Source organism: Lontra canadensis, unplaced genomic scaffold, assembly GCF_010015895.1.
Source record: "Lontra canadensis isolate GAN:19392208 unplaced genomic scaffold, GSC_riverotter_1.0 scaffold41, whole genome shotgun sequence".
Taxonomy (NCBI): domain Eukaryota; kingdom Metazoa; phylum Chordata; class Mammalia; order Carnivora; family Mustelidae; genus Lontra; species Lontra canadensis.
The window spans coordinates 13,203,329-13,780,044 of NW_022631035.1; the positions used below are offsets into that span (position 1 = coordinate 13,203,329).

Sequence of the window (576,716 nt, forward strand, 5' to 3'; positions counted from 1 at the left end):
TTTACTAGGGAATGCAGTTTCCGAGGGCAGGAGGGGGGGGGGGGGGGGGGGGGGGGTGGGGGGGGGAGGGGGTGGGGGGTGGGGGATGAGGAGGAAGTACCACGAGGAAGATGCATTATTAAAGTTGCTGCTGCTGAATGTGGCTGAGTGTGTCCTCCTCCTGGGGGACTTGTCCTCTGAGAAGTTATATAACCTGCACTTAGGATAGTCCAGAGGGGAGAAATGGGAAAGAAGCAACCCCCCAACTCCCTTCTCCCCTTGATCAAAGATCTACCCCACGGGATGTTAACCCCTGCTTTTTTTTCAGTGGCGAGAGTTGGGGTTCCGTCAACAGGGAAGCCCTAGAGCCGAAGGAGAGAAGGAGAGTAGGGCAGACCCAAGGCAAGACATGGTGTGGCTGGACCAGCTTGAAATCATTTTTGTCGACGAAGGAGCGATCGCTGCGTTGGTGGCTGGAAACGTGACAGCAGAGGCTGAGATCGGAAGTGATGCGTGAGAGAAGTCTGAAGTGTCACCTGAATAATGATCCAAACTGTCACTTTAAAGAATATAATAATCAGAAATGTCAGTAAGACTGTATGTCTTGAGGAGAATTGAACCAAGATGGGTCTTCAAGGGTGTTTACAGCAGCACTGTTTGTAATGGTTGGGGGGGAGGTGGTTACTCAAAATCCCAAAGGAAAACAGAGAGGGGAGGGGCGCCTGGGTGGCTCAGTGGGTTAAAGCCTCTGCCTTCAGCTCAGGTCATGATCCCAGTGTCCTGGGATCGAGCCCCGCATTGGGCTCTCTGCTTGACAGGGAGCCTGCTTTCTCCTCTCTCTCAGCCTGCCTCTCTGCCTACTTGTGATCTCTGTCTGTCAAATAAATAAATAAAATCCTTAAAAAAAAGAAGAAGAAGAAGAATCAAATGCTTAACCAACTGAACCACCCAGGCGCTCCACAATTTTGTTCCCTTTTTTTTTTTTTTAAGATTTTATTTATTTATTAGAGAGAGAGAGAACAGAGAGAGAGCACACATGATCTGATGGTGATTTAACTTACCATCAAGTTTATGGTCACGTACCAAGTGTTATTTGGCAACTTACCAAGAACTGTTTTCGAAAAGGTAAAATCGAATATAAAATGGTTCATCAGGTGGAAAATAGTTGAGTGGATCCTCAAAAACTTAAACACAGAATTAACATATGATCCAGCAATTCCACTGCAAGTTCTCTCCACCCAAGAGAACTGAAAACAGTATTTAAATCCTTGCAAGGGCATGTTCATAGCAGTATTATTTGCAATAGTCAGAAGGTAGAAGGCAGGCAGAGGGAGAGGGAGAGGCAGCTCCCTGGTGAGTAGGGAGTCCGATGTGGGGCTTGATCCCAGGATCCCACCTTGGGATCATGATCTGAGCCGAAGGCAGATGCTTAATTGACTGAGCACACATCATCATCATAAGTTTGCTTATTGGGGCGCCTGGGTGGCTCAGTGGGTTAAAGTCTCTGCCTTTGGCTCAGGTCATGATCCCAGGGTCCTGGGGCTGAGCGCCACATCGGGCTCTCTGCTCGGAGGGGAGCTTGCTCCTGCCCCCTGCCACTGCCTGCCTCTCTGCCTACTTATGATTTCTGTCTGTCAAATAAACAAATAAAATCTTAAAAAAAAAAAAAAAAAGAAGTTTGCTTATTGGGGCGCCTGGGTGGCTCAGTCGTTAAGTGTCTGCCTTCAGCTCAGGTCATGATCCCGGGGTCCTGGAATTGAGCCCCACATCAGGTCTGTTTCTCCCTCTCCCATTCCCTGCTTGTGCTCCCTCTCTCGCTGTGTCTCTGTCTGTCAAATAAATAAATAAAATCTTTTCTTAAAAAGATTTATTTTCTTTTATTAAAAAGATTTTATTTAGTTGATAGAGAGAGATCACAAGTAGGCGGCAGGTGGGAAGCAGGCTCCCTGCTGAGCAGAGATCCTGATGTGGGGCTCGATCCCAGGACCCCGAGATCACGACCTGAGCCGAAGGCAGAGGCTTAACCCACTGAGCCACACAGGCACCCCTAAATAAGTAAAATCCTCATTAAAAAAAGTTTGCTTGAGAATGGGGTCAGATCAAGGTGAGGCTCTTCTATAATTTATCATTATCATTATTATTATTATTATTAGAGAGAGGGAGAGAGAATGAGTCGGGGAGGGGCAGAGGGAGAGGGAAAATCAAGCAGACTCCCTGCTGAGCATGGAGGGATGCAGGGCTTGATCTGTTAACCCTGAGATCATAGCCGGAGCCCAGATCAAGAGTTGGATGCTTAACCGACTGAGCCACCTGGGTGCCCCGCTCCTTATAGGATTTTAGGCCATTTTTGCATGCTGCCTCAATTTCCTGAGAGAAAGGTTCCCAGCAAGGGGATCACAGGGGTTCAGATGCATTTCCTGGGTCCCTTTGCATGGCTAGGATGGCCTTGACCGTAAGCCCAGAGAACACTTGGATTCCGCTTGCTAAGGATCCCTCTCCCCCTCCCACCACCTGGTGTGTGCTTCTGGGCTCCCATTCTCCTACCTTTCACGGCTAACTCTTTGATCAACACATTCTTTCTTCAGTTATGTATCTCAGAGCTAGTCAAGTTAGTTATCCGGTCATTTTTCAAAGTCCATACATTTTCTAACTATATGCAGGGCACAAATTCCAGATGTTGGGAAATTTAGTTGTCAGCTAACAAGCTGCCTGCCAGACACCTACCTTCTGGCAGTCAGATCTGGCGAGTCAGGGAGCTGTTAAGTGTCTGCTTATCCGCTGTGGCCCAGAATATGCTATTATAATCTAAATCTTAGAGGAAGAACTTATTTCCAAACTCTTACTGTAAGCCCTAAGTACTGACAGCAGGAGAAAATCACATAATCCTTCTCTTTCAAGATTTGCATTCTAAAAGGTAAAGGAAACCTGGTTTCATAGAATGTTTCCATTAAGTGGGGACATTTTGAATAAAATATCTGCCTTGCATCCCAGACACAATGGAAATCAGTGTGGAAGAATCAGGAAACCAGCTGGTTAGTATTCTGCAGTGAGGCATTTTGCTGTGCGTTCAGCAGCAAAGACATGATATGCATCTTAAGAAACGTCTTATTTCTTTCCAGCATTATCTTTGCTCTTTCTTGAAGGTTTGCTCTTTCAAAGTTATCTAATTCTTCAAATCCTGAAAACTTTTAAATGAATAGAATGCTAAAATCTTGATGAAGTCAAATTAGATTACATCATATCGCTTTTTACTTTCATAACCTTTTTATTTTCTGCACTTGCAAGAGAAACTTAGGCATTAAAAAAAAAAAAAAAAGTGTTACGAAACCAGAAAGTATTCTTTCGCAGTTCAGGGAAAATTTCCAAAGTCCAAATTAAGATTTGAAATTGAACAGGGTACTAAATTTAGAAATATTAAACTCTTGAAGACGATTTCTATGGCAGAGCTGATGCTCATTACATATTAAATAAGAAGGCTGAGTGTACGGCAATACAGAAAAAATAAGAAAAAAGAATGTGTCATCCCTACCTTCTTCCTTTAGAAAAAGCTACTTCTGTTGAGAAAACTATTTCCACAGCCAAAGTCGTTTCTGAACAACTGTCCCAAATATTTTTTGTGGATATATTATAAATAAGTACTTATTTGGCTATTTTTTAAAAAAGGTAGGCACCCTGTCCAACATGGGGCTTGAACTCATGACACTGAGATCAAGAGTCACATGCTCTGACCTAGGCAGGTGCCTCTGTTGAGCTACTTTTGATTCATGCCCCATAATTCTCTTTTTGTCCCAGTGATACCAAATGTTTAGACTTCCTGGTACTGAAACCTAAAAAGTCCTTAAGGGTTTCGGATAAAGGAGCACTTATTATGGACACAAGAGCGCCTTATTTCATGCTAATTGCTCTCCTGAGATATGCACGAGATACAGGCTCCAAATGCCTGAAATTTGGTCGGACAACTCGGTCAATTGCAAGCATGACTCAGGTCTCTCCTGACAGTCGGTACAAGAGAGTAAGAACCCTCGCAGAATTTCTTTCCGGTGAGTGGGATAAGATTTAACATAGTAACAGCTTTGCCAGGAATTGGGCCCTCTCTGTCCTTCCACATCATTCCTTTGTACATGAATATATTTTTGGTTTTAAAAGCTAATGAGGAGGGCGCCTGGGTGGCTCAGTGGGTTAAAGCCTCTGCCTTCGGCTCAGGTCATGATCCCAGGGTCCTGGGATCGAGCCCCACATCAGGCTCTCTGCTCAGCTGGGAGCCTGCTTCCCCCCTCTCTCTGCCTGCCTCTCTGCCTACTTGTGATCTCTCTGTCAAATAAATAAATAAATAAATCTAAAAAAAAAAAAAAAGCTAATGTGCGGGACACCTGGCTGGCTCAGTCGGTGGAGCACGCGACTCTTGATCTCAAGGTCGTTGAGTTCAAGCCCCACATTGGGTGTGGAGAGTACTTAGAAGTTAAATATCTTTGGTTGGGGGGGCACCTGAGTTGCTCTGTCGGTGACTCTCAATTTCAGTTCAGGTCGTGATCTCAGGGTCCTGGGATCCAGTCCCATGTTGGGTTCTGTGCTAAGTGGGGAATTTGCTTGAGGATTCTCTCTCCCTCTCTCTCTTCCCCCACTCACACACTCTCTCTAAAATAAATAATTTAAAAAGTATATATAATAAAATTTTAAAAAATGAACATCTTTGGGGCGCCGAGCTGGCTCACTCAGAAGAGCATGCGACTCTTGATCTGAGGGTTTGTGAGTTTGAGCCCCACGTTATGTGCAGAAATTATTGAAAACAAAAACTTCTCAAAAATAAAGGAACATGAGCAATCCGAGTGAAAAGTACTCTGCACAATTGTTAGTTTCCTCTAAATCTTTTTTTAAGATTTATTTGGCAGAAAGAGAGCGAGCACAAGCAGGGGGAGCAGCAGGGAGAGGGAGAGGGAGAAGCAGGCTCCCCGATGAGCAGAGAGCCCGATGCAGGGCTCGATCCTAGGACCCTGGGACCATGACCCAAGCTGAGGGCACCCCAGATCTTTTTATTTTGTAAAAGCCAACATACAGACACACCTAGAACAACTGAAAACAGGACTTCAGACACTCATGCACCCATATGTATAGCAGCACTAGTCACAAGAAGCAAACGGTGGAAACCCAAGTGACCACGGAGAGATGAACAAACGAAGTGCGGTATATCCCTGCGCTGGAACGCTGTTCAGCCGTAGAAGTTCTGATATAGGTTACGCGGATGAAGCTCGGAAACATTACGCTAAATGAAACAAGCCAGACACAGGACAAAAATACTGTGTAACTCCACTTACATGAAGTATCTTGTGTAGGCAAATTCATAGAAACACAAAGTAGACTAGGAGCTACCAAGGGACTAGGGAAGAGGGAGGGGGACGGTGAATTACTGCCTAATGGTTAACCGAGCTTCTGGTTGGGATAAAAGTTTGGAAATAGGGGTGCCAGGTTGGCAGAGTCAGTAAAGGATGTGATTTATTTATTTTTTTTTTTAAACTATTTGAGAGAGAGAGAACACATGAGCAGGGAAAGGATCAGAGAGGGAGAAGCAGGTTCCCCACTGAGCAGAAGCTCGATGCAGGGCTCCATCCCAGGACCCTGGGATCATGACCTGAGCTGAAGACAGGTGCTTAACCGACTAAGCTACTCAGGAGCCCCAAGCATGTGACTCGATCTTGGGGTTGTGAGTTTGAGCCCCATATTGCATGCAGAACTTACTAAACATATTTTTTTAATGATCGAAAAAAGTTTTGGAAATAGCTATTAGTAATGGTTGTACATTGTGAATATAATTAATGCCACTGACTTGTACCGTTACAGGTAATATAAAGTTGGACCTGAGGATCAAAACAAAATCCCAGAAAGGTATAGGAAGGATTTTAAAAAAATTAATTGGTTAAGAAACAATTTAACTCAAGAAGCATTTACATTTCTACTATGTAACAGAAATGATGGATACCAAGATAAACATAGTTTCCAACCTCATAAAGAAACAGACAGCAAGATGATTACTTTCCCAATCTTCAATTCTTTCAACATGGTAAATATTGAGAGACATTGCTTTACATCCACTCAGAAAGCAAGAACACTTCTCTACATGTCAGCAAGCAAGATAAAACCAGCCCTCGGATCACGAGACTGGAAACAAACCACACAGAGTAAGTATCTCGCTTACTCCTCACTGTACCGACGTTCACGTCCACGCAGTATTTTCAGTGACATCTGCAACCCCTGCGGACTTGCTAGAAATGAAAATTCATGGGTCCTACTCCAGACCTCCTGGATCAGAAACTCTGGGGGTGGGACCCAAGCATCTGTTGGAGCGTGCCCTGCTGGTGATTCTGCTGGTGATTCTGGGCTACATTGGAGAACCATGGCTCACGAGGTGAGCATAGGAAGGCATAGCCTGCCACTGAATTCAGATCAGAATGAACCCAGGGGGAAAAATACCAACCAGCTGGCTTTGGAAACAAACATGCACAATGTTTTCCCACCGCTGAGAAAAGATTTATGGAGAGAACCTGACTTTGAAAGAATGAAAAACCTATGGCTTTCTGTTTTAAACATCAAGAGAACTGAAAAAAGAAGTGATCTTTCCAAGTATGAGTTTATTCTACAGGTTTTTACACACCCACAAATTAGTGCTTTTATTGCAGCTCTATTCAGGAGCCAAAAACAATGTGAATTATGTACTTATATCGCACATGTAACATGTAGAAGAGAGAGAAGGAAACAGTATGGATTTTAAAGATTAGTTTTCCAATGATTACTGAGCATATGGAAATTGAGGGTAATTACAAGAAGTAGCTATTGAACTCTAAAATAAAAACATAAATTATATAAAAAATAAAAGAGTAAAAAACATTTAAAAAACGAAAACAAAAAAAAAACAACAGTGGCTTGTCACCTGTTAGTAAACTAATGAAACCGAAAAGGAGTCAAGTACTATCTTTTCCATATTTAAAACAAAGTGGTTCTATTCTTTTCATAAACAGCTAGCTTTAGGTCTGAAATGGAAGATGGGATTTTGGGTTCTGAACATCTCAAATATTTTACTGCCCTGTGTTAATGGATTCTTCTTTGTAACACTAAGAAATTTAAGTTTGCTTGGAGGCGAAAAAAACAAGAGCTGGATGAGCAGTTAAATCAAATGGGATTCAGTTAAAGGGACAGTTACAAATGGCACCAAATCAGAACACACAAAGAGCTTGGTTTGAGGGCAAGCATGTTAAATAAAGACCAAAGAAGGCCATTTGAGATCTTTACAACAACCAAGTATTTGGCCAAATAGCCTAGGTCTGGCAAGTACAAGGGTAATGAGTTAGGGAGTTAATGAGAAGCTAGATTCAAATTAGCTCCAACCTGATTTACAAATTAACAATAGAAAATGATTTTATTTTCTATCCTTTTCATTCAGAAGAAAATTTAAACCATATTCCTACTGCTAGTGTGAACTTCTGATGTTCCTTGTCATATTTTTGGTTAGATTTTTAAAGATAAGTGGTAGCAGATGTTTATGTTATTAATGTGACCGATACATTAAATTTCCAAAGAACAGAATTAGATTTAATACTAGGTTATTACTCACAATGACTCTGCATAAATAGCAGAGATCCCACAATTGTCCCCAGCCCTGGGATCACGGAGTAGGACAATTTAATGATCATTAAATGAAAATGAATTATGAAAAATGCTATTTCCAGAATGTCTTTTTCTCCCACTCCCTTCGTTTGGATTTTTTAAAAGTAGACCTCATACTTTCTTTGTTTAAACATCATTTTAAATAAGCTTCTAACATTGTTTCATTCTTCAGTTTTCCCTGAAATAAATCAAAATTTTAAAAACTTCCAAAATTTGCTATTAATTGATTTCAGATGTTTCTTTTGACAGTAAAACTACTTCTGTTAACCTCTGCCAAAAAAAAAAAAAAAAAAAAAAAAAAAAAAAAGTCAATACTATGCCATTTGCTAAGAGGGTGGCTGAGTCTTTGTTGTTGTTGTCATCTTTTAAAGCATTTTAGGTTACAATCCAGTGTTCATATACTGGAACTAAAGCTCCTATAAGAAGATAATGAATTTGGAACATTAATGATGTAATTAGACCCTTAAGTGAAAGCCACAAAGAAATCTTATAAAAATGACTTTGTGTGTTAAACTGTGTCAACACAATGTCACTTGATTTTGTTCAACAACTGGTCAAGTCAGGGAAGGGGAATGAAAATAATCAAGCTACTGTGACGGAAATCAGTATGACTCAAGGGGGAAAAAAGTTATGTCTATGTTAAGTCCTCAGCCTACCAGATCACTCTACATACACTCAGACTAGAGGCTTTCTGCCACAATCTAAAATACAAATTCTTCACAAATCACAACTCTATCCCAAATGTTCTTGTATGTCTTATGTTGTTTTTTTTTTAAATTCTACCAAATAATTTATAGCTTTACAACAGAATTTCTTTTATTTAAAAAATACTTAAATCACTATCCCACAAAATGTTCAGAAACACAGGTTAACTATAGAAAGTCAATGTGCATACACTGCTTTTGTTATTATAATTATGGTTGTTAGTTGAATGAGAACAAATAATAGCTAAAAAGTTTTCAAATGATAGAAAAACACACTTGGGTAAGTTATGACACAATTTTTTGAGTACATAGACAATAGAAATGTCTTTTTTTTTTTTTTTGCACCAATTGCAAATGCAAAGTTAATGATAAAATCAGGGAACTGAAAGGTCAAAAGGGGTCTTAAACATATTCACTATCTTTTACATTTTAAACAAAGGAGCTGAGAATAGAAAAACAAAACAAAAAACAAAAACCCCAACATATACACCATAACAGTCCTTTTTTTTTTTTTAAATGACTTCCACTTTTAACTTTTCTAAAAGCACTAGGGGCGCTGAGACCCTTATTGTAGATTATGTATCATCTCCTCTTTGGCTATGAGGTGTGTAGTTTTGTTAACCAGAGACATCAGTGAGTTCAGTTTCTGAGACCAGTCATTTAATAAATTATTTGGATCCTTGGGTCTCTGGAAGTTGATAATTCCTGCCAACCTGTCTACTTTGGCAAAGATGGTCTTGTTAACTACTAGATTCGAAAGAAAAGCTTCTGACTCCTGCAAGAGAGAGAGACAACTTGGATTAAGACAGGGTGAATACAGACAATAAATAAAATATAAGGAAAATGTAACTCTTGACCTAAGAATATGCAGAGCTAAAATTCACTCTTCATAGCTAGCAACTGTTGATTTCCTGTAATAATACACTTATTTTATGTGAGCCGAGGAATGAAAAGACTCTGAGTCTACTCGGGATCAGGGTAGAATTTGAACCCGCCTTCCTGCAAATGCAACACAGCTGGTACAGAACCAGCCAGCCCGCTGCCAACAGCAACTCCGTCCACTCTTGGTCTACATGTTTCCCCCTAACCATTGTAAAGATAACTTGTTTCCAGAAATGCTGGGTTACAACATATGCTCTGCCACTGGCAACTATGTAACCAAGGACAAGACACTTTATTTCTAAAGTGTCCGGAAATGTGAGGAGCTAATGAGCCAACCAAGGATCAAACCTTCGACCTCTAACATCCATGATTCTTCTTTTTTAGCTAAACTGAAAAACTCTGGTGACAGAAGTGGCTTCTGGATCACCTCATTTGACCCCCACCTCCGTGGTGGTGGACATGGCACTAACAGAAACCCATACCCGAACCCAGTGCTCCTCTAATGTGACCTGGGACCTCTCTCTGCAAGGGAAGTGAAGTCAAGTCTCCCTGACATTTTCTGTGGTTCATTTCTGGAAACCTAGATGTATTTATTATAGAAATGTATACCCTGGACTGCAGATGAATCGATGTAAAACTCCCATACTTAAGTGAAGATTTTAACTGGGACATATAATATTAATGTAACTATGAACTTGATATTTAGGCTATTTTTTTGGTATTCAAGATAGCCTGGAGAAACTGTGCCACCTAAACTTAAAATTAAATAATAAAACAAAATTGATTTTCTCAATTTTTATATGTCAGTTGATACTCAAAATGACTGGCTACGGACAACTCAAACTACTTACATCAACAGACAGATCAAGAAGCTGAGCCATCCTCTTCATTGTTATCCTCGTGTAATACTTGGCCATTATTCTAATATTCTGGGGAGAGGACAGAGGGCAAGAAGGACACACAACAGTCATCAGTAAAGCTAAAAACCCACTTGTTTTCATACTCAAATTGGTCTCTTTTATTTTTCTTATATCCAAATAGGTTTAGTTAAAATGTCCAATTCAGAGCTTTTCTCTATAGCCCACACAGGAATGAAGCTGGTTCTAAACTTCAGTAACAAAGCAAAATTTAGATATTTTGGTTTCTGCAGTTACTTGTAAGTTATTCTGAATACTCTCCACAACTCTTTTTAGATATATATATAGTCAGGAGTGCCTGAGTGGCCCAGTCAGTTTAGCATTTGCCTTGGGCTCAGGTCATGATCCCAGGGGCCTGGGATCGAGCCCGACATCAATCAGAGGCTTCTCCCTCTATCCCTCCCCCTTGAGATAGTCGTTTTTTTTTTTGTTGTTGTTGTTTTTTTTAAGATTTTATTTATTTATTTGACAGAGATCACAAGCAGGCAGAGAGGCAGGCAGAGAGAGAGGAAGGGAAGCAGGCTCTCTGCTTAGTGGGAAGCCTGCTTCTCCCTCTCCCACTCCCCAAGCTTGTGTTCCCTCTTTGTCTCTCTCTCTGTCAAATAATAAAATCTTAAAAAAAAAACCACAAAACATACTGAAAAGTTTTTGCTAAATGCAAAAATGCTAAATGCTAGAATACTAAATGCAAGAATCTAAAGTTAAACTTTAATAATTATGACACAAATGTTTAAAAGGTTCAGATTCAAAATATGATTGAGAGCATCTTAAAACACCATATTACCATCATTGTAACTAAAGGTAACCTGAAATTAAATTTCCTAATTTTCACTGGAAATGGTTCCTGTTATTATTCTTTAAAAAAAAAATAATTTATTAATTTATTTTAGAGAGAAAGAGTGTGTGGGAGCTAGGGGTCAAGGGAAAGGGAGAGAGAATTTCAACCAGACTCCTTGTTGAGCTTGGAGCCTAAAGGGGGCTCGAGTGTACGACCCTGTGACCATGACCTGAGCCAAAATCAAGAGTAGGATGTTTAACCAACTGAGCCACTGCTCCCTCCCTTTATTATTATCTATGTTATTAACAAAACAATAGCATTCACCGGAAAAATGGGGAACAGTGGGGAGAGAAAACTAACTGATCTTTGAAGAAACTGTCCCTCTTCCTGTCTCTATTAGGGTCCATGGCAACACCAAATTCTTAGGAAGGACAATCATTCTAGACCCCCTTTCCTTCATCCCCAAAATGTAATCAATGATGACCAAATTCTACTGATTTTCTTTCTTAAAAAAAATTCCATCCGATCCATTCTTCAATCCCTCAGCTACGACACCTTGATGAAGCCCATACGGGGCCTTCACTTAGTCTTCTCAGCTCTATTCCTGTCTCCCCCAAATCTATTCTCCACACTTATTGTCAGAATGGTCTGTGTAAGATCATTGTCCCCTCAACTCCAAGTTTCCATTACTGCGGTGTATAAACTTTGTTAAGTTCCAGACCCTTTCCAGATCTCCCACTTCCTTCCTCACTGAGCCCCGATCCCGAGGCATTTGTGTTCTCTGCTCAGACTATTGCGTCTGCCTGCTTACGGGGTACTCTTCTTACAAATCTTATCTCTTGTGTCAATTACTGCAGATCTAGCCTGATCTTTCTTTTTCTTTTTAAAGATTTTAAGTAACTTCCACACCCAACACAGGGCTCGGACTCACAACCCCGAGATCAAGAGTCCCATGCTCTACCAACTGGGCCAGCCCCCTTTCAGGTAGAATCAATCAACTCTCCACTTACGTTCCACTCCACGTGACAACCATTGTGCCCTGATATCTAGAATACTTTTATTTATAAATGCATCTTTTCCTATAACTTATTTTTTTTCCCTAGACAAGGGACCGTGTCTTACTTTCCCACATGTCCCAACAACTTTGTACCGTGTCTGGCACAGAGAAGGCTCACAATAATGTTTGTTATGTGAATGAATACTGAGATAATTCAATTTACAGTGAGGCCAAGAATATCAAAGATTAGGTTTAAGACTTGCTACCTGTTCCCAAAACTACCAAGCAAGTATCAAAAAAGAACTCCTTTCACCCACAACCATCCCCTGCATTCGTAAGAAATTCTTTCTCATTTATAGGCTATAAAAATTTTGGATTTTTTTTTTAAGATTTTATTTATAAGTAATCTCTATAACCCAATGTGAGGCTCAAACTTAGAACCCCAAGATCAAGAGTCACATGCTTCACTGACTGAGCAAGCTAGGTGTCCCTAAAATTTTGGATACTTGAGGGTCCCTTCAAAATAAGCATGCTAAAACACAGGTGGTTTTTTGTTGTTGTTTTCTCCTGAAAAGCCAAAAATGGGGGAATACGGCAGGGCAAAATAAGAGAGAGGAGATAAATTTGGATATGGTTTTGGAAATACACAATAAACATTCCAACAACAAATTTACATCACTACCACATTGGGCATAGCAAAAATACCCAAAAAACAAAAATCCTAGGGCAAAGAATTAAAGACATAACCTCCAAAAAGCCACATCTGACTATCAAAAACTTGAAAAATAAAAGTTTGTGCTCAAATGTGACAAAGTTTACTTTCAGAATGGCATCTCTATCATGCCAGGTTCTTACATGTTCAACAACTCTGTTCTTCAAGTCTTTCCACCTTCTTTCACCTTCCTCTGTAGAACCAAAAACATCAGTTGCCGGACTCTCAAGAGATCCTTTTCTTAATTCCATTCCGTAGTCTTCAACAAGTGTGGACCAACGCATCAGCTCCATTGTGGTAAAAAGTTTTAAAAGATCCCTGTAAATTGTATAAAACTTAATATTCCAAATCTGTAACAATGATATTTCATGTACTATAACAGCAAATGTTTAAATACAAATTTTTACTTGTAGAACAAAACGTTAAGTTGATTATTATTTATTTTACCTACTTTCCTACCATTTCTTCTGCAGTAATTCTGAAGGGAGCATTCTCCTATTTAATATCCTGCTCCCTCCTGCAATATATTTGCCAGTCTCTGGAATAAGTAAGGTAAACTTACCAACGAGACAGTAAAGGAAAGACAGCTTTTAATAAATAAAAGCCCACTGTGCACAGGAAGCGCAGGTCTGCTCTATATGGTACACACTACTGAAAGTCACAGAACCCCATACTAGGAAGCCTGAATTCTATCAAATGGTTAATTAACCAAAAGCTGCTAAAGGGAGCTTGATATCTGATGAATGGCTTATTTCTTTCTTTCTTTATTTTTAAAGCAGGCTCCACACCCGGCCTGGAGCCCAGCTTGAGGCCCAAACTCACAACCCCAAGATGAAGACTTGAGCTGAGACCAAGAGTCGGATGCTTAACTGACTGAGCCTCCCAGGCGTCCTTGGTAAGTGGTTTAGAATGAAGCATGTTATCAGCTCATTAATTCTTAATGCAGCGTGGAAAAAACACTTCACTACTTTATGAACTCTATTTTTATTCACCAATACACTCTCTATCAGCAACCAAATTCAGCAGGTATACACATAGGTTAACCTATTTTCTTTCAAAATAGTATTTCTGCTGAGACGTACTGCACTAGCTAAAAAAGTACTTACTTGTATTTAGGAATTTCTTCTAACTTCTTGTCACCACTTATTCGGTGAACCAAATCTGACTGTTCGTTGTCAAAAGGAGCCAAGATCACATAGAGGACAACACTTTTCAGAGCCTAAAAATGTTGTATAACATAATGGATTATAAACAAGCTTAGAAACAAAGCGGAACCTCTGGCAGGAACTAAAAAATCATGGGAGAATTGTCATATATATATATATTCATGTTTGGTATTCTACTCGAAAGTCTTAGGGAATAAACATCCTGCCAAGCTGCCCTTTATTGTGGCTTCTTGTCATATGTTTCTCTGAAACAATTACAGTGAATCTATGCTAACTTGAATTACGACTTGGTGCCAGATGTATATGGAAAAAATTCTTGTAACAAATGAGCAGCACAAACATGGAATATACATTTAAACTATTTGAAACAGTTTTGTGAAATAATTTTCCAAAGTAATGCTAGGTCTTCTACCTATAACCTTCGTTAGCAAGTGACCTGCTATACATACGTTATTTTATTTCGTTTTTGTTTTTTTTTTAAGTCATCTCTACATCCAGCCAACTCATGAGCCCAAGGATCAAGCGTCACGTGCTCTGACTGAGCCAGCCAGGTGCGCCTACTATAAATTTTTTATTTTTTAAGAAGATTTTATTTATTTATTTGACAGAGAGAGACACAGCGAGGGAGGGAACACAAGCAGGGGGTGTGGGAGAGGGAGGAGAAGGCTTCCCGATGAGCAGAGAGCCCGATGCGAGGCTCGATCCCAGGACCCCAGGATCATGACCTGAGCCGAAGGCAGGTCATGGCTTAACGACTAGCGTCCAGGCACCCCTAAATTTTATCAAAAATATTTTATTTATTTACTTGAGGATGAGAGGGGGGAGGATCAGAGGGAGAAGCAGACTCCCCGCTGAGCAGGGAGTCCGATCTGGGACTCGATCCTGGGACCGGATCATGACCCGAGCCAAAGGCAGTTGCTTAACCAACTGAGCCAACTCAGGCACCCTGCCTTTTTTTTTTTTTTTTTTTTTTTTTTAAGATTTTTTTGTGGGGGGTGACTGGGTGGCTCAGTCAAACATCTGCCTTCAGCTTGGGTCACGATACCAGGGTCCCAGGACTGAGTCCTGCATCGATCGGGCTCCCTACTCAGCAGAGAGTCTGCTTCTCCCTCTGCCCCCACCCTCTGCTCATGTCCTCGCTCTCAAAATAAATAAATAAAATCTTTAAAAATATATTAAAAAAAAAGATTTTTTAAAAATTTGACAGAGAGAGAAAGTATGAGCAGGGGAAGAGGAGAAGGAGAGGGAGAAGCAGGTTCCTCACTAAGCAAGGAGCCCAAGGCGGGGCTCGATCCCAGGCCCACCAAATCATGGCTTGAGCTGAAGGCAGATGCTCAACTGACTGAGCCGCCCAGGTATCCCTATGTTTTAAGAGATTTTATTTATCTATTTATTTATTTAAAACATGCTTGCGCATGGGTGAGCAGGAGAGTGGGGAGAGGGGAAGAGGGAAAGAAAGATCTGATGTGGGGCTTGATCTCACAACCCTGAAATCGTGACCTGAGCCAAAATCAAGAGCAGGATGCTTACCCGACTGAGCTACCTAGGTGTCCCCCTTTTAAACAGTAAGGCCACATTCTTCAAAAGTGGTAATGTAGAATACTGCCACAATTTGTTTGGATCAGTAAAGATAAACTGAATTATCAACACACAGAATAGAAAGTAGCACCACACGACCGCATATAATTACTGAAGTTAAAACCATTTCAAAATAAAAAATGCAATTCCTCCTAGTAAGTATCAACCAAGTATAAGAATCCGTTCTCACCTGTTGCCACTTTTCACTTTCTGCCTGTATACAAGGAGTATCATATATTGCTCTGTAGTGCTTACAAATAGACAAATAGGACCCCTCATGCTGATCCAGCTGAATCATTAAATTATAATATTTCAACTTTAATTTCTGAAAAAAAAAAAAAAAAAAAAAAAAGGTTGATAAAATAAATTGGGGCGTATAGGTTTTTTCCAAACACTTCTAAAGTAAACTTGCAGTAAGAGACATGCTTACCTCTGTATTTTCTTCCTGGAAAAATTTGGTGTTAATTTTCTTGCTGATGATTTGGGTGCGAATGTAATCCTTCACAGCTAGGCAGAGCCTCATTTGCTCCAAAATAAACTCCACTCTCTCCTTCTTTTCCATTGACCCGTAGGTTTCCACCTAACAAAGTAAGACCCCAAATAAGTTTATACTTGGCAATTTCTAAAAATTGCATAATTAAATGTATGGAAATATTCACACCTGTCAAACAATAAGAAGCTTCTCACACACTGAGAGAGTGCTGATGATATAAAAAAGCTAGTTTCCTCCAAGAATTTACAATTAAAAAAAATTATATAGGAAAATGTATTTTTTTTTCCTTCTGGTGTAAAAAGTTCTGTGAGTTTTAACAAACATATAGACTTGTGTAATCACAATCAAGATACAGAATAGTTCTATCACCCCAAAACTCCCTCATCTGCCCCTTTATAGGCACATACTTCCCCCACTCAGAATGATCTGTTCTCCATCAGTACAGCTATGTCTTTCCAAGAATATCAAAAACAGGGGTGCCTGGGTGGCTCAGTGTTAGGTTAAAGCCTCTGCCTTCGGCTCAGGTCATGATAACAGGGTCCTGGCATCAAGCCCCGCATTGGGCTCTCTGCTCGGCAGGGAGCCTGCTTCCCCTCCTCTCTCTGCCTGCATCTCTGCCTACTTGTGATCTCTGTCTGTCAAATAAATAAATAAAACTTGAAAAAAAAAAAAAAAGAATATCAAAAACAGAATGCAAGCTCTTAGGATTATGTTTTTGTTCATTCAGCACAATGCTTTGAATACTAAGATTCATTTAAGTTGTTGTGTATCATCAATAGTTCATTAATTTTTAAAAAAGATTTTATTTATTTATTTGAGAGAGAGAGAGAGAGAGAAATAGAGTGAGCACAAGCCAGGGAGAGGGAGAAGAAGCAGACTCCTCACTGAGCAAGGAGTCTGACATGGGGTGCGACTCCAGGACCCTGGCATCATGACATGGACCGGAGGCAGACGCTTAACCAACTGAGCCACCCAGGAGCCCAAGAAATGATGATTCTAAACACAAAAAAAGATGCCACTGATGCCAGGCTACTGATGAACAAAAAAAATTACAGAAAAAAGAGGTCCTAGACTTTTAAAAATTCAGGTAACAACAAGGTTGATATGACTCCCAATGGATAAAGAATGTAGTTACAGTAAATATACAATTACAATACAGAAAATATGTTGAATACTATGAAAAACATTTTTTAATATTTGGCATAGACATTGCAAGTCAATTTATAAAATGCAGAACAGCAAAGTGGACTGAAGTAAGGCTATTTCATTATTATTATTATTAGATCTGAGAAAGGTTTTTATTTCATGGTTTTCTTTGTAATTTTTTTGTTAGGGAAAATAAAAAACAATGAGCCATCAATGTTTCACTTATATGTCTTCACCCACTCTCCATGTGTCAATTACTTTGAAGCAAATTTCAGACAACATATCATAGATTTCAGTATGTGTCTCTAAAAGATAAACTTCGAAAAAAGTCATCTAAAAATTCCTTATATCACCAAATATCTAATCAGTCCCCAATTATCTATCTCATTTATTTTAATTAAATCAGAATCCAAATAAGGCTCGTACTTTGCAGTTGGTAGATACATTTCTTATGGCTCTTTTTTCCTTGACATTTATTTGTTGACAAAATCAAGCCATCATCTTATAGTTTCCAAGAGTCTAAATTATGCTGATTGCATCCCTGTGGTATCATTTAAGAGGCTCCTTTGCCCCTAGCATATCCTGTAAACTGGTAGTTAAACCTAGAAGCTTTTTGTAATTGAGGTGACTTTTTTTGGGCAAGAATATCTCAGAGGATATTGAATCATGAGGCACACAGTCCTCCTCGTTCAAAACAGAGTCTGAAGGCAAAGCTATGCAGACAGCAGAAAAGATCAGTGGTTACCAGGGGTTGGGATGGGGAGGAGGGAGGAACAGGTAGACCACAAAGAATTTTTAGGGCAGTAAAATTACTTTATATGATACTACACTGATGAACACAGGTCATTAGACGTTTGTCAAAATCTGCAGAACATACAACACCAAGAGTGAACCTTAATGCAAACTACAGGCTTTGGGTGACCACGTGTCGATGTAGGTTTATCAACTGTAACTAATGTTCCACTCTGGTGGGAGATGTTGGTAGAAGGGGAAGTTGGGCATGTGTGTGCGTGCTGTGGGGGGGGGGGTGGGGCATGGGGTGGGCACATAGGAACTTTCTGTACTTGCTACTCGACTTTGTTATGAACCTAAAATTGCTCTAAAAAACAAAGTCTTTTAATTTAGAAGAAGAAAAGAAGCCTGAACCCAAACAGAACTAGTATGAATCTGAACTTTACCACTTCTTGGCAATGACTTTAGACACATTACTTTTTTTTTTTAAAGATTTTATTTATTTATTTGTCAGAGAGAGTGAGCACAGGCAGACAGAGAGGCAGGCAAAGGCAGAGGGAGAAGCAGGCCCTGCTGAGCAAGGAACCTGATGTGGGACTTGATCCCTCCCGGGATCATGACCTGAGCCGCTTAACCAACTGAGCCACCCAGGCGTCCCTAGACACATTACTTAATCCATTTTCAGTTTCAGTTTCCTTGGCAGAAAAATGGGGATAAAAATAGTATTGTGGGGGCGCCTGGGTGGCTCAGTGGGTTAAAGCCTCTGCCTTCAGCTCAGGTCATGATCCCAGGGTCCTGGGATCGAGCCCTGCATCAGACGCTCTGCTCAGCAGGGAGTCTGCTTTCCCGTCTCTCTCTCTGCCTGCCTCTCTGCCTACTTGTGATCTCTCTCTCTGTCAAATAAATAAATAAAATTAAAAAAAAAATAGTATTGTGTATGAACACTGAAGATAAAATGTATAGAGAACACAGGACATGTTTTTAAAAAACAATAAAAACAATGCACAGCACAGAGATTACCCTCAGTGTTATTTTTTCCCTTCCTTTGGCTAAAATGGCACATGACTGAAAAATCAGAAAAAGCAATTTAACGTAATGAGGAAACCTTGATGGGTCAAAATCGCAAGGAAAATCTTGAGTCAGTCTATGGCTTTTCTCAGATTTCTTAGTTCGTTGCTATCTCATTTTAAGATCTCTCTTAAAAATTTGTCCTGAAACACGGCAAATTATGAGGCAATTTTTCTTTGTTAAAATAATTTAGCCTAGAAATTGACCATCCATCAAATATTCATTCAGAATAAAGTTAATGATTATTAGCAAATCCCCAAGGCACACAGTACATGAATTACTAATTTTATTTAAGTTCTAAGAGAATGAAAATTTTCAAATAGCACAAAATCAAGACTAATGCATTGATTCTAACTTTTCTTCAAAACTTTTTTAGCAGTTGGGGCACCTGGGTGGCTCAGTGGTTTAAAGCTTCTGCCTTCGGCTCAGGTCATGATCCCAGGGTCCTGGGATCGAGCCCCACATCGGGCTCTCTGCTCCACGGGGAGCCTGCTTCGTCCTCTCTCTGCCTGCCTCTCCGCCTACTTGTAATCTCTGTCTCTCAAATAAATAAATAAAATCTTAAAAAAAAAAAACAAAAAAAAAACAACACCTTTTTTAGCAGTTAAACTTAATCAAGACCCTAATTACATTAATTTTCAGATACCCGAATAAACCTCATGCTCCACAGCTCGCTCTTAGTCTTGATAGTTTTGTTTTTTTTTTTTTTTTTTAAGAGCCAAAGGCAGAGGCTTTAACCCACTGAGCCACCCAGGCGCCCCTAGTCTTGGTAGTTTTGAAAAAGTGTAAGGTGTCAAAATAAGCTATTTCCACAAGAAATACTGCTGACTAAATATAAAGACTTTCACATTCTAAATATAACTCCTTACCTGTAACTCCTGTAAAATGGAGGCTGCCTCCTTCACATCACCGTTTTGTTCTTTTATAGTTGCTAATGTTTTTGTCAGCCGAGCACGCTCAATTTCAACATAAATCTACAAATATGAGAAATCTGTATTATCAAAATTGCCATGGAAATGTGTTAACATTTTAAAGAGAGTTATTCAAACTAAGCCCAACAGTATTTATCCTGCGGTTACTGTGCACTTTATCCTCCATGTACAAATACAGCTGTTATTATGTTAATATCATGTTATTAAAAAGGGATCATAAGAAATACAAATGGATTCTGGCAAGACGGTGAAATTTTGAAAATTAAACTAACACTGTGAATATGCTGTTACTTTTTTTTTTAAGTAAGCTCTACACCCAACATGGGGCTCGAACTCAAACTCCAAGATCAAGAGTCAACTTGCTCTATGAACTGAGCCAGCCAGGTTCCCCAATACTCTGTATTTTTTTAAATAGTATTATTTTAAATAGTAGAGTGAAACCTTAACCATCTCAAGATCAGGATAGGGTGAAGAATTAGCTTTATCTTTGATTCATTATTACCACATGTAAACTTGGGGTAAGATCACTAATTCCTAGAAAAACCTGGATATATCAAGACTACCACTATTTAAATATTCTCATTTGGGGGTGCCTGGACGGCTCGTTTGGAAGAACATGCGACTCTTGATCTCCAGGTCATTTGCTCGAGCCCCATGATGGGTAAAGAGATTACTTAAAAATAAAATCTTTGAAATATATATATAAAAATAAATAAATACGTTCATTTGTATATGGGAAGATACCAGAAGGAAATGTACAAAGATAATGGTTCAATCAAGGTGATGATCTATTTTGTGATCTTAAAAAATATATACAATTGAGGAGGGTATGTGCTATGGTGAGTGCTGCGAAATGCGTAAGCCTGATGATTGACAGACCTGTACCCCTAGGGCAAATAATACATTATATGTCAATAAAAATAATTTTAAAAATACACACCTATTGATATAATGTCTATATAACAATCTCTGAAAATAGAAAAGACAGGACTTTCCACTGAGTTAAACCAATGGAGAACTTACCTTTCCTTCTGTAACCATTCGTAGAGTATCAATTAATCGAAGTTTGATTGGAAGGTCTGTGATTTCCTCAACATAAGTACAACACTGTTGAACCATTTTTGCAACAGCCTAAAATAATAAAAACCATTCATAAGTAAGAGTCATTCCTTATATAGTTAAAAAGAAAGTATTTCATTGATGGAAGAGCTATGTTCAAATCTAGTCTTCCCAAGCAATCCTAGAAATGGAAATGCCTATCAAAAAAACATAAGGAGTGCCTGGCTGGCTTAGTTTGTAGAGCATGCAACTCTTGATCTCAGAGTTATAGGTTCAAGCCCCATGTTGGGTGTAGAGCTTGTGTTTAAAAAATTCATGGGGTACCTGGGTGGCTAAATTCGTTAAGTGACTGCCTTCAGCTCAGGTCGTGATTCCAGGGTCCTGGGATCAGGCCCCAAGTTGGGCTCCCTGCTGCAGGGAGTCTTGCTTCTCCCTCTCCCTCTCTCACTGCTTGTGCTGTCAAATAAATAAAATCTTTAAAAAAAATTTAAAATGCCTCTGATAGGAGGCGCCTGGGTGGCTCAGTCAGTTAGTTGAGCAGCTGCCTTCAGCTCAGGTCATGCTCCCAGGGTCCAAGGACAGAGCCCCGCATTGGGCTTCCTGCTGCTCACTGGGGAGACTGCTTTTGCCCCTCCCCCCCGCTAGTGCATGCACTCTCTCTCTCTTAAATAAGATCTTGAAAAAAATGTCTCTGATAGCTAAGAAGTACTGAACACCTAGTAATAAACTCAAAAAGGTTAGGAAAACCTCAGTGAAAGACTTTACCCCTCTCCACTACAAACAGTGAACTGATGACACAAAGGGGTATCTGAAGATGTCTATTAGAAGGCTTCCTAGGGGCGCCTGTGTGGCTCAGTGGGTTAAAGCCTCTGCCTTCAGCTCAGGTCATGAGCCTGCCTGCCTCTCCACCTACTTGTGATTCTGTAAAATAAATAAATAAAATCTGAAAAAAAAAAAAAAAAAAAAAAGAAGAAGACTTCCTAGATGGGGTGCCTGGGCGGTTCAGCTGGTTAGACATTTGCCTTCAGCTCAATTATGATCTCAGGGTCTTGAGATCGAGCCCTACACTGGGCTCCTCCTTCACCTCTCCGCTTATGTTCTCTCTCTCAAATAAATAAGTAAAATCTAAAAAAGGCTTCCTAAATAGCTTTTTTTTTTTTGAGACCAAGCAAAAAAGCACAGAAGGAGCTGTAAAATATGAAAGGGGAGAGAAAGAGAAGAGAAAAGCAGAGTTCAACAGTGGCTGTGAACACAATGGAGTCACAGCCAGCAGATACTATGACTGAAGAAAAGAATCCGGGGCAGAGCAGAAGGTTAAACAGGGGTACCTGGGTAGGGAGAAGCAGCCATGGTCACCCATAGGCCCCTCAATAAAATATGACATTGACGGTCACGTACCCCCGCCCCAGGTTCCTCACAGATAATATGAATGGGTTGGACTACATTACCTCTAGCTCTAACATTCTATCATCTAGGTCAGAGGTCAGCAAAATATTTTGGTAAATTTCAGTAAGTATCTACATAGTAAATATTTTAAACTCTGTGGGCCATAGGGTCTCTGTGGCAAATACTCACCTCTGCCTTTGTAACTACAAAGCTGCCCATGAGTAACAAATGGTTGGCTCTTTACAAAACCTTTATTACAGAGCCAGCAGATGGGATCTGGTCCGTGGCCTATAGTTTGCAACCTCTAATACAGATTCTAAACAGCATTGTCAATCATCATAATAATTGAGAATAATAACTAGGACTCTCTGTCATCAAGGAAATGCATATTTCGTTTAAGACAGCAGAAAAGTAAACAATACCTTCTGTCAACTATACCTCAATCATGCTGGAAAAAAAAAAAAAATCCCATGGTCTATCCTGTGAAGATTTCCTTGAAAAACAATATTCATATAGCTCGGGTCGAACTTCTAATTACCTGAAAAACTGGCTGTTCAGAGACACAGGAGTTCCAGAAAGTGAAGGTTTTATTATAAAATAGAACTCTTTCAATAAGTTCAAGGCTCTGGGACACCTTGTATCTCAAAAAATGATCCCTGTAACACTAATTATAACCAGGATTTAGGGCATACAACTTAGTAATTCTAAAAGCTGTGCAAAAACTACATTAACAGAAATCAGATGGGGTACAAGAAAAACAAAACCAACAATTACATCAATATTCTAATGGTAAGTGAACACCCTGCTGTTCCTTGAAAAAAATACAAGTCATTAGGTAAGTCATGGTTGGAGTGAGGCTTACCCCCTGGGCTCAAGTGACAGACAGTGAATTAGAAACCATTAATTTTAAGCAATCTAGAAAAGGTTATTTTAAGAAAATCATTACTTTCTAAGTCTGGTCAAGGAAAAAGAAAAGTTTTAGGTAAAGAGTAATTATGGGAAAAGGAGAGGCACATTCTGAGTCCTTAAGCACTTTCCAGAGCTAAGACGACACGTGTCACAGCGAAAAGAAGAGCCCCACTGCAGCTGTGGTCACTCCATTAGCCAGTTGCAAGACTGGCTCAGCCTCTTTTTCCTCTAGGAAGCGTCCCTGACAAACATAATCAAAACCCTCTCCCCCTCCTTTCATGTTTCCTAGTGCCACTCACTGTTCCATGTCACTCACTCTATATTGCTGTGTGAGTGTGTGACTTATTTTTTTTGCGATCTTATTTATTTGATAGACAGTGTGCAAGAGAGCAAGCTGGGGGAGGAGCAGAGGGAAAGGGACAAGCAGAGTCAGAGCTGAGTGCAGAGCCTGATGCAGGGCTCCATCCCACGACTCTCTGAGAGCATGACCTGAGCTGAAATCGAGAGTGAGCTACTCAACCCACTGCGCCCCTATGTGTCTAACTTTTACAAAACAAGTCATCCTGCTAAAGATGTAGCAATGTCACTTGCGATTTACATCGTGCACTGAACTAGAGGTTACCTGGCCTACATATAAACGTCTTTTACATAAAAATGTCAGTTTCTCAATCAGAAAAGCAACAGAGTTTAACAGTCCTTTCTACTAGCTCTGAAATGTTATGACTCTATTAATAATCCATGTTTTTGGATATGTGCTTTGAATGGCGCTAGTACTATAATAAACGCCTATTTTTGTTTACTTTAACCCAGGGTGCCTCCAGACAAATAAATAAGCAGCCCTTTCCAAACTGTAATATAGAAAGCAAACCTGTTAGCACTAGGGAGGGTATGTGTTATGGTGAGTGCTGTGAATTGTGTAAGACTGATGAATCACAGAACTGTACCCCTGAAACAAATAATACATTATATGTTAATAAAAAAAATAATAAAGTACTTATCTCCTGCAATAGGAAAAAAAAAAAGCAAATATCTTAGCAAATCAGAGGAAGGGGTGGTGCCTGGGTGGCTCAGTTGGTTGAGTGACTGCCGTCAGCTCAGGTCATGATCCTGGAGTCCCGGGATGGAGTCCAACATCGGGCTCCCAGCTCTGCAGGGAGTCTGCTTCTCCCTCTGACCCTCTCCCCTCTCATGCTCTCTCTCAAGTAAATAAATAAAATCTCAAAAAAAAAAAAAGAAAGAAAATCAGAGGAAGACAATGATTCATCTATGCCAGTTTCTCAGCTGACTCTATGATAGCCTCTCACACCACAGACTTGAGCAGTAAAAGACACATTTAAATGAATTTCATTCATATATACTAGACTGCCTCAAATCTGTATTAATTTAGATCTTATTTTTAAGTAATCTCTACACCCAACGTGGGGCTCAAATTCACAACCCAGAGATTAAGAGTCATGCACTTTACCAACTGAGCCAGCCAGACACCCCTCCATGTTAATTCTTTTTTTAAAAGATTTTATTTATTTATTTTAAAGATTTTATTTATTTATTTATTATTTTTTTAAAAAGATTTTATTTATTATTTATTTGACAGACAGAGACCACAAGTAGGCGGAGAGGCAGGCAGAGAGAGGAGGAAGCAGGCTCTCCATGGAGCAGACAGCCGGATGTGGGGCTCAATCCCAGGATCCTGGGATCATGACCTGAGCCGAAGGCAGAGGCTTTAAACCACTGAGCCACCCAGGCGCCCCCCTGCCCCATGTTAATTCTTGACAACGAATTATATGTGTGCAAACTTACCTAAAGAGACACACACACACACACACACACACACACAATTTATTTTTTGCAAAAAATAATTTATTCCACTCTAACACTACGTTCACTCTAGCAGTAAACTAATAAAACAAGAGACATCAATAAGAATACTGTATTTCTGTTTTTCCTTCCACTACTACCCTGTTTTACAATGTTAATACCTTTATTTGAAAGCAAAAAACAGGGGCGCCTTGGGTGGCTCAGTCAGTTGAGTTTCCGGCTCCTGATTTTGGCTCAGGTCACGATCTCAGGGTTGTGAGACCCGCCAGGCTCTGTGCTCAGCGGGGAGTCTGCTTGAGATTCTTTCTCTTCCTCTCCCCCTCCCCACACCACATGCTCGGGCATGTGTGGACAATCTCTCTCAAATAAATAAATCTTTTTTAAAAATAAATAAAATAATAAACACAAAGACATGGAGCCACATGGAAATAGAACAAAGCTGCACCAACACTCTGTACAATTTGTAAAAATATGCAAATATATAAAAACTAGATGAAAAAACATAAAAACAGCTGACATAAAAATATGGACAGAATTTTTATAAACTGTCTAGAATGTAATGCTGACTTAACAGTAAATTTAAAAGCAGATTCATAGAACGGTTTTCTAAAGTCCTTATTTAAATGCAAATGTAGTCATGAACTCACTTGTTTTAACTGACTCCTTCTTTTTGACAAAAGCATAATATTTTCATTAAGTAAATCCCATTCTTTAGCCTCATAGCACATCTTCACTACTGCAACTAAGATTCGGGATGTAGAAACCATATCAGAAGCCTGTAAGAATGAAAATATATTGAAGTTAATGGAGCACTATTAAATGAAATTAATGATAACTGAGGTTTTTTACTCTCATCTACTCACAGTGCGGGTCTGTTTCTCCAAAGAGAGAAGGGTTTCAATGACTTCTTGAAGTCTTCCTTCCTAAAACAAAAGATAAAAATGAACAATGAAAACACTACCTCCAATACCAAAACAAATAAACCAGTCTAAAATGAGATGTTTCTGACACAGAAAAGAAACAAAAATTCCATTTTAGTATATGTGCTGCTGAAGCGAGCACCAAAAATTCCATTTTAGAGGAAACGGCCACCCCCACTACTACTATTGGTTGGTTTTTCTCCTCTTGGTAGTGCTTGCTTTTCCTGTGGACTACCTAGCTAAGTCAGTGGTTCTCAAAGTAGGACCTACAAGCTGTTTTTAGCATTTCAAAATGCCTAAGAGAAACTGAATATAAGAACAATGATTTAACACCTGAAAAAAAGTCAAGTCTTTGTTTTGGATTCTAATTGATCAACTCAGTGTGGTAACCAGATTATCTGGTTCTGAACTGAGAATCTAAGTGGCATTCACACATACCTTTAAAGAATAAAAATGGAAAAAATGAATGATTTATGAAGTCACCATAACAAACACTTTATTTTTTTTTTTAAAGATATTATTTATTTATTTGACAGAGAGATCACAAGTAGTCAGAGAGGCAGGCAGAGGCAGAGGGGGAAGCAGGCTCCCTGCTAGCAGAGAGCCTGATGCAGGACTCGATACCAGGACCCTGAGACCATGACTTAAGCCAAAGGCAGAGGCTTTAACCCAATGAGCCACCCAGGCGCCCCCATAACAAACACTTCAAAAACATGAAGTCTTGGGGCGTCTGGGTGGCTCAGTCATTAAGTGACTGTCTTGAGCTCAGGTCATGATCCCAGGGCCCTGGGATAGAGCCCTGCATTGGGCTTCCTGCTCGGCTGGAAGCCTGCTTCCCTCTCCCACTCTCCCTGCTTATGTTCCTGCTCTGGCTATCTCTTTCTGTCAAATAAATAAATAAAATCTTAAAAAAAAAAACAAAACCATGAAGTTTTGAGGAAAAACAAAAAAGGATATTTAGTGATGAATTTTTCAATGACTTTTTTTTTTTTTTTTAAAGTAAGCTCTATGCCCAGAGTGGGGCTTGAACTCATGACCCTGAGATCAAGAGTTGCATGTTCTGCCAACTGAGTCAGCCAGGAGCCCCTAATTCTTCAATGACTTTAAAGTGAGTTATAATTGTGCTTAAAAGAAATGAAGACAGGGCACCTGAGTGACTCTCTGGGTTAAGCCTCTGCCTTTGGCTTAAGTCATGGTCTCAGGGTCCTGGTATCGAGTCCTGCATCAGGCTCTCTGCTAGCAGGGAGCCTGCTTCCCCCCTCTGCCTCTGCCTGCCTCTTTATCTACTTGTGATCTCTCATTCTGTCAAACAGATAAATAAAATATTTTAAAAAGAAAAGGAGAAACGAAGACCACCTGAGACTATCCACATACAGTAAGCCAAAGGTCATGCTTTTAACCATGAATACCCCTTTCTGTCGACTGACAATAACTTCTATCTCTCATATGCAAAAAGATTTTTTCTGGGGCGCATGTCAGGAAATGGGAACAACAAAATTTAAATGACATAAACCTAAATGATAATATATCAGGACTAAAATAAGCTATCCTATTAAGAACCACATATTCTGAGTGGCTCAGCTGAGTGTCTGCCTTTGGCTTGGGTCACAGTCTAAGGGTTCTGGGATTGTTCTCTTGCTCTTGGTCTCTCTCAAACAAATAAATAAAATCTAAGAAAGAAAGAAAAAAAAAAACTAAAACACAACACATTGTGATAAAAACAAAACCAGCTCCCAGCAAAAAAAATAGCAAGTACTTAAGTTACTAATATTCATAATAGTGAATGAATTAGAAGTGATGAGTGTTTTATTTTGAAATTGTTTTCTAACTATAAATGAAATTTATTACTATTTTTATTTACTTTTTTAAAAAGATTTTTTTTTTTCCCATGGGGCGCCTGGGTGGTTCAGTGGGTTAAAGTCTCTGCCTTCGGCTCAGGTCATGATCTCAGGGTCCTGGGATCAAGCCTTCATCGGGCTCTCTGCTCAGCAGGGAGCCTGTTTCTTCCTCTCTCTCCGTGCCTGCCTCTCTGCCTACTTGTGACCTCTGTTAAAAAAAAAAAAAAGATTTTTAAAAAAGATTTTATTTATTTATTTGAGAGAGAGAGAGGGCATGAGAGGGGAGAAGGTCAGACAGAGAAGCAGACTCCCCGTGGAGCTGGGAGCCCGATGTGGGACTCCATCCAGGGACTCCACGACCATGACCTGAGCCGAAGGCAGTCACTTAACCAACTGAGCCACTCAGGCACCCCTAGAAGATTTCATTAAGTAATCTCTATACCCAATGTGGTGCTCAAACTCACAACCCCAAGATCAAGAGCCACATGTACCACCGAGCCAGCCAGATGCTCTGAAAGTTATTTTAACGACATGCATAGATAGTACATGAGCATTACTCTTTTATTGATGAGAGAAACAAACAGTTTTTGAATTAAGGACACAAATAGTGTTTGGACTTTTCAAAATACTCTTTCCATATTTTCCAATTCCAAAATTCCATGAATTTTCTATGGAGCACAGAAAATGTACTGTGCAGCCATTATTTGAACTTTAACTCCGAAATCTGTATGACTACTTTAATGAAATCTGAAACATGTGTGATTACTAGCACTGCAACAATTTTCCTATGCAAAGGGGAGCATCAGTTCTGCTACTCTCTAGATTGATGTGTATGATAAACGCTGACTAAATGTCCATCAGAGGAAAAAAACAAAGAACAAATCCACAAATTCTTCAAAGTTAAAGACTAATAAATCATAAAAGATCAAAGAATCGGGGTGTCTGGGTGGCTGAGTCATTAAGCGTCTGCCTTTGGCTTGGGTCATGATCCCAGGGTCCTGGGATGGAGCCCCACATTGGGCTCCCTGCTCAGCAGGAAACCTGCTTCTCCCTTTCCCACCCCCCTTGCTTGTGTTCCCTCTTTTGCTGTGTCTGTGTCAAATAAATAAAATCTTTAGAAAAAAAAAAAAATCAAAGAATTTTAGAACTGTAAAGACAGCTACAGATTGGGGCGCCTGAATGGCTCAGTGGGTTAAGCCTCTGCCTTCGGCTCAGGTTATGATCTCAGGGTCCTGGGATCGAGCCCCGCATCGGGTTCTCTGCTCAGCAGGGAGTCTGCTTCCTCCTCTCTCTCTGACTGCCTCTCTGCCTACTTGTGATCTCTCTCTCTCTGTCAAATAAATAAATAAATAAAATCTTAAAAAAAAAAAAGATTAAACAAACAAACAAAAAAAGACTGCTGCAGATTATTTAATCCGATCATCTCATTTTAGAGTATAAAGACTAAGGACTAAACAGCTCAGCCACAAAACTTATCAGCAGAACCAAAACCCAGGGCTCTTGCCTCCTGGTCCAATGTTCCCTCCACAACACCAAACTGTAACTAGTTTAAATCACACCTTTGCTTCCATCAAAGTAATTTCCATTCAGGAAATGGTTACTATCTGACAACAAATACTGTTAATGGTTACCAGTCACTTTTGCGATTACTGTTAGTCATGTGACTATAATCAACAAAGTATAGTTTATGGTATTTTAATTTCATAAGTATTTTTTTTTGAAGATTTTATTTGAGAGAGAAAGTGAGAGAGATCAGAGCGGGAGAGAGAAACAGACTTACTGCTGAGTGGAGGGCCCAATGCGGAGCTCAATCCCAGAATCATGACCTGAGCCAAAGGCAGACACTTAACTGACTGAGCCACTCAGGCACACCCAGAGTTTGGGTTTTAAAGAAGGGCCCTCTGCATGTGAAAGAATCACATACCAGTCTAGAGCCCTGGGCTATTAGGTACCAACAAAACATCAGCCATCACCTTCTCAGGAAAGCATTCTTAAATAACTCCCCATAGTCAGTATTTAACACTTCCTTCTTTTACTCACAAGTCCACTGACTTTCTGCTTTGTAATGACTCCAAACTCTGTTCTATTTTAACACTGTCTTCCTTATCTCATTGGGATGCAAATTTTGTTAAGAGCAGGGACTGCATCTATACTGTTCCCCACTGCAACTCGGTCTCTGTCTCAGTGCTCGGTCCCTGCCGAAGCATATCACTTTGCTTCTGTAGATCTTACGGGACGTCCCTGTATCCCCGGCACCGGTTATTAATATGCACATCGTGCCTCCTAAGTGGCCTGTAATTTCCTCCGGGTCGGGACCATGTTTGATCATTTCCCATGCACCAACTTGTACAAAGTATGCTCTGACGATGACCAGAACTATAGATGACCTTAATGGCTTAGAATTCCTGATTCTTACTGTCACACTAAGCAGGATGTGACAAGTTACATGGCTGGCAACTCAGTGCTATTTGAGGGACACTACCATCAACTTCATTAAATACAACTCCCTATCTTCTCATCATGCCACTTTTTTCTCCCATTCTTCCATGTTCAATGCTATGGCTAACCATCTTCCTTTCTTTCATACTTCTTTAAATTCCACCTCCTTGATCTTGCTTTTCAACTCAGAGGAGTGAGATGGTCAGAGCTATCAAAACCAACTCGTTAGGGGCGCCTGGGTGGCTCAGTGGGTTAAAGCCTCTGCCTTTGGCTCGGGTCATGATCCAGGGTCCTGGGATCGAGCCCCGCATCGGGCTCTCTCCTTGGTGGGGAGCCTGCTTCCTCCTCTCTCTCTCTGCCTGCCTCTCTGCCTACTTGTGATCTCTGTCAAATAAATAAATAAAATCTTTAAAAATATATATATATATATATATGTACACTGGGGCGCCTGGGTGGCTCAGTGGGTTAAAGGCTCTGCCTTCAGCTCAGGTCATGATCTCGGGGTCCTGGGATCGAGCCCCACATCGGGCTGTCTGCTCAGCAGGGAGCCTGCTTCCTCCTCTCTCTCTGCCTGCCTCTCTGCCTACTTGTGATCTATGTCCGTCAGATAAATAAATAAAATATTTTAAAAAATAAAAATAAAAATATATGTACACAGCAATAAATATTAGTGATTGGTGTCATTTGTTGACTGTTAGGTGACTGCTGGGATGCAGAACTGTACTAGGTCACGTAGGAGATTCAAATGGCCTAGATTTGGCAATTTTACGAACCATGTCTAGACTTCAGTTTGCCTTCCGAGGGTTTCCACTGTCTGTGCTTTTCTCATTGGGTACATTCTTATTAACTTTCTAAATACATAATTTTTATCTTCAAATGTCCTTCACATTAAAAATAAAAAATGTCTTAAGGAAATTAAGTACAAAGCTAAGTCTCTTCAAGAGGCTGGAGGATGTAGCAAAAAGAACACTACCTACTGCCGGGAGCCCTGAGCCTGATCTGCCTTTGCTGCAGACCTTGGGTAAACCGCTTAAGCTGCAAGAAACTTAGTTTTCTCACAAGTAAAGTAAAAGCGGCAAAATCTTCTTTAGTTTTATTGATAGGCTCAAAGTACAAAACTGAAGAACGTATGCTAAAGTGTTCTCCATGGGCCCCTGGTGGCTCAGTTGGTTAGGCATCTGCCTTCAGCTCAGGTCAAGATCCCAGGGTCCTGGGATTGAGTCCCACATCAGGCTCTCTGCTCAGGGGGAGCCTGCTTCTCCCACTCCCTCTGCTGCCGCTCTCCCTACTTGTGCACCTGCATTCACAAAACACGCTTTCACTCTCTCTGTCAAATAAATAAAACCTTTTAAAAAAATAAAAGACAAAACAAAGAAACAAATCTTTTTAAAAAAATGAACTAGATGGTGAGATAACCATCTAATCCAAAACCTGAAGACTGTGGGTTTGCATTAAAAAATAAAAACACTTACACCCTGCCATCCCCCAAGCCCTCCACCTGCCTCCTTCACAAAAATAATCCACAATTGTGCCTTGTTTTGACTTTAAATGGCTTTAAAAAAATCCAATGGCTTTAATTTTACCTAGTTTAAGAGGCCCCAACACTCCCTGTTCTAAACATTTCTGTTACCAATCTGACACCTAAAAAGGCATCTGAGTTTGTAAGTCTTTTCAACCATCCTGAACTAACCACAATGTCTTACATAAATGCCATACATATGATTACTACAACTGTAACAGTGATTTTTTTTTTCCCTTACAGGTCTATAAGCTATCTGAGGGCAAGAGCTTTGTCTAATAATAATCTTTATAGTCCCCACCATGTCTAGCACTGACTACAGACAGTAGGCTATCAGAAGAAATCAGTAAAGGGAAGATTTTTTTCTCCCAGGTCTCAGTTTTAGGAATAGTTGTCCTTCTTTATTTTCTTATTTATTTATTTACTTATTTTTAAATTATTTATTTGACTGACAGAGATCACAAGTGGGCAGAGAGGCAGGCAGAGAGAGAGGAAGGGAAACAGGCTCCCCGCTGAGCAGAGAGCCCTATGTGGGGCTCAATCCCAGGACCCTGGGATCATGAACCTAGCAGAAGGCAGAAGCTTTAACCCACTGAGCCACCCAGGCACCCCTAGTTGTCCTTCTTTAAAGCAAATGGTTTCTTCCTTTGGACACTAGGAATCTATGACTTCCAAAGTGGTGGTTCAGGGGGTGACTTTGGCCTGTACGTATGTTTTGTTTAATCTATGTGGTATTGGCTCAAATGTGTTTTAGAACAGATTTGTGTCCAGTTTCTAACTATTGAGGCAATTCATATAAAAAACTCCATATTCCTCATTTCTCCCTCAAATTAGAAGAGTTGACAGGCTTGGCCTTCATCCCCAATAGGCAAAGATTAACTGGAGGTGAAGAGTTACTGCCCCCTTTCCCTGGACAGGTGCTCAGAAATTCAGGTTTTCATTACACTTGGCTCACCACGCAGGACAGCATGGTGGGAGCACAAGCTCCAAAATCAGTCTGCTTGGTTTGCATCCTGGCTCCACCACTTTACTAGCTATAAGACCTTGGAGCACGTGACTCAACTTCTCTTAAACTGTTTCCACGTCGGTAAAATAAGCACAGTACCTATCACGTGGGGCTAAGGTGAGGACAGAACGAACTAATGCATGTAAGCACTCAGAAGAGTGGCACTGTAGAAAGAACTCACTAAATGCCAGCGATTGTTATCTGCCTGGCACTACAGGTGTTTCCCAACCCTTATACACATGATGTTTCTTCACACTAGCTGCCAGTGAGTACAGAGATGAATTTATGGCTCCCCTCCAACAATTGTGCTGAAGTTAAGAAATTCACGTGTATCATTTTCCCCTATCCCTGTCTTTTGTAAAGCTCTATTAAATACTTTATCAGAGGGGCTCAGTGGGCTAAAGCCTCTGCCTTTGGCTCGGGTCATGATCCCACAGTGCTGGGATAGAGCCCCACATCTGGCTCTCCGCTCAGCGGGGAGCCTGCTTCCTCCTCTCTCTGTCTCTGCCTCTCTGCCTACTTGTGATCTCTGTCAAATAAATAAATAAAAATCTTAAAAAAAAATCCTTTATCAGAAAAAAGGGAAGTATTGAAAAGGTTTCTAAGAAACATTGCTGTGAAATACTTGATGCTCCTCTTGTCCCTGAATTTAGTATACTTAAGTACATTTATGCAGTAAGTATCTTAAGGGACAAAAACAACTCTATTAGTACATGCATCCCAGGTGAATAGCAATAAATATTTGTGGCTGGATTGATCAAGAAATTGAATGAGGTCTGAGCGTAAGGATTCTTGGCAACAGCCCATGATGGGAGTTGATTTAACAACCATCCAAACCCTAGTCAGACAAACCTAGTTTTGAATCCCCCGTGATATTACTGACCATAACATTCCACAAGAAACTCCCCACCTTGGTTTCCTTATATGTAAAATGACACATAAAGTTCCCTGGCACATGGTGGGGGGAATAAATATTAGGATCAAGTTAAATTTCTGTTCCAGGGGAGATAAGCAGTTGGGCTAAACCACTGTTCATGACCTCCCCTAATGAGGTTATCCTGCACTTCTGTGACTATCTGTCTTTACTCCTGCAGTTCCCGTTCCTGGGACGATTCCTCCCCATCCCAATCTTCTTTAAGGCCCAATACAAACGTCAACTTCTCTGTAAAACCTTCCCTTATCCCACCAGTAAGAACGAACAGCTTCCTTCTCTGTGTTTTAATGGCACGTTTATACTTGTGTGACACTCATCACCCTGCCTGACTCGTCTAATTCGTGATGTATACGAACTTCTTAATGGCAGGACTTCTGAACTAATCACCATCGTCCTATCATTTTACTACCCCTTCTCCTGGCCAAAAGCCAGGAACATCCCATGATCCATAAACAACTTAACACAAATTTGATTCAGCAAGAGCATTAGAACTCAACTCTCTGATCTAGCCTGAACGCTAAAGCGGCCTTAAAGCCTGGGAAACTACTAAAATAAACGTTACACAGTACCAAGAAAAAGCAAAAAGTACTATGGGGCCCCAACTCCTCCGGGAAGTGGCCATCTCTCCTGGGGAGGGTTTGGGAAGCTGTATGCACTAGCATACTCCCGCTGCGGAGCGGACCTGGGATCTGCTATGCAAGCAGGCCCAATTCGGGCTCGGCAGGCAGTGGGGGACGCGCCCTCCAGCCAGCAGGCCCCCTGAGGCCTAAGCAAGCTCCGCGCCGTGACTCAGCCCTTGGCGCCCGCCAACAGCCAGCCGGCCTCCCCTCACCTTGGCCAGCTTCTCGCACTCCGGCAGTCGCTGATCCACCGTGGCGCTGTAGTCCACCTCCATCTTGACGATGCGCCCATCAGCCCGCTCCGAGCCGCCGTCCGCCATGGTCCCTGCCTGAACGTCCCTAGAAGTCCCCCTGCTTCGGCCACCACTCGTCATCCACACCGGAAGCCGCCTGCGCACCCGCTCAGGCAGCGCGTCGGGAGCCCGCGCGAAGGACCCCACGAGGCCCCCTGCGCTGGCCGCCAGTCGGGCACTGCCGCGGACAGCCCTGGGGGGCGGGGTTAGGGGCGGGGTTGGGGCGGGGCTCACCCTCGCCCCTGCTGCTCATGTCCGGTGTATGTCACGGTGACTTTTTGTCCCAGATTTGCGGTGAGGAAAGCTAGTGTGTGTCACAGAATAGACCGCCCCATATAGTCTTACATTCCTGCTTTGAAATATTATTTCTCAGAACTGTAGTCAAGTTGCTTAACTTCTGTTGGATCTCACTGTTCTCATCTCTGCATGAGCAGGCTGAAATAAACCCTAAAGAGAGAAGTTCTAAAGTTTCATCTGGTTGAAAGTCTTGGTGGTTTAATCTGTGGCACCTCTCAGACCTCAGAGAGAAGGTATGACAGCGGTTCGGTGATAAAACAAGTTATTTTTTGTTTATTTTCATTTTTACTATAATCCGCTATGTGGATAAGAAGAATCTTTAGAAAGACATTTTATTGGCTTTCTCTGTAGGACTCTGGTGAGCATCAAGCGAGATCATGTATATGCGAGGTTATTTCAATTTTTAAGGACCGTACAAGTTTTCATTATCGTTCGCACCATCTGGGTCCCTATTAAAAAGTTAGGATGAAGGGGTGCCTGGGTGGCTCTGTGGGTTAAGCCTCTGCCTTCGGCTCAGGTCATGATCCCAGGGTCCTGGGAGCGAGCCCTACATCGGGCTCTCTGCTCAGCAGGGACCTGCTTCCTCCTCTCTCTCTGCCTGCCTCTCTGCCTACTTGTGATCTCTCTGTCAAATAAATAAATAAAATCTTAAAAAAAAAAAAAGTTGAGGATGTTTGAAAGTGAGGTCAAACTGTCAGCAGTAGCCTCCCAAGCAAATGGGAAATCTTGGAACAGTCTACCTGTTAGTGAATTTAATCAGTACCAGCATCCCTTTCCAAATGCTGAATAGACCTTGTTTTGTGGTGGTGGTGGTGGTGGTGGTGGTGGTGGTGGTGGTGGTGGTGGTTTGTTTTTACTGTCCTGTAATCAAAGTCATGGATGCTATAACCCATCTGCACACATAATTAAAAACAAGAACAAAACATCCTAGCTGTGATGTGAAGGAGAAGCACTGCAAAATAGCAGAAGAATATGCATGTGAAGATGCAAAGGTAAGGAGTACCTGGCTGGCGCAGTCCAAGGAGCATGCAACTCTTGATCTCGGGGTAGTGAGTTACAGCCCTACCTTGAGTGTAGAGATTACTTAAGTAAATAAATAAATAAAACTTCAAAATATAAAGGCTACATTTGTCTACCGTAGGAAATAACAAAAAGTAGTCATTTGCTTATACACGTATATAACAACAAAGCAAAATCTGCAATAGATATGTTTTCATTGGTTCTCCGTGCATCATAAGGGCTTACTGTGGGTGGCATGATTTTTCCAAAATGGTGTACAACTTCTTAGTAAAATTCTGTCTGTATGAAAGTACAATCTTCCATTGTTTCTCACATAGGAGAATTCTTAGAAATTTTTTGTGCCAGGGTGCCTTGGGGGCGCAGTTGTTTGAGCGTCCCACTTTTGATTTCTGTTCCGGTCATGATCTTGGGGTCGTGAGATCCAGCCCCAGGTTGGGCTCCATGCTAAGTGAGAAGTCTACTTGAGATTCTCTCCCTCGGCCCCTCCTACCCGCCTCTCACACACATGTGCTCTCTCTCTCAGATAAATGAATCTTTTTAAAAATTTTAGTGTATATTGAAACATCAGAAAATAGCTTAACATATGTGAAATGGAGTTAGAGTCTAGGCCTCAGACACATAAATAAGTGTCTGGCAGGATGTGAAAAGTCAGGTGGAATGTGGGACAATATTTTACTGTGCAGGTTTGTTGCATTATAGTTGTCCGGCATCCCAATTACAGACTGATAACTCCCTTTCCCCCGCCAATGATTGTGACAATCTGAAATGCCCACAGAAAGTTCTAGAACACACGCTAGGAGCCAGAATTGCTGAGACACACGCTAGGCTAAGATGTTTCCGGGCTCTATATTCAGTGTGCATTTGCTTTGATAGAGACCAGGTTTTTGGAGGTCTACATTTTGTGTGAAGAGTGTGAAAAGTCAAAAAGGAACAAAGGTGTAATGGAGTAAATGGATTAATAGTTTTCAGGACTCAAAAAATAAGAGAGGGTCTAAGAAAGAGGCTAATAGGTAGAAGAAAACTCTGGTTGGCTGTCAACACCAAACTGAAGCCCTTCCTCACTGGGCTTAGAGGTAACAAAATGAAAGCACATTGAAATCTAAGGAAAAGCTTGCAAAGGAAAGAAACAAACAAAAAAAGTGAAGTAAAGAAGAAACTCAGTAAAAGTCTGGGCAACGGTTAGAGAAAATAGGTAAGGTGCTGTTATGTAGATAGATTCTTTATAAAATCCTTTATTTAGGGGATTCTGACATTGTAAGTAAGAATTTAGTTTCAGAAGAGAAAATTAGCAAAGGATAAGGAATCTGGGGGCGCCTGGGTGGCTCGGTGGATTAAGGTTTTGCCTTCAGCTCAGGTCATGATCCCAGAGTCCTGGAATGGAGCCCCGCATCAAGCTCTCTGCTCAGCAGGGAGCCTGCTTCCTCCTCACTCTCTCTGCCTGCCTCTCTGTCTACTTGTGATCTCTGTCTGACAAATAAATAAATAAAATCTTCAAAAAAAAAAAAAAAAAGAAGAAGGAATCTGAAAGGTAGAAATGAAACCTTTATAGAAACGTAAAGATAGATGGAAGTTAAGATGGACACACTAGTTGGGGCATCTGGCTGACTTAGTCTTCAGTCCGCAGTCCTCAGTGACGGTCCTGAGTTCAAGCCCCATGTTGGGCTGAGAGATTTAAAAAATAAAAAATATTGGGGTCACGAGTTCAAGCCTCACTTGGACAGTAGAGATGACTTAAAAATAAATAACAATGAAATAAAAAAAAAAAGAAAAGATGGACACGCTTTTTAAAATGAACGAATTTTTCTTCTTCCTCATTCTTGAAGCCTCCTCCTCTCCTTCCCCTTCATTTGTCTTTCTGTAGAATCCTTTGTTCCAGGAATTCCTTACCAGTATTGACATCCCGCTGACCTCAATGTATACTTAGTAACAGACTCATGGCCAGTGCCAGCGCTGGTCATGAGACCGCCTTGAAGACGTGACCTATCCGGCTGGCAGCATGGACCGGATTCCTATCAAAACCGCCCCGATCCTGTATTTTCCTATAAAACCCCTCAGCCTTTATACCCCAGGCAGGCTTGCAGTCTTTGGAGCCATTAGCCGGCTGCAGCCTCCATTGCCAGGGAAAGTAATAAACTATCTTCCTTCTGTAAACCCAAACTCTGTCTTCGAGTTACTGCTCCAGAGCACAGAGGTCTGTTCTCCACAACAGAGAGAAATACTGATTGAAAAAACATGGTAATGTATATCATGATGCTAATTATTTGAACTCGTGGGTCTCTATAGTAACGACTATGTTTGTTTTCGTATTTGGCATGTCCGGCACGTTCACCTTATTGACCATGCACACACCGGACCCAGAGTTCCCACCTTTGTGAATATTCAAATGGGGGTTCGGGAGGCGGCAGAAAATAAACTTGTAAATAGGGAGCAGGGGTGATGGTGAGTGGGAGGTGATCAGGGAAGGCCGACTAGTGAGCCAAGACCTGCAGTAAATAAGAGGATTTTTTTTTCCTATGTAATCTCTACCCCCAGCCTGGGGCTCGAACTCCCAACCCTGAGACCAAGCATGACATGCTTCACAGTCTGAGCAAGACTCCAGGAACGGAGTCTTGCAGATAGGGGAAGAAGATTGCCGGCGGAGGCAAGAGCACGAACCCTAAGGTGAGAGCAATCAGATCACCCCAGCTTGTCTGAAGACCAGAATGAGTGAGGGCAAGAGTTGCAGGAGATGAAGTTTTGACCATTAAAAAGGCTTGGTTTTTAATTTGAATAAAATAGGAAGCCAGCAGGGGTTTTAGGCAAAGGAGTGGCATGAGCTGACTTACACAGTGAATCATTCTGGCTGCTGTGTGGTGACTAGGTTGAACAGAAGCTGGGAGACTAGCTGGGAAGTTATTGCAATAATTTAGGAGGAAAATGATGGGGGCTTGGACGAAGGTATGAGAGAGGGCTAGATCCTGGATATAACCGTGGGGTAGAGAGGTCAAATATGTCCACAAGATTTTTGGCCGAGTGTCTGGAAAGATGGGGTTGCCATTTACCAAGAAGGAGCAGTTTAGGGACAAGCAAGTCAGACAGAACGGGACAGAAGCCCAGTTTTGGCTATGTTAAGTTTGAGGGCCCTACTGGGTATCCAGTGACAATGCTGAAAAGGCAAATGCATATATAAGCGTCAAATTAAGAGGAGTCCTTTGGGCTAGATGTTTGAATTTAGGAGTCCTTAACATATTGATTGCATCTAAAGACAAGAGGCTTACATTACAGAAATGTTCCTGAAATGTGTGTGAAACACTTGTTTTTATAAATGGCTTCTTTTAAAGGCAGTGAGAGGGGCGCCTGGCGGGCTCAGTGGGAGGAGCATTCCGCTTGATCTCAGAGTCATGAGTTTGAGCCCCTCGTTCAGTGTGCAGATTACTTAAATAAATAAAAACTTAAAAAGAAAATAAAGGCAGTGGGAGAACTTGGTATTTTCAAGTCTGTTGTAAATCATTTTCAAAGAAAATTATACTGTATTTTATCTTTTGAGTAAATCATGGACTTGTGTTAGAATTATTTCGGATCAGGTACCATTATATCAAGTGAATAAAAAGAATCATGGCGTTCATCTTCTCTTGCTGCTGTCAAAAATAATCATGTACTGGGCACCTGGGTGGCTCAATGGGTTAAAGCCTCTGCCTTCGGCTCAGGTCATGATCCCAGAGTCTTGGGATCGAGCCCCGCATCGGGCTCTCTGCTCAGCGGGGAGCCTGCTTCCCTCTCTCTCTCTCTCTGCCTACTTGTGATCTCTGTCTGTCAAATAAATAAATAAAATCTTAAAAAAAAAATAATCATGTACTTAGTGGCTCAAAACTGCACAGGTTGATTCTCTCCCAATCCGGAGCCCAGAAGTCTGACATCAGTATCACTGGGCGGAAATCAAGATATGGCAGGGAGTCTCTAGGGGACAATCCCTACCTTGTCTCTTCCAGCTTCCAGTGATTGTGAGCGTTTCCTTGGCTCATAGCTTCATCAGGCCAATCTCTGCCTTCACGGTCGCATTGCTTTCTCCACTTCTGTGTGTATCAGTCTTCCTTTGCCTTACTTTTATGTACACTAATGATTGTATTTCAGGCCCATCCAGATAATCCAGATTAATTTTCTCTTCTCAAAGTCTTTAATTTTTTAAAAAAGATTTTATTTATTCATTTGAGAGAGAGAGAGAGAGGCAGAGAGAGCACAGGCAGGGGAAGAGTCCGAGGGAGAGGCAGAGTCAGAGGGAGAAGCAGACTCCCCGCTGAGCTGGGAGCCGGACATGGGCCTCAGTCCCAGGACCTGGAGACCATGACCGAAGCTGAAGGCAAACGCTTAACCATCTGAGCCACCCAGGTGCCCCTCAAAGTCTTTAACTTAATCACATCTCCAAACACCCTCTTTGTTTGTTTGTTTCTTTTTCTTTCTTTCTTTCTTTTTATTCTTAAGTAATCTCTACAGTCAACATGAGGTTCGAACTCACAACCCAAACAAGATCAAGAGTCACATGCCCTACTGGCTGAGCCAGTTAGGCAACCCCCCCAAAGATCCATTTTCTAATAAGGTAACATTTTCAGTTTCTGGGGTTTAGGACTTGATATCTCTGGGGGCCATTATTTAGCCTAATTACAATTACCTAAGCAATTGTTAAACAGGGGTTTTGATATAAATAACTACATACTCTTTTTGTGTGTGTGTGTGTGGACCTTAATGATTTTATAGAAAATTAAAGACACACAAATCAGTTCTTCGCTTATTAGTACATACTCTTTTTTTTTTTTTTTAAGATTTTATTTATTTATTCGAGAAAGAGAGAAAGAGCAGTGGGGAGGAGCAGTAGGAGAGGGAAAGAGGGAGAAGCAGATTCCCTGCTGAGCAGGGAGCCCAACCTGGGACTCAATCCCAAGACCCAGAGATTGCAACCTGAGCTGAAGGCAGCCACATAATCAACCAAGCCCCACTACATAACCTTACTAGCAAACATAACTCCTTTTTTTCTCTCTGGTAATACTTAAAATAGTCCACAAAAAGTCAAATATCATGCTATCTCTACGGTACAGCATAACTAAGAAATACTATTTCCCGGGGAACCCAGTGGGTTCCGTCAGGAGAGTATGAGACTCTTGATCTTGGGGTTGTTGGCTTGAGTCCCACATTGGGGGTAGAGATAACTTAAAAATAAAATGTTTAAAAAAAAAAAAAAAGAAACACTATTTCCAGATCTGTGTTGAGATCATTTGTTGATAATAGGTCAAATATGCTTTGGCATTAAGTAGCTATAATCAGTTATCATCGCACAGTTGCCTCCTTTTATTTGTTTATTTATTTATTTGTAAATATTTGTGTATTTATTTGTCAGAGAGAGAGAGCATACACAAAGGGGGCAGCAGCCGGTGGAAGGAGCAGCAGACTCCCTGCTGAGCAGAGAACCCTATGCAGGACTCCATCCTGGGACCCTGGGATCATAACCCTGGCTGAAGGCAGATGATTAACTAACTGAGCCACCCAGGTGTCCCCCCCCCCCCAGCTTTTTTTTTTAGGTGCCTCCTTTTAAAGAACACTCAGGATCAAGGACAGTGTCTTCTTTCATCACTAAAACTTGTTTCCGGTAAGTATAGGTTACATATGGCCTCATAATTTATCTCAAAATATACTAGTGTTTTGCCAATTTCTATAAAAACAGAAAATGCAATAAAACTTTGATAAATTTATTACTAGCTTATTTATTTAAAAAAAAAAAGACAAAGCTAGACCTTTGGTCATAGAACTTCCAAGTTTTTTTTTCTGTGTGAAGCAATTTATACCACATCATTATCAATTAATTTTTATTTTATGAGCTCACAGCTCCAAGCAATTATATATCAAAGGCATTCTTTGTATTTAATAGAGTCCTGATAAATGGGTCTACACATAAGAATTGCCTTGGGACTTTCTGTTTGTTGTTGCATTAAGAATGAATATGTCATTTGCTTAGTACCTGAAAAGGTCAGACACAGGTGTTAAACACACACACACACACACACACACACACAGATAAAGACTTTGCTGGAATTAAATAATATTTAATAAAAGTTAATTGCAAAGGATAACATTTGATTTTCAAAAAATAACCCTTAAAAAGGGGGCATTGACATGGTCACCGGAAGAAACCTGCAAAACCTTCCAGTGTCCAAAGCTGGAACAATTTGAGCAACAAAACTAACATAGTATTGACTTGTTATTCAAAGTGTAATAAATATGCATGAGTCCAACAGATATAAATAAATAACTGAATGAATAAATAAATGAGGGAGAAGAGGACAATCTCACAGAATTCCATATTACATATGTAGATACTCTCTCCTCAGGAGGCAGGCTTAATTCCCCTCCCTCGATTGTGGGCTGGACTTAATGACCCACTTCCGAAGAAAAGAGAATGGAAAAGGAAAAAAAAACTTCATTTGTGAAAAAGTTGGCAGACATGACCTTCACCAAGAGATCAAGGTTAAAGTCAAGCCTTCAACAGGGCTACTTTGGTAATGGAAGGCAGATCATGGGAATGAGAAGGCACATCTTTATATCACTGTGATGTAATAGTTTTATCCTTCTCTCCTTAGACCTAATTTGGACGAGTTGGAAGTCAGTGTCTCCAAAAGTTTCTTCTTGGAGTAACTAAACATTTAGATAAGATTAATGAATGTTACAGTAATACAGTGGTTCTCCACTGTAGGAATTCATTCCTCCCTATGCACCCCCAGATTCGGCAGTGTATGTGTCTGTATGTGGGGGTGCTGATATGTAGTGGGTAGAGACCAGGAATGCTGTTAAACATGGTACAGTGACCACCACAACAAGGAATTATCTGGCACCAAGTGTTAGTAGCTCTGAGACTGAGAACCTGAAACTAATTAAATACATACACCTAACAGATGTTTATTAGGTACCTACACTACCCCATACCAGGATACATTTTCCAGATGATACAGAGAGGACACAGTCTGTCTTCTCTGGAAGCTTAAAATCATGTCTACAATCAGAAAACGGGGGGACTATTTTAGCACCATATACCACCTTTTCTATATAAAGGTCACACTTGCATGCAAACAGGAACCAGAGTGAGTAGTCCAGATAAGTGTTCCAGGTTGTCTAGAAAGGTAAAGGGTTGTCTAGAACAGCTCTGTGTAAGAGTTGGGACTTTCAGTGGCCTTTGACAAACCCACACACCTTATACACAGTGAGCAGGAAAGAGGAAGATGGAAAGAACTATATTTTAGAGATAACAGGGATATTCTAGGAATGAAACAGGATCTGAATAGTCACAAAGACTGTTGGTACACGCTTCTTTCAGATGCTACTCACAGAGTGGGTCATAGTTTTTTCACACAAACGGAGAAGAGGTTTCAGTGTGGGGGGATGGGTGCATCATCAGAATCCAGGTGAAGCCAATGGATAGAAAAAGCTCCTTAGATGATTGATTTTGAAGGGGACCTCCCCCATCTCGCCTTCTGAGAATCCTTGCCTTCACAGATTGTCACTTATCTGGCGGTATCGGCTGTCACAGACGTGTGTAGGCTAATATTCTTTTCCTTCTGCTCAGATCATTCCTCACTGATAACTTTTTCCAAACTTTTTGCCCTTTGTGCCCCACCCCCATTTTTAAAATATGTGATGATCAGTAGCTGGATTATATCATTGTTAATGGATCATTACTACTCTTCTTTTTTTTTTTTTTTTAAGATTTTATTTATTTATTTGTTAGAGAGAGAGAGTGAGCGAGCGAGCACAGGCAGACAGAGTAGTAGGCAGAGGCAGAGGGAGAAGCAGGCTCCCTGCCAAGCAAGGAGCCCGATGTGGGACTCGATCCCAAGACGCTGGGATCATGACCTGAGCCGAAGGCAGCTGCTTAACCAACTGAGCCACCCAGGCGTCCCCATTACTACTCTTCTTAATGATGAATAACAGCACCTTCAAAGCTCTTTGGAAGTAGATATTGGAGATTCCACTGGTTGAAAAAAAACAGAATTCTTGCCAGACTCTTGCTGATGGGGGGGGGGGGGGACTTCAAACACTTTAAGCCACGCATCCGACCAGTAGATGGCGCTCTCTTCCCTTTGTGTGAATGAGTTATGAATGAATAAGCTCTCGCTTTGCCCTCCCCTCCCCCAAGCGCTGTTGTAGTGAAAACCAATCTGTCCTCAAGTCCTCACCGAATCTTGAAAAAAAATTCATCGTCTTTTCTTTCGGGACAGTTTAATGCAGACCCTCCCCATCTGTCTTCTATAGTATTCTAACACTCCTGCTTCTGGTATCCTTCTGTCCTCTCCCCTCCAACACTGCCATCAGAAATCACTTTTCCAAAAACAGATGGCTGAAAAAATGGTGTCCTGGGGGAATGGAGCGGGGGAGGCAACGGCGGGAGAAGGGTCAAGGGTAAAGTGGAAACCTTCTCCCGCCAACAGATTTGTCTCACCTGGTTGCAGTGAGGGTGGGGGAGGAAAGGTAACTGACTAGCAGGGGAAAGGTACATTCAGAGTCGTGATCTCCCTGCCAAGGAATTTTGACTGGCTCAGTAGGCCACAGAGAACGAGTGAGAGGTTCTAAAGGTGGCAGGATTAGAGCTGTGCTTGAACAAGATTAATGTGACCAGGCATGCGGATGGGCTGAATGAAAAGGAAGTTTAGGCAGCCTAGCAGAGTCAAGAGAGAAGCACATAGAGCCTGATTTGCCGCCTGGGAAAGGAGGAGAGGTAGTTCCTCAACCACAATAAGAATTTCAGTAAACAGAATTACAGAATCAACGTCGGGAAACGTCTAGGAAGCTAGGAATATATCCACAGGGCTCTGCTGTCCTGTGCGTGTGTATGTGTGGCTTAGCCAGTGCATTGCCTAGCTGCCTTTGTGAAGAGGATCGGGCGCCAGAAAGCGAAACCACTACACTTGTTTTCAAGTAAGAAGTAGGGAAAAAAGGAAAAACAGCTTGAGCTTCTTTCCGTATCACAGGCTTTCAATGTGTTATTATTCACCACTACAGTGTCAGATTTAGATTTTCCACCTCGAGGAATTCGGTTTAGCTTTAATTAGTTGCTGTGAATATTTCTGAGCCAACTCTGGGAAGCATTTATCTAGAGAATAGTTTTCCCTAAAATATAAGCTGGATATAGGGAGTTGTTTTTCTGTGAGGCTTTGTATCATGTTCACAGTTATAGATTCTCTCCAGCCATCTGCGTGATTTTCGCCACAGCACACCAGAGTTCCACCGGTTATTTCTTTATTAATCATAATTTTAAATACTAGAATATCGAGACCATCTGGAGCACCAGCCAAGCTCCATGAGTAGCTGCAGGGCTGTACCGCACACATATTTTTCTGAGAAAAGATGATGCTTGCAGGTTATCCTGCATAGAGGCAAACGAGGCATTTTTCATCCAGCAACTTTTCAGAAAAACAAGCTTAAAAATACCAGACAAATGAAAAACAGACTTCAGCAGTTACTTGCAGCTTCCTGAGTAACTGAAGAATGTGCCTCTTGTGGTTAAAATGAGGGATCTGTTTAATATGGATGAAGTACCCGCACTCCAGGCACTTTCATTGACATTTCACTGTGACTTTTTGAACTTAGGAGTGCTGACAAGAAAACGTCCTTTTGCTGCCCCGAGAAGCCCGCGGTCGGACAGCAGAGCAGGCCAGGAGAGCTGGAAAGGCGACCTCCGCCTCACGTTCCCTCTGGTCGGGGGCTTCCTTTTCTTCCACGCTGTGGCACTTTCCAGTTATCCAGGATTCGCTCTCCGAAACCGGTCAGGAAACCAGGCAAGAGTTGGGTCTCAGGCACCCAAAGCCCATCGCCTCTCCAGCGCTGGGTGTGCTCCCCGGACCAAAGTGAAAACGCTCTGTAAAGACCTTCTCCAAAGGTCAAGAAACAAGGATGCACCTGGAAACCAGAAGCTACGGGCGTGGGGGGGGGGGGGGGTGCAGAGCACCCTTGGCACCCAGGGAACGTCTAGAGAACAGATTCAGAGGGTAAAGGAGCCAGGGAAGCCCCCTTTCCCGATCCTCGCCAGCGCCGGCCGGGCTCGGCTCCGGGGCAGCCCTGCCGTCTGGCAGGAGCCGGGGAGAGACATGCTGTTTTGTTTAAATCCTCCACATTCTTTGCCATTTCCCCATTGGCCGGATGGGGCTACCCTCCCCACCGCGGCCGCTGCTGATGTCAGCCTCGCTGGCGCTCGCTCCTCCCGCACCCACCTCCCCGGCCCGAGGCACACTGCAGCTCCGCGCGGACTCTCCGGCCCCGGCGCGGTGGCTGCAAACTCGCGGGCACGCACAGCGCGCGGGGAGCCGAGGGACTCGGGGGAGGGGACGTGCGCGGAAGGCGCCAGCTTCCTCTCGCCCGCCCCTCGCCGCCGCGAGCCCAGGTTGGAGGAACCCCGGGCCCCAGCCCGACTGAGCCGGGCGGCGGCAGCGGCGGCGGCTTCCTTTTTCTCCCGCTGCGAGCCCTGGAGCGCCTCGGGAACCGGCCCTAAAAAGAGCAGGAAATCTTGTTTACCGCCCGGGGAGAGGAGTCGATCAAGCCTTTGTCTGGAAAGTCAGCATCTCCAGCTCCGGCTGCAATGTGTTCCTGGTGACATTAGCATTGGCAGACCCGCCGGAGAAGGGGGGTCGCCAGGTTCATGTCTGCTTTCGGAGGCGGATCGAGCGGGTGACTTTTGTGCATTCGTTTTAATTTTCGGAAATCTCTCTTTTTTCCTCCCCGGCCCGCCACCGGGCATGTCCTGATCGGGCGGCCGCTCCTACCGCCCGGGGCTACGGATCTGAGCGGTTCCCAGCGGGTCTCCCTCCTCCCTCCCTGGTCCCTCCCTGACTTTGCAACACCGCGTTCCGGGAGGACCGAGCTCGGCGAGGAAGAAGGCGGGGGAGCCCTGAACACCCGGACCCGAACCTTGACATGCTCTCCGGCGGAGAGGAGGAAAACAGGAGCTGAGCGCACCGCCGGGGCTGCTTCGCCGGCCGGCTCTGAGCGCAGGGCTCCGGGCGCCCTGCCCTGCGCCTGGGCGGCAGCTTTGTTGCTTTGGGGGGGCGCCCCCCGCTTCCCGCCCCGGGGGCGCGCGGCCGGCAGGACCATGCTGCTGAAGGAATACCGGATCTGCATGCCGCTCACCGTGGACGAGGTAAGCGCCGCGCCGGGCCGGGCCTCGCCCGCTCCCGGCCCCCAGCCCCAGGGCGCCGCGTACCCCGCTGCCGCCTCCCGGTTGGCGGGTCCTCTGCGGGCGGCAGGGAAACCCTGCTGGAGCATTACCTCCCAAGCCAGAAGGCTGGAGGGGAGGAGGGAGGGGAGTTGCTGTTTCCACTTGTCACCCCAGCGGGGGAGGGCGGCGTTGGGTGGGGCGGTGGACTCTAGGTGGAGTCTTGGGGGTCGCCCAGAGCCCTGATTCCTGGGGATCCGGATGCACCAAAAGGAATTGGCGCGCCCCTCCCTCCAATTAATAAAATGAATAAGGCAAACCCAGGCGCCCCAAGGGTGTACTGGTAGCTTGGGGGTGGGGGCAGAGGCACCCGGTCCTGGCTTGGGCCCTGGCTCCGCTCCCGCGTTTTGCTGTAAGGTCTGGGTACGGGAGAAGCCTTTGCCCTCAGGATCTCCAGGCCCCGAGCCCCGCTGGGGGGCACCTCGGAGCCTTAAGGGAGTCCTCCTGAGCCGGGACTTCTCGCGGTCGTCGCCAGCCAGGGTGCCGCTGCCGCCACGCGCGCGCATCGAGGCGCCCAGACCTGGCCTCGACCTTTCGCAAACCGCCTGGCTCGGAAACTTTGTGCGTCTCTTGTTTCTTTAGCGGCGGGGAGCGTGGTCTGCGGGCGAGCCGGGAGCAGCGGGGACTGCGGCGCGGCCACAGGAGGGCGCTCCAGCACGTGGGTGCGGGCTCGGCCCGGGCTCAGGGTGCTCCGGCTGCGGGGCGGGCGGGGGCTCGTCCTCCACCCGCTGCTCCGGTTCCCCTCTCCAGATCCCCCGAAGCAGCAAGCTCCATCACTCAGGAAATGATGACTCAGTGTGGACTATCCAGGCCCCGGCTTCCCCTTCTTTCCCCTCTCCTCCCTACCTTTTCGGTGCTTTCACAATGGCTTAGCGCCTGTCCAGGGACAGCAAGGAAGCGTGAAGCCAATCAGGGAAATTTGAAACTTACTAGTGTGGTTTAGTGTGCCAAAGAAGCCGGCGAGCCAAACAGTGTTTATGCTTAAATACAGAGCATTCAGTCTATCGGGTATGTTATTGAGTCATTACCTTATGGAAGGGGATAGGTGCTTTCGCGGGGGGGCGGGGGGGAGGTATTTAACCGATAAAGTGGCTGCGCTCCCGGGGGGGGCTGTCTTACCTGGATCAGGTGTTAAGGCAAGACCCCAGTACAATCCAAGGCAAGATCAGAGTAGTTCCGAGTTGACAAAACATACATCCCAGGAACACTGACTACGGAAGAGAAAGGTCAACCCCCGCCAGAATGATCATCTTAGGGTTCCTGCCTGTTCAGCGTTTGAGGAGGTGACGCTGGAGTAGAGTCTTGAAGGATGGACTCCATGTGGATGGCGTTAAGGCTTGGGGGGTGCATCCCGACCATGTGAATCAAGTGGAGGAGAGGCACGCAGTTGTGTAGGGTGGTGGGGGAGGCACATGAGTGACCCCGGTTAACCAGAGTACTTGGAGGAAAGGTTGAGCTCTTCCCATCCTCCCGGGCAGCGGAGCCCGAGCTGTTCAGCCTGGAGGTGTGTGCGCTTCGTCTCTCCCCAGTGACTTTATTTGTTGAGAGGAGTTTGGGATCCAGGAATAATGTTGGTATTGCAGGAAATGCCCCCAAACGGAGGGGAGAGTCAAGAAAATAACCAGTTCTAGAATCTTCTTACTACGTTCGAAATATTTTGCTTCTCTTTCTCCTAGTTGGTTTTCTTCGCAGGCTTTCCTGAACATTCAGGCACAGGTCTTAAGCAACGTATTTATTTATTTATTTATTTATTTATTTATTTATCTATGCTGCCAAAATACCCACCACTTCAGGGTGAAGTAATCACTTTCGAATGTGCAGGTGGAGGATCTCCCCCCCACCCCCCCGTCCTTTCTTAATTGGCAAATGAAATCAGGCTCTGCATGTAATAGAATGTATAATTATGATTTAATTAATGTATAATTCATTTGGACTAAAAGCATGATTCAGGTTTTTTTTTTAAGATTTTATTTGTATTAGTTGACAGACAAAGATCACAAGTAGGCAGAGAGGAAGGGGGGGAGGGAGTAGGCTCCCCGCTGAGTAGAGAGCCTGATTCGGGGATCGATCCCAGGACCCCGAGATCATGACCCCAGCCAAAGGCAGAGGCTTAACCCACTGAGCCACCCAGGCGCTCCCATAATTCAGTTTCTTAAAAAGTTATGCTTTGAAGTTAGTTTTCCACATGGTTAGGGAAGCAGGGCTCAGTTTTGATTGATAGAGGTTCCAAACTGATGGATTTCAGATTTTCCAATCCAGGTGATAGGTGAGAAAACTAGGCCCCATGCACCAGAGGTTGGATTCCTGGAGTCTGACTGGTAGTAAATCCCCTGTGTCCGCACCCCCTCCCCCTTGAGCTGTGTCCTACTGCCCTTAACATTATTTTTTTAAACAGATTTTATTTATTTTAGAGACAAAGTGATAGAGCAAGCGTACACACGCACACAGAGGGAGAGGGAGAAGCAGGCTCCCTACTGAGCAGGGAGCCTGAAGTGGGTCTTTATCCCAGGAACTGTGGGATCATGACCTGAGCCAAAGGCAGACAGACACTTAACCAACTGAGCCACCCAGGCGCCCCTGTCCTTAACATTAAAAACTGGGAAGGAACTTAACAGTGTCTTCCAAGAAGACGGTTACCATCAATTTAGGTAGACTCTTCTTTGAAACCTAGCTTTTGCTTCAAGGCGTTATTTGCTTCAGCCCTGATTCTGTCTACACAGTACTAAAGGAATTTTTTTCTGTCAAACCCCCATGGTTAGTCAGGAGTGCCCATATTTTTGAAAATGAAGAGGGTTAGTGAGAGAACCAACACTGTGTCCATTCTTCTTCCCTGGCCTTATCCTGTTTAACTCCTGGTGGAGGGGAGCATAAGGAGAACTCATGCGCTATTATCCACATTTTGCAGATGTGTAAACTGAGTCAGAAGGGTTAAGTCATGTGCGCCAGGTCACAGAACTAATTAGTAGCCAAGCCACAACCAGAGCCATGGTAAAAACACATTGGTTTTCTTTCTGCTGGTCCTTGCCTGTCACTGGTATTATTTAATGCAGAAAAAGGAAAAAACAGTTCTTGAAAATAGAGTCGACACTATCAACTTAATGAAAAATCAAAGACCTTTTCAATTGTTGTAGAGGGTACTGGATTCTACTATTTCTCTAGGCCTTATTTTAACTCATAAAATGTTCCCTAGTTCCAGGAAAGAGGAGCAGTGTTGGGGCATAAAGAAAATAAAGCTCAACCACGGTCTAGATCAGCCAAGATCAGAGTGTTGGTGTTTTGTTCTGTTTTTTTAGACAATTTCCAAATGAAGAATTTTAAGAGGTAACATCTCATGGATTAATTTTAATAAAAAACTTAATTGGAACTATTTCTTCATTTTCTTTCTTTCTTTTTTTTTTTTTTTGACACACACAGAGAGAAATCACAAGTAGGCAGAGAGGCAGGCAGAGAGAGAGGAGGAAGCAGGCTCCCTGCTGAGCAGAGAGCCCGATGCGGGGCTCGATCCCAGGACCCTGAGATCATGACCTGAACCAAAGTCAGAGGCTTTAACCCACTGAGCCACCCAGGTGCCCCAAGAACTGTTTCTTCATTTATATTCAGTGTCCTCTCTGAACTGAATATAGGCCCATTCATTGGGAAGTTCTAAACAGTAAAGGTTCCTGGGGGCTGATAGTTGGCTCTAAAGAGACGGTTGTCGCCATCTGCCTTTGGAACATTTGGACATGTAGGTTCTTTCACTTTAGACTTGGAAGAGCTGGTGGAGGTCTTCTGTAGTTGAGCCATTTCGCTTTGTGAAGGAGACTGTGGTCATGGAAGATCCATTTCGTTGTCCATCTCAGAGCCCAGGACAAGGTCTAGGCCAGAACCTGGGTCTTCTGATTTCTGGTGCAGAGCTGTTTTATATTGTAGGCCAGGCTTTCTCCCACTTCTCCTCCTCTGGGAGTTTCCTTGCTGGAAGGAAATACTTATCCCTAAGCCCTCTATGCAAAGCGGGGACACTAAGCATCCCAAGTAGTCTCTAGCTGAAGGTGGCTTGGGGACAGACTCTGACCTTCCATCTACTTAGGGGACATCTGGTCAGCTGACCAGAGGGAAGGCTGGGGGCTCTATCTGAAGCTGCTCCTGTATAACAAGTCTACTGGTTTTCCTTGGATTGTGTATTTATTTGGGGCGGCTTCTTTTGGATGCGTGGCTCCAAGATTATGGTGATATTCAAGGCCGATTTGCCCCAAACCTCTCCTGGGTGCTGCCTCTAGGTGCTGCCAGCATCCCAAACCTCACCCACGTTCAGGACTCCGAGGAGCAGTCTGAAGATGACCCCACCCCATCCGGTCCTTATCAGTAAGATCAGCAGTTTCAAGAGCTAAGCACATCCTAATATTTAGGCAGAAATCCTTTTGTTTTCATTACTTGCTTTGGTGTCTTAACAGTTCCTGTTCTGACTGCATTAACGTTAATGGGCATACTTTTAGGGATTTATTTGCGGTCCTCAGGGATTCGTGGCACAATGAAAAATAGAAACAATTCCCTCTCCTCCAAGAAAAGAAGAAACAGAAAGAAAGGAAAGGAAAGAAAAACAACTTTTTAATACAGAATATTATTTTGTTCTTTGCCCTGGCCGGGAGCCAGTACACTTTATCCTGGCTCCCCTGGGTCCCGGGAGAGTTTTCTTGCGCACATTTCTGAGAACAGATTTGGGATTGGGATGGTGCCAACTCTGGAATGACCTAAATGGAGATTCCAGAATGCCCAATAATGCTCCTTATTCCCTGTTTCAAACAATTTTCATGAAATGCGCCTGCAAATGTTGGGGTAGACATTCTTTCGGTAAGAGAGTTTAAGTTTGATATTGGCATTGCCACTGATTTTTGTACAAAGTGATACTCTCAGATATAAAGAATAAAGGTTCCCTGGGTTAATCTCACATACATCCCTCAGGGTTCCTCAGGAACATATTTTGAAAATGTTTTTTAAGAACAAGTACTCTTGGGGCACCTGGGTGGCTCAGTGGGTTAAGCCTCTGCCTTCAGCTCAGGTCATGATCTCAGGGTCCTGGGATGGAGCCCGCATTGGGCTCTCTGCTCAGCGGGGAGCTTGCTTCCTCCTCTCTCTCTGCCTGCCTCTCTGCCTACTTGTGATCTCTCTCTCTCTGTCAAATAAATAAATAAACTCTTAAAAAAAAATAAAAGAACAAGTACTCTTGGGGAGTCTGGGTGGCTCAGTAGGTTAAGGCCTCTGCCTTCAGCTCAGGTCATGATCCCAGGGTGCTGAGATCGAGTCCCGTATTGGGCTCTCTGCTCAGCCGGGAACTTGCTTCCTCCTCTCTCTCTGCCTGCCTTTCTGCCTACTTGTGATCTCTGTCAAATAAATAAATAAAATCTTTAAAAAAAAAGAAAAGAAAAAAAAGAACAAGTACTCTTTTTTGAGTTGGTTTTTTTTTTTTTTTTTTTTTTCCCCTGACTCCTAGCCTAGCTGGGAGGGACCGAGGCCAGGGTCATGAGTTTGATTTCTGGATGATCCTGGTAGCTTTTCTTGCCTGTCCTGCAGTCAGAACCACGTTCCTCAAGCCCAGTTATCTTGCACAATTCCCTTGCTGGTCAGGAGGGGCACGTGGGCAGGTTAATGGGTAAGTGCAAAGCTTTCTCCCCTTAATGGAACAGACAACAAGGAGCAGATGCTACCCTCGCAGGCCAGTCAGTGAAATTGACCTTGCGTGTGAAGGGCACAGCATGCTTCCCCCTCCCCGAAAACCCTAATCCCGCGATTTGGGTGAGAATGTCTGCCAGCGGGGGGGCGGGGGGGGGACAGGACAGATTCTGGGCCTTGAAAAAAATGGACGTTATTGTTAACGAAATCTTAGTTAAAAGTGGGTGGTAATTAACTTTTGCTTCTTAGTGAGTCCCTGAGGCACTTAAAAACCAACTTAAAAACCTTGTGTCTGCTTAAGTGAGTAATACTTCTTTTCAGAAAAGCTCTCATTTCAGGTGAACAGAGAATACTGGTTTTTTGTAAGCAGGTTTTAAAAAATTAATACAGTTTCATCAGTCCCTTTACAATCTGCCGTGCCCCCACCCCTTGCCCCAGAGTGTCAGTTAGGAAAGTGTGTGTATAGGGGGAAGTGTTCACAAAGTTCTTCTTTTTTTAATATAAAAGTGTGCACAGTGACAGGCAGTAAACGTGTTTTTCAGGGGCAATGATTACTGGAAAAGTACGTCGAGGTTCATTGCTTTAGCCGCCTGAGTGAGGGCACAGGTGCCACTGGTTGGCCCGTGTGGGCTTTGGCCTGCTTTCTGTTGCCTGGAGGTTTATATGGTCAAATAACTCGGGGAAACTTTTTTGGAAACTAGCTAACACTTCTGCCCCTGTTTGGAAAAAAAGACAGATATAGACATCAGCTGACTTGTACCAAGAAGTCAGGAAGGTTTTTTGTTTGTTTTTTGTTTTTTTTTTTTTAAGATTTTATTTATTTATTTGACAGAGAGAGAGAGATCACAAGTAGGCAGGGAGGTAGGCAGGGGGGGGGGGAAGCAGGCTCCCCACTGAGCAGAGAGCCACATGTGGGGCTCGATCCCAGGACCCTGAGACCAGGACCTGAGCCGAAGACAGAGGCTTAACCCACTGAGCCACCCAGGCGCCCCATCAGGAAGGTTTTTATATATCTTTTGTAAATTCATCCTGCTGCAGGAGCAAAAGGAGAATTTCAGAGTGTAGATTGCCAACTGCCTGCTCTCCCTGTCTCTTGCTGGCAATTGGGAATTTTATGGTATTCCCAAGTGGAGACTCTTTTTTTCCCCTGGGTAGGCTCCATGGGAGATGAAGTGCAACTGTGTTACTGATATTAAAACTGGAGAACAAATTGTATCTGGAAAATGTAAAGTCATTTGAAAAAAAAAATTATCTTGGATGCTTGACTTTTCACACTGTACACCTCCAACTTAAAAACAGTTCATCCACACAGACAGGGTCTCAGGGCTGCACACCTCTAGTGGGCGCTGTTTACCTGGAACCTAAGTGGGAGTAGTACAATGTGAGGGGGTCCTGCAGCCGGCCAAGGGCCTGGGTCAGCCCTCTGAAGGTTCCAGCCTCTGCTGCTGTCATGTGTTAAAACTTGAATGTTTATAGCAAACTTGTGGGTTTATAAGTGGAAATGGCATCTCCTTGTGACGTCATTCCTGACCACTCCATCTAAAGTAGTTTTCTTCTATTCTTTATCTCTGCACTTAACTTATTTGCTTCGGAGCATTTCTCATAATCTGTACTTACTTGTTTGTTTGCTTGTATATCGTTCATTCCGGTCGTTATCTTTTCAGACTGTAACCCACATAGGAAAATACTGACAACATAGTTTAACTTATTTTTCTTTCATACTAAGTCTTTGAGATCCAGTGTGTTTTATTTTCCAGTTGTAGCACATTTCAGTGCCCCCTAGCAACTTTGCAGTGCTCAAGGGCCACAGGTGGCTGGTGGCTGCCATACTGGACAGGGCAGCTCAGAGGCTTTAACCAGGTCTGGCACATAGTAGATGCTTAATGAATGGATGGGCAGAAGCTGGAAGAAACAGGACCATTTCTGGAAAGCTGAGCCCAGTTTCTCCCTTCATATTGTTTAGGTTTTTTTCACTTAGGTTTTACCTGATATTTTGCAAGCTAGAGATTCTTTTATATTACAAACATCTTCATTTTTTTTTAAGATTTTATTTATTTATTTGACAGAGATCACAAGTAGGCAGAGAGGCAGGCAGAGACAGAGGGGGAAACAGGCTTCCTGTTGAGCAGAGAGCCCGATGCGGGGCTCGATCCCAGAACCCTGAGATCATGACCTGAGCCGAAGGCAGAGGCTTTAACCCGCTGAGCCACTCAGGCTACCCCAAACATCTTCATTTTAAAGTTGGTCAGCCATACCCTCTGAGGAGCTCGAGGCCAGTCTTTTGTGGGAGTTAATGTAATCATTCTGCTTTCATCCTAACTTCTGTAGGAATGTATTTGGTTTCAATTACTCTGTAACAAACTATCACAAACTTAGTGGCTTAAAACAATACCCCTTTATTATTTCACAGTCTCTGTAGGCCAGAAGTCTTGGGATGGCTTGGCTGGATGGTGTGGCTGTTCAGGGCCTCTCAAAGTTGAAATCAAGGTGTTAGCTGGACTGCACTTCCTTCTGGAGCTTGGAGTCTCTTCAAAGCTTGTGTGGCTATTGACTTCAGTTTGTACCCCCTTTCTTGCCAGCCATCAGCTAGGGGCCAGCTCCTAGAGGCTACCTGCCGTTTCCTGCAATGTGACCCTGCCCACGACAGGGCAGTTTGCCCCTACAGGTCCAGTAGGAAAACAGCACCTGCCACTTTGAATTCTCTGACGTGTTATCTCTGACCTTCAGACTCTTTTTCAAAAAGATTGGCCTGATTAGGTCAGGCCCACCCACATTCAAGGGGAAAGAATTACAGATAAACACGGTGTGCCTGCCAGAGAGCTGGAATCTTGGGAGCCTTTTTGCCTTGACAGTTTATCTTGAAGTAATTATTTCTTGTATCTAGGTTGGCATTCAGGGGAGCACAGATGTGTTCAGATCACAAATGCTTGTTGGACTCAAACTGTGTGCTAGGTGTTAGGCCAAGCACTAGGGATGGAGCAGCAAACAAGACAGACATAATTCCTGCTCTCCTAGCGCTTATAGTCCAGAGGCCACTGGAGAAGTTTCACTGCCATTTTATTTTATTTTTTAATTTTTAAATTTTATTTCATTTTCTAAAGATTTTATTTATTCCTTTGAGAGCAAGAGAGCATGAGCCAGGGGAAGGGGCAGAGGCAGAGGGAGAAGCACACCCCCTACTGAGCAGGGAGCCCAATGCAGACTCCATCTCAGGACCCTGAGATCATGACCTGAGCTGAAGGCAGATGCTTAGCTGACTGAGCTACCCAGGTGTCCCTCCCTGCCATTTTAAAATAGATTATGACAGGGGTACCTGGGTGGCTCAATCGGTTAAGCATCCAATTCATGATTTTGGCTCAGGTCGTGACCTCATGGTCATTATATTGAAACCTGCCTCGGGCTTCACACTCAGCACGGAGTCTGCTTTTGAGTTTTTCTCTCTGTCCCCCACCCCTGCCCCCTGTTCACACTTGCTCCCTCTCTCTCAAGTAAATAAATCTTTTAAAAATTTGAGTTGGTACGTAAAATACATCTTAGTAAAACTGTTTAAAATATAGAGGTGGCTGTGGATAAACATGGACATCTATGTTTAGAGACAGAGCCATTGACAGAAAGTGCTGAATTTGAATTACGAGTCCACTGCAAAGTTGTGATCCCCGTCCTCAAGGAGACGGCTCTAGTTGTCCTGATTTTTAGACAGCTTTCCGAAGGAGGTGGTTCTCTTCTGCAGCAGTGTGGGAAGAAAATCTGCCAGATTTGGATCAGAATGGCCACAATTTAGGTCAGAGCTTGGTACTTAGGGGAAAGAAGCAATCACAGCTTGAACAGCTGCTCTGAGGCCCACTGTAGGGTTTCAGGGTACTGGGAGGCCATCACCCCTCCTTCCCACCCCAAGGGGACAGAGGCTGGTGGCCACTGTGAGTGGAAGGAACAGTACCTGGTGACCTTCCTGGCTGTGGCTTCAAGTACATGTCTCTGCTTTCTATGTGCATTGAATGAGAAATTGTGTTAGCCAGATGAGTCCTAGAAAACACATTCTGGAGGAGATGGTTCTACATGGGAGTTGAACCTTCTGCCTGATTCATCTCAGACAGATGTCCTGAAGACGTGCCATCATTGGCTTTATTGCAAGGGAGACTGATGGGCTATTTAAACTCTATCCCAGCAGTCTCTGTGTAGGATGGCAAGATTGTACTACACTAGGCTGGGCAGATCTCCCTGGATGACAGACCCCGAGAAGGGAGCCTCACTGCATAGGACACACTGTCTTGGCCACCGGTTTTACCCATGTCACAGGAAGGAAGCTAGGGTCCCCCCGCCGCTTTCTGGCAGACTGCCTAAACAGCGTTACCCACTGCTGTTTGTTGATTTAGAAACACGAAAGCTGGCCCTCACCAAGATTTTGACATCAAGTATTAAAGTGACTCATTCTTTCATTTCCCAGCCCTCAGACAAAAGGGGCCTGCTCTTGAAATTCCTTTTTGGACTTAGTGGAAGTCGACTCATAATCTAAACAACGTAGGTTCTTGATCAACCTCTAACGTAGGTTCTTGATCAAGTTTATTTAACGACTCTTCACTTTTTTTTATGTCTCTTTTTTTTTTTTTCCTCCTTTTAAGTTTGGGTAAAGCATGACCTTCTAGATTCCTCTTGTTCCTGAGCAAAGAAAAAAAAAGTCACCCTTAAATCCTTTGGATGATATCTGACAATCTTTAGGGTGTTGTTTCTTTCCCAGAATGAATCACCTAAAGAAGTAGGATTGGCCCAACAAATGTAATTTGATGATAGCCTATAATAATGTTGTTTAACTACCTAATCTAAGAAACTAATCTCCAAAGACTGGTCCCCGCCCCTCGTCTACACGGGCACACACGCACATGTGCATCACTGAAGTCTTTATATTTGCTGCCTTAAGGCCAGATCCAGGTGTTTCTGAGCACTAATTTGTGTATTTTTGCAACCCAATGTTTGCAATGTGACCCTGCAACCTCTCCTGATCACAGCATCCCAGAGCTAGGCAGTTACCCTGTGTCACAAGGTCTTGGTTGACTGCGGCCTTGCAATAACTTTGTTTTTACGTACATAATACAAGAGCCAGCACTGTCTGCCTCAGCAGGCCATCCTATGAAATGTGCTGTTTGGAAAGTAAGTGTTTTAAAATGTGGTTTCTGGTTTGGTTTTTTAAAATTCTTTTAAAAGATTTTATTTACATGTTTATTTGCAAGAGAGTGCACGCATATATGGCGGGTGGAGGGACAGAGTGAGAGAGAGAATTTTTAAGCAGACTTATGCTGAGTGCAAAGTCCATTATGGGGCTTGATCTCTTCACCCTGAGATAATAATGACCTGAGCTGAAATTAGGAGTCAGATGCTCAACAGACTGAGCCACCCGGGCACCCTGATTTCTGTTTTTATAGCTTGGACTGGTAGCAGGTAAATTTCACATGCAAAAGAGGGAGAGAAATTACATCTGTGGAGTACCTTTTGGTTTAGTCCTTAGAACAGTCCTATGAGTTGGATATTATCCCACTTTCTCAGTGTGGATCATCGGTGCTTGCATTGCTGGTTAATGGTAGACCTCCATCCATACCTCCATCCATACCTCTATCCATACCTAGGCTGGTCACACTGCAGAGACCACACTCTTTGCTCTGCCCTGCTCTGCCTTCTGTTGAATCTGAAAGCTGGAAGGAATGACAGAAGGTGATCCAGATCTATCACCTGGCCACACAGATAAAAATCTCCAAGATCAGAGAACTTGTTCAGGGTTATCAAAGGAAATAATTGGGGGAAAGTAGTTCCTCCGTTCCAGTTACGCTAAGAGAGCGGACCATGAGTTTTATCTTCCATTGAACCATCCATTTCACCCAAGTATTAAACCAAGTGACATTCCTCTGTTTAACTTTGATAAGTGAATCATGTTCCTTTGAAAATAACTTCTGCAGTTCATGCTCTAAAAAGAGAACCACCCCTACACGTTTGGAAATTATTCCTTTTAATGGCAGTAAGAACCTTTGGCTTTCATACACATCAGCAGCAGAGGTGTTCGCTGATGAACACCTGGTGACTTTCTCAAAATTAGTATCAGGAATAACAATGAGAACAGACAAGTGACGCCATGTTTTTGGCACATTTAGTTGAAAACTTAAAAGACTCTTCATATGCACGTAAGCAAATTGGAGCATATGAAAATCATCAAAATGTACTATTCAAAGTTGTATGTTTACCCTTCCTGCTGAGTTAGCTGCTCCTTGGAAACTTCTGGCTCCCCTGGACTAGCATTGCCTCCAAAGCAGCTTACCACCCACACTCTCACAATTTACAGCCCACACTCACAACCCGCACTCACAAATACTGTTCTTTTAGAGTCACACCTCACACGGACTAAATAAACATTTATTTTTATTTTTTATTTTGTTTTATTAAAGATTTTATTTATTTTGACAGAGATCACAGTAGGCAGAGAGGCAGGCAGAGAGAGAGAGAGGGAGAAGCAGGCTCCCTGCTGAGCAGAGAGCCTGATGTGGGGCTTGATCCCAGGACCCTGAGATCATGACCTGAGCTGAAGGCAGAGGCTTTAACCCACTGAGCCACCCAGGCGCCCCTAAATAAACATTTTAAACTTGATAATTATTTAAAAAGTGGAGAAATGGAGCCATCGGGTATTTTTTTTAAATGATCCTCAAGACACATTTGCCATGATCAAAAATGGTAAAGATAATGAAGAAACCCACCACACCTGCCCTCCTAAGTTTGATGGTGGAGAGGCAGAGATGTTTTACTATGTCAGCACTATTGAACTACCCAGGTACATACTCTCCTAAATCTTCCTAAAATGAACTGTTTGAAGGAGACCACACATGGCTGGATGTGTAGGTCCTGGTCAGGTTTTTAAAGAATTTTTTTAAACTGTGGTAACACACATATAACATACATGTAACATGCATACACACATAACATACATGTAACACAACATTTGCCATCTTAGCCATTTAGAAAAAAAGATTTTATTTATTTATTTGACACAGAACAACAGGGGGGAGGAGCAGGCAGAGGGAGAGGGAGAAACAGGCTCCTGCTTCCCCCTCAATGTGGGGCTCGATCCCTGGACCCTAGGATCAGGACCTGGGCCAAAAACAGCCATATAAGTGACTGAGCCACCCAGGTACCCCCATCTTAACCATTTTTAAGTGTCTGTTCAGTGGCATTGAGTACATTCATGTTGGGCAACCATCACCGCCATGAAACCACAGAACTCTCTTTGTCTTGCAAAACTGAAACTCTATGCCCATTAAAGAAGAAATCCCCACTCCACCTGCCCACATCCCTTGGCAACCACTGGTCCACTTTATGTCCCTTCGCATTTACTACTCCAGGTTTCTGGTCAGTTGTGTTTTGTTTTTAAAGTGTTGCTTTCATTACTTTCTCTTTAAGCTCCTACACCATTTCCCAAAACAAACCTAATACAACTTACATTCATGGGATCTAACGAAATAGAATTTTTCCTGAATTTTTCCTTCTTTCAAGAAAGGAAAATGACAAAATGGGTTCATATCTGTACTTGGGGGGGGGGAACATTAATGACTCAGTAACGTATACCTTTGTAGCAACAGATGAAGTACTTGGCAACTTAAACTCAGGAGTACTTCTGTTGTCATTTGACAGAAAAAGTGCATTTTTAAAAAAAGATTTTATTTATTTATTTTGATGGAGCGAGATCACAAGCAGGCAGAGAGTGAGGGAGAAGCAGGCTCCCTGCTGAGCAGGGAGCCCCGATGCTAGCCCGATGCTATGGGCCTCCAGTCCAGGACCCTGAGATCATGACCTGAGCCAAAGGCAGAGGCTTAACCCAATAAGCCACCCAGGAACCCGAAAAAGTTCATTTTGTTTAGAGTCCTCCCTAAGGCAGGAAAAAAGGACCAGCGCATTTTAGAAGCATTTCAAACAAATGTTCTTCTGTGAAAGCAAAAGATAAAATATTTGATTAATGAGAATGCTTTATTCCTATACTAGGTAGAAATAGACATTAATTGGACCCTTTCTCTGAAGAAGTGGAGTTATAATGTTGGCTTTTTAAAAATTTTTATAAAATGTTTGATCATGTTTGATGCAGGAGAAAAAATAATTTGTCAGTATGATGGCTTATTGATGAATAAACTTTGTAACATTTTCATTCTTGTCAGTTCTCATAGTGATGTCTTCAGATAGTTTTCAACTGACCAGCCAACAACTTGGATTTCATTAGATTTTATAGGACGATGGTTTTGTCACTCTCAAGGAGGAGTCAGTTCTATGCTATCCAGGAAAGCAGTGGGATCTAATAAAATGTTGGTCCTCAATTTCTATCCGGTCTGAGAAGCATGTGCCCCAGCACCTTACAGGCATATTTAGCCTCTAATGCACCTGAACTATGAAGCCTCAGAAGACAACACTTGTTAAACCAGTAATTGGCAATTAAAATAGAGAAACAAGACTAGATAGATGTTTGAGAGAGCTAAATTTGTAATCGCCTACTTGTCTGGACAGGTAGTTGTGAAGACAGAGGCTATCACAAATGACCTGAGCCCCATGGGCAGGTCCTCTGAAATGTTGAATTTCCTGTGGTTAGCACCCTGATGACACAGTCCTCCATCCAGAACATTCTGCAAGTCTGTCCTGATCTAAAATAACAATGCTGATGCTGATGAAAAAAAAAAAAAGGCCAAAAACCCCAAAACGAATATGACCCTTGATATCCCCGCACATGGGTCATCATTGTTCAAGCCTCCATAAAAACAATGCTGTGGGTAGAAGTGGTTTTCTTCATACTTAGAAAGTGCTATGAAAGTAGACTGTTCCTTTGCTCAATGAGACACAGGCTTAAAGATATGAAATGGAGTTATTTAATCCTCTCTCCTCAAAGTGCAGAGAGTTCGAGAACTAGAATTGCATTTAATCATTGGGGTACAGATTGTATAGTGCCTGCTGGAGACCCAAAACCTGTTCTAGGGAAGGCCATGATGCATGCTGTTTCTTTCTTTCTTTTTTTTTTTTTTTTGTATGATGTTTTTGCGGCTCATAAAGAGGCATAGTGTCCAAAGTGGGAAAAAAAAAAAAACAAACAACAACCTTTAGAGTCAAGATTTAATAGCTCACCTCTTTTGGATTGTGGTTGATGGAAACTTGGACACAGCTGAGTGTAATTATGTTTTTCAACGGCGTGACTTACGGTGCCGCAGATGGGGGTGCACTTTGAGATTCCTTGCCAAGATCTGGCTGAAAAGGAGCTTGGTGGTGGTTAAAAAAAAAAAAAAAATAGTAATTAGGCTATTAGTTGTCCAAATGGAATAATCCCCTTAAGCCTTTTCAAGAAAAACATTTCCAAAAGTGTCAGGTGTATTTGAGATTAGCCATTATTTACATGGGTGCACAGCCTTTAACCCGGGCTTCTATAGGTGTTGGTTCTTTTTTAAAAAGATGTTGGTTATGTGTGTCAGAAATCATCTTATTTATTTATTTTTTTTAAGGGGCTCAGTACTTGTTCTCAGATCAAAAGCAGCCAAGTCCCTGGTGTCCCAGAAGCCTCATTGTAGATTCATGTATATTTCATCTGCCCTCACGGGGGCTCTCCAGGTTGTTCTGGCCCTCAGACTGGCTCTTCTGTGGACCTGCAGAAGGATCTGCCCGAGGGCCCTCCTGGCCTCTGTTTCGGAGGAGAGCTAAGAACAAAGTAAAAAGAGGCTGGGGGAGCTGGTGGCCGAGGATAATGGACTGTGGTTCAGCGCTGGAGTCCAGGCCTCGGTTGTAGACCCGGGCGCTCAGGATCCACCCCAGGCCAGAAGCTGCACCCCCGGATGCCTACTCACCACCCAGATCCTCCCTGTGGCACACCTTTTGGGTGTGTCTCCTCTTTAAGCTGGATGATCAGCTTTCTTTCTGCCTTTGTTGGAGCTTTTTGAATTGCAAATCAGTCACGCCTCACAATGTTCACGTTTTAAGTCCTGGTAATTGCTCCTCCTCTCCTAGGGATACCATCCCGGAAAAAGGCGTAATTACTTTCAAACGTGACTTTCCTTTCATTTTTCTCTATCCTTTCATTTAATGAGACACCTTGGCATTTTATCTCCTTGAACCAAAATGCCTAGGTTGCCCTATGTCGGGGTTTCTGGTATAGGGTAGTGCTGTATAGGGAGGAGTATGAACGTGACCTTAGAAGGAGCTGAGTCTTTGCTGTGTGATAGCTATGAACTGATGAGGAAGACTCATTTTCCGGTGCCTCAGTTTCCCCAACTGTTCGGTGACTCTCTTTAAACGCTTCCGTTAGGGGCTGATCACAGGTGATGGGGAGCTCACTTGGCAAATGTGAGGGGTGATAATTGTCCACCCATCGGTGCTGCGTGAACTCTTGGTAATTGTACATTCCCCGAGCTATGCAGAAAATGATATTGTCTTACATTTTATTTTATTTTTAAAAAATGATTTTATTTATTTATTTCACAGACAGAAATCAAGTAAGCAGAGAGGCAGGCAGAGAGGGGAGGGAAGCAGGCTCCCTGCTGAGCAGAGAGTCCAATGGGGGGCTCGATCCCAGGACCCTGGGACCATGACCTGAGCGGAAAACAGAGGCTTTAACCCACTGAGCCACCCAGGCGCCCCCTGTCTTACATTTTAAATACCTTTAGATTAGGAGGACCAGCTTGTACAACACACATTTTGGAGTCTCCTTTCCAAATGGCCCGTGGGAAGGGAATCCTGAGGTATCCACGGGATCTGAGTTTGGCCAGTGGAAATGTTACGTCATAGTTATAGATGCTATAGGATTAGTTTTATTTCCAAGTGTGCATGGGGCTATAAATTGCTTCTTAAAATTTTATTCTCCAATACCATGGTGTTTATGTTGCTATGGTGGTATGTCTCTTGCTTGGGTGTCAAGATTGCCATTGAAAATAGACAGGCCAAAATAACAGCTTAACAGGTGGCTGTACTTTGTGATGTTGTTTGTAAAGCTATTTTGCAAAGAGGTCCAGTGCAAGTAAATCATACAACTGTGTCCTTTACTATATTTTATATCTTAGCCATGCTATTTTTTAACATATTGCTCCCCTTTCTATTTTATATATAGATTTTCCCTCTTTCCAGCAGTGCTATACCAATTTCCTATAGTAACACAAGGAAAAATTTCAGCTCATTTTATTTAGTGGTGGATGTCCTTTCCTTATTTGTGTAATTGGAGCCCTCCTCCTAAAAATAACCCTTCTTTTCTTAATGTGATTCTTTTTATAGCTGGTGTACTCTTTATTTAAATGGGAGACCTCTTTTGAATGTGTCCTTTACATACACACATGTATGTACACACATAATACACATACACACATAATACACACATGTATGTATTATGTATTATATCCATGCAAACCAATTATAGATCTGTTTCCTTGTAGGGTATAATCCGTAGTGAATTTAGAAATTGTTTCTACTGACCTGTCCTTAAGCTTTCACCTGCTATTAAATGATCATTTTCTTTCTTTTGAGATAAAATCGTAAAAAGAACCCTACTGTTAAAACAGTTCAGCTTCCTGTCCACTGTAAGAATCTTTCCTAGAATAATCTTACATGGTGATCATCTTGCCTTTTAGCTTAAATACCAGTATGGCAGGATCCTCAGTCTTTTGGGGGGGTGACCTGTGATTGTCCACCTCGATGTTTTAGAAGGTCCTGTCTTATGTTTCATTGCTGTCTGCCTCCCTGAACTTTTCACGGCTGTTACTCATTTCCCCCTCTATAGTGACACAAATACCAGCCACTTCCACATGCTGGCTCTCTAAATATTTAAAGAAACCTGTAATGTTGTCCTTTGGTTTTCTCTTCTACTGGCCTAACATCCATAATTCTTCCAATGACTCACCTTAGGAAATGGTTTCTGGATTCCTTATCATTCCCATGGTTCTCCTTGGTTACTGACATTTAAAAAATACTGAACATCATGCTCTAACTTTCAGCAACGGGTCCATCTTGCAGGCCATCCCGTCCCTATCCCAACCACTCACCTCTGGCCTGTAAGACAAAAGGCAGGCAAAGACCGTTCTGTGAATGAATGGGCCTGGCTCTCTTCTGATAACATTTTATTTATGGGTACTGACATGTGAATTTCATACAATTTTCACATGTGACACGACATTATTCTAATTTTGATTTATTTCAAGCGCTGAAACATGCAAAACCCATCTGTAGCTTGAAGAACATACAGTAACAGGCATGGGCCGGGTTTGGCCCAAGATGTGGGAGGACAGACAGCACCTGAGGCGCTGCTGATCCTCTAGCATGAGCACATGAGCCATTTTCAGAAGCTGCGTCAAGCTGCAGGCTGCTTCTGACAAGGTGATCAGCTCCCTTAAGTCTCCCGCAATCTCCGTCTCTGTCCCGGGTGTGTGTGTGAGATCTATAAAAACAAGCAGCCTTATAGCAACAACAGTGATTACCACAGGACTTTGAAATGTAAATGTGATGAATGACATCTGCTGATTTCAAGTTGGACAAAATGTTTCTGATTCTTGCTTCTGTTATTTACCGTGTTCGTGAATTCTCCCAGCTTGGTGGCAGATGTCATAAGCATGCCTTTCCGTCTTTATCCAAGCCCCCAACTTTTTGGTGACATCCGAATCACAAAATAGAGGTCATAGCCCCTTAGCCCGGTGGCAGAAACCATGAGGCATTTGGGCATAGACATGAAGCCCCCAATTCTATTTTCCTAAGCTTAAGAATGGATCATTCTCTACTTCCTCATTAGTTTTCATTTTTAAAAACAGGTTCTCATTAGATGTTTTGTGAAACCGTTTAACTGAGATCATAATTTAGATGCAGAGGAGAAAATTTAGTAAATGGGGAAGCCAATTTTTTTCTTTTTTTAGTGTATAAACATTTAATTAAAATTATATATTTGTTTATGTGGGTATTTACTTAGCAAGGCTTTGCTTTCACAGGGGAAGGGAAAACACAGTGGGCCAACGTTTCTCGAACATTCTAGTGTGCCAGAACCATTATGTTAATTATCTCATTTCATCCTCACAGTCATCATCTAAGGTGGATCCTATTATCTTCATTTTACAGATGTGGAAATTGAGGCTCACAGAATTTGTGAAGTCACCCAGAGAGTCAGTGGCAGAGCTGGATTCAAATTCAAGACTCTTTACCACAAATTCCATCTGTTTTCTCCAACAGCACCATTGCTTTTTATAGCTGGAGAAGTTGACATTTGCTCATTAGCAAGTTAGTTGTATCAGTATATAGACCATTAATCCTAAAATGGAAACGTATTTCTGAATTATTTACTGGAATGATACATTTTGCAGTGTATATCCCAGAAACTGTGATACAACATGAGAATATTGACCTCCTTCTTGGGAAGAGAGTTAAAGATCAAGTTAAAATCTATTGGCTTTTGCCATTCTTTGGTAAAACTGGAAACATAGATACAATTTTAGATTACCTTAAAGCTATTATAAATCTTAAGGGAAATCTTGATTGTTTTTAGAAAGCTTCTATATTTATCTAGACTGTATCTTGCAACAAGGCACTTCAAGATGTCATGGTATGAATATTCAAACACTAATAGAGCCTAGATAAGAATGCCTGATAATCTAAAGATACCGTTTAAAACAGGGCTTTAAAAATACATTACTTCAAGTGAAAAAGGAAGTCTTGTAAACAAGTTTTTTATAATTCACTATGCATTCTAATTCCACTTATCTCCTGAGTCTTTAAAAGCAGATTTATAAAAGGGAGATGAAACAAATTTTCAGAAAAAACTCTGAGGCCCAGGAAGTAAGATGTACCTAAGTATTTTAATTGTGTGAAATGGATTCCTTCATCATAGCCAGTGCTGGGAGTGACAAAACCTTGGCTGAGATTATTCTATGATGGAGAAATGAGGCTGTGGCTTTCGGAAGCTGGTGGCCACTCAGGCTTAGATTACGAGCACCTCCGAGGGTCAGGATTATCCCTTTTTAACTCCCTCCTGGTCACTTTTCTTTCTTTTCTTTTTTAAAATATTTACTTATTGTTTGAGAGAGAGTGTGTGAGCAAGCATAGTGGGGAGGGGCAGCGGGAAAGGGAGGGAAAGATCCATGCAGACTCCACACTGGGCGGGGAGCCCCATGCAGTGTTTGATCTCATGACCTTGAGATTATAACCAAATTATAACCAAATTATAACCAAATTTATTATGAGCCAAAACCAAGAGTCAGATGCTTAACTGACTGCGCCACCCAGGTGCCCCCCAGCTCCTAATTTATGGTGCTTTACACACCATGCTTGCTTAGTGGAGGTTGGCTACCAGCTTATGGTCATTTAAATTCAGATCCAATTTTTTGTGTTGTGATTTGGAAAACAGGAATAAATTTCTCTTTTAAAGTTTTTGTTTTATATTGAATATTGAATAGGTATGAAGCAATACAGACGTGAACCCATTGCCCAGATTACTAAGTACAATGATGCAAGTCCGTTGAACAACCGACCTGTTCCTACTTGATCCCATGCTCTCTATGCACATGGCATCATGGAGGAAGTCATTTTCAATGGCTTGCCATTATTTTCTATTAAGTTTTTATTTTGAGCTTTAATTCTTATATCATAAAATTCAATTTTTAATATATATTTATTAATTTATTTGCTAAAGAGCATGAGCCAGAGGGGCGGAGGGAGAGGGAGAGAGAATCCCAAGGAGACTCCATACCAGGTGTGGAGCCTGATGTCAGGTTTGACCTCAAAACCCTGAGATCATGACCTGAGCCAGATGTAGAGTCAGATGCTCAATGAACTAAGGCACCAGGTACTTCAAAAATCACTTTTTTTAAATTAAAGATTTTATTTATTTATTTGACACAGAGAGAGATCAAAAATAGGCATAGGCAGGCAGAGAGGGGGGGGAAGCAGGCTCCCTGCTGAGCAGAGATCCTGATGCGAGGCTCAATCCCAGGACGCTGAGATCATGACCTGAGCCGAAGGCAAGGCTTAACCCACTGAGCCCTCTAGGCGCCCCTCAAAATTCACTTTTTTAAAAAGAGTTTATTTATCTGTTTTAGAGAGAGAGCGTGCATAAGTTGAGGGAAGGGAGGAAGGGGGAGGGAGAGGGAGAGAATCTCAAGAGACTCCAAGCTGAGCATGGAGCCCATCACAGGACTCAGTCCCACAACCCTGAGATCATACCCAAGCCAGAGCAAAGAGTCGGATGCTTAAATGACCGAGCCACCCAAGAGCCCCCAAGTTCATTTTTTTTTTTAAAGATTTTATTTATTTATTTATTTGACAGACAGAGATCACAAGTAGGCAGAGAGAAAGGGGGAAGCAGGCTCCCTGCTGAGCAGAGATCCTGATGCAGGCTCGATCCCAGGACCCTGAGACCATGACCTGAGCTGAAGGCAGCGGCTTAACCCACTGAGCCACCCTGGGATCATGACCAGAGGCAAAGGCAGACACTTAACTGACTGATCCACCCAGGTGCCCCTACTTTCTTTATCTTTTTGTTTCTTTTTTCTTTTTAAAGATTTTATGTATTTACTTATTTGAGAGGGAGAGAGCCATCAAAATGGGGGGGAGGGGCAGAGTGAGAAGGATGGGTTGAGTGTGGAGCCCAATGCAGGGCTTGATCTTGTGACCCTGAGATCATGACCTGAGCCAAAACCAAGAATCAGATTGGCTCAACCTACTGAGCCACCCAGGTACCCCAACATCTACTTTCTATCTTTATGAATTTGTATTTCCTGGGTATTTCATATAAATGGCATCATATAATGTGCAGCCTTCTGTGCCTGGCATCTTTCCCTTAGCATAATGTTCTCAAGGTTTATCCATGTTATAGCATGAATCAGTACTTCATTCCTTTTTATGGCTCAGTAATATTTCCTTGTATGGATATCCCACATGTTGTTTATCCAGTCCTAGATTGAGAGCATTGTGGATAATGCTGCTATAAACATTCATGCGCAGGCTTTTGTTTGAAAACCGATTTTCAGATCTTGCAGATACATACCTCGAGTTGGAATTGTTGGTCATATGGAAATTCTGTTTAACTTATCGAGGAGCCGCCAAACTGTTTCCCACAGTTGATGCACTTTTTACGTTTTCACGAGCAGTGTATGAGGACTCCCGTTTCTCCACCTCCTCACTAACACTTTTTATCTTCTGTCTTTTTAATTCTAGCCATCCTAGAGGGTGTGAAGTAGTATCTCATTGTGGTTTCAATTTGTATTTCCTTAATGACTAAGGCTGCTGCACATCTTTTTCACATACTTGCTGGTTATTTGCAAATCTTGGGGAGAAATTTCTATTCAAGTTATGTGTCTTTCTATCTTTGGGTGGAAGAGTTTTTTTTTTTTTTAAGATTTTTATTTATTTATTTGACAGAGAGAGATCACAAGTAGGCAGAGAGGCAGGCAGAGAGAGAGGGGGGAAGCAGGCTCCCCGCTGAGCAGAGAGCCTGATGCAGGCTCGATCCCAGGACCCTGAGACCATGACCTGAGCTGAAGGCAGTGGCTTAACCCACTGAGCCACCCAGGAGCCCCATATTCTGCGTGTTTTAGACCCTTATCAGATATATGATTTGCAAATATCTCCTCCCATTCTGTGGGTTTTCTTTTCACTTTCTTGATGTCCTTTGAAGTGCAGACATTTTAAATTTTGATGAAGACCAGTGTATCTATTTTTGCTTTGGTTGCCTGTGCTTTTTTTTGGTGTCATGTCTAAGAAACCATTCCTTAATCCAAGGTCACGGAGATTTACACTTAAGTTTTCTTCTAAGAGTTTTATAGTTGAAGTTCTTACATTTAGGTCTTTGGTCCATTTTGAGTTGATTTTGTCTATGGTATAAGGTAGTGATCAAAATCCATTCGGTTGCCTGTGACTTTCCATTTGTCCCAGCACGATTTGTTGAAAGACTGTTTTTCCCTATAGTATTGCTGAGCTGCTCTTTTCTCCTTCAACATTTGACCCTGAAATTGATGCATATAACCATAATTCAATCATTTTAATGGGTGTATATTATCCTTTTTTTTTTTTTTAAGTTTTTAAAATTTATTTGACAGAGCGAGAGATCATAAGTAGGCAGAGGCAGGCAGGGAGAGCGGGGAGCCTGATGCGGGGCTCCATCCCAGGACCCTGAGATCACGACCTGGGCCAAAGGCAGACTCTCAACCATCTGAGACACCCAGGCACCCCTATAGTATTCTTTTTTAATTTAAGTATTTATTTATGTATTTAAGCAATCTCTACACCCAGTGGAAGGCTCAAACTCGTGACCCTAAGATCAAGACCCTTAGCCGGCCAGGTACCCATTACGGGCTGTGTAGTAACTTTTACATGAATCTGCCAATATGTAGTTATCCTTTCTTTGATCCATGCACACTGGGTTGTTCCTAGAATTTTGCTTTTATGAACACCAGTGCTGAGAACATACTAAGAATTTTTCTTAGCTACCCATGTGGGAGAGTGTCTAGGGAACGTGCCTAGGAGTGTAGAGTTATGGATATGTTTTCCAAGGTGACGGTACTAGTTTATGCTCCTATCAGCATATGGGTAAGAGTTACATTTGGGAAAACTCCATTTTTAAACATTCTGTTTGTTTAGTGTCTCTTTGAAAACAGTCATTACCTGAAGGAACATTGTAGTATTTGCAGGTGAAATCTGCCTTTTAGACGTCTGATATTTGATTAGTAAGAATTATTTTAAACGAGTGAAAGGTCAATAGCCAGAGAACCCAGTCTGTGATTAGTATCTCTTTAATTTGTAAATATTAGTGTGAGGGGGCGCCTAGGTTAAAGCCTCTGCCTTCGGCTCAGGTCATGATCCCGGGGTGCTGGGATCAAGCCCCACGTCAGTCTCTCTGCTCAGCAGGGAGCCTGCTTCCCTTCTTCTCTATCTGCCTGCCTCTCTGCCTACTTGTGGTCTCTGTCTGTCAAATGAATAAATAAAATCTTAAAAAAAAAATCAGTGTGAGGCTTAAACAGATCTTTGGATATCTAAGGTGGTGAAAGTTTTTGCTAATAGCAAATGAGCACATGTGCCACGTCATGGACGGCCTCCTATTGCTCCCCGGCAACGAATCTGGAGCCAGTTTGATACAGCAGCTGGCAGAATCAGGGTATGGAGGGGTGGGAGGATGCTTCCCTTTCTTGGTATCCACGTATTAGTACACAGTAGTTAGGCTGAGATAAAATTGCATCCATGGTGATGAGAGACATGCCCTCTCTTACCCTGTAGTATCATGTGAAAGAGTTGACTGTTGGCAAAGTTGAACCCATGGTGCTTGGAACCTTGAAGGAGAAGGAAATGCCTTCTCGGGTAGGACAAATGCGTGGGAGTCGCCCCTGGGAAGTGTAACATGCTTGTGCCAGACCACCAGTGTGGCCCAGGCAGGTGGGTGTCAATAGGGATGGCCGTCAGGAGGTGATCAGAAGCCTCTGGAAGGCAGGTGGACAGAGCATGCAGGCCTCCTGCATGGCATCATCGGAGGAGCATGTGGGCCAGTGCTCTAGCTCGGGGTGGGGCATAGTGACAGGATGCCAGTTACGAAGCAGGAGGGAGGGTGGGGGCAACGGTGGTTGGCACAATACTTCCCAGCCCTCAGGGCTCTTGAGTAGGTCATTAGCCCTGTATTAAAGAAACTGGAACTAGAATTGTCCCTAAGGAGGCAACTTGGTTTCAGGAATTAGTTGTTATGCCCATTGCTATAGACTGAACGTTTATGCCCCCACCCCCCCCGCCCCGCCCAATTCATATGTTGAAACCCAATCCCCAATGTGATGGTGCCATTTTTGAGGTAGGGCCTTTGAGATCCCTCATGAATGGGATTAGTTTTTATAAAAGAGACCCCAGAGAACCCCCACCACCCTTCTTCCGTGTGAGGACATAGAACATAGCCGTTTATGAACCAGGAAGCAGACCCTCACCAGGTGCTGAATCTGCTGGTGCCTTGTTCTTGGACTTTTTAGCCTCCAGAACTGTGAGAAATGAATTTATTACCACCCCCCCACTTTTTTTTTTTTTTTTTTAAGTAGTCTCCACACCCAGTGTGGGGCTTGAACTCATGACCCTGAGATCAAGAGTTGCATGCTATACCGACTGAGCCAGCCAGGCATCCCTTCCCTTCCCTTTTCTTTTCTTTTCTTTCTTTCTTTCTTTTTTTTTTTTTTTTTTTAGATTTTATTATTTATTTGACAGAGATTACAAGTAGGGAGAGAGGCAGACAGAGAGAGAGGAAGGGAAGTAGGCTCCCTGCTGAGCAGAGAGCCTGATGCAGGGCTCCATCCCAGGACCCTGAGATCATGACCTGGGCCAGAGGCAGAGGCTTTAACCCACTGAGCCACCCAGGCGCCCTTCCCTTCCCTTTTCTTATATTGTTTCTCATTTGCAGATTTCTTTCTAGTTCTGCCCTATGGTTTCTCCATTACTGTATTTCTCTATAATTAGTTGGTTACTGGATATAATTTCAGTGTATTTGAGAATATGAGAATGACGGAAGAGAAGTAGAAAGCGTAGAAACAGAAGAGATGATAGTGGAGAATTAAATGTACTGTTCCTCTTTCCCAGGATGAAATCAAAACCGGGGGTTAGATCATTCCGAATGAGAGCATTCAGTGTTTTCCAAACTGCTTGTAAGACTGACTTGGTAGTATGACCTGATTTAGTACTCCTGAGGTGAGAATAAAGAATTCAAATTTTTAGCAAACACTTGCCATGACTATAATAACCAAATATGGAAATCAAACATAAACCATCTTTATATAAAGCCTCCAAGTAGCCCCCAGATAAAGAATTACTGATATTTTTAGTGTACACACACACACACACACACACACACTTTATAGTACTTAACTTTTTTTTTTTTTTTTAAGTTATTTAAGCACTATCTACCCCCAATATGGGGCTCGAACTCACAAACCCTAGATCAGGAGTTGCGTACTCTACCAACTGAGCCAACCAGGTGCCCTTTAAATTTTTTTATTCTTGTAGAAAGCATGAAAAGAAGTGTGTGATGATCCCCATGTACCCTGACCCAGCCTCCCTAGTTATCAATCCATGGTCAGATATGGCAGTATTTTTGAAAGAGAACAGAAAAGTTACTAGATAGTAAAGGCAAGAATTAAAATCAACTGTGTCTGCTTTACCTATAGCACTTAAAACTGGAAACAACCAGACATCCATCCACTGGCAAATGTGTCAACAAACTGTGGTATGTCCATTCAGTAGAATACCACTCAGCTATAAAAAGACCAAACTATACATACACCATGGGAGAATTGCAGAATAATTATGCTGCATGAAAAAGTCAGACAAAGAGGAGTATATATTTAAAATTTGCCATCCCCTGGTTTAGACGTAGACACAGATAATAACTAATAGGGAATAAGGGACACCTTATTCAGTCGTTAAGTGTTTTCCTTTGGCTCAGGTCGTGATCCCAGGGTTAGGGTTATCGAGCCCCGCATCAGGCTCCCTGCTTGGCGGGAAACCTGCTTCTCTCCCATTCCCACTGCTTGTGTTCCCTTTCTCAATATGTCTCTCTCTCTCAAATTAAAAAAAAAAAAAAATCTTAAAAAAAAAAAAAGGACATAAGTACAAATAGGGATCATGACAAATCATGATTAGTGCTGGGTCACCTGGGTGGTACAGTTGGTTAAGCAGCCACTCTTGGTTTCAGCTCAGGTCATGATCTCAGGGTCGTGAGATTGAGCCCTGCGATGGGCTCCCTGCTGAGCATGGAGTCTATTTAAGACTCTCAGGGTGCCTAGGTGGGTCAGTCATTTAAGCATCTGCCTTACGCTCAGGTCATGATCCTGGGACCCTGGAATCGAGCCCCACATTGGGCTCCCTGCTTGGCGGGGAGCCTCCTTCTCCCTCTGCCTCTGCTGACCAGTCCCTCTGCTTGTGCCCTCTCCCTGTCAAATAAATAAATAAAATCTTAAACAACAACAACAACAACCCTCAAACATCTTCCTTTGTCCCTCCTCCCCCTACTCTCTTTCTCTGTAAAATAAACAAATAAATCTTAAAAAAAAAAAATCATGATTAGCACTATGGCAGTAGAGAATAACAGGGGCAAAGGGACCCTCTTTCTGTAGGGTGCTTCCTATGCGTCCTAATCTGCAGTTGAATTGAATTCCATTTCCCAAGTATATTCTATGGTTTTTCTGCTTCCCTGTCTTTGCGCGCTGTCTCCATCTGTTAGGCTCTTTTGTTGCCTTGCATTACTGTCAAATTCTACCTACTCCTTAGCTCCCACTTAAATGCTGCATGCTCAGGGAAGGTTCTGCCATCTCTCCAGTCGTAATTCAGTTCTCGCCTGCCTTTTTTGGGAAGTAAGCTCTGCCCCCAATAAGGGGCTCAAACTCATGACCCCAAGATCAAGATTCACATGCTCTACGCCGGGTGTCCCTCTCTTTAGCTTTCTTTAGCTCACGAAACCCCCTGGGTTCCATTAGATGGTAAGACCCAAGTCCCATTCTTCTAATCCCGTGGGTCAGTGCAGCCTCTTTTATGAGTCTATGTCCATTTAAAGTCCTCTTGGGCAGACTTTTCCCGACCTTAGCCTCTGCCCCTCCCTTGCATCCTGGGCTAATAAAATGTTGGCTGTTACAGTTACAAGGACACGGTTATATAATGTCCTTAATAAATGAAATCTAAAATGGTACATCTTTTTGAACCCAGAAGTTCACCCTGGGTTCAAGCTTTATTCCGTCTGAAGTCTTATAACATTTCCTGAAGTTCACGTTACATTCCTCTTTCTTCTGGATGATTTGCAAGGGGCTTTGGTCGAAAGCGGTCAAGTCCTGCCTGAGACATGGTCGCTCGGCTGTAGTCACATCTTTCGGAATGAAAATGTTGACTTTAAAAATCACGCTTGCCTGAAAAACACACCTGAATGCTTTCTATATTTATTATATGTGTAAAAAGGTACTGTCCTTTGTTTGTTTGTTTGTTTTGTTTTCATTTGCTTGTAGGAAGGCACAGCAATATCAGTGTTATGTATGGAATAATATGGAAAAAAAGCATTTTTTTTTCCCCTCACAGTCCTGGCTCTGACTGGAGTTTTAGGAACACATGTACCAACTCTGAAAATTCACTTAACTTTCCAAATAAGGCTTTGTCCTTTTTTGTACATAAATGTACGCCTCCTTTTCTTCTTCTTTTTTTAAAAGACTTTATTTTTAAGTCATCTCTACACTCCATTTGGGCATGAACTCACAACCTCTCAGGAGTCTCATACTGTCCTGACGGGAGCCAGCCGGGCGCCCCTGCACCCCCTTTCCGTCATTCCTATGTGATGCTGTTTGATTTACACTGGAGTTTTGCATAATTTCACCCACTATAAGATTAGCTTACAGTGTGTAAAAATATACAGATGCCTAAACCTAGGAAAACAAGGTGGACCTGGGGAACAGTGGCAGATGGAGTACATTTCTGTCTGGATTCCTTGCCCCCTTCGCCCCCCACCCCACCCCCGTCAGGGTTCCTAGGTGCAGGGATGCCGAGGTATCTGGGTGGGGTCCTTGCCATATTTGAGAAATTCGATGTTTCCTGCATCACATTCCTTTCTCACTTAACGTGGCATCTCCATTGCCATTCAGAGAGAATGTCTATCAGTGATCTGAGCTGCCCTTAACAAGGACATTGTCCCAACCAGGACCCTCCCAGTTCTTGAGCCCAGTGTGGTGTCAGCAACAAAGGCAGAGACACAGTTAACTTGACATCTCATCTCTTGGTTGCCAGCCTTTCCAGGTCTCCTGAGGCCCACTGTTCCACAAACCTAGAGCTTTTAAAGCCCCAAATCTCTTCCTTTTTTTCTATAAAATTCTGGTTGTCCTTTGCTGTGGGTCATATTTATACTTGCATACTTTTAAAATAACTTATCATCAGCTGTCCTGCTGGTAGCCCACCTTTGGGGTCATTACCATTGCAAATATTTCCCTGATATCCCGCAGACGTGGAGTTTTCACTGCTTAGTCGCTGAAGGGAGGCGACATGTTGGAGTATCCTTTCCTTGGGAAGTGTGTGTCATAAATCTTCTCACCTACAGATGATTTGGGTCTTTAGTCTTCTGGGCACATGACTTCATCATCAGGAGATGATTAGGCAGTAGGGGAAGGTCTACTTATTGCCTTGAAGACTATACAAAGCCTTCAGAATACCTATTTTTTTTTTTAAGATTTATTTATTTATTTATTTATTTGACAAAGAGAGAGAGATCACGAGTAGGCAGAGAGAGGGGGAAGCAGGCCCCCCGCTGAGCAGAGAGCCCAATGTGGGGCTCCATCCCAGGACCCTGAGGCCATTACCTGAGCCGAAGGCAGAGGCTTAACCCGCTGAGCCACACAGGCGCCCCAGAATACCTATTTTTATTAGAGACTAAATTTCTAACTTTCCTACTTGGTTTGTTTATGGCAGTGCTGTTCTGCTGGTCCTGGGAGAAGACAACTTTACATTTAAATGGGATATTCTAACTTTGCTTAGTAAGTAGTGACCTAAAAATTATAGAGCATGGAGAGAGAATTTCAGTGTTTCATGCAAGAAGTCCTATCACAAGAGAATCCCATTTTTCATTCTTTGGCTAGGTAGACAGATTTCTCTACGTGGTGCATGAAACACTTTTGCTGGAGGGGGAGGAAACAAGAAATTAGCAACCAAGTATAGGGTCATTTTAGGAATCCTGCTTATTATTAGCATCATCATGATGAAAACAAATGCCCTTGACCACAGGGCTTGGACTCAGGTGATCGCTTGGGTTGTTGTGGAGGATTAGATCGGAGTGACAAAGTAACTAGTTCTTTCTATGCCGGCTGAGCTGGTAAGGGGCAGAGCATCTTCTCGCCCAGATTTAACACTGGATTGCGATTCGGTGAAATAAGCAGGGACGGTGGCTCGGGACCGCAGAAGAGCTTGCTTAGGGAGAGAACACTTGTGAAAGCAGAAAGAAAGATGGCCATGTGAGGTCGGAAAAGACAGGCAGGTGTAGTAGCCGAGGGGGAGGAATAGGTACATATGGTGGAGAAATGGAAGCCTCAGTAACATCTCATTGGCACTGATTGTAGAAGTTTCCAATTCCCCGGGGCAGAGCATAGATATGGTGCATTTCCTAGGAAGGCGGATTCCTGTCCAGCATGCAGCATCTCAGATTGCCGTGCCAGACCCATGGATCCTTTTCTGTGTCCTTGCCTCAAGTTTGTGGGTTCCGTACTCACTTCAGATCTTAAGAGCTGGCCAGACTTTCCTACTTGCTGGAACACTTTCTAGTTTTGATCTTAAATATGAGACCAGGAAAATTCTGAGGGAAGGAAGACCCTCTTTTTTCTGAATTACACAGTCATTTGACTCATGGAACAACAGGAACAAAAAAACCCGTTTTGTTCCAGAATGATCCACGTGTGACTGCACTTAAGGCACAGAGTTATGAGAGACAAGTCATGCTTTCGTTTTGCTTTGTGCTCATGGGCCTGACATCAGTCTGTCTTTGATCCTTGAGGGGGTGGCAGGAAAACAATGCTTTTCAGATTGGAGCTAAAAAAAGGCACTCTGTGGAAGGGAGTATATTTTATTGATCAATGATTAGTGAGTCTTTTTATGACATGCTTGGTATTAAATATGATTTGAAAACCTTCAGAGGAAGGTTCTTGGGAATTACTAAGTCAGGGCCTGTCGTCATGCCCCTGAACACAGACAGACACCTTGGAGCAAAAATCTCTGCATGCAGCCAAGATTCTAAATCCCTGGGGGGCGTACAGAGATGAAGCAGTTCAGTTTCCTACTGTGTTTTTATTTATGTGGCATTTCCTGACATTTCATATATTTTCTCATCCTAGAAGCACTTCAGTGTCTCAGTACTGAGGCTTATTTTCCAGTATTTCTTTAGCAGACCATTCATCGTTTACTCGCGTCTGTATGTAGTGGAAAGAAAATCAGGAATGCCTCATGGGGGTCCTAATTCGTAATGAAGCTAGTTAGAGTCTCATCAGCCATGAGAAATATATGATCCACAATGTCACCTAGGACATACTCGGCTCCAGTCTCTTTGGTGGGCTCTGTGGGGTCATTGTGGGGGTGGGGAGGAGGGTGGTGCTTCATTCGGGAGACTTCTGCCCATCCCTCTCTGACTTCCTCCCACATGGGCTGGGAGAAGGCTTTCTTCATTGTGGCAGATGGGACGAGAATTGTTAGTTTTCTACCCTGAGTTGAACTCATCCACACAAACAGCCCATATCTAGAATGTATGTCTTTTATCTGGGTGCCAAGGACTTGAAACAGAGGATGGTAACTTCTGGAACCCATTTATGTTGTTTCAAAACCTTTGTGCATAGTGTGGCGTTGAGAGAGAGAGAGGCAGGTTGCTCTGCCACATGGCCCTCACCCTTATGACTGTCCTTAAATCCCTGTGCCTCAGGCTGTTGTCTTGCAGGCCTGAATGAAGTTCCTTTATTTATTTTTTTCTTTTGTATTTAAATTCTAGGTAGTTTCGTTTGTTGTTGTTGTTGTTTTTTAAGATTTTATTTATTTACTTGACGCAGAGAGAGAGAGAACAAGCAGGGAGAGAGGGAGGCAGATGGAGAGGGAGAAGCAGGCTCCTGCTGAGCAGGGAGCCCAATGTGGGGCTCAATCCCTGGACCCTGAGATGATGACCTGGGCCAAAGACAGCTGTGTAACCAACTGAGCCACCCAGGTGCCCCTAAATTCTAAGTAGTTAACATATAGTATAATATTGGTTTCAGGAGTAGAATTCAGTGATTCATCACTCACATACAACACCCAGTGCTCATCACAAGGGCCGTCCCCTAAACCCATAACAGCCCATCCCCCACCCACCTCCCTTCTTTAGCCCTCCATTTGTTCTCTGTTATTAAGTGTCTCTTATGGTCTGCTTCCCTCTCTCTCTTTTTTTCCTCCCCTTCCCATAGGTTCACTTGCTTGGTTTCTTAAATTCCAAATGTGAGTGAAATCATGTGGTATTTGTCTTTCTCTGATTGACGTATTTCCCTTAGCATAATACACTCTAGTTCCATCCACGGGGTTGCAAATGGTGAGATTTCATCCCTTTTGATGGCTGCGTAATATTCCATTGTAGATATATGCCATATCCTCCTTATCTGTGCGTCAGTCAGTGGACATTTGGGCTTTTTCCATAGTTTGGCTCTCGTTGATAATGCTGCTGTAAGCATCAGGGTGCTTGTGCCCTTACGAATCTGTGTTTTTTGTATCCTTATAAATACCTAGTAGTGTGATTGCTGTGTTGTAGGGTAGCTCTATTTTTAACTTTTTGAGGATCCTCCATACAGTTTTCCAGAGTGGCTGCACCAGTTTGCATTCCCACTGATAGAGTTAAGAGGGGCGAAGTTACTTTAATCTTAAAATGTGGCAAAGATGTAGTGTAGTGACTAGATGATTACTACCATCTAGTAAATATCGAGTTCTGGGAATACAGTGGTGAATGAGCCAGCAAATCCTTCCTTGACGGTGCTCACAGTCTCATAGGGTCAAGGCAATTATAGAGACCTTCCAGAAATAGTATTGAGAGGCAAATTCCACATGTAGGTGATACATGAGGGTGACAGGAAATGACCTCAGATTGAAGCTAAGATTCACAGTATGAGAGGTAAGCCAAGACTCTGTGAACCCTGAGAACCCAGCAAGTGAGCCGGTAGAATTTGCAGGAAGTATGACTCAATTGTGACTGTAATGAAGAAGGCTTAAGCCAAGTCATCTGAAGAAAAGACATGCTAGCATATGCTTCGAAAGAATAAAAGGAGAGACAGAGAAGAACAAAACAGCATGTTCTCAGGCCTCTCCCAGGAAGAGAGGGGGTCAGAGACCTTTGACATTGTCTAACTACTGTTGTGTAGAGCCGGTCGGGGGGTGGGGGAGCGGTGGGAGGTAGGTACAAAACAGGGCTTTGGAGCCAGACTATGTCTGAATCCCAATTCTGCCACTTCTTATTAGGTGTTTGACCTTGAACAAATAAGTCACTTCAACTCCCTCAGCTTCAATTTGCTCCTTCTTAAAAGTGGGCTGAAAAGTGGTGGTTATGTGTATGTGCCTAAATGTAATATACATTTAGTAGGTGTTAGCTCTGCCATCAGGGTTGGAGCTCAGATTTGACCCCAGCTATGTCTTGGTGCTGTGACTCCCAAGACTTCATCATACTTGCCTTTTTAAAAATTATTATTATGGAAAAGACTATAAGGAAGAGCTGCATTTTAATCGTATTACTGTTCGGTTGCCCACTGTTTTGATAGGTTGAACAAAGTCCATTGATTCTTCATGGAGGAGTGCTTGCTAGAGAGTGTGAGTCAGGCATCTGCATTATTAACTTGTCCAGAAGCTTTTTGTGGCAGATTGATTTAAAAAGCCCCCAACAAAACAGAGGATTTTATTTAATAGAAATACTGTCAAGATGGCACTGAGACTTGGGTTTGGCTTTCAAATCATGTGTTACAAGTCAGTTAAAGGTCTTTTCCCCTGACACACATGAGACACATGATATATTGAAAATTCTGTTGTCTCCAGAGTCCTTGCATGGGGAGTGGTAGTCACCTTGCAGCATCCTTGTGACCCTGTTCGGCAGGTGTGGCTTTCTTTCTAAGGGTGAGGACAGGTGCTTGGATTAGAGAGTTGGTGTAATCCGGTGGCTAGGATTTTCAGCCTACAAGGTGTGTCGTCTACCTGTGTTTGAGGATGGGTGTGCGCCCAAGGGTGTGTCTGTGGGTTTCCGTCCAAAGGCAAAGGACAAATAGAAGAAAGTTGCTAGAAGAAAGCGGAGAGCTTCAAAAGCAGACTCTAGAGGCACCTGGGTGGCTCAGTGGGTTAAGCCTCTGCCTTCGGTTCAGGTCATGATCTCAGGGTCCTAGGATCGAGCCCCTCATCGGGCTCCCTGCTCAGTGGAGAGCCTCCTTCCCCCCCCACCCCCCGCACCTGCCTCTCTGCCTACTTGTGGTCTCAATCTCTCTCTCTGTCAAATAAATAAGTAAATAAAATCTACACACACACGCACACACACACACTACACACACACACATATAAAAGCAAACTCTGGATTTGTATCCAGCCTGGAAGGAATATGCAGCCCCAGTTCTACCTGCAGAGAGTTGCAATACTTTTTTTTTCCTTTTCTGAAAGATTTTATTTATTTTTTTGAGAGAGCGCTCAAGCGAGAGAGAATATGAACAGAGTGATGGGCAGAGGCAGAGGGTGAAGAAGACTCCCCAGTGAGCCAGGAGCCTGATGCAGGGTTTGATCTAGGAACTCCAGGATCATGACCCAAGCCGAAGGCAGACGCCCAACCAACTGAGCCAACCAGGCGCTCCTGCGGTGTTGCTTTTTGGGTATCGTTATCCTTGCTTAGATTCCATACTGAAACATCCAGATTGATGTGTTACAGGAGGGGTTTTGAGTAGATTGCTTGCAACCCTGAAACTCACACTTCTCTGAAATTGGTTTAACACCAGTCCAAACTCCACTGGTGTTCCTGTTACATTTTACAGCTATTCACATGTGTCCCTTAATAAACGACCTCTGTAGAGGAAAAAGAATCACCTGTTCTTCGTACAGAAGGAGGAAGCCCTCAGAAATAGCCAGAGTTTATCCAAGATATGCTCCCGTTACGGAAATCCTTACTGTAGGCAGACTTTCTCTTAAAGGGTCAGCGAGTAACTATTTTTGGCTCCGTAGGCCATAACATGTCTGGTCACAGTCATTCATCTCTACTGTTGTACCTCAGAAACAGCCATAGACAGTGGTTTACTGGAATGAATGACTGGGTTTCAATAAAACTTTATTTAACCAAATGTGCTGCTAAGCCTGTAATCCCTGGTGTGCTGACACCTGCGTGGATTATCATAAACTTCCTGGACCCCTGTGAGAATGAAAAACATAACCTGGGAGTAAGAAGCTCCTTTGAATATAATTGAGAAAGAGTTTCCATATTTACGTAGTACAATGTTTTTTTTTAATTTAAAGATTTTATTTATTTATTTATTTGAGAGCGAGTGAGCGAGAAAGAGAGAGAGAGAGCAAGCAGCCGGAGGAGCAAAGGGAACAGAGCAAGTAGACTCCTCACTGAGTGTAGAGCCCGACCTGGGGCTCTATTCCACAACCCTGAGATCGTGACCTGAGCCGAAATGCAGAGTCTGCTGCTTAACTGACTGAGCCACCCACGCCCCCCATCAGAGTGTGTGTTTTCCAACAAGTAATTTATTATTATTTCTAAATGATTTATTTATTTATTTATTTAGTTGACAGAGATCACAAGTAGGCAGAGAGGCAGGCAGAGAGAGAAAGAGGGGGAAGCAGACTTCCTGCTGAGCAGAGAGACCAATGTGGGGCTGGATCCCAGGACCCTGGGATCATGACCTGAGCTGAAGGCAGAGGCTTTAACCCACTGAGCCACCCAGGTGCCCCATCCAACAAGTAATTTAATTTTTATATAAGTGGTCCGCATTTATTTCCCAGAAATTGGATCCTTCATGAAAGCTTGGTAAGTGTGCCCATGTTTGATAAGAGGCAAATTAATTGATGGCTGAATTCTTCTTATTCACTTTGAATTTTCAAGGTTCTCAGTAGCATGTTTCATGCATTTCTCCTGTATAGTAGATGGCAAGCGTGAGATCTCCTGAACTCCTTAAGGCCATCCCAGGTAACTCTCCTAATCCTGAGCGAGTCTCCCACAATTTCCATGGGAGAAGTTCTCCAGGTTGTCTGGGATGAGACCACACAAGTATGTAGGGCTTTGTGAGGTTGTGAGACCCTGGCTACTCTCTCCCACAATTTATGCTTTCTCACTACTGAAACCTCCGCTGACCCCACCGCTCTCACAAGAAGAGCACAGGCTGGATTTGCCATATTTTCAAAGTCATCCTTCATTGCACATGAACATTGGCTGCACCCCGAGCTTGGCTGTGAACTGATTATTCTCACCAGGACCTGTTAACACAAGTTCCATCACTCCCAAGGCTAAAAATAAACCATATTTTTAACACTTGGAAACAAAATTCCAGGAGAATATATAATCAGATTTGATTGAATCTTCGTTGAAAATGTTAATGGTAGAATCAGATGCTTACCTTTAAGATAGAAGGTTGCATTTTTTCTGCGAGTGGGTGGATAGAAATCGGTTCCACCTGTCTGTTGTAATCAGAGATCGATGGATGCCCCAGTGTCTGAAATGACACTAGTTTGTTTGTTTGAGGGCATTTCCCCCCTCCCCTGCCATGCCATGGAGGGACAGTCTTTTATTTATTTATTTTAAAAAGATTTTATTTATTTATTTGACACAGAGAGAGAGATCATAAGTAGACAGAGAGGCAGAGAGAGGGGGAAGCAGTCTCCTTGTTGAGCAGAGAGCCCGATGCGGGGCTCAATCCCAGGACCCTGAGATCATGACTTGAGCCGAAGGCAGAGGCTTAACCCACTGAGCCACCCAGGCGCCCAAGAACATTCTTCTATTTAAATCCTATTGCTACGCTATAGATTTAGGGATATTTAGCGTTTGCATGTCCAGCTAGTCCCTGCTATGACAGAGAACCAGATTGTGCCTGGGAGATTCATTTATTAATGATAGTCATTTGTGAGTAATGGGATTATAGATGACTTCTCTTATTTTCCTGTGCTTTACAAATGTTCACTAATGGATGTATATCACTCAAGAAAAACCGTGATGAGGCTTTCGAAATTTGTTTGACCGTGACCCACAGGAAGAAGCACATTTTACAGCCTGACCCAGGACAAACCTGCATGTATGTGTTTATAAAATTAAAACAAGAGTTTCATAAAATATTGTTAACCTTTTTGCTACCTGTCCTTACCTCTGATGGTTTTTTTCTCCTTGTCTATGAGAAAGAAAGGAGAGGGTGTGGGTATCGACCAACTAAGATGATTTCATGAGCTACTGATGGGTAAATTGAAAAATACTGATTATGGTGCAGTGGTGCCAGTCTTTTATTTCATGGGTCAATAAAATTTCAGAAGAAATTTCGTTGATTGATGTAAGATCATCCACTTACGATGTTGCAGAAAAAGGATATTCTAAAACTTATATCATGATTCTTCCATTAATTTTTCATGTTCGTTTTCATGATTTGGGGGAAATTTTCATGTCAAAAATGTCCTTTCTTTTATGAAAGAATATTTCAACATGAAACATGGAAAAGGGTACAGTTTAGGGATTTCAGTAGTGACTAAGTTCAGCTTTGTGACAACAGACTGCCCTCGCTTTGTGTTTTTTTTTCCCCCTCCGGCAATGAACCTGTACAAACTTGGCGACACAATAGCATTTAGGAATCATCGAGGAGTCATCGGTGTTGCCAAAAGAGCATTGCTTTGGAACAGTGTAATTTCAGGAACCAGTTCTGAATCCCAGCGACTTGGGGCACATCCCTCAACTTTTCCGAGCCTTATTCTGCCCGTCTGCAAAGGGGGTACCTTTCCGAGGTATAGAGATAAGATTTATAAAGAGTTTAATAAGACAGTTTCGGATACAGGAGAGTTTATGAACGTTAGCCCCTCAGGATCATTCCCTCCCTCCGCTGCTTTTGGGATACGAAAACTTGGAACGGTGAAAGAAGTCGGTTAACGTGTTTCTTCTGTGTGGTGATGTTCTATCCCATTAAGGATCCTTAACGTGAAAAACACTTTTGTGTTTGTTTCCTGTCCTGTCTTACCCTCAAGTTTCCCCCGCCAGCTTTCACCTCCTGTCAGCCTCTTTCTACAGCAGCATTCATGACAGCACCACAGCTCACTGACACTTTGGTGTTAGGGAACGATTAGAAAAATTTCTTGGCAGTACAGTGAGGTTGCAGTTTTTATTTTATTTTTTAAATTTATTTTTATTTTTAATTTATTTTATTTTTTTAAAGATTATTTCTTTATTTGAGAGAGACAGCGTGAGAGGGAACACAAACAGGGGCAGTGGGAGAGGGAGAAGCAGGCTTCTTGCTGAGCAGAGAGCCCCATGCGGGGCTCGATCCCAGAACCCTGGGATCACGACCCTAGCCAGAGGCAGACGCTTAACAACCGAGCCACCCAGGCACCCAGGTTGCAGTGTTTAAACTCCAGTTTTTCAGCTGCGGTTTTGGCTGGTGAGGACTTGGAAGTTGAGCGGAAAACTAAGACTAGAGAAAGGATGTGCTTAAAATAGATGTCATGCACCCTCTGTTTAATTACATGGTAACTTGTCAAGCAGACTGGTTTCTGTGGCCTTGACGGCTGATAGAGGTCTGTCCCCCACCACAACTCCTGTTCAGAGCAGGAGCATGCAGAGTTCACACATCTCTACACTTTGTGTGCAAGATCTCAGTGCTGATCATTTATTCTAAAGTCATGCCTTTCTTGACAGTGGACTGTGTGTTTATTTCAGCAGCAACACCTTTATTTTTTCTTTTTTAAGATTTTTTATTTATTCATTTGACAGAGAGAGAGAGATCACAAGTAGGCAGAGCAGCAGGCAGGGTGAGGAGGAAGCAGGCTCCCTGCCAAGCAGAGAGCCCGATGTGGGGCTCGATCCCAGGACCCTGAGATCATGACCTGAGCCAAAGGCAGAGGCTTAACCCGCTGAGCCACTCAGGTATCCCAACACCTTTATCTAAAGTCTCCCCTTGGTGCCTGGGTGGCTTAGTAAGTTAGATGACTGACTCTTGGGTTTGGCTTGGTCATGATCTCAGGGCGGTGGGAACGAATCCCACCTTGCGATCTGTGTTCAGTGGGGAGTCTGCTTGGGATTCTCTCTCTCCCTCTCATCCTCCCTTTCTAAAAATAATAAAGAGAGTCTCCTCTCTTTGGCAGATAGCTTTATCAGGTATTTTCAGTTTTGTCCAGAAACCGACCACACCCACACTGCCGCCTCTTTCTTTCCCCAGTGGATACACTCTGCAGGAAGCTCCAACCATCTGAAACTCTCAGGAAATGAGCTGAAGGTTTACCCGGACCGTGTAAATGTTTCTAGAATGTTTCCTGAAGTCAGAGCTACTGTTTCTCTGGGCTTGCTGTATTCCAGAAACTTTGTTACCGCATTTAGGAACATTATCCTGTTTAATCCTAAGAAAAATATAAATAACTTCCCTGCTTTGACTTCTTGAGAGATCTTTGTAAATGTCAGCTGTCATAGTGGTTCTGCCTACCAGTATCAGGTGCGTGGGGACTGTCCTTCTCTCGCAGCTTACCGCTGTTTATTAAATGATTATTACGTGCCAGGCACTACTCTGAGCACTAAGGATGTGAAGCAACCACTAAAACAAACTTCCCTGTCCTCCAGTGGGGGGAGGGGGAGAGAGATCCAGGCAATAACATATAAACATACAAAGCATACAATTACAATGTCAGGGAGGGATTAAAAAAAAAGCAGAGTAAAGGGACAGAGAGTAGGCATAGGCAGAGGGGAGATGGGAGAAGGTCTTTGATGAGGTGACTTTTTCTTTTTAAGATTTTATTTATTTGACAGAGAACATAAGCAGGGGGAGGGGCAGAGGGAGAGGGAGAAGCAGGCTCCCTGCTGAGCATGGAGCCCCATGGGGGACTGGATCCCAGGATCCCCGGATCATGACCTGAACGGAAGGCAGTCACTTAACCAACTGAGCCATCCAGATGCCCGATGAGATGACATTTGAAGAGAGACCCCAGTGAATCACAGAATAGGACTTGCAGGTGTTTGGCAAAAGGGCCATTTGCTCCTTCTTCTGCTTTAAAAAAAAAAAAAAAAGATTTTATTTATTTATTTGAAAGAGAGAGAGCAGGAGCAGAGGAAGGAGCAGAGGGAGAGGGAGAACCAGACTCCCTGATGAGCAGGGAGCTCCAGATGAGGCTCTGGGCTTGGTTCCAGGGCCCTGAGATTATGACCTGAGCTGAAGACAGAGGCTTGACCGGCTGAGGCACTCAGGAATCCCCTCCTTCTGCTTCTGATCCTTTTCTTGTCTTCTCCTTGGCATTACAGTCAGATGTGGGCTTAGTGGAGCCAGACTGAGGGAAGCCAGCTCTAGAAAGGAGAGAGAGCTACAAGGCATCAGCTGGCAAATGGCATTGCTTAGAACAGAACCCAGCTCTCTGGGAGATGGAGCCGAGCAAGGCAGGGGCCCAGAAGCAGAAGTTCTGTCTGGTTTAAGATCCTTGATTACAGTTTTTTTTTTTTGTTTTTTTTTTAAGTTATTTATTTGACAGATCACAAGTCAGCAGAGAGGCGGGCAAAGAGAGAGGGGGAAGCAGGCTCCCTGATGAGCAGAGACACCCCCCCCGCTGCGTGCCGGGCTCGATCCCAGGACCCTGAGATCATGACCTGAGCAGAAGGCAGAGGCTTAACTCACTGAGCCACCCTGGCACCCCTTGATTACAGTTTTTAAGCAGGCAAGAGCTCAGGACTTAGGACCAGGCAGGAGCTCTGTGCTCAGGACGAGGCTCAGGCTCATTGGAAATGAGTTTTGCAGCTGCGGGACTTCGTGCTGATACCACAGACTTGGAGTCAGAGTCCAGCATCCCCTTCCCATGTTTATAGAGGATGAGAGAAACTCCTTTGCATCTCCATTGGATGCAGTCTGCTTTCTGCCACACTCACACTCTGACCATTTGCACCGTGTTGATTGCCTCCTCTGCCTGAGAGCTCAGCAGCAGAAGGAAGTCCCACCCACACTCAGGAGGAGTGTCCTTATCTGGCCCCCGCAGTCCTATTATATTATGGGTAGATGGCCCTTGGCAAAGTGCTGTAATCTTTGTTAGGGAGGCAGGCCGAGGTGTGGAGGCCAATAGCACAGGGTCAAGAGTCAGATCTCCTGGTGTGAATCCAGCCTTCCCTTGGCAAGTTACCCGATCTCGGTTACTTCATCTGTAAAACAGGAATAATAACAGTACCTACCTGGTAGGATTGTTGCAAGATAAAATCCACAGAACAGTTCTGGCCTCAGAAGTGTTAGTACTTTTTACGTTTCTGTATCCCCTCCCTAAACTGTGAAGCCCTCAGGGGGCTAATACTCTATTGCAGGACATGGACTGTAAATTAGCAAATGTGGAAATAAATAAGATGTTTTTAAATGGTATTGTATGCTGTAAAGAAAAATTAAATTAGGGTAATGCAGTCAAGAGTGACCTAAGGTGTGTGCATATTGGGGGTGGGGATGGGGAGCATGTGTTATTTCGTTGTATTTTTATTTTTATTTATTTATTTTTAATTAAAAAAAAAGATTTTATGTATTTATTTGACAGAGAGAGAAAGAGCACAAGTAGGGGGAGAGGCAGGCAGAGGGAGAAGAAGAAGCTGGCTCCCCGCTGAGAGGGAGCCCAGTTGGGGAGGAGGGCTGATCCCAGGACCCCTGAGATTATGACCTGGACTGGACTGAAGGCAGACACTTAACCAACTGAGCCACCCAGGGGCCCCACATGTGTTATTTTAAACAGGATGAGTGGAGAAGGCTTTTCTGAGCATTTGACATTTGAACAATAGTCTGATCCGTGGGACGGTCGGGAGGACAGCTGTCCAGACTGAGGGAACAGCGAGTACTGGAATGACCTTGGTGTGTTTGGGCAAGAAAGTGAATAAAGGGAAAGCTGGGAGCACGAGGAGGAGAGCAGAAAGTGGTATAGTGGTGGTGGGGGGGTGAAGGAATGTTGGGAGGTACACTTAGGCCAGACTGTGTAGGGCTTTGGAGGGTGCCAGGAGTTTGGGAAATGTCCTCTTGGAGTGGGAGCCACTGAGATTTGTAAGCAGGGGAGTGATACAATTTGTTTGTATTCAATATATAATATATATATATTTAGCCATGTATAATTATATATATATCTGTTTTCTGGGTGGAAAGTTGAGGTAAGAGTGGGAGCAGGGGTAAAAGTCAGGGGTGCTAGGGATTCTTGGACTTTCATGGATGCTGAGGTAAAGGGGATTTTCCTGACAGCTTCTTTTGGGAAGATGGACAATCAGTAGTGGGTTGAATGGTGTCCCCTCAAACTTCACCTCCACCTAAAACTGGAGACCAAGACCTTATTTGGAAATAGGGTCTGTGTAGATATAATTAGTTAAGGACCTTGAGATGAAATCATCCTGGGTTGAAATCCAATGACTGGTGTCCCTCTCAGAGGAGAGGACACAGAGAGGCACAGAAGATGCCACATGTGAAGACCCAGTGAGAGAGATGGGAGGGATGTGGCCACACGCTCAGGGACGCCCGAGGCCACCAGAAGCTGGAGGAGGAGAGGAAGCATTCTTCCCTAGAGCCTTCAGGGAGAACGTGGCCCTGCTGACACCTGGACTGTGGGCTTCTAGCCTCCAGAACTGTGGGAGAGTAAATTTCTGTGGCTTCAAGCCCTGCAGTCAATAGTATTCTGTTAAACTGATATATTTCCTAAGGGTCTTTGGTCTCAGGAGATCTGTACTGGGGTGGGGATGGGAGGTATGGTCTTATCAGGAGCACGGGCAGACCTCCCTTAAAGTCAGGGAAGGTGGCATTACTAGGAACTTGAAGGAGCACTGGGAGCCCGAGGAGGCTTCTGGTGGAATGACTGACTGACTGAATGAATGAATGGGTAAGTAGGCCCGAGACTGAGACTGGGCCCTTAGATGTGATATCATAAGTGGCCATCCATAGGGCGTGGGCTCTGCAATTCAACACGGGCACCACCCCTTCTGCTGTGTGTCCTCTAAACTCCTGTAGGTTGAGAAGCCGGATGAAGGTCTTTGTGAGAGAATTCAGGTGCAGAGGACAGAGTGAGGGCCTAAGTGACTTTCTAATGCATGGTTCCTGTGGGTTTTAGAATCTGGACTTTTAACATCGATTTTCTGAGCCCAGTGGTAATTTCTCCTTCCTCCCTTTTAAATGTTCATTAGCTAGGTCAGCTTAGGGGAGCCTGGAGGAGCAATCCGGAAGCGCCCTGCTCCGCCCCAGCAGCCAAGAACCATCCGGTCAGGGGCGTGTTGCTCCTGTTCTTTTTTGGGTTACGCTGGAAGTGCTGAAAAGGAAGCTCCAGGCCACAAAAATGTCATTTTATTGTCATCCTGCCCGAGGTCCACCCCCTCTGCTCCTATACATTCTCTTGGCCTGTCTTATAGAAAAATGTATATGGGCCAAGATCAAGCCCATTTTTTTTTTTTTTTAAATTAAACTAATGGATTGCATTCTTGTGTGCAACACAGTTCCAAACGGTGATGCTCTGGAAACCTGGCCCTTAGTCTTGGCGATTCGAATTCCTGGCAGTGTCTGGACACACAGTGGGTGCTGAATGAATGCTTCTTTTATTGAAATCAGGGCTGAAATGGCAACCCTGGTTAGGGACGTGTACCTGGATAGAGTCCGTTTCTGTGTCAGTTTCTCTCCTGTGTCTCATTGATGAGCATCCTAATGTTGATTAAAAAAAAAAAAAAAGTCCAACACTGTATTTAGTGAATTAAAAAAAAAAAAAAACAAGAACCCACAGAATACGAATCAAAACAGCTGTGTTTGCTGTTGGCGTGGCCGTTCCCCTCCTCATCCTGGAGTATGTCATATAACAGTACCACGTTTGTAGAAACAAAAGTTTAGAAATGAGAAGGATGGCTTTTCTCCCTGCAGCTACCAGTGACAACCCACAGCGTCAGCTCAGAGCATTTATTTATTTTTGTGTCTAGAAATGGGGCTAGAAGATAATTTTATGAAGCAGATGTGTGAAGATCTGATCATTACGGGAGCTCATTTCTTATAAAAAATAAATGTATTCTCCAGCCTTGGGCAGGGGACACGACATTCCTCTTAGGCGCTTGGAGATATTCATGGGTTGCCAGAAAGTTTTTGCAGCCATTTTCCCATTTATCACCTTTTAGCCCATGGCTTGCTCGTAAGTATCCCAGCCAGGGATGAATAAAGAAGGAGGATAAAGGAAAAGACAAAATGGAACAACAATGACAACAACAAACAAAGGAAGCAAAGAAGCAAATTAAAAACTGAAAACAAACACCTCTTCCCCAGTAAGCAGTACAGAAAACTCTCGGACTAGGAGGAAAGTGAAAAGTCAAACAGCAAAAGGAGAACAGAAGCTTCTTTCAGGTGATCACCGGTCCCTCGCGGCCAGGAGCAGAGCCAAACCCAGGGCGAGGCCACTGAGACATGCCTCTTGAGCACCAAACACTCATAAAGAGTATTTATTAATATAAGATGCTTTTAAAAATTCATAATTAGCACAAATACCTCACGATGAACAAAATGTTAAAAAATGTCCAAGGCAGGATCTCACTCTGGGCTGGCAAACTCGACCTCATTCACCTCCCTCTAAGCAAAAGTGAGGTCATCAAGAGCTTGAAAGGAAAAGTTGCTCATTCCTCTAAGCCTGGCTTTGCTCCGGGTTTGAACTCTAGCTCGGGCCAGACCAGCTCTGTGACCTCAGGCAAATGACTTAACCTCTCTGAGCGTTTTCTTGTAAAATGAAGAGAACACTTTCCGTTCACAGGGCTTTTGGGTGATTTAAGAATTCTGCTGGTGCAGCTCTGGGTGCAGAGTAGACTCTCAAGAAACGGCACCTTTAAGCCACATTCATTATTATTCACAGAGAATTAAGCTCTCCAGGAGACCCAAGCAGGTACCATCTAAGCCACAAGCCTTTTACACAGCTGTCAGGGTTAACACAGCTTTGTTTTCTAGCTCGTATCAGAGGAGAGCCCCGTGCCTGTGCTTTGAACACTCATACATCCGTTCAACTGCTAAGTAACCCATTTCCTGTTTAGTCATAGCTTCTTGCCTGGGCCTCACCATGGGCCCCAAGTTGTCATCTGGGTACCTCCCTTTCAGAGCCACTGAGCTTTCTGAAGCCATCTAGAAGTTAGGTTTCGTAATGGCTTTTGTTTATGAAGGTCTCCCTGGTCATCGTCTGTCTCTCCTGAGCCAATTTCTACACCTGGTGATTCATCTGGGTGACGCCCCCCCCCCCTCCTTATTGTCCCTTGAACTGTCCACAGTCCTGAGCTGGCCTTCGATGCCCTCCACGGAGATGGAGCAAATGTTCTTATCGCGTAAGGCTGAAGCTAACGGGAGCAGAGTGGAAATCAGGGAAGGAGGGTGCCGTGGGAACGCGGTTAATATTTGATACGGAAAGCTGTCAGGCAGCTCACTTATCTCTCCCAGTTGTACCGGGGGGCTACAGACAACAATTTTGTCAGCCTTTCTTCTAATCTGATTGGAGTTGCGGGGACTAGAAGCCGAGCCCTTACTTTAATTACTCTCCTCCTTGGTCCCAAGGATTCAAAAGGAGATGGGAGGACGGCAGGGGAGTGTCGCTCACAGACCTTACTAGACTTCGGGGGGGTCTTAGTCATCACTCGTGGTTAGCGTGTGTTCAGTATTCATGAGTGTGCCCTGTGCCTTGTTGAGGGAGGCAGCGTGAAGTAGGAACCACGCATTTCTGGTTTCAGTCATGTGTGCTTTGGATTTAAGCTCCTCTTGTCCACTGAATGAGGAATTTTACTGAGTTGGGTGCAGAATGATACAAGGCGAGGTGAATGGGATTTTTGCCCCTGAAGCATTTAGGTTGTAGTTGGCTAGAATAAATTCTGCTCCAGCCGAGAGCCCTGGGCTCACAGTCCTTCCCTGCGATTCCACCTCTCTCCTCTCTGCCCTAGAAATGTTGCTTGAATCTGGCCTCTCCTCTTTTCACCCTCTGGGCGTTTGCTCTTGCTTGTTAGGGCGGCCCTTCCCCATTTACTGCCCGCTCTGTAGAGAGCCCCTGCTGAGCCACATCTGAGCTGGAGGTCAAGAAAGCCGTGTGTCCCTCCGTGCACTTATCAAAATACCTCCCACATTGTGAACCGAGTGGGAAAAGTTAATAAAAGCTCTACAATATTAAAAAAAAAAAACAAACAAACATCCAATATATATAAAGTGGCATGTTGTTCAGTTGGCTCCCTGTCACTGTCAACCCTCTTAGGCTCACTCAGTGGAGTGGGGGTGGCGGATGGGGAGGTGGGGGGAGGTTTTCACGGCCAGTTGCATAATAAGCCAGCGTTGTAAAACAAACAGCAACCGCCTGTCTTTATTTACAATTTAGATTTTTTTTTTAAAGATTTTATTTATTTATTAGAGAGAGCACTGAGCAAGAGCCCAAGAACAGGGGGAGGGAGGAGCAGAGTCCCCTCGGAGCAGGGAGCCCAGTGAGGGGCTTGATCCCTGGACCTTGGGATCAGGACCTGAGCATGACCCGAGCTGAAGGCAGATGCTTAACCGACGGAGCCACCCGGGTGCCCCTGGATTTTTTTTTTTTTTTTTAATTGTGGGTTTTCTTGCATTGATTTCAATCTTAAGAAAATACTGCATTACAGTAATATTTATCTGGATTGCTGAGCTTTCTGGCACCCCCTTGATTTTGTACCTCCCTCTGTTCATCCTAATCCTGGCTCTGGTCTGCTGTGAGAGCCCACTCCCAGCTGCCCTGTACACAGCTGCCAGCTACCTTCCTAATAGACCGATGGTGATGATGTCACTCGCATGTAGGCTCCTGATTGCCTCAGAGGTGAAATCCAACCCCCTTGGCCTGGCTTCAAGACCTGTCAACAGCCCGGCCCCCACTCACCTCCCCAGGGCATCTGCCCCACCTGGTCGGGCTCCTTCCTCACCTAGCCTCAGCGAGACTGCCCCTTTGCCCTTGCCTCAGTGGGGACTCTGCTCCCAAAGACCTTGACCTAAAATATCCCTACCTGGCTCTTGAGCACCCCCCTCCTCCCCCTGGGGTACCACCTCCTGGCTGGGCTGCATTTTGGGGCTCCTCACACCTGCTTCATTGCTGTTTCCCCTACAGAAAACTGCTTCCACTCGGATTCCTATCTCGTCTGTTGCATTCACTTTTCCACCGTGATTTATCTGTTTACCTGTGTCCCCAGTTACACTGCCTGCTCCTTGAGGAGAGCAGCCGTGCTTTCATGTCAAATGAATAATGAATACAATTTTGGATACAGTGAAAAAAGCAGGAACAGCAACTATGAAATAATCCATTAAAAACAAGAGCAGGCAGGGAGGGCACCGGTCTTCAAATACGGAGTCGAATCTTGGCTCTGTCGCTGGTGGGCTTTGTGACGCTAGATATTTTCTGAGTTTTATGGCGGAAACTTGCAAACAGAAGCAAAAGGTAGGGAACCTTGTGATGGAGCCACACGTTCCCACCCCCAACTCCAACAGTCCACTGACGACCAGTCCAGTTTCTTGTACCACCAGGCCCTCCTCCCTCAGCCCTGGATGGCCTTGAAGCTGATCCCAGACAACCTATTTTTCTGCATATAATCATTTCAGTAAGGACATTAAGCTTTTAATTGATTGCAAAAACTCAATATGAACCATGTGCAAAGAAGAGCTCCCGATGGGTTGGAATCACCCGGGAGGCTTCAGGAAGCAAGTCCTGAAGGATGGATACGGGTTTTGGCAAAGGAGGTTGGTAAGAGGGAAGCTGTGAAGTCATGTGCGCCGCACGTGGTCCGAAGACTGGATTAGCCTACGTGGGGCAGGGTGGGGAGTGGTGAGTGGGAAGGAAACCCAGCTGTGGAGCAGAGGGGCTGCCAGGGCGCCCCCACCCCCCATTATCTAGAGGCAGCCTTTTGGAGGGGTGGGGATATGCTGGGAAACTTCGCGTGGGTTGTTCTTTTTTTTTTTTAATTTTATATTTATTCGTTCATTTTTTTTTTCAAGATTTTATTTATTTATTTATTTGACAGACAGAGATCACAAGTAGGCAGAGAGGCAGGCAGAGAGAAAGGATGAAGCAGGCTCCCTGCTGAGCAGAGAGCCCGCTGTGGGGCTCAATCCCAGGACCCTGGGATCATGACCTGAGCCGAAGGCAGAGGCTTTAACCCCCTGAGCCACCCAGGCGCCCCTCATTCTTTTTTTTTTTTTTTAAATAAGCTCTAGGCCCAACTTGGGGCCTGAACCCAGGACCCCAACATCAAGAGTCCCTCATTCTACCGGCTGAGCCAGCCAGGTGGCCCTGTTTCCGGTTTATGTTACTTCGATTTATGTTTTCAGTTATGTTACCTTGAAGGGCTGCCCTCCCCGTTGTGACATGGGGCTGAGGACCATGGTAGTATTTACTTAGCCCCCTTCAGCTCTGTCTCTGGAAGCATTTTCCTTGTTAACTCATTTCTCCTCTAACAGCGAAAGGGATTACTAGAAAGGGATTACTAAGAGGCGAGAGGCGCTCAAGGAGCTGGTGCCTGTACCAACCCATCAGGCTTTCGTGGGGGAGAAATGAGGGCCCTACACTAAGGTGACCTGGCAGCTGCGGGATTTTGTCCCACTGGGTTTAATCCTTACTATGAATAACAGAGCAAAGCTTTGTTATTCATGGGGGTGGATTTCTGCCGGGGAGAGAATTAGCTGCAGTCTTATTCGGAACGTGCCTTCTGATGCCTTGAGGTCTTTTGAACTGTGCATAAATAGAGGCCATTGTTTAGGTATTTGGAACTGTAAGGTTTAAATGGCTCTGGAAGTTCCACTACGGTATCTTTGTTTGGTCCCTCCCCACCCCCCACCCCTCCAAAGTAATAGTTTTCTCCATATTGCTTTAGGACCTGCCTCTTCAACACTTTCTAAAACTAGGGCACAGCCAACCCTTTTCCTGGAGCCTTTTTCTACCAAGAGAGGGAAGAAACTCCTCTGGGTCCGAGGGGGAGAAAAGTAATAATGGAAAGTAAAAGTAGGTGCAAGCTGAGTCAGGATATCACACAGAATTTAGGAATGTGGCAAAGAGGATTATGATAAAGAAATAATTTTATTCCTGCTTAAGATCTTTTGAAAACCTAAGGAGAAACCAAAGGACAGGGCGGAGTGAGCTTGTTAATTTATTGCTCCCTGGCATCTCTTAGGACAAGACATGTAAGACTCTCTAAAGGAAGGGCTGATTATTTATACAAGGCTCAAAGCTTGCACACCCCAACTCCCCAGCACACTGTGCCTTTCTGGGTCTTGCGAACTGCTATCTGAAGCTGGCTTTGTCTTTGAAACCACAGAGAGAAGCCCCTTTCTTTGAAGGTGTTGATCTTCTGAAATTTTTACCTGGAATCTTAGCTAACACATCACCGTTTTGTTGTGGTGGTGGTGGTTGTTGTTTCTTATTTTTTTCTCTTTTCTCTAATGAGAATTTTTAAGATCTACTCTCTTAGCGACTTTCAAATACTCAGTATTGTTAACTGGGGTCACCGTATTATACCCTACATCCCTAGGACTTACTTATTACATTGCCTTGCTTGAAAGGCTTATATTTTTTTAAGATTTTATTTATTTATTTGAGAGTGAGAGAGAGTGAGAGCAAGCGTTAGAGGGGAGAAGGTCTGAGGGAGAAGCAGACTCCCCGCGAAGCTGGGAGCCCAAAGGGGGACTCAATCCCGGGTCTGCAGGATCATGACCGGAGCTGAAGGCAGTCGCCCAACCCACTGAGCCACCTGGGCGCCCTTGAAAGGTTTATTGAAAATGATCTGTGGGGGCGTCCGGGTGGCTCAGTGGGTTGGGCCTCTGTCTTCGGCTCAGGTCATGGTCTCAGGGTCCTGGGATCCAGCCCCGCATCGGGCTCTCTGCTCAGTAGGGAGCCTGCTTCCTACCTCCCAACCCCCGTCTGCTTATAATTTCTGTCTGTCAAATAAATAAATAAAATCTTAAAAAAAAGAAAAGAAAAGAAAATGATCTATGGTCTTAATCTGGGTGTCCCCTTGCCTTTGGTCCCCGCAGTCGGCTTGCGTCTCTCAGTGTACGGCTTGTCTGTGCATCTTCTACCTAGAGTATAAGTGATTTTCTCATCTGGGACCAGGTGTACTCAGAACCAGGTTAGTTTTCCCTGACTTAGAGGACAGGGCGCAAGGCTTCTTCAGGTCCCAGAAAGCTGCCCTTAGTAGCTGCTTCCCGGGTATTTTATTTGGGTTTCTGCTTTCATCATCTTACCTCCCTTTCTCCCTTCGCTGTCTAGAACCGCCACCAAGCCATTCTCCCCTCTCTTTCCTGGCCCTGTGATTCTAGTCCTTCTCAAAGGTCTTTCTCATCATCTGTGGTCAAAATCACCATGAGGCCACCTTGACTGAACCACCGGGGTGAGTTCATCCCTGGGACTCTTTATTCTCTGCTCCTTCAAGTGCTCACATTTTTATCTCTTTGCTCTTCCCTTGTCACTTCTGCATTGAGATCCAGGCAATTAAAACCATTTGGTTGTACTCATTTAATTGGCGTTGACCTGCCGAGGGGTGTCTGCGTTGACATAGCAGCGTCCCTTCCCTTGCCTTTTCTCCTCTTCCATGTTTGAGTTTGGAAAGGGTTGGTGTTTGGAAGAAGTTCAAAGTGACCCCAAGAGTTTGCTGTGGATGGTGTGGATACACACTCCTTTTGAAGCCTGACGGTGGGTACTGTTCATTTAATTTGGAGCCTATCAGCTTATGCATTCTACTTACCCATTGGAAACCTTGCTGAGGACCCAAGATTATTTGTTAAACCGCCATTGGAATAAGCGTAACACTGTTCGTTAAAGGGAGAAGGACTTTTATAAAAAAGTCATAAGCATACTTCTGTATTTTCTTTTTTTTTTTTTTAAGATTTTATTTATTCATTTGACAGAGAGAGAGAGAGATCACAAGTAGGCAGAGAGGCAGGAAGAGAGAGAGGGAGAAGCCGGCTCCCCGCTGAGCAGAGCCCGACGTGGGGCTCGATCCCAGGACCCTGGAATCATGACCTGAGCCGAAGGCAGAGGTTTAACCCACTGAGGCACTCAGGAGCCCCAGCATACTTCTATATTTTCTTGACAGATATCAAAGCAAAAGGTCATTTTGTCTTTGCCTTGATGAGACATCTAATGTTGGGTTTTGGTTGCATGAGATGTCTGCATCATAATCTGGAAATCTTGGAAAACTGAAACCGAACAACTTTCTCTGTTTGGGGGTGGGGAAAGGGACAATGAATAAGTTATACACAGCTAGTTGCCCAAATAGGCAAATATGAAAGCTAATTCATCTCATTTCCAAAGGTTAATCCTTTGATGTATGAATCACAATTGATGCTAAGAGGAAAGTGCTAGAAATAAAAACTTTTTGCTAGGTTAGGTTTTGAATATTTTTTTTTTTAAAGATTTTATTTATTTATTTGACAGAGAGAGATCACAAGCAGGCAGAGAGGCAGGCAGAGAGAGAGGAGGAAGCAGGCTCCCTGCTGAGCAGAGAGCCCGATGTGGGGCTCAATCCCAGGACCCTGAGATCATGACCCGAGCCGAAGGCAGTGGCTTAACCCACTGAGCCACCCAGGTGCCCCAGGTTTTGAATATTTTAAGTACTTAACTGTTTATCTTTCTGGCAGAGAGGGTAACACATTAGCCAGTGATTACCAACAATTAAAATAACATGACATCTACAACAACACTTAACACCCAACTGAAATCACACTTCATTTTTGCTTTCATGATGCAGAAGTAAATTTAGAATCAGTTTCATGATTGTTACAGTATTTTCTAAATTAAGGACTGAGACATTTGGACACTGAGCTGTGTGAATGCTGAATGAATGTGTTTTTACTCTTGTTATTAATTAGATACTTAAGAACTTAACTAATAAAGAAATAGCTACCTAAAAGTGGGTCACAGGCCACAGTTTCGTATCCCGTCTCCTCAGATGGAATACTACACAGGGGACTTTTTTAAAATTTGTGGTCAGCGGCACCTGGGTGGCTCAGTCGGTTAAGCATCTGCCTTCAGCGCAGGTCATGATTCTTGAGTCCTGGAATTGAGCCCGGCCTCGGGCTCTCTGCTCTGCGGGGAGTCTGCTTCTCCCTCTGCCTGCTGCTCCCCCTGCTTGTGCTCTCTCTCCCTCTCAAATAAATAAAATATTTTCCTTTCTTTTTTAAAGATCTTTTTAAAAAATTTCTTTGACAGAGAGAGAATGAGATGGCACAAGCAGGCAAAGCATACACACACACACATAGACACACACACACAAGAAAGATAAAATTTACCACTGTAACTTTTTTTTAAGTGTACAGTTCGGTGGCATTAAATACATTCAAAATGTTATGTAACCACTTGCCATTATGCATTTTGAGAACTTTTTCATTGTCCCAACAAAAACCCTGTCCCTGTTAAACACAAACACCCCCATTCGCCCTTCCTGCATCCCCTGTCAGCCACCCTTCTACTTTCTGTCTCTCTGAATTTGACAGTTTTATTTTAGGTACCGCATATGGGTGGAAGCATACAGTGTTTTCCTTTTGTGTCTGGATTATTGCACTGAGCGTCATGCTTCCTGGGTTCCATGTTACGGCGTGTGTCAGCATTTCCTTCCTTTTTAAGGCTGAAGAATCACTCTGTTGTATGTAGGTACCTTATTTGATGAATGGACAAGAGACCATTATTTATCTATCTAATTTTTTTAAAAAGGTTTATTTATTGATTTGAGCAATCTCTACACCCAATATAGGGCTCAAACTTACCACCCCAAGATCGAGAATTGTGTGCTCTGCCTCCCAAGCCAGCCCGCTGCCCCGACAAGAGACTTTTTAAAACACAAGTTTTGCAGGGCGGCCGCGTGGCTCAGTTGGTTAAGCAGCTTCCTTCAGCTCAGGTCACGATCCCCATGTCCTGGGATTGAGCCCCGCATGGGGCTCCCTGCTCAGCGGGGAGTCTGCTCAAAAAAACCACGAGTTTTGCTCATCTGATGTACACACACAGATGCAGAAGTTAACTGTGTGAGGTGATATGTTAATCAGCTTTACTGTAGTGATCATTTCAGCATATATATATTGCACACCTGTCGTATGTGCAGTTTTCCTTTATTTTCTTTGTTTTTCAATTTTATTTATTTATTTGTCAGAGAAAGAGAGAGAGGGTGAGTGAGAGAGAGCCTGAGCAGCAGGAATGGCAGAGGGGGAGGGAGACAGAGAAGCAGACTCCCCGCTGAGCTGCGAGCCCGATGCGGGGCTCCATCGCAGGACCCCGAGATCATGACCTGAGTCAAAGGCACATGCTTAACCGACTGAGCCACCCAGGCATCTCATATATGATTAAAAAAATAAATAAATAAATAAAATTGGGGTGGCTGAGTAGCTTAGTCTGTTAAGTGTCTGACTCTTGACTTGGGCTTGGGTCGTGATCTCGGGGTCGTGGGATTAGCATCCTCCCTCCCCCATCGGGCTCTGCACTCAGTGCGGAGTCTGCTGGAGGTTCTCTCCCTCTCCCTCCCCCTGCTCGCTCTCTTTCTCTCTCTCTCAAATAAATAAAATCTTTAAAGAAAATTTTAAAAATAATGTAAACATTTTATTTTTAATATGTCCCACTTGGAAGTCTTTGCTTCTTTTAATTCCATTTCTCTTTGGGGGTCATTTCTTGAGCCCCTGCGCAATGCTAGGTGTTGAGAACACAGTGATGAACAGCCTGTAGCCTGCGTTCAGAGAACTTTTTGTCTGCCAAGCTGCACAGACAGGTGAACACCCAAGCAGCAGGCAGAGGGGAGGTGAGAGACTAGCTGTTGGAGAAGGACGCATTCACTGTGAATGGGTGGGTGGTTGGGTGGAGGAGAAACCTGAAGAATGAAGGACTCTAGGTCACATTCAAAGTTCTCTTAACCATAAGGCTAGAAATAGTCATGAACAGAATTAAAGGTCACCTACGTAAGGAGAATCTGTAATACTGCAATTGCTCCGCTCCTCGGCATGATTTCTTGTGAATTATTTTCAGGTTTTATCATCAAAAACTCTTCTGTCTTAAAACAGGAGAGCACAACTTGAACTCAGGGGGCCCCTCAATAGGCAGGAGGTTGTGGGTATGATATGACCAACTTTTAAGCAATATTATCGTATGTCGTACAACACTTAAAATGTCAAAATCTGTTCTGTGCATTATATTCTCATTTGTACCTGCAAAGAATATAATTAACTTGTCTGTGATAGAAGAAGAGAGTGTTGAATTTGGATCTCCTGGCATTGAGTCCACTGGGTTTTTTTTTTGTCTACGATTCTTAATATCCTGTATATTTGAAATGTTTTGGCCGCACCGTGTCCGCTATTGTTGGGCATTGGGAAGGTTCAGGAAGGTAAGTCTCCAGGGTACTGATCTGCATAGGATATTGCTGAAAGGATTGTAGAACTGTTGTGCATTTGGGTGGTTGTGGGTGAGCTGAGGGCATCATGTGGAATCTCACTCGTGTAGTTCTGATCCTGAAAGAGCAGACTAATGCCCACATTAGCAATATGAGAGTTTCAAAGTCCACTAAAGCATGCACCTCGCGTTCTACACACAATATATTTTTTTAAAGATTTTATTTATTTGAGAGAGAGCAAGAGCAAGCATGAATGGGAAGGAAGGGCAGAGGGAGGGAGAGAAGCAGTTTCCCTGTAAACAGGGAGCCCAGGGTGGGGCTCAGTCCCCCATGATCCCATGGTCCCCCATGATTCCATGGTCCCCCATGATTCCACCCCCAGATCATGACCTGAGTTGAAGACAGACACCTACGTGATTGAGCCACCCAGGTACCTCAGCACCTGGCCTTCTAGATACCAGATCTGTACCTTTGTTATGTTCTACCTGTTATGCTCTCCAGAGTTGGGTAGGGCAGAGAGAGAAGGAGAAGCAGACTCCCCGCTGAGCAGGGAGCCTGATGCTGGGCTCCATCCCAGGACCATGGGATCATGACCTGAGCCAAAGGCAGATGCTTAACCAATGGAACCACCCAGGTGCCCTCCCCCACAAATAAATAAATTCTTAAAAAAAAAAAAAAAAACAGCTTTCTTGTGGTATAATCTATATCCCGTTAATGCACCCATAGTCAGTGTTCCAAAGAGTTCTAGTAAGTGTATACATTTGTGTAACCATCACTGCAATCTAGCTCTATTACTTTCCATCATCCCCCAAATTTCCCTTGTGCTTGTTTGTGGTCAGTCCTTGTACTCACCCCAATCCCAGGCAACCACCGATAGCTTTCTGACTCTCTCATTTTGTCTTTTCTAGAAATTTCACATAAAAATCATACAATGTATGGTGTTTTGAGAGTGGCTCCTTTCACTCAGCATCCTGTTTTTTGAGGTCGTCCATATTGTTGAGCGGATCAACAGTTGGTTCCTTTCTGATCGCTGAGTTGCGTTCTGTTGTATGGCTACACCACATTTTGTTTACCCAGCTACCGGCTGATGGGTATGTGGGTTGTTTCCAGAAGGGGCTATTATGAAAATACTGCTACCATCATTAGTATACAAGTCTCGGTGTGGATACATGTTTCCATTCCTCTGTGTAGATACACAGTAGAATTCTGGGTCAGATATTAAATATATGTTTAACTTTTGAAGAAGCTGCCAGACTGTCTTCCAGAATGGCTGTTGGGTTTTATAGGGTGACCAGCATTGTAGAGTGTTTTGGTTTCTCCGACTCTTTGCCAATACTTGATATTATCTGTCCTTTTGCTTATAGCTGTTGTAATGGCTGTGTGGCGGTGTCTCACCATAGTTCTGATTTGCATTTCCTGTGGGCTTTTACAACTGCTTTCTACTGTAGAGTGTATCCTGTTGTATTGATGTTTCTTTCCTAATCTGTGAGCTGATCCATCCACCTAGCCGAGGGCCATTGGGGCCAGGGACCTGGTAAATACTTAGAGTTTGCTGAAGAAGTGAGTGGACAAGCTTGTACCTAGTGTGAGTGGCCAGTTCTTCGTTATTTTAGGTAATAGAAAACACTGTTAACTCCTGAGACGATATAAAAGTCAAGTCTCTTCCGCTGAACAAATTTTTTGCCAGAGTTTCCAAGAAGCAACACCTGGAGTGAACTCAGTTTTTCTTTTTCTTTTTTTTCCTTTTCTTTTCTCTTTTCTTTTGCTTCCCTTTTCCTTTCCCTTCCCTTCCCTTCTCTCCTTTTCTCTCTTCTCTTCTTTTTATTTTCTCATCCCTTGGTGGGAATTAAAACATACAGACATAGCAAGAGAAGGAGGAAAGAAAGGCAATCTCTAAATGACTAAGAGTTTGTGGAAGAGCTTGGGAAAGAGAACCATTTGGGTCATTGGTTACTCCGAGTTCCAGGAGGGGAGGATTTCCCTCAGTACTGGGGCTGCCTGCCAATTCTCCAGTTTTCTCTTAATTTGAGTGGAGGTCTGTTGACATTTTCTGTAAAGGGTCAGATAGTAAATATTTTAGGCTTTGTGGGCCAAGAAACAATATCAGGGATATTGCGTAGGTGCTCATATAATGAGAGACAAAACAAATTTATGTGAATTTTTAATTGATGAAATTCAAAACATAATAATTGGGAACAATTATTTGTAATGCAGATTTACCAATGAGAAGAATAGAATTTTGGCAGTGGAGAATAACATTTTGCTTCATTGGAGTTCAAAGTTAGAGTTTCCTATCATCATGGTAGAAACGGGACCTCATTATCCAACAAAGCTTCCCTGAAAAGACCATGGTCTTCCAGCCTGAGAATTCATGTGCTGGCTGTCTTAGCTCTGATAGGTCGGAAAACTTTTCACAGGGGAAGCAGATAAAGAGCATAGGCTCTGCAGTAAGTCTTCTTGGGTTTGAGTGGCAGAACGAAGGCTTAATAACTATCAGATCTTTGACTATTTACATACCTATCTAGAAGCTCCTGTTCCCTCATCTATAAAATGAGTCTCAATCGTACCTCCTTTGCAGGGATATTGTAAAGATTAAATACAGAGATTTAGAAAGATATATTGTATATATTATTCCTCTTTTGATTTTCAGCTATTGAAAAATGTAAAACCATTATTAACTCACAGGCAGGACAAAAAATGTTAGCAGGCTGGATTTGACCTGCAGGACAGTTTATGCACCCCTGCAGTAATGTGTAAACTGGAATTATTGCCACTCATTTTAGAAATAATGATTACTTTTTTCTAATTGCAAAGCACCATATGCTCACTGCAGAAAACTAGGAAAAAACCAAAAGCACAATAAAACAAAAGTCATCCAAAGATGTTATATTGGTAGCATGTCACTGTATATCCTTCCAGTCCATAGTGGACGTATGTGTACACACACACACACCCACAGCTTTTTTTTAAGAGGTGGGGAGGAGCAGAGGAAGAGGGAGACAGCATCTTAAGCAGGCTCCGCACCGAACATGGACACAGATGTGCATTTCAGTCTCACAGCCCTGTGATCATGACCTGAGCCAGAATTACAAGTCACACGCTTGACCAAATGAGCCACCCAGGCACCCCTGTACACATGTTTTTTTTTTTTTTAAATAAAAATAAGCTCATACCATGTTTAATGCTTTGTGTATCTTTTTCACTTATTAGTATATAATGCTTGCCATTAATATTCTTCTGTAACCTGAATCTTAATGACTACATACTGTTCTATTACACAGATGCACCAAAATTTACTAAAGTACTTCCTAACTACATTGAAGCTGTTCTGAATTTTTCAGTTAGACATATAACAGCTACAAACTAGTGTATGTTTGTACACAGCTCTGATTAATTCCTTGAGATAAATTACAAGGTTTTAATCACTGGATTAAGGGATATCTACTTTTTTTTTTTTAAGAAGAGAGAGAGAGAGCATAAGTGGGGGGAGGGAGAGGGAGAAGCAGACTCCCCACCTAGCAGGGAGCCCAATGCAGGGCTTGATCCCAAGTTGAAGGCAGATGCTTAACCAGCTGAGCCACTCAGGTGCCCCAGGATATCCACACTTTAAAAATTTTTATTTATTTATTTTTAAAGGTCTTTTTTTTTTTTTTTTTAAGATTTTATTTGTTTATTTGACAGACAGAGATCACAAGTAGGCAGAGAGGCAGGAAGAGAGAGCGGGGGAAGCAAGCTCCCTGCTGAGCAGAGAGTCCTACGTGGGCTCCATCCCAGGACTCTGGGATCATGACCTAAGCCGAAGGCAGAGGCTTACTCCAGTGAGCCACCCAGGTGCCCCAATGTCCACATTTTTAAAGCTTTGGTGTGTCTTGCAAAGTTGTCCTCTAAGAAAGCTGTATAGTTTCCATTCTGCCAAGTGGTATGTGGGAACATTGTCATTTACTGTGGTCTTATATTTTTACTTATATTGGGTTTCTGGACTTAAAACATTTTTATTTTTAAAATGATTCAAATAGATAAAAATGAGCAGAAAATAGTGAAACTCCTACCTGTGCAACCACCAAAACGATTAAACAGACATTAATATTTTCCTGTATCTGCTCACATTAGGAAAAACATGTTACAGATTTAAAAATAGTCTATTTTTGTCATCCCATTCTACAGATGAAGATGGGATCTCATCTCATGGATATCAGTCAATTTCCAAAAGGTTAAGTAATTGTCTAACTGGTAAGAACCAGTTTTTAAACCAGTTTTTATTTTCTCATCCCTTGGTGGGAATTAAAACATATAGACATATGTTTCTTTCTTCCCCCAGTTTTTAAAAATTTTTAATATTTTATTTGTCAGAGATGGAGAGAGAGAGAGAGAGAGAGAGAGCACAAGCAGGGGTTGGGGGACATGCAGAGGGAGAAGCAGGAGCAGGGAGCCTGATGTGGGGCTCAATTCCAGGACTCTGGGATCATGACCAGAATCCAAGGCAGATGCTTAACCAGCTGAGCCACCCAGGCATCCCTAAGTGTGCAGTCGTATTGATCATTTTGCTTTAGCCTGTTTTGATGATATTCATATAGTTATTTCAGTCTTTTCCTGCCTTTATGGCTACCATTTGGCATATGTTTTCTAATACCATTACTTTTCATATTCCTTTGTTATATTTTAGATGTACTTCTTATAAACACCATGTAACTACATTTTTAAGAACAATCCAGTCTTGGGATACCTGGGTGGCTCAGTGGGTTAAAGCCTCTGTCTTCGGCTCAGGTCATGATCCCAGGGTCCTGGAATCGAGCACTGCATCGGGCTCTCTGCTTAGCAGGGAGCCTGCTTCCTCCTCCCTCTCTGTCTACTTGTGATCTCTACCAGTCAAGTAGGTAGGTAAGATCTTTAAAAAAAAAAAAAAAATCCAGTGTTGAGTTTTTTAACCATCGACTTTTGTTTGTTTACATTTATAGTAATTATTGCTATATTTTAGGTTATTTCTCTTGTTCCATGCTTTTGCTTTTCTAAAACTTTTCCTATCCTTTTTTTTCTCCTTTCCTATCTCTAACTGAATTGAATTTTATCAATTCCTCCCTTTTCTTTTTCTATTAGTTTTGTTGTCCTTAAATGTTTAGTGTGAACTCTCAGCCTGAAATCAGTTCCAATTATGCCTCTGCCTGGTTTCTTTTCTTTTTATTTGGTATACAGTTTCTCCCTGGTTTTGGTATTTTATTGACTTTGGATCAAGGATTCCTCAGCAGTGAGGCCAAAACTTTCTTAAAGCTGTGCTTCATTCTGAATCTCATCCTCTCAAGCACGCCTTCTTCCTTTCTCTCCTTTAGAAGTTAAGCCTGCTTCATCATCTGAATGTCCTCCTCACCTACTCCTGTTGTCTCTAACATCCTTCCTTGGCATCTGCTTTTTGGAGGACCCAAATGAATACAATCTCTATTTTTGTCATCTGGATCTTGCATTCAGTGCATATGGACTCTCTGTCTCTGTGTCTCTGTCTCTATCTTTGGCATATGGACCTTCTCATTGTTTATGTTACCATTGTCCCTATTCTTTCATGTCCCTTTCATGTCTCTGATGCCTGTTGGTAATTTCCTCATACCAGCCTTCGCTTTTACTTAATTCTCTCTTCATTTGTGTCTAATCTGCTATTTAAATTTTCTGCTGACTTTTTAATATCAGCAATTATAATATTCATTTGAAGTTCTATTTGGCTTATTTTAAAATCTGACTGTTGCCTCTTTCATATTTTCCCCCCCTCAGGGGTTTATTTCCTCCTTTATGTCTTTAATAGTTTTAAAAACACTTTTTTAGTATTTTAAACATACTTATTTAGTATTCTCTGTTTCAAATGGTAATTTTATCATCCCTAGTTCCTGGATTTATTTGTTGTGTTTGCTGTTTTCTTTCATGGTATATTGTAATTTTAAATTTTCTTATAAGAAGATCTTTAGTAGGGACTAATTTTTTCTGTGAGGATCTCATGTGGCCTGATCGTGGGGCTCTTCCAGAACAATTTGTATTATTCTAGAGATCCCAGGGGTATCCCCGGCTTAGGATCAACATTTCCGCTAATTTCTTACTTTGGAATTTTTTGGATCACTAAGCTCAAGGCTCAGATACGGGATATCCATTTTTCAGGGGAGAGTTATGTTTTGTTTTTTTGTTGTTGTTGTTTTGTTTTGTTTTGTTTTTGTTTTTTTCCCATTTAGAGTCCAGGGATGTATGAAATTGTCCTCTTGGACCCCTTTCCTAGGGGAAGTTGTTCTCCTTAATCTTACCTAAGGAAGCAACCCTTTGAGGATCCTCCCTCAAGGGTGTTAGCTCAGCTCCCACTCTGCCTAATGGCCACTCAAGTTTTCACCTCCTTTGTCCACTTGGGTTTTAGAATCCAAGTCTATAAGTTACCAAAGCAGCCTTAGGATCAGCTCACATGCTTTTAGTCAGTTTTTCCTTTTCCTTTTCAGGTCAGATTTACCTGCATTCCCATGTGTTTGTAGTGGGAGATGTCCTCTCCTCCCCCCACCCCCGATATCTTAGCCTGTCACCATATGTCAGACCAGAAGTTCTCTTTGCCACATTCATTTCTATGCTTCACGCCTTCTCCAGGCACTGGTTTCTAAGCAGTGTCATTTGTGAAACCCATAAACTCACCCATGATCAGAAAGCCCAAGTGTTTAATCCTGTCGAGTCTGTAGATATACCTTACATCCAGAGGGGTTTGGAAAGAAAACTGCCTTTGTCTTCCAATCCGCGGTAACCTCATCAGTAAATCCATCAAGCGCCTTAAGATTTTATAGATGGAACTGACACCATTAGAAAAGAATGACGTTGTTTTATTATTGTTATTATTTCTCTTACTGCACTGGCCCAGTAATGGAGCTCTCTGTTTTCCTCCCTTCTCTCTCCCAGCTTTGCTACCATCCTTCTCAATTTGTCCTTTGTCAACAGGACAGAAGAGAGAGGTGGAAGTGATGTATGGGTATAATCCACTGTGCACTGCTAAAAAGATAAACTTAAATGAAGTGATTTATTACCTGTGGCAGGTATTCTGCACCCGGAATTGTCTGTTAGAGTTAGTACGCATTGATTTTCCATACTTTCGCTGTCAGCCTTCGGCTTGCCATTGTTCATTAGAGGTGAACAAACAGTTTAAGATGGCAAGGTTTTCTCTCAGTTTGGGCACTTGGCTGCAGGGGTTAGCCTGTATCTGTATTCTAGGGCTCAGAGCTTTTGCCTTCTCCTGACTTAAGCCATGTGTATGAAAAGAATAAATTCCAGTGGTGTCAGGGATTACACAAATTAGAAGTAAAACATATTCTATACTCCTCTTTTGGAAAGGCTTCTAGAATGTTCCTACTTGAGTCAAATAAATAATAGGCTCAGTGGAACAGCACAGGATAAACGTACAGTTGTAGGAGCAGTTCCCAAGTAGGGCTGGTTTGTGTTAGTTGATGACATTGAACTTTTTGTGGGAACTCACGAAATAGGGAGTCTCCTTTCATTTAAGGGAACCACATGCATATCACATAGGACATGCTTTCCTGTTTTTCCCCAAACCCATCCTATTGTGTTGGAGAGTGACAAAGCAAAATCTTTCCAGCAACCACTGTTCAGCTTCAGGAGTTGGGTTCAGTGTCACTGATTCTCAGCAATGGCTAGATATTGAAGTGATTGTCCTGAAAATCGTAGAATTTTGAACTGACATGGATCTTCTATCTTTCAATTTACCGTTCTAACTTTATAAACAAGGAATCGGAAACCTGAAAGTATTCGATAGCTTGTCCATTGTCCCAGAACTAGTCAGTTACACCACCAGGATAACTACCCGTCCCTGGGATTTCTGCCAGCACCCTTCCTGGGAGAGCTCCTCTCCCACTTCTCTCCTGGGTAAAGTTCTGTTTGCTTTCACAACATACTTCTTGAATGTAAAAACTGTGATGTTGTAGCTCTCATCTCTGAAATTCATTTGCTTTCATCAGGAGGAGAGTTCTGGATTTCTTTGGGTTAGGAGGAGGGGGTTTAGCAACAATTTTTCTTTTCTTTCTTCTGTCATGTTCCTGATACATAGTACTCTGTAGGTTAAGCTGTAATGACCTACTGCCACATAATAGACACTTTCAAAATACATACTTTGCTGGAAAAAAGACTGCTTTTATACAAATGAGGTGGAACGAGGGAAATAATTTGTATCATGTAATGACATTTCTTAATTGGCAGATTTCTGGGAAGGAAAAATCCTAGTTCAATCACTGGATAATTACATTTGACCCTCTGAGAATTGTAGGAGTTAGGGGCACTGATGGACCACCCCCCATCCTGTGCAATTGAAAATCTACATATAACTTCTGACTCCCCAAAAACTTAACTTCTAATAGCCCACTGTTGAAAGGAAGCCTTACTGTAAAATACAATCGATTAACACATCTTTTGTATGTTATATGCATTACATTCTGTATTCTTACAGTAGAGTAAGCGAGAGGAAAGAAAATATTATTAAAATCATAAGGAAAATACTTTTACAGTACTATACTATATCAAAAAAACTGCATGTAAGTGCAGTTGCACCGTTCAAATGTCTGTTTTTCGAGGCTCAGTTATATAGACAAATACATAGATTGTGTTTATATATACACACATGTATATATAGTAATACACTAATGATATTTAGCATTTGCAATTTTAAGAATGATAAGCATCCTGTAGTAATTCAGACTTATAAATACTGTTGCAAAGCTAGTAACAGTTTAGAATAGCAGGAGGGAGGTAATATTGGTGGGCAGTAGTTTTCTCTTTGTACCTCTGAATGACAGGTAGGGGGAGTTGAAAGTGTGATTTGTGTTAGTTTTCTTTTTTCTTTTTCTTTTGTTAAGATTTTTAAATAAAATTTTATTTTTTAAAAGATTTTATTTATTTATTTGACAGAGAGAGAGAGAGAGAGGGATCACAAGCAGGTAGAGCTGCAAGGAAAGGGAGAGGGAGAAGCAAGCTCCCTGTTGAGCAGAGAGCCCTAAGCAGGGCTGGATCCCAGGACCCTGGGATCATGACCTGAGCCAAAGGCAGACACTTAATGGATTGAACCACCCTGGTGCCCTAAGATTTGATTTGATTTGATTTGATTTTTTAAAAAGATTTTATTTATTTATTTGACAGATCACAAGTAGGCAGAGAGGCAGTCAGAGAGAGGGGGGAAGCAGGCTCCCCGCTGAGCAGAGAGCCCGATGCTCCATCCCAGGACCCTGGGATCATGATCTGAGCCAAAGGCAGAGGCTTTAACCCACTGAGCCACCCAGGTACCCCTAAAATTTTATTTTTAAGTAATCTGTACACCCGGTGTGGGGCTCAAACCTACAACCCTGAGATCAAGAGTTGTGTGCTCTACTGACTGAGCTAGCCAGGCGCCCCAAGTTTTCTTTTCTAAATACGTATTTGCAATACTGCTAATCACTTTCCTAACTAAATTTGTGACATCTATTTCCATAATATGCATTTGTTTCAACATTGATTCAGTTTTTCCGGAGCCCAAACTATCAGTTCTTACAAATTAATCAGAATGTTGTGTTCGTGCTGTGATTACTTTTTACCTCGCATAGTTCATTGGAGGTCTGAGGAAGCAAAATCAGTTTCCAGAAGTCCCTAACTTAGGGTCAAGAAGCCCCACAGATATTAGGAGAAGCTACCTGGATAGGTATATGGTGGCGAAAATGAAAAAAATAACTTATGTGTTCATATAAGCAGAGAAAAAAACTTGTGTAGACCTGTCTTAGGTGCATTTTCTCCTCCTCCCCCACTCCCCCATGTTCCTTAGTGGTCTCTGATTATTCATGTGGCTAAGATGTAAAATCTTTTGAGTTCTAACATAATAGTTATTCATAAAGGCATTTAGGCTGATGGCTTTCTCAGAACGTCCTGCTGTTCAGGATGGATTTCATTTATATTTCAACGAATTTCTAAATGGGGGAAACAGAACATTTTTCCTTTGATTAATTCATTGGGTTTTTAGTCCTCAAGGACTCATATACTGGTGACTCCAAAAGGAAGTCGGTAAAGAGAGAATGGTAAATTGGAATTGGAACTGTGGAACTTGCTCCATAAAAATCTTTGAACGCTGTTCTAAATTCACCATCTGAAATATAACGGACTAAAGATTTATGAAAGCTAATTTAAAAAGCTAATTTAAAATTGTACCAAAGAAGCACAGTCTTAGGAGGTGTATGACGTTGTTAGGATGTCTTAGACCGCTTTTTTACAATTATCGGGGTTTTAAGCTTCTTGGCCCAAGAATCAAGTACTCTAACAAGGGTTACTGTCAGTTAGGTCACAGGGGCATGCTTTGCATTCTTGGGCTAGACACTGTGAGTGCACCCTCTGGGGCTAGGATTTTAAGGTTTTATGTTATCGAATGTACATCTGCCTTAGAGTGGTCTCCAGAGGCCAACTTAAGATGAAGACTTGGGGAAGTCATCCTAAGGTGCCCCAGGAGAGGTGAGAAAAGAGCAAGGGAAGGTCACAGAGTATGTGTAAAGGATGAGATTTCTGACTGGTCCAGTATATAGGAAATAGTCTTCAAAGTCACTAAGTAAAGAGTCCTAGCACTATTGTGAAATCCTGTAAGAACCTTGTCGAAGAAGATTTGATGGCTGGCATAACCCATCTTGCCTTCTAAGTGATCAGTGAGATTGGACTCACCCATGTTGAGTTTTTCCCAACTTGGATACCGGGTGGCCAAGAACTAGCAAAATCAGCCTTTCGTTACAGAATCTGTTTAGGAGATAGGTCTGTCACCCAGGGATGGCAGATCCCTTCCTTCTGATGTTCTTTCTCCAATCCGAATAAGAAAGAACCTGGAAGTTCTGGTGTTTGGGGCATCACCTGGGCTAAGGTCTAAGTCCTTTCTGGTTCTCAAGGGAGTGCTGGAGTCCTTGGACTGGAATTTCTCATCTAGGATCTACCCTATACTCCCAAGACTTCATGGAAGCTTAACTCCTAGAGTCTTACTTGGGTCAGGTGTCTTAGAAGTCATGCTGTTCGTGGAGCTGATGTATGACGTGGGGGTGAGGTAGGGAGAGTGGCGGAACAGATGTGGGAAAGCTGAGGTTCAGCCGGGCTCTTGGGATGCCCAAGAGCATGACTTGCCCTCTAGAGCTAGTCTCTCCACACCTAAGGGTCAGCCATTGATCAGTTGAGGGCCCCCTTCAGGGCAGGTGTAACCTCCCAGCAGGAGTGGCTTCCATAGGCAAAAGGAAGCAGGTTGCAGATAGAGCCCCCTCAGCAGCCAGCACTCACAGCAACCTTCCTTGGTAAGCGGGTCCAGGCAGGGACCCTCCAGTATCACCCATCCAAGGGACCAGGGCCAGGCTTTAACCTTTTTCTTTCTCATCCTCTTTAACATAGTTTACCTGTCCTCTGACTGTCCCTCTTCAAAGTGCTCCCTTGCCCTCCAAATTGAGTGTCCTTGGCCCCCTCTCTTGAAAAACTGTACTTGTGGACCCAGTGGAAAGAAAAATCAGTTGCCCATGTCTTCTGCACCTGCAGCTTGAGCTGGGTCCCACTGGGGGTTCGCTGGCTTGAGGAGGAGTGGTGGGCCTTGGCTGTGGGTAGGAGAAGATGGATGCTTTACTCCTGATCTGTCTTTCCACCGCTCTCTTCCGGAGTCAACTAAACAGGCATCAGAAGGATGCCTACTTTTATAAAAAAATAAGTATTTTCCTCCTAGGAACAGGGTTTTACTTTTATAAGAAAATAAGTATTTTCCTCCTAGGAACAGGGTTTTGACCCTACTTTTTGCAAGAGAATACCCTGGCATTCTTGTCCCCAGGACCATTTGAGTTCTTCCCGAAGGAATCAGGAAGCTGTTGTTCCCACTCTAGCTGAAAAGGGCTTGGAGGCATCCAGGAGAATCCCCCCGCCCCCCAATCCAGTTCTTTTCCTGATTGGAGACTGGAAGAGGAAGGTGTGGAATAGAGAAAGAGGTTTCAGTGGTGCATTTTTCATCTTCACTCTGACACAGAGTGGGGTGGGAACTTAATGGATGATGTCATTGAGGCCCTTGAGGTGACCGAACGGCCATTTCAAAATTCTGAATTCTGGAAGCCGGTATTGTTCTCTTGTCATACCTGCAAGTCCCTTTAGGCGTCTAATAAGTGTGCTTTGCCTGCACCCAAAACAGATTTGCTCGACAAGTTATTGTCATGAAGGATAAACACCAAGCTCTGCATCTTGATGGAAACCTCAAAATCCGGGGCGCCTGGGTGGCTCAGTGGGTTAAGTCTCTGCCTTCGGCTCGGGTCATAATCCCAAAGCTCCGCATTGGGCTCTCTGCTCAGTGGGGAGCCTGCCTCACCCCCCTCTCTCTGCCTGCCTCTCTGCCTACTTGTGATCTCTGTCTGTCAAATACATAAATAAAATCTTAAAAAAAAAACAAAAACGAGAAACCTCAAAATCTTAAAAAAAGCAAAGCCATCTATCAGCTACACCTGGGTGCATGTTGCTTTTGGGTCTTGTGTCCAAATATCTCCATGACCTTCGAAAATAACCCCCTGAAGATGTCAGCCTGACATTCTAGAAAGCTGTCCTTGGGATGAACTCTAGCTGTTGGAGGCCATTGGAAGCAGCCCACAATCACCATTAAGCTCTACCTCCGCTAGGGAGGGGGATCAAAGAAAGGTTGTCCGGGTGTGCTGAAACCGCCACAGTTTCGAATAAATACTTTCTGAGAGATGCTTTGACGCGCTGCAAGTATCCTGTGTCTCCTTTAAAAACTTGAACATTCATCGGGGGCTCTTTCCTGCAGCTACAATTACCGTAACATTGTACTAGTGATTTTTTTTTTCTCTCTCTCTCCTTCCTTCCGTGTTCGTTACTTGGAATTCTTCAGTAAGGAAGGTTTGTCCCTTCTCTTCCATTTATTTGTTTAATTATTCATCCAGTCATTTGTTTATATCAGTAAGGACTCACGGATATCGATCGCATTCTTTGAGTGAGAGATCTTTCTTTTTTAAAAAAGATTTTATTTTTAAGCAATCTCCGCATCCAACGTGGGGCTCGAACTCATGGCCCTGAGATAAGTCACATGCTCTACCAACTTGAGTCAGTCACGTGCCCAGAAAGATGTTTTTGACATAGGAAAACAGTCTCTCTGAATCAGGTGGAGGGAGGTGGTGAGAGCGCGGACGCTGAGGAAGGCTGGATAGGGGCGAAGTTCTGGAGAAGGTCAGCCACAATGAGATTCAGAGGGGAGGCCTTGATGACAACGAGGGGACACTCTGTTCTCAAAAACAGGGGCCAGGAAAGACGGGGACGGCCAATTTTGACGTCAGGAGGGAGTTCCCATTAATTAGCTTTTGTCTTCTCAGTCAAGTGGGAAATTGACTTTTGGAATTCAAATTTTCTTGGCCCCCATTCTTGGCTCCCGAGCAGGGTTTCTCCACTGCACCACTGCTGACAGTTGGACTGGATAGTTCTCGGTTTGGGGGGCTGTGCTGTGCACTGTAGCACTGTAGCGTGTTCAGCAGCCTCTCTGTCCTCTACCTGCCAGGTGCCAGCAGCATCCTTCCTTCTTCCCCCAGTGTGACCATCAAAATGTCTTCAGTGCCACCAGATGTCCCCTGGATAGCACAGTTGCCCCGGGCTGAGAACCACAGATGTAAAAGAATTTCTATGTAATTCTGGCAATCCACAGGATTCCTGAGCAGTACCTTTGAAAGACTAAGACAAAGCACTCACCTAAACTCCAGCAGAAAGAACTAAGCTGGCTCAGTTTGAACACCGGCATTGTTGCAACTGGTGAAGGAGGACCCTGTTTTCTTGGGAAGAACTGACATGCTGAGGCCACGAGCCCAGTATATCACGGGGACGTGGAGTTCTGCTTCTCAGAGGGTCTTTGGTTCTGAAAAGAGTTGCTGTGGTTACAGCTTTGCTTGATGGTGGAAGCTTGTTTGCTTTCTCTGTGGTTTCTCTGTGGGCCGGGAGGAGCAACTTTGTTGTTATGTCACTTGGGGACGCAGAAGTGGTTTCACAGGTGAATTTCTGAAAGCCCATTTGTTCTAACACCAACATGACACTTACCTAGCTGGGTGTGTGTTGGTTGCTGGTAAAGTTGTTTCCTGAGGGAGCTGGGGAGGTCGGGGCCTCTTACTCCTTTATGGAATTTTTTGTTATCCAGAGATGCTTGCATTTTGACCTAATTTTTTTCACCTTCAGTAAGTTTTTAGCAAGACACTGCATTTCCAGCAGCAAACATGACTGAGATGAAGGAACAAAGCCAAGGCTGGGGCTCCAACGACCTTGTGCGACCGCTGATGCCATCTGTTGGCGGCTCGCAGAACTGATGGCCTTTGGAGTTCTGTTTATTGCACAGAAAGTGCAAAGTTGGCTGCAGAGCACTTTCCGTGCACCCTGGAGCTCTGGATTAGAGGGATAGAACCGGAGCGGAAAGGAAGGGAACATGGGTTTGCTTTGTAGGTCCTGCATCGGTCATTCATTGGTGCCAGGAATCCATATTTGAAAGATTTTTTTTTTTAAACACTTTTTTTTTTAAGATTTTATTTATTTATTTGACAGAGAGAGATCACAAGCAGACAGAGAGAGTGGAGGAAGCAGGCTCCCTGCAGAGCAAAGAGCCCGACGCGGGGCTCGATCCCAGGACCCTGAGATCACGACCCGAGCCGAAGGCAGCGGCTTAACCCACTGAGCCACCCAGGCGCCCCTATTTGAAAGATTTTTTTAAAAAAGATTTTATTTATTTATTTGACAGAGAGAGAGAGAGAGAAAGGGAGAGAGCACAAGCAGGAGGAGAGCAGAGGGAGAGGGAGAAGCAGGCTCCCCACTGAGCAAGGAGCCCGTGCAGGGCTCGATCCCAGGACTCTGGGATCAAGACTTGAGCTGAAGGCAGACGCTGAACTGACGGAGCCACCCAGGTGCCCGTATTTGAAAGAGTTTTAGAAGGACTTTAAAAAAAAAAAGCATTTTATTTATTTATTCATTTACGTACTTACTTATTTGAGAGAGAGAGAGAGAAAGAGCATGAGCAGAGGGGAGGGGCAGAGAGAAGGGGAAAGAATCTCAAGCAGACTCCCCACTGAGTACAGAGCCGGACATGGGGCTTGATCCCATGACCCATAAGATCATGACCTGAGCTGAAACCAAGAATCCGACAATTTACTGGCTGAGCCTCCCAGGTGCCCCTTTAGGAGGACTTGAGAGGTGCTAGCTGGGATCCTGTTGGGACCTAAAATCCACTTAGGAGTCATTTGTCATTTAAGAAAGTTAGAACCCCAAGGCATTGGGCTTGGTGATGGGTGGTTAACAGAACAGCAGGGAGGTCCCTAACTAACTGTTTCTTCTAGAGAGCTAGTGGGCAGCCTGATCGTTGTGGAATTGGATTAGTCCGGGACCCTAATGACTCCTCACTTTAATGAAAGAAGAAGCTAACACATGATCATGTAAAATACTGTCCTTTTTTATCTTTCTGCAGTGTGCTTTCTGTGTATTTGTTTCTATGTCAGTCCATTTGGCCAGCAACCTTTTTCTGATCTAAAACTGAGATTCTCAGACACTAAGTTTCCTGGGGCCACCTCTCTAGTTTATAATGAGAGCCAGAAGGAGTCCAGCCAGTGGGTTCCCAGCCCTGACCAGACAGAAGAATCACCTGGGAAACTTAAAAAAATCCCTGAGGTTGGCCCTGCTGCCATGGGCACTGATTTCATTTCCCTGGAGAAGGTCTGGGTGATGGGTTTTCCCTTTGGGAACTCCAGGGGTTCTGCATGCCTTCACTGAACGGCTTCTCCCCAACGTGTGGTCAGCATTCGGAAGCTTGTGAGAAATGCAGACTCTCAAGCCCCACCCAGGACCTTCGGAGTCAAATCTGCACCAGAATAAGATTCCCAGGTGACCCCTGGGCACGGTGGAGGTTGGCAACGCTAAGTGTTGCCTCCGAGAGGGGATTGACTGAGCCTCCCGTGGGTGTCTCCCCCAAGGATAGCTGTTGTTATTTCATTTTTCCCATCCAGAAAGCATTCAAGGTTTGGGTGGCCTCTGTTGAGGGCCCCCACTTCTGCCTGCTCTGCGGGTTCCATGCACCTCCCAGACTGCAGCCACAAGAAAATCCGGGGGCTCTCCTGCTACCCCTGCCCAAAGTCTTGCTCACCTCGAGTTTTCATAGCAGCCAATGGTTGGGTGTGTCATGGTGTTGTCACCAAGTGTCCCAGGGTGGGTTGCCTCCAGCTCCTCCTTGGACAGTGATGGCCTGTCTGCCTGGTGAACCCATGCTAAGTTCACCCTGTGCCGCTCCTGGTCTCTCCTTCTCCCTCTAGCTTGGAAGCTGCTTGTGAGGGGAAAGGAGGGAGGCAGTGCCTCTTTTTACTTTGCTGTTTTTCTGCATGTAAATGTTTGTGTTTGAATACTTGAAAGCACTGAAGACCGTGGGGCGGGGGGCGGGGGGCGTCTGGGAGCACCTGACATGATGGACAGGCTTCATCCTGGCCCGACTTGGGTTTTGGGTGAGGGGCCTCTGGGCCACGCAGCCCTCTGAGTCAACAAATCCATCCGTTGTCTTTCTTTCCTTTTTTTTTTTTTTTTTTTAAGATTTTATTTATTTATTTGACAGACAAACATCACAAGTAGGCAGAGAGGCAGGCAGAGAGAGAGGAAGAAGCAGGCTCCCTGCTGAGCAGAGAGCCCAATGTGGGGCTCGATCCCAGGACCCTGAGATCATGACCTGAGCTGAAGGCAGAGGCTTTAACCCACTGAGCCACCCAGGCGCCCCCATCCATTGTCTTTCTAAAAGAGATCTTTTTAAGGTTCTTAAACTCCAAGGCTATAGGAGAGATCTTTATCTAAATCTGTAGTTTCATTTTGGGGAGTGCCTGAAAGAGACACTGGAGTCCCTGTTCAGCCTTTTCGGGAAACTGAGAGCCTTGGTTTCTTTCCGCCCCTCCTCTATCTTCTTTAACAACAAGCTGTCTTTGATGAAGGGCCATTCGAAGGCGGACAGGGCTGTTTCCTCTCCTTCTCCCAGCTTCCCCCCAGCTCCTGTACCTCCTCCAACCTTCTTCGCCAAAGGAACAAAACCACCATGACAAACCAAACTTGGAGAAACAAGGGAGGCTTGTCCTTGTCTGTGAAGTCCCTTGAAAGGGTGTCCCTGAATGAGGGTCCAGAGACCTGCGGAGGGTGTCTGTGGCCCTCTTTTTCTGGAACCTTTGGTGGGGTCCCCGTGGACCGATCTGGAGAGACTGAAGTGCTAATTTATGCACAGAAGCCATTCATTGCTCGCCACTAGCCAGAAGACCTTGCCAGTTGCTTGCCATCCCTCTGAATTCAGAACATTTGAAAGGACCCCACACTGGGCTTGGGGCTTTTCTTCCGTCTTCCTCCTCCCATCCAGTCCCTCTCCCCTCCCTAGTGTTTCTCTTCTGTTGCCCACAGCAACCCCAGCAGTTGGTACTGGAGTGGAGGGAGCAGGCCCGGTTACCTCGGAGGCAAGCCAAGGTTGCTGAGCAATTCACTGGAGCCACACAAAGGAATAGGTTTCTGTGAAAATCTCCTGGTTCGAGCCTCCCCCCCCCCCCACCCCTGCCAGCAGCTCCCCGCACCTCGCCTCCCCTGAGAGGCCTTTTTCTTCTGGTACCTGAGAAGCCGGTGACAGAGCCGCCCCTGCCTCCCCCCGCCACGCCCCAGCCAACCAGACATCTGTTTACCAACAGTGCTTTGTAAACTCTTTTAACACATCTGCTTTGTGCTCACACGCTTATTCCCCCCACACACGTTCCCTAGTGTCTTCTGCGGCAGAGACAGTACTGAGTCTCAGGTCGCTCTGATTGAGTCGACAGACAGACCCGGGAAGGATTAGCCAAGAGCCACCCATGTGGCGGTGGGGCTGTGAGCTTTTTTCTCTTTTGCTCTTTACCGCAAGAAAGTGCCTTGTCAAAAGGAAGTGCCAAAGTCGTCATGGAAATAAGTGATCAGGCCGTGGCAGCCAGATTCATCGAGCTGTCCTGAGCTGGCAGGCGGTGGGGAGCTCTCCCATTAATATATTTAAATCCCAGTTTACAAAATAGCACAGGAGGACTTGATAGTTGATACTTACTTACTCTTGTGATTCTTTTGAACCTCAGATGAGTCAACTTTCTTCCCTTCTGAATACCGTCAGACTCCCCCAAACCAAGCAGGTAGAATGCAGAGAGACCAGACCAAAGATGGTGATTTTTCTGAAGGAGAGGGGGGAAAGTATAAATTTGGAAACAGAAATAGTGCTCACCATTTAGGTCTTGTCTTCTGATTTCTCAGGGTGCCGGTTCCTTTAAATCCCAAGGCCCGGTAGGTTCTCTGAGATATTTGTCAATGACAAGTGAGTATGCTTTGAGTAAAGGCATTTTCTTCTGCAGTGTTCATTTCTATTTCAGTGGTTTGCTCCAGTACTTTTCTTTAATTAATACTGTTTATGCTCGCTGATGAATAATTCAGAGTCATACAAGCAACAGATGTCAGACGATTCAAAAATGACTTTCCCTGAATTATTTATTATTTCTAAAAAAGTAACAGGTTTGTTGAACAAGTAATTGGCAACACAGATGTAGATCAAGGTTTGTCAGCGGGAAACCGGGTCGACTACTGCTTTCCCTTTTGTGCTTGTTACTAACCAGGACCACCTCGAGTTAGGGGAGTTTGGCTGATATCACTGCGTAGGCGTCATGGATTCATCCTGGGTGCCGACTGGGGAGCTGGAACCGTGTTTGGTTTCCCAGTTGTCTGTGGATGACAAAACATGAATGGGAATTCATCCAAAATATTCATCCAAAATTATAATTAATGAATATAGCCTTGCAAATACCTCTCAGACATAACTTAATATAGGTACCCAGAAAGAGGAAACAGCTTTGTTTACAAAGATGTGTCAAGAATAGAGACCTGGGGGTGGGGGTGGGGGAGAACCTGACAGATAGGTTAAAGTTTATGTATAATAATGTTCTCTGCAATGTTGTTTATACCAGAATTTTCAATTAATTAATTAATTAAAGATTTTATTTATTTATCTATCAGAGAGAGAGAGCACAAGCAGGGGGAGTGGAGGCAGAGGGAGAAGTAGGCTCCCCACTGAGCCAGGAGCCCGAAGTGGGACCCTGGACCCTGGGATCATGACCTGAGCTGAAGGCAGACACTTAACTGACTGAGCCACCCAGGCCTCCCTATACCAGAAATTTTTTTTTTAAGATTTTATTTATTTATTTGACACAGAGAGGTCACAAGTAGGCAGAGAGGCAGGCAGAGAGAGGGGGAAGCAGGCTTCCCACTGAGCAGGGATCCTGATGTGGGACTCAACCCAGGACCCTGAGATCATGAGCTGAGCTGAAGGCAGAGGCTTAACCTATTGAGCCACCCAGGTGCCCCCCATACCAGAATTTTAAAAAGGGGGGAAAAAAAAAAAAAGCAAATGTCCAGCAATGAAAAATTTGTTAGGGGGCGCCTGGCTGGCTCAGTCGGTGAAGCATACAACTCTTGATCTTAAGTTGTGAGTTTGAGCCCCATGTTGGGTGTGAGAATTGTTTAAAAATAAAATATTTTTAGGGGTGCCTGGGTGGCTTAGTGGGTTAAAGCCTCTGCTTTCGGCTCAGGTCATGATCCCAGGGTCCTGGGATCGAGCCCGGCATCGGCATCCATCGGGCTCTCTGCTCAGCAGGGAGCCTGCTTTCCTTCCTCTCTCTCTGCCTGCCTCTCTGCCTACTTGTGATCTCTGTCTGTCAAATAAATTAAAAATAAATAAAATAAAATATTTTTAAAAATTAAATAACCCTAATAAATCCAATGAATAGAATATTATATAGTCATTAAAATATTAGGCATTTTTTATTTAGAAAAATACCAAGATATATTTTTTAAAGATTTTTTAAAAAGATTTTATTTGTTCATTTGAGAGAGAGAGAGAAGGAGAGAGTGGCTGAGAGAGGCAGAGGGAGAGAGAATCTTAAGCAGATTCCATGCTGAGCAGGGAGTCTGATGTGGGGCTTGATCTCACCTTCCTGAGCCAAAACCAAGAGTTGGGCACTTAACCGACTGAGCCACCCAGGCGCCCCTAGAAAAATATCAGTATATTAAGTAGAAGATGATATTCAGTGAGAAAGGCTATAAATGTATATGGTTTCATTTTTGTAAGAAAACATGTGTATGTGGGTTTTTTGTTTTTGTTTCTTTGTTTTTTGGTTTTTGTTTTTGTTTTTTTTTTAAAGATTTTATTTATTTATTTATTTGACAGACAGAGAGCACAAGCAGACAGAGAGGCAGGCAGAGAGAGGGGGAAGCAGGCTCACCGCCGAGCAGAGAACCCGATGCGGGGCTCGATCCCAGGACCCTGAGATCATGACCCAAGCCGAAGGCAGAGGCTCAACCCACTGAGCCACCCAGGTGCCCCTTTTGTTTTTGTTTTGGTAAATAAAGCAAAGTCTGGAAGGAACCCTAATTGTTAGTAGTTCTTTAGGTGTGGTAGGATCCAGGGTGACTTTTTTTCTGATTCTCATCTTTTTTCATTCTTTCCAGTATAATTTGCATGTATTAGTTACAGTGAAAAGCCAAGCTGCTGAGAGATCCCCAATATTGAGATTTAGGGAAATGAATTTCTCTCTCATTTAACAGCACGAGGGTAGATCTATGTTCTTGGTGGCTCTGTTCCATTCAGATATTCGGAGACCCAGGTTCCTTTCATCCTGCTTCTCTTGTGTGCCTCAGGGCCTTTTCATGTCTCCTACCTGGTCAAGGGTAGGTACTACCACAAAGAGGAAGAGGGGGGCAGGGAGAGTAGCCAGATCCTTTCAGCTCAGCTCCTTAGCAGGGACATAGTCACATGGCTAACCCCAGCCAGCACCTGCGATGGGAATGCGGGGATGGCAGGGAACCAAATGTGACCAGCTACAACACTATATGATGGGGAAGGGAGAAAATTAATTTTGCTGGATAGCTTTCCATCTCTGCTATATATATTACCTGTGAAAAATAAAATAAGAAATTTTAAAGGGAGTAGAATTTTGGATGAGTTATCTTTGGAGAGGCATTTCCTTTAGGAATTAACCATACAGAGGAGGTATACAATTTGGGTACTGCCTTTAAGGGATTTACAGATTGATAGAGGAACTGGACCAATATCAACTCAAGGTCATATATACAAAGGGCCAAAAGAGTGGCCAGATCAACACAGAGGGATAAATTGGCTAGGATCATGGAACAAAGCTTAGGGGAATTGAAAAGCTGGCCAGTTCTACTTCACTGGGTTACCAGGATTACTTGTATCTTTGGAAGAAGTAAAAATATTTGTGTTTTGTGAATTTTAGGATAGCCTTACCTTCTTCACAGTAGGATCAAATTTTGCGTATCTTTTGCCTCGCATCAGATATTTCAAGTCTGTAGAGTTTCAGCTAATAAACCCGACAGACGTTCTGGTTTTATATGTAAAACCTCCAAAAGTCAAATGGTAGATTGGAGTCCATTCTTTAACCCACCCCAAATATGGTCCCTAAACCCCACTGAAATCCAAATCCTTGTGATTCGGTATTTCTCTGACAGTCCCTGAGATACAAGAAAGTAGTTGAAGGAAGATAGTAAGAACCATTTAGTGCTTTGGTTGGGAATGAGATGAAGTGGGAGTTGAGGGTGCCATCTTTATTATTTTTTTTCTTTTAAAAATTTTATTTATTTATTTGAGAGAGAGTTAGTGAGACCATGAGCAGGGGCTAGGGACAGAGAGAGAGGGAGAAGCAGACTCCTTGCTGAGCAGGGAACGGGACACAGGGCTTGATCCCAGGACCCTGAGATCATGACCTGAGCCAAAGGTAGACCCTTAACCGACTGAGTCACTCAGGCGCCCTAGGGCGCCATCTTTGATCCCAGCTTCTCCTACCTCTTCTTGGATGCCTTGCTAGCCCACCATCTACCCACTACGTTTTGTTATTGTTGTTGTTTTTACGTAAGCTCTACACTCAGCATGGGGCTTGAACTCACAACCCCAAGAGTTGCATGATCTACCGACTAAGCTCACGAGATGCCCCTAGAGATAAACTTTTTGATTCATATTAATTATAAGCTCATTTGGGGCAGACTTGGGACTTGTGGCCATATTGTAAGGAAGTCTTTTACAGCCAAAACATCTCTAAAGTATTTCAGGCTTTCTCCTTTTTACACCCTTACTCAGAGCTCTGAGAGTTGGAAATCTCACAGTGACAAGAAAAACAAAATATTTCCTTCTGATTTCAAAGTGATCAAAGAACAGAAAATACCATCTTTTAAAAGAATTCTCTTAGCCTTTTTTGATCGACATTAAGACGAATTGTCTCTTTGGGGACATGATTCTGGTTTAATCGTAACCAATGTTTGGGAGGATGTTTTATGACCTCGAGTTTTATTGATTTCAAAGACTATGAATCCACCTGTCCATCTATCCATCACCCACCCGCCCATCCGAGAGCGGAATGGGAGAATGAGAAGTTTTCAGAGAAGTACCAAGAGCTTGGATCAGTAGGTAGCCTGACGGGACTTCGTACTTACATTGTGTTTTTTTCTACTTGAAAAGCACATTGATCTTAATTTCCAAAACACAGCTTCGTTTATACCCGAAGAGGAGGAAATTTTATGATGTAGCCAATGCTGTTGGTTGTCATGGAATAGCCATTCTGTCTTCATCCCTATTAACCTGTTTCATCATCCTGTTCCCTTGCCTGCTGTGGGCCTGACGCCGACCTCGGAAAGTTGCCGTCAGAGTGCTTGTGTGTGATGGGTACTTGTGCTAGTTCCTATTCTCTCCCTTCGCCTAATTAGATTTCTCTTAGTCCTGAGATAATTTATAGCCAGCTTTTTCCAGATTAAAAACAGAAGCCTCTGTTGAACTGTTTTGTTATTCTAAATTGGGGCCATCCTGACTTTATACCAAAAAATTCATCATTAGTTCAGTTACCACATGAACTGGTGTAATTCTCCAGGGGCTGCTGTCATTAGTAATTTACATCTGACCTGGTTCTGGAAAAAAGTATTTAAGGCAGCAGAACCCTAATTTAGGACTTGCTGTTTCTTGCTTTGTCAGTTAGTCTGGACCCGTTTTTAAAAAAATGTTATTTATGTAAATAATCTCTATCGACACTTAGCGTGGGGCTTGAACTCACAACTCTTAGATCAAGAGTCGTACACTCAACCGACTGAGCTGGCCAGGCTTCCCCGGACCCGTGAAAATATTGGAACAATTCTGTAAGAAATGAGACGAAAGATTTTATTAAAACTTCAGATGTCATCCTAAGTATTGGGATTTCTTTTGACTGTTGGTCATTGTGTCAGTGAAGGTGATTAAAACTAGTCATTCCGTCTTACAAATAGGGAAGTAGAGACTCAGAGAGACCCAGTGACTTACCTAAGGTTGGTAGTGTCATCACAGGATTCTCATTCTCAAACCCCTTGGCTAGACTGTGTGTGTGTGTGTGTGTGTATGTGTGTGTGCGCATGTGCGTGTGTGTGTGTGTGTGTGTGTGTGTGAGTGTGAGTTTCCTGGTGGGTCATGCTACTGGGAGCATCCGTTGTGGGCACAGCGGGAAAGGTGTGGCGCACATTGGAAAGTGTCTGGATTTTCATCTGGATTTGTGGATTTTGTAATAGGGTGTCCGCTCGATTGTGTGCTCGGGTGTCTGCAATACCCCAGCTGAGGGGCATTTTTCTAGGAGAAGAACGGACATGCCAAGTCCGTCTGGAACATCAGGAGTTGAAAGACATTGGAACGACGAAAAAAAACATTATTAAAGATGACTCTTAAGATGTCAAGAGGGAAAAAAATGACTTCTTAGGTCAGAAAAAAGAAAGCTATCATGCTGTGCAAGCCACGAGCTGAGGGATGGCTTCTCAAGGGCGGCTTAAATGCATTAGATTAGTCTGCCGTGTGGATTAAGGGACTGTGGGATTTAATAACTTGTGTATTAAAGAACGGCCCTGCAAATGTTCTACTGTCATAAAAATGTAACCCTCCTAATTGAATTTAGAAGAAATATTAAAATTATTCTTTTGGTGATGCTTCCTAATGTATTAAATAAAATATCAAAAGTTGCAATTGATGAAACTGAAACTTTGACATGTGAAAGTTGTTACGTACAGAATTTTGTTGCTGGAGGTTATTAGGAATTTCTCCCTTTACATAATTTATGGTCACTCTGCTGTTTCAGCGTGCCAGGAAATGTTCTTGGGGTCTTGGCAGTGTTTTGGAATAGAGTATATTATCTTAGTGTTGGGCTGTGTATCATGAACACTCACTGGGTATTACATTGATGGTAGGGTTTCATGGGCTGAATTTTCTCTTATGGGCAAAGGAAGGGATAGGCTGTTAACTTACATGTGGTGCTTGGCATACCTTTAAGGAAATAACGGTGGAAGACACCCCTTTCCTCCCTCCTCCTGTGGCAGTATATTGTTTTGCTAACCTTATGTCTGTGTCCAAAGATCTAATGAGAAGTTGACTTTGATGTGAGATGGTATCAGTGTGCCCCTGAGATAGTGTTGTCCACGAACTTGGTGGGCCAGTTCATGGTTCTAGAGTTCCACGGACTCCACAGAACCTTGTGGTTGGAAACTATGAGGCCTGAATGGCAGTTGTGAGCGAGGAGTTCTTCTCCTTTCCATCCAAGGACAATCAGATGGGGTGAACGCAAATGTAGGGAGGTGTGCATGGGGGCTACCGGGGGGGGGCGTGTAACATTATGAGGACCATAGTTGACTGAATGGTGTCTATGCTTTTGGAGCAACAGGTGGTAATAAGGAGCCAGGAAACCCCTCACTCTTCAGGGTGTCTTCTAGAGTTCCCCAAAGTGGTGAATTCTATATTAAAGAGTATTATGGGGGCACCTGGGTGGCTCAGTGGGTTAAGCTGCTGCCTTCAGCTCAGGTAATGATCTCAGGGTCCTGGAATCGAGTCCCGCATCAGGCTCTCTAGAGTATTATGGCGTGTTTTCCTAAATACCTATTTGGGGAAAAAAAATACATGCACATCAGTTTGAACGTAGCACACACGAGTCATACCATTTAAGGTAGATTTCCTTTCCCCTCCATGAACAGGAACTTCTCCCCTCTTCTGTTATGGCTCAAAGTTAGAGAAATTTATTTTATTTTGCAAAACTTTATGCCAAAGAAACAAATGAGTGTTTTTGCTAAGTCTATCTGAGCTCGGTAGAAGGGTGTCCAAGGACTTAATCCAACTCCTATTGAATGATTGGCTTCTGGCAAAACTGTTAATTTGCAAACTCTTAAGAAAGGGGAAAGTTTACATTTTTCCAGCTGCCAAACTTTGGGCTTAATGGTGAATCATCAGCACAGACTTTCTCGGCCAAGTGTGAGAGCTGCTCTGGGGCCACTGGTTTATTTCGATGCCTGGCCAGAGCTCAGTCACATGTGCTTGGTGACCGGCCTCTAGGGCTCCCATGATTTCCCCTAGAAAACATCTTCATGCGTCATCCCCTGGGTAGGATCGTTGCAGACTGCTGATGGAGAGAGTGATTTAGGAGCCCTGGCAGTGAGGACCTGCCCTATTTTTCCTTCTGGGTCTGTTGCAGGGCTCCCGTAAAGGAAACCCCTCACTCGCTTGAAAGCTTTGGGTTATTGACCAGTTCTGAGCAGTTGCTGGAGGACTTTTCTCCTTGCTGGAGTTTTTCTTTGCCCCTAGAATCCTGAGTAGAAAGGAAGGAAAAGATGGATGATAAGCCCCTCTTTCAAAATATGTTTGAGTCAGCCCATCAAAGAGAAAACTTGAGATGTTTCAGCTCATACATACGTGGCATTAGTGCATTTGGGAATTAAGAAAAGACTCTGTATGAAGTTATTTGGGCATTAATCATGGCTCAGCCCAGACATGGAGCCCATCGGAATTCACCTCCCGTTGTTTGGAAGCTGGCAGCCTGCTTGTTACATAACATGAAATGCAGGACCTGCCAGGCGGGCCTCCGGTGCCCCAGGGGAGTTGTGAGGCTCTGTAACTCTTACTTGAGTCAGCCAGGCCTGCCAGATAGACTCCAGGGCCTGGAGTTTGTTGGGCACAGACCACAAGCTTCATGGTTTTAACAGATGACACGTCTGCCTTTGGGATTTTGTCCTCAGTAATTGCCATGAACATCAGAGAGAAGTACGTGAGGGACATGCAGTGTGCTCCTTTTAAAAATTGTGTTAAAATATACATAACACAATATGTTACCTTGATTATCTTTAAATGTACAGTTCAGTTGTATTAAGTACATTCATATTATTGTGCTACTGTTGATACCCTCCATCCTCAGGAATCTCTTCATCTTGCCAAACTATAATTCTGTCTTTCTTTTTTTTTTTTTTAAGAGAGAGGGAGAAAGGAAGGGGCAGAAGGAGAGGGAGAGAGAATTTTTTTTTTTTGAGCAATAAAATTCAGATATTATTACTACTATTATTATTTTTTAAAGATTTTTAAAGATTTTATTTTATTTATTTATTTGACAGACAGAGATCACAAGTAGGCAGAGAGGCAGGCAGAGAGAGAGGGGAGGAAGCAGGCTCCCCGCTGAGCAGAGAGCCCGATGCGGGGCTCGATCCCAGGACCCTGAGATCATGACCTGAGCTGAAGGCAGAGGCTTTAACCCACTGAGCCACCCGGGCACCTAAAATTCAGGTATTATTAATATTTGTCTAATCCAAGTTTTTTTAGATTATTAACATATAGTACATTATTTGCTTCAGGGACACAGGTCTGTGATTCATCAGTCTTACACAATTCACAGCACTCACCATAGCACATACCCTCCCCAATGTCCATCACCCAGCCACCCTGTCCCTCCCTCCTCCCTCTTCTCCAGTAACCCTCGGTTTGTTTCCTGAGATTAAGAGCCTCTTATGGTTTATCTCCCTTTCAGGTTTCATTTTTTCCCTCTCTTCCCCTATGATCCTCTGACTTTTTTCTCAAATTCCACGTATCAGTGAGCTTATATGATAATTGTCTTTCTCTGATTGTCTCATTTCACGCAGCATAATACCCTCTCATTCTATCCACGTCATTGCATATGGCAAGATTTCATTTTTGATGGCTGCATAATATTCCATGGTGTGGGGTGTGTGTGCGCGCGCGCAAACACACCCACACCCACACCCACACCACATCTTCTTTATCCATTCATCTGCTGATGGATCTGGGCTCTTTCCATAGTTTAGCTATTGAGGACATTGCTGCTATAAATATTGGGGTGCGCGTGCCCCTTCATATCACTACATTTGTATCTTTGGGGTAAATACCCAGTAGTGTTATTTCTGGGTTGTAGGGAAGCTTTATTTTCAACTCTATGAGGAACCTCCATGCTGTTTTCCGGAGTGGCTGTACCAGCTTGCATTCCCACCAACAGTGTAGGAGGGGAGAGAGAGAATCTTAAGCAGGCTCCATGCCCAGCAAGGAGCCCAATGTGGGGCTCAGTCTCACAACCTTGAGATCATGACCTGAGCTGAAATTAAGAGTCAGGAGCTTAACTGATTGAGCCACCCAGGCGCCCTTCCAAACTATAATTCTGTACCCATTAAACATTAACTTCTCACTCTCCCTCTTCCCAGACTCCAGCAACCACCACACTACTTTCTGTTTCCAAGCATTTGACATTCTAACTATCTTATATAAGTGGGATCCTACAGTAATGGTCCTTTGTGACTGGCTTATTTCATTTAGCATCATGTCTTCAAGATTTATCCATGCTGTAGCCTGTGACACCTTTCCTTTTCCAGGCCGAATAATATTCCATTATATGGATAAACAGCATTTTGTTGATCCATTCACCAGTTGATGGGTGGATGGATTGCTTCTGCCTTTTGATTATTGTGAATAGTGTTGCTGTAAATGTGGGCTTGTACAGATATCTGAGTCCCCTGCTTTCCACTCTTGGATATGCACCCAGAAGTGAAATTGCTGAATCATATGTAATGGACTCCTTGAAAGAAAGAAAGAAAGAAAGAAAGAAAGAAAGAAAGAAAGAAAGAAAGAAAGAAAGAAAGAAAGAGAAGGAAGGGAGGGAGAGAGGGAGGGAGGGAGGGAGGAAGGAAGGAAGGAAGGAAGGGAAGGACATAGAGAGGGAGGGAGGAAGGAAAGATAGTGACACTGTGTAACTACCCGAAGAGGACAGGACTTGAATGCTTGCTCTGTTTCCTGCTTTCCTCACCTGGAGCCCACGTACCTAGGTGGTCAGAGGCTTGATTGGGAAAGCTGGCCTTGTCCTAGGCTGAGATCGCCAGTGTCAACCTTCCCAGTTTGATCCTGTATCTGATTACTGTGCTAAAGCACCGTGACATTAACAAAGTAAATTGATTGACAAAGTGAATTGCAAATAATTCCTCCCGCCTCCTTTTATTTGTCTTTTCTTCCGAAAACTATAGTTTTGGTGTCTGCACTTCTATTTTGGCCTGAATGCCAGTAAGTCCATGGCGCTGCACGTTGGCTACCCTTTGGAGTCACCTAGCTGTTACTGACAGCTACACCCCCACCTTCCAGAGATTCTGATTCCATTGGTTTGAGGCCTGGCCTGGCCATGGGGATTTTGGAAAACCTGCAGGCGAGGCTCCTGTGTACTCAGGGAAATGACTGAACAGAAATGAATGTACCCCCCCCCCCCCACCCTTTGATATCTTCTTTTTTGATTATTCCTTTAGGACATACTCAGATTTGTAAATCTTGGCCCAAACTTTAAAGACTTGTAATGGACTTTTTTGCTTTTTTTAAATTAATGAGGCTGCATGATGTCATTTTGAAACCAAGAATGAAGAGACCTGGATCCTGCTCTTGTGTATGTCATTATCTGACCAGGGATGAAGAATGATTTCGCTTTGTCGGGATCACAGCCTGTGTGTGTGTGTGTGTGTGTGTGTGTGTGTGTGTTTTAATCCTGTCTTCAAAATTAGAGTATGGATCAGCATATCTGTTAAAGGATGAAATTAATGATTTAAAAGAAAAAAGTCCCCTCCAGCTCTAACATACTCTGCATGAGCAGGTGGGGTTGATGCTCGTGGTTCCATGAATGAGGACTGTGTCATGTTCCAGTAATAATGAGTAGGAGGAGGATAAAGAACTTTCGTACAGGGCACCGCTGGGAGATCTGGTGCCCTAGAAGCAGCCTTCGGGGCAATTCTGATCCATAGATAAAAGGACACAGAATAAAGATCTTGCAGGAAATGCAGCTAAGAAGAAAACAGGAATGTGGGATGCTGGCCCCATGGAAGAGAGTGCCAGAGACCCCCGTCTCTACAAACATTGTCACCTCCTTGCCACCATCCTCCTGTTGGCCACGAGCTGTCGAAATCCTGTTTTTTTCTTGGGAATTCTTTCGAAGTTTCTACTCTACAAAGTCAAATCTGTTTCTCTCCCCCTGCTCTGAGCCCGTTCAGGGGAGATGAATGGCTCAGGTTTTTGCATTCGTTTTCCTCTCCTCTCCAGATGAACATGGCTAATGCGGTTGAGTTACGGTGTCAGGAACTATTAGGATAAAAAAGCAGAGAATACAGTTCTCCCCTGGACACCTCTGGGCATGGAATTTTACCTTCACGGTGACTTCTCAGGCCCATGGGAAAGTAAGAGGAGGAGGCTTCTTGGCAGGGGGGGCGGCTCCATCTCTGGAACTGCACCCTATGGCCATCAGGATGACGCAAGGAGGCGTGTGAATGCAGCCGGCGGCTCCAGCTGGTGCACTTGACTCTGGGCAGTATGTTCCCAGGAACCCGCAGGACACTGAGGACCGTGAGTGATATAACCCAGATCTGCCAGATGTGGGAGCCAGCGTGAGTCATGCTGGACAATTCATTAAGAAACGTTTTCTGGGTCATCTGGGTGAGGAGCACTGGCTCCTTTCCCTGCCATCTGGGGTTGGAGGCACAAATCCACACACCAGGAATCCCCAAGTTCGCTAACATCTGTCTAAAATTACAGCCTGGTTCTCTGAGCTGACACGGGGCAGAGCCCAGACTCTTGTATGGTCCCTGCCTTGTAATTTGTTAAAGGATGTCATCACTTTGGGCAGTAGAGGGTGGGGACACTCACTTAATAGGAAAGACATGCATGTGAGTTGCCGTGAAGTTTCTGTACATTTTTTAACATCAGAAGTGGGATGGGATGTTGTGAAAACATCAAACTCTTTGGGCATTGTGACCAGTGAAATAAATGCCAGGAAGCATCTTTTTTTTTTTGTTAGATGTGTGCAAGACGGCTCATGGTAAACAACAGATGTATATCTAAAAGGTAATAAGCTAACTTTAAAAAAAAAATCCCCTATAGTTAGAAACATACAGCTAAGGCAGTGTCTGTGGGCATCGCTGGCTACAGTTTCACACCTGGGTAACGATAGTGGGTTGAATAGTGGCCCCCCAAAAGCGTTGTTCCTGGAAACCTATAAATATGACCTTATTTGGAAGGAGGTCTTGGAGATATCATTAGGGACCTCGAGCTGAGATCATCCTGGATTCAGGTGGGCCCTCAATCAAATGGCTAGTGTCGTTATAAGAGACAGATGAGAAGACACAGACATGGAGAAGGCCACATGCAGACCAAGGCAGAGAAGGGGGGGCATCAGCCACAAGGGATGGCTGGAGCCCCCAGTAGCTGAAAAAGGCAAGAAGTAGATTGTCCCCTAGAACTTTCAGGGGGAAGCTGGCCCTGCCGACACCTTGATTTCTGACTTCAGGCTTCCAGAATGGGGAGAGGATACATTTCTATTGTGTGAAGCAATCAAGTTTGTAGTAATTTGATATGTAAACTAAAGTAATAACCAAAAACCCAGATCAAGAAACAGAACGTTGGGGCACCTAGGTGGCTCAGTGGGTTAAAGCCTCTGCCTTCGGCTCAGGTCATGATCCCAGGGTCCTGGGATCGAGCCCCGCATCGGGTTCTCTGCTCATCGGAGAGCCTGCTTCCCTTCCTCTCTCTCTGCCTGCCTCTCTGCCTACTTGTGATCTCTGTCTGTCAAATAAATAAATAAAATCTTAAAAAAAAAAAAAAAGAAACAGAACGTTACCAACACCCCAGAAACTGACCTCATGCCTTATTCCTGCCTTTACGCCACCCCCAGGATAACCACTCTCCTGACTTCTGACATCACAGTTTTTATGTTCTTGGAACTTAATTAAATAGAATCAAATAATATGTAGCCTTCCGTATCAGGCTTCTTCCATTCAGCACTGTATTTGTGTCTATATTGTTGTTGTTGTTGTTGTTTTGCTGTCCAGTGTTCCATGATATGAATATGCCACAATTTATTTATTCTTCTCCTTTTGGGGCCATTGGACTCACTTCCTGTTCGGCGCTGTTCCAAACAGTGCTGTTAGGGATCCTGTTCCACGTGTTTTTTGATGAACATGTGCGCATTTTTGTTGGTTGTATTCTCAAGAGTTGAATTGTTGGGTCATAGACTATTTGTGTGTTTGGCTTTGGTAGACACTGCCAGGCAGTTTTTGAATTAGTTTTTAAAATAGTCAATCACATTTGGAATTCTTTTGTTCAATGGAGACTCCCACACTGAAGTCAATAATCATTCTTTAATGTGGATATTGTATAAGAACCAAGTGTTAGGTATGGGTTTTCTTTAATTTAAAGAGGAGCAAGGCCCCCCTCTTTAGATAGGAACCCTGTATTCACAATGAGGAGTACTCCGTGTCCCAAGAACCCAGTAGAAGACTGGGCAAGTGTTGGAGCACCCCACTTTCTGGGAGTCAGAGAGGCTAGGCTACTGACTGTGAATTTTATTTTATTTTATTTTATTTTATTTTATTTTTGGATTTTATTTATTTATTTGAGAGAGAGACAGAAAGTGAGAGAGCATGAGTGGGCAGGAGAGGGAGAAGCAGGCTCCGCACTGAGCAGGGAGCCTGATGTGGGGCTTGATCCCAGAACCCTGGTATCCTTGACCTAAGCTGAAGACGTTTAACCAACTGGGCAACCCAGGCGCCCCTCCCCACCCCACCATGAATTTTAAATATACTTAACCCATCACTGGAAAGAAGAATGGCACAGCTGCTGTATCCTCCATCTCGAATCTCAGAAATAAGTTTGCCATCTAATAAGAGCCCCAGTTTTAACTCCCCTTTCTAGCCTTCAAGTCTGTGTGTTATAACCCAGGAAGCCACCAAATGATATGAAATGGCGGATAAACAAGTAAATCTATAAATGAAATACAGAGTAAGTAGTTTCCGGTAGTGATAAAAGTTAAAGTTGAGAAGACAGTAAAGTGGGGTGATGTGATTGAGTGGGGTGGGACTGTTCCCAATCTTTTTTGGCCTGGGAACCCTTTTTCACTTCGGGAAATGTTTTTTTCTTTTTGGTAAGATTTTATTTATTTTGGGGGGGGGAGGGGCAGAGGGAGAGAACCTCAAGCAGACTCAACACTGAACACAGAGCCCAGGGTGGGACCCATCCTATGACCCTGAGATCATTACCCAAGCTGAAACCAAGAGATGGTTGATCAACTGACTGAGCCCCCCAGATGCCCTGGTAAATGTTGCTTTTGATGGAGAACTGTCATTTTGTGAATCCTGATCTTTCCTTTTTGGTTTGCTGTTAGTTTTACTAGTCCTAGGTATATTAAAAATAACCGTATCGTGGTTCTCTGCTGTTTTACTACTACAATGCTGATTCTTCTAGTCTCCAATAACAAGGCATTTGGCTGAAGTCGGACTCAGAGCGGGTGGCCATTATCAGATGAGTTAAGATAGCAAATGTTGGAGCCCTGGCTATATTCCCCCGTCCTCACCGCTGTGACACACATTGTCCTGACCGCTGACCTCCAGCTCCCGCCTTTCCTTGCTTGAGGATTTTCCTGGCCTGTAGGTCACCTTGCTGTCCATGAACCGGTGCTTCCTGGGAACACCCCAACCAATGACTTGACAAGAGCTGGTGTATAACCCCAGCTTCCTCAACTGCCAGGATGGGTAAATCTGAAGGGTGTGTGTCTACAGGATTTTGCAGGTTTCGCCAGGGAGATTAAGTTCAGTTGGCCAAAGTGGTAATCAGCACAAAATATGCCATTTATTGCCTGTTTCTCCTTCCCTATAGTACTTCCCCATTCCCTTCACCTCCCAAATAAATTGCTTGTATTTGAGTTCTTTTCTCAGAGTCTGCACAAGCTAATGTCAGAATCAAATCTGTGATCTTGCATTTCACTCCCAGTGATCTACTCAGATAGATACCTGCTCATGTCACTGAGCTGCTCAGGACAAATGAAAAAAGAGAAAACAATCTGATGACCTATATCTACAGAACTCTTGCAGCATGAGGGAAAAAAATCCACTCAGCTCTAGAATGAGGGCTGTCCTGACCAGTGAATTGGGCAATAGTACATCGCATACTTAATCAAGAATTTAATGCAAGTTAGCAGTTTGTAACTCTATATTAGACAACATAAACTCTGCTTTAAGAAAACCAGAATGCTGGGGCACCTGGGCGGCCCAGTCAGTTGGGTTCCAACTCTTGGTTTTGGCTTGGGTCATGATCTCGGGGTCATGGGATCTAGCCCCACATCTGGTCTGTGGTCAGTGTGGACTCTGCTCGAGATTCCCTCCCTCTCCCACTCCCTCCCCCAGCTTGTGCATTCATGCCTTGAGACATTTCTCTTGCTTGGCATCTGATTATGCCAAAATAATGAGGTAACATAGAAAAACGTGAAGGTTGATGCTCACTAATGCATTGGGCCCTAATAATTGGTCATATTAGTCTGTGAAAAATTAAAATATCGAAAGTTTGTTTTTTCCTTCCTAGGCCTCAGGAAATGCTCACAGAAGGTAGAATGGTTTATGGATTTGGGCTGCAGTCTTAAACTTGTAAGGACAATCCTGGTGGGGTTAAAAGGTTTCTTTTTTCTTTTCTTTTCTTTTCTTTTTTTTTGAGACTTTATTTATTTATTTGACAGAGAGAGATCACAAGTCGGCAGAGAGAAGGCGGGGGGGGGGGGGAAGCAGACTCCCCGCTGAGCAGAGAGCCCGATGCGGGGCTCAATCCCAGGACCCTGAGATCATGACTTGAGCTGAAGGCAGAGGCTTAACCCACTGAGCCACCCAGGTGCCCCTAAAGGGTTTCTTAACCTGGAGGTTGCTAATCTGAGTATTGTCAGCCAGAGGGAATTCCAGAATAGTATATCCATTTTGGCAGTAAAATCACATTTTAAAAACCCAGTTCATTTCATTTATTTATTTCTATTTAAGTTTAATTAGCCAACTTCTAGTACATCATTAGTTTCAGATGTAGTGTCTAATGACTTACCAGTTTCGTGTAACACCCAGCGTTCATCACATCATGTGTCTTCCTTAATGCCCATCGCCCAGTTACCGCATCTCCCCATTCCCCTCCCCTCCAGCAACCCTAAGTTTGTTTCCTGTGGTTTAAGCATCTCTCATGGTTTTTCTCCCTTTCAGAAGACTTCCCGTTCTGTCCCAGTCCCTTCTGTAGTCTCCTGTCCAGTGGTTTTGAAAAGCTCTTTGTTCCTGCTTGTTGCCAATTTTCAGATATTTGTAGTTCTCCCATACTGGGCACAGGAGAGAACGGTGCTCCTGGTCCCCTGTGACTGGTTGAGGCCATGCGTGTGACTAGTTCTGGCCCCTGAGTTGTATGGAGAGCAGCAGACGGCCACACTCAGCATTCGCTCACTGGTTGGGGCCTCTCCAGAGTTCCCTCTTCTCTTTTTGTGTGGTGAGACCACAAAGTCCTAGATGGCGACTTCTCCGACAGGCCAGGTCTAGAAGGATTGGAGCACCCCTGTTAACGTGAATGAGCAAGAAGTAAACTTTGACAGTTTGGAGCCTTGGAGATCTTGGGGTTTACTGTTGCCTCAATATACCTGGCTAGTCCCAGGTCATACAGCCACTGACATCACATACACAGCAACTCACAGGGAGGAAACTTGAGCTGACTCTTGTGTTGTCACAGTGGCATTAATAGAGAGGTTTGTGTTTGAAAGTAAAGACATAGAACAGTGTTTACAAGGTACCGTCGCAATACATGTCTTTGGCTGTGGGACAGTTTATAGTAGACCATCTTTTATTTGATTTTTTTTTCTTTCCATCCCTTATGCTTAGGATTTTGGAAATTCTGAAATACAAATGAATTTTTGGTGTTGCTGGGAGTTGAATTTCAAGAAAAAAATGTTGTGGGAATGATAGCCAGCACATTTGGAGTAATGCCTAGCATAATAGGTGTCCTTACAGGACATAATGCCAGAAAGCACAACTTGAATTGCAAGGTGGGGGGGGGGAACCATAATTTCATAATTTCAAAATAACCCCCCACTCCTCTAACACTTCCGCAAGGGAGACATTTCTCCTTCCCTGTTATTTTCCTTCTCCATTTCTTCCTCTTAACTGCAGACACTGCAGGCAGTAATTCCCCCATGTAAATTACGTGAAAAATATTTTCAGTTTTCCAGCAACATAAGCAAATGTGAAGCTTTTTAAGTTGCTCCAAAGGCATCCGAGGCTCTCTTCGAGTCCTTTGCTGTAAAGGTTATTGCTTTTCTCTGTAACAACCAAGTTGGGTTGAGTCCGTCTGAGCGGGGAATTGAGTCCCAGTCTCCTGTATTTACTGTGAGGTTATTGGGTCTGAATTTGAATTACCTTCTGCACAGGAAGCACTAAACCGTTCCCCTCTGGTTGAGCCCTCCAGAGAGGATGAGATGCCATTTGTTCTAGAAGGCATGGTTTCAATGCTGGCAGTCCTCTGGAATGGTTTTAGCCCAGACTTATTCATGGTTTTTGAAAGAGTTAATGTTGCCATAGAAGGTTAGGAGAATTATTCCTGTTTTGAATAGAGAAGATGAAGGGCAATCATTTTCAACAATCTTAATCCTGCCTTTCTCCGCAGAGCTCGCTACAGTTTCAGATCTTATTCTGTACATTTGCAAATATAAGATTAAAACATACCTGGGTGATTTTGTTTTGTTTTTTAAACATAAATGCCCACACAAGACACATTATTATAAGCTTGCTTTTTTAAAACTTAATTTATAATGGGAGTCTCTCTGTGCAGGTAACACTTATATCTATCATACTCTTTTGAACATCAGCTCATTAAATAGATGAACAAAAATGTAACTGTTGCCTTAATGATAAACATTTAGGAAGTTTCCATTCTTGCTGTTACAAATAAGATAAACCTGTCTCCATAAACTCATTTGTTTGCTTGTTTATGTTGTCGTGCATGTGTCTGTATTTTCCCAGGATGGATTCCTAAAGTGGGATTGCTAGTCCAGAATGCCCGCATCTTCATTTCTGATAGACCATCTTGCCTTTCCAAAGCCATCCCACTTTATGGTCCTACCAACGTTGAACAGGGACCTGATTCTCCACACTTTTCTCCAGTGCCGCCATTTTGTATTTCATTTTAATTTTGCTAATCCGTTGGTTAAAAATGTCAGGGGTGATTTAATTTGCATTTCCCTGATGCCTAATGAGGTTGAGCTTCTTATGTTAATGATCCATGTGTATATCCTCTTCAATAACTTGCCTTCTCCTATCTTTTGCTCACTGTTTTTTTAATCAGTTGTATCTTTTTGATTGATTTTAGGAACTCTTTACATATTAGGACTGTTAATCTTCAGTATTTGGTTATAAATATTTTCTCCCAGATTATAGTTACTGCTTATGTGACTGTGTCTTTTGTTTTTATTTATTTATGTTTTTAGAAACACAGAGAGTACAAATGATCATGGGAGGGTAAAGGTGGGGAGGAGCAGAGGGAGAGGGAGAGAATCTTTTTTTTTTTTTTAAGTTTTTTAAATTTATTTGAGAGAGAGAGAAAGAGTGAGAGAGCATGAGAGGGGAGGTCAGAGGCAGGAGCAGAGTCCCCATGGAGCTGGGAGTCTGATGTGGTGGGACTTGATCCCAGGACTCTGGGATCATGACCCAAGCTGAAGGCAGTCGCCTAACCACCTGAGCCACCCAGGCACCCGGAGAAAGAGAATCTTAAGCAGGTTCCACATCCAGCTTGAAGCCTGTTGTCACAGGGCTAGACCTTTCAACCCTAAGATCATGACCTGAACCGAAATCAAGAGTCCGGCGCTTAACTGACTGAGCCACCCAGGCACCCTATATGTCTTTTACTGGAGAGGAATTTTAAAATGGTTTCATAGTCATTCTATCAGTCTTCTTCTCTCTTTGGCTCCTGGATTTCATGTCTTGCTTTGAAATGCCTTCTATATCCTAAGCCTATAAAAATATTCTCCTCTCTTTTTTTGTTAGTAAATTTAGAATCTGACCATGTATAAGAATATAATTCCCAAGTTTTTCCACCTATTCCAGCTCTTTGTTTTTAATATTTTTCAGTAAAATTTTATTTCTCTATTCATATAGGTCTTGGAGATGTTTTGTTGTTGTTGTTAAATATAGTCCAAGGATTTTATGGTTTGGATTGATACTGTGAATGGGATCGTTTCCAGAAAAGTCTGAGTTTTTGATTATTTGCCCAGCTTCATTTGGCAAACAAGTGAAGACTATACATTTTTTGCTGGTGTCTTTCCGATGCAGCTACTTAAATGGAATGGTGACAATCTCACCTCACCTTCTCTGGGCTTTGGTTGGGACAAATGGTAGATGGTTGGATTGGTGATGGTGGTAATGGTGGATAGTGGGGAATGCCCCTAGCAGAACCTTGGCTTTGCATGCCTGATGACATGACTTGTCCACGGCTCCCCTTCACTCTGTTTAACAGCACATGCTTCCAGCAGGAGACAAGGTTGCTCAGTAACGATAACTCTGTGAGCTTAATAAGGAATGTCCGGTCGGTTTATCTCCATTTTTGAGTGCTCTATTGTTTGTTTGTTTTTTTTTTTCTCAGTTACTTCTCTTTCCTTCTCTTCCACCATATTTATTGGGTATCTTTAGAGTTGTCAGATGAAATACAGAATACCCAGCTAAGTTTGAGTTTCAGATGAGCAACAAGGAATAATTTTTTTAGTATAAATATGTCCCATGAACTATTCGGGACATACTTATACTTAAAAAAAAAAATCATTCATTGTTTAACTGAAATTCAGAGTTAACTGGGTGTCCTATATTTTTATTGATTCTGACAACTCTGGCTTATCTAATACCAGAGACAAGGCCTATCCCCTCAAGGAACTTACCTTCCCGTGATGGAGAAAGATTTGGGAAACTGGCTGTGTTTTCCTTACTACTGTCAAGGGGATTTTTCCAACAAGATCACAGGCTCTCTTTAAAGGTGAGCCTTCTCATTCACGGTCTACCCCTCTGTTGGTGCTGGCTTATTTCTGCACTAACAGTCGTGACCCCTTCAGCCCAGCACATCCTTTACTCCCAGCTCTCATCTCTTGTTTTTAAACTGTGGTTAAAAAAAACAAAAACAAAACAAAGCCACATAGCATCAGTTTACCCTCTTAACAGTGTTTCCCTGTTTTCTTATCAATTACATCTTTTCTGTTTTTGTTTTCCTGGAGTTACTACTTATCTCTCTCTCTCTCTCCCTTTTTTAAAGATTTTATTTATTTGTTTTTGAGAGAGATACAGAGAGTGCGGGCACACGTGAGAGCATGAGGGGAGTGGGCGAAGGGAGAAGCAGACTCCCCACTCACTGAGCAGAGAGTCCGATGCGGGACTCGATCTCAGGACCCTGGGATCATGACCTGAGCGGAAGGCAGACGCTTTACCAACTGAGCCACCCAGATGCCCCACCTTTCTCTTTTCATAGGAACAACAACAAAAAATGTTCTTTCATCATCTAGTGCAATTACCGTCTCTTGGTCCCATGACGTTCCCTTACTTCACAGTGCTACTGTCCTCTTGTCCCACCCCAGCAGGCACCAACCCTGCCCTTTCTCTAAGTGGCTCAGCATGTTCTTGATGAGCTTATATTTTTCTCTTTTGTTTTATTCCCTTCATTAGAAGGCTTTCCAATGGGTCTCCTTCTTGGAACTCACGCATAAGAAAAAGTATGGGAGAGCTAAACTTTGTGAATCATAGCATGCCTGAACATATCTCCATTTTTGTCTGCTGTGTGCCCGTGCCTCAGCTGCCTTGTCTGTACAATGGGGAGGGGATCATAATCGCGCCCGCTTCTTAGAGTTATTAGTGAAGATTAAATGTGTTAATGTGTGAAAAGCTGTTAGACGATCTTTGGTACATAATAAATTTGTTCAGTAAACAATAGCCATTAACGTTGTAATTGAAACACATTAGATACACGAGAGCATTTAGCACTCTTGAGAAAACATTGTGAACTAACAGCAAAGCAGTCAGGTGGAAGTTTGTGTGATGAAGGGAACAATCCTATTTCCATAGTGGCACCATAGGCTTATGAATTATTTCTTAGTGTTTTTCTTCTCTCCTTTCATAAAGTTGCAATCAATGTTTTAGGATTTACTTGTACTTTTTTTTTTTTTTTTTTCTTTAAGGTCACTATGCAGCTCTCTGGGTTTTTAGTAAAGCACAGTTATTTCCAGGAAATGGATTTCAATTGTAATGCAAAGTTGGTTTAGATGTATGAAAGCAGTTTTGGAGAGTATCAATGCAAGCTACTTAAGGAGGATGGAAAATTGAGGGTATTAAAGATTTAAGGAATAGGTTGGCTCAAGTATGAAAGCAGAAAAGCCTAAAATCGTCAGTCAGGTTGATCTATATATAGGGGCTGCATGGAAGGCTGTGGTGAAGAGGATTCCTAGGTGGCATTTAGACTGTTGAGGGTTGGGCGCCTGGGTGGTTCAGTGGGTTAAAGCCTCTGCCTTCAGCTCAGGTCATGATCTCAGGGTCCTGGGATCAAGCCCCGCATGGGGCTCTCCTGCACAGCAGGGAGCCTGCTTCCAGCTCTCTCTCTCTCTGCCTGCGTCTCTGCCTACTTGTGATCTCTGTCAAATAAATTTTTAAAAATCTTAAAAAAAAATAGACTGTTGAGGGTCAGCGATGGCTGCCATGGGTAGTGGCGTCTGTCACGTGGCACAAAGGCTCCTTGGAGGACGGGAGTTCCGTGTATCTGAGGTACAAAACTTTGAAGGAGGGGAGGGCATAGGCTTGAGCTGGAGGAGGAGATGCCCATTCGGGGTATCCATTGAGGGTCCTGTTGGAGCCTGGGGCTTTATTCCAAGAGCAGTTGAAGGGATTATCTTGGGATGTGGCAAAAAGATTTGCAGTAAGAAGGAAACCAAGGGGCAGGAAAGATTCAGACAGACTTGTTTGGGAGCGCCTACAGGGTCCAGAGGAATGTGGGATGGAGCAGAGTCCGCGTGGGTGAGAGTTAGTGAGAAATCAGTCCATGGAATGTGCTAGAGGCCCACGGTGCGGGCGCGGGAAGGAGACAGGGAAATATCAAGAATGCCAGCTCTGGGACTTCCCACGTGGAGACCTGGGTGAAGGGTGGTAGGAATTGGGAGAAATCGTACCACTTACCGAACCCCTTCCTCTCACCTATGAGGGGTCTAATGTCCAGCAAAAGGTCAGGGACTCTGGTTCACAGAATTGGCAGTGGAATCTTGGTGGCTGGCTCTGTCTTGAAGGGAAAAGGGGGTCGCGTTGCCCAGTCACCTGCTCACATTCTGGGTGACTTGTTTGCAGCCTTGGTATTTTCTGCAACTTTCCTAAAGTCTGAGGAGCATTCTTCCCTAAAGGAGTACAGCACTTGACCACTCTGTTGAATAGAAGTTGTTTTCATTTTCTTTTGTATCTGCTTTGAAGTCTGAAGCAAATGAAAACACGACCACACTGTATAAACACAACACAAGAACGCTACGCGGGTCTTCCTGTTTTCTTAGGTGGGCACAAAACAGGGCTCCTATGAAGCCACGGAAAAGGCACAGAAGCAGTAATTGCCTTGCTATTCCAGGAACAGGCGGCCAAATGTGCAAAACTGTTGAAGAGCAACTTTTTAACCTTCTGCTGAAAAGCTACGGGGGGATGGCTAAGACCTTTCTAGAACCCATTCCTCCCTGTGGGCAAAGAGAAGACCCGGAAAATGTATTTTAACAAAGCATGCCAATAATACATATTTTTTAAGCTATTTAAATATTTTATTTATTTATTTGACAGACAGAGATCACAAGTAGGCAGAAAGGCAGGTGGTGGGTGGAGGGGAAGCGGGCTCCCTGCCCAGCAGAGAGCCCGATGCGGGGCTCAATCCCAGGACCCTGGGATCATGATCTGAGCTGAAGGCAGAGGCTTAACCCACTGAGCCACCCAGGCTCCCCTCCAGTGATACTTGTAATTGGGATCATCTCTCTTTTTGTCCTTGGTCATTGTAACTAGAGGTTGTCAATTTCGTTGATCTTTCCAAAGCACCGATTTTTGGTTTCATTGGTTGTTTCTGTTGTTTTTCTATTCTCTATTTTGATTTGAGATCTCCCTTCCTTTTCACTGAATTCATTTACAGCTACTCATCTCTCTTTATAACTGCTTTAGCTGCATCCCTTAAGTTTTGTACGTATGGTGTGTCTTTCTGTTCTTTTTGTTCATCGAAAAGTACTCACTGGGCATCTGGGTGGCTCAGTCGGTTAAATGGTTAAGCATCTGACTCTTGATCTCAGCTCAGGTCTTGATCTCAGGATTGTGAGTTCAAGCCCCTCACTGGGCTCTACACTGGGCATGGAGCCTACTTCGAAGAAAAAAAATAAAAGAAAGAAAAGTATTTACTAATTTATCTTGTGATTTCGTCTTTGATCCATTGGTTGCTTAAGAGTGAGTTAACTTCTAATTTGTGAATTTCTCAAATTTCTAACTTTATTCCATGTTGTCATAGAATGTGCTTTGTATGAATTCAGTCCTTTTAAATTTATTGAAGTTTGTTTTATGGTCTGGGATGTGGTCCATCCTGGAGACTGTCCCATGTGCACTGAATAGACCATATTCTGCTGTGTTTTATGGAGTGTTCTATGGGTGTGTCAGGTCTGGTTGCTTTATAGTGTTGTTCAAGCCTTTTGTTTTCATGTTGATCTTTTGTACAACTATTCCAACTTTCTTATGGTTATCATTTGTATATTTCTTTGCGTTACTTTCAGTCTGTTTGTAACTTTGAATCCAAACTGTTTTATAAGCAGCATATAGTTGGATCTTGCTTTTCAATTACGCTTGATCATTTCTGCTTTTTCATTGGGTTGGTTTATCAACTCACATGTAATATTATTGATATAGTCGGATGTACATCTGCTGTGTTACTTCTTGCTTTCTAAATGTATCTTGTGTCTTCTTTGTTCCTCTGATCTCCATTTATTGCCTTCTTTTGCATTATGTGGAATATTTTCTAGTGCAGCATTTATGCCATTTTAAAGATTTTTAGAACTTTTTAAAAGTTATTTTCTTAGAAGTTGCTCTTAGTCTTACTATATACACTATAACTTATCAGAATGTATATCAGATTGATAGTAACTTAATTCTGGTGAGATATAGAAATTTGAGTCCTATATAGGTCTATTCCCCCCTTCCCTTTTTGGGCCTATTGTTAAACTTATCACATCTGTGTTTGTTACACACCAAACAATATATTGTTGTAATTGTTACTTTACATAATTTGAAACCTTTTGAAGTAGCTGAGAGAAGAAAGGGGAGTACATATTTACAGAGTTGGTTATATTAACCTTATTTACTGTTCCCGGCTCTCTCCATTTGTGTCTGTGGATAGGAGTTACCATCTGGTACCATTTCTTTACCCTAATACAGCTTTGCTCACATTGATCTCCTTGGGGGCAAATTGTCAAATATTTCATTTGACAAATATGTTATTGTCAAATACGTTACATTTCTATGTGTTATGGGGCCAATAACACGGTGATATACATATTGTCTTATACTATGCTAAAAATCAGTTGAGACAAAAAAGGAGAAGAATATATATATATATATTTTATATTCTCTCCCACCTATTCGTTTTTAAAACACAAAACAAAATAAAACAACACACAGCCACAACCACAAAGGGAATTCACCTCAGCCTTTCTGTGTTTGCCCCACCGATTCTAGAATGTGAATGCCACTGTGTGAAGCCATTCACTTTATTTTTTTTTTTTAAGATTTTATTTATTTATTTATTTGACGAGAGAGAGAGAGAGAGAGAGATCACAAGCAGGCAGAGAGGCAAAGCAGAGAGAGAGGGAGAAACAGGCTCCCTGCTGAGCAGAGAGCCCGATGCGGGACTCGATCCCAGGACCCTGAGACCATGACCTGAGCTGAAGGCAGAGGCTTAACCCACTGAGCCACCCAGGCGCCCCGTGTTCACTTTAAAACAGAGCCATCACCATGCCACCCTTGGTTGCTCACTTGTCTGGATGCTTGATTTTCCCCCAAAAGAGACGACATTGGTTAAAAGTTGTCAGCCAGTGCATGGTCCCTGACTTCCAGGCAGAAGACCAGAGGACAGAACTGTGCTGAAACATGGTAAAAACTGGCTTGTAATAACCGTCGCCAGGCTAGAGCTTAAAAGTCAAAGCAAAGGAGAGAATTTTAATTGCCTTGATCATCTTGGCAAGATGGTGTTTTGTTTTGTTTTGTTCCTATCCTTATGACTGTAAATTATGTTTTGTTGTGCTTTTGTTTAATCTTGTTCTAATTATAAAAGTGCTACAGGCTCATTGAGATATTTAGGAAATTCAGAAGAAAATAGAAATTCTGTAACCCAGAGATTACTATTAATATTTTGGAGTCGTGTGTGTGTGTGTGTGTGTGTGTGTGTGTGTGTGTGTGTGTAGGTTTATATGTACTTATAATATTTAAATGGCATCTGAATTTGGATTTAGCTTGCTTTAAGCCTACGAGTTATATAATAGGCATGTTCCCATCTGCTTATCTTATCTCTAAGTACAGCTTTGCCTTTGTCACCTAAGATTTAATATGTAGTGCTCCCATCATTATTTCCTAATTTTTAATTTCATTTAACTGTAGTTTCCATTTCCACCACGACCGAAAGCTTATTGAACAGTTCTTTTAAACTTCCAAGTGTTGGGATTTGATTTAGACTTCTGATATTTTTGGTGGAGTATTTTGGAGGCAAAGGAGGGTGTGACAGTGAATCCTGTGTTGTTTGTTCTTGGAATTTATTTAGGTTTTTATGTTGGTTTATGACATGATTAATTTTTATAAGTGTTGCATGAACACATAAAAAGAAAATATGGCTTCTATTATCATGAATTAAAGGCACTTCTTTTCTTTTGTTGTCCGCTCAATCTTTGATCATGCTTTTATTGTGACGACTTCTGTCTCATTCTGTTTTAGTTCTGCCGCTTGTAAGCAAAAAGTCACTGGGTTTTATTTTACAAGCCCATATGAAACTTATTTCCTTTTAATAGGGAAGTGTGACTTCTTTTTACTATGACAACTAATGGTACAATCTTATTTCATCTCATTTTATCTTTATTTTTATATTTTTTAATGTCTGCTGTTTTCTATTTGCACTTTATCTTCTCTAGCAATATGCAAATCCATGTCCTGTTATTAATTCGGGTTGTTACCTTTAGGTTTTGCAAGAGCATTCCTCAACCTTTCCCTTTTTGGATTATCAAGGTCAAGGTAATCAGTACTTGGAGGAGTACTTTTTAATTTCTCTACCCCATCCTGTTTCATGAACTTGCATGCCACCTCCACCCATAATAATACGTGGAACTCAGAATGCTATTAATGTTTCTTTTGCATTGTATATTATGTTTAAGTTTTTATTTTTATTTATTTATTTTTTTAAAAAAGATTTTATTTATTCATTTGACAGACAGAGATCACAAGTAGGCAGAGAGGCAGGCAGAGAGAGAGAGAGAAGCAGGCTCCCTGCTGAGCAGAGAGCCCAATGCGGGGCTCGATCCCAGGACCCTGGGATCATGACCTGAGCTGAAGGCAGAGGCTTTAACCCACTGAGTCACCCAGGCGCCCCTATGTTTAAGTTTTTAAATTGCCAGTCAGTATTATATCATATTTGCTGTGATTATTTGTTTAAAAAGATTTTATTCATTTATTTGAGAGAGAGAGCACACACAAGCATGTATGAGTGGGAAGGAGCAGAGGGGAGGGGGAGAAGGACAAGCACACCCTGAAGTGAGTGCAGAGCCCTGGGCTGGATCCAGGCTGGACCCTGAGATGACGACCTGAGCTGAAACCAAGAGCCAGGTTCTAAACTGACTGGGCCACCCACCCGGGCGCCCTCAAGTGATTATTTAGATGTAACTGTTCTGCTGTTTTCAGTGTACACTGCTAGATCTTTAATACCTTAATGTACCCTATCTTGAGCTCTTACTTTAAAAAAAAAAAAAAGAGAGATTTTATTTATATATTTATTTTAGAAAGAGAGAGTGAGTGGGGCAGGGGGAAGGGGAGGGACGGGAGAGAGGGAGAGAACCTCAAGCAGATTCTCCGCTGTTGTGTGCAGAGCCGGGCAGGAGATGAGCTGAGGACCCTGAGATCGTGACCTGAGCCAAAATCAAGTTGGGCACCTAATGGACTGAGCCACCCAGGCATCCCTTGGGCTCCTAATTTTTCTACTTCTTAGACATCTAGGAGAGATCTTCAAGCAGTTGTTTTGGGAACACCTACAGAGGTTGTGGGTGAGCCCTTTTACGCGAATGGCAGCTGGGTCCTGTGTAAAATTTTGGAGTCACTGTCTTTTCCTCCCAAAATCCATTCATTGATATTTATTTATTTATTTATTTACTCATTCATTCATTCATTTTTTTGCCTTCTGACCTGCCACACTTGCTTCTACCTCTTTACGTAAATCGCACTGGAGCTTGCCACCGTGGCTTTCAACTGCATGCTTTGCCCGGTGGTTGGTCCTCTGTTATAAGTCCAGCTTTGGAGCCCCTTTCCTGCCCTCACGGGTACTGAGATCATGACCTCTGATCTCAGTCCCCTTCCATTCTTTTCCACTGTCTCCCCTTCCTCCCTCAAACCATCCTGCTTGGCAATAAAACTGTGTGGCAGGTGGAAATTAATTAGTGATACTGAAAGTTCACCTTATTGTGGGCAAGTCCATAAATCATCTTTAAAGAAATTGTACCAACTGGGAAGATGTCAGTACATTTTAACGTGAAGAGAAAATACTGAAGAAAAGAGAAACAAAGGTGGTGTAGGCTTTTACACCAACGTTCAGATTAGATGATACTAAAGATCTGTAGAAGTTTCCTGAATATACCATCTCCTTATAGACATTCTTTGTTTTTTCCTTTTTTTTTTTTTGGTTTTGGTTTCAAATTTTATTTAAATTCTAGTTAGTTAACATATAGTATAGTATTGATTTCAGTAGAATTCAGTGATTCATCTCTTCCATACAACACCCAGTGCTCATCACAGGTGCCCTCTTTAATACCCATCCCCTACTGAGACCATCCCCCCCATCCACTTCCCATCAATCCTCAGTTTGTTCTCTTTAGCTTAGAGTCTTCATTCTTGGGGCACCTGGGTGGCTCAGTGGGTTAGGCCTCTGCCTTTGGCTCAGGTCATGATCCCAGCGTCCTGGGATCGAGCCCCACATCCTGCTCTCTGCTCAGTGGGGAGCCTGCTTCCTCCTCTCTCTCTGCCTGCCTCTCTGCCTACTTGTGATCTCTATCTGTCAAGTGGATAAATAAAATCATTAAAAAAAAAAAGGAGTCTCCATTCTTTGTTTTTTTCTAAACCACTGCTTTCACCATGGATTTCAGTCTTTGAAGAAGACGGAGTGATCCTCATAGTCTGGGGAAAGCAGTCGTTTCATCAGATTTAATTGGGTGTTAGGACAGAAGCTTACAAATTCTGCAAATATGTGTTATCACATAAGATGAATTTTTTTCCATTTAAATTTTTTTCCATTTAAATCACTTGAATGATAAAGTCAATTCAGGACAGGACATGGCTATTGATATTGTCTTACACCGATAATAATTCAGTTTAACAAACATCTTCTGAATACTTAGTAGGTGGAATGTACTGGAGTAAATGAAAAATTTTTAAATTCTTATTCAGTAATTGGACATTGATTAAATTATGTCCATATGAGAGGATGTCTTATGCAACCGTTAGTAAGTTTTGAAGAGCGGCGCCTGGGTGGCACAGTCGGTCAAGCGTCCAACTCTTTGCTTTGGTTCAGGTCATGGTCTCTGGGTTGTGAGATCAAGCCCGGTGTCAGGCTCCATGGTCAGTGCAGTGTTTGGAGTTTCTCCCTCTCCCTCTGCCTCTCCCCCTTCAAATAAATTAATGAATCTTAAAAAAGAAGTAAGTTTTGAAGAATATTTAAGAATATAGAAAATGCCGATAATAGAATCAGTTAAAGCACTTTACAGAATGATACATTCAGTATAATTTCCAATTTATCTAAAAATTTTTTTTGAAAGACTGAAGAGAATATGTGCCTAAATGTTAATATTATGATACTATTTCTGGATGAGTATGAAAAAATACACAAAACCTTTTCCATATTCTGATTTTGCTATCCTGCAAAAAATGGATTTTATAGCCAGATGATAGTATGATTTTGTTGTTCTATTGTTTTTTAAGGACATCTGCCTGCTCTGTAGGATTATAGGGAACAGGCATGTTTATCCACACTTCAGGGATCTATTTTGACCTCTCAGAAAAGGTGGGATCAGCGCTGGTCCTTGAAGGGAGGTCAACCCTTAATAAGCGCATAGTCAGAAAGAACAACACATACACCGAGCAGAAGAGCCTCATTAAGAAAATGTGCAGAATCACAGCAGATGAATCACGGCGGGTGGGGTGAGTAGGAGGAGCAGCAGGGCTGAGTTGGGGAGAGCTCTGGCAACGTCGGTAAGGAGTTAGATTTTGCTCTGAACACTGGAGAAAACCACTCAAAGTTTTAGATGTGGGGTGAGAGAATCAGGTCAGGAGTACGTCTGTGTTCTAGGCAGGCGGCTCTGGAAGGAGTGATTGCAAGCCTGAGAACCAGAGGCAGGGAAACCCTTCCAAGGTGTGCTCCTGGGTTCTTTTCTGTTCCTTGAGCTGCTCCTTTTCCAGATTGATCATGCTTCCCCCTCCCTTAATTGTTGGGTCTTCCTGAGCTCTGCGCACCATCCCCTCCATTCCACCACTGCACTACCCTTGGGAATGCTGTCCCTTTCCACATGGAGCGCCAGCCTGGATCTCTTTCCTTGGCTCGGAACCAGTATGTGTTTAATTATGTCCAGTTCCCCTTTCCCTGCTCTCTGACTCTCCAGCTTTCCAGAAACACCTGTCTTTCTTCCAGAGTCTGCTTCTGCTTCTCTGTCTAGACCCTGAGGACAGTCTCCATTGCCCTGTCCTACTGGTTTCTCAAGCCCGGAACTTGAATGTCCTCACAAAAGATACAGAAGGACAAATACTATCCTTCTTATATGTTATATATATATGTAATATATGTATTATATTATATGTATATATAATATATGTATTATATATATATTCTACTTATACAAATTCTCTAGAACAGTCAAATTCATAGACACAGAAAATAGAATGGTAGTTGCCATAGGCTGGGGGAAGGAGCATGGGGAGTTGGGGTTTCACGCGGACAGAGTTTCTGTTTGGGGATGATAAAAAACATTTGCACAACATTGTGACAGTAATTAATGCCACTGAGTGCTATACTGAAAAATAGTTAAAATGGCAAATTTTATGTTGTGTATATGTTAACCATCATTAAAGAACTAAAAAAAATAATAACGCCTGTTCAGTTTGGTTTGAACTAGTTTCTCCCAGACTTGTTTGACTATGGAACTCTCTGTCAGAAGAAAAGAGTGTTTTAAAGTATAACATATATTCACATCATTTCGATGTTAAAGGAAACCCTTCGGGGAGCGTTCCCATATTTTGAGGGGGCCAAGGAGAAGAATTAAGTTGCTCATTGCCTCCCATGCCCTGTTGGAACTCAGTGCTTTTATATTAGAAATGGTGGTTGGGCTTTTATTTAGGGGAATTATGGGTCGGCTAGTTTCTGGGCTGACTTAATGACGTTATTTCTATGGGAGAGGGTATTTGGAGATTTAAAACGCTTTAGCCTGAAAAGGAAATTCTAGAACATAATTCACTCAAATCGGAGACAGATTTACTTCCACAAGTTTAAGCACACAATCTGCTCCCTTTTTGCAGAAGTTTGCAAATTATTTTGAAGGCTAGGAGGTTCCGCCTGTTTTGGGTAACTTCCAGGCTGTGGTCACTATAGCCAGTCTCAATGTGTCGAAACTCAAGGCTGACCTCAGGACAGGGAATTCTGTGAGAAGAGGTAGTGAAAATGCGCTGCTTCCAGCATTGCATTTCTTCCTCTTTCCGCCAGTCCCAGGACCCAGACCAATCTGGGTCTGAGGCAGCAAGTGCTTTAGAGGCTCAGTCCACTTGGAGGCTTCATGTCTTAAACCCATCTGCACGGGCACCCAGCTGGCTCAGTGCAACTCTTTTATCTCAGGGTTGTGAGTTCGAGTCCCACGTTAGGTGTAGAGATTACTTACAAATAAAATCTTAAAAAAATAGATCTCTAGATCTGAGAATCAGAGCCACACTCAGGGTCCTCTGCCCAGGATTGCCCACTATCAGGATCACCCTGACCTTGCCTTATCACTCACCCCTGTACCCTGAAATGTTCAAAATTGACATGCTCACTCTCTTCTTATCTCTGAGCCCTTTTCTGGTAATAGCCCTCCTGTCTTGCTTAGATGTTCAGGCTTTTGTTTTGGTTGCCTTTCTGGATGTCTGTTTCAGGAGTCCATCTCATGCCCCCAGCCTGCACAGCTCAAGAGGGTGTCCTTTTGCAGGGCACAATCTCTGTGGCTACCCATGTCCATAAAGACTCCCAGGTCCCTTCCTTGTTCCGTCCACCCTCCTGCCCAGGATCTGGAATCCTGCCCTGAAATGTCAGCATGCCAGTTTATTTCTTTACTTGGAAAGTACATTCTCCTTGTAAAAACTTCCCACCTTATCGAAGTACATTTCCCGCAATCCTCTCTTAGGTAATTGCAATTAAAAACTGGCGTGTGTGTGTGTGTGTGTGTGTGTGTGTGTGTGTGTATGCATATATATATATATTCTTAGTCTCCCCCTCCCCCCAGTTCATATATTAGCACACTTGTGCGCTTTCCCCCCACATGAGTGCACTTTACTGAAACTCCTAATATCCTACTGTTTTCCAACTTACTTTTTTCACTTAACTATGCATCTGGGGCATCCTTCCATTTTGGCAAGTAGAGATCTCGTTCATGATTTAATGGCTGTATTGTATTTCATGATTAGGATGTACCTGGATTTATCGAACTTGTCCCGCTGATAGACAATTGGAGTTTTTCTAGCTTTTTCCTACTGTGTATAATGCAGCCCTGAATAATCTTACGCATATAAATCTTTGCACTGTTGCAAAAGATTTTCTCTAGAAGGAATTCCTAGGTAGAGTAGCCAGGTTCAGCGTAGAAACATCTTGAACTGTAATGGCCAAATCAGCTTAACAGGTCTAACCACTTCGCTCTCCCCCCCCCCAGTGTGGGCAAGGGTTTGTTCTCTTTGCCTCACCAACCCTGGTTAGCCTTTTAAATCTTGACTAATCTGATAGGTGAAAGATGTTTTGGTTTGCATTAGATTTTTTTTCCCCACTTGTTCTCTCATTGCAAAGCTGAGGGGATACTGATTACCTGAGGTTGAAGGTTTTTTGTTTTTCATTTGTTTATAGGCGGTCTTATTTCAGTAGGTTCCTGCCCAGGATTCTACTGATTGTGCACTTTCATTCCTCATTTCTTTCTTTCTTTCTTTTTTTTTTTTTTTTAAGATTTTATTTATTTATTTGACAGACAGATCACAAGTAGGCAGAGAGGCAGGCAGAGAGAGAGGAAGGGAAGCAGGCTCCCCGATGAGCAGTGAGCCTGATGCGGGGCTCGATCCCAGGACCCTGGGATCATGACCTGAGCCGAAGGCAGAGGCGTTAACCCACTGAGCCACCCCGCGCCCCTCTTTCCTCATTTCATTCCATTCCCTCCTTCAGACCCCTGTGCCGACTGCCACTTCCTGCCTCTAAGCTGCAGGGCGATGTCCAGCCCAAGACTTTTGGGGGGAAAGAAAAGGGTTGACTCCCTGCTGCCCCACACATGGTGTAACTTCTCTTGCCCGTCCCGCCCTATGCCCCATTTCCTCATTTGAAAACTGAGATGGTAATTTGGCTTTCAGGATTAAATGGGATAATTTTTATGTAAAGCACTTAGCCCTTGCCTCTTACAGTGTAAATGTTCAGGAAATACTAATTACTGTTATTATTGCTATAATAAGTTATGCCCTTTGTTTTCTAAGGTATGCTTTTTTTTTTTAAGATTTTATTTTTATTTATTTATTTGACAGAGAGAGAGATCACAAGTAGGCAGAGAGGCAGGCAGAGAGGCAGGAGGAAGCAGGCTCCCCGCTGAGCAGAGAGCCTGATGCCAGACTAGATCCCACAACCCTGGGATCATGACCTGAGCGGAAGGCAGAGGCGTTAACCCACTGAGCCACCCAGGCGCCGCCTCTAACATATGCTTTCTGACCAGTACCAACGTTGAGATTGCGAAGGATATGGAGAGACTCTTTGAAAACGGGGCTGTACTCAGGCATGGACGGACTTTTTATTTTTTTTATTAATTTTAAAAATTTTTTAATAAACATATAATGTATTTTTATCCCCAGGGGTACAGGTCTGTGAATCGCCAGGTTTACACACTTCACAGCACTCATCGCAGCACATACCCTCCCCAATGTCCATAACCCCACCCCCCTCTCCCGACCCCCCCCCCCCCCGCAACCCTCCGTTTTTTTTTGTGAGAGTCACTTATGGTTTGTCTCCCTCCCGATCCCATCTTGTTTCATTTATTCTTTTCCTACCCCCCAAACCCCCCACGTTGCATCTCCACTTCCTCATATCAGGGAGATCATATGATAGTTGTCTTTCTCTGATTGACTTTTTTCACTAAGCATAATGCCCTCTAGTGCCATCCACGTCAATGGACGGACTTTTTAGATCTTCTCTATTCCCTGCGAGTGTCCTGAGGCTCAAGGATGAACGATGTGGCTTGGCTCTGAATCTCACACTTTGCTGCATGATTCTGATGCTGCCTCTCTGTTTTCTCTCTTTATTGTAACTGAGTCGCATGGCATTGGAGGTTAGAACTGTATGACTAAATGTAGCTCACCAGTTTTTCTTTCTTTCTTTCCTTTTTTTTTAAAAGATTTTATTTATTTATTTGACAGAGAGAGAGATTACAAGTAGGCATAGAGGCAGGCAGAGAGGGCAGAGGAAGCAGGCTCCCTGCTGAGCAGAGAGCCCGATGTGGGGCTCGATCCCAGGACCCTGAGATCATGACCTGAGCCAAAGGCAGAGGCTTTAACCCACTGAGCCACCCAGGCACCCTGCCCACCAGTTTCTTATGTTTATTCAGAGTGTTGTGAGCTTTTTCTTCAATTAAAGTCAATATTTAGAAGTTAGGACAGTAACATAAATATCCAGATTTCTAGGCTTTCTCGAGAAATAGGGAATGTTGACAGGCCTCCACAAGAGCTGGGTCACTGCTGCCCCCTGTAGATAGATTTCCAGGCAACCCCGCCATCTGTTCTCTCCATCATGCAGCTGGGTGTCCACTGTAACCGGTTACCACGGTGCCCTCTTGCTTTTCGAACGGTAGAGGAATATTTCTTGGTACACGTGTATCAAGGCAAAAATGCTAAAGCGAGCATATTTCTATGTATAAGTGAAGGATATTCCCTTGTGTTTAATTTGCCAAAGAATTACATCATTTTAGCCATTGGCTTCACTCACTGACTGGACCTGCCAAGGCCAGGGAGATACAGGGGACTCAGGTATGAATCAGTGCTAACGGTCTGCCCCTAGGGGGCGCTGCGGGGATCTCTCTCTACCCGCCCCCACCTTTACTGCGGTGGTTCTCAATCTTAGACTGGGAGTTTTAAAAAATACTCAGACCTGGGTGTTGGGGTGTTCTACCCGCTGCCTCATTGCTTTCCCAAAGAGCAGGAGAACCCTTTTGGATGGATTGATCAAGAGAAGAAGGTTTATTGGACTTGTATCTATCTAGGAGTGTCATCTGTCTTCCATGGCATTCTGTCTCTTCCCAGCTCCAGGATTCCCCACAAAACTGAGGGTTGTAAGGTTTGGGATTCTCAGCCTTCCAGGCTGCGCTGCCTGGAAGGCCAGGTAGGCAGATGAGCCCAGCCGTGCCCTGGTTCTCAGGGAGGAGAGAAGCACGTCCATTCTTTATTTCTTGTGTTCTTTTCTCTGGACCCATCCTTTGGTCTCAAAGCAACAACACAAGAGCCAGGTTCTGGCTATGGACTTGGGGACAGAGCAGACATACCACTTGGCTCTAGATCGTGGGACAGCTGTCCTTGAGGGAAAGGGGCCTACCAGCTGCCTGCAGTGGCGTCCCACTCACCCGGACTTGGGATCCACATTGGGGTTGAAGCCAGAGCCTTACCTGCTGGTATGAACAGTGTCTCAACTAGAGCTTCCTCTTGGCCAGTTTCCCACCAAAACGTGGCTTAGCGTGGTCAGTCGAGGACCTGGGTGGTGAGGCCCTGGCAGTGGGTCCTACCATCAAATCAGCATCACAGTACTGACTGCTCCTGGTTTCCTGCCAGCTCAGACAGAGTGAAATACTCCACCTGTGCGCCCAGGCAGCCTGCCCTTCCTTTTAAAGTAATTTGTATTTTACGGTCATTTTTTATTTGCCTGTTTCCCTTCCTAGAATCTAAGCTCCTCGATGGTACGTTACCACGTTAATATTGTTGGTGCCCAGGACATAACTAGTGTTTGAGACATAATTTCTCATGGATTTAATTCTTTAAAAAATTTTATTGACTCTGTTTCCATATGAAAAGCTGTTTTCTAGGTGCCCTGGGAAGACAAAAAGTTTAAAGTGTAGTTTATATTCTGAAGGAGCTCGTTATCCAGTGCTCAGTCGTTCGATTTTCATTCAGTTATTCAACATTCCTGCATTTCTAAGGTCTGGTCAGCTTGGCCCTGGGGATGCAGAGATACCAAGGGTGTACCCCACTGTCAAGGGCTTCCTTTCTACAAGGGGAGACAGCTGTAAAATGGTATAAAGCAAGCACAACGTAATGTGACACGAGCAATGACAAAATTTCTAATAAGTGTTAAAAATATAGAGTAAAATATAAACAGCTCAGAACTAACCACAAAGCCGTGCCTGGCTTGGTGGTTGTCAAGAGAAGGTAAAGCTCAGCTTTCCTAGCAGAAGCTCAGGGAACACCGAGCAGTGTCTCCACGGTGCCCTTCGCGATTCATGGCACATGTCAGTACAGCAAAGGCCCAGAGAAGGCCTGCATTAAAAAACAAACAGACAACAAAAAAAAACCCACCTAACTGTTTGATTTAGTGTTTTCCCCACTTATTTGGCTGTGGAGCTCTTTTTCCCTCACCATTTCACATCCTGTGGAAATGTCCTTCCTTAAAATCATTTGAGGGAAATGCTGGTGTAGACGCCATCTGTGTCTATGCAGATAAGCTAAGCTGGTGGCTCTCAACGTTTTGGGGGACATGGACCTTTTGAGAAATTAATGGTGGTGGGGGGCAGATTGTACACAATTCGTGCATTCCTTGAAGCCCGTCCATGACCCCTGTCCATGGTCAGGGAAAGAAAAAGAAAGGGGAGCAGTAGGAGGGATGTATGTGGGCCAGGACAAAAGAGGCAGGAAAAGATGGGGCTTGGTCAGCGCCAGGCACTTGGGCTGGGGGTGGGGAGACATAGTGCAGGCAGAGGGGACATCGGTGGCGTCGGGGAGGCCAACTGTAGAAGGACTGAAATGCCAGACACAGAACCAGCAGTCGTTAATGACCAACTGACTGTGAAGGTCGAGGGAGCTAGGAGACCAAAGATGACTTGACTAGCAGGGACTCGAGTCCTAGTAGGATTATTTACAGAAACACCAAAAGTCGTGCAGCTAAAACTCCCTTCAACCTGTCAAAACCTATGTTATTATCATGGTGAAATGCCCCAACTTGCCTTTATTAACTAGTGCTGAATCTCTCACGTGGAAATTTGCTTTAAGAATTGAATTTGCCATGTAACTGGGCATCCTACCTTGAACAGTTAAAAATCAGATTGGTCCGCCTTCTAATTTTAGAAGGAATCAGGCTGACCTTCATTGCGCTGTTGCTAACTGGGGCCGGTTACCTGGGTGACTAGATTTACAATATGTCAGTATGCAAATACCATCTGCCCAAGAGGAGGAAGGAAGAAAGGCCTTCCTCCTCTGGGGCTTGTCAGCAGTCCTGGAAATGTCTTCCTCTGGGAATGGGGTGGAGGGCAGAGAACAAGAGAAGAGGACAAAAAACCAGGGAAGATGTGATTTTTCAGGGACGTTGTGCTCTGCCTTCTGGACGGTCCTGTAAGCCACATAATTAGGGGGGATATACAGGTGGAGTGGAGATAATGGTACATTGCTTGTAGTTCTTCATTGTATCACAAAACACATTAAGCCACATTGCAGTGGCTTAATGAAGCCTTTGAATACAGGATTTTTTTTTTTAAGATTTTATTTATTTATTTGACAGAGAGAGAGATCACAAGTAGGCAGAGAGGCAGGCAGAGAGGGGGATTGGGAAGCAGGCTCCCTGCTGAGCAGAGAGCCCGATGCAGGGCTCAATCCCAGGATCCCAGGGATCATGACCTGAACAGAAGGCAGAGGCTTAACCCACTGAGCTACCCAGTGCCCTTGAATACAGGATTCTTGCTTCCACACTGCCATTAGGAATCTAATTTCCAGTTGGCAAGAGTCTTCACTAGAAGGGCGAACTAGAAGCAGATATTCCGTCTCATTTCCCTCCACGATAGGTTGACTGGGGAAGCTGATGGGATTTTCTCCCACAGAATATCTTTATTCAGCTCTTGTCCTGTGTATTGTTTCGGGCTAGGATTTAGAATCGCATTTGGAAACATTCACATCCGAAGGCAGGGAGCTTCTACTCCTTTTCGTGACATAACTGTCACATCAGCCGTCAGCTGCAGGAATTTCTTCCACCCACGGATTTTGTGAGTCCAAATTAGATGGACTCATTAATTTTAATTTTTACTTTAAAAATCTGGGGACTTCTGTGAGTGGGTATGCTTCCTTTAATTGCCGCATGTCACGATTTGTGTAGGAGGAAGACTTTCCAAGAGCAGGGCCGAGAACCTTGGGCTCCTGGCTTCTAATTTTGTCCCCACTGGTAACTTCCCCTGTGACCTCTTCTCTCCTTTGGCACCACTGTCTCCCACCTCTTTAAAAAACTCCTCCTAATAGCAATGTGAAACTGTCAGCAGCATGGGAGAGTGAGGAAGGTCACTTAACTTATCAAGGGACTTTCCCCAGCCTTATAAATAAGTAGCCTTTTATCTGGATGCCAGGCAAGTGGCCAAGGAGATTATGCCAGAGACAGGGGAGAGTGAATCCCAGAGCCAGATTGCTGGGGTTCAAATCCCAGCTCTACCACTTCCTAGCCTGGTGACTTTGGGCAAGGTGTGCAACCTATCTGGGCACCGGTTTCCTTATTTGTAAAATAGGGACAAAAATACTTATCTACCTTGGCATGCCTGGCTGGTCTAGTCGGAAGAGCATGTGACTCTTGATCTCAGGGTCGTGAGTTCGAGCCCCGTGTGGGGTGTAGAGATTACTTAAAATCTTAAAAACAACAACAAAAAAAACCACTTCCCTACCTCAGAGGGTCATTGTGAGGGTTAAAGAAGTGTAAACACTTTAGAACCATGCTGTCCTAAGGGCACCTGGGTGGCACAGTCAGTTAAGCGACCCATTCTGGATTTTGGCTTAGGTCATCATCTCAGAGTCGTGAGATCGAGCCCTGCATTGTGCTCCGTGCCCAATGTGGAGCCCACTTAAGATTCTCACTCTCTCCCTTCTGTCCACTCACACATGCCTGCTCTCTCTCTCTCTCAAAAAATAATCCCCCAAAACAAACAAAAAAAGAACCGTGCTGGCCTAGGGAAGTTAGAACGGGGTAGCAGCTCTTATTAATATTTCTGTTGTGCAGCGTCAGGGGTCCTGGGAAATAGTGACATTTTGCTGTGAGCAAGAAGAACGTCTAGGATTTGTTTGTAGCCGTGACATCTCCCTTCCTTCTTGGTAAGCGAGTGCCGTCTATATGCAGATCAAGCCCTATTTTCTGTGTGACGCCCTCCTGGACAAGGAGAGGCCCCGCGACGTCATTCCCCCTCACTCCTTGCGCACGTTTAGTCTGTGCCGTTAAACAGTTAAACAATTAGTACGTTTGGATGTCGCTACTCTAGCTTCGATCCTCTGTTGTGTCAAGTGTAGTTCTTTGTTGTCCCTCGAGGGTAATGAAGAGATGCCCTGTGACTGGAGAGTTGCCCATGATAGTTGTCCATTGGCTGTGCCCAAGTGTAAAATATGGTGCCAGAAGCCAAACAAGGCCACACTTATCCCAGAACTTACGCTCGGCTTTGGAAGTCCCTTGGTTGACTTTCTCCTTCTATAAGTAACCGAAAACTATCAAAAGTAAGTGGCACCTTGTTGGGCAGGATGTAAAATGGCGCGGCTGCTGTGGAGAGGTGGATGGTTCCCCAAAAGGTTAAACGCAGGGTTACCTGTAGCCTAGCAGTTCCTCCCCTAGGTATCTACCCAAGAGAACTGAAAACATATGTCTACACAAAGACTTGTACACATATTTTATAGAAGCATTATTTATACTGGCCAAAAAGTAGAAACAACCCAAATGTCCAACTGATGGGTGAATGAATAAAATGTGGTATATCCATATAATGGAACATTCTTTGGTTAAAAAAAAAAAAAAGGATGGCACTATTGATACATGCTTCAACATGGAGGAATGTTAAAAACATGATTCTAGGGGTGTCTAGGTGGCTCAGTGGGTTAAATCCTCTGCCTTCAGCTCAGGTCATGGTCTCAGGGTCCTGGGATCAAGTCCCACATCGGGCTCTCTGCTCAGCAGGAAGCCTGCTTCCCCCTCTCTCTCTGCCTGCCTTTCTGCTTACTTGTGATCTCTGTCTGTCAAATAAATAAATAAAATCTTAAAAAAACAAACAAACCATGATTCTAAATGAAAGAAGTCAGTCACAAAAGGCCACATACTGAATGATTCCATCTGCATAAAATGTCAGAATAGACACAACCATAGACAGAACATTCATTAGTGGGTTTATAGGGGCTGGGAGGAGGGAGATGGCCAGTGACTGCTCATGGGGCTGGAGTTTCTTTTGGGGATGATGAGAATGTTTTGGAGCTAGGTGGTGGTGATGTTGTACAACCTTGTGAATACACTAAAAACCACCAAAGTAATTACTCAAAAAAAAGAAAGAAAAAAAAAAAAGAAAATCCATATAGTCTACAGCAGAGTTTAAAAATCATTTCCAGCATTACTTTTTCAAGAGTCGTTATCAGCTAAGATAGAATAAAAAGTGACTTAATTTGCAAGGAAAAAAAAAAAAAGAAAAATGCAAATTACCAGGAATGGCTTTTTCACCCCAATCCTTTGCATGTAAATCCTACATGTGTGGTTCTAAGTCAGTTCTCAGGACTGCTGGCTGCCTTCTTCGTTGTGATTCTGTAACTTACTACATTCCTGGTGGGACCATCAAAAGAATACTGAATATAGCTCCTGTCACAGAAATAGAAGTGCCTCTTCAGGTCGTGCCCACCATCAGGCTCCCTGAGTAATAACTGCCTCTCTGTGGCTCGTTTATAAAGAGTCACAAGTGTTCGTGAATGTGTCGGGGACTTTTTGACTTAAAGGAGTTTATTGCATTGAGTTTTTCTTACGTTTGCAACTGGAGCATTTCCAAAGGACACTTTCCACCACCCTAAATCATCCCCACCATCTCAGTCCATCCGTGTTTCACCAGAAGTGTCTACCGATGAACATTTCTGGTTTAAATAAATCATATGGTTGACATCTCTCCCAGGGTTGTCTCGGTACTTATTTGGAAGAAGATTCTGAAAGGCCCACACACCACCTAAAATGAGCTGTCCAAGAGTGAGAGATTCAGGAAAGAACTTGGAGTTGACCGAGTAATTCCACTTCTAGGTATTAACTCAAAAGACTTGGAAGCGGGGACTCAACAATTCTTGTACTCCAGTGTTCGTCACCGTTACTCAGAGTTACAGCCGAAGGGTGGAACCCACCCAGATATCCCTGCACAGATGAATGCGTCAACAAAACGTGGTGTGTCTATGCTGTGGAATATTACTCGCCCTTCAGAAGGAAGGGCATTCTGACACATGCACGACAGGGATGAGCCTTGAGGACATCATGCCAAGTGAAGTAAGCCAGACACAGAAGGATGCACACGTATTATGTGAGTCCACTTACCTAAGTACCTATAGTAGCCTAATCCAGAAATTTGGAGATAAGAGGTCATTGACTGGGGTGGGGGGTATTGGGAGGGATTAGAAGTTGTCTAATGGCGGGGAGCGCCTTGGTGGCTCAGTGGGTTAAAGCCTCTGCCTTCAGCTCGGGTCATGATCCCAGGGTCCTGGTATCGAGCTCCGGATTGGGCTCTCTGCTCAGCGGGGAGCCTGCATCCCTCTTTCTCTCTGCCTGCCTTTCTGCCTGCTTGTGATCTCTTTCTCTCTCTGTCAAATAAACAAATAAAAGTTAAAAAAAAAAAAAGTCGTCTAATGGGGGTTGTGGTCATGATCAAACAACATTGGGAATGTACTTAACATCTCCGAATTGTACATTTAAAAAGAGTTAAAATGGTTGATTTTCGTATGCATATTTTACCACAGTAAAAAAAAAAAAAAAAAATTAATCCTCAGAAAAGCAACACTTCATGTTCCTCCTTTTGTCTGCTAAATTCTCTTTTCTCCCAACCCTTTGAAAACACCATACTATTGTGGCATTGCCTCGGGGACTTGTCCCCGTCTTCCCTGAGGAGGATACACAGAGTCAGCTGGGCTGCCAGCCGTAGACGCGGGGAAGAGAGGGCCACCAGTTGGCTTTCAAAGTAGCAGTTGATAAAATCTCTCTCCAGGTCATTAGAATAAGTCCAGAATGTAAGAGGAGCTCAGCAGATAGATTGGTTAATGTAGTAAGTCCTGCCGTTGTACCCAGTTTACTCTGTTTTGCCTGTTTTCATGAACAGTCTCAGGAGAGCAGGAGTTGACAACGATTTACTTTTCTCAGTCCACTGTCTGCTGCATTTTACCCAGGACCGAACAGCCTTAGGCTGCCATTGCTGTAAGAGAATGGTCCCCTCCTTCCTTGCAGTCAGCCGCAGGCACCGTAGATACTGACTACCTATGGATTTACAGATATCATGTGCGTAAAACCTGGGGCCTCCGCTCCAAAGTGGGGTGAAGAAAGGTACTGGAACGTTCCCAACTTAGATCCCCAGATAGAACCTGGTCACGACTCAGCATTGCTGGATAGCTCGCTGAGCCGGCTAGCACTTAAGCAAGCAAAGGAGTTCCGTGACCTTCGAATGTTATTCTAGGCATGAAGTGCCTTGAATAACTCTTTCAAAACAGTGAAAAATCCCATTGTTCAAGTGTATATGAAGCAGCAAGTGCTTCTCTCTGCGTTCCGTTGCCCTTCTGTTCTCAAAAGGTTTGGAAGATACTAAAATTAATTGCTATCATTCCTGCAAGTGTATTTCTACTTTCGGCCAATACTACAGCTTTCCCGGATGCTGACGGTCATTTTCCTAAAAGATTGATAGGCACAGGGATAGGCTTCACAAACAGGAAGGACCCTTAATCTGGAAAGCCCCTGCTGCCTGCGGTGCAGGGTGCAGAAGGACCTCTCCCTTGAAGACATCTTGGTTAGTATGAGGTCAAGGTTAAGGAGAGGAACACCGACAGGGGGCAGCAAGGAGATGATGCAGGATACTTTTCCCAGGAAAGCTTGGCCTCCGTTTTTTGGTCTTGTGATTGGTTGTGGGTTTATGTTCTGTAGTCAACACAAGTGCCTTGATTGCTTTCTAAAGGTCAGACCTGTCACCAAACCTCTCCATTTACTTGAGTTGCAGTCGGTTTCACCTTTCTTGGCAAATGGTTTGATAGCTCAGACAGAGGCCCAGGTTCCTTGTAGCTTGTAGCCTTATGTCTTTAGGGCGGAACGTCTAGGAAAGCCCTCCCCTTCCCCGGAGACCAGGTCTGTCTTGCCCATAGTTCTGCTTCCAGTGTCTTCTGGGGCTGGTACACCCCAAATGCTTGTTCAGCTCCCAGACCAGAACAGACGAGGCTCTCCAGAGCCAAGACTGTCCTCACAATCACTGTCTGGAGAAATCTCGCATTCTTCCATGAAGGCCAACTGCCCCCTGTAGCCTTGAGTTGAGTTCTAGCCTTTCCTGTCTTTGCTCTCTCGGTGCCTCTTCCTGGCACACCATAAAGGCTAATTCGTTCAGCTTCTTATTTATAAGCACCCAGGGATGACACCTGCTCTAGCTGATGCTTATAACGTAGCTGATCTCTGCCGCATCTTATCAGTTGGGCTGTTCAGTATTGGCATCAAATGCATTCTTGGGGCTAGAATACCTCCTCCCCCCAGCCCTCCGCCCTGCGGGGAGCCAGTGTTGGAAGGAGCAGATCAAATGTGCACTCTGACTTCTCCTTCACTGTGTCGGCTCACCTTCCTGTACTGGGGCAGGTAAATGACACTGGGTGTCCTGGAAACGATTTGCAGAGTTGTGACAGCCAGGGGACAGCTAAGCTTGCACCAGCACGAAGCCTATCCTGAGTGCTACACTGCTCTATTTTTTCTGTTCAGTTCAGTCCAAAACTTAGGATGGGGGAAGCATCGTTGGATGATGCTGTTTTATATGAGTTTTTCACAAAAGGGGGATTTTTTTTTTTTTTTTGAATAAAATGTCCATAACCCAGCTCCTTCCTAAATCTTTTTTTATCAGCTCTTTCATTCCTGTACCCGGGCAAAATGACACGGGTATTACGTAAACAAGACACCTCAGAGGGCTGCTTATAAAAATCCGGGAGAAAAGATAAATATGTGATGATACAGTGATATCTTGAAAATATGAGCTGCAGGTTTGTATCTTCTTTGTGGGATCGGATATTGGTTTTCGTGGTTTATTGACCTGGCAGGGAGAGATCTGATGAAACACCCGAGAACTTTACACCTTCTTTTTTTTTTTTTAAAACCTTCTTGTCTACATGAAGAAATCTGGACATCGAATCAGAGAGCCAGAAAGGCTAAGGGGTTAGCAGTCGTATCCTTGCAGAACCCAAATCCGATCCAGCCCTTGGAAGTAAAAACACACATTGCCTTCCCCAAAGAAATTGCAATTGGTTCTTCCCACAGCGCTGCAGAACGCCGGGCTGACGAGCGAATGGAGGGGTGAGGTTGTGAAATGTGATGGTCACGTTCAGTAAGGAGCTGGTGTTTTTGTTGTCTTGTGTTGAGGATGGTGGAATCAGCGGTCAGCGTGCATTTGTATTCAGTTAATCATTCCTTCCCTTCTGCTAGGGTCTTTGCAAGGGGACATAGTCAAAACCATGTTACTGGGCACCTGGGTGGTTGGTTAAGCAACTGCCTTCGTCTCAGGTCATAAGCTTGGGTTCATGGGATCGTGGAATCGAGGGCTTGAGGGCTTGAGTCCTGCATCAGGCTCCTTTCTCAGTGGGGAGTCTGCTTCTCCCTCTCTGTCTGTGCCCCGCCCCCCTTGTGCACCCTCTCAAGTAAATAAATAAAATCTTCAAAAAAAAAAAAAAAAGTTACTTGGGAGCAGCAGCACTGTGAATGTTCCAGAACGCTGATACTAATTAAAGACATTTCACTTTAGGGCACCACGAGCCAGACAACTAACTGGCTGGTGGCAGGAATCACGGCACTCTTGCGACATTGTCTTTGAGGGAAGTCCCCGTGTTGTTCTCCTGTAGGCTTAGCTCTACACCATCAAGTTAACTTCTAAACCAAAGATCCATTAAATGTAACCGTCCCTGTTCTTTTTTTTTTTTTAAGATTTATTTATTTATTTATTTGAGAGAGAGAGAGAGAGAGAGAGAAAGAGGATGTGAGAGGAAGAGAGAGAGCACCAGACATGGGAGTGTCAGAGGGAGAAGCAGGCTCCCCACTGAGCAGGGAGCCCGATGCAGGACTTGATCCTGGAACCCCGGGATCATGAGCTGAGCTGAAGGCAGTTGCTTAACCAACTGAGCCACCCAGGCGCCCAAACGTCCCTGTTCTTTAAAAAATTTTTTCATAACGGAAAAAAAAAATTTTTTTTCACATGATAAAATGAGAACCACTGATAGATGGCTAGCTTGAGGTACAACGCAGGTGAGCCACCCTCCTGGGAGGATGACCAGTTCGCAGGCTTTTTTAAGAATTGTGATGAGGGTGGGGCACCTGGGTGGCTCAGTGGGTTAAAGCCTCTGCCTTCGGCTCAGGTCATGATCCCAGGGTCCTGGGATGGAGCCTCACATCGGGCTCTCTGCTCAGCGGGGACCCTGCTTCCTCCTCTCTCTCTGCCTGCCTCTCTGCCTACTAGTGATGTCTGTCTGTCCAATAAATAAATAAAATCTTAAAAAAAAAAAAGAATTGTGATGAGGGTGAGGGACTGGGTAAATTGGTGATGGGGACAAAGGCGTGCACCTGTCGTGGTGAGCACACCGGGTGTCGTTAGGAAGTTTTGAGTCACTATACTGTACACCTGAAACAGTACACTGGATGTTAACTCTACTGGAGTTTAAATAGAAGCATAAAGAAAAATAATGGAAAATAAAAAATAATAATGGAGCTGAAACAGACGTCACATAAAATTGATCATCTTAACCATTTTTAAGGGTACAGTTCGGTGGCTTTGAGTGCATTCACGGTGTTGGGCAACCGTCACCACCATCTGTCTCCAGAACGTTTTCATCATCCTGTTACACACTAACCGCCCGTCCCCCCTGGCAACCACCATTCTTCTTTCTGTACCCTTGAACTTGACTACTCTAAGTACCTCATGAAAGTGGGGTTCCCAGGCCTTTTTACATTTGGGAAGTGTTCAGTCTGACGACCATCTATTCAGATTCTCACAGAAGGAAAAGTTCTTGGGTGCATGGTCCAATGTTCTTTGGTGTTTGTGTCGCACAGTGTGTGGCAATGCCTTGTTCTGGCGTCCCTTGCGGAACTGTGGCATTACAGGGAGATGAGCGAAACAGAGCTCAAGACCCAAGCCGCTCGTCGACCCACAGAAGGAGCAATGGCCATGACGGCTTGTGTACAATTTTACATTTTACAAAGCATTTTAATTTGTAAGTTGTTTCCCACTTGATTCTCACCTGTCCTGTGAGGTATTTTGTTAGTCCCTTTTTAATGATCAGAAACTGTGGCTTGGATAAATAAATTGTCTAAGGTTACAGAACTAATCAAAGGCCACATCAGGACTTTGGCTCCAGATTTCGATTTTTAAAACCCCGGTGCTTTCCACCACAGCACGCTGGGAGCAATTATCACCTCTCCAGAGCCCTGGTAATCGCCAGTCCTCAGAAGAGGAAAAGCTTCTCCAAATGCATTCCTAATTGCAGTGCCCCACCTCGTTAGCCTGGACACACGTGGAAACCCTTGCCTAACCAGCCGGCCTCCGAAGTCTTGCTGTGGCCTCATGGCCTCTCAGTCCCCCTTGGCCCAGATGAGGGTCTGGACCAGCACCGTCCAGCAGAAATATGGGAGACACAAATGCAAGCCACATAGGTAATTCAGAATTTTCTAGTAGCCCCATTAAAGTAAGAAGAAACAGGTGTGGTTAATTTTTAAAAAGATTTTATTTGTTGATTTATTTGAATGAGAAAGAGAGAGAGCATGAGTGGGGGGGAGGGTCAGAGGGAGAAGCAGACTCCCTGCCAAGCAGGGAGCCTGATGTGGGACTCAATCCTGGCACTCCAAGATCATGACCTGAGCCAAAGGCAGACGCTTAACCAACTGAGACACTCAAGCTCCCTGAAGTTAATTTTTAAAAAAAGATATTATTTATTTATTTGACAAAGACAGAGATCACAAGTAGGCAGAGAGGCAGGCAGAGATAGGGGAGGAAGCAGAGAGCCCGATGCAGGGCTCAATCCCAGGACCCCGAGATCATGACCTGAGCCGGAGGCAGAGGCTTTAACCCACTGAGCCACCCAGGCGCCCCTGAAGTTAATTTTTTAAAAGATTTTATTTATTCATTTGAGAGTGAGAGAGCAGAAGCAGGGGAAGGGGCAGAGGGAGAGGCAGGCTCCCTGCCAAGCAGAACCACCTCTGAGTGGGGAGCTGGAGGCAGATGTTTAACTGAGGTACCAGGGCACCCCACAGGTGAGGTTCGTTTTAAGAATAGATTTCAGTTACCCGTTATGTCTAAAATACTTTGCTTTCAATATGTAATCAACATATGGATTATGTGTAAAAACATGTTTTGTTGTGGTTGTTACTAAGCCTTCAAAATCCAGTGTGCATTTTACACGTAGGGCAATCCCAAGTCAGGTCCTAAATTTTCATCGGAGGCATCTGATCTGAGTTTACACTTGATGAGAATTTCTAGCTGAATAGGTAGATTCACATACCTAAGATGTTTCAACTCTGTGTAAAAGTTTTCTAAGCAGCCTCATCAAGGGTCAGTTTTAAAATTTAAATTAATTAAAATGAAAGAAAATTTAAAATTTCAGCCCCTCCACAGCACAGGCCATGTTTCAAATGCCCACTAGCCATGTGGCTACCATGCCAGACAGCACAGGTCTCTGTGAACGGCTAAGGCTGGCCCAGACTGGAGTAAGCACTAGGTAACTAGAACAGAAGGCAGCAGACTTTCCCTGTGAAGAAGGGTCGGCTAGTAAATGTTTTTAACTTTTCAGGCCATATAGTCTCCACTATTTAAAAAACAAGCATCAACCCATGTAGCTGGCCAGCCACTGGACCAGAACATTTGTCCTGGTGCCTTGGCTGGGCTGTGGGTTACAGAAAACAGCTCACGCTAGCCCCTAGCATTCTGAGAGGAGGTTGTTAAAGTCTAGACTCGTTGTATCTCCTTCCCTGTGTGTAGTTACAATTTTGGCCCCACTTAGAATGAAGACGGCAATGCACCTAAAGGTAAAACGTTTCGGGCTCTCTTTGCAGTGTGCATTTTGCACATCATGAAGCAATTGTTTAAGTGTGCTTTGAGGCCCATCCGCGTACTGAGAGTGGAGAAAGCTAGAAGAGCTTCGACAAAAGTATGACTAGTGGCGTGAATAATGTGGCAAACTTCAAAGAACGCCAAATTGTGTCACCTCCTGCTTGTTCCTCCATCCACAGCGCTGGAGAGAGACAGGCAGGAATCACGCCCATTTCACAGATGGAAAAATACATGGTGTTGTGTTAAGTCAGAGGGCCAGATGTCGCTCCGTGATTACCAGGTCGTGTGGCATCCATCCATTTTGATGGCAAAAGCAAAAGTAGACGTACATTTTAATTCCTGGGACAGGGCTTTGGATGTCCTGAGTCCTGTCTTTGGGGAATAACTCCATCCAGAGTTGGTAACATTTATTACAGCCATTGCTCCACTTTTGACATCCTGATGTTTAGAAATGGTATCGGGACCAAAGGAGACAGAAAGGGGACAGGAAGGGAGGACACAGGGATTGATTGGAGGGAAGATGACAGCCCCCTCCCCCACCACCTTGGTTCTTTAGGATGGGGAAATATGAGAGTCGGACCTCACAGAGATCTCTGAGGCTCAACACTTGGGAAGGGGCAGTGAACTGGAAACCAGTCATAGCTTGGGGTTCTATTGAGCCTAAAACTTTGGGTCCAATATTTGTGGCAAGTTTTTGGTGACACTCGATCAATCATCTATATACTCAGGAGTTCTGGCTTAGAGCCACCTTTTCTAAACTCAAGGTTGGAGGGCGCCTGGGTGGCTCAGTGGGTTAAAGCCCTTGCCCTTGGCTTAGGTCGTGGTCTCAGGGTCCTGGAATCGAGCCCCGCATGGGGCTCTCTGCTCGGTGGGGAGCCTGCTCCACCACCCTCCCCCACCCTGCCTGCCTCTCTGACTACTTGTGATCTCTGTCAAGTAAATAAAATCTTTAAAAAAATAATAAAATCAAGGTTTGAGGTTGAACTGTATTTTTTTTTAAAGATTATTGATTGATTTGAGAGAGAGAGAGAGAGTGGGGGTGGGTGGAGGGCCAGAGGGAGAGAGAGAATCTCAAACGGACTGCCCGCTGAGCGTGGAGCCCAGTGCAGGGCTTGGACCTCATGACTCCGAGATCACCACCTGAGCTGGAATCAAGAGTCGGATGCTTAACCATCGGAGCCCCCCAGGTGCCCATCGGGTTGAACTGTACTGAGTAATTTGATTGCGTCCAGTCATAGAGTTTGCAGTCGTTATCGACTGATGAAAACGCTCGGCTTCCCCGGGCACATTTATGCGACTGTGCCTTCCTTCCAGCTTTGCGGCTCTATGAAACACGCAGCACTGTGTGCAAGTGGGAAGGACCTGAACCCCCATGATGTTTTTTGACTGCGGAGATCATTATTCGGGGTAGCTGTTCTGATGACGGCCCATGCGGGGCTCAGCCCTGCAGCGTGGAGCTGTCGCTAATCGTGATTGCCTGTAATGATGATTACCCAAACTCTGGAATTATAACAATTGATTTTACAAAGTTAGAGCATAATTGCTCCGTTCTTCCACATGTGGGCACAGTTTAAACAACTTTGATCTTTCACACGATCTTAGGCTCAGGTCATTCAGCTTCTGAAATAGCCAAGTTCAGAGGCAGTGGCTCCCAGCTCTCCCCTTTTTCAAAATCATGGTGAGGCCTAGACTTGTGAAAGCCAGACCCCGATCCCAGCAGAGCAGGCCTGATGTACTGGGGAGGGAAAGAAGTGACAGTTGCCGAGCCCTTGACCGTCACCATGTCTGGCCTTGAGTGTCCTGCCACCCCCACTCCACTCGTGTCACCTGCGTTACCGCATCCAGTGTCTGTTGGTCGCCCCCAGACTGACGTGATCTCAGTGAGCTAAGGCTGGCGTCTGCCCGGCACTGGCTCATTCGGGAGCCGCTGGAATGATCAATGAGGCTGAGTGGCCAGGCCCTTCCCTGGCCGCTGGTGAATCAGCTGCCGGCCGCCTCTGCCCGATCCCTTCTCCACAGAGCAGGAAGCACCTGAGCCAGCGCTGACTCGCGTCTGGCTAATGGCCCTTCTGGGTCGTGTGTTGTCCTTGATGCCATATATCTTTCATACGTGAGTGGGCTACGGCTCCGAAAGATGGTGCGGCGGTGGTAGGCCTCTCCCCTCTGCCAGCCCCTGCCCCCCCCCGCCCCCAGAGCCCTTGATGGGTTTTGGTTTTAGGCGGACCTGCGTCAGAAATAGAGTCAACACTTAAAAAAAAAATTTTGTTTTGAGCCGAAAAATCACATCCCATAAAATTCATCATGTTGAGGTCAGGTCGGTGGCACCTGGTACATTCCCAGTGTTGTACAACTACCACTCTGTCCAGAACCAGAACACTTTGATCCCTTCCAGAGGAAACCCTGTGCCCGTTGTATTGGTTTGCCAATAAGACCACCATAACACACACCACAGGCTGAGTGCTTGAAGCACCCAAATTTGATAGCTTCATGGTTGTGGATGCTGGAAGGCTGGGATCAGGATGCCGGAAGGCAGGGTTGGTTCCTTCTGAAGGCCATAAGGGACGGAGCTAGTCCATCAGTCCTTGGCTTAGAGATGATGTCTTCTTCCTGCGTCACATCGTGCTGTCTTCCTTCCCTCTGTCTCTGTGTCCAACTTGCCCTATGGGTAAGGACACAAGTCCTGGGACACCTGGGTGGCTCAGTGGGTTTAGCCTCTGCCTTCAGCTCAGGTCCTGATCTCAGGGTCCTGGGATCGAGACCCACATCGTGCTCTCTGCTCAGCAGGGAGCCTGCTTCCCCCGCCCCCCGCCCTGCCCTGCCTCTCTGCCTACTTGTGATCTCTGTTTGTCGAATAAATAAGTAAAATCTTAAAAAAAAAAAAAAAAGGACACCAGTCCTGTTGATTAGTGCCCTCCCTAATGACTTCCTTTTAACTTGATGACCTTTGTAAAGACTCTGTCTCCAAACAAGGTCATCCTTTGAGGTACTGGGACTTCGACATAGGATTTTGGGGAAACAGAGTTCAAGCCATTATACCCATTAAGCTGTATCAGTATGGGTAGTTCATTCCTTTTGATGGCTAAATAACATTCCATGGTAGGCAAACCCTTGTTTTTTGAACACCAAGTACAAAGCAGCTGTCAGTGTGGTCGCCAGCCCCTGGGCAGCCGGGGCACCCTTCCTGTGAGAGGCTCGTGTGCCCGTCTGTGTAAGGGGGAGTGTGACGTCACAGGTGTATCTCAAGAATCCCCAATCTGTAAACTTTTTCTTACTGTCTTCCTTCTTTATTATTATTATTACTATATTTGAGAGAGAGTGTGAGTGACGGAGGGGCAGAGGGCGAGGGAGAATCTCAAGCAGGCTCCATGCTTGGTGCAGATCCCAACGTGGGTCTCAATTTCAGGACCCCGGGATCATCACCTGAGCCAAAACCAAGAGTCAGTTACTTAACCGACCGAGCCACCCACGTGGCCTGCCGTCTTTCTTCCTGAAAGGAGTCCTAGTTAGTCTTTATAGGCAGAAGTAGGAGCGAGACTTACTCAAGGGGAAGCAGGTCAAGCTTCTGATTGAAAATAAATTCAAAGACAGATTTTTATCTTTGATTTCTCTCCCTTTCTTGCTCTTATCCTCCACACTCCCTCTTCCCCAGAGTGTGCGCAGCAAGTACATACATGTGCATGCACGTACACACTCACGTTAGAAGCATTTTAAAGTGCAGATCATTCTGGGAACTGGTATGGGACAGGCAGCACTGCCCAGGGAGAAGACCCAGCCTGCTGCTCTTGGTTATGTTGATTATGTCATGGTTACTGGGCCTGGGCCCTAGGGCTGCCCTCAGACCAGAGGCCCTCAGATTTTCTTTACAGTCCCCTCCTTGCACCCGCCTCCCAATGAAACAGGGCCCTTTGGAGGTGTGTGTCCTCTCAGTCTTAGGGCACTCTGCGCTGTCGATTTGTCCATTTCACTACCCCCTTACCTTAAAATCTCTTTCTCACCTTCTTTCTCTCTCTCAAAAATAAAATAAAATAACATAAAATCGATTTCTGTCTCTGATGCACAGACAGGAGACCTACATCCCAGCTGGCTTGGGCTCTCTGGGGAGCAATCCAGAACAGCCCACCATTATTTTGTTGCAGATTCAGGCCCCTTATCCCCTTCCCAGAGGCCTTGACAACGTGATGCAGTGTGTGCGTGTTCCTTCACACCAAACCTGCGGGAAGGACCACAGTTGGGCATCATCGTGCCTCCTGACTCTGAGCAGACATCCCTCTTGCAAAAGTCATTTTACTCCCTCTGTCCCCTCTCTCTGCCTCTCTTCTCCAACCAATTAGTTTTGCTGCCTTGAGAGTTCACTGGGGGAAGGCATGGCAGGCCAGTGAGCCCTGGGGTTTTCAGAGAGGCAGGAGGGAGAGTAGAACAGCTCAAAAACGCAGACAAGGCAGAGAATGTTCACAGTCTCTGTTGCTCCCTGTTACCATTTTCCTGTAAGTACATGTGGCTTCTGGGACCTCGAGCTGGAAGGCTCTACACTGTGGGTGGAATTGGACAGAAAGGAGTTAAAGATGCCTTAGACTTCCGTCATTGTGGATCAGTCTGTGAATACAGGTTCCATTCATGGTGGGTCCTGGTCAGCTGGAGTCTGTTAAAGCTTCCAGGTGATTCTCAAGTCCAGCCACTCTTGAGAGTGGCTGTTCTAGGGGACAGAGAACTTGAGGACACTTACAGAGTCGGAGATGGGTGCCGGAAGAGTTAGGTGACTTCTAGTCCCCATTGTGCCAACCCATGTAGTTAATGAGACAGAAAAGGGGTAGAAATAACATATCCTGGCCTGTTTGTTGCCACACAAAATAGGATGTTTGCATCATTTAACCCCATAGGGCCAGAATGGAATGGGGGGCTCCAGGGTTGCGTTCTTCCTGCTGCTGCCCATGGGTTGGGGGGCTGCCAGCCCTGAGTCTGCCAGCCACCCCGGCAGGCATCACCCAGGAGGTGGAAACTGTTCACGGGAACACGCCGTATCTCCACTCGACTCACAACTGATTCTCCTCGCTCCGGAGGAAAAAATAACACCAGGCCCATGTGTCTGCCTTCTTTCTCTGTAGAAAGTGCCGACTGTTGTTGCTTGCCAAACCGTTGACCGGGGGGGGGGGGGGGGGGGGGTTTCCGAAGGCAGGCCGTGGGGCTGACTGACCTCTCTGTCACTGTGTGTTTTGTAGTACAAAATCGGACAGCTGTACATGATCAGCAAGCACAGCCATGAACAGAGCGACCGCGGAGAAGGGGTGGAGGTCGTCCAGAATGAACCCTTTGAGGATCCTCACCATGGCAACGGGCAGTTCACCGAGAAGCGGGTGTATCTCAACAGGTGAGTCGTGGCAGCTGGCCATCAGCCTTTGGGCTGTGCGACCTCACGAGAGCCTTCTGGCCCACCCCTGTGGCTGCGGTGGAGGCCGTGTCTGGGATAAAAAGGTGACTTGGAAGTCAGTACAGCTGCCCCTCTCCATCCACCAGTCTAGCTGCTTCTAAAACCAGAACTCCCACCTTCTGCAATAGCGTCTTCAATTGCATTTGCAGTAGGCGGACCTTTCCTCTTACCTTTCCTACCCCTTGGATGACATGTGAAGATGAAATCTGGTCTTAAGGAATACAGCTCTTTGTCTTCTCCCTCTGGTTCAGTGCTCACAGTGAGAAAGGGATGGCTTCGCCTGTTTGTTGTAAAAAAGCGACAACGATGAGGTGTGCCACCGGGGTCTTAACTTGGTAGCCATTCCACTGACCGCCGAACGTGCACTCAGGTATTCACAATGGGACCCAACACAATGCGGGGCCACCCGTGACCAAAGTCATACACAGTGCTCAAGGGGACCCAGCCTTCCCAAGGTAGAGGTTGTCATTGCTCCTTTGGAAGGGTAAGGAACCAAGGGACATAAACCCAGCACTCATCAGGACTGCCATTGGCTTTGCAAAGTATATCCTTTACTCTCTTGCTATTTTCTTATCATTAATGGCAGAGTTGGTTACTGGAGCTTGTCTGATCTTCTCCCCACCCTCTACCCCCTCCCAGCCCATCTTTTTCGGTTCCTCTCTCCTAGGTCAGGACATTTGTATAGTCACATGAAATACATTTTATTGAAATGAACTGTCTGCCCCAGTGAGCTAGTGTGTGACTGGTTCCATCTCTGCCGTCATCTCTGTGAAGACTCTTTACCCTCACCTATGGCTTCTCCTCTTGGCCCATATGTGATCTTTTTAGAACACATTTCCGACAAAATAACTGGGCAGTGCGTCCGTTTACTCACTGATACTCGTGGCTGTTTACCCATTCTCTGTGCCTCGACCATGAGACATTTCTGAGAGGAGCTGTACTGGGATTCTGCTGTGGGCATAAGGCCTTCACTAGCCAGCAGGCTGAACTGGACTATTCCTTCCTCTTCTTTTTTTTTTTTAAGATTTTATTTATTTTTTTTATTTGACACAGAGAGAGCGCGCGATCACAAGTAGGCAGAGCAGCACACAGAGAGAGGGAGGGAAGGGAAGCAGGCCCCCTGCTGAGCAGAGAGCCCAATGCAGGGCTCGATCCCAGGACCCTGAGATCATGACCTGAGCCGAAGGCAGAGGCTCAACCCACTGAGCCACCCAGGCACCCCTGGACTATTCCTTCTTGATGGGAACATTTGGGTCTTGTCACTGGGTGTATGGAAATCTCTCAGGCAGATACCCTGACGGTGAAGGCCTTGGGCTGATTAAACCGACTTGTTTTAATCTACCCAGGGATGCAATATCAGGGAATTCCTGAGTCACGATGAAATGCAAATGAGGTTGATCTTGTTCATCTATTAGGAGCTGGGAAATTCCCAGGATTTGGAACCAGTTCAGCCTCCAGCCAGCTGCTGATTTGCAAGAGTAGCTGAGCCCTGGAACTGGCCTGAGGATGACTTCCTTGCAGAGACACCCGTTTCTCAAGATGCTGCTTTGGCATCCTGAGTGTGGAGGGTGAAAATCAAATACTGAGCCGGAATCACCTCCGTAGAGCAAACAGGAGTGAGGGTGATGTGAGAAAATAGAGACCTACGGGAAATTCCATTTTTTTGGCGGATGATTGCCTTTTCCCAAATTGTTGCTGAGGGAATGTTCCGTATGTACCAGATTCAAAAAAAAAATTTTTTTTTTTTAGAAAATTTTGTATCTTTTATTTTTATCCTGAAACAGAGCAAGAAGTGTCCAGCTGTCTCTGTCATGTCTGTTTTCTCTATCAAAATATATGATGTTTATTTTAAAGGAGAATAATAAACATTGGTAAGAGGGAAATTTGTTATAAATAGAATATCTGGACTTCCAGTAATAGAAACTAAAAAGATTAATGTGGACTCTCCCCCCCCCACCTCCTATGACAAACACAGGATGAAATATAACAATATAAAGTTGAGCTCCAAACAAAGAAAGGGAAATCCTTAGGTACGAGAAGTAAAGAGGAAACACAAACCAGAATGGAAAGCAGATGAGCTCAGGCTCAGGAAGCTGGGATATGTCAGAGTTGACATGTAGGGGGATGTCATGGCCTCAGAGGGACAGGAAGTGTGGCTTTGGGCCCCCACGAAAGTGGGGAGCGGGGAGCTGAGAAGCGTGCACCAAGATCCTTCTTGACAATGGAGTACCGAGAGAGGATACCACTCAGAGGCACGTGTTGACAGAACTCCTAAAGGTTGTACTTGAAGTAAAAGGAAACTGAACCCAAGAAGGAGGGAAGGCACAAGAGGTAACGAGAAACAAGGAAGTGGGAGGGGCATGGGGGTGGCTCTGTGCATTAAGCATCTTGAACTTGGTTGGGATAGAGCTTTGTCAGCGGGGAGCCTGCTTCTCCCTCTCCTGCTGCCCCACCCCTCCCCTCCACTCCTGCTCTCTTTCTTTCTCAAATAAATAAATAAAATCTTTTTTTTTTTAAAACTGACAAACATATGGGCAACTATGAATGAGCATAGGATGTTTTGAAAATACTAATAATGGGTAAGTGGGGGTATATTCGTAGAATTTTGTTAATTTGTTTATTTAAAGATTTTATTTATTTGAGAGAGAGAGTGAAAGAGCACAAGCTGGGGGAGGGCCAGAGGGAGAAGCAGGCTCTCTGCTGAGCAAGACGCCAGACACGGGGCTCCATCCTGGGACCCTGCAATCATGACTTGAGCTGAAGGCAGATGCTTAACTAACTGAGCCACCCAGGTGCCCCTATTTGTAGAATTTAAATAATGGACAATAATTCACCTGTACATGTGTTCATGCGTTCTCTCTTTTAAAAACAAAATAAAAGGGCGCTTGGGTGGCTCAGTGGGTTTAAGCCTCTGCCTTCAGCTTAGGTCATGATCTCAGGGTCCTGGGATCGAGCCCCGCATCGGGCTCTGTGCTCGGCAGGGAGCCTGCTTCCTGCCCCCCCGAACCCGCCTGCCTCTCGCCTACTTGTGATCTCTCTGTCAAATAAATAAATAAAATCTTAAAAGAAAAAAATAAGAGGGCGCCTGGGTGGCTCAGTGGGTTAAGCCTCTGCCTTTGGCTCAGGTCATGATCTCAGGGTCCTGGGATTGAGCCCCGCATCGGGCTCTCTGCTCAACAGGGAGCCTGCTTCCTCCTCTCTCTCTGCCTGCCTCTCTGCCTACTTGTGATCTCTCTCTGTCAAATAAATAAATAAAATCTTTAAAAAAAAAAAAAGAACAAAAAATTTAAAAAGACAGAATTTGAGGATATAATCCTAAAATTCCCAGTTATTATAGCTTTATAAAAAGCCTTGCTAATCTGGAAGGGCAAGTGCCTTCTACTTACTCAATTTTTCCAAATTTTTTTTTTAATTTAACTTTACTTATTTATTTGACAGAGAGAAACAGTGAGAGAGGGAACATAAGCAGGGGGAATGGGAGAGGGAGAAGCATGCTCCCCACAGAGCAGGGAGCCTGATTTCAGGGCTCGATCCCAGGACCCTGGGATCATGACCTGAGCCGAAGGCAGACGCTTAACAGCTGAGCCACCCAGGCACCCCTCCAAAATTGTTAATACAAATTTTAAGATTTGAAAGCCACCAAGTGATATGAAGAATGGCTGAAGAAACCAAAGACATTTAACCTAGGAAAGCTGGACCCAGGGCGTGTAATGGTGTGGGCAAGTGGGAAAAGAATTAGATCTGCATATTCTGAGACCCTAAAAGGAACATTTGGACCAAGACCCAGGGGTGAGAATGCCGGGAAAAAGAGCTAGGCTCAGCTGAAGAAAGAAATGTATGTGAGCCATGTGTGAACACACTGGGGTGCCTTACAGTCAGTGACATGAGTGGAGGCACCCACTTACCGTCTGTCCTTGAGCAGATCCTAACAGCAAATAGGTGGTTAAACTGGGCATCCTTTCAGTTCCTTTTCAACCCTAATTGTCTATGCTCAAAGGAAGTTGAGGACATTATACCTCCAGCATACAGAAATGAATGCCCAGTGAGGCCCAGGAGAAAAGTACCTTCTGTTCCCTTTGCAAAAGTCTGTACCATCATTTTATAATTTAAAAGGCTCTTGGAATATTTGGAAGAGTATGGCACGTATCTTAGAACCAGGGAGATTATGGCTTCGTACGAGAAAAGGAAAAAAAATGTTTATGTGACATACTATAAAATAATAAGGCAGATTTCCATAATCATAAAAGAAAATCAAATCCATTCCTTTGATAACTCATAAACTGGAGCCACTTTGCATCAATCATGTCCTGCGTGCACAGGGCTTGGGACTCCCATGTTGGCAAGGCTGCTTCATAATTGAAATGCATGAAATGGGTATTTATTGAACTTTACGGTGTATAACAAATTGTTCTGGTATTAGGGAGACTCCCTTAATAAATAAGACATGGTCCTTGTCTTCTGATCAGAGTAGGGTCCAGGATGACTGGTTCTAGCATTTGTGAATCCATCTGTCCATCTCATGTGTGGTGTCAGGGAAGAAAAGCCTTCCCTCAGCCCACTTAGGTTCTGTCAGTGGGGCCTGCAAATTAAACTGAAGCCGACAGATGAACAGGAGAAGAGACCAAGTTTGATTCATCGATGTACATGGGAGCACCCAGAAATACGAGACTCAAATAGGCAAATAGAATTTAGGGCTTATATACCATTCTAATAGGGGCAGGGGAGAAAAGGCACTTCTGGAAAAACAAATGGCTTTTATGAAAAATAAACAAGAGCTTTAGGTGCATGGAGAGGAGATAGTTTTGTGACAGTGTCTGTTTAGGCAATTTCTTGGTGCTTCCTTCTCATCTCCAGTGAGAGGAGTCAGTCTTCTTTGGTTGTGAAACTCCTGGGGAGGGCATTTATGACAGTTGAATTCTTTCAGGAAGCTCTGCTTTTATGCAGATAAGCGGAGTTCAGTAAAATCATCTTCCTGCAACTGTTGATTCTCAAATGTCTTCAGCTCCAGGGAATCCTTCTGCCCCTGTGCCTGACATCTTGTCCACCCCTTTACTGGCCACCGGGATGTAGGTTCTGAGAGTTAAACTGTCATTAGCTAAGATCTCCTAGTGCCCATGTAGTAATTTACGCCAATAAATATCATTGTCCTGTGAACCTGAATTCATGAGCTGGCGAAAAGTGAGTGGAATTTCTTCCTCACATCAATCTATTTGGGAAGCCAAATCACATTTAGAGATTGGTTTATCACTCTACTACTCAAAGCATCTGTTAGAGATTGGAGTTACTCAAAGCCTGTGTAGGCAGAACCTTCTCTCTGAGTCTGACTTGAGCAGAAAGGACATTTCTTGGAAGGGTGTGAGTGGCCCACAGAATTATGTGCAGGCTGGAGAAGGGGCAGCCATCAGGGCAGCTCCGATGGTCCAAGGGCAGCAAACAGACCGCTTCATCCCTCCACCGTCACCACAACTGCCGTGGATCGGTCCAGATTGTCCCTTTTTTTCTTTCTACCACTTATTCCCAAGTCCCAACCATAAAGCATTCCACTGATGCCTCCGGTCCAGGCTCCGGCTTCCCATGAGCGGGGAGAGGGACTTCCAGACTGTTTTCCAAAGCGGCTGCATTTTGCATTCCCTCCAGCAGTGTGTGAAGATTCCAGTCTCTCCACATGCTCCCTGACCGTTGCTATTGTCTGTCTTTTTGATTCTAGCCATCCTCATGGGTGTGAAGTGGCATCTCGTTTTCAGTTGGCATTTCCCTCTTGACTAATGAGCGTGGAGCACTCTTGTGCGCATTGGCCATTCCTGTGTCTTCTTTGGAGACATGTCTACTGGGATCTTTGCCCATTTTTGAAGTGGGCATCATGCCTTTCTAAACCACCACTCATCCTTTTGTTGCCTGCCCCTCACATCCCAGGGACCGTGGGGATGCTCCGTGCTCGGGGACTCCCTTCGGCATCTGAGATGCTGCTGGGTGCGCAGGACATCTTGGCGGCTGCCTGATACGCTTGGAACGTCCCATCAGTTCTAAGACGTTCGTGCATTTGGTTGTTGTCCTTGGGCCCTCGATCCAGCTCAGTTAACCAGATAACTGGTATTTCTTGGTTTGTCTTCAAAAATCCCAGTTCCAACTGGCATCCAGGGAAAGGAGGCAAGGTACTGATCCATCTCTGGGATGGCGATTCTCAATAAAACCCATTGCCCAGAATCGCGGGAGGATGGGGCTCTTCTATCCCCTGGCATTTTCTCTTCATCCTCAGCATCTCTCCCGATGCCTTCCCAGGAAGCCCGTGAAGGAGGGGAGGGAAGCAGGGGTGAGGGTGGAGGGGCATTGGAGAAAAGATGGAGCCTATTTTTAGGCTTGTTTTTCAGTCATGAAGTGTCATGTTCTTCCCCACCACGGCTGCTGGATTAATTAGGCTCTGCTGGCAGCTGCCACTCAGGGAGGGTTGCCAACTTCTAACGGTGATTCCGCCTAATGCCGGAATCGATTTCCGTGAAAAAGACATTTCTCCTGTCACGTGGCTCCTGCCTTCCAGGACCACCTCTCCTGGCCTCTGGGTCCCTGGGCAGGAGGGGGTCCAGGTTCCCTAAGCTCCGAACGGGGTTTGGCTGGACGAGCCAGGCCACCGGCTGTTTGCTCTACCTCCCAGCTCATCGGTCCAGCTCTGTGCCCGAGTTTGGGTCCTTCTGTCACGTTTCCGCTTTCTCTTCTCCCAGATCTGCCAAGCAAGTTAATCTCATTTCTTAGATCTTGCCCAGAGTAAAGAGCTCAGTGCCCAGAGCTTGTGTGGCATCAGGAGAGCCCACTGCCCAGGCCACAGGTCGCAGAGAAATTGTCAAAGATTCTGACCTCGAGAGCTTATTCCCTGGGTCTTTTGAAAGGATCTTACGGTCATTACTGAATATCCAGAGCCGGCTGTTGTTCGTTCGGGAAATACCAATTGTTTCCTGTTGTGCACCAGGCACTGTTGTAGGCGCCGGGCATGCAGCAGTGAGCAGGAAAGAGATCCCCGTCCTGGGGGAGCTTATCTTCTAGTGGGGAGGGACCGTGCACAATTCGTAATGTATACGAATATCAAATAGGTTAGAATATCAAGTCTTCCAGGGGCACCTGGGTGGCTCAGCCGGTTAAGTGTCCAACTCTTGATTTCCACTCAGGTCATGATCTCAAGGTTGTGAGATGGAGTCCCATGTCTGGCTCCTTGCTGGGCGGGGAGTTTGCGACCTCCTTAGGATCCTCTTTCTCCCTTTTTCCTCTACCCCTCCCTCCCTTTCTCCCCTGTCCCCCCTCATGTGTGCTCTCTCTCTTTTAAAAAAAAAAAAAAAAAGGAATATTTAGTCTTACATATTCCATGTGCATATGTATTTAATATGTAAATATTGAATATAATATTAAATACATGAAATGGATTAATTTACAGTATTTTATGTATTGGAGGAGTAGAGCCCGTAAGGGACTCCTTCCCAGCGTACCTTTCAGTCCATGCTATTCTATTCTGTTCCCGTCTCAATCCTTAAGAACATGCCAGAAGTTCTCCTGCTGCCAGGATCCCTCCTTTCTGCTCCCTCATTCACCTTCTCCCATGGGAACTCCCAGGAACAGAATGTACGCCTCTTGGCTGGATCTTACAGAGCCCAGAGCATCCAGTCAGGCACGTGCCACCTTGGTCCCGCCTTACTCCTGACCAACACTGTTGACACATGTGGCCTGCCCCCTCCCTGGGTGCTTCCCAGCATGTGAGCCATGTTACCATCATGCTGTCCAAGCAGAGCCTTCCAAGAACCGGCCCGGAGGAGGCCCTCTTTTCCTGGAAGCCAAACGCAGATCACTCTTCTAAGTAGGGGGAGTAGGGTGGGGTCCAAGTTCAAGGAACTCCTGGCGGGCGAAGACCCAGGGGTCCTGCTTCTCATAGGTGATGCCTCTAGTCTGAAAATTCTACCATGTAAGGAATGACATCAAGAGTTGAACAAGAGGGGCGCCTGGGTGGCTCAGTGGGTTAAGCTTCTGCCTTCAGCTCAGGTCATGATCCCAGGGTCCTGGGATCGAGCCCCGCAGCATCGGGCTCTCTGCTCAGCGGGGAGCCTGCTTCCTCCTCTCTCTGCCTGCCTCTCTGCCTGCTTGTGATCTCTCTGTCAAATAAATAAATAAAATCTTTAAAAAAAAAAAAAAAGAGTTGAACTAGAAGAGCAGCCAGAAAAGCCATTAAGAATAGTAAGCAAATAAATCACAGCTACTGGAGAAGAAAAGTAAAAACCTCGCAGGTCACTGGGTAGATACAATTGATTATTATCAAATAATCGTCAAATGCCAGGTGTGAAACCAAAGGTCAGAATATCCCCCGTGGACCCGTGGAAAATGAGGTCTACTAAGAGGTAGTAGCTTAGTCCTTTTTTAAAAGTCACGTTAAGTGGACTGACGGTATTTGAGCAAAATCACAGCACAGACGGCGGCAGCTTTCAGGGACCCTGCGGAGGAGAAAATCCCGAGTGACGGGGGCTCGGAGGGGCTGTCTTTCTGCTGGGAATGTTTTAAGTCCAAAAGATAATTGATTATAGTGCTGCATATCCTGCATGAGTTGGCAGATACAACAGCTAAGATCAAGATGCTCGTGGAGACCATCATAATTCTGATCCCTGTTGAGAAAATGAAATTAGACTCCATTTAGACCACATTTGGCCTAATGATGTTCAGTACTTCCCAGGGCCAAAAAAATATTCCCAAATGAGCATAAATTGCGGAGAGAGATTAGATATCAGGACGAATCTGGTGATAATCTGGATAGTAAAGTGCCAGAAGCTTCTAATGGAGGGACAGTTTAGGTTTCCATTCTGGACGCTCTGTAGGGAGTCAGTAAACACTCTTAACCTGACACCTGTTCAGATTCTGCCTTGATGGGGCCTCCTTACCCAGGCCGGTTGTAATTGAGGGAGGCCTAGGGGACACGTAAGGAGGTTGCCGTGACTATATCCACTTACGTCCGGGGCCGGGTTTCCCAATCTTGGCACTGTTAGTATTTGGAACCAGATAATTCTTTGCTGTGGGGGGGCTTTCCTGAGCATTGTAGGATCTTGAACAGCCTCTACCCGATGGATGCCAGCAGTGTCCCTGCCCCCCTTCCACGACCTCATAGTGTGACAAACAAAAATATTTCCAGACTTGGTTGGCCCCATGTCCTCTCCTGGAAGCAGGGGGCGGCAGAACTCGGCCTCTGCCCCATTGAGAACCACTGCTCTAGGTTGACCAGCATCGGGGTTTGCCCAGGACTGAGGAATTTCTTTAACATGGAGGGACTTTCAGTGCTGCAAGTAGGACAGTCTCACAGAGACGGGGACGAGGTGGCCACCCGGCTGGGTCATTGATGTGTTCTCTATCATACTGATGTTTCAAAGGGAAAAAACTGATGTTTTGAAACATCTGTCTCTGGGGGTATTGACAAAAGCTTTTGGGAAACAGTATCATTCCACAACAGCATGTTTCCCAATTCTGTAGCCTTCGGAGTTCTGTCCGCCTTTTTCCTCGGTGTCTGTAAAGCCTGAGCGGCGGTGACGAAGGCCATCGGGAGGTCTGGTCCTGGGCAGTGGACCAAGAGGACGTGATTCAAACTGTGCCACCATTCTGGAAGAGAGACTCTTGTCTGACACCTGGTAGTGAGTTTGAGTGACAGACTTCTCCTCAGAACTGTAGGCTGTGTGACAATATACATCATGAAAGTGACAGCAACAGCGGGGACTCATTTAATTCCATTTTCCTTTGCAGCCCTGATAAATCATTGCCACAGGGAAAAATAAATTTTACTTCCTCAGACAAAAACGATTTGAATAATGGTGTGCTCTGGGCAGAGTGGGGCCTGAGAGAAAGTCTGTTCTTGGGCTTAAATCGTGTCCTGGAACTTGTTGCCGACGCCTCCTGCTCCTGGCCTGGTGGATGGCTTATCCTGGGAGGGTCCCCTTCCGGGACACCCCCAGAAGAGTCACATAAAATGGTTATCAGCCATCTTGACTGAATGGTGTGGGTTTTTTAGGGCGTCTCTTTGGAAAAGGTAATTGATTGTGGGGCTGCATATCCTGCAAGGACTTGGGTGATGAGCCACGCAGAAGATTCTGGAGATGGGGGTCCTGACTGCGGACAAGCAGGAATAAAGTCTCAACATGAATGGAAAATTCCCACTGTTTCTCATCCTCCTTCCAGAAAATGCTTGTTGCCTAGGAATGTGGTTCTGCTGGGAGGATTTTTAAGTGATAGAGGGAGTGATTTCTTGAGGGAGGGCCCCCAGAGCTCTATGCAGGAGGAGCCTACTACATCTGCGGAGGGATGCAGTGGAGGTGGAACCTGTCCCCCAGTGTGGACCGTGGGGGATGGGTCCTGATGACTGTAGGGAGACATCACACTTAGTCTAAGCTAAGGGATGCCGAGCTTTCTTTGGGGGGAAATGCTGCAATTCTGGTTCAGTCCACTAACAGCACAAGGGGCCCACTTGCCTGTGAGCAGAAGCCACGTCTTCCTACAGTTCCCATTGCCCAACATCGCCCTGGGCTGGGGGGCAGAAAGGAGGGAGCCCAGGAGAAGATGCTCTCATGCCCGTTTCCCGCAAGAAAGCCCAACGCGAACTTCCCACTCCAGATGTCAACCCTGGTTGCTGTCCAGCTCCAGCGACCAGAAGAATAAATCAAAGGTAAAAGCGATAAAAACCCCTTTCAGGAAGCAGCCCCTTCCTTTCGAGCCATGGGAGCACCAGGTAAATGAGCAGTTCCTGCCCCCAGTGATTTTCTAGGGGTGAGACGTTCTGCCTTAGGGCCACGAGGATTGTTCTGTAGGTCATAAACCTGCTCCCTGCTCCAGCTGCCCAGCCCGCCCAAGAGCCGTGGCCTCGTCTGACACTCACCCTGCTTCCTGGGAGCTTCGAGTCCCCATTTGATTTAACCCTGTTAAACGGCCCAGAGCTTTGGGTTAGGTCCGGCCAGCCGTTGGAAGCACAGATTTGTCTTTTTAAAAGCAGGTCCTGGACACTGTCAGAAGTAATAGAAATAATCCGAGAAGACGTACAAGATACACAGTATTTTTCTGGCTCTGGTTCTCATTGAAGTTCCCTGTGCGAGAGGGGTTGGGGAATTTGGGGTTCTAGTAGCACGATGTCCCCGGTTTCTAGTGCTTTCGGCTGGGAACTCAGAAGTGCTCTGTGATGCTCATTGTGGACCGGCTGCCTCCAGGAGCCGAGCCTGCGTCGTCATCCGAGGGCCTGGAGCGCTGCTAGGCCTCGGAGGCCCAGAGTCCGCTGTAGGCACTAGAAGAGGAAAGAAGTACCTTAGTAGCCTCCAGAAAGACACAACCCGCCCCAGGCATAGCGCTGGGGGGACGTAAAATCATACAGGCATATTTAAAGAATCTATGATCCTATGTATTTAAACGTGTTAGGGAATTCTCTGGGCCTGTACTACGCTGTAGGGTTTGTCTCTGAAGGAAAACAACAAAAGAGAACAAGATTTCATTAGTCTTTGGTTTACAAAAGGCTCGAGACCTGCACCCCTGGGGGTTTTCTTTGTTTTAAGAATTGGTTTTCTCCCACTGGCTGCCCAGGTTCCTGCTTAGCTGCCCCAGCAAATGCTCCCAAGGCGGGATGGGGGGTGGGGTGGGATTGGAGAGTGTGGAGGAGTGGCTTAAGACCACACAGGTGTGTCCTCTCTCAGCCCTGGACACCAGAAATCTGAAATCAAGGTGTTGGTGGTGTTGGCTCCTTACAGGGACTCAGAGGGAGAAGCTGGCCATGCCTGCCCTCCCTCCCTCTGGGCTTGGGGAGTCTGCGGCATCCTTGGTGTTCTTAGCAGTGTCTGCCTCTGTCTTCACGTGGCTTCCCCCACCACCTCTGTGTGTCCCTGTCTCCAGATCTCCCTCTTTTCTCTCCTGGGAGGACACCAGTCCCTGGAGTGAGGGCCTACACCCTAAACCCAAGGGGATTCCCCCTTTAGGTCCCTAATGACACCCTCACGAGTCCTGCTGCTCAAATAAGGGTAAATTCGCAGGTGCGGTAGGGGGCGGGGTAGGACTTGGATAGATCTTTGAGGGGGGACACAAGTCAATGGGCTGCAGTCATCAAGGGGCTAAATTTTGTTATTCTTCACATCTCTACAATTCTGTCTGTTGCTTTACTTCATTTTTTTAATTTTTTTTTAATAAACATACATTTTTATCCCCAGGGGTACAGGTCTGTGAATCGCCAGGTTTACACACTTCACAGCACTCACCATAGCACATACCCTCCCCAATGTCCATAACCCCACCCCCCTCTTCCAACCCCCCTCCCCCCAGCAACCCTCAGTTTGTTTTGTGAGATTAAGAGTCACTTATGGTTTGTCTCCCTCCCAATCCCATCTTGTTTCATTTACTCTTCTCCTACCCCCTTAACCCCCCATGTTGCATCTCCTCTCCCTCATATCAGGGAGATCATATGATAGTTGTCTTTCTCCGATTGACTTATTTCACTAAGCATGATACCCTCTAGTTCCGCTTTAGTTCATTTTTAACACCTCAGTCTTGTAGATGGTTAAGCAGATGCCTGGTTCTACCATTTGCCTCTGTCCCCCTCCGTATTGGGGCTTAAATATCCCGTCCCACCACTTCTGCCATATGACTCCTAGGAGACCAAGGCCAGGATGGCCAAACCCTCCCAGCAGGGCACCTGCCACGCGCTGAAATCTCATGTCCTTGTAAATCAAATCAAAGAGGAAAAGCTAACAGTCCCATGGAAACCCCCTCTCCCAACCGCCAGGCTATTGTCACCTGCCCTCCCACATTTTACGAGCATATGAACAATACACAGAGAATGGTGAACCCTGGCAAAGACCAGGGGCTTTGGGAAGGGGTGACTTGTGGAGAGAGAGGCACCTAGGAGCACCTCTGCTTTCTCTTAACAGTTGATCCGTGAGGCTCTGGGCAAATTTTTTCTAATGGTCTTTTTTTTTTTTTTTTTTCCCCCTCTCTCTCTTTCTTTCTTTCCTCTTAGCAAACTGCCTAGCTGGGCTAGAGCTGTTGTTCCCAAAATCTTTTATGTTACAGAAAAGGCTTGGAACTATTATCCCTACACAATTACAGGTAAGTCCTTTTTATAACTTGTGTGTCACATGTAGCGATAGGACCTAGTGGTAGCCAAATTTCACTGATTTAGGATTTATTATCCAAATAGGGACTTGGGAGAGCCCTGTTGTATCTGCCCATCACCCTTTTCCTTCATCCTTTTATGTCAATGCTCTTCCTAGCAGGTAGGAATTAAACCATTCCACCTTCCTTTTTAAAGTGATTGTGGTAAATAGCTTACAAAGAAGGAAGGTGAAACTCCTCTTAGTGATAATAAGAAACAAGTTGTTTATTTTGATTTTACAGCCCCTCCTCCACAAGAGCCCCACCCCTACACCTCCAAACCTTGACTTATAATTTATGTAAAATGTTTTATTGGGCCTCTCTGCTCCAAACTCCTTCCTTTGCAGTGGGATAATCTGATAATTTTTAGTTCACCTTCCCTCTCACATGTAATGGGATGGTGATAAACTCCTCATTGATACTGATCTAGAAACTTGGGCCCCCAAATCTAGAAGGTTTTGTTCTTGCCCTCAAACATGAAAATTCAAGATTGCACTTGAATGTCATCATAACAAGCTCTTCTTACTGCTTATAAAAGCTGCTTTCCCACTTAAAAGATTTCCTTTGTGGTTAATGAAATGCTCCAATGGAATTATTAGTCTTTAATTTTGCCTTTATAATACCAACTCTTTGGTTTTTAATTACCCACAAACCTATAGGCTAATTGAATCTTGTCTACAGTCCTTGTCTGCCCAACCACAGAAGTATCTGCTGAAAAGATTTCAAGAGCAGATATTTATGAAAGTTCAGTTATTGGAATATTTCCTTCGCATATTTATAACATAATTCACCAGTATTTATTAGTTCCACGGTTTTATATTGCATATAAGCATGATCTAAATCATCATTTTGTTTCTTTTTTCTTTTCTCTCCTGTCCAAATGAACATCTGGGACCAGAATACACAGTAAGTCTCATTTAATCATTTTTAAATATTCCACGAAAGATGAGTGGAGTAATTGGAACTTCCCGGATACTTCTCATTTTATCCATGTAATAAAAAAAAAATAGAGGAATAACTCAGAATCAGAAATATTTAAATGTAGGCCGTAACATAGTTATATATAATGCACTCACTGGCATGTTCTCATTTGTTCAAGACTATGAATGTTAATTTAAAATGCCTTGATAGTCACTTTACATAATTAACTTTTGCTTGTATTTTTAAATAGCTTGACTGCTCTACTTGTGGTGGTTCACTGTAATAGAACAGTTTCTAGAAACATGGTTTTATTAAAGTGATAATAGTAGCTACTGATGGAAGGCAGAGCTTAGGCCTATAGGCTGTGACCTGATCATTTATCAGAGGACCTTGTGACTAGAAAGATGTTCATTCAGATCTTTTGAAAAAAAAATTTTTTATTTAAATAATCTCTATACCCAGTGTGGGGCTCGAACTCACAAACCCAGGATCAAGCGTTGCATGCTGTGTTGACTGAGCCAGTCAGAGGCCCTTCATTGAGATTATTTTCCTCTGAGCTCTGGATTGGGAAGTCTTGGTGACGTTATAAAAATCATTTAATTTCTTCCTATCCTAAGGGCCTCTAGAGTCAATACTTAACACTAGAAAAAGGGATCCTAGAGTATCATTGTGTTGTAGTGTTTCCATGTGGATCGTTTTCCTCAACGGCGACCAGGTCAAGTTGTCCTAACAAGACAATGGTTAACTGAGCTGTAATGGGAGTGAGTTTTTGGTCTTAATCAGACCAGCCAAAGGAAAGAGAGGTGGTGAGAGAGAAAGGGAGGAAAGTGATGCATTGTGTCCTTGGCATGAATCTGGCACCCTGCACCTAGTAGGTGCTCAATAAAGATTTCTTGAATGGCAGAAGAAATGCCTGAGGCAAAGACAGATCATCTCAACAGAAGGGTCACTGGCTTTGGAGTCAGATAGGACTGAGTGTCCTCTGGCTCTGGCTCTTGCTGCCCAAAGTTCTTAAGCAAGAACTTTGGGCAGTACCACCTCCCCCCACACCCGTTGCCAGTTCTTGAACTCATGCTAGTGCGTGACCACATTCTCACCTGTCCTTTGCAAAATGAGGAAAATAGGAATAGTATTCCAAGTTGTACATGAAACTAAATTTATTTCACTTAAAGTTTCCTTTAAGGAGAGTAAATTACCTCCGTCATTTGTGGGTATTAAAATGTCTTTTCTTTTATAAAATGAGAGGAATATATATAGCATTTCCTTCCCAATGTCCATCCATAACTTTGAAAAAAAAAAAAAAAAGGCAATTTTATGGTAAAATAACCCCTGATGTACACAACTGCTAGCGTGTTGCCCATCCATGGCAGGCAACACCATCCCCAGTTCTGTGGCTTCTAGTAATTGCACAGTGTCTACTATGAACACGTTGGTATCTTTTGAATCTCGCTTCTATTAACAGTTGCACAAATTACCTCCCGCTAAACCTCTACTTCGTCATCTGTAAGTGGGGAATTGTAGTAACTATCTCATAAGGGTGATGTGAAGATTATATTAAGTAATCTACGTGAAATGTTAGCCTCGTCCTTGGTGCATGGTAAATGCTCAGTAAACGTTCATTGTGATTATTTATTGCGCAATGCTGGAAGCTTCCGTCATTACATTGGGAGTTCTGTGGGCAAATAAATGGGAATATATCTTGGTGTCCTTCAACGCAGACTGGCCTCCAGTTATTAGAGTGGATGGCACTAATTATCTAGGATATGATTTGATTTGATTGATATCTGATGTTATCCCCAGTTCCTGCTTCTCTGAAAGCTTATATATGGAGTTTTCATTTGAAATGTAATCAGTAGTTACAGGGACAAGAGAATTCACGTCCCTACAACTATGCAAAGGTAGTTGTTTGCCCGATGAGGCTCAGAATTAGGTCACCTTGACTTGATCCAAAACGGGTGGCACTTATTCCCCATAAGCCAGTGACGGTACCATGGAACGTGGGGGTGATTAACAGAGAAATGAAGTCTGAACAATGTTTGACATTGTGCTCATTTTTTAAAGAATATGTTACAGTACTGACATTCTGAAAACAGAAGGAAAGCCCTAGCTCCCGACAAAGCCATCCCCACCGGGACGCCCCTCCCAAGGCAGCCCTCCTGTGGGAGGCTTTCTGGCCTGCCTCTGTTACCTTGAGCTTGGTCTCCTGTGCCCACCTCTGTGCAGGCGATGGGGGATTTCTCAGGGATCATGGCCTCTCCTCCTGTCTAGCCTCTGTCCCACAGGACTCCTGGAGTTCTAATCACACCACTTGGGACTTCCAAAGGGACGTTTTGTTTTATTTCTGTTTGAGAAAACGTTGGTACAGAATGTAAAGAAGTTAGCTATGGTAGTATTGTCTCGTGCTCACCCCTTCCGTTGGACTCCCAAGGATTCCTCCATCTCTTCTAGGTCCTTATTCTTCCTGTTTTTGTGTTTTGTCAGTTCCTCCCTAATGCAGTCCCGGGGTTGCGTTTTAGGGCTGAGGAAACAAAGTTCCGCCAGATGACAGGAGCCCATTGTCTCACAGTTCTGGAAGCTTGGAAGTCTGAGTCTGTCATTTGCGGGGGGCCGTGCTCCCTCTGGAGCCTGTAGGGGCGGAAAGCTTTGCCACCTCCAGGCTTCTGGTGGCCTCAGGTGTTCGTTGGCTAGTCACTGCGTCACTGTAATCTCTGTCTGCCCTCACATGGCGTCCTTCTTGCCGTGTCTCCTTTCTTATAGGGACATCAGTCCTATTGGATTAAGGACACTCCCGACTCCAGTATGACCTCATCTTAATGTAAATAATTCCACCTGCAGCAACCTTAGTTCCAAATCACATCATATTCTGAGGAACTGGGGTTAGGACTTCAATGTATATCTGGACATTGGGGGACGTGGGGGAGGGGCACACACCTAATCCAACCCGTAACATCGTCCTTCAGTTTTAGGTTAACAGCCATTTCTTTAAGCACAGACCGTGTAACGCATCCTGGGAGTAGGTTGCCTTGAGTAACAACCCCTGCCCTTTGGGGAGTCCCAGTCTTGTGGGACACAGGTAGACACTCCAGTGGCAGCTACCAGTAAGGCATAAGGTTTTCTGGAAGCAAGACGAGACAGGCCATCATCATTCAGCCCAGAGGGCGGGCTGGCTCCAGACCTGCCCACAGAGCTGGATGAGCTCGGAGTGGGGTTGACAGCAGATATCCATAGCAGTGGGCAGAGTGCATGACCCTGGACACTCCAGCCAGACAAGCAATTGCAATGTGACAAGAAGGGCCCTGGTGTCTGGACCGCGGCCCTGAGCTTCTAGGTCTCAGGAAGGTGTCCACGTAAGAATGGGACACAGGCGTCTTTCACAGGTAACTTGGTGATGAGATTCGGGAGTAATAAAGTTGCCAGCTTTAGCTAGTAAAAATACCGAACATCCTGTTAAATTTGAATTTGCAGACTGATAGCAGATAGTTTTTCGGATTTCCCAAATATTGCACAGAATGTACTTCTATTGAAAGATTATACATTTTCTGGGTTTTTTCCTGGCAGCTCTCGGGGAGGAGGAGTAGTGAAGTGGGGGCAGAACTGGTCTCAGAGAGTCAAGTGCAACGATCAGATGTTTATTTATTTATTTATTTGACAGATCACAAGTAGGCAGAGAGGTAGGCAGAGAGAGAGGGGGGAAGCAGGCTCCCCGCTAAGCAGAGAGCCTGATGCGGGGCTCGATCCCAGGAACCTGGGATCATGACCTGAGCCGAAGGCAGAGGCTTTAACCCACTGAGCCACCCATGCGCCCCAACAAGCAGGGTTTAAGAACCAGGGCACATTGCTGGGCCAAAGGGAAGGGAAGAGAGGGAGTTGTATAACCGGGAACTTGTCCTGACGTGAACGTGCTGTGTTCACACTGAGGCAAATCAAATGACCTGTCAGGACAGCACGAGTACTTCCTGCCTCAGATGGGTTTGGCTTAGGGAGTGAAGTGGACTGAAGAGGGCGTTGCTGGGGAAGATTCCCTGAGAGCAGATGAATTCCTAACTGTCAGTATTTCCGGGAAGATCTGTGCTAAGTGCTGTGGCGGAAGCCCAGGGTGTTGTAGAGAAGAGATTGAAATTCTCCCTGGAAGAACTAGGGAGGATTTCCTGGAGAAGGTGGGATTTGAGCAGGACCTGAGGCTTAGAACTGCGGACACCTGCTGTGTCTTAATTCAGGCTGTAACATAAAAGACCATGCACGGGGTTGGCTTAAACAACAGACATTGACTTCTCACAGCTCTGGAGGTGGGGAAGTCCAAGTTCAAGGATATCCTCTGATTCGGTTCCTGGAGAAAGCCTTCCTCCTTCTGTGTCCTTATAGAACTAGGAGAAACAGAAACTCTCTGATGTGTTCTCCTGAAGGCACTCATCCCATTCTGAGGGCTCCACCCTCATGCCGGCATCTAAACCCACTCAACCCCCCCTCCCAGGCCCACCTCCCAAGACCATCCCATTGCGGGTTGGGGCTTCAAGGGCTCTATATGGGGCGAGGACACAGGTTCGTCCATAGCGTGCTCTCTCCAGGCCCAGCGGGCCAGTGCTGTAGCTGGATCCTGGACACTGCAAGGTCAGGTCCTGGTGGCTTTGAATGTCAAGCAAGGAAGGTGTGTGTTTCATTCTCCATAGAGAAGCAACATTGTTCCTGGCGAGTTCACTTTGATTTTCCATCCTAAACATAGCACAGTTTTTCTTTCTGCCTTCCCAGTGCCTGGGAGTCTGGGTTGGTCCCTCAGGCTACAGGTGCGCTCCATCAGGCCTGCAGGGGTCACTCTGAAGCCGCCCCCCTGCCCCTTGCATTGGACTCGGACAGGTTCTCACGCTCTCTGCCCACGACAGCTTGGGTGGAAGAGCCCACTCTTCTCTCTGACTACAGGGTCGGCTCCCTGGATTTATGACAGATGCTTTCAATGGTCTTCATCTTGTTTCCCCCCTGTTTGAAATGCTTTTCCATTGCCCTCTGTCTCCCCCCAATCCTTTAATACTAAATACCTCTTCTTGATGTCATTTCAAGCCTGTATTTCCTGTCTGTGCCCAAAGTTTTGCCCAAAGCAAAACTTCTCCAGTGCCTAACTCTCCACTGGGGTCACCACACCCTGGCCTCCCTACCCTTCAGGGAGGCAGGGGGCTTCTCAAGACTCTAGACAGCTGTCTCTTGTCACAGGATTAGCCCAGAGCAATGTTTGTCTATTCCTAGGATCCCCTTGGTCTTGAATGTGACTGTCCAGCCTATTACTAGAACTCATGCTGCCCTCATTTGTGACAAAACCCAGACAAGAGAACTTTCTATTTACGGTCATCGAGGGCTTTAACATGATCACAGTTACCAGAACGTAAAAGCTTTTTCATCAGTGTGTATGACTGTTTGGTTAGAATTATGTGGAGATGCCATTTGCCCAGGAAGTGGAAAAAATATCTTTGGCTTGGCTGTGGGGAAAAAAAAAAATCTTAATTACACAGTCAACAAAGAATCACACAATGACAGTTTTCCAGAGGACAGACTACCTCGCCAGTTCTTCAAAACCTGCCGGTTCTTCTGTTTGTAAAGTCACAAAGGAAGGTGCCCGAAGAGGCTGGCTGCCTTCCAGAGTCACTAATTTTGTTTTTCTGGAGCTAAAAAAAGGCAACACCAGATTAGGGACACAGCTGAAGAGCATCAGCTCAGCCTTGGGAGTGATAAAGGGGAAAAAAAGTTTTTTTCTTACTTGTAAGAGTTTGGAAACAAGTTATCAGAAGTTCTTGGCAGTGACCTAGATATACGGTTCCTCTGTTATATTTGGGGCCGTGACCATCCCACTCCACCAAAATATCTTTTTTTTACTTTTTTTTTTTTAAGTCATCTCTACACCCAGTGTGCGGCTCGAACTCACAGCGCCAAGATCCAGAGTCACATGCGCTACTGACTGAGCCAGCCAGCTGCCCCTCCACCAAAATATCTTTTAATAAGAATCCGCAGAAGGAACAGTGACAAAGGGGAAGCACCTTTGTGTTCGTGAGAAGGGCTGCGGTTACCCAGGGAGCAGAGGTAGTCATGGGCTGTCCCGTGTTCCCCAACAGTATAATTATTTTGTTGAAAGAGGCAGAGAAGACGATGGTAACAGAGCAGGGAGAGGGAGAGGACTCCTACCTGAGTACCTCGAATGGGGCTGAGCCACAGTGAGAGATGGGGTTGTTCAGGGTCGGTTCGGCCTGGCCAGGGAAAAGAATCAAGCCTGCTCATCATTGAGAATGTCTCATCAGCCACCCAGGGTGAACTCAGGTCATCTTCCCAGGAGTGGCAACAGGGACATCGAGGTATATTTCTGAAAGCAACTGATGGTTCTGGATAGGAATATCACTTGAAATTGGGGCCTCATCAGGTCCCCGATAATTGAAAGAGCTGGGTGCTGTGTGGGCAGACATTGACCTCCGTGCCTGTCCAGCTTTCTTGGGATCCCCTTCCCCACCTTCCACTGAGTCCTAGCCAAGGTTAGTAGAAAACACTGAATTACATAACAAGGAAAAGGTGCAAGTACAGAGAAAATACACTCATACCCAAACTCTAGGATCAGTCTTGTTTCGATGGAAATGAGAGAGAGGGCAATGGAGGCATCTCAACTACTTACGCAAGCTAAGAGAAGGCTGGTCCTTAAGTATTCCTTCTTTGGAGTCCTGGAGACAGGGGTAGGGATCTGAGTTAGGTAGGAAATGACTTCTGTCTCTGCATCACAATCAGCCCTGAATATCTAGGGCAGAACATAATTGTGGGTGGTAGGTGGTGGGCAGGGCAGTGCCCTTTAGAAATGAGGCCATGTGAACTGGGACCTGGTAGGGACCAGGTCAAAGAAACAGTCTTCTTGTTGGGGGTGTGCTGAGGAGCAAGGCAGCAATTAGCCACAGGCCACAGGCCCTCCCAGAGGAAGATAGTTGAAGTCAGAGGAGACAGAGGTCATGGCATTAGGCTGGCATCATAAATAGAGTCAGGATGGCCAAGTTTAGAAAATCTTCAGGGGTCAAGCGACTTTAGATGGAGACAGTCTAAAATCATTTATACCTACCATTAAATGGTACATAGCCAGTTAAACAGGAAGCACTGGGTTATGCAGAACTACACAGATTTTTGTTATTGCAGGACTTCTCAGAGCCTTTACGATTTTGCCGTACACCATGAACATTCAAAAAGGGAGCTGCAGCACTTCCTACACTTACTTGTCCTTGGGACCCTGGCTTTTGCAAGGACAGCCTTCTAAAACTTAGGGGAATGCCAGAAGCTTCTCTCCGGGTTAGAGCCATTATGCACCCACAAAATAGGTCAGTGGGTCAGTTCTATTTCAGGAAATGTCATTTGCTGTAAAATTTCAGTGGGTTAATACATTGCATAATGATTACTCTTACTTAAATTCCAGTGGTTTGAAGGGCTCCCATCAGTAATAACCTGTAAATGTCTTTTCAAAGTCAGTGCTGTGAGCCCACACGGCAAAGGCAGCCGTCTACCAAGATGACAGTAAAATCATGCATCAGATTTGTTTCCATTTAGGAAATGAACTGGTCGCCTCGGGGGACCAGTTGCAAAGCAGCTTATTCACAAACGTGCCATAGTTCTTGTGCAGGACTAGAACTTGTCTTCCCATCCCAGCAACCCAGTCTGTAGGTGCCTGTGAAGCCAGAGGCCTGGAAGGAGCAGGGCTCTCCATCTGCTGTGTCGCTTTTACATTTCCTCTAGCTGGTCTTTGTATTTCAAAGAGAATTAATTCAACCATCTTGGGGGGAGAGGGCAGGAGATGGAATGGGTTTCACTACCATAACATTAGCATTTGGAAATTGTCTGCATTTTTTTAAAACACCACCCTGAATGACTTTACAGAGGGCAGCCGTCAGAGGGGGAAAAAAAAAATACTTGTTTAATGGAACCTTCCTCTCTTTGTTTTCTGTTTAGCATTTACGGCACTGAACATTGGTTTTCTCTCCTCCAGTTCATTAATACCTTTGAAATTGTGTTCACTTTATGTTGGGGAGATAAGAATAATACAACCAGACAGATTTTGTGGGGCAGATTCCACTCCGTAAAAATACCAGAAATTGCCTATAACTATGGGTGTAATGAAATAGTAAATTTCAGTGATTAAGTAAAATGGATGCAAAATTGCCCCAATGTTTTGATCTTGTCATCTCTGAGATGGTCTGAACTATGTGTTAACTACCAGGATGTAACGGTCTTTCCAGCTCAGAATTTTAACATTGCTCTTATCTTTAAGGGTGGGTTTTTTTTTTTTTTTTTTTAATATATTTTTAGGGGAACCTGGGTGGCTCAGTTGTTTAGTGTCTACCTTGGGCTCAGGTCATGATCCCAGGGTCCTGGGATCAAGCCCCACATCAGGGTCCCTGCTCAGCGGGAAGCCTGCTTCTCCCTGTCCCACTCCCTTGCTTGTGTTCCCTCTCTTGCTGTCTCTCTCTCTTTCTCTCTGTCAAAGACATAAATACAATCTTTTTTAAAAAAATAGAAAGTAAATGTATTTTTAGATAAGGAATTTGCCCAGTTTGGTTCAGAGGGGTGCTGCTGGCAGTTTTTAACTGAGAAGGCTTGTAATCTGACAGTTTCCTACCCGGTTTTTGCCGGCCTGTATATTTGGGGCGTCCTTCTGATGCATTCCCCTCTCTGTTATTTACATGTGATTCTTTTTCATTTGATGCGCTCTGCCTGTCTCTTTAAATCCCTGCCCTGCCTTCATTGTGCGTGGCTATCAGTATTCACAGGCACCCTCTGCTTGTTTATCCTTGAAAGGTCCAGCTTTAGATTGCAGGAGCCCGAATGTAGTTTCCCTGCTCAGTGTTCAGAGAGGCACCAGCCGCAAACCATGCCCCATTGAGAAAACATATTTTCATTCATGTCTTTGTTGCCTCTCCTTCCTGGCCTTGCTTCTCCTGTGAGATGCTGTTACTCAGCTTGTCAGAGGACGGAAGAGGCTCCAGCGATGAATGAACTAATGCCTCAGTGTAGGGTGCAGGCTGCCGGGGAGCCTGGGAGAGGCTGACATTCATTTCCTTGGTGTGGGCTGGGATGCAGGCACACGTTTTCCTGCTATGTCTCCAGGCTCCGCCGCCACACACTCCCTTCCTTTCCTCCCCCCGCACTTCTCTCTTTCAGGTCGCACTGCTCTTTTTGGCCACCTTTTTCTTCCTATGCAGCATATATCAGGGAAGTCATTCTGATTCATCCTCATTCCTATTATTTACGTGAAATCCCTTTCTCATTCTCTTTGGTTTAAAATAATAATAATAATAATAGTAATTATTATTATTATTATTCCTCCTCTTCTCCTCCTCCTCTTGCTTGTCCCCCCCTTCTCCTCCTTCTCCACCCCCCGCCACCTTGGAACCCAAGAAGCCAATGGAACCTAAAATCTCCCCTTATTTCCTATGTAGCTTTCCCTGCATGATGACTAAGATTCTGAGTAGGTAGGAAGGACAGCTAGACATACACCTTCTTCAAATTGGTGTGTGTGTGTGTTGGGGTGGGGGCGCTTGGGTAGCCCAATTCGTTAAGCATCTCCCTTTGGCTCAGGTCATGATCCCTGAGTCCCAGGATCAAGCACGTGTTGAGCTCCTCACTCGATGGGGAGTCTGCTTCTCCCTCGCCAACCCCCCCAATAAATGTCTGTCAGATCGGGAGGATGAAACGTCCTGATGCAGCATAAAGGAAGTTGGAAGGTACTTTAAGATCTAGGTGTCTCCTAACTGCCTTTACATAAAGCTTGACCCCCACCCCCATAGTCTACTCCTTTACAAATAGCACAGTTTGTAGCCCCAGAGTCCAAAAAGATAGTAAATCCCCAATCCTAGACTTGATCGCACTAGCCCTGTGGAACATTCTGGATGTAAGTCTCCTGCTGGTGAAAGTTGGAAACATTTGCAAGTTCATTTTTTTTTTTTAAAGATTTTATTTATTCATTTGACAGACAGAGATGACAAGTAGGCAGAGAGAGGCAGGCAGAGAGAGAGAGGAGGAAGCAGGCTCCCCACGGAGCAGAGAGCCCGATGTGGGGCTCGATCCCAGGACACTGGGATCATGACTTGAGCCGAAGGCAGAGGCTTTAACCCACTGAGCCACCCAGGCGCTCCTGCAAGTTCATTTTTGTTAATGATCCCAGCTCAAGCTGAAATACCCTGTATGGCCTTGGAGTACTTTAATATGATAATGTAGACTATGGTACCAGAGAATCAATGTCTTCAGGGGAATTCCATTAGAGAGAAGGTCAAGTCTATATCGGGTTTAATGTTCATTGATAGCAGAGGACACGTGTACATGGAGACAGAACAAGATGGCCAGAGGGGAATGCACTGAGTTCCAGATAAAAGCTAAAAGAAAATGATCTTTGGAAAGTCTATAAACACTTCATGTACCCCAAGCCAGCTTCTCAACTGTTCCATTTAACATTCTTGTTTCCAAGCCTCCTTGGAAAGTTTGTCCTCAGACATGGAAGGATTCTGCCTGATGACCAGGAATAAAATGTTAAGTTATTGAGGTCAATCATTGGTTTTTTCAAACATTGCTTGTCTCAATCCGGGAGGTTCTATGGATATGCCGCACCAGCCATCATGTCCCTATATAACACTTTATTTATAGAAGGACCTCCAGTGCCATTTAAAAAGCAGTTTGAACTACAGAACCACATCCCCTCTCAGATCCTTCCTCATCCTGGAACTCTGTGAACAAGTGTGATGGATGAGACAGGAACCACTTGAAAAAGCTATTTCCCAAACTTCCCATACTTGCACCTCCTCCATTTTCTCAACCATGCTCTTTATAATATGCTCCCCTTTCAGTTAAAGTGGACTCAAGAGAATTTTTTAGAATGCCCATGACTTCTATTACATCCCATACAGTTACTTGGGGAACTCATGGATGTGTTAATTTACTTTTTTATTGGATTTGAATTTTTTCCCTGCTTACTGAAAAAGTAAATGTTTATTATAAAAACATGTATCATGGGAAATGAAAGGACCTCATGATTTCTACTGCTCTCCTCCATGAGAATATTTTGGTGTCTTTCTCCATGTTTTCTGCGCATATACTAATGTGCTTTTTTTTTTTTTTATCATGCTTTTCTTTCCTTTTTATAAAACTGGATCCTCCTCTTTTACTCTTTGCTTTTTTTAAAAAAAAGATTTTTATTTTATTATTATTTTTTAAGCTTTAATTTATTTATTTGGAGAGAGAGAGACCCCAACCTGGGGTGGGGGCCACAGGGAGAGAGAATCTTAAGCAGACTCCCCACTGCACGAGGGACCTGATGTGGGACTTGATCTCATGACCCTGAGATGATGACCTGAGCCAAAACCAAGAGTCCCGACGCTCAACCAACTGAGCCACCCTGGTGCCCCTTTAAGATTTTATTTTTAGTAATCTCTATACCCAGTGTGGGCCTCAAACTCACAATCGGGAAATCAAGAGTCACGTGCTCCACTGACTGAGCCAACCAGGTGCCCCATACGTTGGTTTTTAATGGCTTTGGAGTTCTCCACAATGTCCTTAACCAGCCCTCTACTGGCAGACTTGGGTTGCTTCTGTGTCTTTCATAGGACCAACAGTACAGTGATGAATATTTTTTCATTCGTAATATTTTTTACACCTGAGAATTTATGCCCTTCCTTGAATCCTGAGCAGGATTTTGAATGCACTTCACAGCAGGAATTAACTTAAGCCATCATATTTAAAATCAATTTTTGAAAATGATTGTATTTGAAGGGTACTAGGATATTTTGGCATTTAAAGGAATACCACTGTGAATTTCTTAAATGAATAATTATTTCCCCAGTGTGTCTTTTGAGTAAATGGTTCTTTTTCTTCCTCAGGCTCGTTTGAAGCAGGGCACATCTGTCATTTGGCAGGTGCACACAGCCATATTTGCTTTGCTCTCAGTGGCCACAGGATACACTGAGAAGCAAACCCTATGCCTTTGTCACCATCACCCCTGACTGAGCCCTCAGCTCCACTAGAAACACTCATGTGATTTCCTAACGCTCAAGAGGCAGCAAGTCGTAGGGTCATGAGCTTGAACTTCCAAGCCAGACAGCTTGGGCTGTATCTCAGCTCCATCACGTAAATGGGATATGATTTGGGCTGATGACGTCTTACCTATGAGACAAGGGTGATAATCGTACATCCCTCCTAGAGCTGTGTGAGGATTAAGAGTTGAGAAAGAATTACTGTTTATCCAATACTTGGAATGGTGCCATACTGTTGTCATCGTTATCTCAGTGTTACGTCATGTCTGTCTCAGACTGGACATGAGGAATGTTGACTGTGGTTACCTTGCAACATCATTTTGACCCAAAGATAATACCAAAACTTCCCTGGGTTAAGAAACATCATCATTTTGACCCAAAGACATACCAAGACTTCGCTGTGGTTACCTTGCATCATCATTTTTGACCCAAAGGTAATACCAAAACTTCCCTGGGTTAAGAAACACCTGGGTGGATCTGTCAATTAAGCATCCAGCTCTTGAACTCTGCCCAGGTCTTGACTTAGGGTCCTGGGTTCAAGCCCCGCCTTAGGCTCCGTGATGGGTGTTGACAAACCTGTGCAAAACCTAGAACCTGCCTACCCCGCTGGTGAGAATGTGAAATGCTGTTGTCAGTTTGGAAAACCACCTCGCTCTTCCTCAAAAGGTTAAACATAAAGTTACCATATGGCCTAGCAGTCTTACTCTGGGTATATATCCCACAGAAATGGAAATGTGTGTCTCTACAAAAACTTGGCAAGAACGTCCATGGCACATTCTTAGTAACAGCCGGAAAGTAGAAACAAATGTCCATCAGCTGGTGAGTGGATAAAGTTTAAGATGGTATGTCCATGCAATGGAGTACTGCTCTGCCATGAAAAGGATGCTAAATCAGAGAATCCAGACCCAAAATACCACACATGATGTGATATTGTTTGTATGAAATGTTCAGAGGAGACAGATCATAGGGCTAGAAAGTTAGATTAGCGGTTGCTTAGGGCCTGGGGGATGGGGAGGTGAGAATGGGGAGTGACTGCTCAGAGTACAAGGCTTTTTCTTGGGGGTAAAGAAAATATTCTAAAATCAGATTGTGTTAACGGTTACACAGCTCCGTGAATATTAAGAACCACTGCCTGTAGACTTGAAATGGTCAATAATATGCGATTTGAATAAAGCTATTTAAAAAAGAAAAAAACAGGGGGGCCTGGGTGGCTCAGTCAGTTAAGCATCTGCCTCTGGCTCAGGTCATGATCCCAGGGTCCTGGGATGGAGCCCGGCGTCAGGCTGCCTGCTCAGCGGGGAGCCTGCTTCCCCCTCTCCCTCTGCCTCTCCCGCTGCTCATGCTCTTTCTTGCTCTCTCTCAAATAAAAAGTAAAATCTTAAAAAAAAAAAAAAAAAAAAAAAAAAAGGAAAAATCAAGTCCTGGCTTCAGGGGTGGGCTGTGGGGGCTCCACTGACTTTCCGAGAGCACATCATCAGTCCAGGGGCCTGGAGTCCATTTTTAACAGGCCCACCATGAGGCATCATTCAGAAAGTTTTAGAAGTCTACTGTGAGAAGCAAAGGGGATTTTTACTTTACTTTGTAAACTGATGTAGGGCAGAATCAATACGCTTTTAGCTCATGGTTTTCATCTAGCTCCTGGAGCTGAGGGAGGATGGCATGACCATAGTGGTGTTCCTTGTCGTGAACGGTGCTCATTTCTTCCAGAAGTCTGGCTGCTGCCACGCCTCGGAGGTGCAGGCCACCCCCTGGAGAGCCTCAGACTAGACTCCCCAGGTCTGGTCTCTACGGCCGGGCCACCATCCCCTCTACCCCCATGTACATGCGGGGCCTGCAGAACGGGCTTCCAGCACCCCCTGCCAGAAACTATGAAATTCCCACGGGCTTGCCCCTTTCTCTTTAAGACTTGCTTACATCTAGTTTTCTTCTCGTAAGTGTTTCTTATTGCCATAGCAACCCTAATCAATCACCAGACTAAAAATAGCTCTTTCATGTTTCCAAAGCATGTCTGTAGTGAATTGAAAATCCAGCCCCGCCGTGCATATTGCCCCGGCTGCTCCCCTTTCCCGACACCGGCCCCGGGAGTGCTGGGTCTGGAAGTTACTGTTGCAGCGGGCCAGGTACTCCACTGGTTTTTTCTGGCGTTCTCTTTCCCGGCCGCAGAGTCTCTCATCAGTTCCCAGAGACACAAGCCTGCGCGCTCCCATGTTCCGCAGGCAGCCCTCGCTTTCCTGCGCACTTGGCTTTGGCCGCTGGGAGTTTCCCAGGTGCGTGGTAATGGCCGTGGCCGCCATTGCCGGTGGAGGCCGATGGAAGCTGTGTGCATGGCTGCTGGGTCCAGAAGAAGCTGCTTGTAGCAGGAGCAGATGCTACCGGCCCTCGTGAGACTTTTCTGGCTCTGGAGGATCTAAGCTAGAAAATCAAAGAGGAGATGACAGGAGAGCTTTGCCTCCTGTCTCTCATGTCCCCGTGACACTGCTACTATTTTTAGGCAGTTAGGGGGCAAAACAAACCCTGCATGGAATAAAGTGACTATCAGGGACGATTCTCCTGGGCGAGGGAAAAAAAAAAGATTTTTCATGAGAAAGAAGATTCCAGATCTTGAATGGGCCCAGGGGAGGAAGGCAAGCAGGGAGGGGCTGACGTGACTCATGAGGTCCCCTGGGCTCCAGGGGATTCGGGCACGTTATTGCCTCTCTCCCTGCTTCATCTTCCTGCTCTAGAGTCACTGCCCTGGTCTTCCGCCTGAAGCAGGGTCATCTCAGGGGACCCCTGGGGCTCCCAGATGCTGGTGGGGTTTTTTGGTTTTTTGGTGGTTTTTTTTTTTTTTTTTTTTTTTGGATGCTATTTCTCAGCTTGTCTGAGCCTCGGTTTTTGTAATAAGGCTGAGTGAACGAGAAGGCATAAAGCCTTTTACGTCTAGGAAAGAAGGGAGTCCACAGGGATTCTGGTCGTGTTCTTGTTGCCCTGCCTGCAGTTGGCAGGGGGTCGAAGAAAGCAGAGAAGAGGTCGGGGGAGCAAGCCCTCCCCACAGAAGCAGGAGCTGCTTCAGGCCGTTAGGAAGGACAAAGACAGGGAGAGGACGATCCCACACGCCCTCAACAGCACAGCGGGGCAGGAGGCAGAGTGAGGCCAGGACAGCGTAAATCTGCTCTGCAGTGTGGCCACCACATCTTGGGAAGGACCCGCCATCAGGTGTCCTCTTGTTGCCACCACCCCTACAAGTCCACAGTCTCCCCGCGTGACTGTGCATGTGTGCAGGGAGGATCTCCCCACCCCAGCCTTTTCCTTCCCACAGAGCCCGTGGGATTCCACGGGCAGGAGTGCAGTGGGCTGGGTACCCATCCCACCAGCCACTGCCTGGCCCTTTGCTAGATCATTCCATCTTCACCCCACAGTGATGCAGTTGGTACCGTATCCATTTTGTGGAGGAGAAGACTGAGGCTCGGAGGGATCAAGGAATTTCCTCGGAGTCACAGAGTTTGTGAGAAAAGCAGCTGGGCTTTTCACTCCAAAGCCTGTGCTCTTTCTGCCGGATTCTTGCTTCCTGTGGGCGAGGCGGGTCCTGCCCCGTCGGGACACCTGCCCATGGCAAGTTCAGTGCCATCGGTTACTGGCAGACATCACCCTGGGCCGTAAGCAGTGTCATCGACAAACCTGCTGACTTCCGCAGCCGGAGCTACTAAGTTAGACGAGCACAAATCCCCCGTTTTCCTGAGATCTTTGCAGACTGCCATGGAGTGATTTTTTTACGCAGATGAAAGCCAAACGGGTGATTCTTGAGGTTAGGTGTTCTTATTGGTTTTCCTGTCCCTGCACAACAAATTTCCCACAAACTTAGCCACTTCAGACACAAATGTATCATCTCAGTGTGTCTGTCGGGCCCAGGTTAGCTAGGTCTTGGCTCAGAGTCTCACTAGGCTGGGCCCCAGTCTCATCTGAGGCCCAGGGTCCTTTTCTAGGCTCCCTGGTTGGCAGGTTTCAGTTTGTTGCTGTCATAGGACTGAAGTCCGGTTTTCTAGTTGTCTGACCTCCAGGGGTCTTTCGCAGCTTCTGGAAACTTCCGTGGTGCTAGCCCCATGGCCACCTCCCCACATGGCCACTTACTTCTTCCAGAGCAGCCAGAGTCTCAGCTTCTTCAAAAAGAATTCATATAATATAGTATCATCTGATTGCCTTGGTAATCTAATCAAAGGGCACTATCCCATTATTCTCAAAGGTCTTACCCATACTTTGGGGGGGGTTGGGCAAGGTGTATATCCCAAGGGCTGAGAGTCTTGGGAGGCCACCTGAGAATTCTGCCTGCCATGAGTATTTTAGTCTTTCCATGAGCCAAACAGGACTTCAAGCGTTCAGTGCTCCCAAGGGACTGTGCTGTAGAGAGCATGGAATCTTCTGAATCCCTTTACGCCTTCCAGTTGTACCAGTGGGTGACACTCCTGGTGTCTCCCTTCAGGAGAGACACATTCCAGTTGTTTGTGTCAGGGTTCCCAATTCTGTTTTCTGCTCCCACACTCCTGACGGTTCCTTCAGTGGCATGGAATCCCCCTCATCGGTGTAAATGTTTCCGAATCTTCAGGGGATAGGACATGTTTGTTTGGAGGAAGTCCAGGGTTGGAAGGTGGGCTTCCTTTGAGATAGCTGAGGGTGCCCAGGTGAGATGGTATATTCCTGGCTAGAACAAAGCCCTTAGTCACAGAAAGCAGAACTGAAACAGAAGCTTTCAGACTGGAATGTCTGGGGGACTTGTGGCAGCGACGGCAGGGAGTGGGGAAGAATCCCCCTGAGGGAAAGGTTGCAGCTTATCTTCTGACGGGTGAGCCAGACACAGAGCCAACTGTGGAGATAGAAAAGGAGATAAGTGTGTGACAAAGGTACAAACAGAATGCTCCCTGTGCACAGGGGATCATCATTCTGACGTGGGATGTGAGATGGCCTGTGGGTGAGATTTAGGAAGGAGGCTTCAGGCTGAGAATGCTGTGGGCAGAAAAAAAAAAACATGGCGGTCAGACGTTCTCCAGGGACTGGCGAGTGGTCTTCAGGGACTGACTGGGAGGAATATAGGGCAGAGCCATAAAGAAAGTTAGGGTATCAACAGAGGATTCTAGGTCTTACTTTTAAGGAGGGAAGCTGACCCAGCAGGATTTGGGCTTTCATTGGATGTGATGGGTGAGTGTAGTGGGTTCAATGGTGTCCCCTCAAAATTCATGCCCACTGGAACTTTTGAGTGTGAACTTTTTGTAAATAGGGTCTTTGCAGATGTAATTAGCTTCAGACCTTGAGATTCAAGATGAAATCACACTAGGAATAGGATGGGCCTAAATCCAGTAACTGGTAGCTTATAAAAAGAGGACACCCAGGGAAAAGAAGGTGATATGAAGATGCAGGAAGAGGTTGGAGGGACTCAGCCACAAACCAAGGGACACCTGGGGCCACCAGAAGCTGGAAGAGACAGGGAAAGGTTCTCCCTGGACCCTTCAAAGGGAGCAGTACGTTGTCAACACCTTGATTTTAGACTTCTGGCTTCCAGAACTAAGGATGATAAGCCACACCGCTCATAGCCATTTGTTATGGCAGCCCTCGGATGATCGTATGGGGCAGGAGAACATTTGAACTCAGTATGGACCTTCCAGTTTGGATGCTGCAGGACCCTTGTTGGGGATGGCCGGTGGGTAGCTGGACACGTGAGAAGAGCAGGTGGGATTAGAGAGATCAGCCTGAATGTGGTCACAGGAAAAGTGAGGGGCAGGTGAGATCGCCAAGGGAGGGGGTTCAGAGTAAGAAAATAGGGCAGAGGGCAGACCCTAGGAGACCCCTCCATTGAAAGTGGCATTCTTGGCTCATGTTAAACAGTGTAGAGAGTTCCTCAGGGTGTGGACGGGGAAGCAATGCTGGTTTGAAAATTCTTTGACATTTGGTCATGTCCATACCCTGCTGCTCTGGTTGAGAAGAGTGGGAGGAGAAAAAGAGCAGACAGGAAGCATGGGCTACTCTTGTTTTGTTTTGTTTTTTAAAGATTGCATTTATTTACTTGACAGAGATAGCGAGAGAAATCATGCACAAGCAAGGGGAGTAGCAGGCAGAGGGAGAGGCAGACTCCCCGCTGAGCAAGGAGCCCAATGCAGGACTATATCCCAGGACCCTGGGATCATGACCTGAGCCTAAGGCAGATGCTTAACCTGCTGAGCCACCCAGGCGCCCCATGTGCTACTCTTTTAATAGAGTTAGACTGTGAACACAAGGAGACATGCCATTAATTGTAGATGAAGGAAGGAACATCAGTGAAGGAACTTGATACAAGGTTTTTAGGAATATGACACTTTTCATGATATTTTTTAGGCTGCAGGAAGGAAGCCAGGAGAAATGGCAAATAATCGATGAAACATGTTTCCAGAGAAGAGACTTACAAATATTTTTTTGTTGTGCATCTGTTATGTGCCAGGCACTGTGCTGGGGTTTGCCAGAATGATCTTACTGATCTTCTCAGTACTCCTACGGAGTAGAGAAGGGTGGTCCCCGTTCTGTTGCGGGGAAACTGAGGCTGGGAACGCCACAATAATTTGCTCAAGTCCAGATTTGAGCCCTGGTCTGTTGCTCTCTGTCTCAGTTCTCGTTACATGATTTTCCACTGGAATGCGGAAAGCAGCGGCTTTCTCTGATTCACAAAGAAGCAGCAGCAGCATAAAGAAATGAGCAGATCTGCAGTGGAAGAGAGGGAAGTTCTGGGTGTTTCTGTCACATGGTCTTACCAAACTATGAGTTAAAATTATCCGCTGTGAGAGAGGAAGAGGGAAGCCCAGGGGGTCTAGAGAAGGGAAGGGATTCAGGATAACCTCAGAAGCCAGCCAGGAGGAATGAAAAACCTTGGTTAATCGCTAAGACTCTACTAGGATTAGTGGCCTGGGTTTTTAGGGCAGCTAAGGTGTGTTGGGTGAGCAGAACCGGATTTCAAGATGGACTTCTAGCCAGAAAGAGTTTAGTGACAGCTCTGAAAATGCTCCAGGCCAGATGTCATCCTGATTTTAACACCACACCTCCACGGCTTGGAGAACCAGCCACTGGATATCCCAAGGCGATTATCAGTCCCAAACCCCTGCTCCACGAAAAGACCCTGACCAGCCCAGAGTGGACCTGTCCCATCCATGTATCCCCTTACAGCCCCCCAGCCCCGCCCCCGAGCTGCCTGGCCAAACCAGGTGCACTCCCAGCCTCTGGCAGGGTTACCATTTCTGATATGAAAATAACCTAAGTCCTTGACTCAAAAAATAACAGCATCTGCTAATTTGCATATGAGTTTTGCATTTCATATTTGGGCTTAATATCCAAATGCGAAAATTCATTTTGTTCGACCTTAGTTAAGTGGTTTAGGGTTCAACCGATAAAAACTCCTCGTGGAATGCTCCATTCTGATGTAGTCGGACTCAGCTCCCCGCCCAGGACGACTGTCTTCCTGCCATCTGGCGCTGTGCCCGCCCTACACTGATCCTCCTATGAATTACGGGTTAAAAAGGACCAATCAGTTTGCCAGAAGGCTTGATATATTTTTTTTAAAGATTTTATTTATTTATTTGACACTCAGAGATCACAAGTAGGCAGAGAGGCAGGCAGAGAGAGAGGAGGAAGCAGGCTCCCTGCTGAACAGAGAGCGCGATGCGGGGCTCGATCCTAGGACCCTGGGATCATGACCTGAGCCGAAGGCGGAGGCTTTAACCCACTGAGCCACTCAGGTGCCCCAGGCTTGATATTTTTAAAAGGGTCTCAGCAGGTGCACCTGCCCAAGTTCCCCTGTCAAGAGCTTCTGCCGTGGGCCTCTGAGCCCCTCCGATTCCCCCAATGTCTTGATTCGTGATGAGCAGCCCCGCCTTGGACGTCCCTGGGACCACGTGTGTGAGGGCAGCAGCTGTGAAGTGAGAGTTCTGAGAGGACACAGCAGAGAAGGTGTTAATAATCACAGAGCTTCGTTCTCCTTAAAGACAATTACTGGGATTGATTGTTTCTGTGTTTCCTTAGTCACGGTTCAGCTTGCTTGTTTGACTTGGATTAAGACAGATGAACGCCAAGTGCACACAGTCACGTGATGTCAGAATTATCAATGGAACGTCCAAGGCCTCTGCTTCCTCCTACACATGCTGCTAGGGTTCTCAGCTGCGCTGAAAGGGGATCCTGGACTAGGGGGCGATGAAGCACATGGGGCAAAGTATCGTAGACTTCTGAATTTTAGCTAATGCACTCTGTTTTCTTCCCATGTGCGGGGTAATGTGGTTTTCCAGTGAAAGCTGGCACCTACATCCCCCTGGAAGGCTTGCTAAACACAGATCCCTGGGGTGGGGTGGGGGGCGCCTGATGGCTCAGTTGGTTAAGCGTCAACCTCTTGACTTCGGCTTATGTCATGATTGGCTAAGGTCATGATCTTAGGGTCATGAGATCGAGCCCCATGTCAGGCTCTGTGCTCAGCAGGGAGTCTGCTCGAGGATTCTCTTTCTGCCTCTCCCCCACCTTTCTAATAAATAAATAAATCTTTAAACACACACACACACAGATGCCTGACCCCCTTCCCTAGAGCTTCTGACCCAGTGAATACAGGCTTGGGCCCAAGAATTTGCATTTCTCGCTGGTTCTAGAACACCGCTGCTGCAGGGGTTTTGGACACCCCACTTTGAGAACCAGCGGGATAGTGATGAACAGAATGGACACTGGGACCAGGCCACCAGCCTTAAAATCTGGACATGACTGTTTTCAAGCTGTGTGACCATGGGCCATTTACTCATCCTCTCTGTGTCCCCGTTCCCTCATCTTGAAAGCAGGGATCATCACAGTATACCATGAATGAGAACTTGAATGCGCTTAGACCAGCACCTGGTATATGGAGTACGTGTTCCATGTGTGTTGGATAAATCAGTAAAGGAGCCAGGCTCAGGATTGTGAGCGTATCAGCCAGAGTCTCATTTCTCTGACACCTGCAGCTCCCAGTGGAGTTGCTGGGTCATTTTCCCCATTAGTCTTCAATCCCATCTCTTGTGGCCAGGAAAGTGAATGCCCAGCAGGAGGGAGGTTACATCAACAGCCATCAAAATCCTCTTCTCAGGCTACCTTAACCCTTAACATCTACTTAATACACAGACGGTGACTCATGGAGCCTGGACGGTAGGGCAGTGTGCTTTTGGGGTTTCTCTCCCCTGTGCCGCCAAAAAGAGGGGCTGCCCTTTATGTCAAGTTCAGCTACAGCCTCATTCTGATGGCTCTCATTTGTTGAACACTTCCCCCGTGCCTAGCACTTACGTGTTTTACACATATGATTTTATTTAACCCTCAAAACATTACTATACACAATAATTATTACCCCCATTTCCATGCTGCCGGGGTTCAGAAAAGTTAAATGATGTGACCCAGGTCACAGAGCTACCAAGTGATAAACTCAAAACCAAAATCCGGGTGTGTCCAACGTCAATAATGTGTTATCTTAAAAGTTCTCCTACCATATACCACGGCCCTAGCTGTCTATGCACGTTGATATGAAGGTTAAGGCTGGGTCCCTAGGTATCCAGCAGTGGTCAGTAAGCACCCCAGAATTGGTACTGCCTGTTTCAGGGGTTTTGCTTTTCGAAAGCCTGTCATAGGACTCAGAGAATGTACTCCTTTTGGAAATGGACAACTCTGGCCTGACTTCTGGGTACAAGTATGTTCATGTTGCCAAAGGCGGCTTTCTTTCTGAATTTGGATATTGACCTAGTATCTTTACATTACTGATCGGGAGTAGTGCGCCCAGCATGATGGTCAGGAGAAGGTCCAGAGACTGTATGGTGAATGTGAAGAGAAGAAAAATGGTATGCTAATGGAACTTTACTTTTTTCCCCCGTAGTGTTCCTTTCTGCCGAAATTCTCCATTCATATAGAAACCAAGTACGAGGACAACAAAGGAAGCAACGACCGCGTGAGTAGTGCGCCCCCCCCCCCACCCCCACCCTGGTTCTGTACCGTGCCCTCACCCTCTGGGCTCTGAGAGTTATGACAGTTTCCCGGTCCCATGGGTGCTGAGGGCCAGCGGCAGGATCTGTGCCTGGGACCTTGGAGAAGCTCTGGCATTTGCTTTCTGGGGCAATTTCCCTATTATTTCTCCCTGGAATTTCTTTGTGGCCCAGCTTTCTTTCCAGCTTTATGTCCTTTCTGCAGGCCTCTGTGCAGAAATCTTGGTGACCCAAAATGGTTGTCGTTGGTGTTTGAGGGGGAGGTGGGGACCTCGAACTCCAGGATTTGCTTTCTGAACACTGGATTGAGCGTACATCTTCTCAGTGACTATTAACATTTACTTGGAAAACTGATTATGGGGCACCTGGGTGGCTCAGTCAGTTGAGTGTCTGCCTTTGCCTCAAGTCGTGATCCCAGGGTCCTGGGATCGAGCTCCATGTTGGGCTCCCTGCTCAGCGGGGAGTCTCCTTCTCCCTCTGCCCCTCCCCCTGCTCATGCTCTCTCAAATAAATGAAACCTTAAAAAAAAGAAAAGAAAAATGAACACTATCAAATATCTGTGTACATCCTGTATGGATTTTCTGGACTATGCTTATGTTCCTATAAGTACACTAATACATATCCCACATTAAAATCAGTGTACCTGTCCTGCAAAGTACTTACCTTATGGGACAAGCCAATTCTTTCTAGATTTCAGCCCCATACTTTGTTAGTATTGGTGAGAATCCATCTTCTGACCCGGCCTTTACCCCAGCCTCTTTCAGTTGGGGCCATGTCATTGGGAGTTGCCTTCTCTTAGGGAGTGGATGTTTTGATGATTCAAGAGCCTCACCCCAAGATTGGGCTCTGGGTTCCATCAGGACCCACTGAGGGAAAAGCCTGGCTCTAGAGGCTACAGAGCTTTACCCATTAACCTCTCCTCCATTTACGTGTTCTGCGTTTGTGGAAAATGATGAAGATGGAGACTCTGTCATAATGGTCAAGAGAGACTTTCCTGACAAGGTGACCTCTTTGGAGCCTTCCCAGAGCCCAGGGAATACAGACCAGGATGCAAGAGGATGTGGAGGTACCTAAGTGCCATGAGGCAGGAGCTATAAGGACTCACAAACGTCATCAACTTGAACTCGTTTTTCCAGGTGAAAACAGTCCCTGAAAAGAACTAAGAAACCCTTTAGAAAGAACCGTTTTTGGCCAAGCCTACATTATGGTTCTTTGTGTCAACGTCTTCTAGAAATCTCTTCTAGAAAGTTCCTGCCTGGGATGCCTGGGTAGCTCAGTCGGTTGATCATCTGCCTTCGGCTCAGGTCGTGATTCCAGGGTCCTGAGATCCAGTCTAGCATCAGGCTCCTTGCTTGGTGGGGAGCCTGGTTCTCCCTCTCCCTCTGCTTCTCCCCCTGCTCCTACTCTCTCTCTCTCTCTCTCTCTCTCTGATAAATAAATAAAGAAATAAAGTGTTAAAGAAGAAAAGAAATCCTTCTGGAAGGTACAGGCATATTTGAGGGGGAACATAGGTTGTCCTTTTCAAAGTGGAGTCTACCTGGACGGAGCTGGAGTGGCTCCCGGGGGGCGTCACTCAAGAACTCGGTTTCACAGCAGCTTAGTGTGGGAGGACACTCATTCCTTCATGCCCTTCTCAGCAAGGGCGCGTCGAGGACCTTCTCTGTTGAGTATTGAGTGTGTATCACGTCACATACTTGGTATTAAAAATGTAGACTCATTCCTCAAACTTCAGGTACTCGTAGCTTAGCTGGAGGAAAAACCAACATAATAAATAAAGACATAGGGCGCCTGGGTGGCTCAGTCATTAAGCGTCTGCCTTCGGCTCAGGTCCTGATCCCAGGGTCCTGGGATCGAGTTCTGCGTCGGGCTCCCTGCTCGGCGGGAAGCCTGCTTCTCTCTCTCCCACATTGCCTGCTTGTTCGCTGTGTCTCTCTATGTCAAATGAATAAATAAAATCTTTTAAAAAGAAAGAAAGAAAGAAAGAAAGAAAGAAAGAAAGAAAGAAAGAAAGAAAGACGGACATAAGCATGATAGTGGGCTTTCCTCCCTCAGCATAGAGTCGCTTGCCACTGCTAATAATCCCTTAGAGATGGAAAAAGCTTAAAAAGCAGGGTTCAGTTATGTAGTCCTCCCTTCCCTGTGGGGGACACATTCCAAGACCCCCAGTGGATGCCTGAAACCACAGATAATACCAAACCACACATACACCTGTTTCTGCTTACATATCCATACCTGTTATAAAGTTTAATTTATAATGCGGATAAGGGGGTTTTGACTGTATTTGCAGGGACTGACTTGGCTGGTACCTGGTCACTTCATCTTCTTGAACTAAGTTAAGAAACCTGGAGGTTTTCCGGGGTCCGCAAACTACTTTTTTTGTAAATCAAGTTTTGATGGAACACAGCCACACTCATTTGTGTGTGATTGAAGGTGTTTTCCTGCTGCAACAGCAGAGATGCATTCCTGCAACCGAGCTCATATGGCCCCTTAACCCTAAACTGTTTACGGCCTGAAAAAAGTTTGCTGACCCCGGGTTGGAGAGACTCAAATCAGAACAGCACCCAGCAGGTCTCAGAATTTGACCCAATCAATAGATGTCACCCGCTGTCCCAGCCAAATGCCTTCTCCAGAATTCCCGAACTTTCCAGGGGAGAGAAGAATGCAACTGGCTGGGGTACTGGCCTCGGTCATTTCAGAATCCCCAACCGTTAGCGTCCCTTATTGGTTGATAACCTCAAGGGAAAATTTTAGGACCACCTCCTCGTCAGCAGCCTGAAATAAGAGGTGCTTTGGTGGCCAACCACATCAAAACTTCAATGTCTGAAGGAATGTTACATCACCCTTAAACTTGAGCCCTTGTAAAATAATGACTTTCCTGATTGGAAGATTAACACACGGTTATTAAAACTTGGGAAATGCAAAAGAGCACCACCCCCCCCAAAAGAAAAGAAAATCCAATAGTTTTTCTGTAATTCAGAGATTACTGCTGATGGCGCTTCATGGTACAGATCACTATAAGTTTTTTAGACAATTGCCCCAAAACCGAATCACACAGAATGCCATATCCTGAAGTATCCTTCCCTGTATGATTTTATTTTATTATTTTTTTAAGATTTTACTTATCTATTTATTTGACAGAGAGATCACAAGTAGGTAGAGAGGCAGGCAGAGAGAGAGGGGGGAAGCAGGCTCCCCACTGAGCAGAAAGCTGGATTCGGGGCTTGATCCCAGGACCCTGAGATCATGACCCGAGCCCAAGGCAGAGGCTTTAACCCACTGAGCCACCCAGGCGCCCCTCCCTGTATGATTTTAAATGGCTGCACTGTATTCCATACTTAAGTGTACTCGCCAGACACTGGATAGTGAAATGGGCTTGACCCTTTTGATGTTTCGATGTGGCTGAGGACCATCGAGGAAAGGCTGATACAGAGCAGACGTCCCTGAACTATGTTAACCGGCGCAGTCTGAAAACACAGCATGGGGAACGTTTTCGAATGTCCTTTAGTCTTTATAAACACATTCCCTTGCTTTTTTTCCCTGAGGTTCTGACCTCACGAGTAGGTAAAACCTGCCCCATTTGCAGAGGTGTGAGGACATGTGCAGGCTCACCGAGATCCTTATAGATGGATAGGACAAGCGTGATCTTCTGGTGTAGTCTCTGCTCAGTTCAGCTGGTCCAGAAAAATGGACATGGTTGTCATTTCATTATCCCGTATCCCTTTGTGGTGGGTGCTAAGTTCTTTTCGCTACTCTGGTAGGACCTTAAAATCCCAGGTTAGCCACCTGAAAGCCAGGATCCGTGGTTGGTGTTAACATCCTCCATCCACATCCTCTGTCCGTGCTCTCAGAGATTTAGTTTGGCCCGTAAGAGAAGCGCAGAGCCCCTGGGTGCTTGGAGGCGGTCCTTGTCAAGACAGTTTGCTTTCCTCTGGGAGAAATTCCAGCCCCTGTCCCCTGTGTTGCCTCCTTCTCCCCAGTTTACTGACTCTGAGACCACTCATGGGCCCCACGCTATGTGGCGCCCAATTTGTCCAAATTCCCATCCCAGCCTCTGCCTCGCTCCACTCCATAGAACCCCAGGTCTTGCTTCAGAGGCCACAGGGTCAGACAGACCAGCCCTGTCTTGATCAGACTTCTTGGCCAATTCTTCTTCCTCCAATTACCATATCCAAGAGCAGTTGTTGGGTCACCCACCTGCTTCGAGGTTGGTCCCAGGAAGGCGGAAAAGGAAGACTTCACTGGTTTTCGTTCACGCTTGTTACTGTTTCAAAATCAGAACACGGCAAATATATATTTATGTAATAATGCTTTCATTGTTAAAAGCCAGCTTTGTCCAGGGGTTCAAAGCTAGAGCCTCAAGCAGATGGTGTGTGCTGGCATACTCTTTTTCTATCCAGGGAGGAGTCTGGAGTTGTTGGTGAGAAGCAGAATTGCTAGAGAATGTTGTGCAGTAGTGGGTATTTCTCTGGTCTCATGGCTTTGCCAAATTATTTAATAAACTCAGTTTATTTCTTTGCATTTTCTGGGAGTATAGTCTTATCATTCGGCTAGCATCCTTCATACTGTTATCTGCATCCTGTTTCCTCCCCTACCTGCCAAAAACTTAATGAAACTGATGACGGATGATAAGAAGCAACAATTAAATTGAAAGACGCTAGTGATAATCATATTGATTAGTGATTGAAGAGAGTACATGTTGTTATCCCATTATCAATCACTGTACAAGTAATTTTTTTTACATGACCCCATATCTAGTTTAAAAAAAAAAATAGTAGTGGGATGACTAGCTATAAATATCTTCTCCTCGTTAAAATAAAACTCATATTTATGATTGTGAAAACCTGTAAGTTGTGATTACATTAACCAGGACACAGTGGGAAAGTTGTCTTAAATTGAAGCCCATTTATTTTGTGCACGTAATAATGAGAATTATTTAGGTTTTAATTAGCACTGGGGAGGACGGCACCATGCCAAGGTGGGGTTCTGTTGTTTGTCCGAGGCCATAAATCTAGATCTGGGAGAGAAGGTGCTTTGCACACATGTGACAGCTGCTGCTGGGTTACTGTGGCTCTGTGGGGTTAATGGGGAGCAGACTCGCCTTTATTTCCTCTTCCAAACAACGTCAGCACCGTTTAAAGCAGTGACTCTCAACCTTGGCTGCACATTGGAGTTACCTGAGAAATTTTAACAACAGCTCCTGGCTGAGTTCCATTCCACTGGGATTCTGATTTAATTGGTCCTGGTTGCACTGGTCTCAACCAGCCAGCACACAGGAAGGATAGAACATCATGCCTCTAGGAATGCCGAATTCTCCAGTTGGAAGTGTCTGGAGCTTTACAGAGCCCATCCTCCAGTTAAAGGAGCGGAGATGGAAGCCACCACCCCGATTACTCCCATTCAGGGATCTAGACTGATGATTCTCGATGGCGGCCACATAGTAAAGTCACCCGGAAAGCTTTGGCACTCACTGATGCCACTGTCCCGATCCCTGGGGTCCTGATTTCATCGGACGGGGGTGGGGGTCCAGGCAGTGGGATTTGTAAGGCTCCCCCAGGTGAATCTTAGAGATGTCAAGGCAGACAAGTATAGATTTAAAAGGAAATTAAGTGCTACTTAAACCAACTGTGAAGACTTAGGAAATCAGGGTCTCCCAATTTCTTCACTTCTTCATACCCCTGGAAACAGACTAGTTTACAGAAAGCATGTTTATATAACCACCAGCACCACACACACACACACAGACACACACACACACACCCAGTAGAAGGGCCTTAGGGCACCGTATTTATTCTTGTTTGGACATTATTCCTCAGCAACAAAATTCCTCAGAGCAGATGGAAAGAATGTCCGGCTTAGTTCCTGGAAGTGTGAGTCTGTGTCCTTCACAAAGCTCTCCTTGGAGGCTCCCTGAAAGTGATATGTGGATCTGTTCAGTTTCTAATTGTAATCAAAGAACACAAAGTAGTTCTCTGTGAGACGGAAAGATCAGTATTGAGGTCCCAGCTGCGTGACCTTAGGCAATGGTTTCTTTATCAAGAAAAGAGAGTAAATAATGCTTGCATCATGGTTTGGAGGATTCAGACAGGTTCATTTACCTGGAAACCCTTCATGAACTGTAAAGTACCATGAAAATATTAGGTGCTACTGCTTTTACGGTCAGACCTGGGAATTTACTGTACTGGTGATTTCCGGATGAGACTCTCCTTTTGTCTGAATTGCCAGTAAGCCATTTCTTGTTCTACACATGTTGGGTGCTGATGGGCCAGACATTACGAGAAGCAGTGAGGATACGGCAATAAGACAGAGAAGGCCTCCACTACCCCTGGAGTGGGGGAAAGCGGATAATAAGCAAGTCAACAATTCCAGCTGTAAATGCAAAGCAGGCAAGAAATAGGGTGAAGGGGCACTTGGCTTGGAGCCAAGTGGTCAGGAAATGCCTCTCAGAGGAGGTGACAGGTCCAGGTGAGACGTGAGCTTGAAAGAAGCCAACCATCTTCAGGGTTGTCCAGGAAAGGAGAGTGTTAGGGACTGAGTTGTGTCCTTTCAGAATCCCTACGTGGAAGTACCTCAGAATGTTACTGTGTTTGGAGATCAGGCTTTGAGGAGGTGATTAAGTTAAATGAGGCCACTGGAGTGGGCCCTAATCCAACCTGTTGGCCTTAAAGAAGAGGAAACTTGGACACACAAAACTCAGGGCTCATGAGCCCAGAGTGAGAGGACTGTGTGAGAAGCACAGCACAACTTCCTACAGTCTGAAGGAAGATGTCTCTGAAGAAACTAAACCAACACTTTGATTGTGGACTTTTAGCCTCCAGAACTGTGAGAAAATAGGATTAGGTTGTTTGAGCCACTCAATCTCTGGTATTTTGTTATGGTGGCCCTAGCAAGCTAATATAGGCACAATAAAGGCCAAGGCCTCAGCCTCTGACATGGCCTGGCACATTCCAAAAAACCAGTGGCCAGGCCATTAGCTGGTAGGAAATGAGTTTTGTGGGTTTTTCTTTCTCTTCTTTTTTTTTTTTTTCTTTTAAGTATCAGGGGCGCCTGGCTGGCTCAGTAGGAAGACCTTGTGACTCTTGATCTCAGGGTCGTGAGTTCGAGCCCTACGCTGGGATTACTTAAGTAAACAAACTTAAAAAAAAAAAAAAAGTATTGGGAGCCAGATGATGTAAGACCTATGAGCCCATGGCAAGGAGTTTAGATTTTAGTGCAGTGGGAAGTTATGCAAGGATTTTAAACAAAGGCAAACCACGATATTTATGGGGTTTTGGAATAAACTTTTTGGTTTAGAATAATCTTAAATATACACTAAAGTTGCAAAGGTGGTACACAGAGTTCGCATATGCCCTTTACCCAGCTTCTCCTAGCATTGACATCATATGTGACCCTGTTACATTTCTCAAAACCGTGGACCTGGTTCACATTTCACCAGATTTTCCCACTGTTCTAGAATCCAGTTCAAGAGTCCACGTTACTTTACATCATTTATGTGTTTAAATGTTTGCTCCGGCCGTTCTATGGGGAATGGAGGTTAAGAGAGCAAGACAGGAAGCAGGGAGTCTAGTTGGCAAGTGATTGCAATCATTCAGACCAAAGATAATGTGGCTTGGGCTGTAGAGCTGACAGTGGACAAAGAGAGCTAGGATAGGTGTATTTTGGGAACAGACTGACTTTCTGTTGGACTTGATGCCCTAGAGAGGGGGCAAAATAGGTATGACCTCAGGATATCCAGCTTTGTCTACTGACCCTGATTGGCATAGTGGGGAACACTGTAGCAAATCAAGAGTTCCACTTGAGACACAATCAATTTGAGGTACCATTGAGACTTACAAGTAAAAACAGCAGGTAAGGAGTTGGATGTATGAATCTAGGGTTCAGAGAGAGGTGTAGGCCATGATTCAGAGAATGAAATTGAGACAGGTTATCTAGGGAGAGAAGTGACAGCAAAAAAGAAAGCTCTGGTGCTCCAGGGTGGAGAGCACCCTAGCCCTGAGAAAGGACCCTTCCCTTCCCATGGCCTTGAAGTCCAGCTTCTGGTTATTATCTTTTCAAAGACTCATTTTCCGGGCAGTTGGCTGGCTTGGTCGGTGGAGCAAGCAACTCTTGGTCTCGGGTTGTGAGTTCGATCCCCATGTTGCGTGCAGAGATTACTTTTAAAAATCTTAAAAAAAAAAAAAAAAGACTTATTTTCAGTCACTAAATTGGGTTCAGTTCTAGGGAGTTAGATTATCTCATTGAGTCAACTGAGAAATCTAGTTTCTTCTCTTAGGTGGGTGCCTTCTTTGGATGAATTGAGTAAGCATTCCAATACTTTGACTTCTCCTGACTTGCACTGCCTTGGGGAATTGGCCAAAAAAGTTCTCCTCTTGACCACAAATAGCTTCCACCGGTAGTTACCAACTGACAAAGAGAGAATTTTATTATAAAAACTCTGGTTATTGAGGCTGTAGTTATAGCAGTCATCATGAAGTTTATTTCATTATCAGTATTTTGTATTTTTAACATCAAGAGGGAAACGTGGATGGATGTAAGGTAAAATAATTTATTTACAGATTTCAGAGTTTGCTCAGGTTAATTTGTACAGTAGGATGGTGGTGAGAACTCTAGATTCTGTTTTTACAGGTCTCTGAAGCTGATTAGCTTTTCCTCAAATGGCTTCTCGTTGAGGCTTACAGAAAGAAAAAAAGCATTCGCTTTATTTTTAGATGTGATCTCTGATGTCTTCAACTTTTATGGTTCTGTTTTTAACCTTATATTATTATAACCAGCCACCTACAAAGTCTGCAATTTTCTCTAATAAATCAGTACGTGCTAAAAAGAAGGTTGCACAAAACACCCCCATTTGCAGTTTCGAAGGATTATTATCCACTTTGGTCCATGAAGTGGAAAGTCCATGTCCTTGCTCACTTGGTGTCTAATAGTCTCATTTTGAGGACAATGGGAAACAGATCATGTTTGATGTCTTAAGACGGTGCCTTTGCTATTTGTGGCACAATTTGTGATCGGAGAGGCTGGAGGTAAAAGACATGTGAGCAAAGGCAGGATCTATGCAACCAGCTTTCTGATTCTCAAAGTTAAAGTCAGAATAGTCAAGCTATATTAATAGATATAGCTTAAGGCATTATTTGCTTTCTGTCTACACTTGGTTCACTGACGCTCTGGTAAACGCAAAAAGGCTTGGCTGTTAGCGCTAAGGGTTAGGAAAACAGTTTACCAAACAGGGCAGAAGCAGCGTAATCGAAGGAACAAGGCTGAATCATGGCTCGGGAAACCAGAAACCAGGGCTAGGAAAGCAAGGCCAACTATCAAGGTCTAGGTGACCATTTTATAGCTATTACAGTAATAATTGGCTCAAGCAGGAGGCACTAATGGATGCTAAAACCATTGAATGAAACAGTATTGAGGAGCAGGAATTCACACTGTCTCAAAGTATCACCCCAGAGATTATGTATTAATTACAAACAGTGGAGGAGTCTAGTGGATACCATCAGTTTTGCATCACCAGTAATGGGCCACACTGACATAACGTGCCCCCCATTGTGACACACTGAGAGCACAGCATCCCGGTGGAATATCCTTGCCAAAAATGTTTAACCTGAATGAATCAATCAGGAGGAAACAATCAGACAAGTCAAATTGAAAGACATCCTGCAAAACAACTGGCCAAAACTTTTTAAAAGAACATGTCATGAACCTAGGAAACTGCCCTAGATTAAAGACTAAAGTAATTCAACTACTAAATTTAAGGCCCAAAGCCATGATTAGATTGTGAATTATGTGGGGATGGGCCAGTGCACAGGATAAGAGAAGATATTCTTGGGACCTTTGGGGAAACTGAAGTCTAGACATATATTAGGTCACCTGGTACAGTATTGAGGCAATATTAAATTTCTTGCCTGTGGTCTTAACATTGTGTGTATGTAGAATGTCTTTGACCCTGGTAGATATGTGCTGACATATTCAAGAATGAAGACTTGTGCAATGTATCTTACTCTCACATGGCATAGCTCATAGCTAAAACCAAATTTTTATTTATATATGCTTTTTCTTCTTGAAAAAAATCTTATTAAAATTGAGGAACTGTGTATAGGTTGCAATGAGATGTCAAATAACCTACTCAAGGTTACACAGAGTCTTTTTTCTTTTTTTGGAGCCAGGAAGCAGAAGTTTTTAATCCTCTTTCTTTCCAGTGATACCTTTTTTTTTTTTTAAAGATTTTTTAAGTTTTTATTTTATCATTTGAGAGAGAGTGCAAGTGTGAGCAGGGGGAGGGGCAGAGAGCCTGACACAGGGACCCTGGGATCATGACCTAGGCTAAAGGCAAATGCTTAACCGACTGAGTCACCCAGTCACCCCATTTTCCAGTGACATCCTGATTTCGTTAATGAAACAGGGAAAAAATTAGCCTACTCATAACTATTATAAACATTAACATTGATTCTGTTCACCCAAAATGTGTTTATGAATTGGAGATCCTTTTGAACTGTAGGAACCCTAGGTTTTTTTCTGAGCAATTTCACTCAAGGGGATGTCTCCTGAACTTTTGAAGAGGAAGATGGAGATGTCTGAGACCAGCCTTGTAAGTGTGCCCTTCTGCTAAGGGTTAGAGCCCAGGCTGTGTGCCTTTCTAGATGTTTGTATACTACCATACCCGTGCCTCCTTCCCTACAGCCCTTGTCAGGCTATATAGTAATTACTCGTTTGATCATCTGTCTCGCCAAATGCATTTAAAGCTCATATGAGGTCAGATAGCATGATTAATCCCAAGACACCTTTAAGGTACCTAGGAACAATTTAACTTTTATAGACTAAGAGGAGCATAATAAAGACCTGAATATGTAATAAATACTCCATGTTCCTGGATGGGAAAACTACAATGAGGAATTAGCCATTTTCTAAATTAATTTCCAAATTAGATGTAATTTCATTCAAAATCCCAACTAGATTGTCATAAATTGACTGTAAAATTAAAATGAAGAATAAAAGTCTAAAAATGGCCAGAACGGATTTCGAACAAAGAACAAGGAGAGGAGGAGGGGTGCCTGGGTGGTTCAGTCAGTAAAGCATCCTGAGTCTTGATTTTGGCTCAGGTTGTGACTTCCGGGTTCTGAGATAGAGCCCCGTGTCCGGCTCCACACTGGGCATGGAGCCTGCTTAAGATTCTCTCTCTCCCTCTCTGCACCATCTCCCCCAACCCCACTGCCCACAACACACTAGAGCACACTCTCTCTCTCTCTCTCTCTTAAAAAAAATAAAAGCAAGGACAGGAAATTCTTCTCACCAGATAATAAAACCATATAAAAAGAGTGTGGTATTGACATAAAGACAGAGTAGATCTAAGCTGATAATGGGAGTTTGATACAAAGTAGATAAAGCATCTCAAATTAATAGGGAGAAAGGATATTGGGTGATTTTCTCAGAAAATACCGTTTAAGTCAATTGACATTTCAAATGGAAAAATAAAATGTTAGATCCCTACCTCACTTCATATTAAAAAATAAGTTCCAGAAGGAGTTTAGAAACCTAATGTGGGTAACCATTAAAATCATTTAAATGTGGGGCGCCTGGGTGGTTCAGTGGGTTAAGCAAGCCTCTGCCTTCAGCTCAGGTCGTGATCCCAGGGTCCTGGGATTGAGCCCCGAATCCGGCTCTCAGCAGGGAGCCTGCTTCCTCCCCTCTCCACCTGCCTCTCTGCCTACTTGTGATCTCTGTCTGCCAAATAAATAAATAAAATCTTTAAAAATTAATTAATTAATTAATAAAAATAAAAAATAAAATATTTTTTTAAAAAATCATTTAAATGTATTTTGTTTATGGATACCTTTACATATTGTGTGAGATATGAAGTTTATCAGGATATGGACCAGGTTCGGGGTACCTGAGTGGCTCAGTGGGTTAAAGAAAGCCTTGGCCTTCGGCTCAGGTCATGATCCCAGGGTCCTGGGATCGAGCCCCTCGTCCGGCTCTTTGCTCAGCGGAAGGCCTGCTTCCCCCTCTCTCTCTGCCTGCCTCTCTGCCTCCTTGTGATCTCTGTCTGTCAAATAAATAAATAAATAACCTTAAAAAAAAATACGGACCAGGTTCACAACAAATTTGTAATAGCTGCCAGCCAGGAGTAGAAGGGGAAGGGATTTCAACTTTAAATGGGAAGATTTCTTTAATGGATGGGCAGAATCAGCATCAAATGTGACAAAATGTTTACACATGTTCATTTTGAGTGGCGGGTAGTAGCCGTTTGTCCTATGCTCCTCAGTATCCATCTGGATGTTGGTATCGTGAGTTTTGAAAAAAAATATTCATCCGACTCTTGTGTTCCATGAAACTCTTCTCCTTTTTCTCTCCTATTTCCTGTGATCTAAGTTCCTGTCACTTTACAGTTGTCTCCCAAATATTCGCTGAGGTACCTCGGTGAATGGGTTGCTTACAACTGATGGTGGCCAGCACCCTTTGGGTCTTGGAACATCTTAGATGAGGACACTTTAGAAATCTACCCAAAGCTAGCCCTGGCCCGGCGCGTTTAGCAGGATGACGTACTAGATTCAGAGAACTCCGCAGCCTTGAACCAAGCAGGGTCCAAAGCAGGGCTCAGGCCACTCAATGGTGATGGGGCTCCGTTGTTCTTCCCCAGCTGTGAAAAGGGGGACACGACACCCACTTGAGGAGGTTATTGGGAGGATTTGGTGAGAGAATGCGTGTCAGATGCTCCATAAACAGAGGTTCTTTTCTCCTCTTTCACTTCAGCTATGCTTAACCAAGACCACGTCGGAGTGAGACTCTCGGAGATCTGCCGGCAGAGAAGCTAGTTGAGTTTTTTCAGAGGAAAGGTGCTTGTTTTCATATTTTCTTTTTTTTTTTTTTTAAGATTTTATTTACTTGTTTGACAGACAGACATCACAAGTAGGCAGAGAGAGAGGGGGAGGCAGGCTCCCCGCTAGCAGAGAGCCCAATGTGGGGCTCGATCCCAGAACCCTGGGATCATGACCTGAGCCAAGGCAGAGGCTTTAACCCACTGAGCCACCCAGGCGCTCCACCCTGGAAGATTTGAAGTTCACTTTTCCAAGATGGTGGGCCAGGCTGGTGCTCTGGACCCTCCGTCTGGTGGCCGCCTGGCTGGAGTTTGGGAATTCTGGTCTCAGAACCAGTCCTAACCTTGGCTGTCACTCACCTGTAGGGGATTCTTTTTTTTTTTTTTTTTTTTAAGATTTTATTTATTTATTTGACAGAGAGACAGAGAGAGGGAACGCAAGTAGGGGGAGTGGGAGAGGGAGAAGCAGGCTTCCCACCAAGCAGGGAGCCCGATGCAGGGCTCCATCCCAGGACCCTGGGATCATGACCTGAGCCACCCAGGCGCCCCTAGGGGATCTTGACTGGCACATCTTGGCGGCCCCAAGAGGTGACAGATACCTGTCCTGTTGTTGCAAAATAGTCATCAGCAGGACAGCGGCAAAATGGTGGAGAATTGCAGGCTTCACACACTGGAGTCAGACCAGTTGGGTTTGATTCCTGGGTCAGCCTTTTTGCTGGTTAAATCATGCTACTTCACCTCTTTGTGACCCACAAATGGGTTTAACAATAGTTCCTCCTAATTGGGTTACTTGTGAAGATTCAGTGTGTTAATCACGAAAAGGGCTAAGAGGAGTGCTTGGCCCACATAGTAGGTTCTCAACATGTTCGCTGTAACTGGCATTTCCGTATCTCATCAAGTCTAAGGTGGCCATTGATTTTTACTTTTTATCAACCCTAAAAATGAAGTGTGTGTTGGAGTTGATGGTAGCGTGCAATTCTAAGTGGTAGCTTTTGGGCACGGGGTAGTGTGTGTGTGTGTGTGTGTGTGTGTGTGTGTGTGTGTGTGTGACTGGTAATGTCTTAGACTCACTGTGGATTCAGCACGTGTTCGCCTGTACAGGATGTCGAGGTGTCGGAATAGTGAATTTAAGCTCCGAATAGTGTCTGCATGTCCAGCGTGAACACTGAACTGGCTTTTGCCAAAGAGCCATCATTGATTCACAAGCTCTTCGGTGGTTCAGCCTGGAAGGTGGTGCGTTAACGGTTCCCAGGGCACTGCCCGGCTCCCGCACCCAGCGAATGACTTGCTAGAGCTCTGCAAAGGGAACACATGAATCTTCTCCACTCACGGGTTCAGAACCATCATCCTTGTGAAATGGATGTCTCTCTAACATCCCTGGATGTCCTCTCGCTGGTAGATACCGGCAAGGACAAAGTCTCTGCTAGTATTTTTGTCTTTAAAAAAAAAAAAAAAATGGGGCAAGGGGATGACAGGGGCTGACCTTACGGAAAAGAAATTAAAGATTTCCAGTGCACGCGGTTTAAAAGCTGTTTGTTCCCTTTGATGCATTGGGAGTGCCGTCTCCACGGGTTCCTCTCCTTGCACACAGATTGTGGGTTTTTTTGTTTTTGTTTTTGTTTTAAGATTTTATTTATTTATTTGACAGACAGAGATCACAAGTAGGCAGAGAGAGAGGGGGAAGCAGGCTCCCCACTGAGCAGAGAGCCCGATGCAGGGCTCCATCCCAGGACCCTGGGATCATGACCTGAGCCAAAGGCAAAGGCTTTAACCCACTGAGCCACCCAGGCTCCCCCACAGATTGTGTTTTAGCCCAGTAGCAGGTCAGCTGTTGCACACCGAACTCTGTACTTGATCTTCTGAGACTAATAGCGATTCTGACTAATACTAAGCTGTTAAATCATATTTAAATCATATTTCTGCACTAATACTTACTGAAGGCCTGTTTATAGCCCATCAGACTTTACAGCCATTTGGCACATGAACTTATTAAATATAAACTTCATGGAGCTGCATCGGAAACTCTTCCGTCTTGTTTCCAGCCCTTTAAAGAGACAGTCGCAAATCCTTGCGGAATATGCCGGCCATGATGAAGAGTAATTTCAATTCTCTTTAGCTCTGCCAATTAGATGATTAGTAAATAGATGTTGAAAAGCGTGAACGAAATGCCGTCACGGAGCAGAGACTCAGGGGTGAAACCAGATAATTGACCATTTGGTGCTGAAATGTTTTATAATCACTCATACTTAGGTTCGGAGGAAATCAGAAATCTGTCATGAGTTTGAGTTTGTTATTAAACTCAAATTCACCTTGGCTGGCACGTCAAAGCTGCGGTGAAATATTGAAATGAAATATGAAACATACCAAGGAAGGTCCTCAGGAATGAAGGACGCTGGAAAGATTGATTTTTCTCGTAACTTAATTTTGATTTATGTATGAAGCCTTGTTTTCAACACCCAGCTAAATTTGCTTAGAACCATCTGGGTCTCTGGAAATAGCTGATGTTAAACCAGATCCACTAGTTGCACACATGATATGCCTTTGTTGAGGGGTTTTGTGACTGTTAGAAATAGAAAACAATTTTGCTTTAAAAAAAAAAAAAAAAGTAGGGGTGCCTGGGTGGCTCAGTGGGTTAAAGCCTCTGTCTTCGGCTCTGGTCATGGTCCCAGGGTCCTGGGATTGAGCCCCGCATCAGGCTCTCTGCTCAGCGGGGAGCCTGCTTCCTCCTCTCTCTCTCTGCCTGCCTTTCTGCCTACTTATGATCTCTGTCTATCAAATAAATAAATACAATCTTAAAAAAAAAAAGTAGTCATGGGATACCTAGCAGTGGCCTGATATTCTGTTTTGGTTAAGAGTTCATGTAACTGCATATTGCTTCTTCTTCCTAAGATTTGCTCTTACTATTTGAAGAATCTTACTATTGTGGGAAAATATTCTCTCGTGCAGTTCAGGATAAAAATTATTTAGTGACTTCCTCTGGGTGCGGATTTTTGGAAGTTGTGTTTTTTTGTGAGTTTGGTTCTCCCGCTGCCCTGAAGGTTGAGTCTTCTGGTGCCCGTTTGTAAGTCTGTATGTACCTTGGGGTGTTGGGGAACAGAATGTACAGTGGGTCAAAATGATCATTATGTACTTGTACAGATAGGGATGTCCAGTATAGAGGACTTTTTAAACTCTACATTTTTTCTCTTGTACCAAGCCAGGGCCCCTCAGATAAGAGGTGTTTGGTTACATTGGACAAAGTCAAGAAGTGGTTCTGTCAGGCAGAACCGTCAGGGACTTGAACAAGTTTCTCCTGTTGCAACGTTGGGGTCATGTACTTGAAGAGTCCTACCTTGTCTCAAGGGCAGTCAGCACCAGCCTCGGAAGCTGGAGGAGCCAGAGCTGTTTCAGCAGACCTTGATTTGCTTTAATAAGTAAAGTTGGGTCGTTCCCAACCGTTATTACCCTAAATAAACTGACAAGAATGTAAAGTCTTCTGGTTGAAGGACTATTTATTCTGTCTTCCCTACGAGTGTAGTAAATTCATGTATTATGAAGATTCTTCCCCCTGGATTTTCCTTACTGCCTTGGATTGTTTTGTTTGTTTGTTTGTTTTGTTTTGTTTTGTTTTTAATTTATTTGACAGATCACAAATAGGCAGAGAGGCAGGCAGGGGGGCCGGGTGGGGGGAGCAGACTCTCTGCTGAGCAGAGAGCCTGATGCGGGGCTCAATCCCAGGACCCTGAGATCATGACCTGAGCAGAAGGCAGAGGTTTAACCCACTGAGCCACCCAAGCACCCCTTGGATTGGTTTTTTAAATGATAGTGAATGTTCTGAACCAAATAACTGACAAAGCCACGTAGATCACATTTCCTACAGTTGATGGATGTTTAGTAAATACCAACGGTCTTCCTCAATCCCTTTGTCTGAACTTCTCAATGGGAATCTGGGGAGTTTTTTATTTTGAACTGAAAGGAGATTAGTTCACTGCATGAGAAACTTGTCTTGAGCATCTATTTGGTACCAGGAATTGTCAGTGTGGGGAGGCAAGTGCTATCATGTCAGCATAATGTGGTAGGGGCTGTAAAGCATACAGGAGGGAGGATGGGACTGGAAAGGAAGGCGGGATTGTAATGCCGGGAGAAGCTAGTTGACAAAACAGGAGATTTGCAGTAGATCAGATGTGAAGGAACGCAGGCCAAATCTTAAGGAAAGCAGTGACAGCAGAAATAGGAAACTGGGGAATTAGGAAGAGGAAGAGGGAGAGATGGGTGCCCCGAATTAAATTTGAGAATGGGATGGGAAGACTGGCTCAGGGGTCTGAGATAATTCAGGTTTTTACCTTGGATAGGTGGAAAGTAAGTCCAGACCTAGTCCCATTGTAATGAAACTCCAGGGTATCAAAGGTTTTGTTTTGCTTTGTTTTTAAGCTATTAAAAGCTGCCTCAGAGGGAAGACAGATCAACACAGGAAGGGACAACAATAGCCCTGACTGGGGACTTCTAATTAGCAAGTGCTGATGAAGAAGTTCATGAAAGGGGGGGGGTGTGTTTAAAAAGTGGGCTCAGGGAAAGGCGTGGGATACCAAACACAAATGTGGGCCCATCAGCTAATAAAATATTGTAAATTCACCCTGGCCTGTGTAGGTCTGCTACTATGGCCTACTACTGTATAAGTAGAAGGAGTCAGCCGGTGGGTGAGATTTTTTAAGTAGGAGAAAAGAGCATGCTCCCAGAAGTCAGAGGGAATGGTTGTCTTGAACCTATGAGAGAGGGGAAAGGGCAGAGGGCAAGGTTCCATCTACTGGGGGAGGAAAGAGGGCCAGAGAGTCAGTGGCCTCATGCCTGCTGGCCTCTTTCTTTCCAGGAATGTGAGAAGAAAGGTCATCTACTGAAAAGGAAGGACATAGAAAAAAGGGCTTAAGGATGAAAGTTCACGATAACCTATATGGGAAATAATGAGGGAACCAACTCCAGAAGAGTAAGAGGATGTCTGGAAAGGTTTGGCAGTCTGGTGATTTGAGAAATTTTGAATGACTTAGTGCCACTAGCCCAAGTAATTCAGTTATTTTCCCAGCTGTGCTTTGCAGCCTGCATCCAGGAGCAGAGGAAATAGTTGAATTGATTCAGGATTTGCTTTCAGGGTGGGGTTCAGCAGGGTATGGAAAAATCGAGTGAAGGCCCTAATGAGCCTTGATTCCACTGGAAGCTCTTGGGGATTGGAGGACTAGACAAGGTCAAGGGGAAGGTGTCTGGGAGTGAGAGTGGGGGAATGGAGGTTGAGTTGGAAGACAAAGCAACTAGAGTTCTCAGATTTCAGAAGCGGAATAATTTCCAGGAGATGCAAGACCAGGGTGGGGTCTTGGAAGCAAGTGGGTAGGAAGGAGACTGGAAGTGAAGGTCACCAGAGGAGGGGCAGAAAGGGAATTAGGCTCTGGAATCAGGTGGGTTGCCCACCTGGATACTGAAATCCCAAGTTGTGGGCATGAGTTCGAGTAAAGCAGAACCTTGAGCGTGGGTCCTTGGACTTTGTTCAGTGAATTGAGGGGCCAGGGTTTTTCAGGTTGGTGGTCTGTAAGTAACACCCGTTGGCAGTGAGGCATTGTGGTGAGACAGCATGAGCCGGGCAGGAGGAACGCCAGTCACTCTATCAGTGATCACTAACCTCTAGGAATTGACTCCCGAGTCTTTATAATCCTTCTCTGGAAATGGATTGATTAATGATGCCATACATGCTTCCTGTCCACCGCTGAGCTCTCTGTTCCAAGGGAGCCCACCTCCGCTCCTTCACACCAGCCATCCCGCTTCTCCCACTCAGTGCCAGACTCCGGGCAGGGGTGAGGGCAAGGGGAGGGGTGCTGTGGGCTTTGCTGCATGGCAGACCTTGAGCCACCTCTTAACCGGAGCCAATGGGATCTTTTGTTCAATCTGAGCAGGAATCACAGAATTCAATAGTTCTCTCACACCTTTTCCCCAGGTTCCAAAGTCCAGAATCTGAGCCCCTTGCTGACTTGGGCCATGAAGGCAGGGCCCCATCTAATGGCCCTTTTGCAAAGTACAGGAGGAGCCATCAGGCTCTCCTGTGCCCCTCTTGTCCCGGAAAGGGAGGCGCAAGGGTAGAGAGGGTAAACCAGCTGGCCCCCGCTGGGAAGTAACTTCTTTGAGCGTGGGGAAGTAATAGTGGAGACAGTCACATGGATATTGACAGCAACTGTTACTGAGCTCGAGCCCAGCATCCTGCCGGCCTATCTATAGCCATGATCTTACTAAATGCTCACAACTATTATTATCCCCATTCTACAGCTAAGAACTGAGTCTGAATGAGACCGAGCAGTTGGCACATGATCCCAGCTAGCGTCAGTCCTGAGACTTGATTCTGGGTCACTCTGGCCTTGGAGCATAAGCCCTCAGATAACTAATACGCTATATTTGGCTCTAAAAATTGAATTCTAAGTCCGTATGTGGAATCTGCTACCTGAGGTTTTTAAAGCCGGATTGAGGGTTTAAATTTGCATAGTAAGGCAAGGGAAGTAGTCCCTCCCATGTTTCAGAAGCCATGTCTCCCCAAAACCCCCCCACACACACACACACACAAAAAAAAAACCGGCACTTTTTCCTCCTCCCAAGTTGTAGAGGGCAGCAAACATTCCTGAAAGGAATTGTGGTCATAATGATATCCTTTATGATCTTGTTTTTTCAAAAACTTTTTATTAGTAGGCATTTTCTCAGAGGTTTAGTGCCTTATAAAGCATGTTGATCAGCTGGCAGAGTTGGGAAAATAGCATTCCAAACGTGTCTGCGGTTTTTATACAGATTCACGTCCAGGTGAAGGACGGCTGGGTCATCTTGAGTCCGCCGCAAATCAGATACCCGGAGATAGAGGGAGTTAGGTAAGCTGGTGGCACATGCCAAGGGGGGGTGAAAATGATCGGATTCTGAGAAAACAAGGATCTAGGTGGAAACACCATGATAGAAAAGAGAGACTGGCCCCAGAGACCCAAAAGCAAAGGAAATAAGTTAAAAATAAAACAGGGCTAATGGTAAACCTAAGGGCTCCTTGACAGGAGCAAAGTTGAAATGACTCTATTCCTAGAGCCCAGTGTCTGAGCCACTTGTTTTTCCTACCTTTGAGTCCCCATGCGCCTCCCTCAGCTGAGATCCGGTGCCAAAGGACATCTCAAAATACCCACAGCCAAAACCACTCAGCACATCTCACCATGTGGAGGAAAGGACAGCTCTGCAAAAGTCTTTGTCCTGAACTGTTTGTGGATTTTCCATAGTCTGTGCAAGACTGTGGACATATGCTGCCTGCCAACTGGCAGCTGCCACCCAGCCTGGGGTTGACCTTGCCCCTGATGCAGGAAGAGTCCTCCCCGGATTTAGCATGACTTTCCCCAGAATTTTATATTCACCCCGAAAGCCTCGTGACCTTTTCTCAACGAAGATTTTAGCTGGGAGAAATTGCATTAATGGCTCGTGTATTTCTGTCATCCTTCTAAGGGAGGTGAGCGCTGTGGATGGGGCACCTGGCTGGTTCAGTTGGTATACGCACACAGCTCTTGCTAGCGGGGTCGTGAGTTCGAGTTCCACGTTGGGTGCAGAGGTGACCCAAATGATGTCAGTGGTATGTAAAGGCCACCCAGTAAGTCCTTGTATTTGTGGTGGGCTGTGCCTGGGAGCCAGAATGGAGAGTAAAATAATAAGGAATGGGCAGGAAGACAGCTCTGGAAATCAATGTGGGAAAACTCCAACAGTGCCAGACAGAGAAAGGCCACCTGCAGTTATCCCAAAATCAGATGAATTCAGGAGGCACTCATGGAGCACCAAAGGGGGTATTGCCAAACACTGAAAGTTAGGAGAGCATCGTGTTACATATTATCTCAGTTAACATTCACGGCATTTCCAGGTGGGTACTGTTTGTGCTCAGTTGGTAGACGAAGGCACTCCTCTTGAAAGATATTTAAATAAATTGCCCAAGTCTGCATGATTAATAATGGACAAAACTGAGGGCCCAGGTCTTGTGATTCCGTGTCCTTTGATCTTTCCACATTCCACCTCAGCTGCCAAGAAACAGATCTCGTGGTCAGAGTGCACCTCAGTGGGAAGCGTCAAGAGGGGGAAGATTTTCTGCTCTAAACCGGCTATCTGTGAATTCTTGGAACAATGGGCCAGGGGTGATAAATGGAAGAATTATTCAGTAGTTTGGTTGAAAAAGTCTTCAGTATGTAAACAAGTCTTACTTAAGTCGTTAGAAATGAGGTTGAGAGAAATGAGACAGGAGAGTAAAGAGACAAAAATATTTTCTGTATCAAGCCTTGAGGGAAAACACTCTTTTCAAATACCCAATGTGGCATTTCTCCTTTAAAAAAAGGGGGGGGGGCGCCTGGGTGGCTCAGTGGGTTAAGCCTCTGCCTTCGGCTTGGGTCATGATCTCGGGGTCATGGGATCGAGTCCCGCATTGGGCACTCTGCTCAACGGGGAGCCTGCTTCCTCCTCTTTCTCTGCCTGCCTCTCTGCCTACTTGTCATTTCTCTCTGTGTGTCAAATACATAAAAAAATCTTAAAAAAAAAAAGACCAGAGACCCATTTTTTTTTTTTTTACCCCAAACCCAAATTCAGATGTCTTCCAAGAGCTGTTTCAAGAAGGAAGCTTCTCACGGAAAATCAGCTTTTCCAAAAAAGCCCTCCAGGAGCTCCCATCCAGCAGAGAGTCTATAAATGCAGGCTGGGGCCCTGAGGACCACACGTGGATGACCAGGCATGGAACGAGGGCCCTCTGCCTGGAAGACTGTGTGTCCCTCTCAGAAACAGATTTAAAGCTGAGCCTCATAATGGAAACGCTGACACAACCTGCTATCAGCAGCCACGTTATTAAACAGGCACAGAGCCAACAGCGATGGCTGGGAGCCAGGGAGGAGAGATTAACATCACAAGTAAGAGATTTTAGGCTCAAGGCCAGGAGAGTGGGCTTTTTTTTTTTTTTCCCTCTTTCTTTTCATTAAAAAATAATAATAAAAAGGAAGAGAGAAAGAAGGGGAGGGGAGAAGGAAAGGTGCAAGAGAATTCTTGTTTATCTCCCCCCCCCCCCCCCCCCCCCCCCCGCCGCCTTTGGACTATTCTCATCGGGTATCCAGATAAGCAGAGAAACAAACCTCTGGCAAATGGAAATGGTCTTCCAAGGAGCCTTTCCAGCTGGCCCTACTCTGCTGTCCTTGGTTGGCCCAGGTGCAGAGGAACAAGAAGGGTCAGCAAGGCCCGTTTTTCCACGTGGAGTTGGAGGAAATATGTTTGAGCAAATTCAGGTTGCTGCCTCCTTGCAGAGCTCTGGGGAAGAAGGGCGCGGTGGTCGGAAGCCTGGGGTACCCCCGCCTGGAACGGGGGCTCATCGTTACAAGGTCAATGAGACCGCTTGCAAGGCGGCCCTTTTCTAACAAGCTCCCTTTAGGGTGCAGCCTTCTGAGATTTTGAAAGAGGTAGTCAGCCCCGGGGTGCAGCGGTGGCCTCGACAGCATGTCCCAGAGAACCTGAGGGCCACCCGCCCACTATCTCAGGACACGTGACCCTGACTGCCCAGAGCCTGACCGGCCCGGATGGGCAGGAGGTCCCCTGTTGCCAATAACTCTCAAGACTCGACAATGTGCCCGGTTTTCCTGATCAGCAAACCATTTCTTGTGACCTTCTTTTCAACTTTCTATTTAAAACTTTTCCAAACCTACAGAGCAGTGGCGGGAATACAATGATACTAGATTCACCAATTGTTAACATTTTTCCACATGTGCTTTGTCTCTCTCTCTCTCTCTCTTTCTCCATAAATATCAACACTTTATGTTTTTTCCAGAACCCTTTGAAAGTAAGTTGCAGATCTCATGACACTCACCCTTAAATAGGAAAGGGTGTGTGTCTCAAGAACAGGGACTTTCCCTGGGGAGCCTGACTGGCTCAGTCAATGGAGCACGTGACTCTTGATCTCAGGGTTGTGAGTTCAAGCCCCACCTTAGGTGTAGAAATTACTTAGAAATAAAATCTTAAAAAGAAAAAAAAGACAAGGACTTTTCCCATACGTAACCATAATGCTATGATTGAATTCTGGAAACTTAACACTGATGCAATGTTCTTTTCTGATATAGAGTCCTATTTCCATTTTGCCAGTTGTCCCAATAATAACTTATATAGTGAATAACAATAAAAAAAAAAACCTTCGTGGTTCATGGTTCAACACAGGCACACATGTTACCTAGATTTGCTACTTTCTTTGGTCTCCTGGAGTCCAGAGGACTTTTCTCAGCTTTCTTTGTCTTTTGTTACACTGACGTTTTGAAAAGAAGCGTGGACCGTGTTTTTCGGATGTTCCTCGTTCTCGGGTTTTCCTGACTATGCCCTCCTGATGGGATTCAGACCATGCGTCTCTGGCAGGAATTCTGTGGTAGCTGTGCTGGGTCTTTGTGGACTATCAGAATCTCCTTTCCCCAATGTGTATGGCTTCCCTGTGTTTTGTTTTCTGGCCTTTGAGAAGACTTTCGCCTCCTTCCATTTTCCAAGCTGGGTTCGTCACAGAGCTGGTGCTGTGTGTGTGAGTGGTGGGTGTCGACCGAGGCACAGGCCGCTGTGTTCTTCTGGCGCTGGAGAAGACCTGAGGGCCGCCCGCTTTGGAAAGTCACCCTGAGAGAGAGCAGGAAGGACCTGAAGGCAGGGGCAACAGTGGACTCCTGACCTGGCCTCTGGCTGGTGCACACTAGTGATGAATCCCTAACAGGCCCATTCAGAGCAGAAGCAGGCCGGACTGAATTAGGGTAAAGAGGGCAAAGTGAGTTACCGAGCTTGGAAACTCCATTTGGATGGTTTTACCTTCTAACTGTTACATGCATCTTGATTTTCTCCATTCCAATGACTGTCACTCTAGTAGAAGTCCGTATCTCTTTAATAGAACAATCTCTCCCTAAGCCCACCTCCCGTAGAGCTGCCTAAGGGGATCCCTGCAGACCCCACATCAGAACATTTCACAGTGGCTTCCATTGCCAGAATGGGATTCCTTCCGACCACAACTTTCCTCAGTTTTCTTTATTCCGTACTCCCTGCCTCGAGGTAAATCCCCTAGATCTTAGATGTCTACAGGAACTTCAGCATCATCATCCCCTGGGAGCTTATTAGCATGTCAAGTCCTACCCCAGGCCCACTGAACCAGAACCCCCATTTTAGTAGATACTCCAGATTTTGTGCCAATGAAAGAGTAGGAAGGGCTATCTAGAAAATGCTGAAAGGGGCCCCGCTCTGTGTGAGATCTTACGTTGCCCCTCAGGCTCTTGCTGTCCTTGGTACTAAGACATCAGTACCATCAGCATTGAGGTAGGCAGCCCCGCAAGTTAAATGGTGCAGTTATTTTTTTTTTTTCCTAATTTTCCAAAAGAAGGACATTTCACAGATGGGCTTTATCTCAGTTTTTCCTGTTTTTCTCTCACCATTTTTCTCCAAACCTTTGACATCCACTACTACTTGTTGGCTAACAAAATGTCCTCTGCTGGCAGACAACAAACCCAGTGAACCAGCAGCTAACAAATGCTAGTGTTAAAACTCAGAGTTGATGGTCGTTATAGTCCAACAGTTCAGCACAACATTTGGTTGGATTATGGGTGGGACATGAAAAGACAGAGGGATGCAGAGGTGAAGGAGAAACATCCATTGTGTGGCATTGGCCTCCCAACCCTGGAGCCCCATGTGCTCCTGGCACGGGCGCACGCTGTGGGAACTAGGCAGTGACCATCTTTTTACTGGAGCCATTGAGATGCTGCAAGTCCCGATTTGCAGAGTTCAGTGAATTGAAAAACTTTTGCTGTCACCTGTCAAGTTGATTTCATCTTCCATGGCCAGACAGCTCTCCAGACTAACACAACCGGGACATTTGCTCTGGGTCCTCCAGTTTGATAGATAAGGAGCTTTTAAAACAAAAATCACAGTGTGCCTGTTGCCACTTCTTAGATTCGACTTCAGTTGAAGAGACTTCAAAGGCCTGGAGATGAAAGATGGTTGTTCAACGCTTCCTTGAGTGTTAATGATTTATGAGTTCTAATTTAACAAAAGAGCAACAGCTGAGACACACTACCGCAGTCCAGGTCGTGTTCCCCTGGGAATTCCATCAAGGACCTATGTGTTGGATTCTCTGGGAGCCCAAGAACTGAACCATAACCAAGTGTGTCCCCTCCACTATCCCCCCACCAAAATGAATTCATTGCTCACTCTATATATCATCGCTTTAGTACAGAAAGGCTGGGCAGAGACCATGACCTCGAAAGATGAGTTGGTGTGAGCCAGGTAGGAAGGACGGGGAAGAGCCTTCATGACACAATGAGGAGGAAGAACCAGGGCGTGGAAGGTTGAAACAGTGAATTAGAAAAGCCTGATGTTCTTTGTGGGGAGTAAGGCATTGAGGAGCCATGATGAGAGGAAGGACAGTCCACGGGGTGGGAGTTGATAGGTGGACACAGGTGTACTAATTCCATACATTTTGTGCAACATTTTGGAGCTTGAGAAACACCTTCATATCCATTCTCTCACCTGGCTCTGATGGCTCAGTCAGGGGACAGGACACCCGGGTGCTCATCTCCAGATGACGGAATGGAGGCCTTGAGGAGTTTCTCAGATCAGTTCCTAAGCCATGGAGCCAGCATTAGAACCACATGTTTTGACCCCTGAACCGTGATGAAGAAACCATTCTAGCCTATTGGGAAGAAAACACGGTGAATGTGTGGTTGGATGGATAGATATGTAGGGGCAGAAAATATTTCCCTTCTTGTGAGTTCTCAGTTCTTTGACTGACCTGATAATTAATTGACAGAACACAGATTAATAGAAAAGAAATTAATTTTCTATGTGTAGGAACACTAAAAATATGGGACGCAAAGAAGTGACCAGCACAGGAAGCTTGTATACCTTTTAGACAAAGAGACAGTAAATTTGTGAAGAAGTGACCAGATAAAGTGGTTTGGGCTTGGAGCAGTTAATTAGTGAAGAAGTAACAAGGTTTGTTTATACAGCCTCTCGGCTCTAAATTCCCTATTTCCGGTGGTAAGGATGCCATCTACCCTCCTCACAAGGAAGGTACCCTTCACATGATAGATTTATCTCCTGCTTTTAGGGGTTAAAGAAGGGTCACAATGTCCTTGAACCAGCTGTCTCTCAAGTAACTTTAATTCAAAATAATTAGTAGGAATATTCTGCTCCCCTTCACATAGATAGGATGATGGATGGATGGATGGAGGATGGATAGATGGATGGATGGACAAATGGTTGAATGGATTGTGGAAACCAGAATCTCAAAGGGAATTTGGGGGCTCTTGGCTGGCTCAGTTGGTAGAGCATGTGACTTGATCTCAGAGTTGTGAATTTGAGCCCCACATTGAGCATAGAGCTTATTTAAAAAAAAAAAGAAAAGGAGGGGCGCCTGGGTGGCTCAGTGGGTTGAACCTTTGCCTTCGGCTCAGGGTCTTGGGATCGAGCCCCACATCAGGCTCTCTGCTCAGCAGGGAGCCTTCTTCCCCACCCCCCACTTGCCCCTCTGCCCACTTATGATCTCTGTCAAATAAATAATTTTTTTTTTTTTTTTAAAGAAAGGAAAAGACAGGAAGTAAGTTAGAGGTCCTGCCTTCATCCAACTGAATAGAAAATAGAAGATCTGTCAAGGAGATGGATTCGTGAAATACAGAAGCAGTGGAATTAATAAAACTTAGTGCCTGATCAGATGCAAGAATGAGAAAGAAATAAGAACTTAGAACGACACCCGGGTTTCTACTCTGGATGATTGAAAGACATCAAGAGGAGGAGCAGGCTCAAACCCTAGAACCAAGAAGTAGGGTAGGGGATGACGAATGTAGTTTTTCATATGTTAATTTTGAGTAAAGCCAGAGACCAGTGTCCAATAATCAGTTGGTCTCCAAAGGTCTGGAATTCAGGAGGAGTGTCTGAGAGATAGAGAAGATTTGTTAGGTCATTAGCAATCAAAGATTAACATTTGGGGGCGCCTGGCTGGCTCAGTCTGTAGAGCACGTAACTCTTGATTTCAGGGTTGTGGGTTTGAGCCTCTGGTTGGGTGTAGAGATTACTAAAAAGTAAAATCTTAAAATTGTTGGGAAAAAAAAAATAGCACTTCATTACAGGTGTTCACTATAGTATTATAAACAGTGTGGAAAGGGGGACAAAAAGGAGGGGGGAGCAGAATGATTTTAGACAGTTGACTGTGGGAAGATGGGTGCATTTATGTTATGAGTGAGACAGTCCCAAGTTGACCCCCAAGATGGCCTGTCAAAAGCAGGAAAGCCACAGCAGGGGGAACACAGAAGCGACAGGCCCCTGTGGGGGTTCAAGCCTCATCACACAGCACCTCAGGAAGAGCTTGGAAGCGAACCCACTCCCATCTGCTGGGCCACCTCTGTCTTATCCATGCCTGGAGCCATCCTTCTGGAGCCTTTCTGTCGGCTGCCTGGGGCGGGTCAGCAGAGTTCCTCCAGGAGGCCTCGCCACGTTCCCCAACTTTGCCTTGAGAGGTGTTAAGAACCAATCCCACAGAAGGGAAAACCAAACAAAACACAAACTACCAGGCAAATGTAGCCATTTGCTCCTTGATTTTGTTTTTTTCTGACGGTAGATGCAATCTATCGTCATTTTGAAGTGGTTTTGGGCTGGTGCCCGTGACATTGTTTTGCCCAGAGAGGCACGCCAGGAACGAGCTGGAAGGAGACACAAGGGCCCGACGTACCTCAGGACGCTTGTGTGGCGAACAAGAGGCGGAGAGTCTCCGCCTCTGGAGGGAAGCTGCCAGCAGCCCTCTCGCAGCTCCCCCGCGGCCTCCTGCCTCCCCGGGGTGGCCGCCCCAGCGCGCGGGCCTCAGCGAGCCATCTGTCCCCGCCGCTCACTGCCTTCCCTCAAGGCCCCGCCAGTAGCTTCTCAGGGAGAAGCAGGTACTAGTCATTTTTCTCTGCCAGGAGCTCTGCCGGTTTGTGCAGAGGATTCATGGCTGAGGCTCAGAAAAGGTTTAGCGAAGGATGGGGGCTGCGGGAGATCAGAGTCACCTTGATGTGCCAAGTCCCAGAGGGCCAGGCTCCGAAGCGAGCCCCTGACGGCTTCCAGGCCGGATGGCCGCTCGTCAGCTTCAGAGCAAACCATGGGCTCTCGCTCCCGGAGACCACCCTGTGAACTGAAATAGGAAGGAACTGGGAGAAATTGCAACTATTTTAAGCTCCGCTTCTGAGACTTATTTTAGGAAGCATTATTGATCATCCGCGGGGACACCATCCAGCGCCTCGGGGGCCCGTGTCCCCACGTGCCCGTGCGCACGGCGTGGGCCTGAGCTCATGGCAGCCTGGGTGTCCGAAGGGGGCCGTGGCCCAGAGGAAGAATTCAGATGAGGCCGCTCTGTGCCGAAATTAGCCCAAGTTTATGAAAAGAGCCTTGTTCCAGCTGCCCTGGGAACCGCAACTTAGAAGCGTTTTTTTTTTGTGCTACTGAAGCCTTTTTAGCAAATGAATTGTGTCGGAGCATTTGTGACCTTTTTTTCTGCATTGCTTGAATGTTCTTCCCTGTCCTTTTCTTAATTAGTTGCCATGACCTGGAGTACCTTATCAGAACATTGTTTTTCCAGTCAGAATCTTTTTGCTCATCGGTCCCTGTGTCACTTTGACGACTGTCTCTTGAACCTTCTTCCCTACCTTGTCGTCTCACCCAGATGAGCTGGGGTTCAGCACGGCTCCCTGCCTTGGCCTTCGGGTCACGGCTCGAAGTGGTTCCCAACCCTCCACCAGAGGTTGTGCCAGAGCTCTTTCTAGACACACTCTGGACTAGAAAGAAGTGTCCTTCCCCTCAGAGGGGTCACACTATGGAGTCATTTCCACTGTGTTAGGCTCTTTCCCCCTTAGATCTCCACCCTGCCCCGCGCCCAGGGACCCTTTCCTCTGTCGCCCTCAGTCCCCAAGTGCGCTAACCAGCAGCTTTTTATTTTCACCTTCACCGGTGAGCAATGCCCTTGTCTCTCCCGTAAGGTTTTTGGGTTTCTGTCGCTGTTGAGTTGTCTGTAACCTTTGAGTTGGTGGAGGAAGGAGAAGGACAAATCTCCTCCATGGGCCAATGTTGAAGGAAAAATTATCTGTGGCACTTGTTAAAGGTGGTAAGGCCTGCCTCATTCAGGGGGACTAACACAACAGGTGTTTGTCATTGGAGAGAGGGATGGGCTCAACTCTGAGCACAAGAAGGACTGACTAGCGGAGATCGATAGCCATGGCACAGGATGAGGGTCAGTGGATAGAAGGGGACTGACTTGACTTGACAGGACTTTTTTTTTTTTTTTTTTTTGGGAGAGAAAGAGCGTCCAAGCAGGGGGAGGGACAAACGGAGAGGGAGAATCAGACTTCCCGCTGAGCATGGAGCTCTACACAGGCTCTGTGCCTTGACCCTGAGATCATGACCTAAACCTAAATCAAGAGCTGGTCACTTAACCGACTGAGCCAGACCCAGACACCCCTGACCTGACAGGATTCTTGCTGAAGGCGAGCCAGGGTGATAGCAAGAGTGGGAGATTTCTCCCTACATGTACCTCGACAGGATTCTTGCTAAAAATGGATGAAGCCGGCCAAGGATGGAGCCCAAGGGGAAGGCCTAGTCAAAAAGAGGACCCACAGGTGAAAGTTTTGTCTAGGGGAGAATCTTCATCACCAGCCTGAAGTCCACACTTCATGTGGTCAAGTTTGCTTTTCATCTTCTAACCTCTTTCTTCCGACTGTACACATTTAATAACGAACAAAGAAGGCCTGGTTGCCTACATTCATGGAAATTCAGAGCAGTGTGGCCTCTTGGAAAGCCATCTTTGTTGACTCCAGGGAGTTTCATCTTGAGTTTGAGAAAGGAAGGGGGTCTCCCCTGCCAAAAAAAAGGGTGGGGGGAGACTTGTATTAGTGTCCTCGGGTGGATATAACCAGTTACCACAAATGGCGTGGCTTCAAACAGCAGAAATGTAATCCCTCAGAGTTGGAGGCCACAAGTCCCAAATCAAGGTAATGGCCAGGGCTGTTCTCCTTGCAGAGGTTCTGGGAAAGAATCTCTCCCTGCTCCTTCCAGCTTCTAGTGGCTCCAGACATCGCTTGGCTTGTGACAATGTCACTCCAATCTCTGCCTGACATTGTTTGATCTCCTTGTGTGTCTCTCTGTGTCTCCTTCTCAAGAGGACAGTCACTGGTCATGAGACTTAGGGGCCACACTAAATCCAGGATGATTTGGGTTCCACAGAGTAGGAGGTCTATAAACAACAGAAGTTGATTTTACAGTCTGGAGGCAGGAGGTCCGAGATCAAGGTGGCAGCATTGTTGGGTTCTGAGTTGCAATTTGCCAACTTCTTCCAGTATCCTCACGGGACCTCTGTGGGGTCTTTTCTGCAAAGTGCTAATGCCATTCATGAGGGCTCATGACCTAATCTTCCCAAAGCCCACCATCTCCTAACACCATCCCATTGGGCACTGGGTTTCATTGTAGGAATTTGGGGGCATCACAAATATCACTCCATAGCAATCCTTAACGAATTAGATTGGCACAGACTCTGTTTCCAAATAAGGTCACATTCTGAGGTTCCTTGTGGGTATGAATTGAGGGGAGACATTATCCAATCCACTATGGGAGTATTGCTCCTTCTGCTTATAAAGAAGAATCAATATCCATCTTACCGCCCTGCAGGCCCACTTGTGGGTATGTACCCCAGGGAATGGAAAACTTGTCTTCTTACAAAAGCCTGTCCAGAAGTGCTTTTAGCAGCTCGGTTCGTCATGGCCCCACACTAGAAACAGGGGAATGGATGAACAGATTGGGGTGCATCCACGCTCTGGAATAGGACTTAGCAAGAAGAAGGAGTGAATCCTCGATTTACACAACAACAGGGTGAATCTCAAAGGCATTCTGTGCAGGACAGGAGCCAGTCTCAGTGGGCTAAAATCTGTATGACTCCATTTGTATGACCTTTTTTTTTTTTTTTTTAAGATTTTATTTGTTTATTTGACAGACAGAGATCACAAGTAGGCACAGAGGCAGACAGAGAGAGAGGGAGGGAAGCAGGCTCCCTGCTGAGCAGAGAGCCTGATGTGGGGCTCCATCCCAGGACCCTGGGATCATGACCTGAGCCGAAAGCAGAGGCTTTAACACACTGAGCCACCCGGATGCCTCTGTATGACCTTTTTTTTATTTTAAGTAGGCTCCACGTCCAGTGTGGAGCCCAATGCGGGATTTGAACTCATGACCCTGAGATCGTTACCAGAGCTGAAATCAAGAGTTGGGTGCTTAACCAATTGAGCCACCCAGGCACCCCCCTGTATGACATTCTTAAAAAGAAAAAAAAAACTTTTCTGCACCTGGGTGGCTCAGTCGGTTAAGCATTCAACTCTTGATTTCAGCTCAGGTCCTGATCTCAGGGTCCTGAGATCGAGCCCCTTATCGGGCTCCATGCTCCATGAGGAATCTGCTTGCTTGTCCCTCCTCCTTTACCCCTCCCCTGCTCACACTCTTTCTCTCTTTATCAAATAAACAAAATCTTTTTTTAAAAAAAGAAAAGAACTATAGGGATGGAGAACAAATCAGTGGATATGGGGATTTGGGGCGTTGCGGAAGGTGTGACTGACTATAAATTAGTTTTTTAGGTAATTAAACTGTTCTGTACCTTAATTGTAGTGGTGGTTCCAGATCCTTGTGTTAAAATTTGTAGACCTGTGCACCCCAAAAAAAATCATTTTTAAAAAGGTTGTTTCAGGGGCAGGGTCTCCTAATAAAAAACAAGGATCAACATACCTTACTAAGGTATTGAGTTGTCCTTTATTTTTTGTGATTGACAAAATGGTTCTAGATTTTGTCTTAAGTTAGTTGGTGTTGCTGTTTTTAAGATTTATTTATTTATTTATTTGATAGAGAGAGAGAGAGAGAGAGAAAGAGCGAAAGCACAAGTAGGGGGAGCAACAAGCAGAGGGAGAAGCAGGCTCCCTGTTGAGCAGAGAGCTCAATGCAGGGCTTGATCCCAGGACCCTGAGATCATGACCTGAGCCAAAGGCAGAAGCTTAACCCAGGCACCCCTAAAGTTAGTTCTTAAAAATTATATCTGTCCCATACTAGAAGGATGAGAGGATTAAGATACATATAACCTTTATGGGTGGTTGGTGATTTCTTCTTTGTACTTGGTTCTTCTAATTAAAAACATCTACTTCCTGAGAAACATTTTTTTTTTTAAGAGAAGAAAAGTAAAACCCTGGAGGGTATGGTGTGCCTTCTGTGCTAGCTCAGCCATGAAGGGGCCAGATTGAGCAATTTGGGAGTCCTTCCAGTTGTTTCTGTGTGCTCACACTGGGGATGACCATTACATTGAACTTTCCCAAAGCACCTATCTTGGAAGCCTTTTTGGCAGAGAGTTCTGTTTAGGAGTTTAATTAATTTGAACTAATATAGAGAAACATTGTTCAGTGACTCGTGTAAGAAACAGGCAAGCTTTTGTTGCTGACACCATGAATGCCCCCACTTTTTTGGAATCTGCTCCCTCAAGATGGCTCACCATGGGGCGTTCTTTTATATTCCTGCTTCCTGGCCTCCCAAGGACCCCCACTGCCATGCTTATCCCTCTGCCAAGGTGGGAGTAGTCTTCCCAGCGTAGAAGCTCTACATCCATCTTGGGAGCCCTGGCCTTCCCCAAGTGTGTGCCAGCTTCCCTTGGTTACTGTCCAGAGACCTGTAGATAATGTGCAGAAAACCCACAGATGGTGCCAAGAGAAGCCAACTTACTCCACCACCCGTCTCCGTCTCTGATCTAGGCTGTCTCCCACCACCCGGAGCTGTACTTGTCCCCATCCTACCCTCCCCTAACCCAGGTCCTCCCCTGCTCCCCGGGTGCCATCTAAGACACTGTAGGCTTGCCGGGTCATGACAATATTCTCCCCAGTTTACTTTCTCACTCCTCACTCCCTCAACCCTTTGTCTTCAGGGAAGTGTCCTCAGGGTGCCAGCTCACATCCATCAGAGCTTTGCCCCATCCTCATACACTCTGTAAGGATGGGGAACCAGAACACCTGGAAATTTAACATAGGTCCAAAGCAGCTTTCTAAGGAGAAGACTTCCTCGGAGTCCCTTCCTCCCTTTGTCTATGTAGAGTCCGATACACTCAAACTCAAACCCAATAAAACTCAAACCCATTACACTGGAAGGCAAGTGAGCTGGCAATCAAAGGAGAGGGGGCCGTATCAGGAAAACAAAACAGCGCATCCAAGAACATTCCACCAAAATTCACAGAGGCCCTCTTTGGAGCGTCCGTGCCCCATCCCTCACCCCTCTCCATCCCTCCAGCAGCTCTGTGTAGATGTCATTACCCCTTCATTGAAGACGGAATTTTCTCAGACACTTGTGGGTGGAAACCTTTGCCTTCAGTTGCTTTGCTATTCCTACTGGCTTTGGGAAAACAGTTTTCCATTCTGCACTGAAAGCCTAATGATACTGTCCACCAGGGAGCATTCTCCGGGGAAGCACTGAAGTTTACCCAGCAGCTAAGACAAACTGGCCTAACCCTGACAGATGAGTTTCCGGTACTCCACCTTAATATCCCCTAAATCCAATGGCCAGTGGAGCATTTAATGAGGATTAAGTCAAAGCAGTTCACGTCCCATCATATTACCAGATGGGGCTCTAATTCGGCTCCAAAACCAAGGTCCGGTCAGGAGCGGGTCTGGGGTCCCCCAGACAAAAACCCTAGCAGCCATAAGTTATGTGTCTGAGAACCACACCATGCAGGCACATGGTGGGACTCCTTTCCACACAACACCAAGTGGCCAATCTTTTGAAGCACCCCTGCTGGTGAAATAATGGCCCTGAGCCCAGGCTACGATGGGCCATTGCTGAGTTTCCTCCTTGCTGAATTTGGACTGGAATACTCTTTTTTTTTTTTTTTAAAGATTTTATTTATTTATTTGACAGACCGAGATCACAAGTAGACAGAGAGGCAGGCAGAGAGAGAGAGGGAAGCAGGCTCCCCGCCGAGCAGAGAGCCCGATGCGGGACTCGATCCCAGGACCCTGAGATCATGACCCGAGCCGAAGGCAGCGGCCTAACCCACTGAGCCACCCAGGCGCCCAGGACTGGAATACTCTTAATCTGAAGCATACCTTTTAGTACTTGTTACTTTAGGAACATACAGATTACATTTTGTACGATGGTGTTGATTCAGTCGCGCATTCAATCTAGTCTTCTGTCCATAATTGTAAGCCTCCTTGTGCTCAAACAGGGGAAGAAGTTTGAAGCCTTGGTGTTGAACACACAGTAGAATGTTCATAATTGTTTGCTGATTTTTTTATTGCTATGCGTCTAATTCCTTCTTCTTTGCAGACCACTGTCTCTGAGTAACTGCACCTACGGAATACATAATTTACCCAGCTCTGTATTCTATCTAGGTGGGGGAGTGGGAAGAGGAGAAATGTTTATCAAAAGACCAAAGGAGATCATCCTTTTTTTAAAAAATCTCTGTCTTAGTGGCAATTGGAAGACAAGTTGCATGCTCTTGGGTTAGACCATAGAGCCTATGTATTTATAGAACAGTCACCATTGAACCGTGTAGGCGTGAAAATGTTCTTGGTGAGAATACCAGTAAAGATGGGGTAACGAAATGATGGTTTGCCTTGTCAATAACTTGGACTATTTTTTCATCCCAGCCATTAGTGCATTTCAGTCTCTGCCCACCAGGTCTGCTGCTGATAGGTAACCATCGATCAACCATGAACCAAACTCTATCCCCATATGCCTAATGTGTTAACCCAGCAACCGTCATCGCCTGCCCGCCACCAAACCAGTGGCCACTTTGCAAATCTAGAGCATTAAAATGAAAACATTGTTAAAACAGTCATTGTGCTTCCAAGGTCCCTTCTTGATGAATCTGTTCTTTCTTGGTGTGCCTTGGTCAGTTCCTTCCCCTGAAACCTCCCAAGGGCAGCAAAATGAAGTTAGAGGAGAACAGTAGCTTAGCTGAGATTTTTTGCCCTTTAATCATATAGCAAGCATAAAGCAGGATGACGGGTAGATTTCTCCCAATCCCTACTAATCACCCACCCCTACCTTTATCCTTCGTAGCTTGGGCAGATGGCAGGAAGATAAATAAACATAGCTACTAAGCTTGGATCTTTTTTAACCCTTCAATTATAAATATATATATATAGATAGATAGATTTTATTTTTTAGAGAGTTTTAGGTTTACAGAAAAATTGTGCTGAAAGTACAGATAATTCTAATCAAAACTCGAATCTTAAGGATGTCTGGCTGGCTCAGTGAGTTCAAGGCCCATGTTGGGCATGGAGCCTACTTTAAAAATAAATACATAGGGGCACCTGGGTGGCTCAGTGGGTTAAAGCCTCTGCCTTTGGCTCAGGTCATGATCCCAGGGTCCTGGGATAGAGCCCTGCATCCGGCTCTCTGCTCAGCAGGGAACCTGCTTCCTCCTCTCTCTCTGCCTGCATCTCTGCCTACATGTGATCTCTGTCAAATAAATAAATAAAATCTTATTTAAAATAAATAAATGATTTTTTAAAAATCTTTAAAAAAAATGTGTCCATCTCCATCCCACCCACCCCCACGTATACTCTCCTGGGAAAAATCATTTTTAAGAATGGAGTGGTTAGTGGATACTACATAGTAGTGCATCAGATGGATTTATCGTACTTTACGTGGCTGTTCACCCATACTGGGATATTTAAACTGTTTGCTTCTTTTCTCTCTCTCTTTTTTTCCTTGCCATTAAAATAATGTCAGGGTGAAAATCTTTGTGCATAAATCTTTTCCTTTATTTAAGATTCTTGAGATAAATTCTCAAAGCTTAAGCTTAGTAGGTCAAAGTATATGAAGATCTTAAAGGTGCTGCATGCTTAATGTTCTTAATGCTTTACAAAAAAGGGAAGATTACTCTCTTTTTATTTGGAATCTTTAAGATAATATTTACTCAGGAGATCGCCTTCTCGTTGTCATGTTGCTCAGTTCATATCAAAAGGAGTTTGTTTATTGCGTGCTCGTTGCCATGGGGGGAGGTCAGGAGAGTCAACCAGATTGGCACCGAAATCCACTGCAGATCATCCATGGGTGGGCATGTCCCCAAGATGGGAACATTATTCTAGGGGACCTAAGGAGAGTACCGCGATTAACTCCCAAACCCAACTCCCATCTCAGAAGGGAGCAGCTTCTGCCCAGGGAGTTCCCAAGGCAGTCAAGGTGCACAGAACCTGTGTCCGATGCAGTCCTGGTGGAGCTTTGACTTGACGTTTCAACAAGAGGCATCTCATCGTAAAGCTGTCCCAGCAGATCTCGTATTCCAGCTCAAAGAGCCAATGGTTTGACCAGATCTCCGGCAGCTCCTGCCATTGCTGCTGGAGAAGCCCCCCCCGCCCAAGTGAATATGGGGGGAATAACTACTCTTGCTCTTTTCTTCTGGAGCCTGACTTAGCCTCTGACTGCAACACTGTTGGCTTAATTCTAGATCATGCCCTTACACTGAGCATGAAAATTCTCCTATTTCACCCTGGATATGGGCTTCGATTATACTATTTCATGACCACCACCCCTGTTTATTTCTCTGCTGCAGCCTCACTGTGCACCTCCCAGGTCAGCTGGCTGTGGGGTGAAGGGGTAGAGAAGGAACGAGCCAAAAAGCAAGACGCAGGTGACCAGCATGACGCATAGGTCGGTCACTCAACATCAGACATTTTGTCTGGAAAGAATTGTAGTGGTCATCTGGGTCTCTTGAGCACAACCTCACTGGGGCTACGGATCTCTTGGATAATCAGATGAAAAAGGGCTTGAACCCTTGCTCCAGAAAAATACACCTCCCCAGATTTGGGGTACAGTTCTAGGATGTTTCACAACTTCCTGGTACCCATTCATCTAGGCAAAGCCTTTTGTTTTCAGGTGAGAATATGGAGACCACAAGGAGGTGCAGAGTTCTTGCCCAAGTTCAAACTCAGCTCACCTGATTCCCAATATAGTCCCTATCAGCCAATACTGTGAAGTTTCCACTCTCTGTTGAGCCCCCTTTTGAGAATGACGGAAAGTTAGTGTTCTCACAAGCAAGGAAATAGAACCCCCGTTCATAAAAGGAAACAGAGATCAATTAGTAAGTCATATTCCTGCCCTAGATTCCTCTCTGGAAAGTAAAAGCTAATCCCGCCCATTTATTCAATAGGCATTTCTTGAGCATCTAAGAGCATCTCCCGAAAATCTCTTAACCACTGGGAGATTAATTATTTATTGAAAATTAGAACTCTTATAATCTCAAGCCGGAAGAGATTTTTAAATCTCAAGCCTCAAAGTGATTTTTCTGTGGCTTTGTTCAAGTGCTGGGAGCCCCGCCCTGAAATGGGTCACAGAGAGGCAGTTCACCTTCAATGCAAATGACGTGTCCTGTTAAGGAAGGAGACCAGAATCCGAGCTGAAGGGCCCCTGCGTAGATTGTCCCACTAGTATCTCTACTACTACTTCTGCTATTCAACAAAGCGGAAAGGTTTCCAGGTTTGGGGGGGCAGTTCCCCAGCTCAGCGACTCAGATCATAAATTTTATTAGTAGCAGGGAGAGAACCAGATTCCAAGTTCATCTTTCTGGAAAGAAGCAGGAAGCACTTCTGACTGGTATTTATCTTCCCGGTTGGGTGCCAAGAGGCAGCTTTTTGTCACAGGAGGAGCCTGGTTGTGAAGGCTGGAGACTTGCCCTGAAGCTGAACTTCTCTGCTGACTCTCTCGTGCGACCTCAGGCAAAGCTCTTTACGTCTTTGAGCCTTGGTTTTCTCATCTGAAAAATGAGAACTTTCTCAGCTTGGTTTTCTGTCAGGGTCCTGATGATGTTGTACTTGTTGACTCAACAAGGGAGGGCATCTCCCCTCCCTGGCTTTTCTAGTCTCTTCTTTTTTTGTAGCAAATCCTTCATTCTGCTTCAGGGCCCAATCAGGAGGCATAAAAGCACACAATAATTTGAATAAGGGGGAGCGTAGTATAAGGAATTATTCAACTTTGATAGGAGTAACTATAAAGAAGTAACAAGAACTCCAAAGGGTACCTAAGACTGAGGGAGAAGACACAAGGAAGAACAAACTTGGCGGGGGGGTGGGGGCCTGTCCGTGGCTGGGGCGGAGACTTCACAGGAGAGGTTGTGGTCATAGCCCACCGGTTGTTGGAGAAGTTGACTGGGTCTCCTGGACCAGAGCTGGTTCTCAGTTGCTAGGCAGTAGCAAACAGCCCTCTGGGCTCTGGTGAGATGAGACTGGCAGGCAGGTGTGTAGAGTCAGAGTGCCACGGCCACTGTGAACCCTCAAGCCCATGGTGGTCCATGTGGAAGGTCACAGTAAAGGCCAGAGCTGCAAGGCCACCAGGCCACGATGTGCTCTGGGCATGTAGTTGAGACAGAACCACGCAGTGTCCCCACTGAGAGACTCTGTAGCAGGAGAAGGTCCAAAACCAGGAAGAGAAACCCCCTTCTTCCTGTGGGGTCCCTTCAGTAAATGGCTTCATGTCCTACTTGCTGTGAAGAAGTGCCTCCAGGGTCCAGTCCGTTAGCTCCGAGCAGAGACTAACGGGTTACTCGGCAGTGGAAAGGCAATAATATGATAGCCAGTATAATAGGTGATCAAAAATGCTTGAATTCAATTAGGAAAAGCCACACAATCTGTCACTAGCTCCCTTAACCCCTCTTTATTTCCCCTTCTTTCAGTACCATAAATTTTACCACCAATAAATGTCACATCTCTCCAACTTCTTTTGTAATTTACTCTCTCGAAGCTCATTTCCCTCTGAGGTGTTTCATTTTGTTTTGTTTTGTTAACGAGGCACATGTCTTTCTTGGAAGAGAAAAGAGTGGGTAGATTGGGGGTGGGGAGGGGAGGAAGGTGGAGAGATGGAGGAGACGGAGGGGGAGAGAGAGACTCACACAAACAACCTGAGACCAAGTATTTCATTTTACAATTTAGTTCTCCACTCAAACTTGAACTCGTCTCCCTGCAGTCTCCCTGTTTCATTTCAAAGCCATCCACCTGTCCTTCCTAATACTCTAGGAGTATCCCCTAAGCACTTGACTTCAAGTGGCAGTGGAAGGAGCCAGAGGTGATCCAAGAACCTGTCCTTCTCTCCCTTTAAGGAAAACGCAGTGGCCCCTTCAGGGGAGAATGCGCAGTCAGTCTCCTTGGACAAGGCTGAAGAGTCCAGTCTCTGACCATTTGAGAAGAAAATGGGCAACAGCGCACGCATCAGACTTGAAGCATAAATACCAACGCAAATATTATTCAGAAAGTGTTTGGGAAGGACTAGTAGTTTCAAGTGGAGAATCAGACCAGGGAGAATGTGGCATTGTAAAGGGCGTTACACGTGCTGTCCTGTGGGAGATCATGTTATTAACAGGCACTGAATTTGTGTCCAGAGAATGTTCTTAGGCATCAACCACCCTGTGCTTCCAAAATATTTCATTCTCTACCGAAGAATCACATTTAATCAGTGTTCACGGTTGATTCTCCTGCAGGAATCAGCCAAACAGTGCGGTAGGGATACAGCTAAGACGACTTCCAAGGATGAAATGGTTTTGAAAACAATCTGTTTTCCACCCTTTGGGGGGCTGGGAGGATCATCCCTTTAGTTCAGAAAAATGGCAATGGGAAAAACTGGAAGAACTTAATCTTTCCACCAAAAAATATGTATATATGTTTGTATATGGCTGTCTTATATATTTCTTTGCAAGTGGTAAATATCCTGGGGCCAGTGGAGCCTAGAGTAGTCAGGCAGAAAGCTGCCTCAGTTTCTCCCCAACCTCTACCTTCTTAGTCCTGCATGTCCCAAGGAAATCGTGTTCTATTTTTTTTTTAAGATTTTATTTATTTATTTGACAGAGATCACAAGTAGGCAGAGAGGCAGGCAGAGAGAGAGGAAGGGAAGCAGGCTCCCCACTGAGCAGAGAGCCCGATGCGGGGCTTGATACCAGGACCCTGGGATCATGACCCGAGCCGAAGGCAGAGGCTTTAACCCACTGAGCCACCCAGGCGCCCTGGAAATCATGTTCTTAAATGATCAAGAGTAATACGTGTGTTTATTCCTGCATAATGAGGTTGTGGACCGTCTTTATTTTCTTTCTATTTGTCTGTCTTTCCTGCAAGAGCCTCTGTTGTTTGTGAAGTTATATATAAAAATGTTAACGGGAAAAAAAGAAAACCCACATTTCTCTTCCATAAATCTTGGGCTCCATTACTGCTCATTGTCTCCTCTCCAGCCAGACCCTTTGTAGCCTCTCCACTCCCCCTGTTCAGATTCACTGCCAACAATCAGCAGACCTCATTTTTTGGAAGACACTTTTGGAAGAGATTTATTTCTCCGCTCTTGGACTTCTAAAAACAGACCACTTTTCCTTCTGCCCCTCACCAAGCGGTGATGGATGCTGTACCTGCCTCTGATGTGACAAAACGTAAGCGATGAATCAACGCCTTTCATGATCCGTGCACATTCTGAGGCAGGCAGAGAGCGCCAGCCGGAGCGCCGAGCCACGTAAAGATGCTCTGTGGGGTGTTATTGCACGGTCCTGCCAACCGTAGGCACCTTGAGGATACTAACCTTTGATCTTTCGCTCTGCTCTTTCAGATTTTTGACAATGAAGCCAAAGACCTAGAGAGAGAAGTTTGCTTTATTGATATCGCCTGCGACGAGATTCCAGAACGTTACTACAAAGAATCGGAGGTAAGCCATAAATGGGATGACAGATGGGAGAGAGTCACTCGTTCATTCAGCAGATATTTATGAAGTGAGTCTTAACCTGGGAGACTTTCATCCATCTCCGTGTTGATTCAATTTGGCCTCACATCTTGCTGGATTATTTAATGCGAGTCTCAAAATTAAGTTCCTACTCCTTGGGGCCCTGGCTGCCACTCCATTTCCATTTCCATTTCCTGTCTCCCCCGCTCTGCCATCCTTCTGGGCAGCAAAACATGCACCAGGCTGAACCATCCAGCATCCGGGCCTCTGTCGAACAGCAGCCGTCTGGAACTTCCTGTTTTGCCAGGGCCTGCGCGGCCTGCCTCCCCATCTGCCATGTCCGGGGTGGGCGGAGGGGTGGCCAGGGCTGGGTTTTATGTGTTTCTCTATGTGTAACCCAAAGAAAATGTTCGCTCCATCCTATGAGTGAATATTGAAACTCCCAACAGCTCATCTTGACATGGAAACTTTCTCTCAAAACAGGAAGTGCCTTTGAGAGGGTTTTCTCCTTTTTTTCATTCTTAGCTGGGAAGAAACTGAAGAGCCTCCCTTTTTTCTGTAGCTCCCACCCTACCGGGATCCATGGTTTGCCTCAGCCCAATCTTATTATTTTACTGTTGGTACAAGTCACCCTTGATATCCCACTAGCACTTTATGAACGGCTGCTGGCGGGATGTGGGTGACTGTCCCCTTGTAAGTGACATCCCCGCTCTGAATGATGGTTGTTTAGCAACAGGACAACCAATCACAATATGTGTGGACTCGGGGCCCCAGACTCATCCTGGAGCCGTAACACACGGACCTTGACACTCTTCTCCTGGATTCGTTAAGGCTGATTTAAGATATAATAAATAAACCTGTTGAAAATGAATTCCACTGTTCTTACCAACTGGACTCCCAATGTGGTTCAGTTTTGTAGTTTTTGTTTTTGTTTTTTCCCTTTTTTTACCCCCTCCACATTTTGGGATTCTAACCTGGTCTTAGCAAATGCTTAGCTGCTTAATTGCAGGCGTGTGCTGTGCAGCTGCTGTCCCTTCTTCAAAAGACTGGGAGAGGCTGATGTGAATTACTCTCGGTTTGACTCAAAGGCTGAGCGTCGTAACGTCATCCGTTGACACCGCGCTCCATAGCCAACCGCACTCATGAATTTTTAGAAAAACCAAGTGAAATGCTCCGCATAACTGAGCCTGCAAACGAGGAGGGGAAACGTGGCCTCCCCTTGTCTCATTCTATGGAGGAGATACTTCTGTGGTTTCATAGCGGATCCACCGGGGCTCTTGTGGTGCATCAGAGCGCGACGCATGGTATGAGCCGTGCCCCATCACTTCCTTGGCTCCTTCAGCCTGCGTGGGCGCTGCTGTCCTTCCTGGGCATCTTGACCTCTTTGGGAGCGTGGGTCTCCCAGGAAGAACACTGAACTAATTTCAGCTCTTCCTCTTGGATTGCTTTGGTGTGATCTGCCCGCGATCTTCCCAGGAGGGAACTCCTGACTGGGTGGAAAGTCTTAGGATAAATATGGAATACTAATGACAAAATCAACAAGTCTCATTTCTAGTCAGCGGGTGCCTGATTCATCTCCTTGTGCTTCATGCTCCCAGGAACCAGCTCCGGAAAGTTTCTTTTCATGTACACAGACAAGCGAGGAGCTCTTAGTTCATTCTTCATCGTCCTTCATTTCTCTTGGTCATCAAGTATTCTTTTCAGGGATGCAGACGTGAATGGTCATTTATCCAATAAGTATTTGCTGAATACTCATTGAGTGTCACATACAGTGTTAAGACAGTGACACGGGAATGAATAGAATAGCCAACTGAGAGTCCCTTCTTCCCTCGGTATCCTTCCAGTCTGGCAGGGAGCCAACAATAGAAAATCACATGAGGACACACGGACCTGAGAGTCACCAGTGCCATAAGGAAGCATGCATGATGGGGAAAGAGACCGTGATGGGAAAACTGAATTTAAGAGCATGGGATCGCGGGTCGCCTGGGTGGCTCAGTCGGTTAAACGGCTGCCTTCATTTTGGGTCATGGTCCTGGGGTCCTAAGATCGAGTCCCACATCAGTCTCCTCACTTGGCGGGGAGTCTGCTTCTCCCTCTGCCTGCTCTGCCTGCTGTTCCCTTTGCTTGTGCTCTCTCTGTTAAATAAATAACTTTAAAAAAAATCTTAAAAAAAAAAAAAAAGAGGATGGGATCAGGAAAGATGTTCTGGAAGGAATGACATACCGAGACCCGCAGGATGAAAAGAGCTGGGGGATAGTGCTCCAGGTCAAGGTAATAGCATGTGTGGCACCACATGTGTGACACACATGAGGAAGCAAAGGAAGACCAACATGGCGGCGGCAGCAGAAATGAAAGGACAAACGGCACCAAGGAGGTTGGGGCCATGTAAAGACACTTAGATCTTATTCAAGTGCAGTGGCATGCCTTTGCAGAAACTAAAGCTGAGTGTCATATAGTCTGATTTGTGCTTATAAAAGATTGCTCTGGATGGAGAAGGGACTGGAAAGAAGCGGTGTGGAAGTCAGGAAGTCACGGAGGTCGTTGGAGTTTTCTGCCTTATTGGTTTTTCACATTGTGTAGTGGCTTGGACTGGAGGGCTGAGAACAGATGGTTTTGAGGTATATTTTGAAGCTAGACCTGACAGGGAGTGGTCATGGACTGGACATGAAGACAAGAGAAAAGCAGGTGTCAGGACGACCTGAAGGTTTAATAGCTCTGCCAGCAGATAGACAGGGGTGAGAAGAGGAGTGGATTTCTGAGAAAGATGGATGGATTTTGTGATGCCAACGAGACATCCAAAGCAAGTAGAAGTAAGTCTAGAACATAGATGAGAGATCTGGGATGATGACGAATGTGGTAATAATTGGAAAACAGAAGGTACTTAAAATGCTGGTGAGATGAATGAGAGGGAGAAAGCATAAAGTATAATCAGGAAATGGGGTTCAGAGCTGAGCATGAAGGGATGGCAGCATTTGGAGATCAGGAAGAGGATGGGAGGCCCCAGGAATCTACAGGGAACCCGGCAGAGAGTTGGAGGAAAACAAGGAGGGTGCACCAAAGGAGGGCAAGGTTCAAGAGGAAGCACGTAATCCGTTGGACTGAGCACTGCTGTGAGGTCCAGCAAGAAAAGAATGCAAAACCATCCTCTGGAAACAGTGGTTCTCAACTCGGGGGCACTCTCACTCCATAAGAATGCTTCCAGTGTCTGGAGACATCGTTGGTTGTCACAACTTGGGGATGTACCGGCAACCAAGGATGGTAGTACTAAACATACCACATTGGACGGGACAGCACCCCCGCCCCCACCAGAGAATTATCTGGCCCCTGAGGTCCCCATTGCTAAGGCTAGTGACACCCTGGGGAAACCCTGCCCTGGAGAAAAATCTCACCAGAGATTAATGGAACTTGGGATTCAGCTCTTCCATTCAGAGCCGCCCCTGCCTGTCCCGGAGTCTCAGGGTTTCTTGGCAGCTGTGGAAGAAAGGGGCCCCAGAGGGCTCTGCCCTGTACACTCTCCGTCAAGTACTGCCTCCCAGAGGATCACTGGCCTGGGCTGCGGGTGGAATTCTTCCTCACCTGCCCCAGCAGTTAGACCACAAAGGAATCGCATAATTGGGAGCGTGCTACATAGGACTCCCTTGTGCCCCAACCTCCTATCGTTCGGCTTCCAGAATCCAGACTGCATAGCAACCCACCTGGGTGTGGGGTAGGGAGAGAAGAGTTTTCTAGGCTGTTCTGGTTGTGTGTCATCAGCCAGGCCCTGAGAACAAGGGAAACAACTGATACAGAAGCAAACCATTTCCAAATAAATTTCTACCCGGCACGCTATAGGTAATGAATGTCCCCTTCCCCACCACAAGGGTTTTCTTGTAAAGTGACTGACCTGGTCATTTTCTGCTTTAAACTACCCTCACGGGCTGGGAGGAAGCCCGGTCCCTGAGCAGGGCCCTCTGCCCTCGCCACTCCCTGGTCCTCCCCACCTCTGTGCCTTTTAGCTGGGGGATCTTCTCCTCTGGGGCCTTTTCTGGGCCCCCCACTAACCCACCGACCATCAGCAGAGCCTGCTGCTCATACGATCTCACAGGTCTGTCCTGAGCCCCATGAAAACAAGAGCTGTCTACTCCATCATTCTTCCTCCCCAGCTAGAACAGCACCAGCACGGAGCAGATGCTTACCAAACGGTTGTTGAATGAATAAGTGAAAGCCGGGGGCCTTGTTTTTTTTTCCTTCCCGCAGCAGCAATTTCAGAGCAAGTGCTATCAGAGAAAATGAATTTGTTACCATTAAGCTAACAGTTGTGAATCAGAGTTCTTTTTTTTTTTTTTTAAATCTGAGGCGTACAGCTTTGCAGGCGTTTTCTTCCAATCTATCTTTGTAAGTTGACTATGTCAGCATCATAAATGGGAACACGTTTTCCACGGAGGAAGCTAAGGCGCTGGTGGGCTGACTCTGGTCTGAGATTTCTGATGCTTATGCATTCAGACCGGGGCGATCTGGGTCAGTCGTCTCTCCTCCCAGCTCCGGTCACACGCATGCTGCTGTCCGGACTGAGGCAGGGGACTGAAGGGCTTGCTTTTCTCCTTCCCTTTCTCCCTGGAAACCTCTGAGCCACACAGGAGGCAAGAATGCCTTTCTCGTTAAGGTGACTGGAGCTGGGAATTTTCCGCTGGGTGCCCTCTGCCTGCCAGAGCCTTGTGCCACCACTAACCAGAGATGCACAAGGACACTCTGGAGAGGCGGAATCAGGTGACAACCCAGCACTCTCCTCGTTCTCATTTTGCAGGGATGCTGTTTCCCATCCACAGCCAGGGCCTGAGCACCAACTCCCAAGAGCCTGTCAGCTTCAGGTTCTGTTCTCATAACGGGGCCGCATCTCTGTTATAGAAAAGGAAAAAAAGAAGGGTGTGGTTTCTCAGAAACAGAGAGCCCCTCCGTTAACCTCAACACAGCCCCACCAAGGCCCTGCCCCCATCAGTCACAAAGCGCCCTGTGCCCAGTGACATTAGCACCCCAAAGCAGAAAGAGGAAGCAAAGCCAAAAATCTGAGCAGGGCTGTACAGTTGATACAAGGCTTCTATCCTCTGCCAAGAGTCCCATCCCGACCCTTTCATGCTCTGCCAAGGCTTCAAGGTGAAGATCCCAGCTCAGGAATGAGGAAACCCTGTACAATAGGTCGCAGGGCATCTGCAGAGGACACGTGCCATGAGCTCATCCCTCAAAGCTGAGTTGGCAGTTTAGGGGCAGAGGAACAAATCCCGATGCCCAGCCCAGAGGACCAGCCCAGCCAGGACAATTCCAAAGGTCAGGCATGGAGAGCTCTACCTCGGAGGCCGGCGGTGTGGGCTGAGTGTAAAGTCCAACACCCTGCCTCCTTGACTGACCAGAGACAGTGGTAGCATTGGTGGCCTCCTAGGGGCAGCCCTCCACAGCCCTCCCCCAGGGACACAGATGTGGGGGTCATGTGCTTCTAAATGTTCAGACATGCCTCCGCTGGAAAGCAGGGCTGGGGAGGCAGGGGTGGGGGGGGTAATCACTCAGTGGAGGGAGTTGAGAAGGAGAGGTGCTCTGTTATGTCTTACTTCGTTTTTTAATCTTCATCGATTTATATAAAGCAAAGGGGAGTCTCTAGACCATTAGTTCTCACCTGGGGGCAGTTTTTCCTGCCAGGGGACATCTGGCAGTATCTGGGGATATCTTTGATTGCCACCACTAGCAGGGGAGGGAGGGACTTCTGGCGTCCTGTGGGTGGAGAGGCCCAAGCTGCTGCTAAGCATCCTACAAGGCACAGGGTGACTCCACAACAGAAAATGATCTAGCCCTGGCCGCCGGCAGTGACTAGGTCAAGAAACCCGGCTGTAGATCAGTCCATGGGAAGGAGATTTAGTAAAACCTATTGGGAGCAAGACTCCTTTGTGAATCTGGAGTTTGCATTTACTAAGGGTCTACCATGTGCCAGGTGCTGCTAGGCACAGAGGCTGGGGAGGCCATGATTGTGTCTCGTCTCTACTATCCTTTGAGCTTGGTCTTCTTTTTAAGATGACAAATTCCTCCTTCCCTTCACTTTGGGGGATGTAAAAGAAGTCTCCCTCTTCCCAGTGATAAATAGAGCATAATCATGTTCCTGGGGAAATTTACAATGCTTTGAACTCAGAGACAAAGGGAAAGACTAACGTGAGGTGGTCTTAGAAGCATGGACCCCTGACTTGGTCTGATTGAGTTAGGATAGGACAGGGGAGGTTTTAGACAGAATCTGATGTAGACCATTCCCCCAGAGTTGGATGCCAAAGGAATTCAGTCTCTAGGCCCCTGTGTTCTAGAGTCTTCCGGACCAGCAGCCAATTCATTGGTTACACAGATCTAAACATCCATGGAATTCTCTCTTCAGGGAGAAGGAATGGAACAAAGAGAGGAACCTCTGACATTTCAAGGATGAGAGATTAAATGCTGTTTGCTAAGGACGATGGGCCCCAGAAAGGGAACAGAGAGACCAAATCAGTAAATATTGTCATGCTCCGTACCCTTTGGTACAAAGTGCTTCCCCAAACTATGCCGCTCCCTCCAATTAAAATATCATCATTTTGGTCTTCATTTTGGCGTCGGAGGGTGGTAAAAATTTTCAGCGATCTCCAAATGACCAGATTTAACCCAGCTGCCTCGTGCTGGGGCATGCCATCAAGTTGAATTTGCTGTTGTGTTGTGACTGTCATTTCCCACGTTTCTCTCGGTCCATCTGTTTCTTTTGGAGAGTAACGCAGCTGACTTGTGACAGGTTCCAACGCTGGGGCCAGGCGCCTCTGGGTAGTTGAAGGACTGACTATGTCGTTGATGTGGAGAGGAGGAGGGACCCTCGGCTGCCCAAGGGCTTCCTGGTCCTAGACCCTAACATCGTCAGCTGCTGCATCTCACACCCCTGAGCCCTCCTCCTTGGGGAGGTCTCCGTGACACCCCTGCTTTAGAGAGGGAAGCACTTAGGGTAGGGGGATGCTCTGGAAGTAGCCCGGAGCAGCAGATGAAAAGGGAAAAAGTGGGACGCCCTCACCTTTAAGAAGCCTGTGATCCAGTTGAGAGGAGAAGGTATCACAGGGAAAAGGGCTAAGGACTAGCCTAAGGCAGCAGGAGAGATGGTTTCACCACCAAGTGAGATTCCCCGACCACCCCCACCCCCGAAACACTTCTCCCTCCTCGTGACACGATGTCAAGGAGGGAGCAGCTCTAGCCACAGAGGTGGTCAGGACCAGTTGAATAGAGTGGGGGGATCTGAGTTGGGCCTTTATGAAATGATAAGCTTTGCTCTTTGCTCACAAAGTAATATGTGGGCCTCGTAAAGAATTCCAATGTATAAATAGGTAACATTGAAAAAAAAAAAGATATCCTAGGATACCTCATCACAGAGATAGCCGTTGTTCCCATGTTTAAACTTAAACGTGATGCGTAAGTGACGTCATTTTATAAAGATAAGCCCATACTCTGCAGCTAGACCACGCTGTACCACTTTGCAATGTGCCTTTTCTCACTAACCCTATAAGCTTGCCATCTTCTCGTGGCCACATGCGTGTCTCCAGCAGATTTTGTAATGGCTGCGTGATGTGCCATTGTACGGTTATGCCGTATCTATGCCATTCCTCATCTGGTGGACAGGTAGAGGGTTTCCATACTCTTAACTATTATCGTACAGTATAGTATCTCATACGATGTCTTACACTATAGTATAGTATGGTCTATAGTAGAGTATAGCATCTCCTGTGATATCTTTGCTGTGTTGTTCTAATGTTTCTGTTGATTACATTCTAAAAGTGAACTTGTGGGGTCAACGGGCATGTGGATTTCAATCTTGCTAGATATAGGCAAGTGGTCCCCACTCCAAAACTATGTGAAATCACCTTCTTCACTGGTATGGGAGCAAACTGGGTTTTGAAGATCAGGGAGACTGAAGAGCAGTGTGGTGAGGGCGGAGGGAACAGTAATCCCAGTGCATATGCAAGGGTCAGCAAATAACTAACTAACTGGCTTGGAAGGCCTTGAATGCCAAGCTCAGGAATTTGGATTTTATTCTGCAAGTAGCAGCAGGCTTTCAAAGCAGGGGTCACCAGCTGCCAGGCAAGGGGACTTCATTCATGACCTCACCAGAGAGGCTAACCCAGGGGATGGTGAGGGCAGGTTTCTGGATGCCAAGAGGTTGGGGATCCTCCCACTCCATCATTCTACTTCTTTCCCTCTTGCTCTACCCCTTTCATGAACAAGTAGCCTTCAGCCATCTCGCCAGCAGTATTTTGTTAATGGCAGAAACTTCTGGAAGTCAGAAGGCATTAAACAGCAGTCCAGTCCTCAACAACCCTGGCTACCTCATTTTTGGACCAATAATTGACAGCTCACTTCCCCAGGAACAAATAGTAGACTCTTTAGATCTCATTTCTTCCAAACAAAAGAAAGTTAGGTCGCTGAATCTTACTTACCAAAGTACCATGCCTAGTGCTGATTCTTAAATCCGCTGATTCTAGTGCTGTTACTCTTTTGGCCTAATTATGTGGCGCTACTGCAATGTTTTAAGCAAAGCCAATTTTACTAGGAAAACAGGAGTGCCCAACTCCATCCTAGAGGAAGGGTTTTTAATTTCTCAAGGAAAAAAAAAATTAACTGCCACAGTAATTTGCATGAATGAGGTCCCCTGGAGCTCAGTGCCCAGCGTAGTAGTTGCAAATTTTACCAACTGAATCTGGTAGTGAAAGGCCAGGTAGTGAAAGGCCAGAGTTGGTCAAACAAAATTGAGGAAATTAGGGGCACCTGGGTGGCTCAGTGGGTTAAAGCCTCTGCCTTTGGCCCAGGTCATGATCTCAGGGTCCTGGGATCGAGCCCCGCATCGGGCTCTCTGCTCAGCAGGGAGCCTGCTTCCTCCTCTCTCCCTCTTCCTGCCTCCCTGCCTACTTGTGATCTCTCTCTCTCTGTCAAATAAATAAAAATTTTTTAAAAAATTGAGGAAATTAATTCCTAATGCCAGACAAAACCAGAGAATCTAAGTCTCTGCCAGGAGTGGAGCTGCTGATTGTGGCATGGGATCATTGGCTCAATAGAAAAAGTCCTCGGGGAAATGGCTCCATGTCCCAACAGGGAGGACTCACACAAGCAAAACAGCCATAAAAGGGAGGAACAACTGGGCTTGTTGTCGAGGGATCTGTGCAAGAGGTAACCTCTAGAGCCTGTGCCTGGGAATCCCATCCAAGCTTTCTGTATGAAAATGACTCGACCCCAAGGTAATAAGGTGCCCTTGGCTCTATGACGCCTCCCAGGTGGTTACAATCATTGCCCTGCATCGCCACCAATTACTGGATCTTGTGTCTCTTCCTTCAGATGAGTGGATGGAGAGATGATGGAATGGGGTGGGGTGATATGCTGTGAAAGGCAAGTCATTTAAATGACTAGCACAGTCCCTGGCACACAGTAAGCATTTAATAAATGTTCCCTTCTCCTTGCTTGGGCTCTAGCATTGAGATCTGCAGATACGTTGCTGGGATGACTGCTCAGGAGAAACCATGTGTCTTCAGAAAGTGGCTGTTGTGAATGGTACTTTGGGACTCTGTTTGCATTTTGCTTTTTACTTGTTGGCATGACTGAATGGAGAAGAGAAACAGAGGGTTCCAGTGACTCTAGTGCCCAAGATCACAGAATCCTCTGCAGGTACAGAGAGCTCTTTCAGAAACTACAGCCATTTTTATTACTGAGATTTTTTTTTTTTTTTTAATGGGTGGTTATTTCTTCCGTTACTATATCACCGGAATTCGGAATAACATGTGTGTCTGTTACTTCACCTCTAAGAAACTTAGACGTCACATTTACTGTTTGTTGTGCTGACTTCAGGCTGTCTGTGGCACCAGAGTCCCAAGGTGGTGCCCAGGGCTGTTTGGGCAGTCTGTCACCGTCCAAGGCTCTTACCGGGTATATTTCAGAAGAATACCGTTTAAGACTTTAAAAAGAAGAAAGTAGGGGCCAAAAGGCCCAAGGGTTTCAGCCAAAAGCGAACAGATGCAACCAAGCTCTTCAGTTCTATCTCATGGAGAATCTCCCTCCATACTTTTAAGAAAACAGGCTTTAAATCCACAACTTGCTCAGGACTTGGACCGGTGACATTGGCCTCTGCTATTTTTAGTTTTATTAAATGAAAACATAAGAACGTCTTAGCCCTTAGAGCTGAGTTCCCAAATCAGGTCAGACTCACCTTGGCAGCTTTAAAAAAATGCAGATATCTGGACCCTACCCTAGACCTACCAAACCAGATACAGGAAGATAGGATCCAAGGACCTATATGTCATTGCACCAGGCTTGGGGAAATGGCCTCAGAGCAGAGCTTCCCAACCTTTATCATGCCATAACCCATGTGGACAATGGTTGGGTTTGATTGGCATATCAGGGAGGAGCTCCTAGTCAGAGATGACCCACCCTCAGGGTCAGGTGACCCAGTGTGTTTCCCCCATAGCCAAGAGGAGCAGAATCTTGTCACCTCTGTTATTCAAGGTAAGGCAGCTCTGCCTAAGAGAGCTCCATTTCCTGTGTTCCAGTTTTTATACCATTTTACTGTTATTTAATTTTCTGAGGGAAAAGGAAATAGGAAGGTAAGCAGGAAGACCGCCTCTTCCCTACTGAGAGGAGGGGTCAACGCCTTTGACTTTCATTCCACCTGTTGAAATCTGATACCACCTGGGGAGTCACATCAACATCTTCCTTGCCAGCCATTGTTGTTAATTATAATATACATTTGCTCAGTTTCTTCCTAAATTGCTTCTGAGGTAGGGACTGGCTTCAGATTGACCCTGATCTATGTTAATTTCCTCCAGTCTAAGACTGATCGGTGTCCAGCAGGTCCTTCGGCTCAATCTTGTCCAAGACTTTTCCTGACCTGCTCTCCAAGGATCTGTGGCTTCAAGTCTGATGATGGAGGTTGTATTTTTCCTCTTGAGACACAAGACCTGACCCAGCGATTCTCTCCTCCACTTCTATTTATTCAGATTCCAAGTACAACTGTTCAGCTTCTGCTCCAAAAATATCCAGGAAAGAATAGGTGCTATTAAATTGCCTGTCTCCATCTTGTATTGTTAAGGGGCCCAGAGAAAGGCATACAATTACTAGCTCATTAACTTGGGTCTTAGAACTTTCAACAGATCACTCACAGAATTGCTAAGCCCAGACAGAGAGGGGCAAGAACGAACTTTTGAGAGGCTCCTGGGTGGCTCAGTTGGTTAGGCGTCTTCCTTTGGCTCAGGTCATGATCTTGGGGTCCTAGGATTGAGCCTCGTATCAAGCTCCTTGCTCAGCGGGGAGTCTGCTTCTCCCCCCTCCTGCAGCCCCTCAGCTCATGCTGTCTCTCAAATAAATAAATAAAATCTTTAAAAAAAAAGCAAACTAGCTTTTGAGAACAATGAAAGTCACTGCTGAGTTGTTTTATTCAGTTTATCCTGACAATCCAATAGAATAGATATTGCCTCCATTTTATAAATAAGGAAACTGAGGCTCAGAGAATCTTTTTTTTTTTTTTTTAAGATTTTATTTATTTATTTGAAAGAGAGAGAGCACAGGGAGATGGAGCAGAGAGAGAGGGACAAGCAGACTCCATACCAAGCACAGAGCCCAACCCAGGGCTTGATCCCGCGACCCAACCCGAAACCAAGAGTAGGACACCCAAGTGCCTGAGCCACCCAGGCACCCCAAGGCTCAGAGAATCTTAAGTAACTTGCTAGAAGTTTTAGGAAGCTTCAGTTCAGATCCCAAAGTGTCCATCCCTAAAGAGTGAGGTGTCCCCCCACCCTCAAGCTGGCTCCTTCCAGTAGAGCTGGAGGTACAAACAACTATTGTCTATCTTTGAAAAACCCTCCATTTGTTCCCTCCCTAAATGTATCTCCTTAACTCCAAGTCTCACAGATCATTTGAATGGAGAATTTTGGAGAAAGACAGGGTAAATAGGAGAAAGGGTCTTTCTGGTCCCTCTGTTAGTTACCCCATAGGCTTAATGATCTGCTGGAACTCCATTCCCCATGTTTGGGGAAAAATTTCCTGTTTGCAGCTATTCCAGAAGTGAGTGTACTGGACAAAACAAACCTAGTCTGGAAAACAAAACAAAACAAAACAAGACAAAAAATTGGCCTTCCTAAACCAAGTAATGCAGGAGCCCATTAAAGAAAAAAAATTTTTCATAGCCCCCAAAGAGACACCCACAAACCCCAGTTTGGGAAACATTCCTTTTCCCGTCCTATCATCATCCCCACAACAGTCTTGGAGGTAAATAACCCACCCAAATTGACACAGGGTGTAGTTGCTACAGCAGACATTTGAATGCAGGTTTCTCATTCCAAGCCTTTTCTGTTGCTTCCTCAGTTCTGCTCCACAGAACCTTGAACCCCACAGAGGTGCTTCTGGGCCCTTTAAACAATGAAATACATTGTATCAAACACCAAAGGTTGCTCTACATCTATAGGGATCCACTTGTCACTTTCACCTGCCCTATACATGCATTCGGAGTCCCAATATTATAATTGGGAAAATGAAATGGGTTCTAAAGCTAAAATAAGTTTGACATCTATCCTTTAAAAATGGAAATCCTTTAGTGCCTTCAGATTACAAATTGATTGGCTGAGTGAACATCTCTAGCCCATTGGAGGTCCAGGTTTCCCAAAATAATACAGTACATGAGAGGCAAGCTAGATTTAGGGACAGTTAATCCAGTGCTGATCGCCATTGCCATGTTGCAACTCATCAAGAATATTTGTTAGTCTGTTACAAGCTTTTGATTTATCAAGCTCTCTGAGGGCCAAACTGTACATCCTCGGTATGGATCAAGGCTGTTCATGCTTCATTGGCTCTGTCCGAACAGCACTGCGAAAAGGAGAGTGAGTGGGAGCAATCCACGGCAAGCAGCCCCAGTTGAGAGGCTGTAAACGGAGCCAAATCTGAACCGTGCCCCCGGCCCCTGCATGGGGAGAACGTGGCGCTCTGGCTGCTGGGAGAGCCGGTGTCTCACTGTCAGCCCGTGTTGCTCTCCAGAGTGCCCTTGAGTGACCGTACCGGTTTTGATTAGGTGATCTTAAAAATACCGAGTCATATGTGTTCGTGCGGAAAGGAACAGGTTAGTGTTACATAACAGGATTTTTAGGGAGCCGTCTCTTATTGCTCTGGAATGGGGAGGCAGGCCCAAAGCTGGGGACAAAGGGGCTAGGACTCTGCATTCCGCAGGCATCTGCTAATCACCTTGGCCAGGTTCTGCCCAGGGCTGACAGAGGGGGGCCCACCTGGCCCTCCCCGGCTCCTAGTCTGTATGTGGAGATGGGGAGGGGACTTCTCAGAGTCATTTTAGGGGTACAATTCTTACCTACCCCCAAAGCCATGTGAAGGGTGGATTCCAAGAAAAGTCATTACACAAACTGGAACATCTGCAAAAAAGCTGACTCTTTGGGGCGCCTGGGCGGCTCAGTGGGTTAAAGCCTCTGCCTTCGGCTCAGGTCATGGTCCCAGGGTCCTGGGATCCAGCCCCGCATTGGGCTCTCTGCTCAGCGGGGAGCCTGCTTCCTCCTCTCTCTGTGCCTGCCTCTCTGCCTACTTGTGATCTCTGTCAAATAAATAAATAAAATCTTTGGGAAAAAAAAAAAAAAGCCAACTCTTTGCCAAGCCACCAACCTACGGGACCACCGGCAGCTCTGCCGCTCTCTGGGGCGGGGACAGGACTGAAAAGTGGCCCCAGAAGTTTGCAGGGGAGCATAGAGTTGGATGCCTACTGCCTGTCTGGAGATTTCTGAAGGAGGGGGCTTGTGGAAAGAGCGGGTGGCAGGAGCTGGGGTAGAAATAGGGGCGAGGCCATCCAGGAATAGGACACAGCCATTCCTTTGGGCATCACAGGAAATGAAGATAATCACGTCCTGCTTTTGAGGTTTGTTGTGAGAATTCTGGGATGTTTGCCCTGAGACCAACCACTCCCTCAGGTCTGACACTACCTGGAGTTAGCGTCAGACCCCACAAGTTCAAGGGCTCTGTCCCATACGACCTCTCCCATCTTAGACACCAGTCACAAATCCAGGGCCACCTCTTCAAGTCGGGGGGTGGGGGGAGTTCCCACAACCTCTGCCTCAAGTTGGAGAATTTGCCAGGAAGGCTCACAGGACTCAGGAACACACTTTACTGGGTGTTTCCTAGTTTATTACAAAGACTACAACTCAGGAACAGCAAAGCGGATGCGTAGGGCGAGGTGGGGGGTGGGGTGGGGAAAGTTTCCATAACGTCCCCAGACGTGCCACACCCCCCACCCACCTGGCAGCTCTCCAGACCTTGTCAAAAGTTTTCATGGTTCCTTCTCCAGCCCAGCTCTTTCCCTCTCCAGAGGTCAGTGGGTGGAGCTGAGAATTCCCACCCTCTCTGTGGCTAGAGCTTTCTGTTACCCTTTCCATCCTGAGGCTATCTGGGGTCCGCACCCTAAATCACCTCAAACAGGTCTCTTATTATGCAAAGATTAAATGACAACATATCTAAAGTGCTTGACTGCAGGCTCTGGTGCCCAGTGAGCATCTGATAAGCATTAGGCAAATAGGTTCCTTTTCCTTCCATCCTTTTCTTTCTTCTGATCAGCTCTAGGGACTCTTGACATAACATCATCTCCCTCCATCCTCACAGGCATGACAGTGGTCACCCTCGTGGCTAGGGACTATTAAATTATTTTGTAGTTTATGCATAGAATTTCCATTCTTAGGGCCTCTCCTTCAAATAGAGAGTTTTGGGTTTTTTCTGGCACTGAGTTGAAACTGAGAAGGGCTCAGGACACGCCCCAAAACACCTCCCCACCGCATGCCCCTTTTCTGTGCCTTTCTACCTGTCAGTTTCACTTTACGAGTCAAGTTCCCTTAAGGCACTTTGCAGAGGAATAGCCAAATCACTCAGTGTTTGTGGTACACTCTAGTGCCAAGAGCAAATGCTTTAAAAATAGCACTTTAGGTATTAACTGCTAACAAAGCAAGAATTGGCTGCCTGTGCTACAATTTGCATTTGGGTTGTTTTTGGTGTTGTGGGTTTTTTTTTGTTTTTTTGTTTTTTAAGCTTATGCATACCAGTTGACCTTTTAAGTAAAGTTTTAGGTCAGTTCTCAACACTCTGAAAGCTTCTTAGTTTTGTTTTGTCTTATTTCAACAGCTTTATTAAGAAAGAGTTCACATACCGTACAATCACCCATTTCAAGTAGAGAATTTGATGGATTTTTGTGTTTTCACAGATACGGGCACCATCACAGCACTCAAATTTAGAACATGCTCATCACCTCAAAAAGAAACCCTGTATGCTTTGGCTATCACTCCCCTCCTTTTTTTTTTTAACCCTCAATCCCACCCCAGCTGTAGGAAACCACTAATCTTTTTTCTCTGTAAATGTCCCAGTTTGGGATATTTCATATGAATGGGCTCCTTTAATATATGGTCTGTTGTGACTAGCGTCTTTGAAAGCTCCATACTTTTTATGTGCATTCCTTTTAGGATTCAAGTTCAGGAAATCTGGGTCCAAATTCAGAGCTAAATTTTACCTGGTTGAAATGCCATTCATTGATGGGGAGTGAGAATATCTACATCCCTCTGGAGTCTTGTAGACTCCAAGAACGCAGGGGAAAAAAATCTGATAAGTGTTGTTAGTTCATCCCTATTTTAGGACCAAGTATTATAGTTACATAATGTAACAATTTCTAGCCAGTTACTGCTTAGCCCTATTTCATTTAACATTTATCAAAAACTTCTAATTTCAATTAACAGGGCAAGCCCCTGTTGGATTTAGTCCTTTGTGGTTCAGATTGAAAGAATAATTAATCACGGAGACTTTATGTCTCGGTGAACATTGACTAATCGTATTGCCTCTGAGATGCCAACCGAGCTCCAGCCAGGCCAAGACCTCCTGGAGGTTTCTTCGTGCACCTCCCGGGGATGAGACTGATTCTAGCAAACACAGGGACACGGTTTCACCACAGCTGCACTGAGTAAGAAGCCCCTTAACTTCACCTTTATTCTGTTTTGTCCAAGTGCACGACGGATGAAGCTTGAATGTGTCACTTGGGTCTGAGGAGGGGAAACCTTCCCAAAAAAATGTGCCTGCATGGAAGGGGCGGCCGATGTTGGGGCCAAGGGCAGGCTGTTCTAAATGGGCCACGTTGGCCTTTGATTATTTGAAATAGAAATTACTTAAGGATGGGATAACTGGGGGATGGACATTAAGGAGGACACGTGACGTAATGAGCACTGAGTGTTACATAAGACTGATGAATCACCAAACTCTACCTTTGAAACTAATAATACCTTAAAGGTTAATTAATTGAATTTAAATTAAAATTTATTGAAGTGGGAAAAAAAGTTACTTAAGAGGTTAGCTGTGCAAGAAGATCGCTCTGGGGCACATGGCTGGCTTAGTTTACTTAGATTACTTAAAAAAACAAAATCTTTAAAAGAAATTAAAAAAAAAAAGAAGGAGAACACTCAGATCCTCCTCTGTCCTCCTGAAAGCCAGAAATAAATCTCCCTTGTGAAAGGTCCCCACCCTGTATCGGGAGATAGAGAAACATCCTTATCACCAGAGATGAGAAATTCAGGATGCAGAAGCCTCTATAAACAACCCTGGTTCCCCCGCCCCCCACTTTTTTTTTTTTTTAAGATTTTATTTATTTATTTGACAGAGAGAGACACAGTGAGAGAGAGAGAGAGACCACTCACAAGCAGGGAGAGGGAGAAGCAGGCTTCCTGCCGATCAGAGAGCCCCATGTGGGGCTTGATCCCAGGACCCTGGAATGATGACCTTAGCCAAAGGCAGATGCTTAGCCACTGAGCCACCCAGGTGCCCCCTCCGGTTCCATTTTTACCAGTTTACTACTCCAGCCCAAATTCTGTTTAGAATGCCTTCCTCACAGAAGCTCCCAAAGTGAAGTTTTCCTTGTCATGTCAATTCCTTATAGGTTTATTGTCTCTTCGTCTAAAAAGTATGAAAACAACCGACCTTGTCCATTTCCAGGTCTCAATATCGTTATTGGCCCACTGTGCATGGATAATAAAATTTGGGAATTTTTTCTTCTGTTAGGTTAACCCATCCATCTTATCTAAATTTAATTCTTAGTCCAGCTGGAAGACCTTGAAAGGTAGAGGAAGAATTTTTCCTTCCCTTCCCTTCCCTTCACTGGTTTGGTCTGCCTGGACTGGGAGACAGCACTGGCACCCGCTCACTTCCCTCCATGCAGATGGGCTTTAACTAACTACAAGGGTCCAGTTTGCCATCTGCCAAGCCTGGGCGGGGGTGGTTGCAGGGGGAGGGGCGGGTCTGGAGCCAGAGCTGTCATTATAGATGAATCTAGAATCCTCCAGCCAGCTTCTGGGCTCTGGGAGCTATCTATGGGGCAGCCTGGAGGCAAGAGATTTCATCACCCAGTGGGTCCACCGGCAGCCAGGGTGAGGTCCAGTGCTTGGTGACTCAGTGTGTGTGCAGGCTACAAAAGAATTGGTTACCGGGGACCCTGTAAGATTTGCCTTGTGAAAATGATGACCCACTGTTACAGGTTGAATTGTATCTCTCCCTCCCCTATCCCCCTCCCCAAAAGATATGTTAAAGTCCCAACCCCCAGTACCTGAGAGTGTAACCTTATTTAGAAATAGGCGCCCCAAAATCCTGAGTGGATTAAAGCCTCTGCCTTCGGCTCAGGTCATGATCCCAGGGTCCTGGGATCGAGCCCTGCATGGGGCTCTCCTGCGCGGCAGGAAGCCTGCTTCCAGCTCTCTCTCTGCCTGCATCTCTGCCTACTTGTGATCTCTGTCAAATAAATAAAATCTTTAAAAAAAAAAAAAAAAAGAAAAAAGAAAAGAAATGGTGTCTTTACCAAAGGAATTGAGTTAAAATGAGGTTGAGTGGGCCCTAATCTGATGGGATTGGTGTCCTTATAAAAAAAAAGCAAAATGTGGGCAGGTGTGGAATTCATGATATTGGAGATGAAGGTGCAGGTTTACAACTTCATTTGAAAATAGAGAAATGAAAGTTTAAAACCTAAAAACAATCCAGGTCTTTTATAAAGAATGATGTAAATCATGTAACAGAGTTTGAATCAGGACCAAAATAGTACAGAAGCTGTAGAAACACAAACCACAAACGTATTTAAAAATGTAAAAGGTCCGATGAAAGGTCAGCTGATGTGTGAATGCGGCCATTTAGACATTTATGTTCCCAAACTCAAGCGAGAAAAGTGAGAGTTGAAGAAAATGATTTCAAGTGGAATGGATATGGGGGGAGGGGGTTAGGGGCATGAGTGGGGAAGGATAGAAGGGGACAGGGAGAAAGGTTTGCAGTGACCAGAATATTTCAGTTAAGACCCAGTGGTTTGATTTTTTTTTTCATCTTCTCATAAAAGCATTCAGCTGGATGTTCATTTCTGATCTTGAGTTTTGATTAAAGGAGTCCTCTGGTAAATCCTCTCCCTTACCTCCCTCCCTCTCTTTGCAAGTATATCCCTAATTATAGGCCATGTATAAGATTTACTAGATGAAATCAGCAGCTGTAGATAGGACACCAGACTTGCAAAAAATCAACCCACTGTTACCATAAAAAGCCCAATTGTTAATTGCTTCTTTGGCATCTGGCTGTAACAAAAACACCCTTTGCTATTTAAGATTAAAAGTAAATATAGTAGAAAGAACATTAACCTAGAATTAGGGGAGCCTAGGATTCTAGTCCCCTCCCTGTTACCTTAGTGCTTCTGTGATGTGATCAGGACCCACACATAGATCTCAGCATCTGCATAGTTTTTGCTGTGCAGACATGACTTTGCCAGTCTTATTCAGAGCTGATGTTTGCTGTGAGGCCCCATCATTCTTCACTGGTTTAGAAATGCAGGCCACCAGTGCTCAGTATTGCGGAGTCTTGTTTTCTTTCTCTTTCTTTCTTTCTTTCTTTCTTTCTTTCTTTCTTTCTTTCTTTCTTTCTTTTTCTTTTTTAAAGGTTTTTATTCGTGGGGTGCCTGGGTGGCTCAGTGGATTGAACCTCTGCCTTCGGCTCAGGTCATGATCTCAGGGTCCTGGGATCGAGCCCCGCATCAGGCTCTCTGCTCAGCAGGGAGCCTGCTTCCCCCTCTCTCTCTGCCTACTTGTGATCTCTCTCTGTGTCAAATAAATAAAATCTTTAAAGATTTTATTCGTTTATTTGACACAGAGAGAGACAGCGAGAGAGGGAACACGAGCAAGGGGAGTGGGAGAGGGAGAAGCAGGCTTCCTGCCAAGCAGGGAGCCTGATGTAGGGCTCGGTCCCAAGACCCTGGGATCGTGACCTGAGCCTGAGGCAGACGCTTAACGACTGAGCCACCCAGGTGCCCCTCTTGTTTTATTCTTTGAGAATCCTGAACCTGGAATGGATATGAAGATTCTGGAATAGGTGCCAAACTGAGGCTCGTCCATGAATCGGGGCAGGGTGCAGCTAGATGGCCCAGGGGCCTCCCATCTTCAGGCCTCTCTCACACCCCTGCACAGGCCCCCAGAGGCATAAAGGCAGCTCAGACCGTGGCTTTTACTTCTTTTCTCCACCTTCTGTGCCTGGCCCCCTGCTGTTTGTCAGCTCCTTTGTCTGCTGCACGTCTGGGTTACCAGGAGTTTCGCCCTCCTGCTTTCCTCTGCTTGCTGGCTCTAGAACATTCCTTTGTTTACCTACTCTCTAACTCAGAAAGACGATCACCTCTCAGGATCTCAAGGGTTTGCCCATCCGTAGTCTAGCCGGCCAAAGCATGGAGGCCGTGTCTTTTGAGGCTCAAGATCATTACTGTTCATGTGCTGGGGATTGGACTCCTCATTTGCATTTTGTTGGAAAGTCAGTAGGCAGATGGGGAAAGAAACCAACCTTCCCTGTTTAGCTCCAGCCCCTACATTTTAACTCCCATGAACCACTTGGCAGCTCTGAATTTCCTCCTTTGGGGCTTTCAGGCATGTGGTTTATTGTATGAACCTCTGGTATGTTCTGTGAAAAGACAAAGCAGAATTCATTCTTTTCATCGGTGGTGAACCCAGTGTTTGCACCTGTTCTGTAATCCACACGATGCATCTAGTTTGTGATCTCTTGCTAAGGAACCATCCACTCCAGAATTGAGCGGCTTAAACAATGACAGGGCATTACTTCTCACAATTCTGCAACTTCCAACTAGGCTTAGCCGGGCAGATCTTCTGTTCCTCGTGGCATATGTTTGGACTGAAAATATCAGGTTTGACCTGTTCACTTACATGCCTGGCTTCTCAGCTGGGGTGGGTGAGCACCTCTCCCCAAGGCTAGCGTGGGATTCCTCCCAACATGGCAGTCTCAGGGTAATCAAACCAGACTTTTTACATTGTGTCCCGCTTCTGGTTTCTAGCTTCCTGTAGAGGCCTGGACTGACACAGTATCTTTTCTGCCATTTGCAATTGGTCAAAGCAAGTTCTAGGTCACGTTAGGTTTGAAGTGAGGGGAGACTGCCTCCACCTCTGGGTGAGAGGAACAGCATACTGGTGCAGGAAGGAACGGAAATGATGGAGACCGTCCTTGGAGATTTTCTACTGTAGTCTCCCTGGTGATACTTCTTGATTTATTGGTCTCCCTGGTGATACTTCTTGATTTATTATTGGTCTTCTCTTTTTACTCCCGATGGCATTATAGGTTATAAGAACATGGGGTAGGCAGGAATTAGTCCCATGGCCTTGAACTGTCTAATCTTTTACCAGCCACTCCAGAGTGCTTTGGAAAGATACTAGTGTCTCTGCCCCGGGCTGCAGGATTGCTTGTGTTAACTCTGATGCTTCTGTGACTGCCTTACAAAGTACAGTAGTCAACATCACCCAAGCACTTGCCATGAGCCAGACCCTGTGCTGGTGCCTTTTTCATGTATCATGTTATTACATTAACATAATCTTTCCAAACCTGTGCGTGCAATGTCAGTGGCACTTCCTGGGTTGGTTCAGGTGCTAAAAATACAGCATGACAACATTGGTACCAAAGAGTTGAAAATGCTACCCATACTCAAATTGCCAGCCCCTCCCTTTACAGAGGATTTATTCCCATGGGATACCTAGGATGCATTCTCTTTTCCTTCTTGTCTTTCAGAATCTCTTCTGTCAATTTGGTATTCCATTAATTATCTATTTTTCTCATTCTGGTCCTTTCTACCCCCAGGTCCAATGTCTTCTACTGCAGCCACTGCAAATGAGGGACCCCAGGGGAAGGTCAGGGAATGGAAATCATTGAAGTAGAGCAGAGTTCATTCTGAGTGGAAGGAAGTGCTCTATGACCACACATAGACCATACCTTCCAGGCAGCGCATGTGCACGTGCGCACATACACACACACACACACACACACACACACACACAGTGGCTGCCCTCCCACACCCCTCAGGGTGAAGAAACCAGGTCAAGGGAGAGCATAATGTAATACCTGGTTCTCTACTGTGCTCGCATTGTGCACTCAGTAAACGTGCTTAGGATAATGACTATTACAATACTATTTTATGCAGGCATGTCAGCCAACTCAAAACCAGTGCGCACCCTGAAAAGTCTTACCAAGGTGTCGCATATTGTGTTGTTGTTGTTGTTGTTGTTTTAAGTTTTTGTTTTTTTTTTAATTTGACAGACAGAGATCACAAGTAGGCAGAGAAGCAGGCGGGGGTGGGGGGGAAGCAGGCTCCCTGCTGAGCAGAGAGCCTGATGCGGGGCTCCATCCCAGGACCCTAGGATAAAGACCTGAGCCGAAGGCAGCGGCTTTAACCCACTGAGCCACCCAGGCGCCCCGCATAGTGTGTTTTTATATTGCGTTTTTGTATTTCTCACAGCTTTGGTGATACATAATTTACATAACACAGAGTTTACCCATTTAAGGTGTACAAAATTAAATGGTTTTTAGCATATTTACAGACTTGTAAGCTATCACTTTACATCTAATTTTAGAGTATTTTCATCACCCCCACGAGACCCTCTGTTTCCATAGCAGTCATTCCCCTTACCATCCTACTCCCCAGCCTTGGGCCACTACTCTACTTTCTTTTGCTGTAGACAGGTCTACTCTGGATATTTTATATAAATGGAATTCTAGAATGTGGCTTTTGGTGAGCGGCTTCTTTCACTCAACATAATTTTTTTTTTCCTTTAAAGATTTCATTTATTTATTTGACAGAGAGCACAAGTGGGCAGAGAGGCAGGCAGAGAGAGAGGCGGAAGCAGGCTCCCCGCTGAGCAGAGCGCCCGACGCAGGGCTCAATCCCAAGACCCTGGGATAAAGACCCAAGCCGAAGGCAGAGGCTTAACCCACTGAGCCACCCAGGCGCCCCCCAGCATAATGTTTTTTGAAGTTCATATGTGCTAGAGTGTGGATCAAGTCTTAAGAAGTTTTAAAGAGAGAAAAGAAGAGTCAGTCAAAATGGAGGAGTTGGCTGGGGAGAAGGAATTTCAAGAAGAACTAACACTTGTCTAGAAGGTTCTAGAACTTTGGAGCATGGGGATGCAGGAGCTTTGTAAGGCACAAGGGAAAGGTTGTGGCTTTGGGATAGTGGTCCAGAAGAGATGCTAGAAAGGTAGCACAGTAGCTGTCCACACAGCAGTCATTGAAAAAAATCTTAAATGGTTAAATGTTCAAAAAAATTTTAACCTTATTTCATTTTTTAAGTATAATATAACACAAATCTTATGTCTAAAACTCAGTGAAGTGGGTCGTCTGAGTGGCTGAGTCTATTGAGCATCTGCCTTAAGGTCAGGTCATGATCACAAGGTCCTGGGATCGAGCCCTGTGTCGGGCTACTTGCTTGGCAAGGAGCCTGCTTCTCCCTCTGCCTGCTCTGCCTGCTGCTCCCCCTGCTTGTGCTCTCTCTCTCTCTCTCTCTGACAAATAAATAAATAAAATCTCTAAAATTTTTTTTAAAAATAAAAATAAATAAAACTCCATGAACTTTTTTTTACTTTCATTTTTATTTTACTTTCAAGTAAACTCTGTACCCAGCATGGGGCTTGAACTCACATCCCCGACACCAAGAGTCACACGCTCTACCGAATGAGCCAGCCAGGTGCCCCTAGAGCTCAGTGGACTTTTACGTATAGTCATCCAGATCGACAGTCAGCCTAGACATTTCCCTTGTGTTTCTTCGTATCTACCCTCCCTCCCAAAAAGTTACTGCTGTTATTCCAACTTTAAACGCCATAGAGAACCTTGAACTTCAGTTGGAATCATGCTCTGTACACTGCTGTGTCTGGCTACTTTTGCTCAGCGTACTGTCTGTGAGCATCATAGGCAGTCTTGTGTGGATCAGCACTTTGCTCTTTTTCATTGCATGTGGTACTCCATCGGGGGAATAACCCACAATTTGCCCGTTTTCCTGTTGATGAACATTTGAGCTATTTCCAGTTTTGCCTGTTATGTTTGAAGCTGTTGTGACTGTTCTGGTACACCCTTTGGTGGCCAAAGGTATCCATTTCACGCAGAAAGTGAATTGTCGGGTCACAGATAGGCACGTGCTAAGCTCTGTAGACAGTCCTAGATAGTGCTGAGCAATTGTCCAAAGTTGTTGAAACAATTTACACACCCAGGAACGGGTTGGACTGTGAAAAAAAAAAAATGTTTCTGAGGCGCCTGGGTGGCTCAGTGGGTTAAAGCCTCTGCCTTCGGCTCAGGTCATGGTCCCGGGGTTCTGGGATCAAGCCCCACATCGGGCTCTCTGCTCGGCGGGGAGCCTGCTTCCTCCTCTCTCTCTGCCTGCCTCTCTGCCTACTTGTGATGTCTGTCTGTCAAATAGATGAGTGGAATCTTTTAAAAAACAGTAATAATAAAAAAGTAAAATAAAATCTTTTTAAAAATAAATAAATAGGTCACGTTTTTGACATGTGAATAGGCAAGCTATCATGTTGGCCTTTCTTTACATTGCAAGTCCCTTTCTGATTGAGATGTATGTAACTCACCCTTTTAATTAAGTGTATAATTCAGGGTTTTTTAGTATATTCACAAAAGTGATACAGCTTCCACCACTATCTAATTCCAGGATATTTTCATCGCCCCAACAGGAACCCTTTTATCCATTAGTAGTCACTCCACCCCTGGCAACCACTAATCTTGCTGTCTGTATGGATTTGCCTATTCTAGACATTTCCTCTAAATAATGGTTAAACTTTTACGTTCATTTCTTTGATTTTTTTTTCCCCCCCAGGATCCCAAGCATTTCAAGTCCGAGAAGACAGGACGGGGGCAATTAAGGGAAGGCTGGAGAGATAGTCATCAACCCATCATGTGTTCCTACAAGCTGGTGACCGTGAAGTTCGAGGTCTGGGGACTTCAGACCAGAGTGGAACAATTTGTACATAAGGTAAGTGAGTAAATGGCGGTTCCTGGGCTGTGGACACAGTGACTGCCGTTACCGTAAGCTGGAGTGCACGATGCCCAACACACGCCCGGTGCTGAGCCAACACGACATCACTATATCTAGAAAAGGCTGTTTTCATGAAAATCCACTTTACGTATGGGTTTAATTTGATACTTTGCACTTCATTTCTGATTCTGTGACCTCCATGTCTGTTGGATGAGTAGATCCAGGAAGTTGGGTTTTCAGTACTAAATACTTCTTCCCTTTGGTATCAGGCTAATCTAGTTGCAGGCAGAAGTACTTGTACTTCATACTCTGGTACTTGGGTTCCAGGCAGAGGCACAGGGCTGATGTGTGTGTTTGGCCGCCAAGATAATTCTCACTCAAAAGATCCTGTAAGGGGCGCCTGGATGGCTCAGTGGGTTAAAGCCTCTGCCTTCGGCTCAGGTCATGGTCTCAGGGTCCTGGGATCGAGCCCCGCATCGAGCTCTCTGCTCAGCATGGAGCCTGCTTTCTCCTCTCTCTCTGCCTGCCTCTCTGCCTACTTGTGATCTCTATCTGTCAGATAAATAAATAAAATCTTAAAAAAAAAAAAAAAGATCCTGTAAATATAGGGGCACCTGGGGGCTCAGTCAGTTAAGCATCTGATTCTGGATTTCAGCTCAGGTCATGATCTCGGGGCTGTGAAATCAAGCCCCACATCAGGATCCATGCTGGGCATGAGCCTACTTAAGATTCTCTCTCTTCCTCTGCCTGCCTCTCCTTCCCCAGTCATGTGCTTATGTGCTTCCTCTCTCTCTCTCTTTAAAAAAAAAAAAAAAAAGATCCTGCAAATATAGCCACCTAAGGCAAGACACCCCAAGAAATCCCAGTGGTCCTTTAGATAGTGCACCTCAGTATTTCTGGTCATTTAATAATTCTGTTACCTTGGGTGCCTGGGTGGCTCAGTGGGTTAAGCCTCTGCCTTGGGCTCAGGTCATGATCCCAGGGGCCTGGGATCAAGGCCTGCATAGGGCTCTCTGCTCAGCGGGGAGCCTGCTTCCTCCTCTCTCTCTCTGCCTGCCTGCTTGTGATGTCTCTATCAAATAAATAAATAAAATCTTTTAAAAAAAATCTCAAAACAGAGATTTCAAATGTATACCCACTTTAGCTAAACATGTCCATTTTGTCACAGGAACAAGACTTGGTGATGATTTAAGTTTATTAGGAGCTTTGGACATGACTCTTACCCTCATGTAAACAAATGGAAAATGCAATGTTGAGCACTGCCCTTTGTAATGCCTCCTATTTTCATAAAAATAAATACTCCCCGAGTTGTCTCTACATTCCAGATAGGCTGGATATCTGTTTATTTTTCCACTTAAAAACTGATAAAGAATAGCTTTCTGAAATTCTTTTGGGGGCCCTGGAATTTAGCCGTAATGCACTGAGCTTTGTGTTACTCAGATGCATTTGTCTACTGAGATTGGAGACCAGTTGGCAATAAAATGTATAACGTTTTGAGGTCCAAGGAATAGATGGAACTTGAGTTCATGATAATAGCAAACTCGAGAACATATTTGAGAGCTTTGGTGTTTTCTTTCTTTCTTTCTTTCTTTCTTTCTTTCTTTCTTTCTTTTTTTTTTAATTTGACAGAGATCACCAGTAGGCAGAGAGGCAGGTGGGGGGGGTCAGGCTCCCTGCTGAGCAGAGAGCCCGATATGGGGCTCAATCCCAGGACCCTCAGATCATGACCTGAGCCAAAGGCAGAGGCTTTAACCCACTGAGCCAGCCAGGCGCCCCACTTTGGTGTTTTCTTTTCTTTTTAATTTTTTTTAAGATTTTATTTATTTATTTGACAGAGAGAGAGAGAGATCACAAGTAGGCAGAGAGGCAGGCAGAGAGAGAGGAGGGAAGCAGGGAGCCTGATGCAGGGCTCGATCCCAGGACCCTGAGACCATGACCTGAGCCAAAGGCAGAGGCTTAATCCACTGAGCCACCCAGACACCCCAACTTTGGTGTTTTCTTAAACAGAGAAGTATGTCGATCTGCTCTTTTGCTGCACTCCAGAGCCCACTCTGCCCAGCCAGAAGCAGGAACAAAGTGAAACACATGGAGATCAAGTTTGGGGAGGCCACTTGTTTCCCTGCTGTGTCCCAAGTTATTAAGCAGAAGGATGATCCCAGAGTAAATATATTCCAGCTTCAGCTCTGGGTCTGCCTTAAGCTGTATCTTCTTCAACTAACTGTAACATCTCCCCCACCCCCTGTATTTTTTTTTTAAGATTTTATTTGTTTATTTGAGAGAGAGAGAGAGAAGGCAGGAGGCGCAGAGGGAGAGAGAATACCAAGCAGATTCCACACTGAGCATAGAGCCTGCCACAGGGCTTGATCCCATGACCCTGAGATCATGGCCTGAGCCAAAACCAAAAGTCAGATGCTTAACCAGCTGAGCCACCCAGATGCCCCACTCCCCCTCCCCTTATTTTTTAACCCAAAATGCTCTCTTACTAGACCGCATATAGTGTACTTAGCATATCTGCCTTTCATAAAGCCTGTTTGGATTGCCATAGGGCTCACTGTGTTTCTTTCCTCGCAGCTGACTTGGCTACTTTTGAGATTCTGTTTCTTTAAAATACCTGTAGGAATTCTGCTCTAGGAAAAGGCCTTCCTATTGCCCATTTCCAAATATAAGGAAGTGTTACCAACACCCCAGAACGCACCTGCTCTGGCACACGTGTTGCTAATGAGTATTTGAGGCTAGTATTTGCATGGTTTTAAAGCACCAGGGATGCCTTTCTCTGAACACCTTTGTTTTTTAAGAATCTATTCACAGTTAAGGGGGGAAAAAAAATGTTCGAAAGCGAACCATTAGCACATTATTGAATTCTCGTTTCCAGCAGACAGCTGTGTTGTGCTTAATGTAATAGGGTATATTTTACTGATGCCCCAGTGCTGTTCTTTTCATTTCCATGAATTTGACACAGTCAGCACTCAAGTGGGTATGGTTTCATGTTGTTTCTTATTTTCATGACATATTTCCTCCTTCCGCATCCTAAAAGCTTCGCTAGATATCCAGAGGCTCGGAGAAATAAACATATCATTATAAATGCTTCCTTTGCTTCTGCAAATTCACCAGATTAAAATCTTTCATTTATTGAAACGTGCCTGAACCTTTCATGAGAGGTTTTTGACAATTGCTGGATTTGTTTGGCAGGAAGAAAGGAATGTTGAAGGGAGCACGTGAGTATCCAAGAAACACAAAACAGCATATTTATAGAGGACACCAAGAATACCATAAAATTAAGGCACATGAACAGCGCTACACACACATGCAGACACGCACAAACTATCTATCTTTCTTAGTCTCCTAGGGCCATGATGTGTCACCATAAGAAACAATTTTATTCCTTTTGTCTCTAGCCAGGCTTGTCATTCCCATTATGTTCTATTCTAGTCAAGGTCTCTTTATTTTATCTCTATCAATAACAGTTGATTACACTGCCTTTTCCCCCTCTTCCACTACATGAAAGTCACATACAAAAAGGTGTTTACTTATCTCGTATTCCACACCTTCAAATATGAAAATAAAAAATTGGAGCAATATTTAGGATATTTCTTCAGAGAAGAATAAGTACCCTTTGCTGCGAAGTCACTTGCTACCCAAAAAAGCATTCTTGATTTCCAACGTTCATGATCTCTTAGTGCCAGTGAGAGACACCTATTGAAATTGAACCTATTTCAGGTATAAATAAATGAAGAAGAATAAATAAATAAATAAATAAATAAATAAATGAAGAGGGGCGCCTGGGTGGCTCAGTCGGTTAAGTGTCTGCCTTCGGCTCAGGTCATGATCCAGGGGTCCTGGGATCGAGCCCCGCATCGGGCTCCCTGCTCAGTGGGAAGCCTACTTCTTCTCCCTCTCCCTCTGCCCCTCCCCCTGTTCGTGCGCTCTCTCTCTCTCAAATAAATAAAAAATTTTTTAAAGATTTTATTTATTTATTTGACAGACAGATCACAAGTAGGCAGAGAGGCAGGCAGGGAGAGGGGAGAAGTTGGCTCCCTGCTGAGCAGATCCCAGGACCCTGGGATCATGACCTGAGCCGAAGGCAGAGGCTTTAACCCACTGAGCCACCCAGGTGCCCCTCAAATAAATAAATGTTTTTAAAAAGATGAACGAAGAGGAAAACTCAAGGTGATTAGCCTAGAGATTCATTCCGGTCATTGCCGTGTGCTGCCAACCTGTTGTTCGTAGTGTGTATACACTCGTAGTCCAACTTTCAGTTAAGATGAAGAGATTATTTTACAGCACATATAGCCTCGGAAGGGCTGAGCAGGTGAGCAAGCCCATGATCTGTGTATGTGAGACTGTATTTGCTATCACATGGACAGAGGGATGGGGAAATGTGTAATTGTCAGGATTCCTAGAATTGGGAACAATCTATTTTCCTGGTAGTTTTAATCAAACATGGGATTATTTCAACGTCCTTCTTTTACTTTCGTAGGTGGTCCGGGATATTCTGCTGATTGGACATAGACAGGCTTTTGCATGGGTTGATGAGTGGTATGGTAAGTCAACTTCCCCAAAATAACTTCCAGAACAACTTCATAACCTGTTGATTTGGGCTGCAGTCCATCTGGCTTCATATGTTACCTAGAAAGACAACAAAGGCAGGACTGTTGCCCCCTGAAGTGGAAATAACACTGTCTGTGGCACATAACGGCGCAGAATGTAATCATAGAAGCTTGGTCTAGAATAACCACGATAAAGCTGACCCTTGAACAACACGGGGTTGAGCTGTGTGAATCCGCTTATGTGCAGATTTTTTTTTCAGTAAGTATAGAACCATCAATGTGTTTCCCTTATGATTTTCTTTTTTTTCCCTCTTCCTTGTGATCTTCTTAATAACATTTTCTTTTCTCTAGCTTACTTTGTTGTAATAATATAGAACTGATTGCATAGAACATACAAAATATGTGTTAATCCGTGGCTTATGTTATCAGTAAGGCTTGAAGGACAACAGTACGCTATTAGGAGTTCAGTTTTGGGGGATGGATTTTCAATCCGGTGGAGAAGAGGGTGTGTGTTGCCACCCCTAACGCTCTCATTGTTCAAGGGTCAACCGTACTTAGTTATTGGCTAATACATAGGACCCCTGTATGTTTGATGCTGACATACTTCATAACACAGGGCTCCATAATTCTCTTTTGGATGGATTTCAAACCCATCCTGATTTATCCCAAACTTTGATTCAAGATCAAAACTCTCTGAACCATTGCATCAAGTAAAAGCAGTCGTTTGATTCAGAGAACACTTGAAACACTCCCTTGTCAAAAACATAAGGATTCTGAAAAAATTCAAAGGCAGTGGCATAGGTGCCCCTTCATCCTAATGGAGACTATTGTGGCTTTTCTCTCTCTCTCTCTTCTTTCCTTTCCTTTTCCCTTTCCTTTCCTTCCCCTTTCCTTCCTTCCTTCCTTTCTTTTTTTCATGGTTTTGGGAGGAATGAAACAAGTTCTGCACATTCCCGGTAAATGAAAATCAGGATTGCTTCATCCCTTGATGGATGGACCACCCTTTCCAGATCCTGGGTATTGTCGTTTAGTCCACACGAATTTTCCGCATGCCCAGAATCAGTCGTGAGAGGATAGTGTCCTTGACTATAAATAGAAACAAACACACCCAGTTGGTGACTTGGGTTAGATCTGATCGTCTAATGAAATGCCCTCCTCCTCAGCCTCTTCCTAAGTCACACTGAATTTGTTCTGAGGGTAACCTAGACTGCGTTTTGGTGCTTTTCTATCCCTGTTCCACCAATCCCTCCCTCTTCTTAGCAGAAGGCATCCCCTTTAAAGTGAAAAGCTACATTGAACTGAACGGGTAAAGACAACAATGTTTTTCGCTCTTTCTGGGCCACCTTGAAAAGATGTGCTTCTGGAGGGTTGTTTCTGTTTTGTTTTATTTTTGCATTTTTCCCAGATCCATATCTTCTGAAGAGCACATGTGTCTTTCTGGGTTTGTCCAAAGGCAGACCTCTAGAAGAGATTTCTTTTGAAAGGTCATCATTTGCTCTTTCTTACCCATGCCACCCCCCCACCCTCCCCAACCCCCCGCACAGGACGCTGCTCACAGGACATGTCCCTGAGACCTATCTGTGGTTGTCTCTGTGAGGCAGGTAGAGGGAGAGTCTGCTGTGATGACTTCCTCTGATTATGAAACAAAGCTTTTTGGTTGTTTTTGTTTGTTTGTTTGTTTGTTTGTTTGTTTTTCTCTCGGGGGAACTTTCCTCAGATTTTTAGAAAGGGAGCAGAGATAGAAAAATCCTTAAGAACTGCTGGTGTCTCCCAGCCAGGGCTCCTCTAAGCTCATTGGTGTCCTTGCCACCAACACTAAGGGAATATCAAAAGGATATTCAAAGCATAAATTGGCAAATGAATGGGGTTCTCAGGGGCCAAGAGATGGGGCACTTGGATAGATTTCTCAGTAGTGCCAGAATGCCATAGAGGCCCTTCCAGAAAAGGCAGCATCAGAGAGGGTTGCTGGTTCCTGATGAAGAGGACAAAACACTGCAGGCCTGTTGATCAGAAAAGAGGGTTTGAGCAGAGGCAGGGTATAGACAAAAAAATAAATAAATAAAAAATGTGGGTGGGTATCCAGTAAGTGAACATCTCAGTACAGAAAATGGAGACCGACTCTTTTCTCTTACACCAGGGGCAATGAAGAGACTTAAAGACTTTTAGTCTGGGGTGGCGGGGCGGTGGTGGGGGATTCTCAGACTATTACAGGGGCCCAAAGCTAGACTAATGCATCAGAGGAAAATAGAGGCCTCTGGTCCTGAAGAGCTCTCAGAGGAGAGCTACCTATTTACTCAGGATGGCTTAGGTGGACACATTAACAACTCAAGGAGGCTATCGACAAAAAGCCTTTCTGTATCTGAGTGCAGAAAAAGCGTGTGTGATTTAGTGGATCTAGATCATGGGGGAGCCCTGTATTCCCCAGAGAAGGTCTCCACTCCCCCCACTGTGTACACAATCTTAGCTTCAACCGAAACAAGCAGCCTTTTCAGAGCAAGGGGTCTAAGAACCATGCCATCGATTCATGTAAATTACTAGCCTCCTTGCCCCCAGCTGAGCTGCTTGCCAGGGAAACAGGGGGCTCCTTCCTTATACAGATGGAGACACTCAGTCAATCAAATGGATGGAAATAACCTGCCCACAGACTGCCTTCTCAGCCCCTTATTGGAGGTCATGTGAGGGACTGGGGGCCTTTCAGGGAAATGGGTGTGTCACTGTTCGCCTACAGTTCTGCCTACCTGAAGTGGCGTATTTTTCTTTGGTCTGTATGGGCTCAGTGAGGCTCTCGCATTAGTAAACATGAGAAAGATCCAAAGTTAAAAAACAAAAACAAAACAAAAACCTTTGCCTGTAGCTTACAGCGCTGGTGCAAAGCGAGGTCCCCAGGCCAGTAACATCCGCTCCCACTTGGGTACTTGTTAGAAATTGAAATTCCCAGGCTCCTCTCCAAACCTACTGAATCAGGAACTCTGGGGTTCTAGCCTACCAATTTGTTTTTTGGGGTTTTTTTTTAAGATTTTATTTATTTATTTGACAGGGGTGGGGGGAAGCAGACTCCTCGATGAGCAGAGAGCCCGATGCGGGGCTCAATCCCAGGACCCTGGGACCATGACCTGAGCCGAAGGCAGAGGCTTTAACCCACTGAACCACCCAGGCGCCCCCCAATGTGTGTGTTTTAACAATGTGTTTTAACAAGCCCTCCAGATGATTCTGGCTAAAGTTTAAGAACAACTTTAAATCAGATTAGATTGAAGGGACACTTGAATAAATTCAGTCCAGACAGATTAAAGAATGGTAGATGTCTTCTGGGCCAACTGGTAAGCCCTGGTGCCCTGTCAGAATCAGGAAGACATCCCTCCGGGCAGATTCAGGCTGTGCTCTTGGCTTAGGGCTGAATTTTAATCCCAGTGACATCCTGGCTGTGTGTTTGTTTGGTATACAACCTACACCTTGCTTAGAGGCACCCCTGGAGGTCTTTCTCCCTAATTAAGCTAGCCACCTCCAGTGTTTAATTAAGAAGGAGGAGGGGAGGAAGGGGGGGCATTGTAGATGGTGGCTGATCTTCTCTTACCCAAGGATTAATTTGTGGCATTTCTGAGTTTGAGCATATGGCTGTCACATAACTAATTCCCTAAACAAATTTTATTCTGCTCATGTTCCTTATAAAGTATAACCATGTCCATTGTTGGAGAAGTTGAGGTTTTTTGCTTTTTTTTTTTTTCCCCCAAAGCCTTGATTGGTCTTTATCCATGAGCCTTGGGTCTCTCCTGCATGACTGGAACACTAATCAGAGAAGAAACAACACATTTCAGAAGATGGGGTGATAAGGGGGCAGATAAAAATAGGCAGCCCAGCTTCACAAAAGCATAGTTTTGCTTCACAAATCTGACAGTATTTTGAGAGAGGAACAAAGGATTGCCAGAGGGAGGCTGTGATTGAGTGGAACCTCATGAATGTCTTTGAAATCCAGACCCTTCCAAAAAAAAGTATAGGGGCTAGTTCTGGCGGGTATAGATGAAAGTCCCTCATGAAAGTGGCTTAGAAATTATTCTAGAGTCCCTAGAGCAGGCCTAATAACAAAAGAAGCGAGCTCAAGATGGGGAAAGAAGCTTACTTAAGGACTCGCATTAGCTGGTTGAGTTCACCAGGCCACCCTTTTCCAATGGCCTCTGATTTCCTGAAATAGGAATTTCAGTGCCGTGGCTCTTTGGCAACATTTTATGTGTGTGTGTGCTTAATGTTCATTTTTCTGGGGAGAGAACGTGTAGCTTCTCATCAGAGTTTTAAAGGGATCTGTGACTCTCCTCTACCTCCCCGAATTAAGAACTATGAAAAAGGGGCGCCTGGGTGGCTCAGTGGGTTAAAGCCTCTGCTTTCGGCTCAGGTCATGATCCCAGAGTCCTGGGATCGAGCCCCACATCGGGCTCTCTGCTCAGCAGGGAGCCTGCTTCCCCCTCTCTCTCTGCCTGCCTCTCTGCCTACTTGTGATCTCTCTCTCTCTGTCAAATAAATAAATAAAATCTTTTAAAAAAAAAACTATGAAAAAAATCATAACTGTACATTGCACTTCTACATCTTACTGGCTTAAATTACATGAAGAGGGTATTCACCAAGACTTGAGGATTGGCTACTTTCACTACAAAAAAGTGGAGCCACCCCTAAGCTATTTATAACAATCATGTATTGAATTTATAATCATTATAAAGAGTTTAAAGGAAAAAAAGGCACATTCCAAAGGATGACTTCCATATTTTTCAGAGCCAAAGGAGTATCAAATCTCATTCATGGTTGCCGGAGCCTTCCCCGCCCCAACCCAACTGCTTGCTCAAGACTTCCATTTTTACTTAGTATAAGGAAAAATTACTTCTGTGTAGGCTGAGGATCCTAGAAGTGGAGAGAAGATGTTTGTAGAAGGAAGTAACATGTGGCATGGGTCAGGTCATTGAGTTAAAGTATATAACTCTTTTATTAAAATTTTAGCTGCTATAGCTATGTTATACAATGAAGGAAAATTCTTGCTTGCAGACACTGTTTCATGCCATCTGTAGTTTCTCTGTATGTCCTACTGACCTCTGTCCTTGCAAATATATGATCTTGTCTCCACAGACCGTGAAATCAACCTGCCTTCTTTAAAAAAATGAAGTGATTGAAAGATAATTGCCACCATAGACAAATTTGAAAGAATAAGACAACATCTTTGTAACATAGGTAGCCAACAGACAATGAATATCTATAATGTATAAAGAGGTCCTATATATTAAAAAAAAAAAAAAATCCAGCAACTCAATAGGAAAGAAGGTAAAGAACATGAATAGGTAAACCATAGAAAAACCACAAATGCCTAATAACCTTGGTACTAATCCCAAGAAATAATAATGAAAATGATATGTGACTTTGTTCATCTGATAGCAAAAGTTTAAGATAGTGATAATATCCAGTTTTGGATAAAGTGGGAGAACAAAAAAACAGTTCCTATTAAAAGGATAAACACATGGGGCACCTGGGTGGCTCAGTGGGTTAAAGCCTCTGCCTTAGGCTCAGGTCATGATCCCAGGGTCCTGGGATCAAATTCCGCATCGGGCTCTCTGCTCAGCAGGGAGCCTGCTTCTCCATCTCTCTCTCTGCCTACTTGTGATTTCTGTCTGTCAAATAAATTTAAAAAAAAAAAACAACTTAAAAAAAAAAAAGAATAAGGTAGTTCTAGGGGCACCCCGCTGGCTCAGTCAGTAGAGCATGTGCGTCTTGATCTAAGGGTCGTGAGTTCAAGCCCCACGTTAAGTAGAGATTACTTAAATAAAACTTTAAAAGTATATTTTAAAACTGAGAAATAAAAAATAAAAAAGACATATATAATAATATAATACATATAATAGTAAAAATGGGTTAGTATACCATAGTATGGTTCCATAAATTTAAAAATAAATGAGACTGTATGTGTATGCAGTAATATACATGTAAATTCATAGAAAAAAATTCTGGCAGTCTGTAAATCAAACTCTTAACAGTGGTTACATCCAGAAAGAATAGGATTAGTGGGAGACGTTGAAAGGAATTAAACTCTTTTCTCAGTAAAAATCAGTACTATTTGAATTCTTTCTCTGGAACATAATGTGTGCATTAACTTGAGGGATTCAATAAATAATCACCGAAACCTGTATTTTATTTAAAAAAAAAAAAAAAAAGGCAGCAAATGGGGGAAGCCGACCAAGACTCATAGAGTGGAAGTATATTTTGTTCTTAAATGAAAGCTTTTAGGGATGCCTGAGTGGCTCAGTCCTCTTAAGCATCTTCCTTTGGCTTTACATTATGATCCTGGGGTCCTGGGATCGAATCCTGCATTGGGCTCGTTGCTCAGCAGGGAGCTTGCTTCTCCCTCTGCCTGCTTCTCCCACTGCTTGTACACTCTCTCTCTGATAAATAGGTAGATGCACAGATAGATAGAAAGGAAAAAAGGAAGGAAGGATGGATGGATGGAAGGAAGGAAAGGGAAGGGAAGGGAAGGGAAGGAAAGGAAAGGAAAGGAAAGGAAAGGAAAGGAAAGGAAAGGAAAGGAAAGGAAAGGAAAGGAAAGGAAAGGAAAGGAAAGGAAAGGAAAGGGAAAAGGGAAAGGGAAAGGGAAAGAAAAGAACTTTTAGTTCATGGTTGAGGAAATCAAATCAAAGCAGATTCCTCAACAAATCCCCCAGGGCTTCTTGGACAAGGCTGGACTGGTATTAGAGGTGGAGGTGCCCATCTCAGCCTAGTCACCTGTCCAAGGAGGGTCTCCTCAGGCCACATGACCTGCACTTGGCTGGAGCAGGAGAAATGAGCTCTCCCCTCATCTGAAGGAGGGTAAGAAAGAGAAGGAAAAGAAACAGGCTCACAAGAGGGTAAAGAAAGGCAATCTTGTGCCACTGAAGTGTAATGAGGAGAGCATCCCTGCCCCCCCAGTGCTGAGCATGTTGGTTATAGATACAGAAATAAAGATACAGTAGCCTCCAGCAGCCCAGTGTCAAAGATCCTATGATGTAGACCCATCGTACTAGTTACAGTGTTCTCTTAAATGAGTAAATTTGCCCAGAGTTCCTTGTTTAAAAGCTTTTATCTGAGAAACCTTCTTTCTGAAAGGTAAATTATGACCTTTCAAATCTGTATACTAAGGGATGATTATTTATTAGTTTCTTTGCAAAATAATGGACGTAAGTTTCCTTGAAGAGTTTCTTTGATGGCACATAATTAGTTGTTTGCTGGGAGCAGAGAGGTCTGGACCAAAACTGTGAGAAGTCACTCTCTGGTCATTGAAAATAAATCCATAATGAAGATGAATCATCTCTGAAAGTATAGTCTGTCATTGGGCAGTGCAATTGAATTTACTAAAAAATTGGTTCCTATATGGATTTCAGGTAATACACTTTGCAGAAGCAAGACATAATGTGTCTTACCTGGTCATCTGAACAGAAATATTTTCACTTGATTAAGCTTTCCATGAATTACTAAGAAATATTGGAAATATTTACATCATTTCCGTAAGCATGCATGATACATGGGGAGAACTGAGGATTCAGATCAACATCGTTTCCTTCCTTAGTAGGGACCAGATTATCACCATCCTTAGAGAATCAGCTTACTAGAAATGTTCGTTCTTATGTGGTCTAATTGGGAGATTTTTTCTTTTAGATGCAAATTTCTGAAACTTTGTTTCATAACTCTTCCATTTTAACCCAAAAAAAAAAAAGTCATGTTTCTGGAATGAGCCAAGTTTCTAGAAAACTATATTTTCTCTTTACCAATTCCAAACTGTTGTTATTGTACCCCAAATAATAGATTTTTTAAGGATTTTTTTTTAAAGATTTTATTTATTTATTTGACAGAGAGAGACAGATCACAAGTAGACAGAGAGGCAGGGAGAGCGGGGGTTGGGGGCGTGGATGCAGGCTCCCCGCTGAGTAGAAAGCCAGATGCCGGGCTCGATTCCAGAATCCTGAGACTGTGACCTGAGCCAAAGGCAGAGGCTTAACCCACTGAGCCACCCAGGCGCCCCAAATAATAGATTTTTTTTTTTTAAGATTTGTTTTATTTATTTGACAGACAGTGATCACAAGTAGACAGAGAGGCAGGCAGAGAGAGAGGAGGAAGCAGGCTCCCTGCCTAGCAGAGAGCCCAATGCGATGCGGGGCTCGATCCTAGTCCCTGGGATCATACCCAACCCGAAGGCAGAGGCTTTAACCCACTGAGCCAGCCAGGTGCCCCCCAAATAATAGATTTTTAAATAAGGGTGTTTTTTTTTTCATTCTTAAACAAGTACAACATATTTGATGTAGAAAACACAAAAGGAAGAAAATGAAAATTATCTATATTTCCAACTCCCCGAAATAATCACTGTTAATATTTTACAGTATATCCTTTTAGTCTTTTCAAAATGTATAAAATTATTTTCTGGCAGAGATGGTTTCGTATAATGTATATGGTTGTTTTACCTCCTATTTTTAATAATATGCCAAGCACATTTCTCTGTATTCTTCTATATCATTTTTTAATGGTTTCATAGTACTGTCCGTCTCCTGGTTCTTTCCTATTTCTCACTGTTATGAACAAGGCAGTAATGACTATCTTTGTTGTTAAATCCTTCTTCACATTTACAAAATTGAGACATCTTTGAAAGCACACCGCCACACAGTTTGAGCCCTTCTCTTAATATTGAGCTAATTAAAGATAAAGAATGATTTCTGTTGGGATTCACTAGAACAAAGAAACTAAAATGCCTTTGTTTTCGTTTTCCAAATTATTGTCATGCCAGTTGGGGGGGGCAGGGGAGAGAAACGGAGAGGGAGTGTCTAATGAACATATAGAGAGAGAAATTTCTCTAGTTCTTAAACTTTGGGCTTAAGAATGACCTCAGTATTCTTTCCAGGTGTATTTGTGTTTAGGAAATTTTGATAACCAGCCTTTGGAATTAAAGTGATTGCATTGAATGAATATGCTCTTATTGTTAACTAAGATACATTTATCTTAATTACAAAGCAGCATGTGTTTGTTGCTTTCCAGTTACCTCTACAAAAAGCATGCTCTTTGCTTGGCGAGACCGCTGCTTAGCACCCTTGATACTTACATTGCTTATGGACAACGTTTGTGATCAATGGTTTTGGGGATTCATGGGTGGGGAGGGGGGTGATCATCGGCTAAATAAAATAGTGCAGGTCTGGATTTAGAGCCGCCCTCCCTCTTGGCCCCAGACCACACTGAACTGAGTCATCAAGTTCTGGCTCGTGTGCCCTGTAGAAGTGAAGAGACGCTCACATGACATACATAGATTGATATAAAAAGACACCAAACCACATGACGCTGGAAATACCTAAGGAAAAATTTCCAGCTGTGAATACCCACTCTAAATCCCCACCAAGCTAATTCACGATCAGGGTGGTCAAAGAACCAATTATTCAAGCATCCCTTCCTTGTAGAGAGGCATGACGTTTAATTCTGCCATGATCACAACAGAGGAATGCCTGTCTGGGAAGATTGCGGATAGAATGTTGTAAATAACCAAAGGGCGGGTGGGGAGTGGATGATAAATCAGCAGACGTAGTTCAAGGGAGAATCATTATTATTCATATGCATTTCGTATACTGAAGATGGGTGGGTTCTTTGTTGAACAGTTTTTCATCAGTTGGGTTTAGACAGGGTTTCTCAACCTTGGCACCATTGACATTTTGGACCCGCTACTTCCCTGTTGAGAATGGGCATAGGTAGGTTATTCCAAGGCTTCACTGGACCCCTACCTACTGGATGCCAGGAGCTCTACCATGCCAGTGGTGTTACAAAATAGTCCCCTGTTGGGAACCACTGGATGAAGACATCATTATCCCGAAATGCTGAAAAACTACAGATTCAACGCCCAAAATCGTAATGTCATGTGCCATTTTATTTATAGATCAGTGTGGGTGGAAGTAGTGCCAGCCATCTCCAAGCTGTTAGACTAGACTTGAAGTTCGATATAGACCCGCACTCTCTGACACTAGAATCCTGTGCAGAAATCCATCTCCGTGTGAGCTTTGCAACCAAATATCCCTTGTACCGGTAAACATCACGGGTCTACCTTCTGTCATGTCTCGAGTACTAGCAATGAAAGTGTCCTTTCTCTTGTCGAGTGCATTGGTTTAAACAATCTCCAAATCTATTTTGAAGGGTATCTGGAAGGTAAGTATCAAAGCAAACAAACCTGACCCTGTCCCCGTCGGGATCTTCTAAGAATGTTTTAGGAGATCTCGGGCTATGGCACTGCCCACGTGCTAATACTCTCCATCCATGTAGCTCACTTTACAAGCCCCACGCCTAAATAATTTCCACTCTTCGCTGTTCTGAGACTGTTTCGACTTAACTTCCTTGCACTCACGTCCCCCTTTGGCTGGTTTAGCTAACTTTATGACGTCCTCTTCATAAAGTTAGTGTAATTCCCTGCTTTTTGAAACCTCTCTTTGGCTTCTGCTACCGTCTTTCCCTAAAGTCTCCCTGTTGAAATTTTGCGTTTAATAACAGTAGTTACCAACGTCTTGACCTTTTTGCAGATATGACAATGGATGATGTTCGGGAATACGAGAAAAACATGCATGAACAAACCAACATAAAAGTTTGCAATCAGCATTCCTCCACTGTGGATGACATAGAGAGCCATGCCCAAACAAGTGTATGTAGAATTTTTAAAACATGTTGCCCACCCTTTACCAAACGTACACTTAAAACTGATCTTTGAAATACTGCAGACGTTCATTTCTCCACATGCCACACAAAATCATGTCGTCACCCAGGGGCTGTTGGTGGAGAGCCTGAGCTAGGTCTAAACGGGACAGTGCCACCTCTTGCTTCTAGATTTTTCAGTTCTTAAAGGAGCCGCTTGATTTCGGGGCTGGTGTTTCCTCTCCTAAAACCCAAGAACGTGGAGAGTGGAAACATTTGTGGCTGGTGAGTGGCCTGCACCGGGAAAGAAGAGAGGAGGAGACAAAACAGGTGTCATCTGAAAACTAGTTATCGTGACCATAACTTTTTAAAAATACAGTTAAGGCTTGAGTTATTCATTCAAGGGACAGCTTGTGGCTCATCTGGTGTTTTAGATTTCTTTACATTTGCTTTGAAATGCTTTCTATGCCTCTTTGTAGCTGTTCTAGCCAATCTGATCCTTTTTGCTTTGGTTCATCTCAAGACGGGGCTGCAGCCCATGGGTGCACTGAGTGGCTCAGCAGTGAGGGGCCGTGAACTGCAATTGTGCTGGGCCGCGTAGCCTCTCCAGCCTGAGACTCAGCAGGAGACTGAGAGAGCCACGGGTTAGGTAGTGGCACGTTGGAAATTGAGAGCTGACTGTATGGTGCGTGCCAGCATTTGAAATATAGTTACCTCTCAATCATTCATGCCAATGAAGAGGAACTAAGATAGCAGAGAAAATGGGGCATCAAGTCATTTGTATGTGTCTTTGGCCGGTGCTCTGGCCTCTTTGGGTATCGGCTTGAGCCCGCATGTCCTGCTAGCCCACGTCCCAGAACAGAACCTATTAGACTTTTAAGAAGTTGATAATGTAGGTAAAGACGATTGAGCAAGGGCTATGGTTGTAAATGGGGGCTTTGGAATTGTGACCATCTTTTTGGTTGCACTTCGGAAGTTTTCGGTTCGGTTTTTAGAGCATGTATTTGGAGTGTGCCCTGCAAGGCTCAAGTGCATGTGGCTTACTGACCCTTGAGGCTCACATGGCCTTGACGTTTCCTCCTCCTGTGCATGTAGTGATTGGATTTGCGGAAAGCTACAGAGTCAACTTACCTGGGGTGTTGTTTCTCTCTGTACACAGGCCCGTGCCAAAAGGACTTCCCTTCTCCCTCTCTCCGTGTTCTAATGTTAGAAATGCTCCCTAAGGAAACTGTCCTTGGAAGTCCATCATTTCCAATTCCCTTTCTTTTTGGAATATTAGACTCTAGTTCTCCGTCAGCAGCCCTCCGAAAGCTGCTTGCTTAGAAATGTGATCAGACAAAAGAAGCCAGAGGAAAGGGGGAGATGCCACATTGCAAAAGATTCTAAGCGCCCAGCTTTTCTCATTCTAAGCTCTTACGGTTTTTAGCTTCGGGCTCTTTGTTTGGTTTTTCTCCTGCCATTATTACCATTAGAAAGTCAATTTACTATGTAGACAGTGGTACCTAGAGTGGTTCTCCCATGGGAAAGCCCCATGCATTCTCTGGCTGTAATTCACTGTCGTTCCCATGACTTCAGTGTAAGAGATGCCTATCTCCTTAGAAGTTACACAAAGTGGTTATTTTGAGTGCTTACGACATTTCCCTTATTCTTTGGAATTCCATCAAATTGGAGATCATTTATTTTTCCATTGTCTTTCTTCGCTATCGTAATGAAAAACAGTTGGAATCAGGAGGCTGCTGTCCATCACAAATGCAAACTGTGTGGGTGTTCAATAAAATTTAAATCCTCAACCTGAGTAGGGACACACTAGATTGAAATTATGCAAAATTAACACCCATGAACATAGCAGTAAGAAAGTAAGTCTCCTTTTCCATTGAGCAGTTTCCGTGCCTTCAAGGAAGGGAACTTCTAAGAGACTCTGGGAATGTAAAATCGAAATTCTGTATTTTGGATGATTTCTGCCCCCTGCTGGATATGTGGAGTAGAGCATTATACTCTGCCACTTGGGTAGAAAGTCTAATTTTTCAAAGATGTTTATTTATTATAGCAGAAACATACCCCATTCACTGAAATTTTTCTGAGAGTCTCAATTTTACTTTAAAGTGCACACTTCTTTTTTAAAAACCTAATTTCATTTCTTAGCTTGTTAAGAGTCTTAGTATTTTTTTTTAAGAGAATGCCAGAGTCTTAGTATTTTTAAAGTGACAAATTTATAGGTGCAATTTTTCTTGTTACATTCTAAATTGTATATGATATCAGTACAATCATATTTTATTTCCTTCGTAAGAAAAATTTTTCCTCTCATAAAATTTTAACAATTGCTCCAAGAAATCCTCTTATGGATTTTGGTTTTTAAAAATATTTCTGACAGATGAACATCAGGGAAGGGAAGGAAAAATAAATTAAGGTGAAAACAGAGAAGGGAGGCAAAGCGTAAGAGACTCTTAACTACAGGGAACAAACCAAGGGTCGCTAGAGGGAAGATGGGGGGGGGGCAGTGGGAGGGGATGGTGTAACTGGGTGTTGGGCATTAAGGAAGGTACTTGATGTAATGAACACAGAGTTTTATATGTAACTGATGAACCACTAAATTCTACCCCTGAAACTAATGAAACATTATATGTTAACTAAATTGAATTTAAATTGAAAATTTAAAAAAAGAAAAATTTATCTGGCTTGCTTATAATATGACCTTATAGGTATTATATATATCCTAATGACTAAAATCATGTTATGAATATTCATTCCATAGTTAATATTTCCAAAGTGGACATATTGTTTCATGTTAGCTTCTGCAATATCATCTCATGAAGGTTCCACCACTAGGTTCATGGGAGAGGACAAGAATGAAAAATGGGTCTGTGGGAAGCTAAAATTCATGTAGGAAATCCATGGACAGCAGATGTGCCCTTCTACTCAAGGACAAACCCTTGGGCTTTCACTCAGTGCTTTTTCCAATAAGCCCAGTTACCTGTTTTCTCTGTTACCAGTACATAAAAATGAAAAGGATACCAGGGTTAGCCAGAGAGTGATTAAGAACCATAACAATAGTAAGGACAATCACAGTAATAGAGTTTCTGAGAATGAGAGATCTCAAACTATTAAAAAAAAAAAAAATAGGCCCTGGTAGAGGAGTCATTGCAGTGTTAATATATTTTCAGTATATTATGTCTAAAGGGTAGCAAGTGTATATAGTACATTCAGTATATTAGAGGGGCTCCTTGCTGGTTCAGTCGGAAGAGCGCGAGACTCTTGATCTCGGGGTCATGAGTTCAAGCCCCACATGGGGTATAGACATTACTTTAAAATAAAATCTTTTTTAAAAATAAAGAAGTTAGGGAAAGATGTACATTTTTACAGGTGTCTATTTTTTGCTTTCTCACTTAATAAAAACATTTTTAGATATTTAGAAAATCTACATCACCCGACAGTTTCTCTTAATGAGGCACCACTGAATTTGTTTCCTGGATGCCAAATAATGGTTTTTAGGGTTTTTTTTATGTTTCTTTAAAAAGATGGTTTTATTTTTCTTGGCTTTGGGGTAATTTGCAGGGTTTGTGGTTGTTGTCATTATCTTCTTTGTTTTTTAAGCTGAATTAATTAAAATACAACATTTAAACAATCTCAGGGTGGGTACACAGTCAGGAAACCAGTAACCGCCCAGAATACAAAAAAAACGTATTTACTGAATAAGAAGAAATTCTGATGATTTGCCTATTTCCCGTCTCAAGTTGTACTTGTACTTGCATACCCTGAAGTAGGTAATAATATGTATCATTTCTGGGCCATCGATTGCTTGAACTAGCCTGCCTTTATGGAAAATATGACTAGTTCTAATAAATAGCTCCATATATCACCATCCCACAGCTCACACACACACACACACACACACACACACACACACATCCCTGGTCTGGTTCTGTACTCTCCTGACCGATCCTTATTCAGAATACTTACACTACTCCCCAAAGAGTGCTTTGGAAAATCTTGGATGGATATTCATAAAAGGAAAAAAAAAAAATTTTTCCCCAGCAGTTTATGCCTTTAAAAAGAAAAAATTCAGGGTTTAGCATTTCAGTGATAATTTGGGTTTCTAGTCTGGACAGGCCTCTTTATGATAGGATTCCCATCGTTCCCTTAAAATCAGGCATGGAGGTATATCCATTTGCATCCCTCCTAAATAACTGGTCATTTTTCTTTCTATTTTTTTTTTCTTTGAAGACATGACAATGGATGAAGTCCGAGAATTTGAACGAGCCACTCAGGAAGCCACCAACAGGAAAATTGGCGTTTTCCCACCTGCGATTTCTATCTCAAGTATCCCCCTGCTGCCTTCCTCGGTCCGCAGTGCCCCTTCTAGTGCCCCATCCACACCTCTCTCCACCGATGCCCCAGACTTTCTGTCCGTGCCCAAAGATCGACCCCGGAAAAAGTCAGCCCCAGAAACTCTCACACTTCCAGACCCTGAGAAAAGAGCCACCCTGAATTTACCTGGCACATACTCTTCAGAAAAGCCATGTCGGCCCAAATTAGAGTAACTTCCTATGAATATTTCATGGGGTTTTATATTTTCATTTGGGTTTGTTTTTTTCTTTTTAAGAATCTTCTGATAGAGAAAAAGACTGCTTTGTCCCTCAAACATGTTCCTTCGATCTCTGAGTGTGCATGTGGTTAAGTACCTTCCCATATAGGATTCCCCAAGGATGCCCCTGCATCCTGCTAGATGTAAATTGTAAGACTTGCAAAGGACAGAAGAAATCTTAGTAGCCGCAGCTGGAAACCAGGGAGGAACCCTTGTTGAGCGTTTGATGAGGTCGGTGTGGATGTCAAGAGCACATAAGTGAAAATGTTGTGCCCCTGTGTTAGAAGGTGTGGTAAAATAGCGAAGTCAATCTCTTCTCATCAAACCTGAAATTCTCAAAAATACTCTCAGGCGTAACATAAGTAATTGTTAAATTTCAAACTGTTCCTCACCAATACTTGAATACTAGTAGTTAATTGAGATTCCTATTTTGGTTAGTCTGACTCAGGATTTGGGGCCTAATTAACTCTTTAAATTTTTTGAGAATTTTAATTATCAACCTATAGTGGCTCCAAGTGCAATTAACAGTAACTGATTTATACCTTTCACAGAATTTAATAAAGATTCCACTTGTTTCTGTCTTTTAATAACTTTCCCCCTTGTGCCCTTGTGGCCTAAGAAATCTTTCAGAATTGCACGGATGAATGTGACCATGACTGACTGATTTGGGGATGGTTTGGTTTAGGAACCAAGAGGCCCAGGTGAGACAAACATCATCCATTAAGATTCTCGGTATTTGCAATTAATTGAGTAGAACTCGTTGACTATTTGCCCATTCAAAGACGTTCAAGGGTAGACTAAGCTCACAGGACTTTTAACACTGTTAGATTTCTGGTTTGGGAACCCTGAAAAAGAGAACTGTCTCCCATCCCCCTCCTGCTTTTACTTTTAATAACATCCAGATTTCCCTGGAACAGAGTGCCCATCACTGGACCTTAAAAAAGACTGTCATTCTCTTGCCCTTACTTGAACCCCAAATATTGGGAATGTCGCGGAAGCGGAGTAAAGACTGTCGAGTGGGAGGAGAGAAGGAGCAAAATTGCTGATTCCTATTTGTAGAGTAAGAAGGAGGAGCCAGAAGAGACGCCCTCTGTCTAGCTTTCTTTCCTGCAAGTGGTGGTAATGCAAGGTGAGAATCCAGGTTGACGGGAAGTAAGATCATTCAACCTAAGTGGCAGAAAACGAACTCTCCTTTGATCTAAAGAGAAAACTGCCATCGTCGCGCCTCACTGCCTTTAAACGCAGAAGGAAGGGCAAGCAGAATCTAGCATTTACTCTCTGTCCTCTAAGAGAGGAAGACAACAAGGTAGTTGGGCAACTCCAAGGCCCCAGCTAACCTTCCTGACCATAACCTCCAACCTCAGGAAAGGGACCTTCCCAAAACACAGATTCCAAAGGAAACAACATAAACCAAGGAGTATGTCCTCCTTCCCACACAGCCTCTCAGCCAGTGGACCCTGCCTGCTTCTCTCTCTCAGTGCTCAGCACATGCTACATAGTGTCTTTGAAATTGATAAACTCTCCCGTGGTGCAGGTGCAGGCGCTGGCCCCACGAACCCAGCACCGAGTATTCTAAGTCATACGTCAGACTGTCAAGATCATTTCTTTATCTACAGGTTGACATGTCGCTTCATAAATAAATCAATCCAGAACTCAAAGGAAACCAGTTGCAAATAGTTTAGATCAACAGTGCATCTCTCTTCTCTAAGAACGACGGCTCTGCAGTAAGCGATCTTTGCATGGAATAGTAGCATGATCTCTGCTTGTGGGAAATCTTCATCTTCTCAGACCCCTTGGACTTCTCAATGGTCCCCTCCCCACACAGTAGTACTTAATGAGAATGTTGGGCTTTAGAAGACGAAATTCTCCTTTCAGAAGACACTGACATAGTATGCATCTTTGCTTACCATTTGTCCGCTGAAATCAGGATGGGGTGGGATTGTTATTTTTTGCATAGAACAGATTTATTTTGTGCAGGTTGTAAACACATCTGGCACCTAGTTTTCCCATTAAACACCATTGCCGTTTTTCTTTTTTGTAAAGTAGCTTCTGCTATCGAGGTCAATGATGCTGTATGCTTTTGAAAGCTAATTTCTGATTTCCTTCTGTGAGTTTTCTTTCTCTTGTAGCCAGTTCAATACCACAGACATCAATTTCAAAGCTGTCAATGATAGTGTGATTCTTAGCCAACAAATGTGTGTACTCTTAAAGTATGTTCAGTTTTTCCTGTCTACACGTGGTTGTGTGCATTTAAACGGGGTGGGGGGGTGCAAATATTCCTTTAGCTGCTTTGAATATTTAATCCAGTCATCACAAGGCATAAATGACTTCGATATTTTATCTGTCTTGATTTTCAAGTCTCTTTTCATATTCTCCATACATGAGTTTGTTTATTGTGGGATAGAAGCCTGCGATGAATGTGTATGTAGAACATTAATAATTCCCATAAGGATGGAAATTAAATGGTTGCATGATGGAAACTTAGAAGAAAAAAAAAAAGCAGAAAATTGAATTCATTAAGCATGTTGGGGGAAAAAAATAGAAACTTTAACTCAGTGCCTCTGTCTGCAATGTGGAAACTTACAACTTTGTTCACCAAAATTGTATTATACCTGTATATATATATATAAATATAGTGAATCAGATGCCACCAGTTTTAAGTTTCTGGTAGCCAAATTAAAATAAATAATCCATAGAATAACACATACATTCATCCCATCTTCATCTCTGGTGTTAGTGGAGACCATCAAAGTGACCGTAGATGTCATTACTTTGGATGGATTTCAAATTACGAAATGGCCCCGTGTTTTTCATTGAGTGTAATAACAGCGTCATTACTTTGGCTGTGTGCTTTCCCAGGAAAAGAAGGTCTTGGTGTTTCTACTGCATTAACTTTATCTGAGGTGAGCTCTGGAGGCCATTTCATTTTCCTGCTATTGTACTGAAATAAAACAAAGCAAAGGAAAAGCATGACAACCAAGGAGCCTGACACTTTTTTCAGTTACCACGTAATAACCAAAACAATAGGCGTTCATTGGCGAACTCATTTATAAACCCTTCTGCTTTGGGTTTGCGTCCGTGTGTGTAGGGAACATGGTTTTAATTTGGGAGTATTTATTAGGTGTGTTTTGGGCCTTGAAAATAAATTTCTAAAGAGTACAGTAGTGGGTGGATAATGAACACAGACACTTAAAAACATGAGACGCGCAAAAGAAAGATGTGATTTTCTTTCAAGACACTGTAATAAACGGTGACCTAAGTGAAAAGATCCTGACACTTCTCAGAAGTCATTTTTCTGTGAAAATGTCAAGGCTAATAATGTATGTATGTGGATTTTTCAATTTTGCTTTATTTAGCATCTCATCATGGCTCAGAAACAGCAAGGTCACTGGCTGGCTTCAATCAGGAGGAATTTTACTTTTCCCAAGGGCCAGAGTATAATTTAGTCACATACAATGTGTACTCAAATAATCCGATAGAGAAAAATAGTCTGAATATTTTAGTCCCTTTCTGATCATCGGACTCAGCAGACTAGAACGGACAACCTGCCATCGGAGCCATAATTCTTGAAACTTAAAAAAAATTAAAAAAAGAGTCTGTTTAGTGACTGCAATTGATCATAAATAGATCGTTTAAAACCATTTCATTCTTGCTGAAACTGAAATGTAACAAGAGCACAGAGCTGACATGCGGAGGCAACACATACCGGGTTCTTCTGTGTTCTACCTTCAAAACAATCTGTTTGCATTTGAAATAGAAGTGTTTGAGCTTTTTAGGAGTTAGTGCAATAAGAGAGTGTGAATAGGCTAAGAACTCTTCAGATGCCATTACTAATTATACTTTTGTTGTTAACAAGTGCTTTAGGATAAACCTCATTGTTTTTGCTTCAAGTTGAAAGCATGTCTGTTGAATTGCAAGTCTCCCTTCAGTTTCTGTGTATCACCAAGAAGAGGTTCTTTGAGTTGTTGTTAATGCCTATGCTGCTTAAATGTAGCTTCAAAGTGTCACTTTTAGGGTTTACATTTCAAGCTGGGATCTTGATTAGTTACATATATTGAGTCAAAATAACACTGCCACTGCAGAAGGACCAAGTTTTGGAATGCACAGTGTTACCGACTACAAGCAAACAAGAGTTGATCCTCACACATCCCATCCTTCTGTGTCATTTTATGGCTGTTTTGTGTGTGATTTTTTTTTCCCAGTTATTTATTATTGTTAATAACTTACTTTTTCTTACATTCTGGTGTAAATAAACTACAAAGCAATCTTCTTTCCGAGCGTAGCTTCCTTCTCTCTCTCAGCCATTCTCAAGGGAATGTTGGCGATTGGGAACTTGCGGGTTGATGGGAAAGAAGGTGTCAAGGAAGAAGGAAGAAGCTAATGGCTAACCCCAGGTCTAGGGGTCTTGTATACAAAGAAGGCTGGCCTGCTAATAGGCCTTTGGTGCCTTCGGGGCCCAGCTCATGGACAGGAAAAGCTTGGGTCTAACTGTCCAGCCGAAAAATACCCAAGGAGAATCTGTAACCTGAAAGGTCCCCCAATAATGGGTCCGTGATTAAAGGAGCGAGACTGATACAAAGCGAAAGTCAAGCAAAGCTTTATTTCGTGCCAAGCATCGAGAATCAAACCGAACATTCGGGGCCGTGCCTCTTACAGAGAGGGCGACCCCTCTCTGCTTTACAGACTAGCTTTTAAGGGCAAAGGCCATGTGGTTGGGCCTGGCCATGCACAGGTGGCCATTGAAATTGTAACACACAGAGAAAGCTGCATAGTCATGCTAGGTCACACACAGGTGGCCAATTGAACTACAATTTACCCTAGTATAGATACTTGAACTAGCTTATCACCTTGGTTAGAATTGGCGCCCAAAAGGCAGGACCCACACGCCTTGGTAGCTAGGGAGACAGTATGTGCCCCCACTGATTGGATACCTCCACCTGGCCTGACCCACCCTTGTATTTAGGCTTTGTTACCTGGGACTGGTTTCCCGGGCTTGCTTTTAAGTGAGTCCCTGAGCGGGGGCAGGGTCAGTTTAAGTTTTACTGCATAAACAACAAGATCACTGTTTAACCCAAGATGGAATCCCTCTGGTTAAATAGGCCCTTACAAACCCAATGGGAGACACGGGTGGATTCATCTATCCATTAACAGATGTTTGATTCCCCCTCGTCAAATGTAAGGCTACAGTCTGAATGACAACCAAGAAAAATCTCCCCAAAGGAAACCATAGGAACAGCACCCAGTGGGACACTAGATTCTATTCATTGTAAGAAGGCCCAGTTCAAGGTAAACTGCGGTCATTCTGATCTGGTTTCTCCATCTCCAGAAGCTCCTGTTGTTCACAGAAGGGTCTCCTGGGGGTGGGTAGAGTGAGGACAGCAATTGCCCCTTCTCCTGTAGTCTTCTGCTCTACCCCTCCCACTTGATGTTCTCTTCAAACCTGAAACTCATGTCAACTTCCATATCCCGTGCATTCACCTCTGATTCATGTAACATTGCACCATAAGGAAGCTTTCTACACTGAAAACCTTCCCAAAATCGTGTAACTGAGCCAGTGAACTAAAATATGCTTGCTTGTGTAGCTCTGACTTCGCCAGGACCATCCCCCACCCCGGCTTATAATTCTCTTCCAAACACACGCCCTTTACACGAGTAGTCGCAGGGTGACTTGGAGCCAGCAAACTCAGGTACAGCCAGGCTGGCTGTCTATTCCTGGGACCAAACTAGACAGGTGGTTAAATGTTTGGATGCTTAATGGTGAGTGCATAGATGTTGGTAGTTTACCAGTGTACTCGTAATGTTTTTAATCCCAGCGTTTCTCGTTTGAGTATTACTCTCGGGCTTCCAAACGCCCACATTCTTTTCTAAAATTCCCTGTTGCCTTTAGTATATTCCACTTGGGGTTTTTTGCCTCCAACCTCCAACTGTTCCTTGACTTTTCAAGTTTGGGATAAATCACGTATCCATCCTCCAAGCCCTGCTCTGAAATATCCCTCTATGAAAATGTTCCTCTCAAACCTGAAGCTTTGATGGCTTTGGAACAACAATCAACCTGTGTGCGGACGTGTGTGTGTGTGTGTGTGTGTGTGTGTTTAACTCCATGTGGTTGACCCAAGCAAGCCTTGGTTTCAAGTTTGTTGTATTGACTTTCTCCACTTAATTTTTAGCCCTCTATTTCTCCTTTCTACAACATGCAACCTTGTAGGAGATCCCATTCAAGTCCAGACATTTAACTACTTCTGCTCCGGGGAAGATTGGAAACAGTCTGGTACTTTGCCTTAATGCTCTGGCTCTGGTCCCAGGAGGGAGGACTCAAGGTAAGATACAGCCAAAGAAACTGGACATGCCTTCAAATCCTACCAAATGTGGCTGTTCAGTACAGCAACATTACTGAGCTGAATTAAACACCTGGAATTTAGAGGATGATTATATTTAGCTAGAATTACCACCCATCTGCTCTGAAGGCAGACACAAAAGACTGGAGATCTTCATTTCCCCTCCTTTAGCTTACAGAAGGAAGTGGCCACTCTGTCACTGGAGGGTACTTGAGGGCAGCCGAATCTGGACCTTTGTGATTTTTTTTAAAAATCTTAATCTTCCAAAATAACTCCTGCTCCTAAGGGAGTCTACATGCAAGGTGCTGGCAGTCTGCTGCTTGTTAGCAACCCTTGAGAATCATTTTGTGATCAAGCACACTGGTGATTACATCCAGAGCATTCCAAAGATAGCGTGCTGTCCTCTATGCGCAATCATTAAAATCCAGTCATCAGTCCTAATGTGTGCAATGCCTCTTCTCAGGACATAACTTGAAAATTGAGAAATATTTCTACAAATTTGAATTTTCCTACACTTATTTTAAATTTATTCTACTTACTTGTATTTTGTTAAAATCTGTTCTATATACCCAAGGAAGTGAATTTTCTTTCCACCTGCATCAACTACTTTAGAATTTGCACTTTCTTCTGCAGAAGATAATTCATAAATGCATATTTTTTCCTCAAAGTGCTTTGAGGGTTTTGAATTGTTTTATAACCACCTTTATATATGGTACACAGCAAGTTTATCAGTTTTTGTAGCTATGTAATATTCCCTTGGGTTGGAAATCCATAATTAAACATTCCTTTATTATTTGACTTTGAGGTTATTTTCTGGATTTTGTTATCATATAGAGTGTTGTTAGGAACATCTTTATAATATAGTCTGTGTCATCTTTCTAATTATTTGTTTTGGGTAAATTCCCAGAAATTAAATTACTGGGTCAACGGATATGAATATTTTTATGACTTGGAGTATCTACTGCCAAGGTCTCCTCCAAAGAAAATTGTACCAATTTACAATTCCACTGACAACAAAGGAGTGAGAACATTCATCTTTTTGAACAAGTATTTACAGTTTTTTTTTTAAAGATTTTATTTATTTATTTGACAGACAGAGATCACAAGTAGGCAGAGAGGCAGGCAGAGAGAGAGGAAGGGAAGCAGGCTCCCGGCTGAGCAGAGAGCCTGATGCGGGGCTCGATCCCAGGACCCCGGGATTATGACCTGAGCCGAAGGCAGAGGCTTTAACCCACTGAGCCACCCAGGTGCCCCAAGTATTTACAGTTTTAAAAGTTTATTATTCTCAACTTGTTAAGCAATTGCCAGCATCCAATTCCCACGTAAGTTCTTCGCTCCTTTAAGGTATTAATACTCTTCCTTTTGGGTGTTCGTGGGATGAAGGGCAAACTTAGATTAGTTCTCTGATTTATTTAGATGTTCAGTGCCTTCGCTAGTCTACTGCTGCAGAAACGTTGGCTGGCTCCCGCAGGAACCAAAACATAAGGAACTCCATTTAATTGAACAAACCAACATCATTTCTTCATCATTTTGTTTTCATGCTTTCAGTGATAGCAAACACTGAATGCATCCTTCCTTGAGGACTTCCTGAAAACTGCCGTGTACCTACCAACAAGATTTTTCAGGGTTTCTTTTTGTTTTTAACCAAGACAGAATGAAAGTTAAAAACCCAAGCTCCCTGTTATTTTCCAATCAATGTTTTCCTGATTCTAACAGAACCTTGGTGAGGGCAGAGCAGAATCGTTCTTAAATCTTTCATATAACTTCTTGGAAAGAATGTGATGACGAATTGCATATGTGCTCCAAAAAAGGACCGTAATAGTCTGTGCGTCATTCCCTCTTACTGAAGCCACGTGAGAGCCATTCCTGGAGAACAGAGAATTCTCAAGGAGAGTGGTCATTCCTCGCGCATTATAAGGACTCGGTATAAAATTACCCTCAAGTTAGTTTCCCATCTGACGGCAGTCTTTACTTTTTGGTTGTTGGTGTTGTGTGTTTGTGTCAACTTTTTATTTTGAAATAATTATGGATCCACAGGAAGTTACAAAGAAATGTATACAGATGTCCTGGTATACCCTTAACCTGGCCCCACTGATAACAGCTCGTATAATATCCTTCAATATGACAACCAAGAAATTGATACAAATCATAAAGCTGATTCAAATTTCACCAATTCTGCATGCACTAGTGTGTGTGCGTGTGTGCACATGCGTCATGTTTTTAAGATTCTTTTAAATTTTTATTTTAGAGAGAGAGAGAGAGAGAGAGCACACACATGAGCTAGGAGGAGGGACAGAGGGAGAAGCAGATTTTCTGCTGAGCAGGGAGCCCTACAACTAAGAGGCGAGGCTCGATCCCAGGACCCCGAGATCATGACCTGAGCCAAAGGCAGGCGCTTAACCAACTGAGCCACCCAGGCATCCCTGTGTGTGTGTAGTTCTATGTAATTTTGTCACCTGGGCAGCTTCATGCAATCATCACCATATTCAAGCTACAGAACTGCTCCATCACCAGAGGACCCTCTCATACTGCCCCCTTCATAGACACAGCCTCTGGCTCTGCCTCCCAAAAAACTTTTATTTTTAAAAACAAAGTATTGGGGCACTTGGGTGACTCAGTGGGTGAAGCGTCTGCCTTTGGCTCAGGTCATTGTCCGGGGGTCCTGGGATCAAGCCTCGAATCGGGCTCCCTGCTTAGTAGGGAGTTGGCTTCTCCCTCTGCCCACCCCCTCCTCATGTTCTCTCTCTCACTCTTGTGCTCTCTCTCTCTCTCAAAAAAAATAAATAAATCTTTAAAAAAATAAAAATAAAAACAAAGTATTTCACTAAGGCGAAGAGCTATATCATTTTATTTTCCGCTATAACATACTCATCACTGCTCTCAAACATGTTTTGGCTATTTTTAAATTGTGACAAAATATACATAACATAAAATTTACCATTTTAACCATTTTTTTTAAGTTTAGTTCTTTATTCTAGCTCAACTTACATCACGTTTTTTTTTTTTAAGTTTTTAAATTTATTTATTTGACAGAGATCACAAATAGGCAGAGAGGCAGCTGGGGGTGGGGGTGTGGGGGGTGAAGGGCGGGGTAGCCAGGCTCCCCGTTGAGCAGAGAGCCCGGTGTGGGGCTCGATCCTAGGACCCTAGGATCATGACCTGAGCCGAAGGCAGAGGCTTTAATCCACTGAGCCACCCAGGCGCGCCCCCCCCTTTTTTTTCCATTTTAACCATTTTTAAGTATACAGTTCAGTGGTGCTAAGTATATTCAAAGTGTATTTATGAACGCAACAATCACCACTGTCCGTTTCCAGAACTTTTTTCATCATCCCAAACAGTAACTCAACCCATCAAGCGGTAATCCCTATCCTTTGCTCCTACCAGGTCCTGGTAGCCTTTAGTCTCCTTTCCAGCCTCTATGACTGCCTATTCTGGTCACTTCATATAAATGGAATCATACAATATTTGTCCCTTTTGTGTCTGGCTTATATCACTTAGCGTAATTTATTCCAGGTCCATTTATATTAATATCAGACATTTTTAAAGGCTTATATTATGGTAGAAAAATCTGATAAGCTGATAACCATAGACACAAATGTCTTCTGATGCTGTGTGATGTTGGGCAACTCATTTTATCTTTCCAAGTCTCATTCCTCCAAATTTAACAACACCAGTAATATCAGGTGACATATATTCTATTTCAATAGCAAGTACGTAAAAATAAGATGGCCAGTTGGTGGTGGAAGCTGCTGCTGAAGAATCATTAGAAAAACAAAAGGCGGGGGGGGTGCGCCTGGGTGCCTCCGTGGGTTAAGCCTCTGCCTTTAGCTCAGGTCATGATCCTGGGGTCCTGGAATCGAGGCCCGCATCAGGCTCTCTGCTCAGCAGGGAGCCTGCTTCCCCTTCTCTCTCTTTCTGCCTGTCTCTCTGCCTACTTGTGATCTCTCTCTCTGTCAAATAAATAAATAAAATATTTTAAAATAAGAGGGTAGAGGCAAATTGAAACAGAATCTCTGTGATGACCCTCAGGTAGCTCATGAGAAAAACTGAGAGCATGGCCAGGCCCTCCAACTCCATGATGACATAAAGCTCCTTTCATTTTGAGTGAGTCTCTTCCTTTCAGACCCAGTAAGTAACTAAAAACAGTTCAAAGTACATTAAAATGTCCTTTCTAGAAACAAGTTTGCCAGAGGAAACAAATAGAAGAAATGCAACTTTTCGATCCCTTCCTAGGACTCCAACAAATATTATAATATCCCAAGTAGAAATAATGATGTTTCAAGAATAATGTGAAATATGTTTCTGCTGGAAAAGAACCGTAGAGACAAAGTCAGACCTGCAAAACCTACTCTATTCATGCAGGTTATAAAATAATGATGTTTTACTCCTATAAAGATGATTAAATGAAGATGCTTGAGTCATTTAAAAAAAAAAATGGCTAATTCATATTATCCGGGGGTCAAGAGTATGTATATCCAGATTCTTTTGATCAACATGACCTTGTTGTCAGAATATAAAAATGTCAAAAACTTTTCTTTTTTCCTGATACACTGTCTCATTGACATCTAAATGAGAAAGCTTCTTTGCATAAAAAGGCTCCCTCCCAACCTGATGAATGGCTTTTGAGACAGATCTGATTAATACACAGACGTTTGACTAGAAAAACCAACATTTTGTTAATTGGATTTGCTAAGCAATACCACTGGCTCAGCTGAAACTCTTCAGCGATTCCTTTTAAGTAAAATTAAAACAAGTGTTCTCCAGCGTACATATCTTACGCATGAACCTCTTCAGATCTGGATTCATGAATCAATTATTTTAAGTGTTTTTGGTGAGTTCCTCTTTCCCTCACCCGCCAAATCTTTCTTGATGCTTCAGATGAAAACCAAACAATGGTGGATTAAAAAGACTATCTCAGGGGTGCCTGGGTGGCTCAGTGGGTTAAAGCCTCTGCTTTCGGCTCAGGTCATGATCCCAGGGTCCTGGGATCGAGCCCCGAATTGGGCTCTCTGCTCAGCAGGGAGCCTGCTTCCCTTCCTCTCTCTCTGCCTGCCTCTCTGCCTACTTGTGATCTGTCTATCAAATAAATAAATAAAATCTTTAAAAAAAAAAAAAAGGGCGCTTGGGTGGCTCAGTGGGTTAAGCCGCTGCCTTCGGCTCGGGTCATGATCTCAGGGTCCTGGGATTGAGTCCCGCGTCGGGGCAGGGAGCCTGCTCCCTCCTCTCTCTCTGCCTGCCTCTCTGCCTACTTGTGATCTCTCTGTCAAATAAATAAATAAAATCTTTAAAAAAAAAAAAAAAAGACTACCTCAAGGCCCCTGGGTGGCTCAGTTGGTTGAGCATCTTCCTTCAGCTCAGGTCACAATTCCTGAGTGCTGGGATGGAGCCCTGCTTCTCCCTCTCCTCCCTGCTCCTGCTATCTCTGTCTCTCTCTCAAATAAATAAATAAACTCTTAAAAAAAAAAAAAAAGTAGACTATCTCAAAGTCTCCTGAGGAGACAATCTGAAGAGTCTCTCTCTCCAGAGGGAGCAATAGAACCTAAAATTTCACGGGATATTCTCTTCTCTTCCATTCTGAAGCATTTGTTAATTTACTTTTGTCTACAAGGGGGTGGCAGCTCAAACATCTGAGTTATCAATGACCTGTACACACAAAGGCTCCTCAACCCCAGACCCAGCCATCATAATGCCTGCCACTGGGTCCCCAACACCTCCCCTGAAGTTCACCTCCCTTACCCACCCCCATGAAGATGGTGAATGCCGCCGCCCCCCTTATCTTGGTTCCAGCAGATAAAGATGTCTTCCTGACATCATGTGCTGGAACTCTAAAATGTTTCCTTTTGAACCTTGGCTGCTGGCATTTCCAACGCTAACGTCAAGAGAGATTCGTGGTCCTTCAGCTGCACTAAGCAGGTTCCCTGGACCAAGAGAGAACCTTGTTTTCCTACACAGCATGAAGAAACACGGTCTGAGTTCAAAACAACCAACTCCCAAATTCACCTTTTCCAGATTTGGGGGATTCCTTCTGTGTGTATATTTTTTAAAATTATGCTTATAGATTTGAATTTGATGTACTTCAGGGAAGAAGTCACTTTTTTTTATAACGAATTTAATTCTATTGCAATTAAATTTAGTTTAATTCTATAAAAAATAATTTCTTGATAATGAAAACAGTTTAACGTACAATGTTCTAAACATAAGTTGCCATTCTCCTTATGTCCAAATAAAATTCCAAACTAAAATTTAGATTTAAAAAGCTAGGTATAGGGCACCTGGGTGGCTCAGTGGGTTAAGCCTCTGCCTTCAGCTCAGGTCATGGTCTCAGGGTCCTGGGATCGAGCCTGCATCGGGCTCTCTGCTCAGCGGGGAGCCTGCTTCCCCTTCTCTTTCTGCCTGCCACTCTGTCTACTTGTGATCTCTCTCTCTCTCTCTCTGTGAAATAAATAAATAAATAAATCTTTTTTAAAAATAATGAAGAAAATAAAAAGCTAGTATAGCTAACATTTTCCATGAAGACAACCAATAAATAAATAAACAAATAAACAAACAAATGATTTAGCAAAGAAATGGAGATGTTCATATCAATGGCACCAACTGTCTTCCTTCTTTCCTATTCTGTAACTCAGACAAAACTTAAACAATTTATAGATCTATATTTATTCTCCCAAAATTAGTCTAACTAGACATTTAGGTTAAGAATAGATGAATTGGGACACCTGGGTGGTTCAGTCAGTTGGGCATCTGCCTTCTGCTCAAGTCATAATCACAGCCTCCTGGGATCAAATAAATAAATAAAATCTTTAAGAGAAAAAAAAAAGGATAGAATCAATTTATTTGGAGAACTGATTGAGAAAGAGGGACTTCGTTTACTGCTTGTCTTTAGTCTACACACACCTTTATACTTACTCATGCTAAGCTTACAAAGAAAGAAGTCGGGGACTTCAGAGCGGAGGGGAACAATCCCCACAGAGTTGAACCGGGTCTTAGTGCAGACCCACTTGACCTTTCCCTTGAGGCCACAATTAAACAAAGAAGCTCACCTGTACCCACAACCATGCTGCCCCATTTGCCAGACCTAACTGAGTTTCAGGGTAGAATATGTTTTGGGTTTTGGTTTTTTTTTTTTTTTTTAAGATTTTATTTTATTTTGAGAGAGAGAGAGAACACACAAGTGGGGAGGAGCAGAGGGAACAGGAGAGGGAGAGAGAGAGAGAGAGAGAATCCCAAGCAGGCTCCACACTCAGGGAGGGGCCTGACCTGGAGCTCAATCCTACAATCTGAGATCATGACTTGAGCTGAAATCGAGTCCAACACTTAACCCACTGAGCCACCCAGGCACCCCTAGAGGTAGAATATGTTTAAGCAGCCTCGAACCTCATCCTCAGTCCCAAAATATTGGGACAAAATAGTGTCACCTTCTTCCTAGGCTGATGTGGGTATTTTATTGTGACCCTGGATCACTTTCCTGCCCTCCCTGTGAGCTAGTTCATAGGACCAATCTCCGCTTGAATCTTCATTCCTCATGCTGGTCCTGATACAATTTATTCTATAATCTAGTACTATCTTTCATCTTTTTCCCCTCCCTCCCTTCCTTCTTTCCTTCCTTCTTCCTTTACCTCCTTTCTTTTCTCTCTTCACAGTGCCTACCATGTACCAGACACTACAAGAGGCACAGAGGACCCAAGAGTGAGCAAAAATAAATCAGGTCTCTCACCTTATAGTTTATTGGAAAAGATACATGATCCTTACATAGTCATGCAAATAAATGTGCAATTGAAGTCTGACACAAGGTCAATGAAGGAAAATTACATCATGCTAGGAGAGTATAGAACACAAGGAAAAGAAGGCTGTTTGTTGGACGCTGAGATCTGAAAGATGGATCACAGTCAGTTAATTCAAGAGGAGCTAAAAGCATTCCCAGCAAAGGAAACGGCATGTGCAAAGGCCTGGCATGGGAGAGGCCACAGCCTGTTCCAAGTTCTGAAGGAAAAGACTATGGCTTAAGTCAGAGAACAAGGGATATCTGATAAGAGATGAGCCAGGAGAGAGTGGTAGGGGCCAAATCTTGCAAAGCCCTTGTGGGTAGGATTGTCAGATTTAGCAAATAAAGGTACAAGATGCCAGGTTGAATTTAATTTAAGGTAAGTGATGATATTCATACTAAAAATGGTTATCTGAAGTTCTAATTTAACTGGGCATCCTGTATTTTCTTTGGCAACCCTCTTAGTGGGTCAGGTAAGGATTTGATTTTGTTCATCCTGAGAACAAGGTATTAAAGGGGTTTAAACTGGGAGTGACATAATCTGATTAAATTTTGAACAGATCACACAGGCTACCAATTAAAAGGGAGAAAGTAGAGAAGCAGGGAGACAAGGAAGAAATTACAAAGGTCCAGGGAAGAGCAGCGGATTGGACTTGAGAGGCGGTAGTGGCGGAGAGAGGTAGACAAGCTAAGCGAGGTTTAGAAGATCAGATCGACAGCACTTGGTATCCACTCTGGTCCCATCGCTTTAGGTACCATCTGTTTGTCCATGGTGCTCACGTCTGGGATTTCAACCTGAACTTCTGCCAGGAACCCCAGGTTGTGGGCTTTTTAGGCACAGCCAAGATAAACCCTTTCCAAAACACTGCCTACAAATGTCCCCTCCCCTGTGCCGACCTCCCATGTCAGTAAAGAACACCCCAATCCATCTGGTCACTCATGGCAGAAGTTCAGGACTGGCCCTTGATTCCTTTCTCCCTCTCACGGCCACACGCCATCCAGCTAGCATCCCGTCGACTTGACCCCCCATATCCTATCCTGAATCAGTCTACCTTTTTCTATTTCCTTTATTACCACTGACCACAAGCCACCATCTATTGCATCCAGATGAACGCTAGTGCATCAAGATTGGTCTTTCTTTTTCTACTCTTTTTCACCTTTAACTCATTCTTCCTCTTGGGAGCTAGGGTGATTTTTTCAGACCTTAGCTTAAAACCCCTCAGTCTCTTCTTACTGCTTTTAGAACATGCCAGCTCATCACCCTGGCTGACAGAGGGTCCTACAAGATCAAGGTAGCTGCCTTTCTCAGCTTCTTCACTGTCCATTGTCCCCCCCTCATCTGACCCCTTTGTGGTTCTCCAAATCCCAGTGGGAAGGTCCCATCTTCAGAGAGACTTTTCTTGAGCAGACCGTCTCCCCCACTTCCCATGGGGTTCAGAGCTCTCTGGGAGCAGGAGCCTCAACTGTCTCATTCTCTGCCAAATTCACAGCTCCGAGGCACTCATTGACGTTTGTGAGAAAAACGAATGCATAGGAATAGTTTGGATCTGGGAGACAAGGGAGAGGAAGTATCAGTGATTTCTGGCCACATTTAATCCTCAGCAGGGCAACTGGAAACCACTTCTGGTGCTCCTTGTTCTGTGCACCTGCCAGTACTTACTTTTCCATAGCTCCGGTCTGCTCTGACTTCTGCTTGGACCCTTAGTGACAACAAGTTGCCCAAACTCTTTCTGAAGATTGTTGGGTTCTGTGGGCACAGTGCTCTGCTCACCTGCCTGGCCAGCTGAGTCCATGGACTATGCGACCCTTGATCTCAGGGTTGTGAGTTCAAGCCCTACGTTGGGTATAGAGATTACTTAAAAAAAAATTAAAACAAAAACCACCTCAGTCCAAGATTTTTCTCTCACTTCCCCATCCCATTAAATTAAGTCACAAGTGTTTGCTTGACCTCAAATTCCAAATACAGGGGCACTTGGGTGGCTCGGTCATTAAGCCTCTGCCTTCGGCTCAGGTCATGATCCCAGAGTCCTGGGATCAAGGCCCTCACTGGGCTCTCTGCTCAGCGGGGAGTCTGCGTCTCCCTCTGCCGCTCCCTTTGCTTATGTTCCCTCTCTCGCTGTGCCTCTCTATGAGATAAATAAATAAAATCCTAAATAAAAATTCCAATACACTTACTGAGTTTGGACATTCACTGGCAGAGCACTAGTGTTAGATTCAAATGTGTGCCCTAAATTACAACAAAAGAACATAGATCCTTTATCTCTGGTATTTACTGTGGGAAACATCTTCAGAGGTGTCTATCTGAGTTTCAGTAATATTTTTCAATTCATTGTGGTCTTCTCAATATTTTCCTCAAAGGTATTTGAGATTCTGGGGTGCCTGGGTGGCTCAGTGGGTTAAGCCGCTGCCTTCGGCTCAGGTCATGGTCTCGGAGTCCTGGGATCGAATCCCGCATCGGGCTTTCTGCTCAGCCGGGAGCCTGCTTCTCTCTCTCTCTCTCTCTCTCTGCCTGCCTCTCCATCTACTTGTGATCTCTCTCTGTCAGGTAAATAAATAAAATCTTTAAAAAAAAAAAAAAAGGCATTTGAGATTCTAACACCAGAAAACATATCTCAGAACATCTTAGACCCTATTTAAGAACCACCACAACTTCCATATAATATGGAGATTTGGTGAAATATATATATATATACATATATATATATATATATATATATACACATATATATATATATATATATATATATATATATATATACCATCTATCCTCTTTACAGAATGGTTCTTCTAGAAATGTTCCTTTGGCAAAGCTCTTACTATATCCCACTCATGCAATGTGCATACCACCAACTGCCAACCTTCCATGAAAAATCCATAATGGGTAACATTCTCCCTTTTGAATATGGGCAGGCACTCCTTCCTACCCGTTATATAATTAGACTTGTTCATTGTATATTTATCACCTAATTCTATTCTAGGAATTGAATGTGAGAGGCGATATCTTCCCCCAGTCTTCACAGCTAGGCAGCCAAGCAGCATAAACATGACAATTCAGATGGAACATCCCCAGCTCACAGTAAAATGTACAGGGTCACAGCTGCCTTTGAAGACTGGCCCTCACGTGTTTCTAATTGTCGATGGCTATCCAGGCTCTGTTGTTGTTTTTTTTTAATATTTTATTTATTTATTTGAGAAAGAGATAGAACGAGCAGGAGAGGAGGAACGTCAGAGGGAGAAGCAGATCCCCTGCTGAGCAGGGAGCCTGATGTGGGACTGGATCCCAGGACTCCAGGATCATGACCTGAGCTGAAGGCAGTCACTCAGCCGAGGCACCCAGGCACCCCAGGCTCTGTTCTTGTTCATCAACCTTGACTGATGCATCTTGGAAGTGGAACACTTTGGCCCGCTCTTATCTCAAGCCAGGTTGCTGAAGACTCCTAGTTCCCTTGTTACAGCTGGTGTCCTTCCAGAAAGGATTGCAATTTCCTTTAATAGTTTACCAAACTTGGACTCAAATTTACAAAGGAACATGCAAGTGTGGTTTCAGCTTTCTCAACCGGTAAGTCTTACTTTCTTTATCCTAATGGATCAGGCCCATATCCCACTTATTACAGTGGCTTGCCATGTAAGTCTTATCTATTCAACAAACATACATTAAACTTTTTTTTTTTTAACAAAGTGGGGCTTAAACTCACAACCCTGAAATGAAGACCCGAGCTGAGATCAAGAGTTGGATACATGACTGACTGAGCCACTCAGGCACCCCAAACAATTTTTAAATTTTTTATTGATTTTTTTATTTTTAAGATTTTATTTATTTATCTGTCAGAGAGAGTGAAGGGGGGAGAGAGAGAGCACAAGCAGGGGGAGTGGCAGGCAGAGGGAGAGAGAGAAGCAGACTCCCTGCTGAGCAGGGAGCTGGATGTGAGACTCCATCCTAGGACCCTAGGGTCATGACAGAAGCTGAAGGCAGACCCTTAACCAACTGAGCCACCTGGGTGCCCTTATTTATCTATCTTTTAGAGAGCAGGGGGAGAAGCCCAGGGAGAAGGACAGAGAAAATCTTAAGCATGTTTTGTGCCCAGCGTGCAGCCAAACACGGGGCTCAATCTCACATCCCTGAGATCATGACCTGAGCCAAAATCAAGAGTTAGATGCTTAACCAACTGAGCTACCTAGGCACCCCAAAAGTTTTTTTTTTTTAAGATTTTTTTCCCCAAAGATCTACTTATTTATTTTAGAGAGAGGGAGAGAGGGGAGAGCGAGAGAAGGGGCAGAAGAGAGGGAAGAAGCAGACTCCCTGCTGAGCAGGGAGCCTGATACAGGGCTTGATCTCAGGACCATGAGATCATAACCCGAGCCAAAATCAATAGTTGGGTGCTTAGCCAACTGAGCCACCTAGACATCCCTTTAAAGTAAACTCTACGCCCTTCATGGGGCTCAGACCCATGACTCCTGAGATCAAGAGTCACATGCTCTACTGACTGAGCCAGTCAGGCGTCTCTGTATGGATCAAATATGCCGGCACCAGGAATATAAAGTGATTGATTCATTCACTCAAATGGCACATTTTTACTGAGTGCCTACTAAGTGCTAGGAAATGGGGACCTGTACATGAATATGACAGAGAGGGACACCTACCCTCAAGAAGTTTACAATGTAGTTGGTGAGCCTAGTTGGCTGAGCAAACAAATTTTTTTAAAAGATTTTATTTATTTATTTGACAGAGAGTAAGAGCAAGTGCTAATGAACCTCCCTGCTTGTGGCACAGGACATTTGCACTTGCTGCTGAAAATACTCTTGTCTCAGCTAACTCCATAATTAGCGCCCTCTCCTCCTTCACATCATTTACTCAAAGGCATCCTTTCAGAACAGTTTTCTATGGTCTCATCCTTACTAAAATTTCACTTATACATACATATCATCTGTTTCCTCCCTTCCTTTTCATTTCCCCCTTCTAAGCTTTTTTTTCTCCTTGCCATTTGTAATAATTTAAGTTATGAAACATGATATATATGTAATAAAACACATATTCCTGAACCCGCCACCCAATCTAGGAAATAGAACGTTATCAATATCTACTCTATAGATGGCTGCATATTTCATGAAATCCCAAAACTATAAAAAAAATCTATTACCAGTTATGGAAGAGTAAAAAAGAATGAGAAATTTCTTTGCGCACTGATAAGGAATGATTTACAAGACATATTACTTAAGTGAAGAAAGCAAAGGGCAGAACACTGGAAACACCATGCCATCATTTATGTAAAAGTGGGAGGAGAAAACATGTATACATACATGACTTGTGTATGTAGAAAATCTATCTGAAATGGTACATAAGAGTTGTTCACATTGATCATCTCTGGGAAGGAGACCAAGGTAGCTGGAGATAGGGAGGGGAGACTTTCTATACTGTATACCCTTTTTATGTTTGGAATTCTGTGAACATGAAACCTAATGTCTTCATTTACAAGGGCTACCACAACAAAGTACCACAGAGTGGTGATTTAAACATCAGAAATTTATTTTCTTGCAAGGGATCCTAGAAATCTGAGATCAAGGTGTTATCAGGGTTGGTTTCTTCTGGCCTCTCTCCTTGGCTTGTAGATGGCCAACTTCTCCCCATGTCTTCACATGACCTCCTCTCTGTGGGTCTGTGTCCTATAATCTCTTCTTCTCTCCCCTCCCCCTCCTTCTTCACCTACTCCTCCTTCTTCTAAATCTCCCCTTCTTAAAATAAAACCAGTCATATTGGATCAGGACCCACCTTAATGACCTAATTTTACCTTAATGATCCCTTTGAAGGCTCCATCTCCAAATACAGTCACATTCTAAGGGACTGGAGGCTGGGTCTCCAACATACTGATTTGGTTGGGGTTGAGGGATGGTTCAGCCCATAACACCTATCAAAAGAAAAAACAGAAAATTTAAAATCTATCTCTGGGGGCACCTGGGTGGCTCAGTTGGTTATGTGTCTGCCTTCAGCTCAGGTCATGATCCCAGGGACCTGGGATTGAGTCCCCCATGTCTGGCTCCCTGCTCAGTGGGGAGTCTGCTTCTCCCTCTCCCATCGCCTCTCCCCCTCCTTGTGCTCCCTCTGTCTCTCTCTTTCTCTTAAATAAATAAATAGATAAATAAATAACAAAACCACAGTGGGGCAGATATATGAGTAACTAGGCCATCCCGGTACTGGATAACACCTGTTACAATAACATGGGAGCACTGAATCATTTAATCCAATCCCAGAGAATTGGGGAAGACTTCCTGGAGGAGGAGAAAATGTGTAGGCTGGGATCAAACCGCGGGCAACATGTACCAAACAACTTTCAGTAGAGAGGCTGATTAATCCTCCAGGGAGGAAAAGGAAGGTTTCACAGAGGCCAAGATGGGCTGAATCTCAGTGTTTCTCCTCTAACCAAGAAAGGGGCCACAAATTCAGAGTCAAATTCTTTGGCAACTCTGAAAAGTAACAGTGTTAGCCTTATTAAAAACATACAGTATTGGCGCGCCTAGGTGGCTCCGTCGTTAAGCGTCTGCCTTGGGCTTGGGTCCTGATCCCAGCACCCTGGAATGGAGCCCTACATCAGGCTCCCTGCTCAGCAGGATGCCTGTTTTCCCTCTTCCGCTCCTCTTGGTTGTTGTGTTTCCTCTCTCGCTGTCTTTCTCCGTCAAAAAATTAAAATCTTTAGAAAAAAAACAAAACAAAACAAAAAATGTACAGTATTGGGGCACCTGGGCAGCTCCGCTGGTTAAGAGACTGCCTTCAGCTCAGGTCATGATTCTGGAGTCCCGGGATCGAGTCCCACACAGGGCTCCCTGCTTAGCAGGGGGTCTACTTCTCCCTCTGACCCTGACCCTCTCATGTTCTCTCTCATTCTCTTTCTCAAATACACAAAATCTTATTTTTTTTAATTTTATTTACTTATGACAGAGAGAGAGAGCGAGCGAGAGAGGAAACACAAGCAGGGAGAGCAGCAGGGGAGAAGCAGGCTTCCCCCTGAGCAGGGAGCCAGACATGGGGCTCGATCCCACAATGCTGGGATCATGACCTGAGCCAAAGGCAGACGCTTAAGGACTGAGCCACCGAGGTGCCCCCAAATAAACAAAATCTTAAAAAATAAAAAAAGAACCAAAAAACCCCATACAGTATTTGGCAGCCCTAGGTGGCTCAGTGAGTTAAGTGTCTGACTCTTCGACCCCGGGTCTCGATCTCAGGGTTGTGAGTTCAAGCCCAGTGTTGGGCTCCACGCTGGTTGTGGTGCCTACTTAAAAACAAAAAAACAAAATATGGCATTTGATTTCAATAACTATTCTTTTTTCCAGTGTTGTAGCCATAAAGAATCTCCACACACAAGGGGATCCGATCTGTGTGGCTGCTTAAATCTTGCCATGTGATGTAACACAGGGTACGGGTTTGTTTAGTAATTGTTGAGATGGTTTCTCCTTAAGAGCATGAACTATTCATCTTTAAAAAAAAAAAAAAATTTACATTACAAGTGAAATCAATCACGTTACGTTAGATATCTCGGGAGCGGGGGTGGTAGCAATCTCTCCCAGAAATGCTGTCTCGCTAAAAACTGCCTGAGGGCACCGACACTTCGACTTCACCTTCCACCTGACAAGTTCTGATTAGGGGGAGAGCGCTTTGCCCGCTGGCTCGGGGACCAAAAGGAGCCCGAGACAAGCTGGCAGGTCCGAAAGGCCACGGATTCTAGAGCTCCACGGAAGGTTCCGAGAAGCAGGGGGATGAGGCTTGTCACTTAAGTACAGCACTTTATCAAGAGTTTATCTGAAGAGGGACATTTCTTTTCTTTAGCTCAGTGTTTCTTGAGGCCGTGGCAAGAATTCCCAAAGAGTTCACTTAAAATGACAAAATAGAACAAACCAAAAAGGAGCTTATTTATATTTGCCTGCTTGCCACGCCCACCCTTCAGCCTCTCAAATCCTGGCCTGAAAAGTGCGCCGCGGCTGAAGCGACTGCACGTGACAGGTAAGACATTCCCAGGCCCGCCCTTCCCGTCTCCGGAGGAGTACATCCGGGACTCCGGGGGGCGTGGCTAGGAGGAGGAGTCTAGAGGCAACGTCCCGGCTCCGCCCAGCCGGCGGTGCCCACCGCCAGGCACGCCGGCCGCGCTGTCCACGCCCGCCAGAGGTCGCCCGCTCAGCAAACAGGGTTCTTATTTGGCAAGTGTCCGCCCAGTCGGGCTCCTAGTTCTCGCGAGAGAAAGCGCAAAGCCTGCCGGGAGGGATGAGCTGCAGTCCGTAGGTTTGCCCAAAATGGCAGCCTTGGAGGAGGGGTTCACGTTGTCTGCGGTACCCTTGGGTGCCGGGCCTCACGGACTCCTAGGCGTGGAGCAGAGCGACAAAGCAGACCAGTTTTTAGTGACGGACGGCGGCAGGACCGTCATCCTCTATAAGGTGAGGGTGATGTGGTCGGAGAGCGCCCGCTGAGGTCTCGCCCCTTTCTGAGCACAGAGCCACAGCTGCAGGTTTCTCACAGCTTCAGAGAGAGATCGTCGAGCGGCTTATTGGAGAGCTGGCTTGGCCTCTTCGGGACGCTGAATGAGGTCTAAGTGTAGGACTCGGTTGTTTTTCTGGAGAGAGAGAGAGACATCTTTCCGACTTTCAGGCGGCGGAGCGTCTGAGTGCACGTGGGTTAGACGCAGAAAGGAAAGGAAAACCTGGGCTTTCGCTTCGCATCTCCCGGTGATGGCCTTAAGATCCCCTCCCGGGTTTTCAGTTACTCTCGCTGCCCGCAGAAGGGTTGAACAGAGATCGGGCGGGAGAGAGTGACTGGCAGCGTGGGAACAGTGGTTTAACTTTGTGCCCATACACTTTCCCCCTCTCTTTGGGGGAAAAGTTTTGCGCATTGTTTTGCTCGTTTGATTTCTTAGTAGCTTGACGCAATCCTGATTCCGAGTGAGCTGTCAGTTGCCAACTAACTATCCGCTGTAAATCCTGGAGTTGAGTCCTTGGCAGGCTCTATAGGTCCCGCCCCCTTTTTATCCAAACTCTTCACTCAAGACTCCTGAGCAGTTTTGCTTTTAGTAGTCTCGTACAAAGTAATTATTTTTATCTGGACTGCTGAACATAGTTTCCCGTGTCTTTAAGAAGCTAACTATCTACTTTGAAGTTTTGGGAACAGGTTGCCAACATTCCCTGTAGCGTTTGCCGGTGTTGACTCTTTCTGATGACACTGTTGGTTTTTACCTCCACCGTCGGGTGGTCTTAAAATTTACAGTGACTGGAATTGGCATGATCCCAGGTATACCTGCTCAGTTTCCCATGCCCTGTTCAAAGACACAGGGGAATCCCATTTTTTAAAATGTACTATTTACTAAAAAGTGTTGTTAATTTACTTTTCTCTTTTAGTAACTTAGTTACATTTTCATTTTAATTAATTTTTTAAAGTTTTTTATTTTTTAAAGAAAATTTATTTGAGAAAGAGGGAGAAGCAGACTGCTGCTGAGCTGGGAGGCTGATGAGGGGAGCGGGCGGGTCATCCTGGGGACTCCAAGATCATGACCCCAGCCAAAGACAGAGGCTTAACCAATTGAGCCACCCAGGCACCCCAAGTTTTTTGGTGTGTGTGTGTGTGTGTGTGTGTGTGTGTGTGTTTTAAACATTTTATTTATTTATTTGATGGAGAGAGAGACAGCAGAGAGAGACTGTGAGATCGGGAACACAAACAGGGAAGTGGGAGAAGGAGAAACAGGCTTCCCGCTGAGCAAGCCTGATGCTGGGCTCGTATCCCAGGGTCCTGGGATCATGGCCAGAGGCCGAAGGCAGACTGTTAACAACTGAGCCATCCAGGCACCCTGGCACCCCAAGCTTTTTATATGTGTAGTAAAATACAACATGCAGTTTACTGTTAATTATTTTTTTAGTATACTGTACAGTGTATTATGTTTATGTTGTGCAGCCTTCACACCATCCGTCTCCCAAACTCTTCATCTTGAAAAACTGAAATAAGCAGTAACTCCCCATTCCCCCAGCCCCTGACACCACCATTCTACTTTCTGGCTTAAAGTGGAATTGTACAGTGTTTGCCTTTTTTGTGATTACTTACTTTTTTACTTTAGGAAATTTATTTTTCTTTAATATATTTTTAAAGATTTTATTTATTTATTTGATAGATCACAAGTAGGCAGAGAGGCAGGCAGAGAGAGAGAGGAGGAAGCAGGCTCCCCGCTGAGCAGAGAGCCCGATGTGGGGCTCCATCCCAGGACCCTGGGAGCATGACCTGAGCTGAAAGCAGAGGCTTTAACCCACTGAGCCACCCAGGCGCCTCACTTTAGGAAATTTATTAAATGTTATTATTTTAATTATTATTTTCTTTGTCTTGATTGTAAATTTAATTGCTCTAATATCTGAAATTGAGTTTTTGAATATTGCATGTTGCCTTGATTTTACTAGGTTTCTGATCAGAAACCCTTGGGAAGCTGGTCGGTGAAACAAGGTCAAATTATAACATGTCCAGCTGTATGCAACTTTCAAACTGGAGAGTATATTGTTGTACATGATAATAAGGTGAGTTTTAAAACTTTTTACATAATGTATGCAACAAATCAAATGTCAATTTATGTGTTAAATGTAAGTGGAAATTGGAATGCTTTTTTAACTTGTGCGTATTGATTTAAGGTTTTGAGAATATGGAGTAATGAAGACGTAAACCTGGATAAAGTATTTAAAGCTACAGTAAGTCTTTGGATTTTTTTTTTTTTTTTAAGATTTTTATTTATTTGAGAGAAAGAAAGAGAGCACAAGTGGGGAGAAGGAGAAGCAGCTCCCGGCTGAGCAGGGAGTCTGATGCGGGGCTCAATCCTAGGACCCCACAGTTGTGACCTGAGCTGAAAGGAGACACTTAACTAACTGAGCCACCCAGGCTCACATATTAGTCTTTGGATTTACTAGTGTGTCTGTTAGCTTATTGGTGAGATGCAATAATTTGTAATGTAGTATTTTGTTTATCTTAGTATATCTGTGAAAGTGAGCATAAAAGTTATATCAGCTTTTCATTCTAGTTATTTTCTAGTGTATCTTGGAACACATCTTAGTTCATTAATGTGTTAGAAAATAGAAACTTTATTATTACATGAGATTAAGGATTTAAATAATTCCTGAATGGTACTTCCATGAGTTTAGATGTTTATGATGTGTCCCTTGTGAGAACTTCACTGTGCCCTTTCTTAAAATAGTTAGAACAGACCCTGCTGATTTTATTATATATCTTAAGAGTGTACAGAATGCAGTAAGAACGAACCTTGAGTATCTGTGCCTTTTCTACTAATGACCTAAGTGTGTGTGTGTGTGTGTGTGTGTGTGTGTGTGTTTAAAGATCTATTTATTTATTAGAGAGAGAGAGAGCACGTGCAAGTGGTCAGGGGTGGTGGAAGGGAGAGAGAGAATCTCAAGCAGACCCCTCTGAGCATGGAGCCAGAGACAGGGCTGTATTTCACCACCCTGAGATCATGGCTTGAGCCGAAATCAAGAGTCATAAGCTTAACAGATCAAGCCACCCAAGCACTCCTAACCTAAAGTGTGTTTATTAACTTTTCTTACTTAAAAATGAGGGTCTCAAACTAGGGTAACCTTGAAAGTTCTTTCCAGTTCTAAATGTCTAACTAAATATAATTGGTAGATTTTAGAAGTGGCACATGATAGAACTGATTGAGATGTAATGACAGTTACCACTTGGACCCTTGAAACTTCTAGCTAGCTAACTGTTGTCTCCTGGCCCCAGTCTTTTTATTCACCTTGCAGTAACATGATCCTTAATTTTACAGCGGAGTTAACTTCTTTTCTTGGGCTTACAGGCTGTAGTTGTAATTATGACATCAGTCTTTAGCCCCAGAACTGCTTAAAACTGCATTAGTGGTGTCATTTATACCTCTCCCCACCTTCAAGTTTTGAGAGCCAGGTGGTAGTCAAAATAAAAGGATAAACCAAAAATGCATAAAAATGACGATTTACGGTTGGCTCAGTTAGTTAAGTGTCAGACTCTTGATTGAGGCTCATGTCATGATCTCAGGGTTGTAGGATCAAGCCCCACATTGGACTCTGCTCTCAGTACAGAGCCTGCTTGATTTCTGTTTCCCTCTCCCTGTGCCCCTCCCTCTGCTCACTCATGCTCTCTCTAAATAAATAAACAAAATCTTCAAATAAATAAATAGATATCTTATAAAGTGATGACTTAAGGGTAAAGCAGGGGACGGGGTAAATGGTATAGGAGCAAAAGGTTTCTGTATGTATTTTATGTTATACATTTGACTGTGGAGCCATATAAAGCTGAATCAAAATGAAAACAAGTCAGTTCTTAAAAATAAACTTTCTGTAAATGTCCTTATTCTCTTAGGGAGCAATTGTTTTAGAATAAAAACTAATGCATTCTTACTTTCTTCTAGTTGTCTGCTGAGATACATAGGATACATTCAATACAAGGGGCAGAACCCTTAGTGCTCTTCAAGGAAGGTGCTGTTCGTGGCTTAGAGGCCTTGCTTGCAGAGCCCCAGCAGAAAATTGAAACTGTTATCTCTGATGAAGAAGTGATTAAGTAAGTTCCAATACTTGTAAGTGAATTTTTTCCATAATAAAAATGTACTGTGCATATTTTTATAGCATTCTTTGCTTTGTTCAAAAGTATTTTGGTTATAAATACAGTAAAAGCTTAATTAAAAACCATTTATATGCCATTGACCAAATTAGCATCCTCCAAAAGCCTCTGGAGTGATCGGTGATTGCAGAGACTGTATAGGTATGTGAGTCCTGTTTTGATGACAGAAGACTGTATTGGAGTTATTTGAAGATGATGTGGGTAGTGCCATGAGCCCAAAATCTCTCCCTGTTAAATTGCCCTGACTGCCAAGGTCAGAACCCTTACGCCTGAGGACAAGTATAGTTTGTTGTTAGTGACATGATGATAGTCCTTTGAGCACCCTGCTTTCCTAGATTCTGGTATAAAACTGGGAAAATGACTCTCAAATGATAGAAGGAAATTTCATGGTTTCACATTTCTCTAGTCCCCATTTTTAAGATTTTATTTATTTATTTGTCAGAGAGAGAGATTTTGTACAAACAGGGGGAGTGGCAGGCAGAGGGAGAAGCAGACTCCCCGCTGAGCAGGGAGCCGGGTTCAGAGCCTGATCCCCGGACCCTAGGATCATGACTTGAGCCGAAGGTAGACACCTAACAGAGTGAACCACCCAGGTGCCCCTCCAGTCCCCATTATTTTATCACATTTTCTATTTAGTTAACTTGTTGCCTCTCCTGGTCCACTTGATGCAAGCTAAATTTCTAAAAGTCAGAAGGAAGCCTTGTATTTAGTGAACAATGTAGACAATGACCAGGTGTATCTTGGACTGCTCTGTTGAATGGCTCTAGCGTATGAGCAACTGTGTTTGGAGGAAATCTTCAGGAAAAAGGGAAATAGGTAGAGGATATGAGTTCTAGTGGCCACTTTGCCAGAATTTGGCTATGTAGCCTCAGTTACAAGCCCTTTATCTTCCTGTGCCTCCTCTCCAGGCAGGTGAGATCCTAATGTTTTCCTCATAGCACTAGTCCTAAAAGTGACTGAAAAGGAACGGGAAGGGGAGGAGTCAAATAAGTTGAATAACACTGCCTACTGTCACACACCCACCCCTTTGGAGCTTTACAATTCACATTGTCTTTAAAGCTCTAGGAAGTTAAGCAACTTGCATTTAATCCAGAGATTCATTTGGCAGAGAAATACTTACTAATTCTCTGTGAAATGTATTTTGAAACACTGAATTAAGTTCTCTGACATCTCTTTGACTCTAAAAAATTATAGAAGATATCCTTTGAAATTTAGCTTGATAGGTTTCTCTCAGCTGGTGATTTGGCATTTTATAAATTTTCTTCCTATTTTTTTTAGGTGGACAAAGATTTTCATGGTATTTAAGCATCCTGTTCTAATTTTTATTACTGAAAAAGTAAGTGGTATCTTTAATTCCTGGCCTATTTTGTGACATTTCAAATTCACATACATTATTTTTAAACTAAAAATGGGCTTTAGTATTTCTCTCAGAAGATTTTTTTATTGTATATCTTTTTTAAATACTAAAAAATCTTCTAGTTACAATGAAATATTTTTTAGAACAATTTTACTTTAATTGGATGAGAGGTTTTTAAGCACTCATTAAAGTAATTAGGAGGGTGACAACTGGCTTTAACATTTAAATATAATTGGGAATTATATTTAATTGAAATTAAATTAAATTATATTTAATTGAAATTATTTAATTGAAATGGGAATATTTTTAAATAAAATAACCTTTTTATGTGCAGCATGGAAATTACTTTGCTTACATACAAAAGTTCAACTCACATACCTTAAGCAAATACACGCTCTTACTTGGACAAGAAGAAAAATCTGTTATACAGAGTTTCAGCGCATCTGTGGATCGGAACTTCATCTCTTTGATGTCATTAAGTAAGTATTTTTCTTCAAACTTACAGAGATTATAAATAAAGGATGGTGGGTTTTCTGAGTTAGCATCTGAGGTTTTTTGCAGTTTTCTATTGTAGCACTTCCCTTCCTGTGCTTCTTTCCAAGCATTTGTGCCTTCACTTTTTGCACTTTGCCATATCTGTCATGCATTACATCACTGGTTCTCTGCAGCTAATTTTTATATCCTAAGATTTATCAGGGCGCCTGAGTGCTCGGTCCATTAAGTATTTGCCTTCAGTTCAGGTCACGATCCTGAGGTCCTGAGACCTCCCAGTCCTGGGCTCCCTCCTCAGCAGAGAATCTGCTTCTCCCTTTCTCTCTCCCTCTTCCTCTCCCCCTGCCTATGTTTGCTGTCTCTCTCTTTCAAGTAAATAAAATTAATTAAAAAAATAAATTAACTATAAATATATATATACACACACATATATATATAAAAAGCAGTAGTAACATAATACCAATAAAAAAAGGAAAAATCCTTTTTTATTTTTATCATCATAAGGCTAGGTTCTTTGATACTGTAAGTAGTGAAGCATAAAATAACTAAGGCGGCCCTCGTTGGCTTAGTCCGTTAAGCGTCTGCCTTCAGCTCAGGTTGTGGTCCTGGGGTCCTGGGATCGCGTCCCACCTTGGGATCTCTGCTCACCTGCTTCTCCCTCTCCCTCTGCCTGCTGCTCTGTCTACTTATGCTCACACACACACGCACACACTCTCTCTGTCAAATAAATAAATAAAAACTTTAAAAATAAGTAAATAAATAATAAAATAACGAAGGTTGGTATTGAGTGACCCTTCTAGTTCTCTTTTCTAGCCTTAAGATTTAGGGGACCCTTCTTTGAACGATGGTGGAGGCAGGTGAGTTAATGGAATCTAGCAAAGTATTCGTGGCCTATGCCATCCAGCATTTTATAGATTTGTTGATCCCTTGTAGATTATCTGTATCTAATGGTCTAAAGCATAACCCCAATCTTAGGTGACTAAGAAACTAAGTGACTAAGTCACTAAGGTGACTAGGAAAAAGAAAAATGCCTTTGTGGTGTCCTCTTTATCCTGCCCTTTATGGCTCCTCTTGAAGTTCTTTTGAGAGAATTAAGGGAGGAAAGAACAAGGACAATATTTTCATAGTATGACAATTTAAAAATCTTAATATCTTTTTTTTATTGGTTTCAGAGGTAGAATTTAGTGATTCATTAGTTGCACATAACACCCAGTGCTCATTACATCAAGTACCCTCCTTAATGCCCAACACCGAATTATCCCTTCCTCCCACCCCAGTTAAAAAATCTGTGAGATTTTTTAATGTGCAAATGTTTGCAACGGCTATTAAGAAAAAGTTCCCATCATTTATTTTATCTAGAAGGTCTTTGGAATTCGCTTAATGCCTTTGCTTAAGAGGGACAGGTTTTCTTATAGTTTAATCTGTAATATATACTTAGTGATTTGGTTTGGTTTGGTTTAGATTTTTTTTTTTTTTAAGATTTTATTTATTTATTTGACAGAGAGAGATCACAAGTAGGCAGAGAGGCAGGCAAAGAGGGAGAGAGGAGGAAGCAGGCTCCCCGCTGAGCAGAGAGCCTGATGCAGGGCTCGATCCCAGGACCCTAAGATCATGACCTGAGCTGAAGGCAGAGGCTTAACCCACTGAGCCACCCAGGCGCCCCTAGTTTGGTTTTTTAAGTAGGCTTCATGCCCAGCATGGGGCTTGACTTCACAACTGAGATTAAGAATTGCATACTCTACAAACTAAGCCAGCCAGGTGCCCCAGATACTCTTATTGCTGAATGAAAGTTTATGAGTTAAGTTTTAGCTTACTGAATGAATACTGTAATAAGGGAATCTGAACCAAAGGTCATAAAATCTTCCTGTAGCATAACTAGAACCACAATAAAATTGCCAAAATTCCATTGACAAGCCAAAAAACAGCAATTTCATATGGTTTTCATATGAGATTATTATTCATAATTAATGTTGAATGTGAGGTATATCCTTTTAGTGACTAGATTGTCTATATTCCTGCAGTTCCCTCGCATATCTAAGTTATAATGAGTATTTAGCTGTTGTGACATTTCTTACTGAGAGATTTAATAATAATATTCCTCCCTCAAGTTTAGGTTTGTAGTACAATTTAAAGGAAAGTATAGAGTGGTATGATTTTGAATCTGTTTATTTTTCTAGTTGTATCCGATATGAAATTGATAGAACTTACAAACAACCTAGTACTTTGAACTGTAACAGATACAAAGCTGTCCTTTATCTGATATAAACAAATACTTGTTTCCAACAGGCTCTGATGGATGTATATATGAAACCTTGGTACCAATACATCCACGTGACCCAGAGAAAGATCAGAGGGTGGTTAGATCACTGTTGCTCAAGACTGTGGTGTCTGGTGATGCTCGAAATGGTGTTGCACTCACTGTCCTGGATCAAGATAATGTAGCGGTCCTAGGACCACCGCTGCCGTCTTCCAAGGGTGACTGAAATCTGATCCATTAAGAAGTCCTTTGGATTTTTCCTTCAAAGTGTGCCTTTTAATCTTTTTCTTTTTTATTTATTATCACCCATTAATTTTCTTTAGCATCATAATCAAATTATTTTTGTAGCTTCCTAACTCTCCTTGAATAGGTCTTTGATTTCATCTTACATTAGTTACTTTTTTTAAGTTTGTTTATTTATTTGTGTATTTACTTATTTACCTATTTATTTATTTTTACTTATTTCTACACCCAACACTCAAAACCCTGAGATCAAGAGTCACATAACTCTGTTGACTGAGCCAGCCAGGTGCCCCGTCTTTTAGAAATACTACTTGTATCACTACCGTGCCTGTGACTAATGTCTTAAAGGAATAAAAACTGCCAATATCTGTGCCATCCCATAGGCATTTGATCATCGGTAAGCCTTGTAGGGATTCGAATTCATAGCCTTTCAGCAGAAAGGAAGTCCACTAGACTTGGACAACCTGATATTCAGGGACTGCTAATAGGCTTTTTCATCTCTGACATCAGAGCATCATTCTCCTTTCCACCTCATCTTGCTCCCAGATAACCCCTCCACACACACACAGACTTACTGTCTATCACAAAAAATACATTTGTTCTGGCCAGTGTGAGATTAGGGTCTTTCAGGCAACACTATGAAACTCAGAATCTTTTGTCTAGTATTAAGGTCTCTCCATAGTCTAGACCTCATCCACTCTTTCCAGTCTCTTTTCTCAGTTTCTGAGCAAGAATCCTTTGATTTATTCATCCCAGGCTTCCTACTGACTGTACTCTTAACCTCTCCATCGTAGTCTGTGTACTTTGTTCTTACGTTTCTCCCTCTTAAGATAGGAGCTACTAGTTACAGCACAGCTATCCTGCGCAGGGCATTTTATGTATATTATCTTTTTTTTTTATTATGTATATTATCTTGTTTGTATCATTTAATCTTTCAGCAACACTAGGAAACAAAGTAGTTACTAACAGCAGTCCTGTTTTACAAGTCAGCAGACAGGTATTGGATAACTAAGTAGGGTGACCCTTTTTACCCAGGCCACAGACCTTACTGATCTCCAGTCCTGGCGCTTTGTCACTTTACCATGCTGTGCTTCTCTCGCCCCTACTGTCATCCCTCTTCTGGGTCCTGCTCTAACCACCAAAGCCCGGTAACTACTGTTAGAGCTTCCTGTGGCTCTTTCTACACATGGGTACAAGCACATGTGTACAAGCAAATACTACTACTTATTTTTCTTTTCTCTTCTTTTTACATGTATAGTAGCAAACCATTCACACTTGTGCACCTTATTTATTCACTTACTGAGGGATCATAGAGCCCTTTCCATATCAACATTTATTACTAATTTATTATTATTGTTATTATTAACACTTTATTTTTTTAGAGCAGTTTAAGGTTCACAGCAAAATTGAGGGGAAGGTATGTAGATATCCCATATGCCCGCTGCCCTCACCCATGTCCACTTCTTGTCATAAGATCTCATTTCCTTGAGTTTCTGTGGCAATCACTGTCTTCATTACTCATTTTATACCTAATAAAACAAGACTTACATGCTTAACTGTGAGTCTCCCTAATCTCCTCACTTCCTTCCCCATCACCCTCAGCGTCACATGTTTATATGTGGTACAACTCTGAATTTGTCTGTCTGTCTTTGTAGAATGCGTCTCCATATGGAACACAAAATTTCAAACACTACAGACTTCCAAAGAACTACCACAGGGGACAAGCGGTCAAGTAAGTTTTTGGTTTTGGGGATTTTCAAATTTAGTTACTTTTGTGCATGATAAATACAGTATAAAGGAAGGGACTTCATATTTTAATAATTTAGCAGTTTTTGATTAAATTGAGAAAATAATTTTTACTTGCAAGATTATATTTAATTTGGTTATTGTTTCAATTTTTGTTAAGTTTGTCACTTTCAATTATAGGCAGTTTTATTTCATTTTATTTATTTATTTATTTTTTTATTTTATTTTAAAGATTTTTATTTATTTATTTGACAGAGAGAGATCACAAGTAGGCAGAGAGGCAGGCAGAGAGAGAGGAAGGGAAGCAGGCTCCCTGCCAAGCAGAGAGCCCGATGTGGGGCTTGATCCCAGGACCCCGGGATCATGACCTGAGTGAAGGCAGAGGCTTAACCCACTGAGTCACGCAGGCGCCCCATATAGGCAATTTTAGATCAAGGAAGAACAATGAGCAAATAAAACGTAGCTGCTCTTTGGTTTGAAGTTTTTACTTTTTTTTTTTTTAAGATTTTATTTATTTATTTGATAGAGATCACAAGTAGGCAGAGAGGCAGGCAGGTGGAGGGGGAAGCAGGCTCCCCGCTGAGCAGAGCGCCTGATACGGGGCTCGATCCCATGAGCCTGAGATCATGACCTGAGTTGAGGGCAGAGGCTTAACCTACTGAGCCACCCAGGTGCCCCTTTATTATTATTTTTTTAAGTATTCTCTATATTCAGTGTGGGGCTTGAACTCAAAACTTCGAGACCAAGAGTCACATGCTCTACTGACTAAGCCAGCCAGGAGCCCCATTCCAGTTCCACTTGTATTTTGAACCATACACCAGGGCTGTTACTTTTCTTAGGAAATTAGTCTTTTAGGTTACATGGTAAACATTATCATGGAGTTACATAAGGATTATTTTTTTAAGATTTGTTTCTGTATTTATTTGAGAAACAGAGACAAAGAGAGGGAGGGCAGGCACAAGCACGGGGAGGGGCAAAGGGAGAGGAGAGAGAGAATCTCAAGTAGACTCCCCGCTGAGTGCAGAAGCCACTACGGGACTCCATCCCAGGGTCCTGAGATCATGACCCGAGCTGAAATGAAGAGTTGGATGGTTAACTGACTGAGCCACTCAGGCGCCGCTTACATAAGAATTATTGAAGAGTTTAAATGTTAGCCAGCCAGACCAAACTTCTGAGGCAGGGGTCCTTGTCTATTTTGTTACCCATCTTTTCTTCAGTGTCTATCAAAGGTGCCCATAAGGATTGGTTGTTTGGTGAATGCATTTTAATATATAAGTAAAATGTAATCAAGGTAATGTGATGTTAAGATAGTTGTAATTAGAGCATAAGGAGTCTAGATTTCACAGCATGCAATATGATTTTATATTGAAATAAATAATAACAAAATTAACCACTTACAGTTCTACCACTCTAACAAACTTGTTTGATTTCCATGTTCCTTTAAGCTTTTTGTTCATATATCCATCTTACATTTTACCGTTTTCAAAAGTGGAGTGATAAGATAGAAACAATGTTAGCAGCAGCCCTTTCTCCCCATGGGTGCTGTCCCCGTGCTTTAATAAAAATCACCTTTCTGCACCAAAACAAAAACAAAAACATTAAATTCTGCTTTTATCACCTAGCACATCATTAACAGAGTACCCTGTTACAGTACCCTTGGTAATTATTACATTAATAGGTGTATAACAGTGGCAATATTACTTTTAAATAATTATTTTAAATGCATATGTTGATCACATTTTTTAGGAGTAAAGCGTATCCTTCAAATTATGCTTTATTCAGACGTGGGCAAAAATAAGAGCTGTGTAAACCTCAGTAGGTTGTACATGGGAGATTATTCTGGAAAGTTGCTTAACTTTGTTTTGTCATTTTTTTTTGTTATATTAAGATTCCTCATACCGTAAGTTATTGTTATAAATGCAGCTCAGATCTTAGAAGTGGAAAAAAAAATTGCTTACTTTTTTTCTTTTTAAAAAGATTTTATTTATTTATTTGACAGAGATAGAAACAGTGAGAGAGGGGATACAAGCAGGGTAAGTGGGAGAGGGAGAAGCAGGCTTCCTGATGAACAGGGAGCCTGATACGGGGCTCAATCCCAGGACCCTGGGATCATGACCTGAGCCTAAGGCAGATGCTTAATGACTGAGCCACCCAGGCGCCCCTGCTTACATTTTTTATAACATTTTTTTGTAGCTCTGGTATTATGGGGAAAATTTATTTGTGCTGCATGGAAAATTTCTTACGGTGATTCCGTACAAGTGTGAAGTATCTTCATTAGCAGGTGCTCTTGGAAAACTCAAGCATAGTCACGATCCAGGTAGGAACTTCCGTTTGTGGTTTGGTTTTGGTTTTGTTTTTTAAGTAACCTCTATATCCATTGTGGGTCTTGAACCTGAGATCAAGAGTTGTATGCACTACTGACTGAGCCAGCCAGGTGCCCCAGGACCTTCTGTTTTTTTACTAAGATAAACCATTTTATTAACTTCCAGTTTGATGTAGATTTCTACAACCATCAGTTTGCAGAACCTGTTTTTGATGTTGAAATTTGCCACGATTATTGAAGTTTCCTTGACCCAGGTGTCTGCCTTGGGAACAGTCTCCATTGCAGATGCTGCTGCAGACTGAAGATCTAAACACCAGGGTTCTGACATCAGGGACAGTGGGAGAGTCCAGACAAAATGATTAATAGTTTTACCCTTCCAGGCTTATCAGTGGTCTCCTCTCTTGGCTTAATGTTACTGGCACAGAGCTTTATACTGTATTATGATGTACTGATCTGGAGTTCTCAAGGGAATTCAGTGATCTTTAAACAGTGATCTTAAACTGTGCGCAAATGGTCATTTTTTGTTCTTTGGTTGGCAAAATACACTAAGTCAAAAAATTCCAGAAATTGTATGCTTTGTGTTTTCTTAGACACTCAGACTGTGCCTCACTTTGTAAACTGGGAAACATCTCGGGGACATAGATTTGGATCCCAGAACTCAGAGCAGTCGAAGAGAATTGTAAGTTTGGTAGTTGAAATAGAAATGTTAATGCAAATGTTGGTCGGGGGGGAGAAAGAAAAAAAGAAAAGGTTGAATTACGTTAATGATTCACATCTGTACAATGCTTATAGCTTTGATCTTTCTTTTTTTTTTTTAATTTTTATTTATTTGACAGATCACAAGTAGGCAGAGAGGCAGGCAGAGAGAGATGGGGAAGCAGGCTCCCTGATGAGCAGAGAGCCCGATGCGGGGCTCAATCCCAGGACCCTGAGATCATGACCTGAGCCTTAGGCAGAGGCTTAACCCTCTGAGTCACCCAGGCACCCTTGATCTTTTTTAAAAAGATTTTGTTGAGAGAGAGCGCGCGCACGCATGTGCATGTGACCCACGGGTGGATGCTGTGGGAGAGGGAGAAGCAAACTCCCCACTGAGCAGGGAGCCCAATGTAGGACTCGATCCCAGGACCCTGAGATCATGGCCTGAGCTTAAGGCAGACACTCAATGACTGAGCCACCCAGGCGCCCCTATAGCTTTGATCTTAATGACAGAGCAATTTGAATCTTGAACCCACTAACCTGACATCTTTTATCCAGAAATGACATGTGTAGTATAGTAGTTAATTATTATGGGCAATGTATGTTTAAGACACAGATATGAAAATGGGCAGTTTGCAATTAATAATAATGCCTTCCTGAGAGTAGAGATTTTGTGTTTAAGAAACAAATACATTAAAAGTCTTAAAGGTATTTAAATTAGTTGCAATAAATCTACTTTTCACTATAACCAAATTAAAATAGTTTAAAAAGTTTTTGATTAGAGCATACATATGCTATTCTAGACTCTTTAGGACACCTTATATTCTCCTAAATATATTTTGGATCTTTGGCATTGTTTTGAGATCCTCATTAATTTACTTAATTCCAGTTAAGGAGAAGAAAAACTGAAGTGAGTGTACAGAATCCAGCATCCAAACAACTTCTGTCTGCTATAAAGGTAAATACAGTATTAAAAATAGCAAAAATCAGCTCAAGTGGTTAAAAGAAATCCCATCTACTTTCATTCGTTCTTACTTTTATGATCATTTTTTTTTGTATCTGTAGCTAACAGTTGTGTAGTACGTTAAGATTGTCAGAGCTATCTAGTACTTTGGCTTATTTGACTTTTACTAAGTATTTTGTGAGGTCAGTGTGATGGTGGCAGCCTCATCACTACCTCTTTCCCTTTGCATTGAATATGTTTGTAACTGAGCCTCTCAAAGAATTTGATTTCTAAACTCTGGCATTGTGTTCCGTTTTGTGTTTTGTAGTTTGTCTTTGGGCAGTGAGTTGCAGCATGAACTCCAGTTTCGCAGGATTGCATGAATACTGTTAATGATTTAAGAAAATGTTGAGCTAGTGACTTTAAAGTTCAGAGTGACTTTAATGTACCAGACTGAACTGTCTTACTTCTGCCCTTTCAGAAAGATTCAGAAAAACACATTGAAGAAGAACTATGTAAATTTTTGGCTATTAAGCCAACACCTGACTTTAATACTATTATTGGAGACATAGTATCAGAACTCCTGGGAAGACACAAAGCAGAACCATCATTTTATCCCCGGAACTCCTTGATGCAGCTTATCCAAACACACGTGCTTTCTCATAGGTAGGTGTTTCCGTATACCACGCTTGACATGCAGTAACTTCTTTGACCTTGTTTTTTACTAATTTTCATACTCTGAAAAAGCTTATACAGTATTTGCACTTGAGATTTTTCTTAATACACCAGAATGATTCATGTTTTTTTGTCTTAGCTTATGCCCTGGCTTGATGGAGGCTGCCTTAGAAAAGGCAGATGTACAGATGTTACAGCTTTGTCTACAACAGTTCCCTGACATTCCTGAGTCAGTCACTTGTGCTTGCTTAAAAATTTTCTTGAGGTAAGTTAGAAGCTGAAGGTCCTTTTTCATTACTGCATTTTTAATCTTTTACATTACTTGATTTCTGAAACTTTGAATGCCTACAAAATGAACATTTGTCCAGCGAGATCATGCAGTGATTAGAATTCATTTCTCGCTTTCAATTAACACGATAGCATTAGTGATGGCAGTCTTCAAGAAGCAGAAATCAATATGGAATCAGTTTCTGACTATAGTGATTCTGTGCAAGAGGAGAAAATGGAAGAGCAAACAGAAGTTCTTCACAATGGCTTCAATGCTGAAGAAGAAAACTGTGGTAACTGTGATCGGGAGTTAAACAAAAAGCCTCAGGATGCAGCAGAGGAGACCACGTCGTGCCCTGTGATACCAAAGAGAGCAGCTCTGCTGTATCCTTTGAAATAATTTCCCCCGCATTGTCTCTTTCCCTACACTCAAGTGCTGAGCAGCAACTAGGGAGTAAATAGATCATTTCAGTAGTTTTCTGTTTTTCATTTTTTTTCAGTTTCTGCTGGAAAATGGAGTACAGTCAGTGCTCTATGCAAACAGCTTTCTTAAACCTGATTTAAGAAGCTTTGTGAAGGCAGAAACTTCATTGATTCTAAAAATTAATATTCTGGATAAATACCAATTACAGGAGTGAAGTATCCCAAATGACCTCTGGTATTTATGAGAAAGTTCAGTGGTAGAACTCTTTGAGAAAAGTAACACTTATTACAAATTTAGAAGAGATATCACTGGGGAAAGGAGTTACTCATAATTTCAGTGGAAAAGCCTTTATTGATTGAAACAAGGTTTTCCTTTAGTCCTAAGTAGAAATGCAATTCTTCATTCGGCTTACAGCGAAATGTTTCTTCTGCCTCACTTGAAAGACATTCCAGCACAACATGTCACTGTAAGTGTTCTTAGCATCCTGTATAATTTTATTTCTGCTTTATTTATTTTTTTAAAGACTTTATTTATTTGAGAGAGAGAGCATGCATCAGATGGGGGAAGGTCAGAGGGAGAAGCAAACTCTCCACTCTCCGGGGAGCTTCATGCGGGGGGTGGAGGCGGGGGAGGCTTGATCCTTGGGCCCTATGATCATGACCTGAGCTGAAGGCAGACACTTAACTGACTGAGGCACCCAGGCACCCCTTATTTCTGGTGTACATTTTCCTGCTTAACTCTAACCAGCTTTAGGGCATTTTTGAAAGGTTATCAGGTTCTTTCATGTGAATAAGAGGTTTCCCAGCCCCACCCTGAAAAATAGTGCCTAGGAGACAGTAACTTTTGGTTGGCAGATCTTAGCATATTCCTGGTGCCAAGCCTGAAGGCCAGGTTAATCCATCTATGTTAAAAGCAAGTGTCTGGCTGGCTCAGTTGGCAGAGCATGTGACGCTTGCTTTCAGGGTTATGAGTTTGAGCCCATGTTAGGTGTAGAGATTATTTTAAAAATACATATATACATACATAGATACATACACATTTTGGGTGTTTAGTTGTTGTTGTTGTTTTTCTTTAAGTAGAAACTGAAAGTTGCTGAGAGATGGATTTTCTTTTCTACTTACTACTTAAAAACAGAATAAGCTCCCCAGCCACCCCTCCCAAACCAGATGAATTCCTCATGGATGGCAAAGATTGCCTTTTATTCATTTTTGTGTCCCCAGGTGTCCAGCATATTTGTTTGATGTATAACTAAACTCAGTACCTTCTTAATTTTTTTTGGCTCTTTGTTGGCTTTATATAGAGAGAACATTTTTCTATCAAGGTGATAAATTGTCCTTTTTTCCCCTACCCAGCTATTTCTCCAGTATTTGTATTTCCTTTATCTGAAGTGTAGTGAAAATGCTACTATGACTCTTCCTGGGCTACACCCTCCAACCCTGAACCAAGTAAGATCATCTTCTTTTCAATTTATTGTTTTACTTTTTATTTTAATTCAACTATAGATAACATACAGTATTATACTAGTTTCAGGTATACAGTATAGTGATTCAGCCCTTAACAACATCCAGTGCTCATCATGATCAGGGAGCTCTCTTATTCCCTTTCGCCTGTTTACCCCATCCCTCCACCTGCCTGCCCTCTGGTAATCAGCGGTTGTTCTCTCTAGTTAAGAGGCTGTTTTTTTGGTTTGTCTCTTTTTTCTTTGTTCATATGTTTTGTAAATTCCCTACATGGGTGAAATCATGTGAAAAAGATTGAGTTATGCTTGTGAAATAAGTGTAAATCGAAGAAGAGTGTTTTTTATACTGGTTAGAAATTACTCCATTTCTAAACTTAAATGTTTAGATTTTAGTAAACAAGACTAATTTTTATAACTGATATAATTCTGGACTTTGTAAAATGAATTAAGCTGAAATTAAATTTAAAATCTTATTTTTCCTTTTCCTGTTTGTCTTCAGATTATGGATTGGATATGTCTACTTCTGGATGCTAACTTTACTGTTGTTGTGATGATACCAGAAGCAAAAAGGCTACTGTTGAGTCTTTACAAGTTTGTGAAATCCCAGGTGTGTGATTATTTGATACATACCGAGTTTCATTAGTACCCAAGTTATCACTTAAATTATAATTTATTCTTAAAATTTTTATCTTGGAATAGTTATAAGTGGTCATGGAGGATTTGTACTTGTAAAAGTTATGGTAAAAGTTACTCCGAAACTTTTTTCTTTAGGTTTGCATTTGTTCCGAGCTCAACAAGATTGAAGTAAGTTTTCGTGAGCTGCAGAAATTAAATCAAGAAAAGAACAATAGAGAATTATATTCAATTGAAGTGCTGGAACTCTTCTGATATAACCAGTTCTCCTTCACAGACGTTTTATGAGCCTCTTTTATCTGATTTCTTCCTGCTCATCCAGGCAAGGGATGTGTTTTGTTTGTGACTCTCGCTGTCAGTGACAAGAGAAATGTGTCAGCTAGTACCTGGGCCGTCACTTATGGATGCTTCTGGGTTGGACTGTAGGTTTCACATGAACCTATTTTAGTTTATAGACATTGGTGGGGAGAGGTTCCGAAGCTTTTTTTAAATATGTAACTGAGCTGATTTTAAGTAAACTTATTTGTGTATTGATAAAAATCTAATTTCTTACCATGTTTTTTGATTAGTTTTTCATTTAGTTAAAGAAAAAAAAATCACCATAGAAACGGTGATTTTAAGAAAAATGTAGTTTTATCAGAGTCAGAAGCTGTCCCAGTGCGTCTAAGCTCTTGGGTGACAAAGGAGGTGAATTCTTTAAGCAGGGTGGGGAAGGGTCTTCATACAGACATATGGTTCTCTTCTGCCACTTCCGTCTGTACTTTACCTGCTTCCACTTACGTTCTTTACATGCTCAGGTGTTGAACAATACCTCATTCTATTTATTATATCTCAGATTATCTTCATGATTAGTTGGTAATTTAGGTTTCTCTTCTGAAAATAGTTTTTTATAGGTTGACTGACCATAGAATTTCCCGTTTTAATTCTTTGGATTTAGGGCAAGTGAGGGACTTTATGTAGACAAAATGGTATTTTTTTGTTTCTTGAAAAGAAACTAAAATTTATCTTTGATAAAAGTGAAATAATTCTTTCAGGTGATGAATAAGATCTCTATAAATAACTTGAAACACTTCTGAGCTGTGCAAGTCTCTGTTAAGTAAATCGTTTTGAAACCTGTTTTAACTTGAAGGGTTAGAATATGTTAAAAACAAAAATTCCTGTAAATTCTAGTGCAGAAATGCAAGTTCCAGTGTGATTGTAGAGATCAGCGTTACAGAATCCCAGCTACTTAACATAATTTGCATTGGAGAAAGGCTTCATTTTAGGCTGGCATTCTCGGTACACTTTAGTTACAACTATGGCAGATAACAGACCGCTGCTGCTTCTCAGTCTGCTAAATCTGTCTTTAATCCTGAGAGAAAAGATTACAAGGGTAACCCTGTATATTAATTGTCACGTTCACTTCGTACAATAGGACTTCTTGCTCAATTTAAAGTGATAGTTACTTCTCAGCAGAAGGAAAAATGCAGGCTTTCATAGTAGTTTCTGTATATGTCCTTATAAAAATAAATATTGGTTCTTTTACAGTCTTTATTGTGAAGTTTAGTAATTTGGTTGTAAATATGGAAACATTGCTGATGCTCAATATAAGTACAAAATTAGATTGCCTACAGTCTGAGTCACTAAATTTAGAAATAAGGTTTTATAAGGACATATAGAAAACTTTTTTTATTGAAGTACAGTTGACAGCAGACTCTTACTCTTAAAGTCTGAGTCCTTCAAACCAAGGATTGTGTCTTACCCTTTCTGCACTCTAAACATAGGACCACAGGCACATAATTAGTGTTCAGTAAATGGTTATTGAATAAAGTTATTGAATAATGGATCTTATCTGTCCAGCTATAGGGTAACAATTCTGAGGGTTTGCAGTAATCTTTCTGGAAAATAAATCTATCTGTGTTCACTACATATAGGCAGTGTACCTTTTTCCTCTATCCTTTTTTTTTTTTTTTTTTTTTAAGATTTTATTTGTTTGAGAGAGAGAGCAAGCATGGGGGGATGGGGCAGAGGGAGAAGCAGACTCCTTGCTCAGCAGGGAGCCCGATGTGGGGCTCTATCTCAGTACCCTGGGATCATGACCTGAGCTGAAGGCAGACACTTGATGACTGAGCCACGTAGGCACCCCTAGTCCCAAAATAGTTTTAAGAAAAACCAGTGAACACCTATTTATTCTTTTTTTTTTTTTTAAAGACTTTATTTATTTGACAGAGAGATCACAAGTAGGCAGAGAGGCAGGCAGAGAGAGAGGGGGAAGCCGGCTCCCTCCTGAGCAGAGAGCCGGATGCAGGGCTTGATCCCAGGACCCCGGGACCATGACCACTGAGCCACCCAGGCGCCCCAATTCTTTTTTTTTCTTTTTTTTTTTTTTTAAGATTTTATTTATTTTATTTGACAGAGATCACAAGTAGGCAGAGAGAGAGAGAGGAGGAAGCAGGCTCCCCCGCCGAGCAGAGAGCCCGATGTGGGGCTCGATCCCAGGACCCTGGGATCATGACCTGAGCCGAAGGCAGAGGCTTTAACCCACTGAGCCACCCAGGCGCCCCAGGCACCCCAATTCTTGACTTAAATTTACCTATTGGTAACATTCTGCCATGTTCCTTTCACCACTGTCCATATATTTTTTCTTTCTTTAATGATCATTTGAGAGTTATTTACAAACATCCAGATTAATCCCTTAATTCAGTTTAATCCCATAAATACATCAGTTTAATCCTCTAAAGCAAGAGCATTATTTTACATGACCACAATGCACTTACCAAATTCAGGTAATTAATAGTAATACAGTACTGTTTGGAATGATGACAGTCCTTTAGATTTCCATAATTGCCTCAGTAATGTACCTAGAGCTGGACTTTTTCCTCCTAAAATCCTTTTCAAGGATATTGTGTTGTATTTAGTTTTCATATTTCCTTAACCTCCCTAGATAATTGCCTTCTTGAGGAATCTAGGCCGTTTATTTTGCTGAATGTCCCTCAATTTGGATTTGTCTTATTTTCACATGATCAGATTCAGATTAAACATTTTGACAGGGGATGCTGCAGAGATAATACAGCAGGAGGAGGCATTGATGCAACTTACCCCATCATCGGTGATGTTAAACTGGATAACTTAGTTAAGGTAGGGCTTACCAGATTGCCGCTACCTTTTCTCTTTGTAACCCCTAAGTATCCTGTGTATATCTTTGCGACTATGTGAATATCTTTTTCTGGAATATTCTTCCCTAACAGTGGATTTAGATCTCTTGGTAATTTTTGTCTCAATCAGTTTTTACTTTGGTGGATGTGATTGGAAATTACAAAATTGTTTTGGCATAAATTTCACTTTAAAACTGAACACTGCCATTCTCATCTCTGCTGTCTGCTTTCTAATCTGTATGTGGATGGCCAGATGAATGGATGGAGTTGTTTCACAGATTTAAATAGTTACCACATTGAGCATACATTGTATGGTCTATCATTTTCATTTAATAGATTTTTACATAGTATGTTTCGATTCTTAGAAATTTCAGACTCAGAAAACTATAGACCTGAAAAGGCTTACCGGTAATTTATTCCTAAATGTTAAGTGTCTCATGCAGTTCCCACAGCTTTGTACTTAGCAGAACTGAGGTGTGACTTTAGACTATACCATTCCACTTCTGTAAATCATTATCATTATAAATTTGGGACACTTAAAAGCATACCCAAATTACCTGAATATTTGAAATTCTTCTGTTTGCTACAGATAAATATCTTAAGTTAAAAAAAAAAAAGTAAAAATTCTGGACAACTCTTCAATTAAAGAGTCATCATTTTAAATTTCCTCCTCCTGGAACCTTTTCTTTTTTTCTTTTTTTTAAATATATTTTTTTAATTATTTATTTATTTGACAGGCAGAAATCACAAGTAGGCAGAGAGGCAGGCAGAGAGAGAAACAGGGAGCAGGCTCCCTACTGAGCAGAGAGCCTGATGCAGGGCTCGATTGCAGCACCCTGGGATCATGACCTGAGCCAAAGGCAGAGACTTTAACCCACTGAGCCACCCAGGCGCCCCAACCTTTTCTTCACTTAAGAAAGCAGTGTACTATTACTTAAGTGGTTTTATTTTCTTCTATTTTAATTTCCTTTAAGTAGGCTCCACACCCAACGTGGGGCTTTAACTCACAACTCTGAGATGAAGAGTTGCATCCTCTACTGACTAAGCCATTTAGGTACCCCTAAAGTGTTTTTAAATAAATGTCTGTTAAGGTTTTCCTTTTGCTTTTAGGTCACATGCTATTACCTAGATTAACAAAGCCAGTAATTAGAGATGTAGTTTTTTGTTTTTTAAGTATTTATTTATTTATGTATTATTTTAGGGAGTACAACCAGGGGGAGGGGGTGAGGGAGGGAAGAGAATCTGAAGCAGACTCTGTGCTGAGTGTGAAGCCTGTTGTGGGGCTCACTCTCACGACCTGAGTTGAAATCAAGGGTCAGACACATAACTGACTGAGCTACTCAGGCACCCCAGATAGCGTTGTGGTTTTTGCGTATTAGATATTTCATTTCATTTTTTTTTTAATATTTTTTTATTAATTTGACAGACAGAGATCACAAGTAGGCAGAGAGGCAGGCAGAGAGAGAGGAGGGGGAAGCAGGCTCCCTGCTGAGCAGAGAGCCCGATACAGGGCTCAATTCCAGCACCTGAGCCGAAGGCAGAGGCTTTAACCCACTGAGCCACCCAGGCGCCCCTAGATATTTCATTTCTAATACATTTCAGATCCCAGTTGTTCCACTACTTTATGCTCATTTTCATACTTAGGATACTGTAATTTGGTGTTTCATCTTAGGACTATAACCCCAAGTTACTATATAATTTTGTGTAGGAAAAATTTTGTTTGTGTAAGACCTGCTTCACAGTAGTCCTTCTTGGGATGTAGTTTATAGGAACACCTCGTGACAATAAATGGGTTCCATCCATATAATCCTCAAAAGACTCTCTGATAGATTCCGCTTGAGATTCTCTTTCTCCCTCTACCCCCTCCTGCTCGCACTCTGTCACTTGCTTTCTCGAAGATAAATAAATCTTCAAAAAAAAAAAGCCTGGGTGGCTTAGTCAGTTAAGCATCCAACTTGACTTTGACTCAGGTCATGATCTCAGGATCGTGAAATTGAGCCCTGCGTCTGTCTTGCCCTGGAGTTGGAGCCTGCTTAATATTCTCTTTCCCTCTGCCTCTACTCCCCCTCAAAAAGTTCTCTCTCACCTAATAGAGGAGCAGAGAGATTTTATCTTAAATTTTTAAAATAATTTATTTTTTTAAAGATTTTGTTCATTTGAGAGAGAACTAGCAAGCATGAGCGAGAGAGAAAAGCAGACTCCCTGCTGAGCAGGGAGCCCAATGAGGGGCTGGATCCCAGGACCCTGAGATCATGACCTGAGCTAAAGGCAGACGCTTACCCGACTGAGCCCCCCCAGGTACCCCACAATTTATTTTTTTAATACAATTTAAGTAAGCCCTATGCCTAACGTGGGGCCTGAACTCATGACCCCGAGATTAAGAGTCGCATGGTCTGCCAACTGAGCCAGCCAGGCACCCCAAGAAGCTGAGAGATTTGCTGAAGATTGCTTACTACTCAGTGGCAGTGTTTGGGCTCAAACTCAAGCTCTTTTTAAAAATAAGTACTGGGGGGAACGACTGGGTGGCTCAGTGGGTTAAGCGTCTGCATTTCGCTCAGGTCATGGTCCCAGGGTCTTGGGATTGGGTCCCACATCAGGCTCCTTGCTCAGCAGGGAACCTGCTTCTCTGTCTTCTGCTCCCACTGTGTGTGCTCTCTTTCTCTGACAACTAAATAAATACATTATTTTAGAAAATTGGGCATAGAGCCTACTTTTAAAAAAAAAGACTTAAAATTTCTTATTAAAAATAAAAGTAAGGAGGCGCCTGGGTGGCTCAATGGGTTAAGCCTCTGCCTTTGGCTCGGGTCATGGTCTCAGGGTACTGGGATCAAGCCCCACATGGGGCTCTCTGCTCAGCGGGGAGCCTCCTTCCCCCTCTGCCTCTGCCTGCCTCTCTGCCTATTTGTGATCTCTCTGTCAAATAAATAAAATCTTTTAAAAAATAAAAGTAAGTATTAATATTTTAAATTTTGTGCAAATACACTAAAACCCTCAGGAAAACATCACTTAGGACCATAGGTATTGGGCTAACACACTTAAGCCTTTCTTGCTGAAACCCTGTGCCAGGGCAGATTGTACTGTGGTCCGAGAAGAGACAAGGGCTCAACCTCTGTGAGGAGCTGTTAGCAGATGAAATTTGAAGATTAAATATGATTAAATAATTACTGAATGGCAATTAGTAAGACAGCCTGGATGGCAAATAACTACAAGATGAAGGAAAGTTCCTACAAACATGAAGCTAATAAGGAACCAAGGGATTGGTTAGACACAGAAGCAGAATTCCTGCCTTTTATGTGCTTATTCCTGTCTAGAAGAGGAGACAACAAAACAAAATCAATAGCGATACAAGCTCATTTTTCTGTGACCAATGAGTGTGACAGTTAAGTCTTCTGGAGTGCTCCATAAAGAAAAATCCACAGCAGTGTTTCCTGAACTTTTAGGATCATAGATGAGTACAGATTCCAAAAGATTCTGGATTCTGACATAAGTTTACCAAGGCTTTGTTTTGCTAATTAACCTCCTTTTTTTTTTTTTAAGATTTTATTTATTTATTTGACAGAGAAATCACACGTGGGCAGAGAGGCAGAGAGAAGGGGGAAACAGGCTCCCTGCTAAGCAAAGAGCTCGATTCGGAGCTCAATCCCAGGACCCTGAGATCATGACCTGAGCTGAAGGCAGAGGCTTCTGGTACCCTTGAGCCACCTCTAAAATGTACTCTATTTTGCCCTAATTTTTCTCAAGTCACCTTACGTGTGTTAACAGCCACCAGGCATCAACCCATGGACTTCTATTTGGAGCCACAGGCCTAGAGTATGGTCAGAGAAAGGTTAGACCTAGGCTTTCAGTGAACAAGATTTATATAGGCAGAAGTAAGCACCAAAAATAATTCAGAACTACAGTCAAGAAAATTGAAATTAGCATCTTTAATTTTGCTGTGATGAATTACATTTTTCTGAAATTAATTTGCTGCTTACAAGATGAATATGATACTGCTTTGAGTGTAATCTACTGAAAGTCATGTGATGATTCATGTCTCCTACCATTTTTCTCATTGAACTGTCAACGAACTTTTCATTTCCGTAGGTGGCCATGACAACATTTTCCCTTTATTTTGCACAAAAGCTTTTCTGTCAGCGTATGCAAGTTTTAAATGTTCAGTTCCTAGAAGGGTCATCTAGTTTGGAGGTTGGGAAACCATAAGCTATGGGATGTACCTACCTGACTGCAGTTTCTGTATGGCTCACAAACTAAGAATGGCTTTATATTTTTTAATGGTCAGGAAAGGAAATCAAAAGAGCAGTAATAATTCTTGACACATGAAAATTATATGGAATTCAGATTTTAGTGTCTGTAATATACCTGGTGGCTGGTGGGTTGGGCACGTATCACCTTGTAGGGCGAGGCCCTGTAAGGAGAGCCCGTGCCCAGGGGACCACAGCATGAAATAGCAAGTGAAAGGCACTATGACAGGTTGAGAGAGACACTGTAGAAGAAAGGAAAATGGTTTGTCTGTATTACCTTTAGTGACACTTCTCACCTGCTTTTGAGCGAGGAGCCCCACATTTTCAGTTTGTCTTAGACTTTGAAAATTATGTAACTGGCCCTGCCTGTACTTTCCTTATTCAGAGGGAGGACAATAATTCCTGCCTTCTGAGATTGCTTTGGAAATGAAATAAAATAACTTAAGATGAAAGATCACATTCTGCCTAGACTGGCTTTTGTATAGCACTTGAGAGTTTACATGTAATTTCTAGTATGGCGACTCCATTGCTGTGTACGGAAGGATGAGATGGGTCGTGTAGACGTGGCTGAGAAGAGCAGGGCCCAGGAAGGCTGCAGAGACAAACCCAGATGCAGATAGTACCAGTAGTGCCAGGATTCTGTTCGGAGGTTTCATTTTGCCAGCAGAATCCACAGCTTGATGAGGGCATTGTGACACCAGTGCAGGTAGTTTTCTATGGGATCAGCATGAAACAGGATGTGCTACTAAATTATGCTAGGTTACCCAGGAGCCCATGACTTTAAGTAACCCACGTGGGTAGTGCAGAGTATAAAGATGAATAAAATGCTATCCCCATCTTCAAGTGTCTCCCAGTCCTGTGGGGAGGCCAAGAAACATTGTAAGCAAAACATTAAATGTCCTAAGTGCTGGGGGATTTTTGAGGAGGGTGAAGCTTGCTCCCAGTTAGGGAATCATGGAAGGCTTTGTGGAGGAGGTGGCATTTTTGAACTCCATTTTATAAGATGAGTGAAGACTGGAAATATGGAATTCAGAAAGGACACTTCCAAAAGAAGAGTCAAAACCAAGATCACTGGGTGCCTGCTTGGCTCGGTCAGTGGAGCATGTGACTCTTGCTCTAGGGGCCTGAATTCAAGCCCCATGTTGGGTGTAGAGCTTACTTTAAAAACAAATGGGTGCGGGGCGCTTGGGTGGCTAAGTGGGTTGAAGCCTCTGCCTTCGGCTCGGGTTGTGATCCCAGGGTCCTGGGATCGAACCCCACATCAGCTTCTCTGCTCAGTGGAGAGCCTGCTTCCCCCTCTCTCTCTGCCTGCCTCTCTGCCTACTCGTGATCTCTGTCAAATAAATAAAATCTTGAAAAAAAAAAAAACACAAAAAACAAATGGGTGTTTAGCTGGCTCAGTTGGTCGAGTATGAGACTCTTGGTCTTGAGGTTGTGAGTTCAAGCCCAGCGTTGGGTATAGAGATTACTTAGAAATAAATTTTTTTTTTAAAGATTTTATTTATTATTAGAGATCACAAGTAGGCAGAGAGGCAGGCAGAGAGGGGCAGGGGGAAGCAGGCTCCCTGCTGAGCCGAGAGCCCTATGCGGGGCTGGATCCCAAGGACCCTGAGATCATGACCTGAGCCGAAGGCAGAGGCTTAACCCACTGAGCCACCCAGGTGCCCTGCCCTCTTTTTTTTTTTTTTTTTTTTTTTCAAGATTTTATTTATTTATTTGACAAAGAGGGAACCCAAGCAAAGGGAGTGGGAGAAGGAGAAGCAGGCTTCCTGCTGAGCAGCCCCATGCGGGGCTCGATCCCAGAACCCTGGGATCATGACCTAAGCCAGGCAGACACTTAACAACTAAGCCACCCAGATACCCCAAAAGTATTGCTTTTTAAAAAAAAAAATTGTGATAAAATACACATACCATGAAACTAAGCGTCTTAACTACTGTTTAAGTGTGCAGTTCAGTAATGTTAAGTCTATTCACATTTTTGTGCAACCCATCTCCAGAGCTTTTTCATCTTGCAAAACTGAAACTGTACCCATTAAACAACTTCCCTTCCCCCCTCTCCGCCCCCTGCCCCTGGCAACCACCATTCTACTTTCTGTCTCTGAGTTTGACTCCTCTAGATAACTCACATCTGTGAAATCATACAATATTTGTCTTTGTGACTGGCTTCTTTGACTTGGCACAATATCTCTAAGTTTCATCTGTGCTGTAGCCTGTGTCAGACTGCCCTTTTTTTAAGGTCAAATAATATTCCACTGCAGGTACGTACTGCGTTTTGTTTATCCATTCTGTCGCTGTCACACATATGTTGCTTTCATGCTTGGCTCTTGGGACTAGTGCTACTATTGTAAGGGAGGAACAACTTAACTTTCTCCCTCTGTCCCCTAAGGTTCTCTGGCTGGGGCCCTGCAAATTGGATTGACTCAGGATCGATGAATAGGAGAAAAATGGTTTCTTAAGGAGTGTGTACACGCAGGAGAACTCAGTGATGAGGGACCCAGAGGGATGATTAGAAGCATCTTAACAAAAGAGCAGTAAATTTTATAGAGCAGCAACAAGACAAAGCACCAGGACTTTGTGCTTCTAGGGGCAGCAAAGCATGGGAAGGTTACCGTCTGGGGGAAAGCAGTGGAAGATAAGGGCTCCTTAGTAGTGTTTGGTACGTGGAGTCATGGAGTCCTCTGGTACTGTCCTGAGTTGGAGTCTAGCGCTGTCTCTGATGACAAAGAATTGCCCACCCTCCTGCCTGTAGAGGCAGGGAGGGCAGGCATTTTTTCCTGTATCTTGCTTTTTTCCTTTTTCAATTGTCTTCATGCCAGGGGCTCCTGGCTGGCTCAGTTGGTGGAGCATGTGACTCTTGATCTTAGGGTTTTGTGTTCCAGCCCCGTGTTGGGTGTAGAGCTTACTAAAAATAAACAACAAAAACTCTTGTGCCAGGGAAGCACATTATACACTGTGTACTCTGTACCCCTTCACTGTGAACATCAATGTACAAATATTTCTTCAAGACCCTGCTTTCGGTTCTGATTTATACCCCAAAGTGGAATTGCTAGATTGTACGGTAATTCTACTTTGAATATCTTGAAGGACTGCCACACTGTGTTACGTTCCTACCAGCAGGACACGAGGGGGCCAGTTTCCCCACGTCCTTGCCAGCACTTGTTTTCTGGGTTGGGTTTGGTTTGGGGTTTTGATGATAGCCATTCTGATAGGTACAAGGTGATAGCTCATTGTGGGTTTGATCTGAAAGGCATGGCTGTTTGAACTCTCATCCCAGGCGGGGCAGCTCCCCCACCAGCCCCTGCTACAGTGCTCCCTCGGTCAGATTACTACAAAGCCTCCTACACAGTCCCCAGCTTCTGTCCTTGTCCCCTGCGATCCGCTCCCCACGTAGCAGATGGAGCAATCCTACTACACACACACACACATACACACACACACACACACAGACAAATCAGTCTTTTCAAACCTGGTCCATGTATCACTTCCCTCCTCCCCATCATCGACTGCTCTCCTGCCCTGTCTTGCTCCTGCAATCGTATCCATCATTCATTCTTCCTGGAGGCTTGCTTTCCTCACTTTCATGGGATTTGTCCTCAGATGTCACCTCAGTGAAGCCTTCCCTGACCTCCCTGATTATCCCCCTTCTGTGCCCACAGTGGCACTCTAGTATCTCTCTCTCGTTCACTTCCCCCTAGAAAACTGTTCACTATCCAACAATCTGCCCTAGATTTTACTTATTCATCTGTTGTGCGGGGGGGGGGGGCTGTCTATCCATGGGAAGGAAAATTTGTTCTCTGCTTTACTCCAAGCACTGGGTCAGCGCCTGGCACAGGGCAGGCATTTATCTGTCGCATGAGTGAGGAGAGCAGCCAAGGCCACGAGATGAAGAAACAAATGCCCTCAGCCCTGACACTGGGGACAGTGAGCCGCCAGGGCGCCCTCTCGAGGCGATCTCATCTGTAAGCAGCCTGGCCGGACGGAGGGTGCCCCTGCTAGCTAAAGGGAGAACTTTTTCTGATGTTGAGAATGCAAGTACACTTCCTCCTGGACCTCTCGAGTTCCTGCACCTGGGTTTTACAGCGGTTGACGTAAACATGGGGGGCAACAGAAGGAGGACAATTGCGGGAAGTCGACATCTTCCCTTCCTTCCCTGTGCTGCCCTCCCAGAGGCTGGGGTGGGACCGAGTCGCTGCTGTTTGAGCCACAGTGGACCCTCTTGGGAAGGTGTTTGGTTGTAAGACTTCTCCCAGAGACTTTTTGTCAGCAGTTAGGTTAACCACCCACCTGGCAGTGTGGCTTGGCCAGGGAGGCTCAAACCACTTGAAAATATAACGGTGCGGACGCACTTTATGAATTCGGTTGGTCCTTGAACAACATGAGGGTAGGGTGCCAAACTGCCTTGTAGTTGAAATCCATGTATCAGTTTTGACTCCCCCCCCAACTTTACTAATAGCCTACTGTTGACTGGAAGCTTTACTGATAACATGAACCATCAATTAACATTTTTTGTGTGTATTATATACTGTGTTCTTACAATAGTAAGTTAGAGAAAAGAAAATGTTACTAAAATCGTAAGGGGCGCCTGGGTAGCTCAGTTGGTTGAGTGTCTGCCTTTGGCTCAGGTCACAATCTCAGGGTCCTGGGATCGAGCCCCGTGTTGGGCTCCCTGCTCAGTGGGGAGCCTGCATCACCTTGTCACCCTCCCTCTGTGCTTTCTGCCTCTCTCTTGCATTCTCTAATAAGTAAATAGAATCTTTAAAAAAAAGAAAAAATGAGGCACCTGGCTGGCTTGGTCAGTAGAGCATGCGACTTTTTTTTTTTTTTAAGTAAGCTCTAGGCCCAACATGGGACTTAAACTTATCACCCTGAGATCAAGAGTCGGAGCATGTGACTCTAGATCAGTGGGTCGTGAGTTTGAGCCTCATGTTGGGCATAGAGCTTACTTGAAAATAAAACCTTAAAAAAAAAAACATTAAGGAAGAGAAAATACATTCAAAGTATTCTACTGTATTTATCACAAAAAAAACCCACATACGAGTGGACCTGCGCAGTTCAGACTTTCTTGTTTAGGGTTCAACTGTTCTGTGTCTCCCTTCTATTAGGCAGAAGTGAAAGAACAAATTTGATTTCTTCAGTGTAAGTGACCTTGATGAACAAAGCATTCATTTTCTACTCAAGCCAAGACACTGATCATACTTGGTTGGTTTTCTTATTGAAAGGCTAGAATCCTTCCGCTTAACACCCTCAGTGAGTTACTGATGGTTGGGGTTGGCTGACGGGAGAGGCAATAGAAATGGAAAGACGGGGTGCCTGGGTGGCTAGTCAGGTGGGCGTCTGCCTTGGGCTTAGGTCATGATCTCGGGGTCCTGGGATCGAGCTCCTCATCAGGCTCCCTGCTCAGCAGGGAGTCTGCTTCTCCCTCTGCCTCTCCCCCACTCATGCTCTCTCTCTGTATCTCTCTCTCTCAAATGAATAAATAAAATCTTAAAAAAAAAAAAATCCCTCTCAAAAGACCCAAAACTGCTGGGCTGGCTCAGTCAGTAGAGTGTGTGACTCTTGAACACAAGGTTGTAAGTTCAAGCCCCACATTGGGTGTAGAGATTGCCTAAAAAAAAAAAGAAGCCTGTACTGATGCGCTAATGCATGTCACAATGCAAAGGAACCTCAGAAACATTATGTTGAGTGAAGGAGGCTCGTCTCAAAAGGCCACTTAGTATATGAAACATCCAGAGCAGAAATGTTCATTTATATGAAACGTCCAGAGCAGATCAGTAGTTGCCCAAAGGCCAGGGGCAGGACTGGTGGAGGGAGGGATAGGAGTACATGGTACAGTGGTGAATTTTATGTTATGTGAATTTGACCACAGTGTTTTTTAAAAAGCTTGCAGTAGGGGAGGCTGGCTAGCTCAGTCAGTAGAGCTGTGTATGTGACACTTGATCATGGGGGTCATGAGTTCAAGCCCCACCTTGGGCATAGAACTTATTAAAAATAAAAAGCTTGGTCAGTAGAGGATACAGTTCTTGATCTCGAGGTCATGAGTCTGAGCCCCATGTTGGTCATAGAGCTTAGAGTAAAAAAAAAAATGTATATCATAGTCCTTACTACCAGAGTCCAGCCCCCTGCAGGCTCGCCCTACGCAACCTGGCCAGCCCACCTCCAGCCCTTGTTCAGGCTGTCCCCTCTGCCTGCTCTTCTGTCTCCAGCCCTACCACTTGGCTTCTTACCAGTGGTTGGCTTCTTACTAGGCTAGGGGACGTCTTTCCTGACTATTCTGGCTCTACATTGGCTCCTCACTTCTTCCCAGCACTGATCGCCAGCATTATTCCCTTAATTGTTTGCTTGGGTTTCCTGTTGTCCCTGTTAGACTCTGAGGGCAAGACCCAGTCTTGCCAGAATCTAGACGGCACCTGGTAGTCCAGATGGGCCTCAAAATGTATGGAATGAGGGATGCCCGACTGGGTCCGTTGAAGGAGAGCATGTGACCCTTGACCCCAGGGTCGTGAGTTCAGACCCTATGTTAGGCAGAGAGCCTCCTTAAAAGAAAATAATTATAAAAATAATAAATCTTTTGAATGTTATGAAAAGAGACAAGATGTTCTTACCATGAGATAACCTAATTGACTAGAAGTATTTCACCAAAGAAACTGGGCCTTGTTGCTAGCAGAGCACCTGGGTCTGTGCTGAGCCAGCTCCTTTCTGACCTCCTGACCTTATTTTTGGATAGTGCTCTAGTTCCTCATGCGACTGTCCGTGCATTAGCTCATCTTTTCTTTGGATGAAGTTCTTCAGGTGGGTATTTCTGTTATTTCTCCTTTGGAACTATGGGAACTGGGACTCAGGCCAAATGACTTGGCTGGAGTCACAGCTCAGCCACTCTAGAGCCAACTGTGTTCATCCTCCCACTTTGAGCAAGGGACATGGCCTCACCAAACTCCCTTTCCTGTGTTCCTCCAGTGCTTTCCCATCTACCCGGGGAAATTACAGTGAGAATCAGAAATGCAGGGACCATGCCTGGCTGTGGTCATAAGCCTTTAATCAAGTTGTGTTATTGTCATTCTTCCATGTTGACATTACCCTGGAGGGGTGGGCCTCTTCTCTCTGCTTTACCTGCAAGTTTCCTCAAAGGCTGAGGCTCCAGGCGCTGGATCCGCGAGCTGGGATCTCAGGGCCCGGAAAGCCACAAGCCTAGGTCCTTCCAGCCTCTCCCTACACGCTCTTCATACCGCACACGTGCGCGCACACACAGATGCTCAGTGCAGTGGAATTTCCAGCTTGGACAGGGAGAAAGGAATGTATATCGAGGCCCACAATAGCCAGAAAAATAATTCAGCCTGGCCCCATTCCCAGGGCCAGGCGTCCCTCGTGTCGTCCAGACGAGTCCACACCCAGTCACTTCTGACCAAGCGCCCAGCCCAGCTGCTCTGCTGCTCTCCCGGAACCACCCTCTCAGGGTGGGGTGTGCATTGGCAAGACTCAAAGGGCAAAGGGTGAAAGGGCCCAGAGAAGAGATGAGGGAAAGAAGGCCCTTCTCTCCCCTCTCCCTCCCCTGCCCCCACCCCTACTGGCCAATCCCCGGGACCACAGTGCTTCGGCCAAGGCCCTTTGGGGGCAGAAACTCAGCTCATTCTACTCCTGCAAAGGATAATGGGAAATATAAGCAATTACGGAGATAAAAGCTGTCCGGTAAACTCCTCTTTACAATGTAGGTGAACGAGGATTATCTCTGTGCCTACTTTGTGCAGCCATAGCAACCAGGTATCTTTAAACTTTCATGTTTCTGGAAGCCTTGAGCCCTTAATGAAGAGCAGCAGATCTTTATGCACTTTCAAGCTCTTATCCATGCAGAACACTTGCTGCCCCGTGCCCCAGGTGTTTGCCCTTGCAGTAACGAAATACCGCTTTCTTTCACCTAAAATGTGCTCGGTGACTTTATTCTTCCTTCTAGAGACCACGAATGAAAGGAGTAGCTCTAGAGTTGAGATTGCTTAAAAACTGGTTTATTAAATTTAAAAACTGTCTTAAATAGGTACACCTGTGTACCTTAATATTACAATGTGATGCTGTCTTTTAACTGATTACCACCTTGTGAATGAATCCATGTTGGACTACCAAAGGGAGAGAGTAAGTATATGATTGTCTTCTAATTGATACTGTTTTTCTTTAAGACCAATGTATAATCTCACAACTTCTAATTTAGAGTCTTTAAAATACAATAGGTTTTCTAATACAAAACAAATTGCAAGAGTATAATAAAAAGGGGAAGGGTAACCTATACATTTAAAGAGACTTAGGGGCGCCTGGGTGGCTCAGTGGGTTAAGCCTCTGCCTTCGGCTCAGGTCATGATCTCGGTCCTGGGATCCAGCCCCACATCGGGCTCTCTGCTCAGCGGGAAGCCTCCTTCCCCACGCCCCTGCCTCTCTGTCTACTTGTGATCTTTCTCTCTCTGTCAAATAAATAAATAAAATCTTAAAAAAAAAAAAAAAAGAGACTTAAAAGACATCAGTCGATTGCAATATGGGAACCTTACTTGGATCTCAGTTTGAATCTAAAAAATGCAATGCTAAGTATGAACAAACGGGGTGGGTTTCTGATTAGATCCCTGGTGGTAAGAGGAATTTTTAAATTTTCATTTTAGCTGTTTTATATTTCTCAAGAGGAAGTCCCTCTTTCAGAGATATATACTAAAATATATAAGAAAGTATGTCATTTCTAGTATTTGCTTCAAAATAATATAGAGAGAGGGGGAAGAGGAGGCTTAGATGAGATGTCCTTAGCCATGAGTTTGATGGTTGTTACTTCTACAAATAAGTTCATGGGATTCATTGTACTAGTCTCTACATTTGTTTACATTTGAAATTAATTTTCCACAATGATTTAAAGAAGAAATTACATACACTCATACACATACATAATCAATATAAAACACATCCTACTTGCATTTTTTTTTTTTTTTAAATAGGTTCTTCGCCCATCATGGGGCTTGAACTTAGGACCCTGAGATCGAGAGTTGCATGCCCTACAGACTGAGCCAGACAGGAGCCCCAAAATACTCTCTAAATATTTGGTGTTTTTAGCTCATTCTAGTCTACTTCTAAAGTGTGTTAGGGTGCCTGGGTGGCTCAGTCATTAAGCATCTGCCTTCAGCCTTCAGACTCAGAGAACTGAATAAATAAGAATAAATTAGTAAATAAATAAAATACTTGTTAAAAAATTAGTCAAAGGATATATCTGTAGGAACTGGACGCAGGTTATACCCCAGGGAGCGTGTGTGAACAGGAAGGCATTATGGGATGCCCTAGCCTTTCTTTGCAAACCCCAGTTCCTAGTCTCTGTGGAACTTTAGGAACTTAACCTCTAAGAGCTGGTTTGCACATCTAGAAAGTGGGATAACAAGACTTGCCTTGCAGGTTGCTTTGGAGCCATCTAGTGAATGAGTGCCCAGGGTGCTGTGGGCTCTATGAGAGGGCCAGCTGTCACCACGGATGTGAATAGGTGTTTGAAATTTAGACCACAGCCAATGTTTTAAACAGCAGTTTTGAACCCAGGCTCTTTCTCGTTTAACAAGTATTATGTGAATGCCTGCTTGTGCCAGGCATAGTTCCGGGTTCAAGGGATACAACCATTGAACAAAACAGATATGGGCCCTGGCTCACACACAGCTTACAGACGAGAGATCCACCCCCAGAAGCTTACATATCACAAGAGCCTCTGAAACAGTATTTTTTTTAAGATTTTATTTATTTATTTGACAGAAAGAGAGACCATGAGAGAGGGAACACTAGCAGGGGGAGTGGGAGAGGGAGAAGCAGCCTTCCCACAGAACAGGGAGCCTGATGTGGGGCTCGAACCCAGGACCCTGGGATCATGACCGGGGCCCAACTCAGACACTTAATTACTGAGCCACCCAGGTGCCCCTGAAATAGAGTATTGATAGAAGTGTTACCTCATTTCTCCCTTGTCTTCATAGTTGTGTGAGAATATTCAGGCCCCATTCCTACTTCTGTGACATGACTACCTCTTACCTCACCTTGTACTCCTGGGGCTGTCTCTTGGTTCCTGTGAAGGTGAGATGGTCAGGAGATCCATGGAAGACTTAGGACAAGTAGAGGGTATCAGAATCAGGGCAAAGGAAGTTGGATGTGGCACATTAGGCAGATTGATGGTTATTCCTATGTTGAATAGTTGGAAGGGACTTGATTTGGGAAAGAATCCTCCATCTTGAAAACAGGCTCATCCCCACGTGGCTAGTGGGTGGGTCAGAGGTAAAACCAAAATAGTCACATTTCACAGTTCTCAAGGAATCAGAGAGAGTGGTGATCCCTTGAACCATTGTCCTTGGAATGTCCTTAGAATTATTCTAGGTGTCGTTCCTGTCATCGGTGAGACCCAGAGGGTGATTGGCAATGTCATCAATGGATATCAGCTGTCACAAAGGTGTCATATGTACTGGGGAGCCCACTCTCATGTCCCGGCCCTCTCTCAGTTCTGCTTCTCCCCAGGTCCTCCCAGGTGGTCCTGGAGCTCCCGGAGATATTCCACACAGGGTTTTCTTTCCTAGGTGCACAGGACAACCTTAGTGAACTGCTGGTGGAATTAAGGATCAAGTGGTCTTGAAGTGTTCCGCATGGAGTACTCCCCTGGGGGCCTTCACCCCCAGACTCTTAGACTGGAGGAATCATAGAACACGTGATAAGGAGTCTCTGAAAGGAACGATTATTTTTGCTGGAGTTACTTTCCTCTTGGAAATATACTTCCTTCTCATTGCCAACAACTCCAGCTTTCACGGAGTAGGAAAAGCTGGAGGTTGGGCCACGGGAAAGGATCTGCAGGTGTAACTGATGTAGGTGAGGACTTAAAGCAGGTCCAGGTAGATGCTCAGAGGATACTCAATGTGAAGGAGCTGAGCTGGGCCAAGGACTGGGACAGGAATGAGGGCAAGACCGTTGTAGCTCTTAAAGGAAGACACAATTTTGTGTTCTCAAAACTATGGTTGAAAACCAGGGAATCAGCCTAGATGTAAAGGTCAGGACCAAGATGGAGTCAGATGCAAGGAAGAAGGAACCTTGGAAGGTAAAGTGCATCTAAGGGACTAATGGGGTGGGGGTGGGGGTGGCTTAGTTGGTTAAACATCCAGCTCTTGGTTTCTGCTTAGGTCATGATCTCATGGGTCTTGAGATCAAGCCCCGTGTCAGGCTCTTTACTCAGCGCGGCGTCTGCTTGAGATTCTCTCCTGCCCATTTTGTTTTTGTTTTTTTCTTTTTTGCCTCTCCCTCCCACCCCAGCCCTTCTTCTGGTGTTGGCATTTTCATATGCTGTGGTTGTATAGTCTTTCTGGAAGGCAGTTTATGAATATGCATCAAAAACCTTACATTGCATTGGGGCACCTGGGTGATGCAGTCCGTTAAGCATCTGATTCTTGGTTTTAGCTCAGGTTGTGATCTCAGGGTCGTGAGATCAAGCCCCATGTTGAGATTCTCTCTCTCCCTCTGCCCTTCCTGCTCATGCTCGCTCTCTCTCTCTCTCTCTCTCTCTCTCTCTGAAAATAAATAAATAAAGCTTAAAAAAAGGCTTAAAATGTGCATAACCGTTAATCCAACAGTTATATTCCTAGGATTTTATCATAGATATGTACGAAGACCTGTGAAAAGTTCATCATAATGCTACTTACATAGCAAAAAGTATAAGCAAGCTTAGTAGCCAATAATAGAGGTGTCATTAAGTAATTTATAAGAAATTATATGCGACCAGGTCTCTGGGTGGCTCAGTTGGTTGAGTTTCTCCATGACTTTGGCTCAGGTCATGACCTTGGGGTTGTGCATCAGACTCCCTGCTCGGCAGGGAGTCTGCTTGTCCCACTCCCTCTGCCTCCTTACCCGCACCCCTGCTCGTGCTGTCTCAAATAAGTAAAATCTTAAAAAAAAAAAAAAAAAGTTCTATGTGACTGTTAAAAAGCACATCGTATAAGAATATTACTTAGGGAAAAAAAAGAATATTTCTTAGCACAGAAAAATATACGCAATATATTGAGGAAAAATAAATAGGCTTCAAACAACTTAGTGAGGGTGATACTGTTTATACAAAGAAAAACTGCATATGCATGGAAAAATAATGATTATCTTTGATAGGTAGGATTATGGGTGGTTTTCTTTGTGCTTTTCTCTTTTCTATGTGTTACACAGTGAGCAGCTGTTTCCTATTATAATTAAAAAAACAACTATTTTTGGGGCCCCCCAGCTGGCTCAGTCGGTGGAGCCTGTGACTGGTGATCTCAGGGTTGTGAGTTCAAGCCCCATGTTGGGTGTAGAGATTACTTAAAAACAAAATCTTAAATGAAAAGAAAAGAACTCTTTTAAAAATGTAAAAGGTGAGGGGAAGGATGTAATTTACAAGGAAAACTATTCCATTCATATGGGAAACAAAAGAAAATGATAAAATGTCCCCTTAGGATAGTTTGTCAATTTCCTGCCATTATTTAGATATGGTGATGTTGCTGTGAGTTGAATTGTGTCCCCAAAAAGATTTGTTGAAACCTTAGCCTCCAGTACCTGTGAATGTTACTTTATTTGGCATAAAGGTTTTTGCAGGTGTAACCAGGTGAAGATGAGGTCATATTGCATTAGAGTGGGTCCTAAATCCACAGGTGTCCTCATAAGAAGAGATATAGGCACAGACATTCACTGAGAGGCCAAGTGAAGACAGAGGCAGATTCAGAGTGACGGGTCTACAAGCCAAGGATTGCCAGCCACCAGTAGGTGCTGGGAGAGGCCAGGAAGGATCTTCCTCTGGCATATTCAGAGACATCATAGACCTGTCAGCACCTTGACTTCAGACTTCTGGCCCCCAGAATTGTGAGAGAATACGTTTCTGTTGTTTTAAGCCCCCAGTTTGTGGTACTTTGATATGGCAACCCTAGGAAACCACTAGAACCGTGTACTGAAGAAGAATAAAATCCTCTTCCATTATCCAATTTTCCCAGTAGGATGTACAATTGAGAATCACTTGGTGCATGGGCTAGAAGAAAATCTCTTGACTCTGTGATCTTCATGTTGACGAGTTTAGACCTCATCTTCACAAAGACTGGATGGAAGGCCAGATCCAGGCAAGTCCAGGTAGACTCATGGGCTTACTAAACTCTGGGCTCTAGATGGAGGGGGGAGGCATCTGAGGGAGCCTAAGGGATTCAGGGTCTTGGGAATACCACCCTTTCCTCCTCAAGACCACTTTCTGAGGAGCCCTTGCCTCTACATTGTTCATCAGTTCTTAGCCAACACTGACAGTTCAACTTCCCTAAACCCACAGCTGCTCCCAAAGGCAACCCAAGGTCAGAGGAAGCCCAATGGGCATGGGTTTGGCATTGGAGAAAAGACCTGGAGCCCTGGGAGGTCACTATTAACAGCTCGTATACAAAAGAGACAAGGCAGAGCTAGGTTTGACTTTCATCTCTGCCACTTGCTACCTGTCTATTTGGAGAAACAGCTTACCCCTTCCCTCACTCCCCATGTCCAGTTCTCCAGCAAGGCCTGGTGGCCCTCCTCCACAGTATATCTCAAATCCATCACCACCGTATTCCAAGCCACCATGACCTCTCTCCTGGACAACTGCGAAGGCATCCATGTCAGAACCGACTAGAAGTATCCAAAAGCCCTATCACAGGGGCCCCCGGCTGGCTCATTCAGTAGAGCATGCAACTCTTGATCTTGGGGTTGTGGGTTCAAGCCCCATGTCGGGTGTGGAGATTACTTAAAATCTTTAAAAACAAACAAATAGGGGCACTGGGATGGCTTAGTTGGTTAAGCATCTGCCTTCAACTCAGGTCATGATCCCAGGGTTCTGGGATGGAGCTCCAAGTCCAGGTCCCGTTCAGCGGGGAGTCTGCCTCTCCCACTTCCTCTGCCCCTCTCCCCTGCTTTTGTGCTCTCTCTTTCTCTCTCAAGTAAATAAATCTTAAAAAAAAAAAAAAAAAACAGGCAAAACCTATCATAGAAGATTAAATAAGGAAAGGGTATTTTACTAATGTGACAATAACTATGGAGAAAAGGGGCCCAGGGTTATCTTCCTGTTCCGTAATCTGCAGTGTGTCACAGGATAGCTGCTTGGCTGTGAGAGCCACATCTGTGCACCAAAGGAAGGAAAGGGAAGGCAAAGAACGGGTCAAGGATAAAAGCCTTCTCGCTTGGGCTTTGTCTCTTTATTCTGGGAGGGAAGCCTGTCCCCAAGTATGTGTCACATGACATGGCCGCACCCTGCTGCAAGGGAGCCTGGGGAAGTGAAGTTTGGCTCTCCCGCCTGATTGGCAAGGGAAGACAAAGGAGAAGTGGTTGAGTAAGCCAGCCTCTAGAATCTCCCACATGACCCTTCCTGCCTCTCTGGGGCCACACTTGTTTCCACCAATGCATATACCACCATCTTTTTAAAAGTCAAATCAGACTGCATTGAGAGTAGAGTTGGTGGCCCACAAAACTGAATGATCTACCTCCAACTTCATTGCATTTCTCTCACCATCCCACAGTACTCTGAGCATCCAGGTCTTCTTTCAGCCCCTGGAACCTATCAAGCTTTTTCCCACTGCAGGGCATTTGCACAAAGCACTTCCCTCTGCCTGAACATGACCGGCTCCTTCTTCTCTTTCAGATCTCAGCTTGGCTGTCGCCTCCTCAGAAAAGCTTGTCCTAACCACCTTATTTCTCCTCCTCCTCTTCCTCCTCGCTATATCAAATGTAGGGCTTAAAATCACAACCCCCAGGGGTGCCTGGGTGGCTCAGTGGGTTAAAGCCTCTGCCTTCAGCTCAGGTCATGATCTCAGGGTCGTGGGATCGAGTCCCACATCGGGCTCTCTGCTCAGCAGGGAGCTTGCTTCCTCCTCTCTCTCTGCCTGCCTCTCTGCCTACTTGTGATCTGTCAAATAAATAAATAAATAAAAACCTTTAAAAAAAAAATCGCAACCCCCAGATCAAGAGTCTTACCCTTCATGAGGGACGCCTGGGTGGCTCAGTTGGTTAAGCAGCTGCCTTCGGCTCAGGTCATGATCCCAGCGTCCTGGGATCGAGTCCCACATCGGGCTCCTTGCTCGGCAGGGAGCCTGCTTCTCCCTCTGCCTCTGCCTGCCATTCTGTCTGCCTGTGCTCGCTCTCTCTCCCTCTCTCTCTGACAAATAAATAAAATCTTAAAAAAAAAAAAAAAAAAAAAGAGTCTTACCCTTCATGGACTGAGCCAGCCACGTATGCCTTGACCTCCTTGTGATGGTAGGGTTGAGTTTTTTCTTTTCTTTCTTTTTTTTTTTTTTTTTTTTTTAAAGATTTTATTTATTTGACAGACATAGATCACAAGTAGGCAGAGAGGCAGGCGGGGGTAGGGGGGGAAGCAGGCTTCCTGCTGAGCAGAGAGCCTGATGTGGGGCTTGATCTCAGGACCCTGGGATCATGACCTGAGCTGAAGGCAGAGGCTTTAACCCACTGAGCCACCCAGGCACCCCAGTAGGGTTGGTTTGCCTTTCCTCACCTTATATTTTGTCACTTCAACATCATCTTCAATTCTCTTTCTGCTGTGCATTGCTATTTACCATTTTTTAAGTTTGTTTAAGCAACCTACACCGAATGTGGGGCTCAAACTCATAACCTCAAGATCAAGAGCCACATGCTCTACCAGCTGAGCCAGCCAGGTGCCCCAACGATTTACCATTATTTATTCGCTTCATTGGGTAGCAATAATATCAACATGAAAGGTATTTTTAGTGCCTGACACAATGCCTGGTACCTAGTAAGAGCTCAGTAAATATTAGCTAAATTCTTAATGAATGAATGAATGAGGAATGGTGGCTATCACATCCACAGCCACAGGGGTCCAGGAAACATCCTAATGATATTCTTTAAATCCAATCAACTTAAATCCTACTTCGAGTCCTTATTTCAACAGACTTATAGGAAATTCAGTCTCAGTCATGACTGGGTTTCCCTCACCTTCCATAGCTACTAGAGAGTTTATATGATGCCAAAGATGGGGGGATGGTCAGGGGCACCTGAGTGGCTCAGTCTGTTAAGCCGTTAATCTTGGGGTCCTGGGATCGAGCCCTGTATAAGGCATCCCGCTCACCAGGGAGTCTGCTTCTCCCCTCTACCCTTCTTTCTGCTCGTTCTCTCTCTCTACCTCTCAAATAAATAAAATCTTTAAAAAAAAAAGATACATGCTAGACATAAATAAATTTGTTGGTAAAAAAAATAAAATAATAAAATAAAATAAAATAAAATAAAATAAAATAAAATAAAATAAAAAAGATATGGGGGTTAGTCAGTCCACCATGGTTTTTGTCCAAAACCCTGAGGTCCCCTGAAGTCTGGCAGATCTCTGTTTTTTGTTCCATGTCTGGAATCCAGGAATTCTCACCACAGTAGGGGTGGGGACCCCAAGCCCAGGATCTAAACTCCTGGGTACACCAGTGGGCCATTCCTCTCTGAACACTTGTCATTTCCCCAAAGCATGCCAAAGTATAAGCTTGGGGGGTCCCTACCCTTGGGACCAAAGTTCTCTCTCCTTCCCTATGTCTCTCTTTGCTGCCCTCAAAGTCACTCTCATTTCATTCTTCCTCCTCTTAAAAGCGAAATGGTAGAGACCGCTAACTTCTGCAGCCTTCAAAGTGCCACAGGAACGCATCTTCCGTATTATAGAACTTGCTCTGTTTCAAGTTCTTTTTTCTCATGGCCAGCCAGCAAAGACAAACGCGTTTGGACTCATTAATGAATATCTTCCTCTACATGGCATATACTGTGGGGAGAGACAAGGGGCTAGTCATCATTTCTGGAAGTGGAGTGGAATGGGAGAAAAACAATAACTTGAAGATATAGGATACTCATTTCAGCACCATCACTAAGTCTACAAACTTGGGCAATTCACGTCTCTGTGCCTTGATCTTCCATCTTCGGAGTGAGCGAAACCATTCTTATTTTGTTCATGGGACTGTTGTGATCAGCAAAGGTGGTAACTTGCCAGCCAGTGCCTTATATGTAGTGTTCACTGCCGCACATAGGCAAGGTTTTATTTTTACTTATCTCAGTAACTCCTTTAATCAGACTGCTTTTTAACACAGCAGAGTGCGTGTAGAAGACACTTAGCTGTCTGCAGCCATGTGACAAGTGATCTAGGTAGAGAAGGAGTGAGGTTCGAAGCAGAGGACATCAATTGGTCACAATGCTTGGGTGTATGGATGGGCGCTTGTGTCCGGGAATCCAAAGCAGAGGAGAAGGAGTTGGGCAGCAGAGACGTAACAGGACTGTTAAAATTGGGAGCTTGGGGACATTTCTGGTGGTCAGTAAGAGCAGTAACGTTCTAGTAAGGAAGTTAAAACAAGGCACAAGTCTTGAAGGTAGAGGCCGGGACGTCGAAGGTGGGGGTAACAAAGTTGTAGAATCTCAGACCCAGAGGACCTGGCTCATGAGAGCCAGACTCTCATAGTTGGCTCCCACGGTCGGGAGTCTACAGGTCAGGTCCAGAGAGAGGGGCTCCATGGCGAAGATCAAATGCCAGGGACAGAACGACTGCTGAGCGCAGGTAATAGCAACTATCCTGCTCCACATTTTACATGCATCATCTCCAGTATAGCCAACAGCCCTGTGAGACAGCGTACCATCTCACATCCAAGGGAACAGAGGGTTTTAGAGATGTGGTCATTCTGCTGAGTGGCTGAGCCCAGCACTGTCTGACTCCAATACCAGAGGAAATGGGCATCAGAGATGGAGAGGGGGAGGGGGGAACAGAGGGAGAAGCTGCAAAGTGATGATGAATCTCGGCCCTGCCCCGTCTTTCCGAAAGAGGCTCATGGAGGAGAGCCCTTGCTCACACGTGGACAGGACTGACTCCCACAGAGCCAGACAGTTCCTGACACAAGAAACCACTTAGAACAAATCCCAATTCAGACAATCGTTTTGGCACCTTTCCAGTGGTGCTTAGGAAGTCAGCTGCAGGAAAATGCCAGTAAGCTGGAAATTTCTATAAGCAAAGGCTATTTTGCAAGAGGACTGGGTAGCAAGATGGAGAAACAATTATGACCCAACGTTAGGAAAATCAGCACATAAGATTACTATTTGATGCAGATGTGCAGAGAGAAGTATATAGGAAAGGTAATGAGTTGTTAGGTGCCAACTGGGATATTTTGGGGATATTTTTCCAAATTCCATTCCAAAATCCCATTCCAAAATGGGATATTTTTCCAAATTAGATTTCAAAATTTTGTAATGTATTCTACTTTTAAAATAATTATGAAAAAAATCATGAAGGTTATATGAAAATGTGAATCATATTTATGAATCAGTTATGAGCCTGTTATCTTTAGCAGAATGTATAATGGAATCAGGATAGTTGTAATTAAGGACATGCAGCATGACGTCTGTACAGTACTTGGTACACAGTATATGCTTGATCAATAAGTAATGGGAGGGAAGTGTGACTATGGAAACGGTGCTGAGGTTGTGGAGTTAGGGATGTTTTCTTTGTTTGAAATTTGCTTTTTTTTTTTTTTTTTTTTTAAGATTTTATTTATTGGGATGCCTGGGTGACTTAATCCGTGAAGCATCTGCCTTTGGCTCAGGTCATGATCTCAGGGTCCAGGGATCAAGCCCTGTGTTTGGCTTCCTGTTCCACAGGAAGTCTACTTCTCTCTCTGCCCCACCCCCCACTCATTCTTTCTCTCCTTCTGTCTCTCTCTCAAATAAATCTTAAAAAAATATTTTATGTATTGATTTGAGAGACAGAGGGAGTGAGCAGGAGTAGGGGGATAGGGGTGGAGTGGCAGAGGCAGAGGGAGAAGCAGGTTCCCTGCTTAGCAGGGATGTGGAGCTCGATCCCAGGACCTGGGATCATGACCTGGAGCCAAAGGCAGACACTTAGCTGACTGGGCCAACCAGGCGCCCTGAAATTTGCTTTAACGGTACACTGGCTTCCAAAACCATAAAGAAACCACAGGACCCCTACTACGGGCCAATTCGCTAGGATTCTTAATCCATTAGCCTCTTAAAACGAGATTCTTAGCTGAAAATATAAGCCGATGGGGGATTAATGTCTTCTCTTCATCCATAAAAAAGCTACACCAACACATCTTTTCAGAAACGCAGGCATCCATATTGGGAGGCGCACTTAGGCCTCCGTTTTTCTCTCAGATATGCTCTATATCCAAGCAGAAGCTTCTCTAACATGCGGGGTCAGGACAAGAGCCTGGAGCGATCATCTTTTCTTTGAGCAAGAGCTGATGGAGCTTCTGGGTTCGGGCCCCAGAGTCCTGGCCTTGTTACTGAGACACTTTGGACTGGGTTCTGGAGGAGACAGGGGTTCTCAAGGGAGAGTGGGGCCTTCCTGGAATCAGAGGACCCCCAGGCAGAGAGTAGGCCTGGGCTGGGCTGTGTGGCCCTATGTGGAGGTCCACAGACCCTCAGCATTTTGGAGGCAGCCCTGGTCCCAGGAAAGGAGACATACAAAATGGCGTCAGACAAGCTGGGGTCAACCGAGGGGCAGTGTGCAGGGTGGAGTCGGTATCCTGAGAGGGACTGGCCATGGTGGAGTCCCCAGCCAGGACGGGTGGTGTCTGACAGATAAGACAAGCCTTGCTAGCACCGTTCACATCTCTGAGCAGCTGCAGCCCCAAGGGAGGGCCTTGAGGGAGATTTGAATCCCCACCCAAATCTCTTGAGTCCTCCCAGCACACCCCAAGTAAACCCCATGACTTCTCCCAGATGGGTTTCAAGACAAGCTAGCCTCCAGCCCCTTCGAATCCCCTTGCTGTTCCCAAATCCCTGATAAATGGATGTTTCAGAGCAGCTCTGGCCCCAGAGAAAGCTCTGGAAAAAATAAGTTCTTGGGGTGCCTGGGTGACTCAGGTAAGCGTCTGCCTTCAACTCAGGTCATGATCCTGGGGTCCTGGGTTGGGGCCCTGCATTGGGTTCCCTGCTTAGTAGGGAGCTTGCTTCTCCCTCTCCCTCTGTCTGCTGTTCCCCCTACTTGTGCTCTCTCCATGCTGCATAAAGAAATAAAATCTGGAAGAAAGAGAGAGAGAGAGAGAAAGGAAAGAAAGTTCCTGTTAGACTAAAATTTTACATTTGGGAAGTTACCTACTCTCTCTGAGCCTCAATTTTCTCACTGGTACGTGGAGATAGTACCTATAATACCTATATTTTTTAGAGTTACCAAGAGAAACAAGTAAAAGAACTATTTCACTGAGTCTAAGACACTTTCTCATATATTATCTCTGAAATTGGGATGTGCTTTACAATCTGTGGCGTCTTACACATACATATATGTATGAAACCAACCCTTTTCTTTTAGTTCCCCGACTTCCCACCTCCAGAAGGGCCAGCAGCACCCCCTGCTGCCCCCATGGACACACTCCACCATGCCTCCCACCCCCGTTTCCAGAGCCATCTGTGACTCTACCGTCTACAGCAGACCGGCGCTCACACTCCTCTCACCTGAACTCATGGGACAAGGGGGACACAACCCTATAGGAACACCAGGGAAGATGAACTGCTGGTTGGTCCCCGTGGAAGCCCACGACAGCATCCGTCCATGCTGGTACTACATGAACCTCGGTGGGGGGCACTCCTTACCCTGGCTCTGACGTTCCATTATGGCAGCTGCCTCTCCCTTGAACCCATGGGCCTCCCCATGGGCTACAGATGTTCTGGACGTATCTGCTAACCTGATTTTGTACTTTGTCTTGCTTATCGAGCCCATGGATCATTTCTCTGCAAGTTCAGTGTGTGTCTGTCCCAGCTCCTGATCTCCTGGTAATCGTTGCCCCTTCCAGCTGCCCATGCAGCCGAAAGCAACCCAAGACTCTGACCCTTGGGTACAACCAGCCTTCTTCCAGATGCCTCACTTCTAGCCCCAATGTCCCTGCTCCCCTCACCTGGTTGAGCCCCTCCTGCCCTCTGGGCTTTCCACAAGTTCTTCATTCTTCAGCACTCTTTCTTGGTTTGCAAAACGTTAAGTATTGTTGGCCTCTGCCCCCCAAATGCCGACTATGCCCCTCATTCATTGAGACAAGCCAAGAAAAGCCCCCACATTTGCATTTCCCTTGCCCTCTAGGGGAACACTGCTGCCCCTGCTTGAGAATTGCCAGGATGAGGACAAACTCTAAATAGAGCATAACACTAAGAAACATCTTCCAGAGAGGAGACAGATATAGCTAAGTTCAGTATTCCAGTGTAACCTGTGTAGGCCAGACAGATTTCTCTGCCCTTCCAGATGATTCTCCGTCATTCTCTATCTGCCTTTTCAACTAAAGGCTGAAATATATGGATCCCATAAAGGGCCCCTCGTATCCCTAGCTCCTGATCGGGAGGAACCCAGGCAAGACACCAGAGAAAGAAGGAAAGTGTGATCAGCTCCCTTCTTGAGGTTAGACTCTGGCTCCCCCTCCACTGACAGGCCCTTGCAAGGCAAACTTCTGTACTCTGTTTCCAGTTCTGGGAATCCTTCCCTCCTCTTGGCCATTCAGCCCAGGAGAAGTAACAGTTGGGCTGTTACCAGCCCCAGAAGTACTAGACTGTCTCTGTGGTATCCTTACGCCACGCCTGCCCTTGAGTGAATACTCTGTTTGTCAACACCGTCCCCCACCCCCGGCATGATCATAAACTTGAGTATACCATCTGCTTCCTGCTGGAACTCAAGCCCTGTGTTTCTCTGCACCACATTCTTCTGGAACTACAAATGGGGTCACATGAAGATTAACTATGTTATTTGGGCTCCCACTTAAATCTGTTGATGAGGCAGGACCTCCAGCCACCTCCAAGTCTTCCCAAGATATGTCTGAACATGTTCACCGATAACACGTCTGACTTCTTCCTGGAGGCATCTGCTGTTTCTCCTACCCGGGCTTTTCTCAGTGATACTCGCTAACTGTGGAGAAGGTGTGGGAGCTCATCTTGGCATTTTGTCTGACAACCACAGTCAGGACAATGTCACATAGGCGTGGCCATGTTTTAAAATTCTTTTCTTCATTTATTTGAGAGAGAAGGTGACAGAGAGAGCATGAGAGGAGCAGGGAGCCAGATGCAGGGCTCGATCCTGGAACTCTGGGATTATGACCTGAGCCAAAAGCAGATGCTCACCCGACTGAGCCACCCGGGCGCTCAGGCACTGCCATTATCACAAAATGCTTCACCCCCACCTTTCTGGGGCACTGCTGTGTGTGTGATATCCTTGTTAAGCTTCTACCAGAGAAACAGTACCAGTAAGGTGGACGCATGGATGGATGGACAGATGGATAGATTTTTGAAGATTTATTGTCGGGTAGCCTGGCTGGCTCAGTGGAAAGAGCATGTGACTCTTGATCTTGGGGTCATGAGTTTGAGTCCCATCTTGAGTGTGGAGATTACTTTAAAAAGAAAAAATGAAAAAGATTTATTGCAAGGAATTGGTTTATGGCATTGTGGGGGCTGGCAAGTCTGAAACTTCTAGGGTAGGCCAGGCTGGAAACTCTTTCTTTCTTTTCTTTCTTTCTTTTTTTTTTTTTTTTTTTTTAAACATTTCATCTCTTATTAGGGCAAGTTTGTGAAAAAAACAGGCTGGAAATTCTTGAGCAAGAAACTTTATGGCTGATGCTGTAATCCATAGGCAAATTTCTTCTTCCTAGGCAATCTCAGTTCTGTTCTTAAGGCCTTTTGGTGGATTGACTAAAACCTACTCAGATTATCAAGGATAATCTCCTTTACTTAAACTCAGTTGATTGTAGGTATTAATCGCATCTCCAAGATACCTTCACTGCAACACTGATTCGTATTTGATTGAATCACTGGATGTTATAGCTTAGCCAAGTTGAAGAGCCGGAGGCAAAGCTGTCTCATGTTCTCTGGCAAATTCAGGGGTGCTGTCTTCTGTGACACGTCCGTGGAGAAGTGGGGAGCAAGGCCCCTCTCCCTCCCTTTACCAACGTACTTTGTCACGTGGACAGAATGAAGGGGAACATCATTCCTTCTGGTCCTGTATAGACTTGGTACTGGAAACAGCTCTTCCGGATTTAGCTTACATGTGTAACCTAGAGACTGAGACAGCTTGGACCAGGGACGCTGGTTCCGGTTGGCTGGGTTGGGGACGAGACAGCTAAGAGTGACAAACACCCCCTCCACCCTGTCACCCGAGGCTTATTCTGGAGGCCAGGTTTATCTGTCTGAATGAAGCTGCTTTCCCTCAGGATGCGTTCTTCCCCAGGAGATAACTAGAGGCACCTAGACTCATGGCGGGACTTCCTGCTCACATTCCAAGACCGCAGGGGTGTGTGCACCCCTTGGAGCCCCCGTAAGCCCACCACAAAAGGGAAGGGAAGCTGACAAGGAACTCCCAATGAAAGCATCTCAAAAATGGAAAGACTTCTAAAAAAAAAAGCATTAACCAGAGTATTTTTAATCAGAAAAGAAATACTAAGGATGACAAGAGAGGCTATGCAACAATCTAGAAAGAATTTCTTGACAAAATGGCAAATGTGAAAAAGAGGACCTAAAACTCATAGCTAGAAGGAAAGAGCAGAATTCTTGTAAAATCGTCCATGAATCAATAGTGTTAACCCATTCAAAGGTCCTCCTGGCTCAAGCAGGGTCCTCTTGGGATATATCCCTCCTCCCCGTCCCACCCCCCAAGCATCCCACCTCTCACAAGGTGAATGCATTCTTTCCCATCTGCTTCCTGGCTCAAGAGGCTAGATGCCCTCGTACCTGGAATCCTCCGGTAACTGCTGAGCAGTAGAATCATTACACTTAAAGACAGGTGTAAAAGGAAGTATGATTAAGAACTTGTGCCTACACACACACCCACATCACATTCTCACATATACAGTGACTTGCTTTTCTGGAGGGATACTCAAGAAATCATTTGCCTTGGGGCGCCTGGGTGGCTCAGTGGGATCAAGTGGGATCAAGACCCGCATCTGGCTCTCTGCTCAGTGGGGAGCCTGCTTCTTCCTCTCTCTCTTTGCCTGCTTATGATAATCTGTCTGTCAAATAAATAAATAAAATCTTTAAAAAAAAAAGAAAAGAAAAAGATCATTTGCCTTTACGGAGAAGGATGGGTTGGGGAAGGAAGAAAGACTTTATGTTTCACTTTGCTATATTATCTGTAGACTTTGAATTTTCAAACCTGTACATACATTGAATTTTTCAAAGTGCAAAACCAAGATACCCTAACATAATGTAGTTTAATTAATGTACCTGACACAATTTAGTTTAGGAGTCACAATATGGGAAACGCTTGTCATAACTCTCTAAGAAGGAAAAGTACGATACATAAGAATTGAGAAGAAAGGAGTACATGTGTCACTTTGGACAGTCAAGATGTTTATGTTTAGGAAAATCATCCCAAACACTACTGGAATTCAGTAGTGGGTTCAGTAAGATTTTAGGTTGTAAGAATCCATGCTGGAAAAACAGCTGGAATATTCAGTGGGGAGGAAAACATCCCATAGATAACAGTAAATGCAAATCAACTGGCAAACATTTAGGAATTAATTTCACTTTGGACATATAAGAGCCACTCGATTTTTCTCAAATTTAGCCAGTATAAACCAACACTGGTTGGGGAGATAGGTCATGTGACTATGACCCTAATTTTTTTCTTTTTTTTAAAGATTTTATTTATTTACTTATTTGAGAGAGAGAGCATGTGAGCAAAGGGGGAGGAGCAAACGAGGGGGACAAGCAGATTCTGTGCTGAGCGTGGAGCCTAATGCAGGGCTTGATCCCACGACCCTGAGATCATGACCTGAGCCAACATCAAGAATCAGATGCTCAATGGACTGAGCCATCCCGGCACCCTACTGTGACCCTAACTCTTGAAGTAATATGGAGCCACGGGGGCACCTGGGTAGCTCAGTTGTTAAGCGTCTACCCTCATCTCAGGTCATGATCCCAGGATCCTGGGATCGAGCCCCACATTGGGCTCCCTGCCCAGCAGGAAGCCTGCTTCTTCCTCTCCCACTCCCCCTGCTTGTGTTCCCTTTCTCACTGTCTCTCTCTCTGTCAAATAAATAAATAAAATCTCTAAAAAATAATATGGAGCCACATTATTTTCACAATTTTTTTCAAATGACAGGAACTTGTTTCATATGAGGTCCTTAATATTCAGAAGCTTTATATATAAGACAGTGTCCATGTAATATAAGAGTGAGCTTCCCTTGGACACAGAGTGACCCCAGAGTCCCATCCCATCCCATCCTTGGACACAGAGTGACCTTAAAACATCTCAGTGGAACACTGGTTAAAAGCCAGCAATAAATATTATCTGACATATTTGACCTCCTATTCATGGGGCTTTAAAGCTGCACTGAGATTAAACTGAAAAGGTCAGATCTACCATCAGTCCCATTTACCTTTGCAGTTTTATAGCGAAGGCAAAGCCAAAAGTTTCTAGAGCTTTATTTCAATTGTAATAATGCGCTCTTTTCCATTATCCTCTGGTGCATCTTGCTTTATTTACTTTTTGAACGTAATCTCTATACCCAATGTGGGGCTCAAACTCACTACCCCAAGATCAAGCACCACATGCTCTACCAACTGAGTCAACCAGACGCCCCTCTCTGATGCATCTTACAATGCACAGTGCTTAGGAGACACAAGTCTACGCTGATGGCTCAGTTAGTTGAGAGTCTGACTTTGGCCTGGATCATAATCCCATGGTCCTGGGATCGAGTCCCATATCAGTCTCCTGGAGCAAGGAGCCTGCTTCTCCTTCTGCCTGCTTGTGCACTCTCTTTGACATATAAATAAAATCTTAAAAAAAAAAAAAGAAGAAGAAGAAGTGGCTAGTCTACCGCAAAACTTACCCTGTTTGCACAGATAAAAGATTCTCCGTAGTGCCTGGCTGGCTCAGTCAATAGAACATGTGACTCTTGATCTTGGGTCTGTGAGTTCAAACCCCCCACTGGGAATAGAGATTACTTAAAAAAAAAAAAATTCCCTTAGTGGGTAACAGGAAAAGGACACAGAATGAGAGAACTTCAAAGCCCTCCAAGAAAAATCACTGGGACCTAGCACAGTGTTGTGAAGGTTCCCAGTCCTCTGCCTTCTGAAAAGTCAACACAACCAGTGTCATAAGGAAAATACTGAGACGAAGGTTTTATTTACAACAAATATAACTAATCAGAAATAATTATCACTCATGCTATGTGAAAGTTGGCACAAATGTAGCAAATAGACACAAAACTGGTAGTAACCTCAACTAACTCTGAAACTGAACTCTGATTTTTTTCCCTAACCTGTTCTTCCCCCAGCCTTCCCCAAATCAGCTAATGGCAACTCTCCTAGTTGTTCAGGTCAAAACTTTGGAGCCATCCATTTGCATTTCTTTTTTTTAAAGAAACTTTCATTCTTTTTTTTTTTTTTTTTTTAAAGCAGGCTCCTTGCCCAATGTGGAATCCAACACAGGGCTTGAACCCACAACCCTGAGATCGAGAGTCAGATACTTAACTGGGTGAGCCACCTGGGCACCTCTTGGAGTTAACCTTGAAGACTCTCTTTCTATTTGTCCCTGTGTCTTATCCACCTGCAAATCCTGTCCTCTCTATCTGTGATGTATATCTAGGCTCTGACTCCACTCCTAGTTTTACGGCTGGCAGCCTGTTCCAAACTGTCACCATCCTTTTCCAGTTAGATTACTAACAGCCTCCTAGCTCAGCTCTCTGCTTTTGCCAGAGGGGCACCCTTAAAACGTGCCCCTCCCTGGCTCAAAACCCTCCAGTGGCTCCCATCTTTTTTTTTTTTTTTTTTAAGATTTTATTTACTTATTTGACAGAGAGTGAAAGAGATCACAAGTAGGCAGAGGAGCAGGCAGAGAGAGAGGGGGAAGCAGGCTCCCCGCTGAGCAGGGAGTCCAATATGGGGCTTGATCCCAGGACCCTGAGATCATGACCTGAGTCAAAGGCAGAGGCTTAGCCCACTGAGCCACCCAGGCCCCCCTCCAGTGGCTCCCATCTTATTCCGAGCAAAATCCAAGGCGTTACTAAGAAGGCCATCAAGGCCCCATATGATCCAGCCCCATCCCTCACCCTTGCCTTGGCTTCTCCCACCACTCGCTCAGCTCCAACCAACATGGAGGTCAGTGTGTCTAGGTCTATTCCTTCCTTAGTGTCTCTGTGTTTGCATCTCCCTCTGCCTGGAGCACCTTTCTCCCGGATAACCATGAGGTTCATTTCCTCCCCCTTTTCAGGTGTGCTCTTAAATGTTGCCTTCTCAGCAATGGCTTTGTCAGAACATCCTCTTTCAAATTCCATCTCTCCCCATTACTCTGTATCTCCTTTCCCGGCTTTTTTCCCTCTGCTACCTGAACCACCTTGATTTCCCTTATTTAATGAGTCTCTTTAGAAGGTAAGCTCCAGGGGCGCCGGGATGGCTCAGCTTGTAGGGCATGTGGCTCTTGATTTCAGGGTTGTGAATTCAAGTCCCACATTGGGCATGGAGCCTATTTTAAAAAAAGAAAAATGAAGGGGCGCCTGGGTGGCTCAGTGTGTTAAGCCTCTGCCTCTGGCTCAGGTCATGATCTCAGGGTCCTGGGCTCTTTGCTCAGCAGGGAGCCTGCTTCTCCCCAACTCCCCCGCCTGGCTCTCTGCCTACTTGTGTCCTCTCTGTCAAATAAATAAATAAAAGTCTTTTAAAAAAGAAAAATGAAGGGGCGCCTGGGTGGTTCAGTGGGTTAAAGCCTCTGCCTTCCGCTCGGGTCATGATCCCAGGTCCTGGAATCGAGCCCCACATGGGGATCTCTGCTCGGTAGGGAGCCTGCTTCCTCCTCTCTCTCTGCCTGCCTCTCTGCCTACTTGTGATTTCTGTCTGTCAAATAAATAAAATCTTAAAAGAAAAAATTGAAAGAGGAAATGAATGTAACCTCCGTAAGGGCAATCAGGAGTTTTATCTGGTTTCTTTGATGCTCTATCCCAGGTGCCCAGGCCAGTGTCTGGCATAGTCAAGGTGCTCAGTAGTAATAATAATAATAAAACAGCATCTTTTTAAAATGTATTTATTTATTTATTTATTTATTTGAGAAAGAGAGAGAATGAGCGGTAGGGGAAAGGGAAGAAGCAAAGGGAGGATATGGCTCCCCGCTGAGCAGGGAGTCCAACGTGGGACTCCATCCCAGGTTGCTGGGACCATGACCTGAGCTGAAGGCAGACACATAACCTACTGAATTGTCCAGGTGCCCCCAAAACAGCATCTTTATTTTGAAAAGACTTTATTTATTTGAGAGAGAAAGAACAAGAGAGAGCACAAGTGGGGGGAGAGGCAGAGAGAGAAGCAGTCTCTCCACTGAGCAGGGAGCCCAATGTGGAGTTCGATCCCAGGACTCTGGGATCATGACCTGAACCAAAAGGGAGATGCTTAACCACTGAGCCCCCCAGAAGCTCCCCAAAACAGCATCTTAATGCATGCTGCTTCTTCTTCTTCTTCTTCTTCTTCTTCTTCTTCTTCTTCTTCTTCTTCTTTTTTTATATTTTACTTATTTATTTATTTGAGAGGGAACACAAGCAGGGGGGAGAGAGAGAACAGGCTTCCCATGGAGCAGGGTGCCTGATGTGGGGCTCAATTCCATGACCCTGGGATCATGACCTGAGCCAAAGGCAGATGCTTAATGACTGAACCCCCCAGGGGTCCCCCAAAACAGCATCTTCATGCATGCTTCTTGAAGCTAGTTATTGTTCTGATCATTATATATGCATTACCTCAACCAATCCTCACAAAAAAACCTCATAGGGGAATTAAAAAAAACAAACAAACCAACAACCAAACTTGCAAGGTAGGTGTTATCTGTGTTTCTGAGATGAAGAGGAGGTTAACGTTATTGCTGAGGTTACATAGCTGGGGAGTACATAGACCAGATTTTGGACCCAGGAAGTCTGGCCTCGGGGCCGCTGCTCTCAAACCTTGTGCTATACTAACTCTCATAATAAGAAGTGGATTTCTGTTGAGAGAATAAAGGCATTCCTCCTACAACCATCCACATAAGCCTTTGTGTACATTTCTATATGATGAATGTAACCAATAACAGGTCACCCTTCAAAATATATAAGGAAGGTAAGACTCATAAAACTGCTTTTATCCAGACTTACAGAGTCAATATCTTTAACATATGGTTAGAAGAGATAAACCCAAGAAACACAGCATGTAAACTGTGAAAAAAAAAAAAGACTCGGCTCTTCCAGCAATAAAACATTTGAATACAACAACATTAAGGTTCACTTAAAAACTGTAAGTTATAAAAATAAAAGTTGGGGAAACAAGCTGCCCTACATGAAGGCTAGGATGTTTTAGAGAACATTCTGGAAATATTTTCCAAGCATTATTAAATCTTTTTATGCCTTGACCTATGTATTATTAGTCACTCCTTTGGCTCTAGGTGACTGAAACCCAATGTAGACTGGCTCAAGCAAAGGGAATTTATCCAGAAGAGTTGACCTGGATCCAAGAGCTCAAAGCTCTCAGGGATCTGAGCTCCTTGGTTCTCTCTGCCCCCAGCTTTAGTTTTCCAGCAGACTTCCTCCCTTACTCTGCTGGAAAGAAGACCTTCCACCCCATGTTAGCAAGAGCTGCGTAGCTCTCGTCCTTGGAATCAGGATCAAAAGCAATCCCCCAGAATGACTCTGATAGACCTACCTAGGCCATATGCCTATTATCGAGCAGTCTCATGTTCAAGTATGGAGTACTCTAATTGGCAAAGACAATGCTGTGTGTTGACCACTGTTTCATTTCTTCCTGGCACAGAAGACTATACTTCTCACATGCTCTCACATCTAGTAGAAGCATGTGACTAATTCTGGCCAAAGAAATATGGTGGAAGTAAGTGAGGTGCACAGCGTCAGAGCTGGCTCCTAAAGTGTCCTCCCTCCCAGTCTTCCTACTCTCTGCTCATTAATGGTTGACACACGTATAGGTCTAATGGAAGGGCCCCAATGACGCCCTATAGAATACTGAAAACACTAAAAGGAAGAAGCCTATATTTGAATTTCTGCTTATAAAAGGGCCTCCCCATGTCTTGCCCCCTCCACCTCCCCAAAACCTTTACCACTGAGACTTGTGGTTTGTTGTTACTAATCTACCATGAACACATTGCCTCAAACACTAACCCTTGGTACAGGACAGGTGAGGACTTCTGCTTGAAAGCACATCAGAACCATAAAGTGGAGAAGGATGTTCCCAGTGGGAAGGGATGTGCATCAGATAAGGAGTACCTCAACCCAATTATCTTTTGGTTGCAAATTAGTCCCAAGGAAATAAAAAAAAGGAAACTGAAGTAATTTGAATAAGGATGCTCATTGCAGAGATATTTATAATAGCGATAGATTGGCAATGTCCCAAAAGCTTAAAACATAGATGCAACAAAGCAAAATATGGTCTATCAATAGATTGGACCCATTGACACATGGAACTGTGTATAGGAAATAATGTAAAATGACAAATGTCAGAATTTCTGGCTGGCTTAACTTGTAGGGCATGTGACTCTTGATCTAGGGGTTGTGAGTTGGAGCCCCATGTTGGGTATAGAGATTACTTAAAAATAAAATCTTGGGGGGCACCTGGGTGGCTCAGTGGGTTAAGCCTCTGCCTTTGGCTCAGGTCATGATCCCAGGGTCCTGGGATCGAGCCCCGCATCAGGCTCTCTGCTCAGTGGGGAGCCTGCTTCCCTTCCTCTCTCTCTCTCCCTTCCTCTCTCTCTGCCTGCCTCTCTGCCTACTTGTGATCTCTGTCTGTCAAGTAAAAAATAAATAAATAAAAAATAAAATCTTTAAAATGACAAATGTCCAGCACAAGAGGGTTTAATTCTCTCCATATTCCTTACTGGAGTGCTGGGCTTGGATCTTCCCTGGCCCCAGATAACAGGGTAGAGTCCTCAGAACTGGTAGCTTGAATCAGGGAGCCCTCACTGAAGCAGGAGGGGGAGGAGGAGCCAAAAATTCTACAGGAGGACTGGGGTTTGCATTTGTGAGAAGACGCTTAGGAAGGAACATGGGCTCAAGGTTCCAGACTAGGAAGAGGAAAGAAAAGTTGGAACAGATGAGGCTCAGGCTGGGGAAGTGGGGGCAGGCATCCTGTAGATGTCAGAGGATCAGGGCTGGCCTTGGGGTGGCTGGGCTAGCCGAGTAAAGGGCCAGAACTAAGGCAGTGACCAGACCCTTCCAAGTCCCCTAGGCAGGGCATGGCATCTCTTCACTTGCCTGGTAGAATGTCTTAACTTCTTCAGACAAGTTCTTGACAAGGAGATGGGAGCCAAGAATCTACCAACTCATAGCCTTTTGTTAGCACCAAATGTTGGAGTCGGTCCCCAGGCCAGTGGGGAGTCAATGTTTTCTGTACCCCAGGTCACACTTGCCCCTTCTGACTTGTCCAGGCTGGTTGTGGGGGTGCGGAGGTTAGTCTGGGGGTAGTGGGGAGCAATGGAGAGCAAATGCCATGGCTTTGCAAGACCTGATATATCCATTTCCATCAAGGCTGGGTAGCAGATATATCTGTCAGGAATCACAGTACTTCCCTTACTCAGGGAGCCACCTCCCTGTGGGGCAGAGCCTGTGGGAGGCAGAACAATGACTCCCAGAGATGTCTGCGTCTGTGTTATGCCAAGTTGCAGAGCCAGGGAGAATGAAAGTTGCAAATGGAAACAAGGTTGCTAGTCAGATGCCCTTAAAACAAAGTGCCATTCTGGATGATCTGGATGGGCTCCGTGGAATCACAAGGGGTCTCTCCATGTGAAAGAGGGGGGCAGAAACGTCAGAGTCAGGGAGAGATCTGAGGTGCTCTGCTGCTGGCTTTGAAGGTGGAGGAAGTCCCCATGAGTCCAGAAAACACAGGCGGCCTCTAGAAGCCAGAAAGGGCAAGGAAATTGATTCCCTAGAGTCTCTGGAAGGAAGCCGCCTTGCCAACACCTTGAGTTTAATTCGGTGAGACCCATTTCTGACTCTGGACCTCAGAACCGGAAGGTGGTAAATGTGTGTGACTGTAAACCACGTTCGTGACGTCTTGATCTAGCAGCCACAGGAGCTTCCTCTCCAGCCTTCCAGATAAGTGTTGTGTAGCCCCTCGGCATGCCCTGAAACTCACGAGCTGTCAGAGCCCCCTGGGGGTGGCCATCAGAATCATCAGGTGACATTCATTGATTTATTTGTTAATTAATGTCTTTATTATGGAAAATGTTCATAACAGAAATATGACAGACGTATAACAAACATTCACGTATGTTTGCCACCGGCAATTTAATTTACTATTCCTGTGGCCTCAGAAAAACTGAAAAAAAATGGCATGGCAATGACCGATAAACCCACCGCAAGAGTCTATAATGTACATTTTATTCTTTGTTTTATCGTGCAAGTGTTCATCCCTCCACCCATGTCTCCATCCCTCAACCCATCTCATTTTTCAAGCATTTCTAAGTAAATTACACCGGCCCTGAGTCCAGGCCAGCAGTTTGCTGAAGCGGTTGGTTTCAAGCAGGAGCCTGAAGACGTGTCTTTCTTGGGGCCTCTGGCTGGTTCAGTCAGTAGGACGTGCAACTCTTGGTCTCTGGGGGTCGTGAGCTCAGACCAGCCCCACAATGGGTGGAGCCGACTTAAAGGAAAGCAAACAAAAGACAAAGCTTCCATAAGCATTTCTGTGCAACGTTGTGTATGCGTGTGATCGTACGTTTTCATTTCTCTTGGGTGACTACCCAGGAAATAATGTGCTGGGTCATAAGGAAGGTGTATGTTTAATTTTATGAGGAACTGTCACACATTTTCCCAAAGTTGTGCCATTCCTTTTCTTTCTTTCTTTTTCTTTTTTAAAGATTTTATTTATTCACTTGAGAGAGTGAGCAAGCAAGTGAGAGAGAGAGAGAGAGAGAGCAGGGAGGAGAGGCAGAGGGAGAGGGAGAAGCAGGCTCCACTCTGAGCAGGGAGCCAGATACGAGGCTCGATCCCTGGACTCCAGGATCATGAGCTGAGTCAAAAGTAGATGCTTAACTGACAGAGCCACCAAGGTGCCCCAAGCTATGCCATTTCTAAAAAAAAAAAAAAAAAAAAAAGATTGATGGATTGATTGATCGATTTCAGATAATCTCTACATCCAATGTGGGGCTCAAACTCATGACTCCAAGATTGATAGTCACATGCTCTTCCGACTGAGCCTGCCAAGTGTGTTGTGCCATTTTAAACTTTTGCCCAAACCCTTCAACGTTTGGTATTTTCAGTCTTGAATTTTAGCCATTTTGGTGGCAGGGTAGAAGTATTTCACTGGGATTTCAGCTTGCATGTCCCTGATGACCAAGTGATGGAGGTGGTGTTTCCATATGCATGTTGACTACACATCTGTCTCTGTGAAGCGTCTTTTCAAATCCCTTGCCTGTTTTAAAAATTGGATTTTCATTATTGAGTTTTAAGAATGCTTTTTATAGGGGCGCCTGGGTGGCTCAGTGGGTTAAGCCGCTGCCTTCGGCTCAGGTCATGATCTCAGGGTCCTGGGATCGAGTCCCGCATCGGGCTCTCTGCTCAGCAGGGAGCCTGCTTCTCTCTCTCTCTGCCTGCCTCTCTGTCTACTTGTGATCTCTCTCTGTCAAATAAATAAATAAAGTCTTTAAAAAAAAAAAGGAATGCTTTTTATATCCTGGATGCCTTTCCTTTGTCAGATATTATATTTTGAGAATACTTTTACTCAGTCCGTGGCATCTATTAATTTCCTTCCTTCTTTCCCTAACCCTGTCTGTCTGTCTGTCTTTCTTTCTCTCTTCCTTCCTTCCTTTCTTCCTTTCTTGGATTTTATTTATTTACGTGACAGAGAGCAAGAGCGCACTTGTGAGGGGAGGGGAGAGGGAGAAGCAGACTCCCCGCTGAGTCGGGGAGCCCAACAGGGAGCTCAATCCCAGGACCCCAAGGCCATGACCTGAATTGAAGGCAGATGCTTAACCCACTGAACAACCCAGGTGCCCTTCCTCTATTTATTTTCTTAATGATGTCTTTTTGATAAGCAAAAGTGTTTAATTTTGATTAAGTCCAATTTATTAATTCTTTCTTTTATGGTTGTTTCTTTGTGTCCCAGAAACCTTTACCTATATCTGAGTGATGAATATAAGTCTGTGTTTTCTTCTTTTTTTTTATGATTTTGTTTTTTTATTTGAGAGAGAGAGAGAGAGCACAAGCAGGGGGAATGGGAGAGGGAGAAGGAAAAGCAGACTCCCTGCTGAGCAGGGAGCCTGATGCGGTGCTCAATCCCAGGACACTGGGATCATGACCTGAGCCAAAGGCAGATGCTTAACCCACTGAGCCATCCAGGTACCTCTCTATGTTTTCTTCTAAAAACTTTAAAAGTTTTAGCTTTTTTTCTTTTTTCTTTTTTTAGATTTTCTTTATTTATTTGACAGACAGAGATCACAAGAGACAGGCAGAGAGAAAGGAGGAAGCAGGCTCCCCATGAAGCAGAGAGCCTGATGTGGGACTCGATCTCAGGACCCTGGGATCATGACCTGAGCCGAAGACAGAGGCCTCATATCCACTGAGTCACCTAGGCACCCCTTTTACTTTTTAAAAAAAAAAAAGATTTATTTATTTATTGGGGCGCCTGGGTGGCTCAGTGGGTTAAAGCCTCTGCCTTTGGCTCAGGTCATGATCTCAGGGCACTGGGATGGAGCCCCACGTCGGGCTCTCTGCTCGGTGGGGAGCCTGCTTCTCCCTCTCTGGAGCCTGCTTCCCCCTGTCTCTCTGCCTACTTGTGATCTCTCTCTCTGTGTCAAATAAATAAATAAAATCTTTTTTAAAAGATTTAATTAATTAATTAATTTATTTATTTGAGAGAGAGAGAGAACACACGCACGTGGGGCAGGAGGAGCAGAGGGAGATGGAGAATCTCAAGTTGACTCCCCTCTGAACGTGGACCCCAACATGGGGCTCAATTCCATGACCCTGAGCAGAAACCAAGAGTCAGACACTTAATTGATGAAGCTGCCCTAAAGTTTTAGCTTTTCTATTTAGGTCTAGGGTCCATTGTGGATTGATGTTTGTACGCGATGTGAGGTAAAGAGGTTGGGGTTTGTTTGTTTCCTTACCTCCATGTGGATATCCAGTTTCCAAGCAGTATTTGCTGAAGGCACTTTCCTCTTCCCACCGGTTTGCTTTCACACCGTTGTTGAAAACCAAGATGCTGTAGAAGTGTCTCTTTCTGGTGGGACCTCTGATTTTTAAAAGCTCCTCAAGTGATTCTGGTGCACGTCCTTAGGTACAGACCCTTTGGGTCCTGGCCGTTTGCGGGTGAGGTGGTTGGTGATTTAACAGGTTGTGTGTGTCAGTGTATTGTGGACACAGGGATGTAGTGGGCTGTATGCAACTTTTGCAGAGGTAAGGTGGGTGGTGCAACTGTGTTTCCTGGTGAGCAGGGAGCAGCAGAGAGTTCTCTGGAGCTTGACTGGGCTGTTCCACCAGGAGTCCGGCAGTAAGGTCCAGTGTAGAGGGTGAACAGTGCCACCTTAGTCAGCGTACCGGCTTCCCACCATGATGACGTGATGGCCATGGGCATCAAGGTGGCCATTAATCCTTAGGAGCGTCGACAGAGTACTTGTGACTCAAGGGCTAATGGACTTAAGGGGCAGTTTCCAGACCACAGGGTCGCCAAAACTCCCTTTGAACGATGATATTCAGGATTTTGGATGATCCTCGATGACACACCCAGTGATGTGCCGCGTCTGATCTCAACGCTGGTTTGCAGTATCAAGCTGCCAGGGAATGGATGACTGTTCAGGGGGAATTGGATCCTGTTCATTCCTTACCTTTGGGCGGACATGACTTTCTGGCAACTCGGTGATGGTCTTGCAGAATTGCTTAGACCAGCAGCAACAAAGCTGGCATGACTGCAAAGTTCTCAGGCCATGGGGCTCTGGAGGGGGGGGGCTCTCCTGCCATCCTCAGCTAATGTGACAGTCTATCTGCTGGACACTTTGGGCTGCTTAACTGGCAAAGGTGAATACCCAGTTATTGGAAGACTGTGAGCAGGTGGGAGCTGACCCAAGTGCGCTCCGGGCACTGCTGGCTGTCAGATGATGGGAACTCCCCTCCCTGCAAACCGCCTACCTTGGTAGCAACGTCTCCACTGCCAAAGTCACATACATTAGCCATCACAGGTTTTTTCACATAGTGTCACAGCAGACGTCTCTTAGTCTGGGGACTTCCTGAAACAGGCTGGAAGAGTTGGCTTTAAGGAAGTAAGTTAGAGGACTGATTTGGAAGAAGGTCAAGGACAAATTAGAAATAAAGAGTAATCCCTGAAAGAAAACACACAGTGAGGCTGGTACAGGAGGAGTCCCATCTCTTTTCTGGGGTCACTTGGGGGCAATCAGGGTGGGAAAGTAGGGCATGGACGGCTCAGATTCTTGATCCCTAAGAAACCCCATTCTAGAATTGCCTGGGTTAAGGTGTTCCTAACCCAGGAGCCCAGACCCTTTGCCCTTCATTTGCAGATACAAACTGCCTGGGATGAACGTGTCCAGGAATATCGGTCTGGCTCACAAAACTACGTATCTCAGGATTGGCCTGGAGGTGGCGCCCCTGCTGTTGGTCTGGAGCCACTGGACCCAAGACTCAGGAGGGTCTGGCAAAGAGATGAGGTTCTTACCCAGTGGAAGATGCCCAGAAGGTTAGAAGGTTAGTCCTTTTCTTTCTCTCTTTCTCTCTCTCTCTCTCTTTCTTTCTTTCTTTCTTTCTTTCTTTTTTAAGAGAAGAGAGAAGGGGGGTTGGGGGCTGTAGAGGGGGAGAGGCACAAAGGGAGAGAGAGTATCCCAAGTGGTCCATGGCAGCCGGGCTCCATCTCATGACCTTGAGATCATGACCTGAGCCAAAGTCAAGAGTCCCACGCTTAACTGACTGGACATCCCAGGCTCTCCAAGGCTGGTGCCTTTCATCAGCTCCTGGAAAAGAACAGGGACATTGCCCAAGCCTAAGAGCACTGCCATATCTTCCAACCGCTCAAGACTAAACTTGAAATCTGTTTTTAAATCCCACCCCCTCTGATCCAGAGTGATCTAGGTTTTAAGTACTACAACCTGATTTCTTTGTAAACCATTTCAAATCTAGCCTAACCATGAATCCTTCCATGACACACCTTAAAAATTCTGATCAAGGGGTGATTGGCCGGCTTAGTTGGAAGAACATGTGACTCTTGATGGGGGGTCGTGAGTTCAAGTCCCACATCAGGTATAGAGACTACTTAAATAAATATAACTTAAAGACAAAAAAAATTCTCCTGACCAAAACACACTCTAAATGTTTAAAGAGAAAAGATACACGAGACCTCCTTAAGAAAAAGATTGCAAGCAGGGCTAGACTGAGAAGCCAGTAACAGCCTGGCCAACCCCTTCCTCAGTTATGTTGAGCCCAGGCTCCCCTAGCAGAGGGTTCAGGAAGGAGGCAGAGCTACAGGAAGTCGGAGGCCCCTTGCTAGACGGGGTTCAGTTTCTTCAGTTCTGGGTCCCTGTTCTGGCCAAGGGATCCGATCTCTGCAAACAGGCTGAGGCATGTCTGTAAGACTGCTTTCCATTCCTTACCTCTGTGATCTGCTTCTAGTTTCTGAACAGGACACAGAGTGGAGAATCAGCAAAGTAAGGCACGGTCCTGGGTGGTGACTGCTTTTAGATGACAGTAGTCCCGGCTGAGGGTAGAGCCTATGAAATGAGGTCCATCGGGGCCAGGAGTGTGACTGCCCTCGGGGCAATCCAGTGTATGTGCGCATGCGCGCGTGCATTCCCAGGGCAGGGCAAAGCAGAGCCTTTCCTTCCACTCTCAATCCGTGGATACACCATCCAGCCGAGGTGTGGGAAGCTTTCCAGAAACCTTATTTATTCTATGCCTTCAGCATCAGCTGACAAACGAATCCCATGTTTCATTTACCACTTCCCTTCCCCTAAAAAAAAGGTCATTCATTTTATGATCAAGCTAACATATAGTCACTTTTGAGTAAAGCAAATAACTGTTTAATAAAATTTGGAATCTCCTAAGACATTGGCCCGACAGCTTCCTGGCTGAGAAAAGCGGCATTTGTACAAGTGAGAAGATAATGAAGGCTACAATAACTCGGGGTGGGCTTTCGACAGTCAGGAAATAGAACTATTCCGTCCTGGTCTGTCTCAGTGAAAATGACCAGTTAGAAGGACCCCCTGGGGCTTTGCTATAGTATTCTTGCTTCACTTTCTATTTGCCAGCACTTTCCAGGGAGCAGTGATGGCCAAAAGTGTATGATGAGGGGCTCCTGGGTGGCTCAGTGAGTTAGAGCCTCTTGACTTCGGCTCAGGTCATGATCTCAGGGTCTTGGGATGGAGCCCCGGGTCGGGCTCTGCTCAGCGGGGAGCCTGCTTCCCCTCTCTCTGTCTCTGCCTGCCTCTCTGTGTACTTGTGATCTTTGTCTGTCAAATAAATAAATAAAATCTTAAAAAAAAAAAAGTGCATGAGGAAACCCTGTTCAGAAAATAAGCTTGTGTGTAACTGTACTCTGGAAATGAAATTTGTTCTCTGCTGCCAGGCCAGCAGGGGCTGTGAATTCTTGAATGGTGCGCCTGGGCTGGGGAGGATGGGAGACCATTCTGTCACTGTCCGGACAAGCTGCAAAGAGTGGCACCGGGTGTGGCTGAATGCGGGCAGCTGGCTCGTCCAGTATGGTGTTCCTGGTGTCTTTGGAGGACTCAGGAATGAGGGAACAAAAACCACCACAAAGAGTTGGGAGCCTAAAGACTATTTCCAGGCAAAGCCTGGAGCTTGAAATGTGTGTCTCTTCCCAGTTTGTTTCATTCTTGCCCTTTGAGTTATTGTTATTATTTTTTCTAATCTTTTCATTCCCTTCCCTCAGAATGAGGTAGGTAATTGATTTCCTTATCAAGATGCCGGGAGATACATTTTTCACAGCTTTCAGAGCACTCTGCGAATCTAAAACCATTGTCTGGCCGCCCCGCTTTCAGCTGCCATCGTTTTTATCACCAAGGTAAACCTGCTGACGTCTGTTTTTTCAAATTTTATTCAGAAGCGTTGTCTTTTACCTGTCAAAGAAATGGTAACAGTCTTCACTCTGTGATTGCGTTATCCAAAAATAAAAGAGGATTTTTAACAATGATCAAAATAAAACTGGTTAGATCATTTCTAATGGTAATGAGTTGGTTCCTGAAGATTTGATTAAAGACAAAACTAGGTCGATTTAAGCCAGGTCCAAAGGAGTCAGAAAGAAAGCCTATGGGTGGTGCGGGAGTGGGGTGGGGTGGGGATGGTGGGAGTGTGGGGGTGGGAGGAAGGCGTGGAATCATAGACACAGTAAAAGAAAAAAATTGAAAAGTATGAAAATCACAAAGAAAAATCCACAAATCACCTTGCATATTTTTCGTCTGTTTCTCTATGTCTGTGTTTGTCTCTAAATGTTAGAAAAGGGCCTAGAAACCTTACTACTGGATAATAATGGTATCATGGGTCCTAGCTGGCTTAGAAGAGCATGTGACTCTTGATCTCTGGGTAGTTACTTCAAGCCCCAAGTTGGGGATAGAGTTTACTTAAAAAAAAAGAAAGAAACCCCAAAAATAAAACGACTATCAAATAAAATAACTTTTATTTATTTTTTAAAAAATATTTTATTTATTTGACAGAGAGAGATCACAAGTAGGCAGAGAGGCAGGGAGAGAGAGGGGAAGCAGGCTCCCTGCTGAGCAGAGAGCCTGATGTGGGGCTCAATCCCAGGACCCTGAGATCATGACCTGAGCTGAAGACAGACACTTAACAGACTGAGCCACTCAGGCACCCCTGAGGGTAACTTTATTGCTGAAAGGATGAAACAAACTGATTAAGGAAGGCTGAAGGCATGGTGACTGGCTGGCTCAGTCAGCAGAGCACACAACCCTTGATCTCAGTTTTAAGTTTGAGCCCTACTCTGGATATAGAGGCCACTCAAAAATACAGTAAAGATAATAATAAATAAAAATTTTTAAAAAGAAGTGTTATGGTATACTTATAATTTTTTCTCCATTCCTTATATCACTTATGTATTTCTTACTAATTTTTATTGATATGATTTGCATACCATGAAATTCACCCTTTTAATTAAGTGTACAAGTTAGTGGGTTTGCGTGTAGTCACAAGGGTGTGCAACCATCACTGCTATCTGGTTCCAGAACATTTTTCAGCACCGCAAAAAGATGCCTTGTGACCACTAGCAGTCACTCTCCATTCTCCCCGCTCTTATTTCCTGGCAACCACTAATCTGCTTTCTGTTTCCGTGAATTTGCCTATTGTGGACATTTCATATAAATGCAATCATGTCATATGTGGCTTTTTGTGATTGGCTTCTTTCACTAAGCATAAGTTTTTTAATTGTGGAAAAATATTCATAACATAAAATCCATATACCATTTTAGAAATTTTATTTATTTTTCAAGAGTTATTTATTTGAGAGAGAGAGAGAGAGAAAGAGACCATAGTGGGGGAGGAGCAGGGAGAGGAGAGAGAGAGAATCTCAAGCAGACTCCCCTCAGAGCACAGAGCCTGACTCGGGGCTTGATCTCATGGTCCTGAGATCATGATCTGAGCCAAAATCAAGAGCTGGGTGCCTAACCAACTAAGCCACCCAGGCATGCACTCCCCTCTCCCCCCGCCCATTTTAGGCATTTTAAAGTGTCTAGTTCAGGAGCACCTGGCTGGCTCAGTTAGTGGAGCATGTGACTCTTGATCTCGGGTTATGGAGTTCGAGCCCCACGTTGGGGATGGAGATTACTTAAAAATAAAATCTTAAAAAAAAAAAGGGTACAGTTCAGGGGTATTCAGTACGTTCATTGTGGTGCAAGCGTCACCACCATCCGCCTCCAGAACTTTTTCATCCTCCACAGCTGAAACCCTGTACCCATTTAAAAACTAGCTCTCCATTATCCCCTCCCCCAGCCCCTGACAACCACCCCTCTACTTCCTGTCTCTGTAAATTTGACTACTCTAGGGATGTCATATAAACAGAATCATACAGTATTTGTCCTTTTGTGTCTGCTCATTTCACTTGGCATGATGTCTTCAAGGTCTGTCCATGCTGTAGCCTGTGTCATGATTTCCTTTTTTTTTTTTAAAGACTGAATAATATTGCATTGTATGGATATATTACATTTAAGCCTTCCATTCATCACTTGACGGGCATGGGGTGGTTCTCATTTGCTGGTGATTGTAATGCTACCTTGAACATCTGCGTACAGGTTTTTGCATGAACATATATTTTCAGTTCTCTTGGCTGTGCACCTAGGAGAAGAATTGCTGCATCATTTGGTAAGTCATGTTGAACCTTTTAAAAAATTGCCAAAGTGTCTTCAGCAGTGCTGCACCATTTTATACAAAAATGTGTAAGGGTTCCAGTTTCCCTATATTTACCAATACTTTTTATCACCCCCCCACCTTTTTCCTTTTTTCTTTTAGATTTTATTTATTTATTTATTTGAAAGAGAGAGAACACTCAATCCGGGCAAGGGGCAGAAGGAGAAGCAAACACCCCACTGATCAGTGAGCCCGAAGCAGGGCCCAAACCCAGGACCCTGAGATCACAGCCTGAGCCAAAGTTAGACACTAACCGACTAAACCACCCAGGCATTCTTTAACCCTTTGGGGGGTTTGGGTTTTTTGTTTTGTTTTGTTTTGTTTTTTGGGTTTGTTTTTTTTTTTTTTTTTTAGATTTATTTATTTGAGAGAGAGAGAGCAAGTGGGGGGAGGTATAGGGGGAGAAGGAGAGAAGCAGAATCCCCCGCAGAGCACAGAGCGGGCTTGATCTCATGATCCTGAGATTATGACCTGAGCCAGAATTAAGAGCTGGTTGCTTAACAAACTGAACCACCCAAGCCCTGGGGCCTGAGTATTAACATTGGGCTATTTTGTGTTACTTTCCACACACTTCTCAGTGTTCCCCTATTAGAAAATCATAAGTAATAATAAAATCATGACGGTCTCGTTATCACTAAGCTTTATTAAGTGTCAGCTGAGTTTTAGGTACTGTACTGAGCTCCTTCTGTGCACTCTTTTATTTAATACTCATAACAGCCCAATGAGGTGGGTACTATAATCATTCCCACTTCACATATGATGAAACAGAGGTCAAGAAACCTGCCCAAAACCACAGAATTGCCCCCCAATACACTTAGTCTTCTTCTTATTTCCCCAATATGCTGGGTCCACTATGTCCAGAATATTCTTTCCCAGATCTTCACCTGGCCAGGATAGCTTGCCTGCATGGCTCAAGTCCTTCCCCCCAGTGGTACCTCCTTCTCTGAGCACATACAAAACTGCCAGCCCTCACGTATCAAGCGGTTCCAGGCCCTTCAACCCTGAAATAGTCCTTCCCTTCATTCTCAAGCGACCAGTTGATGTCTCCGTGTGCACATTCCACAACAAGTCTCCCTTAGTCTCTCTCCTCCATCATGCTAGATGTGCTGGAAGGGGACCAGTGACATGCAGTTCTACCCTCAAGGAGCTTTGACTACTTGGAGGCAGAACAGATCTGTGAACGAGCAAATACAATACAGTGGGAAAACTGCAGAACAGAGGCGCTGCTTGGACTAGGTAGTATTTTCCCAAGGTAGATACGAGATCCAGAGGTTACATAATGTGCGTGGAGCCAGGATTTGAAACCAGCCGCACCCTGTGTATTTTATTTTATTATTATTTTTTAAAAGATTTTATTTATTTGATAGAGAGAGAGACACAGTGAGAGAGGAAACAAGCAGGGCGAGTGGGAGAGGGAGAAGCTGGCTTCCCACCGAGCAGGAAGCCCGATGTGGGGCCCGATCTCAGGACCCTGGGATCATGACCTGAGCCGAAGGCAGACGCCCAACGACTGAGCCACCCAGGCACCCCACCCCATGTATTTTAAAACATGTTGATGGTGATGGTAATCAAAAATAAGGAGATGCAGGGCGCCCAGGCGGCTCAGTCAGTTAAGCGTCTGACTCTCAATTTCGGCTCAGGTGATAATCTCAGGGTCAGAGGATCCAGCCCTGCCTCAGACAACGTGCTGAGCATGGAGCCTGCTTAAGATTCTCTCTCCTCCTTTCCATCTGTCCCCTTCCCCACCCCCTGCTCATGCTCTCTCTCTCTCAAAAATAAAATAAAATAAAGAGACGCAAATGTAAGGCTTGAGGGAGGCTGAGTAGAGCAAATGTGGGCAAGAGGTATGTGGCTCTGAGCAAATGAAAATTCACCGTCAACATGTTTTAAAATACATAGGGTGCTTCTGGTTTCAAAATCCTGGCTCCATGCACTAGCTAGGTGAACTTGGCAAATTATGTAACCTCTGGGATCTCGTGTCTACCTTGGGAAAATAATACCTAGTCCAGAGCAGTGCTGTGAGGATTAAATGAGATAACATTTCATAATGTACCCATTTAATCATGATACTTTTAAATTATTGCCGATAAACATTTTAATTTGTTTTTTATGTAACTCCACCCCCAAAGTGGAGCTCAAACTCATGACCCAGAGATCAAGAGTTGCATGGTCTACCAACTGAGCCAGCCGGCTGCCCCAATAAACATTTTAAATACAGGGGAAAAGGCTTTTAGCATGGGGGCACCTAGGTGGGTCAGTGGGTTAAGCCTCTGCCTTTGGCTTGGCTCATGAACCCAGGGTTTTGGGATCGACCCCCATATGGGGCTCCCTGCCCAGTGGGGCTTCTGCTTCTCTCTACCCCTCCGCCTCTCTCCCCGCTCATGCTTTCTTTCTCTCCAATAAATAAATAAAATCTTTTTAAAAAAGCCTTTTAGTACAAAGTTGTTCGTGAAGTGCTGTTGATCGCAGGAAAAATTTTGAAGTGAGCAAAATCTTCTTGACGGAACATTCTGCAACCATTAACTTGAGAGCATGTATTGTAGAGTCATAGATACGGGACAAAATGCTGTATATGGTGTCATCTTGGCTATGTAACTACATCCCCAAAGTCCCTGGGCCTCTCCAGCCTGTGGGTTTACATGAGGCTACATTCACCTTGTATTCAAATTTCTCCGCCTCAGTGCCCCCACCTGCTCCTGGAGATCTCTGCAAAGGCCCTGGGGCCCTAGGGAGTAGCTAGAACATATTTGCTCCTTGTCCCACCACCGCAGTATTCAAAATGTAGGTTTTTGGTAGGCATCGCTACTCTTTTTCCAGGCCTTTGCCCTTGCCAACCTCACAAGGACACCTTCCTCTAGGGGGACAAACCATCTGGTTTGCCTGCACCTGAGACGTTCCCTGGAGTGCCAGCCTTTTAGTGCCCAAATTGGGAAAGTCCTTACAACTGGGATAGATTGGCCACCCTAGCTCACTGGGCAGGGGACTTCAAAAGTTACAAAGTCTTTAGGTCCCCAAATGGGGTTTGTTTTCTCAGCAGGAGCCAGGCTCTGTTCCCCCCAAGATGAAGACTGATGGATTGCACAGAGGATGGGGTGAGCACAATATTCAGGCTTGAATTCAGGGGACTTTTATCCTGGTCCCAGGGAAGTGAGACAACTAATCAAAAGGTTGCTTGAGGGGCGCCTGGGTGGCTCAGTGGGTTAAGCCACTGCCTTCGGCTCAGGTCATGATCCTGGGATCGAGCCCCACATCGGGCTCTCTGCTCAGCAGGGAGCCTGCTTCCCTCTCTCTCTGCCTGCTGATCTGCCTATCTGTGCTCTCTCTCTCACTCTGTCAAATAAATAAATAAAAATCTTAAAAAAAAAAAAAGGGTTGCTTGAGAAACAAGTGATCAGATTGCAGGTCTGGACAAGAGATGCTGGTCTGGGGAACGTGAACTCATGGTGGCAGCTGAGGTCACGGGAGGGACTAGAGGATTCAGGAGATTTGTTAAGTAGGACAAAAGCTTGAAAATCATGACATCTGAGCCAATAGGTAGAGGGACACAAGTCCATGAAAGAAATGAGGTGAGTGGCTAAAGAGATAGGAAGAAGAGTAGGATTTGAGGTTTCCAGCTTTGGGGCACAGTTTCCACCATCAGTCCTTGGTTTCCATTTGACTGTGTCTTACCCCCGAGCCAGGGTGAGTACTGTCTGATCATTCCCTAGACTTCTCTTTCTTTTCTTCCAGTTCCTGAAGTGGAAGTGATTCCCCAAGTTTCATATGAGGTACTCTTTTTTTTTTTTTTAAAGATTTTATTTATTTATTTGACAGACAGAGATCACAAGTAGGCAGAGAGGCAGGCAGAGAGAGAGGAGGAAGCAGGCTCCCTGCTGAGCAGAGAACCCAATGCAGGGCTCGATCCCAGGACCCTGGGATCATGATCTGAGCCGAAGGCAGAGACTTTAACCCACTGAGCCACCCAGGCGCCCCATATGAGGTACTCTTTTCTCTCTGCACTCTCTTCCATGACAGTTTTCTCCTTTTTTTTTTTTTTTGAGGTTTATTTATTTATTTTAGAGAGAGAGCAAGAGAGCACAAGTGAGCTGGGGGAGGGGCAGAGGGAGAGTAAGAATCCTGAAGCAGACTGTGTGTTGACTCGGGGCTCGATCCCAGCACCCTAAGATCATAACCCGAGCCAAAACCAAGAGTCGGCCACTTAACCGACTGCCCCACTCAGGTGCCGCTCCTTCCACAACAGTATAATTCGTCCACGTAGCACCTACTTTCATCTCAAAGAGGCTGATTCTCAGATTGTTCCTCTAGCATCAATTTCTCCAGAGCTTGTCCACATTTCAAACTGTCTTCTGGACATTTCCACTTCGTTTCCCCACCAACAAGCCAAATTCAGCCTGCCCAAGATAAACAGGGCGGGATCATAATCATAGACATTAGCCTTGGAAGGAACCAGAGAGGTGACCTAATCCAGACCTGCCAAACCAGAGAGCTGTGGCATGCACTAGTGCACAGTGAATGAGATCTAGGTGGGTGCAGACGGTCATCCTCCCAGCCCTCAGAGTGGCTGGGGCCTCTGGGCCTTTTACGTCTGTCCACTACGGCCTCATCCTCTGATGGCCCTATGAGAGTGGGGTCTGATAATGAGCAAAAGGCCGCCATTGGCAATCAGCTGCAGAGCACGTCACTGCCTGTGTAGAGATGCTGGTGGAATTTGTGTCCCAGGTGGCCAAGGGACAAGAGGAGCAATCAAGTGGAGAGAGAGAGATGAGTGAGTGTGTGTGTGTGTTTGGATGGGGGTGGGGGTGGGTGTTCTGGTGCAGGCTGCTCAGAAACTCAGTCTTTGCATATTTAATATTAGAAAATTTTGTCTGTGACTGGTGTGCCACAAATGATGTCTAAGAACTGAGGTGACCATTGTATTTTTAAAATTCTAAAAAATTAGTTAATTTATTTGACACAGAGAGAGAGCACAAGCAGGCAGAGGGAGAGGAAGAAGCAGTCTCCTCAATGAGCAGAGAGCCGCATGCGGGGCTCGATCCCCAGACCCTGAGACCATGACCTGAGCCAAAGGCAGATGCTTAACCCCTGAGCCACCCAGGCACCCCTGAGGTGACCCTTCTAAACACGCCTGTGTGTTCTGCAAATTAGAGCCTCATCGTTATTTTGAATGATGAGCTATGAAAATGTTTGATTGGATCTAAAATCCACAAGAAATGTTTTAAGCACATTTGTCAATGAAAGAAAAAGAAGAGCTTTAAATATAACTTAAATATAATCTCTACTGTTGTAAATGTTCCAGTGGTTATAAAAGTCCTTTCAATTTTTTTTTTTTTTTTATCACCTACGACTGCAAACAGTATCTTGTCGTTTAAAGAGATCGCTGCTAAAGAGTCTGGATCAGGAATTGCATGAGCTATTTAAGACACAAAGCTGAGGATATAAAATTGGGTATTCAAGTTCAAGTTTCTCATTCAGTAAAAAAGAGCTGGGGCGCCTGGGTGGCTCAGTCAGTTAAGCAGCTGCCTTCGGCTCAGGTCATGATCCCAGGGTCCTGGCATGGAACCCCACGTCAGGCTCCCTGCTCAGGCGGGAGCCTGCTTCTTCCTACACCCTCCACCCCCCCACCCCCCCACCCCCACCGACTTGTGCTCTATCTCCTGCTAACTCTCTCTCTATCTCAAGTAAATATTTTATTTATTTACTTGACAGAGAGAGAGATCCAAGCAGGTTTTTCAGGGTAACAGGCAGAGGGAGAGGGAGAAGCAGGCTCCCTGCTCAGCAGGGAACCTGATAGGGGACTTGATCCCAGAACTCTGGGATCATGACCTGAGCCAAAGGCAGATGCTTAACTGACTGAGCCACCCACCCAGATGCCCCTCTTTTTTTTTTTTTTTTAAATCATGGTAATTTTCTTTTTTCAATTTTAGAGTCAGGAAAGTTATTTGAGAGAGAGAGAGAGAACATGAGCATGCATGCAAGTGGTGGGGGGAGTGCCAGAGGGAGAGAGAGAATCCTAAGCAGGATCCACACCCGGGGAGGACCCTGACATGGCTGGATCTCACGACTTTGAGATCACGACCTGAGCCGAAATCAAATCATACAGTTAACGGACTGAGTCATCCACACGCCCCTACCCTCTAGTTTCCATTAGATGCTATAATTTCCAAAAGTGTGGAAAGTATAGATCTACCCCAGCCCCCTTCATTTATTTGTAAGGAACCTGGGGATCTATCAGGGTCAAGTTCACAGAGCTAATCACTTCCTTCCTAACCCAGCTCCGGGGCTGGCTTTCTTAGTTTTCACTGCGGGTCTGTGACCCTTCACTCTCTGAGTCACTCAAGTTCAAGTCAACTCACATCGACTTCTTTCTCTGTATGTCATATGTCACTCAACCTCTGTCCCCTCCCAGGGTGGAGGAACCCTCCACATGATGGGAATAAAACCCAGGTCCTCCCATCCTGGCCTTCCTGGCGGCTAGGACTCTGCACTCAGGCTCCGACACCTCAGCCTTGGAACCGGAAGCTAGCAGGCGATGGAGCCGTGCCCGGCGCCTAGCGTTGGTGTGTTACCAGGACAAGCTGGGCCTTGTGCCAGGCAGCGACAGCCGTGCTGTCTTCACGGGTTTAGGAGCTTGATTTTGTATCACTTTCTGGCTGCAGAATCCCAGGCTGGTCCTGGGGCACTCCCAAGGATTCCGTGCGCTTAAAGCAGGCAAAGTTGGTCTCTGTTGCTTACAACCAAGAACCCAACTGCTAAAGAAGTCGGAACCAGGCTGGTTGTAGGCTGTAGACTCTCAGGGAAATGGGGTGATGGTGGTTGTGACTGTATAGTCTTTTGAGGTGGATGGCAGAGAAAAATGCATCTAATACTGAGGGTGGAGATTGGGAAACACCACGGCAACTAGTGGCAAAATAATTCAACCAGATACGTGTCACCTGGAAGGAAAGACAAGTCTTCTGAAGAATGAATGGCTGTAGCCATAGAACATATAAAGGATGTGAGAAATTTGACTGTGGGGGTCCTTGGCAGCTCTCTTACATTTACAAGACTACATATATGCAAATATATACCACATTTGTATATATGCTGCTTTAACGCATTTTCCAAGTGACCCGAAAGCTTGCTAACATTGAGCAACAGCACAGGGCAGGCAAAGGTTCCTCAGCAGGTCCACACTCCAGTGCAAGGATTTCTGTTCAATGGTCCCCATGCCCCAGGGGATCTGCTGGGATGCTGAACAGAGCCCGTGGCAAGCCCCCAAGAGAGCATCCCCACGTTGTGTTTACAGGTTTGGAGCAAAGCTTTGCTCTCTTTGGCGAACAACTCTTCTCTTTTTTAGAAACTGTTCTTAAATTTCTCCCAGGCCCTGGCAAGATTGAGAGCCTGGCCATGGAGTACCAGTGACCACATGACCTATGTGGCTTATCGTCAGTGAGTATCTGTCCCGCTTGGCCATAAAGGGCCCAGTCATGCCCGGTTCCTCAAGAGGGCATGGAATATATAAGAGCAGGCTTGAGCATTTCTTGGAGAAGACACAGCCACGCAACTCCCGGTATGTTTCCTCGCATTTCACTACCGTCCCTCCCTTAGTTCACAGCCCAGGCCTTTTGGAAAGCTCCCATGACCAGGTGAATAAAGAGGACATTTGAGCTTGGTTTACAAATGGTATCAGCGGGGAGGGGCTGTTATAGTTGCACTTGCAAATGATCTCGAAAGGACAATGGCAAGAGGAAATCTCCCAGTGGGTAGAGTTTTGAGTTGTATGCTTACGGTTCTCTTTGCTTCGAGAAAGACTCTATTACCAGTTCATGGGCCAAGTGGTCAGGGACTTCGACTGGTGACAAGGTTTGGGAGAGAGGACATAGATGAAAACTCTCAGAGCAGACCAAGAAAGTAAGACTATTTGTGTCCTGTACGAGTACTTACCAAAATGCCCCCTCTGTGAAAGATTTAAGTTACAGAAGAAGCCCTACCTTGTGAATGTAGGTCAAGCTCCTTCCCTAGTCAAGGCAGTGCCTGTTTAATTTGGGATCATATGCTCAGCATGGGCTTCTCCAAGGAGAGGCTGACCTGGCTATTGCTGGGTGCCCATTTTGGAAGGAATCATTATAATGGAGTCTATCTACCATGGTGGATACAGTGAGTCAATCTCTTTGGGAAGAGGTTTATACTGAATTTGGATTTTCTTTTTTCTTTTTAAGATTTTATTCATTCATCTGAGAGATAGAGAGAGAGATCCCAAGCAAGGGGAGAGGCAGAGGGAGAAGGAGAAGCAGACTCCCCACTGAGCTGAGGAGCTCAGACGTGGGATTTGATCCCAGGACCTGGAGATCATGACCTGAGCCGAAGGTAGACACCCAACCATCTGCGTCACCCAGGCGTCCAAATTTGTATTTCTTTTTCCCAATCAGTGATGCTTTTACCATCACCATCCTCCTATGTGGCTTTAATGAAGACCTTATTTGACATCACAGTATCTTCTTTTTTAAAGATTTTATTTATTTATTTGAGGGACAGAGAAAGAGAGGATGAGCGTGGGGGAGGGGCAGAGGCAGAGGAAGATGTAGACTCCACGCTGAGTGCAGAGCCTGACTTGGGGTTCTATCTCAGGACCCTGAGGTCAGGACCTGAGCCCAAGTCAGACACTTAGCCAACTGAGCCACCCAGGTGACTTTCGCCATCACAGTATCTTATACACACATTATGGCACCGTCTTAGTCAATTTGGGCTGTTAAAACAGATTACCGTAGCCTGGGTAGCTTTTAAACAACAGAAATTTATTTCTCATAGTTCTGGAACATGGAAGTCTAGGATCAAGTGCCAGCATATTAGGTTCTAGTGAGAGACCTCTTCTGGGTTGGAGGCTTTTGACTTCTCATTATATCCTCACATGGTGGGGAGCTGAAAGGGAAAGCACGCTCTCTTATGACTTTATAAGGGCACTAATCCTACCCTTGAGAGCTTCACCCTCATGACCTTGTCTAATCCTAATTACCTCCCAAAGACTCCACCTCCTGATATCACATTAGGACGTAGGGTTTCAACATATGAATTTCCTGGGTACGCAAACACTGGGTCCATAACAGCATCTGATTAAGGAAGTAACTTTACGGTGAAAGGAGTAAAGAAACTGGCAGTCCTATCAGATTCATTAGCCCTATTGTGGACCCCAACAGCTGGAAGCAGCTGGCTTTGTAGCAGAATGGCCCATGGAAGACAGCTACTGGACCAGCTGGAAGACAACAGCTTGAGAGCTCGGATTCCATTTATACTTGGACCCAGCGATTCTGGAGGTGTCTGTATCTTTCTCATGAGTTCCTTTTCTCTGCCTACTTGTGGTCTCTGTCTGTTTAAATGAGCCAGAGTCAGTTTCTGTTGCTTGCAACTAAAAACTCCAAGTAATACAAAGATATCTGTCTTGGCTGCCTGGCTAGCTCAGCTGGTAAAACATGTGACTTTTCATCTCAGGGTTGTGAGTTCAAGCCCCACATTGGGCAAAGAGCCTACATCAAAAAAACAAACACCTCTCTTTGTGCCATCTATTGTATTTTTAAAAAAGATTTTATTTATGTATTTGACAGAGAAAGAGACAGTGAGAGGGGGAACACAAAAAGGGGGAGTGGAAGAGGGAGAAGCAGGTTTTCCACTGATCGGAGAGCCGGATGCGGGGCTTGATCCCAGGACCCTGGGATTATGACTGAACAGACAACCAATGACCGAGACACCTAGGCCCCCCCTTTTTTGTTCTTAATAAAATAATACAATTTTAATTTTTATTAACTTTTGTTAACTTTTAATTTTAATAAAATTAATGCGTTTATAAAACCTCCCTAAAACGTCTTCCTCCACTATTAGCTTGCAAAGTCCAGAAGCTGTCACCAGTATCTTTGTATTCCCTGTGGTATATAGAACTCTGTGTTTATTTTATTTTATTTTATTTTTTTAAGATTTTATTTATTTGAGAGAGACAGAGATGGTGACAGAGAGCACAAGCCAGGAGGAGAGGGAGAGGCAGGCTCCCCGCTGAGCAGAGAGCCCAAGGTGGGGCTCCATTCCAGGACTCTGGGATCATGACCCCAGATGAAGGCGGACACTTAACCGACTGAGACACCCAGGTGCGCTGTGCTTTTATTTAAAAAAAAAAAAATTAAGGATTTTACTTATTTTTTTTTTTCTGTAAAGATTTTATTTTTAAGCAATCTCTACACCCAACACAGGGCTGGAACTCACAACCCAGAGATCAGGAGTGGCTTTTCCCACCCAGCTGTCAGGGGCCCCAGAACACCGTGCTGTAAATAGTGCAGGATACAGGTTGCAAACTTGTAGACTCTGGGCTGTAACTGAACTGCATTTATTTTGGCCCATTTGAAGTTTTGTTTGTTTTTAAATCGACATGGTTGCCATATAGAAACCAAGAGATTTCGAGTGAATTGCACATTTCCACCTTCTCTTGAAGAATTTGAAGATCTGGCTATTTTACACCCATATTCCCACAACTGCCCTCCCTAAGCAAAACACAGGGCCTTCAGTCTTTGCCTTGCCCACTTTATTTACTTTTCTTACTGACATGGTCCTTGACGGCATGTATATTTGCCACTCTTGATACAATCGGATTATACGGAGTTTACTTGGCAATTAACGTTTGTATTTTCATTTCACTTGGGTTCTCTCTTTTTTTTTTTTTTAAGATTTATTTATTTGTTTGTTTGACAGACAGAGACCACAAGTAGGCAGAGAGAGAGGAGGAAGCAGACTCCCCGCTGAGTGGAGAGCCCAATGTGGGGCTCGATCCCAGTACCCTGGGACCACGACCGGAGGGGAAGGCAGAGGCTTTAACCCACTGAGCCACCCAGGCGCCCCGGGTTCTCTCCTTCTAACTAGATTATAATAAGCCAATTGGCGTACAGAATCCTGCTTACTTTCTTTCCTTAAATCACTTTTTAGTTGTCACATACTCGATAAATATTCATGCGTTTATAAAACCTTTCTCAAATCTCGAGCTGACCTTGACCCCTGTGAGCTGAATAACTGATTTGATCTGGCGGTGCCTGACATTTTATCATCATGATTCGTTCCCTGGGCTGCACTGAGACCTGGTGCCTTGTCAGGTAAAGAAATTAAAATTGTTTCCCCATAAGATAACACGAACACACAACATTTCGAAGTACGTTTTAGAGAGTCATCTTTTTACTACTTATGAGAAACTGGGAAAAAGTTCTTGCTGAGGCGGTCGAGTTTCTAGCTGGGACACTGGGAAAGGTGGAGGAGGACTGGAATGTAGGTGCGTTCTGGAGTTTATCTGAGGCTTTTCGTATGGGGATTTTATCCAAGGAGTCTCAGAGTGACTTTCCCCCGGGGTCTGGCAGCCCAGAGTGTAGATCCTGGCACAGCCCCCCGAGCAGTTGTCTTTGGGATCGATTTTAGGACTCTCTAGAACCAAGCTTTCGGAGTTTCACGTTTCTGGGAGCTCGTCTCCCCGACCCTAGTTAATTTCCCTCCCGCGCTGGTGCAGGCGGGCCCCCTCGGCGACATCCTCGGCTCTTTGAGCATCAGTTTCCTCCAAGGGGGCAGGGAGGGGGACAAGTATGGGGCCGCTCCTGCCCTCCTCTCCAAGCAGCGGAAGAGGAGACGCGGGAGGCAGGACCTGCCGAGTCGGGGCTTTAGCGGGCGCTCTGCGGAAGCAGCTGGCTCCCCAGGCCTGTGGCCCACCGCACTCCGCGAGCAGAGCGCCCCTCTCCCCCGCGCCGCCAGCGTCCGCGGTCCAGCCGCGCCGCGCGGAGGCGCCCCGGGCTCCCCGCCCCCGACCCGGCGCTCCCGCGCTCCCCCTAGCGGGCGCCGCGCAGCCTCGCTCCGTCCCAGGCTCGTCGGCGGCGCAGCTCACGTGACCGCGCTCCGGGCCTGCGGCCGCTGTCGGTTCCCCCAGTCACCGAGCGAGAGGGAAGAAACAAGATGGCGGCTGAAGGCGATCCGGAGTGGGGCCCCAGCAATTCGGATTGAGCCTTCTCCCTCCACCCGCTTCCGCCGGCCGGGCCCCTCCCGCCCGGCCCCGCGGGCCTCCCCACCCGGCCCCGGCGCCCCCCACCGCCACCCCTCCGCCCGCCCCTCCCCCCTCCGCTTTCCCTTCTCCCCCCGCCTCGGCTCCGACATGAGGGGCCGGCGGGGCAGGCCGCCCAAGCAGCCCGCGGCTCCCGCTGCGGAGCGCTGCACCCCGGCCCCGCCGCCGCCGCCGCCGCCTCCGCCCACGTCCGGACCCATCGGGGGGCTCCGCTCGCGGCACCGCGGCAGCAGCCGGGGCAGGTGGGCCGCCGCCCAGGCTGAGGTGGCGCCCAAGACGCGGCTGAGCTCGCCCAGGGGGGGCAGCAGTAGCCGGAGGAAGCCGCCGCCGCCGCCGCCGCCGCCGCCGGCCCCCCCCAGCACCAGCGCCCCGGGCCGGGGGGGGGCGAGGAGGCGGGGGCGGCAGGACGGGGGGCGGGGGCGGCGGCGGCCACCTGGCCCGGACCACCCCGGCCCGGAGGGCCGTCAACAAAGTGGTGTACGATGACCACGAGAGCGAGGAGGAGGAGGAGGAGGAGGAGGACATGGTCTCCGAGGAGGAGGAGGAGGAGGAGGAGGACGGCGACGCCGAGGAGACCCAAGATTCCGAGGACGACGAGGAGGATGAGATGGAGGAGGACGACGATGATTCCGATTATCCGGAGGAGATGGAAGACGACGACGACGACGCCAGTTATTGCACGGAAAGCAGCTTCAGGAGCCATAGCACCTATAGCAGCACTCCAGGTACCCACCCAGCCCAGTCGCTGCAGACTCCTTCCCCACCTCCTCTGCCCTCCCCCCTTGCTCACTCCCTCTCTGGTCTCCCCCCACCCCCCACCTCCCCCCCAGACAGAGGGGAAATTCGACGGCACATCAAGTGGCAAAAAACTAGATTTACCAGAGGAAAGAGGCGCATTGTTCAAAATGGAGATTGCATTGTTGCAGTTTGCAGGCCACACACTCGCTCTCTCTTTCTCTCCCCCCAACCCCCTCTTTTTCCTCTTCAAAATTTGTGCCAGTGCAGTGTCTCCACCGGGCAGGATTGAAACTTTGGCACACGCATATCCATTGCATTCATTTTTCTCCCCTTGTTTTGGTTTGGTTTTTGGAATGAAAGAAGCCTCTTGTTTTGCAAACCTCTTTGCATTTCTAATGTGGTTTCTTTTAGATTTTTATTATATATCTGTTCCTTAAAAGGGAATTGAGGATTTAGACAGATTGTGGCACACAAACACACGCAAAAACATCCTTCTCTTCACACCCCTAGCAGTGTGGTTTTTAAAAATTGTGTTAAGGAAATGGATCAGTTGGGTTAGTCGGAGAGCCTTATCTGGTCCCGTGTGTTTGTTTTTACTCTTGAGTGCTAATGGGCTCGTGCGACAGTTGCTGGTAAATGGCTGATTAAAAACCAAAGTAGAAAATCAAACAAAACCAAAACAAATTTGGCAATTCATTCGATTCCAGATCATTTTGGTAAAATCCAAAGGGGGGGGGACAAGAAACTGCAGCAACATGCGTCTTAACTAATTTGATCCCTTTGCCCCGCCTGAGAAACGCAGTTTCGTGTCACCTGTTGCAGAAGATGTGTAGTTGATCATGCGGACAGGATTGCTGAAGGTGAACTTTTGGACCAGCTTCTTAGTCACATGGCAGAAGTACATGGGGATTTATTACAAAATGACTTTTTTTTCTTGATTCTAAGGATGAAAGTCTTCTCTGGATCTGTAATGAATTTCTCCAGGGTGACTTTTCTCCTATTTTCTCACAGAAAGTTTCTCTAGGCTAGTGCTGAGATGCTTTTTTTTTTTTTTAAACACAATTGCTGCTTTTTATTAAATATGTAGTTGCAGATTACTAAATTGTGGGCAAAAAAAAGTAACTTGTAGCAATAACCTACAAGATTTTTCCTTTATATTTTTGTTAATCTGGATTAACTAAATTAGATTCTAGGTTTTTTTTTTTTTTAAGATTTTATTTATTTATTTGACAGAGAGATCACAAGTAGGTAGAGAGGCAGGCCCAGAGAGAGGGGTAGCAGGCTCTCAGCTGAGCAGGGAGCCGGATGTGGGGCTCAGTCCCAGGACCCTGAGATCTTGACCTGAGCCAAAGGCAGAGGCATAACCCTCTGAGCTACTCAGGCGCCCCTAGATTCCAATTTTAAGAGCATTTACAAAGTGAAGTTTATGAGGAAATAGGATCTTAGAAAAGTAATTAAGATGTGTCACTTGTTTTTGATAGAGGCTAGTGTTGAAGAAGGTTACATTTAGATGTTTCCATTTTTTATAAATGCTTACCTATTTATGGAGGAGTTTGAGTATTAAGCCAAATGAAGACTCATTTATGTTGTCCTGACAAATGCAAAAGGTAATTTTCTTTTGCCTGACAATATCTGTCTGCCTTTGCCGGGTGGGGGTTGGGGGGTGGGGAGAGGATGGTGGCAGGAGAGGGAAGGGAATGAATCAAGTGTCAAGTATTTATGTCTTGGGTGTAGAAGGAACTGGACACCACTCTTCATTTCTTAGCCAATTTAGTATCTTTTATTGTAATAGTTTTTATGTTAAGAAATCATACATGGTTCTTTCTACCCACAACTGAAAAGACCCATAGAGACTGATACACACTATCTGAGGAAGTTTTTTTTGGCTAGACAGAGCTGAGGCATTTTGGCAGGGCAGTTCAGCTAACTTAAACTTCTTTGAGGGACTAGCAAATAATACTTAGGATTGATAGCTGTGTATATGCTGAGTTAAATTACAATTTGTGCTTAGGTTTCCCTTTAAAAAAAAAAAACTTGTATATTTATGTACTTCCATGACATTTTGTTTTTATTAATGATACTTGTAGACTACCTGGTGGATACTTGTCCTCTCTTTATATGAAGTTAAGGATTATATATCCTTATGTTAATCTTCTGTCTCCTGCAGTTCCTAGTACAGTGCCTTGCACATAGCGGCTGCTCATCAAAGATTGTTTGGATAAATGATTGTTTGTTAGGTGAGAGCTTTGTAATAGATGAAGGTTTGATAATTCTGCAGTGGTTGCCCTAGCTCCTAAATATTTTGGATTTGGAAAACTAAAAATTGATTTAATTAGATTTTGGTGGTTTGACCAGTGAGTGGTTTTAGGAGCAGAGTTAGTGTGTTTTAAGCTGCTCTTTCCTATTACTTGCCAGGCATTTGCCTTTCTTTGTTGGATGTGGTGTTAACTTGTCAGATGTTTTACTTTTTGAAACACATTATTTCTCAAGATTATGGTAAAAGGGATCATGCATTTTGTGTTCTGAACTTTGAGAATATGTCCACTTGGCTAGAATGAGTAACAGTGCATGACAGTGAGTTGTTGAGGCTAAGCACCAGTGTCATTGGTTTTATTGTCTGTATTTCCAGACAGTAAAGGCTAGGGAGAAGACTGTCAGGTAAATGTGTATGTGTGTGTATGCTTGGGGAGAAAAAAATACTCTGGGACTGATAACCCAAGAGCACAGAAAGAAATATGATTGGTGGATTTGAATCCTGTACTTTCAAGGCTAAAAAAAGGATTATGCTTTTTTGGGAATTTAGAATAATTTGATTAATTTTTGTAGGCAGTACTACTGTTGGCTTAAGTACTAACATATTAAATTCCTACCATAAAAAATTATTCATTCTTCTATTCATCTGTTGAGTGGTTGGTAGGTAATATGACTGTTCATGATACAGAGATGTTGGTTGATATTATGAGCTTTTCTAAAATCATAGTTTTAAAAAAAATTTATTTTTTTACTAATTTTTTTTAAGATTTTTATTTATTAACTTGAGAGAGACAGTAAGCACAAGCAGGGGGAGCAGCAGCAGGAGAGAGAGAAGCAGGCTTCCCGCTGAGCAGTGAGCCCGATATGGGACTTGATCCCAGTACCCTGGGATCATGATCGGAGCCACTGAGCCACCCAGGTGCCCCTGTTTTTTTAGTAATCTTTACACCCATTATGGGGCTTAAAGTCATGACCCCAAGATCAAGATCACACACTCCTCCGACTGAGCCAGCCAGGCACCCCTAAAATCATAGATTTTAAAAAGTATTTTCATTGGAGATTAGAAGTTTTCCTTTTAAGGAGAAAAATTTTAAATGGGTGCATAAGACATTCACATTACAAATAATACAGTAGAAATGACAGTTTATTAATTCAAAATTGGAATCATCTAATTTTGCTTCAGCTAGAGGCATTTGGCTGAAAAAGGGTTTATTTATTTTTATTATTTAGAGTTATTTCAGCCCATAGGTTTTATGACATATATATATATATTTTTAAGATTGTTTATTTATCAGAGAGAAAACCCAAGCAGGCAGGCATAGCTGGTAGAACAGGCAGAGGGAGAAGCAGGCTTTCCACTGAGCAAGGAGCCCAATGCAGGACTCGATCCCAGGACCTGGGATCATGACCTGAGCCAAAGGCAGATGCTTAACTGACTGGGGCACCCACATATCCCTTTATGACATATTTTTTAGATTTATTAATTTATTTATTTGAGGGAGAGAGTGCACATGCATGTGTGAACTGGGGAAGGGGCAGAGGGAGAGGGAGAGAATCTCAAGCAGATTCCACATTGAGCTTGGAGCCTGACACAGGGCTGGATCCCAGGACCCTGAGATCATGACCTGAGCTGAAACCAAGAGTTGGGCACTTAGCCGAATAAGCCACCCAGGCGCCCCAGTTTTATGACTTGTATTGTCAATGCATTGAGAAAGATGGTACAGAAAATCTGTTTTGAATAGGTGTTTGGTGTTCTGACAGCACCTTGAAATCAAGGATTTGCTAAATAAAAGCAAATCATACCTGAAACTGGATAGGTTTTTTTTAATTTTGTAAAGATTTTATTTATTTATTTATTTGACAGAAAGAACAGAAGGGGGAACAGCAGGCAGAGGGAGAGGGAGAAGCAGTCTTGCTGAGCAGGGAGCCCGTTGTGGGCCTTGATCCCAGGACCCAGGGATCATGACCTGAGCCAGAGGCAGATGCTTAATGACTGAGCCACCCTGGTGCCCCAGAAACTGAATAGTTTTTGCTTTTAACTTGTGTGAGACTTCTGACGTATTATACTTAGCTGGAATTTTGAAATTTGGAACCTCTGATGGCTTCAGAAAGCCAAAGCCCTGATGTTTTCCTGGTAGAGTTAGTGATTTATGTTCTCTAAGGATTATGACAGAGGAGAACAGTGGTATAGATGCCATGAACTATATTTATCGGAAGCAGAATTTGTTACTGGCTTGGCAGTATTTATTGCCACCAGTGTCAACCAGATGTCTTTTTGGTATTTGTGTAATTCTGGATTGCTACAAGTGAAGGACAAAGTGCAGTAGAGATTAAGAGAAGGACAAGTTTATACCCTGTTTGGGGGAGTTGGTGTGGCTGTATCTTTCTTGGATGGGCATGTGCAGGATGAGGATGGGTAGTTCAAGGGAGGGTGCAGCATGAACTGAAGCCCTGAGTTTTTTTTTTTTAAGGTTTTATTTTTTACATAATCTCTACACCCTGTATGGGACTTGAACTCCAGACCCTGAGATCAAGAGTCACATGCCCCTAAGGTACTGATTTTAAAGTGTGGGCAGTCTTGAGTGTCCTGGTTTAGCAAGAACCTGAGTATGTGAGTAAGAAATAAGCTTTAAAGGTCTTTGTTGGGCTGTATCTAGAGAACCAAGCTATAACTTTCTGCCTCTCGTCTGTGGGTAAATACTGTGCTAGGTCAGTGATCCTCATTTTTCACTCTTCAGCACCCAGGGGATCTGCAGCATTCCCATCAGCAGCACGCGGGAGAGTGAAACAAAACCAAATCAACTCATGGAGATACAGTTAGGCCACTATTGCAGACCACTCGTTCCCCCCAGGTTGAGAGGATTACTGGAGGAGCTGGAGGAGGTGGTTTCTCAAGTCCCCCCCCCCAATCTATTTCAAATCTATTTCATTTGTGGGTATTGATGATCAGTTGGAAGATCGGGGGACAAGTGGAATATGATTTCAGTAGGATGTTAGCAAGTTTAGCATAGCTTCTGTTCTGAGGATGGATTGGAAGATGAGATAGCTAGTGGGTATCTGGATGGGTTTTGTTTTTTTTTTTAAAGATTTATTTATTTGACAGAGAGCGACACAGCGAGAGGGGGAACACAAGCAGGGGGAGTGGGAGAGGGAGAAGCAGGCTTCCCGCTGAGCAGGGAGCCCGATGTAGGGCTTGTTCCCAGGACCCTGGGATCATGACCCAAGCCAAAGGCAGACGCTTAACGACTGAGCCACCCAGGCGCCCCTGGGGGGGTTTTGAAGCACTGAGTGGCAGATCAATTCAGGAGGTACTTCAGGTTCCCCAGGCCTCGACAACATCAGGAGTGTAGTTGGAGAGAAGAATGCATCCCATGTGCTTCCGTAGGAATGGTAGTGCTCTGAGTGGCAATAGGAATTCAGGATTATAAGGAAATGAGTGAGATCTGTTTTCAGGCATCTGTATCTGAAGAGGTTAAACATGAGAATTGTAAGAAAGAAAATGAAGGCCCCGAAGAGTTATTAAGAAGTTGGGCAACATGCTCTGTGAGTGGTAGAGAAGTACGTCTGATGCGTGTGGTGAAGAGTAGTAGTCTGTGTACGGTTCATGTTCGACTCCTTGTCCATGTGTACTTGGGGTTGGAGTTCTGTGTCGAAATGGGTAGGCACAGCAGCATTGGGGATGTTGAGGCCAGGAACTCTGATTTCTTCTGTTGGATTCTTATCTTCCTCATTACCCTGTGTCCTCGCTGTGACTGCAGATCCTTGGAGGGGGCGTGTAGGGGATGAGAAGGTGGTGGTTGTGGTGGGAGACTGATAATCTGGGTGACATGGACAGGAGCCAGTCCTAGCAGATGCCCTCCTTGCATTGAATAGATTACTCTCTTCCTCCCTTCTTGGTCTTTTTTCTATTTGAATGCCTTTTTTAAAAAAAAAAATTTTAATTTTAGTTTTTAAAAAAGATTTTATTTATTTATTTATTTATTTTTAAAATTTTATTTATTTGACAGAGATCACAAGTAGGCAGAGAGGCAGGCAGAGAGAGGAGGAAGCAGACTCCCTGCTGAGCAGAGAGCCTGATGTGGGGCTCCATCCCAGGATCCTGGGATCATGATCTGAGCCGAAGGCAAAGGCTTTAACCCACTGAGCCACCCAGGTGCCCCCTCTTTTTTAAAGATCTTATTTGAGAGAGTGAAAGAGGAGCACAAGGAGGGGGAGTGGCAGAGGGAGAGGGAGAAGCAGGCTCCCCAGTGAGCAGGGAGCCTACTAAATAGAAATCAATCAACAATCAATCTCAAGTAATATTTAATAATTCCATTTAAAAAATAGCTTTATTGAGGGGCACCTGGGTGGCTCAGTCAATTAAGCATCTGATTTCAGCTCAGGGTCCTGGATCGAGCCCTGTGTGTGGCTCCCTGCTTGGTGAGGAGGCTGTTTCTCCCTCTTCTCCCCACTTGTGCTATCTCTGTCACTATCTCTGTCTCTCTCTCTGAAATAAATAAATAACATCTTTTTTCTCTTTTTTTAAACAACAGTAGTTTTCTTAGGATGAATGAGAGCTGGGTTATAAGTCTCCCCAAATTATCTCTGATTTTTGGATTGCCTTAGGCCAGTTTGGAGAATTTATTCCAGAAGGATTTGTCAAAGAAGGGCTAGTGTAAGTGGAGTCCAACCATTGATTTCCACACTGTCAGAGTGGGGACTTGTGGCAGGTATTGGAGGCACCTGCGTATGTAAGCCCACTACAACATTTTAGGTTATCATGATGTATGAGAATCTGAGGAGTCTATATACATCTTTTGTGTGTGTCAAGAATCTAGAGAGAGAGCATGTAGCACAGAGATTTAAAGTGGGGAATCTGGACCAGACTTCATGAGTTTGAATCTGGGCTCTGTGATGATGGGCTGTTTGCTTAACACTTGGTGTCTCACTTTCCTCATTTGTAAAATGGAGGTATCTTAATACTCAATTCAAGGTGTGAGGGTTAAATGGTTAATATACACAAAATGCCTAGAACAGTGCCTGGCACATGGTGAAGATTCAACAAATATTAGGCTATTATTACTTGTTGATTTGCTCCTGAAGATGGAGATTCTTTTTTTTTTTTTTAATATTTTATTTATATGACAGGGGAGAGCACAGCAGGGGGAGTGATAGGCAGAAGGAGAGGGAGAAGCAGGCTCCCCGTTGAGCAAGGAGCCCGATGCAGGACTTGATCCCAGGACCCTTGATTCCAGGATTCCCAGGGGAATCTCCCCTGAAGATGGAGATTCTATGAAGATATAGCGACCTTACTTCGAGTATAGTGAGAAAATGTCATCTAGTGGTGCTGGTGTGTCTCAGTTGTTAAATGTTCTGCTCTTGTTCTCATTGTTAAATGTTCTGCTCTTGTTCTCAGCTCAGGTCTTGATCTCAGAGTCGTGAGTTCAAGCCCCACATTGGGTTCTACACTGGGCATGGAGCCTTCAAAAAAAAAAAAAGATGTCATTTGATTCATAAGGTATAAACATATTTTAAGGACCATATTTAAGTAAAAATGTGTTAAAACAGATTTAGGGGCGCCTGGGTGGCTTAGTCGGTTAAGCATCTGCCTTCGGCACAGGTTGTGGCCTCAGGGTCCTGGAATCAAGCCTGCATCGGGCTCCCTGCCCAGCGGGAAGCCTGCTTCTCCCTCTCCCACCCCCCTTGCTTGTATTCCCTTTCTCCATGTCTCTGTCAAATAAATAAATAAAATCTTTTTTTTTAAAGATTTTATTTATTTATTTGACAGATCACAAGTAGGCAGAGAGGCAGGCAGAGAGAGAGGGGGAAGCAGGCTCTCTGCTGAGCAGAGACCCTGATGCGGGGCTCGATCCCAGGACCCTGAGACTGTGACAGGCAGAGGCTTAACCCACTGAGCCACCCAGGTGCCCCAAATAAATAAAATCTTAAAAAAAAACCCAGAGCTTTATTTTCCTCCTTTGAAAGAAATATTAAATATTTTTTTTTAAAGATTTTCTTATTTATTCATGGACAGAGAGAGATCACAAGTAGGCAGAGCAGCAGGCAGAAAGAGGTGGAGGAGGAAGCAGGCTCCCCGCTGAGCAGAGATCCCGATGTGGGACTTGATCCCAGGACCCTGAGATCATGACCTGAGCCGAAGGCAGAGGCCCAACCCTCTGAGCCACCCAGGCGTCCCAGAAATATTAAATATTTAACTTATCCACTTAAAAGGTTTAGTTTAGCTACCATCTGACTTATTCCAGAACTGTGGTAAATAATAAATTTACTTCAGTTGTTCACAGTGGTCAATTAGAGTAGAGAAAGCACTTGTGACACTTTTAACTCTTGGTAGTTCATGTTGTCTTTCTCTCCCTGTTCCTTCAACACCAGTATTCCAGGTTTTCAAAACTGCCTGTACATGGCCCTCTCACTGTCTTCCTCCTTTCTCAGAAAGCTCATCTGTTTTCCAGTTGTTTTTAAGAATTGTAGTGAAAAACAATAAAAATAGTGGGGATTTACTGTTTTGGAAAAATACTCATAATACAAAGATGAAAATGAAAATCTGTAATCTCACCAACCAAAGATAACTCTTGGGGATGTTTTCATTCCTATAACATGTTTTTACTGTGTATTTTTAAAAAGGTACAATTAGGTGTGCCTGGGTGGCTCAGTTGGTTGAGCGACTGGCTCTTGGTTTCAACTCAGGTTATGATCTCAGGGTCCTGGGATCGAGCCCCACATCTGGCTCTGTGCTCAGCAGGGAGTCTGCTTAGGGATTCTCTCTCTCCCTCTCCCTGCTTGTGCATGTGTGCTTTGCTCTCTCTCTCTGAAATAAGATAATCTTTTTTTTTTAAAGATACAACTAGGATTGTGATAAACAAACTAATTGTTTTTACTTGATATATAGCAAAATTTTCTCCTATCATTGTCTTTATCAAGGTAATACGTGAACATAAGTAACAAATTAAAATTGTATTAAAGCTCATAGTGAACAAAAGCAGTTCCCTGATATACCTGTTTCTACCCGAGACCTCTCTAGAGGCAGTGGCTTTCAATTCTTCCTTTTTTTTTTTTTAAGATTTTATTTATTTATTTGACAGAGAGAGAGAGATCACAAGTAGAGAGGAAGCAGGCAGAGAGGGAGGGGGAAGCAGGCTCTCTGCTGAGCAGAGAGCCTGATGTGGGGCTTGATCCCAGGGCCCTGAGATCATGACCTGAGCCGAAGGCAGAGGCTTAACCCGCTGAGCCACCCAGGTGCGTTTTTCTCCCCTTTGGCATTTACCACAGTATTTTAAAATAATATGCTTATATTTGCTTTATCAGTTTTAGGCATTCTTTTGACTTTGTTTATGGTAGATGAAGAGTTAGCCTTTTTATAATTACTTTCTTTCTTATCCTTTCTTTATAGTTACAGCATGATTTTTGGAAAAATGCTGAGGGATTGGTTACATGTTCATAACTGTAAATACGATTTATTTATATGATTATTATAACTAATACTTTTTCTGGAGTTATTGCCTTAGTTTTTCACTTGCTTAATGTTCTATGTATCTAGCCTAGTGCACTGTCAAGTCTGTCGAATACCTTATCACTTACTCTTTTCCAAACTCTTAAATATAACAGTTCCATTTTTTTTCTTGTTGGTTTTTCTTCTGCGTCCCACCTCATTTCTGCTTTCACCTGAACTGATTGCTCTGTAGGTCTGTTGGTCATCACACTGGAACTTCTTTTTGCTGCTTCCCCATGTATATTCTCTTTCTTGAGTCCTACATTTTTCCCGATTTACTCATCTTTTTCAGCAAAGCCAACCTCTAGTTGCTTCCTAAGAATGGGTGCATGAGAAATAAACTTAAAAAAAATATGTTTGGAAATGCTCTTTGCTAGTGAGCACTGTGTATTGTGTGAGACTGATGAAGTATAGGCCTGTACCCCTGAAACAAATAATGCATTATATGTTAATAATAAAAATAATAGGGGCACCTGGGTGGCTCAGTGGGTTGAGCATCTGCCTTCAGCTCAGGTCATGATCTCAGGGTCCTGGGATCGAGCCCCACATCGGGCTCTCTTTTCAGCCGGGAGCCGGCTCCCCCCTCCCCCCGACCCCGCCTCTCTGCCTACTTGTGATCACTCTCTGTCAAATAAATAAAAAATGTTTTAAAAAATCAATAAAAAAGAAAAGAAAGTACTCTTTGTGACCCTAATATTGATAGATAGTTTGGCTGGGTATAGGATCCTAAATTTAAAAATCTTTTCACTTGAAAGATTTGTTTGTATCGTGTTCCAGCATCTAGTGTTGCAGTTGAGAAGTTTAGAGCCTTTCTGATTACTTCCTTCACGTGTGACCTGTTTTTTTCCTTTCTGAAGCATTTAGGCTCTTTTTATGGTCTCCAGTATTGTGAAGTTTTGCAGTGATATATCCCTTGACGTGCCCCTTTTTTTAATTCATTGTGCTGGGTGCTGGGTGGCTCCCCCCCCTTTTTTCCTAACTAAAATTAAAAAAAAATTTTTTTAAGTAAAAATGCTACATGTGGGGTTCAGACTCACAACCTCCAGATCAGGAGTCTCACATTCCACCAAGTGAGCCAGCCACCAGGTGTCCCTTGGTGGACCCTTTTAATATGGAAATTTGTGTTCTTTAGTTCTGGCAATTTTTTTTTAAATTATTTGCTCATTTTTTCCCAAATTTGTTCAGTTCTCTTCTTTAACTTAGATGTTGGGTCTTATAGACTGATCTTACTGAGTTTTTTGTCATTTTAAATTTTTCTTGTCTTGTCCTTTTAGTCTGCCTTCTGGGAGATTTCTTTCTTTTTCTCTTCCAAGTCTTCTGCTTTTATTTCAGCTATCAGATACTTAATTTCTAAAAGCTGCTTTCTTTGTTTCTTTGCATAGCATCCTATTTAATGATGTAATATCTTTTTATATTTCTTATTAATGCTAATTAAAAGAATTATTGAAGTGCATCTTACATATACAGTAAAATTCACCCAATTTTGACTCTTAAGTTTTGGCATACACACATAGCCATGTAACCACCACCACAGAACAGTCCCATTATCTGCCCCAAATTCACTGGTGTTCCTTTAGTCAGGCCACCACTGTATTTGCTGTTCCTGTAGTTTTGCCTTTTTCCAAGTATCCTATAGGTAGGCTGTTTAGCTTTTTGAGTCTAGCTTCTTTTACCTAGCATAGAGAATTTGAGATTCATCCAAAATACTGTTTTTATTAATAGTTCATTGTTTTTTATCATGGAGTAGGTAGTCCATTATATGGAGCACCACAGTTGGCTTATCCACTCACCAGTTCAGGAACATTTGAATTGTTTCCAGGTTTTGGAGGTAATAAATAAAGTTGATGTAAACATTTACTTATAGGTTTTTGTGTGAACACAAGTTTTTATTTCTGTTGGGAAAATACCTAGAGGTGGAATTAGTGGGTTTTATGCCGTGTATATTTTAACCTTATAAGAAACTGCCAGGGGCACCAGAGTGGCTCAGTCGGTTAAGCATCTGCCTTAGGCTCACTCAGTCATGATCCTGGTGTCCTGGGATTGAGCCCCAAGTTGGGATTCCTGCTCAGTGGGGAGTCTGCTTCTCTCTCCCCATCTCTTGCCTTCCTCGCCGCCCCACTCATTCTCAGCCTCTCAGATAAATAAATAAAATCTTTAAAAAAATTAGGAAAAAAAGAAACTGCCAAACTGTTTTTCAAAGTGGTTTTACCATTTTGCATTCCCACCCACAATGGATGAGGATTCTGGCCATTGTAATAGATGTATAGTGGTATGTTTCTTATCTTTTTTTGAAAAATTTTTAAAAATTTTACTTATTTATTTGAGAGAGACAGAGAGTGAGGAGCAGAGGGAGAGGGAGAAGCAGACTCTGCCTGCGCAGGGAGCCCAATATGGGGCTCCATCCCAGGACTCTGGGATGATGACCTGAGCCAAAGGCAGACTCAACCCACAGAGCCACCCAAGTGCCCCTAGTGGTATATTTCATTATTACTTTAATTTTGATTTCCTTAATGATTAATGATGCGGGGCATCTTTTTATGTGCTTATTTGCTTGTCTCTGAAGCCAATCTTTGGTGAAGTGTCTGTCGAAATATTTTGCCCAGTTTTTAATTGGGTGTGTTTGTTTTCTTATTCTTGAATTTGGAAAGTTTAGCTTACAATAATTATTTATGTCATATAATTTCCCAGAGCTCTTTTCTTTGTTCCTTTTTCAAACCATCCTCTTCTTGGATATAATACCTTTCTTTATTTCTCCGAGGACATTTATTCGTTTTTTAAAACTTTTCTTTGTTACCTCAGATTCTGTTCTTTTTTGGTTTTCGTTTTTATTTTGTTTTTTAAGTAGGCTTCACACGCAGTGTGTGGCTTGAAATCACAACTCTTAGATCAAGAGTTGCATGCTCTACTAACTGAGCCAGCCAGGCTCCCCCAGATTCTATTTTTCTGTTTTATTTATTTATTTATTTATTTATTTATTTTTTAAAGATTTTATTTATTTATTTGACAGAAAGAGATCACAAGTAGGCAGAGAGGCAGGCAGAGAGAGAGAGGAGGAAGCAGGCTCCCTGCTGAGCAGAGAGCCCGATGTGGGGCTCGATCCCAGGACCCCGGGATCATGACCTGAGCCGAAGGCAGAGGCTTTAACCCACTGAGCCACCCAGGCGCCCCTATTTTTCTGTTTTAGTACTAATAGTGGAGGCTTTTTTTTTTTAATACGTCATGATCCTTAGTTGTTCATGGAGTGAGGTGCTAGATAGTGGGTGGCTGTGGTTTCCCAACTGGTAGGTTTCACTGTGAGGTGATTGGGCAGTAAGCCAACCTTGTCTTTGGTGGAACGCCAGATATCAGTATTTGTTATTTTTGTGTATTTTTGTTTTTGGTCTCTCACTCTTTTATTTTTCTCCTGTGAGTCTGTTTGGTGTCTTAAAGGAAGATTTCTTTAATTTTTTGCCTGTGGCTGGGATTTAGGGTCTGAAAGAGAGTGTATGCCCAGTATCTTAGGAAGTTAAATAAAGGAAGATAGCTAGGGCTCGCACCTTACGGTATGCACACGTCACTAAATTTCCCATCAGGAACCCTGAGCCTTTTAAGCCTGATGGTCCAGGAGTCATGGGGCCTCCAGGTCATTAGTTTTCTTGTTCTTCCCCTCTGCCTCTGAACGTTCTTAGAATGGAGAGTTCTCTCTGCAAGGTCAGATACCTCTTTTCCCAGTTTCCACATTTTACAAAGTCACTGTAATTGCTTGATTGCTTATGTCTCCTCTCCTCTCTCTCTTTTTTAAAGATGTTATTTATTTCAGAGAGAAAAAGCAGTAGGGAGGGTTGGGGGGAAGGTGCAAGAGAGAGAAGCAGACTCCTCGCTGAGCAGGGAGTCCGATGTGGGGTTCATCCCAGGATCTGGAGATCATTACCTTAGCTGAATGCAGACACTTAACCAACTGAGCCACCCAGGTGCCCTTTTTCTCTTTCTTTCTCTCTGTCTCTCTCTCTTTTTTTTTTTTTAATCTCTTCTTCCCACCACTTTTGAGATAAAATTGACACATAACATTATATTAGTTGTGTACAACATAATGATTTGATATATATTGTAAAGTGATATCTGCAGTAAGTTAATATCCATCATTTAATACAATTAAAGCTCTTTTTTTCTTGTGATAACTTTTAAGATAATGCTTTTTTTAAAAGATTTTTATTTATTGAGAGAGAGACCACGTATGTGCACATGAGTGGGCAGAGGGGCAGAAGGAGAGGGAGAAACAGACTCTGTTGAGCAGGGAGCCTTACTCCAGGCTCAGTTCTAGGATTGTGGGATCATGACCTGAGCTGAAGGCAGGTGCATAACTGACTGAGCCATCCAAGGGCCCCTAAGATCAACTCTTTTAGCAACTTCCAAATATACAATATTATTAACTATAGTTGCATGCTATGTATTATATCCCCGGAACTTATTTACCTTATAACTGGAGATTTGTGCTTTTTTACTCTCTTCACTCATTTTCCCCACCCTCATCTGTTTTTTGTGTCTTTGAGGTTTTTTTTTTAGATTCTAAATGTAAGTGAGATCCTACAATATTTGTCTTTCTCTCCTTGACTTACTCCACTTGGCATGGTGTCCCCAGAGTTTATCCATGTTGTCGCAGGATTTCCTCTTTTATGGCTTAATAATAATCTGTATTTTCTTTGGTGTGTCTGTGTGCACACATACATGTAAATATTACATTTTCTTTATTCACTTGTCTATGAACACAGGTTGTTTGCATGTTTTGGCTAGTGTAAATAATGTTCAGTGAACATGGGGGATGTAGATATCTCTTTGAGACAGTGATTTTTTTTTCCTTTGCCTTAAGACCCAGAAATGGAATTGCTGGATCATGTGGTAGTTTTGTTTTTAATTTTTTGAGGAACCTCCATGTTGCTTCCCATAGTGGCTTCACTGATTTACATTTCTAGTAACACTGCACAAGGTTTCCCCTTTCTCCACACTTTTTTTTTTTTTAAGATTTTATTTAATTATTTGACAGACAGAGATCACAAGTAGGCAGAGAGAGGGAGAAGCAGGCTTCCCGCTGAGCAGAGAGCCCGATGCGGGGCTCGATCCCAGGACCCTGAGATCATGACCCGAGCCGAAGGCAGAGGCTTTAACCCACTGAGCCACCCAGGTGCCCCTCCCCGTTCTCCACACTATTGCTAACGTTTGTTATTTCTTCCCTTTTTAATAATGGCCATTCTACAGGTGTGAGATGGTATCTCGTTGTGGTTTTTTTTTCTTCTTTGTTTTAGTATGTTTTTGCCTTTCATATTTCTTCCCTGTCAATTTTCCAGGTGTTAGGAGGAAAAGCATATTAATTCGTGCTATGATTTTGTCATATATAACTGAAGTCTTGGGGTGCCTGGGTGGCTTGGTCAGTTAGTCGTCTGCCTTCAGCTTGGGTCATGATCCCAGGTTCCTGACATTGAGCCCCGGCATCAGGCTCCCTGCACAGCAGGAGGCTTGCTTCTCCCCCTCTGCTGCTTCCCCTGCTTGTGCCCTCTCTCTCTCAAATAAGTAAATAAAATCTTTTAAAAAATCAAACAAAACTGAAGTCTTGGGGTGCTTCGATGGCTCCGTCAATTAAGCATTTGCCTTTGGCTCAGGTCATGATCCCAGGGTCTTACACATCTGGCTTCCTGCTCAGTGGGGGAGTCTGCTTCTCCCTCTTCCTTTGCCTCCCCAGCTTGTGCTCTCTCTCTCTCTCAAATAAGTAAATAAAATCTTAAAAAAAAATTAAACTGAAGTCTCTATTTATTTACAGTTTGATTAAAAAATTCAAAAATAATTTATCTAATACTTACTTATTGTGTAGGGTACTGTGTTAAATAAAAGCTTTAAAGAGATAGTGGTGCCTGGGTGGCATAGTCCGTTATACTTCTGACTCTTGTCTTCGGCTGGGGTAGTGATCTTGGGATCACAAGATCAAGCCCAGTATCAGGCTCCATGCTGAGCGCGGTGTCTTGCCTGAGATTCTCTCTCCCCCTGCTCCGTCTGCTTGTGTGCTCTTGCTCTCTCTAAAATAAATACATCTTTAAAAAAAAAAAAAAAAGCTTCAGGGATACACAGAGATGGTTAAGGAATGGTACCTGCTGGGGGACCTGGGTGATGCATTCGGTGAGGTGTCCAACTCTAGGTTCATCTCAGGTCAGGATCTCCAGGTCATGAGATCCAGTCCGGCTGTTGGGCTGGGCTCTGTGCTCAACAGGGAGTCTGAGATTTTCTCTCCCTCCCTCTGCTCGCTGCCCACCCCTCCCCCACACTGTGCATATGCACACTCTCTCTCAAATAAATAAATAAATCTTTAAAAAGAAAAAAAAAGAAATGGTCCTGCTTTCAGTGTCTTTATTCTTTTGAAGATGGAATAATAGCATAGTGCATGAATAACTCTAACATAGGGCAGACTATGGTAAGTGCTATATGGGAAGGGAGAAATTAGAGAAAGAAGCTGCATTTTATTAGAAGACCAGAAGCAGTGTCAAGAAGGTTGAATTTTTGATATGCTTTGTAAATTGGGTAGATTTCTCCAAGTGGAGGTTGAATAGGAAGAGAATGGAGGATGCGAATTGTAATGATGGACAGAAAGATGTGTGTTTAGGGGGTACGTTCTTGTGGTTTGAGTGTTGAGATAAGACTGCAGAGAAAGGGAGATTGTATTTTGGACCAATTTGAATGAATGACAATCTGAGAAATTTGTACTTAGTTGACAGTTTTATTGAATGTTTTAAAACTGGAACATGTCATGATAAAGCTGATTTAAAAAAAATAATTGGCAGGGCACCTGGGTGGCTCAGTGGGTTGGGCCTCTGCCTTCGGCTCAGGTCATGATCTCAGGGTCCTGGGATGGAGCCCCGCATCATCGGGCTCTCTGCTCAGCGGGGAGCCTGCTTCCCCCACCCCCACCCCTGCCTCTCTGCCTACTTGTGATCTCTGTCAAATAAATTAAATCTTTAAAAAAAGATAATTGGCTTTAGTGTATAGGATTTATTGTAATAGGAGAAGGCTGATAGGACTTTTTTTTTTTTTTAAGATTTTATTTATTTGACAGAGAGAGGGATCACAGGCAGGCAGAGAGAGAGGGGAAACAGGCTTCCTGCTGAGCAGAGAGCCCGATGCGGGGCTCCATCCCAGGACCCCGAGATCATGACCTGAGCCAAAGGCAGAGGCTTAACCCACAGAGCCACCCAGGCGCCCCCAGGACTTTTATTTTAAAAGTAGGCTCCACTACCAGCATGGAGCCAGATGTGGGGCTTGAACTCACAGCCCTGAAATCAAGACCTGAGCTAAGATCAAGAGTCAGGTGCTTAACTGACTGAGCAACTCAGGTGCTCCTAGAATACGACTTTTAATAGCTATGTAAGGTTCCATCGTAAGGCTTTACCAAAATAGTTAAGCTGTACTCTGTTTGCTGTGATTACGTTTAGTGGCTGTTCTTTTAGGTCAGTCTTGGTTCACATCCCTGATTTTTTTTTTAAGGCTTCACTACGTGTCACACTAATATACATACATGTGTAATATATAACATACATAATATATAATATATAACAATATGTATATTATAATATATATAACATGATATACCATTGTATTAAAAGTACAGTGAATATATTTTCACCAGCAGTATACAAATACATATTTCACCAGCTTCCATTTTGCCAACACTTTTATTTTTTTTTTATTTTCATTTTTTTTAAAGATTTTATTTATTTATTTGACAGAGCACAAGCAGGCAGAGAGAGAGGCAGAAGCAAGCTCCCTGCTGAGCAGAGAGCCCAATGCGGGGCGCGATCCCAGGACTCTGAGATCATGACCTGAGCCGAAGGCAGAGGCTTTAACCCACTGAGCCACCCAGGCGCCCCTGCCAACACTTTTATAAAGCATCTTTCATTCAGTGGGTTAAAGGTGCTTCTGTTTGAATTTGCATTTCTTTGCTAATAAAATTTAGTACTATTATAACCTCTGATGTCCAAATCTCTATTTGTAGTCATGATTTCTTTCCCGTATTTTAGCTTAGTAATGGAGGAATACTCTTGAAGCCCTCCACTTAGATGTCCTACAGGCACGTTGTATTGAGGTGTTCCAGATAAAATTCATACTTTACTGACCACTCCCAACCTCCCATTTCCTTGCTCAGCGAATAATGGCACTGCTTGTTGAATTGCCCAAGTCACAAGTGAGGACGTAAGACACTCCTCCCTATGCCTCACCCTGAATATGCAGGACTGTTAACCAGGTCTTTTTCATTTTGTTCATTTGTGCTAATTGTTCCCTAAATCGGGCCCTCTTCATCCCTCACTTGGCCTCTTGAAGAAACCAGCTTGCCTGCCTGGCTTCCTTTCATTTATGCCCAGCCTTATCTTCTGTTGATTCATTGATTTGTTCATTTATTATGTGTCTGTTTTTAAAAAAGCTCTTGAGTACCTGTTCGGTTCCAGGCACTATCTGGAATGGAGCCGGGAATAAGTCCGAAAAGGCCCCTGCCCTCGTGTGGCGGGGAAGGCAGCGAGTGTATCAGGAAGAGAGGAGTGTTCTGAAGGGGGGGCATGTAAATATGGTCTGGTCTGTAGGAGTCAGAGAAAGCTTCCCTGATGAGACGACAGTTAAGCTCAGAATTAAAGAGGACAGCTGATTGTAGGCCCTAGGTTCATCACATGCAGTGGACTGGCAGGAAAACCATGAAGGATTTTATAAGGAGTAATGTGATCAGACTGCTTTTAAAGCGGTTTTTCTGGCTATAGAAAGAAGAATGAATTGGAGTGGGGTAAGATCATGGATGAAGGGAGTTCGGTGGTTGAAGTAAACCACTTGACAGACCTTGTACTAGATTGGTATCTGTGGGAATGAAGAGAAAGAATTGAAAAACATAATTTAGGACTTAGAATGACCTATCTTAATGATATTGATTAGATAGGGTATGGCGTAGGAGAGAATGGTCAAGGATGACTTATGAATCTCCCTCATTTCTATTTATTCACGACATTTCACGCCTTGAATTTGATCATCAAGTAATACTGAATTCTTTGTAGTTCTCCTCACATACCTTACAGTTCTTCACTGCTGTGATGATTAACTCCTAGTCTCCCAGCCAGCACCTTGTCCAGCTTCCCTTCTCTGATCACTGATCTCTTTTCCCCAAGTAGGGCTCAGTTCTTGTACCTCTCCTTTCACTTTGCAGAACCTTGTACACTTACATGTTTAATTTCCAGATGTTTGGGAAATTTCTAGTGTCTTTTTTTTTTTTTTTAAAGGTTTTATTTATTTATTTGAGAGAGGCGGGCAGCTGAGGTAGGGGCAGAGGGAGAGGGAGAGAGAAAATTGCAAGCAGACTACTGCCTGAGCGGGAAGCTTCATGCAGGGCTGGATCTCACGACTCTGATACCATGACCTAATACAAAATCATGAGTGGATGCTTAACAGACTGACCCACCCCGTGCCCCTCTAGGGATCTTTCTGTGACTGATTTTAATTTAATTCCATTATGGTCAGAAAATATACTTTGTATGACTTTAATTTTATAAAACATTTTTAGAGGTTTTATTTTGTGCTCTAAAATATTGCCTTTCTAGGTGAAGTTTCCAAGTGTACTTGGAAAGAAGGTGTATTCTGTTATTGGGTGGAATGTTCCATGAATACCAGATAGGTTAAGTTGGTTACAGGGCTGTTAAGGTCTTCTGTATCCTTGCTGATTTTTTCATCTACTTGTTTTATTGTCACACTAAATATACATACATGTATATTTTTATTAACAGAGGAGTGTTGAAATCTATAGCTGCTGTTACGGATTTGCCTATTTCTCCTGGGAGTTTTGTTAGTCTTCATATATTTTGAGGCTCTGTTATTAGGCACATAAATATTTAGGAGGGATTATTTTATCCTCTAGATTATTTGCCACTTTATCATGAAATCTTTATTTCTTAAGATACTGTACTGAAATGCGCTGTTAATTACCTGGTTGTTTCCTTCATGAGACCCTACCATTAGGGCAGGGTCTCATTCATCTCCTCCTCCTTAGTGCCTGGCTCAATTTCCGGTTTGCAGTAGGCAGCACAGGGTAGGAGTATGAGTCAAAGAGTCTCTGGGTCCTTTTCACTCTTAGTTCTGTGCCATCCAATATGGCAACCACTAGCCACATGTGGTATTATTTATTGATTGATTTAAAAATTACTTTATTTTTATTTTTTTAAAAAAGATTTTATTTACATATTTGAGAGAGAGAGATTGAGAGAACAAGTGGGAGGAGAGACAGAGGGAGAAGCAGGCTCCCTGCTGAGCAGGGAGCCAGATGTGGGACTTAATGCCAGGACTCCGGCATCATGACCAGAACCAAAGGCTGACTGAGCCACTCAGGCGCCCTAAAAATTTTTTTGTTTTGCTTAGATTTTATTTATTTATTTGAGAGAGAGAGAGAGAGAACAAAAGCAGGGAGGAGGGACAGAGGGAGAAGCAGACTCCCCTCCCCGCAGAGCAGGGAGCCAGACGTGGGACTTGACCATCCCCTGAGTGGAAGTTGACGCTTAAACAACTGAGCCATCCAGGTGCCCCTAAAATTTTTTTTTAAAGATTTTATTTTTAAGTAATTTCTGTACCCAACATGGGGCTCGAACTTATAACCCCGAGATCAAGAGTCGCATGCTGCGTGAACTGAATCAGCCATAGGCACCTCCAATAGCTGCACAACGGAGGTGCTTGTTGTTAGAGGCAGCCAGTTAATAACGTAGTTTTAGATCTGCTGTGGTCCTGATAAAATTAAGCTAAGAGTCATAGATGTGGGTCAGAAGGGAAAGAAGGATTACAATTTTAGAGGCTTTTGGTTGGGAAATTTAATTTGGTAACTTGAGAGTATTCCAGTGTTGGGGACCTGGGTGGCTTAGTTTGTTGGGCGACTGCCTTCGGCTTGGGTCATGACCCTGGTGTCCCAAGATCGAGTCCATCATTGGGCTCCCTGCTCAGCGGGGGGGGGGGGGGTCTGCTTCTCTCTCTGATCTCCACCCTCTCATGCTCTCTCTCTCTCTCTCTCAAATAAATAAAATAAATCTTAAAAAAAAAAAAAGAGTATTCCAGTGTTAGAAAAGTTTAACAGTTGGTATATGGGCTGACTTGTGAGATACTAATGTGTTCCAGTGTGTCTGTTCTCCTCTATTAAACCTTTTCTCAGGAATCTCTGGTCAAATTGTTTAACTAATGGATTTCAAGGAAAATACACCCCCCCCCTTTTTTTGAGTGGAATTCTTTTGTTACTTAATTGTTGTTAAATTGCAACTGTGAGACCTGAGATTTGCTAAGAAAGTGAGTGCCTAGACCTCTCTACTCACGGATGTTTTCTAGAATGCACATACTTGGGAGACTGCACAGCCAAGTGATTCATACCAAATGGCAGTGTTCAGTAGGTTCAATTTCTATATTTTCCTGTCATGGCTTCCTGCTTGATTTCACTATGTTAACACTGCCTCCTTTTGAGGTCTGTCTGTTTATAGTATATTCTATTTATGGAACTTAAAAAGTATTTCAGAAATCCACATATTAATCTGTGTGGAATTTCTCTTCTTGTCCTTATTCCTTCTAATGCTTGCACAGCGATATCAAGACTTGTCTGAGGAAATATTCCAATATTTAAAATAGCTAGTAAAATTTTAGCACCTATCAGTGCAATTTTCACTGTTCTTCTGACAGTGAAATAATTTCACATACTCCTTGAAGCCTTATTTAGTAAATTACCTCTTTCTCCGACTCTTGACCATATTCTGCTTTCAGAGTGCTATGCAAATAATAAAAACTTTAGGGCGCATGGGTGGCTCAGTGGGTTAAAGCCTCTGCCTTCGGCTCTGGTCATGATCCCAGGGTCCTGGGATTGAGCCCCTCATCTGCTCAGCAGGGAACCTGCTTCCTCCTCTTTCTCTGCCTGCCTCTCAGCCTACTTGTGATCTCTGTCAAATAAATAAATAAAATCTTTTAAAAAATAATAAAAAATTTAAAAACCCGTTTTACTATAATTTCAGATATGTATTTGAACTTTTTGGTCTGAAATTGTCCAGGTGAAATGCCTTGATTTCCGATTTTCTGTAAACTTAGAAAATTACCTCCTTCCAGATATATTATCCTTATTTGAATTATGAATCTTCCCTGTGTCTTAGAAGAAACCTAATGGTGGAGATTGTTTATGGCAGGGGTCACAACCTCAAATGCCTAGAGGATTCAAGGATGTAAGACTTGAGATAGCCTTTTTTTCTTTATTAAAGCATAACTGCATTTGCTATCAATATTATTTGCCATAAAGAAATAACCATATTGAGGGGTGCCTGGGTGGCTCAGTCATTTGAGGGTCTGACTCTTGATTTACGCTTGGGTGTGTCATGCACCCAGGGTCATCAACTCGAGACCTGTGCTGGATACCCTGCCTGGGAATCTCTCCCTCTCTCTGCCCTTCCCCACCGGTGTGCACTCTCTTTCTTTCTCTGTCAACCCCCATTCCCTGCCCCACCCCCCAAAAAAGTTAGCCATATTGATGGGCACCTGGCTGGCGAAGTTGGTAAAGCATACAACTCTTGATCTTGGGGTTGTGAGTTCAAGGCCACACTGGGAGTAGAGCTTACTTAAGAATAAATAAAATAAAATGAAATGAAAAAATAAACAACTAGCCCTATTGATTTGTAGCCCCTTTGTGCTTTTACAGACAGTGCTATCTAAATGTGCTAGAGACGTATCATACTTGCTCAAGCTTTCTATGGTAGGTGTTCTGTAGGATTTTCTGTAGATTCCAAGAGTGGGATTGTTGGGTGGTGGTGTTTTTTTTAAAGATTTTATGTATTTGACAGAGAGAGTAGGGGTGGGCAGAGGGAGAGGGAGAAGCAGGCTCCCTGCCAAGTAGGGACCCCAGGACCCCAGGGATTATGACCTGAGCTGAAAGCAGATGTTTAATGACTGAGCCATCTAGGCGCCCCTTGTTGGGTGATATTTTTAATAGGCTAAACTAGATTATGCTACCATCACCTAGTTGTTTTTAAACTTTCCCTAATCTGTGCTTATGGTTCTTAAAAATTAATCATTTATTTTTACTTCTAAGGTATCATTGATGTGACATATTATTGATTTCAGGTATATAACATAATTATTTGATACATGTATATATGGCAAAATGATTACCACATGAAGTTTAACATCTATCAGTACACATAGTTCAGTTTTTTTCCTTGTGATGAGAACTTTTAAGATCTATTCTCTTAGTACCTTTTAAGTATATAATATAGTATCATTGAATAAGGTCACCATGCTGTACATTACATCCTCAGGCTTATGTGGTTTATAAGTTTTTTTCCTAGAATGTACCAGAGTTTACTCAGACCTTTAGTAGGTGGTGTTGGATATAGATTAGGCCCCACATCCTCTTCTCATCATTTTGTTGGTAAATATAATGTGATTTGAGTTGAGGTTGAACTTCAGACTGGGGAGTTGGAGGCAATGTTTGTTTTGAGAATTTTCTGGCTAGGTTAGAATGGAGTTCTTTATAGTTTTTTGTTTTGAGAGAGGGAAAGAGAAGGTGGGGAGGAGCAAAGGGATAGGAGAGAGAATCTTTATTATTATTATTATTATTTTTAGAGATTTTATTTATTTGAGAGAGAGCACAACAAGCAGGATAAGGGGCAGAGGGAGAGGGAGAAGGACAAGGAGACAAATATGGGGCCCCATGTGGGGCTTGATCCCACGACCTGAGATCATGACCGAATCCAAAGTCAAATGCTTATCTGACTGAGCCACCTAGGCGCCCTGGAGAGAGAGAATCTTTTTTTTTTTTTTTTAAGATTTTATTTATTTATTTGACAGAGATCACAAGTAGGCAGAGAGGCAGGCAGAGAGAGAGGAAGGGAAGCAGGCTCCCTGCTGAGCAGAGAGCCCGATGCGGGGCTGGATCCCAGGACCCTGGGATCATGACCTGAGCCGAAGGCAGAGGCTTTAACCCACTGAGCCACACAGGCACTCCTGGAGAGAGAGAATCTTAAGCAGGCTCCATGCCCAGCAAGGAGGCCAGCCCCATCCTGAGATCATGACCTGAACCAAAATCGAGTAGGATGATTGACTGAGCCACCCAGGCACCCCTCTTTATTGCTATTTAGCTTGAGTTTGACCTTAGAAAATTCATCCTCCTGTGGGCCTCAGTTTATTCATCTGTCAACTATTGGCTGGACTAGATAATCTAATGGGCGGGGATTGGTACACTTTCTCTTAAATTGTCAGATAGTAAATATTTTACGTTTTGTGAGCCAGACTGTGTTGTAACTACTCAACTCTGCTATTGTAGCACAAAAGCAACCACACACAAAAGTAAACAAATGAGCATGGCCATATTTGAATAAAACTTTATTTACAAAAACAGGATGTGACTGGCCATGGTTTTTCAACCCCCTTTTTTTTGAGCTCTTGGCATTCATTAACCTGTGATTTGGATAATCAGGAAGAAAGCTTTGAATTTTAACATAACACTTCTGAAAATCTAGTAAGAACTTTATTTTTGCTTTTACCATGTATTAGAAAAGAAATAGAGAAAATTTTAAAATTCAGAAGATTACGTTAATATTTTGGTCACTCTCCTTTGGTGATCATCTTTGAATGTGTGTGTATATATGAGTGACTGCCCACATGTAGAAACATACATATTGTTGTATCTGTAATTGGTTTTGTAAATCTTTTCACTTATACTATGGAGTCTTCGATATCTAAATTAAATTGTCAAAGTTGTCTATAAAAATATTTGCTGCCATGGAACTTTTAGAGATCCATGCACTTTAAAAGTTAATTTTGCATTTACCCACCTATTCTTTTTTGTACATAATAACCTATTTATTGATTGAGTTGGATTTTCTAGAAATGAATTGTGCAGAAATCTTTTATGTTTCTATCTCCCTTTTTCTTTCTCAAATCGCATTGTCTGCTACTTCCAAAACAATGTTGTAATGCTGGGCATCTTTGTGCTTTCCAAACTTAATGGACTGATACTAATACTTTACTTCTAATTGTTATGCTGACTGCTGGATTGAAACCTTTGTGTTGTGTATATTCACCGATTCTTTGCTTTCTCTCTGGGATTTTTTTTTTAGTATCAGATGTAGCTGTTGTATTTTCTCAATGTCTTCCTAGCTTCTTTTGAGATAGGCATGTAATTTCTCATTATTGGTTCATTTTCTATTTTTTTATTTAGTTTTGGTGATTAGTAATTTTGTAACAAACATTCCTTCATCCAGGATTTATACTTTATTAGCATTTTTTTAATAGCCTTTGTACTTATGGCAAGTTCCCCTTTGTCATCACCAGTGTAATTTATTGTGCTCTGTCCTTTTTTCTTTTTTATTCTTTCTTTATTATTAAAGATGTTATTTATTTGACAGAGAGAGAGAGATCACAAGTAGGCAGAGAGGCAGGCAGAGAGAGAGGGGGAAGCAGGCTCCCTGCTGAGCGGAGAGCCTGATGCGGCGGTTGATCCCAGGACCCTGAGACCATGACCTGAGCTGAAGGCAGAGGCTTAACCTAGGCACCCCTTATTTTTATTTTTAATTCTAATTCCAGTATAGTTAACATACAGTGTTATATTAGTTTCTGGTGTATAATACAGTGATTAAGCACTTCCATACATCACTCAGTGCTCATTGGTAAGTGTACTCCTTAATTCCTATCACTTGTTTCATCCATCCCATCACTTACCTCCCCTTTTTTTTTTGTTTTTTAAAGATTTTATTTATTTATTTGACAGAGAGAGAGAGATCACAAGTAGGCAGGCAGAGAGAGTGGGAAGCAGGCTCTTATGCTGAGCAGAGCGCCTGATGCGGGGCTCGATCCCAGGACCCTGAGATCATGACCTGAGCTGAAGGCAGAAGCTTTAACCCACTGAGCCACGCAGGTGCCCCTCACCTCCCCGGTTGTCAGCATCAGTTTGTTCTCAATAGTTAATTATTTTTTATTAGAGAGAGAAAGAGGAGGGCAGAGGTACAGTGAGAGAGAGAATCTTAAGCAGGCTCCACGGTGGGCTTGGAGCTGACTGGTGTCTTGATTTCACAACCCTGAGATCATGACCTGAGCTAAAATCAGGAGTCAGCCACCCAGGTACCCCTTTCTTGTTTTGTTTCTTAAATTCTCCATGAGTTAAATCATGGTATTTGTCTTTCTCTGACTTATTTCACTTACATTATAATCTCTAAATCCATCCATGTTGTTGCAAATGGCGAGATTTCATTCCTTTTTATGGCTGAATAATATCCTCCTTTTTTCTTGATCGGGTGAGTTCTAGTTTAAATAGACTGTATGGATTACCTCTGTCCTCTGCTCACTCTTCTTGTACTTCCTCTTTGTACACTTTTGAATTTGCAACCTGCATTCCATGTAACTGTTTATTTACTCAGTCTGCTAGATCCGTTAAGGACATAAAGAAGTGCTTTTTAAAAAATTTTTATTTTATTTTTAAAAAAATGTCTTAAGTCTCCTTCTGTTTCTGTCCACTTCTTGGATTTCTTACAGTTTAGCGTTATATAGTTTGATGCCAATTTATTTGGTTTATTGCTTCATGTGGCAACTTTTTTTTTTTTTTTTTTAATTTTAAGTGATCTCTACACCCAGTGTGGGGCTCGAACTTACAACCCCCAAGATCAAGAATTGCATGCTCCACTGACTGAACCAGCCAGGCACCCTGTGGCAGCAACTATTTATTCAGTAATCTGCCTTGTGCCAGGCACTGTAATAAGTACTAGGACCTGATAAGTAAAACGTAAATTGTTCTTTCCATTGTGGAAGCTGCAGTCTGGTGGAAGCGTATGTTAATTGAATGATAATATAAGTATTATAAATGTGATAAAATTCTATGAGGGAAAAGAACAGGTACTTTGGAAGAAAATTCATGATAGAAGTACCTTTTAAAAGTTGAAGTCCAGTTGACATACAATGTTGCATTAGTTTCAGGCATACAGCATAGTGATTGGACAGCTCTACCTTCTGCAGGGCTCACCACAAGCATAGCTACCATCTGTCCATATAACACTATGATAATACCATTGACTATATTCCCTGTGCTGTACCTTTCATCCCTGTGGCTTTTTCATTCCATAGCTGGAAGCCTGTACCTCACCCTCCCCAGGGGTACATTTTCTCATTTGTGCGGAAATGTCATTTAATTTTAGATCCGAATGAATTACAAGTCGGCATCTGAAAGAGTGGGTGAAAGAGTAGTCTGGGCAGAGAGAACAGTCTTGGGGAGGCAGTGGAGCTGCGGGGAGGCACAGAGCTTTGCATGGTCAAGGAAGCCAGTGTGGATGAGGCAGAAGGGAGGCAAGGAGCTGAGGTTGGAGCAGTGGGCAGGGCCCACATCATATAAGGTCTTTAGGCCTCAGAAGGGAATTTGGATTTTAAAGCAAGTATGGTGGGGAGTCATTGAAAGGCTTAAAGTTGGGAACTGGAACAATCACATTTATTTATTAGATTTTGTTTATTTATTTGACAGAGAGAAAGCAGTGAGAGAGGGAACACATGCAAGGGGGAGTAGGAGAGGGAGAAGCAGGCTTCCCGCAGAGCAGGGAGCCGATGTGGGCCTCGATCCATCCCAGGACCCTGGGATCATGACCTGAGCCGAAGGCAGATGCTTAATGACTGAGCCACCCAGGTGCCCCATTTATTTATTTTTAAAAATATTTTATTGGGGCGCCTGGGTGGCTCAGTGGGTTAAAGTCTCAGCCTTTGGCTCAGGTCGTGATCCCAGGGTCCTGGGATTGAGCCCCAGGTTGGGCTCTCTGCTCAGCAGGGAGCTGCTTCCCTTCCTCTCTCTCTCTTTGTCTCTCTGACTGCCTCTCTGCCTACTTGTGATCTCTCTCTCTCTCTCTGTGTCAAATAAATAAAGTCTTTAAAAAAAAAAAGATTTTATTTATTTATTTGCCAGAGAGAGAGAGAGAGCGAGCGAGCATGAGCACAAGCAGGAGTGGCAGGCAAAGGGAGAAGCAGGCTTCCTGCTGAGCAAGGAGCCCTATTTGGGACTCAGTCCCAGGACCCTGTGATCATGACCTGAGCCTAAGGCAGATGCCTAACTGACTTAAGCCACCCAGGAGTCCTACATTTATGTTTTATAAAGAGGTTTATAACTTTTCTATCTTCATTATGGACTGCATCCTTTTTTTGAGCGGGGGGAGATTTTATTTATTCATATGAGAGAGAGAAAGAGAGAGCGCAAGCAGGGGGAGAGGCAAAAGGAGAGGGAAAGGGAGAAGCAGACTCCCCGCTGAGCTGGGAGCCTGATATGGGGCTTGATCCTCAGACCTGGAGATCATGACCTGAGCTGAGGCAGACACTTAACTATCTGAGCCACCCAGACACCCAATATGGATTGCATCGTTAGTTATTATAAAATCTTTGTTCCATTTTCAGTTTTGCTTTGAATTAAATTTTTATGACTCCTTTTCATTTTCATTTCCTATCGTGGAAGTTTACCTGGGACATCCTGTTGCAATAGTTAATAGGCAGTTGGAAATAATGTATTGGGTTTAGAAGAGCGGTCTGTCAGGGTAGAGAAATCCATTTAGAAGTCATTGATATTTTGGTGGTAATTGAGTCCACTGATAATTGAGGGAAAGTGAGAGAATCTGCTGAGGACTAAACTTTGCTCAATGCCCATGTGTAAGAGCAGTGTATGGCAGAGGAACAACTGCTCAAGAAAATTGAGTCCTAGGTGAGAGTAGGAAGATGAAGAGGGATGTTGTGCCCCGAGGTGGCAGATGTTTTCAGCAAGGCTAGGTAAAATAGATGAATTGTTATAGTGATTTATAGCTCACGTATCAGTTGATGTTTTCAAGTTTTGTCAGTTTTTACAGTTAATATTGTATATATTTTTTAAGTAGGCTCTGTGCCTAGTGTGGAGCCCAGCACAGGGCTTGACCTCATGACCCTGAGATCGAGACCCAAGCTGAGATCCGAGTTGGGTGCTTAACTACCCAGGCATCCCTGGAATATTTTTTATTTTAGCTCGTTCTGTATTCAGGCTGTTAGGTATAAATATTGAAAAAATTAAAACAAGTAATTGAAGTAATTAAAAATAAGGAATTTAGAACAATTTTTTTACATCTTTTTAGGTGTTTTGTTTTGTTTTGTTTTTGTTTTTTAATTAAGTAATCTCTGTGCCCATCATGGGGCTTGAACTCATAATCCTGAGATCAAGAGTCATATGCTCTGCTTGCTGAGCTAGCCAGGCACCCCTGTTAATTTTTAAATACTGTGTGATATTTCATTATATTTATCCATTTAGTACTAATGAATATTTAGGTTACTTCCAGTTTTTTGTTTTTTTTTTTAAAGATTTTTATTTATTTGGTGCACCTGGGTGGCTCAGTGGGTTAAGCCTCTGCCTTTGGCTCAGGTCATGATCTCAGGGTCCTGGTCTTTAAAAAAATAAAAAGATTTTTATTTATTTGACAGACAGAGATCACAAGTAGGCCGAGAGGCAGGCAGAAAGAGAAGGAGGGGAAGCAGGCTCTCTGCTGAGCACAGAAGCCGACTCGGGGCTCGATCCCAGAACCCTGGGATCATGACCTGAGCCGAAGGCAGAGGCTGTAACCCACTGAGCCACCCAGGTGCCCCAGGTTACTTCCAGTTTTGATGGGGGCTTCTTCCGAGCATCAATTCATACATCTCTGTAAATATATGGCTTTCTTTTTATGATGTTACATTTTTATGTCAGTTTTATTTTATTTTATTTTTTTAAAGATTTTATTTATTTATTTGAGAGATAGAGATCACAAGTAGGCAGAGAGGCAGGCAGAGAGAGAGGAGGAAGCAGGCTCCCCGCTGAGCAGAGAGCCCGATGCGGGGCTCAATCCCAGGACCCTGGGATCATGACCTGAGCCAAAGGCAGAGGCTTTAACCAACTGAGCCACCCAGGCGCCCCTTTATATCAGTTTTACTGGAATTCTTATTTTGTTAGAAATCCATAGAAAGTGTTTTTAGTACTTTGCAATTGTTTTAAAGAGAGAGGGTACTAAATATATGCTAGCTTTGTGTTAATAACCTGGTGCGGTTGTTGTTTGAACTCTAGTCATTGTGCAGTAGTCCCTAGATGGATTTCTAGAACAAGGCTGACCAATAGAACTTTCTGTGTTGATGGAAATGTTCCTTATCTGTACTGTCCAGTGTGGTAGCCACCACCTACCCGCGGCTATTAAGCACTCGAAATGTTGGCTCTTGTTAAAACTTTTGCTCTCAGGGCTCATTCTTTCTAACCTTGTCATTGATCTCCTTTATCTGCTGTTTCTCCCACCTGCACAAAGAACATCTGTTACTTCTCAAATACACTTCTGCTGGGAGATCAGCTCAGGTGGTTTTTAACAAGAGAGAAAGTCAATGTAAAGAGCACAAGTTTAGGAGACAGGTGGATTTTTGGTTTGTTTGTTTTTTAAGATTTTATTTATTTACCTGAGAGAGAGAGAGAATGTGTGCACACGCATGTGAGGGTGGGGGGGTGGGGAAGGGGCAGAGATAGAGGGACAAGCAAACTCCTTTCTGAGCATGGAGCCTGATGTGGGGCTTAGTCCCACGATCCTGATCATGACCTGAGCTGAAATCAAGTCAGATGCTTAACTGACTGAGGCACCAGCCGCCCCGAGGTAGATTTGTTTTAGTTTTATCTCCCAGTGATACTTGTTGTGTTACCTTGGACAAGTGATTAGCCTTTCTGTATGCATCTTTATTTTTAATTTTTAAAATTATTTTTATTTATATTAAGTTTTTTTAAAGATTTTCTTTTTAAGTAATCTCTACTCCCAAGGTGGGGTTCAAACTCACAGTCCTGAGACCCAAGAGTCACATGCTCCACCAAAAGCCAGCCAGGCACCCCTCTGTGTGTACTTTATTTTTTAATTTTTTAATTTTTTAAAAGATTTTATTTATTCAGCTGTCAGAGCACAAGCAGAGGGAGCAGCAGGCAGAGGGAGAGACAGGCTCCCTGCTGAGCAAGGAGCCCAATGTGAGATTCGATCTTAGGACCCTGGGACCATGACCCGAACCAAAGGCAGATGCTTAACCGACTGAGCCACCCAGGCTTCCCTGTATGCATCTTTAAAAGGATAAAATTTAGTACCTATTTCATGGAGGTGATCTGAAGATAAAATGATATAATGCATTTAAATGTGCTTATTAGCATGATTTCCTGCCATATTGGGAGCCCTCTGAAAGCTAGCTGCTGTTTTTCATATTATTAACGTCATGAAAGAATAGGGGATGGAGACAAATGGAATGTACTCACTGGAAGAGCATGACCTTGTGCCTAATAACCTTGAAACTGGGTTGGGACACTCTTCCAACTGGAACTAGCTAGTTGTGCCCCCCCCCCCCTTAAAGTAAGCTTTTTAAAAAAAAAAAAAAATTTTAAAAAAAAAAAAAAGGGACGCCTGGGTGGCTCAGTTGGTTAAGCAGCTGCCTTCGGCTCAGGTCATGATCCCAGCGTCCTGGGATCGAGTCCCACATCGGGCTCCTTGCTTGGCGGGGAGCCTGCTTCTCCCTCTGCCTCTGCCTGCCATTCTGTCTGCCTGTGCTCGCTCTCTCTCTCTCTCTCTCTCTCTGACAAATAAATAAATAAATAAAATCTTTAAAGTAAGCTCTTTACCCAGTATGGGGCTTGAACTCATGACCTTGAGATGGAAAGTCACATGCTCAACCGACTGAACCAGAATGGGACACTATTCCAGATGAAAGGGGGGAATCCTTGTTATTTATGACAAATACGTTTCATCATTTTAAAAAGACGACTAGTGAATGTATTATAGGTGACTTATTTTTGTTAAGCCATTCGTAGTTTATGTATGTGTAACTGTAGATTAAATAATTAGATTTTTTTTAGATCTAGAGTGTTAACTTCTGATGAAAGCAATCTTCCTTCACCCCCTATACTAATACTGAGTGTCCATCTTTCTCTCAGATTTGCTGATTAGAAATAGGGACAAATATGATATTTTCTTCTTCCAGAAACACACATTGTATAGAGTTATGAGGTCTAGAAGTCTGAAAACACTCTGTAAATGTTCTTCTTAGAATTAATATGATAAAAATTTATAAACCAAGTTTTGAAAAATCTACAGTGGCATTAGGGTTTTAATCTTGGCATGACTTTGCCTCTGGACCTCCACCTTCTGCAAGTAGTGTTGCTTCTGGGTTTCATTAGTTGAACAAATACGTTTTAGTACGTTTGTGCTCTAAGGAAGTTAACAACTGAGCTGGGGGCGCATGAATGATTACCTGTAATACAGATGTACGCCAGCTGTAATGAAGAGCTCTACAGAGTGCCAGAGAAGCACAGTTCCAGCAGGCACAGAGGAGAAGTGGTGACTTTTGATCAGACCCTTGGAAAAGGTCGGGGATTTCTCACAACTTCAGCAAATTAAGGCATTTTCTCTTTAGAATGTATAGAGGTGTGTGTGTGTGTGTGTGTTTAAGATTTTATTTATTTATTTGACAGATATCACAAGTAGGCAGAGAGGCAGACAGAGAGAGGGGGAGGGAAGCAGGCTCCCTGCTGAGCAGAGAGCCAGATGCTGGGCTCCATCCCAGGACCCTGAGGTCATGACCTGGGCCTAAGACAGAGGCTCAACCTACTGAGCCATCCAGGTTGCCCCCTTGTTTTTGTTTTTAATTTAAAAAGAAATTAGGGGGGACTGTCTGGCTCAGTGGAGTATATGACTCGAGGTTGGGGTTGTAAATTCAAGCCCCATGTTGGCTGTGGAGATTACTTAAAATCTTTTTTTTTTTTTTTTTAATTTCATTTATTTATTTGTCAGAGAGAGAGAGAAAGAGAGAGCAAGCAGGGGGAGCAGCAGGCAGAGCGAGAAGCAGACTTCCCGCTAAACGAGGAGTCCAATGTAGGACTTGATCCCAGGACCCTGAGATCATGACCTGAGCCAAAGGCAGACGTTTAACCAACGGAGCCACCCAGGCATCCCTGAGATCACTTAAAATCTTTTTAAAAAGAGAGAGAAATTAGCCAAACAAATGCAGATGGTGCCCACATGCATATTTTAAAAACCTAGATATGTAGAAAAGGGCCCTTTAGCAACAGTTCACACTTGGTGAGTACTGCTGACCAGTTCTTCTGCAGAGTTAGAAGAAGAGAGCATCTCTACAGACCCTAGTAAGTTAGACTTTTATTATGCAATACAGAAGAGTGGAAAGTTTTGCAAGTGCCAGGTCTTTTTTTTTTTTTAAAGTATCTATACATAGTAACACAATTCTTCTGTTACAGTAGTAACATATCTAATGGGACAGAATCTTTGTTATTCATTCAAGAGATTCTCTCCCTGGGTGCCTGGGTGGCTCAGTGGGTTAAGCCTCTGCCTTCGGCTCAGGCCATGATATCAGGGTCCTGGGATCGAGTCCTGCATCAGGCGCTCTGCTCAACAGGGAGCCTGTTCCCCCCTCCCCTGCCTGCCTCTCTGCCTACTTGTGAGCCCTCTCTTTATGTCAAATAAATAAATAAATAAAATCTTAAAAAAAAAAAAAAAAGAGATTCTCTCCCTTGGCTCTGCTGGATATTCGTGGACAAATTCTTGCTCTTTGGTTCTCTTTTTCTCCCCCTAGAATTCACACAGACCACTCTCTACCTTTAGCATTTTCTTTTTTGTAGGTGTAGTAATGTCTTTGATTATTAGGCTTCAGCTTTCTTTCACATCAGTCCTATTCTAGTCATGTCTTCATTTTCTTGCCTAAGTTTCCACAAGAGCCTTACTCTCTGTTTGATATGAGAAATATCCAATTTCTGTAAAGCAGTGGTTTTCAAATATCCAATTTCTTTAAAGCAGTAGTTTTCAAACTTCACTGTGCAAAGGAATTACCTGGATATAAAGATAAAAACACAGATTACTGAACTTAACTTGGGGTTCTGTAAATTTGGTTAGCATGCTAGCCCTCTACTTTTACATATGACTTTGCTGCATCTCCAGTTTTATGACGGTCTATTTCAGGCAGCTTCTCAAACTTCAATGAACATATGAATCACTTGAAGATTTTGAGAAACTGCAGATCCTTCTGTAGTAGACCTGGGATCTGAGCTTCTGAATTTCTTGCAAGCATCATAGATGATGCCAGTCACATTTTGAGAAGCAAGGCTTGAAGGTGGTTTTTTGGAATTAGTGAATTTCATCTGATGTGTATTAATTATTGCTTGTCTGGATCTCAGAGGGGTAGCCTTTCTAAGTTCTAGGGCAGTGGTTCTTAAAGTGTAGCCTCAGACCAGCACAGTTAGCACCACCTGGGAAATGCATATTCTGAGACCTGTTAAACTATTTTAATCAGAATCATCTCTCTAGGTGATTCTGCTGTACAAAGTTTGTTTTTAGGAGTTCTCATTGTAGTCCTCTGTTTACTTACTTAGTGAGGATTAAAAGCACATTTCTAGGGCGCCTGGGTGGTTCAGTGGGTTAAGCCTCTGCTTTTGGCTCAGGTCATGATCTCAGGATCCTGGGATCGAGTGCCGCATCTGGCGCTCTGCTCGGCAGGGAGCCTGCTTCCTCCTCTTTCTCTCTCTGCCTGCCTCTCTGCCTACTTGTGATCTCTGTCAAATAAACAAAATCTTCAAAAAAAAAAAAAGCGCATTTGTAGCATCTGCAAATAATTGTAGAGACACAATTTTCTTGTATAATTGTATGGGCTAGCACTTAAAAACTGCTAATTTTTTCTGTAAATATTAGGTATCTTACTAGGTGCCAGCCACTCTCCACAGCAACAAACAACACAAAGAAAACTCCTGCCTTTAAGGAGATTACATTCTTGTGGTTATGTTAAATACTACTTCATGTAGGTATATGTATGTATGTATGTGTATTTATATATCTCCCCATATGCAGTAGGTAAAACTGTATGGCATTGTTTCAAGTTGTTTATCCTTTTGTAGCAATTTTTTTGTTTCATGGTTTTTTTTTTTTTAAAGATTGATTCATGCTGACCTATGAAGCTTTTAATTACTAAAGACTACTCTATAGAATCCTATCAAATGAATGTTCCACAATGTAATTTTCCCCGTTGATGCACATGTTGGTTGTTTCTAGTTTGCTTTTTAAACAATATCGAGTATTCTGCATAGGCATGAGTAAAGTTTCTCTAGAGAAGTGATTTTCAAGCTGTGGACTGCAAGCCGCATGTTTTAAAATCTGACAGAATAGATTAGGCTCTGTTACAAAGCTGTAATCATCAAGACAGTATGGTACTGGCACAAAAACAGAAGCATAGATCAATAGAACTAAATAGAGAACTCAGAAATGGACCCTCAACTCTGTGGTCAACTAATCTTTGACAAAGGAGGAAAGAATATCCAATGGGAAAAAAGTCTCTTCAATAAATGGTGTTGGGAAAATTGGATAGCCTCATGCAGAAGAATGAAACTGGACCAGTTCCTTACACCATACACAAAAATAGACTCAAAATGGATGAAAGACCGCAGGGCCTCCTGGGTGGCTCAATTGCTGAGCATCTGCCTTCGACTCAGGTCATGATCCCAGGGTCCTGGGATCGAGCTCCGCACTGGGCTCCTTGCTCTGTAAGGAGCCTGCTTCTCCCTCTCCTACTCCGCCTGCTAGTGTTCCCTCTCTCGCTGTTTCTCTCTGTCAAATAAATAAAAACCTTTTTTTTTTTTTAAGATTAAATCTATTTATTTGACAGAGAGAGATCACAAGTAGGCAGAGAGGCAGGCAGAGAAGGGGGGAAGCAGGCTCCCAGCTGAGCAGAGAGCCCGACGCGGGTCTCCATCCCAGTGCCCTGAGATCATGACCTGAGCCGAAGGCAGAGGATCAACCCACTGAACCACCCAGGCACCCCAATAAAATCTTATAAAAAAATGGATGAAAGACCTCAATTTTAGACAGGAATCTATCAGAATCCTTGAGGAGAGCATAGGCAGCGATCTGTGACCTCAGCCGCAGCAGCTTCTTCCTAGACAAGGGAAGCAAGGGCAAAAAATGAACTATTGGGACTTCATCAAGACAAAAGGTTTTGCACAGCAACAGGACCAAAAGACAGCCAACAGAATGGGAGAAGATGTTTGCAAATGACATATCAGATAAAGGGCTAGTGTCCAAAATATATAAAGAACTTATCAAACTCAACACCCAAGGAATAAATAATCCGATCAAGAAATGGGCAGAAGACATCCAAATGGCCAACAGACACATGAAAAAATGCTCAGCATCACTCGGCATCAGGGAAATACAAATCGAAACCACAATGAGATACCACCTCACACCAGTCAGAATGGTTAAAATTAACAAGTCAGGAAATGAGAATGTGGAGAAGGGGGAACCCTCCTACACTGTTGGTAGGAATGCAAGCTGGTGCAGCCGCTCTGGAAAACAGCATGGAGGTTCCTCAGAAAGTTGAAAATAGAGCTACCCTGTGACTCAGCAATTGCACCACTGGGTACTTACCAGAAATACAAATGTAGTGATTCAAAGGGGCACCTGCACCCCAATGTTCTTAGCGGTAATGTCCACAATAGCCAAACTGTGGAAAGAGCCCAGATGTCCATCAACAGATGGATGGATAAAGAAGATGTGGGGGGTGTGTGTGTGTGTGTGACACACATACATGTATATATATGTATACCACATATATTGCGTGTGTACACAGATACACAGTGGAACATTAAGCAGCCATAAAAAATGAAATCTTGCCATTTGCAACGACATGGATGGAACTAGAGGGTATTCTGCTAAATGAATTAAGTCAGAAGAAAAAAAACAATTGCATATGATCTCACTGATAATGTGGAATTTAAGAAACAAGGCAGAGGATCATAGGGTAAGAGAGGAAAAAATGAAACAAGATGAAACCAGAGAGGGAGATAAACCATAATCTCAGGTTATTTCCTGAGATTATGGTTTATCTGAGGGGTTTAACTGAGGGTTTTTGAAGGGGAAGGGGTTAGGGAATGGGGTGGGTGGGTGATAGACATTGGGGAGGGTATGTGTTATGGTGAGTGCTATGTATTGTGTAAGACTAATGAATCACAGAACCGTACCCCTGAAACAAATTATACATTCGCTATTATAGGGGCTCCTGGGTGGCTCAGTCGTTAAGCATCTGCCTTTAGCTCGGGTCATGGTCCCCAGGTCCTGGGATTGAGCCCTGTGCTTCTCCCTCTCCCACTCTCCTTGTGAACCCCTTGCTTGTGAACCCTCTCTCACGGTCTCTCTCTGTCAAATAAATAAAATCTTAAAAAACAATATGTTATATGTTAGTAATAAAAAAAAGAGAAGATGTTAAAGGCATACATTAAGAGTAGTATTTTGTAGAACTTTTGTTATTGTGTATACTGGATTGGGATGTAAAATGCAATTTTTACTTTGGGATGTAAGCATAGAATATGCAAACTGCTCTCTAGTGGTTATATGCATAACCTTAACCTATTACTAAATGACTCTCCAAAGTGGTAGTACCAGTGTATAGTGCTATAATGGTATACTGGTGTTTCCATTGTATTTCATTCTTCCTAAAAGTTTAGTTGGATTTCAAAATTTTTGTGCATTGATGAGTATGAAACAATATTTCACTGTGGTTTTACTTTGCCTTGTCCTGATAACTAGTGAGGCTGATGTCAATCCTTTCTTTTTAAATATAGGAACATTAATATAATTTATCTGCTAGTTATTAGATCAGTATTGAAAATGATAGTGTCATCTTCAATGGCACATTATAAATACATATTTATGAATAGTTGAAATGACTCACTAATACTAATGATTGATAGTTGAGGGGCTTATGTGGTTTAATTTTGAGTTTTCTTTTTATATATTCTTAACTGTGCTCAGTTCTGTAAACCTAAATCTTTGAATTTGGCATAATGATGTTATATTTGTGTTCATATAAGACCATCAGTAAGCCATTCGTAGCAGCATCATTTTATTGATTCAAATATTGTTTTATATGAGTGCATAGATAACTGCCCAATATTTTTTAAATTATTAAAATAAAATTACATGCATGTGATACTGAAAGTTACAAAAAAGTGGGAAAAAAAACGTTTTTTTCCTGTCCCCCAGTTCTCAGAAACTATTACTATAAAAAGATTTTTTAAAGATTTTTTTAGTTTATTTTTAATTTTTAATTTTAATTTTTTTGAAGATTTTATTTATTTGAGAGAGAAAGATCACAGGCAGAGAGGCAGACAGAGAGAGGGAAGCAGGCTCCCTGCTGAGCAAAGAGCCCATCTCAGAGCTCAATCCCAGGACCCTGGGATCATTATCTGAGCTGAAGGCAGCGGCTTAACCCACTGAGCCACCCAAGCGCTGCAAGATTTATTTATTTTAGAGAGTGTGTGTGCATGTGCGAGCAGCGGGGAGGTGCAGAAGGAGAGCATCTTCAAGCAGACTCCCCGCTGAGTGTGGAGGCTGTGGCAGAGCTGGATCTCACAACCCATGAGATCACAACCTGAGCTGAAACCCAGAGTCCAATACTTAACTAACTGAGCAGGCCAGGTGCCCCTATATGACTTCTTAGATAAATAATATATTATCCTTGTTCCCTTCTATTTTTTTTTCTTTTTGTTTCTAATTTCTTTTCTCAATGACATTCCTTTTTTTTTTTTTAAATTAAGGAAGCTTTATGCCCAGTGTGGGGCTCGAACCCACAACCCTGAGATCAAGAGCCTTATGCTCTACGGAGTAAGCCAGCCAGGGGTTCCTCATTGACATTCTATTCATTGTTTTGTTTTCTCCATTGCTGGTTTTTTACTTAACTTAATAATGTATCTTTAAGATTTTTCATTTCAGCTTATATGAATTGTACATTGTTCTTTTCAGCTGCCTGATTAGATTCCATGGTGTAGATTTTCATAATTCATAATTCATATAAGTATTGATGTCTATTTAGGTTAAAAAGAAAAAAAAACCACAGAACTTCAACCCCTACAAGCTGTTGCATTACATTTTTTGTACTTACTTAAATGTGTGTTCGTGTGTGTGTGTATCTGTAGGATAAATTCTAGGAGGTTGAGTTGTTGGGCCAAAGGGTTATACATTCAGATAGATTTTGCCAAATTGCTGTAAAAAATTGAAACAATTTATACTTTTCCAGTAATGCTTCAGAGGGAACTGACCTATGTTTAATGTTAACTTTCAAAAGTGCTCACACTTTCAGTATGTATATAACTATGGTCATATATGGAATAGAAGGTATTTTGTGGTTTCCAGCTACATGTGTAGAGTGTAGAATTTATGGACCTTTTTTGGCTTTTTTCCTTTTACCTCTAATACCAACAGAAAATGAACAGACTTTAGCTTATTATATAAAGTTAAATGAACTGTTAAAGATCACATCTGTACAATGGTTGTCCAAACTCAGAATGTGTGAAAGCTGATGCTTTAAATTTAGACATTAGGGATGTGTGGGTGGCTCTTGGACTCTTGATTTTGGCTCAGGTAATGACTTCAGAGTCATGAGATCAAGCCCTGCATTGGGCTCTGTGCTGGGCGTGGAGCCTGCTTAGAATTCTCTCTTTCCCTCTCCCACTCTCCCCCCTCCTAAAAAAATAATTTAAAAAATAAAATCAGGGCGCCTGGGTGGCTCAGTGGGTTGAGCTGCTGCCTTCGGCTCAGGTCATGATCTCAGGGTCCTGGGATCGAGTCCCGCATCGGGCTCTCTGCTCAGCAGGGAGCCTGCTTCCCTTCCTCTCTCTGCCTGCCTCTCTGCCTACTTGTGATCTCTGTCTGTCAAATAAATAAAATCTTAAAAAAAAAAAAAATCAGACATTAAATTAATTTAGACAATATTTGTTACTGCTTTACAAATAAATTACTAGCAGCAGTTTTTTTTTTAACATTAACTTCTTTCATTGATAGACTTTAAATAGTAAATTACTGTGTTTCTCATAAAAAGCCTCCTGGATACAGTGTCATACTTTTTAATGAGTACTCTTATTTGCAAGTGATAGAAAACCAATGTGTTCACTTAAGCAAAGGGGAAATGATTTTGGTTTCTGTAGCTGGGAATATCGAAGGATACATTCCACTAAGGGCTCCAGAATTATCATATCTTACTTCTGCTTCTGTCTATCATCCTTATTCCCTTCGTCCACGAGGGAAGTAGAGTTGGGTTAGCCACGGACAGCTCTGGCCTCCTTCATGGAAAGAAAGGGCTTCAGACACTTCTCACTTATCATCTGAATGTAAGATCCTAGGCATAGAGTCTTGCTGGGCTGCCCTGGGTCATATCTCCATGCCAGTGATGAGGAGATGGAATACTGTGATTGGGGACCCCATCAGAGTCACATGGTGTTGGGGAAGGAACATTCTCTATAGGGAATGATGCTGGGCAATACTTAACTAATAAAAGAAATATGCCAGATTCTCTTGATAATAAGAGTTAGGTGTTCAGCTGGGGAGATGGCATAGATGCCATGAAAAGGTGACCAGGTACAATTCACTTTTAGCAACATGATTTTGGGTTACTGGTAAACTCTTAACTGCCTGCTCCCTCCACCATATGTTACCTTATATTTTAAGGTAATGTAATATAATACAAGGTAACATGGTTTGAAGAAGGCTACAGGAATTCAGAAGAGCCTGGGGAGGTTAGAATAAGCTTTTGCAGGAAATGATAACATGTGGAGTTACATCCCAAGGTGATGGTGGTATATTCCATACCAGTTGATTTCTTTCTTCGTAAGGTCACCTGTATCCATCTTTTTGTTGTTCTCACCGCCAGACTCTGAATCCCAGTCTTCATCTTGTGGTTAATTGCAGAAGATGCCCTGTTTCTGGTCTCATTCTATGCAGTGAAGCCAGAGAAGTCTCTCTGGAACATTCTACCCTTTTCCCTGCCCTGTTTAGAAAGCCTGTAACAACCCTCATAACTGCCAGTATAAAGTACTATATGGACTCCTAACCCTGACATTTAAGGACATCTACATTCTTCTGGTCCTAGAACTGCTTTTCCAGCCTTTCCTTCTGAGATTCTTTCCTTGGATTCTTTTTGACAGTCTTTTGCATAAACATCTGAGAGGAATGCAGGGACTGTTTTATAAGCAGTTTTGTCTCTGCTGACTTTTGTTTCTTCTCTTATTTGAGGGAATTCCTCTAGGTTTAGTCTTCCTTTTGCTACTTTCTCATTTATATTTATGTAAATACGTCCCAAATAATTTCCAGGAGACAGTAGAATGGACTGAATTACCCATCATGATGCCTACTGTCATGGTGATTATGTGATTTAATTGAATCTGTGAGAACTGCATCTGTGTACCTGGTGTCACTTTTGGGAAGTCTGCTGAGATGTAGGCTCCTTTCTCACTATATAGCCTCACCAGCAATGTCTGGCCCAGGGTGATCTCTTGGACATTTTTCTGCAGAAAGTAATGGATATATTTTTACTTGGAAAATTTTTTCAGTGAATGAATATTGGGTGTGCATTGTATACATTAAAATACCTTGACTTTTTAGATTATTTAGCATACTTTTTTTCTCCTGATACCATATACGTTTTTAGTTTGCAGGTAATGAGACAAAGCCAGAAGTGAGGGCTCAGGATTGGGGGAGGGAGCAGGCAGTTAAGAGTTTAGCAGTAACCCAAAATCATGATTGATAAAAGTGAATTGTACAAAAATGAATTTAATGTTAATTGATTTTGTTAGAATTATTTCTGATATTTATTTTATTTATTTTTTATTCTTAAATATCATATTTACTTATTTGTCAGAGCCCTCACAAGCAGGGGGAGCAACAGGCAGAGGGAGAAGCAGGTAGAGGGAGAAGCAGGCTCCCCACTAAGCAAGGAGCCCAATGCGGGACTTGATCCCAGGACCCTGCAACCCTAATCTGAGCCAAAGGCACACTCTTAACCGACTGAGCCACCCAGGCATCCCTATTTCTGATATTTAAATAATACATTTCCTGTTCTGTAAACATCATTGGAAAGTATAATAATAATAGTAATTCAGGCATAGTAATTTAGCAGAAACTTGTTTCTCTTTTTTTTTTTCTTAAAGATTTTATTTATTTATTTGACAGAGAGATCACAAGTAGGCAGAGAGGCAGTCAGAGTGAGGAGGGGAAGCAGGCTCGCTGCTGAGCAGAGAGCCTGATATGGGGCTCGATCCCAGGACCCTGGGATCATGACGTGAGCTGAAGGCAGAGGCTTTAATCCACTGAGCCACCCAGGCGCCCCACTTGTTTCTTTTAAAAAAAAAAAAGATTTTCTTTATTTATTTGACAGAGACAGATAGTGACAGCAAGAAAGCACACGCAGTCAAGAGAGGGAGAAGCAGGCTCCTGCGGAGCATGGAGCCCATCTGACTTGGCTCGATTCTAGGACCCTGAGACCATGACCTGAGTCTAAGGCAGATGCTCAACTGACTGAGCCACCCAGGGGCCCCAGAAACTTGTTTCTTTCACCAAGTTTTCTTATTTGTATAGCAGGGCTTATTAAAATACCTCATAGTGCACTGCCTGGATGGCTCAGTTGGTTAAGCGACTGCCTTCTGCTCAGGTCATGATCCTGGAGTCCTGGGATCGAGTCCCACATCGGGCTCCCAGCTCCATGGGGAGTCTGCTTCTCCCTCTGACCTTCTCCACTATCTTGCTCTCTCTCACTCTCAAATAAATAAATAAAATCTTTAAAAAAATACCTCATAGACTCATTCAGAGAATTAAATGAGGACTGTATTCTTGGTATAAACTAAGTTCTCAGATGTGCTGTATATTGATATGTTTATATGTATACATATATATTCTTGGACATCACATCTCAAAAATTGGGAACAGGCACCTACAGTTGACTACAACTGACTGCTAAAAAATGTACATAGTCTGTTGTCTGTTTCCTGCCTGAGCCTCCCTTTTTCCTTCTCCCAGCATTGGGACTCTCCTCCTCTCCTACTTCCTCCTTCCTTTCTGTTTCAGCCCTAACTTTGTGCTTCACTGTGGAGCTCCCCTGCTGCGTGGCTCTCAGGAAGCAGTTCTGACAGAGGAAAAGGGGTGCTTCAGCAGAGGACTTACTGTCTGGTTGTTGAGAGGCATTTGTGAATCGCAGTGGGCAGAGTATGAGCTCTGTTGTGTCTCTTCTCATACATGGGGACTTTTTTCTCATTTATGATCTTTGAGGTCTTTCATAAACAGTTGTTTCTTGTCATGGTTAGCTCTACACCAGTTAACCGCTCTAGATAATTGAGAACTGATTATAATTGCAATTTTTTTACTTGTAGTTTGTAATGTAATGGGAAAACTTCGAATTCAGATTTTTTTATAGACGTAAAAATTAGAACTAAATCATTACTCATTGGTATTATTTTTACTTGACAGTTACTAGAAAAATAAAAGTATGCTTAGCTATGTTTTGAGGTCCAGGGAGGAAAAACTAGAAAACTCTTGTTTTTAGAAACCATGTACTGATATTGTGGCACACCTGGCTAACTCAGTGGGAGGGGTGTGTGACACTTATCTCAGGGTTGTGAGTTTGAGCCCCTCTTTGGGTGTAAAGATTACTTAAATAAACAAATATAAAAAAAAAAAAAACCACAGCGTACTGATGTAATTATGCCTTTTCTTTTTTTAACAGGTAGGCGAAAACCAAGAGTACATCGGCCTCGTTCTCCGATATTGGAAGAAAAAGACATCCCACCCCTTGAATTTCCCAAGTCCTCTGAGGATTTAATGGTGCCTAATGAGCATATAATGAATGTTATTGCTATCTATGAGGTACTGCGGAACTTTGGCACTGTTTTAAGGTTATCTCCTTTTCGCTTTGAGGACTTCTGTGCAGCTCTCGTGAGTCAAGAGCAGTGCACACTGATGGCGGAGATGCATGTTGTGCTTTTGAAAGCGGTTTTGCGTGAAGAAGACACTTCCAATACTACCTTTGGACCTGCTGATCTGAAAGATAGCGTTAATTCCACGCTGTATTTCATAGATGGGATGACGTGGCCAGAGGTGCTGCGGGTGTACTGTGAGAGTGATAAGGAGTACCATCACGTTCTTCCTTACCAAGAAGCAGAGGACTATCCCTATGGACCAGTGGAGAACAAAATCAAAGTTCTGCAGTTCTTAGTTGATCAGTTTCTTACCACAAATATTGCTCGTGAGGAATTGATGTCTGAGGGGGTGATCCAATATGACGACCATTGTCGGGTGTGTCACAAACTTGGGGATTTGCTTTGCTGTGAGACATGTTCAGCAGTATACCATTTGGAATGTGTGAAACCACCTCTTGAGGAGGTTCCGGAGGATGAGTGGCAGTGTGAAGTCTGTGTAGCACATAAGGTGCCTGGTGTGACTGACTGTGTTGCTGAAATCCAAAAAAACAAACCATATATTCGACATGAACCTATTGGATATGACAGGAGTCGGAGGAAATACTGGTTCTTAAACCGAAGACTCATAATGTAAGTAAATCTGGTCTTACTTTATGTATGTATTTAGAATTAAGCCAGTTTCCTTCATGACTGATAAAACAGAGCTCTGCTGCTGATGTAACATAAACCTTTGTGATTTAATAATGAGTTACCTAGTTAAACAATTTCTAACTTGAAGGAATATGTACATTAAAAGTTTCTTAAATTGGGACGCCTGGGTGGCTCAGTTGGTTAAGTTGCTGCCTTTGGCTGGGGTCTGATCCCAGGGTCCTGGGATCAAGTCCCACATCGGGCTCCTTGCTCAGCAGGGAGCCTGCTTCTCTCTCTGCCTCTGCCTGCCACTTTGCCTGCTTGTGCTCTCTCTCTGTCTCTCTGACAAATAAATAAATAAAATCTTTAAAAAAAATTTTTTTTAAAGTTTCTTAATTTGCAAGGAAAGAAAAATGTATGAAAAAAAAAAAAAGAAAAATTACACACCAGTGTATTAATTTCCTGGTGTAGGAATTAGAATATTAACGAGGCAGATGCCACTGTGGGCCCTTCCCTGGTTATGTTCCCTACAGCCTACCCTGAGGTGATCTCCACCCTAATTTTGATGCTAGGATTTTCCTGATTCTCTTTAGTTTTGCTATATCTATACGTAAAATGGGCTGACAAGAGTAAGCCAGCTGTCTTACAAAAGATCAGTTAGGTCATTATTGATTGTAGTCTTGGAGGAGAAGATAAGCTCAACAGACTCAGGGTTGTAGGCTTCTGCTTTTCCGAGGGTTTCCAAGAGGCTCTTCCAGGCAGGTCAATGGGAAGGTCAGGAGGCAGTCTGGAAGAGCACAGCTTGTCCCTCAGTCAGATGTTGGGCAGGCTTGTAGTGTGGACTTGGTTTTGACATCTTGTAGAAATATAATCAGAATTATTGGACTACTTTGTATTTTCAGCTTCTGAAATCTTCAAAGCCTTCTTTCAGCTCTCAGAATTAGGTCTAGTCAGAAAAATCTGTGGTGGGATGAAATGAAACATTAGAGCAGGGCATGGAGCAGAGAGCGAGAGCTCCATCAATACCTGGGCAGGCCAAGCCAGCTAGAGAGAAGAATCTTAGGTGGCTGAGCCTTTGATTATAAAAATGGTACAGAGTAAACAGAGATCCTCCGAGTTCTTTGCAGTTGTCTTCTTGCAGTGTTGCTGTTGAGCAATCTGAATTCGTTCATTGATTGTGTGTGACTGGTTTGGACTTAATCTGGAAGCTTATGGAATCTCCTCTTTGGTTGTAGTGTTTTGTAGTTTTAGAGTGGTATGGTGTTGTGTGAGTCTTTTCTCATCCACTGGTTGTTTGGTGGGTACTTTCTTTTTCTTTTTTTTTTTTTTTTTTTAAGATTTATTTGACAGAGAAAGACACAGCTGGAGAGGGAACACAAGCAGGGGCAGTGGGAGAGGGAGAAGCAGGCTTCCTGCTGAACAGGGAGCCCGATGCGGGGCTTGATTCCAGGACCCTGGCATCATACCTGAGCTGAAGGCAGACACTTAACGACTGAGCCACCCAGGCGCCCCTGGTGGGTACTTTCAATCTGGCAGTTGAGTCCTTCAGTTGAGAACTTCTCTTGAGGACTTCCTCCTCCCCTTCTCCCTGTTGTATTTAGCTTGTGCCATTATTTTATTGAACACTGGACTTCCTATTTTGGTCTTCTGTTTTCTTATCTTTTTTCTCCAGTTTTCCTCTTTGTCTTTCTTCTTTGGGGTGAGAGAGAGAGAGAGAGAGAATATGTGTGTATGTGTATGGGGGTGTTGCTCAGTTTTTCTAGATTTCCTTATCTTAGTCTTCCAGCCCTATTATTTAGGTTGTTTTTTGTTTTTTGTTTTTTTTGTTTTGTTTTGTTTTTGCTATCATATTTTTATTTTCTAAGAGCTCTTTTGTTCTTAGAATCTTCTTCCTTTAAAAAAGTAATCAAATTCTGTTTTTGTTTCATAGATAGAATAGTTTTTTCTCTTTTCTGAGGATATTAATGATACTTTTGTGTGTATGAGTGTGTGTGTTTTTTCCCCCCTCTGTGCATAGTCTCTCTTTCTTCTCAGTTGCTTCTTGCTGGGATTTGTTTTGGTCTCTTCCATCCTCAGATTGTTAATTCATAATTTTCTAATCCTAATTAACATTGTGGGGTTATACAGCTGTTTGGAGGCTCTGAGCAAGAGGGTAGGCCTTACCAATTTTGAGCTTAACCGCTGGGTGATTTTCTTATTTTATTGGGCATCACTGATGTCACTCACTGTTTTTAATCCTTCTTGAACTGGACAGATGGCCCAGAGAGGCCTTTCTGGCGTCCTACTTGGAGCATGAGGATCTGACTGGTATAGCCCCTCAGTGTTTGATTTTCTCTATAGTTAGTACCTTTGTTCACACCTAAGCAGAGAACTGGTAAGCCCTAGTCTGGAGAACTTCAGTGTTCCCTCCTTTAGAGACTAAGCATGTAGTGGCTGAAGAGGATAGGTATAGAAGGTCTAGGGATCTGCTCGTTAAGCAGCTGTCAAGCAGTTTTTGTTGTAGATGCACCCTTTTCCATTTTCAGTGTCTTTTGGGGACTGTGATTATTGGTTCTCAGTGTCACCCTTTTGGTTTGGCCTTGGGCTTTCTTGGCTCTGCTAACGGCAGTTATCACTCATTCATTTGCTTTCTCCTGCTTCCAAATTTTGTTTGTTGTCTCTGCTATTTTCTCTATCCTTGTGCCTTTAATGTTTTAACAAATATTTCTTTAGCAGTTCTAAGAGAGTTTCAAGAGGGAAAAAATGAGATGTTTGGATTTAGTCTATTACCTTAATTCAGAAACTGGTAAGAGAAAGAGTGTATGAAGTTTTAAAATGTATATTTTGCATCTTTTTCTTTTTTTTAAGATTTTATTTATTTATTTATTTAACAGAGAGAGAGAGAGAGAGAGAGAGAGAGAGGTCACAAGCAGTCAGAAAAGCAGACAGAGAGAGGTGGGGATGCAGGCTCCCTGCTGAGCAGAGAGCCTGATGCGGGGCTCAATCCCAGGACCTGAGATCATGACCCAAGCAGAAGGCAGAGGCTCTAACCCACTGAGCCACCCAGGCACCCCTATTTTGCATCTTTTGATTTGGATTAATGATTTGTTAAAATTTGTATATATTTTTGTCTTGCCCCCCCACCTCCCACATACCTGGTCATGGTAGTTATTGTACCATCTTTTTAACCTCTTGCTGTGGAGGTAGTAGCATGGAAGCTTTTTGTTGGCAAGGTCATTACCACTGGTGAGATCACTGTAACCATGTTTTGGGTTGAAGTTTAATGCTGTATTTCATTTTAAGTGAAAAGTCAATGACACTGCCCATTAGGGAGCCTAGTGCATGTCCTTTTCTGTAGACATTCAGTAGTTAACAGGCCGTGTTCAGACTCTGTCTCATATGCCCTCTCAAAAGGCCCAGAGTCCTTGGAATCTCTTTGAACAAATTAGGAAGTAAGTGAAATGTATTCTGTGCGCCTACTTTCCCTCCTTATCCTGCCCTGCCCTGCCCTGCCCTCCCTGACCTGCCCTGCCTCCCTTCCTCTCTCCCTCATCCTCTTGGATGTTCAGTCTCCCTGCTTCTCACTTCCTTCTCTGCCCTGCCCTTTTGGGCCAGAGACATGAGAAAGGTTCTTTGCACACACACAAAAAAAATTTTTTTTAAAGATTTTATTTATTTATTTGACAGAGAGAGAGAGATCACAAGCAGGAAGGCAGAAAGAGAGGGGGAAGCAGGCTCCCTGCCAAGCAGAGAGCCCAGTGGACCCTGAGATCATGACCTGAGCTGAAGGCAGAGGCTTAATCCTCTGAGCCACCCAGGCGCCCCAGCTTTGTTCAAATATTGATTGGCCTTGACGTTTATAAGATTTATTACAAATAATCGTAAGGTCTAGACCTAGGGTTTTAGGGACCCAAAGGTGGAACCAGTAGGTGCTGAATTAGTAGTGAATAGGCAGAAACACTTATTGAGTATTAATATGTGCCTCATAGTGTTCTAAGCATTATATTTATGTTTTTTTTCATTAATAATTGCAACAACCCAATAATGTAGGTATTATTTTTGTCTGCATTTTATAGATGAAGAGACTAAAGCTCATACAGGTTAAATAACTTGCTCTAGGGCTTGCCCAAGACTCTCTGACTGTTAGTAAGTGGGACCTGGAATTTTTTCTCCGAACCTATTAGAATATTTTCATTTAACTAATTGTATACTATTGTGTAGTTTTTAAGGCATCTTCTTGAGATGCCTGCAACTTACATTGTTTTAGTTGTTAAAATCAATGCTTACGACTGTGGTTGGGGTGGGTGGAGATAGTGTAGTGACTTGCTGTACCTGGGCTGGGTATTTCTGAGACCTTTAAAAATTTGAGACAGAGGCATTTTTTGAAAATATAAGTGGCGTTCCAAAGAAGTTCTGTTCCCTGATAAATCAGTATTGGTATTTAAAACAACACTCAGGGGGCGCCTGGGTGGCTCAGTGGTTTAAAGCCTCTGCCTTAGGCTCAGGTCATGATCCCGGGCTCATGGGATCGAGCCCCGCATCGGGCTCTCTGCTGGGTGGGGAGCCTGCTTCCTCCTCTCTCTCTGCCTGCCTCTCTGCCTACTTGTGATTTCTGTCTGTCAAATAAATAAATAAAATCTAAAATAAATAAATAAAACAACACTCAGGCAAGTAGGAGAGAAGATTCTTTAAATGTAGTTAAATGTGTGTGAACCTTTATAATTACATGAGTCAAAGGACTTAGGTTACGTTTGAAGTACTTGTGGATGGATTTTTTTTTTTTAAACGATTCTACCCATTTATTTGTCAGAGAGAGAGAACAAGAGAGTGAGCATAAGCAGGGAAAACAGAAGGCAGAGGCAGAAGCAGGCTCACTGCTGAGCAAGGAGCCCGATGTCGGATTCAATCCCAGGACCTTGGGATCATGACCTGAGTCAGGCGTCCCGAGGGGATGGATTTTTGGTATATTATTGATGAGATGAAATAATCTGCTTTTCTAAATTGAACAGTAAACTTCCTTAAGTTCTATATTTGGCAGTGAAACTATTCACTTAATTTATTTTTTTGAAAGCTTTACTCATTCCCTGAAATTGCCTTTAAAAAAAAAATCTATATATAGGTATATAGATTTTTTTAAATTAAACTCTATGCCTAATATGGGCTTGAACTCATGATCCCAAGATCAAGAGTTAGGTGCTCTGCCTACTGAGCCAGCCAGGTGCCCCTTAAATTGCCTTTCTTGATGCATAATAAAGTACACGAAATTTAGTGAAGATTTTAGGGGGATAAGGATTTCTTTTCTTTGTGCTGTGATTTTTTTTTCTTCATGCTGTGATTTTTGACTGTTATTTTTATAAAGTCAAATACAAAACTTTAAATATCATTGTTAGTGGTAATTAATGTCAATAATCTCAGTAAATCAGAAAGATTTTACATCTTTTTTAAAAAAGTTAGATAAAACAATTTCAGTTTGATGCCCTCTTGTGGTAGATTATATGTGGACTCCTGGTGAAACTTGAAGTCATGTAAATTGTTCAGTTGACTGGATGGAGATTTGGTGTATCCTCTCCCTGGAAGCTTAAAATGATGAGTCAGCAGACCTATTGCCCAAAGGGGGCATACCCAAAATAAAGTGTGGAGTGTGAACAATATTTTTATAAGGATTGATTTATTTATTTGAGAGAGTGTAGAGCGTGTTGCCAACCTGCATGCATGGTGGGAGGGGCAGAGGGAAAGGGAGAGAGAAACTCATGCAGACTCTGCTGAGCACGGAGCCCAGCTCAGGGCTTGATCTCCCAGCCCTGAGATCACAACCGGAGCTGAAATCAAGAGTTGGACGCTGAACCAGCCACGCCACCCACGTGCCCCAGTAGTGAACAGTTTTCAGTTGCAATGCTAGTAGTTTATACAAACTAAGCTTTTCTGCTACTGCTTTTATGTGTTTAATACTCATTAAAAAATATGTTATTTGTATAGGTTAGTGAAGCATATAATAAAAGAAAGGTTCTTCCATGAATCTACCTAAGGAACCAAACGCTGAGCAATCAACTTAGAGATCGCTTTTAATCCAATATATATAAGAAGGCCAATCTTTCCTTTTTCTTTTTTTAAAGATTTTATTTATTTATTTGAGAGATAGAGCACAGAGGGAGAAGCAGATTCCCTGCTGAGCAGAGAGCCCGATGTAGGGCTCCATCCCAGGACTCTGAGATCATGGCCTGAGCTGAAGGCAGATGCTTAACCGACTGGGCCAGTCTTTCTTAATTATGGCATCCATCCTATCCTTTGCTCTAAAATTGGGACAGTTAGTAAAACAGGAATTGCCAAATTAGATTAGCACCTTTTCTTGTCACTATTCATTCTGGATAAAATTACCTTGAATACAACACTTAAAGCTCTTTTGAAGGGGGGCGCCTGGCTGGCTCAGTCGAATCACATGTGACTCTTGATCTCAGGGTTGTGGTTTGAGCCCCATATTGGGGGTAGAGATTACTTAAATAAGTAAATAAACTTAAAAACTTTTTTTTTTCATTTTTCAAATAGACTAAATTATGTTCTTAAACCTATGCTGCTTTGCACCTGTACCTCCCCCTTCTAGCTGTAAACCACCTATTTACTTGCTGGCTTAGTTGCCATCAAACCTATATCCGTAAGTCTTCTGCCCATGTCCAGTTCTGTATCCAAGTCTCCGGACATGTTCACAGAGCAGGCAGCTCAAATACAACTTGTCCAAAACTGAACTCATCACTTCCACCCCTTACCTACCTTTCATCCACGGATCCCATCATGGTAAATGGGACCACCATCGTACCACCTGTTCAAGCAAGACACTCGGGGATAGGCTTTTGTCCAGTATTGTTTGTTATACCTTTTCATTACCTCTTTTTTTTTTTTTTTAATTTTAAAGATTTATTTATTTATTTATTTATTTAGAGAGAGAGCACAAGCAGGGGGAGCTGCAGAGGGAGAGGGAGATGCAGGCTTCCTGCTGAGCAGGGAGCCTGGGAACTCCATCCCAGGACACCGATATCGTGACCTGGGCTGAAGGCTGATGCTTAACCTACTGAGCCACCAAGGCGCCCCATCTTTTCATTACCTCTTAAGTATTGAATCTGATTTTCTCCATTCTCACTATCCTTGCTATAATACAAGCCAGCATGATCTTGATTAGACTACTTTAGTAGCCTCCAAACTGGTCTATATGTAACTCCCCATTCCCCAGTTCTAGTCTCTTTTGCATAGCTGGATGATTTTTTTAAAAAAATTTGTTTTTATTTTTTAAGATTTTATTTATTTATGAGCAAGAGAGAGCGAGAGTATGCTTAAGCATGAGCAGGGTAGGGGAGGTGAAAAGGAGACTCAGACGACCCACTGAGAGCAGAGCCTGTTGCGGACCTTGATCCCAGGACCCCGGGATCGTGACTTGAGCTGAAGGCAGATGCTTAACTGACTGAGCCACCCAGGCGCCTCTGGGTGATTTTTTAAAGGAGCAATTTTGATCGGTTTCTTTTTCCCTCAAGTTGGAAAACCTTCTAGTTACTTCCATTTGCTCTTAACAGAAAGTTCACAGTTCCCTAATTCTGTATGTACATTTAATTCTCTTGCTTTCCACCACTCAAAACACAATAAGTAAAAACCAAACTAAAACATTCAGAACCTTTTTTGGCTCACTTATCCTTCACATCCTGGCCTATGTATGCCATTTCTTAGGGCCTTCTCTCTCTGAACCTCTTTCCCTCTTGCACCCTAAAAGACTTCGCCTTTTTTTAAAACAAAACAAAACAAAATAAAACAAAAACACCCATCCCACTTGTAATTATTATTATTATTTTTAAGAGTTTATTTTTGTGTGAGAGTGAGTGCACACGGGGGGGGGGGGGGGGGCAGAGAGAGAAGTAGACTGACTCCCTGCTGAGCAGGGAGCCTGATGTGTGGTCCATCCTGGGACCCTGGCGGGGATCAGGACCTGAGGCAAGGCAGACACTTAACCGACTGAGCCACCCAGGTGCCCTGTAATTATTTGTTTTAAGGTAGATTATCACATACTTCATAAGATGAGGAAAATAATAGCAACTCTGCGTATTGCATCCGTAGGCGTAGGTGCCGCCGCGGTTTTAAGTGCTTTAAGTATTCGGATTTACTTAATCCTCACAATAGCATTTTGATATATGTAGTGTAACCCCATTATTCAGATGGAGAAGTTGAGGCATAGGGAGGTTAAATAATTTATTCAGCACCGCACAATTAGCAGTAAGCAGCAGAGTCAGGATTCAGTCCCAGGGATTCTGGCTCCAGAATGTATGGTCCTAACCCACTCGGGCTGCCCGACCTGGCTGTTGCTTTCATTGCTAAATTGATAACCTGCATTAGTTTCTTGTGGCTGCAGTAACAAAGGACCACGGACAGTGTGGTAGAAACTTATTCTCTCACAATTGTGGAGGCTAGAAGTCTAAAATCCAGGCATCAGTGGGGCCATGTTCCTTCTGGAGGTTCTAGGAAAGAATCCGCTCTTGTCTTTTCCAGCTTCTAGTGGCCCAAGTGTTTCTCGGCTTCTTAGCAGCATAATTCCAATCTCTGCCTACCTCTGTCTCTTTGAGGTGGTCTGAGCCTTTTCTTTCCGGTACCTCCAGATTCTTCCAGCCTCTTCCCATGACCTCGTTCTAAAGCCACTTTCACATTCTTAGGTACTTGTTAGAACAGCACTCCCATTTCCCTGACACCCAAATATGAGTTTCCTAGGGCTGCCGTAACAAACTACCATAAACGGAGTCACTTAAAAAACAATAGGAATTTGTTCTCTCACCGTTTTGAAGGCCAGAAGTTTAAAACCTCAGTGTCAGCAGGATTGGTTCTTTCTGGAGACTCTCAGGAAGACTGTTCCAAGCTCTAGTGGTCGCTGGCTATCCTTGACATTTCTTGGCTTGTAGACAGATGGGTCACATGACTGTTTGCCTGCACCTTCACGTCACCTTTCCTGTGTGTTTCTCTGTGTCCTCTCTTCCACTTATAAGGATACCTGATTTCTTTCTTTTTTTTTTTTTTTTAAGGATTTTCTTTCTTTTTTAAAAAGATTTTATTTACTTATTTGAGAGAGAGAGCATATGTGCAGACTCACAGAGCGGGAGAAGGAGAAGCAGACTCCCCACCAGGCAGAGAGCCCAACGTGGGGCTCGATCCCAGGACCCTGAGACCATGGCCAGAGCTGAAGACAGAGGCTTAACTGACTGAGCCACCCAGGCACTCCAGGATTTATTTATTTTTCTTTTATTTATTTATTTATTTGAGATAGAGAGAGAGAGAGAGGAGAGGAGGGGAGGGGTACCAGGAGAGGAGAGAGAATCCCAAGTAGACTCCTTGTTGAGTACAGAGCCCCACTTGGGCCTCTATCTCATGACCCTGAAATCATGATGTGAACCAAAATTAAGAGTTGAATGCCTAACTGACTGAGCCACCCAGTTGTCCCCTCTGTTTTTTTTCTTTTTAAAGGATTTATTTTAGAGAGAGTGTGTGTGCCCAAGAAGGGGGAAGGGCAGAGGGAGAGGGAGAGAGAGAATCTCATGCAGACTCTGCGGTGTTTGATCTCATGACCCTGAGATCGTGACCCAAGCCGAAATTGAGTCCAGTGCTTAATTGGCTGAACCACTTAGGCTTCCCAAAGATACCAGATTTTATTTTAAGATCTTCAGCTAGTTACAATTGCAAAGACCCTTTTTCCAAATAAGGTCACATTCTGAGGTTCAGGTGGACATGAATTTTGGAGGGATACTATTCAACCCACTACTAGTGTTCCTTACTCTTAAGTTTCTATGTTTTTTTTTTTTTTTAATGACATTTGAAATTTACTGTTAGTCATTAACTTCCTACTTATCTTGCATGAATAAAAGCCAAACAAACTTTAAAATGGAGACCTTTAATATTTATGTTTGCTGTTAATTATATTTTTGGCAAACGTTTTCTTTCCAACCTGTCTTCTCCTGCCATCTGTGAGTTCCTTTGAGCTGGTTAGTGTCTTTCTGAAAGCCAGTCCAGTTTGGGTGTACAGAAGGAACATTGTAGGCACTATAGAAACAGAGCTTCTACAGAAACCACATTCTAACCCCAAACCAAATATATATATAAATCAGTGTATATTTGTATAGGAAAGCTTTTGTCACTTTTATGATTAGAACAAATAGTTTTGATTATATAAACTATGTTAATGTGCCTAAGTCCATAAGGATTGGGACAGCTTTTCATGGGGTACTTGACTGGCTCAGTCATTAGAGCATGAGACTCTTGATCTCAGGGTCATGAGTTTGAATCCCATGTTGGGTACAGATGTTACTTTAAAAAAAAAAAAAAAAGAAAAAAACCAGCTTTTCTTTGAAAACATCAGCAGTTGTTGTTCACTCTGTTTTGTTACTTTATGCTTTTAACAAATTTATCCTTCTACAGCTTTAAGAAGAAAAAAATTGTCAGTGTTGTATATGTTGAACAGAATCAAAAATAGTTTTCAGGTGCCATACTTACAGAGGGACATTGAGGTGAAGAATATCAGATTTGTGAAGACTGGAAAATGTGCTATAAGAAATGATTAAAGTATTTGAGCATGTTTGGCCTGAAAAGAGAGAGTAAAATTGTAGATGTTGTGAACAATTTGAAGGATTGTGTGTGGAGGAGGTGTTAAGTTTATTTCACATAACTCCAGCAGGCAGAATCAGGACTAATTGATAGAAACACTAGGTTTGTGTTATCTCACTTTCCAGGGTGCCTGGGCAGCTCAGTAGGTTAAGGGTCTGACTCTTGATCTCATCTCAGGTCTTGACCTCAGGGTTGGAAGTTCACAACCCATGACCTTTTTAAAAAAAAAAAAAAAAAAAGGAAGAGCTTTCTGCTATATGAAGTAGTGAGTTCTCTTTTAAGATGAAAATTAAGATTAAAATTGAAATTAAGGGGTGCCTGGGTGGCTCAGTTGCTTGGGCATCTGACTTTGGCTTAGGTCATGGTTCCCTGCTGGGCAGGGTATCTGCTTTTCCCTTTGCTTCACCCCCCTGGCTTGTGCTCTCTCACTTGCTCACTCTCTCCCCCTCTCTCAAGTAAATAAGCAAAATCTTTAAAAAAAATAATTAAAATTAAGTATTCTTTATTTGTTTATTTTTAAAGATTTTACTTATTTGACAGAGATCACAAGTAAGCAGAGAGGCAGGCAGAGAGAGAGGGAGAAGCAGGCTTTCTGCAGAGCAGAGAGCCTCATGCGGGCCTCGATCCCAGGACCCTGAGGCCACGACCCGAGCCAAAGGCAGAGGCTTAACTCACTGAGCCACCCAGGCACCCGTATTCTCTGTTTAGATAGAAATTATGCAAGTGACAGTATGGATTAAGTCAGCTATATTAGGAACCCTTTCAATAGTAGTGAGTTACTTGAGAAGATAGAAGGTCCATTTAATTAAGTTCGTTCCCATACCATCTCATTTTCATGTTGAAATCTTACACTTGTAAGTTATGTTTTCTACCCCAAGAATGTTTTTCTTGTTTCATTGAAATTTGGTAGATTTTCCTGAGTAAAAAGGAGAAAGGAAATAGTAAAAGAAAGAATTCAACATCTTTATAACAACTGAATCCTTAAATTAATTTTTTAGAAAATAATCGGGCTGTCCTATAACTCTTACACTCAGCCAAAGCTCACTTAAGTACTTTCTGATTTGATATTATCACTTAATTACATTTTTGATACAGTATTGCCTTTTAAAAGTATTTTATTAGTCTTTTTGATTAGAGGACTCTGACATCTTTAACACTGTAAATTGGAATAAGACTGCTGTCATCACTCAGTCATAAGAAGTCAGAAATACCAATTAGAGAAATTGAAAGCAGATTTTTAAAAAAATGATTTTCAGCAGTTTTTTTAGAAAGCTTCTGATAGGACAATATGCTAATTTCATATGTCAGCAGATGCTGATTTGAAAGCAGAAAATGAGGGGCTAGTTTGGGAGTGCGTGCGACATCTTGAGATTGAGTTTGAGCCCCACCTTGGGGGTAGAGATTACTTAAATAAATAAAAAAAAATTTTTTTAAACAGCAAAGTGAGATAACATTCATTAATCCTTTTTTTTTCATTTTTGATAATTTTGATATCCATTTGTTTATCCATGACTTAATATGTCCCTCCTTTCTTCAGAATTACTGAGTGACTCATTCTTGGAATTCTGCTCCATTTTTATTTACTTACTACTGTAATTGTAACAATATTTTATTTTTATTGATTACTAACAATGTGCCTGGGTGCTACAATCTATACCTTATTTTATTTTATTTTTTTACAATCTGTGCCTTATTATAATACCTTTAATTCTTACAGTGGCCCTTAAGGAGTTATAATTATCCCCATTTTATCAGCAGGGTAAATAAAATGGCTCAGAAACCCAGAGAGTTGTGTCTTGTCCACATTTGCATATCTTATAAATGCCTGAGTATTTTAAAGCCATTTTAAAGCCAGGTTTTTCTTTTTTCTTTTTCTTTTCTTTCTTCTTTCTTTCTTTCTTTCTTTCTTTCTTTCTTTCTTTCTTTCTTTCTTTCTTTCTTTCTGTTTTTATTTATTTATTTGACAGAGATAGACACGGGAGAAAGGGAACACAAATGGGGAATGGGAGAGGGAGAGGCAGGCTTCCTGCTGAGCGAGCCTGTTGCAGGGCTCCATCCCAGGGTTCTGGGACCTGTGTGGAAGGCAGACGCTTAAGGACTGAGCCACCCAGGCGCCCCTGAAACCAGGTCTTTCTTAAAGCCCCGTTCTTTCAGCTCTGTGAGTTTGCTATTGAATAGACAGGAAAGTTAGACTCTCTCATCAGGTAACTCACACATGCTCCTGAATTCCTTTTGAATGTGAGAAGAAATACTGTCACACGTATTTCTGAAAGTCTGGTCCTAGACATGCATTTACCTGGTGTTTTTAGTTGACATCTACAGCTACATTACAAGTGATTGGGACCTTTGGAGAGATGCAGGCGGGACAGGAAGTTGCTCTTCTCTCCAATTTGAACTTTGTCCATAAGAAAGGAAGAGAGAGAGGGACGCCTGGGTGGCTCAGTTGGTTGGACGACTGCTTTCAGCTCAGGTCATGATCTCGGAGTCCCGGGATCGAGTCCCGCATCGGGCTCCCAGCTCCATGGGGAGTCTGCTTCTCCCTCTGACCTTCTCCTCGCTCATGCTCTCTCCCACTGTCTCTCTCTCAAATAAATAAATAAAATCTTAAAAAAAAAAAAAAAAAAAGGAAGAGAGAGGAGACATTATCACTCACAGAGTTGACTCCTTCAAGGACCAGAATTTAGCAGAGCATGTATATCATGTTGATGGAAATGTTATAAACTGGATTGTAATGTCAGCCTGCTCTGTTCCTGCCATGCACTGACCATAACTTAAATATTTCTGGTTCAGATTCTATTCATGTGGTTCAGTGATGATCTTAAAGTCAACTGACGTATAAGTAAGACTGTCTTCCAGCAAGTACTTACACACTCTGAAGTGTGAGGTCCTGTTACTGTATGTTTCTAGATATCTATCTACCTACCTTTCTTTTCTTTTCTTTCTTTCTTTCTTTCAAGATTTTATTTATTTGACACAGAGAGAGAGAGATTATAAGTAGGCAGAGAGGCAGGCAGAGGGCGGTGGGGGGGCGGGAAGCAGATTCCCTGCTGAGCAGAGAGCCCGATGCTGGGCTCGATCCCAGGACCCTAAGACCATGACCTGAGATGAAATCAAGAGTTGGATGCTCAACCGACTGAGCGACCCAGGCTCTCCATCCTCTCTCTCCACTATTTCTCACAGATTGTTTTATCTTAAGCTACTGTGGGCTAGGAAATCAAAATAATTAGAGCTTGCTCAATTAAAGTAAAAGTAACTTGAGTTTGAATGAGACTTGAGGGGATTTCTTGTAAGCAAATATTCTGAGCTGTAGTGGGCAGACTTTGTGTTACATATTTTAACCTTCACTGGATAGATGGCAGTTGTCAGATCAGTGCCGTTATGTCTAACACAGAGAGTGTTTTTGTACTTCTTTTAAACAGAGAAGAAGATACAGAAAATGAGAATGAGAAGAAAATTTGGTACTACAGCACAAAGGTCCAACTTGCAGAATTAATTGACTGTCTAGATAAAGATTACTGGGAAGCAGAACTTTGCAAAATTCTGGAAGAAATGCGGGAAGAAATCCACCGGCACATGGACATAACTGAAGACTTGACCAATAAGGCTCGGGGCAGTAACAAATCCTTTCTGGCGGCAGCTAATGGTGAGAGGGAAATTTTCTCAATTTGCTTGTTAATAAATTTAGGATTAACTCTTGCTATGAAATCACTGTAAAACTTGAAATTATTAAAATTTCAAGTTATATATATTTTAATTCTCTGTTTTTTCTTTTTAAATATCTTATTTATTTGAGAGAGTGAGCAGGAAAGCACAAGCAGGGGAGCAGCAGAGGGACAGGGAGAAGCAGACCCCCGGCTAAGCAGGGAACCCGATATGAGGCTCGGTCCCAGGACCCTGGGATGATGACCTGAGCGAAGACAGCCATTTAACTGACTGAGCCACCCAGGCACTTCAGTTCTCTATTTTCCTTTTCCTAAGGAATCTTGTTCATCCCAACATAAATTAGGGATTTTATGCATTTTAGCCTTTAATATCTTGCCTTGGTCATTACTAAAATTTTTTTTTTCTTTAATTCAGGTATCTTATTGAGAATCCTACTTCTATTTATTTATTTATTTAAACTATTTATTTATTAGAGAGGGAGAGAGCACGAGTGGGATGAGGGGCAGAGATGGAGAAGCAGGCTCCCCACTGAGCAGGGAGCCAGACTCAGGGCTCAGTCTGGGGACTCTGGGATGGTGACCCAAGCCAAAGGCAGATGCTCAACCTACTGAGCGACCCAGGCATCCCGCGAATCCTACTTTTAATTATGAGAAAGAGTATTCTTTTAAAAGATAGTCTTTGCTTTTTTTTTTTTAAATAAAACTTTCAATTTTGGAATAGTTTTATAGTTACAGAAAGGTTGCTGAGGTAGTACAGAGGGTTCCAGATTCCCTGCACCAGCTTTCCCCTATTACTAGCATCTTACATTGGTGTGGCACATCTGTCATAAGTAGTGAACCTATATTGATACATTATGATACCTTAATCTGTACTTTATTCTGATTTTCTTATTTTTACTGGTAACCTTTCTCTGTCTCACGATCCCATCCAGGCTACCACATTGTATTTACTTATGTCTGTTTAGGTTCCTCTAGACTGTCACATACTCTCAAACTTTTCATATTTTTGAGGACTTTGACGGTTTTGAGGAGTACTGGCCAGGTATTTAATAGAAGGCCCGCAAATGGATTTGTCTCATGTCCTTCTCAGAACTGAGATACAGATTCTGGAAGGAAGACCACACCACTCTCCTCCTATCAGTACTACTTGCCATCACGTGACTTGTCACTGATGATTTTCATCTGGTTCAGGTGGCATTTGTTGAGTTTCTGCCCTGTAAGATTACTGCTCCCACCGGTGCTGTGCTTTTCGGAAGAAAGTCACTGTGCACTGCCTGCACTCAGGTGGGGAGGGTTTAGGCTCCACTCCGGGGTAGCAGCTATCTACACAAATTATTTGGGACTTTTCTGCAAAGGAGATTTGTCTGTTCTCCTCGTTTATTTATTTATATCAGTGTGGACTCATGGATATCTATTTTATACTTTGGATTATATTTCAGTAGCACCTGATTTACTTTGTTGCTCAACTTTTTGCTTTCTAAAAAAATAGATATGATTTTTTAAAATTTAATTTCAATGTAACAGAATAAATATTTTTTTAAGAAAGTTTAAATAGTACAAAAAGGTGTAGAATGAAAAGTGAACTTCCTTCGTAATCTCCAGTTTCACTTTTTTCCCACTTTTTTATGTTTAATAAGTATCACCTGTGTTTTCTTTCAATCTTAGGTAAAATAATTAGGTAAGACTCTGAAAGTACACTTGAACTGCCTGGTTTTGCTTTTCTGTATACATTATCTGCTATACGTACAATCCTTTTAATGTCCTCGAGTCTCCATTTACTGAAAAAATTTCCCCATTCTCCATTTTGCTTAAAATAGAATGTCTATACTTAATAAATATATTTAGTTAAGCTATTTCCCAGCTTGTTCTCACATACTCTACATCAGCATTCACTTGAATTCACCCGTGTTTTTTTGAGGACTATAGTCATACTGTCCTGTATAACTACCGTGGCATACACATGACTTCATCTTCAGAAGCTAGCAGACTAATTACCAAGAGTTGTGTTTCTTCATATCTGGTTGTTGGAATTATTTTTCTCTTAGATATGTTGAGAAAAATAGGTAACATTTTTATCAGATAATTTTAGTTGTTAGAATTTTGGGGGGAGTTTGTATCCCCTTCTGATTTCTTTTTCTCCATGGTATAGATCAGATAATAGGAAGTTTATTAATTTTAGACAGGTTACTTTCCTCTTGGTTTTCTTTCATGAATCATGGCATTAAAATTGACAAATCCATTTTTACTTTCTTGCATCCCCAGCTTTTAGTACAATAATAAAGAACTATGTCCAGTCTCCTAAAAGGTAGTATTATGTATGTTTTTATCAAGTATGTTGAATTAGAAATATTTTCTAGAGTGAGCTTGCCTATGTACAAAATTGTAGAGATGGTATCATCTTTTTTTTTTTCAAGATTTATTTACTTATGAGAGATGAGACCAGGAGGTACACTTGAGCAGGGGAAAGGGCAAAGGGAGAGGGACAAGTAGACCTCCCGCTAAGCACAGAGCCTGATGTGCAGAGTCTGACATGGGGCTCCATCCCAGGACCCTGAGGTCATGACCTAAGCCGAAGTCAGGCGCTCCACCAGCTGAGGCACTCATGCACCCCAGTATCATCTTAAGTAAAGAGCAAAACCAAAATAGGAATTGGTGATCAAAATGTTTAGTGGTCTGATACAGGGGAATGTGAAAAACTAGAAATGCCCAATATAGAAGAATTAGATTATCATGTGATAGAAGATTGAAGATTTGGAGAATTACATAAGGTACCATGCCAGAACAGTACCTGGGTCTTTGAAGTACTTAAATTCTCTTTCTCTAAATAAACAACGCGGTAAATACACCAGCTTTTGTAAAAAAAAAAAATAACCAATTAGCATAGTAGGATTATAGTTGGTATCCTATTTATATTTTTCAAATTTCCTACAATGAGCATTTTTTTTTGTTTTATTTTTGTTTTTTAAAGATACGGTTTATTTATTTTTAGGGGGAGAGAGAGGCAGAAGGAGGAGAAACAATCTCAAGCAGATTCCCCACTGAGTGTAGAGCCTGATGGGGGCTTGATCAGTCCCACGACTCTGAGATCATGACCTAAAGCTGAAACCTAGAGTCAGGTGCTCAACCAGCTGAGCCACCCAGGCACCCAGTATATAATGTACTTTTAAAAATTAAAGTTTTTGGGGACGCCTGGGTGGCTCAGTTGGTTAAGCAGCTGCCTTTGGCTCAGGTCATGATCCCAACGTCCTGGGATCAAGTCCCACATCGGGCTCGTTGCTCGGCAGGGAGCCTGCTTCTCCCTCTGCCTCTGCCTGCCATTCTGTCTGCCTGTGCTCGCTCTCTCTCCCTCTCTCTCTGACAATAAATAAAATCTTTAAAAAAAAAAATTAAACTTTTTTATGTAATCAGGAACAGCAGAGAAAGCTTTGAGCATTAGGTCAGAATATATTCTTAAGACAGGTGACTAATGGGGTGCCTGGGTGGCTCAGTTGGTTAAGCCACTGCCTTCAGCTCAGGTCATGATCCTGGAGTCCCGGGATCGAGCCCCGCATCAGGCTCCCAGCTCCATGGGGAGTCTGCTTCTCCCTCTGACCTTCTCCTTGCTCATGCTCTCTCTCACTGTCTCTCTCTCTCTCAAATAAATAAATAAAAAATGTTAAAAAAAAAAAAAAAAGACAGGTGACTAATGCTTATGTGCTGTGGGACTGTCTTGATCCTGTAGTTACCCTCTTAATACAGCGTGGAGTTCATTTAAGTAAGAGTGACTGTGGCTTGGATTTATTTCATGGGGAGATCTAGACAAAAAGTGACACTTTTTTTTTTTTTTTTTCTTTTCTCTTCTCCTCCTCCTTTGCTAAGGTTCATCCAGCATGGTCCTCTTACTCAAAAGAATTGAAAATTGATGGGGAAGAGGAGAGAAAACTGATTTTTTTTTTTTTAAGATTTTATCAGAGAGAGAGCACAAGCATGGGGAGTGGCAGGCAGAAGGATAATCTGTGCTCCCCACTGAGTAAGAAGCCTGGTGCGGGACTTGATCCCAGGACCTTGGGATCATGACCTGAGCTGAAGGTAGACGTTTAACCAGCTGAGCCACCCAAGCATCCTGAAAACTGGCATTTTTGAGTACCTGCTTTGGTGTTCAACTAGAACAAGTCTTTAATCCTCTCAACAGCTTTGTAAGGGGTGTGTACTGGCAGTGAATTAAACATTCAGACAGAAGAATTCCCCATTAAAACGCTGGTCTGCCACTGTTAACTTTATTTGCTCTCCCTGGGAACCAAAATCTGAGCTCTGGTAGTCCATTTAGGACATCCAGGCCAGGTAAAAACCTAGAATAATTTCTTGTGGTATTCTTTAATTTGGGATTTTATGAGAGGAAAACAGCAGAAACTACTGGGTTCTGAAATAGCCAGGAGTAATTTGCATTATCATGACATCAGTTTCAGCATCACAGTGTGTTCTGATGACTTGACATTCTTAACCTTGCAAATAGCATAAATCCTTTCAAGCTTAGCCCTTTGGTTTTTATTTTTATTATTATTATTATTATTTTTTAAAGATTTTATTTATTTATTTGACAGACAGAGATCACAAGTAGACAGAGAGGCAGGCAGAGAGAGAGAGAAGCAGGCTCCCTGCTGAGCAGAGAGCCCGATGCGGGACTCGATCCCAGGACCCTGAGATCATGACCTGAGCCGAAGGCAGCGGCTTAACCCACTGAGCCACCCAGGCGCCCAATTTTTTTTTATTATTTTTTATTTTTTTAAAGATTTTATTTATTTGACAGACAGAGATCACAAGTAGGCAGAGAGGTAGGCAGAGAGCCCGACGTGGGGCTCGATCCCAGGACCCTGGGATCATGACCTGAACCGAAGGCAGAGGCTTTAACCCACTGATCCACCCAGGTACCCCAAGCCCTTTGGTTTTTATATACTTATATGTATACTTTCGGAGGGTTTAATTCTACTTTGGTAGTTTAGTTTTCCTTTTCTGTTTTTTCCTAATAGTTTATGAAAATTTTCAAATATGTGGAAACATCAAAAAAATGGTAAACACCTGTATGTCCATCATGATTATACAATTTATATTTTTAGTTGTAAATAGTTTGCTATATTTGCTTTATCATATACCTTTATGGTAATTGTATTTTATAATTCTTTATTTTGGTGTTTTTGAAGGAAGTTTATTTTTGGAATACATTTTTCTAGGTAGAGATGGTTTTTATTTTGTTTTAGAGAGAGAGAGAGAAAGAGCGGAGGGGAGGGGCAAACAAAGAGGGAGAGAGAGAATCTTAAGCAGGTTCCATGCCCAGCACAGAACCCCACATAGGGCTTAATCTCACGACCCTGAGATCATGACCTGAGCTGAAATCAAGAGTCATATGCTTAACTGGCTGACTGCGCCACCCACTTACCCTGGTAGTAGTTGTTTTTGTTTTGTTTTGTTTTGTCTTGTTTTTTATGTTGTTTTATTCTCATTAAATGGCACTAGGAAAGTTGGGAGGAACTTGAGCTAGTTAGGTGAAGAAAAGCTAGCAGTTGGGGACGCCTGGCTGGCTCAGTTGGTAGAGCTGGTGACTCTTGATCTCAGGGTCGTGAGTTCAAGCCCCCATTGGGCTTAAAGATTCCTTGAAAAAAGGAGAAAGAAGAGCTGTCAGTTGAAAATCAGGGTGCAGCTATGCTTGAAAGAGAAATAATATGGCTCTAAGAAGAGCAAGTGATTGGAAACTAGACTTCTAAATAAAAAGTTCTTTAAAAAAAATGAGATACTTCCATTGATAAGTTTAGTGTACTTATTAGCAAGAGTAATCACAGCTATGGTGAATTGAACTGAAAGTGGTAGGTAAAGGGATACAAAGAGATAGGTCAAAAAGATCCTGAGAAGACTTGGATGATGAGGAAGACAGAAAACATGCCAGTTGGAATTTCTTCCATATGAAATTGTCCTGTACCTATCTTAGATGTTCATATATTGATTGGCTCTGAATTCTTTTAGGAATTCGGAATAGAGAAGGTGATAGAGAGTGTGAGGAGTTAACTTCAGCCAGCTCAGCTGTCATCATTTTACCAGAAAGATCAGTGTTTTCCAGTGATGACTTTTTAGGGTTTTTTTTAATCCTAGGAAACATTCTAGATACCTACCATTTAAGAAGCATGGATGAAAATGCAGGTACAGAAGATTTAAACAAAGGAAATGTAAACAAGGAAATTCAAAAATTTAAAAAAATACCATGTTACGTGGCATTAAAAAATGTTTCTTCTTGTTCACAAACACTGTACTCTAGTTGGTAATTTTATTTCTCATGGGGGTACAGTTTAGCAGTTCTGAAATTACTGTGTATACTAGAGTTGACCAAATAAATAGATATATTATAGATAATGAGAACAAGGTTTCTCTTGTTAGAAGTTATAGAGAAGCAACAGGGCAATGCTTGAATGGACCACACAAACCACTGCACAAAGATAGAGAAAAAATATAGATGTATGACATACATTGTTTAGTATGCATCTACATAACATTTCCTAGCTGTGGCTGAGTATCGAAATAGTGACACTGTAATAGTAACAATTACACCTTAGCCCAGATCATGTCTTCTGAATATCATTCTCCAGTAAAAAAAGAACCAAGAGATCATGGATTCTAGGGTTGGGGCAGGGAAAATACAAGGTGAGCTTGGAGCGTCTTGTCGTACTAGAAAGTAAGGAAATGCTTTAATGAATGAACGAAGTTTATTCCAGCTCCCAGTGGCCAAAGCTGGAATAAACTTGAGGAACAAAATAGAAAATGATAGTATTGAATCATAATCCAAAGAATATCATTAATACCTGAGAGTCTTTGCCAATATACTTGTGGTCTACATCATGTTATAATATCATTCTACCCAAACTGAAAGAGGATTAGAGCCCTTAGGGATATATTGACTTTCAAAACAGTTTCGGGACTTCAGAGAGAAATGTTTTTTCCAAATGGGACTTTGTTTTCTCATTTTGCAGTAGAGCCTGAAGGTTAGATAGCTTGGCGACTGTAAGCCTAAACAGCTAGTTCAAGTCAGATGTGCACTGGGTCATGGGTACCTTGGTTTTGACCACTGTACGACACTGCCTGGACTCTGGGTCTGTGCAGCTTACAGTTTTCCTCATACGGTAGAAGAGATGACAGTAATCTCTATCATGTCAGCTTCAAAGGTTAGACTGATTTTCTTTTTTGAAAAAAGAAAGTAGTTGTAATTACCATATATTTTCTAGAAATGAAGATAACCAAATTGGTTGGGTTCTATAAGCATTGACATTGTATTGGTAATCTTTATCCTTATTTCATAGTTCTAATGTTTTAACATGTTTAATTTTAATAACTTATATTGAAACTCTTAAGTGGCATCTGTAGTACTTTTATATTTGGTATATATGGAAGCAAAACTTTTTGTTTTTTATTACAGAAGAAATTTTGGAATCCATAAGAGCCAAAAAAGGAGATATTGATATTGTTAAAAGCCCAGAAGAAGTAGAAAAGGACAAGAATGAGACTGAGAATAATAACTCCAAAGATGTTGAGAAAAGTAGAGAGGAGTTTGAAGACCAGTCCCTTGAAAAAGACAGTGACGACAAAACGGCGGATGATGATCCTGAGCAAGGAAAATCTGAGGGTAAAAAAATTACTTGGCTAGAAAGTGATATTTAATCAGTGTTATATATGAAAACTTCAGTATTACTTTCAAAATGAAATTGAATCTCTTTTTATTACTAACACTTAATTAAATTTATATTTCTAAAGAAAGTAGGATATCATTTCCCCTTGTAACATGTATAATCATTGTAATGAGTTTTACATATTGGTGGATTGGTTATAATATATATCTCTGTTTATACTTCCTAAAAAGGTGCCATTTTCCTATGAGATTTGTTGGTGAAAAATCCCTATTTTTATAGCAGAATATGCACTTTTGTATGTGATATGTTCATTTTTATATTAATTAAACATTCTTAATATTTTAAATATTCGTAAATAGTCTTTGGATTACTTACTGCAGAAGTATCCCAGAATCTAATTGCTTCAAAATGGCCATCGAATAAAAGCATGTTTTCTTGGTGATCATTCATTTTTAGTAGTTGATTGAATGTGGCCATTTGTCCTAAAGCAATTTTAAAGGATATCTTTAAAGTTTTGTTGTGCATTTTACTGTAGAGCCAACAGAAGTTGGGGATAAAGGTAACTCTGTGTCAGCAAATCTTGGCGACAACACAACAAATGCTTCTTCAGAAGAGACTAGTCCCTCTGAAGGGAGGAGTCCCGTGGGGTGTCTCTCAGAAACCCATGATAGCAGCAACATGGCAGAGAAGAAGGTGGCATCTGAGCTCCCCCAGGATGTGCCAGGTACAGAGGGCAGTGTATCAATGCCTCTGTAATGGGGGGAATCGTTCCCTTTTGTAGTAAAAGCTGAATGTCACCTGAAATTTTAAAGTATGTGCTCATTCATGCTGCTTGCTTACATTAAGTGCCATCCCTGATTGCTAAATTGTCACCTAACATTTGGAGTTTGACACATGTTCTTGCAGTTAGTGCTTGAAACTCATCATAATCTTCATGCTTTTTAAAGTTCATTTAGCTGGTTTTGACTAATAGACTTATTTGTATATTTTATCATCAGATCATAGTGGCAGATATTTTGGTTTTACATACTTACATACTAACGGCTCCGTGTTGAATGATTTGACCATTCCAATTCTGTATGTACTAACAAATTAATTTGTTTGCATGTGCTTGTGTAGTTTTTTAAACATTTCAAACCATGTTATGATAGAAAACCATCGTCACAAAACATTTTTTACAAGATATATTTTGACATTGAAAATGTTGTTAATCAATAGTCCATATTTTAAGCTTTTTAAAATTAAAATTATACTTGAAGTAAGTTATATCACACGCAAAGAATGTCATTATGCCTTTCCTTGTGCCTTTTTTTAATGAAAAATAATTTTTATTATTAGAGCTATATGTATTTTTTAAAAAGGAAACTAGAAAATTTAGGTGAGCAAAACAAAATAAACACTGTTAATCCCACCACAAATTAAGAATCGTAGCTAATACCTTGCTGGAAGTCCTTAATGATTTTTTTCTATATATTATAAGAATATCATGTATTTTCCAACTTGTCGTACTGTCATTGCTCTTGGGTGTAGGATTCTGATGTGTTGGGAAGAACGACAGCATTAGTTAACAGTTGGAAGGCTTGATTCTAGATCCGCTTCTGCCATTAAGTTAATGTCGTATTTAATCTTGCAAGGTCTCAATGTCCCTGTTTTGTAATTTGAAGGATTTTGATGATTAACAGTTCTCGTGTGATTGCTTTCAACTGAGTGCTTATAAACCGTGAACTATTGCTGAAAACACCAGTAACATTAGATTAGTAACAAATGTGACATTAGGTTACATGCAGAGATGTATGTGTAGGGTCCAAAAGAATCACAATAATAAGGTCACCATATTTTATCCTAATGAGAGATTGTTGATTAAGATGAAGAAAAGTCTGGAAACGGTGCTAACTGGTGAAATAAAACAAAATTTTGAGCCTAGAAAAGAATAGACTTGGTATCAAGAGCAAGCTAGATTGAAAATATTGTAATTGTCCACTGAGAAGTTGGCTGGGGGTTTAGACTTCTCTTTGAGATGTAGGATATTAAGTCAAATAAGTAGAAATAATAGGAATATTATGAGTAAATATTAACCACTTTAAATTACAGCTGTTTAGAAAATAGAAGTAATAAATTCCCTTTTACTAGATTCATTTAGTAAATACCTATCAGAGATAATTTCATTTCATGAAGGAATAAGTAATGTTGATATCTACCTGATCTATTAGAGATGATTTCAGCACAAGTCCTTTAGTGAATGGACCGGAGAATCAGAGATCTATAATTCTGTGGTTAGATCTCTAGGTCCTGTCCAATTAAAATATTACAGTATTATGACTTAATATCTTTATGAGTCAGAATTTGGAAGCAGAGTACTAGGCTCCCAAAATTGTGAAGAGAATTTCATTTTTATTGGAATTATGATTACATCCTTAGTATATACTTATTAAAATATTCTTTATGCTTTTAGATTGATAGTTACTGTAAACCTTATTCTTACTAGTAGGTTTATATACTGGTAAGTTGTTTGGTTCTTAAACCAAACACAGTAGAGTAACAGCTGTGCACAGATTTTAGCAGACATTTGCTTTTACATTATTTATTACCAGTTTATTAATGTCTCTGAGACATTTGTTGTTTTGCTACCAGAATGGTTTAACGGAGAAACTCTTATCTTGGTATACTTTTAAGGGATGCCGGATGAAATACTATATCTACAGGAGTTAGGGTAGTACCTGACGTGTTGATTGCTCAGTAAATGCTGGATGTTGTTGTTATTACTGTATACAGTCAAGGCTTTGAAAGAGGGAGAAGGCCTAGAGAGTAAAAAATAACAAAGTGGGTGAGTTGAATTATACATTTAAGGTTCAGTAATAGTATTTAAACTTCGTGTTTAAACTTTGCGTTCAATTGGTTTTTTCAGTAGTAGTATTTAAACTTTGCGTTCAGTTGGTTTTTTCATGTGTAGGTCACAAAAAATCGATTTAGATGAGATCCTGAATAAGAAGTGGGAGCAAATAGCAATTGTCTGTTCCTGTAATTGGAATCGATTGGGTTCATTAGCAGGATCAGAGCGCCAGAGAGCTGAAGAGGCTATAAATTCAAAACCTGACCATTTAGTAAATCACAGCTCTCTCCTTGACTAGACTAGAAAATGAAACTAAATCTAAAAACCTGGTAGTCTCATACTTGTTTCCAAAACAATGTGAAAAGCATTTTTAAAGACGTATATTAAACACACCACACCAGTTTTTAAAGAGGAGTTTGGTACATTTAAAGTAGACAAACATTTTAGTAGATCCCTGACTTTAAAATTTACAACACTAGTGGGAATGTATCAGTGACCAAAATAGACAAAGTTAAGGCCCTTGAGGATTCTCTTTTCTAGTGGGCAGTAGATGGGCCTAATGGTAGAGTCCTGATCCTCATGGAAGACCGTAACGTAGTTACATAGAAGACTCTCTGCTTCCTTCTGTTTCTGTCTCTTTCTCCATGTGCTCATTTATTCAGCAAGTATTTATTGAGTGCCAGGTGCCTGGCAGTGTGCTGGGTGCTTTGTGGTATCCTGTGGGCAATAGATGAGATGTGGTGTTACAAGAACTGGAGAAGGGGGTTATTCGGGGTAGATGAGAAACAATAACTGTGATAGAAAGCATCTCATTGGCTTTCTTTCCCAAACCTCCAGAATGTATTCAGACACCTGATTTAATGACTCAGGCTTATCAATAGAAGACTGTCAGATTGGAAGGTTGTTTTCTATGGAAAGATTTTTTTGGTAAACTTTTTCATTAAAATATAACAAGGTAAAGTGCGTAGGTATTAAATAAACAGTTTGATAAAACATACCTCTGTAACCACATCATGTCCCCCCTAGCCACCACTGTGCCCATCCCCACAAAAGCATTTACTGTCTTGACTTCTACAACAGTCAGTTAGGATTGCCTTTAAAAAAGATCATAAATGGTATCAAACAGTATGTACTTTTTGATGTCCAGTTTTTTTTTACCTCAACAATATATGAGAGCCATCCAGATGTTGCTTGTAATAGTAGGACATTCTGTTTTATTGCAGTATGATATTCTATTACAGAGATATATAGTGACCAATTCCTAATTAATTATAATTACTCATTTTCTGTGTTGATAAGCATTTGAATGGTTTCCCATTTGGGGACCATTGTGCAATAATGCTACAGTGAATATTCTTTTACATGTTTTTTATGCTCCTATATGTGCCTTTCTGGAGGTATAAGTCTAGCTGTGGATTTCCTGGGTCATTCAGGTTGTACATGCTCATCTTAATAGAAATGGGTAGCTTTCTAGAGTTGGTTATACAAGTTTACATATACTTCATCAGTGGTCTGTGAAAGTTCTTGCTCCTCTGCATCCTTGCCAGCACTTGGTATCATTAGTGTCATTCGGTTTTTTCTCCCTTTATTTTAGTCATTCTGATGGCATTATAGGGTATCTGGCTTGAACTTGTAACTGAGGATGTTGAGCTTTTGTGTGTGTGTGTGTGTGTGTGTGTGTGTGTGTGTGTGTGTGTATGTTGTGTGTATATGCACATATTTGTTAAATATATGTATACACAGGCCATTTGGCTACCTTTTTTTGTAAACTACCTGTCAGTTCCTTTGTTTTCTCTTTTTTTTTTTGTTTTTAAAGATTTTATTTATTTATTTGACAGACAGAGATCACAAGCAGGCAGAGAGGCAGGCAGAGAAAGAGGAGGAAGCAGGCTCCCCGCCGAGCAGAGAGCCCGATGCGGGGCTCGATCCCAGGACCCTGAGATCATGACCTGAGCCGAAGGCAGAGGCTTAACCCACTGAGCCACCCAGGCGCCCCTTTGTTTTCTCTTTTGTGGTATTTTTCGTTTGTGGTTGTTTTCATGACAGAGGGTTAATTCCAGTCCCTCTACTCCTTCTGGAAGCAGAAGTACTTACATTGAATTTTTTTTTTTTTTAAGATTTCATTTATTTATTTTACAAAGAGAGATCACAACTAGGCAGAGAGAGAGGAGGAAGCAGGCTCCCACTGAGCGAGAGCCCAATGTGGGGCTTGATCCCAGAACTCTGGGATCATGACCCGAGCTGAAGGCAGAGGCCTTAACCCACTGAGCCACCCAGGCACCCCCTTACATTGATTTTTTAAATTTACTTATTTATTTGTCAGAGAGAGAGAGAGAGAGAGAACAAGAGAACGAGCGCAAGCAGGGAGAACAGCAGGCAGAGGAAAAAGCAGGCTCCCTGCTGAGCAAGGAGCCTGATGTGGGACTTGATCCCAGGACCCTGGGATCATGACCTGAGCCAAAGGCAGACGTTTAATGACTGAGCCACCAAGTTATCCCTGATTTTTTTTTTTAAGATTTTATTTATTTATTTGACAGATAGAGATCACAAGTAGGCAGAGAGAGAGGGGAAAGCAGGCTTCTTGCTGAGTAGAGAGCCCGATGTGGGGCTTGATCCCAGGACCCTGAGATCATGACCTGATCCAATGGCAGACATTTAATGACTGAGCCACCCATGTGCCCCTAAAATTTTTAATTTTTATCATTGTTTTTGGTTGTATTAAAAATAGAGCGCCTCCAAAAGAGTATTTAGATGCAATATTATTTCTCCTCTGCCTCCTTAAGATGGATGCTTTGATAATTTTTAGTTTTTATTTTTTCTAGTCTGTCAAGGCTATGATTTTCCCTTTATGTACTGCCATAGCTGCATCCTGCAAACTTATATATTGTCTTTGTCATTCAGTTTAAAATGTTTTCTGATAGTTTTCTTTTTAACCCATTCTGGTTATCATTTTTTTGCTATTGATTTTTAGCTTAACCTACTGCAGTCAGAGTACTTGTTGAGGTTTTATGGTTCCATATATGGTTAATATTGATAAATGTCTTATTTATCAATATGTATTTTTAGTTGTTGGGTACAATATTGGGCAGTCAGATCAAGGTTTTGAATTGTGTTGTTCAAATCTCTATCCTTGCTATTTTTTTTTCCTCTTTCTTCCTTCTCTGTAAGATACTTTAAAATTACTTCAGTTTACTGTGGAGTTGCCTTTTTCTCTTAAATTTTTTTCAGTTTTTGCATTATATACTTTGAGGCTTTCTAATTAGGTGCACATAGTCTTTATATTTCTTGTTGAATTAACTTTATTATTGCAAAATATCATTTATCTTTATTTTTTGGTAAGATTTATTTATTGATTTTAGAGAGAGAACACATGTGCAAGTGGGGGGAGGGGCAAAGGAAGAGGAATAGAATCTCAAGCAGTCTCCCTGCTGAGTATGGAGCCTGACGTAGGGTTTGATCTCACAACCCTAAGATTGTGAACTGAGGGGAAATCAGGAGTTGGACACTCAACTCACTGAACTCAACCTAGATGTCTGATAAAATGTCCTTTATCTTTAGTAAAATTTCTAAGCTACAACAGCTTGCTTTTAACTCCATCCCAGGACCCTGGGATCATGACCTGAGCTGCAAGCAGATGCTTTACTGACTGAGCCACCCAGGCACCCCTAGAATTTCTTTAGAAATGTATCCAGAATCTTTTTAGAAATACATCTACTTTCAGGGCACCTGGGTGGCTCATTGGTTGAGTGTCTGTCTTCAGCTGGGGTTGTGATCTTGGAGTCCTGGGATCGAGCCCCTGGTTGGGCTCCCTCCTCAGTGGGGAATCAGCTTACCTTCTATCTCTACATCTTCCCCCACCCATGCACTCTGTCAAATAAATAAAATCTTAAAAAAAAAAATACATCTACTTTCAGATTTCTTTAGAAGTAAATGTATATTGGGGAGCCTGGCTGGCCCAGTGAAAAGTGTCTCTCTTGATCTTGGGGTTGTGGGTTCAAGCCCTGTGTTGGGTGTAAAGATTGTTTAAAAATTTAAAGAAATCTTCAGAAGAAAAGAAGTAAATGTATATTATTTCAAGCTATATTTTGACATAAAGTCTTATCGGAGAGCACGGTCATTTTTATGTGATACAATAAATGATATTACGTAAGGGGAAAATTATAAATTCATGGTCAAAAAATCTATGGGAGTGAGAACATGAGAAAAAACATGCAGATGTGAATTCATATGGGGTATGAGCAGTGATCAGAAAGATTTTTATGTCGGAAAGATTGATTAAACTGAAAAGTTGGGCCATATTTTGGGGAAGGTTATTAGCCATCACTTAAAAATACTAATCTTTTAATATACCTATTAGATTTTTTTCTTGCATCTGTGTTCCAGACATTTCACTTCAGTTCATGAAAATGGTTATGTTGCCAAAAACATCCCCATGTAGCAAGTATGCTGTTTAGTATTACTTCTTTGTAATTAATAAGAGGCTTAGTTTCAGAATTACACTTTTGTTCTGGATTTTAGATTAGAACCTTTTTGTACCAGAATGTCAAGTTTTAAATTTAAAAGTGGAGAAAAGGACACATGACTTGCCAGCATCTTAAAGTCAAATCCGCTCTTGAGAGTTTTTATTCAAACAATGCAGACAGCATTTGTTTTAAGTTGATGCCTCCAGATTTAATGCCTGGGATTAAAGAACATATCAGCAGTAGATAAAACTGGCTTCATTTCCATATAATTGTTTTGAAAATGTTTCCATGGACATTCTGAAACTCTAACTGCTATAAAGTTAAACTAAAGGAACATATTGATTTAAACTATTAACTTTTGGGGATAATGACACCTTAAAAGATAGGCACTTTGCTTTAGTTTTGAATTTTACTACAAGGGAAATTCGGTGGGGGTGCCTGGGTGGCTCAGTCAGTTAAGCATCTTCTTCAGCCCAGGTCGTGATCCCGGGGTGCTGGGATCAAGGCCTGCATTGGGCACTCTGCTCCATGGGGAGCCTGCTTCTCTTTCTCCCTTTGCCCCTCCAGCTCGTGCTCATGCACTCTCTCTCAAATGAATGAATAAAATCCTTTTTTTTTTTTTTTAAGGGAAATTCAGTTGATAGGAGGCTGTTGGTAGTAGATGCTAAACCAGTGTATTAGCCTCACTGAGTTGATCTGTAAGCTTTTGAGCTTCTGCAGTTAAATAATCTTTTCTTTCTTATCCTTTTTAGTAGGTTTGGTTTTAGTTTCTAGTTGTATACATTCTGATTAGCTATTTTACCTCAATTTTTTCCTTTAAAAAAATTCCCCTTTTAACCAGATAGAAAAATTACTTTTCTCCTTTGTAGTTTTTTTGCTTAGAATTTTGTTTTTTAGGTTTTGGTGTTACTGTTCAGAAGTTGAAGATCAAGATCTACATGTAATTTTGGTTTGAGGGATAACCATAAAACTTACCCTATAATTGATTCATTGACAGTGTTTGTCATGTCTAATGAAAATAGTATTGTAAATGCCAAAACCCATAATATTTGCCACATGGCTAGAAATTTGGACTTTAAGTTTAAGATGTACCTCTTGGTAGGTGATACCTTCTTGGTGGTATTTTGAAGCAACTGCTTCAGATTTCCTTAACCTATAGCCAAATGAAGTAAAGAAGTGAAGAATTGTAGAACAATTATTTAAAGTTCGCTTCTTTCTTTATTTATTTATAGTAATTTCTACACCCAGTGTGGGGCTTAGTCCCATGGCCCCAAGAACAGGAGTCACCTGGTCTTTTGACTGAGCCAGCCAGGCTCCCCTAGAACAATTATTTAAAACAACAACAACAGCCAGGGTGTCTGGGTGGCTCTGTAGGTTAAGCATTTGACTTTGGATCTCAGCTCAGGTCTTGATCTCAAGTTCATGAGTTCGAGCTGTGCCTTGTGCTCCACACTGGGCGTGGAGCCTACTTTAGAAAAAAAAGCAAAAACCAACAACCAAAATCACTCTTCTAAACTGAAGTGGAGGAAAACGCTGTTTTCCACTTAAGACAGATTTACTTTGGATGAACGAACAAAAAAAAGCTATGTTTTATGAATTTGTGGTAGTCTGTAGTTTATTATTGCCTTGAGAGTTTAAATGGATACAATCTGAATTCGGTTTGCTTTCAGTGGGTTATTGGCTTTTTTAGATGAGAATACCTGGTAAGGGATTGATTGCCTGTTCTTGTATGAAGTACTGTTATCTCCCCAATAGCAGAAAACACTTTCTCTAAAGTATTTTAAGATGTGTATGGTCAGAATCTCTTTAAGTTCCTATCCCAGAATTTTCTTAGTTTACCATACTTGGAGTATATTATATGCTAAAAAAAGTTTTGGTGGGCTGGTCTAGAATTTTTCTTATTCTATGGGACAGTGCACTCTGAGATCATGAGGGGATATCTTCATATATTATTATTTATATATTATCTTTATATATATTATTTTATATATATCATATATATTGATAAGATGATATTTAGACCGACCATTATACATTAGGACTACTATACTTCACAAATACAGATCTTAGAGCTGTGAAAAGAATGGTTAGAGAAGAATTTGATATTATTTGTGAGAGACTTTTGTTCAGATTTTTCTGAGTTAGTTGATTTTATTACTGGTTTATAGCTGTCAGATGCTAAATTTGGCATTTTGAAATCCTTCATAAAAAATTTTTATACTAGAGACATTTTCAAACATACATAAAAGTTAAGAGAATAGTATAATGACCACACCCACATTACCATATATCTAATACGTAAAAAAGAATTATCAAGATTTGTCATACTTGCTTTACCCATTTTTTTTAACTCCTTGTTTTTTCTTTTTTTGGCTCAAAAAATCTTTTCCTCTTTGATTCTAGGTGTACATTGTCAGATAAATCACAGTCCTTAGTTAATAATACTCATCATTGGTCATTGCATAGTATCCCCTTATTCATTCAGGCTTTAAATTACTTAATAATGAAACTAAACACCTAGGAACTTGTCACCCAGATAAAAAGCTAAGTCCTGCTTTGATACTAACCTGCATCTTTAATCACCTCCCCAAGTTCATCCCCTGCCTCCTTCTGCCCTACCTGAAGTAGTTGTCACTCTGAATCCTGTGTTCACTAACCTCTTCTTTTGTTTTTATAAGGGATACACAGTAGAATCAAGACTGTTGATACTGGAGGTCAAAGTGATATATAATTCACATGCTTTTGCTTCACTGAGTTGATTTACATGATTTTCTTAAAACTATGTATTTCTCTTTTTAGTTTTAAACTTTATTACGAGTGTATAGTGTTAAATATGTATTTTTCAGTGTATTGTGTTAAGTGTGACTTTTTGGAACTTCAGTTTTTCACTTTATATTATAGTAGTAATATAACATTGTATATTGCTAATTGCATTGTAATATTCCTCTGTGCAGCTATACCACAGGTGTTGTGGGTTTTTTTTTCCCCTTTCTGGTTAATATGATTTTGGGTTCTTTTCCTACTGCAGTATTTTAAAGCAAATCCCAGACATCGGGTTATATCAATCTTACATACATCTCTAAAAAATAAGAAAAATATGAACATTTTCTTACATAATTACATTGTCATTTTAATAAAATTGATAGCAATTCCTTAATATCTTCTACTGTTCTATTATTTAAAATTTGCTCTCTTAAAAAAAGGTTTTTTTTTTTACATTTGTTGTGTTTGTAGTAACTCCAGATAAGGTTCCGATATGACATGACAGTTGATTTTATATCTCTTGAGTCTCTTCGTCTACAGTATTCTCACCGTCTCCGACATTTTTCCTCTGTATACTGTTGACTTGTTGAAGAATCAGAGTGTATCTTGCTATGGGATATCCTACATTTGGGATTTGTCTGTTCCCTTCCTCTTAGTGTTCTTCAGTTTATTCTAAAATCTTGATTAAAATCATTTTTAACTATTTTTGGCAAGAATATTCCATAACTTTGTGCTGGGTACTTCATATTATAAAGCATCAAAAGGCTTGTGATGTCTTTTTATGGTCTGCCTTTATAAATGCTGAAGTTGATCAGTGAGTTCAGGTAGTGACATTGTAAAGTTTCCTGTTAACCTCTCATTCATTGATGATCATTTCAGGATCAGTTACTTATTTGGAGATTATAATGTGGTGGTTTTTAATTCTGTCTTTTTTCTGAATTTGTTTAACTGGAATTCTGTGAAGAATTTTCCCTCGTTAGCTGAGACTGTTTGAATACTTGAAATTTAGGTAGAGCAGGAATAAATGCTGGATTATTTTTCAGAATCAGTAGTTGGTGTCCAGTTACTTTCAGTGTTGATTCATGAGTTAGGGACTTCTATACAGGAGCGTGGCTTTCTCATTTTAAATATCCATTTGAACTCATGGGTCTTTATGTATTCAGTTTGTTTTAGTCAGTGGTAGTTATTCATTTTGCTTATATTGACCAGCATAAGCCCCTCATGTTGGCTTTTGAGTCCTTTTTCCATGACCCTGGTAGTCTTAGATAGCTTTCCTGCTTTTTGACAAAGTAAGATGTATGAGGCTTATCTTACCTATTTCCTACCCCAGACCTGGAATCAGTCATTCCTCCAAGAAGTCCTGGTTCTTTTTTAGTGGGGAACAATATTTAGAGACCACAATCTGGGCTGAGGTATTTACTGCTCTCGGGCCGTCATTGCCTTTAGGCTTTTTTGGTAGGTGGTATTAGGAAATATGTATTTTTGAAAAGAAAAAGATCATCAGTTCATATTGACATTTCAGATTCAGATTGAGGATTGTATACTTGGGTGTTCTGTTTTTTCTTGTTCTCTCTTTTTTCCCCCCCTTGGTTTTAAACTTGTATCTCTTCCCTGACACTGAAAACTTTAGTCCCTAGCAGAGTAGTAACTTAATTACACATTTGCTTTGTCCTGATACAGATGTCGTTAATAACAATATATCATTAATATATATCTTATTAACATCTTGGTGTACATTAATAAGAAATGATCTTATATATTATAGTAGTTTTGTAATACCAATATTACTGCTGACAGACTACTGAATAGCATTTGAGATGATTTTTATAGTTCTTTATTCATCCTTATGCCATATTTCTAGTAAGGACATACAGTCAAAATACTGTGTTCGAAAGTCACTTAAAATAATTTTTTTCTCTGTGTGGTTATCCCAACAACTTGATTTACAAATAGGTTAATTTGTTTCAGTTTTTAGTTTTTAGGGATTACATTTCTAATTTTAATTTTTAGAAGAATGTAAAACATCTACATGATTCCAAAATCACGCTGTAACTGTATACAGAGAGTTTTCATATCCATCCTTTCTCTCTAGGTAATCATTTCCTTTCCTTCCCTCATAGGTAGCCACATTTGTTAATTTTTGCTTATTTTTCCAGTGTTTTAAAATTTTGGTTAATAAAGTCAAAATCTGCCTACAAATTTATATTTCTCTCCCCTTCTTACACAGAAGCTAAGATACTGTAACTGCTTCTGCGCTTTTTACATTTAATCATTCATGTGTGGATCTGGTGATCTCCCCAGTCCTTGTTAGGGTGCATGATATCTCATTGTGTATATCACCTTTTATTCAGTGAGTGCCCCCATTGACGGGCCTTTTGTTTAGGTCTTTTGCCATTAAAAATAATTCTACGATGAATAGCTCTATAAATAAAAAATTTAGTATTTTTACCAGTGTATTTTGGGATAGATTTTAGGACATGGGATTAGTAGGTTGGGAGTGCATGTGTGGATATATTGTCAGTTCCTTTTTATCCACTTTGCCCCATTTTTCACTCCTGCTGTATTGTGTGGGAGTGCCTATTAACAAATTGCCTCTTTACCTGAGCGTATTGTGAGTCTTGGATTTTTGCCAGCCACATAGCTGGGAAGCTCCATATAGTTCTACTTTGCATTTCTTTTGGTTTGAATTAGCATTTTCCCAAATCTTTAAAGACCATTTTCATTTCTTTGTGACTTCTTGCAGATTTTTTTATTTTTCTATCAGGTTATTGAGACTTTTTTCCTTAAAAAAAAAAAATAGGAGCTCATTATACATTAGGGATAGCCTTTGTGATATACCGCCAACCACTTTTTAACTTAGGTGATTTAAAGAACATCTTAGTGACAAAATGAAATACAGAAGGAAGGAGGCCCTTAATTTCTGAACTCCCATGGAAAAACCTAGGCTTTCAGTTAATGGTCGTGTTCATTTTTATATACTTTCAGGGATATACTTAGCTATCACTAAGTATTCTTAGTGATTACTTAGTGATTGCTAAGTTTTCTTAGTGATAACTATTAAATTGTTCTTAAAATTTACAATGACTTCAGCATTACCTTCTAGTTAATTTGGGAGCACAGATTCAAGCAGAAAATCTTAGAGATAAATAATCCAGTTTAATGCTATTTCTAATACTGTTTGACTACTTTTTGGAAGGGAGAGTATAAATTTCAGATTTTGAGGGATTGTCTCAAAACCACTGCTACATTTTGTGGGATAATTATATCACTTTATTATTCTTCTTCAGCTTTGGGGTTTCTGAAAGATTGTCGGCCTTGCGTAGAGACTAAGATGATAAGAGTCTGAGTTGGTAGACCGAGAGACTTCAAAAATAACTCACAGGGTGTTGCTTATAGATCTCAGACATTGTGTTCTTCATACATCAGCAGCTTTTCTTTTTAAATTCTAGCTCTGTAATGCAGTCCTCAAACAGTTAAATGTCTTCTGACAAAGTAGTTATTTTTCATGTGATTTCTAATCTAAAAATCAGATATTCTATTTTTCTAGAAGAACCTAACAAGACATGTGACAGCAGTAACACTAGTGCTACCACTACCTCCATCCAGCCTAATCTGGAAAACAGTAACAGCAGCAGTGAACTTAATTCTTCCCAGAGTGAATCTGCTAAGGCAGCTGATGAGCCTGAAAATGGAGAAAGAGAGTCTCATACACCTGTCTCTATTCAAGAAGAGATAGGTAAGAATACACTTCATCCATTAAAGCGAACTTTTTAATTTTTTTGATTTTTAATTTTTTAAATAGAAGTTTGATGGGGTGGGAAGACTTAGATTTTCTTTTCCTTTTTTTTTCTTTTTTTGAACACAAGTAGCACTTGTCATTGTTTTTATTTTAAAAAATGCAAATGCACAGGAAGAAACAAATCTTTTTAGTACCCCCTCCCCAAAGGTAACCACTGTCAACAATTTGGTGTGTAACATTTTCTGTCTTTCTCCATGTGGTTACATTAATGTATGTATGTTTACCAAAAGTTTTTTTTTTTTTTTAATTTTTTTTTTTAACATAAATGGAATCATTCTGCATGCATTGTTCTGCATCTTGCTTTTTTTCACTCAGTAATGTATGTAGGGGATCTTCTCATGATATAAATTGAAGTCATTCATTTTTTTTTTTAAACTGCTGCATGGTACTCCACAGTATGGATGAACATTAATTCATTACCATTTCTCTGTTAGTGGACATACAGGCTGCTAACAGTTTTTATAGTGGTGCCTTTTTTTTTTTTTTTTTTTAAACATCCTCAGCATATAAGTCTGTGTACTTATGCAAGTATTTCTTATGCAAGTATTTCTGGCACTGTAGGAACAGTAAGTGGAATTGCTGGGTCAAATGGTAGGTACATTTTTAAAATAGCGACAACTGCTGCTTAGTTGTACATTAAAAAGGATTTATACCAATAATTTACATACCTGTTTTTTCATACTCTCACCTAAATTCAACATCAGTCTCTTTTTTGCTAATGATGAAAAGTATTTCATTTAAAAATTTGCATATCTCTGCTTACTAATGTGGTTTAGTTTCTCTTGATGTGTTTGTTGAACTTCCACTGAATTGCTTATTCATATCTTTTGCTCATTTTTTCCTGTTGCATTTTGATAGTTTTTCTTGATGAGTCTTAGGAATGCTTTATGTATTATGGCTGTTATCTTTTGTTTTTATGTATATAATTATACAGTCATTGCTTGTTTTAACTCTTCCTGTTAATCTTGTTATACAGAAATTTTTACATTTTTATATAGTTAAATTTATTAATCTTTTTCTTTAGGGTTTGTCTGGATTTTGTGTCTTACTAAGGAAGATCCTATCCCAAGCACATACATATGTTTTACAGTAATTTCACATAATACTGTATAACTTTGTTTTTAATTCTGCTGTATAATTTTGTGTATGGTAGGAGATGGAGATCTGTTTTAATTAGAACTTGTTTTCAGTCGCAAGCTACCAAACCAGCTTAAACTAGCTTAAGTGAAAAGGGGAATTAACTAGCTCATGTAATTGGGAAGTCCAGACAATCATGAGGCATAACTGGACCCCCAGGTATCAAAGCTTTTCTGTCTTCCTCTCTTTCTCTCCACCTTCTGATGTGCATATGTTTGTGTGTTAACTTCCTTCTCTCCTAATGCAGACAGGCTTTTTCCAAGTGGCAGGGAAGATGGCATCAGCGGTTTGTATTCCTATCTTTCCAAGGTCTGTGACCCAAAGGCAAGGCCCCTCTCCTGCTCCAAATCAAAAGTCCTTGAGGAAGGAATTTGAGTGGCCTATCTTGGACATATTGTTCCCACCCCTGTGGCCAGGGCAGGCAAGGTATTATAATTGATGGCTCCAGCAAAAGTTTATGATTGAAGTGGGTAGGAATGGTTTTCCAAAGAAAGAGGAATGCTGCAGAGATAGGAAACAAATACCCCCACAGTTACACCCTTTGGTAGCTCAGCACAAACATTATTTACCTAAATTCAAAAATGCTTCTGCCTAACTCAGTGTAAAGATCTCACCCACAACTGGAGGTTTTTTCAAAAACTTCCCAAAATTACCTCTGGTATTTATAACGTTAGAATTTCTGTGTATTGTGTATTATTTCTGATTAGGTCTGGATATAGCTTCTCTCATTCTCACAATCCATGAGCCAAATTATGAATGCAACTGCCTGTCACACTTGTTATCTTGATAGTGGAGGGTGTTTTTTGATATGTCTGGCTGCCCTTGTTTTTTTGGGAGGATGGCTGTGGGTGAAATGTGAGAAGTATATAGGAAGATCCCTGGAGGCCATTCTGCTTTAGCAGCTTAGTTCCTGCTGGCTGTTGTCAGGGATGGGTTGCTGGGGATCTGGCTGTAGGATTCCTTCATAGATTGCCTGGGTACCCAGCCTAATCCCCAGTACCCAGAAACTCTGCTTAGGGTCTCTGAGGGTAAAGCCCCTCTACTTGTTCTGTTGGTCTGCTTTGCAGACCCAGTTTCCTAGCCTTCAGGTGAATAAAGTCCTGCTTAGGCAGAATTCTGCCTCCTGCCATCCTTAAACAATGAGCTGTAGGGGCTGGAGTAAAGCAGCTCTGTACTCTGCCTCCAGACTGCATGGCAGTGATTCACTCCTTAATAATAGGAGGAATGTGGCCTTTGGGCAGGGGGTGTTAGATAAGCCTTGTTCCCTTTCTGGCCCTTTTAGGTCTTTCCTCTAAGGATGAATTTTCTGCCTCTTTTCCCTTATTTTACTAAACTTAGCAAGTGTCAGGGTGCCTGAGTGGCTCAGTCAAAAGAGCATGCAACTCTTGATCTCTGGGTCATGAGTTCGAGCCCCACGTTGAGGGTAGAGATTATTTAAGTAAATAAATAAACTTCAAAATAAAACACCTTAGCAAGTGTCAAAGGATTGACTCCCAGCTGTACTGGATGATTGGCTCTAAATTGAAGGGCTTTTAAACTGTGCCTTCCCTTTCTGCTTTTAGAAAGTCCAGCTTAGGTCAGATGCTGTCCCAAAAGTCTTTATTGTAGGGCCATATAGATGGTCCCATGTAGTAGCCACCATACTTCAGTATCTTGGCATAAAATTTAAGCATGGGTAGACTCGTGGTCTGAGACACAAGAGAAAATTGTCAATAGTCTAATTGCTTTTCTGTCACAAATTGAAGGTTTCTAGCTTTCCAGGTTGGGATGGAAAAACCCCTGATATCCCTTAACCTATCTTGATTCAGTCAGTGCCGTATTTTGGGGTCAGAAATCTTAAAATGCTATGAATTATTTAGAATTTTTTGGTTGTAAGTGACAGAAATCTATTAGACTCCCTTAAAATAAAAAAAGAGAATTTTATTGGTTCATTTGGGAATTCTAGATTGGGAAGTCTAGAGGTAGTGACAGACAGCTTCAGGTGCATTATTAGACCTGGGTGCCAAATGAGGTTATCACAGGTCTTTCTCTTATACCCATACCCTCCCCTCACCCCCGCTTGTCCCCATGATGAGCTTATTGTCTTGTATTATTAAAAGTTTTTTCCCATGTTGTGGGATAAAAAGTAGACAGCCTCTAATTTATACTCTTTTTGTTCACTAACACAAAAACCAAAAGGGCACCTGGCTGGCTCAGTTGGAAGAGCATACAACCCTTGGTGTTGGGGTTGTGAGTTCAAGCCCCATGCTGGGTGTAGAGATTACTTAAATAAATAATAAATAAACTTAACTTTAAAAAGAAAAAAACAAGACCCTTTTTCCATCTCCAGATTTTAAAAATTAAGAGTAGGATGCAGAATGGCTTGGCCAGATCTGGGACAGTCCCTGTGGCCAGGCAGTGATGTGCTCTATCTGGCTAAGCTGGATCACGTTGTTCACCCAATATGGTAGGATATCTTGATTTGTAGCCCTCATTGACTCATGATTATAGTGGAGGAAAAGCATCTTCCCAAAGGAAAGAAAGGGTGTTGGTCAGATAAAATTAAGAAATGTTTCCTGAATTGTCTTTTATATTTTTCAAAATAGCCAGTTTCCTCAATCTAATTTTTTCTCCCTACTCAAAATACCATCTTTATAATATATAATAAATTTTATGTTTGGCCTTTCATTTGACAGTGACATACTATTCTTCATTTTAAAGAGGTTTAAATTAAACAGAGAAATCTTGTTCAACTATCTGGCCAGTGGAAATTAGATAGCGTTATGACAATTTTAAGAATGTAGAGAAATTTTCAGCCAAAGTGAGATTCATGGCAAAGCAGTAATTGTCCTTTGGTGGTGCAGTTTGTCACTTTAAAAAATTAAGTTGTTATGAAAATGAGAGGTCTTTATTATAATAAAAAAACTAATTTAGTTGATTTCACATGTATAATTCCTTGCATACACAGATAATTCTAGGTTCCTTAGGTGAAAATTCACTTGGCATTTATGTTTATAAGCTTTAAACCATTAGGTATTTAAACAGGTTCAATGGAAATTTTTCTAAAATTAATTATACCCTTTACTTTTTGTATAGGATCCATATTGAATATATAAGGCAATGTTTTATTAGAGTGCATTTTGAGTTATGATGTTGTTGCTTATACATTTGTAGTAGCCCTTCATGTTTTCTCAGAGATGAGCTTTGAAACAGATAACCTGGCATGTTTGAATTTTCTGCAAAATAATGAGTGATTCACAGTAAAGTTTTTTAAGTAAAACCTTTAAGAATTAATATATTTGCTTTGGCTATTCAAGGACTTCTTGTGTACTTTCTGGATCTTAGATGTGAATGAGATAAGCATTTTGGATAAGATGTTGTTATAAATAACTTACTGTTAGCAATTACTTTTGGCTTTTCATCTGATAACAGGTGATTTCAAATCAGAGAAATCTAATGGGGAAATAAGTGAGTCTTCTGGAGCTGGAAGAGGGGCATCTGGGTCAACTCGAATTATCACCAGACTACGGAATCCAGACAGCAAACTTAGCCAGCTCAAGAGCCAACAGGTGGCAGCTGCAGCCCATGAAGCAAATAAATTATTTAAGGAGGGCAAAGAGGTATGTTTTTTCTGTTTAAAACAAAAATCTCTGGAATGTGAAATAATTTTATCAGACCTGAGAAATAGGAGCAGGAAGTTTATAGACCTACTTTTGAATTGTATTTTTCTATTTCCAAGAGTGTAGTGGGTAGCAGATTAAAAGTGGTCAGGTTTCCGGGCACCTGGGTGGCTCAGTGGGTTAAAGTCTCTGCCTTCAGCTCAGGTCATGATCCCAGGGTCTTGGGATGAGCCCGCATTTGGCTCTCTGCTCAGCAGGGAGCCTGCTTCCCTTCCTCTCTCTCTGCCTGCTTGTAATCTTTGTCAAATAAATAAATAAAATCTTTAAAAAAAAAAGTGGTTAAGTTTATAATACATATTTTATACAGTAAGTATAGTTGCGTACCCAAATTTCAGTTCATGCAGGGAAATGCTGTAATTGGGTGGTTTACTTTCTTACTAAATGGTTAGTTTTATTGTACATAGTTCTAAAAAGATAGAGGCTTCTTTTTCACACATGGTAAAAAATACACTATTTGTAAGCTTTAGTAAAGAGTTATGGGTAATTTAATGCTCGGTTCTAGCTATAATAATGTTTTTTAAAAGATTTTTTATTTATTTATTTGACAGAGAGAGAGAGAGATCACAAGTAGGCAGAGAGGCAGGCGGAGAGAGAGGGGGAAGCAGGCTCCCTGCTGAGTGGAGAGCCCAACGTGGGGCTCGATCCCAGGACCCTGGGATCATTACCTGAGAGGAAGGAGAGGCTTAACCCACTGAGCCACCCAGGAACCCCTATAATAATTTTTTTAAAGATTTTATTTGTTTATGAGAAAGAAAGCACGAGCAGGAAGGAGGGCCAGAGGGAGAGGGAGAAGCAGACTCCCTGCTGAGCAGGGAAGCCTGACATAGGGCTGGATCCCTGGACCCTGAGATCATAACCTGAGCTGAAGACAGACGTTTAACTGACTGAGTCACCCAGGCGCTCCCCCACCCACACTTTTAAAGTTTTATTATTTTAGAGACAGAGTATGCATACTTGGGGGCCAGAGGGAAGTGAAGAGAGAGCATCTCAATCAGACTCCTCACTGAGCAGGGAACCCAATGAGGGGCTCCATCTTACAACCCTGAAATCATGACCTGAGCTGAAATCAAGAGTTGGACACTTAACCGACTGAGCCACCCAGCCGCCCCTAGTATTTTTATTTTTATTTTTTATTTCTTAAGAAGTAATCTCTACACCCAGTGTGGGGCTCGAACTCACAACCCAAAGATCAAGAGTCATACACTTTACTGACTGAACCAGCCAGACACCCCAACTAGGACTCAGTATTTCTATTTCCCAGCTAGCCAGGGTAGCAGAATAATGCCACAATGGTGTCTCCCATATTTAAGAATTATTTGCAAGGTTGATATGCAAGAATGTATAATGTCCTTTTCTAAACATCTTAGGAATTTTTTTTTTTTTTTTTTTTTGTTAAGATTTTATTTATTTATTTGACAAGAGATCACAAGTAGGCAGAGAAGCAGGCAGAGAGAGAGGAGGAAGCAGGCTCATTGCTGAGCAGAGAGCCAGATGCGGGGCATGATCCCAGGACCCTGAGATCATGACCTGAGCCGAAGGCAGAGGTTTTAACCCACTGAGCCATCCAGGTGCCCCTCTTAGGAATTTCTTGAAAGCAATAGCTTCTAAGCTGGTTTTTGTATGATATTTTTCATAGCAACCCAGTACACACATTCAGAAGTTTCCTGAAATAGTATTTTGCCTTACCATGTGGGAAGCGCTCTAATATTTTCTCTTCTAGTTGATTATGTTATATTTTGTTTTTGTTGTTGTTAAGTTGAAAAAGATCCACTGTTGATCTCATGGTTTACAAAAGGATTGGGATCAGCTGTTTGAAAACATGCTTTTAAAGTATCCATGGACTCTCATGCTAAAGCTGGAATGATAAAAGGAGCAGAAAAAAAGATATTTTTAGGAATATATTTTTTTGGGGAATAGTATATGTAATGCCTTCTTTTTTCCCTACCTTTATATTATAAGCTTGAAGTAATGACTGGTGAATGATGTACACATGTGGTTTTGTGTCGATATTTGAGATACACAAAAGTACTTCATAATGTCTGATATATAATAGGCACTTGGTAGAGGGTCTTTTTATGGGAAAATCTTGGTTGTTTAATTATAAACAGTTTTAACTTCACTTACAGATTTCAAAAGTTTAGTCGTAAGATATACCTGAACTTTATTTGGAATGATAAATTACAGATTATTGAAAGATCAGGTTTATTTATTGAAAAATCAGGTTTACATATTTGATATGAATAATGAGTCTTTTTATTTTCTTGAGCAGGTACTGGTAGTTAACTCTCAAGGAGAAATTTCACGGTTGAGCACCAAAAAGGAAGTGGTCATGAAAGGAAATATCAACAATTATTTTAAGTTGGGTCAAGAAGGGAAGTATCGTGTCTACCACAATCAGTACTCCACCAATTCATTTGCTTTGAATAAGCACCAGCACAGAGAAGATCATGATAAGAGAAGACATCTTGCACATAAATTTTGTCTGACTCCAGCAGGAGAGTTCAAATGGAATGGTTCTGTCCATGGGTCCAAAGTTCTTACCATATCTACTCTGAGACTGACTATCACCCAACTAGAAAACAATATCCCTTCATCCTTTCTTCATCCAAATTGGGCTTCACACAGGTAAAGGAAACTTAGGTTCTTTTATTGCTGTGAATATACTAAATATTTATGAAATGATTATTGCAGATGCTCACTTGAAACTCATTACCGATGAATTGAACGAAGTCACCTTAGTTAGCAAAACACTGAGGACATTAGGGATGTGAGGATACTTCTAAGTTACTAAGCCAGCATTAGCATTTGGAAAGCAGAGTCTTCATCCCTGGAGTCAGGAGGAGGCTAGTCAAAGTTCCAGAACACTGTAGAAGGTTTAAGGAGTTGGAAGACGAATTAATCTCTGGGATTCCTCTAGTGTTGAAAATCTATGATTCATGGGTCCTGTCCCCGTGCTTTAATAAAAGCACCATTTTGCACCCCAAAAGATGAATAAATAAGAGAAAAAAACCTGACTCTGTGAGGTAGGAACCCAGTAGCAATATATTCCAACCTGCTTAGCCTAGAAACGTTCACCCTATGAGATGGAGACAGAAATGATAGCTCTTGTGCTTTTAATTTAAGACCAACAAGTGAAGTAACTTTTTTTTTCCCTCCTTCTGAAATATAGGGCAAATTGGATCAAAGCAGTTCAGATGTGTAGCAAACCCAGAGAATTTGCCCTGGCTTTAGCGATTTTGGAGTGTGCAGTCAAACCTGTTGTGATGCTACCAATATGGCGAGAATCTTTAGGACACACCAGGTAAGTGAGTTCTGAGCCTCATAAATGCTGTATTGTCCTCCCTTTTGGAATATTATTAGCCTGTTAATAATGAAAGTCAATGTATTTAAGAGGCCATATTATGTATCACATTAAACTCTTCTGGCTTTTTTTTCCTTCTCTACGAGATGTAACATGAATAGATATTTCCTATTAAAGTAAAAAGCATTTTCTTGAATAGAAAGAGTACTCACATTTTTTGAATATTCTAAAATGTTGTGGTTACTGTGGTAGGGATCTGATTTACTTAGATTTGAATGTTGAAACATCATTCAGCTCCTGAGGAGACCCAGAGTTGTGTGACTTCAGCAAACAGTTAAAAAAAATTGATAAATTTTGTGACTTGAATCTACTTCTTGATTCTAATGGATTTGTTTAACTTTATTTAGTCTTTAAAAAGTTGTTACTGTAAAAACTAATAGAAGCTTATGGTAAAAAGTGTAAATTACTATTCAAAGTGAAAAGAATCATTTTACCTTCCCTGCCCCTCTACGGAGCCCATTCTGAAGGTATGACACTGTTATTTTGTTAATATAAATATATTTTGTGTTGCTTCCCACATCTGTGTTTTATTTTATAATGAAAAGTTTTTTAAAAAGAAAAGTAATTTACACCTGCTAAATTTTCATCTGCTAAGGATTCCTCTCAGGTTTTTTTGGTGTGTGTGTTCTCCTTATGTAAATCTTACAGATACTTTGTTTTCTCTCTTTCCTACCTCCTGTTTTGAATGTAATTGCTGCTACCAGTAGAGGCTTCCATAAGCGGAATGGACTTAATTCTTCCTAGGATTAAGAAAGGAGGGTTAAGTTCAGGTGCTACACAGTTCATGCTAGGAGAGGAGAGCTGAATGGCTGGCATACCTCTATTCTATTTCTTACTGATCTCTTTTATCAATGTAGAGCAAGGAGAGAGTCAGAGGCAATTGTGAAGCAATACTCTCTGGGTTTCTGTTGCTCCTTCTTGCATTTACCTCCAGACATGCCAAACATGTCAGTGATAATCTTGAACCTAATGTTGGTGGACCAAGCAGCCACGTCTCTGGTGACAGAGATCAGTACTTCGAGAACTGAAGCTTAGCTAAATGTTGGTAAATAAACTCTAATACTCAAATATAACTTAAAGTAACTAAATCATACCTTTTATAAATTCATTTCTCAATTTTTTAAAAAGATTTTATTTATTTATTTGAGAGAGAGACAGTGGGAGAGAGCATGAAAGGGGAGAAGGTCAGAGGGAGAAGCAGACTCCCGGTGGAGCAGGGACCCGGAACCATGACCTGACTGGAAAGCAGTTGCTCAGCCAACTGAGCCACATGGGCGCCCCATTTCTCAATTTTAAACATTCCAATGGAAGACACAATTCACCTTTTCTTTTTTAAATCTAGTTTGTTTTTTTTCTTCCTGGTTTGTCATTATGACTAGCCTTCTAAATGTGTTCGTTAAGAGTTAAAAAATTATACCATGAATTGTATTAGTATGACATGTCTGGTGATATAGATTAAAGAAGTCTCTTTTAATATGATGAAGTAAAATAGAATGCTCTGAATTTTTAAAAAATTAAAGACTGAGATTCAGAAAAATTAGAGATTAATAATAGGGCTCTAACTTCTGTCAGTACTGTGCTCAAAAACTTCCCAGTGACAGGGGCGCCTGGGTGGCTCAGTGGGTTAAGCCTCTGCCTTTGGCTCAGGTCATGATCTCAGGGTCCTGGGATCGAGCCCTGCATCGGGCTCTCTGCTCGTCAGGGAGCCTGCTCCCCTGCTTCTCTCTCTGCCTGCTTCTCTGCCTACTCGTGATCTCTCTCTCTCTCTGTGTCAAATAAATAAATAAAATCTTAAAAAACAAAACAAAACCAAAAAAACTTCCCGGTGACAGAATTCTAAAACTTGACCCTAAGAACTGTTTACAAATTCAGCCAGCTACTTCATTCATTAAATGATAGTTTATTATGATAGTAAACAGTGAAGCTTTGAAAGCCTTCTAAATAATGGTTACACAACATTTTAAAAATAGTAGTAAGCTAAGATTTTTTTTGAGACAATTATAAAGTCTTTGTTGAAAAACAACATTAGGTGTGGGAGAATGCCTCAGTAAATAGAAATATATCTCATGTTCATGTTTAGGAATGTTCAGTGTCCTAAGAGTGTTAATTTTTCTCATGTTACTACATAAATTAATTCCAGTAGCATTAGTAATTATCATTGGGTTTTCTGCAGAATTTGACAAGATGATTTAAAAAAATTTTATATGAAAAAGGGCCATAGTAGGGTTTACATCTAAAGAACAGGGTAGAGGGATGCCAGGGTGGCTCAGTCAGTTAAGCGTCTGCCTTCGGCTCAGGTCATGATCCCAGGGTCCTGGGATTGAGTCCCACATCAGCCTTCCTGCTTGAAGGGAAGTCTGCTTCTCCCGTTGCCTGCCACTCCCCTTGCTTGTGCTTTATCTCTATCTCTCTCTCTCTATCTTTCTGACAAATAAAATCTTAAAAAAAAAAGGACAGGATAGAAAGACTTGTCCTACTACATAACAAAACTGACTCAGTAGCTGTAATAATACTGTGGTACAGATGCAAAGATAAATAGACCAGTGGTACAGAATAAGCCGTCCAGGAAGAGACCAGCCCATGTATAGACATGTAATAGATGATAGAGTAGCATTTTAAAAAGGATAAACTCTTCAGTAGCAGGCCTGATGACACAATTTGAGTTATCTATATGGGGAAAATTGGACCCAGTAGTCCGTTCCAGGTAGAGTGAATTCTAAATGTGAAAAGCAGAACTCCCAGGAAGAAAATAACGAGATTATGTTTTTGGAATGAAGAAAGTTCCCTCCTTTCCTCTCATCCTATTTCCTCCACTTCCTTCCTTCTTTCTGTCCCATTTCCCTTTTCCTCTTGCCTCTCCTTCCTGTATTTTTTTCTTCTCCCTCTACATCCTCCCATACTTCGTTCTTTTCTCCTACTCTTGATTCTTTTCTTTCCTTCCTGATTCATTATGTTTCAGAACATACCAAAGTGTGGCATTATTTCTTTGTTTATAAGCTGTTATCTATCAGATAAGAATGAGTGTGCATATATGTGTCTGTGTGTCTGCAGTTAGTACAAGTGACTTTACTTCTTCATGTTTAATATTGTGATACATACATAAGATTGTAGTATGAAGCAAGAATGGGTCATAGTAAAATAAGACCTGTGAATTCATCAACCAGTTTAAAAAATAAGAACGTTATCATTATTGGATCTACTATCCATTCACATTACCTTGCCTCCCCTGAGAGATAACCATAATTTTTAAGTTTGTGTTTTGTTACACCCTTTCTTTAAATATTTAGTTTTATGACAAATAGATCAGTGAATGGTGGATTGTTTTCTGTTTGAATTTTATAATAATGTGTCATCCTAAAAGATCAAGTCATAGACTGCTTAAAGATTTTTTTTTATCATACTATAATCAAAAGAGTGTTAGTATTCACAATATATTCAAGAACTTCTACAGTTCAGTAAGAAAAAAATCAAACCATTTAGTAGGAGAAAAGACCAAAGATACAAATATAATACACAGGAGACACAAATAGCCAAAAACATGAAAATTTCCCAGTAAGGTGAGGTAAATGCACATTAAAACTAGGGACTACTATTTCACACCCATCGGATTGTTAAAAATTTTAAAAATTTAGGCAAATGTGTCACATAATAGAAAGAGAATTCTGACACACTGCTGATAGAACAAGGAGTGAAATGGTTGCTGCAACCATGTTAAAGAATCATTTGGTAAAAACAAAAGTTGAAAATGCAGTTCTGCTCCTAACTCAGTATCTTAAAGAGACCTTACATGTGTACATGAGAAGACATGTAGTTTTTTGTTTTGTTTTTTTTTTTTTTTTTAAGTAGGTCCCATTCCCATTGTGGAGCCCAGTGCAGGGCTTGAACTCAGAACCCTGAGATCAAGACCTAAGCTGAGATCAAGAGTCAGCTGCTTAACTGACTGAGCCACCAAGGCACCCCAAGATGTTTCTTACAGTATTTTATAATGGTGAAATTTGGTAACAATCCCTAACTGTCCATAATTAGGCACATTTAAGTTATGGTGTGATTCTATAATGGGCTGTTACACAGCTGTGAAACTAGAGCAAGTGTGAACGAGATTGAATCTCATAAATGTACAATAGAGTAAAAACAGTTCTTTTCTTAAAAATACATGTAGTATATGAGTCTGTTTATTTAAGTTTAAAAGCATATATTCTAGTATGTTAAAAATACTGTTTGTGGATAGACATCTGTGGTAAAAGTTTAAAGAAATGTAAGAGCTATATGCTTGAAACCTAAGAAATACACTTATAAATAAATAACAAATGTTCGGGGCTGCGTGGGTGGCTCAGTCATTAAGTGTCTGCCTTCAGCCCAGGTCATAATCTCAGGGTTCTGGGATCGAGCCCGGCATCGGGCTCCCTACTCGGCAGAAAGCCTGCTTCTCCCTCTCCCACTCCCCCTACTTGTGTTCCCTATCTCACCGTGTGTCTCTGTCAAATAAATAAATAAAATCTTTTAAAAAAAAAGTGTTCATAGAAAAATCGTAATGGAGACTAGAAAACACTTTGAATTGAATGTTCACGAGACTCCTACATAATACTGAAATTTGTAGGCTGCCACTAAAGAGTACCCAGGGGGACATTGGTAGTCTTCAGTGCTTACATTAGAAAAGAAGTGCGGATTAATTAGCTAGGCACACATCTCAAGGAGTCACCCTGAAGACTGGAAATATTTAATATTTAATGAAATAGAGAACATACCTTAGATCCCATTATAATTTATAAACCTCTGATGAGATTATCAGGAATGAAAAAATAATGGGGAATACACAAATAATCATCAAAAATAGAAAAGGGGCTATGCCCATCAGTATTTCTGATTTGGTCTCGCTGGCACTAGGAATTTTAAACCTTTAGAGAGTCCGCTAACATAGTATTCAGGCTTCCTACATCCATAGAGGAAGGGCCCATTGGGCTTCTAGTTTTGGGTAGAAGGATTGGGAGAGGGTCCCCCACCCCCTTCTCAGTTACTGGACAGTAGGGCATAGGCCAGGCTCTCTTCTCAAGCAGGAAAAGGATTTCTGGTTCTGTTTAAAGGATATCACTGTACCTATCATAAGGAGGTGGGCAGGACCAGATGACTTCATAAAGGAAGTTCTTCAGATTTCAGGTAATAGATAATTCTTTTCAAACTTTTCTGTAAAATGGAAAAAGAAGGAAATCTTGCAGATTGTTATTCGTTAGTATAACACTGTTCTAAAACTTGATATATAGAAGTGGACAAAAGATAACTAGAAAATCATGGCCTTGTCTCCTTTATTAATGTTTATCGTTGGTTAATAATGGCAAGTAGATGTGCATTCAGGTACTTTTAAAACATTAGCAGATATATTCAGGAGTAAATTTTTTTTAAATTATAAACCATGGCTAAATTGACTTTCCCTAGACATGGAAGACTTGTCCACTTTTAGGATATTATTAATATCATGGTGTTTTAAGAAGCCAAAGAGCACAAACTTTATCTCATTAGATACCTAGAAGGTCTAAGTCCATTAATTAATTTTAATTAAAAAAATCGTATTAAATACGGAAAGAGAATGGTCTTTTTTTTCTCCCCATAAAGATGTATTCCAAATTGGTCCATCATGCTTTCTTGATACGTTCCCATTAACATTCAAGTGGAACAAAACAAAAATGCTCCCTATCAGTGCTGTCTTTTAACTTTTCTTTAAAGTGATACCTAATGTAGTTTGTCAAGAGAAATAAAACACACACACACGTGTGTGTGTATGTGTATGTATGGACATGTTGGCAGATAAGGCATAATTATTTTATGCAGTTGACCTAATTAGATGCTTAGAAATCCCAAGAAAATAGAAAAACTACCAGAAACAATCTGAAAACTAAATAAAGATTTTATTTTTTTTATTTGAGAGAGAGAACATGCACGTGTGCAAGAGTTGGGGGCAGAGAGAGAGAGGGAGAAGCAGACTCCGTGCTGAGCAGGGAACTGAGTGTGCGGCTCCGTCCCAGGGTGACCAGAGCCGTGGTCAGTTGCTTAACCAACTAGTCCACCCCGTCTCCTGAGCAATACATTCTGTGTAACAGGAACCACGTGGAATATACCGTGGGAGTTCGGAGTTAAAATAACAAATCGTCTAAATACATTTAATTGTGTTCCCTGCATAACTCCCTGAAAACTATGGCAAGGGGATTTTTTTTAAAGCATAACGCCACAGAGAAGTGGGGAACAACAGAAAATACAGCAGCAGTAAAACTCTGGAAGCAATAATACCCGTGGACAAATAGTAACCTACGCAAGAAGCCCAAGTCAGGGGGGAAAAGGGAGAATTTTCACAAGTCTCCCCAGAGAATCAGTGGAAGGCACAGGAGCAGGAATTCCATCGCCATCCATTTTGGATCGTATCTGTGCAGTGTCCCTGCTTCCACGTGGTCCTGCCGGATGGCCGTGACTATGGTGAGCCCAGAGTCTTGTGGCCTCATTCAGACCCTTACCCTCAGATTCCACCAGAAGAGGCTAATGTAACCCAGTGACAAATTTTTTTTTTCCCCTGGGAACCGTCTTTTAATGGTAACAGTATCGCTCTTTTGCTCATGCAGCCAGGTTTATTCTTGTTACTAAATTCTGAAAGGCCAAACTTTATACTGTTTGGGATATACACATGGTGATAAAACTATAAAGAAAAACATGGAGACGATAACCCAAAAGTCAGGATAATGACAGCCTGGGAGTGGGACATTCGAGCTTCTGATGTATTTGGTTAGTGATACAAAGTTCTCTTTCTTAACCTGGTTACATCTTATATATTTTAAAAAAATTTATAATGAAAGAAAAGGTGCCCATAACAACAAAAAACTCTCAAATAACCAGGAATAAATTTAACAAGAAATATTTAGGACCATGTAAAGAAATCATCAAAACTTTACTAAAGATAGAAAGGATACTCAGTAAATGAAAGGGTGAAGAGGGACACCTGGGTGGCTCAGTCAGTTGAGCGTCTGCCTTCAGCTCAGGTCATGTTCCCAGGGTCCTGGGATCGACCCCCATGTGGGTTCTCTGCTCGGCAGGGAGTCTGCTTCTCCCAGTACCTTTGCTGTTCCCCCTGGTTCTGCTCTCTCACTTACGCGCTCTCAAATAAATAAATAAATAAATAAATAAAGTCTTTAAAAAAAAAATGAAAAGGTAAAGATGCATCATGTGTTTAGATATGTATACTACATTTTTGAAAACCATCCATTATGATAATTATTTTAATTTCATCTGTCAAAATTCATATTCATTTGCATTATGTGTAGGATTTTCCCTCCTTGGGAGGCAGACAGGCTTGATCAAAATGATACTAACATTTCAGATAGAAAAATTAATTGCAAGAAAAGGGAAGTGGATATGAGAAAGAAAGGGAATAGATACTAGAACATTTTTGAAGCTACAATAAAAAATAAGATTTATGGTAGCAGGATAGAAGAAAGAACCCAGAAATAGACCTAAACACATGTGAGCATCTAGCAGTGACAGCATTGCATGTAAGAGGAGGAAAGAGGACATACTTTGGAGAAAATATTACCTAGATCCCTGCCTCAGCAAAAACATTCAGATCAATAAGATTTAAAGAAAAAAAAAATTAAAAAGCTTCACTAAGAAACCATGGATTAATTGTGTTTTTGTTGTGATGCTTTCTTTTTAAACAGATGTAAAACCCAGATGCCATAGAGGAAAAGAGTGGATATATGTATTTAAAATTCTGAGTGGAAAAATAATATTATAATCAAACTCAAAAGACAGATGACAAACTGAGGAAAAATATTTGCACCACAAATGGGAAGTTACCTTAATTGACAAAGATCTTTTATAAATGAAAAGGACTAATAGTCCAGTACAGACAAGACAAAGGATTTGAACAGGCATTTTACAGAAAAATAAATATGAAAGGCCAGTGGACATAAAAAAGAAATGTTTACTTTTCTCATAATTAAGGAAATGTAAATCAAAACAGTGGCCTATAATTTCTTACCTCTCAGTTGGGCTAATAATTTAGAAGTTTGGTACTAACTTGAGTGAAGGTGTGGGAAGGCAGGGTGGCTTTTTAATTGATGGCTGTGGGAAGTGTCCAATTCTGAAGAACTTTGTGGCTTTACTTGTCAGCATTTTAAGTGCAAGAACCTTTGGACCTAGCTACCCCACCACTGGGGGACACTGGAGGTGCTCTCCAAGTTTACCAAGATAGACACAAAACATTTTTTCTTATAGCTTTGTTTATAACAGCAAAACAAGCACAAGACCCTGGGCACCATGTGGATATTAGGAGTGGAGTTGACGCGTGGTCCCTACTCCTGGTCACGCTCTCGGTTGAACCGTGGAGGTGTGGAAGGAACACATGCCACCCAGTGCGCCTGCTGGTGTAGAGCAGCAGCTAGAAGCTGCACAGTACCAGCCTGATCGGCCCTCCTTCCTGGGGCCTGGAGGCTGCCCGCAGTAGCCAAGATTTCCTCCCAAGCAAATGGGAGCTGAGCTTTGTTGCTGCCAAAACCTAAGGATTATCTTGGTGGCGGTGAGAACACCAGAATTTACTCTGGAGTAGCGAACATCACAGATTAGCTACCGTACTAACTCACCGGCCTGGCATCCCAGCAAAGTGAAGCCTTTGTATCTGATGACGGAAATATTTCTGGTTCCCATGTGAACACTAAGTGTGCGAGCGCCCAGCCCAGCTGTGAGCTCCCAGAGTGTCAGGGCTTCAGTGGTCTCCCCACACAGTGCTCTGTTCCCGGCCACTGCCAGCGAAGATGGCTCAGTTGCTGTGTCAGACCTGAACTTTCAGAGGGTTTTAAAGCGTGGCCCACAAAAACTGTGTTCAGAAATACTACTTGATCCTGGCTCCGTCTCTCTTTCCTTTCTCGAGCTGGCTGAGACTGTCAGGTCATCCACCAAGCTGTACCTACAGAGTTTGCCCCACTCCCTGGTTCCAAGAGTAGTGGCAAATTCGTGGTGGTTGGTATTAAGTCCCTGGTGAGAATCCACTTCCTTTCCCCTCCTCCCATCAGTTGTGAGAGAATGAAGGTCCTTTGCTCTACTAGTGGCTCTGCAGCCAGTAGGCATGAGCTCTCTTGGCCTGAGGTAAGCTAGATTGTGGGTCCTATATTCACAGATACACAAAGCTTTCTTGAAAATGGAGATAAATAAGGAGTTTTTAGTGGGAGGATAGAGATAAAAAGAATTAAATTCCCTTGCACATCTTTCCAGCACCACTGCCTCCCCCAAGTTGACAAAAGATCTCTTGTTGTTTTTTGTTTGTTTGTTGTTGTTGGTTTTTTTCACATAGCTATGCATGCAAGATTGGCTATATCTGGATAGGGTGTGATAAAGCAGTTTTTCTACCACTGCAGCTCCTAGAGACAGACTCTTCTCTTCCTGGGTTTTGGTCAGTGTCCTTGTTTCTAGGAAATACTCTCATTCACAAGAATCCAGTCGAATCATCTTAATGTAGAGCCTCACCACAGGCCCACCTGTTTGCCTACTGCTAGGTGCAATGATAGCCATTTTCCATCCTTAAAATTGAGTGTGGCCTATGCCCTGTGTTTAATGACTGACACGAATCAGTGTGGGTCCTTCTTCTCCAGCCCTTCCCCTCACCCAAAAGCAGGAGACTTGTGGGCCTTTTTCTCTATGGATGTAAAAAGCCTGAATTCTATATTAGTGGGCCCCGTGATGGCTTTAAAACCCCCCAGTGCTAGATAGAATTAGAAATATTGGTTGTTAAAATAAAAGGTTTTGGATTTGTTGGTCTTTTTGGTGGGAAGGAAATAATGTATTCTTTAACAGGGGACTGGTTCAATAAATTATAGTATGTCCATGCAGTGGGGTATATTATTTAATTCTTTAAAATGATCTGTATCTTCCGGTATGAAAAGATCTCCTAGTGCAGTTAATCGTTGATTAAAAGCTGTGTGGTTGTGATTGTAATGTAGTGTCCCCTTTGTGTAAATATGATGTTGGTGTGTATATGAATAGTTTCAGGAATAAGCCATAAGTGAGTGTATTTCTTATAGGGACCCATATGGGAAGGATGGGATGTTTTTGCTTCTTTCTACTGTTTGATTTTTCCTGTTATGGAATTATATATCTATCTATTTTTGTGAGTTGGAGTTGTTTAGGTCATGGGACTATAGCTAACCATCCTTCAGTTCTGTCTTCCTTATTTGCAGTACTATATTTTTGTCTTTTTAATTTATTTTTCAAAGTTAAATGCACATCATCTTTCTGTTCATATACTCTTAGATTACACAGGATGACATCAATTGAAAGAGAAGAAAAGGAGAAAGTCAAGAAAAAAGAGAAAAAACAGGAAGAGGAAGAAACGATGCAGCAAGCCACATGGGTAAAATACACATTTCCAGTTAAACATCAGGTAATTTTTCTAATAGTCTTTTAGAATAGGTTTAGCCATTTCTGAGACTTGTATTCTACAACTTTGAATATCTAAATTGTGTTTTACTTTTGACACAATCTTTTATTTAATCTAGTTGGAACGAAGTAAATCTTTCTGGCAATTTTATAAGCATAAATTTATCTTATTAGAATATAGGTGGGCTGTTAGACTAATCTGTTGAAATTGTTAGAAAACTGTAAAAGTGTGTTACATTTTTCATATTAGGGATACAATTGACTTTGGGAAAACATGGGTTTGAACTGTATGGGTCCACTTATACACAGATTTTTTTTCTGGTAAATATGGTATAGTGCTGTAAGTGTATTTTTCTTCTGATTTTTCTCTTCTTTCTTTAAAGATTTTATTTATTTTAGAGAAAGGGTAGGGATGGAGGGGCAGAGAGAGTCTTAAGCCGACTCCACTCTGAGCATGGAGTCCATCACAGGGCTTGATCTCATAACCCTGAGATCATGACCTGAACCAAAAGTAAGAGACTGTACCACCCAGGTGCCCCCTGCCTTATGATTTTCTTAATGACATTTTCTTCTCTCTAGCTTACTCTGTTGTAAAGAATTCAGTATGTAATACGCATAACAACAGAATATGTGTTAATTAGCCGTTTATGTTCTTGGTAAGACTTTGGTCAACGGGAGGCTATCGGTAGTTCAGTTTTGGGGGAATCAAAAGTTATATGTGGATTTTTGACTGCATGTTGTTCAGGGGTCAGTTGTCATCAGTTTTTTCATAAATTTTTGATTCCTTTTGAAAATAAAATTCATTGGTAAACTTACTTGCCTGACTGTTGATCTTGTTTGGTGAAAATAGATAAAAGCAAATGTCCTTTATAAGCATTCTCATTCTCATTTAATCAGAATGTTTTCATTTGTACCAGGTTTGGAAACAAAAAGGAGAGGAATACAGAGTAACAGGATATGGTGGTTGGAGCTGGATTAGTAAAACTCATGTTTATAGGTTTGTTCCTAAATTGCCAGGCAATACTAATGTGAATTACAGAAAGTCATTAGAAGGAAGTAAGTAATTGAAGTTATTTTTTTCTCTGTTATAGTTTCTGATTTTGTACTATTTCTTATAAATTTGTAGAACATTGTACATATTTTGGATAAAAGTGCTTTTTCTGGAATTTTTAATAGAACATACAGAACTGCCAATGTAGTTTATTAATAATAAACTCTAAAATATTTTTTTAAAGATGTTATTTATTTATTTATTTGACAGAGAGAGATCACAAGTAGGCAGAGAGGCAGGCAGAGAGAGAGGGGGAAGGAAGCAGGCTTCCTGCTGAGCAGAGAGCCCGATGTGGGGCTCGATCCCAGGACCCTGAGATCATGACCTGAGCTGAAGGTAGAGGCTTCACCCACTGAGCCACCCAGGCGCTCCCTAAAATACTTTAAATTGGTTTTATTCTTGGGATTTGCATATCTATGATTTCAATTAAAGATGATAGAATAGAACTTACTTAAAAAAGAGAAAGAGAAAAGGCCTGAGCCACTTATTTGTTTTTCTGAAATCTTAAATTCAGTATTGCCTTACTTCCTAAGGAACCACCTGTCTGGTAGCCTCAATGTGACAGCACCTGACAAAGCCAGGAAGGAAGCGATAGAGACTTCTGTGACCCCCTCCACGTAAATGAGGGAGGTATTAACTCCATTTGTGTTATTCACTAACAACTTTGGTATTCAGAATCACAGAACTCTAGAGGGGAACTGCCCTGTTAAGAGACCATCTATTTTGAATCTCACATTCCATAAGCAGATTATTTCCTGAAGATGTGACGTTACATACAGTTCACATAGATACAGAGGACAGAGCCCTGACCAGAATCCATGTCTCCTCGCTCCCACTGTCCTCTTTGCATGCTACATTGCCATCTCTCTTTTGTTACCTGAGCAGTTTTCAAAAGCAGTTCTCACTCTGCGGTATAATTTGTTCGTCTGTGGTGTGATGATGTGTTCTCTCCTATGAAACCTGTGCTATGGTCACTGCTGTGTGCATACGTAGCTAACTAATTTGACTTCTTGTGAATGTATCTGGTGAATCCTGGACTGGCTAGATATTTGAAACTGTTAATGTGGTAAAGTTATCATTTTGGATTACCCTTTAACAGAAAAAATATGTATTTCATAAGGCTCACTGCAATTTGTGTAGACTCTTGTGTATCTTGCACACAGTAGATGCTCAATGAGTATTTGTTTGCCAAATAGAACTATTCAACATTAAATTCTATTTTGATCTGATTATATTCAAGTTGAGTGTCCTTTATAATAAATTCTAAAAGATTGTTAACTTTTTTATTGCCATTTTGTTGCTCCAGTTACCCAGATAGCACTGAGAATTACAGAGAATTTTTGTTCAGTTGTGCCTGACCTAGTTTGTCTTGTGTAGTAAAATCCAGATTATCAATAAGGAAAACATTTACACTTTTGTAGGTTTATCTTATAACCACTTTCCTTAGTGTACAGTTTCTGTTGTCCAAGTGCTGGGCTTTTATCCAGTCAGGTACCAAATTGGTCTTCCAGCATCTTTTATGCCTTTCCTCTTAGGTGGTAGAACTGCACAGTGCACATTGTTAGCTTAATTTAACTACGGAGTAGGAATTACAGTGAAGGCCTTAGTAACCACCAATTTATTATCTCAGAATTACTGGTCCCTATAAGAATGGCTAATCTAGTCTGAATTATATGATAGAAGCACAGAATGTGTCGGAGAAAACCAGAGAGAAATGCAGTTCAGGGACCTTGACTTAGCATCAGAAGACTAGGTGTTCAACTTGTTTGACTGCTGACTGTGTGTGTCCCTTATCTCTAACCTCCATTCTAACTCAGACTGGATGCATTTGTTTTGCATATTAGTTTATAAGTGTCAATAAAGGTATTGATGTGCAGGGATTAACAGGATCTTAATTAGTAGTCTATATGTCAAGAAGACCTTTAATGGAGAGGAAATTGCAAATATTTTACAATTGTCTAAGTATCTGGATTCTTAAAGCTTTTAAATGGGCTATTGCCATCATGTAAAGCTCTCTTTGAGCAACTTGAAATCATCGAAAACATATTGCACAGCTATTCTGAAATAACTTAAAGAAGCATTGAGTAAGGAGAGTATCAGCTTAGTTTTTGTCCTGTGGTACCTGGGGGTCCAGACGCATCCTGTCACTATTTTCTCTGATTTTTTTTCTTCTTTCACCAGTATCCTACTGTCTTGACAGATACTGAGTTTGTATTTTCCACTCTTTTCCCTTCCCTCAGCCAAATCTTTCTGGAAGGAATCATTTATTTAAATAAGAAGTAGGTATATGTTGAGAAGTCCTTGGGATATTTGGGATCAAGTAAAGAAGAAAATAAAAGGTAGAAAATGCCTGTTAAGGCCCAAGAAAATTTATCTGGACAATAATTCCGTATCGTGGGCTTGTGTTTGTTTTTGTTTTTTTGTTTTTTTTCCCTTATGGAAAATTTATAACTACATGAGAGTAAAAAGAAGAGAAAAATGAACTCCCCTGCAACTATCATTCAATTTCTGTCACTCTCCTGTTAGTTATCTTCTTTTTTTCCTGGAGTTCTTTTTTCCCATGTATTTAGAGCAAATTCTAGAAATCATGCTATTTACCAGTTCCATATATAGCTCTAATTAGAGTAGACATTCCATAACCATCATGACATTACCCGTTCAACGAACTAACAGTATTTAACACATCCATCTTGAGAGTCTCGGTTCCTATTCCAATTACCCCAGTTGTGCCAGAGACACCATTTTACTGTTGGCAGTAAATTAGCTTCAGACAAGGCCAAGCATTGCATTTGGTTATTTCTCTGAAGTCTCTTTTATTCTGTGATAAATGCTGATTCCCTATCGGGTGGGGGGGAATATGTAAACAAACTTCCGTAATTAATTTCACTGGCTCTTGGATAGCCTTGAAGTCTATCCGTGGACTCTGGGTGAAAAATACTTAAGTATTTATCCTTCTAATGTGATTCTTTAACACGAAGTATGTTAGAAACACTGATGTAGACTTAGTGGAGTCATTGAACAGTTGAGATAGTCTCATGTGAAGGATTCCAAAGAACTTCTAAAATGCACTCATTCCTTTTATGCTTTCAGTCAGCTGAACATATTAGGAAAGTATAGACTATCTTCAACTTTTGTGGTTTGTTTTTTTAATTAAAAAATGGTATAAATGCTGGAAATTACTTGATAATTTCCACTAAACTAGATTTATTAAATCGCTAATATTCAGAATACCCATAATTATATATATATATATGTATATATATACATATATATATATATACACACACACATATACACACTCAATTCTTTTTAGCCAAAAATAATGTGGATGAAAATATGGATGAATCAGATAGAAGAAAAAGTCCTCGGAGTCCAAAAAAAATAAAAACAGAGCCTGATTCTGAGAAAGGCGAGGTAAAAGATTCCGATGCTGCCAAAGGAGCAGACCAAAGTGAAATGGACGTTTCCAAGATTACTGAGAAGAAGGACCAAGGTAAGGAGAGTATCCGGTGTGGAGGGCAGCCTGGGTGTGATAAGATTGCACTGGATCAGACTCACACAGCAGAAGAGGTACTGCCTTGTCTTTCTTTGATAGCAGCTTTATTGAGTCATAACTCATGTGCTTTATAACTCACCCATTTAAAATGTACAGTTCAGTGGTTTTTAGTATTTCACAGAGCTGTTCAACTATCATCATTATCAGTTTTAGAACATTCTCATCACCCCAAAAGGAAACCTCATACTCATTAGCAGTTAGTCTCCAGTCCTCCCTAAATCCCCCTTAGCCTGCTGGTCTACTTTCTGTCTCTATGAATTTGCCCTGTTTTGGACATTTCATATAAATGAAATCATGTAATATGTAGTCCTTTGGGACTGGTTTCTTTGACTTGGTGTAATGTTTTCAAGGTTCGCCCATGTTGTAGCATGTGTCAGCATTTTGTCATTTTTAGTTCCAAATAACAGTCCATTTTTTGGTTGTGTCACATTTTGTTTATCCAGTCATCAGTTGTGGACATTTGGGTTTCTACTTTTTGGCTGTTACAAATACTGATAAGGACATTTATGTACAAGTTCTTATGTGGATATATGCTTTCATCCCTCTTGGGTAAACACCTAGTAGTGGAATTACTGGGTCCAGCCTTCTGAGGAACTACGTTGTCTTTTGTGAAAAGTCATTTTTTAAAAACTAGATAAGCTAGGTAATGTATGAGCCCTAAGATATTTTATGACCACAAAACATTCTAAACAAAATCTTCATGAAGGTATGGTGTATGGGGTAACTGTCACATGCTAAGTAATTTTTCACTGTGACATTCCAATTTCAGATACTAAGAATCAGAGTATTTAAATATTTACTAGATGTTTTTAAACCTTTTATAAAGTTTAATTTATATTGAAGCCCTTGAGTGAAAATAAAAAACACTGCTAGCTTTTAAAATAAAAATAATGCAAATTCCACATCGGATACTAAAAGTTACACTTACATAAATGTCTTTGTTTCACAGATGTACAAGAAATTTTAGATTCTGATAATGAGAAACCCTTTAAGGAAGAACCAATGGAGATAGATGATGATGTGAAAACAGAGCCACGTATAAACTGTCACGAAGGTTCTCAAGTAGATGTGGTCAATGTCAGTGAGGGCTTCCATTTAAGGACTAGTTATAAAAAGAAAATTAAATCATCCAAACTAGATGGACTTCTTGAAAGGAGAATTAAACAGTTTACACTGGAAGAAAAACAGCGCCTCGAGAAAATGAAGTTGGAGGGTGGAAATAAGGGTATAGGAAAGACCTCTGCAAGTTCTTTGAAAAGCCTTTCTGAGTCACCAGTAGCAATCAAAGCAAAAGAAGGGTGTCAAAGTGACTCACTTAGACAAGAACAAAGCCCTAATGCAAGTAACGGTAAATCTGAAGATGTGATTCGGGGATGCTCCCAGAGTGATTCCTCGGTTCTTGAAATCGGTGATCCTGATCATACAACAGAGAGACTTTATCCAAAAGATCAAATGTTAGATGATGTCTCCATTCAGAGCCCAGACACAAACTGTCAGAAACAAAATTCTGTTGGAAATGACATAGATGAGAATCTCTCTGAACCTACGAGTCAAGGCCAGGAACCTAGTAAGATTAAAACAAGAGGAAGTGACTTTCTCATTGGTGACTCCAAACTAGCCTGCACAGATGAAATTGGTACTTTGATCTATAAAAATAAAAAGCCACTCATACAGGAGGATAATGGCACCATTGTTTCTCCTTCCCAGAGCCCGTCACTTCCATCAGTACCTAAAAGTACTGATGATAAAGATCTCTCATCTCTGTCAAAAGCAGTGGACTTTGAAGGAAAACTAGGATGTGTCTCTGAATATAACAGCACTTTGGAAAATAGTTCTGATACTATGTCTATTCAGGACAGCAGTGAAGAAGATATGATTGTTCAGAATAGCAATGAAAGTCTTTCTGAGCAGTTCATAACTCAAGAACAAGGTATTGAAGGCTTGGAGCCATTGAAACGGGAGTTTGTTCCAGATAAGCCCCCTGGAAACTATGATAAAAGACCACAGGGTAAGGTAACTGAAGCAAATGGTAGAAAGCCAAATCAAGAACAGAAATTAGAGGAGAGAACTGTTAATAAATGTATTGATCAAGTCAGTCTAAAAAGTAGCGCTGACAAAAAGAATAATGAAAATCGAGAGTCTGAAAAGAAAGGACAGAAAGCAAGTACCTTTCAAATAAACGGAAAAGATAATAAACCCAAAACATATTTAAAAGGGGAATGCTTGAAAGAAATCTCTGAGAGTAAAGTAGTAAGTGGTGACATTGAACCAAAGCTTAATAATATAAATAAAATAATTCCTGAAAATGATATTAAGCCTTTGACTGCTAAAGAATCTACTGTAAAGCCATTCATGAATGGTGATGTCATCATGGAAGATTTCAATGAAAAAAACAACTTGGAAACAAGATCATGTTTACGGAGATCTTCAGATGATGAAGGCGACTACCAAGATGGCCTGGAGACCCTGCCATCAACCAAAGAGTGTGAGAGTGCACACACTACCATGCCTTCACTGTCTTGTCCAGAAAGCAGTTCAGGGAATCAGGTAGAAGATATGGAAGTTGAAACCTCAGAAGTTAAGAAAGTTACTCCCTCACCTGTTACTTCTGGAGAGGAATCTAACCTCAGTAATGATTTTGTTGATGAAAATGGTCTGCCTGCCCACAAAGATGAAAATGTCAATGGAGAGTCCAAGAGAAAAACAGTCATCACAGAAGTCACCACCATGACATCCACAGTGGCCACAGAATCAAAAACCGTAATCAAAGTAGCAAAAGGTGATAAGCAGACTGTGGTCTCTTCCACAGAAAATTGTGCCAAATCCACTGTTAAAACCACCACTACAACTGTAACAAAGCTTTCCACACCCTCCACGGGCAGCAGTGTGGACATCATCTCCGTGAAGGAGCAGAGTAAGACTGTGGTCACCACAACAGTGACAGACTCACTGACCACTGCAGGGGGCACTCTGGTGACCTCTATGACGGTGAGCAAAGAGTATTCCACGAGAGACAAAGTGAAACTCATGAAATTCTCGAGACCCAAGAAGACTCGTTCAGGTACAGCTCTGCCATCCTATAGAAAGTTTATCACCAAGAGCAGCAAGAAGAGCATATTTGTTTTGCCTAATGATGACTTAAAAAAGTTGGCCAGAAAAGGAGGAATTCGAGAAGTCCCTTATTTTAATTACAATGCAAAACCTGCCTTGGATATATGGCCATATCCTTCTCCTAGACCAACGTTTGGTATCACTTGGAGGTATGTACTTTAAAATGTATTTGGGGAAGGGAGAAAGTCTTAAAAAGCGTTATCTAGTAAGCATCTCTCATTTTTTACAGAAAAAAAAATGAGATAATAAGAGATGAGATAGGGGAGCAGAAGTTTAATGGGCCAAGTTAGTAATGGAAATTAGATACAGAGAATCTTGAATTTGGCCAGCTGGGAGGTACTCAAGTTTCTTAAGGAAAAATGTTTAAAAACTGAAAAAAATGTAAGGGAATTCTTTAAAATGAAATTCAGTTTTACTTACCCCAAGACAGAAGAAACATGTCAAATATAGTTGTTTTTGTGCTTTAACTTTCCAAATTATTGCCATGTGTTTGCCTTGGGAATGAGAGAATTACAGACTTGGATAATCACCTTTCTGGAATGTTTGTATTTTATTTCTATTAGGTAATTCATAGAAACCTAAGACATAGGAAACATGCCTATGAATCACACAAAGTTCATCATAACATGGAAATCTTCCTAATGTAATTTATTTGCATGATAAACATTTATTTTGGAGTTCTCTGTTAGTTATGTGAGAAGAGGTATTCTCTGAGATTCCTTAGGGATTTTTTTTTTAAACCCAGAAATAGTCTTAATTTAAAATTTTCTGGGCATTAAGCTTTGGGGATGAGTCATAAGTACATAGTGTTGGCAGTTGTCAGATCGTGTAGTTTTATATTGGGAAAGGATCTTAGAAATTCTTAATCTTTTATAGATGTGTAATAATTTGCCTCTGGCCACAGAGGGACAGAGTTAGGAATAGTTCCCGGTTTTCCTAAATCCCAGTCCGGTACTATATCTGCTCTATCACATTTCACATATCTGTCCTTGCTTTGTCCTTTTTCATGTCCTTGTCTTTTTATCTTTTCATCCTCACAACTGGAAAGGACGGAACATAAAGACTGAAAACATAAGAGTTCCATGGGGCATGCTCGGAAGTCAGGAACAGTCTTGATTGCTTCTAGATTTTGATAGGAACCCGAAGTTATTTCAACAAATGAGCAGACTCCATTTCACTCTAGGCTTCATTTCTGTGTGTCTTTATTATGGTCCCAATTTCTTTAAGTTAAAATCATACCTTTTTTGGTTTCTTTTATATTATAATTAGTATTATAAAACCAAAAAAAAAAAAAAAAAGGCAAAGTGTAATTGAGTATTCTCTCTAAAGGAATTAACTTACTAACATGGCCAGTCATAGTTGGTTTGACCAGGGTTTTTATAACTCATCTTTTGATTTGAATTAAAATATCATCACTCCATTACACATTCAATAGAGACAGCTGAAAAGTACAATTTCTCTGCAGGGCCTGCAATGAAGGATTTGCAGAATCCTGCAGGGAATCAAGGAACTCTTCATTACAGTTCATGGATTTATAGGATTACTCTGCACTTTTCTGCTTTCTTCATTGAGAGCGGTCCCAAAATGTATCCTTGACTGTCCTGCAGGTAACTTCTTTCCCACTGGAAAAGTTACTATGTACAAATACTTTAATTAAAATGACCTGGCAGTTGTGGAGGCCGACCTTTCTGCTCTTTCCTTTTCCGAAGTGGAAGGTAGGCTCAACTGGGAAGCACTTTGCTGTGAACCCATTCCAATCGAGTGTTGCCCAGGGCTCTTATCTGCACGGCCGGGTTTCAGGAGCCTTGTATTGTTTTAATATGCACTGTGGGCACAGTTGGTACCTGTGTAGTTAATTTCTCATCTGTTCATGGAAGGAAATACCGTCCTGTACATTTTAAACAGATACTGCTATCAAATATGTGCTAACAGCTCAGTTTGCTGAAGTTGAGGGAAGATACAAGAATCCCTTGTATCTAACAGAAGCATGGGTAAATATGTAAAATATTCTTGACTTAATGCATTTTTAAAAGGTGTATTGCTGTAAAAACCATGGATGTGAAATGCATTTTTGTACTCACACTTGAATAAGATATGTCTGATGCTTAGAGTAGACGTTAAGAATGCCAAGACGTGCTTGTTTGAGCTTTATTCATGTTGAGGCTGAGCAGTAGTGAAAACTTGGCCACTCATTAGGCCTCTTTTCCCCTCCACACTGTCCATTCCCTCACCTCCTTTTTCCGGGGCCCCGATTCTGTTTCATTATCACTTTGAACCAGTAGTGGTCTCCACAGTGCCGCCCGAACAAACGGTTCTCCTGAAAGGCAGATCTGTCCTGTGAATATTCGGTCGGAGCTGAGCAGCCTCCCACGCGTTAACTACAACTGCAGGGCTGGGAGGGGGACAGCGTTTGTCACCTGGGCACCACGTCCGTGCGAAGTCCTTCCCTTTACAACCCATCCTGTGCTGGATACGTTTCAGAAGCCTCCAGCGGCTCACCTTTAACGCTCTGTTCTCCTCCCACGTGGCAGCACGTTCTGGCTCTGCCGTCCCTCCTGCCGGCTTCGTCTCTTGCTGCGCTTCCAGCCCCTTCCCTCCGGTCAGAGCACAGCAGATGTGGCTGCTGGGAAGAAGAGTGTGCCTTGTACCCCTTCCTCCTGAGCGGATGGATGTGTGCCCTTTGCCCTGCTGTAGCCAGCCACCCCATCTTTGTCCTTTGAGACCCAGGCAAGGCTCTGATCCCCAAACCAGAGCCGAGTCAGGTGCCACTCACACTTCCCTCTGTTAAGCTCCTGAGGAAGCAAGGACAGATCATGATTCATTTCCGTCTCCAGCTCCTTTCAGTCAGTCTAACATGCATAGAAGGCACTCAAGTATTTTTTGAATGAATACGTAAATGGACAGGCTTTTGGTGTGTTCCCCTCCTCCTGATGTCTCCGTTGCAAAATAGAGGTGCACTGAAGTTGCTGTTTGACAGTAAAGAGTGAGCCGAGGAAGAAGAGAGAATAAGAAACATTTCTTTTCCCAAATACACATCCATTTGCTGTGTCCAGAGTTCCCTAGGCGTTTCTGTAGGGTATGGTCGGAAAGTGACACATACTTTCCCCCTTCTCAGGACATCCCTGCCCTGGATAACGTTCCCGCTCCCATTTAAGAATTGTTCTGTCAGGGGCGCCTGGGTGGCTCAGTCGTTAATAAGCGTCTGCCTTTAGCTCAGGTCATGATCCCAGACTTCTGGGATCGAGCCCCACATCGGGCTCCCTGCTCAGCGGGAGGCCTGCTTCTCCCTCTCCTATCCCCTCTGCTTCTGGTCCCTCTCTCGCTGTCTCTCTCTCTCTCTCTCTATCAAATAAATAAAATCTTAAAAAAAAGAATTGTTCTGTCCAGGTTAGAGGATTCACAGGGCGAAAGCGCAAGAAAGGAAATCCTGGTGTCACAGGTGGAGATGGGAATTCAAGACGCTGCTGGAACTTTTTGGTTGGAGCAATCCCTTTCTCTCATTGTTCATTTTCCCACCTTAATGTTTAGTACAGAAAGCATTGCCTCTCAAATACAAGTTGTCTTACAGTTTACCTTCTATGTCTGTTAGAGGAGGAAATTATTTTAGTTTTACAGATTTTTCTGTATTCTGCAGCCAGCCAGTATATTTACTTAAGTACGTGTAGTGTTTAATTACACACTAACAGAGAATTGATACCCTAGAGCTGCTTTACAGTATTTTATGATTAGTTCCATCTTGGGACATAATATTCATTGCAGCTGTAAAGTCATTTTGAAATATCTCTTCAATATTATTTTTAAAAGAATATCTAGAATGTTTAGTAACTTAGAAGAAACCTGAACACAGAGATTCCTGTGTCTCCTGTTCAGTAACGAATCTAGTATTATCCTTTTTTATTACTGATTGTGTTACAGAATTCTAAAACTATTAACTAATGTGACTAGAGTGTTTATTAGTATTAGCAGGTGTTCTTCATCCAGTAGTTCATGTTTTGCAGAACCACCACTTGGATACAGAATTTCTGTCCATTTGGAAAGGCCTTATTGGATTTGCAGGGGGTCTTTTTTTTTTTTCCCCCTGTTTTGTGTTTTGAGAAAATTTAAACAATTTCATTTTGTTTCAGCACAAATAAATCAGTTATGATTTTATCCTTTTTCAAAACTCTTTTATCACCTTTAGTAACACAATTATTTCCCTGTATTTGTTCTTTGTAATTTCTCTAGCACATATTTTGGAATTAGGCTAAATGTATAAAATCTTCATAAACTCTTGCCATGTCAGTCTTAAAAAGAAACATGCTCATTTTACAAATTTATATGGCATTTGAAGCAACTGCAGACCCTTTTTAAGTTGTTAGATGCATGTCACACCTAGGAACAAAAGGGTTATTTTATTAAGGGACATGTAATAGCCAAAGTACTTACAAAATATTAGAATCATAATGAAGACAAGAAACCAGCCGTTCAGTTTAACAATAGAATGTGAGTGTCTGTGTGTGTGCGCACCTGCGCGTGTACGTACATGATACATATGTAGTTTTTCTTGGGTTTTTCTTTCAGGTATAGGCTTCAGACTGTGAAGTCCTTAGCTGGAGTGAGCCTTATGTTACGGTTACTGTGGGCAAGCCTGAGATGGGATGACATGGCAGCCAAGGCTCCTCCAGGAGGAGGGACTACACGGACAGGTAAGGGTTTCTTATTTTCTGTTTGAAGTTGGAAAGAGAAAAAAAATCACTTGGCAGTTCACTTAATTTTAAGCATTTCTGTTATTTATTAAAATACAACACTTGTGTTTAAAAATCCAGCCTTGCTGAAGTTGGGCAGCACGGGCTGTAAGAACCTGGGGGCAGGCAGGGAAGAGGGGGGGTCAGATTAAAAGGTGAGTTACTTTTATATGTGAACCAGTCTGGATTTTTTAAAAAGATCTTTATTGGGGTGCCTGGGTGGCTGTCAGAAAACATCTGACTCTGGATTTTAGCTCAGATCATGATCTTGGGGCCATGAGATCGAGCCCCATGTTGGGCTTCACACTCAGCAGGGAATCTGCTTGAGATTCTATTTCTCCCTCCACGTCCAACCCCTAGCCGTCCCAACTGCCCATAATCGATCACTTGTATGCATGTGCTCGCTCACACTCTCACAATATAATCTTTTTTTTTCCCCCCAGATGCTGGTCTTTATTTTCTTTGTGTTCTCATAAGTACAGTTTTAACAGATTTATTATGGTATAATTTACCTAAAACAAACTGCACACATATATAAGACACACATTCTGATAAGTTTTCAGACTCATGGGGGCGCCTGGGTGGCTCAGTCGGCAGGTGGCTGCCTTTGGCTCAGGTCATGATCCCAGGGTCCTAGGATTGGGCCCCGCATCAGGCTCTCTACTCAGCAGGAAGCCTGCTTCTCCCTCTCTCTCTGCTTTGTGTTCTCTCTCTCTCTCTCTGTCAGATAAATAAATAAATCTTTAAAAAAAAAAAAAAGTCCACTCATGGCCCTTTGTTATCACTCCCCCTCTTGTCCTCGTGAAGCTACTGAGCAGCCTTCTTTCACTGACATTTAGTGTATATTTTCTAGAACGTTCTATGTGTTTATATTTTTCTCTTTCTTCTGGTTCTTTCTTCCTCTTTTTTAGTTGATAAATGGAACTGGAAATACGATTTTAAAAAATTGACATGTATGATTTAAAAAATTGAGTGGATGTGCATGATGACAAAACCAGCAAAATCATCTAAAAAGTTGAAATATAAATCTTTTTTATAAAAAGATTTTTGTTATTGTAGAGTATAAGTCAGTTAAACTGGGACATCTGGAATCCTATGCTTGCTGCTTCTTTCTTCTCTCAGTATTTTGACTGTTTCACTACCAGAAGCTAAGCTGCCCCCAGATAGTATTTTGCTCAGTTTAGAAATTTTCAGTGAGGTAGAAAGTCAGTATTACTGTACTCTAGCAATGATCCTGAAGTCATTAATTAATCAAATGTTTTCAAAAGTTTATTCCATGTGTGTCTCCTTTTTAAAGCACCAGATGTTGTACCTTTTTAGTTTCTGAATATTTTAGGTGGTTATTAATACTGTGTGGATTAAATCACCATAGAAACATCTGAAACTGAAATCACAACAACAGAGATAATTAAAAGGCGAGATGTTGGTCCTTATGGCATTCGATCTGAATATTGTATCCGGAAAATCATTTGCCCCATTGGAGTTCCAGAAGCACCAAAAGGTAAGGAATACAAATAATTCTGTTCTTTTGTTATTGACCTGTTAACCACATCTTTTACCAATTAAAATTTGATTATAGGGACATTTGGATGGCTCAGTCGGTTAAGTGTCTGCCTTCGGCTCAGTTCATGATCCCAGGGTCCTGGGATCAAGTCCTGCATCAGGCTCCTTGCTCAGTGGGGAGCCTGCTTCTCTCTCTGCTCCTGCCCCTGCTTGTGCGTGCTCTCTCTTCTCTCTCTGTGACAAATAAATAAAATCTTTAAAAAATTTTTTGATTGTAATCATTTCCTTAACTCTCTATTCCACTTATGAAAAAGATATCTTCATTACATGAACGATACCATTACAAAAAGATATCTTTTCATTACTTATCTTTACATTACATTTTTTAAATGGTATTTAAGTAATAAACATAACAGGATTTCACTAGACAAACATATCTATAGGCATTGTTCCAAGCACAGGGAGGGTGCAGAGAACTATAATACCTCTTCTAGGGGCACCTGGGTGTCTCAGTTGGTTGAGTGTCTGGCTTGGTTTCCCATGATCTCATGGGTTGTGGGATCGAGCTCCATGTCAGGCTGTAGCTCAGCAAGAAGTCTCCTTGAAAGATTCTCTCCCTCTGCCCCTCTACCTGCTCATGCTCATGCTTATGCTTGCGTGCGAGAGCGCTCTCTCTCTCTCTCTCTCTCTCTCTCTCTCTCAAGTAAATCTTAAAAAATAATAATACCTCGGCGTGCCTGGGTGGCTCAGTGGGTTAAAGCCTCTGCCTTTGGCTCAGGGTTCTGGGATCGAGCCCCACATCGGGCTCTCCGCTCGGCGGGGAGCCTGCTTCCCTTCCTCTCTCTCTGCCTGCCTTTCTGCCTGTTTGTGATCTCTGTCTGTCAAATAAATAGAATCTAAAATAATAATAATAATAATAATACCTCTTATAATTAAGATGTGGAGCAGTGACCAATCTAAGAAGGCATCTGCTGAGTCTGGTTTGTTGTTGTCCTGACACCCGTTGTAGATTCTGGCACATGATTGGTCACTGAACATCTGTTGATTCAAGGGTTAAAGCTGTTGTGAAATACTTCAGTTCTCAGGTAGAAATAACCTAAGAGGCATAAAGAGTGATTCATTTATAACATAACAATTATAGAGCAACTACATGATGAGAACTAGACCGCAAATACATGGAAGAATGGGACTGAGCCCTTGTTCTCACGGAAGGGAAGAAAAGGTCATAGTATTAAAATTCTATAACATGAGAATCAAAACTGTTAATGCTAAAAAGAGTTCAGTGAGGTGATCAGATTCAAGAGATATAGATAGATTAAAATCAATAATCTTATTTCATATGTGCAAAAAAACATTTAGGGAAAAAATCTGTTATGAAATGGGTAAAAAGAGAATGCTATCCTTAGAAACGTACTACTTAATAATAGAAGCTAATTGTCTCCAAATGTATGTGGTTTACATTTTGAAATCTGATTAAATTCAAAAGTTCCTTTTGCAGAATAAATGAGAATAGATTTTTTAAAAAGAACCTCAATAAGGGGTACCGGTCCTAGCAGAGGATGAAAATTAGCATAAATAAAAACAGTGTTGTCATGGAACTAAGACAGCCGTTGCTGGGCAGAGAAACAGATGGAACAAGTGGTTTCTGACATCTTCATTCTTGACCCCAGAGCTTTCAAATCACTGCAGTCTCTTTGGATCACATTTCTTTGCCCCTTACCACTTTGGATAACCTTGGTCCTACTGCTGTTTCTGCTTTCTTCGGCTGCTTCCTAGTTCCCTGAACAAATGGGATGGTTCAGTGCTTGCCTCTTTCTACTTTTTATTTTTAAAATCTTACCATTAGATTTTACCTCTACTAAATAGTTTCAGATCCATTCTTCACACGGGCAACTTTCAAATCCCCCTTCTCAGTGCTATAATGGAAAATAACGCATTGCCAGAGTAGTACATGCCAAGGACACCCGGCCCAACTGGGTGGGAAGAATACAGTAGGCTTCTTGAAGGACATGTATCGATGTCGGCGTCTGAAGGATAAATAGGCGTTAGTTAAGTGAGGGGGACGGAGGCTGGGAATGGGTCACAGCCAGATAGAACAGGCTACGTAAAGGCTCATAGGCCTTTATAAACCTGGCCCATGAGCTCTGACCCACCACCTGGCTTTGTTAATAAAGCTTGATTGGAACACAGCCATGCATACTTGCTTAGGTTTTGTACATTCTAACTCTTCATGATACGAAGGCCCAGTTGAATAGCTATAACAGAGACCATCTGGCCCACGTAGTGTGAAGTATTTACCTTCTGACCCTTTAAGAAAAAGTTCGCCAACTCCTGTTTCTTACGCCATAAGAGGAGATGCCGGAAGTACTGTAATTTTAGAAGCTCTGTTTGCTTAAAATGCTCTGATTTCTTTTCCAAAGAAACACCTACACCTCAGAGGAAAGGCCTTCGATCAAGTGCATTGCGGCCAAAGAGACCAGAAACGCCCAAGCAAACTGGCCCTGTTATTATCGAAACTTGGGTAGCAGAGGAAGAGTTGGAATTATGGGAGATCAGGGCGTTTGCTGAAAGGTAAGGAGTTGGTTCACATGTAAGCAGATATTTGAAGCTTAACTTCAGTATATCCTAGCTAATTTTATTTCACCTCTTGATTCTAAGTGCTAGCTGTGGATGATTTCTTAAAGTCCTATTTCTAATTTTAATGTGTTGTATCTGTTTGTCAGTTTCTGATTATCTTATATTTAATGTTTATTTTTAAACGGAAATAATTTCATATCTTTTTATAATATGAAAATCGACCCGATTTCATTTAATATTTGATACCGGTGTCTAGTAGTGTCATTTCTGATAAAATCCCTCCTTTTTTTCCCCCCTGCAGAGTGGAGAAAGAAAAGGCACAAGCAGTTGAGCAACAGGCTAAGGTTAGTGAACAGAAGAAGGCAGAGGACCTCAAGGCCCAAATGGAGGCTCACCTCAGACAGCAGCGCTTGGCTGTCCAGCAGGTGGGGGAGTTGGTACTAGTCCCACCTGGCAGCAAATTGACATTTTTAGCCAAATTCATGCACACCAAAAGCACAGTAATATATTCATGTGGTTTTATTTATTATCTCTAGAATGCAATGGGTAAGTTTTTATTAACATATTGTCGGCACATGGTGTTAACATTAGCTTGAGGTGTTTGTGGGTAATTTTCAAAGACAGTGTTGTCCTGTCAAGTTCTAATTGTAGGCCATGAAAAAGCAAGTTGTACTAAAACTCTTTTAAGAGTTCGCTGTAATTGAGGATAATTAAGCTACCAGTGGTTTCTTTGCTTTACCACACTATAAATAATATATTATATGTGCCTGAATATCAGGGGCTCACATATTTTCTCTTGAGAGAATACTATTAGAGTTTTTAGCCAACTTAAATATGCAAACTTTTAGGATATAGATGAAATCAATAAAGATCTATTCGCAATATCACTAACTTAGTTACATATATTTAAAAATTACATATTATATCAACCGAAGTATTCATTTCAAGCTACTTTTTTCCTCTTAACATTTTATAAAACGTTCCTTTAAATTTTTGTGCATCTTTTACTTTTGTATACTATAGGTCATTGTCTTCCCTTACATCAGAGTTTTAGATAAAAACACTGTTGGATTTTTCATGTCTGTTCATTCAGAGAAAAAATAGTTGTTTTGTTGTTCATTTTATGGGTATGTTTTGTCATCTCTATAGTGAAACCTAATGTTTTACTTTTAAACATTTATTTTAAATGTTTATTTACAAATAAAGTCAACATTTCCAATTTTGAAGGCATACCCTCAGGAGATGACTACTAAATAGGTGTTCAGTTTCTTTGTTTCCCTGCCTCCTTTTTTTTTTTTTTTTTTTTAACTGATTCAGTCAGATGACATCTCCAAAGTATCCAAAACTAAACTCCTTTTCTTCTGAGGAATGAGATACTATGTGAAATACCTCACATTATATTCAGGCATATAGGATGTTTACAAAAGCGGACCTATATAGTTCGGCTGTGATGTCACTGGTGAGCAGTTACCAGTGGCAGGAAATTGTTCAGCATTACAGTTGTATCTTAGTACACATCCCATCCCCACCATTAACTAGCTCTGTCTAGGCCAGTTACACAATCTCTCTGAGTCTCAGTTTTGTCATCTTTAAGTTAAAATACCAGTAACTCTGTTGGGTTGGTCTGAGCATTAAATAACATAATGATGACAAAGCATTTGCCACCAGGTTTGAAATGAGTGCTGTCCTTGTTCTTACTTGTGGAACCTTATATCGTTGTGTTGGTAAGGTGAGGAAGTGTTAGCAGTCTATGATAAAAGATATACAGATCGTCTTTAAAAACCTTATAGTCTGATCAGATTATACCTCTCTGCATAAAATAGTCTAAAATATTTTTCTATAAGAATGTGTGAGGTGAGTAGTGTAAGAAGTTTAGAGAAGATATTTTACTATAATTTTCAGCTTGCTTACCTTCTTTGTCAGCTTGAATAGTGGCATTTAAATATTGACATGTTTTTTTTAAATTGGATAAGTTAACATCATAGTAAACCGGAAACCTTTTACAGTTCCTACCATTTGCCTCTGTTCTCTAAGTTCTGCCGCCAAGCTACAAGGTGTTTCTGTCTCCAGTGAAATTATCGATGTCTCTTTTATTTGCATTCTGAACGATTGGACATTTGTACAGGCTGTGATTTAGAGTCCTTAAAATATGGCCTTCTTCAGGAAATTAAGTTTAAGGGCAAATTTATATGAACATATTTTCAGAAATATTTTCGAAATTTGATCCGGTTTCTTAACTTTGGAGAAATTATGGCTGGACTTCTTGCAGAATTGTCTCATTTTTATTGAGAACTATTTGGTTCATGTTTTCTGTCCCTGGCTTTTCTAGAAACGATTGGAACAGCAGAAGCCTACAGTAATTGCCGCTTCCACCACTTCCCCAACAAACAGTACAACTAGTACCATTTCTCCAGCACAAAAAGTTATGGTGGCCCCCATAAGTGGCTCAGTTACAACTGGAACTAAAATGGTACTCACTACTAAAGTTGGATCTCCAGCTACAGTAACATTCCAGCAAAACAAGAATTTCCATCAGACCTTTGCTACGTGGGTTAAGCAAGGCCAGTCAAATTCAGGTACACAACTGTTATTAAAGAAAAGATTACTTTCATTCAGGGAAAAAAAATTTCATTCCTTTACTGAAATGGAACATTTCTTTAGAAAATTGTTTTTCTTCTGCAGCTGATTGAGCAAACAAGCTATAACAGTTGGTTTGTTACAAATAGTATTCATTATTATTACATTAGCGAAACTCCTCTCTTACATTATTTCACTTTCAACATTTACATAGTTCACTACTTTGAGTGGAGAGGAATGTTTGTCTTAAAAATACAAAATGAGCCACATTTCATGCATTGGTGCCCTTCCTATAAGTCACTACGTTGCTGGTTATTTTAAATCTAAAGCTTATTAAATGTCTTATACCCCATTAGCCACCAGCACAGCTGCCACATCTGCTACAACCATTGCCAGCACAGGTCAGACGTTCCAAATTACAGGCAATCCAGTCACTATGGCAGGAAAAGTAATTACCAAACTGCCACTTCCTGCAAACAGCAAGATTGTCGCTGTAAATGTGCCAGCAACGCAAGGAGGTAAGGGAAATGTGAAGAGTTTTAATTCACATTTGCCAGATCATACTGTCGCCATTATTTTTCATTTCCTTTTCACTGATTTCAGTCCTCGGATCTCACATTCTATGTAGCCCACTATAAAACCCTGCCACACGTAGTTTCTCCTCAGAAACCCAGCAACACCTGATGCTTTTTATTAAAAGGGCAGTTGTTAATGACTTCTCCATCTTTCTTTAAGGCGTTGTTCAAGTACAGCAGAAAGTTCTGGGTATCATTCCATCAAGTACAGGTACCAGTCAGCAGACCTTTACTTCATTCCAGCCCAGGACAGCAACAGTCACAATTAGGCCCAATACCTCAGGCTCTGGAGGAACCACAAGCCCTTCACAAGTAAGAATTCTTTACAGGCTTATTTTGCTTTGAAGTGTGAAGCACACCGAGTTGAAGTTTTTAGAACAGCCTCGTCCAGGATTAATCCAGCTTCTAATTTTTCTTTGCCTTTTATGTAACCTGTGACAAAGTACTGATTTCTTAAAAAACCTTTTGTATTCTTAAGCATAAATCATATGCAAAATGTTAATTTTTAACATTTAGTTAATAGCATATTTTTATATGTTATGGATCATAAGAAATGCTTTCTAGGATTTTGTAAAGAAAATTCCTTCATATGAAACAATGGACAACATTGGAGCCCCCCAGAAAACTTGCTGTGCAACTAAGAGTAGAATGAAAATAGAATCCATGGCATTATAACTAGTTTGTAATCAGCTGATATGAATACGTATTAGATATGTATAGCCGTTTCTTTGGCTCTAAGTATCATGGAAAAGGTTTGAAGTTTTACAGACCTGAAAATAATATGCTCTGTAGTCTCTCCTCTAAAACTGAAAGAACATTGGACCTCAGGGAAAATAGGACTCAACATTTTTCTGTGAGCAACCATTGTGGTTATAGAACAAAGCTTCACTGGGTCTTGTCCTTCCCTTCTAGCCTGTAAAGAGGTACTTGGTATCAGTGACAAGGAATTTCGTATGATCTCATTAGAATTAAATTTTCTTCCCTCAGAATTCCATCTTTATTCTGATGCTTAATGTAACTTAAAATGTAATGTCCAAGAGCCTTTGTCATTTCTGTAGACCTATTTATCAATAGAGAATGTTTAAAGATCTGTGTTCGAAGTCCGTCATGCTTTTAGTCTTTTAAAAACATTTTAACTCATTGTCCTTTGTGTCATTTATAGGTAATCACAGGGCCTCAGATCCGCCCTGGTATGACGGTAATTAGAACACCGCTCCAACAGTCCACACTAGGAAAGGCAATTATTCGAACACCTGTGATGGTGCAGCCAGGTACTCATCCCTCCAGCATTCTCCTTTTACACCTATACAACCAGTCTAGGAAATCTGTAATACTCTGTACTGGCCACTCTGCATACTGAAAAATACCGATTTGAATGAATACATCAAAGCACACTAAATTTCTAATCCACTGTGGGGTACATCCATATTATTTCATTCCTGGCATTGCCAGTAAGGGAAAAATAGATCCAGCTATGCTTAATAAAAATGTTCTAAAAACCTGTAATAAATGGAAGATAAGTTAATTCAAATCACTGGAGTAAAGAGAATGAGTGAAGACAATACTCTGTGTGGTAAAAGACAGACAAAATCAAGGAAACAGCTAGGAAGGATTTAAACAGAAAGCATAAAAAAAGATTACAAAGGCATAATCAGCCCTTTGTTAATACAAACAGGTTAAACTTCCCATATTTACAAGTTGAATACTGTAAAGAGAAGAAAAAATCCTACTGTATATTAATAAGAAACATATCTAAAGTTGAATTACCACAAAAGGTTAGTAAAAAGATGGGCAAAGGTACATGAAATAAAGACCAAAAATAGCAATTAAGAGGGAGATGGGGTGTGGGTGGGGAGGACAAAAATTATCCTGCTAATATTAAACAGAGCAAAAGTCACTGATTTTTACATTGTCTTAAAGATAAAAAGTTGAAGTGAAGATGCCATTTGGAATCTTTAAGAACCAATTAAGGGGCACGTGACTGGCTCAGTTGGTGGAGCATGTGACTCTTGATCTTGGGCTTATAGGTTCAAGCCCCACATTATGTGTAGAGATTATTTAAAAATAAAATCTTTGGGGCGCGTGGCTGTCTCAGTCATTAAGCCTCTGCCTTCAGCTCAGGTCATGATCCCAGAGTTCTGGGATCAAGCCCCATCTCAGGCTCCCTACTCAGCCAGAAACCTGCTTCTCCCTCTCTCATTCCCCCTGCTTGTGTTTCCTCTCTCGCTGTGTCTCTCTCTGTCAAATAAAATCTTTTTTTTATTAAAAAAAAAAAAAAAAAGCCTTTAAAAAAAAAGATTTCATTAGTGTGTTTAAAGCAAGAACTATATGATATCAGGGAGGGATCAACAGAAGCATGGTAGACCAGAAGCAGATTGTGTCAACTATTAAACCTGCAGGAGTACACGTTGGTTTTAGGTCCATATGGACTCTGTACAAAAACAGTCACATAATGAGTCATAAGAAAAACCTGGTGAATTCCTTCCAAAAAGTAGAATGTGTGTAGGCCACATTCTGTATAGTAAAGCTAGAAGTGAATTAAGTTATTCTACTAATTTTTACTTGCTTGAAAATTTTTAAAAAGTATGTTCTCATAAGTAACTTTTGAGTTAAGGGAACATCAAATGCGTAGGTTCAAGCCGATTATCGAGTAGTACCTAAGTCATTCTGCCAGAGCAGGACTCAGAGGCAGATCTGTTCAATAACTACTTGAGCACCTACTCCATGCAGTTGAAATACACTGGAGGATAAAACAGACCAAAAACCCATATTGTTAAGTCTTAATCAGTAGTTAGAAAAATATACAAAACAAGTCTTAAAGAAAACAGGAAATAAAATAAAAATATAAGTAATAATTAGAAAAGGGCGGGTGCCTGGCCGACTTGGTCAGTAGAGCATGTGACTCTTCATCTGGGAGTTGAGAGTCAAGCCCCATGTTGGGTGTAGAGATGACTTAAAAATAAAATCTTAGGGGCACCTGGGTGGCTCAGTGGGTTGGGCCTCTGCCTTCAGCTCAGGTCGTGATCTCAGGGTCCTGGGATAGAGCCTCGCATCGGGCTCTCTGCTCAGCTAGGAGCCTGCTTCCCTTTCTCTCTCTGCCTGCCTCTCTGCCTACTTGTGAGCTCTCTCTGTCTGTCAAATAAATAAATAAAAATGTTTAGAAACTTTTTAAAAAATGCTTTAAAAAAATAAAATCTTTAAAGAAAAGAGAAAAGGGCAAATGTTAATAAAATAAACCATTCTTTTGCAAGTCTAATCTTGAGAAATGGGAACAAAATGCTAGTTTACAGAATTAGTAATGAGAAAGTGCTATAAAAATAGAATGAACTTCTTTTTAAGACTTTATGTATTAGAGAGAGAACATCAGCAGAGGGAAGGACAGAGAGAGAGGGACAGGCAGGCTCCCAGCTGAGCGGGGAGCCTGATGCAGGGCTAGATCCCAGGACCCCAAGATTATGATCTGAGCCAAAGTCAGATGCTTAACCGACTGAGCTATCCAGGTGCCCCTAGAATGAACTTTTTTTAATCAAAAGAGAATTGTGTGTAGGAGTCCTTGTAGCAAGACCTCAGGGAATTCTCACTCCCCATACTCAGGAACTAAATCTATTTGAATAATGAGGCATATACTATGTATATAGTTTAGTGTGTGTGTGTGTGTGTGTGTGTGTGTGTGTGTGTGTGTGTATATATATATATATATATATATATTTAACCATATACTGTGCTTATAAATTTCAAGTCTCAATGACTCATATCAAGAAATTTGGAAAGTTGCCATAGTATTTCCTACAGAAAATTCCAGACCTCATGATTTTATGGATAAAATTCTTTGAAATGATTAGGAAGCAATTTCTTTCTTATAAGAAAAAGTTCCAGGGCACAGGGCAAAGAAAAGATTAAATCTTTTCCATTCATTTTATAATTTTAGCACCGTTCTAAAATGAAATAAAGCACTGGTTTTTTATTTAAATAAAAGCAATTTTCTAAAGTCTAAATAGGATTACCCTAGAAAAGAAAGGAAGATCCATTATTTCACTTAATGCTGCAGGGGCAGTTGATAGAGTCTAGTATCTATTACTGTTTAAAAATAGCTATCAGGTAACTAAAGGGAACAATAAAAGTGATGTAAAGGAGAAAAAATTGTAGATGACAAATAATAATATACTTACAAATCTGAAAAAATTTGGTGATCGCAAGATATATAGAGCCTTTGTTCGGTATTGCCTTAATGTCGCTCCAGTTATGTGTTTGACTTGGTATGTGAATCCTTAGTTACACATATGAGTGTGTCTCATGTGTCAAAGAAAAGCAAGATGGCCAGTGGGTCTGGTGGGGCCCAGTGAAGATGTGGAAGAATCCTAGGAGTTGTGGCCAGAGAGGTGGAGGATAGGTGGATGTGTGTAATGTGTCTCTGATTATGTGTAGAACAGCTTACCCTGTTCCTACTATCACACTAGCCTTTCCCAAAATGGAATCCACAGACTTCCTGGATATAATAATATTTTTTTTAATTTTTCAATTTACATTTCGGTGATAATCTTAAATTAACATGTACATGTTGGGGGTCATCTGAATGAGCAGTACCAACCCTTTAATCCATCTGTGTTTATGATGGCATCATACCTGTACCAGGGGATCAACTAAAGTGATTTTTCATGCATTGTTCCTTGAACTGCAGTATAATGACATAATGTGGGGTCCAGAAATTCTCAAATTAAAGCACTTGACTTTAGATGGTGTAGTGTGTTTTGGTTCATCGTAAGAATAAATGGGAGAGATTAATTGAGAAAAATTTAGAAGATAAAGTAGTGATGGAAAATGTGCCCTGCTAGTTGTTAGAGCACGTTGCACACCACATAATTAGCACTGTGACACCAGAGGAAACTAGACCAATGAGAGCCAGTAAAGAGGCATTGTCTCTGAGAATCTGCAGTGTCACAAAGGTGTCATTTTGAATTAGGAAGGAAAGACTGGACTTACAGCAAGTGATAATGAAATAATCAGTTTATAGTTTTGTTGGGGCATTAAACCTCTGCCAACACATACCATGACTGAGAACATACTTGGAAAGATACATCTGATTAGAGAATGCAGGAAAACTTTAAAAAATTAAAGCCAGAACAAGAAAAACATACACACATGCATATTGGGGGGAAAAATTTGAGATCTAAAAAGAAATAAAAGGCAGAATGCAAAGTAGGAAGACTACATAGTTGTAATTTATATCTTTAATCTATAAAAAAAAAACACCTGTAAATAAGTAGGAAAGAAGGGAAATGGGGAGAGTGTGGAGAGAGTTTTCATAGATGAAGCATAATGACTTGACACGGATTTAAATGCTGACCCTTTATAGTAATTGAAGAAATTCAGAGACTATGACGCTGTCATACCATTTCTGGTTGCTGGAATATTGTACTTTAGTGATAGTACCTAGGGTTGGCAAGCGTTCAGTGAAATAGAAACTCAGTGATGGTGAGAGTGTGTGTTGGTATAACCTATCTAAAATCCAATTCAGTACTGTTTTCCTGCTAGAAACCCAGTAATGTAGGGGGGGTAGTTTATTTTAAGGAAATAACTAGAAGGGTATAAAAATTTATAAACAGGGATTTCACCATAGCATTATTTTTAAAAAAATTAAAAGGGAGGGTATTCTGAATGTCAGACTTTCAAATGTTACACATGTGCAATGTGATACGTAAGCACCATTTATTAAAAGAAATGTCTGTGTATATTTACAGGAATGTATATTCAGCAATGGAAAAAAAGACAGGAAATGAATGTAAAACCGCAGAAATGTGATGGTAGTCACTAATAACGAATTAGAACATTGTAAATATAAAATTAGCTATCAAGTAATTACTCTTTGCAGTTGTTCCACAAGGGAGAAATTCCACCTACTTTTTCTTCTAGTTTCAGCAAGTTAAATGAGAATTGGAAGTTTTTTGGAAGGCTATAGAGCCATTCTAATTTAAATTCATTCATTCAGTAGATGCTGAACAGTGAGCATTGGAAGTATTCTTTGAGCATTTTGCCCTGATACTGAAGATAAAGTGATCCTTGACCTCATGGTTCTCCCAAACTGGTGAAGAGCTATAAGAAAATCTCCTTTATAAACATAATTGGTTCAGAATAGTCCTGTTCTGTTTGTTATGTTTAAAATTCATATGAAATTCATATGCATTCATTCTATATTAGATTATCTTCTTATTTTAAATATTCCTAAGGAAAGGCAGCCTCTTAAAATGGCTCTTAATGTGTATTTTTGTCTTCAGTCTTCCCTATTTGTCATTTTAGCTTTAGACTTGCAGATAGCAAGAACTGGGGAATACTTGTCAGGGAGCCAAGCGAAAACAGGTTCACTGACAGCCAGGTGGGACTCCGGGTATGGGTTTATGTCTGAGTGCATCCTTGGGCTGACAGCGGTACACAGGTCTTTCTGAAAATTGAAAAGTACGCACTCATCTGACATGTTGAACAACATTTCAACTCAGAATGCTGCCTCAGGGCATCTGAGCATTCAGAGCATTTTGCTGTGCCCGTAGGTGCCCCTCAGCAGGTGGTGACTCAGATCATTCGAGGGCAGCCTGTCTCCACCGCCATCTCTGCCCCGAGTGCAGTTTCCTCGACGCCAGCGCAGAAGGGATTAACCTCCGGAACACCCAGCACAAACCTGCAGTCTTCGGCCTCACAGTCCCCTCGCCCCCAGCAGGGACAGGTGAAGCTTACCATGGCTCAGCTCACTCAGTTAACACAGGGCCACGTAAGTAATGCAGCTTCATTTTAATTTTCTTTTTCTTTAAGTTTTTAATTCCACTTAGTTAACATTCATTTTAATTTTAGAGGTGATCATTTATTTATTCTTGCAGTAAGTTTAAAAACATGTACTTGGGGCGTTTGTGTGACTCAGTTGGTTAAACATCCACCTCTTGGTTTTGGCTCAGGTCATGATCTCAGAGACGGTGAGATTGATCCTTGGGGCAGGCTCCACACTCAGTGGGGAATCTGCTTGAGATTCTCTCTCTCCTCCTTCTTTCCCTCCCCCTGCTTCCTCTCTCTCTCTCTCCCTCTCTCTCTCTCTCTCTCTCTCTCTCTCTCAAATATATGTAAAACAAAAGCAGCCATGTACTTATTCCCAGAAGTTTGCAATGCACTTTTTAAAGAAATGGCTGCTTCCTAGAGTCGAACAAAAATACTTCTCAAAGGAGAGATACAATAAATTTCAGTTATCTAGAGTCCTTAGACTATAAACTAAAACAGCCAGATGGATAATCTTTTTAACTACCAAAACATTACTAGTTGACCAGTTTCCATGGGAAAAATAAAATTTGACTACATAAGTTGCTATCTTGTAAGATTGTTACCGTTATCGATTCTTCTAGTAGTAATCAGTTGAATGCAGTTCCTGTAAAAATCCCAGGAGATTTTTTTTTTTTTTTTGTGGAACTTGACAGGCTGATGTTTAAAAATTTATGTGAGAGTGCAAAGGAGAAGGAATAGCTTATAACACTTTTGAAGAACAGGAGTCTTTGCCCTATGTGATAACCTGATACCAAAACTTCTTATGATCCCTCCTCGTTAATTGAGAAAGGTACAGACAACAAAGACACACCAGTAGCCCAACAGAGAATACAGAAAGTGACCCATATATATGTGGACACTTTTTCTATGATAGAGGTGTCATTGCAGGTCACTGAGAAAAGGATAGACTGTTCAGTAAATGGTGTTGGGACAGTTAAGTTTATATGGGAAACTGTGAAACTAGGCCACTACCTCACGCATAAACTTAATTCCAGGAGGATAAAAGCCCTACCTGTGAAAGGTAAAGCTATAATACTTTCAGAAGATATGATAGAAGAAAACCTTCATAACCTAAGGTAGGAAAAGAAAGGCTTTCTTACTTTAAAAAAAAAAAAAAAACCACTAATCGTAAAGGAAAAGATTTATAAATTGATCTACATCTAGAATAAGAACTTCAGGGCACCTGGGTGGCTCAGTGGGTTAAAGCCTCTGCCTTTGGCTCAGGTCATGATCTCAGGGTCTTGGGATCGAGCCCCACATCAGTCTCTCTGCTCAGCAGGGAGCCTGCTTCCCCCCTCTCTCTGCCTGCGTCTCTGCCTACTTGTGATATCTCTCTGTCAAATAAATAAATAAATCTTTGAAAAAAAAAATAAGAACTTCAGTTCAGCAAACATTATAAAAGTGAAAAGAATGAGAAAATACAAATACTGTCAAATAAAGACATGAAGAATTACTAAAAATCAAGGAGGCAAAAAGAAAGTTCAGTTTAAAAAAAAGACAGACTTGAAGACGAAAGTGGAAATCTAAATGTTCAAAATGAAAAAAAGTACTGAACTCTTTTAGTAATGAGGGAAGTGCATATTAAAACTATGTACATAAGAGCTTGGTATAAATTAAAATGTCAGGATCAAGAATTGGCAAAGACGTGAGACAAAATGAACTTTCATGCACAACTGCTGGTAGTATAAACTGGTTTAGTCATTTGGAAAACTCCTAGCATTATCTGCTATAGCAGAGTTGAGGATATGTGCACACACATGTCCGGGAGGTAGTACATACAGAGTTTTTACTTCCTGGTCCCCATTTTGACAACAGTGTAGACATTAGCAACCTCCTGACTTGGCGTTAGCATTCCCTGTCTATACCCCAAGTGCACACAGACACACGCCATGGGGCATCTGAAACATGCTGAAAAACTGAAACCAGGACACCTGGGCGCCTCATTTTATCTTACCTTTAACTTGGTCTCTAACTTTGGGCAAGTGACTTGAGCTTTATAACCTTGAATTTCTAATTAATGATAAGATCATAGTAATATTTTCTCTCCCTACTCCACAAAGTCCAAGTCGATCGTGAATATCAAACAAGACAGTATCCTATAAAGATGCTTTGAAAATTATAAAATAATATATAATATATCATATGGTAACATGATATAAATAATCAGAATTTTGTGGAGGCGTTAGCCATTTACCTCAGTGCCCTTATTTTATAGATTGGGGAAATTCAGGTCTGGAAGAGTAATGTTACTTGTGGACAGATACCTGGCGGTCCCATTTGGAGAGGTTGGACTGGAACTCTGGGTTGTTAGTTCATGTTTTTTCCACTATACAACATCAGTCTTGCCACATAAATATTCTTATTTTAGCTTAGATGAATTCCTTCTGATGCTTTTCAGTACACATCCACATACATGTTTTCATTATGTTACCACCGTAACATTATTTTACCACCGTAAAAGTGGTATACTTACAGATTGATGCCATGAACACTGCTTATATGTTGTCTGTTTTTCTCCACAGGGTGGCAATCAAGGTTTGACAGTAGTAATTCAAGGACAAGGTCAAACGACTGGACAATTGCAGTTGATACCTCAGGGGGTGACTATACTTCCGGGTCCAGGACAACAGCTGATGCAAGCTGCCATGCCAAATGGTACCGTTCAGCGGTTCCTCTTTACACCTTTGGCAACAACAGCTGCAGCAGCCAGCACCACCACCACCACCGTCTCCACTACAGCAGCAGGTAGAACGTGGGGTTACCAGCAATGCTGCATGTTCTTACTCCAGTGGCTGGGCTAATAGAGGGATGGGAGGCCCACTGCTTGTCTTTGGGGGGATATGCCTCAAGCCAGTGAGCTTATGAGATGACTGGTCATCCTCACAGAGTCTCTTATTCCTCCCTCTCCCCTCCATCCCCCCCTAAAAAATACAGAAAATTGGGGTGCGGAGCAAAAAAATAGCGGCTGTCGTGGTCACTGTGCCCACACTTGCTGCTTGCCCAGCCTTGCAGGCACCGATTGAATCTTGCATATAATCTCAGGGAGGCTGGGTCTGTCTGTCCAGCTCATAGCCTACATCTGAGAGCTGCAGCTCCAGAACCACTTCGTTAGCCTCCTCCTGCAAGCCGCCCTCACTGTGCCATAGGAGAAAAAGGAGGGTTTAGCATTAGCCTGTGCCAGAAGTCCTGGCTGATTTCCAGAGATGGCGCCTTGCTTTAAAACCCAGCGCTCTGGAGAGTTAGCAGCATGTGCACAGGGCAGCCTTGAAGCAGGACCTGGCTCCCCAGTTAGAAGAATCCTAGCTCAGGTGTGTTTGTGGAACGCATTTCTAAGGCATCAGTCTTCTATACTGAAATTCAGAATTCTCACCTTTAGAAAATCCCCTTCAAATTCTTCTTTACCAAGGTCCCATGTTCTAGAGTAATAGAAATATTTGGTCTTTCTTTTTCACAGGTACAAGTGAACAAAAACAGAGTAAATTATCACCCCCAACACAGGTGCAACAAGCCAAAACCCTGCCGCCAGCTCAGTCATCAAGTGTGAGTCCTCCAGAAGCCCAGCCACAGACTGCTCAGCCTTCAGCTCAGCCCCAGCCCCAAACCCAGCCCCCGTCCCCAGCTCAGCCTGAAGTTCAGACTCAGCCTGAAGTTCAGACCCAAACAACTGTTGCATCCCATGTCCCTTCTGAAGCACAACCCACCCAAGCACAGTCATCCAAACCCCAGGTCGCAGTACAGTGTCAGCCTCAAAGTCATGTCCAAGGACAGTCTCCTGCTCGCGTCCAAAGTCCACCACAGACTCGAATACGTCCATCGACTCCATCCCAAGTGTCTCCTGGACAGCAATCCCAGGTTCAGACTACAACCTCACAACCGATTCCAATTCAGCCACATACATCTCTTCCGATACCTTCCCAGGGCCAGCCACAATCACAACCCCAGGTACAGTCTCCAACTCAAACTCTTTCATCAGGACAGACGTTAAGTCAAGTTACTGTTTCATCCCCACCCCGTCCTCAGCTCCAGATACAGCAGCCACAGCCCCAAGTCATTGCTGTGCCTCAGCTGCAACAAGTCCAGGTTCTCTCTCAGATCCAGTCGCAGGTTGTGGCTCAGATACAGGCTCAGCAAGGTGGTGTGCCCCAGCAAATCAAACTCCAGTTACCTATTCAAATTCAGCAAAGCAGTCCTGTGCATACTCACCAGATTCAGAATGTGGTTACAGTGCAGGCAGCCAGTGTGCAAGAGCAGTTGCAAAGGGTTCAGCAACTCAGGGATCAGCAGCAAAAGAAGAAGCAGCAACAGATAGAAATTAAGCGGGAACACACCCTCCAAGCTTCTAATCAAAGTGAAATCATTCAGAAACAGGTAAAGTTGTTAAGTAAAAGCAGCATGTTCAGTAGCTTGAATGGTTGTGCTGTGCAGTAGACCTAGTGTTGGCTGTGTTAGGTTTCCGACATGATGAGACAAAAGGCATTGACGGTTCCCCTTAGAAGCAGCACTGGATTGCCGAGGAATAACGAAAGACTACCGTGGCTTGGAACTCTTGATTGGATGTAAACAGTCAGTGCTTCTTAGAAGAACTACCTGTACTCCAGGAGAACTAAGATGGGAGAAATGGAGTTAGGAGGTTCAGTACCCTTGAATACAAAACTTGAAGGTCTGCCCGAGCTCAAAGCCACTTTAGGTGCCATAGCCCTTTGTTTGAAGTTATTTGCAATTGTCGCTCCTTAGTTTGCATGTAGGCCAAGCAAATTATAGACAGTGGGAACTCATTTGCATTTCTAACCACACCCTTGTAAAAAGGTTGACGTTCTTCTGTTCGGTAGCTTAAATAAAAAGTGGCATCCTCCAGTAGCGTCTTAGCTAAGTAGTAAGGCCATTTAGAAGAGTTAGAATTATTCTACTTAAAGTGAAGTCACACGTATAAGATCCTGTAGCATCACTGGAGAAAACCGTATTTGCATCGACAGCCTTATGTGAGGAGTTTGAGTGTGGATTTCAAGTGTCCCCAAGTCAGTGAGACCTGAGTTCAGTTCCGGGGTCTTCCAGTCACAGTCTGTGAAACTCACCTCTCCCCTCTGAGCTCTATATCCTCATTAATACTCCCTCTCTTTCCAGCCATACAGGATTATTGTAATGATTGAATGAGGTCATGTATGTAGAAGCATTTTTTATTCTTTATTGGGATATGTTCAACGTGTAGCATTGTATAAATTTAAGGCATACAATACGTTGATTTGATAGACTAATACTTGGAACATGATCGCCATTGTGGCGATAGTCAGCACCTCCGTCACGTCATAGGAGCATCATTTCATTTTGGGGGGGAATAGTTCAGACCTGGTCTCTTAGCACGTTTGGTGATTCTAATACAATGTGGTTAGAAGCACTTTTTAAACAGCAAAGGGATTTTAAACGTGTATGGTAATATTCTTATAATTTGATGTCATGGATATGTTCAGATGCATCATTACCCAGCTTCTACTATTGTGTAGTCTGTAGATTGAGAATTATCACAATGTCTGTCTTTATCCTAATCTCTGTGCAAAGTGGGATGGGGAAAGAGGGGGAAATAATCTGAAATTGATTCCAGGGAAGAGAACGTAATGTTAAAAAAAAATGGCTGTTGGAGAATCATAGCTGGGTAAAAATTACAGCTTATAGTACTTAATCTCAAACAAGTGAATTAGGTTTTTCATGTCTCAGAATCTCTTCTATAAAATGATCCCCTTCATTGTTGTTAGGAGGACTAATTGAGGTAATATCCAGTGCTTACTTAGCACAGCGCCCAGTACACGGTAAGCACCAAGGCCATATTGTTATAGCTCTAATCTTATTTGTATTAGGATATAAAATTCTTACAGTTTCTTTGGGAAACATACACGTGCTCAGATTTCTGCTGTTGTTTTCTGTATACCAACTTGCAGTCATTATATAAAATAATGCACTTTGGGATTTTGTTCTGTCCTGAAGGTGGTGATGAAGCATAATGCTGTAATAGAACATTTAAAGCAGAAAAAGACCATGACTCCAGCCGAAAGAGAAGAGAATCAAAGGTAGGGAGAAATGTTAAAACCCAGGAACACAGGGACTCGTTGAATACCAGCCTTTCCTCTTTAGCGTGCACATGCACAGGAAGTCTGAGTTTACGGTTGTTGTTTTTTTTAATCTTGGCTGAAGTTCGTTAAATGAGAACACTTGGCACTACTAGCTGCTCATAACTGGTTTGAATCACTCCTGAAACTTTCCAGTCATAGAATGTTTGTGTATCAACCATAGAGATACAGAAAAATGATTTCTTAAGCCATTTCAGAATGAAATGCCCAGCATCACATGGATTATATATTTCTCTCTAGAATGATTGTGTGTAACCAGGTGATGAAGTATATTTTGGATAAGATAGATAAAGAAGAAAAACAGGCAGCAAAAAAACGGAAGCGTGAAGAGAGCGTGGAACAGAAACGTAGCAAGCAGAATGCCACCAAGCTCTCTGCACTGCTCTTCAAACACAAGGAACAGCTCAAAGCTGAAATACTGAAAAAGCGAGCGCTCCTGGACAAAGACCTACAGATTGAAGTGCAGGTAAGAAGGTATTTCCTTTCCTTCTGTGTCCAACATTTAGCATTTAACTTCATTCTTTTCTTTTTTCCCCCTGCAACTTTGGTTAAGCTTTAAATGTCAGCTTGTGTCTAAAACTTACATTTTTGTACAGAGACTAAAAACAGTGGGACATGTGTCTTTTGAAACAGGACAGGGGTTTTATATCTGAAGGTATAACGTAATCTCGAATGTAGCCACTCTAAGAGGTCAGTCTGTCAATTTAAAGAAAAACGTTTTGAGAACCCTCTTGGGGATAGATAGCTTTTATGCTCTATGACATAGTCTCGCCAGTAGTTGTCAGGAGGCATGTTTCATGAGAAAGGTAGACCAAGAACTGCAAACCAGTGTTGGAAGAATGGAAAATAAAGAGTTGCCCATTAAATAAGACACTTCCTCCTTAACATGTAACTGATCATGTAGGCATTGCTAATCCTCTGCTCCCTTAGGGGTTTTATTGAAAAATGAAAGAAAACATCTATTCACATATATTTGAACAGCTTCATAAAGAGAAGTAGGCTATTTAAAGCATTCCTAGAAGTACCTTGTGTATTTTAAGAAGATGAGAAATATTTTTTAAAAACTGATCAGCCCACCAACCAACATTACACAACTCTGAGACATGAGGTATCTTCCCACAAAAGTCAGAAACCAGAGGACATTGTCAAAAACCAACATCATTATTTATCATCTCCAAAAATTTCTAGTGCATTAAGTCAAGAAGAGAAAAAGGAGGTAAAATTTTTACTGTATATGCTAGGATTATTATATCAAAACCCCAAAAGAAAAATTTTATTAGAGATTTCAGTGAGGTGGTCACACACTAGACATGTTGAGACTACAGGCACTGTGAAAAGTGAGTGTCAAACGAAAGAGCCAATTCATAGTAGCAAATATTACCCCCCACCTTAACTTAAGATCTGCTTCAGATAAAAAATTCTAATGTTCACAAGGAGACCACAGAAATAATAGAAGAAAACAAGATTGTAATTTTTGTGATCTCAGGGTGGGGAAAACCACTTTTGCGCATTGCAGATTTCAGATGCCACAAAGAAAGATTTGATGACAGAAAAAAAAGCTTTATATAGGAAGAAAGAAAATACCATAAACAATATTGAAAAACAGGTAACAAACAGGAAAAAAGTTTTCGTGACATTGATGACAATTAGTATTACTAAAATTTAAAAGAGTAAGGTCTTACTGACCTTACCGACTTAAGGTCAGTAAGAAAATGATGAATATCACTTAACTAGATAAGGAGAATCCTATCACAATATATACATATATCATTACTATAATGTATACTTTAAATAGCTTGCAATTAAAGAGAAAAGAACACTCTAGTACAAGAATGTGTAAGACATACAAATAAGCAGTTTTCAAATTTAAAAATGCCAAATACCAGTAAACATATAAAAAGATAGTCAACCTAGGGATGCATGGGTGGCTCAGTTGGTTAAGTGCCTGATTCAGCTCAGGTGATCCTAGGCTCGAGCCCCACGTTGGATTCCCTGCTCAGCGGGAGGCCTACTTCTCCCTCTCCTTCTGCTTGTGCACTCTTTCTGTCAAATAAATAAAATCTAGGGGGGGGAAGATTTTTTTTAAAAAAGAATAATCAATCTAAATACTAAGAGGTGAAATGAAAAGACTTTCTAGAGAAAATATCATGTATTTCTGGAAAACATTACATCAGTGTGTAGCAAAAGACTCTAAAATGTGGATATTCTGATACTCCATAATTTCAGTTCCAGAAACTCATCTAAGAAACAGGCAAGATACATGAGCAGGGACATAATGAATGCCAATCATCATAACAGAAATTTGGAATCAGTCTGAAATCCACAGAGAAGAGATTAGTAATCAGTATTTCTCAACAGAAGTACTTCAGGCCTTTTCCACAGGCCAGATTTTTACATATTTTACAAAGTATAAAATTGGGTACTAAATGCTTGTATCGTCACCAAGAAATGACCTTGTCTCCTCCACCTACATTCTCACATACTTGAGGCACCAGCACCACCCTCAGCTGGAAACCACTGGATTAAATACATTTGGGAGTGTCCACACAGTGGACTCCCATTTTAACAAAAGGGTGTGTGTAGGATTGGTCCTTTTTGTTTTTAATTCTTTGGGGAAATTCTCAGTAATAAATGCCTAAATGAAAAATTCAGGTTGCAGAATCATATATAATGTGACTTATCCATTCAGTTCACTCAGCAGCTATTTATTTAACATAAAGTGTGTGTCATACGCTGTTCCCACTCCATGTTCTGCTAATAGTCTGTATTCTTTACATATAAGTGAATAAATTGGACATGTACATTCAGATGTCTTTCAAAGTAATTAGCTTGGCAAACAAGTAAAAATAATGTGTAAGTCAGTGTGCCCCCCCCTCCAGAGATGACCATTTTTAGATAATTCTTAGAATATATCTTGTATGTATTATTTTTAATAGATACATTCTTGTATAAACGTAATTTATACAGAAATAGAATCACACTGGAGACAACATATACTGAACATTTTTCTGCATTCATTATATGCCATTTAAAAATATTTCTTGTTTTTTTTTTTTAAGATTTTATTTATTTATTTGATAGAAATCACAAGTAGGCAGAGAGGCAGGCACAGAGAGAGGGGGAGGCAGGCTCCCTGCCGAGCAGAGAGCCCAATGCGGGGTTCGATCCCAGAATCCTGGGATCATGACCTGAGCCGAAGGCAGAGGCTTTAACTCACTGAGCCACCCAGGCGCCCCGATAAAATAATTTATTAAGTTAAAATAATTTCTTATTAAATTAAACCTTCATTTAGCTCTTTGAACGTCTCAAACATAATTATTACAAAGTTTTTGTCAAATTGTTCTATAAAATTGCATTTGGAATGAATTCAGATTCAGTTATTCTTCTCTTTTTTTGAGAGAGTGGGAGCGGGTTAGTGGGGTGCAGAGGGAGAGAGAGAATCTTAAGCAGGTTTCATCCCAGCACAGAGCCCGATGTGGGGCTCCATCTCACAGCTCCAGATCATGACCTGAGCCAAAGTCAAGGGTCAGACACTCAGCCGACTGAGTCACCCAGGTGCACAGCATCTGCACTGAAGGGAGAGTTTTCTTTTTGTTTCCTCTCTGGAGGCCCAGCAGACCAGCCAACCCTTCCATCAAGCCGGGAGCCTGTTCTTGAGGCCCACTCCCACGAAGCATGCGAGTCCCCTTCTCTCTGCAGAAGCGGGTTGTTGGGCTTCCACCTCCTGGTTCTGAATCTGGAATCCCGCAGGTCTGCAGTTTCAGCCCCGTGCAGTTTTGTGTTTCCATTTCATAGAGACGTTTATATCTTATTCAAGCATGGGTCTGTCTTTTCAGTCTTCTCCGTTTTATATTTTCCTGTCATCGGTATGTTCTTGGAGCATGGGATCAAAGTGTGTAAGCACTGTAACTTTTTTTTCTTTAAGTGACTTCTGTGCCCAGCATGGGGCTCAAACTCACAGCTGTGAGGTCAAGAGTTGCATGCTCTACCAGCTGAGCCCACCCCACTAAACCATCTTGATCTTTCTAAAATCTATTTGATTATGTTATAAACACATCATATTAACTGGGAAAATGGCACCCACAATTTACTTTCTTCCCTCAGAAGAAGTTTAGGCTTTATTTTTAAAGAGAGAAGGGTTGGGGCACCTGGGTGGCTCAGATGGTTAAGCGTCTGCCTTCGGCTCAGGTCATAATCCAGGGTCCTGGGCTCTCTGCTCAGTGAGGAGCCTGCTTCTGTCTCTCTCGGCCTGCGTCTCTGCCTTCATGTGATCTCTGTCTGTCAAGTAAATAAATAAAATCTTTAAAAAAAAATAAAGAGCGAGCGGTTGCTGAATAGTCATACAACTTTACCTTCTCACAAGACTATCTAGATGTTAGATAGAAAAAAAATGCATTAAACCAAGACCATTCAGATTTATTTGTTAGAATTTTGTGATGTTTACGGGGTTGCCTGGCTGGCTGAGTCACTGGAGTATGCGACTGTTGATCTCTTGATCTCGGGGTGAAGTTCAGGCCCCACATTGGATGTAGAGATTACTTAAATTTTTGTATGTGTGATGTTTAAAAGCTTGGTCATAGCAGTGACTTACTCACACCAAGTTTATACTTGGATGCCAATGACAATAGCTTTTTTTTCTCTAGGGAAATAAGCATTTCAAAGAGTAAGTTGTAGCACTAGGTAACAGGTGTGTCTATAAAGTATTTCACATGAAGAGAAGTAAGGATGTTAATTTATGTCAAAATGTGTATTGCTAAAATAGCTTTCCCTGCATTCTTCAGTTCTAGACATAGGAGCATAATAAACAAGGCAAGTCTGTCTCTCATTCAGTTTTTGGGCTGGTCAAAGACCACATCTTGAGTGTCATGTTCAGTTCTTGGTGGGTCTCGCTCCAAGGACGAGACAGAGAGCAGCCGGAAGGAAGCAGCCAGTGGGTGAGGACACTTGAAACCCATTCTGAGCAACAACTGAAATAATCAAGACACAACACGAGCAAGCCAAGAGGGCCATTGTTGTCAGAAACTTGGTCATCTTTCTGTCAGATCTTCTTTGAAGATAGCAGCTTTCCAGTTGTTGCGTAATCTTCCCTTTGTATTTCTCGTGGATTTGATTGGGTTCGGAGTATGGTTAGGACACTCCGGTTACTCACGTCCCTCACACTAGGCTGAACTGTGGAGCTGCTCCGACAAGGGAGGTAAGGCAAGAAGGAAGGTCATAGAAAATCCTCTGACCACGTCGTGCATTTACATTAAGTCCAATGACAGTCTTGTATTGTCTTTACTTGACAACAGGAAGAACTCAAGAGAGACTTGAAAATTAAGAAAGAGAAAGACATGGTGCAGGCCACAGCAGTGGCGGCCACGTCGCCTGCAGCGCCGCCTGCGCCTCCAGCCCCTCCGCCTTCACCCCCGCCTCCGCCTCCCCCGCAGCACACAGGCCCCCTGGCCACGGCCACGGCCACACTGCCTGCGGCTTCCCAGAAGAGGAAGCGAGAAGAAGAAAGAGACTCAAGCTCCAAGTCCAAGAAGAAGAAAATGATCTCTACTACCTCAAAGGAAACTAAGAAGGACACAAAGCTTTACTGTATCTGTAAAACGCCTTATGATGAATCTAAGTGAGTAGATCTTTTCGGGCTCTAGTTTATTTTCTTAAAAGTTTAGCTGTTAAATTTCCAGTTGCGAAGAAAATGAATGTACTGGTAGCAATGTCAATGAAAGTAGTTGAAAGTAAGGATAATGATGTTTCGTCTGTGGTCTTGTAGCCGATGTTCTTAAACTTGACACTAGAGAAGTAAAAATTTTTGTATTTTACGTGTTCATGATTCATGTTTGTTCTTCATCGTATTCTTTTCTGTCAAAAACAAGCTTTCTGTTGCTCTTTTGCTTTCTCCTCTTCTCTCTGGATTAACTCCAAATCAATTAGTAATGTTGTCTGGAGAAGGAGGTCTATTATTACTGCTGCCCAAAGCTGAGAGCAGCCTTTCTAGAACCTGTTCACAACCTTATGATTACATCAAATCTTAGCCACTATCTGGTATGAATGGTGCACAAGGTTTCAAGTTTGAGTGGTTTTGGTTTTTTATTGTTTAATTTTAAACAATTCTATGTTTTTAGTATTGTAATACTGACGATATTATTTTTGTCAAAGTTCCCACTTTCTTTTTGGGGACAAAAGCTGGAGTGTTCTTTTCACTCAGTCTTCAAGAATGACACTCAAAAATGTGATAATAAAGCATGGCAGCTGGAAGCTGTTTTTGGCTGTTGTGACTTGTATTTGGTGATACATACAAGATTTTAAAAACACTAATCCATTAATGCAGTTTCATTTTTTTGTTATCATTATCATTCAACGAAGTATTTAGCTTTCATTTTGAGTATTTAAATGTAGGCCAGCTTTTTAAAGTCAAGGTTAACTCGTGTTTTTTGCAGTACCAAGAAGCTTGTGCTAAAAATATATGATTATTTAGAGTTAGCCATGCTTAATATCTACCTTCAGTGAATGCCTAATCAATTTATAAAATAAAATAGTGATCTTTTCAATCACGTTTTTTAAGTTGCAACTTGGAAGCTGCTTTGGCGGTGCTATTTAAAATTATAACCAGGTGCTAGATCAACACTTTCTTTGCTAGCTTTAGCTGTGTGTTGAATTAAGCACCTCAGTTTTGGCGTCTTCCCTTTTCATTGTCTTTATTGGAAATGACAGATAATGTGGAAAGTGGGGCCCTGCTAACTGATTTTGCCCTTAGTCTAAAACAAGCGTGCCTCCCTTTAAGCACAAGAATATTCAGCGATTTATAGAACAAAACAGAACGTGATTTACTTTCTTTACAAAAATATCCGCTTATGGACTTCATTTAAATAATTAGACTTCTTTGGCTTATTTAAAATATTCAGATCACAGGGATTCATCTCACACACGTTTTTGTCATACTTACGTTGCCTAAAATGAGGCACGCATGAACATGTCCTCATTCTACTGCGATCGCCTCATCGTCTCGTGGGTATTTCCTATTTTTCAGTTTGTTGTTATTAAAATTTCAGTAGGCCAAGTTCATCCACTCCCTGTTGTAGTCGGGATGAGTTAGTGTTTTTTAGGAGTATTTTGTAATCTCTTATACCAAACTAGGCTGGTTTGGGAATCTAGTGAGAGTGACTAACACTTGAAATTCAAGGCGTGAGCTCACTTGCAGAATACATTGGCTGCCATTCAGTGAAGGCCACATCCAGAAACACCCTGAAGGACCGGTCCCTAGTGAAAATCATGCAGGAGTCTTACTTCTCAAAATAAAAAAATTAGTGGGACTAGGATGAACCTCACAGTCCTGTATTATTACTCCTTTATATTCAGATGGCAGGTTAGTTGGAGGACCAGTTCCATTTCTCCAGGCGAATTTACCAAGAAAGACTTGGGTAGAACCACATCAGCAAGCCAGTCAGATCCCTTAGGGTCCACACTAATTCCTGCTGTGATTTTTACATGGCGTTCCTACATCGCGCTGCCAGCACTTTTAGATACACTCTGTGTTTGTCGTACAGATGCTTTTCATTCATTCTGTCATTTGGGATCTTAAATTACAAAAGCCTTGAGGGTTAACCGCATGTGATTACCCTCAGTTACGTACCCGTGTAGTGCCCCAGCTCGCCAATTACTTGCTGTCTTGGCTACGTGTTCTCATACCACACTCCACACTGTGTCTCCCCCGTTTTGAGTTGAAGCAGTTCTTTACCAGGTAATTAATCACTCTCCACATTGTCACACACATTACATTGAAAAACTGGCCCATGTTGTATGTAATCTGTTATAATTAAATTCCCATGTTAATTTAGAAAACAGTAGAAATTGAATTACCACATATACTTTTCTTGGATTTCTTCTTCATATCACATTTTGACCATTTATCTTCTACACCTGCCTCACCTGCATGTTCCTTGTAGCGTAACTTCTTGGTGTTTGCGCTTTGCTTTGTTTCCAAATTTAAACTGTGAGATACATTTTCAAACCTATCTAAGAAATAGCCCTGAATTTGAAATGGCTTCTGTGGCATAGGTTTGACAGATGTAAGTCTTTGATTCTTTGGCTTTGGTTTTTGTGCCTGTTACAGTTTTATACACATTCATTAAGAGGGAGACATTACCATCAGTGTGTTGTTTATTTTTTCAAATATGATTTTAAAGACCCATATTTCACTAAACAGTGTATTTGTTGAAACTGATGTGAGTGATTTTATGTTTCTACACTTGATACAGTGTCAGATGCTGTAGTGTGCCAGGGGTAGAATGGTCGGATGCAGGATGTTAAGCTGATTCATTGCAGAAAGTAATCCTATAAGAAAGTGAATCGGGACAGGGAAGACAGATTTAAGTATCATGCAGCTCAAAATGACAATTACATTGTCATTTTCATTGTGAATACTTTTAGGTTCTATATTGGCTGTGATCTTTGTACTAACTGGTATCATGGAGAATGTGTTGGCATCACAGAAAAGGAGGCTAAGAAAATGGATGTGTACATCTGTAATGATTGTAAACGGGCACAAGAGGGCAGCAGTGAGGAATTGTACTGTATCTGCAGAACACCTTATGATGAGTCACAGTGAGTTCTGATAAGAGCATCATATTTAATAATTTAGGAAGCCAAATTGCTCTGACTGGTTACTTATTTATTTTAAAATAAAAAGCAAGATCTTTTTCTGCATATATTATACACTTACATTACAAATTCCTTTCCAATTTTTTTTCTCTTTTTTTCCCTCTTTACCTCCCCTTCAGAATTTATGTTGCTTCATAGTGAATGTTTGAGATGCATTGGGGGAAAATATGGTTTAACGGTCGACTTGATTCTTCAATATGTAACATAGAAATTAATGAGATTAAAATAGCCTGACTTGTTTGGACTTTATCAGTGTTTGAAATGGCGCTTTATTGTAGGTTAGGGGAAAAAAAAACCACTAATTTGGGTATAATTTCTGAGACTCTGTTATTAGCTTATAGGATTTTGAACTCCCGGTTGGGTGGCCAGTACCAGCTTCCCATTTGATACAGTACTAGTTGAAAGATTTTTGGTTTATTTTGTTTTGAGCTTTTAAAGTCAATTAAATATTTTGCATTTTTCTTCGTATTAATTCTCCACTATTACACAGTGTTCTTTTTTCCTTTCTTTCTTTCTTTTTTTTTTTCTTTTTTGGTAAAGATTTTATTTATTTGACAGAGAGAGACAGCGAGAGGGGGGAGTGGGAGAGGGAGAAGCATGCTTTCCGCCGAGCAGGGAGCCTGATGCGGGCCTGATTCCAGGACCCTGGGATCAAGACCTGAGCCAAAGGCAGACACTTAACAGCTGAGCCACCCAGGCGCCGCTACACAGTGTTCTTAATAAACTTTTATTGCTTGTTCTTAATATCAGAAACACTAAATTAACACAGTTGAATGCCAAGCTGCAAAAGTATTAAAACAGTTGTAATACTAAATCTATTTTATACGCAGAGTTAGAATCTTTTCAGGTGCATGTTTTAGTGTTCTTTAAAATAAATTGTGTAATGTGATCCCATCTGTTTTGAACTCACATTTCCATTTCGGATCTTGCAGATTTTATATTGGCTGTGATCGGTGTCAGAATTGGTACCATGGGCGCTGCGTTGGCATCTTACAGAGTGAGGCAGAGCTCATTGACGAGTATGTCTGTCCACAGTGCCAGTCAACAGAGGATGCCATGACAGTGCTCACGCCGCTGACAGAGAAAGATTATGAGGGTTTAAAAAGGGTGCTTCGTTCTTTACAGGTGAGAAACTGCTCTGTACGCAGCGTTTGAAGAGGAAGTCAACCAGCGTGACTTTGGAGATGTTTCTAGGGTTCGAACCTTCCAGTCACAGAGTCTGTGGTTATTTCCTGACTCCTGGCTAGCCTAGTGAAGTACTCCAGACTTCAATCCTTCACATGCCGATACCATGAGGTTAACCATATCCACACAGGAACACAGTTGTTTATCTAACACTCAGTTTTAAAATGACTCACTTTTTTAACCTAGATTTAATTTTTAAAGACAAGTTTACCTCACCACTGTAGATTGAAAAACAATTTGATTAAATTCTAGAGAGGGGGCACCCGAAGATCAAGATCTAAAGCTCTTGATCTTCGGGTCGTGAGTCTGAGCCTGCCTTGGGTGTAGAGATTACTCAAAAATAAAATCTTTAAAGGAAAATCTAGATTTTAAAAAAACGGAAAAGAGAATAGTGGTCTCAGTATGTGGATGAAGTTATTTAATAGCGTGTCTCTGTCACCTCATTAGCAGTGGGAACCATTCCACAGTTGGAACCTGTTCCCTCCAGCTGTACAGGTAACAGGTTATCACGTAGGGATGAGAGTACAGGCTTCTGACATCTATGCTAGTGCTCCACCCGCCCCAGCTGAGGTCTTCAGCCCACCCTTCGAGAACCCTTAGTACAAGGTATGCTCACCAGAGATGATTGATGACTAGAGTGAAACTCTAGTATAAAATAATTATAAGATAATTTCATCTCTCAGGTTTAAAACTGACTTCTGGAGTTTAGGGGTTGATTGATAAAATAACTCAATTGGGAAACTTAAATGAAATGAATTATTTCCACCTGACAATAATGTTGTTTTCTGCCCCCCGCTTATAGGCCCATAAGATGGCCTGGCCTTTCCTTGAACCAGTGGATCCTAATGATGCACCAGATTATTACGGTGTTATCAAGGAACCTATGGGTAGGTACTGGAGTTGAATATGGAGTGTTTTCAGATGTCTCAGCAGTTACTTATCATCCATGAAACTGGTATATTTTGAGGATATGCTGAGCAAGGCCGGTGGAAGAATAAATTGGCTTGGTAACTTGTAGGATAAGTGGGGAGTGTGTACGAAAGTTTAAATCTGCATTCCTTTGGACCCAGCAATTTCATTTCTTAGGATTTACATGTGCACAAGTATGTTGCTCATCTCAGACTGTAAGTCCGAAAAAACGAGAAATGAAATCAGGGGCCATCAGTAAATCTGTAGAGGAACAGCTGAATCAGATGATATGTGAGCAGAGTACTATGCAGCTGGATAAAAGATGAATGAATGAAAGTGCACGGATCAGGGTCTGTCTGAGCCTCTCATCACTCCCTCTCATCTTTTCCGGAAGGAAAGCACGTCTGGTGGGCCTGAGTAGAGAGCCAAGAGACTATACCCTTATTTCCCACGCCAAAAAAAAAATGGTAATAAGTAACAGCCACAAGTGATCGTATTGTGATGAACAGTTTCAGGTGCTTGTGCTAAAAATAATTTATCTGCAAATGCAATTATAAAAATTAAAATGTAGATAAAAGCTTCTAAAATTGCCAAAGTAAGAATTAGCTCCAGCTGATGAAAGAAGTAGTTCAAAAGCCAGCTAAGCATTTTTTAAATGGGAATAATTTTACTGTGTATTTGAAAGTTGCTAAGAGAGTTACCTGAAAAGTTTTCATCACAAGAAAAAAAAAAGGCTTTTTTACTGTATGTGGTTGGCAACAGCTGTTAATTAAACTTATTGGGTCATCAGTCACTTTGCAGTATATTGATATACCAAGTAATTATGTTGTACACCTAAAACTGATACAATGTTATATGTCTAATTTTTTTTAAATGAGAAGGGTTTGTGTGCAACTTCAAAGAGGGGGAGAAAACGTGAAGGGGAAATAAGTGAAGCTTAGTTAAAACTAAATTAAACAAGTAGCCGTTACCTCTGTTCTGATGTCAAAGGTAGAAGAAGCTAATCTGTGTACATATTTTAGATTTGTGTAATCTCTCTTGAGAGAGTATCTGGGGATATTTATTTAGACAGATAATTCTGCTTCTAAACATGACATAGAAAATCTAGGAAATAAAAGAAGTAAGAAAAGATAAAATGTACCTTTATATTTTCCTCACTGAATCCCATTTTGGTGTGCTCTGTGTGTGTGTGTGTGTGTGTATGTGTGTGTATTAAAATTGAGACCATATGATTTGTTTGAGGGGCACCTGGATGGTTCAGTAAGGGGAATATGGGACTCTTGATCTCAGCGTTGTGAGTTCAAGCCCCATGTTGGGTGTAGAGATTATTTAAATAAATAAATAAACTTAAAAATATATTTGTGTAATCATCTGTTTAACAAACATCTTCCTGTATTGTTAACCTTCAATAACATGACTTTATGGGCTTTCAGTAATCCGTGAATTGAATATACCTTAACTTATTTAACCATAATTCGTTTCTTAAAGAGCTGGATTATTTTCTATCCTTTTTTTTTCTTCCTCCTCCTTCGTTTTTTTAATACCACCAAAATGTAAACAGCCTCTTATGTAGTAGGTTTATACACAAAGATAATACAGATCTCCAAGACATACTAGTGAAAGGAGAATCAAAGTCACAGAAAAATACCTGGGTTTCAAGCAGCAAACAATTCTGTATTTTCTAGGCCACATAAATGTATTTAGAAATGCAGAGAAGATATGTACAAAGATAGAGGCTAAGTTGAAGATCGTAATTTCTTTTCAGGGAATGAGGGAGCCGACAAGATTAGCAGCTTTTATAAATTTTCTTGAACAGAAATAGGGTTATATGAATAGACTATGTTTTATAACATACTTTATAAGCTTCTCAGTACATTTTTTCATACCACGTGAAAATATGTGGTATAGACCTACATCGTTGTTAATCGTATCCCATTAAAGTAATTTATTTAATCACCCCCAATTAATGGGTTTTTCACTTGTGTGTAGTTTTTGCTGCTATATGCAACACTTCTGCGAACATCTTTGTTTATGCATTTGCCTGCACTTGTTTGTTTTCTGAGAAGAAATTCCTAGAAGTAGATTTTCTAGAGTTAGAATGTCTGGGTCAAAGGAATATATATATACTTTTTAGGCTTTTGATAAATATTTTCAAGTATCACTTCTGCAAATTGAACCAGTTTCCAGTAACAGCATATATACGTATCCTTCCCTCTCTACCCTTGAAAACACTGAGTATTATACTTTTGAGAGGAAATATTTTCTTCGAAAATATTTTTTCAAAATACTCAAAATATTTTGAAAATATTTATTTCAAAACAGTGTGTTTAGTATACAGGTGTTAGAGAGGTGCAGAAAAGTATAAACTATATTGCCACTCACACTCTTACTTGGAGGTAATTGTTGAAGATAGGCCGATGTGTTGTTTTTAAGTTCTGCTAACTTGGATAAAGAAAGTGGTTCTTTGACTTTGCATGACTTCAGTAACTAGTGATGTGTACTTATTGTCTGAATTTTGTGTGAGTTTCCTATGTATGTATTATGTGTTTTTTTCTCTAGATATTCATATTGTTGTCAGTGTTCCTTAAGGGCTCTTTTATATCCCAAGGACTGACTTAGGTGGCTCAGTCAGTTGGGCATTGGATTCTTGATTTCAGCTCAAGTCTTGGTCTCAGGGTCATGAGATCAGTGTGAAGCCTACTTCAAAATGAAGTCCTATACGGATTTTTTTTTTTTTTTTTTTTTTTTTTTTTTGAGAGAGAGAGAGAGAGAATGTGTTAGCCCAGGGAGGGGCAGAGGGATAGGGACAAGCAGACTCTGCTGAGCGCAGAACTCTACACTGGGCTCAATTCCATAACCCTGAAATCATGAAGTGAGCTGAAATCAAGAGTCGGACACTTAACCTACTCAGCCACCCAGGCGCCCCAGCATATGATCATTTTTAACACTTTTGGATTTAAATCTATTCACCATTATAAATTCTGCTTCTGGAGTCATACTTTAGTCCTCTGCCCTTCCCCAGATGTATAAATACTCACTTATATGTTCTCCTAGATCTTACTTTCTTTGTTTTTTTCTTTGTTGTTTTTTTTTTTTTTTTTTTTTTTTTTTTGAGAGAGAGCAAGTGCACAAACGGGAGGGAAGGGAAAGGGAGAGAGCATCTCAAGCAGACTCCGCACCGAGCCCAGAGCCTGATGCAGGACTCTGCGCCACAACCCTGAGATCATAACCTGGGCTAAAACCAAGATTCATACACTTAACAGACTGTGCCACTCAGGTGCCCCTCTAGTAATTTCTTTTTAATGGCTGTCTCCTTAAGTTGGAATCACAAAATGTCCAAGCACTATTCACATACATTATTAAAATTAGCCCAGCAGTAAGTATGCAGAACTTAAGTGCTATGTTAAGTGTTTACTCTTTCCTGTACAGCTTACTGGACCTACTGCGCACAGCAGATGTGCCCAAGCCTTGCTTGAAATTTCATCAGGCTAGGAGCATGTTTGTGGATGTTTTTTCCCTTATCTACATAAACTGGAACTATCAAAGATGGGTGTGTGGGTGTGTTAAGTTATATATAACAGGGGTGTGTGTGTGTGTATGTGTGTATATATATATATATATATATATAAAACAGGGGAGGCCTTGCTGGCTCAGTTGGTTAAGCATCTAACTCTTGATACTGGGTCATGATCTCAGGGTTGTGAGATCGAGCCCCATGTCAGGCTCCATGTTCAGCGGGCATCTGGTTCCTCCTCCTCCATCTCCCCCTGCCCCTCCTCTTGTTTGCACTTTTTCTCTTTCCCTCTCTCAAATAAATAAATCTTAAAAAAAATATATATATGTATATATATATATATATATATATATAACAACTTTAATATGCACAGTTCAATGATTAATCACATTCACAATGTTGTTTCTTTTAGTACCTTTTATTTTTTACTTTTTAAAAAGATTTTATTTATTTATTTGACAGAGAGAAATCACAAGTAGGCAGAGAGGCAGGCAGAGAGAGGGGGGTATGTAGGCTCCCCGCTGAGCAGAGAGCCCGATGCAGGGCTCAATCCTAGGACCCTGGGATCATGACCTGAGCTGAAGGCAGACGCTTTGACCCATTGAGTCACCCAGGTGCCCCTTTTAGTACCTTTTAACCATTTTCACTGTTGTCCTTAAATTTTAATCCACCTAGAATTATTTTGGAATTAGTGTGAGGTAGAATTTTTTCTTCAGATATGTAGAAGGTTGCCTCAACCCACTTTATTTATTAAGGAATTTTTTTTTCTTCTGCTGCTTATTTGAAATGACATCATCAACATACATACAGTACTTTTTTTCTTTTTTTTAAGATTTTATTTATTTATTTATTTATTTGACAGAGATCACAAGCAGGCAGAGAGGCAGGCAGAGAGAGAGAGAGGGAAGCAGGCTCCCCGCCGAGCAAAGAACCTGATGCGGGACTCGATCCCAGGACCCCGAGATCATGACCTGAGCCGAAGGCAGCGGCTTAACCCACTGAGCCACCCAGGCTCCCAACAATCATACAGTTCTTATACTGAATGCAGTTAGGTCTGTGCCTGTTTTGAGTATGGTTCCATTACTGTTGGTGTCGTCCTGCACGTGCCACACTGTCCATTATCATAGCTTTATATGTTCAATGTCTGATAGATTAACTTCTCTCCTGCTGCTTTTATTGTTCAGTGTTTCTTAAATATACTTAGACTTGAAAATCATTTTCTCAGGACACCTGCTTGGCTCCGTCGGTTGGGCAGCAGACTCTTGGTTTTGGCTCAGGTCCAGATCTCAGGCTGTGAGATTGAGCCCTGTGTCGGGCTGCGTGCTCAGCACCAAATCTGCTTGAAGATTCTCTCTCCTGCCTCTCCCCCAACTTGCAGAGTACCCGCTCTCTCTCTCCTCTCTTACTCTCGCTCTCAAAAAAATCTTTAAAAAGTCATTTTCTCAAATTCCAAAATAATTATTGAGATTTATTTAGAGCTGTTACCTATGAGTTTGTCAATTCTGGATTGATTTGAGATCACCAGCTTTTTATGTAAAATTGTATATGGAGGGCGCCTTGGTGGCTCAGTTGGTTAAGCAACTGCCTTCAGCTCAGGTCATGATCCTGGAGTTCTGGGATCGAGTCCCACATCGGGCTCCCAGCTCTACGGGAGTCTGCTTCTCCCTCTGACCTTCTCCCCTCTCATGCTCACTCTCACTATCTCTCTTTCAAATGAGTAAATCTTTAAAAAAAAAAATTGTATATGGAATTTTCCTTCAGCCACAACTTTTTCCTAGGATGTAATGTTATTTCAGGTAGATTTAGTTCAGTATATTCAAAAGCACTTACCTGTGTGCTACCTGAATTATTTTAGTCATTTCGGCATGCTACCTGTACTATTAACATATTATTTTTATTCATATCAGCTAATATTTTTCCCTTTATTTTAAGAAGACATTTTACATCCTTGCCACCTTAAGTGTTAAGTCAGTATCACTTGTTACCAGTATACAGTAACAATAAAAATAAATAATGAAATATTATGTTATTAAAATCGAATACAGATACACAGATACCACAAAACCACAAAGATTTTTTGTTAGTAATTTTGGATTCCCTCTTTCTCTTTGTACATGTAGTGTATATACGTAATCGTTCGCATGCAAAAATGTACTTAGATGTATAATGATGGTGTTGATGTAGCTTCTTTTATTTCAACCCAGCTGAATAAAGGGCTATTTTCTGTAGTTAACTGAAAATAAAAGTACCTTCTTAACAGTAGCCAAGATTTATATTTTAGAATCCCCAATCAAAAACAAAATTGGAGAAGTGCTCCTATTTTCTTCATGAATTGTTAAGTAGTTTCCATTGGTGAATCAGCTTGGTTTCCTGGACTGTTTGGGCAGGAAATCTGTATTCTTGTGAGTCAGAACTGTGGGCAATATTCACATTGGATCTACCTTAAAGCTTTGAAAATGTTTTTATATTTTGTGTTTTTAAGACCTTGCCACCATGGAAGAAAGAGTACAAAGACGATATTATGAAAAGCTGACGGAATTTGTGGCAGATATGACCAAAATTTTTGATAACTGTCGTTACTACAATCCAAGTGACTCGCCTTTTTACCAGTGTGCAGAAGTTCTGGAGTCCTTCTTTGTACAGAAATTGAAAGGGTTCAAGGCTAGCAGGTGAGCATGTGTCTTAGTGTTTGAAAGTAATCCAGTTCCTCAAATTCTGTACTGTTTTGTCTAGGGAATTAGTGCTGTTTATGGTAAATTTGAACCTTGAAATCAAGAATCTTGAAGGAAAAAAAAAAATCAAGACTCTAGCATTATGACATACCGCCAAGGACAAGAAGACAGACTCAGTAATGAGAAATTGTTGAGTTTGTGATTTGCTTAAAATTTAAAAGTTATTTTTTAAAATAAAACACTTATCAGATGCGTGTGGAATGTGAGGTGCTGTGGGGCAGGAGCGCCTGGCTGGCTCGGTTAGTGGAGCTTGCGACTCTTGATCTCAGGGTCATGAATTTGAGCCCCACATTGGGCATAGAGTTTACTTAATACAATTTATTTATTAATTAATAAATGCCGTGGGGCACCTACGGAGGTAGTAGTAAGCCCAAGCCCTTGCCCATGTTGAGTTTGCAAAAGGATAAAAATGACTGTTGTAGAGGGTAGAGTAAGGGGAAGACCTGGAAGAGGGATTTAAGTACTTTATTCTTAATTTATGTTTGCTGTATCTTTGAAGTCATAAAATGGTTTATTTCTGTGGATATTTTTCTGTGGGCAAAACTAGACCTTTCCTTTGAACCTCCAGTGTCTCAACTTCAGTCCCTGCTTTTCAAGCCCATGACTTCCTTCCTTCCAACAGAAGCCTGTTCTCCTTCTGGTGATAACTGCCACCTCTCGAAGCCCTGAGATTCACTGGTCCCATCCCCCATCCACCAGCTCGCATGCTTGACCCTCCCTAGATAGTCAGACTGGGTAGATCTTGGCTAGTTTGGGACCTGGCCATCTCTCTTACCTAGTGAGCTCTGCATACCAAAGTGTAAGAGGCGATGCTCAGCTTCATTATTTTCCTCTCAGGACAGTCCATAGCGTGTTGTCTCTGTCCTTGTCCTGCAGCAAGGTAGATCAAGAGCTGTGTTTAAGCATCACTTTACATAAACTAAAGGTAAGGGACAAGCTCAGGAATCAAAAAATGTAGGCAAGGAAGGAAGGAAGCCAGGTAGGTAGGCAGCCTCTAGACCAAGGACGAAGAGATTTTACAAAATCTGTAATACTTTCCCATTTGTATCATCTCCTGTTAACCCATTAGCTGTAAAACCGAAGGTGGAAGAGGATTTACTCGATATGGTGAAGCCCCTAGTAAAATAATAACAAATAAAAAGGGATGAGGGGTGCCTGGGCGGCTCAGTCAGTTAAGCCGCTGCCTTTGGCTCAGGTCATGATCCCTGGGTCCTGGGATGGAGTCCCACATCGGGTTCTTACTCAGCAGGGATCCTGCTTCTCTCTCCACCTCTGCCTGCGTGTGTGCTCTCTCTCTCTCTGTCTCCGACAAATAAGTAAATAAAATCTTTTTTTTTTAAAAGATTTTATTTATTTATTTGACAGACAGAGATCACAAGCAGGCAGAGAGGCAGGCAAAGAGAGAGAGGAAGGGAAGCAGGCTCCCCGCCAAGCAGGTTCCCCGCCAAGCAGAGAGCCGGATGTGGGGCTTGATCCCAGGACCCTGAGATCATGACCTGAGCCAAAGGCAGAGGCTTTAACCCACTGAGCCACCCAGGCGCCCCAAGTAAATAAAATCTTAAAAAATAAATAAATAAATAAATAAATAAATAAATAAATAAAAAGGGATGAACTCAGAATAAGAAAAGAATACGGTAAAAGTTGGTTAGCTGATGAGATTTTTTTTTTTTTTAAAGGTTGCTTAGGTCCACAGCCCTGTCACCCTAAAGCTGTGGCTCTCAATGGGGGTAATTTGCCCATAACCATACCCCCCACAGGATACTTAGCAGTGCATGGAGACATTTTTTTTGTCATACTGAGAGGTGGGAAGTAGTGCTGGCATCTAGTAGGTAGAGCTCAGAGATGCTAGTAAGCATCCGCAGCGCACAAGACAGCCCCCGCGGCAAAGAACTCTGCAGCCCCAGAATGTCAGTAGTGTTGAGACTGAGGAGCCCTAATCTAAGGCAACACCTGCCAGTCAGCCCTGCACACATACATAAGGCTCTGTAGGCACCCGTCTCATCCCTTAACTTACTTTTCTTTTTTTTTAAGATTTTATTCATTTGATACAGAGAGACACAGCGAGAGTGGAAACACAAGCAGGGGCGGTGAGAAAGGGAGAAGCAGGCTTCCCACTGAGCAGGGAGCCCATTGCGGGGCTCGATCCCAGGACTCTGGGATCATGACCTGAGCTGAAGGCAGATGCATAACCTCTGAGCCACCCAGGCACCCTTAACTTAGTCTTCTTAAGTGTGAACAGCCAGCAAGGGATGGCTAGATGTATAAGGAAAGCTTGCAGTGTAAAAGAGAAAGGTCAAGGTATAGCAGAAGAATAAGTTCCAGAGAAAACAAAAAAGAGAACTTGAAAAAGACAAAGCAAGACTCTCAGTCATGTCCCAAGAGAAATTTTAGAAGGTAATTGAATTTAGGGGCACCTGGCTGGCTCAGTCTGTAGAGCTTGCAATTCTTGATCTTGGGGTCAAGGCCCACATTGGGTATTTAAAAAAAGAAGAAAAAAATCTTGAATCTACAAAATGACTAACAGGATATTAGGAATAAAGAAAAATCAGAAAGAGTGGCTAGGAAAAACAAATCTAAAAAATCTAAACTATAAGCCGTGGAAGTTAAAATCGAGAACTTTCTCAATGCAAAGAACAAAAAGACAAGTAGATGAAAAATTATGAAAGGAAAAAATACACTGTAGCATATCCAGTATTCACTTAGTGGAAATTCCAGAAAGGAAGAATAAAGAGGACTGAAGAGAAGAAACCATCAAAAGACTAATAGGGAAAAACTCCCTGAGCTGATGAGAGGCACAAGACTTCAAACCCAAGGAAAACACATTCATTCATCAGCAAGTGGTTTTTGAGACCCTCTGTGTGTGCGATACTGAATCCCTCTGGAGCTTACATTCTTGTGGAGTAAGGAGATGGAGTGGGGAAAGGAATGATGAGGACAGTTGCTAAACATAAATAAGCCAGCTGGACAAAGGGGAAAAAAGTCCATCCCACATATAATCACTTAAAATTCCTAGATGCCGAGGTTTAAAGAAACCCCTCTCAGGGTTTCTAAAGAAGGTGGAAGAACCTATAAAGTAACAAGAACCAGACTGGTGTCACCCTTTTCTCTAACGACATGGAATGCTAGAGGACTTTGGCGGAATAAATCTAAAAGTCTGAAGAAACATGATTTTCAGCCTAGAATTCTGTGTCCAGCCAAACAGTCCAGTGCAGAGGCAGAAAAAGCACATCTTCAGTCATGGGCTCAGAAAGGCACTCCTTCCCATGTGTCCTTTTTTAGCAATTTATTTTAAGATGTGCGCTAGCAAAATAAAGAAGCAAATCAAGGAAACAAAAAGTCTTGGATCCAAGAAACAAGAGGTTCAAGAAAACAGTATGAGTTCTTCTGACCCAGGATGTCATTTGTGCAGTAGGCCAACGCAGCAAGCCATCCAGACTGGAGCAGGAGAATGGAACGCTCCCAAGAGGAAGGTGTCTGGAGGAGAAATGGTTCATACATTAGATAATGAGCTTAAGAACGTAAGAGGAAAAATGAAAGGCAGTTCAAGATTCCATGAAAAACTAGAGTTGAATAGGAATGCTAAGAATGCCCTCTTAGCAACCGAGTAGGTGCCCCAAGGAGAAAAATATTTACATAGTCCTCATAGTGTAAACAGTACATTGATTTTCAACTTTTAGAACCAACCTATAGACAAATCACAGAAAGATGTAATTTAAAATTAGAAGTAAAACTTGAATTCAAGAAAGGAGGTGGGAAAATGATTATGTGAGCTTAGTTCTCCTTTGCCACAGCAGGACTGAAGCGATATAAAGTTGATAAAAAAAAGAAATAGCCGTGTAAGAAATCTGCCTACCCAAGAAGTTCAAAGAAATTGGTCCTAGGGAGCCTGGACAACAGGTCGGGTCAAGGTTAGCGTCGAGGACCACAACTCATTTTAAGTCTCCCTGCTTTTTTATTTGTACTTCATGCGCTTCTTCCTCCAATTAAATTTCTAAAATCGCTTTTTTTTTTTTTTTTTTTTTTTAAACTGGAAAAGCTTTAGCCCTTGGTAGTGACTGTGAGGTGGAAGCTGGGGAATTTGAACCCCACCCTGCTGCCAGGCTTGCAGGCAGAACTCAGAGTGGGGTTGGCGGCAGCTGCCAATGGAGAGGAGAGCGTCTGTGGGCCTGTGACAAAACAAGGGAACTGGGGAAAGGAGAGGAGGCCCCGGGGGCTGAGTCTCTCTGCACAGTAGAGGGGCCACTTAGGAGAGCCTGCCATCTGGTTATTTCTTGTAGATTTTTATTTTATTTGAGTTTATATCATTTTCATTAAGAAATATTGGAACAAATTGAGAAGTTTGCCCAATTCTATGAAATGTGAAATTTTAGGGAATTTTTGTTGATTTCCAGGGTTAAGGCAGAATGAGACACATATGTAACCATTCATTGAAATTTAATTGATTTATGGGTTTTTTCTTTGCCATATTTTCCCCATTTTTAATTTATGATCTCCAGCATTGTTTGCACATTATTTTCATTTACTGTACTTTGTTATAATTCATCATTTATACCATCCATGTTCTTTCTTTTCTTACAGATTCTGATATCTTTAGTCTGAATTTTTAACTGGAATCAGAACTGGATGTTGGGGTCACTCTATCTTTTATTGTACCACGTGATTACCTAATTCAAAATTGCCCCCTAAAAGTTCATATTAGTTAATATAATTTTTTAATGTTAAAAATATATGTATAGTAGTAAACAGTTTATTCTAGCAGCCATGTTGAACAATGTATTTAAGAATTGTAAACTCCCGGAATACTGTATTTATATACACTATTGCAATAGACCATACTTTGACTTAGTCCTGGTAACTGTACAGTAATTTGGTTTTACTAACGAAAGTTGTGAATAAAACTGTGAAACTAGAAAGGAGACTTTCTGGACTTTAATAGACAAATGTGATTTTTAATACTGCTATTTCTCTTTTTTTAATATAATTTTTTCTTTATATTCCCCCAAGTCAGTGTAAATAAGCATCACACACACACACACACACACACACACACACACACACACACGTCTTTACCACAATGGTAATGCTTCTGTACGTGTTTCTTTCTGTCCCTCTGGCTAAAAATGTGTAATCTTACTAGATGAAAAAAAAAAAAAAAATAAATATATATATATATATATATATATATATATATATATATAAAATGGCCTTTTCCAGTGAACTATCATGTTTCTTTGTACAGTGAAAATTTCTATTTTAGGTTAAAAATTTCTTACTCATTCTCATATATTTGCTTGCCAAGGGCGAATGAAAGAACATGGCTGCTTCCCCCAGACAAACCGACCTTGGCATCCACATAAAGCATCATTGTTTTAAAAAATGAAGGGTGCTTAATTGTTCCCTTTTTTCTGTATTCTGTAGGTCTCATAACAACAAACTGCAGTCTACAGCTTCTTAAAGTTCAGCGTGTTAACCTAACATAAAACACAGCAAGAATCTGGTTGTCTGAACTATTTTAAATTAAGGAGCCAGATGTTTTTAGTCAGGTTATCCTGACAAGACTTGACCTAAACTTCGTTTTTATTGGTCATAACAGTCCAATTATATTCTTGGCCAATTTTGTCCAACGGACAAGGGAAAAGCAAAGTCAACGACACCATTATCTTGTCAAGATCAAATGGTTTTACTATTGTGGCAGAAGCGGGAAAACTTTGTTTATTGAAAAAAAAAAAAGAAAAAAGAAAGCAAGAAAAAAAGATAATATGGGGTCAAGTGTAACTCCATGGAAATGCCACGTCTGCTCTTCAGTGAAGAAGCTGGTTTAGAGTCTCACAGAAAACTTTTGACTGTATTTATTTATTGTTGCAAAAAAGACGCTTTTTTATTGCTGCCCTCATTTGTCAGCTAATTATTTTTTCTTATAAAATCCAGCCCCGGTTACATGTAATCCATTCTGTATCTTATCATGATTCCTGTAGGTAAAAGTACAAGACGACCTCTAGATGTCTTTTCTTTCTATGAAAGGAGCTGCTATGTACACATGTGCACACACACATACACACACACACAACTGGGAATCAACAATGAGTTTTTTGTTCATGGTAGATAAAAATTAAGCTTGCATAAAGGTTGGGCTAAGTGGTCCTGGACTACAGGCTCTGTTGCCTTGAATATAACAGTACAGTTTGTCATTTACTCTGCACCAGGCTAAACTGAGTAAAATCTATTTGAAGGTATCTTGTTTGTAAACATTTGTCAGATTCTAATTTTTTTCTTTTTGTATTAAAATTCAACTATGGATGTATATGAAACAAAATAAATGGAGATCATTTTTCTCCCACAGATGGTGTCTTTGAATGTGCGCTAATGATTATCTGTAAGCCTTTGAGGGGAAAGGGAGGGCTGCAAGGTACATAACAGGCTGGAGAATCTAATTGCACCTGGGTTTCCCCAGGGCAGTCGTGGCCCTTCGTTTCCTCATTCCCAGCCCACTGTCATCACATCAGAGAAGAATCTTCAGGGGTGCTAATCCTGTTGCATCAGTTAATCATACTAAAGGGTAATGTGGCAAAATACACATTGCCTTCATCTGTACATTACATAATACCAGGCAAATGATCAGTTACGGACAGCTACTTAGAGTTTATATGGGGCATTTTTTAAATTACTTCATCCATTTTGTATTTTTTTGTTGGTTGGTTGAGTTGTTTGTGGGTTTTTTCCCACACAAGAAAAAGTAGTGTAAGCAGTAGGGGGGAAATGGGAACAGCAGAGAATGGTGTATTTTGCATGTCTTTCCTTTTGGTGTTCTAACCTTACACGTTGTATTACCTACCGCATTGTAATAATAGCTTCTGTAAGATCTGCCATAGTTGGTTTATGCAGCTTTGCAAAAATTTTACTAGATTTTGCACTAATTCATGTTAGCTTTGTCCTGCCAGTTTCTGGAATTTGTCAAATCATGTTTCTAAAAAGTTTCCTTCTGTTTAATATCACCCTGCTATGCAAAACCTTTCCCGGACCTTAGTTTCTTAAAAGAACGAACGATGTTGCTACAGTTCCCAGTTCTTCCTTATCACAGACTCAGGTGTGCAGGTTATTCTGGGTTAATTTTATCTCATGAAGCCCATTCCTTTTTGTACATACAAATGTCACTTAGAAACCTACGCTTACAAACTTAAAGAGACTAACCGCTCAATATGAAAACATGGAAACAAAGTTTTGCTTAAAATAACTAACATGGAAGTAGTCAAATACAGGTTATTTTGTCCTTTTACCTTAAAAAAAAAAATGTTACCTATTGTATGCACTGTGCTGATGCAAGAATCCTACATTTTAATGAATTATAAAATCATTCTGCATCTCGTCACGTCACAGTATTTCTGTACTACTTATTCATATATAGAGAGAGATATATAGATATATATGGGCTTAATCATTTAAAACTTGTTGCAGCAAGAACTTTCCTACCTGTAGGCAATAGATTGCTATGTTTTTAACAGATTGTGGCAAATTCTAAACAGCAATTCCTTTTGTACGTAATAGGACATTTCATCCTAGAAAAATAAAGTAATGTTTTTGACATTGGATTTGGTGCAGTTTCTAATGAAATAGTGGTTTGGTTGGTTGATATATTTTCTGTAGCCGTTGGCATTGCTAAATTGTACCAAAAAAGATAAATTTTATGGGAATCCTCAGACCAGGAAGATATTAATTTCATATGTGTATTTAATAGTATAAAGCCTTTTGTAATTTCTATCACTGTATAAATAGACATTTTATAGTTTTATCAACTACAGAGCTTTAGTCTTGTTTCAGAAGTAATTTTTGAAAAACATTCTTATAACACATAATCAGTTTCAAAAGCTGCTTTTCTAGGAGTATTCTTTGACAAGCTCCTGCTATCCAATAAGATAAACATATCACAGCTCTTTTACTTTGAATAATCCAAGTAGTAGACTGTACATTTGTGATACACGGTTAGGATTTTCTACCCAGTCTTTAGGCTTGTAAACACATGTAATTTGCATCAGTAGATTTCCTTGGCTAAAAGGATTTTTGGTGCTTGTTAGTTTCATCTGCCAAGTTCACAATCCTTGAAAACCGTTCCTAATAAGTATTTTCATAATATTGGTAAGGCTTTTTTCTCCCATCCAGAGTCTGCAAGATTTGTATTTTAGTTAATGTCCTGCAACAGGTTAAAAAAAAAAAAAAATCTGTGAACTTCCAGAGATCTTTTCCAAAGTAAAACAGTTGTCTTTTTGTATTTCAAATGGTCTGGAGTGTTATTTAGAGACCCTGAGATTTGCTGTTGTTCATAATCTACTTTCCCAGAATCTGTAAATTGAGGTTCTTTCCTTATTTGTATTCATGTGTGTGTGTGTTTCTGATAGTAGAGAGCAAGCCTGGTGGACATACGGACAGGCTGAGCTAGACGGGGCTAGCTACAGTTACCGTAGTTCCCACTCTTCAGGACTGAGGTCACTCTTGGAAGCCTCCAGTTTCTCATCCTGAAAGTGAGAATGGTGCGATCTCATGGACAGAGCAGTGTCTTGTGAGTGCTTGGGCAGGGAGGAGGGGGGTGCCGGGGAGGTGGGGGTTGGAGAGAGCCAGCTGAGTATTTTTAATAATACGAAATATTCTGAGATACTTTGGGATACTTTGAGTAAGCTACCAGAGAAGACCTTTCTTATATGATCACACCCCCATTGGATCCAATTTGGACCAAATTCAAATTTAAAGAAAAGCTTTAAAAATGATAAAGTTCTGGACCCGAAATTGGGTGGCATTTGCTGGGTCAGTTTTTAGGTGTTTGTGTATACTGTGAGATCAACCTTAAAATTGATAGAAGGGAAATATAAACAGTGCCAATTGGTATCTTCAAAAACTTAAAAAAGTTTGTACCAAATAAGAGTATATATTTTTATAGGCCTAAAAGCAAAACAAGTACTTTTTTTTCTTGAGTTCTAAGATCTTAATTCAAAGGAGGGATGCTGCTGGGTTCCTCTTGAAGGCAGTGGTGTATTTTCCTGATGAGGGACTTACACGTGCACACAGCCTTTTATGGTCTTTGGAGCACAAATCCACGTGCTAAGAAAAATCTTCAGTAGGACAAAAGGATTAGGAACTACAGTGAACTTGCTGCTTACAGTTTTGCATAAAGTTAAGACTGTATCCAAGCTACTGATTGAATATTGAAAATGCGACTCTTTGTAACCTTTTTCGCCTAACCCAGGATGATCTGTTTGGTCGCTCCCTCCAGTGCACAGACCCCCTTGCCCAGCACCGTTCTACCTCGTTTGAGCCTCCCCTGTCTCTCATCGAGACCTGGTCTTGAATGACGGCCATAGTTCTGGGCAGTTTCTATATAGGTGGCCTGCTTGTTTTCCCTCCCCGTGTGTACACACTAACCGTATGACCTCTAGCTATCATATAGATTACACGATTCTGGCATCAGGTGTGCTCCCAAAACTCTTCAGAAACAGTATCATCAAAGTGGTCTAATAAAACCCTAACCCTCAGGCTTATGTAAAAGTGATTTAACTCTTCACCTTCTAACTCACGACCATCCAACCAGTAATTTATCTACTTGGTCATTTTGTAGTTTTTATCACTGTGTTATTCAAGATCACCGCTTAGCCTTTTCACATTTAAAAATTCATCTTTGGTTTTTGTGACTGGTGCTATTTATGTCTCAGTTAATGTTTATCCTAAACACACAAGCCAGAAGCTCTTCAATCTCGGCTTACTCTATTGCCAGTAGGTCGCGTTATAATTAATGCAGTTGATTCATTCCCAAGAAGCAATCCTAGAATGATTTTTAGTAAGTTTGGGCAAAACTCATTTTTGGAAAATTCTCCAAAACTCCCTCAATGATGCTTTACCACAGAAGAGTCAGGAGCTCTCCCATGTTATTTTATCTCTTTGCCCTCTGTTTGGAACAAATAAGGTAAGAATATCTCCCATCACAGGCAGATGTCATGTCTTACACTCTTGCTTCCTTGTGGATGCTCTACTGCCCTAAACATCTTTTAGGATGTATTGTGCTTCTGTTCTATGTGGCCATTAAAGACTGTCTAAAGACACATCATGAGCTCCCTGAGCACCTCTCCTCTGAGACCAGGATAGGCTGTGGGTTTGTTTTTTCTCTTTGGTGCAGTTCCTGCTTATCTTTCCTTCGGCTGTCCTCTTCAGCTTGGATTATCCATGTCTCTATTCACGTGTTTCAAATTAACTGATGTACAGCTTGGTCTTCTGGGAAAAAAAAAACTGTTAAAATGTCTTGTGGACTCAAGTATAAAATGAATCTTAAATTCAGCTAGTGATTAAACCTTTTCCAAACCAACTGGGAAAATGTTTAAAATTCACATACTTGCAAGCTGTCATTGAATATCCATTCCAAGGTTTTTGGAGTAAGTTTGAGAAAGGCTTTTTCCTAAACCTGTAGAGCTCCATGAGGCTAAAAAAAACCAGGTGCATCCAAGATCTGATTTCAAGGCAAGATTTACTACTTTACAAACACAAACACGATACTCGGTCTTAATAGAAAAATGACATCAGATACACCCAGAATATGTTTAGCATTGGGACAGTTGCCAGTTTGGCACAAATTGTTTTTAGGAGCAGGGAGGGAAGAGAATAACTATTTCTTACATTTTGGTACATCAGGAACACTTGTGTGAATAATATTTTTGCTTGAATTAAGCCCGTTAGTACTCTTTAAGTGTAAAACTTGAATACTTGTCTTGAGTTCTGACCCTAGTGTTTTGATCTAAATGACATTTCATACATGTCTTTTGACTAGTGCGCTGTTATGTACAGAATTTAAAATGTGATGGTTTTAGTATAAAACTTGGTTTGATAATGTGATATAACCTATTCAAAGTTGTATATTTAAAATCAAGGAAATGCTTTTTTGTGAACTCTTTCTACTGAAGAATGTATTTAAATTAAAATAATTAAAAATAAACCACATGAAGCAGTGATCTGCTAACTGGACAGGTCAGTTATCTGAGCTGTGTGAATACATGCCACTAGACTCCAGTAACTTTGCCAGGGACCTCAGAAGCATACCACTGAAGAGCCATTTTGCAAATAAAGTGGCGACTTCGAGATTAGAGTTGGAACTACACAATCCATTCCAGAAGGAGCTGTGTGCCCTCCTCCACAGGAAGACCCCATTCCGTGAAGACAGACCTCTCCTGTCTTGTTGCTGAATGCGACATGTCTTACAACCCAGCAGTGCGAGGGTAGTACATTTCAAACGCACTGGGTGTGAACGGCACTTTGAACTTGCCCATTCCTTTTTCGGTTAAATCTCTTCACGTAGCTGCTGCCACTCATGAGCAATCCATCTCCTGGTCGGAGCCGTCCTCTCAGGACCTGGAGCAGAGCTGTAGGGAGCTGGCGTCTCTTGTGGTAGATATGGCCCATCACAATATACCTGCTTCCTGAAAAAAAGTAACCAAAATGTAAATTCGCAGTGTCTTTTAAATGCCAAGAAACAGAACATGCAAGGCCGTCAAGGAACGCCTAAGCTTCAAGCTGTTATCTTGCTGCACCTGTTAAATCTCAGACGTTTCACCCTCAAACAACAGGTGGAGTCTAGGGACCTTTAGAAGACGTTTCACCCTCAAACAACAGGTGGAGTCTAGGGACCTTTAGAAGATAATCAGTTTATCTGCCTATTATTACCCGCCAACATCCCAGTACAAAGGTCCTAACGACACTGTAATCAGGATTTTCCAGAGCACACCTCTAGAAAGATGTGGGAGTGGGTATTCCACCCCCTCCAAAAAAAAGACGTTCTAAACTTTCTAAAAAGCGTCTTCTCTGCCCCTCTAGCAACGTTGTTTCGTCACTCCATTTATCAACAAATATCTGAGTGCCCGCTTTGTGTCAATCCATGCTGTTCCCACCTTTAACCAGAGGCACGGGGAGGCTGACGGAGCGGAAATCGGAGTGGCAGAAATACCTGTCGTCTAAATTCTATTCATTTTAGAATACTACTCCCCCCGCCCAAACGGTATTGGGGTAACGAACAGACCAGATTGTGGCATCCAAGTTACAAGTGGTGGCACAAAATCCGTATATAAAGTGTTCAGATCAGTTTCAATACCAGGTTTAAACTCTGGGCATGGCTTATTGCAGCTGGAGGAGTCTAGGACTAGTATGTGGACTCGGAAGAAAAACCCGTCCGGGGTGATGTACAGGCGGTTCATCTTGTACAGCCCATCCCGGTCCACCAGCAGAGTCACCAGCCGGATCCCTGTGCCGAGCACGTCCACGTCATGCACGATTCCGTTCACTGCTGCTTTCAAAAAACAAAGAGTTTGGAGAAATGCAGAACGCTCATTTCCTCTCTTTCCCCAGTGAGTTTTGCACACATCATGAAATAGTCCACATGGGTCTGGGGACCGCAGAATTGAGTGAGTGGGTTTCTCTAGGGTCTCCCCTAGGGCAGTCTGCGAGCACAGCCCGCGCCTGGGCTCGGAAAGGCTCGCCTCTCGGCCTGGGCTCTGCGGCCCGGGCCCGGGAGGTGCTGCGGGGCGGGGCTCACCGAATTCGCTCGCGCAGTAGGACTCGCGCTCGTCCAGGTCCACCCTGCAGGCGCGCGCGCAGGGCTCGGCGCCGGCATCCGCGTCCCTCCTCGGCGGGCTGAGGCGCGAGGGTGGTGCGGGCTCGGGCCCCGGGGGCGGCGCGGCGGCGCGCGGCCGGTTGGGGTGGGCGGGGCTGGCGGGAGCCTCGGCGGCGCGCGCGAGCGACCGCGCGGCCGGGAAGCGCAGGGCCCGGGCGCGTGAGCGCCGCGGGGAGTCCTCCAGCGCGGGCACGCGGCGCGGCGAGGCGCGGTTCTCGGCCTGCGCGAGGCGGGGGCTCGGCGGGCCGGCGGGCGCGCGCGCGGCCTCCCGGAAGCCCGCCCGGTTCTCGGCGGGCGGCGGGGGCTTCCGGCGTCGCGGGTCGGACCAAGCGCGGGGAGCGGCCTCGGCCGCGCGCGGCCGCCGCGGCACCTCAGGGACCGGCTGCGCTCGGGGCCCCGGCGTCTCCTCCGCACTCGGGCCGCCGCCGGGGTCGGGCTTCCTGTTGTGGGGCGGCGACGCTGTAGGGAAAAAAGAGGAGAGGCCGGGGAGGCCGTCAGGGAAGGAGAGGCGCGGAGGGGAGAAGCCGAGTGGGAGGGCAGCGGCGCGGGGGAGGGGAGGCTTGAAGAGGGGAGGGGAGACCCTGTGGAGAGGGCAGGGGAGGCCGAGTGGGGAGGAGAGGAGAAGCGGGAGAGGTTGAGGGGGGTGGGAAGGCGGGCGGAGGGTCTGAGAGGCCGGTGGGCGGGCGGGGTGGGGGTGAGGGGCGGGAGAAGAAAAGGCCCTGGGAGGGGAGCGGAGATGGGGACAATGTAAACTTAGCAAGCACCTGCGAGAGGAGCGATGGCCCGGGGGGCGGGCGGGGGGGGGCGGGGGCCCGGAGACTTGGAAGTGAAGGCCAGGGAGCGGGAGGGGGGGGAGGGGGGGGGGGGGGGGGGGGGGGGGGGGGCCCGGAGACGTGGAAGTGAAGGCCGGGGGGCGGGGGGGGGGAGAGGAAGGCGCCCCTGTGGTAAGGGGAGGGAAGCCTCAGCTTCAGGACCGAGTAGAGCACAGGTTTCCTAGGCCCCGGGGGAAGACTGAGATGAGGGTCTTGCCCTCTAAAAATGAGGCCAACTAAGAAAAATTTTCTCACCACATGCGAACATCTCATTTTGTTAAGGAACCTTTTAAAATCGATAGCTTTTAAAATTGCAACAACCTGTTTGTTCTAGGGCTAAACACAACGGTCAACTGTGGTTAAATAACAAACTCTTTGTTGCCGTTTCTTTAATATATATATAAACATCCGCCTTTTTGCTATGTACAGTTTGTTGAGAAAGTACCAAGAGCAAACCCCAGGGGGAAAGGTCTCATATTACAGGTTCTCCTAATTGTTTAAGCGCCCTGACAACAGAACTATTTGGTTTTCCCATCCGTGTTTACACTGTCATCTTGGTCTCTGTGAGTGGATTTTTATCTGGCTTCTTGGACACCGCTTACTAGTAAACTACAGCTAAGGAAGATTTTTAAAGCATGGCTGGGAGGCCGAGGCCCCTGGTTGAGTATAAAAGCACACGCGCACCACTTACATTTCCCCTTCCCTGGTGGCGAAAAATCTCTTAAATGATATGGCATGGAAGCAATTTTTTTTTTTTTTTAATAATGATTTTCCCCAGCTCTGCAGACAGGTTGGTGAGCAAACTTCAGCGAGCTTGGAAGCTGGGCAACTTTCCATGCCCAGTTACACAATATCACCTCCCCGTTTGCCTGGGTCCCAGTGCTCTCCAAAGAGGCACAAGAACTTGTCTTTCTTTTTCTTTTTCTGTGGTCTCAACGGCTGGTTTTCCACATTTCTCTCTTCTTGCATGGAAGAGCTGGGTCTGCCCACGTGCAGCTCTTGCAACACTTCATTTAAAGGGATTTATCTTGCCCAATTGACAATCTCCTTTAAAATCAGCTTTCCCCGAGCAGTAATAGCTGGTTCTAGTTCGTGTTTTTGCAGAGAGGTTGATTCTGACTCATTATGTCCAACGTTGTCCCATTCACAGCTGAATAAAGTTCTGGTAGATATCCAATTCCTGACAACTGTTGACCTCACAACTGCTTCCCCATTGATATCACCATCTGTTGTCATGGGAAAGATTGTCTGATATTTGGGTTAAATGCCACTGAAGTCATTCAGTTTCCATGTGGAAAAATAACCCAAAGTAAATTGCCCTGTGAGGTGCGGAAGCTGTTTTTCCCAGAGATAGGGAATCAGAAGAACATCCAAAAAAAAGCAAAACAAAAACCTCTCCCCGCAGAGAATCCCTTATTTCATTATTTCATTCCCTCAGTAACTTATTTCCATCTCATGCACGAAACTCTGTGTGTGCGTGTTTTAAAGACTCAGGTACGACACCCCCGCCCCCGCCGCCCCCACGGGCCATTCGCTGGGGCTTGCAGCCAGAGGGGAGAGATGTCCGATTTGGGCTCCCCTTCGCCCTCAGCCGCGGCGGGCGCACCCAGCGCTTGGGATGGCCCGCGGGACCCCGACCCCGGCGCAGGGCGGACCCCGCGCTCCTCCCGCCGCGTCCTGCGAGCCCGGCCCTCACGGCGCCCGAAAGGCATGCCGCGACCCCTTTTGACACTTTCCCTCCTCTGTGATGGAGCAACTACTTAACATGCAAAGTTTTCCCCAGCCTGCCCGGCTCGCTCGAGATCATTTCAGTAGCTGAACTGGCTTCTTTCCGAAAAGGCTGCCAGGACACACAAAATCTTGGGGACACAGTTTGCTCCTTTCGAACACGAACACGGACACGGAGTCCCCTCTCCTGCACACTCTGACCCCTTTCTCGTCCCGCCCTTCAGCGCGCCTTCTCCCCCGTCCCCCTCCCACCCCCCCACCCACCCCACCCCTGCTCCTCTCCCAGGACTCAGCATTTCCCCGATCTTACCTTTTCTCTCCGCCACTGGGGCTTCGGGAGAGGATCCAACGATCAAACAGAGGAGCCAGAAAGCTCTAGCTGTCATTTTCGTAGACACGGTTCCCAGGCTCTACAACGGAGCCTGGGCTTTTTTGCTCTTTCTCTCCCCCCACCCCTTCTCCACACCCCCACCCCCGTTCATGCTAATGAGGGGCAGCCTTTGGGGAAACGGGAATCACTCACTGAACAGACCATTGGAACAAAACCGAGCTGCAGGGATTTCTCCCACTTCCTAAAGGGGACAAGCACATGGCCTCTCGAAGTTGTCCCAGCGAACGTCTGTGGGCAGTGACAACATCAAATCCTAAACTTGAAACCCGTGTGGGTTTGCGGACTGGAGTGGGGCGGGGGGAGGAGAGGGTGGGGCAAGTGGAGAGAATAAGGGTGTTGAGGGGCTGAGGGACAGGGTGGGGGAGAAGGAGTGATAGGAAGTTTTTTCCAGATTAAGTCAACAACAAATAGGCGGATTAGTGCTGAAGACAACTTGGGCTTGTCGAAGGGATTCAAGATGACAGGAAAATTCATCCGGGAATGTGTCCGGGGGTCTGAGAGAAACCAAGCCTACGTATGGTTAAGCTATTGTACTATATATGCCACTTTTATATTCTAGAACCAGAAGGAAAAACAGCCTTGAGCAAAGTAGTCTCTCTTCTCCTTCCCATTTTTTTCTTCTTTCTTTCTCCTTCCTTGCTTGCTTGCTTCCTTCCTTCCTTCCTTTCCTTCTTTTTTCTTTCCTCTCTCAATTGAAATTAGTATCTCGTTGGCTAGATTCATCAAGCCCATGCTGAGTGCCTTCTACCCAACCAGGTGCTAGAAGATAAAAATGAGAAAAACACCTCCCCAGCTCTCTCGTGATGGCTCCTCTCCTAGAGAAAGGTAGGTCTTTTGTTTTTCTCTCTCTCTCTTTCTTTCTAAGAAAAATAAACTCATTCACTGCTTAGGTGTGAATTCTTGAAATGACTCTGTATATGAGTCCTGAGCGAAGGACCCTTTTCCTGAGATTGAACAGAAATAGCATTCACCCAGGGGGGGAAATCAGCTCACCACAGCCTTACCAGCGTGTATCTCATTTCAGCAGCCTCAAATCCAAAAGGAAGGGGAAATGCACTGAGGTGAAGGCATTTTATCTGAAATATATGAGCCCAGAGTGAGATGCAGCTGCTAAAAGAAATAACAAACTTCTGCTGAAGCAATATCTTATGTCTCAAAAATAATAATGCTAGTGGACTGACCAGATTCAGGGGGGATCATGTTTTCAAGAAAGACACTGGAAAGCTTGGAGAACAATAGGGGAGTGAGAAGGCTTGGCTCCATCACCAAGTTCCTTCACAGGAACTGAGGCTAAGCAGATATTTTGTGAAAGAACCAGTTATAAGTTATAAGGTGACATGTTTAATTCCAATTTAAGAAAAGATATTCTATCAGCCAAGATCTTCAAGAAAGCAGGCTGCTTTGAAGGAAAGTATCCTTCCTTGGGAAAACTGGAGCCAGAGTGGGGATCCAAAGAGAATGTCTATCATTCACTGTATGGCAGGGGTGCCTGGATGACTCAGTTGGAAGCTCAAGCAACTCTTGATCTCTGGGTGTTAGTTCGAGCCCCATGTGGGGTGTAGAGATGACTAAAAATAAATAAACTTTTAATTAAAAGTACTGAAGAAGAGTTTCCTGAATTAGGTGTGCTGTGGTTTGAGAGATACAGTGAAGCAAATATATTCATCCAGAGAGGAGCTGGCTGACTAGTCACAGGCTGATTTTATGTTGGAGGGAGTCACTATCCTCTGTAGTCTGGTCTTGATTTTCTTGAGCTTGGAACTCACTTATGTCAATGCATCAGATTTGTGGGACTGACTCATATTAAACAAACTCATAAGAAAAAGATGTATAAACCAGACCATTACTTATTAATTTGCAATGGAGAGGCTATAGCCAAGATGATTCAGCAGTATGATTATTAACCAGAAGTTTGCTTGTTGAGCACTAAATTGAATTGCAGCTCATGGTGGGCTAATCTTCCTCATTCGGGTTTTAGAGGAGTGAGTTCTCTATTTCCTTCCAAAGAGTAAACCTCTCCAGTCACTGCAAAGCCTGTGTACGCCAGAGTCAGTGTCTCCAGCCTCTGGAGGCTTGTGTTCTCGAGGCCTAGTGTGCAGGTGTCCTCAGATCCCCTTCTTTCAGATGCTTTTTAAGTCAAGGGGAATAAAATTAATTAGGCTTAAGCTTTCTCATTTACAACCACATCTCAGACATACCTGCTTGCTTGAGATTATATTCAAGTCACCCAGATCCAATGTGGGGTGTTCCTGAAACTCTTCTGTTGCAGGAATGTTGTGAATGCCCCGAAGCCCACACCCTGAAATGTAGAGGCAGAGAGCCGGCTGGATGGCTCCCACGGGCTCTTAGAGATTTCCCGGGTGGCACCAGCCTGGACGAATTTGCCAGAGTCTGGGGTTGGATCTTGGGCAGCATCTGGCTCAGCAACCACACTAGAGGTGGAAGGCACAAAGAGCTCAGAGAGACAGATCCACGTAAGCCAGAATGCCACTTTATTAATTTGCAACAAGAAACTGACTCAGGCAGACGGGCATGTTCATGTCTGCCCGTCTAGCCTTGTCTTTCTATACACAAGTCACATGGGAAGTCAAATTATCATCAGGGTGCTTGGTAATGTAAACCAGAGCAGAAGGAGTTTGTCATAGGGTTGGAATGTTTGACAGTATTGGTTTTTTGTAACCTAATGTGTCTGTCTTCATAATAGGCATATACACTTGTCACGTGAAAGAATCTAAGAGCCTAACTGCCTTCCTCTCCCCTGCCAATTTCTGGCATTTTTAGTGTCTCTTTCCGCTTAGCAAATATTTATTGAGTGTCTACTATGTGTTGTAGAATAAAGAATTTGTGCCAGGTTCCTGGCATGGAGCTTCTAAAAGCCTTGAAATTTCCCAGGTGATAGAAGTGTCGTAGTTACTCATGAGCTTTCCGGATGACACTTGAGTTTTGCTAGCGAGGTGACTCTTGGAGGTCTCCTTGGTAGCTTCAGGAAGGGAGCTGGTCACCAGAAGGACCAACCATGCAATTAGAGAGGCAGAACTTCGAGCCCACCTGACCTCCAAGGAGGGAAAAGAGGCTGTAGATTGGGTTCAGTTGTATGGCCAATGATTTAATCCATCTGGCCTATGTAAGGAAATCCCAGTGAAAACTCCGTGAGCTTCCTGGTTGGTGATGTGCTAGGGAGTGATGTTCCCTAATCCGTGGAAAGAGCACACAGAAGCTATGCATTTGGGACTTTTCAGATCTCATCCTATATGTCTCTTCGTGTAGCTGGTCCTGATTTGTCTCCTGTATCATAAAATTGTGATGGTTAAGTGTAATGCTTTCCTGAGTTCTGTGCTTGGTTACAGAAAATTAGCACACCTGAGGGAATCAAGAGAACCCCTGGGTCTGCAGCCAGGAGGTAGGAAATAGGAGTGGTATTGCTGTGGGACGCCCCCTTTAAACAGTGGGGTCTGCACTAACTCTGGGTGGTTACAGCCAGAACTGAACTCTAGTCCACCAGCTGGCATCAAAATACTATATTCCGGGCATTGTTAGGAGCCAGAAATCTCAGTCACACTCATCCTTCGACAAGAGTACAATGTTTGCTTTGTTTCCCATGCGGTAGATCGTGGTCACGATTTCAGGACCATCTCGATGGCGAGAAGGGTCTCCCCAGATTCTTCAGACTTTCAAAGACAACCCCGAGGTTTAGTCCCACAGGGACCGGACTGATCCTGGGATGTTAGGACATCGATCCTCCCCTCACGTGGCTCACAGGCTACTGTGGAAAATAACATTCAATTACAGCAATGAGCGCAATTATTAAGAAGCTGTACCTGTTAGAGAGAAAGGGGAGGCCACGTAAAGGTGGCTGGAGAAGCCACGTAAACTCTGGTTTGAAAAATGACTGCGGTTCACTGTCTCAACCAAGGAGGACACGCGCTGCAGGCCGACAGCAGCACATGCGGCTGGGGAGGTGTGAGCGATCCTGAGTCCACCCCGGCCCCAGAAGCATGATGCCACCCAAGGGAAGCCACCCCCCCCATGGCAGAAAGTGCTGGAAAGCCTCAGTGCCCTATGGGCAAACTCTCCCACAGACAACGGTGAGTCCAGGAGAAGTGAGTAGCTAGGTTTTTGTGTTTGTTTTTTTTTTTAACTCTTTGCTGTATTTTCCTATTACTCTACATTATTGTAACGGAACATTTGGAAAATAAAAGGGTAGACACGAGAACTATAGAATATAGGCCTCGCTTCACTACCACTACACCTCTCCATCCTTACAACATCTCCATATATTTCTTTCCCAGCTCCTTCTTGGCTATCGTTGTTACACAGGGGTGGGCAGTGTCTACACTGCTTCAGATCCTGTGTTGTTCGCATGACACCATGACAAAAAGGCTTCCCCATTTATGTTTTGTGCGTACAGTTTTTGGATCCAGCTCTTATTCAATTAAAACTGTTCAAAATACTATTAAAAACTCTTTGTGGGGGCACCTGGGTGACTCAGTGGGTTAAGCCTCTGCCTTCGGCTCAGGTCATGATCCCAGGGTCCTGGGAACGAGCCCCACATCGGGCTCTCTGCTCGGCGGGGAGCCTGCTTCCTCCTCTCTCTCTGCCTGCCTCTCTGCCTGCTTGTGATCTCTGTCTGTCAAATAAACTAAAAAAAAAAACCAAAAAACAAAAAAGAACTCTTTGTGGGGCACCTGGGTCACTCAGTGGGTTAAGCCTCTGCCTTCAGCTCAGGATTGAGCCGCATGCCCGACTCTTTGCTCAGCAGGGAGACTGCTTCTCCCTCACTCTCTCTGCCTGCCTCTCTGCCTGCTTGTGAACTCTTTCTGTCAAATAAATAAATAATAAAATCTTAAAAAAAAACAAAAACTCTTTGTAAATGTGAAATCTCCTAACTGCATAACACGTCGTCATTTGGACAAACCCTACGTTATGAACATTTCAGGCTGTCCACAATCATAACTATTGTAAACCTTTCCGTGTTCCCATCATTTGAGGAATGGATATATTGTGACCTACTGGAATACTACAGAGCCGGGTTTTGGTTTGTTTTTGTTTTTCTAAGATTTTTATTTTATTTTTATTATTTTTCAAGATTATTTATTTGACAGAGCGAGATCACAAGTAGGCAGAGAGGCAGGCAGAGAGAGAGAGGAGGAAGCAGGCTCCCGCCAAGCAGAGAGCCCGACGCAGGACTCGATCCCAGGACCCTGAGATCACGACCCGAGGTGAAGGCAGAGGCCTAACCCACTGAGCCACCCAGGCGCCCAAGATTTTATTTTTATGTGATCTCTACACCCACAATGGGGCTTGAACTTACAACCTGGAGATCAGGAGTTGCATGCTTTCCCAACTGAGCCAACCAGATGTCCCCAGAGCAGGGGTTCTTGGCCTCAGCACTACTAACATTGAGGCTGAGATGATTCTTTGTTGTGTACTGCAGGACTGTGACCAGTTTCCACCTTTCCCCCACCTTACCCACTGGGTACCAGTAGTGCCTTCTACCTCCAACTGTCTTCCAACAATGCCAAATGTCTCCTGGGGACAAAATTGTGAACCACATTTGTTGCCATAAACCAAGGAAGATAAATGAGTTGCAATTACAAAAGCAAAATGTAGACCAGTCTCATAAAAATGATCTCAAGTAAAATAAGTCTGGCACAAAACACCATATACTCTGTAATTTCATTTCTGTAGGTTCATAAATAGACAAAACTAATTCAGGGTGCAAAAGGTCAGGATATTCTTGGGAGTTGGTACTGGAAAGAGTGTGGCAGGGGCTGGGTGGTGGTTTCTGAGGTGTTGGAGTGTTCTATTGTTTGACCTAATAATTTTTGATATCTTGCATAAGAAATGTTACTAGTTTATATTAGTCAAATCTGTTGGCTGCTTTTATGTGATATTTTCCATCCCTTTATAAAATCCTTTAAAATGTATATAAATAATACATATTCTTTGCAGAATATATAATATAAAAGAAAAAAATATCAACAACAATCTTATTATCTAGAAAGAACTACTATGGGTGTTTTGGTGTATCAGTTTCCTGACTTTTTTCTACACATATATGTGCATGTAAATATGTTACATAGTTTTTTTTTAAGTTTTTTATTTATTCATTTGACAGAGAGAGAGATCACAAGCAGGCAGAGAGGCAGGCAGAGAGAGAAGAGGAAGGAGGCTCCCCGCCAAGCAGAGAGCCCAATGCGGGGCTCGATTCCAGGACCCTGGGATCTTGACCTGAGCCGAAGGCAGAGGCTTAACCTACTGAGCCACCCAGGTGCCCCACATAGTTTCTTTATATAAAAGTGGGAGCATGGTATATAGATACTTTTAAAATGGTTTTTAAGGGGCGCCTGGGTGGCTCAGTGGGTTAAGCCTCTGCCTTCAGTTCAGGTCATGATCCCAGGGTCTTGGGATCGAATCCCGTGTCGGGCTCTCTGCTCAGCAGGAAGCTTGCTTCCCCGTCTCTCTCTGCCTGCTTCTCTGCCTACTTGTGATCTCTCGCTATCAAATAAATAAATAAAATCTTAAAAAAAAAAAAAAAGGTGGTTTTTAAAATGTTAATGAGGGGCACCTGGGTGATTCAGTGAAGCCAGCTCAGGTCATGATTCCAGGGTCCTGCGGCCAGCTCAGTGCCCTGTGGGGAGCCTACTTCTCCCTTTTCCTCTGCCCCTTCCCCCTGCCTATGAGCTGTGGCTCTCCATCTCAAATAAATAAATAAAATCTTTTTAAAAAAATGTTAATGATAGGGGCGCCTGGGTGGCTCAGTGGATTGAGCCTCTGCCTTCGGCTCGGGTCATGATCCCGGGGTCCTAGGATCGAGCCCCACATGGGGCTCTCTGCTTGGTGGGAGCCTGCTTCCTCCCTCTCTCTCTGCCTGCCTCTCTACATGCTTGTGATTTCTGTCTGTCAAATAAGTAAATAAAATAAAAAAAAAATGTTAATAGTAGGGCGCCTGGGTAGCTCAGTGGGTTAAGCCTCTGCCTTCCGCTGGGGTCATGATCCCAGGGTCCTGGGATCAACCTCACCTTGGGCTCTCTCCTCAGCAGGGAGCCTGCTTCTCCCTCTCTCTCTGCCTGCCTCTCTGTCTACTTGTGATCTCTCTCTCTGTCAAACAAATAAATAAAATCTTTAAAAATATATTAATGATACATTAACATTTTTCTGTTTCATTCAGTACATGATTCCATCATATGTACATATGTACATATGTATTTAGAATATTTTTTAAAGATTTTTTATTTTTATGTAATCTCTATGCCCAATGTGGAGTTTGAATTCATGATCCCAAGATCAAGAATCCCATGCTCTTTTGACTGAGCCAGCCAGGTCATTTTTAATGACTGGAAAGGACTCCCATGGTCATTTTTAATAACTGAATTCCTAGACATTGTGTTGCTGGGCCAAATATATGATAATTTCAATGTTTTTGCTACATATTGCTAATTTGTCCCCCAAATACATTGTACCAGTTCACACTAACCAGCAAACAATGTAGGTATGTAATAATAATAATAATACTTCTCTACATTGGGATATCAAATTATCATTATTTGATATCCTTGCTGTTCCGAAAAGTTTTATTTCTTTTTTAAAGGGTTTCTGGAGTGCCTGGCTGGCTCAGTCAGAGGAGCATATTAGACTCTTGATCTTTGGGGTTGTGACTTTGAGCCCTACGCTGGGCGTAAAGATAACTTAAAAATAAAAATCTTAAAAAAAAAAAAGAAAGAAATGTTTTAATTTGCATTTCTTTAATTGCTGGTGACATTGTAGATTTTCTCATGGATTTATTGGCCATTTGGATTTCTTCTTTGGCTAAGTGCCTGTTCTTAGTTTTTGTCTTAGTCTTTGTCTTAGAATCTTAACTCTTTGTCCATTATAAATATTGCAGATATTTCCTCACAAAATTTTGTTGATTTTTAACCTGTTAGTGATTTATTGGCTATCAAATTTTTAAATTTTGTACAGTAAAATCCATCAATCTTTTGTTTAACAACGTCCCCAGTGTCTTTGTGTCATGCTTAGACATTTTCCAACTCAAAATTATGTATATAATTTTGAATATGTATCAGCCTCTATTTTTCTAGTGCTTATAGTTAAAACTTGATTCCATCTGGAATTTATTTGGATACGTAGTATGAGGTAAGAATCTAATTTATTTTTTTCTAAAATAGCTAGAAAGTTGTCTAACCCATTTGCCAAATAAATCAATCCTTTCCTAAATTTGAGATGTTACCTTTGACATAAACAGTATTAACTTCTAAAAAATTTAGGTCTATTTCTAGATTTTCTCTTACTCCCTCTGTCTACTCCATGTTTATATTCAGACATTGTTATAATTAGAGTAATTATAACACACCTTTCTTTTTAAAAATTGCCTATCACAGTGTTTTGTTTTCCCTAGGGTACTCTGCTAAATTTTAAAAATTCTGTTGGATGTTTTGAATTTACGTTAAATGGATAGGTTTATTTGTAAAGGAATTGACAGTTGTCCCATAGTTTCTTTCTGTCCATGAAAATGGCGTATCTCTATATTTCTTTGAGTCTTCTTTCCCCCATTAGGATATTATCATTTTCTTGATCTAAGCTCTAAACATATCTTTATGTTAAATTTATTTCCTGGGTATTTTTTTTTTAAGATTATTTATTTATTTATTTGACAGACAGAGATCACAAGTAGGTGGAGAGACAGGCAGAGAGAAGGAGGAAGCAGGGTCCCTGCTGAGCAGAGAGCCTGATGCAGGGTTCGTTCCCAGCACCCTGGGATCATGACCTGACCCAAAGGCAGAGTCTTAACCCACCGAGCCACCCAGGTGTGCCAGGTATTTTGTTTTTTTGATGTAATGTAGAAAAGATCTTTTTGTCTTTTATATTTTTTCACTGCTTTTGGTAGATGTATAGAAAAGCCACTAATTTGTATATCCATACATTTTGTATATCCCAATTTGTGTATTTCTCAAAATATTCCAAACTATCTTTTTTTAAAAATTTTTATTCATTTATTTTAAGTTATCTCTACACCCCACATGGGGCTTGAACTCATGACCCTGAGAACAAGAGCCACACGCTCTTCCCTGAGCCAGCCAGGCACACCTCAAACTATTTTCAACAAGGTTTTCCCAAAGGAAACTGTGTAATCTAAAAAACATTTTGCCTCCTCTTCCCAAACCTTTAACTTTTTTATTGCATTGATGAGAACTTTCCAAACCTTGTTGAATAATATCAATCAGTCATCACCTTTGTTTTACTAATATTTCCTCATGTATAGAGAATACCTCAAATGTTTCATTAAAAAAATATTTTATTTATTTATTTGAGAGAAAGAGAGCATACACAAAAGAGCAGGGGGAGGGAGAAACAGACTCCCTATTGAGCAGGGAGCCCTACGAGGGTCTCAACCCCGAGACCCTGGGATCATGACCTGAGCTGAAGGTAGATGTTTAACTAACTGAGCCAGCCACCCAGGCACCCCACAATTACTTACTTACTTATTTATTTATTTATAAAAGATGTTATTTATTTGATAGAGAGAAAGAAAGGAAGCAAGTGAGCACAAGCAGGGGGAGCAGCAGAGGGAGAGGGAGAAGCAGCCTTCGGATGAGCAGGGAGCCCAACGTGGGGCTTGACCCCAGGACCCAGGGATCATGACTTGAACTGAAGGCAGATGCTTAACCAACTGAGCCACCCAGGTGCCCCACACAATTTATTTTTTTTAAGATTTTATTTATTTATTTGACAGACAGAGATCACAAGTAGGCAGAGAGGCAGGCAGAGAGAGAGAGGAGGAAGCAGGCTCCCGGCAGAGCAGAGAGCACAATGCGGGGCTCGATCCCAGGACCCTGAGATCATGACCAGAGCTGAAGGCAGAGGCTTAACCCACCGAGCCACCCAGGCGCCCCTAGTTTTATTTTTCTAAAGTAATCTCTACGCTCAACGTGGTGCTCAAACCCGTAAGTCAAGATCAAGAGTTGCACACTCCTCTGATTGAGCCGGCCAAGCACTCCTTTCTCCTTTTCATTCTAGGAGACTTTCTTGACTCTGTACTTCATGTCACTGATGTCATGCTCAGTACTGTCTACTCTGCCTTTGGCTCCTTCCAACAGGATTTTAAGGCTAAGGAATTCGTAGTTGGCTTCTTTTGGGGTTCATCTCGCTGTTCTTCCACTCGCTGTTCTACTCCCTTCTCACAACTTCCTGATTGCAAGGACCACGTCTTCTCGTATGTATCTGAGAATGGCTAATGGTTTCTTGAAATTCGCTTCAGGATTCTTTGTCATCATTATTTGAGGTGTGCTCTTCCTCCGAACATTTTTAAGGGAAGATATTTTTTATTATGAATATTACAAGCATTTAGAGATTTATTGAGAATAATAGAGTTACTACTTGGATAAGCCTGACCCAATTTTGTAAGACCTTAACATTTTTTCTATATTTGCTTCATGTTTTCTTGGTATTAAAAAATTACTCTCCTTTTCCATTATTCCAAAAATTTTACTGTCAAAACAGGATCTAATTAAAAAAGAAACTACTAGGGCACCTGGGTGGCTCAGTCAGCTAAATGTCTGCCTTTGGATCAGGTCATCATCCCAGGGTCTTTGATCAAGCCCTGAATTGGGCTCCCTGCTCAGGGGGAAGTCTGCTTCTCCCTCTCCCTCTGCCTGCTACTCCCCTGCTTGTGCTCTCTCTCTCTTTGTCAAATAAATACATAAAATACTTCAAAAAAAAAAGAGAGAAATTACTGGTTAGTCAATATAATTAAGATGCCATAATTTCAGAGTAAACATTTAATTTTAAAAATTACACATGTAGTTGGTAGTAGTCAGTCTCCAAGATGGCTGGCCCCCAATGACCCCCACTTCCTGGTATTTATACTCGGTGTGGTCCCCTCTCACATTGTAGCAGGACTGATCTGAGTCATCAAAGGCATATGGAAGATTCGGTTACAAAGTCTGAACTCTTAGGTGTGCATTCTCTATTTCTCTTAGATCATTTACTCTGGGGCAAGTCAGCTGCTAAGCTGGGAGGACACTAGGCATCTATGAGAGCTCATGTGACAAGGAACTGAGGGCTTCAGTCAACAGCCAACAAGTGGGCTTGAAAGCAGACCTTTCCCACTTGAGTCTTCAGAGGAGACCGCAGCCCCAACCCACAGACTAACTGAAAGAAACCTTTGAGAGACCTGAGCAGAATCACCCAGCTAAAGCACTCCCAGATTCCTGGGCCACAGAATGTGTTATTAATAACGTTTAGTATTTTAAGCTGCCAAATTTGGGGGTAATTTGTCTTGCAGGAATAGACAACTACTATACCGCTAAAGCCCCTTATGTCCTCCCAAATCCAATTTTGTTCCCTTCCTAGAGATAATTTTTATGCTGGATTTGGGACTTCTATCATTCTCTTGGATGTTTTCTCCTATTACGATAGCAATTACTACTGTTAAAAAAAATCTCATGAATTGATTTTGAAGGTTTTTAAAAAAATTATAATTCCAAATTTTGGAACATCCAGTATAAACAGGTACTTGTGCTTCAATAAATAGTCTTTTAAATTAATGATTATAAAATTGGGAAAAGTTTCCTATCTTGATTTGGGGACTTTCCTGTCCAATGTTACAAGGGAATAAAAAAGAACATCTGTTGTTAATAATAATGACAGTTATAATAATAGCTGGTACCTACTGAGCAGTATTCCAAGTATTACATCTTTACATCAACCTAGGAGTTGATGATTTTATTACCCCAGTTTTACAGATCAATAACGAAGACACAGAAAGGCCGAGGTTAGTCAGCTAGTACTCAAATGATACCAAAACCTTTAGCCACTTCTAGTGCTCTTTATATAAGGTAGAAAGAAAAAAAGGAAAAAGAGCAAATTAACATAACACGTGGTGCTAGAGGCCTCCTCTATAAGTGGCCATAATGCCTCTCCATTCCTTATTCCACATTCCCCTTACCCACAGCTGGACAGAGCCCTATGCCTGGTAGGGAGACCCCAAACTTTCTTCCTATAGGACCTGAGTTCTTGGCAGTCCTGTCTTTAGCAGGTTGCTGTACTTTCCCATTAACCAGTTGGGACAAGGGCACACTGAGAAGTGCCCCTGGTAAGTTCTTGGGCTCCAGACATTGTCTGATGGGGCCATTTTCCACTTGGTAATCGTATCGATCACACAGGCTAATTCAGTGACAGTCATAGCTGGGGCTGCTCCAACAGACTACCGTAGACTGGGTGGCTTAAGCATTAGAGATTTATTTCTCAGAGTTCTGCAGTTCTGGGGCTGAAAGTCTGAGATCAGGGTGCCAGCATGTTTGGGGTTCTGATGAGAGCTCTCTTCCTGGCTTGCAGAAACCTCATGCTGTATCCGAAAGAGAGAAAGAGCGAGAGAGAGAGAGAGAGACTCCATCTTTATGACATCATTACTTCTCAAAGGCCCCCTCCTAATACCATAACATTGTGGGTTAGAGCTTCAATATATAGATTTTGGAGTGACATAAACACTCAGCCCACAACAGTGGCTGCTTTGTCTTCAGCAGCATGAGGAATCCCAAATGGCCAAGAGGAAGTCCCAGCCTCCAAATGAAGGGATCCATGATGGTGTTTCCCTGTCTAAACATTTCTCCCTTGGGCACGGGGACCTCCGGACCCACTGAGTCCCAGGTGACTGGCCAGGAAAGCAAAGACTTCTTCTGGTGAGTTTTTAGGGGTCATAGTGGGAAGGACCGTTACCATCTCTCCTTGGTTTCTGGACCGGGAAATCCTGGCAGTGTCTAAATCTGGAAACAGTGGTGTTGGTAGAAGCCGTCCAGGCAAGGAAGACAAATCCATACCCAGAACACGGGTCCCTTTGAGGACAAGACGCTGTCCACACACCCCAGTCTTGTCATTGCAAACAGGGCATTATTGTTTTGCCCCTGAGTTGCGACCCTCCCCCTTGGAGACGCGCCCTCTGCTGGCCTTTCCTAACATCTGCGGCCACAAGCATCTAATCTGCCCGTTAGTTCCGCCCTGCTTTCGGTAGCCCTTGCTCCTTTTATTTGAAGAGTTTCAGATGTCTCCTCCTAGTGTCATTGATGATGTTGTTTGTGGTTCTGCTTCTCATTACTCTTGTTGCTTTTGTGGGATTTCCAAGAAGAGTAGAGAGAAATGTCAACTTTACTGTAGTTTTAATACTGGAATCTGGTAAGTTTCAAAGTATGACAATTCTAAATGTTGATATTATCAGATTGCATTTTAATGTTAATTCTGGCACATATTCTGACATTCTTAAGTGAATTTTGAAAATCTGGACTGATGCAATACTAATAAATGTCTGTATTTAGTCAAACCTTTAAAAATTAAAATTCCAGGGACGCCTGGGTGGCTCAGTTGGTTGAGCCGCTGCCTTCAGCTAGGGTCATGATCCAGGGGTTCTGGGATCGAGTCTCGCATCGCAAGCATCTCCTTGCAAAGCAAGGAGCCTGCTTCTACCTCTCCCTCTGCTTGCCACTCTGCCTGCTTGTGTGTACTCTCTCTCTCTGACAAATAAATGAATAGATAAAATCTTTAAAAAAATTAAAATTCCAAAGTAATCCAGTATAAAGAGGGGCAAAACCTACCAACACTGTTAGAAATAAAAGTACTGGTTACCCCAGAGGAGGTAGTGATTGCAAAGGGTCAAGGGTCAAGGGGGGGCTTCTGCAGTGAATGAGATCCTATTTCTTTTTTTCTTTTTTTTTTTAAGCTTTTTATTTATTTATTTGACAGACCAAGATCACAAGTAGGCAGAGAGGCAGGCAGAGAGAGAGGAGGAAGCAGGCTGCAGAGCAGAGAGCCCGTTGCGGGGCTCGATCCCAGGACCCTGGGATCATGACCTGAGCTGAGGGCAGAGGCTTTAACTCACTAAGCCACCAAGGTGCCCTGGGATCCCATTTCTTGATGTGGGTGCTGGTTATACAAGTGTGTTCAGTTTGTGAACATAATTGAACTGCATGCTTCTGACCCCTGACTTTCCTGTATCTATGTTATGTATTGGTAATAATTTCTTTTTTAACCCCAAAGTAAAACAGCCTACAATTAAAAATTAATCAGGATGCCTGCTGGCTCAGTTGGTACAGCATTTATCTGCTGATCTTGGGGTTGTGGGTTCAAGCCCCACACTGGGTATAGAAATTACTTTTTTTAAAAAAAGTGGTTGGCCGGTTAGCTCAGTTGGTTAGAGCGTGGTGCTAATAAAAAAGAAATCTATGACCTTGGTAAATGCCTGATATTTATCTAGCTCAATTAAAAGAAAAGGGAGAATTTTATGCAAAAACTTCAAATATCTGAATTTTGCCATATTCTTCTATTTATTAAAGATGCTATCTTTGATGGTAGGGATAATGTATCTTTCCTGTGGGGAAAACGGTTTTCTCCAAATAACTGGGTTCCTAGTGATACAACGCTAGCAGGGACAAACACCCCAGTTTATACACTATACAACGAATTCTAGCATTTGGGGGATATGTCATTGTCTCCTCATATGCCAACCCGCCTCCCGTGGTGGGGCTAGGGCTCCAGGGTCAGGCACTTGACTCAGACACTTGATTTGATCTTGAGGATCCCTAGGTGTCTATTTGGGTTTTTTCATTGTTGATCTTCTTGTTTTTTTATTTTGTTTTGTTTTTAAGTGGGCTTAGCAGCTAGTGTGGGATACGGAATTCGAACTCATGACCATGAGATCAAAACCTGAGTTGAGATCAAGAGTCAAACACTTAACGAACTGAACCACCCAGGCACCCCCTGCACCCAGCTGTCTACTTGAAAGCACCCTTTGACCTACTCTTCAGTTTGTCCCTGAGACTGCCTGGGGACAAAGGAAAAATGATAGAAACAGGGACAATGGATGGAGCCTTGAAATGTTTTTCTTGAGGCCCATCAATAATATATTCAGACCGCTCTGTTTGTCAAGCCTTTAAGGGGGTTCTTAGATTTAGGCAATATTAACATTTGGGGCCAGATTATTTTTGTATAATGTCAAGGACACTCTTTGTATACTGAAATGTAATGATTAGATCTGTCATTCTTAAAAATTCACTATCTAGGTTTATTTATTTATTTATTTGTAACAGGTTCGCTGCCAGGAAACAGATGTCCTGAAATCCACCCCTAAATCCAGGCCACAATGGAAAAGGAAAAGATATCAACATCTCCTTCGCTGGATGTGTAGACCCGGGCAGGTGTACCGATACCGGCCATCTACAAACGTGGTGGGATCCACAAAAGAACCAATGAAAAATTTGAGAAGGAGGCTGCTGAGATGGGAACGGAGTCCTTCAACCCTGCCTGGGTCATGGATAAAGGGGAAGCTGAGTGTGGTATTGTCATTGATCTATCTGTGGAATATTCAAGAACAGCAAGTGTCATGTTAGCATCACTAATGCCCCAGGACACACAGACTTAATCAAAAACACGATCACTGACATATCTCGTGGGCTGACTTCTGCCACCCTGATTGCTGCTGCTGGGGTTGGTGAATTTGCACCAGGTACTTCCAAGAATGGGCAGACCTGCACACAAGCGCTTCTGGATTCCACGTGGAGTGCAAACCCACTAATTGGTGTTAGCAAAGTGGATTCTATTGGAGCCTCCCGACAGCCAGAAGAGATATGAGGAAGACATTAAGGAAAGCTACATCTACATTAAGGAAATTGGTTACAACCCTAACACAGTGACATTTGTGCCAGTTTCTGGTTAGAAGGGTGACAGCACGCTGGAGCCAAGTTGGTTCGAGGGATGGAAAATCACCTGTAAAAAGGCAATGGCAGTGGAACCATGATGCTTGACGCTCCGGACTGCATCCTGTCACCAGCTCATGCAACTGACAAGCTCTTGTGTCTGCCCGCCTCGGGACATCTACAAAACTAGGGCTATGGGTACTGTCCCTGCGGGTCATGTGGACATTGGTGTTTTCAAACTTAGCATGGTGGTTCCCTTTGCTCCAGTCGGTGCTACAACAGAAGTAAGTATAACTGAAGCTTCTCCCTCTCCCTGTGCTCCTCCCCCACCCTCTCAAATAAATAAATAAAATCTTTAAAATAAAATAAAATCAACATTTATTATTATTATTTTTTTTTACTGTTGCAGTGCTCAATCTCATGACTCTGAGATCATGACCTGAGCTGATATCAAGAGCCAGCCCCTTAACCCACTGAGTCACCCAGGTACCATTAAAATCAGTAATTTTTAATGGAAACAACTTGACCAAAAAATCTGTCACAGGATTTTGAGATCCATTTAAACAAGTTCAGTGAGGGGAAAAAAGAAAATCCTGGTCTCATCACCTAAAATCAACAGTATTGGTAGACCAATTAATAAGGATCACTAGGAACAAAACGTACCAAATTCTCGGTGAGGAGAGGTGTTGGTGTTTCAATGGCTCTGTAGCACCCATGTCTTTTTTCCTTTTGAGGAATTATCTTTCGCATTAAGGGAAAAATTGATGGGAGTGTTAATTCCTCTGTGGCCCCATGGGTCAACAGGAGAAAGGTCCTTGATCCAAGCTGGGCAGTTGTAAACATCTGGCCGGAACCTTGATCCTGGGGCAAGTGGACAAAGAGAACTGTCAGAGGCTCTAGCTGTGTGAAAAGTGCCCATGGTGACAGCAGTGGTGGCCTCCTGACCGAGGTTTCTGGTTCTCAGAGTCTCTGTGTTCTCAGTTCCTCGCTTTTGGGGGGCCATTGGTGTGTCCCTGACTCTTGCCAGTCCCTGAGCCTGGCTGTCCAGCTTTGCCCTGCTACTTAGTGAGTGGCACCCTTCCCCCGCGTCTTTCCAATGAATTATCGTTTGTTTTGCCTCGGTTGAGCTGGTTTGTTTCCATTGTTGGCACCTAGAGGGAACTAGCAAAGGAGATTGAAAAGAAGTTGTTTGGAGAACAGAGGAAATGGGATTTTCTGGAAGCCTGGGCAAAGAGTGTGTTTCAACAAGGAAGGACTGATTGGATTGGGGCACATGGCTGGCTCAGTCCGTAGAGCATGCCAAGGTTGTGAGTTCAAGCCCCATGTTGAGCAAATAGTTTATGTAACAAGAAAAAAAATTACTCATATTAAAAAAAAAGGAAAAAAAGGAAGGACTGGTAGGAACTTCAATCTTTGGGGTAAAGTTAAGCAAGATAAGGACTGGAAAGGTGTTTCTTAAATTTGCCAGTAAATGGGGCGCCTGGTGGTTGAGCATCCAACTCTTGATTGCAGCTCCGGTCATGATCTTGGGGTCGTGAGATCGAGCCCCGTGTCAGGCTCCCTGCTCAGACGGGGAGTCTGCTTGAGACTCTCTCTCTCACTCTGCCTGCCCTCCCCCCACCTGTGTGCATGTGCTCGCTCTCTCTCTCTCTCTCAACTAAATAAATAAAAATAGATCTTTTAAAAAGTGCCAATTAAGAGGTCACCTTTGAGAAGAAGTTTGCCCATCAGCAGGAGAGTGAGGAGACTATGGCAGGTGGGGTAAACGGAGACCCTGGACATGTGGAGACCACTCTGGAAGGCCCCTGGCTATATGGAGGGAGGACCCCCAGGACTCACATGAGATGCCGAGGACCAAGGGTGAGCTTTTTTTTTTTTTTTTAAGATTTTATTTATTCGTTTGACAGACAGAAATCACAAGTAGGCAGAGAGGCAGGCAGAGAGAGGGAGGAGGAAGCAGGTTCCCTGCCAAACAGAGATCAATGTGGGGCTTGATCCCAGGACCCTGGGATCATGACCTGAGCTGAAGGCAGAGGCTTTAACCCGCTGAGCCACCCAGGCACCCCCAAGGGTGAGCTTTTAAGGAATGGAGAAACTGTAGAGTGTTTCTGGGCTCAGTGGAGGTAATACAGCAAGCTAAAGGCACAGGGGAGAAGGCAATTAATGGGCTTATATCTTTTGAATGTCTATAAGTGCCAGACCAGTTTCCTGAGGAGAGACGGGATGGGTTCAGAGCCAAGTCAGAGAAAGGGATTGGGTTTTAACTGGAGGAGGGACAACTCTGCATCTGACACAGGAATGGGGGAGCTGACAGAGGTGAGAGAACAAGAAAATGTGGAATTTGCTTTTGTTGTTGCTTTTTAAAGGGTTGAAGTGAAGTGAAAGTTTATTTCTTTATTTTTAAAGAGTCTATTTATTTATTTGAGACACACAGCGAGAGAGGGAACACAAGCAGAGGGAGTGGGAGAGGGAGAAGCAGGCTTCCCACTGAGCAGGGAGCCTGACATGGGGCTCGATCCCAGGACCCCGGGATCATGACCTGAGCTGAATGAACCCTGGTGAGCAAGCCCCAAAACATCTACCTTAGAGAAGGAGCGAGGCTGAGGAGATTGGAGGAGAGGAGTGGGGTGGGAGAATCAGGGGATCACACCGGAGGCCTAAGCAGGCCAGTCAAAAGTCCAAAGGGCAGAGAACCAGTGAGAAATTTGTCCTGCCCAGTCCTCGGGCATGGGTATTCTGTTAGGAGAGTGATCTTGCCTCTGGGAACCAAGGGGGTATTGTCACGGTTCAGTGTCCCCAGATGCTGAGTTGTTCCCTGATCTTCTTTATTTCTCAATGTGTTCTGGTTTAAAAATTCAGTATTAGGGGGGCTCCGGGTGGCTCCATCGGTTAAGGGTCTGACTTTGACTCAGGTCATGATCTCAGATCTTGGGACTGGGCCCTGTCGGGGAGTCTGCCTCCCGTCTCCCTCTCCCTCTGTCCTTCCCCCTGCTCGCCCTCTCTATGTGTGTATCTCTCTCTCAGATGAACAAGTCAAACTTAAACATATAATAAAAAATTAAAAT

At 43.0% G+C, this 576,716-nt stretch overlaps 5 protein-coding genes across 9 annotated transcripts; 3 read left to right on the forward strand and 2 right to left on the reverse strand.

Moving 5' to 3' along the window:
- Positions 1 to 8,620: 8,620 nt before the first annotated feature.
- PSMD12 (proteasome 26S subunit, non-ATPase 12) lies at positions 8,621 to 34,594 on the reverse strand. The gene is made up of 11 exons (XM_032870806.1): positions 34,401 to 34,594; positions 25,776 to 25,835; positions 25,560 to 25,688; positions 20,764 to 20,871; positions 19,678 to 19,782; positions 15,800 to 15,949; positions 15,560 to 15,694; positions 13,732 to 13,844; positions 12,769 to 12,943; positions 10,073 to 10,150; positions 8,621 to 9,114 (listed from the first exon to the last, which is right to left on the reverse strand). The coding sequence occupies exons 1-11, from the start codon at positions 34,560 to 34,562 to the stop codon at positions 8,905 to 8,907; spliced, it is 1,425 nt and encodes a 474-aa protein (XP_032726697.1). The 5' UTR covers positions 34,563 to 34,594; the 3' UTR covers positions 8,621 to 8,904.
- Positions 34,595 to 46,011: 11,417 nt separating this feature from the next.
- Positions 46,012 to 295,285, forward strand: PITPNC1 (phosphatidylinositol transfer protein cytoplasmic 1). Of its 2 annotated transcripts, XM_032870808.1 has the most exons (10): positions 46,013 to 46,947; positions 171,813 to 171,961; positions 185,019 to 185,107; positions 186,051 to 186,058; positions 207,956 to 208,027; positions 248,479 to 248,574; positions 272,762 to 272,917; positions 277,398 to 277,461; positions 288,009 to 288,127; positions 292,339 to 292,447. In XM_032870808.1, the coding sequence occupies exons 1-10, from the start codon at positions 46,900 to 46,902 to the stop codon at positions 292,342 to 292,344; spliced, it is 807 nt and encodes a 268-aa protein (XP_032726699.1). In that variant the 5' UTR covers positions 46,013 to 46,899; the 3' UTR covers positions 292,345 to 292,447. The 2 variants fall into 2 exon arrangements, with proteins under 2 accessions (XP_032726698.1, XP_032726699.1); XM_032870807.1 differs by lacking the exon at positions 288,009 to 288,127 and having other exon boundaries at positions 46,012 to 46,947; positions 292,339 to 295,285.
- Positions 295,286 to 315,032: 19,747 nt separating this feature from the next.
- NOL11 (nucleolar protein 11) lies at positions 315,033 to 333,510 on the forward strand. 2 transcript variants are annotated; one of them, XM_032870809.1, is made up of 18 exons: positions 315,033 to 315,214; positions 317,213 to 317,326; positions 317,438 to 317,494; positions 319,201 to 319,349; positions 320,688 to 320,745; positions 321,101 to 321,245; positions 323,545 to 323,733; positions 325,414 to 325,490; positions 327,698 to 327,821; positions 328,418 to 328,506; positions 329,413 to 329,481; positions 329,948 to 330,132; positions 330,281 to 330,406; positions 330,562 to 330,792; positions 331,217 to 331,298; positions 332,185 to 332,277; positions 332,791 to 332,898; positions 333,063 to 333,510. In XM_032870809.1, exons 1-18 carry the CDS (start codon positions 315,074 to 315,076, stop codon positions 333,177 to 333,179), a joined length of 2,154 nt encoding a protein of 717 aa, XP_032726700.1. In that variant the 5' UTR covers positions 315,033 to 315,073; the 3' UTR covers positions 333,180 to 333,510. The 2 variants fall into 2 exon arrangements, with proteins under 2 accessions (XP_032726700.1, XP_032726701.1); XM_032870810.1 differs by having other exon boundaries at positions 331,220 to 331,298.
- Positions 333,511 to 393,698: 60,188 nt separating this feature from the next.
- BPTF (bromodomain PHD finger transcription factor) lies at positions 393,699 to 549,989 on the forward strand. The gene is given in 31 exon segments (XM_032870811.1): positions 393,699 to 394,011; positions 394,013 to 394,358; positions 437,675 to 438,497; positions 452,516 to 452,739; positions 460,194 to 460,400; positions 460,940 to 461,128; positions 474,008 to 474,196; positions 478,808 to 478,995; positions 481,325 to 481,680; positions 482,225 to 482,356; positions 492,698 to 492,827; positions 493,741 to 493,879; positions 497,188 to 497,367; positions 498,380 to 500,690; positions 505,102 to 505,226; positions 506,638 to 506,766; positions 509,189 to 509,339; positions 509,647 to 509,689; positions 511,675 to 511,921; positions 512,658 to 512,809; positions 513,660 to 513,768; positions 519,040 to 519,257; positions 521,818 to 522,040; positions 522,750 to 523,663; positions 525,272 to 525,354; positions 525,655 to 525,880; positions 530,706 to 531,028; positions 534,996 to 535,188; positions 536,051 to 536,135; positions 542,154 to 542,340; positions 547,822 to 549,989. Coding segments are annotated over 31 exon segments (9,147 nt in total). The 5' UTR covers positions 393,699 to 393,723; the 3' UTR covers positions 547,859 to 549,989.
- Positions 549,990 to 553,509: 3,520 nt separating this feature from the next.
- On the reverse strand, positions 553,510 to 558,248 carry CUNH17orf58 (chromosome unknown C17orf58 homolog). 3 transcript variants are annotated; one of them, XM_032870815.1, is made up of 4 exons: positions 558,101 to 558,248; positions 557,888 to 557,987; positions 554,519 to 554,710; positions 553,510 to 553,850 (listed from the first exon to the last, which is right to left on the reverse strand). In XM_032870815.1, exons 1-4 carry the CDS (start codon positions 558,110 to 558,112, stop codon positions 553,660 to 553,662), a joined length of 495 nt encoding a protein of 164 aa, XP_032726706.1. In that variant the 5' UTR covers positions 558,113 to 558,248; the 3' UTR covers positions 553,510 to 553,659. The 3 variants fall into 3 exon arrangements, with proteins under 3 accessions (XP_032726706.1, XP_032726705.1, XP_032726703.1); XM_032870814.1 differs by lacking the exons at positions 557,888 to 557,987; positions 558,101 to 558,248 and adding an exon at positions 554,960 to 555,075; XM_032870812.1 differs by lacking the exons at positions 557,888 to 557,987; positions 558,101 to 558,248 and adding an exon at positions 554,960 to 555,075 and having other exon boundaries at positions 554,447 to 554,710.
- Positions 558,249 to 576,716: the final 18,468 nt, after the last annotated feature.

Bases quoted from the DNA above. Each gene is read 5' to 3' on its own strand.
- PSMD12 (XM_032870806.1), bottom strand. From the start codon at position 34,562: ATGACGAGTGGTGGCCGAAGCAGGGGGACTTCTAGGGACGTTCAGGCA. The intron at 15,695-15,799 runs GTAAGCATGTCT...TTTTTTTTTCAG, and splicing joins TCCAGGAAGAAAATACAGAG to AAATTAAAGTTGAAATATTA. The intron at 13,845-15,559 runs GTGAGAACGGAT...CAACATTTTTAG, and splicing joins AAAGTGAAAAGTGGCAACAG to GCTCTGAAAAGTGTTGTCCT.
- PITPNC1 (XM_032870807.1), top strand. From the start codon at position 46,900: ATGCTGCTGAAGGAATACCGGATCTGCATGCCGCTCACCGTGGACGAG. The intron at 171,962-185,018 runs GTGAGTCGTGGC...CTTTCCTCTTAG, and splicing joins AAGCGGGTGTATCTCAACAG to CAAACTGCCTAGCTGGGCTA. The intron at 272,918-277,397 runs GTAAGTGAGTAA...TTACTTTCGTAG, and splicing joins TGGAACAATTTGTACATAAG to GTGGTCCGGGATATTCTGCT.
- NOL11 (XM_032870809.1), top strand. From the start codon at position 315,074: ATGGCAGCCTTGGAGGAGGGGTTCACGTTGTCTGCGGTACCCTTGGGT. The intron at 319,350-320,687 runs GTAAGTTCCAAT...TATTTTTTTTAG, and splicing joins TCTGATGAAGAAGTGATTAA to GTGGACAAAGATTTTCATGG. The intron at 330,407-330,561 runs GTAAGTTAGAAG...TTAACACGATAG, and splicing joins TGCTTAAAAATTTTCTTGAG to CATTAGTGATGGCAGTCTTC.
- CUNH17orf58 (XM_032870815.1), bottom strand. The intron at 554,711-557,887 runs GTAAGATCGGGG...TTTTGAAAGCAG, and splicing joins CCCAGTGGCGGAGAGAAAAG to CAGTGAACGGAATCGTGCAT. The intron at 553,851-554,518 runs GTATTGAAACTG...ACTTTTTTTCAG, and splicing joins ATGCCCAGAGTTTAAACCTG to GAAGCAGGTATATTGTGATG.